This window comes from Homo sapiens, chromosome 12 (genome assembly GCF_000001405.40).
Source record: "Homo sapiens chromosome 12, GRCh38.p14 Primary Assembly".
In the NCBI taxonomy this organism is placed as follows: domain Eukaryota; kingdom Metazoa; phylum Chordata; class Mammalia; order Primates; family Hominidae; genus Homo; species Homo sapiens.
The window spans coordinates 126,782,417-127,359,132 of record NC_000012.12 but is presented as its reverse complement, the minus strand read 5'-3'; the positions used below and the strand labels follow the sequence as shown (position 1 = coordinate 127,359,132).

The window sequence follows — 576,716 nt, the reverse complement described above, 5'->3', positions numbered from 1 at the left end:
AGGGTTGAGCCAAAAGTCAGAGGGGTGGAAAGTATATCCAGCCCTGAGGAGACCAGGGCTCATTGGTGTATGCTGAGATGGAAGAACTGAGGCCATTTCAGTCTGTTGTAACAATATATTGCAAGCTTTTCTCTCGTGTTACTAATACCTTTCTAAATATGATTTTAATGACATATTATATCTCACCATTCAGCTGAGACATGCATCATTTGGCTAATCCTTCTATTGTTGGGTATTTAGAATATTTCTTTATTTATATCATTAACAATGCTGCAGTGAATATCATTTTACATATTTTTGTTCATGTCTCCAGCTATTTCCTTAGGGTGATTTATTCATATGAATTACTGGATCACTTTGCATAAGCAATGTTAAGACAGTTGCTAAATATTGACAAAGTTTTCTGGAGCAAGACTGTGTTAATTGACTTTGAAATTGATAGTATAGGAAATGTTCCTTTCACTATACCCTCCCTGACATAGGATATTACTTTATAAAAAATAAGTCTTTACCAGCTCAATAGTTAAACATGGTATTCCATTTTAATGTTCATTGGCTTTAGTTCTGAAGATCTGAGTGTGCTTAGCCATATGTATAAAAATCACCTGCGTGGTAGCTCATGTCTGTAATCCCAGCAGTTTGGGACGCCGAGGCGAGTGGATCACCTGAGGTCGGGAATTCGAGACCAGCCTGACCAACATGGAGAAACCCGGTCTGTACTAAAAATACAAAAAATTAGCCTGGCGTGGTGGCGCATGCCTGTAATCTCAGCTACTAGGGGGGCTGAGGCAGGAGAGTCGCTTGAATCTGGGAGGTGGAGGTTGCGGTGAGCTGACATCATGCCATTGCACTCCAGCCTGGGCAACAAGAACGAAACTCCATCTGAAAAAAAAAAAAAAAAAAAAGAATTACCTGGAGCTTCAGTATCCAGTCTGCATAGTTAACAATATTGTTCACTCATTTGTTCATTCATTCAACACCTATCAATGGGGCACCTCATCTATTCTAGGAACTGGGGATATAGAAAAGAAAAAAATTAACAGAAATCCCTGGCTCTGTATAGAAAGAAAGTAGACCCAATCTATAAATATATAGACTGTTAGACAAGTTGCTAAGGAGTAAAATAAAGCAGAGAAACACAAAATAATATTTTGATATGTAAAGATTCATTTTTCAGGGAAGTTGCCCTGAGAAAGTCAACTAAAAATGTAAGGAAATGGTTAAAGAAATCCTGCCAACACCTGGAGAAAGAGCAGTTCAGTAGACAGTGTGACATGTGCCAAGGTCCTGAGGCAGGAACGTGTCTGGTGTGTTAAAGGAACACCAGGGAGAACAGTGAGACCAAGGGGAGAAGGAGGAGATAAGTCTGAGAGTAGGAGAGACAGGGAGAGACTGTGTTGAACATTATAGACTCCACTTCTATAAACGCTTTGACTGTGTGTGTGACATGGGTTGAGAAGAAGAGGCTGATAGACGTTTTAACAGGATTACTTTGCTGTCAAGCAAAGGCCGACAAGTAATAAGGGCAAAAGCTAGGGATACTAGGGAGTGCACTGCAGTGATTGAGGCAAAGATGACAAGGGCTTGAGTCAGGGAGGAAGCTCTGGAGGTAGAGGTGGTGAGAAGTGTTCAGATTCTTAATTCATGAAGGTAGAGATGAGATTTGTTGATGGATATCATCTTAGGTGTAAAAAAAATGAGAAATCAAGATTCTTTTTTCTTTTACAAACAGAAAATATAGAGCTGCAATCAATGGAGACCAGAAATTTTACAGGAGAATTGATTCTGGGAGGGTTGGAGGAACATTCATCTTTGGCAGAGGCCAGAAAACTAAAGCCCATGGACCAAGTCTGGTCCACAATGTTTCTGTAAATAAAGTTTTATTGGACTGATATGGTGTGGCTCTGCATTCCCGCTGAAATCTCATCTCAAATTGTAATCCCCACGTGTTGAGGGAGGGAGGTGACTGGATCATGGGGGTGGCTTCCCCCATGCTGTTCTCATGAGAGTGAGTGAGTTCTCATGAGATCTGATGGTTTTGTAAGTGTTTGACAGTTCCTCCTTCACTCACTCCTCTCCTCTTGCAGCCTTGTGAAGAAGGTGCCTGCTTCCTCTTTGCCGTCTGCCTTGATTGTAAGCTTCCTGAGGCCTCCGCAGTCAGGTAGAACTGTGAGTGGTTTTTTTTGTTTTTTTTTTTTTTGAGACGGAGTCTTGCTCTGTCGCCCAGGCTGGAGTGCAGTGGCGTGATCTCGGCTCACTGCAAGCTCCACCCCCCAGGTTCACACCATTCTCCTGCCTCAGCCTCCCGAGTAGCTGGGACTACAGGCGCAAGCCGCCACGCCAAGCTAATTTTTTGTATTTTTAGTAGAGACGGGTTTCACCGTGTTAGCCAGGATGGTCTCGATTTCCTGACCTTGTGATCCGCCGGCCTCGCCTCCCAAAGTGCTGGGATTACAGGCGTGAGCCACTGTGCCCGGCCAGAACTGTGAGTCTATTAAACCTCTTTCCTTTATCATGACTCTGTCTCAGGTAATATTCTTTATAGCAGTGTGAAAACGGACTAATACGTGGACCACAGCCATGTCTCTTTTTTTATGTATTGCCTATGGCTGCTTTCAGCTACAACAGAATTTAGTATTTGCAACAGAGATTCTATGGCTTGTCAAGATATTTACTAAATAGAATAGGCACTATTGGTTCCTTTTAAACTCCTGACCTACAGTACTGACAATTATTCAATGAACTGCATTACTTAAAATTTAAAAATGGGGTCATTTATGAAATTCAAAAGTATCCTATGTGTAAAAATGTGGAAATAATGTTGGATGTTGCATTGTGGAAGCATTTTTTTTTCAGGAAAAATTTGGATTTTGAAAATCATATTCAAACCTGCGTGTCTATATAAGACTTTTTAAATGAATGGCCACAGTTCAGTTTGTGACTGTAAAGTCTGTGTCTTCAAATGAGAGAAAAGCTATTTCTGTCAAGAACGACAAATGGTTCCTTTGCCTTTCTATGGGCCTCCAGGTTCCTCTGTAAGAAGTAAACTTCCAATTTTCTCTTCAGTTCCTTGCAGTAATAGAGGCTGTCACTTTGTATTATATATTAATACCAAAGATCATTTAAAACTTCACCTCATAAAATAACCTGTGTAATTTTCTCCTCAGGTAAAAATGAGAAAAAAAAATAATGACCACTATATTAGATAATGGCACCTTATTGCCTGTAACTGACTCTAAACTCCTGGTGAAAATGCAGATGAAGAAAGTCACCTGCTTGTGTTTTTCTCCTGGACTAATGCAGAGTATTGGATCCCTAGAGGCTCACGGGTCACCGTGAATGACTGCACATTTTCTCAGGAGAGATGAAGAGCGGGGTGCCCTATGGTCTGAGCTTTGGGGAGGGCAGGGGTGGAGCTGCCTTAGCCTCGCTCCGTGTCTAATCACGTCATGGGGGCAGCATAGTTTGGAGCCGTGATCTAGACAAAGCACAGTTCTGACCCCAGAGAGTCATTGTATGATGCAATCCCATCCTAGGAAAACCAAAAGTCGCCTTGCAAAAGCCACCTCATCATACTCCCTGGATCCCCCCCATGCCTTCCCTCACCAGAAGGGGCTTCCTCCCTTTGCTCAGCTCACTTTTCCCAGAATGTCACTGTTGTATTTCCCTAAAAGATTTGTGGCATCTGCTTTTTGGATGATGGGTTAACCTCACGATGTGGATGAACTTCTAGCTAGTAGCTACTTGGTGTGATTTTACTTGAAATCCATTTTACAGTTTTAGAATGTAAAATGTCTCAGTAGATAAAGCCACATAGGGATGGCCTGGGGAATCATGAGCACATTCCTCCAGTAGAGGTCAGTGGAGGGGCACAGGGCCATCCAGCTTGGCTGCAGTAGGATCAGGTTCTGTCCCAATTGAGTGTCCGCCCAGCCTAAGCATGTCTGAACACACTCAGGACTGCTGAGTAAGGTTGTGCAGGTTGTGCACTGCCCATGGACATGTTTAAGGCAATGTAATTCACATCCTAGACATTGTAGATGTATGAATTTAGTAGGACAGCTGTACAAAAGATGGCAAGAAAGTGTCTTGTTCTACCCAAATTGATATATAAGGACAATTTTGTCAGGGATGGAAAAGGCACTATTTTCTAATTTGCATAGGCTCTTTAGGGACTATCTCTATGTCATTGGGGCACAGGATCTGAAAAGCCAAAGCTTCCGAGTCCCTAAAGAGCCAAAGCTCCCAAGTCCCTAAAGAGTGCAGCTTTTCTGCACTGAATACCCTTTAGGGAATGTACTATTTCCTGCAGTGGCCCAGAACAGTCATTCATTCAACAACATTTAATGAATGTTAAATGAGCATCTAGTAGACGCCAGTCCCAAGGCTGGGCTGCAGGATGGAATGGAGAGCAAAAGGAACAAAGAGCCCCGTCCCTATGATCCAACAGAAGGCTGACACGAAGCAACCAAGAACACACTTGACGATGTGAGTGCAATTCTGTCTACTGTGGTAGTGCGGTCACTACCAGGCCAGTCTCGGGTGTTATGAGAGCAGAGAGTGGGTGTATGGGCAGGTCTGCTGGGGCTCCGGGGAAGCTCTGAACATTGAGAGGAACACTGCATCAGAGGTTGGATAGTTCAGGTCCGGTGGAGTCTTACAAGGAAAGCCGTGAAGGCTGAGGGTGTCCCCAGGTTGAGAAGAATCATCCCAGAAGGTACTACGAGTTCACACAGTGAACAAGCCCAGTGTTAAATAAAACTGAAGCATGTAGAGAGAAAACTTTAATTGTCTTTCAACCTTTATGATTGGTAAAGAACAGACACTCCTTTGGATTGTACTGTGTATTTAATAATTCTAACATTTTCCAGTATCCCTTTTTAGCAGACATATAGTAGCCTTTTGACCCAACAGTGGAAGTGAGAAACCCATCACTTTCCTAAAATTAAGGCAATGGCGCTGGTTGCACCCCCACTTCCCTCCACCTCCACCAACACACACAAAGCAGGAAGGAATAACAAGATTTACTACATAACAAAGTTTTCAGAGGAGATCAGGGCAGGCTTACAAGCAGCTGCATAAATGTTTTGGGAGCACAGAAATAGATGGCCAGCTTGGGTTATATGCTGGTTAGGATGGGGCTTCCTTGTGTTGCCAGGACATACGTGGTTCAAACTTCATGCCAGCACCACGAGAAGCAGTGCACAGACTTTTTTGCTTGTGGGTTCTGATGTGGGGCAAGGCAGGGAAAGGAAAGAGTGAGGACTGACAGCTTGATAAAAGATTCAGGCTCTTTTGACGTTAGTAGTAGTTTAGTGAAAACAAGGATACTCTGGCGGGCCCACTTAACCACCCAGAAAATGATATCTGCTCTTCCGTGAATATGTGGGCTTTCTAAATCCTGACAGTTCATTAAGGTCTGGAACCAAAGAATATAGGTTGGTCACTGTTGTGGCTTCTCAGGACCAAGAATGGCCCAGAGCCTGGAACTGCCCATTTATGAGGAAGCCACCAGCAGTCCTGGCTTTGAAATTCATTTCCCTAAGCACAGGGAGCAGGGGATAGCTGGATTAGAGAATGATGCCCTCATCAACAGTGTCAGATGATGCACATGAAAGACCCGTGCAGGCCCTCCCCAGTTGTGGATGAGGCCACTCGTTCTGGGTCCTAAATAGCACTGTAGAACAGTGGATGATGGTGCTTACCCAGGGCAGTTTGGAATATGCAATTGCTGGCTGCAAGGCAAGAGGGTCCTGAGAAGCTTGGGACTATCTCTGTGTCATTAGGGCACAGGATGTGAAAAGCCAAAGCTACCTAGTGCCCCTCTCATGCAAAGGTCCTTAGGAAGCTTGTGGGTTACCTGCCAAGATGGAGCTCAGTTTAGAGAGTACTACTAACTTCTCAAGTACAGGCCAGGGCTGCCTACTGCTGCAGAGACATGGTGGGTGAACAGGAACCATTTAACATAAGTGGGTCCCTATATATTTTACCAGGACTAAGACCTCTTCCTCTGAGGAAGAGGCAAAGTAGTATTATTACTTATAATAACTATTACCACTTGTTGAAAATGTACTCGAGGCCAGTAACTCTGTTAAGCAGTTCATTAGTTCATGAATTCAAACTTTCAACTAATCTTTGCTATGCATCTACTACATGCCAGACACTAAGTACTGGGCATACAGTGGTGAACGGGAGGAGGGAGGAAGGGAGCTGGCCCTAGCCCCACAAAGCTGACATTCTAGTGGAGGAGACAGACAATCATGCAGAAAAATCGATGTGATTTAAGTCTGGCAATGAGATGGGGACAGACGTCATGAAAAAAAGGAGGTAAGGGAGTAGAGAGATGGCTGGGTGTGGGTGGGCTGAAGGACTCTAGAGAAAGGATCTGGGAAGACCTGTCAGAGGAAGTGGTGTTGGTGCTGAAACCTGCACAAAAGAGGGACGAGGCATGCCGAGATCTGAGGGTAGAGGGTGCCAGGTAGAGGGAACTGCAAATGTAAAGGCTCAGAAGGACAAGGATAGTGTGTCTGAGTTTACGTAGACTCTGGCATTCCATCCTGACACTACTGTAAGAATATAAGCCCTATTTTCAAGTAATAAAATGGCATCTCACACAAGGTCACCTGGTTAGTGGTAGGCCCAGAATTCTAGGTCAAGAATGATCCTAAAGTTTGTTCCCTTTGCTGCAGTGCTGTAGCGCAGGTGCAGTGTTGGGAAACAGTACGTCTTACTTTTTATTAAGAGAAATAATAATAATTCCCCAACAGAAATATTTACCTAGAATAGAGAAGATGCAGGTTCTTGCCCTGGGAAGATTTTGTAATCTTGAACCGGCCAGACGCCCTCCTGGCCTCAGCTTCCTCCTCTGTGTGATGGGGATGCTGGGACCTTCCCTGCTGACCTCCCTGGGATGCTGTGACCCTCTTGACATAAAGGTGGTGTGAACGGCGTGGTGGCTGTGGAAGCTGAGTCCTATTACTTTCAGGGTAGGGAGGAGAGTGGCAGGTGTGGTTAGGAGAGGAAATTGCTGGAGTCAGTTATGTAGACTGGGGCTCCCGCTATGCCACGCACAGGAAGGCTGGCTTTGTCTCCGATGGAGACACACGTCCTGAATGACGGCTCCACATTAAATGAGGCGGTAGCTGAATTCAGCCCGTCCTTGTTCCCGAGTCCACCTGAAAATTAGATGACACAGGAACCTGTAGGCGGCTCCACGTGTGAGAAAGAACCCAGTTGAAAGGACTGGGAGCCCATGGCTCTAAGTTTGAACCTGGCACTGCCAGCCTCTCTGGGCTCCCGCTTCTTGATGTGAGGAAGTCACTCCCAAGTCAGAGGCCGCTGCCAGCGTCAGACCTGGGGCTTACCGAGGACCTGGGGTCAGGGACGCTGTGCTTTCCCAGCTACAGGAAGCCCCATCTGATTGGTCCAGCTGTGGTCATGTGCCAGACCATGAACCAATCACTGGGGCCCAAGGAATGCCAGGTGCTGATTGGCTGCTGGCTTGGGTCTCCAACTGCATCTCAGGAGCTGGGGATGGGGTCAGCTCCACCTGGAAGTAGTCAGAGCCGGGTCAGGGGTCAAGTTCCCTGGACAGAAGAGAGAGCAGATTTAGGGCCAGTGTTTATCTGACCTTAGGTGTCTGAGCATAGCCAGTGTTCATCTTCCTTGAAATTTTTAATAAGTCACTCTTTCCTCTCTCTGTTTGGGATTCTGACCATTCAAAAATAATTTCAAAAATTTATCAAAACAAATAAATGTTGAAATTACATCAGCTCTGGACATCAGTGAGAAAGAACCCTGAACGTTACCGTCTAAATCACTGAGTACAGTAACTCTCTAACCTTCAGTCATGCTTCTTCTGCCTCCTGATATCGAAAGCAACTCCTTAAATTCAAGTATCAAGTAAGAGGATGGGTTTTTCCCCCTACTGGTAATAGTATTAGCTCAAATCAAAAGTCCACACTGCTCAATGGGTGCCCCCTTGCACAGGAAGTTACCTGAGAAGAAATCACTTAGCTGCATTTGGGTTCCTGCTCCCATGTCGGCATAAATATTCTCATTTTCATTCTGTCCCAGCAGCTGGCAGAGTCACCATCCATCCCAACATCGTGGATGGCCTGGCAGGGTGTTATAAATTGCTGTCTCGGACCATCAATCCCTTTCCACCCTACTTTTTAGCCAATGGCACATCCCAGAGAAGTGCCTTTGACAGCATTGGATTGGAGAGAAGTACTTGTTGGAACAGCAAAGTTAACACTCTCATTTCCCATGAAAACGGGCTAATATTATTTTCTGGACTAACTTTTCAAAGGCACAAATGAAAGCTGATATGGTTTGGCTGTGTCGCCACCCATATCTCAACTTGAATCCCCACGTGTTATGGCAGGGACCCAGTGGGAGGCAATTGTCTCATGGCGGCAAGTCTTTCCTGTGCTGTTCTCCTGATAGTGAGTAAGTCTCATGAGATCTGATGGTTCTAAAAAGAGGAGTTCCTCTGCACAAGCTCTTTTTGCCTCTTGCCATCCATGTAAAATGTGACTTGCTTCTCCTTGCCTTCTGCCATGATTGTGAGGCCTCCCCAGCTGCGTGAACCTGTGAGTCCAATTAAACTTCTTTCTTTTGTAAATTACCCAGTCTCTGATATGTCTTTATCAGCAGCGTGAAATGGACTAATGCAAAAGCTCTGAGTCCTCCTAAGATTTATAGGCTAATAAGTACTATGATTCAGGAAAGGAAATGAGAGTTGTATTAATTTTCATTGCCCTAAAAATCCTCTATGCTCATCCTCTTCATCCCTTCCTTTTTGAAACCCCTGGCAACCACTGATCTCTTTACTGTCTCCATAGTTTTGCCTTTTCCAGAACATCATATATTTGGAACTGTATGTTATGTAGCTTTTCCAGGCTAGCTTCTTTCACTTAGTAATATGCATCGTTTCGTCCATACTTGGAGACATGGCTTCACAGTTCATTTCCTTTTAGTGCTCATTATCATTGTCCGGATATACCAGTTTATTTGTCCCTTCACCTACCAAAGGACACCTTGATTGCTTCCAAGTTTGGGCAATTATGAATTAAGCTGCCATAAACATCCCTGTAGGTTTTTCTGTGACGTACATTTTCAACTCCTTTGGGTAAATGCCAAGAGGCACAACTGCTGGGTTATATGATAAGAAAATGTTTAGCTTTGTAAGAAACCACAAAACTCTCTTCCAAAGTGGCTGTACCATTTTCATTCCCACTAGCAATAAATGAGAGTTCCTATTGCCCCACATCCTCACCAGTATTTGGTGTTGCCAGTGTTTTGGATTTTTGCTATTCTAATAGGTGTGAAGTGGTATCTAATTGTTGCTTTTGCTTTCATTTCCCTGATGACATGTGATGTGGAAAATCTTTTCATGTGCTTATTTGACATAAGTATATCCTCTCTGGTGAGGTGTCTTTTAAGATATTGGGCCCATTTTCTAATTGGGTTGTTTTCTTATCCTTGAGTTTTAATAGTTCTTTGTATAATTTGTGCAATAATATTTTTTCATACAGGCATTTTGCAAATATTCTCTCCCAGTCTGTGGCTTATTATTTTATTCCCGTAACAGTGTCTTTCACAGAACAGATTTTTAAAAAAAATTTAATAAAGTCTATTTTATTAACTTTTTCTTTCTTGGATCATTCCTTTGGTGTTATATATAAAAAGTCATAGGCAAACCCAACATTATGTTGATTTTCTTCTGTGTTACCTTCTAGGAACTTTATACGTTTGGATTTTATATTTAGGTCTGTGATTCATCTTGAGTTAATTTTAAAAAGGGTGTAAAGTCTGTGTCTGGATTCATTTTTTGCATGTGGATGCTCAGTTGTTCGAGCAACTTTTATTGAAAAGACTATCATTTTTAATGGTATTTCCTTTGCTTGTTTGTCATAGATCAGTTGACTATATTGATGTGTATCCATTTATTGGGTATCTGATCTGTTCTATTGATCTATTTGTCTATTATTTTGCCAATACCACACTATCTTGATTACTGTAGCTTTATATTAACCCTTGAGGTCAAGTATTGTCAGTTCTCCAACTTTATTCTTTTCCTTCAATATTGTGTTAACTATTTTGGGTCTTTTGCCTCTCCATGTAAACTTTAGCATCAATTTGTGGATATCCTCAAAATAACTTGCTGGCATTTTGATTGGGATTACATTAAATCTACAAATCAAGTTGAGAAGAACTGACATCCTGACAATACTGAATCTTTCTGTACATGAACATGAAATATCTCTCCATTGATGTAGTTCTTTTTTTCATCAAAATTTTGCAGTTTTCCTCATAAAGATCTCATACATATCTTGTTAGATTTGTACCCAAGTATTACATTTTTTGGGGTGCTAATGCAAATAGTATTATGTTTTTAATTTCACATTCCACCTGTTCACTGCTGGTTTGTAGGAAACTTACTGAAACTTGTATATTAACCTTATATCCTGCAACGTTATTATAATTGCCTATTAGTTCCAGTATTCTTTTTTGTTCACTTTTGGTTGATTCTTTCAGATTTTCTACATAGATAATTGTGTCATCTGTAAACAAAGTTTAACTTCTTCCTTCCCAATCTGATTTCCTTTATTTCATTTTCTTTTCGTACTGTGCTAGCTAGAAATTCCAGTATGAAACTGAAAAGCAGTGGTGAGGGTGTGCATCCTTGCCTTGTTCCTGATCTTAGGGGGAAAGCTTCTGGTTTCTCACTATTAAGTATAATGTTAGCTATAGGTTTTATGTATATATTCTTTATTGAGTTGAGGAAATCCCCCTCTATTCCTAGTATACCAACAGTATTTTTGTGTTTGTATGCAAATTATGAACGAGTGTTGAATTTTTTCATATGCCTTTTCTGCATCTGTTGCTATAAGCATGTGATATTTTTTCTTTTTTAACCTATTGTAATGTATTACATTAATTGATTTTTTAATGTTGAACCAGACAAGCATACCTAGGATTAATTCCCCTTGGCTGTGATGTATAATTCTTTTTATACTTTGTGGATTTGGTTAACATTTTGTTGAGGACTTTTGCATCTATGTTTATGAGACAGATTAGCCCCCTGAGTCTGTGGCCAACAGAAAATCTCGGTGGATATGACATTGTAGCAAATCCCTGAGGTGCTCCTCGTTTGGGGGGTTGCTCTTCCCAGTGTCCTGTCATTATGAAGAGGAGCCTCAGTAATGGGCCGGAGCTACCTCAGCTTCAGCTGAACAATCACAGAACACACCCATCAATAGGCTTTGACTGCACCTGCATTCCTTTCATGAAGCCAAAGGCTATTCAATTTTTTCAGAGCACCGAGGTCTCTGACTTGTGAGATGTCAAGACCTTTCTCTCCATTTCTTTGTTCTTGTTTGCTTGCTACCTCTGATTTTCCACCTGCCATTTTCAGCCTGGCTGCCTCCCTGTCGCTGCCTGCGTAGCTCTCTGACTTTCTCCATTTCCTTCTCACTAAGTGTCTCTATCCTTATGCTTTTCCTCAGTTTATTTCCCAGCTGTTCTCTCTCTCTCTTTCTCTCTCTCTCTCTCTCTGATTGTCCATTTCTGAATCATTTAAGCTTATATGGTCTCTTTATACGGATATCTGCTTTCTCTCTCTCACCCCTTCTCCTTCCCTATTGTGGGAAGTCAGGGACCCCGAATGGAGGGACTGGCTGGAGCCGCAGCAGAGGAACATAAATTGTGAAGATTCCATGGACATTTACCACTTCCCAAATAATACTCTTATAATTTCTTACGCCTGTCCTACTTTAATTTCTTAATCCTGTTATCTGCATAAGCTGAAGATGTATGTCACCTCAGGACCACTATAATTGTGTTAACTGTACAAATTGATTGTAAAACATGTGTGTTTGAACAATATGAAATCAGTGCACCTTGAAAAAGAACAGAATAACAGCGATTTTTAGAGAACAAGGGAAGGCAACCATAAGGTCTGACTGCCTGTGGGGTCAGGCAAAAAGAGCCATATTTTTCTTCTTGCAGAGAGCCTATAAATGGACGTGCAAGTAGGGAAGATATTGCTAAATTCTTTTCCTAGCAAGGAAAATTAATATTAATACTCTGGGAAAGGAATGCACTCCTGGAGGGAGGTCTATAAACGGCCGCTCTGGGTGTGTCTGTCTTATGCGGTTGAGATAAGGACTGAGATACGCCCTGGTCTCCTGTAGTACCCTCAGCCTTATTAGGATTGGGAAACTCCATCCTGGTAAATTTTTGGTCAGACCGGTTCTCTGCTCTCGAACCCTGTTTTTTGTTAAGATGTTTATCAAGACAATATGTGCACCACTGAACATAGACCCTTATCAGGAGTCTGCCTTTGCCCTTTGTCCTATTTCCTCAGAAGCATGTGATCTTGATCTTTGTTCTGCTTTTTGCCCTTTGACGCATGTGATCTTTGTGACATACTCTCTGTTTGTACACCCTCTCCCCTTTTGAAATCCTTAATAAAAACCTGCTGGTTTTGAGGCTCGGATGGGCATCATGGTCCTACCGATATGCAATGTCACCCCCGGTGGCCCAGCTGCAAAATTCCTCTCTTTGTACTCTTTCTCTTTATTTCTCAGCTGGCTGACACTTATGGAAAATAGAAAGAACCTACGTTGAAATATTGGGGGTGGGTTCCCCGATACCTTCCTCCTTCTTCATCTGTTTTTCTGCTTTGGTTTTCCTTCCATCTTGCTCTGCTCTGCCTCTCTCCGTCTCCATCTATCCATCCATCCATTCATCTGTCCATCCATGGGGCCTGACCAAAGGACTGGGAGGCAGCCGGAGCCTACAGCTAAGACTCTCACTGCTCACTGCAGTCACCAAGGCACCAGCCAATTCACAGCAAAACCCCACAAAAGAGTTTATTCATGTTTAAATAAGGCATTAACGTGGACTTGAGTTTCAATAGTTCTATGCTTTTCCTCTGGAGTATTTCTCTCAATGTGGCCATCTAATCAGGTTTAGGTTTTAAATTTATTGAACAGCTGTCATTTGCTTGCTGGTTCTGTGGCAACTTGAAGCTTTATTAAATTTTAATTTAGCCATATAAGTAAACTTATTTAAGGTAACAAAATAACAGTTGTAGTTAAGCAGAGCTTTGCTGAAGTGGTCATTGTAAAGCACAAAGAAGGAGTTAGAGAAAACGCTTTTATAATTGTGATTTACTGTCAGGGCTTGGACATGTAAATCAACAGGGTCACCAGAATCAGGAGAAGCAAAGGGCACAAGAATGCAGAGAACACAGGCCAAAATGTAATCTCTTATGTTCATCCCCCAACCCCCAACACACATACACACAATCTTCACTGAAACAGAGGGCAGGCTGATTTCAAAACCAGGCGTTCTCATTCCCAGAGCCCATACATGTGCCCTGTCTACTGCTCTGCTTTTCACACACCAGATATCATCCTGGGTTTTCAGCACAGAGATGTCTCATGCCCTTGTGGAGTGTAGAGTCTATTGTGTCTAAATGGTAAATATCATAAACATAAAAGTTATTATATAATTATAATTTTGGTAACAACCATGCAGGGAAATACCTTGAAACCTAGTAATAAGAGTGTCTTAACTCACACCAAGAGCAGACAGACACGTCCTTTTCCTGAGCAGTGGACATACATGCAGAGATCTGAAGGATGAAAGCACAGCCAGGTGTGTTTAGGTGGAGGGCTCTGCATTTGAAGGCTCAGAAGACAGAATTTAGATTGTGCTGTTGGAAGAACTAAGAAGACTGCAGTGATGGACAGAGAGAAGGGAGCAAGACAGAGCTAGAGAGGGGGGCTGAGGATGCATCACTCCATGTCAGCAGGTTTGGATTTTACCTTATGAGAAGCTGAATGCTTTTAACTTGTTTTCAGCTAAAATAAATAATCTGAATTATATATATATATGTATATATATGTGTGTGTATATATATGTATGTATGTATGTATATATGTAAATATTTAAAAGAACATCTTGGTTGTAAGGAGACACAGAGAAATCAGTTGTCCACGTGAGAGATTATGGCTTAATGTGGGAGTTGGTAGAGTGGATGAAGGATGTAGACAGATTTGAGATAAATTATCATGATAAAAACTACAGAACCCCGAAGAGATCATCAGAGGAAGAAATAAACTAACCACTTTGTATGTAGAAGTACCTGGGTTTGGAGGGAGATCTCTGGGGGTTCTGGAGGTGTCAAGGAGATGGGGTGTGGCAGTCAGCTTGGGTGTGCAGAGATTTGTAATGTTCGACTAGTGCTCTTTTGTTGTTTCTGCTGTTGTCTTTCCTAATTTAAAAACACAATGAAGTCTATGTTCACTATGTTAATAAGTCCAGAAAATAGGTAGTCACTTCCCAAATGATCCTTGAGCCAAGATTTGAAAATACTGAAAGGAACTCGTGTGCTATGTGTGAGTCTGTGAGACAGAGGGCGGCGGGGGGTGGAGTAAGGGAGAGGAGGTCAGGGAGAGGGAGAATGACCCTGCACCTGGGTACTGAGAAGACATTCCAACCAACCATCAGGTTTGATATCTCAGTCTGGGATGGAATGCCATCCAATTGTTTGGAAACTTCCATTTTGTGTGTGCTTCGTGGCTTCATCCCTCTGGACAACTGTCTAAATTACAGAATGAGAATGAAGGCAGTAGGGAGCTTGGTGGACACCCCTCTCCCTCTTGCCCCGGTGGTGTGCGCATTTGCTGATCTGAGCCCTCTCCTCTCCTGTTTAGGACACTGAGGTTTTGAACACTGCCATTCTCACTGGAAAGCCTGTTTCAGTTCCTGTCAAAGTCGTGAGGGTCCAGGAGGATGGTTCTGTGGTCTATGTGTCTGAGTCTGTGGAATGCAAGTCTGCCAATGAAGATGTCATTAAGGTAAGGGGAGATTTATCTACAGAAGTCCTAAGTGTTCAGAGCTTTTTGTCGTTCCTTCTTTTGTCTCCAAGGTGTGGTTCTGACTGAGCATCCCATGCTCTAAAGGGCTGGAAACCAGAATGACCTCATGAAGGAGGAAACAGCTGACCGCAGAGACTCCCTGGAATCAGCAGGCGGCTGCAGCAGGCGATGCTGCTTCCCTCTCCCTTGAAAGGGGAATCCCTGACCTTTAATCTCCAGCAAAAAGAATTCCCTCCCTCCCTTCTATGTTCCTTCCTTCCCTCACTCCCTATATGCATGAAACTCAATGACTATTAAAAAACATTCATCCATGTGACAACTAACCTAATATAATATTATCCACTGGTTAATCCTTATATTAGGTTAATCAAAATTGAGGAAATTGAGCCATGGTACATTTCTGCTGCTTTTTTTTATTATTATTCCAATTAGCTGGATTTATGGTCCTAAATTCAGCCAGAAATCATCCCATTTTTGTTTTCTTGTTCTTTGCAGGTGTCTGAACAACCCAATTTAGTGTTCCCACCTATTTTCTTTTTTTTCTAACAAAGACCTCATGGAGAAAGGATTTAAAATTTTAGAATCATCTTTTCTCCTTTAAGTTGCTAAGAGAACCTCCAGGTTCAATCTATTCATTCATTTTAGATAAATACAATAATGCTAAGCTAAGTCCTTCATGCCATTCCACTGGCTCCTGTTTAGAGGTTCAGTGAAACTTGGTTTCAGTCTTAAGAACTTCATGGTAGGCAGAAAAGCCTTTAGGGTATTCTCCCATGGTAGAGCAGATCTGAGAGCAGTTGATTTGTTCATGTTTTAGATCACAGCTTGGTGAAGGCTTCCAGGGAGGCTGTGCCTTAAGCCAGATATGGTTTCCATAAAGAAACAATGCTGTTTCTGTGAAGTATAATTTTTAAAATAATAATGATAATAATCCTGAGGAAACAGAAATTTTATACAGTCTGTTTCCTGGGCTTGGGAAGTTAATTTTTCCTGAGATAGAAGGCGAAATAGCTTAACAACTTTATGCAGCCCTGTGCTGAGGCTCCTGGCAGGTTTAATTAAACAAATCAAGGGCCTTAAATATTTGGAGTTTAAAACGGTCTGAGCCAAGTCACAGGCAATCATCTGCTCAGGAACAAAATAAAATTGATGACTCATTTTCCTCGGTTGCCTCTGACGATATTCATTATTTAGCGTTGCCATAGCATTCATTATTACCAAAGGAGCCAAGAATTGTGGTGTTTAGAGAAAGACTGTATCTGCAGGCTGATGCTACTATGGACCAAACAAATGACTTGCCTCTGCAGGTCCTCTCCAGAGAGCCTGGTGTGGAGCCCCACAAGGTAGAGACCTCAATCTCTTGCCCTCGAGATTCCACCCTAAGAGAGGCAAATCCAAGCTCTTGGAGAGTTGGATTCCATTATGCACTGTACTTAATTGTCTCCATTCTACAGAAACATACTGAATACCCTCTCCCCAACCTGACAGATACGTCACTTTGGAAAACAGGAGTTATGTGCTGCATGGTCACTGTTGTAGCTACCTGAATATGGGAATTTCTTGACAGAAAACTGAAGCTTGATCTCCAGGAGAACATACTGAGTTTGCAAATCACCAAACATGGAGGCTGCTTCATCACCATTCTAGGTCCAGGTTCTGTTCAACTCCTGGCCTGTATAAATTGAGGGGACTTAATAAATCAGATGTATTGTAGTTTTCCAAGGTGTACTGCCCATATTAATGATGCATGTTGCCAGGACTCCTCGAGGAATGGACTCATCCTCAAAGATGTGCTTTCCTTAGCGTTGACTTTGTGATATGCCAGGTCATTGAGGACAGTGTGAACCCTCAGTAGCACCTTTTGGAGCACTCCCCAGTCTGTGGAATTTTCACTCATGTCAGTTCAGGAAATGCCGAGCAATCCCCAAGGAGGATACTCCACAGATAGCAAGGATCTTATGGAGCTTCTGCAAGAAAAGTGTGGACTGAGGAAATTCTGTGGATTGGGATATAGGGAAGGGAGAAAGTGTGAATTTGGAAAAATGAAAACTGTGGTGATATGAAGAGAATATCAGCATTTGTGAACTCAAAAGTATCTGAGACAGATCTCAATCAATTTAGAAAGTTTATTTTGCCAAAGTTAGGGATGCTCCCAGTGCCTAAGGTTGGCGAGGTACGGCTTGCTTTTATGCTTTTTAGGGAGGCATAATACATCAATCAATACCTAGAAGATGTACATTGGTTAGATCTGGAAAGGCAGGGCAATGGCAACTCGAAGTCAAGGGAGGGGGGCCAAGTTATAGGTAGATTTAAAATGTTCTAATTGGCAATTGTTTGAAAGAGTAGAGACGGGGTTTCACCATATTGCCCAGGCTGGTCTGTTGGCCAGGCTGGTCTCGAACTCCTGATCTCATGATCTGCCCGCCTCGGCCTCCCAAAGTGCTGGGATTACAGGCGTGAACCACCGCGCCCAGCCATGTTCATCCGTCTGGTCCCACCCTGCCCTCCCTCGCCTGCCCTGGCCATCCTAAAGACCTAAAACCATAAAAAAAGAAAACCTAGGCAATACCATTCAGGACATAGGCATGGGCAAAGACTTCATATCTAAAACACCAAAAGCAATGGCAACCTGAAATCAACAGAAAGGAATGTCTGGTTACTATGATAAGGAATAGAGGAGTCAAAGATTTGTCATGAAGATGAAGCCTGCAGGTATCAAGCTTCGAAAATAATAGATTATAAATGTTTCTTATCAGACTTAAGGTTTGTGTTGATGTTAATGCTGGTCAGCTTTTCCTGAATTCCAAAAGGGAGGAGGGTATCACAAGGCATGTCTGACCTGCTTCCCTATGGCCTGAACCAACTTTGGGATGCCCTTGGCTGAGGAGAGGGGTCCATTCAGATGATTTCAGGGCCTTAGGATTTTATTTTTGGCTTGCACTTTTTTTTTTTTTTTTTTTTTTGAGACAGAGTCTTGCTCTGTTGCCAAGCTGGAGTGCAGTGGTGCGATCTGGGCTCACTGCAACCTCTGCCTCCTGGGTTCAAGTGTTTCTCCTGCCTCAGCCTCCTGAGTAGCTGGGACCACGGCCACATGCCACCACGTGTATTTTTAATAGAGACGGGGTTTCACCATGTTGGCCATATTCTTTCTGAAGCTTGCTACCTGCAGGCTTCATCTGTATGATAAATCTTTGGACTCTCTACTCCTTATCATAGTAACCCAGACATTCCTTTCTGTTGATTTCAGGTCTTCAGCATTAACATCTCCATCTCTTGAACTAGTGATCTGCCCACCTCGGACTCCCAAAGTGCTGGGATTATAGGTGTGAGCCACCGCGCTGGGCCTTGGCTTGCAGTTTTGATCTCAGGATTGGTATGACTTTGGAGAAGACAGAGGACACAATTGTTAAAGAGTCCAGAATCTGGGAGAATAAAATAATTTTCAGAGACTGGAACCTCAACCTAGTCTGGCAGGTGGAAGAAGGATAAAAAGTTCTACTCTTAGTTTAAGAAAGTTTTCATTAATTTCAAAATATGCAGCATAACAGCAACATCTGTGTGAAAAAATCTTGGCATCTTTATAAATAGTAAGAGCCAATGAATCAAATGAAGAGGTCGCCATGAGGCTGATGTGATCTTCGTCAGCATTAGTCAGAGCATGGTCCCAGCACAGGCAACGCTGCTGTACTTCATGCCAAATCTGGTCCAGAAGGGTTGTGTGTGTGTGTTTGACTTTTTAAAATTTGAATCCATTTCCAGCATGCAAACATTGTTAATTTCACATCTGGATTCCGAGCTCCTCTTGAAACACCATGTGGTCAGGTTGTCCTGCGCCCATACTCCTGCCGGTCATCATCATCTGGAGTGGACCAGTTGTCTACAGAGGCTCTCCACTCCCCACCACTCCAACTCACTGTAATCTCCACCACTCCCTCTCGCCTTCCACACTGAGGGTGAGGGGCTCTTGTCATTTCTTGTCACATTTGTGCTACTGGCTTTCTGACAGTAGATTTCAGAGTGATGTGAGATATTTCTTTTACACTGGTCTCCATCAAAAATGAGCAACAGATGATAGCCCTCACTCTGTCACTCCAACAGAGAATTCTTTCTAGGTCATAAACAGAACAATGGGAAGTCAGATTGTGTTCTGCTGAAGAGTGTCCATGGGCTGAAGGCTTTTGAAATCAAATCACAGTAGAATTGCCTGAAGGAAGTGAGAGTGTATAGCCTGATGCCGAGAAGAAAAAGCCTGGGGGTAACATACAGAGTGAGAACTGACAGCTCTTTTTAAGTCTTTCAAGGGCCATCATGTGGAAGATGGAGTAGGTTTGTGCTTTTTATATTTCAACAGGGGAAGTTAAAAAGGAACCACTTTTAGCTTACTTTAAGGAAAAAGAATGCAGAGCCACTGAATTCTTTGGTTAAGCTTTCAGACAGATAATGTTGGTCCGAATCCTGGTTCTATCTTCTATGTATTTGATCTTGGGAAAAATTACTTAAATTTCCCCAAGCCCAGTTTCCTCATTTGTAAAATGGGAATGACAATGCTGAGGCGCGGAGCTACCCTTTCTAGAGATCTGTTCTAATGACAGTCCATGAAGCAGAACTGACACTCATCCAAGAAATCTTTGAAAGTGTTTTGGAGAACATCTAGGCTTTTAGAGGTTCCCAGGCCAATTGGTTTTTGTCTTTGCTTTAATTTCTTCTTGTATTTGACCCATGTGCAAATTTTATGGGGCAGTATATGGTCCTCACCATACACTGGTTTTACAGGCAGTATTGAATGGAGTCATAGATAAGAAAGATTTGGAGGAAGACAATGAAGTTAAGTTAAATTTTTCCCTCTCTATTTTATTCTTCTCTCTTTCATGTCTTCTGATAATAAACTGTTGTCAGGTGGAAATCTACAGAGAGGCTGAGCACTGATAAATAAATTATAATTAACTAGTTTAAATGTCGTATGATGCAATACCAGTGAAATTTGGGAGAGAATGAAATGATGTTTGTAAAAGGGTCACACAGTGCTTGACCTCCACTACATCAGTAAATACTACATATACATCTATGTTACATCCATATTCGTATCTTCACCTCTATCTTCTAACCTCTACTTGACTGTAGGACCCACGGAGTCTGGGCTATGTCCCTTTACTAATCACGTGTCCTCTGTGCTTGCACAGTGCCTGATATATATATGGTGCTCAATCAGTACTTTGAACATAGGAATGAATGAATCCAGAGGTGAAATAAACCCTAAGAGTGGCTGTCCAATCTTTGTTGGACAATCCCGAGCGGACTTAACATCACTGAAAATCTTCAAAAAGAGGCAGAAGGGCTTATGTGTCAAACAGATTTGGCAATGGGTGGAGACTTGGACCTGAGTTCTAAGATCCTGTGAACCAAGTCTTCCCTTGATCTTACTGAGTGATTTTAATCTAGATATACTGATTGAACATATATAATGTATAGGAAAGTGTATAAAATGTTGTGCGAGTCACAAAGATGGAATGGATATGGTTTCTGCCGTTGGGAGCTTACACTCTAATGAATATTGATAGCTAACACTGATTGAACAGTGAATATTGATAGCTAACACTTATTATGTGCCAGCTGCTACAAGTGTTGATCCATTTAATTCTCATAACAGTCCTTTGAGGTAGAAAATACCACCTTTCACAGTCCATAGATAAGGAGATGTAGATGGAGGTGTAGATGGTTTAATTAAAGTCATCTAAGGCCACTCAGCTAGTGAGTGTAGCAATCATATATTCAATCTGAAAAGACTGGCTCCAGAGCCTGTAATCTTAACCATGGAGAATTATTGAGCTGTTATTCCTTGTAGTTGTGCAGGACATACTTAGGGGAGGTTCTTATGAGCTAGTATCAAAATGCCATCCCTATGGTCCCCATCAGAGGAATCAGTTGGTAGTGGACTTGTTCCAAAGTATTTGTAAAATACTTTGTTAAAAAAATAGCAGGAAGACATGTTTTCCTAGCTTTCTCAAGTTTCTTTGTACATCTTCACAGGAAGGACAGAAAATGTGGTTTTTAGAGTAAGATTCTCTTGTAATCTTTGGGGATCTATCTTTCTAATATGTGGGCTCCTGTTTTTATTGGATTAGTAATTGTATTTTTGTCAATGAATGATGGTTCCCAGAACCCCAGAAGTCCATCATGCATCATCAACAGGAGATGAGCATCTTTATTCTTGGAAAGAAAAAAAAACATAGAATCATGCTGGTCTCAAAGATGGTGCCCTCCTTTTTACCCTGCAGTAATTCAGTTTCTCAGCTTCCAGCGTCAGCTGGACTAGCAATGAGGAGATTCTAGAGGGCTAGTAAAAGGACATTAGTGTGCAAAAGCCTTCCTATCCCCAGGGAGACATCTTGTTTTCAAACTTAGCCTTCCAGTGGTTAAGGCAGAATATCTTCTGATGGATGAGCTCTCAAGGAAATCTAAGGTTCTCCTGCTGCTTGTTTGGCAGTGTGTGGAAAGCTGGTTACTAAATAGAACCCAATGTCACCTCTGGTGAAGATCAGCAGTTTTGATAGAGCAGCTGCATTTCCGGAGCTAATTTTCAGCAGCTACAAAAGGGCTCTGTGATGAGGTTTCCTCAAGTTTTTAAATTTTCAGATTAAAATATGGAAGGAAATATATTTTTTTTGAATTAGTCCTTTAGAGAGGCACATTTGAACTGCGGTCATTGAGCTAAAGGAATCATTATTCAGGTGGAACAGAGTAGGACAGGTGTGATAGGTAGTGAGATCTGGCAGGGATAACCTGAATTCCCTCACTAGCTATTTGTGGGCATTCTGTTTGCCTGTTTGCAAATAACAGAAATCCAAATATAACTTGCTTGAGCCACTGAAGGAAAGTGTAGTGGGCAAGTAACTAGAAGAGGTAATAATGACTTTAAGTTGGATCCAAAGGCTCCTTAGGATTTGGTTACTCTCCATCTCTTATTTCTGATATCCCCATATGTTGTCTTTATTCTCAGATGGATTATTTCTATATAGTCACCCGCAGCAGCTAAGAGGTTTACATCATTTCACATTCAGGTTCACAAAAAGGAAGATTCTGTTCTCTAGTGCTTCCAACAATATTTCCAGGTTTAAAGAACACTGGGTCTCATGCCCATGACCATTTTTGATCTGGTAGAACTGTGGCCATATAATAAAATAGGTGGATTGGCCATGCCTGGGTCATGTACCCACCTCTGCAGCTGGAGGTGGGATTGGCTTAACTTGAAGCACATGGTCAAGGAGTGAGGATTGATTCTACAGGAAAATTTTCATCTTCCATGAGATGCTCCCTGTACTGTCAAAACACTAGGACCTACTTAGGTCTCAAAATAAGATGAGGTTTTGTTCATGGTTTTCCCATGCTCATGCTATTCCCTGCACTGGGAATCCTGTTCCCACTCCTTCACCTGGATACCTCCCAGTCACCCTGAGACTTGGCTAAAGTGCTCCCTGTTCTGTGCAGCCACCTTCCTGTTGCTCTCCCTGCCAAGGAATCTCACCTCTGTGTTTCCATTGTCCTGTACAGACACATTAGGGACTCAGCACTTTGTATGTCTTTGTGCATGTTGATGCATGTGCCCCTTGGAGGTAGGTGCCATGCCTTGTAAATATTTCTATCCCCATGGTCTATTCAAATACAGTAATAGCAACAAGGACAACACCGTCATTACAACACCCAGTGGTACTGTGCCAGAACTTGTTCTACTTTGTAAAAATACATTACAACATTCAATCTGTACAGCCTTCCATGAAGTAGATGTATTATCCCATTTTTCAGCTCAGGAAACTGAAGCACAGAAAGGATTTTAAGTGTGTGTACTCAGTATATTTTGAATAATAAACATTAGTCTATTACATGTCCAAATTCACAGTACCTAAAAATGGACAAAAAGTTCCTTCTTACTGCTATCTCATTTAAAAACAGATGTTTCTGGAAATGTAGATTTTATGCAAGATTTTTGACTTGAAAATCTCATTCAATTGAATAACATTGTGTGTTTGGCAATGTATAGAGAACTGGTTACCTTTTTAGTTGGAAAGGGCCTATGAATACATTCTGCCTGGGGACTGTCAGTCTGATCTACCCCAAAAGTTGTGCACTGTAGGATCAGGTAAACAAAATAGAAGCTAGAGGCTCAGCCACAGGCAAGGGTGGAATTGAGAGTGTTTCTGAGGAATCCACAGGTATTGATGAAGAGAAAGAAATGGGTTCAGAACAGACTCTTTGCACTGGCTTATCTGGAAAAGGTCCTTGTCTTCTATGGGCTTCCAAAGAAACCCTCTGACTGATTTGAATTTTATTTGGAAGAACATATAGAAAAACTCGAAAGAAGTTTCAGGCTATTTCTTCTTTTTCCTTTAGCAATGATTGGCAAAAATTCCTACAAAAAAACACTGTCATTCTATTTCTGTGCATAGATTTCTTTCCTTTGCTCATCACTAGGAGCCAGACAGCTAAGAATAAGTTGTCAGGCAGTTTGGATGTTATTGCTTAATTTTGTCCTTTATGCTGGTAATTTGGAATTTTATTGTTCCATTCTAATTAGATATGTGCCATGTTTTTCCTGTTGGCCAGGAAAAAATATTGCTGCATTCTCAACCTTTTGTTCCTGTCAGCTTCACTATGATTCCAATATTAATTAGATTGTTTGTTAATTTCTGTCTTTGGCATCTCTAATTAAGAACTAACAATCTGGAATTGTTTCTGCATAATTCAGGGAAACCTTGGAATGAGCCAGTGTAAACCTGCATGCCTCCCAGCTCCACCTGCCCAGTAAACATGGCCATGTGCTTCCTTCCCTCCTCCCCTGGAAGCCTTTCATCTGCTCTTTCCTCAAGGCCCTAGAGTCTTGTGTTTCTCAGAGCCATATTTGTTTTGTGTATATTAGGAGAGAAGGTGACTCTCATTGATGTTTTGGGGCTTGGTTCACACTTTAAACTCCTGCCATGCAGCTTTGATGGTGGGCAGGGAACATCAATTCTCTTTACCATAAAGAAGAACTGCTTTGTGGAATTGGGACTTGTTAATGAGTCAGAGCAGCAGAGATAAGACATACGTGGCTCTCAATCCTAGCATGTGCCCATGGCAGACATCACTAATCAATACCAGCACTCCTTCCTGCTAAACCCTAGATTCTCTCCCAAGCAGAGCTCCTTTGAGCCACAACTATAAATTGACTTGCCTTGGCCAGTGAGATGAACTTATTTCCTATTTCTAGTAGACCTTCTCACAGCCAGCAGAAGTTTTTAATAAGGATTGAAACATGATGTCAATGAGGCAAAGGTATGTATGAGGAAGTCTGATATACTGGAGGAAAACAAAGAGAACTCTTTTCTGTTATGATTCTGGAGCAAGTGATAGGGAAGTCTTTGTATTTGCTTTTCCCCTTTTCTCGTCTCAAAGACAAAAACTCAGCTGCTGATTTTTACACTTTGATTTCACAATTCACAGCATTCTTTTTATAAAAGTTTCTTTTCTAAAATAAATTTTCATAAGTAGTTTTAAAACAAGTTTGGAAAACACACACCCTGCTTTCTACCCTGAGAATATGCTTATCCTGCCAAAGTGTTTATCTTTTCTTTGACTAATTTATGTGCAAATCCTGAGCAGCTAAACTTGTGACTCCAGCACCTGTACCAATGGCACCTAATTAACGGCAGGTTCAGAGAGTGCAGCTAGAGCTGGAGCAGGGAGCTGGGCTGCACCATATGCTGGGCTTTTACCAGATAAACAACCCCCAATCCCTTCTGCGGCACCTTTTGATGCGTATGAAATGCCTGGATCTTTTCCTAATCTAACAAGTGTTGGTGGCACTTTTTAAATCTCCCAACGTCATGAGATAAAGTGCTAAAATGAAAACAGCTCATAAATAAGCATCTAATAGATGCTGTACTGTGTAATAATCTTGGGCCTAAGTTGCAGGTGTACAATTGATAGGGAGAAAAATTTTCATAGCACTTGTTTATAAAGGTGGAATCAAACCTTGTTTCATGTGATTTGGACAAGGCTTCTTCTCAAAGGGAAAAATAATCAGAATTTTTGTTTTCTTCATATAGGAGGCCCAGCAAGCAGATTTGAGAGATTGTGCTCTGTACTTGTGCAATCTAATTGTGTCCTGTTAGAAAGGAGATGTCCTGGGAAACTCAGATTAAGGTGAGCAGCAGACTCTTCTTGTAGTTCAGGTGGACAGAACACAGCCACTGAGGCCTGATATCTTGTAAGCACTGTGAAAACTGTACTCTCCTACCAATCACTGTATTTTACAGCATTTTGCACAATTCTGTGTCCTTCACTCAGTTGGGCCTCCTCCAGGGCATAAGCTCTCTGATTCCCTCTGTGTCCCCAGAGTCCTGCCCAGATCCCACCACAGAACATCACTGGCCCTGAGCCGGGCCTGGAGATTTAGCCTCAGGCTCTGTAAACTCTGTGCCCTTTAAAATGGTGACTTGTCCTTTCGGGGCTACGTCTCTTCAAAGTGGGCACAGATCAGATCTCTGAGGTCTCATTCAGCACCAGGACGTTAAGATTCTATGATGGAGGTGTGTGTTGAATGAGATGGGAAGGGAAGCTGTGCAGTGGTCCCCGTTCTGCCCACCCTGCCCCTGAGGTCCACACTTGCTGGGAGGCCTGGACGTTTCGTCAGTTATAGGATGAGTGCTGGCCAAACCACCATGGAGAGATGAAGAAATGGCACATCCAAGCCATGGTCCAACCACAGAGGCCAGATCAACATATGTGAATAAGAATTGATAAAAAGAAATACAGCCAAGTGCAAAGCATCACAATCACACCTCAAAAGGCTGGGCTAGGGAGGTCTTTTGGAAGTAGGGGCTGAGAGTGACTTCCAGTGCTGGTGAGGGAAGGGAGGGGCTCACGGGGCCTGCCAGTTGCCAGCTGTATGATCCTGGACAACCTACTTCATCTCATTTACTCTGAACCATTCTTGCATGTCTACAATGTTCCAGGCCCCATCCATGACCCTGGACTTCAGAAAGTCAGATAAGGCAACAATCTTGTCTTCCAAGGACATGCATTACAGTCCAGAAAGGGCAGAGAAGTGTTAATGAATCAGTCTTAGCGTATGAAGATACAAAAACGGCTCAAGGTTCCTCAAGCCCCAGGGTCCATGGACTTATTCACCTTTTACTCTCTGTGATAATTATTTGACTTTGCACATGTATTATTTATAGTACTCTAAAGGATATGTAAACAACTTTTACCATGGACACTACCCCAGACTGTGCTGCTGTATTCGAACAGTCACATGTGCAGTCGTGTTCACTGTCATCCTGGGGTGCACATGGACTGGGGCTGTGCACCCAGAATTTAACTCCTGAAAATTCAACTGTATGCTTTGAGCCCAAATTCATGCACATATGTGAGATGAATATATGGATATATGTATATAAATTCATATATAATTAAATATATTAATTCATATATGATATATATCATGTATGGTAAATATATGTAATATATAGTATATATAACTAAATAAAATATTAATTCACATATACATAATTCACAGATACATATATTAGAAACTATGACTATTATAGTGGGCAGACAAGTGAATGGTGGTAATGATGGGTTTAATTACCTCATCTTTTCAAGAAGAAAGTAAGGAATCCATTGAGAACCCGAGAAAAGCCCTACACTTGGGAAGTGTTAGCTGAGCCATGGATGCTAATACAACAGCAACCTCTGTCATTGTATATTCCCTTTCCTTCCTCTATTTTTTTCTTTCTGACCCATCTCACTGCCTGACATTATATTTCATATCTATATGTGTGTTTAGTTTGTCTGTCTCCACCTTTAGATCATCAGCTTCATAAGGACAGGGATTATGTTGTTCATTGCCCTATTTCCAGGGCCTAGAACACTTCTTGGGTCTGAGCTGACATTAAGTAAATACTTATTTAATGAATGAATGATTTATTCTTAGTTTATAGAAAAGGTCTCTGAGGCAGAGAAAGCTTAAATTATCTCAAAATGTATTGGACTCTGGGCTTGGTCTCTAAATCCTCTAAATGAAAGGAAGAACAATGTGAGAGCTGGAAAATATGGGTACCCTCAGGTTCACAGATGTGGAATATGAGTCCCAGACATTGGAGACTGACTTATTCACACCTGCGGAGGGGATGGGTTGAGATAAGGACTCAGGTTTCTGCCACTTCCAGTTCCATCTCCCTAGACTTGAGGACTGATTGTCAAACTCATCCCTAACTAATCCATGCCTAGTGTTTAATGGCAGAAAGCACATCAAGGTTACCTGGGACCAGAGTTAGAGAGAGCTATGTACTGAAAACAGGCATGGCATCTTTTGGGGGTGACAGGAATGTTCTGTCTAAGGGTGTGGTGGTTTCTGCGGTGGACATTGTCAAAATCATGAAATTGTACGATTTAGCTGGATGCAGTTTATGGAACATCAATTATACGTAAATGAGGTTGATCAAAAGCCTCGATGTGTGCATTTAAGTCATGCCCTTTCATGGTCAGCCTCTCATCCTCTACAGGCATGGTCATGTCTTTTCCTTGAGTGGGCTGCTCTAAGGTTATAACACAGGGTGCTGAGAAACCCTCTGGCACAGAAGACCTGTGTACAAATCACTGCTCTGCCCTTGAGCAGCTCTGATCTCTGGACAAGTGTCTTCCCCAAGGCCTTGGTCTCCCCATCCGTAATACAGAGACAGAGCAATTAACATTCACAGTGTTTGCAGGATTTAATGGGTATAACTCTATGCAAAGTTTAATAAACAATACATGGTACATAGTAAGTATATAATACATGATAGCTATTATTGTAATAATGATTGTTATCATATTTCTAGAAAGTGTAAAAACTCAGGAAAAAAAAAAGAATAATTTTGAGTACCTCTGCACATGACACAATGCTAGAGTTACTGAAAAAAGAGGTCTTGATCCAGACCCAAAGAAAGGGTTCTGGGATCTTGTGCAGAAAAGAATTCAAGGTGAGTCACAGAGTGCAGTATTGAAAGCTACTTAATTACAGAGTAAGGCATCCCCTGAAAGCAAGCAGAGGGATGGCCTGTCTTTAAGTTTTTCTTATGTAGGGATCTTCTCTATGTAAAGACTAAGCTAAGTTCTGATTATGTGAGGGTGATCAGATAGACTGACAAAAATTATTATCTTATTGATTTAAAGAAAACTATCCTTGACATTTTAGTGTGTGAGTACATCAAAGCATAACTATAATTATCTTGAAAGTATACATTCTTATGGGTATTGGGACATCTGGATTCTCCATTGTTGTAGGAGTGTGTCCTCATAGGTATCTTCAGGCTGTTTCCTCAACTATAAATATCTTATGACCATGGGTCTTGACTGGCAAGGAGTGCGTCCTGTTGGACTCAAGGTGGAGGTGATTTTAAAATGGTGTCACTGTGGCTCTCCTAGGCTCCTGCTTCACTACCACTAGGACTTTGCTAAACTCTGTAATTAGTGATAAATATTTGATCCTGATGACCAACTAATTATCAACTTTTTAGGCCACATAGATACTTTTTTCCCTTTTCCTAAATTAGAAAGTCTGCTTTTTTAGTATATTTGTAAGAGACACACCATCTGATTCTGTAGCTTTTCTCTCTTCTACCTTAGTAGCACATTTCTTAGGTCAAAGGCAGGGTGATGGGATTGAAATTTAATGCATGGTTAGGTTTCCATCCATGCAGACAGATTGATCAATACAGTGAGAAACTCAGTGGGTGCTATACAGACAGATTCAATTTTTTCTTCTCTCCTAAACAGAAAACAAAGCAAGGGAAGTTTCTTATGGGATCCTCAGAGGAAACCCATTTTCATTCTAAGAATCTTTTTCTCCCCACTCAATTACCCAAGAGTAATGTTTGGCAAAAGTGTTAGTTTGGTAGTGAAAATATTATGCTCTAAAGACAACTTTTCATAAATGATATTTATAGGCCATCTTGCAAACGTTAAAAATTAAAATGGCATAAAATGTCTGTTTTCCATTTCCAAGTTCATGTTTTCCTTAACTCTTCTCATAACAGAATTTGCAGCAGTTGATTCTCCTATTTTCTCTTACAGCTCAAGAGAGCATAGAAGGTATCAGAATGGCTGTTTGATTGTAATCTTTACCCTGGTGTGTCTTTCTATCCCCTCCCATACCTCACCCCCATCCAACACACACACACACCCTCACTCTGTGACATCGTGTACAGAGGTCAAATCACCACTGGGAATCCAAGATCTCATATTTACCAGATTTTAGACCCCAGACTTCTTTTGCCTTTGGTTCTTAAGTTTCTTCTCCTGGTCTGTGTCTTCTCTCATAATATATAAAATCACTTTCATTTTTCTTAATGCCATTACCATGATAGCCTTGTGTGAGTCACCTTCTTTGCCTTCTTACGTATACACACACTACTGGTGGTGGTGTACAGAAATGATTGGGTCCCAGAGGAAACAGCTGTGACATATTCATTCACACACTCAGCATCTACTTATTGAACACCTTCTGTGTGCCCAGCACTGTCCTATTAGCAGAGATAGTAGGGAAGAGGAGACAGGTCATGGTCTCAAGCAGATTACCTTCAGGTGGGGAAGAGAGATAAGAAACAACCAGGAGGGTTCCGAGAGTGGTAATTACTGTGAAGGAGTTCATCATATAACAGAGCAATCTGGTGTGATTAATACAGTGTAAGTGACATGATATAAGCAATACGAAGAGTCTAAGTAATGCATCAATGTTGTAAATATAAGTGTGCACAGTAGCACACACAGCAAATTAGATACAGGAAAATAGTGTAATGGAGACAAAGAGTAACCAGAGGAGGGTGCCAAGTTTAAATTAGAAATGGCTCAAGGAATGTATACTGAGGAGTGGCATTTGAGATGAGGTCCTGTATCATTTATAATCCTTTTGGTGGCAAGTAACAAAACCACATAGATCCAGATGGCTTTACCAACAAGAAGGGCATCTCATAGTGGGGAGGTTCCAGGCAGCTGGTCCAGCAGCCCCTCTAGGTCATCAAGTCCCGAGTTCCTCTGTCTTTCTGTCCATCTGAACTCGCAGGGTCAGCCTGGCCCATTTTGGGCTCCCTCAGGGCTCTGGGATCTCTGGGGCAGTTCCTGTCGTCATTTCCTATGCGACAACATCCTGTAGGAGGAGGAGGCACCACTTCCCATGAGTCTCTTTGACCAAGTAGGCCTTTCCCAGAAGCCCTGCCGTGGACTTCTCACAGCTCATTGGCCAGAGTAATAGCACATGCTTTCCCCATAAATCAATCACTGGCAAGGAGGATGGGGGTTTAATTACTGAGTTAGAGGGGCACATGGTGAATGGAGGGTTATCTGAAGAAAACCTTATTACTATTAAAAGAGAGTGTGAGAGTGTGTGTGTGTGTGTGTGTGTGTGAGTTGGGCAGGGGGCTGGTGTGTGGTCACATGGCTACTAAGAAACACTTTTTTTTTTTTTAAGATAATGCATATCCCATAAGAAATAACTCAAATAATAGTCACGCAGAATTGCCAAAGCCTCTCACTTAGTTTCATTTTTCACTTATTTTTCCATGTGGGCTATCTCTCAATTCCTGAAAGCTGAGGCAAATTTAAGTCTGCATGTGCTCTGAAAGAATGCCGAGGGTCACTGCAATGTGATTTCATTTCTTATGTACAGAAAGGGCCTCAAGATTTCTAAAGTCGATATGTTCCTGACAATCGGATGTGATTCAAAATGATTTGAAGTAAAATTGGTGGTGAGGGCGGGGAGCGAGAGGGAGTATATATGGTCAAATCAAAATTTTCCACAAATGCAGGAATGTAGAGGTCTTCTCTACAGGAGATAGGATCAGGAAGTCCTTGTAGTAGGGGACAACCACCAGAACAATGGAGAAGGTGAAGAACTTCCTAATGCATCCATTGCAGCCTTCTTGTTTGTAGCAAGCCCGGCTATTTTCATGGAGGTCTGCATACCACATGCAAAGAGCACATCAAGTCCAGGCAGATTTGGGAAGCTTCTCCGAGGAAGTGACTCGCGCTTAGATAGGCAGAAAGAATAAATGCTGAGCGAATAAAACAACCAAGGCAGTCATGGAAGTGTCTGTTCCAGGAAGAGGGAATCACATGGCCAGAGGCCCTGAGGTTAATAGTTATGGCACAGCCCCTGGAGATACTAAAAGTACCTCCGTGGGGCTGGATCATTGAGTGACCAAAAGAAGGTGGGAGAGGAGATTTGGAAATAGATAGGGCTAATAACGGAGACTGAGTCAGAGATCCTGAAAGCCAAGGGAAACCATCAAAGGGCTGTAAGCAGGAGACGATTAGATCATATTTGCATACACAATCTCTCAAGGAAGAGTAGGGCAGTGTGGGAAGAGGGGATGTGAAGAGAGCAGTTTTGAAGTTGTGGCAAATGTCCAGGTGGGAAGTGATGGAGGTCTGGGCTAGTATAATAGCAGCGAAGAGAAATTCGTAGGCACAAAAGACACCTAGGAGTAAAACCAAGAGAACTTGAAGTGTTGCATGTCGGTGGTGAAGAACATGGGTGGAATTAAAGAAGACATCGTGATGTTCAATTTGTTCTGCTGGATAAAAGGCAATGTTAGTTATTGAGATGGAAGACTGTGCTGTGGGGGAAATAGGAGATCGTGAGTTTGATTTTGTATGTTTGGCCGCTAAGAAACTATTGAGCCTTTCATCTGATGATGTCAAGAGGCACATGCATCTGGAGCTCAGAAGGGAGGTCTGAGCTGTAAATAGACACTTGGGTGAGGAAGAGAAACATCAAGAACAGTCCCAGTTTGCAGCTTGCTAAAGAGGCTGCATGGCGGCACCACTTGCTGAGATGGAGAACTCAGCCAGCAACCAGTCTGACGTTGCACCCGTCAACGATGTGTGTGATCTTGAGCCAGCTATGCCACCTCGCTGGCTTCAGTTTCTTCATCTGTAAAATGACATTGCGGGCCCCTTACAGTTTTATGAATCTGTGGTGAATTGATGGCTTATTTTGCATCCTCCTTCCTCTTTCCTTCTACACACATAAATGCATTTTCCTGATGGTCCAGGAGAGAAATTCAGCAATATTTTAATAGCTTATCTGGAAGATGTGAAGTGAAATGGAGGCTTAAATTGTCTAATACTTAACCTGCCTACTTACGCACGTTAAAGAGGCTAATCCTAAGTCCCGAATAAAGAGAATGTAATGAAATACCACAGTCTCACTTCTTTTCCACAAGATTACAGTTTAATGGGGGCAAAACATTGATATTTCCAGTGCATTTTGTGAATATTTTCTTATCAAGATTTTAATCTAGTGCAAAGCTCTCATGATTAACAAAAAAGTGATCCCCTTTATGGGTTGAATAAAGTGATTTTTTGGTAACACATGGCCACCTTTTATATATTTTCCAATATGGTACAAGAATTTTTGTTTGATTAACAGTAGGTTGAGCAGACCTGTTAAAGAACACACACACACACACACACACACACGCAAACACATATGTGGCAACAAAGCTTATGTTACTTTATGAAATTATATGTATGGTTTTACTTGTCAGTATTTTGTAATACCAAATAGTTTTCTTGGTAAGACAAATACTTTTTAGTATTTGTCACTAATCAGTGCCTACAAATTACCTTTTGTACAAGTCCTGTTCTTCTGGTTGTCTTGGTGTCTTATAAATCAGAACTATTGTGTCTCATGAACTTTCACTATTTTCAATTTTTGCTGGTGCTTTTCCTGTTGATGTATCTCAAGGTTCTACCTCCTCCCCAAAGGTTTCTAGCAACTGTGAATCCATTTTATGAATGGGAAGGAAATGAGGCACATGGTGACCTTCACCTGCAGCACCTTCCCTCTCAGTATGAGGCCACCATCTGGACGCCGAGACTCCTTTGGCAGATTGAGATCTGGAACATGGAGTGAGCTACAACAAGGGCTGGAGAATTTTAGTGGCCTCCAACAGAAGCTGAGAAACCAGAGAGGAGACTGTGGATCTGATGCTCCTGGGACTCAGAACCTTTAGAACTCTTTATAAATGGGATAAAACTGGCTCTCCGGGGCTCAGACCCTAGGAAAGAATAATCCACAATAGTTAACAATGGTCTGGGCTTGGTCAGATGGATCTGACTTGCATATTTACTAGCACTTTGATGTGAAAAAATTAAAATGGGAAGAATAATCGTGTCTATCTCATAGGATGGTTATTAAGTTTAAGTAAAATAATGCAATACTTAGAAGCACTGAGCACAAAACCGGGCCTTTAGACGACAGCTGTAGTTACTTTTATTCTAATTTCCCTATTGTTCTTTCCTGTGTTATTCATTTTCAGCTATTTGTGGATGCCAACCAAAGTCCATAGACTTCAGTACATTGGGTGAGGGTGTGGAGTCTGGAGTCAGACTGCCTGGTGTTACTCCTGGCTCTGACCCTTATACCTGCATGACTCCAGACTTGTTATTTAACTTCTGTTTCTCAGTTTCCTCACCTACAAATTGAGGATGAGAATTATACTTCCTAGTTGTCCAGAGAATTCAATGAAATATATCTGCGAAGCACTTAAAATCATACCTGGCAAAAAGTAAGCACTAAAAAATTATTGAAAATTTCTAGAAATTACTATTGTATTATTGCAAGTATGCTAAAATACTGAATCAAATATATTCCTGATGTATTATAGATCAAACATAGCACAGGTTTTTTCCAGCTTACTTGGTAGTCCACAGTGGGCATTCCTGAGTATGAGGTAACTCTCCTCAATGGCTGCAGAGCCCCAGAGGCCCCAAGAGCCTTCCATCCTCAGGCTCTGCCATCATCTTGGGCTTTATCGTTGTCTGGGTCTGGTAAAGAGAGCATGGAGGAGGCAAAACTACTTCTTAAAATCTTTTGGTCCAGAGGCAGCAGGAATTACATGAATTATTTTTATATTTCTCCAATTCTATCGGTTAACATGTCTCATGTGACTATGTCTACATGCACGGGGTGCTAGGGAATGTAAGCCAAAGCAAGGCAGCACATTTGGCAAAGGAGGCCCATTTAAAAACAAACAATAAACAAAAAAGCACTCAAATTATAGATAGATGATCATACCTATGACAGAACAGCTACCTCTCCACCAAAATCATTCTTCCTCTTCCTTGTCTTGGGTAAGAACAAGGAGAAGAAAAAGAAGATGATGAAGATGGAGGAGGAGGAAGGGAAAGAGTAAGAAGGGGGAATGAGAAGAAAGGAGAAAGAGGAGGAGACAGAAGAGGAACTAACTGATGGTGTCGTTAAAGACCTTTTGAGACTTCATCGGCCACTGAGAAGAAGGTGGCATTTGAGGGTTATGGGGCCTGATCAGCCTCAAGCAGGTTATTTATATCATGCTTTGGCTTCTTTCCAGATCACCAGTGTTTGTTTCAGTGATGTTTTCTTTTTCTTGCAGAGGACAGAAGCCCAAAACTAAGCTGTACAGTCAAAAACGTCTAGCTGTTTCTTGTAGCAGATTGTGCCAGTAAGCGTCACTGAAGAGTAATTTCAAGGGCTGGTGAAAATATAAGATAAAACACTGATTACAGGATGACAGGTTTTCTCTGCTCAACAATCTTTGAATTATTCAGAAAACTTTGCTTCCAGAGTGGTATATTAATAATACACCTAAGCAAATATTTTGTTGCTTAAGCTGAAAGGCATTTTCTCCTTGAAGGGAAAGCTTCTGAAGATGGCAGTAGATTAACATACCCAAATATCTTGATATCCTCAATAGGAAGAAAGTCAAGTTAAGTTTCCTGATCTAAAGAGTCCAGGAAATTAAATTCTCTCTATGTTCTGTTTCTGAAGTACTGCAGAAACTGCTCAAGATGGAAGGATACCAGAGAAGAAAAACATTGCTCAATGTTTAAAACTTATTTTATTTTTTGAAAAAAGAAACATAATAACTTAGTCCAAAATCAAACAACATAAAAAGTATACATTGAAAAGTTTATCCTCACCCTATCTACTTCCAGCAATTTCCTTCCAATTCTATCTGTAGTATTTTTTCATTTTTCTTCTTGTTTTTTTTAAATAAAATAAAATAAAATAATAATGCACACTATTATACCTTTTCCTTTTTCATTCTTGCACTGAATGGAGTACGCTGTATACACCATGCTGCTCTTGTTCGGTTTTCTCATTCCACAGTAAATCCCGGAGGCTTTCCATGCCACGGCCTAGAAAGCAACCTCATTATTTCACAGCCACTGTGTGTTCCAGGGTGGGTTTGTTCCTTAGGTGTTCCTGAGCATTTTATTCCACTTTTCCTGTTAAAAGCTTGCTTTCCCTTTACCCCACTCAAAGCAAAACACAGTCATGTCACTGAGATGTGGTCCGCCCTTCACCGTTTCCAAATTGCTCTGATTTGATGCTTAGATAGTAGCTTTGTGAAGCTGAGAATGAATACCCTCTATTCCAGATGCAGAGCCTGAGGCTCAGAGGAATCCTACCATGCCTGAGGTGTCTGCATCCAGTGGCAGAGGCAACTACAAAGCTCCCCTAACCTCCCCACACCACCACCATGCCTCTGCTCTCAGGGACATCACAGGAAGGACCCAAGTAGCTGATGGTCCCTCTGTTGGCAGCTTCTTCAATCCCCCCTCACACGCAAGGAACTTGAACTGAGATATCATCCATGCTGTTTAATTCCTGGATGGTTTTGAGTAGGAGATCAGGCCTTTCACACACGTGATTCTACTTGCTTTGGTTCAAGATTCTATTAATAATAGAATGGGCAGGAAACCACATTGCAAGGTCAGCTCTTCAGGTTAAAAATAGTGAGTTTGCCAATATTCAGCCTTCCAAGAAAAGGGGAGAATAGAAGTGAGGAACCCATTAAACACACATGAAATTATAACTATTATTATGTTTTAATATTTTTGTAATATCTCCCTCCCGTTTTCTAAAATATAAGCTTCCCAGGCACAGAGGACAAATCTGTTTCACTCACTACTGCTTCCCCAGAGCATAGAACCTGGCCTGGCACTCAGTAGGGCTCATGGAAAATATCTATTGATCAGTTCATGATAAAGAGGAGGAAGCAAAGTTCTTTGGGCCTTCAAGAAGAATGTTTGCTGGATCCGGGTGGCAGCCCACAGACGCCAGGAGTGCCCTGCACATATATGGGGCTGGGAGGACAGCACGGGTCTCCATCACCCTCTCTTGGGACCACCTGTGTCCGTGCACCTCTTTTCATATTCCTGTTGCCTGTACATTGCAGCCAGAGCCCTGAAGCTGTGCTTCCTCCCTGGGCTGGGCCGTGGTAGGTGGGGAATGGGTTGTATGAGAGTTTTTGCTCCACATCTCTCATCTCTCTCTATTGCCATCTATACCTGGTAACTGAAAAATGGCATGCCTTTCCTGGGTTAGAAGAAGTAATTAAAAGTAATTTTTCATTGCTGGTTACTGAACAGGAAGCCTCTAAGTCCATTAATGAAACAGAGAGGGAAGTCTGGTTTGTACGAATGAAGCTTTCGCCTCTAAAGGCAAAGGAACCACTGAGAATGGCACATTTGGAGGAAGATTGTGCACATTTTGCTTTTTAAGATGGATGTCACACTGCAAAAATATCACAACAATGCAAGATAGTTAAAATAGTTAAACATATTTTTAAGTGTATTTCCGCCTAGTGCTATAGGCCTTGGAGATGCAAAGGTGAATAAAAGTGACATAGAGTTCACAGGTGTCTACAGAGTTAGGGTACAAAACAAAGATATGATATTGAATATGGTATAATATGTCTTAAAATAGACCTCTGATATGATTTGGCTGTGTCCCTACCCAAATCTCATCTTGAATTGTAGCTCTCATAATTCCCACGTGTTGTGGGAGGGATCCAGTGGGAGGTAATTGAATCATAGGGGTGGGTCTTTCCTGTGCTGTTCTCATGATAGTGGAGAAGTCTCATGAGATCTGGTAGTTTTATAAAGGGGAGATCTGGTCTCATGAGATCTGGTTTTATAAAGGGGAGTTCCCCTACATAAGATCTCTTGCCTGCTGCCATGTGAGATGTGACTTTGCTCTTCCTTCACCTTCTGCCATGATTGTGAGGACTCTCTGGCCACACAGCCATGGAACTGTGTGTCGATTAAACCTCTTTTCTTTATAAATTACCCAGTCTTGGCTATATCTTTATTAGCAGAATCAGAACAGACTAATCCAACCTGTTTTACTTCCATTTATATGGCAGCTCTAAAACTTCATTTATCCACGTACCACTTTCAAGATACTTCCTTTTTCAAATGCCACCTTTATTATTGTTCCTGTTAAGCTCTTTAATCCTTACTTAAATTAGGGTGCTTCATCTTACTGACACACAAAAAATAGTACAATCCACCATGTAGTAAAAAGTCAAATAAAAATGAATTTGGAAAAAATAAACTGATACTATTAAAAATCTGAGTAGATACTATGGTCTGCCTATGTCTATGAGTTTGTCTTTATTAACTAATGAAGAACAGCAAGGGTCAGAGAACTGTTGAAGACATTCCAGCACTGAACAGAGAATTTCTCCTAATATCATGGAAAGGATTGAGCTCATAACTTTTCCTTCTGTTTTTAAATGCTATGTTCCTGCTACCTATAATTTTTTCATTGAAAATTATTTGTTTTACCCATTGAAATATTCACCTTGCACTTTGGGAAACCCAAATTGCTCTTACTATGCTGGCGAAAATTTTCCTATCACTTAGAGCTGCAGCTCTAAGGAAGGAAGAAAGAAGCCATGATTGGCAACAGGAAAGACACATTTCAGATGTTTTAGCAGTAATACAAGTAAATGGTTCTCGAAGTGTGCAATAGACAAGCCTCGCCCTGGGAAAACCACCTTCATGATCATGGTATCTTCCCTTCCAGGTAAGTGTAATTCTCAGACCTTACAGGGAGGCAGAACAGCATATTGTAAAGAAGTTGGGTTTCAAAAGTGAAATGGAGCTGGATCCCAATGTGCTAATTCACAATTATCTGGGCCACCCATAAGCCTCTCTGAGCCTTGGTTTCTTCATGCAAAAATAAGGATGTATTTCATACCTGTTGAGAAGACGAATGGATTTAGCTATAGAAAGGAAGAGGTCACAACAGGTGGTCTACGTGGGCACAGACCCTGCTTCTGCAGATGACCAGCTGTGTGGCCCTGGATGGGTGGCCTCTCTCTGCCATGCCTTGGTTTCCTTATCGGTAATATCAGAGAAATAATTCAACCACACTCTTTGAAGTTCTGTGAAGCTTACGTGGGTTGAACATGCATGGCTGTCCTGTGCTGCTGGGGAAGTTGATGTCAGCTCTCTTTCTCCCATGAGCACATGCAGCAGGGCACCCAACAGGTCTCACTCAGGACCCATGAGTCACTCCTCTTTCTCCCCTGCCACAATCCCCAGCTACTAAACACACAGACTAGGCAGTGGCAACCAAACAAAGTGTTCTCATAAAGGGACACAGGACAGCTACTTCTTGAGGGGAAGTTTCTGGAGTTGCAGAGCCAGAGAGGCTGTTTCAGGGTGGGTTCTGGACAGGTGAAGGTCAGAGTAGAGCATGTGCCAGAGTGAGAGGAAGGGCTGGAACCCCGAGGAAGGAAGAGAGAAACCAAGATAGGCAACACGAGAGACACATTTCAGATGTCTTAGCAGTAATACAAGTAGCTTAGCTCAGAGAGCAGTGATTTTTGATTAGGGCAGGATGGTGGATGGAGGGGGTCCTCTGGCAACCTTAGGACCATAAGCTCAGGAAGCTGCTTCTGTACAGACTAGAAGGCCTCTGCCAACAAAGGTGATGGTGCAGCAGCCCACACAATGATCATTACTGTCCCATAGTAAACATCTACCTGCCTGCTGGATGGACTATGAGCAGAAGAGATATGAACACCATTCCTTTAAACAGTTTATTGCAATTCTGCAATTTTTGAAACATTAATCCCAGTTGATGGGAAAATGTTATTCTTTGAGCATTCAGTATTTCTAAATGGGCTGTTTTGAGTTATTGTCCCTTAATTAAATGAAGTTCTCAGAAAATGTACTGTTATTGTTATCATATATTTTTACCAATAAGGAAAGAAAATGGACCAAGATGATACTTTCTGAACTCCCTTTTAAATTGGCAAGTGTAATGGAATCGTAGCATAACACTTTCCTAAGGAATTCCCACAAGCATATGCATTGAGCTGAGGGCTGGGAGAGCACTTTGTTGGGAGCCCTAAGTTAAGGGATTCATGGTGCTTATGAGGAACAGAGATGCATGAGCCTCCTCGCCTACATTTCAGGTCTTCTTGCCACTCTTGGACTCCATCCTGGCTGAGAAGACGGTGATTGTCCTGGATGACTGAGTCACCATCGCAGAGCTGGGAGTGCAGCTCATGGCTGGCATGTCTCTCTCCCTGCAGCCTCAACCAGCAGACAAAAGGGCCATAGTCTCCACAGCCACTGCCCTGGATGTTCTTCATTCCCCACAGCAGGTGAGCGTTCCAGGGGCCCTGCATCCCTGGTCAGTGGAGATGACTTCTCTCTCAGTTAGCACATCCTGCGAAGGAGAGCAGGACAGCCCTCATGCCTAGGACTGGGGATTCTTGAAGCTTCTTGCTTCTTATCCAGGCTGCTCTGTCTCTGAGAAAAGTATTCAGTGGCTTAGACACATTTCCTCTTATGTGCTTTTCCACGCCGACCGTATCCCCATACACCATTTGCTTTGCCCTGGGCTTATCTGTGCTAGGCACAGCCTGCTGCTAGATCATGACCAAAGGATCACATGTTTTTGCTTTTGCCAAAGCAGTTGGTTTGCAATGCTTAGAAATTCCATTTCAGCTACTTGAACAAGCATGGCTAATAGATACTAAATTGCTACTGTTTACAGCAATTATTGTCAACTCTGAAACTCTCTCTCGTCTTTAAACTTGCACAAATCATTTTTGAAGATACCAGGGCCACTGTGCCATTCAGACCAGCCAGCCTCATAATACATCTTCCTGTGTCCTTCCTGCCAGTGCCTGTTTTGCTTCATCAGCACCAGCTTCCTAATGAAGAGCATTCAAAGTAATATTATCTTGAACACCTGATTAGTTGCACCTGAAATTGATTCAGATAAATTGCCTGATCTTTATAAATGTTTTTAAAAAGGTCAAAGTCAAATTCTGTTGTACGCATGCAATAAATTAATTTACACTTTCATGCATTTATTAAAGTCTATTATTTGTTCCTCATACCAGAGAGGCTACAGCACATTATTGATGCCAGTTCAAGGAATAACAAGAACTGTTCAAGATTATAAAATATAAATGTCTATTTTTCTCAGACTGTATAATCAGAGAACATTTCATTATAAATCATTTTATATTTTTGATTTGTAGGAACCTGATTATAACATAATACTTTGGTTTCATTTTCCTTAGGAAGCAATAGTAAGTTCTTGAACTTTGTTCAGTGATGGTTTGGTGACACCTTTAGACATTTATGATTCCAAGGATTTTCCATTTATTGTCTCATCATTGAAAGACATGGTGGTGTCTATCCAGGTTCAAACCTTAAGCTCAAATGGTTCTTATTGCAGAGGACCCTTGAGTTAGACATGATGATTAGTGAACCTGTCAGAAGACCAAGAGGAGGAGTGTTCTTACCCTGAGTAAAGAAAACTTCAAGGTCAAATTTGAACCAAGTAGTGATAAGCACCAAATATTTTTGTTTTGTCTTATTTTTACACGTAGACAGTAAGCATTTTTTAATTGAAATTTTCTTAAAGAGGCGGGAATGATATAGAGAGCATAAATCGGGAATATAAAGACCAACTCACTGGTTCCGTAAAGCACGAAGGAAGCCAGGAGAGACCAGTCCAGGAATGGTTCCACCAAGGCACACCTGTTGGCCAAGAGGAAAGTACCAACAAAAGCACAACCCCCCAGTCTCCTGTGGGGATGCAGTGAGGATGGTGGGAGAAATTGTAAAATAGACACAAACCTTCTCAGAAGACCAGAAGGTTTTGCAAAAGCCTCGGGGAAAGATTACGGCTGAAAGCAGCTTAATCGTCTTTGAGCTAATAGCAAGGGTAAATAACAAAGGAATGTAAAGGGGGTTTATCTAAATAGCTTGTTTATTCATGTGGTCCTAAGACAAACCTTTGATCATCTATAGGACTGCTCTCTCCAGGGGAGGGTAACAAGATTAATTACCCACAGGCGTGTTGACTCAAAGTCTTTGTCATTAAATCTGTACTAAATAAATGCAAACTTTGCTGGCTTATCAAGGTGATGCTGCAAACTCAGAGCAGAGCCCCTTATCAGGACTGACAGGCAAAATACCTGTGTCAGTGTATGTCTCTCATCTGTTGCTGGGTCAAGGTCTGCGGGTTGGACCCCCACAACCTCCCATGGATGGAAATAATAAGCTACTCAAAAGTGGTGGTCCAGATACCTTCACAAGTTTCTCCACTCAAGGGATGTCACCAGATCCCAGTAGTCCTGGTGACCATAAAGTGACCTCAAGGGGGCTAACGGTCTTGGAGATTGGCATGTGTGCCCTGTTCTGTGTGGGGGTGCAGAGATGCTTTTACCATACAACACATACACATAAACATATATATATATGTGTGTGTTTGTGTGTGCATGTGTAGCTGTGTGTGAATACTGAAGAGCTGGATAATAAACTAGTTAGTGAGATCAACAGTGACTGTCAAATGTTCTCAGATTTGGTTGGTATGGATGTTCTTGAGCATAATAGGATTATACCGAATATTTTTCAGTTCTAAATATTTTCTGCCTATTATATATCATGGATTATATCACCTCCTTTTGGCTAGTCAATGTAAAACCATTAGGTACTATGTCCATAATATCTAAACCAAAATGGTGGGAAAATATAAATTAATAAGTCTTGAAGTCCAGTTTTCTGGGTGTCATGCATCTGCCTGGATTTTCTGCCATTTTATGACTGAGATATCCAAATTATCAATCTTGATAAATAACCTGAGCCAAAAAAATGTGTATAAAAGCCCTTCCCTTCCCACAGGAATGGAAAGTTTAAACTCCCCCTGAGAGAAGCACCAGCAAGCCTCTTGAGAGGGCACCTGGCTTGAATTCCATGGCCACTCAGAGGGAAGCTCAGAGGCTAAATGAAAACCACATGACCTGGAAAAAATGAAAATGGCCAACCACCATCTCCAGGGTCAAGAGTTGCTGTATTAGAGGCCAGAGAACAGGAATTAAGAAGCAGCTGGCACAACAAAGAACTGGCGCTTAAGCACACAGGTGGGTTGCCTTTGAGAGAAAGCAAGAAGGAAACTGGAAGAAACTTCCAGAAGACGATACCTAGCAAACCCTAGAAAACACTATGCATACCAAGAAAAGGAAAAATCGATTTGGTAGCTCTTTTGTATTGCACACTGGCGAAGTTAAATTCCCAGAATATAAGTATCCTTAAAATCTAACCGGAAAGTGTGAAAAATAGAAAGCATCAATGCAAGGAGAAAAATTGATTTTTTTGTCTTATTTTTACACTTAGACAGTAAGCATTTTTAATTGAAATTTTCTTAAGATAATTATAGCTCTACATGCAATTTTAAGAAATAATTCTGAGACATCCCTCCCATATGTTTTCCCAATGGTAACATCATATAAAACTTTTAGTAAATATCTCATCCAAGATAATGATACTGATGCAACTTGCAAATCTTATTCAGGTTTCCCCAATTTTTCTTGAACTCATTTAAGTTCTATACAGTGTTATTGCCTTTGTAGGTTTAGGTATCCAACAGCACAGTGGAGATAAGAAACAGTCCCAGCATTACAGGCATCCTTCATACTCCATCTTATAACCACACAAACATTCCCATTTCCCCTGTTCATGGCCCATGGGAACCACTAATCTACATATCTAAAATTTTGCCATTTCAATAATGTTATATAAGTAAAATATGCTATGTAAGTAATTTACTTATATATGATATATAAGTAAATACATTATATAAGCAATAAACAATAGCATTACATAAGTAAAATCATACAGTATGTAACCTTTTGGCACTGGGTTTTTTCACTCAACATAATTCTCTGGAATGCAATCTTTACTATGTTGAGTCTTCCAATCCATGAACAGAAAAGTTTCTCTACTTATTTATGTATTTTATTTCTTTAACGAATATTTGGTATTTTTCAACATACAGATCCTGTACCTATTTTGTTAATTTTTTGCCTAAGTACTTTTCTTTCTTTGGAGTGATTTTAAAAGATATTGTATTTTTAAGTTAGATTTCTTCATGCTTCTTGTTAGTACATAGAAATAAAAGTGATTTCTGTGTGTTAATCTTGTATCCTGCAGCCACAGTAACTCACTCACTTATTGGTGATAGGCACTTTTTAAAAAATGATTTCTTTTTTTAAATACATAGAAATCATGTTATCTACAAATAGAGTACTTCCTCCTTTGCAATATGTATGAATTTTATTGTTTCTTGCCTTGTTTCAGTGTCTAGAGCCTCCAGCATTATGTTGAATAAGACTGATAAAGGTATAAATCCTTGCTGTATTTATGATTGAAGGAGGAAAGCATTAAGTGTTTCATCATTAAGTACGATGCTAGCTGTAGGATTTTTTGTAGATGGTTTTATATAAAACTGGAAGTAATTTCCCACTATTACTAACTTGCCAATGTATATATGTATGTATTTTTAAATGGATGGATGTTGGATTTTGTCAGACGCTTTTTCTGAGTCCATCAGTAGGGTTGTATGATTTCTTACTATACTACTAGCATGTTGCTATGGTGGATTACATTAATTGAATTTGAATGTTGAACTATCTTGCAGATCTGGAGTAAATTCCTTTTTGGTCATAAAATATAATTGTATTCCTATGCAGCTGGATTCAGTATGCTAATATTTTTTGGAGGATTTTTGCATTTAAGTTCTTTTCTGGTACCATTGTGTGGTTTTGATATCAGGGTAACACCAATCTCAGAAATTAGTTGGGAAGTGTTCCTTCTTCTAATTTCTGGTAAAGATTGTATATAATTCATATCAACTTACCTCTAAATGTTGATAGAATTATTTAATGAAACTATCAGAGCCTGAAACTGTCTTTGTCAGAAGGCTTATAATTATAAATCCAATTACTTTAATGGATACAGAGCTATTCAGATTGAGTGAGGTTTGGTAGTTTTATCAGAAGGTGATTAATTTCTTGTAAGTTGTTAAGTTTATGAATTTAAACCTCTTTATGACATTCCTTTAATATCTTCTTAGTGGCTGCAGACTTTGTAGTGATATTCCCTATTTTATTTCTATTATTGGTGATTTGCATTTGTCTCTTTTTTTGTCAGTCGTGTTAGAAGTTTACTAACTTTTGGTTTTTTAAAAGAACCAGCTCTTTGTCTCAATGGACTTCCCTGTTGTTTTTCTATTTTCAATTTAATTGATTTCTGCACTTCATTATTTCCTTCCTTCTTGCTTTGAGTGCATTTTGATCTCTTTCTAGGTTCTTGAGGTAGGAACTTAAGTTACTGATTTGAGACCTTTCTTCATTTTTAATGTGAATATTTTGTGCTATACATTTTCCTCTCGGAACTGCATTACCTGAATCTCCTATATTGTGATACGTGGGTTTTCATTTTCATTTAGATATATGCATTTTTAAATTTCCATTGACTCCGTTTTTGACCCATGGATTATTATGTGTGTTATTAAATTCCCAAATATTTGAAAATTTCCCTGCTGTCATTCTGTTATTGATTTCTCTCCTCTCTCATTCCAGCTTTTAAAAATTTGTTTAGACTATTTTCATGGAGCAAGATGTGGTCTACCTTGATGAATATTCTGTGGATACTTGGGAAAAAAAAGCAAAGCATTTTCTGATTTTGGCTGGAGTACAGTTAAGTGTTCTTAAGCTTGACAAATCTTATTTTTAAAAGTCTGCTTTTGTGCATTTTGCTCGATATTCTTTTTTACCTCTTTTAGAAAATTACCTTCCTAATGTTGGGATATTGGGATCACAGTAAAGTCTCTATCCATCAGAGAACTATCCAGGCCAATAGCAACAACCACAAAGGGCTGTTTTATCTGAACCTTACACAAAACTGGAAATTTTTTATTTGTTTGTTTGCTTGTTTGTTTTGAAGCAGGTTCCTGTCACCCAGGCTGGAGTGCAGTGGCACTATCATGGCTTATTGCAGCCTCAACTTCCTGGGTTCCAGCGATCCTCCCACTTCAGCCTCCTGAATAGCTGGGACTACAGGTGCGTGCCACCATGCCCAGCTAATTTTTTGTATTTTTTGTAGAGGTGGGATTTTTCCATGTTGCCAGGCTGATCTCGAACTGCTGGGCTCCAGTGATCCTCCCACGTAGGCCTCCCAAAGTGCTAGGATTACAGATGTGAGCCAGGGTGCCCAGCCTGGACAACTGTTTTTATCCAGCCAAATCATGCTATAACGTATTTTCAGTTCTCTATTTCAGGCTTCAAATTGATATGACAAATGCTTTATAAACTCAGAAATTATATTTTCCATTAAAACCATAGCTGTAAAATGTAACACCTATCTTTTGTTCTTCTGTAAGGGACAACTTTAAATGAATGGTGAAAAGGCTATGCTAAAATATCCATTGCAGATTTGTGCTAGTGTGCTATAGGAAATGCATGGAAAAACTGGGGCTTGTGTTGTAAGTTAAGTCAACATGTAGCTTAAGTGCATTTTTTAAAAATTTTATTATTATTATACTTTAAGTTTTAGGGTACATGTGCACAAAGCAGAGCAAAGCTGAAACATTTAAATATTCAGATATCTCCCTCTAAAATATTTAAGCCAATGGGGGATGAAACATTGAGTAATAATATTGTGAAATATGTGACATAAGAATTTTGTCCTAGAAAGTACCCATGTTAGGAATGTTGATGGGACCACCAGGGTCATAGTGATCTTTCTCCACATGGCTTTCAAATTTTCTTCTCCTTTTGCTGAACATTACTTCAGAAATAAAGTGACCCCATTTTCCAGAATAAATTTATCTTTTAAGCATTGGTAACATTATTTTTAGCATGGAAATAAATATTGAAATTTTCAGTTGTCTAATTATTTTACCCCCAAATATCCCCTTTTGAATTTCAGCATTTTACCGTAGGAGAGAGAAAGTAGTATAATTTCCTCACCCTTCACAAGGGTCACAGCTAACAACCCTGTAATAAAAGATAGATTAGCAAGAGAAAAGCATATTCATTTATTTAATCAAAGTTTTACATGTTACAAGAGCCTTCAGATGAAGAGCTGAGGACCCAGGAAAACTGCGCGGCCCTGTAGAAGTATGACTAGACAAAAAGGGAGCGTGGCCTAATGACAATCAATGGGAAACTTAGTAAGGACTTTGCGTTCAATTCTTCTAGGTCTGTGTATCCTCTCTTCCCTCCAGGAATGGACACCAGCAAATGGGCCAGGACACCTGTCACATGAGGGCCTTATGAACTACTTTCAGGTGATGTTGGTCAGAAAATTCCTTTATGGCCAGCTTTTGCATACCCAAGTGAGGGATGGTCTGAATGACCCTCTTGTTTCTGCAGCTTTCTCAATTCTCAAGGTGCCATATTTTGCAGTATCGTGTTCTGAACCCTGGCAGCTCGTACACAGTCAAACTGTACATATATCCATGTACATACACACATAGATACACATACACACACACATATATACACACATGGAAAGACACATACATAACTATTTGTATATTTTACAATTCATCCAGATTTTTTTAAATCCTTCATGCAAAATTTGCGGTAATTAAAATATTACAAAAAGGAAATGTTCATTAACAATGACAAACAACTATACTGCTTAAAAACCTTTCATCTTTTCTCCTAGCAGGCTGGGGAAAATTTCTTTCCAGATGCCTCAGAAAAAGGGCTTCTGTTTCTTACAGCTCCATCCAGGGTCAAATGGTGTTGAAAGTCAGTGCTGAAATGCATGATGCTGCAGGAGTTTGAGAGCCTTTGACCTCTGTCCACCCTTTGGTCTTGCTTGTCAATGGCTTGGTTATGTGTATGTATTTGGAACAGGGGCTTTGTACGGGGTCAAGGGCCCGGGGTGCTGAGGTTCTCAGAAGAGGCAGAGCTCTGGAGACATAAGGAAACCACAGGACAGGTGGGGATTCTGTTTGGGAAGCTGATGTAGATGTTTCAGCTGAAAGTTGGGCCGTGCATTTGCCAAGTCCCTAGAGGCTCACTGTTGGGGTGTGAGTGTATTTCTTGAAACTGCCAGCATCACATTTGGCATCTTAGCAAATGTCACTCCTTGCTTTCAGGATGAATAGAGATGCCTCTTTGGCACTAACTTGACTTATCATAATAAATGCCTCATGCCGAGCCTGCACTTTTTTCCAGGCCTTACAAATATCATTTAATTAACTGGATAAAAACACAGGAGTTGGCTTTGTGAAATCGAGGCTGTGGAGTAGCAGGCTTTCCTGCCACTAAACTGTTGGCAGCAAAAGAGCCAAAAATGCACTCCCAGGTGCACAAACCCAGCCCCATCAGAATTACTTCTCGCACTTTGGGTAACTGTTTTTCACTAACAGCTTCCTCCTCCTCTTTTCCCCGGGAACATGGGAGAATTGAGCTACAGAAGTCAGCGGGCTCTCCCCAGATCTCAGCGTGCATATGTACAGTTTAGTAAAACCAGTTTCAAAGAAGAAGGAAAAAAGGAAAGTTTGAAATAAGATGAAAAGAATGAATCTCTTAGATGAGTTTTGCGTAAATGCAAACACAACATTGAAAATGTATTTGTACATTGAAATTCTTAGTACCTCCTGATTTTTTTACTGTTTTATATAATTTACATAGGTCATACCAGATTTTTGGAATTTGCTTTTAGATTTTTACGAGCAATGTAGAAAGAGAAGAAAACACTTTAACTGGTTTCAGTGTTGATAGACTATTCTTTGCCTATCACTTTTCACATGGGAAATAATGATCAAAGTCCATTAGGGAAAATGCTCTCTCAATGGATGAAATCAATAATGTTATCAATAGACAAAACTGGGTAATATTCATGCAGTATGAGATGCCGTCAATATATACGTTTTTTGGCTTTAACTGTTGTTTGGAAACAGTTTTTTAATATAAAGCATTTTTTATTTTATTTTAAGGTAGAGATGAGATATAAAAAGTATAAAAAGGTAGAGATGAGATATAAAAAATCATTTTTTTATTAATCTATGCTCTCCATTCAAATAAATCACCTTCAGAGATAGATGCTGCTTCGGAAGTGGGGGTCCATGTGATGCTGGCGTTCCCACCCATTTGAACAGATTGTATTTCTTTGGGATAAACTAAATCATTTCTTAAACTGACACTTTCTTTTAGTTTTTTGGGCCAAAGAGCATGTGCCAGTTTGAGAGTTAAATCTCAATTTACTAATTTTATTTATAAGGTTAGAACTGAAATGAGCTTCTTCTTTGTTCTCAGTTGCTCTGAAACTAAGTCTGACTCAACAAAGGAAGTAACACCTAGGGCAAGTGTGGGAACTCGCACGTGATGCGGTTACTTCCCTTACAAACGCTTCCTTAGAGAGGGTGCCCATCATCATCATGTTAGGATCTCTTTTATCCTTGTGGATTCCCACTTAGTATAAGCATTTTCTGTTCCTGTAACCACTGTAGACTGATGAGGAGCACATAGCTGGCACTGATGAGCACAGGTCTCCTGGTACTCAGCCCTCTCATTTCATTTTCCCTGTTGGTGGCAGTTTCTTCTGGGCACCTCTGGAAATGTGCATGGGACCCACTGCATCTCAGTTGCCCTGGTGCAGTAAATCATCCTGCAGCAGCCAGCTCACATGCCAAGTTCGAATTAGTGTAAAATGTCACCATTATTGCCGTCCCAGCAACTCTAACATATCTGGGCTTTTAACATGTCCTACAACATAGAACAAGCTTCAGAGCGTGTCTTCCTCCTTAGGGCCAGTGAAAGGCAGCCCGCAAGATACCAGCCTGTGCTATAGGGTCGAGGGCCCAGGGTGCTGAGTGCTATAGAGAAAGAGTGGGTCTCATCCTTTTCTCTGTAATTTGAGGTCCTTTGTCTTTAAGCCTTTGACCAAATCATACTGGAAGAATTTCTCCAATAATTTCTTAACAATCCTGGGGAGCTGGAGATTTCTTACTAAAACAGAATTTGTTGCATATTAAAGGGCACCCTCTGCTCCTGAATGTTAATGATACTTCCTAAGTATTGATTGGATGGGGGCCTCAGGCTTCTGCTAACCACAAAAGATCTCCCTCTTCCGTGATCACAGTTGTCACATATTTCATTACCAAGTCATTATCTCTTATTATAAACAATCATCTGAGGAATATTCTTCAATACAACCTGGGTTTTCTCAGAAAGTCAATGTCTGTTTCCCTTCCTTCTCTACTGGTTTGATGTTTCCCAATGGGCAAGTGTGTCTTTGACCATCAGTAAATCTCCCATAACAGGCCCCAGTACCTCTGCACTCCCCCTGGAGAACAGTGACATCTCTGGCCTGGATATTCAACTTGGGAAGAGCAATTCAATAAAAAGGGAGCATCTTTTTAACTGAAAATCACCGAACGTTTGGCAGAGGAATCATCCCATGACAGTGTGGGGACTTATTATGACCATGATGGCATTTGACCTCTAAGCAGGAGTCACAGTGAGAGTGTGTCCTGGCTGCTGAAGGTGATTTCACTGGCAAGACTATAAACAGTAGAGCATCACGACTGACCACCTGTGGGGGTCTGGCACTGTGCTGTACACCTGGCACAGGTGTGTTGTTCTGCTCCAACCCTCAAAGTAGATACTAAAGGCAATAACATAATGGCAGTGTGATTTGCAGCATTTGCCTGGGGACATTAATAATCCTCCCCCTCAGCGTTACTCAGAAGGCTCTTCCCTAGACATTCCCCCAGACCCCCTTTCAGTCTGTTTTAGCCTTTGCTTCAGTGTCTCTTCCAAGGAAACCTTCCCTGACGCTCTGTCTAAAGGACCACCCACTTCCCTTCAGCTCCAGTTTTTACCCTGAGTTAATTTTCTCCATGGGGCCGTGGCCAGCTGATTTCATAGTAGATATGGGTGTATTTATTGAATTCCTCCCACTAGCCTGTGGTCAGTGGGTTCACAGGCATTGTGCCTGGAAGAGTGCCCCACACATAGTGGGCCTTCAGACTGTTTGCTGAGTGGATCCCTGTTGCCTGTGTTAGTTTCTTAAAGAAACAGTGGATGGTCAGGTTTCCTTAAAGCAGAGCCTGAGATGGGGTAGATGATTTACTGAGGGTTGGGGTTTCTCAGAAGACATGTGAGTGATGCAAAAAGGGAAGAGATGCGGAAGGGACTGATGGAGCCTGGGAGAGAAGCAGGACAAAGACGTCGGCCTGGCTGAAGCCCAGCTGAAGCTGATCCCATGGGAGCTTCAGAGTGTGAATGCTTCCAGAGTGTGAATACCTCCAGAGTATGAATGCCTCCAGAGTGTGAATGCCTCCAGAGTATGAATGCCTCCAGAGTGTGAATACCTCCAGAGTATGAATGCCTCCAGAGTGTGAATACCTCCAGAGTGTGAGTGCTTCCAGACTGTGAATGCCTCCAGAATGTGAGTGTTTCCAGAGTGTGAGTGCCTCCAGAGTGTGAGTGCCTCCAGAGTGTGAATGCCTCCAGAGAGTAAATGCCTCCAGAGAGTGAATGCCTCCAGAGTGTGAATGCCTCCAGAGTGTGAATGCCTCCAGAGTGTGAGTGCTTCCAAACTGTGAATGCCTCCAGAATGTGAATGCTTCCAGAGTGTGAATACCTCCAGAGTGTGAATTCCTCCAGAGTGGTCTCATCTCAGGTGAGGGCTCCAGCTTCTGCATCCTAGCACTGGGCAACTGTTGCCTTCAGGCTACTCCTGAGGGATAGTGTAATCTCCATGGCATTTCTAAGAGGGGTGGCTGGGGATGGCAGGAGCATTCCTCAATGGCCGGACAAGGCTGTACCCTGTTGGCTGCACTGTGGACATCAGCAGTGGATGGGTCCAGAGACCCAAAATGGGATCTGGGTGAGAACCCAAGAGCACTCACTGGACTGATTTTCTGAGTAAACCTATTTGTTGAGCAGCTATGGTATTGGGAGAAGAGAAATGGACAGGAACTCTTAACATAAAGTCTGGGAGCCCTAGGGCATTATTCAGAGGAGTTTCAGAGGGTCTACTCGTCTTCTGAAGTTCAGCTGAGAAGCTTCCCATGCTGAGAAGTATAGCATGGCTCCCTGATTAGTAGCTCTGAATCTTCCACTGAATTCTAAAAAGGATCTGCGGCCCACGAGAACATCACTGACCTCTCTAGGCTGAAGGTTATCACCTGGTTATGCAAATTTTTCTAAATAATTACATTTGACATGCATTTGTTGAATCACTGGTATGCCCATCTTATCATATGCTGGAGATCCATAGCATCCGTGCTCTGGATGTTGAGGCCAAGTACGTCCTTCCATTTCACACACCATGCTGGCGGTATCATCGTGCCACACGTTTGTGCATATTTCTAGACTTGTCTGAACATCTGAAGAAAGAAAACCATTTGGAATATGTACATTAAATTATCATAATAAGAGCTGCAAGGCAGTGCCTTAATTTAATTCTTCCTGGTATGTTAAATCTTATTTTCTTCTTCATTTTGCAGTTGAGGAAATTGAGCCTTAAACATTAAAACAAACTGGCAGAGGCCACACCACGGCAGGTGACTGCTGGGATTTGAGCCCAGGCAGCCAAATGCCATGCAGCCCACTCTCCTAAACCCTATGTGCACCAAGTTATTCCTCAAACTCTGAAGAGTTATATATGGTAGAGTAGATTGGAAAGTGGAGGTAACACATTGCAAAGTGTCTCATCTTACAGACTATTTCACCATCTTACAGACTATTTCTTTATGGAGATTTGATTGTGCCAAACTAGCTTCTTAAAGGCCAGGGAGAAGAGAAACTTTAAGTTGATTTATCAGGTGTCTCCACCACTGAAAACGAAGTAGAAATGAAAATAAAACAGCTTGAAAGGCAAAGTGGTATCGGCCAGAAAATGAAGTCCATTTTGACAATTTCCCCAATGCACTGCTTTGGAGAACTCCTCTATTTTGTAAAGTGAGTCAATCTCCTCATTTTTTGTCCTGGCATAGTCTGTGAACAACACAATTCCTATCATTCTTTCCCCTGACTGTTCCCCTTGTTATAAGTGTGGCAACGGGCAACTCCTCCGAGTCAGTTCCTTGTGAGTAATAACGTGTTCAAATGGACCAATAACAATACACCAGGGTCACCATTAATTAAAAATCAAACCAACAAAAATAACCAGAACAATCTGTTTTCCTTTGAAGCAAGGGCAGTATCAGTCACTTACACAGCAGTTTCTGAGATGGAAAATGTAGTTATTACCCTCAGAAAACTGGCATGCAAACACTTAGGAAGTGCACAATCTCATTAATTCTAGGTATTGAACACACTATGTCGACACTGAGCAAACCACAAATGCATTTTATTGCCTCCTATTAAATTTAATGTCAGAATTCTGCAGATTAGATTATGAAATACTCTTTTTCTTCTCCCTTAGGGTAATTTTGTACATTGGGGAAGATAAATATTACAGTAGACATATCCTTGTCTCTATGCACAAACTGGTTTTAGCCACAGTGGGTTCACCTGCATCCATGGACTTAATGTCTGTCTTTCCTCAACTTAAAAAAATGTGGGTAGCCATTGCCTTCCTTGCCATTTGTGCAGCACCTTTGCCTATAACCTCGATGGCAGTGATGTTTACTATACATCATCCACTCTGCCTCGGGGGTTAATAGAGTGCCCTCCCTTGGGAAATAAGGAGGAGACGAAGAGGATGATGATAGAGTTTGATGGTCGCCCTGTGGTGGATTATTTTCTGTCTTCCACAGCTGTCAGCAAACGCACCTCTGCCCCATGGACTTTGGATGTGGTCATTCATTGACCAATAGAATGAAGGTCAAAGTAACAATGGGCTGATTACAAGTGGAGGTGTTAGAAGACACACCTGGGGATTCTCACCTGCCACGGCCTGGAGTGTCTTTCACCAGGAAAGCTGCAGGTGCCAGCGATGGTGGCTTCAGCCTGGATTCTGGAAAGAGAAGCCTCACGGAGCTGAGCTGAACCCAGCACAGTTGAGCATAGGAGAGTCCAGCCGAGCTGCAGGAGACCCACAGCCTCAAGTAAAATGAGCAATCAATCAATCAATATTTTTGTAAGCCACTGAGATCTGGGAGGTGTTTATTCTATAGTAATGGCTGGTGGGTGTGATCACTCATAGTAATATAGAACTTACCACAAACTCTTTGTTCTAAGCACTTTATATCAATTGTATCATTTAATCTTAACAGTAACTACATGTGTTGAAAGTATTAGTATCCACATCTTACACATGGGGAAACTGAGGCACAGAGCGTCCACATAATTGGTCCAAGGGCACCGGCTGTCATGTGGCAGCACCAGGGCTTGAATCCTGGCAGCATAAACTTGATGGGAAGGACTGGCTTATACAATAGAGTGTGTGATCCTTAATCAGTTTTAGGGTGTACGTGGGACAGGTTCACTCAATGTTGCTGAAGAGGAAACAGGTTCAGAGAATGTCAAGTCCTCAACTTTAACATCAGACGGTGATGTAGCACTGGGTCTCCTTTCCTCCTCCGTTACCCCTCAGTCTGTTCTCAACGTAGCAGAAATGAGTCTGTGAAAACCGAAGTCACATCATGTCTGCTCCTAACCCTCCACAGCTCCCATCTCATTCAGAGTAAAGACAACATCCTCACCAAGACTGACAAGGACAGCCATCATCCTCCCTCCTCCCTGCCCTGACCTCACTTGTTCCTCCTCACCTCCTGGAGGCAGTGCCTGGCTCCCTCCCTCACCTCCCGGAGGCGGTGCCTGGCTCCCTCTTTAGCCCTGAAGATGGTGCATTGTTCCCTCCCTCACCTGCCAGAGGTAGTGCCTGGCTCCTCCCTCACATCCAGGAGATAGCACATGGCTACCTCATTCACCTCCAGGAGATAGCACATGGCTCCCTCATTCACCTCCAGGAGATAGCTCATGGCTCCTCCCTCACCTCCTAGAGATAGCACATGGCTCCTCCCTCACCTCCTAGAGATAGTACATGGCTCCTCCCTCACCTCCTGGAGGTGGTGCCTGGCCCTTCCCCCACCTCCTGGAGGTGGTGCCTGGCTCCTTCCTCACAACCTGGAGGTCATTGCTCACCTCCTTACTGCAGTGTCTTGCACCACCAGCCCTCCTCATCTCCCTCCCCAGTCTAAGCTTCTCCAGGGCACTTGTTTGATGAGCCATTCCACTTCCTGCTATAGATGCTTCCTGCTTTATTCTCAGTGTCTCTTCTGGAGAGTCAGCTTCATGAGTGTAGATGCCCATCTCAGTCACTGCTGTGTCCCCGGCACCTAAATGCACCTGGCACACAGGAGGATGGACTGGAGATGAGAATCCATGTGCCCAGACTCCTGGCTCAGTTCTCTTTCTATTCTGAATGGTAAATGGTCCCACAGTAGTTCATGAGCTCAGGATAAGATCTGCACAGAGAAAACACATACTGATGGACTGCTACCCATATGATCCCCATACGTTCCAGTTATTGGTTCTCAACCACCTCTACCTACCAGTCATTGTGCCAGGCATCAGTGATTTGCAAACTTTATAGGTTATTGTGACAATGACCTACAAGCTGGTTTTATCATGGCCATTTGTAAAGGAGGCAATGGAAGTTCAAAGAGGTGAAGCCACTGGTGTAAAGCCACACAGCAGTGCAGCCAGCTTGGAAGTTGACTGAAGCTGTATTACTGTTATAGATCAAGACCAGTATCCAGATGAGAAACCCCTGCTGGTGATTATATCCATTATTCTCACTCCAAACGACCCCAATTATGGAGGGACCCTCTGAGCTGAACTGGGCGCCAGAAGGTGGTAGGTGGTGGTGGGGGTAGGGGGTGAGGTATGAGTTCCACCCCGACTGATAAAAGAGGGTAAACAGGCCCAGCATCTTCCAAACACGCAGACCTTGTGCTTATGTCAACCCTTGATTAAGAAATAAATGTACTCTGTTTTTTTAAAAAAATCCAAACAACAAATACCTCAAGTTGAGAGAATAACCTAAGACCTTGACTTCATAGTAAAACATAATGTATTTGTTTTCTTTAGAGAAGATTGATTTCTCATCAGAAAATAGAGGAAATAAAATGGGAGAAAATTGGCAAATTATATAAAAGTGGCTTTAAGCTTTTTGCAACTTCAAACTATCCACAATCTGGTGAGATTGCTGCTATAATACATGACTGTTTGGGCCAAAATGGGCATGGCTCACAAATGGAAGCTTGTTTTGCTCCCACGTTGGAGTGTGGACCCCTCAGCTGACATTAACAATGCCAGTGTTTATTGTTATAATCTGCAGACAGGACCACACAAGGTGGCCAGAGGAAAAAGAAATAAAAAACAATAACAGCAACAACAACAATAACAAAAGCCTTATTTTTTCCAAAATGCTTTTAGGAAGCTGTTTCTTATGCCTCAGACTCCTAGAATCTCATGAAGGATGCAATTTCTTTGACATTGACCAACTCCACTTGCCTCTTAGAGGAGATGATGTGAGTAAAGCAACAGAAATTCACATGAAGGTGTAGAACATTGCTTCTGGGTCATCTTCAGATACATATTTGGGCAGAGAAAGGGAGGCCAGATAGTCCTATCTGCATATGAGTTCGGTAAGTGTTGTATTTACTCATTCTTCCTCTAAACAAATATTTTTAAATAAATTTTATTGGGTACATTTGAGGTTTACAGGTTTGCAACATGATGCTGTGGGATATATACAGAGAGTAAAATGGTTTCTAGAGTGAAGTCTGTGAACATATCTCTTATCTCACAGTTAGTTTTTCTGTGACGAGAGCAGCTGCATTGTACTTATTTAACAAAAACCCTAACGTAACATATTGTATTAAGCTCATTAACAAACGTTTTTGAGTGCCAACTCTGGGACAGTCATTGTTTTAGACATTGGGAATATGATGTTAAAATAGCACGCACAGTTCCTGCTCCCAAGGAGCTTATATAATATTATGTGTATGTGTGGGATGGGGCAGGTGTGTGGGGCGAGGGGGAAGGGGACAAGAATGCAAAGAACCAATGAAGGAGAATATAGCTGGTCAGGTAGGTTAAAGTATTATGGGGAAAATAACACAGAAGGTGCATAGCGAGTACCTATTAGTGGCAACTGTTATTTGAAAAGACAATATAAGCATGGGTCTCATGGATAAGCTGATGTTTGAGCTTGAACCTAAAAGAAATGAGCTTGGAGGGCTTGGGTCCTGGGGGAAAGGAATATCCCAGGTTGAGATAGCAGCAAAAGTAAAGGCCCTAATCAAGGAGTGTGCCTGACCTATTTGGGGTAGAGCAATAAGGACAGCATGCACCCAATGCCTTAAATGATGACTGTCCCAGAGTTAGCACCAGGGGAGCTGGTGGTGATGAGGTCAAGAGCTCTGAGTGAGGGTCTGATAGTGATGGCTTGGACCATGCTGTAAGGAGCAGCTGTGATAAATGCAGTTGTGAGTGTTGCCTGCCCACTGTGGGTCCCCCTTCCTGACAGCACATGCCATGTTTGCCCACACTCATTGGCCAGAACTAGCTAATGGCTTCGCTCAAAGACAAGACCTAGAATTATGTTTCTACTGTGTGCCCAAGAAGAGGGAAATCTGAAAATATTTGGCAAGCTGGTGTAATGGCCTCCATATCACAGATGCATACAGAAGTAGTTCTTTATTGTCAGGTATAAACAATCAAAAACATTTGGAGGGCATTATCTAGAGAAATAATGTAGCAATTCCAGCTAGGTAATTTTGCAGTCAGATAATGATATTTGGCATTTCTGCAATGATTGCCGTTAACGTTGAGGCATTTTAAAGTGACCTTTAATCTATTGCCTGAATTGGCAGCAGAGAGGGTGAACTTCTTAAAGCCACTCCAAGATTAAAAATGCATCCCAAGTGATGGATGTGTGTTTCTTCCTTGTTAGGCTACCCATGTATTCACCACTTTATATATTTCTCTGGCATTAAGCAGGCAGAAATGTTCCATTTATTCTTTCCTCTCTTCCCCTTGCCCTACTGTCTTAATGTTCAGGCTCAGAAATAATAAGACAGCTGCCTTTCCTGGCATAGAGAACTAATAGTGACAGATTCTTTACACATGCAAATATATCCTTAGTTATACTTTATAAATATAAGACGCTAGATGATAATGAATTTAATGTTTTAAGTATCATGCCTAATTTAATGACATCAGCTTTTAGTGATTCAGAAATCAACACACTTTCATTCTATTGGGTAAATACTAATCAAGTTGCAATGATATAGGGTAATGAATTAGGTCTCAGGGAAAGAAGAAATTCCCTTTGCTACCTGTGGTTTAAGCTTGTGTCATTCTTGAGGGCAACTTAGAATCCAGCCCACCACAGCATGCCGCTTGTTACTGCTGGGTGAAAATCAAAGTGGTTGAAAACAGTCTTCTTTGGCTCAGAGCTATAGCCCAATATCAGACATGGATAATTGGGTAAACAGCCAGATTTAAATGTGAGCAAATAATAGAATGTAGTTCAGGATTATTTGCCATGCAAAGATTTTCTGTGGAAATTGCACGTTTCTCCTTGGGAGCAGAGTCTGACCCATGAATTTCTCTCTGTGTGTGTACAGATATGCACATGTGCAAACACACGTGCCAATTCAGTAGAATTATCAACATTTTAATCTTCATCTCAATCGCGTGAAACAGGCTTTTTCATTATCTGCATGTTTAGAAGTGGAGGGAACCGGGATTTCGAGAGGCAGATTTTCTGCTTGCCCACATTCACTCAGAGAAGGAATGAGCTGAAATCCTATCAGATCTGTCAGTCACCAAGACATCCTGACGTCTCTGCAAAGATCACAGTGTTAGAGGCGGCAGGTATCCAGACAGAAGCAGGAGAGGGGAGCCCCTAAAAAAGGGAGGTCTGGAAAATCTCATGTCCCAGGGACCACCCGAAGCAGGTATGGTAGATAAAAGCAGAGAGGAGGGGAAATACCTAGGCAGAAAGGAACGTCTGTTCAGGTGCCCAGTATTCACCCACTCTGCAGTTAACTTGTCAGAACACAGCCAGATGCATGCTGATAAGAAGGAAAACAAGAAAGTCCTCAGAAAAAACCTGGTGCCAAAGTCCAAATTAAAACAGAGACAGGAATTCCAAGGCGAGAATGCAGGTGCAATAGGTACAGATTGAACCATTATATGACCTTTGTGGGGTGGCAGTCATGAGCAATGCAGCGGTTAGGTAGGATTCCTGTTCAGTATTGCCACACATGCCACACCAATTAACAGCAAGGAAGGGTCCCACCAGCCTGGGGAGGGAATGAGGTGGGGAAAAGGCAGGGACTTAAGGCAGGTGCAGGAAAACTAGACAAAGAGGCAGAAACTTAAGACAGAGGCAGTTACTTCAAAACAGATTCCCATTGGCCAGGCATGGTGGCTTACGCCTGTAATCCCAGCACTTTGGGAGGCCGAGGCGGGTGGATCACCTGAGGTCAGGAGTTTGAGACCAGCCTGGCCAACATGGTGAAACCCCATCTCTACTCAAAATACAAAAATTAGCCTGGCATGGTGGTGCATGCCTGTTGTCCCAGCTACTCAGGAGGCTGAGGCAGGAGAATTGCTTGAACCCAGGAAGTAGAGGTTGCAGTGAGCTGAGATGACTGCATTCCAGCTTGGGAGACAGAGTGAGACTTTGTCTCCAAAAAAAAGAAAAAAAAGAACCCAACAGACATAAAACCCCAACACAGAACTCTCACGCTGCTGCTGGCACCCTCACTTCAGCAGCCCACTCTGCCATATCCTTCCAGAGTGTACTGTCTCCCTCTAAATAAGCTCTCTGCTCTCTATTTTCCTTCAATATGTTCTCTTTGTGGCTAAATCAGTCGCTTGGCAGAATGCTTTCTTCCAGGTTAGACAAGAACTGGGATCTCTGCTCTCCCCAGCAACAACAGGACTGTTGAAATCATTCACAGCAGAAGGTACTCTCGGGAACTGTCAAGGGTGGTATTTCTTTTCCCTCCTTGCTCTATACTAGGCTCAAGTCTATGGCAGAGTTTCCCTGGCAAGAGACGCCTCCAAGCTTGTCCCATGCTGGTTCTTTAACCCAGTGCCTTATTTGGCGTGTCTCTGCACGCTCTTCCTCAGAGAATCAGATGACAATGAGGGTGTTTTAGGAGCTCCAAAGCCCAGGCAGATACCATCATATGGATGGTTTCAGCACCTTCTATTTCTCAGCAAATAGGAAAAAAATCCTACAAGAAAAATTTGAACTGAAAATACAATATCTGAAATTAAATATTCAGTAAATGTGCTCAATAGAAGAATAGAGATGACAGAAGAAAAGTCAATGAATATAAAATAAAATCCAGTGTGAAGTACAGAGAAAAACAAAGAATATATTTTATGAAATCAATAGAGCCTCATGACCTATGGGGCAATATCAACAGTTTTGAAATGTGCATAATTGGAGTCATAGAAGGACTAGAGATGTAAACTAAGCCAGAACAAAACTGCTGAAAAACTCATGGCCAAAATGTCTTATATTTGTTAATAGAAATGAATTCATAGATTCCAGGACTTTAAGTAGAATGAATTTAAAGAAAACCTCACCCAAACACATCATCTTAAAACTGCTGAATACCAAAGACAAAGAGACAATCAATCAAGAAAGTAGCCAGAGAAAATGACACATTGGATAAAGTATGATGTGACTGATGGCAGATTTCTCCTCAGAAACCATGGCAGCCAGAAGACAGTGGAAAGACCCTGTTAAAGTGATGACGAGGAGGAAGCAAAACAAAGGAAAAACAGACTGAATGTCGTGGTTCATGCCTGTGGTCCCGATACCTTGGCAAGCTGAGGAAGAATGATCACTTGAGCCTGGTAGGTTGAGGCTGCAGTGAGCTATGAGTATACCACTGCACTCCAGCCTGAGAGACCGACTGAGACCCTGCCTCTAAAAACAAAAATAAAAACAAACAAAAATACCTTCAATTCAAAGTTAGACTCTCAGTGAAAGTATACTTCAGAAATAAGAAAAAAATAAAGATGTTTTCATGTAAGGGAAAATTAAGGAATTTTCATCAATAAAGCAATGCACTTTATTGATGAAAAATGCAATTAGAAATGTAAGTGGTAAGATAAGTCTGAATATATCCGGACATCTAACCTAGCTTGAAGAAAACTTTTTTTAATCTAAAAAACTAAATGTAGGCCTTCATGATTGTATGATCTGGACCCTGATTCTGCTCACAACTGCCCTGAAGTGATAAACCAATGGGAATATCTGGGTTCTGCTTTCTGTTTGCAGCAGAGAGTTACTGAGCAGGTATGTGGATTGACAGACGGAAACAGGATAGCAATAAGTATAATACAACAGCAGTGTTTTTTGAGCATCTTGTGTGTGCTGGACCCTCGGCTGCATACGTGGTGTGCAATCTTTCCAGCAGCCCTTTGGTAAGTGCCGTTATTGACTCTCTGTTACAGACAAGGGTGCTGGAAATGCAGAGAGATGATAGCTAGCATGGCATCACTTTGCAAAGGCAGTGGGAGATTAGGACTCCAAATAGGATCTAGCCGTTGAGGCTGTAGAATTTCTACATGAGGTTATAGAAAAAAACAAAAAAAAAGAACTTCCCCCCTCTCCAAATACACTGAAATCCCCTGAAAGGGGTGCACATTTGGGTACACTGCTTCTGAACCAGGTGCAAATCCCCATATTTGGACCTCAAGATTACAAGGTAATTATTCAGAGCAAAAGTTGGTCAACTACAGCCTACGGCTAAATCCAGTTTGCTGTTTTGCTATTTGTTAATAAAGTCTTTGTGGAGCTGAACCACTTGCATTTGTTCGTGGCTGCTTACATTCTAGAGCAGCAGAGGTAGGGAATTGTAACAGACACCCTGCAGCCCACAGAGTCTAAACTTATTCCATGGATCTTTGCAAAAAATGTTTGTGGAAGCCCTCACTTACAGACATCCAAAGCAATGTACAGCAAAACTGAAGACTGTGGAAACTCTGTCTCCCTCTCTCGGACTGTTTTCTCCCAAGGCATCTATGCTTTGTGAAACAATCTAATACTGCAAAATATTTTATTTTCTGTTTTTCAGTGTAAGAAAATGATGTACGGAGACTCTAAGCTTCCTTTCTGCCTGTCTCCACAGTTGTCCATTTTACTGGCAAAACTGCATGCTTGTTAGTACTCACAACACAGAACTGATGACCAGGGCTTTTCCTCTGTTCTGATGATACTAAGAGAATTAATGTGGAAAATATTTGTGGCCAAACATCGTGTGCATAGCCATGTTTGGTCGGTTTCTATTAATTCCATTCACAAATCATAGATTAAAGTGGAAGCAAAAGCAGTGATGAGAGAATAGTGAATTAGCAATTTATCCCTGGGTTGTTACAATTTCATCCATTGCCAAGGTGGCACCTTTCTCTCTGTCTCTCTTCATATGAAGTTTCCTCTCAGATCCCCAGTTGTTCAAAACCAAAGGGAACTTGATATCCCTGCTCTTGAAATGCAGGTGTCATGTCACGAGGAAGACAGTGGAGAGACCCATGTGAAGAGGAAGTGGCCCCCGGCCAGTGTCCAGTCTGAGCTCCCAGAAAGAGCCAGCACTAACTTGCCCACTATGTGAGTGAGCCATCCGGGATGCAGAACCATTCAGCCATCCCATCTGACCCTATGTGGACAGAGCCTCTACAGCTGGATACAGGACAGTCACAGCTCCCTTCACCCCCTGCTTTCTGTTTACTATTCATCTGGGTCAATAATGTTGGCTTATCTCTTGTTTATAATGAGGAAAAGACTCCAGTTGTTGCAAAATAGGTTCCCATCAAAAATGAACCCATTGTGCAGATGGTGAAGATCCAGAAACTACAAGACAGATGAAGCCAATCAAATATTCCGAATACTGACGACCACCTGGCCGACAGGCTTGGTTTCTGACAGGAGTACTTACAATCACTATAGGCAAGCAAAGCTCCAGTGTGAAGGCGGAAACTATATTGCAGCAGAGGCATGACTTAAAATACAGAGAAAATATGGCCCCTGGAATTTCTTTTTGCTAATTAATGAAAAAGACAAGATGTCAACTTTGTTAAGATGTAATTTAAATAGGATAAAGTGTCCAGCTTGAGTATACAGGTGGATGGGTTTGGACAAATGCATGTGTCGGTGTAACTATTGCTCCATTGAAAGTCTAGCACATTTCCATCTGCTCCGCTAGTTCCCTCTCGCCCTTCACAATGACCCACTAGTTCCCTCTCGCCCTTCACACCTGACTCCACAGGCAATGATCAGATTTCCTCACTTTCATAGATTGCCTTTGCCTGTTCTGGAACTCCATGTTATTGAGGTCAAACGCCACTTAACCTTTCGTGTCTGGCTTCTTTCAGGCAACACAATGCTTTTGAGGTCCAGCTATCGAGTACATTAGTGCTCTGCTGATTTCTTACTGACGAATTAAATTACATGCATGTATCTCAGCGTGTTAATTCAACTACCGATGGATTGGGTCATTTCTACCTTATGTGTATGTTTCATTATTATACATAAAGCTTTAAAAAATCAAAGTGACTAAATCATGGTGAGATCAGGAGTTCGAGACAAGTCCGGCCAACATAGTGAAACTCCGTCTCTACTAAAAATACAAAAATTAGCTGGGCATGGTGGCGGGTGCCTGTAATCCCAGCTACTGCGGAGGCTAAGGCAGGAGAATCACTTGAACCCGGGAGGCGGAGGTTACAGTGAGCTGAGATCACACCACTGCACTCCAGCCTGCGTAACAGAGCAAGATTCAGTCTCAAAAAAAAAAAAAAAAAAAAAAAAAAAAGAAAGTCATCTAGGGCATTTCTACAGTTACCTCCAGGATCTGTCCAGATACATTCAAATACAGTGTTGTGAGTTACAGAGATAGGGCTGGAGTCATTATGTACTGAGCCATAATTCCAGGTATTATGCATCTGTAATTTCTGACTTAATATCTTAATTAATCCTCCTTGTACTGCTGTGAGGTTCACAGTCACCCCCATGAAAACAGATGCAATCATTTCCTACATAGAACTGGGTTCCATTGCCATGTCTGGGATGGGGCCCACCTTTCCCAGTGTCCTGTCTGCAGGATCTCCAGACCCAACTCAGAACATTCCTTTCCATCTTCAAACAGTCTCTCTGATCCTTTTTAGAGGAAAGCATTCCAGAAGAGACTTCTGCATTTGAGGTTATCATTTCCTCACCTCTCATTATTCTTCACCCCACAGCAGCCTGGCTAGTCCGGCCAGTTGCTGATACAGTTATGATAAAGTCACCAGGGACCCATATGTTGCTCAGATAACTGAAGATACAATTGCTTTTTCAGCAGACCTCAATCTAGGTGACCGCTGCCTCCCTCATGGAAGCTCTGCTGCTACTCCTGTCTGTTCATTCACAGCCTTCTTTGTCCTTCTTTCTCCACTGGACAGCATAGAACTATTCTATAGCCCCAGAGCTTGACTAGAGGCCTTTCTTTTTGCACTCTCATTTAATACAGAGCTGAGGCCTGTGTCGTCCTTCTATCACCAAGAGCTGTGTGACTAGGCAAGTTGCTTCGCTAGGCTCCAGTTTCCTCGTTTGTTAAGCATTGATCACGATAGCACCAAACCCAAAGAATCATTGTGGAGAATAGATGAGTTCATAGCACTAAACACATCTATCAGTGTCTGGACTATGGTGACTGTCCAGTACTATCAGTCATTATCTCATCCTACTCCTTTGACAACGTAAATAAATTTAGGGAAGAGTGTTCTAAGCAGAGGGGGACAGAAAATGTCAGAGAAGCCCCTGAAGTTGAGGGTAGGGACTAGTGAAGTGTGTTTGAAGAAGGGAAAGAAAGTCGGCATGGCTGGAGAAGACACACAAGGGGAAGTGGTCGAAGCAGCCAGGTGGTCATGAACAGCCAGCACACACAGGGCCAGGTAGGAGAAGCGAGAGGTGAGGGCTTGGCATTTATTCTCAGTCCATTGGGATGTCATTTGTGGGTTTTTATTAGGGAAATGTTATGACCTTATTTAAGTTTTAAAATCACCACTTTGGATGCCTTGTGGCTTATGTTATAGGAGCCAGATTGGACACAGGGGGCGTGTTTGGAAGCTGTCCAGACTGATCCAGGCTACAGGAGGAGTGCAGGCAGAGAGAGGGAGACAGAGCCAGGGTGCAGTTCCACAATCCAGAAAAGGGACTGTGTACTGCACAAGCATTTACAGAAAGTGACAGGCCCAGTCTCAGGCACTGCAGGGCGGGGAGTGCGGCCTCCTGAAGCCAAGCAGGGACACAGGCTTGGAGGCCATCCTGTGCTGGATGCGGGGTTCAGGCATTTAAGGTGCTTGGAAGGCCGGGGCTGAATGGACTGTTTCATGTTTTGATAGCAATGCCTTGCCCACTTTGATTTTAGTGTGTGTGTGTGTATGTGTGTGTGTGTGTGTGTGTGAAATGCTACAAATGAACACCCAGAGGGGCAAAGCCAAGTGAGAGAACTGTCATTAAGAATCCAGCAAAACACTGATGTTCATTGTGCAAATTGACACATTCATTTGGAAGTCACTTTGCAGTCCCCATAGAAATGTTAAGTGTTCAGGCACTCAGAACCAGCACTTTCACCCTGAGGGACTCAGGCGAAATGATCACAGTGTGATCTCAAACTTGATGAAATACATGTGCACAGGAGGCAGGGCTAATTGGTTTGGAGGGCACTGAATTCTAGTGAACCTTAGCTTAATCCCCCGCAGCACTATGCTGTACCTGAATTGGCACCTCCTTATGTCGTGGAGGCTCAGTTTTCTTATCTGTAAAATGGGAACACTAATATGAATCATTCATAGGATTGCCGCACGAGTTCAATGAGGTTTTGCAAGACAACACTTTAGCAGGCCTGCAGTAGAATCCACCCATGTAGGCAGGGGCTGTGATGGGCCCCGTGGAATGCACAGTGCCTGGCCCAGGGCTCTGGACACAAGTGTGTAGACGGCTGCGGCTGCACCCTGCATCCCCCGCCTCCCAAGGTGACGCAGTCACTGTGAGAGCAAAACCAGCCACTTCCCTTAGAAGCCCTGAGCCTCCTTTATGGTCACCTCTCAGGTGTGCATAAAGCACACCTGAGTTTCTGGAACCTCTGCCTCTTCCTTGCTGGTGGAATACCTCCTCGCAGAGGCCTGGGCTCTGCATCCTGAGAGATCACTGGAGGGGCTGGATGAGAAGAACCAAAAGTGCAGAAAAATGCAGTCCCAATGGAGGGACTCTGTTCAAAAGAAAATGAGAGATGGGCACACAAACACTCCTCCTTAAGCCAGGGTTAAGCCAGGGTTTCCCTGGGCGGTGCCACACCCCACAGAAATCCTGCGTGCCAAGTGCATGCATGGCCCGCTGAGCAGGCTGCTGCCTCTCTGTGCTTGCCCTGCAGGGGGAGCTGGTGTGTAACACAGCGCTCTGCCTCATGGCTCATCTTCCTTTGCCTCATTTGCATTTGTCCTCATCTTTGCTATCCTACGCATGCAGCTCAGGGATCAAGCAGCAGCTTTGTGGATCCTCACCTGGGCTCTTCCTGGAGAACCCTGTGTTGGGTGCACAGTATCAGGAGATGGTAGGATTGCATAGGCACTTGTGGAATGATGGAGTGGAATCTCAGGTGTGACTATGAGAGGCATCAGTGATAAGGTGAGTGTGAGATGGGGGTGGGGAGTGGGAGAGGGGGAAGAGACCGCCTAGCCATGATCACAGCACAAATACCCTGAGGCTGGAATGGATGGAGATCAGCACAGGTGTGAGCCAAGCTTGATGCTGGAAAACAAAACGAGGGAAGGAAGGCAAACCCAGTGATGGGATCCTTGAAACACGAGGCTTAGGTCCTCCAGGTACTAGAACGAAGAGAATCAGAGTTCAGGAAGACAGACAGAGGCTTCATGTAGATGAATACACTGGGAATGGTGGAGTCGAGAAAACAGAAGAGGAGCTCTTGAGGGAGTGCCGAGGAGTGAGGGGTGGAGAGGGCCCTGAGTGTGGCCATCGGAACATAGTTTTCCGTAGACGCCCCAACACTGTTCCCGAGCACTGTCTCCCCATGAACCCTCCCACAGAGGTTTGCCTCGTCCCCCCAGTTACTAGCTGTTGACTAGACACATCTCTAGGATGGGTGTGGCTCTCTTCTGGAGACCCTGGGGGATCCAGAGAAATAAGGGCTGGGGTCCCAACCCCCAGTTTCCCAGGATACTCAAGGGAAAGGAGACTACTTACCGGCATGATGTCTTTTGGGGCTGCCTCAAAGCATCCTGTACTGATGCACTGAGGGGGGCCACAGAATTGTCTAGCCTCTGGGAGTCTGAGGTTTTCCCCAGAAGACATGGTTGGATGAGGGAGGTTTGGTGGGAGGTGACAGCTTCAGATAGCCTGGGCCTTCTTCAGCTTTCCTAGTGTCCTGTTTGCAGGATCTCCAGACCCAACTCAGAACATTCTGCGTACAGAAACCTCAGCTTAGAGAGGGTAAGGCATGTGAGAACCAGAGCAGCTACACTGGACAACCCATTAATGAGCTGCCTCATTGCGGCAGCCACATACACACCAGATCAGCCACACTGGACAACCCATTAATGAGCAGCCACATTGGAGCAGCCCCATACACATCAGAGCAGCCACACTGGACAACTCATTAATAACATGTGTGTGTATAACGTGTGTGTGTGTGTGTGCACATGGGAAGAGAGTATATATATACACACACACACATACTGTCATTAATGGGTTGTGTGTATGTGTGTGTATATATATGTGTGTGTGTGTACACACATACATATCTATCTATATCTGTATACAGATATAGCATAAGTTCTGGTCTGAGTCTGAGGCCTGGGCATGTGGAGTACCAACATCTCAGAGTAGAAGGTGGATGTCCCAACTCAAACAGAAAGAACAAGCCTGCCCTTCCTCCACCCTTTTGTTCTATTTGGACCCTTAGTGAATTGGAGGATGCCTGCACACATTGATGAGGGTCATCTTTATGCAACCCACTGATTCAAATAATATTTTCTTCTAGAAACACACTCACAGACATATGCAGGAATAGTATTTTACTGGCTATCTGGGCATTCCTTAGCCCAGTCAAGTTGACACATGGAAGCAGCTAGCATGGTGAGAGCACGTTGGGTGCTGGCATTTACTTTCCATTGCAGTACAGTGTGACACTCAAGCTGTCTCCTGTTTACTGATACTGATTGGTCAGGGGGGTTCAGTAATAGCCAAATTGATCCAGTGATTGAAAAGTCATCATCTGCTATTAATGGTTTAACAAACCCTAATGACCTATGGATATATATATATATATATATATATATATATATATATATCTTTATATATATATCTTTATATATATATATCTTTATATATATATATCTTTATATATATTTATATATATTATTATATATATCTTTATATATATCTTTATATATCTTTTTATATATCTATATATCTTTATATTTTATATATTTATTAAATAATAAATATATATTAATAATAATATATAATATATATAATATATTATTATATATATTATATATAATAATAATATTATATATATTAAATATATAAATATACATATATATATTTGCCAGAGATTTAAAAGTAATGGTTTTCTAAAATTCCTTCATAATTTTAGGCAGAATTTGTCTTTAAAAAAATGCCTGGCCAACTCTTTGGCTATGCTGAAGTATAGCTCATGCAGAAAATATGAGATAAGCACATTTTTTTTTTGAGACAGAGTCTTGCTCTGTTGCCCAGGCTGAAGTGCAGTGGTGCATTCTCAGCTCACTGCAACCTCCACCTCCTCGGTTCAAGCAATTCTCCTGCCTCAGCCTCCTGAGTAGCTGGGATTACAGGTGTGCGCCACCATGCCAGGCTAATTTTTGTATTTTTATTAGAGACGGGGTTTCACCGTGTTTGTCAAGCTGGTCTCAAACTCCTGACCTCAGGTGATCCATCTGCCTCAGACTCCCAAAGTGCTGGGATTACAGGCATGAGCCACCGTGCCCAGCCAAACACGTGTTTTTTACACCTTACTACTAGCTTCTGGAATAATAGGTTTGTTTCTTAACATCCTCTAAAGGCTTTGAGGAAGTAACAAGCTTGGTGTGTTTGAGGGACGAAGGGGAGCCTGCTGCAGATCCAAGTTGAAGAAGCAGAAGGATGGCAGTTAGATAAAAAGCAGGGTCTTGATCTCCATCTTAGAATATTTTGATTATAAAACCGAGATTGTTTTCATGACCTCAATTGACCAGGAGAGTGTCCACTATCTAATAGTTTGGAAAAGGTCATCAAATCTTCTGGGGTTTTTATACAGAAACAGTGAGAAAATGCTCAATTCATAAATTTGAAAGAGGCAGGGAGAGACGAAGTAACATTATGTTTTGATCCCATGCTACAGTTTGATATAATTTGATAGTCAGTGTACCAGATGTGCTTGGATTTGGGAGGAGCTAGAAGACACTGCATCATGAACAAAGTTACAATTGCAAAACTATGATCACTGTTTCCTCTTCTGTCCCACCTGCTACCAGAGTCCCCTCCCAGTGGGGCTGCGGCCATGCTGAGCTGAGCTCTGTCTTCTCTGTGGATTCACAGTCCCAGGCTCGTGACCACGAAGAGGACCTGGTGAGGGTCAGAGATGGGGACTCACTGAGCCAGGTGCTTCTTCACCCACCTCACTTCAGGTGCGCTTTGGAGCAGGTAGGACAGGTGCCCTCAACTTTATTATTTTACACGTGGAGAAATAAAGCAGGTAGGGTCATGCAACAGCACTGTGAGCTGGAGGAAGATCTGGACCCCTCTGGCCACAGGGGCACTGTTGCTCACTTCAGTACTCAAAAGGGGATGGTTCCTGGCTGCCCTTGGTGGAGGAGAGTGACCCTGTGATGCTGTATGGTTGAGGACGATAGATAGTTCAGCATCACTGGCTATGCCATTCATGAAATGCTTTAGCTGGAGTAAGTATGCAAATTTTTTTTAAAACCCTCAAACTCCCTAGAGTTGAGAGTCTTCCCACGCACCTCCAAAACTCTTGTGAAAAACCACCAATTTCACCCCAACAAGGAGAGAGAAGAGGCCCTGGGATTGGGAGAGAGAGTTGTGATATTTCAGCAGGTCCTGAATCCACAGAGTCAACCACTGCCCTGCACTCATGCATTTTCATCCCATCGATGCTGTTAGATGCAGTCCATTTAGCGTGACATCACAAGATGGAGGAAGAAAAGCCCAGAGAGCTCATTATCAGGAGCTGTCTAGGAAGGTGTGGGAACAAGTTCTGAATTAATTAAACTTTCACTTGAATAATGAACGCATGCTATTTTATTGCTGAGCTGCTCCAAGATAAGCAAGGAGGCTCCCTCCTGTGGAATGCCTGGTGGCTGGGGGCCTGCCGTTCTCAGCTTGGAAGAAGTGAGAGAGTTCTTTTTAACTCCCTATTGGAGCAAACACACACATCTGGCACATTGTAGGGTGACTATCAGCTCTTCTCCTGACACATGGCTTGGGGTCGGCTGTGCATCATTTTGGCCATCCATCTGCATATTTTGAGGGTGCTCACTGCTGTAAGCACTACAGGCACCTAAAATCTGGTGATTTAATCTCCATCCATTATATCTTAGTTTGTCATGGAGCAATGGTTTATTGCAATCTCTACTTTTACCAGGCAGTGAAACCAAGAGGGATAGCATTCTGTCAGGCGCATTAGCCTATGGCAGGTGCAGTAGGAGCCTCTGCTGAGGGAAGGGCATTCTCACAAAATGTTTACATTCACTTGCTTGCTGTCAGCCTGGGTTCTGAGAAAGGGTGGATGTTTCTGACCTGGAAAATGATTATTTGTACTCACAGTTGGCTACAGGGGCTTGAAACTTTTACAGGCCATTTACAGGTTGACAAAACGAAGCTTCACTTGCATATTTTCCTTATAAACTCATGGCAGATGGTGGTTGCACCTCTCGCAAAGGATGTGAAGAAGTCAGACAGATTTCCACACCCCTTCATTCCCACATCACCATGGGTTTTGCTCCATCTGGCAATGTGGTTTCATTGAATTTGTTCACTCCATAGCAGTTCTTACCTGAATAAAAGCATAAGAGGTGTTCGTCCAATTATCTTAATTTGGTTCAAAAGAACACACACCAGCACTCAAAAGAATCACATTGAGTAAAGTTATTATAAGACAGTGATGTTGAGGCCCGGTGCGGCGGCTCATGCCTGTAATCCCAGCACTTTGGGAGGCTGAGGCAGGGGGATCACTTGAGGCCAGAAGTTCAAGACCAGCCTGGCCAATATGGTGAAACCCCGTCTTTACTAAAAATACAAAAAGTAGCCAGGCATGGTGGCGCACATCTGTAATCCCAGCTACTTGGAAGGCTGAGGCATGAGAATCGCTTGAACCCAGGAGGCAGAGGTTGCAGTGAGCTGAGATCGCGCCATTGCACTCCAGCCTGGGTGACAGATTGAGACTCTGTCCCAAAAAAAAAAAAGAAAAAAGAAAAAACAGTGATGCTAAAGCCACCATTACAGGCTTACTCAACATAGGCAGTATTCCCCATTTTGAAATTTTGGGGTCTCTGGACAGGCAGTATGCAACCTGAGATCCTCTGGGTGTATCTTCTTCTCTGACTTTCACAGATATTAGAATTTCACAGAATCCCTGTTTCTTTGGGCTCCTCGGTGCTACTTTGTATTAGTATCAAGTAACAAAATATTCAACTAGGAGACTGTAAACAAGAGGAGATATCTCATATATCAAGAAGCTGAAAGCCGGGGTCTTAGGGTTGGCTCAGGAGTTCTCCTATGTTTCTAGGACTCCAGGCTCTTTCTTTCTTCTCTGCACCCTCCGGCATGTCGTCTGGCTTAACCTTATCTTCTCATGGCCACAATATGGCAGCCAGAACTCCAAGTATCACATCCTCACCCATTCACATCCGAAGGCAATAAGATGGCAAGTTTTTTGTCTTCATCCTCTCTCACGCCCCTTTTTGTAAGCAGGAAAAGCTGTACAGAAGGTCTCATTGATATCTTTGCAGGTCCCATTGACCCATATTGGGTCCCATGTCATCTATGAAGAGCCTGGGAAAGTGGCTGTGTGTCCAGCATCGATTATTACAGGATGCTGGCTGCATCAACCAGAAGGAAGGAGAAAGAGAGCTATGAGCAGGCACTCCAGAGCATTGTTGCCCAGGAAAATCCTTTTAATCCAGGTTTCCCCAGTGAGAGGTCACTGATTAAGCTTCATCAGTCATCATTTTCTGTGTGAATGAATTCCCATCCCTCTTTCCTTCTGGCGGGATCATCAAGTCTGATGAGGCTGGGGAAGAGGTTTGCGGCCAGTGGAGCAATGAGGCTGTGTGGGGAAGGTCCCCAGAGAGGTAATTCGGCTGTCTGTCAAAAGGACAAGGATACTCAGAGCTGCAGCCTGGAGGCCTGAGGCCTGAATCCAATGCACTGACCTGCCGTGTTCAAACTGTACAGAAACAACGAAAACATTATTTGATTTAACAAAATTAGGAGCTCCTCAGAACCAAGAGGAATGGGGGACGCTAAACGTGGACTGGCCGCTACTGCTAGCCAAGCTGGCCAGTGAGGACATGGTGGACACAAGGCTGTCACCTGTGTGACGTGAGCTCAGCAGCTCATGTACATTTCGCTTCATGCCCACCTCGCCAGCCTGCACTTCCCACACTCCAGCCCCTGTGTACCCGTAACACAAGATCACTCTGAGTACCCAGCACTCCCTTGCGTAGGTTTGGCCATGTCTGACAGCGCATGCTGTTAATCTGTGTACCCATGCATGCACAAAAACACAAACACACACAAACACATCTTTAAAGTGACATAGGTTTTCTTGAAATAATTTCAAAAGACACATTTTTTATTATTTTAAATAGAAGGTCACCATCACTTGCCACAAACAGAAGACATGCAAAACCATATTAAAACAAAATGTTTAAGAATTCCAGCCAGATTTAGTTTCTTGTCAAAGCTCTCTGCCAGAGGCCTGTGTCCTTTTGCTATGGAAGAAGACTGGGACCAGGAGCAGTGGCTCACTCCTGTAACCGCAGCACTTTGGGAGGCTGAGGCCTATGGATCACCCGAGGTCAGGAATTTGACACCAGCCTGGTCAAGATGGCAAAACCCCACCTCTATGAAAAATACAAAAATTAGCCGGGCCTGGTGGAGGGCATCTGTAATCTCAGCTACTAGGGAGGCTGAGGCAGGAGTGTTACTTGAGCCCGGGAGGCGGAGGTTGCAGTGAGCCGAGATCATGCCACTGCACTCCAGCCTGGGTGATAGAGCAAGACTCTGTTTCAAAAGAAAGAAAGAAAAGGAAGGAAAGAAGGAAGGAAGGAAGGAAGGAAGGAAGGAAGGAAGGAAGGGAGGGAGGGAGGGAGGGAGGGAGGGAGGGAGGGAGGGAGGGAGGGAGGGGAGAGAAAGACAGAAAGAAAGAGAAAGAAAGAGAGAGAAGATCGGCAAGGGTTAAAGGTAAAAGGTACACTTCCATGAGAATGACTCAAAGATAATTAATGTGAAATTATTCTGTGATTAAAATAATTCTGTGACTGTCTAAGTATCTAAATCATCTCCTGTCCCAAAGATGACCATCACCCATTCCACCAGGGGTCTGTTCCCCGCCTTCTATGACACAGGGCCCCTGGAGAATAGAAACCCACTTTTATGAATGGGCAGATGCATGGGTAATGCAGCTCCAGGAGTTTCTGTCTGCCGTGATGGGAACATTTTCTGACAAGATGCAAATGAAGCTGCCTCAAGTGCTCCAGAATTATTATTCATCCACAAATAACCTCATCTTAAGCCATTACTTTCTAAAATTTTTTTACTCGTTCTTTTGAAAATGGTAAGCATACAGTCTTGTCTTTGGAGCAAAGTTTGGATCCAAAACTTTACTGCACGTATTTGAATCTAATTGTTCAGTTTCTCAGGTTTTAAAAAAATTCATCCTGAAAAATCTTTCTTAATTCAAGTGTTTTTCTCCAAAGAGTAACATATGTTATGAGGAGGTGAGCTGTGGCTATAGCATTCTGCTTGTGTTTTATACCAAACTGTTACGGGATCTAAGTTTCATCTCTGGGATGGCGATAATATTCAGAATGTCACATTTTGGTGTTTTTTTTTTTCAGATGCAGTGGTTTGAGACATAGTAACTGAAGATATGGACACTAAATCCCTCCATATTTCTATACAGTGAAAAATCAATAATGGTAATTGGAATCTCTGTCTCCCTCAGCCCTGATTTATCCTTCCTCTTTGTGGTTTATACTTTCCATGTATGAACCATAAAACTGTAATGGAGAAACATTTTTGCCTATGAGGAGCAAAGAGAGCTGCTTTGCTGAATGACTGTGAGTAAATGAGGATTCTTTGAAGAAGTGCAGGGCTTCTGTTCCTCCGTGTTGTGGGCAGCACACGCCTGCCCTATTCGTCTTCGTCATGGCTGCACCTGTGCTACAGAATGCTCATAGACTAGTGCTGCCCATGCAGGGAGCCCAGAGGCTGCACTTTCTCAGTTTACCTCATGGCTTCAGAGTGACATGAGGCATTGAAATAAGTGAGCATTGAATCTGAGGGCTCAGGAGCCACCTTCTACCTTTGCTCCTTTGGTGACATGCTAGATGCCCTCTGGTAAGTCAGTTAAATTCTTTGGGCCTCCTCTGAAAATTGGATCCAATGAGGCCAACACTTCCTGTTTCACAGGGTTACATGGGGCTCACATGCAATTCAAGAACAAACTTTGTAATACGAGGCAAAAGATACACAAACAAGCATGTACATTACTCAGACAAAGGCTTGGTCCTATGAGACAATGGGGCATGTTCTCATAAGATTCCTGTGAACTTTGTAGGCTCTTGGGGCTACAGGAAAACAATTTTAATTGAAGAGAGAAAGAAGAATGAGACCAGGATGTGGCCATGGGTGATCTCAGCTACAGAGCATCCTGCCCAAGAAGCCTTGGCACAGTCCACGTGATGTCATGCCCCAGAGTTAAAGAAACTAGTAACTCACTGCAATTCTTGAGTTTATAAGATGACAGACAAAAAAGAAACAACGTGTGGAGATGTTGAAACTCCCTCTGCTTATGAGATAAAAAGAACTGGCTGAAATTGGTTGGAACCAATGTGGCCAAATAAAGTCTGCACAGAACAAGCTTGCTGATGTCACAGCCTGAATTTCAACACAAGTTTCATACTAACTACCCCCAAATTTGCACATGAGACCCATGAGGAGGTATGAAGAGATAACTGTGTGAGGCTGAGGACTTTCCAGACCTCCCTTTTCCTTCTACCAATTACCTACTAACCCCAGAATCCACCCCTAAACCTTTTCTAATAAAATTACTGCCTTAAAGCCAGCACAGGAAGACAGATTTGAGCTGTACTTCTGTCTCCTTGTTGGTTGATGTACAATAAAAAGCTTTTATATTTTCTCAAAAAAAACAGTGTCTTGGTATTGGCCTCTAGTGCACTGGGCAGTGATCCCCTTTGGCCGATAACACATACACAGGGTAGGCAGCAGCCATGGCTTAACTTTGGGTGCCGTTTTCTTGTTAGGCCACTTGAGCCTTGGGTGGCTAAATCCTAAAGCGTGGTTGCTTCCAGCTTCAGAGTCTCATCCATTTTCCTGAGTGCCATTAAAATATTTTCATTTCTGCATGTGCCTTGGCCATGGAAGGGATAGGTCTCTCCTCTCCCAGTCTCCCTGACGGTTGCCAGGCACCTGTTTGTGTTTGAAATAGAAAAACACACAGGATTCCACACCAAGTGTTCTGCCTGAGCAGGGCACTGGCAACCGGGGTGGAGCTGCAAGAGCCTTTGGCCCCATGGAGGGACTGCTGGCTGCCGGCTTCTTCACTTCAGCTCCTTCTGGAGATGACCAAGTCTGTGGTGGTGCCTGAAGATTTAAGCAAGGCCCAGGTCATGCTGGGTTTCATGGGGAGATGATGGTATTGCGTTGTTTGTTTTCATAATAAGCAAGCAGGATGTGAAGAGGGGAAATGAAGTCATCAAAAGGTTTTTGTTCTTCCCAAATTGAAGAATAACAAAATCCGTGAAAATTACGAATTGATTTAAAAAGTCTAAAAAAACCTGAAGTCACCCCAGGTCTTCAAAACCTTAGAAACACTGAATTTGGCAGCAAACTATAAGAATTTGTTGGCTTATTTCTTTTCTTTCTCTTTCTCTTTCCTTCCTTCCTTCCTTCTTTCCTTCCTTCCTTCCTTCTTTCCTTCCTTCCTTCCTTCTTTTCTTCCTTTCTTCCTTCGTTTCTTCCCTCCTTGCTTTTTCTTTTCTTTTATTTTCTTCCTAAAGATAGAGCTACTCAAAAAATAACTAGAAAGAGAGAAACCCACTGATTGGATTCAAGGTGTGTTTATGGGTCAATGTGTGTTTAAGGCTGATATTCAAAAAGCAACATAGTCACTAGAAAATAGCAAAAGTTCTATCCTACAGGTTCATCAGGACAAAGACAAAAATTCCTTAAAATTATCTCAAAAGAGTGAAGAATATCAGAAAATGTTAACAGACTGGATAAAAATGTAGATATTCAGGAAAGTCTAAAACCATTCATAATAAGCTCAAAAATTAAAAGAAGAAATAAACAATCTCAATGAACCTAGTAAAGCCACATCCACAAGCATAGGCCAAGTCACACATGACAGAGAATGACAGATCTGATCCCTGTCTACAGCCAGGGAAGTCTGACACCCTCGCCTGGCCCCCTTCTTGATAGTAACACTGTGGGGGGCAGAGAGGGGTGACTTGGACTAGGATACGTAAAGTGAATCCGGAAAAGAGACAACCTGGATGATCAAGCAGGAACTGATTTAAAGGAATTGATGTCTGCTGCTAAGGTAGGTTATTTTTAAACCTCAGAAGAGGAAATTTAGGAAATGCATTACAGTTTTCTGAGCAAAATAAATGGACTACTTAGAGTTTGAACTAATAGTCTCTAAACCGAGAAAGCCCTTCACGGTTAGAAAATGCGCAGTCTGACAATGAGATCCAAGTGCTTCAACTGTCATGCATTTCAGCTGCCTGCACTTTTTCAAGGACATGCATTACAATTCCACAGAAAGTTCTCTGAGGAGCTAGAGATGGAGAAATAGCTTTCTATGGTATGTGAATATGTCACAAGAGAGGCAAGTGAATATTTGCCCTTTTCACATCCTCATCCTAGTCACTTCTTATCCACCACCGCCTCTGGCCCCACTGTCCTCTGCACCTGGTGTTATGAAGCACAGTGGGGAGCAGGTGAGGGATGGTACACTGTAGCCTCAGGTCCTATGGATGTGGGCTTGGATCCTGGCTGCTTACTATCCTCCCTGGCTGTGTGTCTCCAGATGAGTGATTTAACCTCTCGGCGCCCCAGTTTCTGCATCTGTAAAATAGAACAAATCAAAGCACCTCACTCATAAATACTATTGAGAAGCCTCAGTGAGATATTTCCCCTCAAGCACTGGCACAGCAAGGGAGTGTGGTGGACGTTTCATGAATGATGTTCCTCACTTTAATTTGAAGACTTAACATCCTCATTTCGCAGTTGAGGAAAGACAGGCTGAGAGGTTTGGCTGTTAGATCAACATCACACAGCTCAAGAGTGGTCGAGTTAGGATGTGGACTAAGTCACAGGTTACCAAGTGCCCTTCCAGGAGGTACTGTGGCCTTGCTCAGCCTAGAAGGGGTCCCAGGGAAGGAAGGAGGCATATTCCTGCTAACTATAGCCTGGAAACAAACAATACGGTGCAGTCTCCCCCACAAAACTTAAGTGTCAGAGCACAACCCCTGGTGACCAGAAAAGGCCTCGACTCAAGGTCCAGCTGACAGATGCCTCTGGTCACCTCTAACCCCACAGTGTTCAGTCTGAAATTCCAGCTGAAGGTACAAGTTTGAAGGTCATCATATCGCCCCACTACCTGTCAAGTTAAGCTGAACCCTGGGGCAGGAATGAGGACTGACTTTCCCAAGGTCATGCATGTGGTAATGGCTGAGCCTAGAGTCAAACCTGGACTTCGTGAATTCATATCCTCCTTTGGGGGTGATTTTGGGTTGGCAAGTCATGTGTGTGTGGGGGTCTCCTTCCTTCAGATCCATGCATCAGTGTGAATGACACTCTTCTAATAGATGACAAAGAACCAGACACCTGCCTTTTCACAGCTGGATGTGCCTCAGAACATGGCACACCCAAGACTCAGAGAGGCAAGCACCTTGCTTAAGGCCACACAGTGAGACAAGGACAGAGTCAGAATCTGAGCCTAGGCCTCCTGCCTTCCAGCCCAGGGCTCTTGGGGCCCCACAGCCTTCTGAGAATATCCTATGAGAAAGTTGGCTTTTCTTTTTCTTTCATGTAGGAAACAGAAAAACAGCCAGGAATCTTGAATGTTTATCTAAATATTCTGTTCACAAAAAAACATTTTAACCACATGGACTTGAATGGGCTTAAATTCAGTGGCACGGGGTGTAAATTCCACATAAATAAAAGCACTTTGGATTATTGAATAACTTTCAAGAATGTAAAGGGGCTGTGAGACCAAAAAGTTTGGGAACTGCTCTTCTAAGTAGAAAAAGCTTTTCTTTTCAGCTAAGCATCTAGAATGGCCAAACAGCCTGATGTATCAACACAATAATATAGTAAAAGTAGTAATAGTAATCATATAGTCATAGTCATAAAAATATAGTAATATTAATAATAATGAGTAGGCAGCTAAAAGTTGAGGATTTATCATGTAGCAGATACCTTGCTCTGTGTGCTACCTGCAGGTGCAGAATCTCATTTAATCCTCACTCCAACCCTGTGACTTAGGCGCGCTCATTATCCCCATTTTAGGGGTGGAGGGAACTGAGGTTCAGACCGTGAATTCCCTTGTCCACAATTGCACAGTGAAGGGCAGAGCTGAGATTCAAATTCAGGGATTCCTGACTCTAAGACATCCTGAGAAATGATTCTGCAACTATTACTGGACCCTTTGCAACACTGTCTCCCAAACTCCCTTAAACAAGCAAAAGCGCCCTCAGGATTTGTAAGAGGTGAAATGTCTTCCACCTGTGCACAGGGCAATCCTCCCTCCAGCCCTGCCCAGTGCCCAGGGGTTGGCAGAGTGGCTCCACCTACACCTGCACGGGTGGCCCCGCGCCTCTCACGCAAGTTCGGCTCCCGCTCCCTCCGGTCCCTGTGCAGAGCGCCCCCTGTCGGCCCCTCGTGGAGCCTGGGCCAGCGCAGCGAGTCTTTCCGCAGACACGCCCTCTAGCGCCGGCGGCTGGGAACGCACCGCGGTGCCGCCGGGTCCCGCAGGGGCGTGGCGCGCACCTGGGGATGCACCTGCACCAGGCCGCCTGCCCCCCTGCCGCGCGCGCCCCGTCCTTCCCTTTTTCACTTCTTTCCCTGTTTCTGTTTCCTCTCTCCATCCCCATATCCAATTAAATCAGTGGAAGCTCTCCCGAGGAAGAAGCGCGCAAGCACGTAGAACTCAGCAGGGCGTGGCAGGACCTCACTGGCCCCTCTGCTCTTCGTTCCTAGGCACCCCTCCCGGCAGTGGAGTGTCCTGGCAGAGCTTCCTGGTGGTAACGAGAGGACCAGCCATCAGAAATAGTGTTTTCGTTAGGTTATTGTTCTGTATTTCTATTCAGGGTCCCCTTCAAATAAGTAAAGAATTGCCAAAATCAGATGTCAAAATATGTGGTATGTATTAGCTGCTCACAATGAACAAATGAATGCTTTTAAACTGCAAACGTTCCGATGTTGAGATGAGTTGAGAATACTAATTTCAACGGGAGATTCGATCCTGTGATGGTCACATGTAGAGTGGCCGGGAAGGTGTTTTTGAGCAGCCTTTTCTGCATGACCCTTGTTTTGTTTTGAAACAGGGTCTCAGTTTGTCACCCAGGCTGGGGTGCAGTGATGGGATATCTGCCCAGTGTAGCCTCAACCTCCCGGGCTCAAGAGATCCTCCCACCTCACCCTCCCAAGTAGCTGGGACCACAGGCCTGAACCATCACACCCGGCTAGTTTTTGTAATTTTTTTTTTTTTTTGTAGAGATGGGATCTCGCTATGTTGCCCAGGCTGGTCTCGAACTCTTGGGCTTAGGTCATCCACTGCCTGCCTCAGCCTCCCAAAGTGCTGGGATTACAGATGTGAGCCACCATGCCGGGCCCCTGCATGACTGTTAGTGGACTTGTAGGCTCCCTCGGAGACAACATCAAAAGTGTAAATGTGGTGCAGGACCAGAAGCACCCCCTTCTGGGGTCTTTTGTGAATTTGAGGTCTGAGCTGGAACTCTACTTGCTGTCTCCAGCCAGTTTAATCACGGATGAAAATGTTGGGGTCTTGCCTCCCCTTGCTAGTGGGAACTCAGGGAGTGGTTATAAGAAGCTTCCCAAAAATGATGACAGTGACACAGCTGACTTTGCTTCAGGCTGGGTGCTCTGCCTAATGCCTCATCTGCGTGAATCCCTGTACCTTTCACAACGGTCTCTAGCAAGAGTTGCTCTTATTGATGAGGAAGCCAAAGGGCTGGGTGACGTAGACATATGCACAGAATCCTATTGCAGATGCTGTGGTGTGGGAGGACTCGGACCCACCTTTCTTACCCGGGAATAACCCTGCGACTCTGTAGGAGGATTGGAAGAACACAGCAGCTCACTGAGCTGCACTGTAATGTCTGAGCAGCTGGAATTCAGCCAGGGGGGGTGAATCCCCGTCCTAGAGCCGAGTGGAACCTGAAGCCTCTTACAATGGCCTGAAAAATGCCTCTCTTCTCCCAGAACAATTTCCTAAGATGTCAGCTTCTTGGGAGTAAAAAACAAAAACTGAGGCACAAAGCATGAGAAAGACTTATTCTACAGTAAGAAGATAATTGGCACCAACAGTAGCCACTAAGCTCATTTCTCCAAGTCTCCTGCTCTGGAAGTTTTATTGGTGAAGCCATCAGTCTTGTTACCACTCATAACACAGTACTGATGATCAGGCACTGTGTGTGTGTGTGTGTGTGTGCGCGCGCGCGCGTGTGTGTGTATTATTGTTCTAACATAATCACCTCTGGAAACATCTGTTGTTAAACACAGCACTGAATGCATACCTTGCTTGATTGGTTTCTGTTAATCGCATCCATAAATTATGCATTAAAGTGGATGCAGGAGCAGAGAGAATGAGGTGGGAGTTGGGGAATGGTGAGCCAGCCATCTCCCAAGTGAGTTGCTGAAACCTAGCCCATTCCCTTATGGGCTGATTCCTTTTTCCTTTCGTTTATGTTTTCCTCTTACTTCTCTGACTGATAAAAATCACAGAGAACAAACGAGCCACTAAGAATCCAGGGAAGACCAGATGCCAGGAAAATAGTTCCTTAATGTTCACTGTGATCTGTCCAGATCTGTCTAAACAGTGTGTCCTTAGCCCAGTGCTGAGGGTGCTGCTGGTCCTGAGACCTAAGCCATACTCCACTCTGAGCTCTGGGAGGCAAGCATCACAGAGGAACCTCAGTCTACTGGCATGACCCTGCTGGGTGGGAGCAGTCAGACCTGTGGAATCAGTCACATAGATTTCCATCTCAGCAGTCAGGGCCAAGGACCAAGGATGGGGCTCCCCGCATGGACGGCGCCAACCTCTCTGGGTCCTGCCTGCAGGAGATCCAGCCCCAATTTAGGACTTTCCCCCTGAAGCCAGTGCCCTACCTCCCCACTAATATCCCAGGCTCAAAAAAGAACCTCTGTACTTGCCCCTTCACATCCTCACCCCTCTCATTCCTCCTCTACCACATTCTCTGGCCCCATCAGTCTCTAAGGCCAGCTGGTGTTAACAGGCAGCCAAGGACTACCGGGTCCCCAAGTCCAATATGCATCTCACCTGGTTCCTCAGCAGCATCCCTGCCGGCCACCGCTCCTCCCCTGGAAGCCTGACTTCCTGTGGCTTTGGGACCCTACTGCCCTGGTTTCCTTTTGAGGTCCAGGTCACGTATCTGTGGTCTCAACTCTCATCCTCCCCACAGGACACAGATCACTGGGTTCCCTGGGGCTTCCCCAGGTCTCCCTTCTGCTCACAAACCCTCCTCCTGCCACGTCATCAAGGGCACTGGTGTTGGAGCTGGGCTGCTGAGTTCTGGCCCACCACCACCGCCCCACTCTCCACCAGGAGCCATGCAGGGCAACTTAGAGCTCAATCTAGTCATGTATCTCCCCGCATCCTCCCTGCAGCCACCTCACCCATCTCCAAGAGTTTAAGGTAAAATATTTTCATGATCTGTCTCTATTATCTCCTTCTTGCTCCCTGACTTTTCTTTCCAGCCAGACTGAAGTTTTCTCAGTCCCTCCCACAAGTGACTTTTTCCTATTTCTTCTGGGTCTTCTCACAGACGTCCCTTTAACAAGAAGGCATGCTCCCCACACCCCCACTCCTAAGGCCTTTTCATTAATCATGTCTCCTCTTAGACAAATCCATCTGTCTTGGAAACCCTTCCTGCTATCCATGCTTGAGTCATGTGATGTGTGTGTGTGTGTGTGTGTGTGTGTGTCAACACACACACATAGTTGACCCTTGACCAAAGTGAAGGTTAGGGGACTGACCCCTACCCAGTCCAAAATTCTTATAAAACTTTGGGCTCCCCCTAGACTTAACTACTGATAGCCTACTATTCACCAGAAGCCTTAAGGATAACATCAAAAGTCTGTTAACACATACTTTGTATGCTATATGTATGATATATGTATATATACATTTTTTGAGACAGGGTCTTGCTCTGTTGCCCAGGCTGGAGTGCAGTGGCACGATCTTAGCTCACTGCAACCTCCATCTCCTGGGTTCACACAATTCTTCCACCTCAGTCTCCTGAGTAGCTGAGATTACAAGCATGCACCATCCCCGCTGGCTAATATTTGTATGTTTAGTAGAGGGTTTCACCATGTTGGCTCAGCTGCTTTTGAACTCCTGGCCTCAAGTGATCTGCCTGCCTCAGCCTCCCAAACTGCTGGGATTACAGGCATGAGCTACTGTGCCTGGCTTTGATAAATTGTATTCTTAAAGTAATCTAGAGAAAAGAAAGAGTTATTAAGAAAATCGTAAGAAGGAGAAAATATGTTTCCTTTTCTTTTCTTTTCTTTTTTTTTATATGAAGTCTCACTCTTGTCACCCAGACTGGAGTGCAGTGGCGCGATCTCAGCTCACTACAGCCTCCTACTCCCTGGTTGAGTGATTCTCCTGCCTCAGCCTCCCGAGTAGCTGGGACTACAGGCATGCACCACCACGCCCAGCTAATTTTTGTATTTTTAGTAGAGACGGGGTTTCACCTTGTTGGCTAGGATGGTCTTGATCTCCTGACCTCGTGATCCGCCCACCTCCCAAAGTGCTGGGATTACAGGTGTGAGCCTTCGCACCCAGCTGAAAATATGTTTTCTATACAGTAAGTGGAAGTGGATCATCAGAAAGGTCTTCATCTTTATCGACTTCATATTGAGTAGACTGAGGGGGAGGAGGAAGAGGAGGAGTTGGTCTTACTGTTCAGGGGTTGCAGAGACAGAATAAAATCCACGGTCTGAGAGAACCCATGAGTTCAGACCCATGTAGTTCAATGGTCAGTTGTGTGTGTGTGTGTGTGTGTGTGTGTATATAATATGTAATATATACGTGTGTGTGTGTATTTCAGATATATATAGGCCTGTGAATATATATATGGTTATATATATGAGTATATACATATATGAGTATATATATATTCATGTGTACTTATGTGATACATATGTCCTATAACAATAACAATGGATGTGATATTCGATATAAAGCATCAATAGCTCTTATCTGTGGAGAGCCTTTGCAGGGATGCTGTATGTTCACAAACCCATTTCTTTCTTCTGTGCACACAGGTGGACTTCATTTCCCAGCCTCCTTTGTGGCTAGGTGTTGTCATGTGACTGCGTTCTAGCCAGTGGACAATGGTGTGAGTGATGCCTGCTATTTCTAGGCTTGGGTCCTAAAACTTTCCATGGGGCCACCCCCCACCCCATGCTTTACTGCCTCCTTGCCCTCTTCTCTTATCTATGGCTGGTGGGTGGAAGGAGCTTTCTTACCTCCCCAGAACCAGGAAGAAAGCAGCACCTCCCAAAACCCTCAGACTAGGAATAGTAACAGTGGACTAATGGGTGAATGAGACACAAACAAACCAAAACAAGTTTTATCGTATCGAGCCATTGTCATCTTGACGTTGTGAATACTAAGGTTTAGATTCCCTGACTAATACAATAGATTATCTTTGCTGCTATTTTAAGCACATTTCAAATAATTGATTCACTTAAATTTCACACCCCTCCTATGAGGTAGAAAATATGGTGCCTCTCATTTTATGGTGGAGAAACTGAGTCATGGAGAAGTGAAGACACCTGCCTGAGGTTCTGATGCCCGTCAATAGTGGGGCAGAGTACATGATTCAGAGCTAATGGTGCTTCCCTGTCTTGCTACACACTTTGCTCTTGCCATCGTATTGTTTTTTGCTCATTTTAATGACTTCCTATTTACTTCTGCATCTTATGCAGAGTATGAAGCCCTGAGGGCTGAGACCACATCTGCCTGGTTTTCTGTGGCAGCTGCAGCATCAACACTGGCTCTTCGAAGAGTAGCAGCTGATGAACATTACTCCGGCAAACAATTTTCTCTGCTAGGTGAGTGGTTCCAGAAGAATATCAGGGAATCTGCCTCTCCTTCTCTGAAAACTGCACAGAACAATGAGCGAAAATAAGGCTCTGTTTTGAAGGAAACTTTGTCATTTATCCATATCTGCGCATTGATACAGAAATCGGATTTTTTTCACCCTGAATTACTTTTCTAATTGTGCATTTCTTTACCTATGGTTAAGCATGCCATTTACAACTAGGGTTTTTTCCTTGGATTGGTATGCAAATCCACTTGATCTACATTGTAAGTTGGTTTTAAATTAATTTTTTTCATTGATATCTGGAATATTCAACTAAAAGATTCTAGTCTTGTTATTTCATACCCGTCTACTCCATTTGCCCAGAAGCAAGTGTGACAAAGAAGTAGAGTTTAATCATCTTATTAAATGATTGCTAGCCGGCTCCTTTACTTAACAGCTACTCTGGTCTTCTTAACAAGTTACTAATTTCATAGTAGGAATAGAGTTTTCAAATATATAACTAACGATTTGTCTACATTTAATTCTGTTTGACTTTTTCCAAAAGTATGAAGTTATATTTGTAAGAGCTTTGAGAGGACTTGGGCAATAATTTGATGTCTCCAAAAGATTCGGATGCTGTATTGCAATTAGATTATTTCCCTAGATTTGACATCCTCATTTAGGCTTCACGGTCATGTGCAACTTTCTAGTTAAAGTCACTTCCCTGTAACGTTCAGAATGATCAATATGAAGCCATCCCTTTATAAGAATCGTGCCCCACTGGACTGACTTATGCAGTTCCAAAGGAGGGGTTTTGGCTTGCTGCATAGGATTTTTCTGGAAATACTTCCAGGAAAAAAAAAGCATTTTGCCCACAGAAGTCACCCCCAAGATTATCTGTTAGAATCAGCTGTTTTATTCTGAAAATATTTATTGAATTTTATCTGTGTGCCAGGAACTGGATAAATGCAAAGGAAGGAGGGGAGAGTGTGTCAGACGGGGACCCTGCCCTACTGGAGCACACGCATCACCACCTGGGTTAGGACGGCCTCACCCGTCCCCTGGACCTTCACCTTATGTCCCAGAGAGGAGACATCTGCTAGAGCAAAGAAAATTCATTGTCATATAAAACAAACAAGAAAACACACACACACATGTGCACACACACATACAGAAAGCAAATAAAACATTGTTAGATGATGTAAATTGTCATATCAGTGTGTGCAGTGGTACCTATAAAACTGTTATGTGGCTGGGCGTGGTGGTTCATACCTGTAATTCCAGCACTATGGGAGGCCGAGGTGGGGAGATCACAAGGTCAAGTGATCAAGACCATCCTGGCCAACATGGTGAAACCCCGTCTCTACTAAAAATACAAAAATATTTAGTAGTAGGGTGTGGTGGCGTGCGCCTATAATTCCAGCTACTTGGAGACTGAGGCAGGAGAATCTCTTGAACCTGGGAGACGAAGGTTGCAGTTTGAGCTGAGATCATGCCACTGCACTCCAGCATGGTGACTCTGTCTCAAAAAAAAAAAATGTTATGTACACAGGCACAAAAACTCAGTAATTCCATTCTGATGAATCCATCCTAAACTACTAAAGCAGAACAGCACAAAGATGCATGCATGAGAGACAGTTAGGAGGGAGGGCTCAGGAGCCAGAAACACCTTAGTCTAAATCCTTGTTTGAGCAGAGGTTACCTGACTCACCATGTAAAAACCCTATGTCTGAGTCCCTGTAATCTCGCCAATAAAATGGGGAAAGTCATATTGCCAACTCCTAGGGTTTTGCACAGGTTAAGTACATTTTATGAGTGTGGTGAGCCGGAGCACCTCCTTATTAAGATTAACCCCACGTAGAGGGGAACATGTTTCCCCCACATATCTACAGCATCTGGTACAAATTTGTGGATGCCTTCAGATCACTGGGGCAATCATGTGCTTTCTGGACAGTGGCTCCTAAAAGCCAATATGGTCATTGCCCTGAGCTGTCACTGCACATGCAGACCAACCAGCCACATCGCCAGGGGCTTGCTGACATTACTGAACTTGGATACAACTCCACACCACCTGGAGAGTCTGGAGTATAATCAGGCATCCTCAGAAGCATAAAAAGAAGTGGGTTGTTGCAACCAGAAACTGTGCAGGGGTGACACCTTATGTGTAAACTCAACCAATGGGGAATAGCCAATAGAAAAAAGCCACCTTATTTTCCCCCATGACTTACTCCTTGTGACAGGATTTCCCCTTGAAGCCAGTCTGCAGAAGGCATTGGCGCCAAGTACCCTGGCCAGTGGCCCACTGTGTGTCACCACTAGTCATCATAAAACAGTAGATATCACAGGCCCTCATTCCTCAATGTGGCCTCACCTCTTCAACTTCCTATGTTCTCATCCCCATTGCTGTGGGCGTACAGCTCACCCAGGAGGCATTAGACTTACAAATCCTGGACTTCAGCTTGGTTGTGGCATGCATGACTTAATAGGAATGAGGAGAGAGAGAAGTGGATTGATCATGGGTTGAAGTAGTCAGAAAAGGCCTCATGCAGAAGTCAAGGACTAAGCAGGACTATGACAGACAGTCATAGGACAGGAAAGGCTCTAATCTTGGCAGAAGAAGAGCATGAGCATGGCACTGAGTCTTGAGTGAGCATGGTCAGATAACAGTACAAGCCACAAACCAATGACTATTGCAGGGAAGCAACAAGAAACAAAGCTGGGAGCTTTGAGGCAACAGGAGATGTTTTACTCCATGCTTGAGCCCTTCAGACAGCAGGGGTGAGGGTCATTGTGACATTGAGCAGGAGAGTAAAAGTACAAATGTCCTGTTTAGGAATATGAGTAGGCCCACCAAGTCAATGAATGGGATGATGGTGGTGGATTCTAGGGGAGAGATTCACAGCACTTGCTGGAGTCCCAGGAGAGTCCATGGTGGGGACTGGACAGGTGTGATGCTCCCAATTAAGTGGCTCTTCCCTGGTTTCTCTATTCTTCTTCAGAGACGGTTTTTCAGCTCAGCACTATTGACATATGGAGTGGATGATTCTTTGCTGTGGGGCTGCTCTGTGCAATGTAGCATGTTTCATCATGCTGGCTTCAACCCACTAGATGTCCTGCCACCAGCTGGGACAAAGAAAAATACCTCTGAAATTGTCAAATGCCCCCTGGGGGGACAACATTGCACCAGATTAAGAACCACGGCTTGGAGACATTTTTTTCTTCTCAAATCTTTCATTAGAACTTTGCACCTCTTTGCCCTGAGAGCCATAGCACCTTTTTTATTGGTCGTCGAGGACAGCGTGATGCAGGGAAGGAGCCCACACTCTGCATCCTCACATAGGCCTTAAGAATATCTCACTCTCCTCTTCTCCAGGAGGTGAGAAACCTTTGCTGTTCATTTTTCACAAAGAGGCCTCAGCCCAGAGCAGGATTGAGGGCCACGTGCAGAGATGAAGCACTGCGGTAGGCAGTGTTGAGGGAAGCAGGCAACAATGCTCTGTCATTGCCGTTGCGCTCCCTCACGTGCAGAGCTCCTTAGACTGTGACTGAGGAATAGCTGTGGGGCATTGAACCTGCTGTGCCATGACTCTGACCTAGTGATTAATGGAGCCCCACGATCTGCACATTTCACATTAGCAACACGCCTTCCATGGAGGTGCGACTCTTGACGGATGCATCTTGCTTTCTGAGGTGCGGGCTGGTCGCCCTGGAGTTAATGAGGTGGCGATACACAGCCTGACATTGTGATCATGGGACAAGACTCTGTCCTCATGAATGAAATGATTATTCATGTTTTGCTAATTATTAATTCAAATGTTAACTAGCACTAAACAGAAGCCTGTGCCATCTGGGGGGAAAAATTGTCTTTATTGCTGTTAGAGCAGAAATCCTGTTTGGTTTACTAAATATATATATATTTAGTATAATAATGTATATGTAGCACTATGTAGATATATGGTATAGTATATATATGCACACACTGATAGTATATATATATACATACAGCATGTGTATATATACTATTATACCATACTGTATATATAATATAGTATTTATACTATATATGCATGTTTTATTTATATATACATATATATACACACACACAGTATATATGTAGTATAAATACAGTCATTCATATATTTATACACATACTGGCTTCCAGATATTGTGATATTATACATCCCACATCCTGGAAGGGTTTTGATACTACAGAGACTCTTGTGGGTCGAATTGTAAATGGAAAGAGTTGGAAATTCCAGCCACAATCCAAGCTGGACACAACCCTCCTTGGGTGGTTGAAATAAAGAGACATTGAAATGGGCAAGACTTAGAGAGACGCAGGTAGAACTAAAGGAACACCCGAGAGCTGGCGAGACACTCAGAACCCAATAATAGTGGGAGGCCGTCACCACGTCTCGGGCTGCAGGGGCATGATGAGAATAGAGCATCCCTGCAGCCATACAAGGTCAATGGTTAATATCTTTTTCAAGACCTAATTTTAAAGGCCACTTCTCCAACTTTAAAGGAAACCGTAAGTAGCTCTTCCCACTGGCTACATAATCCATTTACATGATCCATTAATCTGATCAGGAGTGCTTCAGTTTACATTTTGCTAAAAAGGCTACGCAAAATGTTGTGACTTACAACAATTCTTTAAAGAGTGGCAGATTCAAGTACTTAGGTTGGATGGGTCATTCTTGTACTGGGTGCAGACACGCCACTCAAGCAGATAGTGGAGGGTTGGCAATCTGGGATATCCAAGACCTTCTTTCTCAGGTGTCAAACTTTTAGCGCTGTTGGTAGGGCTACCCCAAGCCTCCTTCATGCAGCCACTCATCTTCTAGTGGGCTGGACCCGCTTCCATGCATGGTGTTTTTGTTCTTAATTCTTGTTCTTGTTCTTGTTCTTTCTTATTCTTGGGGCTGTGTCCTAACAGGATGAAGGTGGAAACGGCAAGGTCTTGAGGCCAAGACTCTGGAAGTTGCACAATATCACCTCTGTTGCAACTCAGAGGACAGTTCAGACTAAAGACTTAGGGAATAGACTCCACCGCTGGATGGAGCAACATCAAAGTCACATGGCAAAGAAGCGTGCATATGGGGATGAGGGATTTGCTACCAGGAAGCTGACTACTGCAAGCAGTGAGCTTGGCCTCTATGGGGCAGGAAGCTGCTCCCAGTTATAAACCACTCTTGAGAATCAAATTCTTTGAGGTTTGTGCTTCCTCCTGGGCATGCCAAGCTACTTTGCTGTCATAGAATACTCCATGGCTATATGCTGTCCTGGGTCTGAATGTGTAAGACACTCCTTGGATTATGCCTGAGTATAAATTATTCCCCATGTATACATTTCAACCTGGTAGCATCAGCATAAAATACTTCCTGACAGGTGCTATTTCTCCAGTATTAGGTGTCCTCTAGAGATAATCTACTTCCTGGTCACATAGGTGTCTTCCCAATGTCCAAGCTACTCATCAGGAGAAAATATATATATATATATATATATATATTTATATATATACACACATATATTTACATATGTACATGTGTATATATGTGTACATAAAACATTGAAAATAGTTTATTTCTGAGCGTGTAAATAATCATATTTCCTAGAAGTTTGCTACTCCTTCAACAGAAGATGCTCCCTGAGCATGGGCTAACTTTGTTGCTGTTTGTGATGTATGTGTGTGTGTGTGTGTGTGTGTGTGTGTGTGTGTGTGGTTTCCTTGAAGGTTTATTTTACCCTTTTAGTTTTAAACTCATGTATAATATAAATACAGAAGAATACACATAAAGTAAGTGTATGACATGCTTAATTTTCAACAAGGAGATACTTTGATTCCATTAGCACCGAAAGAAAGAAAAGAAATCAACGCACCTCTGAAACCCCCTTGTACCCCTTTTCATTCACTAACCCCCTCTGCAAGTAACTACTAATTTGATATATAAAAACATAGGTTAGTTTTGGTTATTTTAGAACTCATACAAATGGAACCACACAGCATATAGCCTTTTGTGTTGGTTTCTGCTACTCAACATGACTTTTGCAAAAGGCATCTGTAATGTTGCATATATTTGCATTTCACTCATTTGCATTGCTGTTTTATTTCACTGTGAGAAAATGCCACCGCTTATCTGTCCATTTTATGCCTAATGAATCTTTGTGTGGTTTTCAGGTTGTGAGACATTCTAGTACACTTCCATTGCCGGACATGTGCATGTATAATTTAGTATGCTATTTCCAGAGTATTAAAAATTCACTGGGAGAGTTCACTTCCAGGCTCATAAGCATAAATACTCCCTAGACACTTGCTACTTCTCGAGCACGATATATCCCTTGGCCTAAGCTATTACTGGGATAATTAAGCCCAATAATAAGCTTTGGATGTGCTGTTTTTGAATATAAGGTATGCCCTTGTTACATGCTCCTTTCAGGATATATGTCTACTCCGAAAGTAAGCTCCTTCCTGAATATGCACCCTAATTCTGGGTCTCTGCTTGAGTGACAGATAATCTATGGGTGTGTGCTGCTTTTTGGGCAAATAGGTTTCTTCCCAGATGTGAGGCACTCCAGGGCAGAGGGTGAGGGAGTCTCTGAATGACCTTGGTGTCAGACACTTTCCCACTGGATACTGTCATTGGTGATATCTGTCAGACCATCTGCTGAATCTCATCCTCTGGAAGCTTAGTGCTCTTGGGATTCACTCTTGGAATTCCTCACCTCCTGAAAAACGTGTTTGTTCTACAAGCATCTTTTTCATGTTATTCAGCACAGCAGAGGCCATCTCAGGAAGATCCACACTTTATGCAGAAGCAGATCTAATCCTTGACTTGTTTTCCCTCAGCCCATGGGGCAGATGCCACTGCAGATGGGCACTCACGGGGATGGGTGATGGGGAGATAAACCGTTCATCAGGCACCTTGACTGTGGGACTACAGTTCAAGATTCCCAGGAGAACCTTAATGAGCCACGGTCACTGGAAATCAATGATGATAATGATGATGATATGCTCTCTGTTAATGAGCATGAGAATTTCCCACCATATGTCAGCAGACAAATTGCATTTAGCAGCTGGTATGTGATCAGCATTTACGGAGGAGGAAATGTGTTCATCTAATATTTGGACTTGCAGTCTGACCATGATAAAAACTCACTTCCTATTACCTAATTCCCATTTACAAACCCATATTTAGCTCATAGAACGGGATTCTGTGGGCACTGCTATTCATGTCGACATTCGATGATAAGCACGATATCAATTCCAGTATTTTTCCTTGACTGGCATGACTGCTAGTATTGCCAGAAAAAGAGTAAAGATAATTTGTTTCGGCTGGTCGCAGAGTCAACTATGACTTGGATTTGCTTTATATTCTTATACTCTGGGCGTCTTTTTGTTGTCGTTGTTGTTTGAGACAAGTTTCTTGCTCTGTTGTTCAGGCTGGAGGATCTTGGCTCACTGAAACCTCTGCCTCCCGGGTTCAAGAGATTCTCATACCTCGGCATCTCCAGCAGCTGGGATTACAGGCAAGCACCACCATGCTCGGCGAATTTTTGTATTTTTTTGATCCACCCGCCTCAGCCTCCCAATGTGCTGGGATTACAGGCATGAGCCACCATGTCTGGTCGACTCTGGACTTCTTAATGGTGACTTATTTTCTTTGTGGCGATGAGAAAACTATAAATTGGGGGCCAGTATCTGACCCTGACCTATGCTGCTAACTTACTGTGTGAGCTCAGGCATGTTGCAATTCTTCTCTGGGCTTGGATGTGCACTTGCTGGTATGTTTGGAACCTAGCACTCTACGAAATTATTCCCATTAGTTCTCTAATCCCAAAGTCGACTCTCAGTTCTCATCTTCCTTTAACATGCATTGCACTTGGTGGAACCCTCCACCTTCCTTGAAACACCTGGCTTCTAGAGAGTCACAGGTTCCTGGCTTTCCATCTGCCCCACTGAGAGCCCTCTCTCATTCATTCGACATGACTGACTGCTCTTGGTGTCCCTGGCTTGTGGACTGGGTCAATGCTCAGTCCTCAGACTTGTCTTCCAGTCCCATATTTGTCCTTTTGGTGGCTTGTAGTATTCCATGACTTTACATGTCACCGGTTCTCTGAAGAGTCCTGAACATACATGCCCAGCTAGATTCTCCATCCTGAACTCACCTCAAACATTACGTCATCACCCATCCTGCAATTATAGCTGCCAATTCCACCACTACCCTCATCTGTTCTGCCAACAGCCTTCTCCGTGTATTCAGGTCTTCAATCTTGAGGTCATGCTTGGTGCTGCTTTCTCTCTCCCACCAGCCCAATCCATCAGGGACATTCATAGGCCCTATGATGAGAATGTATCTGAACATGGACCACTCTTCGCCGTTTCACGACTGCCACCCTGATCCAGGTCCCCTGTCCTCTCTCTGAGTTCATTACATCAGCTTCCCCTCTGGAATCCCTGCTTCTTCTTGTGCCACCTACAGAAGCTGAAATAAGCATTTCAAATTACGATCTAGATGATGCCACTCTCTTCAAAGCCCTCTAATCAGTTCCCACCTCATTCAGAATAAAAAACAAAATCTCTACACCATCTGGCTCTCTCTCTCTCCTGTTTTCTTTCTTTCCTTCCTTCCCTCCATTCATTCACTGCACTCCGGCAGTGCAGCTCCGACTGCTGTTCCTTGAACGTGCCCCACAGCCTCCCTGCCCAGGGCTTCCGCATGAGCTCTTCCCTCTTCCTGGGATGCCCTCCGACCCCCTAAGAAATTGCAGGACTTACATCCTGACCTTGTTCTGGAATTTTTTTTTTCTTTTTAGTGTCTTCTACTTTCTCAGTGAGTCTTGCTATCCTTTCATCCCTTCAAAAAGAATTCCTACTTTGCTTCCCGGATGCTGAGTTGACCATAGCATGCATCACTATCTGATCAGTTACATGCTTAACCCACATATGTGTTTACCATCTGAATGTCAGCTCCATGTGGGCAGAAATGCCTTATCTGTTTTGTTTTCAACTTTATCCTAAAATAGTGCCCGACCCATCGCAGGTACATGAAAATGTGAGAATCACATTAATTGGTGCTAACTGTTTGGTTGGGCTGAGGACCTTTCTGTCTTCCCAGTTATGTAACTGATGTTAAGAAGACATTTAGCTGAGACGACAATAATGGTAGAATATGAAATAAAATAAAGATAATTTCAGCCCAATAGCTGGCTGGATGACTTTGTATCCGTGAGAGAACAACTGGTTTCCCTGAGCTTTTTACCGAAATTCCTGTTGGCTGTCTCTGCTAGATGCCACCTCAACGGTCACAAGTTGTAGGTCAGGGTCATGGCACTCGCAGCTGAATCCTGCAGAGTTTCCATGGAAATGGCATCACATGATATTCCATTTCACACAACTGCATATATGTAAGTATGTATTGTGGCATTATTATATAGATAATAAATAGACATGATATATCTAATATATATTAATATATGACATATATTACATATAAAATATTATGTATCATTGATATAGAAATATAAAATACATCTTTATAAATATATCTTAATATAAAATATATTCTACATATTAATATATATTAACCTCTTCTAGATGTCACCTGAAAGGTCTTAAATTATAGATCAGTGTTATAGCACTCAGAGCTGGATCCTGTAGAGCAGAAGGGTCCTATCTTTTGGCTTCCCAGGGCCACATTAGAAGAATTGTCTTGGGCAACACATAAAATACACTAACACTAACAATAGCTGATGAGCTAAAAAGAAAAATTCCAAAAAATCTCATAATGCCTTAAGAAAGTTTACAGATTTGTGTTGGGGCACATTTAAAGCCATCCTGGGTCTCATGCAGGCCACAGGCTATGGTTTGGACAAGCTTGCTCTAGAATTTCCATGGCAATGGCATCATATGATACCCAATTTCACATAATCATATATATGTGTATATATATATATATATATATATTCTGGTGTCTTTATATATGATATATAATATAGATAACACATGATATATGATATATATCATATATTAATATTACTAGCTATAAATATATATATTAATATATATTAATATATAAATGATATGTAATATATTAATGTATATTATATAGTATTGTATTATTATATATTATATATATAAATATAAAACATCACCACAATACATATATGCACATGTGTTTACCTTCAAGGTTCCTGGCTCCTAACTCCCATAGTCCCTATTAGTCTTTTCTCATGACGTTGGATATGTCAGGCCTCATGAGCAGACCTCAGTAAGTAGACTTTCTCCAGCTTTCTCCTGCCCTCTTTTCACCTGTCCGAAGGCAAAATTCTAATCATCCTCTTCTGTCCCTAGTGAGGTTCATAAAGACCCTCTCCAGAGAGGGCCCCACCTTGTACCCTAAGGGAAGGAATGCTGACCTCACCAGGCTTCCATCAAAACCCAAGAGGACTGGGCTCAGGGAGCTTCCTGATAGCCGAACACGTGGAGGTTCCTGGAGCGTGGCGCCCAAGGAGGGCATGGAAGCTCTCTATCCCTTCCCCCATACCTTGCCCTAGCATCTCTTCATCTTCATCCTTTGCAGTGTCCTTTATAATACGCTGGTAAACATAAGAATTTCTCTTCAGTCTTCTGAGCGGCTCCAGCAAATCAATGAAAACCAAAGAGCGGCTCATAGGGCTCCCAGCTTGAAGCTGGTCTTTCAGAAGCTCTGGAGGCCCAGACTTGTGACTGGTGGGAAGGAGGGGTGGTCTTGTGGGACTGAGTCCTTGACCTGTGGAATCTGACACTATCTCCAGGTAGATAGTGTTGGAATTTAATGAACGCTATCTGGAAGTGTCCCATTTGGAGCCCAACCAAACAATAAGCATTAATTTATTCAATTCTCACATTTGTGCATATCTACTATGGGTTGGGCGCTATTCTAGGATGAAACAGAGACACTGGGGGGTACCTAGCTGTTGTCCGCTGCTTGTTGGTGGGAAAAAATCCAACACATTTGGTTACAGAAGCCTCCTGGGTTGATTGAAGTGTGGTAGCAGAGGAAAAACATGATTTGAGAATTTTCCAAAACATGTATGTATATGTATCCATATATAGAGACAGAGATTGAAAGAGAGTGCAATTAGTCATTTATATTTAGAAAAAAATAAAACGAGGTTGGTTTTGGTGTGTGCAGTTTGTATGTTAAGGCCTTCATTCATTTAACAGACAGTTATTGAGCATCTGTTGCGAGTCAAGCACTGTTTTAGGTACCAGGAATAGAGTAAACAGAGAGGCAAAATTATTGTCTTCAGAAGTTACACCCTAGTGGGGCAAAAAAGATTGAAAGCATATACAGAAAATCATAGCATAATATGATTTCAAAGGCTGATGGCTGCTAAGCATAAAATAAAGCAGGACTGTGAGGTAGAGAGTGAGGGACTGGGGTGGGGGCTTTGATCTAGAAGAGCCAAGGCGGCCCCACTGTGGAGCGTGGAGGGCGAAGAGCATGGCGAGCCAAGGCTCTGAGGGGAAAATGGGCTTGGTGTGTTCCAGAGACAGAAAGAGGCCTGGAGCAGTTGTGAGCTAGGAGAGGGGAAAGGACTCCATTTAAATCAAAAACAGATTTGCCGTTTGTTGGACCAGATATTTTAAGTGTGAATAGGGACGGTGCATGACCTCAGCTGATGAAGGGATAGCTTAGTAATGAGTAGGGAGTAGAAAAATCAGGAGGTCTGCTGGAGTGTTTATCCAGGACAGGGAAAAATAACCAACAGTTAATACATTTAAAAGGAATACTGGGGCCACAGGCGGTCGCTCATGCCTGTAATCTCAGCATTCTGGGAGGCTGACGCGGGAGGATTGCTTGAACTCAGTAGTTTGAGACCAGTCTAGGCAACATGGCGAAAACTGTCTCTATAAAAAATAGCAGGTGTGGTGGCAAACGCCTGTAGTTCCAGCTACGTAGAAGGCTGAGGATTGGGATGATTGCTTGAGACCTGGAGGTTGAGGCCGCAGTGAGCCATGATCACACCACTGATCTCCAGACTGGGCAACACAGCAAGACCCTGTCTCAATCAATCAATCAGTCAATGGAATATTGGGAGACAAAAGTTAAGCTGTGTTTTCATAACAAGCCGATATCAAGAACCATGAGGGGTCTAGAATTTTACACCACTTGTAAGCTAATAAAATAAGCTATTAATAGTGTCATGGATTCCAGCAGAAGACATGAGACTCCAGAGTCAGAGGCAAAGGATTTTGTTATTCACAGTACAAAAGGCAGCTTTGAGCTTCATGAGGTTCTGTCAGTTTCCAATGCCTCCAGGTCCACCTGGGACCACACAAAGGTCAGTTCCCAGGCAAGTGATGCTCATGCAGTGGTTTATGTCCCAGCTGAGGAACATAGACTTGGGAAACGTACTACTTTTACAGTGAGCAGTAAAGAAGTCTGCTTCTTCTGTAGAAGAAGACATTGCCTCATCTCTCAAGGTGGCTCACGGAAAACACAAGCTTGAGAGATGGCCTGAACAAAAAGCATTTGTGCCTTACATTCTCAGAATGCCCAGGAAGAATGCACAGGGGCACTCAGGATGATTGACCCATGGATGATTGACCTTCCCCATAGCTACAAGTTCAACATGTTGGGTGCAGGCAGAATGGAGAGATTGGAGGTGACATTGCACAATGGAAAATGTCACAGTTGTGAAATCATTCTGCATGTTTTCTTCACTGATGCATCCCACCCATGGGGCTTCCCATCCCAGTGAGGTTGCAGCAGTGCTGAGACTGGGTTCTGTCTTCTCTGTAGACTTCATAATCCCAGGAACCACAAACCCAAGGAGGATGCCCTGGGTCCAAGTAGGAGATGATTGACCTTAGCAGGTGCTTATTTTGGACAGTGTGTCACACACCTGAGCTCATTTGCTCTTTCTGTGACTCCCAGCATCAGATAGAATAAGCATCATCTCTTTATAGGTAGGGAAACAGCAGGTAGAACTTAAGCAGTCCCATAAGTTGGGAACAAATCTGGGGCCTGGACTTAGGTCTTAAGACTCCAAGGTCACCTCTCATGTCACTGATTTCAAATTGATGTCCCATTGCTGCCCTTGGCATGTGAAGAATGAGGCCACCATGGCTGTGAAATTAAGAGCAACCAAGAAGTCCAACCTCACTCTTTGTGCCATCCATGAGATGCCATGGCTGGGGAAGGACTGCAGTTGTTTCAAGCGTGCAAATTAAATAAATCCTCAAAGTCAATCCCATGAGTTTGAAACACCGCATTCAGCTGATAAAGCAGATGTGAATGCCATTATCTCACCCCCAGAAAGGGATTTGGAAAAAGAGGCCTTGCAGCAAGGAAAGGGACTTGGGAAATTAAAATATGTCATCAGGTTTTGAAACCATAAAGGAAAATACTGACACTCCACACTAGTACCATTTCTCCCCAGCCATATTTTTAACTGTGGCATGTTCAGTATGACCCAGGTTTTGTGAAGAAGGAGATCCCAATGAGGTCATTATAATAGGCCAGCAGGGAAAGCTTTGGAACTAGTTCTTAATTCACTAAGCTTTTATTTAAATTGGGTGAACATGCTTTTTAATGTCACTGTCAAACTTCCAGATGATGACCAACAAGTTTACTTCCTGTGGAATGCCTGGTGCTACTGGGTCTGTCAGTTGACTCCCCATTATTAGAGGAAAAACACACGCTGAAAATATTGTGGGGTGACTATCAGCTGTTCTCCTGAAAAATAACGCAGCATCTGCAAAGCATCATTTTCCACCTAGTTTGACATTAAGCATTATTGCAAACACTATAGGCATCTACATTCTGGCTCATTTAATTTCTCTGCATCATATCCTCTAAACCTTTTATGCAGAGATTGTTTAATAGAATCTCTAATTGTTATCAGGCAGTGAAATCAAGGCAGGTGCATCTTGCAGGGAATACTGAGGCCATCAAAGGTGCAGGACCAGAACCTGCAGAGGCACAGGGGATCTAACTCAGAAAACATCTGCACACTTTGATTCAGCCTGGGGTTAAGAAAAAATGGAGAGCCCTGAGCTGGAAAAGAATCATGCACATTCGCAGTCTGCTGAGGGGACTTGGGATTTTTTACGTGGTCATTCTTCGGGCTGACAAAAAGTCCCGTAACTTTTGTATCTTCCACGTGAGATTTTCCAATAGATTGTGGGTTTGGGTAATTGCTTCTCTCATAGGAGATAGAAATAAATCAGCATGACTCTCTCTTCTCTATAATCCAAGTCCGTGTCTCTGTGGTTTTAGCTACGTTTGACATTCTTTCTTTATTGAATGTATCTACCCCATAATTCTGGGTCAGATCACTGAACTATGAATAGAGGCTTGGAATGCACCTACTCCCTCTCCTGAGTTGGTGTCATGAGAACATACAGCAACATTTGCAAAAACTTGCGCAGATGAGGTGAAGTGTTTGGAAACTGCACTGGTGAAGGAGGAGTGGTTGTGCTGAGGTTAAAGTCACGCCTAAGCAATGTAGGCAGTGTCTACCTTTCAGATTGAGGGACCCTGAGAAGGGTGCATTCAAGCTCAGACTCCACTCCCGTATCATGATTCTTCCTTCCCAGACAGACAAAGAAGTCTGGGAAAATGGAAACCTCTCTTTTTAGAGTCTGTTGTAGAATGTGGATAAGGTTCCCAACCATCCCAGTTGGCTGCTGTCTGGGGGAGTTTGCAGAACATGAGGCTTCACGTATAAAACCAGCATGTTACTGAGCAAAGCAGGATGAGTCAGTTACCCCAACATCGAGACAGCATCCTCACCATTCCTTTGCATTTGTCATATCCACTTACCCTACATATAATTACATACTATTTTAAACTCATTTAACATTTTTTCTTTAATAGAAGTTGCTTCTTTACTGCTTTACATCACTTCCATAAGTGGAAGCTAAACAGAAATACATACTACAAATTTTTAGAAATGTGGCAGAATTTTTCTGCTGCCCACCTAGATGCCTTCTCATTTCATGCCAATCCTAGATTTGTGTTGAGGCCTCAAGAGATGAAGAGGAATAAGTCAACGGCAGTCCCACATCTTTGCTAGTTTGGGGTCTAGGTGTCAGCACGAAACCCAGTACTGGCCTTCACACCTCAGAGGAATTTAGAAATGGGGCTTTTGGGAAAATAAATTCCCAAAAAGTTATGGCTTTTAAGACAAAAACAAAACAAAACATTTTTGAGATCTGCCCGTCACTCTTTTTGTTTGTAGGCTAAATGTATGAGGATATGAGGCATGAAGGCGGGGAAGCGACCTTGTGATCACACAAGAATATCCAAGGGACTCCCTGATTCACACCCACATCCCTGAGATCTTGGAGCTATGGAGCTAGCCCCAGAGAGAGACCACCTGGAAACCACTAAGGGCTCTGCTCCTGCTCTCTTTGTTGAAAGGATATAGTAGAAAGTTTTTAGGACCAGGTGTGGTGGCTCACACCTGTAATCCCAGCACTTTGGGAGGCCAAAGCAGGTGGGTCGCTTGAGGTCAAGAGTTCAAGACCAGCCTGGCCAACATAGTGAAACCCTGTCTGTACTAAAAATACAAAAAGTAGCTGGGCATGGTGATGCACGCTCATAGTCCCAGCTACTCAGGAGGCTGAGGCAGGAGGATCACTTGAACCCAGGAGGTGGAGGTTGCAGTGAGCCGAGATCATGCCACTGCATTCCAGCCTGGGTGACAGAGTGAGACTCTGTCTCAAAAAAAAGAAATAAATCATAGGCTCCCAAGCCACAACACCAGGAACTGGGCATCTGGTGCCTCTGAGGAAGACCAAAGGGATATCATCCCACCAGAAAAAAGCTAAGGGAGCAAGGCCTTGGGACCACTGCCTCCCAGCTGTGAGACTCCATCTCAAAAAAATAAAAAAAAGGAAGTTTTAAATTGTTAAAGATGATCAAGACAGATGTCTTGTTCTCTGAAATAACAAAAATAATTGAAAGAAAACTCAAAAAGAAAACACAGGCATACCTCATTTTACTGTGCGTCATTTTATTGTGCTTGCAGATACTGTGTTTTTTACTCGAAGAACTGGCAGCCCTGCATCAAGCAATGGATTCCATTTTTCCAACAGCATGTTCTCAATTCATTAGCAGTTTTTGGCAATAAAATATTTTTACTCAAGGTATGTACTTTTTTTTAATACATAATGCCATTGCACACTTAATAGATCAAAGTATAATGTCAACATAACTTTTGCAAGCACTGGTGATATGGTTTGGCTGTGTCCCCACCCAAATCTCGTCTTGAACTGTAGTTCCCCGTAGTCCCCACATGTCATGGGAGGGACCCGGTGGGAGGTAATTGAATCATGGGAACAGTTACCTCCATTCTGTTCTTGTGATAGTGAGTGAATTCTCAAGAGATCTGATGGTTTTATAAGGGGCCTTTCTCCTTTTGCTTCACAATTCTCCTTGCTGCTGCCATGTGAAGAAGGACGGTTTGCTTTCCCCTCCACCGTGATTTTAAGTTGCCTGAGGCGTCCGCTGCCCTGTGGAACTGTGGGCCAATTAAACCTCTTTCCTTATTGAATTACCAAGACCTTCATCGCAGTGTGGGAATGGACTAATACAACTGGGAAATAAAAAATTTCCATTGTTCTCTTTATTGCAATATTAGCTTTATTGCAGTGGTCCAGAACCAAACCCAAAATATCTTTGAGACGTGACTGAAACATTTCTCACTATGTGAGCCTATGTTGTGTAAAGCTGTGTTTGGCAACCACCTAAAATCAAATTATACATCTCCAGGGCCTCCCTGTACACTTCCAATAACACTGTTCTAATATATTGAGTATAAAATCAATTTTATGCCACTAAGAACATTTCAAATAGGTATACTGAAGCAGAAATGTTTTTCATTGACAGAAACATTGCAGTTACACACCATGACTTTCATTTTTTTAATGGAGGCCCAATCCAGTGATCGCCAGTGTAGACACATTATACCAGAAGAGAGATATCAGTATCTGTATCAATTGGCCTATTGATCAATTATATATCTATCTCAGTTCATGAGTTCATGACTTCCTCTGCTATTTTAATCCTAAGTTGAAGGCAAGAGATAAAACTATTTTGAATTATGGCTTTGAATATACTAGCTTCTTTTCAGAAACAATAGTATTTGATGCATGAAAGAATGGGAAATACCAATATAGTATTTTAAAGTTTTCCATTAATTTTGCCCTAAAAATTAATCTTGATTCAACCTCAGTTTTCCCTTAGGTCCCAGATTGTCCTGGAAATCTTCTTGCTCACTATTTTATATTCAGCAGTTTTTAATTTTCAGTCATTTAAAAAATTATCTTTTATTAATTTCATGTTGTCAAAATATTTGTATTATTATTTATGTGATATATTATTTAAGTTAACCTCTATGGGTAATAAGAACATTCAAAAAGGAAATAATATAAACTTACCATAGAGGACAATTATGAAAATAAGTGTCGTGAAATGGAACATTGCAATTCCTTGTTGTTACCTGTATAAAGCCTTGAGCTTAGGTGGGCCTCCTTTCTCTTAAAAAGGCTGAAAGTGTTAGACATTACAGTCTCAAAAACGAATAGATTTTTCTCTGTGATGCAATCTGAAGAGCTCAAAAAGAATTGGAAAGGAAACGAGTTAGTCACTATGATATTTAAATTTATTTGATTTCCTTTACATAACACTGAGCCATCTGTCTCATCATGGAAAATTATCTCATTTCCTCCCTGAGAGGGCTGCTTTGTTGATGACTCTCTTGGAAGGCCACCCACAGCCATTCATTATTTTGTTCTGACATCTGATGGGCAGCATATTGTCCCTTATCCAGACTCAGGGCACAGATCCTGATTGGTTCAGGTCAGTCACAGAAATTCTGTGAGGATATGCCCATTTCACATAAGCCTGTGATTGGTTTGGTCTGAGTCATGTGACCTGCATCTGGCCATTGAGATCTAAGACTACGTCTTATGGGGATTTCAGAGAAACACTTTCCTCCTTCATACAAATAATATTAAGCCAGAATGGCCTCTTTTTGTCCCTTTCTTCTCATCCTGCGCTGGGGGCTGTCCAGTGAAAACGTGGTATTTAAAACTATGAGGGCCATCTCCCAATTATAAAATAACCGTACTACAGAAAAAAAGACAAATACGTTAACGATACGGGGTTTTCATGACCAACTATCACTGAGTGTAGCCCAAACTGATGACAATAAATAACAAGAAAGTCCTCATCCTTTAAGGGATCATTAGCTAAATTTTCTGTTGTTGTAGCCAACCACATTCATTACTGATAATACTGCCTTACCTTTTCCTGCTTAAGTCTTGGGTATTGCAAACCTTTAGCTTTTATTCATTTTGTGTCTGCTACAAGATTCAGTTTCCTTCCTAGGCTTACATTAATCTCAACCATCTATTTAGAATCTGCTCAAAATTTAAGACTAAGAATCATTAGCCAGGGGACTTTTTCATGAACTTGAATATTCTTGGAATTCACTCTGATTAAAAAAAAAAAGAAGAAGAAGAGGAAAGAACAAGACAAGAGTAACAAAATACTGTAGCATCTGTGTAGACCAACAGATGAAGGAATGCAAAGTAAATTTCAAAGTACGTTTGTCTTATTCATTAACTCATTAAATATTTAATGAGCATCTACTACTTGCTCAGTACGCCATAGTGAACTACGCAACAGAATCCTAATTGTTGTTGGGATTATAATTATTACAACTGCTTATGTTTTCTGTTGTCATTGCACCCTGAAACTCTTCAAGGCATTGACTTTTTGATATTCTGCTGCTCATAAAAACCTATTTTTCACTATGGAAATATAGAATGTTGTCAGACCTCAGGCTGAGTTCAGGCTTTCAGGGGACAGAAGAGGTAACAAGTATGAAAACAAAACTACAATGCTTCCTTTGTTCCTGTTGGTTCAACGCATGAGCTCTTGTTTCCTTCCTAGAAATGAGATTTTGTTTTTTGGCATTGATTTATTTTTAAACTTAAGAATGGCTCACTAGTATGTTAGGAGTTGCATGATGGTAAACAGTCCTCTAGTGTTTGTGGTTTAAAGAGGTTGGAGGCTGGGACAGGCATGGCATAATCCCAGCACTTTGGGAGGCCGAGGTGAGCGGATCGCTTGAGTCCAAGGGCTTGAGACCAGACTAAGCAACATAGGGAAACCCTGCTTGTATGAAAAATAAAACAAAATAGACGAAAAGGTGGAAAACAATGCAAACGTTCATCAAAGAATGAATAAATAAACAAAATGTGGCAAATTCATACAATGAAATACTATTCAACAAAAAAATGAGCTATTGATACATGCTACTATAACATGGATGAATCTTGAAAATTGTGCAAAATAAAGCCAGTCCCCAAATAGCACTTATTGTACCATTCCATTTATATGAAAGGTCCAGAATAGGGAAATCCATAGAAACAGAAAACAGATTGGTGGTTGACAGGGCTCAGGAGTGGGGGAAAAAGGAATGACTGCTAGTAAGTATAGAGATGTTTAGAGTAATAAAATGTTCTGAAACTAGACAGTGATAATGGTCGCACAAAATTGTGAATGTACATAATGTCACTAAATTGTCTCTTTTAAATGGTTAAATTTGTCAATATGTTATATATATTTTAGCACAATTAAAAAAGGAAATGAAATTGGAAATTTGCTCTTAGATTTAATTTTTTTCTTTCTTTTAGAGTGTCAGTTTCCACTGCCAATGAGCACAGCAAGCTAGCACTCTGGCCACGTTGAAAGAGTCCAGGTCCCAAACTTTGATGGTCACTGTCAAGACTAAATGCTTAGTCAGGGTAGGTTTTAGTTCTAGATTAGACTATGGTAGAGGGAAGCAGTTTTACCACATCTTCCTATTTGAAAAGCAGCAACAAGATTTGAACTTTTATCCGGGTGTCAAGGAAAGAAAGTAAATACAGATCTTGAACAGCTTTTAAAAAATTACCTTGACAGCTTTACTATTTTTATTTAGTGGCTCCAGCACTGAAGGTCTATATTGTGTTTGGATTAAATTGTCACAGAAGAGGGCAGTTCTCATGCTGTAAACAAAGGGTAGATTCTAATGAATCTGAGGTCCTTAAAGTTTCCTTTTTAAATTGTTTAATTTAACTCATTTATTTTAACAAATCCAAGAAGCAAAGAATTGGATAACAACATAGAGAATAAATAAACCCCATGTAAAAACCATCGAGAATGGGATGCTCTTTGTCATTCAATGGATCATTTATAAAACTGCTATGTTTGTTTGACTGCTACGGTGTGACAGGTAAAATAAAAAGGCATGCCAACGGATGCCTGCAGACATTTCCTTTATTTCTTTAATTTTCTTAGAGTTCAGGAGAGATTCTGCCACTCAAAGCTAGAAATGAATAACACACTAACAACAAAACAGAAGTGAAGGTATGAACTGAAAATATTCTGGCCTCACACAATAACTCTATATATCAAGTTAAATGTATTTAACTCAGAAAAAGAAAAATTCCACCTGTGTGAGATGCACAAAACAAAAGCACATGAAATAGCTGAAATGGAGCAAAAGAGATTGATGACTCAGGTGCCCAAGCTTCTGGGTTTTAGTTTTAAATATGTAATACTCCTAGGGATATCAACAAATTGAAATAGATTGATATCTTCTGCTCACAGAAAGTGGGATATGTCCAAAGTTCCGTAGTTAATTTATAACCAATGTTAACAGAGATCTTTAGTCACTTACTCTTTAGGGTTGTAGAGCCAAGTGCTAAATCGGTATGTGCTCCCGAGGGCCATTTTCAGGATATTTGGTGAGCATTACAATACTACCAATAATGTTTCCTGTCTCATCCACAAAAGCAATTAAAGGAGACAGCTGAGATTGAGACGTCTCACATCTGTCTACTCGCATTCACTCAAATGTGATGGCCCCAATTTGGCTATCAGACATGAATAGATAACTACAAATTGAATTTAAATCTGATTTTTGCCTAAGAGAAAGCTGAAGAAGAAAATGCACACAAGGCACTGGCTAAGATAGCATATCCTATTTCTGTGAGGTGCAAGGAATGTGTTACGCCTTATAAGTTGAAGAAAAATAGGTAAACTGTCACAGGAAGCCTACTTAAATATATCAATATGCTATGCATATTTTAGCACAATAAAAAAGAGACATGAAATTGGAAATTTATCCTTATGCTACCAAACACTCAATAGGCTCACTGCCCAATGCGCATAGAAGCAATAACATGGCATCAGCTTTGGGAGAAAGAGAAGCTTTATTGCAAGTTGACTGGCAAGGAGACAGAAGGAAATACTCAAATCTGTCTTCTGGAGCTGGAGATTGGGTCAGGTTTTATAAGCATAAGGTAATGACGTGTGAGCTGATTGGATGTCGTGATGATGTGATGACAGGAGGTATGATCTGACTGGATCCTGCCATGGAGCGACAATCAGGGCTCTATCTAATTGGATCCTGGACTCTGCCATGCTGTGTACGCTTCTTAATTCAGTCCCCACTCCTCCATCAGAGCACTTAGGTTCCCCCCGTGGTTGCCTGCTTGGCTCATCTGAGCATGCTCAGGCCACATGGCTTTCAACCTGGGGTCCACAGAACTGAAAAACAAGTCACAGCTTTGTTACATAAATGTTGAACCACGTTAGTCTGATACAGACCCACATAGACTTAATTTTTTTCTTTTTAACTTTTTCAAATGAACAAAATCAGATATAACAAAATTTGATTTCTACCATAAGTTAGCTCCTTCTCAATCCCTCAAAAAAAATATGCCCATGAAGGGATCAGAATTTGACTTTCTTAATCACCAAAATTTGACAATATTTTCAGCAAATGCTGCTCTGGGAAGCCGGCCATATTCAGGATGGATGGAAAGATCAAGAGTATTTTCTTGAGGAATATAATATGTTACTTTAATGGTGAAAAGGAGGGTCACAGCTTTCTAGATTTACCTGGGAAAACATCAGAAGTGTTTCTTCTTCTCACATTTACCAATTTATCCCCCTGGGCACCTGGGGAAAATGAGAATTCTGCTGAATTTTAAGACCAACATACTTATGACCTCTCTTATCGAGGAGATAAGTGTCATTTAGTGTTAGTTTTCTAAGACTCGCATAGCAAAGTGACCCAGACCTGGTGGCTTAAACAACAGGCATTTATTGTCTCACAGCTCTGAAGGTTAGAAGATGAAAATCAGTTGTTGTCAGGGTTGGTGTCTTCTGAGTCCTCTCTCCTGGGCTTGTAGATGGCTATCTTCTTCCTGTGTTTTTACATGGTCTTTTCTCCATACATGTCTGTATCTAAATTTCCTTCTCTTGAAAAGACATCAGCCGTATTGGATTAAGACACACTCTAATAACCTCATTTTTAGTTAATTACATCTTTAAGGACTCTATCTCCAAATATAGTCATATTCTGAGGTACTTGGAGTTAGGACTTGAACACACGAATTATTTTAGGGGGACATAATTTAGCTTATAACAAATGATAATAACTATGTTTCCTTTAAACATCTGATATTTATTTCTTGACTCAAGCCCACAGTGGCAGAAGAATGCTCACTTGGTGAGAGCTAACATGGCTATAAAGCTGTTTTAGTCAGCTTGGGTACCATAACAAAATACCACAGACTGGAGTACTTCAACAACATACATTTATTTTTCATGGTTCTGGAGTCTGGGAAGTCTAAGATTAAGGCACCCAAATATCCCATGTTTGGTGAGGGTTTTCTTCCTGGTTTGCACGGGGCAAAGAGGAGCGATAAGGATGCAATTTTCTCATGTCTCATCTTATAAGTGAATCCCATTCGTGAGAGCTCTGTGCTCATGACTAAGCACCTCCCCAAAGCCCCACCTCAAAATATTGTCACATTGGGGGTTAGAATTTCAAGATATGAATTTGGCAGGGATAAAAATATTCAGTCCATACCAAAGCTCAAGGAATGAAGTTGGCCCTGGTATTCATCTGAAGACATGGAATTTGCAACTGAGGTTACAAATCTTAGGTGTGAACTTCTCCCATGTGCCCTAGGTTCCATTCTTCCCACCAGGAGAAGAGATGGGATTCAGCACAAGGTGAGTGTTGGCTAAGTTGGTCTCAGACTCATCTTTTTTTTTTAACCTGTCTATCTCTAGCCTATTCTACACTGAATCTCATCTTTTCCAGCAAATAAAGAGACATTAACACTTGTCCGGGAAATGAGTGATGGAGGAACTGTACACCCATCTTTATGGAATAGGATGTGTATTTAAGTCCTACCCTATGAAGCAGGCAACACAAATTGGAGTGAGTGGTGAGAGCTGATGGTATCTCAGACATTGAGTCTCTCACACATCTCAGCTATGGAAATGTAAAGGATGCCCTGTATTCCGTTTCCTCCATGCTGCTCGTTTACCTATTTGCCGTCAGAATTATTTCCCATTGTTGCCCTGCTCTCTTCTCTTTATTACCTCAGCTGCCCATAGCTACACTTCTCATGTCTCTCTCCCTGCTATCTTTTGGGTAGATTTAGCCAATGGGAGGCACTGAAGGACAATAAGCAGAGAGGAGAATAGAGAAGAGAGAATATTCTTTCTATCTCTCTCTCTCTGCTTTGGGTAGTATTTCTGGCATTAGCTGTAGCCTTTCCAGAAGAATTTAAATTTGTTAAAAATGAAACAAGACTTACAGAAAAGGTGCAAAAGTGACACAGACTTCCCATATAAGCTACGTACTGTTTCCTCCCAAGTTATCAAAATGAATAAATTTATATTGGTACGATATTATTAACTGAACTACAGACCATCTGAATTGCACCAGCTTTTTTCCGACTAGGGTCCTATACCAGGGTCTGTGTTTCACTTGGCTGCTGTATCTTTTGATTCTTCTTTACTCTGTGACAGTTCCACAGATGTTGCTTGTTTTCCACAACCTTGATACTTTAGAAGAGTGTTGGTCAATTATATTTAGACTGTTTCTCAAACTGGGTTGTCTGATATTTTCCTATGATTTCATTAAGATTATAATTTACTGGAAGAATGCAATGGAGGTCATGGACCCTTCTCAGTGCTTTGTAAAGGGGCTACATGAAATGCATATGTCCTATGTTTGTGTTGACCTTGATCACTTGACTGAGGTGGTACTTTCTAGACTTTCCAATCTGAAGTTACTAGTTTTCCCCTTTAAAGTAAAAACAAAACAAAAAAAACTAATTGATTCAAGGAATATGATTTGAGTCTATGCAAATTTCCTGCTTCTCCTTAAACTTCTGCTCACCAATTTTAGCATCCACATATGGATGTTGGATGCAGCAAATTATTAATGTGTTAATTCTCTAAGTAGTAATTTTTCTCTTTCCTTAATTCTTTTTACATGCATTAATTGGAATCCCCCTCTCAGGAAGAGCTGACCTTTCTCTCCTATTCAATTATTTGTTCATTTGCATCTGGATTTAAAAATACTTTAGTCTTTGAATTACAACTCGATTCTATCATTATTTATTTTATTTTTCAAATTGTTCCCACTTCTGCCATTTGGAGCTATTTCAGGGCAGTTTCTATACTCTTTTGACGTCTCTCTTTTTTGAGCACTTTCTTAACTTGCTGAAACTACAGAATGCTTCAGGTTCATCGTGTATTTTTCCTGCCTCAGCCATGAGACCAACCAAGCAGCTCTGTTTTCTTTTATTGGAGTTAGGTATTTAGAAACTAAGATCTACCTATCATGTGTGCACTTTGCTGCTGCAGTGTCATTAATTCTACCCTCATTGAGGAAATCTTGGAAATACATGTTTACTAATCTGTGCAAAGATAAAAATAACCCTCTCTATCTAGTTATATGTATATGTATGTCAAGATATAGACAGATGGATATCCATCTTGTCTACATGCAGATACAGATGCAGATACAGGGATGCATGGAGATATAAAGAGATAAATAGAAAAGATAGATGATAGATGATAGATAGATAGATAGATAGATAGATAGATAGATAGATCAGATAGATATTTGAGTTCATAGCGATATCTCTGATTCTAATCCAATAATGAAGGTTCATTGTAAGCTGGTCCCTTTTAGTAAGGCTATCTTGTTTTGCTAACAGTTGAGAAAACTGGCTCTAAATAGCTACAATATATTTACTTATTTGTTCAAACCTTGTATAAATTTAAAATAGTTTGAGAAATGCTAGCACATACTCCTGTGAGAAGCAAATTGACCAACAAGAATAGTGTTTGAGCACAGTTCTTTTGTTTGTGACCTTAAGACATCCAGTTAAAATAATGTTTTACAAAGTCATTTAGATCAGCTTTTTTCTTCTCCACCACTTTCTGGAGGGTTAATTGAACTATTTGTAATACAAAAGTATAGTCTGGCATATCATCTTGCATTTTCCTACAGTTTGATTTTTTAAAATTAACGTACATGAAAATCTACTCTTTATGCTATATAGTCATGTGCATTTTGACAAATACATAGGGTCATATACTCACCAACACTGTTCCTTAAATACAGCTCCATCACCTCCAAAACTTTCTTATGATGCCACTTTGTAGTCAGCCCATACACACATCCCAAAACACTATGTTTTCCACCTCTATATCTGTATCTTTTCCTTTTCTTTTTCTTTTTCCAGGAAGTCATAAAAATAGAATGATATAATACATAGACTTTGTGAGTGGCTTTTTTTCACATAGAAAAAAATTATTTAGTATTCATCCATGGTATTTTGTGTATCAATAGTTTTTTGTATTTTAGTATGCTGAGTAGTATATGAATGTATTATAATTTCTTTAGCCATTCACTGGCTGAATATTCTCAGGGTGTTGCCAGGTTTTTGTGATTTTAAATAAAACTCTTGTAAGCACTTATGTGCATGTCTTCTTGTGGTCTTTAATTTTCCATTTCTCACTGGTATATGCCTATGAGTGAATTTACTAGGTTATATGGTAAGTGTATGCTCAAGTTTAAAATAAATGATTACATTGCCACCTTTTATATTAGTCCATTTTCACACTGCTATAAAGAACTGCCCGAGGCTGGGTAATTTATAAAGAAAAGGGATTTAACTGACTCCCAGTTCCTCATGGCTGGAGAGGCCTCAGGAAACTTACAATCATGGTGAAAAGCAAAGGGGAAGCAAGGCATGACTTACACGCCAGCAGGAGCGAGACAGCACACAGGGGAAACTGCCACTTACAAACTATCAGGTCTCATGAGAACTCCCTCACTATCACAAAAACTGTGTGGGGTAAACTGCCGCCATGATCCAATCAGCTCTCACCAGGTTCCCCTCTGGACATGTGGGGATTACAATTTTAGATGAGATTTGAGTGGGGACACCGAGCCAAACCATATTATCCTTACAGAGTGGCTATACCATTTTGAATTTCCACCAGTAATGTGTAAACGAGAATCCCAGAAAATCTGCCTCCCTGCCATTATCACATTATATTGTTAAACATTTTAGCCATTATAATAGCTGTGTAATACTAGCTCATTTTGCTTGAATTCACATTTATTTAAGGACTAATGATATGAAGCATCTTCTTAACCTGATTTATTTGGCATCCATTTCTTTTCTTTGGTGCAGTATTTGTGCAGTTATTTACCATTTTTTATTTCATTCCTTCCTCTCTTATTTCATTTTGAGTCTTTATATATTTTTGATGTAAGTATTTTAGCAGATGTCTGAGCTACAAATATTTTCTCCCAAGTTTGTGACCTGTCTCATCATTCTCTGTACAGAGTATTTCACAGAGCAGATAATTTCAATCTTGATGGAGCCTAATTAATCCATTTGTTTTCTTGGAACATGTTTTTGGTTTTGTATCTAAGAAATTATTGCCACCTGAAGTCACAAAGATTTTCTCCGATGTTTCATTCTATAGGTTTTATTGTTTTATGTTTTATAGTTAAGTCTGTGATCCATTTTAAGTTATTTTATAAAAGATATGCATGAGTTATTTTTTACATATGAATATCTAATGTTTATAGAATCATTTTTTGAAACTATCATCTTTTATTCTCCACTAAATTGTTCTTGCTACTTTGTTAGAAATCAGACATCCATTTATGTGAATGTTTATTTCTGGAGTTTCTGTTGTGTTCCATTTATCTATTTGCCACTCTTAACAGTGACACTACACTGTTTTCATTGTTGTACCTTTGTGATAAGTCTTGAAATAAGTTTCTCTAAATGTGTTCTTTTTCAATGTTATTTTTACTCTTTTAGATCCTTTCAATTCCTTTGTGAATTTTGAGGTCAGTTTATCAATTTTCTCTAAAACATCTACTTGATGTTTGAATTGGATTGCACTGAATCTATACACCAATTTAGGCATGATTGACATGTTAACAACATTGAATGCTTCTACCCATGAGCATTACAAGCCTCTGTATGATTTTCACGACAGCTCCCTGCAGCTCGTGGACCAGGGGTTATTTCCCACTTCAAGGAGAGGAGGAAGTTGATTGGTCCCGCCTGGGTCAAGTGTTCATTCCTGGCCCAATCAGCTGTGGCTGCATGACGGGATCAAAGGCACTTTTCATGACCATGAGTGGCATGAAATTAAGGAATTTACCTATTCCTTGATTCATCTGAGCAATGTGTTATTGTACTCAATGTGCAGGTTTTGCACATCTTTTGTTATATTTAGCCCTAAGTATTTCATATTTTGTTGCTGGTATGGTAAATGGTATTTTCAAAAATTGTCTATTTCATGATTATTCATTTTTTGTTGATAGTAAATATAATTGGTTTCTATATACTGACCATGTTTCCTGCAGTATTATTTAACCTAATTATTAGTTCTAGTAATGTTTTTATAGATTTCATCACATTTTCTGTATAGACCATTATGCCATCTGTGAATAAAAATAGTTTTATGTCTTTCTAAACTATATAACTATTTAAAATTCATGCATTTATTTAAATATATATACATTTACTTTTTTACTTACAAATTTAGGCAATATTGCACTGGCCAGAACAGTCAGTAAAATATTGAATAAAAGTAGTAATAATGGACATCCTTTGTTGTTTCTGATCTTAGGGTAAAAACATTAATTCTTTCACCATTAAGTATGATGTTATGTGTATGTTTTCACAGATAACCCCTTATCAAGTTAATAAACATTTCTTCTATTACAGTTCTTGAGCGTTTTCTATTAAGGGAGAGGACTGAATTTTCTCAAATGTTTCCTCTACACCTACTGAGATGGTAATATGTCTTTTTACCCTAATATGGTGATTTTCAAATGTTAAATAAATCTTGTATTCTACAGAGAAAACATACTTGGCCATGATGTTATATTCATCTGTGTTGTTGCATGATACTTGATTAAATTTTGTTTAGCATTTGTCTATCTATTTCATGAAGTATATTAGTATTCTTTCATTTTCTCTAATGTCTTTGATTTTGTTATCAGGGTAATACTGGTCTTGTACAATGAGTTTGGAATTCTTTTCTTTGCAACTTTTTAGAAGAGTTTGCATGTTTGTGTATGACTTATGTTATTTCTGTATTACTTACTTGGTAGAATTATCCAGTGAAATAACCTGTACCTCGAATGTTGTCTGTGAGATGTTTACCTATAAAACCTATAGTAATATAATCACATGTGTGGTGATTCCAAGAATATAATTTTCTTCAGTAAGCTTTGTCAGCACATGCCTTAGGAGTTACATGTCAATTTTATCCAACTCATTATATTTGTTGTTAGAGTTATGCATAATTTCCTTTCATTATCTTTTGAATATTTCAAGAATATGTAATTACTTAACCTCTTTTATTCTTGCTACTGGCAATTTGTATCTCTTTTTCTGTCTTTCTTTTTTATTGTTCCTAATGAGTTTGGCTAGAAGTTTATCCATTTTAAAAATCTGAAAGAACTAGCTTTTGGTTTCATAATGATCACTTTTTAAAAATTTTTCTTAAGGTAGAAAGCTAAAATTATTGCTTTGAAATCTTTTTTCACAAATTTTCTAATTTGGGGTGTATGTGCTATAATTTGTCCACCTGAGTCCTGCTTTAGTGACATCACACACATTTTAATAAATTACGGTTTCGGTTTCATTTAGTTCAAAATACTTTCTAATTTCCCTTTCAGTTTTTTCTTTGATCTGTGCATTATTTAGAAGAGTGCTACTTATGTTCTGACAGTTTGGTGGATTTTCAAGATATCTTTTTGCTATTTGCTGGGAACATTTGTTTGTATGACAGGAATCATTTCAGATTTATTAAGATTTGTTTATGATCCAGAATACAGTTTAATTTGGTACGTGTTTTTTATGCACTTGAAAAGATTATATATTCTGATAATATTGGGTGGAACATTCTAAGGTCTACTTGATTGATATTGTTGTTCAAGTCTTCTATATCTTTGCTGTTATCTTTCCTCTTTGTTCTAGAAATTATTAACCAGAATTGTGTATTTGTTTATTTCTCCTGTAGTTTTGTAAGTTTTGCTTCATGTATTTTGGAGATCTTTAATCAAGCACACGCATGTGTAGTAATATTGTCCTTTTGAGGAATTTTCCCCTTTATCATCTTTATCATTATTAAAGTCTTTATCGTAATTAAATGACTTTGTTTGTCCATGGTAATGTTCTTTGTTGTGAAATATGTTATTGTTTTCAGAGTTTGTTGAGTTTCTTTGGTCTGTGGGTTTGCTTTCATTAAATTTGTAAAAAGCCAAAATTCAGCCCATATTAATTTCTCCCTCACATGATTTCTCATACCACCATGCATGACTTGCTACAGCAAGCAACAGGAAGAAGTGACTGTTGAGCTACCAAACTAACATTAACTGTGCTGTCTTCTTTATGGGGCTGTTGTACTAAAATGCTGCCAACAGATGACCAGTCACAGGGTTTCCCCACATAATCACACTTAAGGCCAAAGGTAACCACGTGCATTTTTTTCCCCTGAGAGGATATTTCTTTAAATACTTCAAGAACACAAGTTAGTGGTGATAACACCCTTGTGGCGTAAACAGTATGCCTATTAAATATTGGAGTAAGAAAGCTTGAAAAATATTGATAGGTTGGACCTTCTTTAATGAGATAGTCCAGAAAACTCTCTTGAAATTTACACTTACATCTACAGGGGCATGGTAGGGTAAGCACCATGGATGGCAGTTGGACATAAAGAGTAAGGATTTCTTTTTCTTGACAATCTTAAAAAAAGGAATATGGTACCAAACAAACCTCAACTCACAGGAGCCACAGGCCCTCAATGGGTTTAGAATGAAGACTGTTAGCAAATCAGCAAACATTCCTGAAGGCCAGGAAAACAGCCAAGAAGGTGACCTAACCATGGCCTGTTTGCTTAATGGGGAGTTACCGTAGAAAACAGAACCTCTTGAGGAGTAGAGTATTGATACTCTATTGAACAAAACTTGACATCACTGGGAGGTTGGATTTTTAGTAGCCAATCTTTCTGTCTCTAGTTCTAGGGCCAAATGGTACTTTATTACATTTATTTCTGTACCTTGGCTCCATTTTCAAACTGTCCCTCAGTTTTATCATTTGTAAAATGGGAATACGATAGTTCTTCCAAGACTGTTGTGAGGATTCAATGTGCTAGTGCATTTAAAATAATTTAACCAGCTATTGTCATAAGTAAGCTATTAATGAGTTTTCTTCCTTCCTGGCACCTGTAGGAATTTCAGCTTGGGACCCCAACATCTAATACTGTGAATATTATTATTATTTTCCAACTTCTCAGTTCCCTCTCTCCACTTGCCCTGGTCCCTGGCTGCCTCAGGGCTCCCAACACCTAGTCAAGTGATTTTCACTTCAGCTCCCTGCAGCTCATGGACCATGGACTCTTTCACACTTCAGGGAGAGGAGGGACGTTGATTGGCCCCCACCTGAGTGAGGTGTTCACTCCCGGTCCAATCAGCTGTGGCTGCATGACGAGGTCAAGGGCACCTTTCATGCCCATGTGTGGTGGGGCATTCCCAAGAGGGAAGGGTGATGGGAAGAAACCAAGGGTGCTTCTTCTAAATCTGTGTTTTGCTTTCGTGTGGTGTTGCTTTTCCTCTCTAGAGTGTTAAGCTCCATGAAGGTCAGAACCATGTCCTCTTGTTCTATAGCAGCAAAGTAGCCAGGTTTTTGATATCTATTATGTGCTCACCACTCAAATACTCAGGATGTGGTGGTCTCTCTGATTTGGCCCCCTGTAGCTTCTCCCCGCCCCCCTCCCAGCTGCTCCCTGCCCGCAGGCCATGCTGTCCCTCCAGCTACTCCACCCACACGCCAAGTGTGTTCCCTCCTTTGCACTTGCTGTTCCCCATGCCCGGCACATCCTCACTCTGACAGTCATCTTGCTGGTTCCTGCTCATCACGCAGGTCCACCCTCACATGTCCCCTCAGAGAGGACCTGTCTGGCTACTCTTCCAAAGTGGCCCAGCCACCTTCCACTACATCACCTGCTTCTTTTTCTTTTTTTTTTTTCTGATCATAGAAATACAGGAATGGTTTAATATTATAAAATCCATACATATAACTGACTTTTAAAAAAATTTTTAAGTTCTGGAGTACACTGGCAGGACGTGCAGGTTTGTTATATAGGTAAACGTGTGCCATTGTGGTTTGCTGCACCTATCAATCCATCACCGAGATGTGAAGCCCAGCATGAATTAGCTATTTTTCCTAATCCTCCCCCTCACCTCACCCCACCCCACCCCTTCAGGTCCCAGTGTGTGTTGTTCCCCTCCCTGTGTCCATGCATCACCTGCTTCTTTAGTCTTTATTTGAAACTTCCATATCTGTTTATTTTCAGTGCTTTTATCTCCCAAGTCTCCTGACTAGACTGTAGATTTCATCATTTCATGAAGGAAGTATCTTGTTGTTGCTGTTTTAGTCCATCCATCACTTTACCTAGAACAAAAATGAGCACCTAGAGTCTGTCCTATCAATATTTGCTGATGAGTGAGTGAGTGAAGGAACACCTATATCTTGTCTTTTAACAGCTGAGAATTCTTTTAGCCTGTTTTTGATTGCTAAGAAAGTAACATACGACTTGTGCAGTGACTGCCCAGTAGTCCAGCTTATGATACATCTTACCTTTTCTTTTTTTATTCTGACAGGCAGTCTTGCCCTGTGCTGTTTTGCCCAGGCTGGCGGGCAGTGACTTGATCTCAGCTCACTGCAACCTCTGCCCCCTGGGTTCAAGCAATTCTCCTGCCTCAGCCTCCCGAGGAGCTGAGATTATAGGCGCCTGCCACCATGCCTGGCTAATTTATTTATTTATTTATTTTTTGTATTTTAGTAGAGATGGGGTTTCTCCATGTTGGTCCGGCTGGTCTTGAACTCCTGACCTCAGGTGATCTGCCCGTCTCGGCCTCTCAAAGCGCTGGGATTACAGGTGTGAGCTCCTGTGCATTTTTCTTTCTATTCTCCCCCAGCTTCGCATAAACCACCTCCAATACAAGTGAGATAAGATTCCTCTTTTATAGCTTTCTGCTGCTACTATGACTTCTTCTTCTCTTTCCTTTTCTGTGTTAAAATAGCTAGAATAGAAGATAACCTTCATTCTTCCAGTTTCAGTGTATCAAAAATTTAAATTTCCAGGAAGTTCAGATGGTCCTACTGGCTTGGCCTGCCCATGAAGGCCAACACTGGTTCTCCAAGTGGGGTGGTAGCTTCCCCATCCATCACTTGCTCATCCCTGTGCTCACCCTATCAGCAGTCCCTGCCCCATACAATGGGCACCTGCTTCATTAATTTGTCCCTAATCAAAATATGAGCTTTTGAGGGCACTGATGTGAACCCCATTCTTGTTCTTCTTGGCAGGGTGTATGTTGCAGAGGTCTGGTCAGTAAATATTTTTGGAAGGAATACATGGATGAATGAGTGAGCAAGCATTAGAATAAAATACGCTTTCTTGAGATATGCGTATCAAGTAAGTTAGCCATGCTCAGAAAGAAAATTACTACAAAGGTCCCATGTGTTTTGTGTGAGTGGTCCTGTTCTGTCAGGAAGTGTTTTTAGAAAGGGAATTATTGACAACATTTAAAATTCATAATATTTTATGTAAAAGTCCAGATTTTAGTTTTCTCTGGAAATTGTAGAAGTTCTGATCCCACTGACACTTGTTTCTGTCTGGTAAAAATCTGTGGAACACAAAGAGAGGCTGCTGACTTTAGAAGGACAATCCATGTCATCCCTTACTGTCTAATCCTGTGGCTGCTGACTTTGGAAGGACATTTCACACCATTGTTTACCGTCTAATACTATGTTGGTGTGGATTGCATTCACTATCATGACTCTGCCATTTTATTTACTTCTTCTAGTAATAGAGTTAAGAAAAAAGTGAAGTATTTCCTGTTTCATGTATTTATCAAAAAGGAATAAACAAAAACAAGATGAAGAGAACCAGTTGCTTCCAGAAAGGTGGGAGACCTCAGACTTTATTGTTATGAAAGCGAAAGAGATGGCTATGTGCTCAATATTCCAAAAAATGTATCCTGAAGAAAATTCCCCAGCATTCTTACTCATTCATATTCCTTCCTGGCCCCTGTAGGAATTTCAGCAGGGGACCCCATCATCTATGGACCAATGATCCTGAATGTATTATCTCATCCAGAGGGGCAGCAGGGATATCCCCAATGTTCCCTGAGCACTGGCATTGAGACACCAACATGGTGGCCACAAGGTCATGCCAAGGTCAATGCTGAGCCTTTCTTGCTCTTACTGCTCTTTTATGCTTGGATGAACTCAATAAAAGTCTCTTTTGAATACATTTTCTTTGGATGTGTTTTTGGACAATCATATGGCCACAGAACACATTTTAAATAGTGGCTGTGTGACTCGTTTAGCTTGGTCAAGCTGGTGTGTCCTCAGTATCAACTCTTCAGAGTTTCCAGTAAAATTGGATTATTTGGACTGAAGTCTGTATTTCACAATATTTACTGAAGAGTATTAAACAGGAAAATAAAATTAAAGTTGTGTGAAAGATTAAAGCTCTTTGGTGCTGAGAGACATCTGTTTATTGCTTTCTTTGTAAATGCGCATTAGCACAATAGGCAAAATGTGAAAGAAATTTAAATTAACGTAAAAAGACCCAATGCAAACGATTCTGCCATGCCCTTGAGAGAACGATCAATCTTGGCCATCTATAGTTAGAATAGCTGTGCTTAGAGAACAGAATGTGCCGTGGAATTCCCAGGATAGCTGCTGATGAACGTGCTTGAATTTCTACCCTGCAATTACTCATTGTCATATTCACCATCTTTCTTGCACTCATGCATTCCACATGTGTTAATGAGCACCTCCCACGTGGCAGGCTCTGTGCAATGTACAGTGGACACCTTGACAAATAAAGGATACCTGGTCCCTCCCTGGCCTCAGGCAAGGGCTGTAACCCAGGCCTGGCAGATTGGAGCTGATGGCCAAATGCAACTCTAAGTATGCTGAATTTTCTTTACATAATTTTCTTTTCTATTATCTTCATTTTATTTTATTTTCCTTTCTTTTGTCTTCATTCTCTTTTCTGTGGCAAATTGTGGTACCAACATTTAAACTTTAAAAGGTACCAGAGTAAAACCTAAATTTCTGGACTTTCTTGAAGAATAGGACGATCTGGCCACAGGGATCTCATGGCCATAGAATTCATTAGCAGGAGCTGAGAAGGGGCTTCAGACCTCAGGCTGGCCTCTGACACTGTCTTCCTCCTCTAATTCCCACCTGTCACCACCTGGCCCCTGTGTGCATTTGAGTTTGAACTCTTGGCTAAGAGAGGCCTCCAGGATTATGAAGAAGCGGGTTAATTTTTGACTCTTGAAAACTTACAGCTGTGTAACTTAGGCATAGTTATCCAACCCCTCAAAGCCTAGCTTCTGATTTATGACATGGAACAGTTATAGCACTATCTCATGGATGTGACTTAGGGAATAAATGAGGTAAAGTAAGCGTGCTTAGCATAGACTGTGCCCATCATCACTGCCAATTAAATGGTGGGTGTCAATAGCAGTAATCGGAGGAGTATCCTGATGTTCCTGGACTCAGCTCAAGGATTGGCTCTAAATAGGATTTTTAGGAGTTTTGCCAAACAAATGGCCAGGTGGCCTCTTTTTTTCTTATCAGTGAGCACAGCTGACGACACACACACACACAAACACACACTCAACAAATAATCCACCAAAACCCAACAGTATCATCACCTGTAATTCCATTTTTTAAAAACACAATATTAAGCTAGTTTAGAGGAAGCAATGGGTAGCTCTGAGGGGAGATATTAGCGATGGCTGACCCTGAGCATCTGAAATGATTGCTCGTGGTGCATCCACTCACCCGAGTGTGAGGGATATTGATCATGAAGTGCCTGGGACAAATGGAGAGGGAGAGCTGGGGAGGGGACCCTCATTAGAATCAAGGAATCCTAGTGGGGCGAGGGTAAAACCTGTCAGCATTGAAGGCAAAAATTGGAAGTAATCAAAAACTTCTTTGGAAACCTCTGTAATCTCCGACAAAGCCCAGCCCAACCCTCTTCCGATCCAGTGTTGTGGTGAATCACCGTTTCTGTAGCCGAGCTCTAAACGCAGAGGAGTACTGGCATTGAGGGCCAAGTGGTAGCAAAAATAAAATAAAATAAAAAAATCTCTGAGCATTGGAGGAGCCTTCACTGACTTCATGCTCACTGAGGGGTGTTGGTTGAGTAGAATGGTGGTAGAATTTTTGCCTATTTATTTATCCAACCCTCCTTTCTCTTCTTCCAGAGATACATGCTCAAATTTATGTAATTTCAAACTATTCAGGAAACTTGGAGCTAATACTTGAAAAGTAAACAATACTTATTTTGTGGGTTTCTAGAAATTAAGATTAAAATAACAATATCACAAAAGCTTTCCAAAACTGGACCAGACTGCCCTGGGAGCTAATGAGCGCTCTGTCAGTGAAAGCAGATTTAGGAAAAATGAGGCTCCCTGTCCATGTCTCATCCAGAGGTTGTCTCGTTTGTCATTGTTGTTTGCTTCTTTGATTTTTGATCTAACAGAAACTGGCATAAGATAAAATAAGCACAAAATGGAATCGACTCTTGGAATTTACAGAAAAGCAAAGTAAACTATGGCTCAGAGAATTAGCAGGAGCCAAGAGGGCCTGCGTAGTTTAGCAATACAACCATAAACTTCACCAGGATGATGTGGCTAAGACATGGCTACTGGTGCTGGCACCACTGAACACTCACGTTGACCCCATCTAACCAAGAGCCACACATAGACCACCTTTCTATACAACAACTGGCAGGAGACAGGAGGCAGGAGGCGCACGTGTGGCTTTCTGAGTGGAAGGACCATCTAGACACATTTAGTTAGCTTTATACTCCAGCAATCAACTTACTAGATGAAAGACAGTCCCTGGAAAAATGTCAGCAAAACAAATATCCATCGAAGTCAGGAATGTTATCTATTGCTGACTTGCTGAAGAGGGTGGGGCATGAAACAAGATAGTTTTATAAGTGCCTTCCTTTTTTCAAAACGTTGTGGGCTACCGAGTCATTGCAACCCAAGGGAAAATATTTTATTGTACAAATATTCATGAATTTTAGGGAGGAAGTTTTATTATGCAAAGGCAAAATCCTCATTGCTCTGGCTTTATTTTCATTGACTAGATTTACCTGGTTTTCACCTATTACCTTAGTCCAGGATCTGCTATATTCTTGTTTCAGGTTATTTGTTTACAAGGGACAGGAAATATCTCCAAGTAGTTCAAGCTAAAAGGAATGACTTATTCCAAGAAAGAGAAGGAAGGTAGAACCAAGGTGTGGATGTACCTAAGAATCAATGGAGAGCACTTTCTGCCTCCTATGCCTTCTTTTTCCTCCTTGCTATATAGGTAGACTTTATCTAGGTGACAAACAGAATAATGCACTTTTGAATTCTCAAGTTCACATCACGAATATGACCAGAGTAGATGTAAGTGTGAGGTGGGTCTGTGAGATAGCCTGCTGTGGATAGGCTATACCAACCATAACGTATTTTTCCAGCCTTTACAAATGGCAGAGTCATTGTGAGGAAGGAACTGGCTGCCATTCAGGTGCCACATCTAGTACTGAGCCCTTCCTAAGATGTGCTGTTCAGTCTTATCGATGTCACACATGACGTCGATTTGCAGATACTAATGGCAACAAATGCATTGTCACAATAATTGAAGAGTCATTCTCTTGTCTCCTGCTAAACTTCCAGTAAATCCATTAAAGTCACATAAATGTTGTCTTGTGATGCACAACTGAGCTAACAAGAAGAACAGGGCTTTGTTTCACAACTTGTTGCTCAAATTGTTGTGGCATTTGGGGTTTTCCCCATTAGAAAGGAAAGAACATCCTGTCTCAAAAATAGAGTAAGTTTTGGTGAAGAAATTGAAAATCTAGCGGGGCTACAAATCTCAATCATTCAATTTAAATTATTATTTAAAGCACTGCTTTAGGGATTTCATTGAGGTTAAAGCACTTTACAACGCAGCCCAGAAGCACTGCATTTTTGTTTCATTGAATGTTGAACAGGATTGCAGGGTTTCATAAAACCTTTTAGTGACTGTTGCTAATCCAAGCCACAGCATCAGCTTAGTTCTGCTGTGATAGGTAACCAGGATGCTCCACTCACCAAACCCTAGGTTCTGGCCTGGGACTGCATCTGCCTAGAGGAACCAGAGCCTGGAGCCAGGAGTGGGCCAGAGAAGCCCTGCTCTGGGGCTGGAGATTAGCAAGACGTGACTCTGAGGGCCAGGACACACTTTGCAGGCTTATGTCCTCTGCCACCTGGTAGTATTTCCACACCCCTAGAAGTCACCACGCACAGGGCGTAATTCAAGGTCTGAACTTAAGCATTTCTAATGCAGCGAACTGCATCGTTGAGGAAAAGACTGATGAATGCTTCCATACAATGTGGGGAGAAAATATTACAGCTAATATATTTTTTGTTTGTTTCAGAAAATGCAAGAGTGAAAAATAAGCTTTCAGCTCTGGGATGATAGAAATCCTCAGATTGGACGGCATGAAGTGGTCAGAAAATGACATCAGCCCAACCTCACGAGGCCCAATCAATAGACTCAACATGATGGCGTTTCTGAGAGCAGTGGCTTCTAAGGCATGGGTAAGACCCCAGCTCTGCCCCTACGCCTGACCTACTGTAGATTTTTTAACTTCCTCAAACTTCAGTTCTATATTTGTAGCAGGAATGTTACAGTAGTTCCTAATTTCAGAGTTTCCGGAAGAGTCTATGGATTGAGCTCTACCGTGAAAGTACAGAGATTTAGATGACTGGCGTAACTGATGTGTGAGACATTATTTTCACCGTAAAATTACTCCGTCTTTACTAGCAAGACTCCCAATGTCTCTAAATCTCACCAAGAAGCCTTTAGCCAGGGGTCCCTTCTGATGGCAGCCTATGTGAAGAGGCCACACCAAGCCTGGCAGAAGGTGAAAGTACCCCCAGGCCACGATTCTCATCAATTCCCGTTAATTCCCAGAGGTTTACATGGTGCTGTGTGGTGAGGGCTGCCCCCGTTCTGTCCAGTTTAATCCTGAAATGAAATTAAACACCTTCATTACATTACACACAAGCACACATATGCAGACACACAAACACACATACCCACACACAAACACACTTATGCCACACATACACAGACACACAAACACACATATACACGCACAGACACACACACATATACACCCACATACACACACAGACACACACATGCACACATACTCACACAGACCCGCAAACACACTTATGCACACACATACACAGACATGCACAAACACACATATACACACATACACACAGACACACACACATATACACACATACACACAGAAACACACAGACATATACACACAGACACATACACAAACACACATATGCACACACATACCCACACAGACACACAAACACACTTACACAAACACACGTATGCACACACATACACAGATACACACACGCATATACACACAGACACACATAAATACACACAAATATGCAAACACACACAGACACACATATACACACAATACATACACACAGACACACACAAATACGCACACAAACACACATGCACACACACACACAAACACATACACACATATGCACACATACATACACACACATGCACACACACAAACACACAGATTAACAAACACACATATGCACACACAGACACACAGACACATACACAAACACTTCTTTACCCCAAGTATTTCATGATTTCGGGAACTTTATTAAACGTTTAGACAGTAACATCTTCGGCTGAGATCCCCTGGAAATAGATGCTGAAGCCAGACCTTGAGCATCCAGAGTCCATTTGGGACACAAATTCACGATGACGTAAAGTATATTTATGAGCCATTTACTGCTGTGAGCAACTGGGACCCAATCCCGCTGAGCCCTTCCATGAGAAGGTGCAGGGCACAACTCTGAACTGTCGCCCGAGGGGTGAGGAAGCAGGGCACACGTCCTCCCGCTCCTGTTTGTCACTGGCCGAGGGCTGTCCCAAGGGGCGTCGACTCTGCAGTACTGCTCACTCAGCTGGGGCCCAGCACATACCTGCTGCCAAGTGAAGCCCTCAAGCTGATCTGGGCTAGCCCTGCCAGCTTCTTCTAAGGGGCTTGCCTTGCTGAAGCAATGGCCTTTCCATTTGGCTATGAGCCATTTCCTTTATTATTCCTCAGTTCTCTGGAGCAACTGATATTTTTTTCCTCTCATTCAAGCTTTGGAGGCTTAGCATCTGCAGTAAAACTTCCCAATAGGGGAAATACTGTATGGTTCTTGAAGCATGCATAGGAGTTCACAAGACAGGAAGTAAAACTCTAGCTTGACCCTCCAATCCTCTCAAAGTTAACCTTATAGATATAAGATATAGACTACATCATCACCTCCCAGAAAAGTGCGAAGTTTCAAAGAAGGTCCCTTATTCAAATTTTGTGGGTTTTTTTTGTTTGTTTGGTTGGTTGGTTTTTTTTTTTTTAGATGGAGTCTCACTCTGTTGCCCAGGCTGGAGTGCGGTGGTGCCATCTTGGCTCACTGCAACCTCTGCCTCCCGGGTTCAAGCGATTCTCCTGCCTCAGCCTCCTGAGTAGCTGGGATTACAGGAGCGTGCCACCATGCCCAGCTAATTTTTTTGTATTTTTAGTAGAGATGGAGTTTCACCATGTTGACCGGTGACTCACACCTGTAATCCCAGCACTTTGGGAGGCCGAGGCAGGCGGATCATGAGGTCAAGAGATTGGGACCCTCATTCAAGTTTACCCTTCTTTGGAGAATGGTCTGTGGTCTAGGGGCCTGCCTTCCCATCTAAAATATGCAGTAGGCTCTGAAGCACCAATTTGTGCACTTTCACAAGGATCCCTTCATTCCAAGTTGAAACTCCCACATGAGCTGAGATGCCTACATCAACAGTGCGCTATCCCTTCTCTTGGAGTTAATTCAAGTCTTAAAACATGAGCGCTCACATTAGACCTTGTTTGTTGTAGTATTTAGCCGAGGACAGGTTTCACTGGATTCTGGTGGGGGGAAAAGAGGAGAGTGAATCAAGTGACCACATCTGTGACATGGTCCCCAAGCTATAATTAGCAGTTTGGGCACCATATTTGGAGGGAGGCATGCTCTGGGGAGATAAAGGGGCACTCAGAGACACCCACTTGCCCCAACTCTGCAACTTTCTCTTCTGTGAAGAGAAAGGGAGAGTATTAGATGGCTTGGATTTACTCCCAACCTTTGGAGCACAGTAAATTTTCAACACATCCAGGTTGAAGGGATGTATTCAAGCAACTTATCTTACAACGTGTTAAAATGCTCCATGACCGTTTCTCCTGACAAATGATACAGAAGCTGCTTGCTTTTAAATTTTGCTTTTAGACTCAAATATAGATTCAGTCTTTTTTGAAGTAATGCAAAGGACAATATTGAACCTTTAATATAGGTTAAGTACTTTGCCTAGAACCTTAGATATTTTCTTTTGCTGAAACTATCCAATAGCCCTCTGAAGGTAAGCATATTACAGATGATAAACCTGGGTCTTAGACAGGTGAATTAAATCTCTAAGATCACAGAGCAGGTAAGAGGTCAGGCTTTATATTTAAGTCCTACAAATCTAGAGGCTGAAATCTTAACCGCTAGACGGTGCTAAGGCTGGATATGAATTAAAATAAATTCCTAATGCGCCTCTTCTCCCTACACCCTCTACCTACTCCCACAAAGAATCTAAGCAGGTTAGAGCTAATATGATTTGTGATTTTCCAGAAGGCAAATGATCCCATTCTTGAAGACATCAGTTTTAATTAATAGGTGCTCTTTTAAGAATTTATCAATCTTTCAAGATACTTCTTTTGGTTTCTGAAAGGTGATAAGAGATCTGGATAAGAACTGGAAGCATAATTCAATTAGAAATTTCATTCACAGGAAAGAGCCAATTATGATTATATTACAACAGCCTTCTTTGGCAGCTGTAGAGGAGAGAAACACAGATCTACAGGTTATATTCCTTGAAGCATTGTATTTGAGACTCTTACATATTTGTATCAAGTAGCATTTTAGATTGAATGTCAGATTTTTTTGCCTTTTCTTACCTTAACACACAATAAAACAAATGATCCACAAAGAATAAACTATTTAATCTGACATGTAAGGTTTTAAATATGCAAACATTTCAATATGTAATAAAGCAAGTAATAAATGAAGTTTGGTGTACTTTATAGATTTTTACAATGCTTTTGAAGAAAATTTGGTTAGAAACATTGTTTACTATTTAACCAATTACATTCTGGAACCTATTTTTTTGTTTGTTTGTTTTTTAGTGAATCCCAATTCAGAAATATTAACATCACCACAAATGTCACAGTGTCATTATAAAGACCGCACACTGTACATTGTTTTGAAGTATAATAGACTGAATTTAGAAGTGATGGAAATTGTTTTTTTAAGGCTTATGGAGTTTTCCTGTTTCTTCAGGGAATGAAGTTTTAATGAAATGGAGTTTGTATTGTTCACTTAGGGAGTATCTATCTATTACCCAGGACTTTTCTGAATTAGTTAGGAAAACGTGAAATACAGGAATAGACAAATCCTCAGATCCCAGGGGCTTAATCCAAAAGGTTAAGATAGCATCTAATTTGCTGTGGGTTAGAAAGGGAGATGCAACCATCACTCTGCTCTGCATAGTCACTCAGAGGCCCAAGCTCCTTCCATCACATGGCTCCACCATCCTGTATCCTGGCAGACCTCAGCTAGAACTTACACATCTGGCCAGTGCATGGGTAAGAGCACAGCTGGAGCACAGATTGATCACATGGGAGGATATTATGGTCCAAACCTGGGAGTAATAGGCATGACTCCTCACCCCAACTTCATTCATCAGACCCCAGTCACAAGGCCCACCGTACTACATTGGAGGATGGAAAATGCAGTCTAAATGAATACCCGGAACAAAAGGGAATCAGATTTTATGACCTATATCAATGTGAGCCACACATTCACTATATGTATTGATAGTACTCCATATTTAAACCCAACTCTGCAATACGGAATAGAAAAACAAACAAATAACCTACATCTCCCAGGCTTCCCGCAATAAGGATATTGCATTGGAGGTCTACTCTTAGGTTTGGTGATTTTCTAGGAGGCATCACAGGACTCAGCATATAAGTTTTACCTCCAGCTATGATTTATTATGGATACAAGCAAAATCAGCAAGAGGAAACGGCCCATGTGGTGAAGTCCAGAGAAAACCAGGCTAAAATTTTGAAGAGTCTTCTCTCTTTGTAGTAAACACTTTTAATTCCTCCAGCCTCAAATTGTGACTACAAGACACTCAAGACACTCTTCGTTCCCCCAGCCTCAAATCATGACTACACACTTGAAATATTATCTACGCTAGTTCCATTGGAAATTCAATGCCCAGGGCTTGTATTGGAAGCCAGTTACATAGGACCCCTCTGCCCGGCATGCAGCAAAATTCCAGACTCCTAGAAGGAAAGCAGCAATTCAGCAAGTGAAGCAGACATTTTTCCTGACTCCTTCATGGACGGGAACTGGAGTGTGGGTGCTGGAGCTAGCTGGTCACTTCGGTGACAGCAGGGACAAACTTCACTTACTCAAACCCATTGCTTCAACCCCTTATGAGAGGCAGCATGCAGGTGAGTGGGCGCAGGAGGTGGGGTGAGTGCCTTTGGGCACCAGCAGGAACAAAACTCCATGCAGGGCCTGCGGCAGTATCTAGGGGGATACCCACCACCCTCGAAGCCCTGGAGGGCGTGTGTTACAGTGCTCTCTTTTGGCCTTGCTGTCCATGGATGGCTTAAGTGTTAAACAGTTCAGTGGGCCCTCTGCCTTTTCACATGAAGTGGTTGCTCTCCACCAGCAAGGCCAGAGAGTCACTGTGACAGCCTTTAGCATTCACATCCGTGGCAGCCAAGCTCTTATTCAGTGTCCAGGAAAAATCAGGTCGCATGAATGAACTGAAGGGTGGTGAATGGGGAGGATTTATTGTTGATGAAAGTGGCTCTCAGGAAGGAGAGCTGGAAAGGGGATGGAGTGGGAAGGTGTTCCTCCCCCAGACTCCGTTCAGAAGCAATGCCGTCAGGCAATCCCTCTGAAGTCAAGCTGCTTCTCTCCATCATCAAATTGTAGTCTCCAACGTCCAGCTGCTTATCCTCTTCTCCTCCACTCTCTGCAGGTGGAACCTGGGGTTTTTATGGCACAGGATATGGGGTGGGGCAGGCCATGGGTGGTTTTGGAAAAGGCAACATTCAAGCACATGGAAGCCAGTTACATAGGAACCCTCTGCCCGGCGCGCAGCAAAATTCCAGACTCCTGGAAGGAAAGCAGGAATTCAGCAAGTGAAGCAGAACATTTTCCCTGTCCCCTTCATGGACAGGAACTGGAGTGTGGGCGCTGGAGCTAGTTGGCCACTTCGGTGACGGCAGAGGCAAACTTCACTTACTCACTTCACTTACTTCACTAAAAATAGGAATGCATCTTCTCATTTTGGCCCACAGTTCCAGGCTTGAGAGTGGGGCCCTTGCCAGAGACCTGCCCTTTTCTGCCCAGAATTTCCCTGTCTAGTGTCTCTATCACGAGGACCATGTTGTTTAGGCAAGGTAAGCCCCTTGTATCAGTTTTGAGAATGTGAGTACCTACCCAAAATCCAGGTTACCAGATGCCAGCCAATGGAGAAGCATCTCGAGCCGCCATCTCTAAGGATAGTGTAACTGCCCAAAGGGTCCACTTTGCCCGCTACCTAGACAGAGCTGATTTATCAAAACAGGGGAATTCCAGTAGAGAAAGGGTAATTCACACAGACCTGGCTATGTGGGAGGCTGGAGCTTTATTATTACTCAAATCAGTCTCCCTGAGCATTCGTGGATCAGAGTTTTTAAGGATAACTTCGTGGGCGAGAGGAAGTCAGTGAGTCAAGAATGCCAATTGGTTTGGTCAGAGATGAAATCATACGGAGTTGAAGCTGTCCTCTTGTGCTGAGTCAGTTCCTGGGTGGGAGCCACAATATCAGATGAGCCAGTTTATTGACTTGAGTGGTGCCAGCTGATCCATCACGTATAGGGTCTGCAAAATACCTCAAGCACTGGTCTTAGGTTTCACAATAGTGATGTTATCCCCAGGAGCAATTCGGGTAGGGTCAGAATCTTGTGGCCTCTAGCTGCATGACTCCTAAACCGTAACTTCTCATCTTTTGGCTAATGTGTGAGTCCTAAAAAGGCAGTCTAGTCCCCAGGTAAGAAGGGGGTTTGTTTTGGGAAAGGGCCGTTATTGTCTTCGGTTTATACTATAAACTATAAACAAAGTTCCTCCCAGAGTTAGTTCAGCCTATGCTTAGGAATGAACAAGGACAGCTTGGAGGCTAGAAGTAAGATGGACTTGGTCAGGTCTGATTTCTTTCACTGTTTCAGTTATAATTTTGCAATGGCAGTTTCAATAGCAGTCTTGGGCCTGCTGTGTCTACTTTTTCTTCACAGATTAGCATATAATTTTGAGTGGCAAGTGTGAGAGTTTTTAATATGGAAGCTGAATACATGAGAAAATTGATGGCCATCATCTCCTTGCTCATTTTTTTTTTTTTTTTGATGTGAGTGGTAGAAACATGGCAACCCTTCTGAGACTAGCTGGGGAAGCTTCTCAGGTATGGCAGAGCCTATGAGAGTCTCTTCCCTGGATGACACAGAATCCTTTTCAGAATTGTCCTTAAAAGCTCAGATTAGAACCCCTTCCTCACTTCTGACAATTCTCTTTGATGTTCACTAATAACTCCCTTCCTACAGATATTAAGTGAATCTTGTGAATGAATGACTCTTGTTTCCTGCAATGAGAATTATATTAAATATTATAGCCACATTGCTTTGGAATAAAACAAAAAAGCATCAAATCACAAACAAGAAATCCCAAGGAATTGCAAATATAAAGAAATTGCACACATGTAAATATAAAAATTTATTTTGCCACTTCTATTTTAACATTGTGGGATTTTATTTTTAAAAACTTTGATACTTGGCTTCTCTTGAAAAATCAGACTGGTTGGCAACTTTAAGGAAAAAAGCAGAGTTTGACAATAAATATAAGAGAATTTATGAGGCATATTCATTAATCACTGATTATTCATCAGCTAAGATAATTAATTGATTATTGAATGCCTACCATTCCCAGACCCTGGTCTAGGAGCAGAGGTTAAAGTAAAGATAACAAGAGGGGCGGATGCTCCACTTGTATATATACATATACACATATATATGTATATATAAAAAAAAGAGCCTGGGGCCCTGAATGACTCTATGGAGCAGCAGCTGCAGCCCCCACTGTGCTGCCCTGGACAGTGAAATGCTGAGATCTTTACTGTGTTATGCTCCTGAGATAATACCAACCCCTAAGCCCAAGCACTGACATGTGATTTCAGTACCCAAATTGGCATTTTTATTTAGGATTCAACTGGTGTCAATGTATTTTGAAGCAGAGGTTGTACTGCGAAGTATGTCTAGATGCAACAAGTAGACCCTCTAGATAAAAAACTGGTAAAAAAAATTTTTTTGAATTATTAGCCAATAATTAAAAATTCAGAAATTTTACATGAAGTGTAAATGTCCAGTATCTTCTTATGGTTGGCAGAATTTTATTCTCTCTGACCTTTTCCCTCCACATCTCACCTTTGAAGATGTCACCTTATATGGCAAGAATGACTTTGCAGATATAATTAAGATTACTAATTAGGTGACCATGGAATAGGGAGATAACTCTGGCTTATCCAGGTGGGCTCAATGTCATCACAAAAGCCCTTAAAAGCAGAGCTTTCTCTTGGCTGAGAGAGGATGAGGAAATCAGAGAGATTTGAAGCATGAGAAGGATTAAATGTGTCCTTGCTGGCTTGAAGACGCAGAGGTCACGTGGAAAACATGAGAAGGACATTAATTTTGCCAACATCCTGAATAAGCTGGGAAGAAGATTCTTCCCCAAGGCCTTCAGTGAGGAATGCCACCTTGCCAATACCTTGATTTCTGCCTTGCAAGACCCTAGAGGGAGAACCCAGCCTGGCAAAGCTGTTGACCTGGTGAAACTGTGAGATAATGAAATGAGCATTTTAACCAATGACATATATGGTAATTTCTCAGGCAGGAATGGAAAACTGACACACTTCTGAAAGCACGGGTACAATGGGGCCCAGGTGCCCACCTGGAAAGTGTTGAGTGGAGCCAAGTGTAGGTACTGACTTAAGGTGAGTCAGAGGTCGCCAGGTTATCCCTTCCCCTGGCCAGCCTCATCATTTCTGTTACCTGCCTGCTCTTTGAGCTTGGAACCTCTGCCCCAATATGTCAAGGAGTAACTATCCATTCCGTGTTTCTGAAACTAGCCCTCTGAAAAATGATCGCAGGTCCCTTTTTTTCCTCAACTTATCAAAGAGGTCAAAGCATCTCTAGAGTTTGTGAAATTGGCCTCTATTCTCCTCTTTTCCATTCCCGTATTCCTTCACATTTTCTCCTTCAAAAGCCCGAGATGACTAAATATATATATTTTCAATTTTCTGAAAGAAGTTTTGCTTTGATAAGGACCCAGATTCCTTTATGTAATTTTGCTCTGTGTGTTCATAAAGAACCAAAATTTGGGGATCGGTGACTAAAGAGTGGGTCGACATGCTGGAATTATAAATATCTTCCACCTGGATCCCATATGAAACCTCCACCAACAGTCTCTTGGTGCATAAAATGCAATCCATTTTTAATTGTCTTTAGAAACAGGTTTTTTTTTGGTGTATCAGTTTAGAACAATCTTGCTTTTCAAAGCCCACTGATCCAAATAATTCACAATCCAACTAAAATACTTTCTGAAATAATGAGATTTTTAAAGGAGGAGATATAGTTGCAAAGTACCAATGGGACAGTGTGATCTGGCTCACAGACAGTGCATTTTATTTTACAAGTAGGATCTCTTGGGGCAGAATATGTTTCTAAGGTGATTGTCACTGTTAGCTTATATCCTTTGTGTTACTTAGGTTGAAGTTCAATTAAAACCTAAATATCACTCCTGATACCCCTTCCTTTCTTTTTTCCTTTCTTCCCTTCCATCTTTCTTTCCTTTCTTTCTTTAGCAATTTTATTCCAATAACTCCTCATGTTTCAGAGATTAAGATAAATACCTATATGGTCCTGAATTCATGAAATTAATCAAGTAACTATCTTTCTTTAGCAAGTGACAAAGACCAAAACACATAAAAAAGCAATTGCATCTAGCTTAAACAAAATGAAACGCTTTTAGCTCATGCACTGACGCATCTGTTGAAGTTTGATCTGCAGGCATAGCTGTATCCAGGGGCTCATCAGACGGTGTTGCTCTTGCTCTGTGTCCCAGGTTTCCCTCTGCTGTGTCAGTTCCGTCATCATTCAGGGGTTTCTTTTACAGAGGCAACATGAGCTTCTGCAAATCCAGGCTGATCTCTTTCTAGGTCTACATCCGGTCAAACAAAAAGCTTCTTTTCAGAAGCATCCATCAAATTCTGGGTTCACTTTCATTGCATCATGGATCAGCACTGTCAGGCTCAGTCTTTCTTGGGTCTTTAGTTGATAGTGTCTGTCCGTAGTCTGAGTATTATCATTACTTGCAGATCATCTGCGATGATGTGATATTAATTCATAATTATATATAACCCATGAGCCATTTAGCAAGAGGGTACGGGAAGGTAGTAAAAAACTGAAACTGAACTTCAGAGTTGGATTCTGACAAGTGGACAGCCAAGGTCAGCTTTCCCCAATGTGTAACTGATAACATTTGAGTTTTATGGTAAGTGGTTGGTGAAATGAGACACTTGGCAAGCCTCCCCCATTCAGGACTTTGTAAGAACTAGCAGGACCTCATCTGGCACAGTCAGAAAGTTGTTATTCCTGATTCTAAATGGAATGGAAAAGTCAAATAGCTGCTCAACAAATACCTTCCAACTTGCTCTCTCCTGAGATAGATATGCTGTGTTCACTGCAAGAAACTGGAAATACTTTCAGGTTTGTATGTCAGAGGGCTCATTAGTCCCAAGCCACCAATGCCACCCTCTATGGGATTTCTATAGTCATGTGTTTATCCATGAAGTAATGATGGGGGCTGCTGAGAACCCCCAAGGAGATTCTGTGCTCTCATTTCCTATTCTTGAGTCACACAGTTTGCCCTAAATCCTCAGTGGCATCTCATCTGAAACACCAACTGGAGCGAGGGCTCTTTCCCTAAACATACTCGGGAAGCCATGATTTAAAGGAGGAGGAATGGATATTAGGTATTCAAAACATCACTATATCAAATGAATTGTACTAGCAACATTATAGATGTTATAATGAAGGCATGAATTTCCTTTAGGATTGGGTACAGAGAATTTTGTACCCAAAAGTAACTTTGGCAGAGAGTGTCACAGAGGCCTCCTAGAGGAGGCCAGGTTGAGATGCATCTCCATGGACACATCTCCAGGGTTGAGATGTGACTCAGAGTGAACAAGTATATGTGGGATGAAGACTGTGAGAAGGACCTTTCTCCAGGTGAGTTTGCAATGAGTTGCATGGAACAGCAGCTCAGTGATTCTTTTACAACCAAGACATTTAGTATTACAAAAGAAATGTAGAGGTAGGGAATCTCCAGGAGTTGTTCAGTGAGTCAATGATGCCACTGAATAAATACATGGTCTTTGCATCTTTTCATCCAACTTTGCTTCTGTCAGTCTAATCTAAAGATTAAATTAGACTAATCTAATTTAGACTAATCTAAAGATTAGATTAGTCTTCTCATGGTCTCAAGAAGGCTGCTGCAGCTCCAGGCAATGCTTTCTCACCCAACCAGGTCCAAAACAGGAAGGAGGAGGATAAGGAGGAATGTTCTTTTAGGGTGCCTCTTTTTATCTGGGGGAAAAATGTTTCAGAATCATACTTGCAGGTGTCTGCTTAGATTTCCTTGGCTACGACTGTGTCATATGCCCATTTTTAACTATAGAAGTGGCTGGAAGAATGAGTATCTGGCATTTAGAGCCTCACTACAGGAAGGAGGGCTGTGCTTATGAGGAAGCTATAGGGATAGCTTCCGCCACAGCAATTCAGGGAAGAGAGAAAAAAGAACGTGGCCAGGTGTGGTGGCTTATGCCTGTAATCCCAGCACATTGGGAGGTTGAGGCGGGCAGATCACGAGGTCAAGAGATCGAGACCATCTTGACCAACATGGTGAAATCCTGTCTGTACTAAAAATACAAAAATTAGTTGGGCGTGGTGGCAGGTGCCTATAGTCCCAGCTATTCGGGAGGCTGAGGCAGGAGAATTACTTGAATCTGGGAGGCAGAGGTTGCAGCGAGCCGAGATTGTGCCACTGCACTCCAGCCTGGTGACAGAGCAAGACTCTGTCTCAAAAAAAAAAAAAAAAGAAAAGAAAAGAAAAGAAAAAAAAAAAAAAGAACATGTCCAGGTAAATCTGCTGTTTTTACCTCTTTGGCATTTTTTTTTCTTTCAGGCTTTGTTTTAAACCAACATAATGCATTTACAAAAGCACAGCCAAAGGAGAATTTATTTTTATTAATTCAAATAATTTCAACAAATATTTATTAAGCACTAGTGATGCTCGATTGTAGGAAGAGGTGGTAGGTTGGGAAAAGCCTGGAGTTGAGGAAAGAACCCAGCTTGTTTGTTGAATGTTGAGGAGTGTGGTTTGGATGGAGCATTTGATACTGGTCTGGGAGAATCAAGAGATAAGAGATATGGCTGGGAAGGCTTGTTGGGAACATATTATGAAGGGTCCTTCTGGTTTCCAGGCTGTGGGGCTTGTATTTTATTTTTTGTTGCACAGGGAGTAAAGATATGACATGACTGAGGCATCATTTAAACAGGTCCCCTGGTCATGTGTGATGGATTTGCTTATGGTGATTGTCTGGGAGATACAGCTTTCCTTGAATGTCCATGTGTATGCATGTCTGTCTTTGAATAATGCATATGTGTGTCTATGTATGCATATGTGTGTTGTATGTGTGTGTTCCTGAGTCAGGGCACAGTGGCCTTTAAGTTCAGATTAATCATGAACATGTCAGTCCAATAGCTTATCATGATTCATTACTCTCATGTTAGCCAGCTGAGCTGCCCATTAATTGCTTTTTGTCTGACTATATATTCATACCTTTAGGTGTTAAGGCTCTGTTCAAATCTTAATGTTCATGTTTTTCAAATGCTTCTCTCTCTCTCTGTATGTGTGTGTGTGTCTGTGTGTGTGTGCCCACACACACACAGACACACACACACACAATGGAGGAAAATTAGACCTTATTAATATTTAAAGCTTATCATGTTTTTTCAATGTTCCCAAACTAATCTCAGTTTAACAGTCCCAATTAGCCTTTTATTGAAAACCAATAATCTTTCTTATTTTCCTATCTATATTATTTTACATAATCCCAGATTATAAAATTTCACAGCCACATAAATGCAAGGGAGGAATTAAAGTAATCCACGTGTCCCCACTTTATGAAATCATACCTGAGTCTAGGTACATTTGTATTTTTCAGAAGTGTCCCCTTTTTGTGGAATTTTATTATTTTATAAAGGTTTTAAATTAAACACAAGTCTAAATATAATTTTATATTTTATCATTCTCAGTATCTCCAGGTGTGTAAATTTATATTGAAGAAAATATTATCTTTCTTGTCTCACGTTTTGGTGTGGTCAGCTCATTCATTCTAGCATTTTTGTGCCTGCTTCTCACACATGAAACCAGGTGTCAGGCCAGTTCTCCTGCAACCTGGAATCTGGAAAAAGCTGATTTGAAACATTATCTTGGTAGAAATCTTAAACCATCCTAAATTGTCTGCAAATTCCCGAGGCTTATGTTCTAGTGGTTGCTGCTGCTCCTGGGGTCTTGCTCTGAAGTTTCCTGTCTCTGGTTTGGACCGCATAAATCAAAGCATGAAGCTCAGCCTTTCCCTTAATTTTCCCAAATGAATGATCACAGAAAGAATATGTGAGTACAGCAGATCCCACTGGAGATGGGAGGTGTTTGGAAGAGAAAAGAGGATTGCAACCCGAGCCAGCTCAACAGTTGCATGAGGCAGGCCTGTCCTTGAAGCTATTTAAGTAGTTTTTCTGCTGTTCAGTTATAAGGAGGCTTCCTCAGGCCCCTGACCTCCACTGTCTGTTAATATTCCACTCTCTACACCAAGCTGCAGGCCTCTAGCAGCAGCTGTACACTGCACAAATGTGGGTGGATTGGGACAGTGGGTCTGGCATCTTGGCTGCCCTGTGCAGTCCGAGCTGGGTGTCTTGGCCTGATGCTGTCCTTTAGGACAATAAGGTGTCTCCCAGATGCACAGAAAGGGGCCATGTGTGTTGGCTGCAGCCTGCTCCTCCACTGCCCTGCTCTGCTCAGCCTTCTCATCTACCAGCTTTTCTCAGGAGCATGTGAAAACCATTCACTTCATTTACTCAAGAAGCACAGCTAAGCAGTGTGTTTGGTTGTTTATCCCTCTGCTAACATCAGCACTCCCAGGTTCTCTCCAAATTTCCTGTTCAGGTTTTTTTGCTGAAAGGAAAGTTTCCTACCTTAGGGGAGCATGATAGAAATTTCTGTTTCAGATAATAGAAATTTCTGGGGTTTGTGTTAGTTTTGTCGCATTGCTTATTTTTCTTCTCTTATTTTCCTTCCTTCTTCCTTCTTTGGAGTTATGTTTTTTTCATTCTTCCTTTTATTCCCCAGTCATTTGTGGGAACTTCAACAGTCTACTTCTATTCTTCAAAATAGCAATGATTTTACTTTAGGTCTAATGGCTCATGAGTGCAACTGATGAGTTGGCATTTCTCTGGTAAGAGACATTACGGTCTCACTGAAGTTTGCATGTCTGTGTCTGCATGGTCATGTATGTTGAAGTTTGCATGTCTGTGTCTGCATGTGCATGCATGTTGAAGTTTGCATGTCTGTGTCTGCATGTTCATGTATGTTGAAGTTTGCATGTCTCTGTCTGCATGTTTATGTATGTTTATGTGTGTGTGTGCATGTGTTGCTTCTGCTGTGCTCAGTGCTTGCCCCTCATTGTTTCTGAGGAACTTTTGGAGGTTTTTAAGTGCACTTATGTCCATGCTGCTTCTTGATCACACCAGCTGTGCCCAGCCCAGAGCAGCATCCCAATATGCTTTCAGCAACACCATCACAGACTGATGGATACACTTAAACGAAAAACACAAAAACAAAATTCTGGATCCCCAAGCCCTGGCCAGGGTCTCACTAACCATCCAAAAAATGAAATTAAAACCACAATGAGGTATCATCTTACACCAGTCAGAATAACTACTATTAAAAGATAAAAAATAGCTGATGTTGACAAGGATACAGAGAAAAGGGAATGCTCATACACTGCTGGTGGGAATGTAAATTAGTACAACTACTATAGAAAACAGTGTGGAGATTTTTTGAAGAACTAAAAATAAAACTACCATTTGATCCTGTAATCCCAGTACTGGGCGTCCACCCAAAGGAAAAGATATCATTATATCAAAAAGACACCTATTCATAACAACAGATATGAAATCAACCTAAGTGGCTATCAATGGAGGACTGGATGAAGAAAATATGATGTATATACACAATGGAATACTATTCAGCCACAAAAAGGAGTCATGTCTTCTGCAGCAATACAGATGGAACTGGAGGCCATTACTTTAAGTGAAAAAACTCATAAACAATGAGACAAATACTGTATGCTCTTATAATTAGGAGCTAAATAATGTTTTCATGTAGATATAGAGTGTGGAATGATAGACAATAGAGAGCCAGAAGGATGAGGAGTGGGAAGGATTGGATAAAAACTTACTTAATGGAACACAGGACCTTATTTGGGTGATGGATACACTAAAAGCCCATATTTCACCACTACACAATGTATCCATGGAACAAAATTACACTTGGAGCCCATAAATTTATACAAGTGAAAAAAAAAGAAAAAAGCAAACAAAAAGAACCCCCCAAAAAGCCCACCTTCGTATAGACACCTCCTTTGAAGCAAACAATTCGACTTAGAATTTAAATCCATTGCAGAAAACATCAGACCAAACTGTTTGTAGAAATATCCCTTTTAATGATTTCTCTGCAATTTCTAGCCATAAGGCAGGGGAGGTTTCCACTACTTTGCCTATCTTTATACCTCATGATTTTTAGCATAAAGATTCTTAAGTGTTTTGCCGTGTCCGATTGCTCTACCGAGAATAATTTTCTCTATCATGGAATGCTTGTACATGGCTTTTTCATCAATTCTTTTGAGATCCAGCATTATTAATTTAGGTTTGTGCTCTTAATTTTATATCTTCATATGAAATACTAATATCTTATTACTTGTGATAGTTTTGAAATTGATTTTGTTGTCTAGAGTCCAGGCTACAAAACCATCAACAAATTTTAGGATTCAATTTTGTGATTTGCATTCTCATATTTGAGGCATCTGTGTAGTGGTAAAGCTTCACTTGCATTAACCAAGAAGGGAAAGAAATTACGAGAGGAAGATAACTTTAACGGCATCACCTGACCCAGGCAGGGCTGCCATGGAGAGCTGTTCCTGCTGTGCCCTGGTCAACACTAAGAAGCGAAGCATCTTCATATCATCGTGTATGTAAATGGGACTTTCTTATTTGAGTAGTGCACGACCTGTACAACTGTATATGGTAAACTTTCCAACACTTCTATTTCAGGCCTTTTGTCATCATGCCTTAATTATTTCCTCAATTGGAAAGCCCTTATGCATCAAATAAACACGCAAATACTGAGAGCTTACCTTGCAATAGTCCTTGTGTTGGAACCTAGCAACACAGCCATTAACGCAGCATTGCTTCTGGCTTCAAAGTTTCCCAATCTTCTGGGAGAGGCAGATTCGTCAACAGAATTTTTCCATTAAATAGGAGCAAATGAATGACACTTTCGGAGCTTAGACTAAGGTACCAAGAAGTGATAGATGACGGATTCCTCAACTGGCCTGAGAGACAGGCCACATGCACATTTCAAAGGCAATTTCTGGTAACCAGAGAGATGACTCAGTCTTGTTGAAGGTAAGTAGTAAGTCTTGATGGGGCAATGGAGGACTGGGAAGGAGCATTCATTTAGATAGAGCTGGCCTCCAAGTTTCACCCCACCCCAAGCCGAAAGTGTAGGGTATCCAGCCCCAAAGCCCCAGTTGGTGAGAGGAGCTGTGCCAGGAATTGTACCTGTGCCAGGAGCTGTACACGTGTCTCTTGCAATGAGGCAGGCACGGAGGACAGGTCCCGACTCACACTGAGAAAGCTAACGCAGCCTGTGGTGGCTGAGCAGGGGGCTGTACCTGGGAGAGAAGGGGAGAGAACGCGCCCCTCTGTTGTAAGCTAAAGTTGTGCTACTCCTGGGACCCATCATAGATTCCACCTTAGGGGTAGGAATACTGGCCTGGGGACATTTTTGAATGAAATCCTGCCGAAGGGGTAGAATGCCTGGGCAAGAGGGGCTCACTACTTTTCTGGAAACAGAGCTAAGGGGGTTTAGATAAAGTCAGCAGACGGAAGGCCTTGCCTGATTCAAAAGAATTTGAGTGAGAGGTCTAGAAAGAAAGCCCTGAGAGTCGACGGAAGTGTCCCGTAAATAAACATTTGGCTTTGAAGATCTCCTTGGCCCAGGGGATATGCAGCCATCTCACTGCTGCAGCAATGAAGTAAGCATTGGCTTACCATCTCTCCTCGCTTAGCAAGCTGATTCTGGAGGGGTGTCCTTAGTAGAGAAAGAAAACAGGTGTAGTGTGTTTGAAGATGTAAGGACTGACATGGAAAAGACAAGGCCACAAGACACAGTATCTCATAATGGGCTTTGCGTGAAAGGTGCTGTGACAGATTGCATGTGGGACAAGGCCTTCCATCACGACATCTTACAGGAACAGTTGCCTGGGATGCCACCACCCAGGAGGAGAAGAAGAAGACAAGGAAACTCCTTGGGGAGAGGGGACTAGTGAGGGGGCTGATGAGTCTGAAAGATGTTGCTCAGCCACAGGACGGGGAGCCTCTGTGTCGGAGAGGCTGAAGGAGGGCAGTGACTTAGGGTCTTTTACAGTGCCAGAGTTTCTTTGATCTACTGTTGGCAGTTACTGAGTGCACTTTTGTGGGATATGCAGGGCAGGACTTCTCTAAACGGCTAAACGGATGCCCACTTGGACTATACTTAAAGCAATTGGATATGGGAGGATTTGAGTCTGGTGCTGCGGGGCTTCGGGCTCACGGTCCTAGCCTCCTGTGAGCAACATGGGGATCAACATGCGGTGGCCGTCCTTGTTCATTTGAATGGCATGTTACGAGGTCCTGGCCGTAGTCTCTGACAGGCTTCATGGGAGTGGTGTTTGATGATCGGGGACTGGGAATGTTAGAGATAATAACTTGACTCTTACGTTTGTCACTTAAAATGAACATAAAACCTGGCATTCTCTGTGAGTGTATTCTTTAGGATAAGGCCTGGCTGGGAATAAACCCAAATGCATTCTTGGGACCAAAGTTTGTTGGAGGGCAGAGGGGAGGGCAGGCCCAGGAGTTAGGGGATGTGAGGCTGAAAGGGTCCCTGTTAAACTAGGTTATTAGGCAGAGAATAAGTGACCGTCTCATCTAGGAAGGGGTTATGCCTTCTAAACCTCCCCTATGGGAGTCAGCCCTGCTTCCTCAATCCCAGAGGTACCTGGTGCCATTTTTTTCTGAGCCTTTGCAGGTGGAATGGGCTAAATTAAATTTCTTCTTGGATTGCCTCAATTTTGACATATGATTTAGCTTCCAAAATGTATCTCTCTCCATATCTTCTTCTAATCCCTCTGTTCTTACACATTTGGATCCAAAAGAAAAATAAAATTTATGCACTTTTCCCTCCTTTTAGGGGCATTTTTGGAGGAAGTGAAAAAATCCTGAGTCACTAATTCTTCACATTTTCGTCTGAATAATTTTATTATGTGAGTGACGTTAAAATAGTGTGCACCATGTAAATGTCTAAATAACAGTTAATCCGGTTTGCAGGTATTATCAGATTCTCTTTTCGTCATGTCAACATCTCTACATTTTACTGCTGTCTAATCAGAAAAAGTCAATGTTGTGGATCTCTGTGACAATAAACGTTTCCATGCTCTTTCTCTCTCTTCAAACTACAAAACCAGGATTTTAGTGAAAGCTGTGGTTTACATGGAGACAGAAAAAGAACCAGGGGTTGGTGGGGGGCGATGGGAGAAAGAACAAACAAAATAAATTCCAAGTGCTTATTAATTTCTGCCTACACTTTCTAGGCATGTGTTCCCTGTACTCTTTGGTCTGCTGAAGGAATAAGCAGAGCCACCTCAGACAAGGCACTCACCAGCCTTTGCTCCCTGGAGGCTAAACTACAGAGCAAAGAGTCACCAAAAATGCCGTGTATCTTTCTATCCAAAGTCAAGTTTGCTGGGTGAGTTTCTGTGACAAATAATCATAATTAATCCCAAAGTAATGAGAGGCGAAGACAGCTGAGCTTCTGGGTCGGCTGGGGACTTGGAGAACTTTTGTGTCTAGCTAAAGGATTGTAAATGCACCAATCAGCACTCTGTGTCTAGCTAAAGGATTGTAAACGCACCAATCAGCACTCTGTAAAATGGACCAATCAGCACTCTGTAAAATGGACCATTCAGCACTCTGTAAAATGGACCAATCAGCAGGATGTGGGCGGGGCTAAATCAGGGAATAAAAGCTGGCCACCTGCACCAGCAGTGGCAACCCAGGTCCCCTTTGACGCCCTGGAAGATTTGTTCTTTCCCTCTTCACAATAAATCTTGCTGCTGCTCACTCTTTGGGTCCTCACTACCTTTAAGAGCTGTAACATTCACTCCAAAGGTCTGCGGCTTCACTCCTGAAGTCAGCGAGACCACGAACCCACCAGAAGGAAGAAACTCTGGACACATCTGAACATCTGAAGGAACAGACTCTGCACACACCATCTTTAAGAGCTGTAACACTCACTGCAAGAGTCCGCGGCTTCATTCTTGAAGTCAGTGAGACCAAGAACCCACCAGAAGGAATAAATTCCAGACACGTTAACTTGCTAACAGCACACAATGATTAATGACTCTATGTTAAATAACAAATATTTGCATTGTCTATAGAGAGTATGATATGGTCACATAACAGGTAGCTATGAAGGTAATAGACGTGTTTAATTATTTACTTGTAGTAATAATATCACTATGTATATGCACATGAAAAACTCTTGTTGTACATCATAAATAAGTAAATGAAGAAATAACTGTGTGACTTGTCCAGAAAAGACACTTCATCTTCCCTTGACAACTCAAATGATTATTTATCTTTGCATCTTTCCTTTTATTATTTTATTGCTGTATTTGTTGTTACTTAATTCATCAAAAATTATACCCTGCAAACGTGAAAAATACACTACTGCAAGATAGTTGATTTTGTAAGATTTACAAATTTGACACAAAATTATTTTAATGTAAAGATTATAGGCTTTTCATTGACAAGATTAAAAGTAAAACATTATAGAAGAGGTATGTATTTCCCACTTCTTCCTTCCACTTCTCTCCCCTCTCCTTCTCTTCTTTTCTCTCTTCCCATACACTTTGGCGTTTAGTTTCTTTTCTGGAGCAAGTAAAAGCATAGATACAGAAAAGACCCAAAGAACAACAATCACTATTATATATAGTTAATTGACCCTTGTGTATTATAAACCTGCCACCATCTTTAACTTCTGTTTTAGTATTTGAATTTCCTAAAGTCACACATTGTTTCACATTGGAGTGAAACTTTATTTTCCTAAGAGCCACCCTTTTCCTCCCCTGGAAAGTCAAAACTTTCACTAATTCTTGCAGTGATTGCTATCTACTTCCCTAAAGGAAAAAAAAAAAGACTTATGGGGAATGCTGTATCGTAAAGAGAAGCTAATGAAATCTCAGAAAAAGAAGGCTGCTTGCCACCAATCTGAGGGGTGGGTAAATGTGAGACGAGCCATCCTCCAGAATGCGGTGAGGACCACAATGAGCTGTGTGTCTGGGATGGCAAACTTGAGGGTTTTTATACACCCTCATCCCAGGGTTGGTAAAATATAGACCAATCCTGCACATTGGGCTGAAATTTGTACATTTCATATGAATGCATAGAGTATTTCAGAGAGAGGTTTTAGCCCTGCTCACATTTCTGCTTTAGACAAGTAGCAGTAAATGTTTCAGAAGTTGAAATGATTTTCTACATATTGTAATGGTGGGGCCCCTGTCTGCCCTACAGCAATCTTACAATTTCAGAACTTTTTGTGGATAACAGAGTTAGCGTTTAGCTCACCTCAGGCTGTAGGTTTGTTCTGAAGTCACAATTCAGGGATTATTCTACAGTTAGAAATAAATCTAGTGAATTTGACATGTGTACGGAATCTGCCTGCCACACCTGTTTAAGTTTCCAATTGTTTTCAGTTAGAAACCTAGACCTGGGAAAGAGTCCTGCCTTCCTAGAATTTGTTTTCCGTTTACAAAGTTGCTCCGAAATGCCATTAGATCTTTAGTGCCATCTCCAACATTAGGGAAACAATGTGTGTCCATCGGGCCTCCATGTGGACAGTTCCACTTTTGCCTCCTTAGCCAGAACTCTGGGTCAACGGCTTTCAGATCGTGGGACTCCTGGACGGCTCTGATTTTCCAGCCTTTTGTCTCCTCCATCCTATTATCTTAACCTGGTGAGTCCATTTGGATTTTTTTTCCCCAAAGCCGCTGACCTAGTCGTATAAGAAATCGAAAGAGTTTTCACAAAATAGTCATCGACACAGGATGCTGGAACACAGGTTTTCTTCTTAAAATTTCTTTCTAAATTTTCTCTTTTTGTTATGAAAAAGAGAAAATGCTTGTGAGATGATGATTATAAGGGGATAGGAAGAGATTCGTTAAAGGATACAAAATTACAGATAGGAAGAATAAGTTCTAGTGTTCTATTCCACTATAGGATGACTACAGTTAACAATCTTTTATATAGTTTCAAATAGGTAGAAGGAGGATGTTGAACATTCCCAACACAAAGAAATGATAAATGATGGATATGCTAATTACCCTGATCTGATCACTATATATATCAAAACATCACTCATCATATGTACCCATAAATATGTATCATTATTTGCCAATTAAAAATACATTAAAATTTAAAAAGAAAACCTGGGTTCCAGCAATATTGAAATGGAATAATTCCATACTAATAAAAATGTATACTTTTAAATACCAAAACTTCATCACAACCAAGTTTTAATGGAAAGTCTGCCTAAAAGCAGTCCTCTTTCTTGTAATCTTAATACAGAGAGACTACTGGCTAACTTTCAGGTGTGTGCCAGAGACCCACCCCATTTGCACTGACTATTTCTCTGTGACCAATGTGGACTGCAGCGACCATTACCAGAGTTATTGGTTTAAGCCAGCATGTCCCCTTGTTAAATGACCCAAAAGGATAAGCTCTTTAAAGTTTCCCTTTTGATTTTGTGGTGTTCCTCCCATCTACTCTGTGATGTTACTCCCTACTCTTTTTTTCCCCGTCTCAGGCTCCATACCTTCTCTCTTATTTCCTATGAACACCTTTCGCCTGGGAGACCATACAACTTTTAGACTACAGGCTTCCTGAAAGAAGAGACCTTGTCTATCTTGCTCACCTGGCACCTTGTTAGTACAGCGTCAGGGCATTAATTGATTCATACATATTTGTTGAACGAATAACCAAACTTATTGCAATTGCATTGTAAAATAAGTGTCCATTGGTTCAAGAATTAGAAGAGATTTCCTTTGTTGAAAGTGCAGGCGTTTAAAGGATAAGCTCAGTGGGTCTACATGGGACTTAAGAAGCTTTAAAATTACCTCTTCAATGTTGCTGTTGTCTGGAGGGATGCACTATTGCACCTCATCAACACTACTACTTTGTCTCACAGTTCTGTCTTCCTACTGCTCTTGGGAAATTCTCCTTTTTCTTCCTCCATCTATGCAACTCTCTATAGGACTTTATGTCAATATTCAGAAGATCCCCAAACAACTATTTTTTTTAATGTTTCATTTTGTGGTCAGACTTTGAAGAAATCCTTACAGAAATATAATCACCAGAGGTTCATGATTTTATTGTCTTTTTTTATTTGTTTGCTTTACAGAACTTGATGTTAGTATCCATTCTCACATTTTAAAAATATTATATTGTCTTAGTGGAAACTAGTTATATCTATTAAAAATTCTCTATATAATAGAACCCACTTTTTTCTTACTTGTAATTGAATGAAAAATGTTGAAATTGATAAAAACACAAGAACCTGAGTTAAGACTTCGTTGTTCACTTTTTCAGAATGTCCATTTTTGGCACAAATATTTTTTGTTAAGAACAAGGCCCTAGAGACAATGGGAAAGTTTCAGGCTTGAAAATTGGCATTAAATTCAGCCAGTGTTACTTTGACACATTTAGCTGAAAGTCTGAGCTGAAATAAAAGATGTTTTTTCATTCCATTCAATAGGTTTGGGTTTTGTAATAAAAGACACAGCCCTGGGAAATTTTCCTTATTTCTCCTTTTGGTTTAGGGTCATTTAACACTGAATCAGCAGTCTTTCCGGGATAATAAGCCAAGTCCCCAATTATTCACTTTAAAAAACTATCTACACATCTTCGTTTTGTGTCAAGATCAACTGGTAATTTATTTTAAGCTGTTTATGTCTCTCTGGGGAACTCCTCTATGCATCTCCAGTAAATTCATTCTCAAAGAATGTTTGCTTTTTATGAAACAGCCCCCATTTTCGGGTATATCCTGTGTTTCTTAGACTCTTTGCTGTACCTGGAGTTCAGTCATTCAGCTTTCTACCTGCATGGCGAAGTTTAACATAGCAAGTGCAAACTTTTTTAAAAAAATGAAACATCTCCAGATTTTTTGTTCTAGTTTGCAGTCTATTTTTGGATTTATTTCTCCTTTCTTTTATAATTCAAGTACGATTTCATGGAAATTGAACTTTAATAATGGCTGCTCCTTGATGTATTTACCTTTAGCATGTTTTAGCTGCTCTTTTGCTACTGGAATTGCTTAATACAATAAAATATTTTGTAGACCAGTGAAAAAGAAGGCTTGAGAGATTTTGTTTATGCTAAAACAAATTTGAAAGGCTATTCAAAAAATGTCTTCTAAAACACTGTCAAATTAGAAGGATATCACAATAGCACATAGATGTTTTTAGATGATAGCAATTTATAAGTATTCTTCACTGATTCTGATTTCTTCCCAGGCATCTGTAGGCTCTTGGTCTGCTTTAAGCTGGAGATCGCAGCAGACCAATGGCAGGAGTGCTGCATGTAAGGAAGATGTTGTGGCTCCTTAGTCAGCAAGCAAAGAAGAAGCTTCAAGCTGGCTTAGTTGGAGTTCCCTCAAAAGCAGAGCCTGAGACAATTACTTGGGGTTATACAGTTTAATTGGGAGCTGACCCCAGAGAATGGAATCAGGAGAGAGGTCAGGAAGGGGGAAGCCAAGAGGGATGTGCACTGTTTACCGTGGTGAGCAAATGCTGGTCTCGGTCATGATGCGGAGCTTCGGAGGAGTTGCATGGAGCACTCCTCAGACATTCTCCCCTTAAGGATAGACGTCTGGGACGTTGGTCCATGGAATTGCGTTTCCTCTTCGTTGAGAGTTACCTCGAAAGTGTTGGCTGCTTGTCATAGGTGGAATGGTCCCGTCTCCTCCTCAAAGATGTCCACATCTTCATCTCTGGAACCTGTTGCACGTTACCTTACATGGTAAAAGGGATCTGTCTATGTGACTAAAGTTAAGAAAGTTCCTCACATCTGTAATCCCAGCACTTTGAGAGGCCAAGGAGGGTGGATCATTTGAGGTCAGGAGTTTGAGACCACCCTGGCCAACATGGTGAAACCCTATCTCTACTAAAAAAAAAAAGTACCAAAAATTAGCCAGGCATGGGAGTGGGCACTGTAATCCCAGCTACTCTGGAGGCTGAGGGAGGAGAATTGCTTGAACCCCAGGAGGTGGAGGTTGCAGTGAGCCCAGATCATGCCACTGCACGTCAGCCTGGGTGACAGAGCAAGACTCTGTCTCCAAAAATAAACAAACGAAAAACTTCAAATTGAGAGGTTATCCCTGATTATCTGGGCAGGACAAATCTAATCATATATATCCCTAAAACTGGAGAAACTTTCTACAACATAGACAAAGCCGTGACTATAGACGTAAGATACAAGGAGATGCAGCACTGTTCCCTTAGAAGAAAGAAGAGGGCAATCAGCTAGGGAATGCATGTACCTCTGGAAGCTGAAGAAGGAAAGGAAAACGCGTCCGCCCTGGAGCCTCCAAGAAAGAGTACAACCCTGACGACTCTTTGATTTCGGCACCGTGAGATCCACAGTGGGCTTCTATTCTACAGAACTGCTTCCTTCTGTTTCCTGAGGCGGTGCTGACTTCAGGGGCCAGCTAAAATCCTGCAGATCCATCTCTCAGGGCAGTGGATTGGGAAGGCAGGTGCCCTCTCTTTCTGCACTGGTAAGCCCAAAGCACCTTGGCCACTCAACAGCAGATTGGACAGAATTCTGCTTCTCAATCCCACAGCAATGAATGGAAGACACCCCATGATATGGTTCGGCCCTGTGTCCACACCCAAATCTCACCTTGAATTGTAATAATCTCCACTTGTCAAGGGGGAGACCAGATGGAGATAAGTGAATCTTGGGGTGGTTTCCGCCATGCTGTTCTCATGATAGTGAGTGAGTTCTCACCAGATCTGATGGTTTTTTAAGGGACTTCCTCCTTCACTGGGCACTCATACTCTCTCCTGCTGCTCTGTGAAGAGGTGCCTTCTTCCTTGAAATTATAAGTTCCCTGAGGCCTCCCCAATCATGCAGAACTGTGAGTCAATTAAACCTCTTTTCATTATAAATTACCCAGTCTTGGGTATTTCTTCATAGCAGCATGAGAATAGACTAATACACCCCACTCCAAGGGGGTAATTAAGCACAGCTGCACAGTCCTTAGGGTTGTTAAACTCAGAGATACCTGTGAACACTGGTCCAAAGACTCAGGCGGCCCTTCTCAGAGTCCACTGGTCCCCGTACCGTATTTACTCATTAATCCCTGTAACAGTACTCACTCAGAAGCTAATATATTTTATGAACTCAATTTTCATTAGGAACAAACCCTTTTCTGTCTTGGAAATGCTGCCCATTTCAAATGAGTAGACTATTGAACACTACAGCTTTTGAAAGTAAACATTTAGCCTGGTTGAGAATGAGCAGTTTGGAAAATTGCCTGCTGAGTGATGGTAATACCGTTGTTTGTTTTCAATAAGGATATTGTTTCCAAGGCCTGAAGAATTAATTGGGAATTTATCTAGTGGCTTCTGAACATGAAAAAGGATTTTAAAAGTGCAGTGCTGTTTGATTCAGATATTGCCACTCTAAACTATTTTCTGCCTAGTACTATGGAGTTTTAAGTTACTGAATAACAATGTTTCTCCACAGAAAATATCCTAGCTGTCAACATTCCATCTTCTAAAGAGAAGCGTAGGCTTTAGTGTCACTCTTTTAACAAGGAAGAACTTATCGTCGTCTCTGAGGCTTAAATAACTTGTTTTCCTTTGAGTTCACAAGACTGTCAAATATTTTTGAAGATATTTTCACATCCCTTGGAAGAAGTTACAAGCTCCACCTGGGGTGGCATATATGGCCTTCCTCACCATTGAGCACATCCCCAAATTCTCTACACACCATGCAGTGCTCAATTAATAACCTCTTGTGTTGTAAAGAAAGGACTGATGTCTACATATCCCTATTTATTCCAAACCCGCACCAGAAATTTATGGTACCCAAAATTCCCAGAGCTTTCAATTTACCAAGCCAAACATCTGAAGTAAATTTTAATTTTTGACAAGAAAAGTTATTCTAGGTCACATACCACCAACAATCATAAAATGTAAGCTAACATCTTTTTGCTGAAATAAGCAATGGGAATTCTCCTGTTACTCAAACCCATATTGTTGTTTCTGTAAACGCTGCTTTTCTTTTCCCTAAAATACCTTTAAGGAGTTTCTGACAATGCTTGCCTTTGGAGAACACCTGTTTTTAGAGGAAAGTGTGTGTGTGTGTGTGTGTGTGTGTGTGTGTATGTTTGTGTGGTCAACAAACTGCCATTTTACAAAATCAAATACCTGTCACATTTGAAGGAGAGAGTCATTATGAATTATGGATGATTTGCAAGAAGAGATACAAAATTGGCTCCTGGGCCTGTTTCCAAAGCTGGAGTGAATTTATAACTAAATATTGATCAACGATTTATGATGTCTCGAATTTGTCAGCACAGACTATGAGTGAGGATTTGTTAGGTGAAATAAAGTAAGTTGTAATGAAATAGATTGTGTCTTTCTGAAACATTAAAATGCATGCGATATGGTAATTGAAAGGCAAAATTTGAAATCTCCACTTTATGAATACTGTATTTCAAATTGTGAATGTAAACATGCCAAACCCCAAAGTTAAAAGGGCTACTAAACATGATTAGCACCAAACTCAGGATGGTGAGTATCTTAAAGCGAGAGGGAGACAAAAGTATCCCAGAGGCTTCGACTGTATTTGTAAGATTTTATTCCTGAAGTCACTCCGGCATACACGGGAGTTGCTACATTATTCTTGCATTTATAATAAAATATAATAAGGGGCCAAGTTTATGGTTCAACAAAGCAATATTGAGGTTAAGAACCCTCATTTTTCAATGTGAAGTGCTAAGCTAAACTAACATTGTAAAGATGGTGACTACAAATATGGAGGCCACAAGAAGAGTGACATTCCAAGAGGCTAAGCAGTGCGTGGGGATTTCTTTGGAGAAAGATGTCGAAATGTTATAACCCCCATTCCTCCCTGAGCTAGCAAGGGGGGCACTTTACTTTTACCTTAAGCTTGGAGTGAGATGGGTTTTTCCTTAATTTGCATTCTTCAAAATAAAAATCTGAGACCAGAATTCAAATACAAGTTCTTTATGCAGAAAGTGTGTCCCAGAAATATTGGTGGAGACCAGTGAGACAGAAAAGAAAGAGAAGCCAATAAAGGGTGGTTTATTTTTTTTCTTTTTAAATTTGAGATAAAATCCACATATCGTGAAATTCACTATTTAAAGCACACAATACACTTTTTAAATTATAGTCGTAGGTTTATATAACCATCACCGCTATTTAATTCCAGAACATTTCATCACCTTCAAAAGAAACCCTGTACCCATTAACAGCCTCTCTCCCTCCTCCTCACCACTGCTGGTACCCACTAATCTGCTTTCTATACCTATGAATTTGCATATTCTGAAAATTTCATATAAATTGAATCACTTTTGTTACCAGCATCTTTTGCTTAACATAAGGTTTTCAAGTTTCATCAATGTTATTAATTTTTATGGTTGAATCAGGTTCTATTATATGGACATATAACCATTTTGTTCTCTGTAAGTTGATGCATATTTGGATTGTTTCCAATATTTGGACAATATGAGTAATGCCCATGGACATTTGTGTAACAGTATTTTTTAAACATATATTTTCAATCATCTTGGTAAATACCTAAAGATTTCTGAGTCACATGGTAACTCCATGTTTAACTTGTTGAGAATCTTCCGTTTTTTTCTGAAGTGGCTGTAGCATTTTGTATTTCCATCGTCAGTTTTTCCACATTCTCACCAACACTTGTTAATTTCCATCTTTTTAATTATAACCATCTTAATGAATGGGAAATGGTATCTTATTGTGGTTTTGATTTGCATTTCCCTAATGACTAATGTTGTTGATCATCTTTCCATGTGCTCATTGACTATTCGAATAGCTTCCTTAGAGAAATGTCTATTCAAAGGATTTGCCTATTTTGTAAATGGGTCATTTTCTTTGTTTTCTTCAGTTGTCAGAATCCTTTATATATTCTGAATACTAGAATCTTACGAGCCAAATCATTTGCAAATATTTCTCCAATTCTATGAGTTTTCTTTTTAGTTTCTGGATAGTGTCCTTTGATGCACTATTTAAAAATTTTTTGAGGTCTAATTTATCTTTTTTTTTCTTTTTTGCTTGTACTTTTGATAGCATAACTAAGAAACTATCAACTAATCCAACACCAAGAAGATTTATGACCATATTGCCTTGTAGAAATTTTATGTCTTGGCCGGGTGTGGTGGATCACGCCTGTATTCCCAGCACTTTGGGAAGCAGAAGCGGACAGATCACCTGAGGTCGTGAGTTCGAGACCAGCCTGACCAATATGGAGATACCCTGTCTCTACTAGAAATACAAAATTAGCTGGGTGTGGTGGTGCATTCCTGTAATCACAGCTACTCAGGAGGCTGAGACAGGAGAATCGCTTGAACCCGGGAGGCAGAGGTTGAGGTGAGCCAAGATTGTGCCATTGCACTACAGCCTGGGCAACAAGAGCAGAACTTCATCTCAAAAAAAAAAAAAAAAAGAAAATTTATGTCTTAACATTTAGGACTTTCATCCATTTTGAGTTAATTTTTGCATGGGTTGTAATGTAAGGTCCAATTTCATTCTTCTGTATTTGGATATTTATTTATGTGACACCATATTTTGAAAAATAAAATTATTTTCTCCACTGACTGGTCTTGATAAAAGGATAAATTCCTCAAGAAAACATCACAATCCTGAGATGTATTCACTCACAATATAGCTGTAAAATATATAAAGCAAAAATTGTGTGCACAGGAAACAAAAATGGAGAAATTCATAAATGAACTTAGAAGCTTCAACACCTCACTAAAAAAGTGACAAGTAATTACTATATTAGACAGGAAATCAGCAAGTATAAAGAAATCCAGAAAAACATAACCCAACCTGATCTATATGAGATTTATAGAACATATCCCCTATCAGCAGAATATACATTATTTCTAGGCACACATAGGACATTTATCAATGTAGACTATATTCTAGGATATAAAACAAACCTTAAAAAACTAAAATAATTTAGATGATATAAGGTATAATTTCTTATTATTAAATAAGCAAATTAAAATCGGTAACACAATTTTTGGAAAATCACCAAGTCTTTGAAAAGTAAACAACACACTTCTAAATAACCCATGGATTATAAAAGAAGTCTAATGACACATCTAAAAATATTTTACTTAAATTAAAATTAAAAGACAACATATCAAAATTCGTAGGAAAGGGATAACACCTTGATAGAATTTTATATCATTAAATGTACACATTAGAAAAGAAACAATGTTCAAATCCATAATGTAACTTTTTCCCAAAAGAAACCAGAAAAATAAGAACAAGCTAAACACATATCTAGGAGAAAAAACACAATAATAAAGATGGAGACGCAAATTAATGAAATTCAAAACAGAACAAAAGAACAAAGTGAACTAGGCAGTTTCCTTAATTGCAGAATGCTCGAACTGTTAGCTTATTAGATATTTTATATTTATTTTATTTGTAATTTATAGATTATCTAAGGCATTTTATTTGACTTCTTCTTAGTTTAAATCAATTTAGTCTCCAACTCCTAAAGTCAAGGTGTATTTAGTGCATATATGAGGGCATATATGGGTGTATAGATGTATATTGAGTCTATTTAACATTGCTGCAGACAATACCAGTGGCTTTATGATATCTGTTTGTCAGGTCTCTTCCAATAACACATCAGATCAGCTTAGGTATAAAAGGTAATTTAGTGCCTCGTGTATTGGAAAGTTCCAGGCAGACTGGCTCAAACATGGCTTCGTCAAGTTTTTTAGCAGTTATCATGAAGCAAACTAGCAACTAACACTCCAAGGTGAACCACTTTAAAAAACATCATCTTCATAACAAGCAATCTTACAAAAAAGGAAAGTAAAATTCTCTCTCCCAGGATTCAGATCAATAATTGCCATAAACTGGGTTCACCGTGTAAGAATCCACATGACAACCCTGAACCACTCACTGATTCGAGAAAGTGGAGTCATCCAATGGGCCAGTCTCAGTCACATGTTCATCACACTGTAGGATTTAAAACCAGAGACCCTTGAGTGTAACAATCTGTATGTAAATTCCAGCTCTGTCACTTACTAGCTGTATAAATTTCATTAAGACACTACATTTACCCATGCTTCTATTTTCTCACCTGTTAAATGAGGTAAACAATGGAAATCACCACATAAGCTTGTTGTGTTAAATAAATTAATATTTTAAAAGAATTTAGAACAATCCCTGGAAGAAGTAAGAGCTACGTGGTTTTTACTAACTAAGGGAGCCACACATTTCACCACTTCACCAGAATCACATGGAGTTGGTAGACGCAGCACCTAAAAGGAAAAGGTGGAGTAAATAATAATTATGCCAACTGTCCTGTTTTATTGCTTAGGTATCATAGAAGTTGAATGATGTAAGGGCTTCATTTCAACAGTCAAACAATGTGAGGTTCAATAAGTTTAAGCTATTTGCCCAAAACCACAAATTTAACAAGCAGCAGAGCTTGAACCCAAGTAATAAATAAATGAAGATCTGTGTTCCATCTACACTAAACATCCCAAGTGACACCTGTGCCCCACAAGACTTTCAGCATAATGGGATTAAGACAAAAGCCCTAATTAAAGCAACAGCTTGAAATGTGACTCAAATGTCAACAGAAATGACTCCCTCCCTCTATAGATACAAGTAAATCTTTTACTACCTGTGAGCACAGATGAATCTTTCCTGTTCACATTGTCCAGGTTCAGCAAAAATCCATTAAGTCTCTGCAGAAGTTTCAGCTTGGAGAAAGTCAGCCTTCCCTGAATATAGAGATAAACCAATAGAGTCCCAAGGAGTCAATCTTCATTTTGTATGTGGTCCAACATTCCTCTCTAATCCTTTATAAAAACATGGTGGAGGGGCGAGTGAGGGTTAATTTTAATAGTTAACATGACTGGATTAAGGAATATAGAGAGAACTGGTAAAGTATCACTGATCAGTGGGTCGTGAGGGTGTTTCCAGAGGAGACTGGTGTGTGAGTCAGTGGATCATGTGGGGAAGACCCACCCTCAATGTGGGAGAGCATCATTCAAGCAGCTGTGGACTAGGATAAAACAAAAATAGAGAGAAAAGGGTTTCCTTTTGTTCTCTCCTGGAGCTGGGACACTCTTCATCTCCTGAACTTTGGACATTAGAATTCCATTCTCCCTGGCCTTGAGACTCTGAGACTTACACAAGCAGCCCCACCCAGGTTCTCAGGCCTTCGGACTCACATTGAGAATTACACCATCAGCTTCCCTGGTTCTGATTCTTTAGAACTTGGACTGAGCCACGCTACTATCATCCCAGGGTCTCCAGCTTACAAGTGTCCTGCCATGGGACTTCTCAGCCTCCATAATCATGTAAGTCAATTTCCTTAATATGTCTCCTCATATATCTTTCTATATCTGTCTATGTATCTACCCTATTGGTTCTGTTTCTCCTTACTAATACAGATGGGCACAAAAGAGACTAGAAGATTCTTAAAATATCCTCATCTCTATTTTCTGCACTTCCACACAGAGCGTTCTTTTATTATGGAACTACCATGCAAGTAAAATAATCAGTCAAGGGTCAAAATGCTCTCAATTTATCTAAAATGTATTTAGAAGTATGCCTTTATCATACTGCTCAAAATGGACTTTCTGTAACCAACTGGTAAAATTCTCTCAGAATGAACTTTGAAATTAGCTGCTTCATATTCTAATTTTGAAAAATCTGAATCCCAGAGGATTCCATGCAAGGTACTAAACATAGAAATATTTGAAAATTGTACTCAAAAAGAGGCAGGCGGATCACGACGTCAGGAGTTTGAGACCAGCCTGGCCAACATGGTGAAACTCTGTCTCTACTAAAAATACAAAAATTAGCTGGGCGTGGTGGCAGGTGCCTGTATTCTCAGCTACTCAGGAGGCTGTGGCAGGAGAATCATTTGAACCCGGGAGGCAGAGGTTGCAGTGAGCTGAGATTGCACCACTGCACTCCAGCCTGGGCTACAGGGCGAGACTCCATCTTAAAAAAAAAAAAGAAAAGAAAAAGAGTATTATTACTCATGGCTTAATTATCTCTAATTTGGGTTTGTATGGTCCCAGTTGTGCATATATATGTATATATATATGTAATTTCAGGTTGATAATAGTTGGTTAAGAATTATTATTGTTTAGGATAAAGCAGAGCGTGAACCCAAGTCCATACATAAACCAAAACCTGTGTTCCATCTACCACTAAACATCCCTAATGATGCCTGTGCCCCACGAGGTTTTCAGCATAATGGGATTAAGACAAAAGCCCTAATTAAAGCAACAGCTTTAAATGTGATTTAAATGTCAACAAAAACACCTCCCTTCCTCTATAGCTACAAGGAAATCCTGTACTGCCTGTGAGGACAGGTGGAACTTGCCCGTTCACATGGTATAAAGTCAGAAGCCGGTCTTCAGAAAATTAGCAGTGTTCTTTGTCTTCAATCTTGTATTTATTAATTTAGTTCTTTACCTGGCCCAATAGCCAGACATTGATTACTGAGCTATTGATGTTTGCTGAGTTCATTTTATGAAAGACCAATGGAACCATCTTCTTGAATAATAAAAAGGTACAAAATTCTCAATTTTAATGACCAAACTTTATCAGAAATCGCGTCTGTATGCTGTCTCTTCCGCTTCCCAGAATGCCACGTTTTAACCTGCATCAACAGCTGTCAGGGAAGGTTTAGAGAGTTCTGGGCAGTCAACATGAGGGTTTTTCTCCTGTTCGGCTCACTGTGTGTACATTGAGAACCAACAGCGTGAGCTTCTGCCAATCCTGCCATGCTAGAACTCTTCCTCGTTCACTTAAAAAAATTACAAAAGGTAACTCAACTCATGGCAGACATAAAGTCTAACCAAGCAACCTGGCTTCCAAGGTGAGGCAGGGTCAGTGAGTGTTTTTCTCAGCTTCTCTATAGCTTGTTGAAGGGAAATGCATTTTTTTTTCTCAGCTGTCACATTGAAGAAAAGTTGGACTATGCCACAGCTGGATTGGGACCAAATGCACGTCGACGGAGATACAGTCCTTAACTACAAATAAAGCAAGTGCTTCATGATAAGGAAAGTTGAAGCCTTCCTATGTGGTTTGGGCTTGTGTCCCTGACCAAATCTCACGTTGAACTGTAGTCCCCAGTGATGGAGGAGGGGCCTGGTGGGAGGTGATGGCATCATAGGGGTAGATATTCCCCCTTATTGCTGTTCTTATGATAGATTTCTCACGAGATCTGGTTGTTTAAAAGTGTGTAGCACTTTCCCCCACCCTCTCTCTCTCTTCCTCCTGCTCCAGCCATGTAAGATGTGCCTGCTTCCCCTTCACCTTCCGCCATCATTGAAAGTTTCCTGAGGTTTCCCAGCCATGCTTTCTGTACAGCCTGTGGAATAATGAGCCAACTAAGCCTCTTTCCTTTATAAATTACCCAGTCTCAGGTAGTTATTTATAGCAGTGCAAAAACAGGCTAATATATCATCTGTGTGTTATTTCTCCAGTTGCAAGGGGTAAGCAATAGCACTGCCTACCTGTGCAGGAGGGATTGTGGGGAAGAATGAGCGGAGGGAAAATGCTTTATGACCAGCAATGTTGCTTGAATCTGAGATTTTTACTTGCTACTCAGGAGTTTAAAGTCCTCTTCAACACTGACAGATTATCTCACCATCTCCTACCATTAAATTCGCTGCCAGCTAGAATGAAATACGGGTTCTCACAGGAAATGTGCCTTTGTTTCCTTTTAACACTCTATTATCTATCCCCATCACTGCCCTGCCAGGAATCTCCATTGGTAAATCCCACTTCCCATTCTGATGTCACCAGGAACTGTCTGTGTATTTTAGCCCCTTGATTGCCAGCCTCCATAGCTTTCACGAAGGGATAACGATGCTGGTTTTACCTGGTGTGTAAGTGATGGTTGTTTGTACTTATATCTGGAAACATGAGGCATTCAGGAAGAAATGGTCATAAGAGGACATTTTCTGTTTTGTCATTTACCCATCCCTAGGATATTTTTATTATCGAAATGTTTCAAGATGATGCATCTCCACACCCTATGACAACGAGTGAGAAGAGGGGCATAGAGAAGAGACTCTGTTCTTTAAAAAAAAAAAATAGCTATGGCCCATAAGAGGGATACATTATTTTTCCATATCCTACTTGCAAGAACTTAATCATGGGACTATATTTAGCTGCAAGAGAGGCAGGAAAATGCAGTGTTTATTCTGCATAGCTAGCTCAGACCGAGGATTTTGTTAGTGGAAAAGAGAGAGAATGAAGTTGTATGTGCTGGGGTGGCAGTTGCAACTAGTGACTGTCACAGCTACAGACCATGGGGCATAGGTGATTCCTCAATAAATATATGCTGAATGAGATTAATAATAATAATTATTATTATTAACATTAATATCTGACTCTGGTAGATATTCTCTGATCATAAACGAATAGAAAACATTTTTCAAACCACCCATTATGATTGCTCACATCTGCTTACATACAAAAGTGAATTTCATTGCTTAAGAAGTTATTTTGTACATACTGAGAAAGCCAATTTTGGAAATATCTCTTTCAAACATAGCCAAAGTTTCCCAGAGATTAAAGATAGTTTTCCAGATCATAGTTAATAGAACTCAGAAAATTTAACTATGAGCTTATATGATAGAAATTTCAAAACCATTTCCAATTGCCCTATTATTTTCATACACTATCAGCATGGCCACCACTGTGCCATTCAAGAAGGGATAGAATTTGGGGAACCAGGTGAATAACACTGAACCTCATGATTAGGGATGCTTTTATCAATGGTAAAATTGCAAGAGAGCACAAAGCTAAACACTGCATAATGGAACAATTGGACCAAATGTGTGCTTTCTTAATGTATGTTTAGATATAAACTCTGTGTCAACTCTCCCATCTTAAAAAGGAACAGGCCAGGCGTGGTGGCTCACGCCTATAATCCCAGCACTTTGGAAGGCTGAGGCAGGCAGATCACCTGAGGTCAAGAGTTTGAGACCAGCCTGACCAACATGGAGAAATCCCATCTCTACTAAAAATACAAAATTAGCTGAACATGGTGGCACATGCCTGTAATCCCAGCTACTCGGGAGGCTGAGGCAGGAGACTTGCTTGAACCAGGGAGGCAGAGATTGAGGTGAGCCGAGATCATGCCTTTGCACTCCAGCCTGGGCAACAAGAGTGAAACTTCGTCTCAAAAAAAAAAAAAAAAAAGAACAAAAATATAAAGCCTATGTTTAGCCAATATTTATATTCTTCTAGAGAGTCATCCTTTTCTCCTTTGAGTATAAATGCCAGTTTTAATTTGCGTGCCAAATTAAAATTTATTTCTATACATTTAAGAAATATTAAAATTTTTAAACGATAAGTGTAAAGAGGATTTTAACATCATTAAAATGCAGAAATAAATTACTATATAGGAATTACTTCTCTGATAAGCACATGACAATATTTAAAACATAAAAATACAAAGTAGCTACTTTGCTTAATCTAATTTACTTTGTAGTTTATCAGATTAATATTTTGATAGTCTGCTTGTTGCTTAAAAGCAAAGCAAACTAATTTGTGTAATTGTTGCCTTGGGGTTGGATAGACAAGTTTTTCCTATTAGTTATCTAGAAATGCGGCTTTCATATATGAACAACTGTGAATAACATTGGTAATCTTGTTAGCATTAAAAATTGGTATAGAATAAGAAATATTTCATTAACTTCTCAAAATATGCATATTTGGGAAGCAACAGTGATAACGTCAATGCTATTAGCTCTAGAAATGCCATCATAGTATTCTAAACTTGAGTTAAAACTTCATAATACAGTGCTACTGTTTATCCTGCTGATGGCCCTGACAGGCACTCTCAAGCAATCCTATCACTGTTTGAGGTAAAACGTGCTCTCAGAATTCCTCTCCTTCTCTTGCCCCAGGATGCCACAACAAGGAGATAAGACTATGCAGGGGAGCTCACCCTGATATGTGCTTCTGATCTCAGACAGTCCTGCACAGATGGCTTGCTCTGTCTTAGACAACTCAGTGTGAAAGCTATAAAATCTGGCCAGGCATAGTGCAGAGCTCACTTAGACCTAGGAGGTGGAGGCTGCAGTGAGCCATGGCCACGCCACTGCATTCCAGCCTGGCTGACAGACTCCATCTCTAAAAGGTGAAAGAAAAATTAAAAAGATGTAAAATTTCCCAAATAGGAGGCTCAGAACACATTAAGGTAAAACAGTTCCTTTAGTATAATTTCTCTTAAAAATGCAATAGTAACATATTTTTGTTTAAAAATATCAACAAAAATTACCTGGTGCCTTTAATCCCATCATAAACCTACTGCTGCCAGCTTAGTGTCCTTTCTCCCAGTTGGGGTATAGGGGCTAACAAGGTGCAAGCTGTCTGCTGCTATGTAGCTGGTCCTCCTGTGGGAGAGGTCAGCCGTGGCCAAGTAAATACATAAAAAGAATGGTACCAGAGAATATAAACACACACACACAAACACACATGCACACACATATGCCAATACATATGCCATGTGCATGTATATAAACTTTTATAAACTTGCTAACTTCCTGTGACGGTTGTAGACTTTTGGTATCTTATTACCTTCAGATACTTTCAGAAGTAAGGGTGAAGAGAACCTGGGTATCTTTCCAAGTCAAGGTTGATTTTAGAAAGTTGTGTGTAAATTTTTCAAGTGCTGGGCATTCGGCTGGCTACAATTTTTCTTGCTGTTTTCTAATTTATATCCATGGATGAGGAAACTAAGTCTATGGGATGATAGGAGCTAAGGACACATTGGAGAGGGTTCTAGTGATTTTCATTCCAACAACTTCTGTGGTTGATGACGGTGATCAAACAACATAAACATACAAAAAGATGAAATAGTTTTATAATGTATTGTATGGGAGGTGTTCAACAGCAACCCAATGCTGTGGAAAAGAAACATAAATGTGCAGTTAGAGAAATGTATTTTGAGTAGGGAGTGCAAGTGTGTTAAGTTATGCTGTTCACTGACTGCATCAATCATCTAGGCACCTCATTTAATTTCTATCAGTCATTCTCACCAGCCTTAATTTCCTCAGAGGAAGAGGCTGTCTTGTACATTTTGTGTCAGTCACTTCTAAGATAGTGTCTAGTAGGTGGATATGCTACATTAGTAAGGATGGGCTAGGTTATGCCCTTGTAACAAACAGCTCCACAATCTCAGCACCATAAAATATAAACAACATCACAAGAGATTATTTCATGTTTCTGCCACATATCCAACCTGGGGTTTTTGTTATTTGGAGGGAAGCATCCTTACTGTAGGGACCCACATTGACCAGAGGCTCAATCTCACCATGAGATCCAATGTGTACAGAGTTAGGGAAGAGTAGGGTAGAGAGTCAAGCCCCAGAACTGGTTTGTATGTGAGTTAATTCTCACATTTCATTGGCCAGAGACAGTTTCATGGCCATGAGTAAATATAAAGTGTTTTTAGGCAGCCAGCATTTGCCTCCACAAATACGTGTGATATCAGCAGCTTCCCTGTTCCAGGAACCATGCTGGATTCTGGGGAGGAAAGAGGGTGACATGAGCCCCACAAAAGAGAAATTTACAGTAATTTGAGTAGTTAACAGTCATTATTGGCCAGGCACAGTGGCTCACGCCTATAATCCCAGTGCTTTGGGAGGCTGAGGCAGGAGGATCACTTGAGCCCAGGAGTTCAACACCAGCCTGGGTAATATGGTGTCTCTGTCTCTACAAAAAATACAAAAAGTAATGATATGGTTTGGCTGTGCCACCCGTATCTCATCTTGAATCCCATAATCTGCATGTGTTGTAGGAGGGACATGGTGGGAGATAATTGATTCCTGAGAGCGGGTTTTTTCTATGTTGTTCTCATGATAGTGAATAAGTCTCATGAGATCTAATGGTTTGATAAAGGGCAGTTCCCCTACACACGCTCTCTTACTTGCCGCCACGTAAGATGTACCTTTGTTCCTCTTTCACCTTCCACCATGAGAGTGAGGCCTCCCCTGCCATGTGGAACTGTGAGTCTATTAAACCTCTTTTTCTTCATAAATTACCTTGTCTTGAGTATGCCTTTATTAGCAGTATGAGAACGGACTAATACAATTATCCAGGTGTGGTGGGTACATTTGTACTCCCAGCTGCTTGGGAGGCTGAAGCAGAAGAATCACTGCCAGAATTTTGAGGCTACAGTGAGCCATGATTGCAACACTACACTCAAGCCTGGGTGACAGAGCGAGACCCTATCTCTTGAAAAACATAAAAAATAAAACAGTAATTCTTGAGACAACTTATAGTTACTGCAAAACATTCACCATCCCACAAATATTTGTGAGGGTCACTTTCTACTAATTAGTCATTGGGAATACAGTTGTGTACGAGGGGCAAGATCTCTGCTGATATGGAGCTGATATTCTGTGGGAGTGGTCAACTGGGCATGGGTAAATGAAAAAATAAGATGGCTTCAGAGGGTTAAAAAAAAAAAACCTGGGCAGGTGCAGTTGCTCACCCCTGTAATCCCAGCACCTTGGGAGACCGAGGTGGGTGGATCACCTGAGGTCAGGTGTTCAAGACCAGCCTGGTCAACGTGGTGAAATCCCCTCTACTGAAAATATGAAAATTAGCCAGGTGTGGTGGCTGGCCCCTATAATCCCAGCTACTTGGGAGGCTGAAGCAGGAGAATCACTTGAACTTGGGAGGCAGAGGTTGCAGTGAACCGAGATTGTGCCATTGCACTCCAGCCTGGGTGAGAGAGTGAGACTCCATCTCAAAAAACAAGCAAACAAACAAACAAACAACGACAAAAAAAAAAAAAAGGAGACAACAATTGGAGAACTTTACTCCAATTATTTCCATCACTTTACTCCAATTATGAAGTTATGAAGTAAAAAAATCACTTTTTACTTCATAACATCACTTTTAACTTCATAAAGTGAAGTTATGGTGCTGCTTTAATTGAGAGTCTTCCAAGAAGGGCTCTCTGAAGAATGGACATGTAACAGAGACCAGGAGAATGTAAAAGCCAGATGTGCTAACCTAAAGGAAAATAATTCCAGAAACAGGGAACAGGAAATGCAAAGGCATTGCCTGGAGTGTTTGAGAAAGGTGAAGAAACCCATTTTTTGGAAGGTGAAAGAGATGAAGATGGATGGAGTAGACTGGAGAGGCTGACTACAGTTGATGGTGTTATATGCATTGAGAAACTCATGGGTAGGTTTTTATGCAAGAGAGTGAGGTAATGTAGTTTAAAAAGTCACCATAAATCCTGTGTGGATAATGGATTGCCAGGACAAGAGTAGACTTGTGGTGAACTTAAGAAGCTACTGCAATAGTCCAAGCATAAGAATAGGTGAGCAAGGAGTAGGGTGGTGGAAATTAGGTGGAGAGAGGAGGGCATTTAGTGGCTGGAATAATAAAACTTGTTCCAGCATTGGATATGAGGGTAAGGAAATTGCAAGACTGAAGGATGACACACAGACAAACTAGCAAGTGGCAGAATAAAACTAAAGGGACCTTCAAGACGTGCTGTGGATGCACAGAGGAAGGAGTGTGGAGGAATTCCATGCCACAAAATTATAAGGACTCCCAGACCCCAGGACTGTGACTGAAGTTGGAAGAATGGCCGGTAGAACGACTGACAAGCCCAGCACAACACAAATGATGTCCCCATTTTGCCCTCAGCAGGCACTAGTCAGAGAAGAGGACAAGGTAGGAAAATCCATGGAGAAAGGATAGAAAGACCCTTGCCCCCTTGGCCACATTGTCAGCTCCTCAGAGGTCCCCTGGCAGCCTGCCCTGTCCTCTCCTCTCCTCTTTGGGCCCCTGGCTCTTCTCATTCTGCTCAGGACGGATGGCAGCTCGTTTGCAGGCACAAGCTGAGAATCTGCATTAAGAGTCTGGGAGAGATTGTGGGATGAGACTTTAGGAAGTAAAGAAGCTCACAGGAGAGATATCAGGGCAGAAGAGTATAACAAGTTCCAAATAAACACCAACAGCCACCAGAGAGGAGACTTAAATTACTTAGGTGAGACAAGTGGAATGACAGGAATAGCGACTGTGGTGTCAGCAGAGCAGATCCTTTGGCTGGCTGGAGCAGCTGCACACACAGCTCAGATTGGGAACATGAGCTTGGAGTTACTACATGTTTCTTCTTTTTAAGAGAAACTGAAATATAGTTTTTTTTTTTTTTTGAGACGGAGTCTCGCTCTGTCACCCAGGCTGGAGTGCAATGGCGCGATCTCAGCTCACTGCAACCTCTGCCTCTGGGGTTCAAGCCATTCTCCTGGCTCAGCCTCCTGAGTAGCTAGGACTACAGGCACGTGCCACCATGCCTGGCTAATGTTTTGTATTTTTAGTAGAGTTGGGGTTTCACCATGTTAGCCAGGGTGGTCTCCATCTCCTGACTTCATGATCCACCCGCCTCGGCCTCCCAAAATGCTAGGATTAGAGGCATGAGCCACCATGCTCAGCCTGAAATATACATTTTTACATGTTAATTACAGGGGTTTTTAAAAAACATTTCTATTTTTATTTTTTAAACTTTTGTTTTAGATTCAGATAGTATATATGCAGGTTTGTTACCTGGGTATATTGTGTGATGTTGAGGTCTGGGGTACAAATCTCATCACTTATGTAGTGAGCATAGTACCCAATAATAAGTTTTTCAACCTCTACCTGTCTCCCTCCCTCTCCCCAATGTCTATTGTTGCCATCTTTGTGTCTGTGTGTACCTAATGCTTAACTCCCACTTATCATTGAGAACATGTGGTATTTGGTTTTCTATTCTTGTGTTAATTTGCTTAGGATCATGGCTTCCAGCTACATCCATGTTGCCATAAGGGACATAATTTCATTCTTTTTTATGGCTGTTTAGTATTCCATGATGTATATGTACATTTTCTTTATCTAAACCACCAATTATGGGCACATAGGTTGGTTCCATGTCTTTGCTATTGTGAATAGTGCTGTGGTGAACCTACAAATGCATGTGTCTTTTTGATAAAATGATTTATATTATTTTGGGTATATACCCAGTAATGGAATTGCTGAGTTGAATGGTAGTTCTGTTTTTAGTTATGTGAGAAATATCCAAACTGCTTTTCACAGTGGCTGAAGTCATTTACATTCCCACCAATAGTCTATAAGCATTCCCTTTCTTTTCTCTGGAGCCTTACCAGCATCGGTTGTTTTTTGACTTTTTAATAACCACCAATTTGACTGGTGTGAGATGATATCTCATTGTGGTTTTGATTTGCATTTCTCTGATGATTACTGATGTGGAGCATTTTTTCACATGTTTGTTATTCACTTGTATATCTTCTTTTGAGAAGTGCCTGTTTGTGTTCTTTGCCCATTTCTAAATGGGGTTATTTGTTTTTGGCTGTTGATTTTTTAAGTGCCCTCCAAATTCTGGGTATTAGACTTTTGTTGGATGTATAGTTTCAAATATCTCATTATGTCTTTACCACGTTTTGGTATCAAGATGATGCCGGCTTCACAGAAAGTTCAGGAGGAGTCCCTCTCCTCTTTTTTGGAATAATTTCAGAAGATTGGTAGCAGCTCTTTTTCGTATGTCCAGTAGAATTTGGCTGTGAATTCATCTATTGTGGGGCTTTCTCTTGGTTGATAGGGCTTTTTTAAAAATTACTGCTTCAATTTTGAAACTCGATATTGGTCTGTTCAGGGTTTCTATGTTTTCCTGATTCAATCTTGGGAGTTTGCATGTTTCCAGGAATTTACCCATTTCCTCTAGATTTTCTATTTTGTGTGCATAGAGATGTTCATAATAGTCTCTGAGGCTCTTTTGTATTTCTGTGGGATTGGTTGTAATTTCACCTTTGTCATTTCTGATTGTGCTTACTTGGATCTTCTCTCCATTTTTCTTTGTTAATTTAGTTAGTGGTTTATCAACTTGTTTATCCTCAAATTTTGGCTTTCTTGACTCTTTGTAAGGATTTTGGGGGAAATTGGTCCACCTCACTTTAGCACACACACTATTGATATCTAAGAATCCATAGAGTAGTCTCTTTTCTGCAGAAAATGTCATTGTCACCAGGGGATTCTATGGCCTGGCCAATTTGCAATCACTGTCTTGCTATAGTTATTAACTCTAGCCCTTTCATTTTCAAAGGCATCCCAGTTTGAATGATAAAGTGTTTGGTCATCTTAATTAAGTTCTTTTACAGTCCACCTTTCTCAATGGATTTAACCTATCACTTGACTAACAGGCTATTCAGACACAGGTAGTCTAATGAATAAGACTGGGACAGCTGCCCTTGACTCATGGCCCAGGCTTTGACCTTGAGCAGGGTGGGGTGTGCAAAAGGAAGAGGCATTAGGGCCAGAATGCCTGAAAGCCCTGGGCAGCAGGAGTTTACTTCTGCAGTGCTCAGAGGGGCTGAACTGCAGGCTTCAGGCTGGATAGGCCACTGGGCTTTAGGTCCGGGAGAGCTGTACAATACAAGGGCCAATATTCACCAAGAGGGTAATGTTTTTAAAAAGAGAACAAAGATCCAGCTTCTCCTTAAAACCTAGCCTGGACTTCTATTCTCTCGGCAAGGTAATTAGCAGTTCCAGGCATCCAGTGTGTGGTTTCTCCTAAGTGCTTAGCCAAGCATACCTTAGCTGAGCTGGAGACAGGGGGAAGGAGGGAAGGAGGGAAGGTTGGGGGAGGGAGAGAGAGAACATGTGTGCATGCCCATAGAAGTGCAGGCATGCAAGTGTCCTGAGCTCTTTCCGTTTCTTGGGGGGTAAGAGCAGCCAATCAAAGACACAAGCCAGAAATGGAAGCATTAAGCCTTCAATCACTTACTGCCAGGGTATAAGCAAAAGTCTAAAACCAAAGAAAATGCCTACTCCCTCTGTGTAATTTTCCCCCATGGAACTTCAGAGTAGAGTGCAGGAAGACTACATACCCCTGTTGAGGGAGCCCCCCACAAAAGGCTCCTGAAGTGTTATGGACCCTGGGGCCTGTGGAGGAGGAGGAGGTATAGGAGTGGGAAACAGCTGGGCACTGAGTCAGAATGGAAGCATCTCACCATTTCCCTGCCTCTCTCTGACCCTCATAAGGAGGACCAGGCAGAGGCCTCTGAAGAAGACCTGGGCCCATTGCCTCAGATCGAGACCTAAACATGGAGTCACTCGGGCTGGGAATGGAACCATGAAAAGGCATGGTGAGCCAGGGAGGTCTGAGGACTGGAGTGCAGCTCCCTTCAGAGTCTGCAAAGCACTAGCTATGCCCTAAAGCTGGTTTGAGGGGAGCAGCTTCCCCCACCCCAGTGAGGCCTAGCAGGGAAAGCCTTTATAATTGTCTTGTAATTGTCTGCGGTCAAGGCTTAACCTACTGTTCCAAGTTGTTGTTGTAAGGTAAGGAATCACAACGCCCCCTGTTAAAACTCTCAAATGATAATGTGGTTATCTACAGCAGCAAGTCTCAACCTGAGGCCATTTGCTCCCCAGGGAACATTTGGCAATACTTGGCAACATTTTTTATTGTCCAAGCTTAGGAGAAGGCATGACTGTCATCTAGTTAGCAGAGGTCAGGGATGCTGTATTCTACAGTGTACAGCACAGCTTCCTGCTATAAAGAATTATCCAACCCTAAATAGCAATAGTGCCAAGGTTGAGAAACCCCACCTGTAAGGTATGGCCTTATTGAAATGATAAGCAGGCATCTCCAGGTGGAAGGAACTGACAGATTAGCTACTCCAGGATCCTGAATACAGAGATGGAGGCACAAGGAGTTGGGTGACCTGCCTAATGCCCTGTAGACACTTGGTGGTAAGCAGGGTTCAGACTGAAAGACAGGAGCAGGGAAGTCTTGCAGGCAGTAGTTGAGACTCTAGTCCAACAGTAGAAGAACAGTGTGGCTAGATACAGCTGAGAGGAAGCACACTTGGAGGTCTATATTCATGCTGGGGTCAGTGTTACCTCTGCAGATGTGCTAGCTTAGGCGGGCAGCTGGGTGAAATCTGAGGAAGGAGTGATGACGGTGCTGGGGTGCCGTAGATATTTTTTCAAGATTCTTCCTTGAAAATATAAGCTTCACAAAGATGTCCCACCCGCATGAGGGTAGGGGAGGTGTCCATTCCTGCTGTCCTCAGAAGTATAGGCAAAGCAACTAATTCTGCTCTCATCTTGCCATTACTTTTGCAAACACTAACTTAGGTTCTTCAATATCTCTGAAAGAGGAGAAGATGTGATAAAGTTACTAGGCAATGGGAGATCACATCCTCTTTTCTAATTATTCAGTGTGATCTATGGATCTAAGTTTCCATTAACTTTTTGCATTAGCTACTATCTGCCACCATCTTGCACTGTTTAGAAAGTTTGAAATTTCATTTCCGTTTTTCAAAAAAAAAAAAAAGAATTTTGATTATAATGATTGCTCAGGGCCTGGCAGGAAAACATTGCACAACTCCACAATGTGGAATCATAATCGGTCCTTACTCATAATTTTCCACAAGTGATCTATTTAGATATACATTTTAAAAAAGGAAATACATTGATTATTTTGCTCATTTCGTTTCTGGTAGATAGTGCTTACATTTTTGATTAAAACTTTCCATGATGAAGGCAGAGAAGGAAATGGACATAGAAGAAAAAAAAAACAAGAAGGATAAATACTTGTACATTAGCAGTTTTGTTAAAAAGCTGTCCGTAAGGATAAAAAAAAATAAAAGCAGCAGGGGAAAACTTAACAAATATAAATTGCAGCCACCTGCTTGCCTATTTCCAAAGGAAATGATTTTGTGAAGTATAAATCAATTTCTTTGAATAAGCGTTGTTGCAGTCTTTGCTGCTCAAGCTTTAACTAGTGTTTCTTACCACTAACCTTGCCCAGCCATGTTCTGTGTGAACAGCAGGAGGTCACCTGCAAGTGGTCAGCTTTCGGGGTCAAAACGTGTCCAGCTGATACCATTTAAAGTAACACCACCATTGTCCAGATTTAGAGAAAGCTGGAGAATCCATTGTGCTAATGGATTATTGATTTCAATCCAGCGGCACATTTATAAGTTGTTGATTTGGCCTGTGACTAATTACAGAATGGTGTATGATGCTGAATGAGAGAGGAACAGAGCTACAGTGAGTCCTAAGCTTTAAAGTTGTATCTACAGGGTTGTGGTTGAGCTCACATCAGAGGCATCAGTCTGTAAAATATACATTTATCACGTCAACTCAGGAGTAGGACCAATCAGCAGGAAAGCAGAGAAACTACATCTGACTATTTTGTATTTTTGATATATTTTGGAAATGCTATTTGTAAAGAACATTATTTCCCTGGATGGTAGAAATTTCATCACATTCCATTTTTAATCTCATCTGTATTTTCTACTTTTTTACTTAAAAATATCTATGTATTAAAATATTTTCAAATGAATAAAAATGTTTTGCAAAAGAATAGTGCTCACTAATTTGCAGAGGAGAAGTTGAAGTTCCACCAGCTAGTAACATAATTGCTCATATATCAAACCTCTGGCTTATTGGAATGGAAGCTGATGGAAAAGCCTGCTCTTCACTGCTGTAATTAGTTTGTGTCCATTTCTATCCACCCTTATTGGCTCATGCCTCACATGACATCATATTTTTTATTCTCCTAAAAGTTGCAAATGCATGAATCATTGCTGAGCAGCTTCACATATACAGCAGAAAAGTCTGAATGAGTTTGATTATTATTTCCTGGTGTCTCTCATCAGAGATTCAGCTATTAATGTAACCAAAATAAGCTCATGTAGGCTTGATTGCACATGAGCGAATTCCACATCATGTCTGAGTCATCCATGATAAATGAATGCAGTTTTTGCAAAGTTAGTACCACTACAATACGTGGGTTTTGCATATCATTGTTAAGGATCTATTTGACTTGATTGTGAAATATTTAATTGTGGCAGCACTTCAGTGAACCACCCCAATCAATGACTTAAATGACTATGAAAAATGACTACGAAAAATAATTTGTCACTAAATGATTGATTTAATCTGGAAAACTCAACAGAAATTGTAGTAAAATTACATTTGCTTTTGCTTTTTTTGTTTTCAATGTAAAAGAAAATTTCCTCCTTCTACCTAAAACTGCCTTCCAGGTTCTTGATTTGCACAGGGGATCTTGAAAGAATTCTATTTGTCCACACTTTGAAATTAAAGTTTATTAAAAAATATTCTTATCATTTCACTTCTAAACATCTCCCTTTGGCAGCTAACAGAGCAATGTGGCATTATGGTAGTCATGTTTAATACAAAGAGCCAATTTTTAGGTTAGAGGTGACCAGAAGGTGAATCTCTGGGAAATCTCAAGTTTAGATTAAGAAAGTAGCTAATTTTCACCTGTATTGCTTTTCTTTGTAAGGGAAAAAGGATAACCGCGGTAATTTTAAAAATAATTCACTGGTGCTCATTAATAGGACCTTTTCACAGTCAAAACTCCCAAACGAGCACTTTCTTCATTATCTCCCACCCAGCAGAAAACCAACTTGTGCCCAAAGCTGTTATCCTCCTTTGGCCAACACCAGCAGCCATTCTCACTGTCTCCCAGTTTCCTAAACCTGATGTTATTGGGCCAGTCATATTCCCAACCCAGAGGATCTAACAAGACTGGTCTGATCGTTACTGCAGTGCTGTTCCCAGTGACTGTGGGGCCACATCTGACTTATTTCTGGACAATGGGACATAAGTCAGAACTGGGAGCTCTGGAGAAAAATCCTTCACTTATTTTTTTTAATGCATAGGCTATCTTTTTCTCCTGTATCACATTCAGTACTGCATTGTATGCTGTCTGTGATGATGTGATGCCTGGAGCTGAGGCAACCCCTTTGGGACTGTGAGGCATTGAGCATTAGAGAGGAAATAACAAGTTGAGCATGTTAGAGTGAAACAGTGGAAGGAGCCTGCATTTCTAATAACATCTTTTAATTATTACTAAGCCAACCATGAGGTAGCCACTACCGGACATTTCATTAAGTGAAGAACAAATGTCTTTTTGTTTTAAATCACTCAGACTTAGGTTTTCTGTTGTTTATAGTCAAACACAGCCTAGAAGATATACCTCGTCTGTCATAGATGACATTCTACCAATTGCATTCCTCTTTTATCTGAATCCCCAGACAAAAGGGTAGCTGCTCCAGGCAGGAACTCATGAACCCAACTCAACCTGATGCTCACCCTTCACCACCCATTTTGTTCTTCCCCTAAAAAAAGCAGGTCTGCTGTGGAAACTATGGGTCCATGGAACACAGTGTGACAACGACTTATCTATATTAAAATATAACAGAAGCATTGTGGTAAACTCTTCATACTGATGATTGCAGCCTGGGGCCTTATGAGGCTTCACATTTATATAAAATCAATCCTATAAAACTATCTTTACTATAATGACATTGTCATGCAGGCATAAGAAGTGTTAGAGCAGAAGTTCAAGCTGTGTCTGGTTCTATCAGTGTTACCAGTAATGTTTAATAGGATGGTGTAGCATTTTAAAATTCCACACCATTAATGGCTCATGATTAGTTTAGTGTACATAGTGTTACATTACGTTAAAATGTTGGTGACCCAAATTAATAAGATAGTTCCCTTATTATCTCATTTAATCTTTATGAGAAAACTATATTTTTAGGTATTTTAGTTGCCATTTAATGTAAATACATATGATGATTTATTTTTAATGATTGTGTTTCCCACATCTGGATATAAAAACTCATGCCATGGTAATGAATCCCCAGCTACCAGTAGCCCCTTATTAAATTTGATATGTACTTGGTGTGAGCTAAGATTGTCTTTGTGTGAGATACATATTTAATAGACAATAAATATTGACTAGGACCACAACATTAAGTTAAAATGATGAGACAAGATAAAAAACAGAGATGTGTAATCTTCAAAAGAAGGCATATATTTGATGGTTTTCATGGTCTTACAAAACCTTGTTGGCTATCTAGTTCAAATAACCCTTTCCTTAAGATAACTTATAAAAATGTCTTTTATCTTTTTCTTTCATATATACATACATATATGCATGACCGTATGAATGGTGTATATATACATAAATATAATTAGAAAATATGTATGTTTATATATTTTATGTGATATATGTATAATTAGAAAAAAGGGCACATTTTTCATTATTCTTTTATAATATTTAGCAACATATTCTTGAGCATAGATGCATCTCCTTAGGTGTCACATAAAATCAGGAATTATTTACATTTTTTTATTTGTTTCTAAAACTTTTTTAATGTAATCCACTAAAGGGTAATATTAAAGTAAAATATGCTCACATGTGTTCTGGTGCTAATTAATTAACAAATGAAACCTTTTTTTAATATGTAATGGTCACAGAGGGGCACAGTGTGGAATAAGGAAGCCAGTCCCTGCCTCTCTGCCTGTGCAGGCTACGGGAGAGAGATAGTCCCATAACCATATGGAAAATTACAGCACCTACAAGTCTATGCAGAGGAGGACCATGAAATGGTGGAATTGACACACTCCAGGATGTTGGGATGGCTTCTGAGGACCTCACATTTGACTTGGAGCCTGAAGGATACAGAAGCATTTACCAGGTGAAAGCAGGAGTTGAGGGTTCAGAACAGAGGGAGCAACCTATGCCAACGTCCTGGGAAAGGAGAGAGCATAGTGAGTATGAAAGACAAGGCAAGGCCAGCGATGCACAAAGATGAGTGTGAATGGGAACTTGGGGACCTTAACCAGAGAGAAAAGTGGGAATTGGGCTACATGGATTTTTGTCAGCTATATCAAAGAGCTTTGTCTTTTTCCTAAGTCAGCGGGAAGCCATGGAACCATTGCCTGTCTTGTTCGATGTTGGCTTTTGAAATAATCTCTCTAGAATTTGTCCGTACATTTTCTGAACTTAATTTGCCAAACCCTTGCTAAAGCTGCCAAATACAAGGTTCTGGGTAGGTATGGTAGAGCAAGGTTTAGATCCTGTTTTTGAGAGTTTCGAGAATGCCCTCAGCGACAGATTCATAGACCAGTGACAATGAGGCTATAGGACAGTTGAACACACATTGCCATAGATGCCTTTTGAAACGATCAATAAATTAGAAAAGGCAGGTTATCATGGAAAGTAAAAACTAGACATAAATCTGAACAGTGTCTTGATGGATAACGACTAGAATTAATAACACTCATTGGGATAGGATTATAGGAATTGCCCATGAAGTGACTTCATTACTTCATCACTATAACAATCCTAGAAGGATGAAACAGCGTTCACACCCATTTCATAGATGTCAGGAAAGAGGGCCCAGAGAAGAATAATGATCTGTCTAGATTCACTAAACCTGTAAGAGGCAGAACAAGAAGTCACTCAAACCCAGGCCACTGCTGCCCCAGACTGTCCAACCATGCCCAGTGGAAGTGGTCAAGTGAAACCCCACGATATCATTGGTGTATGGAAGGTGTCATGCCTTGGATTGTATCCGCAAAAAAAGAAAAAAAAAACTGTTAAAGTTCTAAATCCAGTACCCCAGAATGTGACTTTATTTGGAAATAGAGTCCTTTCACATATAATTTGTTCTGATGTAGTCACACTAGAGTAGGAGGAGCCCCTAATCCAATATGCCTGGTGTCCTTCATAAGAAGACAGTCGTGGGAAGACCCAGGGAGAAGGTCTGGTGAAGATGAAAGCAGAAATTGGAGTGACACATCTCCAAGCCAAGGAAGGTCAAGGGTCTCCAGCACTCCCCGGAGGCTACAACAGACCTAGAGAAGGTTCCCAGCACAGCCTCAGCAGGAACCAACACTGATTTCAGAGTTTTGGCCTCAAGAACTGTGAGAAAATGAAGATCTGTTCTTTGAAGCCACTTTATTTGTTGTATGTTGTTAAGGCAGCCCCTGGAGTCTAACGGAAGGTGAAAGGGTATGGACCAGGAAGACCAGAGTGAGGCCTTCAGAGGCTCATAGGGGCTCATTTCTGGAGAGCCTTGATTAATTCTCAGGGTCCGAGGAGCAGGCAAGATCTGGAATCAGAGGAGGCAAGTGACAAGCTGTGTTCACTCTGGCAGGTGCCACAGAGGAGGCTGGTTCTGTGTGGTGTTTCACATGCTGTACAGAATTTATGCATCTTTTGTCAGGTTTATTCCTCTCTTACACATATTTTTATTCCATTTTAAATGCTAGCCGTTTCTTTAAATTTGAATTGTCTATTGCTAATAGACATACAATGGATTTTCAAAATATTGTATCTGGCAACATTTTAAAACTCACTGATGAGTTCCAGGAGATCTTTTGTGAAATAAAGACATATTTTCAAGTCTTTTCCTTCTGTTTTCTTGCCTTATTTCTCTGAGTAGAATCTCCTGGACAATGTTGAATAAACTATTAGTCAGAGCTGGCATCATTGACTTGCTCACCACCTTAAGGGTCTTTTATCTCTGAGTAAAAACTACCGCTAAGTAAAACTGTCTTTTACCTGTAAGGATGATATTAGCTGGAGTATTTCTGTAAATATTCTTTACTCACTTGGGAAATCATTTATTTCCTATTACAAGTTTACTGAGTATTTCTTGTTTGTTCATTTGCTTTTTAACAGAAATAGATGTTGGATTTTGCCAAATGCAATTCCTACTTTTTAAAAAAATAGTTATATTTGTTTCTGTTTTTCAGTCTGTTAATAAATTTATCCCTGATTGATATTCAGAAGTTAAAAAACACCTTGTATTACTGGAGTAAACCATACTAGGCCATGATAAATTATATATTGCTTATATATATTATTGAATTACGTTTTGTTCAGAACTTTTGCATCTATATTAAGGATATGAATCTACAGCTGTCATTCTTATTTTATCTATGGCAGATTTTGGTATAAAAATAATGCTGCTCTCATGGAATTCATTGGCCAGTAAATGTCTTCTCCTCTTCAGTTTTCTAGAAGACATTGAGTAGAATTGCTATTATTTATTTGTATATTTATTTATTCTTAACATTCTTAACATATGGTAGAATTCACCAGTGGAGCCATCTGGCTGCTTTGTGGGAAGGTTTATCTTAAATTTCTTTAATAAACTCAGATATTAATTTTATATATTTATTTCTTATTATCTGAGACAAAGTCTCACTCTGTCGCCCAGGCTGGAGTTCAGTGGCACGATCTTAGCTCACTGCAAACCTCACCTCCCGAGTTCAAGTGATTCTCCTGCCTCAGCCTCCCAAGTAGCTGGGATTACAGGCACACACCACCATGCGTTGCTAATTTTTGTATTTTTATAGAGATGAGGTTTCTCCATGTTGGCCAGGCTGGTCTTGAACTCCTGACCTCAGGTGATCCACCCTCCTCGGCCTCCCAAAGGGCTGGGATTACAGGCGTGAGCCACCACACCTGGCTTAATACATTTATTTTTGAGTGTGCTTTGGTAGTTTGTCTTTCAAAGAATTTACGTATTACAACTAAGTGCGTGCATTTATAGGCTTGGGGTTCACCATGTTTCATTTTTATTATTTTACCGTCTGTAGAATCTGCAGCGAAATGACCTCTCTAGTCCTGCACATTGCCAAGTTCTGTCTTCTCTCTCTCTCTTTGCTTCTTGGTAAATCTGACTGAGGGCTTTCAATTTTTCTTAAAGAACTAGGTTTTTTTTCTTTAATTTTTATCTATTGCTTTTCTCTTCAATTTTATTGGTTTTCACTTTGATCTTTTTTCTTTCTTTTCTTCTGCTTACTTTGGGTTTTATTCGCCCTTCTTTCTTATTTCCCTTTCTCTGTTTGGGATTATTTCTGAAGGTGAAAGTTTAGGTCATTAATTTGCACCCGGCCCTACTTCTTTTCTAACACAGACTTTTTTTCCAGTAAATTTTGCCCAGGTACTGCAATAGCTCATGCCTATAATCCCAGCATTTTGGGAGACTGAGGCAGGAGAATCACTTGAGGCCAAGAGTTGGAGATCAGCCTAGGCAACATATCAAGGCCCTGTTCCTACAGAAATAAAAATTCAAAAAATAGCTGTGCATGGTGGCACATGCTTGTGGTCCCAGCTACTCTGGAGGCTGAAGTGGGAGGATCACTTGAGCCCAGGAATTGAGGCTGCAGTGAGCTGTGACCATGCCACTGCATTCCAGCCTGGGAAGCAGACCAAGATCCTATCTCAAAAAAAAAAAAAAAAAAAAGAAACAAAAACAACTTTTCTGATTTTGGCAGAGTCACACAAATTTTCATGAAACAACTTTTCCCAAGTAATGTTTTAGCCATGTCCTACGAATATTGATATGTTGCATTTCATTTCCATTTCATTCCATTTAATTCAAAATGCTTTCCAGTTTCTGATTTAAGTTTCTTAAAATTGTGCTGTTTGATTTCCAAATATCTGGAAGTTTTTTGTAGGTCTTTCTGTTACTGATTTCTAATTTATGTCCATGTTGGTCAGATAATAAAATTTATATTATTCAAATCCTTTTAAATTTCTTGAAGCTTTATTACGGGCCAGAATATGTTCTATATTGGGAAATGATTCATGAGTACTTGAGAAGAATATGTGCGCTGATCTTGTTAGGTGGAGGGTCCAATAACGATCATTTGAGTCCAATTTAATTGAGTTGTTCAAGTTTGTTATACTTTTGTTTATTTTCTATTTGTATCAATAATTGAGAGAGTGTCATTAAACTAACTCTTCCTCTCTCCCTTCTGATTCTAATTCACAGATAGATGATACCAAAGCGGCCAACGAGTTTAAAACTCTTTTTGCGCAGTAGGAATGACTCCATGAAGATTTCTCATCATGGAGCCCAGACTAGATGGACCCAAATCTCCAGACTCCCAGCTCTTCTGTAAACCCCATCCTGATTCTCTGAGTCTCTGAATCTTTTATCCTCATTTTCTTCCCAACTGTCCATAATGTAGAATTTAAATAAAAGATTAAATGTAATCTTTATAACATTATTATATTATTGAACAGTTTCAGGTTTCTTGTTCTTATTTACAAAAAACTAATAAGTAGAAATTTTATACTTCTCTGAGCATAAAACTATACAAAATAAAAATTATATAAAATTAATTTGATTTTCACTTATGAGGTCTATAATTATTCCCTTCATGGTTAATTATCCTCAATAGGAAACAAATGGTTTCCTACCTTCTTACTAAGTTACAAAACTCTCATTTATTAATAATCATTTATATTAATAATAATTACTAAATTGAATATGCCAGCTCTTACCAGATTTATGCTAGACTTTAATAAGTCCCTCTCTTCCCAGAAGCAGGAACAAAGTAGAGATGCATCAAATGAGCTAAATCTAATCTAATTTTCCTTATTGAGACTGGTTCTTAGGACCCTTCTTTCATACTCTGGAAACTGGGACACACTTGTAAATATTAAGTGGTTGTAAAGAGATGGCCTGTGACATGCCTGCAATCCCAGCACTTTGGGAGGCCAAGGCGGGCAGATCACCTGAGGTCAGGAGTTAAAGACCAGCCTGGACAACATGGTGAAGCTAAGTCTCTACTAAAAATACAAAAATTAGCCAGGCGTGGTGGCAGGTACCTGTAATCCCAGCTACTGGGAGGCTGAGGCAGGAGAATCGCTTGAACCCAGGAGGCAGAGGTTGCAGTGAGCCGACATCACGCCACTGCACTCCAGCCTGATGACAGATCGAGACTCTGTCCCTCCCCCTTTCCCCCCCAAAAAAAAAAGAGATGGCTGTGAGTGGTGGGTCCTTGCATTTGCTCTTGTCCTCACTTTGAAGTGCCTACCTACACTCTTGATGCCCAGCTGAAGCTTCCATTTGTAGCACCCTGTATCATACATACCATTGTTTAGCATCAGGCTCACTTTCCTTCTGTAGAAAGACGCATAGGTGAAGTCTCCTTAATGCACTGAAGCCACTTCTGCACTTAACAGATGGTGGGCTTGAGTTTGGTATATGTATCTCCTTCCCACGGGTGTGACATCTTTCACCAGATGTCAGCCTCCACATGAGAACTTAACTCAGCAGCCGAGTTCTGAAAAAGGCACAGTGCCTTCTCTGAACCATCAAAGAATGAGTCTTCCCAATAGCTACAAATAACTACGAGTCACTGATAACTTATATCTGTCTGCTCTTTCTTGAAGGATATTTAAATTCAATCCTCAGATTAGAAATAAAAAACCTAATCAGATATTTCTGCCTCTATATACATATAGAGGTGCTAATCAGATATTAGCACCTCTATATAGAGAGAGACAGAAAATACACAGTCCTCACAAAAGTTCCAGGCATTCCAAAAGCAAATACCTACTGGTACCAAGTGCGCAACCCAAGTGACTGCAAGTGCATGATGAGCTGGTGAGGCTTGCGGTGCCTGAAGAGCATGGGCTCTCTTCGTGAAGACATTAAACATGAATTGGGCCAGACAAAGCTCTCTGTGGTCACATTAGTCCAGGTTATGGCCCCTGTGCATCGTAATGTGAAACTGTGATTAAGGCAAGAACACTTACCACAGTGTCTGATGGTGAATACTGAGTGTGAACTTGATTGGACTGAAGGACGCAAAGTATTGTTCCTGGGTGTGTCTGTGAGGGTGTCACCAAAAGAGGCTGACATTTGAGTCAGTGGACTGGGAGAGGCGGACCCACCCTCAATCTGGATGGGCACCATCCAATCAGCTGCCAGTGTGGCTAGAATACAGCAGGCAGAAGAAGTTGGAAGGACTTGACTTGCTGAGTCTTCCAGCCTTCATCTTTCTCCTCTGCTGGATGCTTCCTGCCCTTGAACATCAGACTCCAACTTCTTCAGCTTTTGGACTCTTGAACTTAACACCCGTGGTTTGCCAGGGGCTCTCGGGCCTTTGGCCGCAGACTGAAGGCTGCACTGTCGGCTTCCCAGTTTTTGAGGTTTTGGGACTTGGACTGGCTTCCTGGCTTCTCAGCTTGCAGACGGCCTATGGTGGGACTTCACCTTGTGATCGTGTGAGTCAATACTTAATAAACTCCCTTCCATATATACATCTATCCTATTAGGGAACCCTGATTAATACACAGTGTTTTCATGTGTGTTTGTTATACTTCAATCAAGATTATTATGTTATCATGATACCTGATACTTCCCCTCATGAAGGATTGAGTTTAGGTTTAAAATTGGAAGGCAAAGCAGCATTTATGAGGAGGCAGGTCTATGAGGCATTCTGAAATTCCAGAACTGCAAGCATCGCTATCTGCTTCTATTTCCTTAGGGATGCTTGGTCTTGAGCAGTTAAAGAAAAGTAAGTATGTTACTTGCCCATTAAAAGGCAGAATTGTAGCACAGAATCTTTCCAGTAAAGTGAGTAAAAGAAGGTACTTAATGGGCCGGGCATGGTGGCTCACGCCTGTAATCCCAGCACTTTGGAAGGCCAAGGTGGATGGATCACCTGAGGTTGGGAGTCCAAGACCAGCCTGACCAACATGGAGAAACCCCGTCTCTACTAAAAATACAAAAACTAGCTGGGTATGGTGGTGGGTGCCTGTAATCCAAGCTACTCCGGAGGCTGAGACAGGGGAATCGCTCGAACCTGGGAGGTGGAGGTTGCTGTGAGCTGAGATCGCACCGCTGCCCTCCAGCCTGGGCAACAAGAGGGAAACTCCATCTCAAAAAAAAAAAAAAAAAAAAGGAAGAAGATACTTAACAAATAAGTGAAAAGAGCCAAGGATGTTCCTGAAAAGAGATGTTGGTATTGATTTAGCCTATAGGCACCGTAAGTATACCTGAGGAAGGCTCACTGCAAACCACTGGCTTCTCCCGTTTCTAGATTCTGGGACATGTTCACGGTTTTTGGAGCCTTATGTTGGATCTGAGAAAGTCTCAGCACTCCACAAGTTATCCTTTCACCCAAATGCTTCTTAAGGACATTTTTTTAGAATTCCCCACAACCTGGATTTAAACTCAAGCTCTGATATTCACTACCTGTGTAGCCACTTGAGGTGTCACTTCCCTTGGACTCAGTTTCCCCAAAGAATAAGGATTGTAGTGGTAACTTCCTCCTGGGATTATGATGAGGTTGGATTAAGTGAAAAAGAAAAGAAAGCCCTTAGCTTAGGTCTTAACAGAAACACTCCTGATAATTATCCTCTCCAATTGTTCTGTTCAAATTAAACTCTATAGACAAAGCATGTTGTTTGGATATTATTTTTAAATCATCATAATCTTTTGAAATATGACATACATAACTAAGTAAATGTATAAATATATATGAGGCAGTGTCTGTACAATGACTGATATGGATAGTTGCCATTCGTGGTGATGAGAATCTGGGATAAATTCCCCATGACTGGTGCATGGGGTAGTTTGGAAAACAGAGGCAGGGGGGTTCCCTGAGGGCTGAACTGGCTAGAGTGGGCTAGGCCAAGTTTTAAGTGGGGATTAAGCAGGAGCTGGGTGTCAGGTAGGATGTCATGGGGACTGCTGTGAGCACAGGTCTGGGCTCGAGAGATTCAAAAATTGTGGGATTTCACTTTTAGGTCCCAGGATTTTCTCCGAAAGTGAGAAAATATGGCTACGTCTTATCCATCTTTGGATGCAGTAAAAACTAGAGAGAGAAATGAATAGGCAGTGCACAGAGGATTTTTAGGACAGTGAAGGTAGTCTGTATGTTACTACACTGGTGGATACACTATAAATTTCTCCAAATCCACAGAATGGACACCACCAGGAGTGAACCCTAATGGCAGTTATGGAGGCTGGGTCATAATGACTTGTTAATATAAGCTTATCCATTGTAACAAGTAGACTACTCTGGTGAGGGATGCTGAGAATGAGGGAGGCTGTGCCTGTGCGGGGAGAGGAGGGATATGGGGAATCTCTGTACCTTCCACTCAATTTTGCTGTGAATAGTTGGCCACGCACGGTGGCTCATGCCTGTGATCCCAGAACTTTGAGAGGCCACGGCAGGGAGGATTGCTTGAGCCCAGGACTTTGAGACCAGCCTGGGCAACGTGGTGAGACCACGTCTCTACAAAAACTTTTTAAAAATTACCAAGGTATGGGCCGGGAGTGGTGGCTCAAGCCTGCAATCCCAGCACTTTGGGAGGCTGAGGCAGGTGGATCATGAGGTCAGGAGATCAAGACTATCCTGGCCGACATGGCAAAACCTCGTCTCTACTGAAAAAAAAAAAAAAATTAGCTGGGGATGGTGGCACATACCTGTAATCCCAGCTACTTGGGAGGCTGAGGCAGGAGAATCTCTTGAACCAGGGAGTCAGAGGTTACAGTGAGCCGAGATCATGCCACTGCACTCCAGCCTGGTGACAGAGCAAGACTCCATCTCAAAAAAAAAAAAAAAAAATTACCCAGGTATGGTGGCATATGCCTGTAGTCCCAGCTACTCGGGAGGCTGCGGTAGGAGGATGGCTTGATCCCAAGAGGTTGAGGCTGCAGTGAGCAATAATTGTGCCACTGGACTCCAGTCTGGGTGACAGAGGGATATCTTGTCCCAAAAAAAAGTTTTATTAAAATAAAAATAAAATAATTAAATACACGCATAAATACATAATTGGTGAGCAAAAATAAATAAAGTTTATTTTTAAAAAATGAGTGTAGGTGAGTAGCAATTTGTGAATTTCAGTTGTCTTCGTGGCCTGGAAGCCAAATGGATTTGTAACTCTTTGGCAAGAGACTGTGGCATAGGGTGTGTCTGTGTATGAGAGAGACTGGGAAAATGGGAGATGAGTAAAACGGCTTCAGGCTTGGGGATGAAGTCAATTCCCTAATGAAATGATCAGACAGTGGAAACAGTTCATTTTCTGGTCTCACATTGTCCGTGTTTGTCTGTTTAATTTCCTCCACTTCTGTGTCCTCTATTGCGTTTTGTCAAAGCAGGAGCCTGCACCAGATACTCTCGTGAACTGTCTCCTAATAAAAGGAATCCCTTATCTTTGACAGGATATCATGGCAAACTTTTTTAATTTTATTTTTTTTGAGTCAGAGTTTTGCTCTTGTTGCCCAGGCTGGAGTGCAATGGCGCAATCTCAGCTCACTGCAACCTCTGCCTCCCGGGTTGAAGCTATTCTCCTGCCTCAGCCTCCAGAGTAGCTGGGATTACAGGTGCGTGCCATCACACAAGGCTAATTTTGTGTTTTCAGTAGAGACAGGCTTTCTCCATGTTGGTCAGGCTGGTCTCGAACTCCTGACCTCAGGTGATCTGCCCTCATCGCAAACTTAACCAATCAAGTGAGGAGGGAAATAATCATTATGAGACTACTGACTATTGTTACACTCTGTTAAATTTAGCAACACAGTCATTCCCATAAATGATTTAATACAAAGGGTCATGAAACATGTGGATGTTTAGATCTCAATCTCCTCATCCCATCAGCTTTTTGCAGTTTCATTGCCTTGGCTGCTGTACAGGTTCCATTTGAATGCCCTGATAGAGGACTATGGCACCTGACAGATAGCCAATGTGTTGCCTGAAGTTAGCGCACATTAAATGTCTTGTCACTCTGCAAAAAAAATGATAGTTGTGCAGGCTTCACTTTGGCTGGGGTAACAGAGGCTTGCCATAGGATCAGATGTACATCTGTTTTCAGTTACATTAGCTATATGCTGCTTTGCATGTTCTGTTTAATCATTCATTAAAATTAGTACCTGTTTTCTGTCAGATACCATAAGACTCTCAATAGGTGCCACATGTATAGCATATACACAGGGCGTGCTGTAGACTAAAAATATATTCATTGTTTGTGTGAAATTCAGATTTAGGCATCTATGCGAATCTGGCAGCCCTAGCCCTCAGTCGGTATGTAGTCTGGCGGAACCACCACCACATTCACAGACAGTCACAATGCAGTGCAGTCAGGGCTGTGAGGGAGAGACAGCAGTGAGCGCTTGAGACACTACAGCAGTGGCAGCTAAGCCAGGATGCTGGAGGCCAGAGAAGTCTGCCCTCAGGAGTTAACACACAAAATGAGGCACAAAAGACAATAAAAAATAGGCCAGGCAAAGGAGCTGAAGATGGGTCTTGAGAGAACAGGGACAGAAGGTATATCAGATATTCCCAGTGGGCCACCCTATCTATAGCTTTTGAAACATTCCATGTGAATATTCGACTCTACTATGAACTTATAACTTCTCATACATGTGCTTCTGTGCCTTACGTCTGCCCTCCTACCCACAACTGTGAAAAAGTCAACTATCTGACTGTTGGGTGGGTGAGACATCTGAAGAATAATAGGAACCTGTCCCTAGGAGCAGCCCCTCATGAATCACTCTTACTGGGTGGAGTATAAGTACCCCAGGTCCCTCACAGCTCAGATGGGAAAATTCTGAGACAAGTCTGCTGCAGTTTTTCCTGACACTTCCTCACCCAAAGATCTGGTGATCCCTGTGGTTGCTGGCCAGAGAGAGCACCCTCTGACATCTCTTTCTCTTATTCTACCAGGTTCCCACTTCTTGTCTAGTCTTTCCTGAACTTCTCAAATAAACACTCATCACTTGAACCTGTGCCTCAGGGTCTGTTTCTGGAAGAACCAAAGCTGGAGGTGAACACTGAGATAAGTAGCAGACACTGCCCGTGTAAGAACAACATACCCGCTTACAGCTGGGATATGGGATGTGGACAGTGAGTGCCCAGAGGTCAGGTTGGGCTTCAGATACAGTAGGGTATTTGGATTTATTCTTAAAATGGTAGGAAAATGTTTTATGGAAATAATCAGATGAGCAATATGATTAGATTAGTGTCTTACACATGGTTTTCTGCCGGGGATTTGGAGGAGCTGAAAGGAGGTAAAATGGAAGTCCAGGAAAGCAAGTAGGAGCTGCTTGCAGCAGCCATGCAAGGGGGCAGAGGAAGTTATGGGGTGCAGAAGTAGGCCCATGACACACCAGCAGCACCATGTGGACTAGGAGGATATGGAGATGATGGAGAGAAGCAATGGAAACACTGGTTCCTGCTTGCATGCTTGAGGAGACATCATCCCTTAAGCTAAACCAAAGGCCACGCAGGTCTCCATTTGATGGGAAAATGTTGGAATTAACTGCTTATTCTTCTGTGCTGCAAGGAAGAATCAGCATTCAGACAAAAACTTTTCTCAGCAAGGTAATTTTACTTTTGGCAGAAAGGGTGCTACCCGTCTGCAATCCTGCTTCCTAACCACAATGCGATTATCAAAATCAGGACTCCAGACATTAATCAAATACTGTTAACAAATTATCAAGTGCTTTTTACACTAATGTAATGGTGTTATGGTGGAGAAGCGTTTGTCATATACCTCACCTCACTTCTCTACCTGACCAATGGGGAGCCAGCTAGTGGGGGAAGGGTGGTTGACTCTCAGGGTCTCAGATTCCACCTGCGTGTCCTCTGCAGCCTGTGTCTTGTGCTGTATCACAGGCTATTACCCTCAAGAATGCATCTTTGCCCCATGAATTATCTCCCATTCCTTCCTTGTACAAAGAGGGACTCTGCAACCCAAAAGATAGAAGTATTTATTTATCTATTTATTTATTGAGACAAGGCCTTACTCTGTCACCCAGGCTGGGGTGCAGTGGTATAATCACAGCTTACTGCAGCCTTGAACTTCTAGGCTCAAGCAATCTTCCCACCTCAGCCTGCAGAGTAGCTGAGGCTATAGGCATGAACCACCTTGTCCAGCTAATTTTGCTATTTTCTTTTTTTTTTTAGAGATGGGGTCTTGTTATGTTGCCTATACTCGTCTCAAATTCCTGGCCTCAAGTGATTCTCCTAACTTGGCCTCCCAAAATATTGGGAATACAGGTGTGAACTACTGCACTTGACCAATAGAAACACTTACGTAAGTCTTGGGGTGGGTGCCACTTTGACCAAGAAATCTGTGATGATAGGTACGATGTCCACTGACCTGAAGCAATGAGTTTTTTTTTTTTTTTTTTTTTTTTTTTTTTTTGAGACGGAGTCTCGCTCTGTCGCCCAGGCTGGAGTGCAGTGGCGGGATCTCGGCTCACTGCAAGCTCCGCCTCCCGGGTTCACGCCATTCTCCTGCCTCAGCCTCCCAAGTAGCTGGGACTACAGGCGCCCGCCACTACGCCCGGCTAATTTTTTGTATTTTTAGTAGAGACGGGGTTTCACCGTTTTTTAGCCGGGATGGTCTCAATCTCCTGACCTCGTGATCCGCCCGCCTCGGCCTCCCAAAGTGCTGGGATTACAGGCGTGAGCCACCGCGCCCGGCCGAAGCAATGAGTTTTTACTCGTCCAATGAAATATACCCACTTAAATTCATATCTCTTCCTCTTTATGTTTTCTCTATATTCTATTCTAAATTGTTCAGATTAAAATATTAAAAATATGGCCAGGTGCAGTGGGTCATGCCCGTAATCCCAGCACCTTGGGAGGCCGACACAGGCAGATCACTCGAGCCTAGGAGTTCAAGACCAGTCTGGGCAACATGGTGAAACCACATCTCTATTAAAAATACAAAAAAATTATCTGAGCATGGTGGTGCACACCTATAGTCCCAGCTACTCTGGAGGCTGAGGCACATGAATCACTTGAACTCTGGAGACAGAGGGTGCAGTCAGCCAAAATTGCACCACTGCACTCCAGCCTGGATGACGAGCAAGACTCTGTTTCAAAATTATATATATATATATATATATATATATATATATATGAAATACTAATTATCTTCATATGTTCCTCACAATAATTAAGCTCCATGAATGCAAGCACTACATTTGCTTTATTCTTAGTGTCTGTTAGCTAATCAATGCTTGTTAGATATTTATCAATTGACAAAATCAATGAATAACTAATGCAAAACCAAGTACCTAAAGAGTTTCTTTAGATTCATGCCTTGGCAGAGGACAAAAGAGAAAAGGATGAGGCTGTTGCTGAACATTATTTGGTGCTTCTCACGTTAATAAACCCAGCAGATGGGAGGTGACAAGTGTTGGAAATTGTTCCTGGCCATGGTGTGAGTCACAGGGGGCCCTGTCTATGATCCTTTACATGATTAAGAGTTTACTAAGCAGAGGATATATTGGGTTTTATAGCATAGGGGGAATAGGTGGAGAGGAAAAAGATGAGAATTGGCCCATAAAGTGAGTTTCTTCATCTGTTTATAATTCATGTCTTGGCAGCAGATGCTCCCCTGCCCTGACGTTTGGAGAAAAGACAAACGCCGAGACGAAGTGGCAAGAGCTTCTTTTCTCCTTCCCCCGTGCCTGCTGCTTAATCAATATCAAAGTCCTGCTGCCAAGAGTGATGAATGGCTCAGGGGCATCACAGGTTGGTGGCTCCTAGTGCCATGTGAGCTGGCAGCTGCCACTGCCGTACCACCTGTGACCCACATGTGTCTTTCTGAGATGGCCAAAAACAAACTTTCTCTTCAAATGTTGCTTTTTACCCAATGTTGATCAACAAAGTTAATTAGTCATTAACCTCCAGGTATTCAATTAGGTTTTTAGGCTTTATTAGATGGAGGTGCCCTAAAACTAAATTCCCTTTTTTGAAAGATAAAAGTTGCTTTATAGCCAGTGATGGACACCAGGGTGGCTGGCGCACAGGGAGGAAGAGAAAGGACCATGAGATGAAGGTGCATGAGCTGGGGTCATACCACGCAGAGCCTCTTCAACCATTCTTGAGAGACGAGAGAGAGAGAGAGAGATTTAAATTCTAAGTGTAATGAGATGGAACTGAAAGCTCTGAAGAGACAGAGTGTCATGACACAATTTAATATTTAAAAGGATCTTTCTGGCCTAGGGCAGAAAGAACATCATAGAGACATACTAGGAAATTGTGATAAACATCCAGGAAAGGGTAGATCACAGTATGTGATATGGTTTGGATCTGTGTCCCTGCCCAAATCTTATGTTAAGTTGCAATCCCCAGTGTTGGAGGAGGGGCCTGGTGGGAGGTGATTGGGTCATGAGGGTGGATTTCCTTCTTGCTGTTCTCATGATAATGAGTAAGTTCTCAGATCTGGTTGTTTAAAAGTATGTAGCCCATCCCCCTTCACTCTCTTCCTCCTTCTCTGACCATGTAAGATGTGCCTGCTTCCCCTTCACCTTCCACCATGATTGTAAGTTTCCTGAGGTCTCCGCAGTCATGCTTTCTGTACAGCCTGCAGAACTGTGAGTCAATTAAACCCCTTTTATTTATAAATTACCCAGTCTCAGGTAGTTCTTTATAGCAATATGAGAATGGACTAATTCAGTGAGGAATAGGAAGCTGGCAGTGGACATAGAGATGTGTGGACTAATTTGCAATCTATCTTTGATGATTTTAATATCTTATTATATGTAAGGGAAGATTTAAAGCCTATTTAAAGTATACAAATTAAGATACAATTATTAACTTATTGCTTTGATATCACATGACGTTACTGGGCTTTGGAAGGTGAGCAGAGGCTGCCTGGTGACCTGCCTGCTGGGTAACCCATTGGTTTTGGTGGCACACAGCTGCAGAATGAAACCTGAACATCTGCGACCCTTAACAACCTCCATACTACCATCTCAGGTCCTGCAAAGTCTGTTCCTGGAGAGATTGCTTGGAGGAGCCCCAGCACGAACCCTACTGAAGATGTCAGCCACTTACGCACTAATGGTCATGCCAAAGGTGTTTTCTTATGATGTTCCTCAGCCGTGGACCACTGGGGTGCCAGAGTAGAACTGGGGATCCCTGCAGAAACAGAGTTATAAGCACTGGCCCCTCCCCACTCTAACCACAGTCACATCTGGGGTCCCTGGCAGCCAGTTCATCTCAGTTGATGGCATCTCTGTCCTTCCAGGTCAAAGCCTCTAACTCACTTTTGCCCCATTCATTTCTATCCAATCTGTCTATCCAATCTGTCAGGAAATCCTCTTGCCACCTCCTCCAAATATACACAGATTCTGACCACTTCTCACCGCCGCCCTGCTACTCCCGGTTCTCATCCACCATGGCCTTTCCCCTGGATTCTGCAGTGCACCCATGATGGTCTCCCTGCTTCAACCCTTGACCCCTTGATGAGTCAGGGTACTCCAGAGAAGCAGCACAGATAGGACAGGCCTAGATGCATCAAAGGAGATTTATTATGGGGATTAGCTCACAGTATTATGGAGGCTGAGAAGTCCCATGATCTGTGAGCTGAAGAATGAAGAAAGCAGATGCTTTGATTTAGTCTGAGTCTGAAAGTCTGGGAACCAGGAGAGCTCTGTTGTATTCCAGAGTCCAGAAGTCTGAAGGCCCAAAAACCAGGAACTCTGACATCCCAGCGCAGGAGAAGATGGATATCCCAGCTCAAAAAGAGAGAGAAGAGAACTCACTCTTCCTCTGCTATTTTGGTTTTTTTTAGGCTTTCAAAAAATTAGATGATGTTCACCCACATTGGTGAGGGTAAATCCTCTTAACTCAGCCCACCAACTCAAATGCTAATGTCTTCCAGAAACATCCTCCAGACACACCCAGAAATAATGTTTACCAGCTATCTGGGCACCCCTGAGCCCAGTCAAGTTGACAAATGTAGTTAACATATCATCCCCCATCCCCCCATGCACACTCAAGGGTGTGGCAGCAGCCAGGGGGCCCCTCCTAGAGAGAACATGAGGCAGTGCCATCCCATTACACTCAGAGTAAAGCTCAGTGTCATTTTACAGTGAGCCCTCCGTACCCACAGGTTTTGCATCTCAAATTCAAAAACGGTATTTGCTGGATGCAAAGATTGTAAATTTGGAGAGTGGATGTGAGCATCCCCAGATGTCAGTATCTGCTGGAGTTCCTGGAAGCAAGCTCTGGTAGATCCCAAGAGACTGTACCTCTCTCTCTCTCTCTCTTTTTTTTTTTTTTTTGAGACGGAGTCTTGCTCTGTCGCCAAGGCTGGAGTGCAGTGGCGGGATCTCGGCTCCGTATCTCTTTTAATATATTTCAAAGCTACACATGATCTCCTCCCAGGCCTTTTTGAGCATCTCTCCTCCTACTCTCTTCCTGACTGTGTTCTGCCCACACTGACTTCCCGGCCTGGCCTTTCTGGGAACACACTGGGCCTGCTCCCCACTCAGGGCCTGGGCAGTGTCCATTCCCTCTGCCAGGCACATGGTCTAGCTCAACAAGTCATTGCTCAAAAGTCATATCTGGCTGGGCGCCGTGACTCACGCCTGTGATCCCAGCTCTTTGGGAGGCCAAGGTGGGTGGATCACCTGAGGTCAGGTGTCCGAGACTAGCCTGGCCAACATAGTGAAACCCCGTCTCTACTAAAAATACAAACATTAGCCAGGCATGGTGGTGGGCACCTGTAATCCCAGCTACTCAGGAGGCTGAGGCAGGAGAATCGCTTGAACATGGGAGGCGGAGGTTCAGTGAGCTGAGATCGCAACACTGCACTCACTCCACTCTGGGTGACAAGAGTGAAACTCCATCAAAAAAAAAAAAAAAAGTCACATGTCCCATGGTTTACCCTCACAGCATGGTTTAAAATTGAAGCCACAGCCCTGCCCAGCCTGCATGCATTCTCAGTCGCCTTATTCTACTCTTTCCTTTGCTCCACAGTACGCATCTCTTTATAACAAGCCACATGATTATCTTCTCCTTTATTTCTGTTCTCCCTTTCTCCAGTCCTCAGAATAGAAACCCTACAAGTAGAGGAGGCTTTGTGTGTTTGGTCCCTGCCCTCTCGGAACTAACATTGCTGGAGAGGGAGAGATCACACACACACACACACACACACACACACACACACACACATCTATCACATGTGTATCATTTACAAGATGAGTAGAAATGATGGGATGTTTTTCTGGGGTTTAAGGCATATTATTTTCAACAGGATGGTTAGAGAAGATGCCACTGGGAGGGGACATTTGAGCAGATGCCTGCAGTTAAAGGGGAGGCTCTTTCAGATGTGAGGGAAGAACATTTCTGGCAGAGGCAACAGCAGGTGTGAGACGGGAACTTGTGCTGTCACAGTTATCGGTAGTGCCCTGCCCCACAGCTGCTGAGCCCACTTTCAAATCCATCCAGAGCTGTGGAGTTTCGATTCCATCCAGAGCCATGGAGGGCAGTTTCTTTGCACTCTGGAAGCTTCCTGGATCCTTGTACATCTTTGCCTGGGAGCTTTCTCCAGCCTTGCAGAAGATGCTCAGCCTGGTGCAAGATAGCTTGGAAATGCTGCCAAAAGCAACTCTCAGCCAAAGGGAGGGACGAGTCCTGGACAGACAGCCCAGTGTCTCTGTCCCACAGAGCATCTTTTCTGAGGCACATCATGCATCATTCCTTAGAAGGTTCCCAGTGGAATGTGGGCCCCAGCGACATAGGAGCAGACACCCTTTGACACATACCTGTTGACTTCCTCTTTCCCCCATCTCACTTCCCCCATTCTCTCACTTGTGATTTCTTGGGTCCACTTTCACCTCAACCTAAGTCCCTGTATCAGTGTCTGCTTTGGGAAGAATTCCAACTAAGACATATGCTAAGAATGAAGTAGCAACAACTGACTGCTCACCACAGATTGGAAAACAAAATAGAGTTGCCTAATCTCTTCTTTTCCGCTTGCCCTGGCTGGTGGTGGGGGGAGCTGCATTTGGGCAGAAAGGACCCAGAGACCAGACCCCTGGGGACAGGACAGGAACCAAGGGAGTCCCCGCAGGAGGAGTTGAGGGGCAGTGCCAGCCAGTGGGTGTCTATATGGTCCCTGTGTGGCATCAGAGCCTTGATGTTCAGACTGAGGTTCAGACCTGGGAGGAGAGAATGAGGGTCTGAGAAGAAGCCTAGACCTCGGGAAGCTGAAAGGGCAGGCAAGGAGCCCCTGCTCAAAGATGGTTGGAGGACCAGAGGATGGGGCTTGGCTGCAGGAAACAAGGCAGACATTCATTACGGGCACCATGGTGCAAAGTCAGAGATTCCCTCATTAACCTATTGATCTGATGCAAATGCATCCAACTCATCTAAAGCATGGGGCTAACAGTGTACTTTGCAAATTCTGGATACATATTTGCTAGGTGAATATGTAACTGTAGAGCAGCCAGGACAAGCCGCATTCAATGCTTTGCAGTGGTTGAAAGTGCAATTTATCATCTCATCACTCCACTCTTTTTATCTTTTTTTTTTCCAGAACTAGCAATAGCCAAGTCTCTGGTAATGCAAATTGGTATTAACTTTTTATTTCCTCAATATATCAGAAATTTAAGTAACTGCCATTCTTGTGTATTTATGCAGGGGCTTAGGTGCATGTATTATTCATCTGGAGATTTCTCTCTGTGTTCACGTGTCTACAGCTCCACATTCCTAAATGGAATTCAATGGAAGACAACTTAAGATCCATGCCTGCCCACAGGAATTTCACTAGTGTCAGCTTTTTTTTTTTTGAGATGGAGTTTCGCTCTTGTTGCCCAGACTGCAGTGTAATGGCACAATCTCAGCTCACCGCAACATCCGCCTCCCCGGTTCAAGCAATTCTCCTGCCTCAGCTTCCCAAGTAGCTGGGATTACAGGCATGCGCCATCACACCCTGCTAATTTTGCATTTTTAGTACAGACGGGGTTTCTCCATGTTGGTCAGGCTGGTCTTGAACTCACCACCTCATGTGATCCGCCCGCCTCGGCCTCCCAAAGTGCTGGGGAGATTCAGCGCTTTAAACATCCTCATTGACTGATGTTTGGCTCTCTGTGGAATAGTGTGCACGTGTTTGTGCAGGTGTGGGTGGAGGCTGAGTTACTCTGACCTTCTCATGCAGATATGCCCTTGTTCTCGGAGCAGGAAACGCCCATGGAAATTGAAGAAGCATTATCATCTCATGTGCTTTCCTCTCTCCTGCTCCCACTACTCACCAACTGAATGTAGGATGAGGAAGGCGTGAAAGTGTTAGAAAAACATTGTTTGGTTAAAAAGATCTTGACATCTGAAGGGGTATATCAACTTCAACTTCCATCTCCTGAGATGGTACCAAAAAAAAGATGGAACACAACTATTAAAACAAAGAACTTCAGATGGTTGCTTTTTACTGAAGTTGTCAGGAAATATAGCACTATCCAGACCATATTTCTTACTACCATATTTGTGACTGTTCCTAAAATTTCCACCAACACAGTCCCCCTTATGTTCCCAAAAAGCTCCCATTAAAATGGAAACTGACATCTGAATTTGGTCAATCTGCTAACAATTATTGAACATATTATTTCAAATCAGTTTTTCCATTATGGAGCTTTTATCTTGGAAATGACAGAGAGGGGTATTGAGGAAGTGACACACTGAATGGATATGTTTTGATGTGGAAAGGGGCAAAAAAAAAAAAAAAGAAATCCAAAGTATCTGAAGTCGTTTCTTTTGAAGTTTTCATTATTTTGACTTTCTAGTAAAGTTTTCCTTGGTTAATATTAAAGTATGCATGTTCATACACAGCATTTTAGAAATAAAGGGAGGCAGACTGGTACTGGAGGGACATTGCCTGAGATTTCTTCTGTTTAAAGCGATGAATCCTAACATATGACTGAAACTCGGAGTGTCTGCCATTGTGGTGGGCAGAACCTACCACTTCTGTTTCCACATTAGACTAAATATTGCACAGAACACAGTGGCAATGAGAGTGCTATCTTGCAAACATAGCTAAGATTGGAATTTTGGCTTTCCCTGTGGAAGAACTCTGTGTGTGACTATGTTTTTATATTTGAAAACGAGGAAAGAAATCTCTTTCATCTGATGATGAATTTTGTTTCTTACATGGGCCTTCAGCAAAGTTCAAAAACTGTGAGATGTCCTTCATGGAGCAACTGCTGGAATGCGCTTCATAGCAGCTGTTAAGATAAATAATTCACTGTTAATAGGTTCCAGGGGCATTCCTGAAACTGCCCACCAAGTTGGGTAATGGCATAATGGCGCAAAGCAAAGAGAAAATATGATTATTTATTCCCATTCACCCTTGCTGGTTATAATAAAAAAGAGACTCAGGCTCTATTTCCTAATCTTGTGTGTGTGTATGTGTGTGTGTGTGTGTGTGTGTGTGTGTTTAGATGGAGTCTCACTCTGTCACTCTGGCTAAAGTTCAGTGGCATGATCTCGGCTCAGTGCAACCTCTGCCTCCCGGGGTCAAGTGATGCTCATGCCTCAGCCTCCCGAGTAGCTGGGATTACAGGCGCCTGCCACCACACCCAGCTAATTTTTTATTTTTAGTAGAGACAGGTTTTCACCATGTTGGCCAGGCTGGTCTTGAACTCCTGACCTCACGTGATCTGCCACCTAACCTGGCTCTATTTCCTAATCTATAAGTCAATCATGACTGATGTACAGAGGAACAATATATCTTTGCAGCCTTAATTCTTTGGTAGAAGATAGTACCATTTTGGTTTTACAAGAAATCTATCCTTCTGTACTCAAGGTTCATTTCATTTTTAAAAATTGGCATCTCTACTGTCTAAATCACCCAATCTGAGGCTCAGTCATGCCATTTAAGATCCACAGCCGATTATGGAGTGGGGCAGAGAGAAAGTAGGAAGAAAACACATTAGATGCAGGTTTCTAACTGACCCACAGCCACAGATAAATGTATTTGTTAATATTTTGAAAGAGTTATACTTGCATGCACCTATCAGAAATAAGAATCTTTTTAATGGAAGCATTTAAAGTATAATACATTGTACATTTTTTTTTCCATTTGTCAATAAATTAAGATGGCTGAGCATGTGGGCTTGGACTGGGTCTCTCCCAGCCTCTGAGAGATGATGCCAAACCCCATCTCTGGATGTCTCTCCCCTTCCTTCTTCCACCCTATCCCACATTGGGCTGCATAATTCAACAGGGGCCTCCACTGACATTATCTCACAACAGAGTTATTGCAAGACCACTCATTTATTATAGGGCAACTCTTTGCTGCCTGTCACTTCCCTTAGGTTTCAACGTCAGTCAATGCAGGCACCATACCTGCTTTCCTGAGTGCCTCCTGCTATGTAGCAAGGGTCTAACCCTCACCATATATTTGAAAGTAAATTTGTGAGGTCAAACATAATTACATTTGCCTGGCATGGTGGCTCACACCTGTAATCCCAGCCCTTTGGGAGGCCGAGCCAGGCGGATCACTTGAGGTCAGGAGTTCAAGACCAGCCTGGCCAACGTGGTGAAACCCCATCTCTACTAAAAATACAAAAAATTAGTCAGGCATGGTGGCGGGTGCCTGTAATCCCAGCTACTTGGGAGGCTGAGGCAGGAGAATCGCTTGAATCCAGGAGGCTGAGGTTGCAGTGAGCTGAGACTGTGCCACTGCACTCCTGCCTAGATAACAGAGTGAGATCCTGTCTCAAACCAAACAAACAACAAACAAAATTCTCCAGGTGTGGTGGTGGGTGCCTGTAGTCCCAGCTCTTCAGGAGGCTGAGGTGAGTGGATTGCTTGAGCCGGGAGAAGGAGTTTACAGTGAGCCTAGATCACACCGCTGCACTCCAGCCTGGGTGACAGAGGGAGACTCCGTCTCAAAAAACAAAACCAAACAAAAAAAGATAATTGGAAGCTTTGACATGGTTGTATCTTAGAATATGTGCAAATAAAAATGCAAATAAAAAATGTGTACCAACTCACTGAGGCATTTTGTTGAGGTGATGTATCATTTTCCTCATTGCCAGCAGGTGACACAAGAAGAGTTTAAAACAACAGCGGCTTTTAATTGCTTACAGAGCTTTCTCAATTAAAAGTCTAGTGTTGTGACTGCTTAAAAAATCAGATCCCATTGGCTGAGGAGCCAATGGGGCGAAGCTACCATCTGTGGGATTATGACTGAACGCCTCTTAAGTCAGAATCCCGCCCAGGCGGAACGATACGGCAGCCCCGCGGCGCCTCGGTTGGCCTCGGTCGGCCTCGGATGGCCTCGGTCGGCCTCGGTCGGCCTCGGTCGGCCTCGGTCGGCCTCGGATGGCCTCGGTCGGCCTCGGTCGGCCTCGGTCGGCCTCGGATGGCCTCGGTTGGCCTCGGTCGGCTCGGTTGGCCTCGGATGGCCTCGGATACCTCGGATAGCCGGTCCCCGCCGGCGGGCCGCCCCGCCCCGCGCTGGGACCAGGGTCCGGTGCGGAGTGCCCTTTGTCCTGGGAAACGGGGCGCGGCCGGAAAGGCGGCCGCCCTCTCGCCCGTCACGCAACGCACGTTCGTGGGGAACCTGGCGCTAAACCATTCGTAGACGACTTGCTTCTGGGTCGGGGTTTCGTACGTAGCAGAGCAGCTCCCTCGCTGCGATCTATTGAAAGTCAGATCTCCACACAAGGGTTTGTAAAAAAATAATAATAATAATAAAAATAAAAAATAAAAAATAAAAAAACCATCAGATCCCCATGGCTGACAGATGCTTTAAAGGTAGTGACCCCATCCCTCCAGGCTCAGCTGCTTCCTCCACTTTCTCCTCCTCCAGGAAGCCTTCCCTGACCACAGCAGACCATGATGGTCTTTCCCTTCTCTCACTTCCACGCTCTGACCCCACAGTTGGGGTAAGCACCAGTTTATCCCAAAGCTAAGGAGCTCCGGGGCCTCTACGGAAAATAGAAAAGTTTCTTAACGTTACCCTAATAAGTTGTAACAAATGTAGTGGCTAAAAACAATATAAATTTATTATATGACAGTTCTTTTTTTTTTTTCTTGATATAGAGTCTCACTCTGTTACCCAAACTGGAGTGCAATGGCACGATCTCGGTTCACTGAAACCTCCGCCTCCCAGATTCAAGCAATTCTCCCACCTCAGCCTCCCGAGTAGCTGGGATTACAGACACCTGCCATCATACCTGGCTAATTTTTGTATTTTTGTAGAGACGGGGTTTCACCATGTTGGCCAGGCTGGTCTTGAACTCCTGACCTCAAGTGATCTGTCCGCCTTGGCCTCTCAAAGTGCTGGGATTACAGGTGTGAGCCATCGCGCCTGGCCAATATTACAGTTCTGAAAGTCAAAATGGTAACATGGTAATCTAGTAAGCTCAAAACGTTACTCGTGTTGGCTATGTTTTGTGTGTTACAAAGCATTGCCAGTATCTTTTTTTTTTAATCCTCAGATGGTCACTTCTTTATCCAGAGGGATGGCCTGTATAAAGGGATGGTCAGATCCCTGTATCTTTTTTGACTAAATTGCATTAATAGTTGACAATGTCCTTGCTTTCAATCATAACAAGATATACAGGTTCATTTTGTACCTTTTCAGACCAATATTTGGAATCAGCCATTTCCTTTTGGGGCTCTGGTTCTCTTTACTGGTCAATAGCATTTAGAGATCACAGTCTGGGTCCTGGGAGTAGCCATCTCTTCCTTAGTGCACCAATGTCTTGATTACTATCAATTAATAGTAAGTCTTAAAATTGGGTATGGCTTCTTCCAACTACTTTTTTGATTTTCGACATTGTTTTGGTCTTCTAATTCATTTTGTTTTCCATATATATTATAGAATTAGCATATCTATAACTATAAAAATCCTGGTGGGATTTTAAGTAGTATTGCATTAAATTTAAAGATCCATTTGGGGAAAAGTAACATCTTTACTATGTTGACATGAATTAGTTCTCATTTTATGTAGGTAGTCACTGATTCTGTTATCAGCATTTGTAATTTCCAACATACCAACCTTTACATGTCTTGTTAAATCTATATCAATGTATTTCACTTTAGGGGAGCTATTCTACATAGCAGTGGGGTGTGTGTGTGTTTTAATTTGAGTTTCTAATTATACACTGGTAAGATATAGAAATTTGGTAGATTTGGGGGTTAACCTTGTATTCTGAGACCTTGCTAAATTCACGCATTAATTCTAGAAGGTTTTTGGAGATTACTTAGGATTTTCAGGCTTCTCATTAACCTCAGGAGGCTGCTCCACAATGACATTGCTTGTCCTGACCTCTGAGCCAGACTTACTAGGCATTGCCTTTCCGGAAGATTGTTGGCTGTCATGGCAAAGAGAGACAAACGAGTAAGATGAAGCATGCAGGCCTCTAATATCTTACACCTGGAAGTGACCCACATGATTTCTGCTCACATTTAATTGGCCAAAACAAGACACATGACCACTTCTCAGTCAATAATTTTGTGAAGTGCTCTCTTACGTGTATGCCTGGAGAGAGACAGAAAACAACATATTTTCCAAGCACCCTAGTATGGTACAACAGAAGATGTTCAAATCTGTTAGGATTCCTTTCTGTAACATGGGCCAATCCTGGGAAATTAAAGGCCTTCGTGCTCTGGTTTTCTGTGAGGTGCAGAGAATATCTTAATATTGCATCTTTAATTGACTGAAATGGTAGAAGTGTGTGTTTTAAGGTAGTGGTTGTCAAACTTGCAGAGCTTTGTAAAAAAAAAAAATGAACTCCCCAGGTGACTACTGCTAGATCTTCAGACCTCTAAATCTGGGATAGGACTCAGGAATCTTTGTTTTAGAAAGCTCCTTAAGTGTTTTCATTATTAGAGCTGGGAACCACTCCATGAGGGATAGAAAGAGACCTGGGCCCCAGGTGGTAATGAAGTGAGCTGACCTGCTTGCCAGACCCCAGTGACTTCCTCTTCAGGAGAAGCCCTGTCTCTTCCTGTAGGTGACTCTCAGGCTGTCTCAGGGTCTCTCCCTGTTCCCCTCACTAACAGCAGCATTGGGGTAAACAGAAGAGGTGGATGTTTGCAGGATTCCAATGCCAGGAAACATTTTCTGCCGGATGTCTGTATCTCAATATTTCCCTCAGACACAAGCACATTGAAGTAAAGGGCATACAAAACCTCTTCAAAATTATGGTATGTTAAGGCAGAAAGAGACTAAAAGGTAGATTCATAACTATCTGCCTTCCTTTTTTTGCAGCTACCTTGATGCTGAACATCCCCTGAAGCAACAGGACTGCATGAGCTTGGTGTGGCTGAGCCCATGTCCTAATGAACATCCAGAAAAGAAAGACACTCAGAAAGCCAGGAAAATGGAAGAATTTTTTTTTTCAGCCAGCCAGGCACCTGACAGTAATCAAAATCTGTAAAGAACAGGATGTGGAGCCTCCTCTGCTTGTTCAGCACGAACATTTTGTGGTGGGTGCTGCAAAGATGACTCAGACACAGTCTCCACCCCAGGTCACTCATAGTCTAGTGCAGTACACCAAAGCTGTGAAAGCTAAAGGGCAGACCATTGGCCCATCCAGGGAGAGTGGTAGAAGAGGGAGCATTTATTTGAATAGCTGTGATGCTACCAGTCTGAAAAAAGGGGAAGGTATCTTGAGAATAAGAAGCAAGTTTTCAAAACACAGAGGCAGAATGGATAGAATGGGGTGAACACAGTAAGGTGCAGAGTGTGTGATGAGCGTACTTGTCAGGTCTCAGATGAAAGTGACCAAGACCTAGCTCCACTGTGATGAAGCCTGTAAAGAAAGACATACATGAACACACAAATAAGGCAATGCATTTTCTTACGCAGCTGAAAGGTACAAGAGAGGACCAGGTTATCAAAAATGTCTTCAGGTAATGGAATTTTCATATTTGGTTCTATTTTATTCTGTAATTTTCAGGTAGATGCTTCCCAAATAACACAAGATAAACACCGGCAGCTCCAAGCTATTCATCTATCAGCAGAGAAAACTGATGGAAGGAAGGACAACTTCCCTCAGTATTCTCAGCAAAGCCCCAGGAACAGATCTCATTGGCCATCAGGCCTGCCCTTTAAATACTCTCTAAGAGGTGTGACGCCCTGATTGGTCAGGCCTGGGTTAGGTGACTTCCCTGCATCCTGAGGTTGAAGTCAGCCCCATATGAAGGAGATGCATGGAGCTGCAGGGATGGAGGGTGACAAGGGAGAAGGTGAATCTACAAAAAAAAAAAAAAAAAAAAAATCAAGTGCTAATTTCAAAAGGGGGATTAATTGTGGTAAGAGAGAGAATAGAAACAAAACAAAAACAGCAAGTCACAGTTGCCTACTGCAAGCAGGCAGTCACTAAGTAGTTTTTTGCTATCTTGTGTTTATATGCAATGAAATTTTTCCCAATGTGAGGCATTGAGTCAGATAGAAATCTGCAGAAATGCGTGTTCTAGAGAGAAAAAGTAGGATGAATGCAGGGCAGGTAAATAGTTCTGCACAGTGCATGTGTGTTTGTTTTCATTTTGTTTTATTTTACTCTGCTTTGTTTTCTCTGTAATGAAAATAAAATGTTGAAGCATTCACAGAAACAATGATGCCTTCTTGGAGGAGAACACTAGCTGGCTCAGAAAACTGTTTCATTACCCACCCATTGTTTACAACATTGTAAGTGTAGAAGAGGTGCAGAAAATATAAGGGTGCCCTTAAAATACCATTTGAAAGATTTTGTAATGTTTATAAATGGTATACCAATGTTTCACTGCTGAGGACTCAACTCCACATTTTAAGAGAAAAAAAAGTGATAAATACTGGGTGTCTTGGCCCATTGGTTTGTTTATCTGTTTGTGGAAAGGCTGATATAACCACCCAACCTGTTCTTCCTGCCTGCTGCACAAACAAAATCAATTCACAGCACAGCATTGCAGCAAAGAAAATGTAATTGACATGAGGCCAGCCATGCCACATGGGAGAGAGTTATTACTTAAATCAATCTCATCAAAGGCTGGTAGACTGGGGGTTTTTCAAAGCTCATTTTGAGGCAGGAAAATAGGGTCTGGAGGCAGGGAGCATAAGGCTGATTCACACTTCAGCTATAACAGGAAATATCCTCTCCGTAGGGTGTATGCGGTAAATGACTTTGTAACTTTACTTCCTCCTCCCCATTTATATAGGGTGTACCCAAAGCAACCAATGGAACAAAGAATTGGACAAAACGCACAAACAAAGCAAGAAGGAATGAAGGGTTTTATTGAAAATGAAAGTACACTCCACAGTGTGGGAGTGGGCCTGAGCAGAGGGGCTCAAAGGCCCCATTGTAGAATTTTGGGGAGTTTAAATATCCCCAAGAACCTGAACAACCTCTGCCGTTAACATATTTTGGTGACCCGGGAAGGAGGAAGAGGTAAGCCCAAAATTTGGGATTTATTCTTCTCCTTTCTCCTTTTCTTTTCTGCTCCATACAGGGGAATCTCTTTCTCTCTCCTTTCCTTTCCAACCCGGGACCCTTGGTGGGCAGCGTCTAAACATGGAAGCAACTTCAAATTTCTGGCCATGGTCAGTGAAACTAAGGGGTTTCCATGTGGAGAAGCCTGACCCCCACCACCCGGTTCACTTAAGGAATGTGGATCTCTTTCATTTTTTTTCCACTTTCATTTTCAGTCTTTCAATGGCTGTCTCCTAGTACTTCCTTGGAAATTGAGGGCAATTGGCTGGGGTCACTCCCTGGTATTGCCCGAAGGCCTAAGAATGAATGGGAATAATTGGCCTGCCCCGAAGGGGGAAGGCTCTTTTTAATGTATTTTCGGTGTGTGGTCCCTGATCCCTATATGTGGCACAGCTCAGAGCAAACCCGCACATGTTTCAGGTGACTTAAACCTTCTTTTCCTATGCTAAATTCTTCCCTTCCCCTATTCAACTGGCTAAGGGTGAAGGAAACCCACCCAGCCTCCAGTTCCTATCATTAAAGTTCATGGAATGAGAAGCATGGAAAAGCGTCTCTAATTATAAGGCCTTATCAAATTATAAGGATGCTAAAATTTGGGGATTACACCCAGGTACCAAAGGAAAGCTCATAGTAGGCTCTGGAGGGAATGCTTGCAAAGTGGCACCAGTGCCCACCTAAGGCCAGAGACCTCTGGAGCGCTAAGATTAGACCCCACAAGTGGACACTCCTGGGGATCCTCCAGACCTCAAACTCTCCAAAGAGGATGCTCCTGGCAGAGGTTCTGAGATCTAGTAATAAGACCTCTTTGGAATTTTCTCTCACAGTTGCAATGCTGCTTGGCCCCAAAATTGCTTAGAATCTGAAGTTTGCTGTCGAATTGGAAAGTGGGATGGCATTGCATGTATTCAGGCTTTTGTGCTGCTGTTCTAAGCAGGGAGCCTGGTTAACGTGTGACGCCCTCCTTTGGTACTGTTTGGCCCCAGTGCTCCTTGGAGTCTGGGGAGGTTTAGCCTTTAAAAATCAAACTGCCATGGAGACTGATTTACCCAAAATTTTGGTTCTCAGCCTTCCTTGGATTATCTATTGGGGCAAAGTAAAACTGGCAAGCTTGTATTGCTATCTCACGGCCAAGGTTCCAAGCTATTGGATCTTCGTTTATGTGTGTGTATACATGTCTAGATGTGATTATTTGTATATACACTTATTGTTATATATTGTGTCTTCCAAATTGGTTATAAGTAAAAGAATGCTCATAAATTAAGTAAATAAGTCTGAGCAATTTTCAAGTTCACATGACTTAAGTATAACTTTATTAAACAAACTGGCTTTACAATTATTGGTGGAATAAAAAGAGAAATGCCATCAGAATTGTCAGCATACATTTTGTCTGAATTTTATGTTTGTCTTTGCTAGATATTTAAAAATGTTAGTGTTAGTCCAAGCTGGGAGCTGCTAGGGGCGAGCCTGCCTCCCATTCTATTCAAAGTGTCACTGAGATAAATGCATATATGATTGCTTTCTTTGGAAAGGCTAATCAGAAAGTCAAAGGAATGCAACCATTTGTCTCCCACCCATGATCTGAAAGCCCCAAGCCCCCTCCTCTCCTTGAGTTGTCCCACCTTTCTGGGCCAAACCAACGTTCATTTGACATATGTTGATTGACATCTCCCTTGTTAAAAATAAAAAATTGAGTACAGTGAAGAGGATAATTATTTTAAGTAAACTTTTTGTGTAAATTAAAATCTTAAAGTTATTTTTAATGCTCATTTGATATCTGGGTCATTTCCAATTAAAAATGGGTAGTAATATGGAGAAGCATGTTGCTAAAATTGTGGAATTATTCCTGTCTATAAATGCCCATATCTAATAGTTCAGGGTTTGCTTTTTAGGGTTTCACTAAAGTTTTAGGTTACTAAATATAAAATTCTAGTTAGCACATAATTCTGTATACAAAATGTGCCAGAAAGGCTTATTGGTGGAAAAAAGAATAATTTTGTCTAATTCTGAAGTTGTATAAAAGTTAGTTCAAATTACAGATTTGAAAAGGTTATTTATGAATCAGTGTAGTAAGGAATCATTAAGTAGGGGAGAAAGGAGTGGAAAAAGTTTAAATAATAAAATATTCCTCAAAACATGATAAAGAATTGGAAACATTTGGCTAATTAACATTTTCATAGTTAAAACTCTTAGTGTTGATTAAGGTAAGAAGTATTGTAAAAATGCATCGGCAGTTTCGCAATTCTTTTTTTACTATAGTTAAGCATGAAGCTGAATTTAGCGTAAAACCAATGTTCACACACATGCTTGCATCACTTCACTCTGTTCACCATTTTCCGTGAATAGTGCTGGAGCACTTATTGGTCATCTGCCTGAAGTGGATTTCTTGATTGCACAGAATGTCTAATGATATTGGTGAACTTAAGGATATTGAATTGTATATCAGGAATAAAATGTTCATTATATGGGTTTTGGGGGGCCCTAGGTAACACTGTAGTTTCCAGGGTAAGTTGAGTATGAAAATTTAGGTTTGTTTTTTGGTTTATTTGTTTTCTCTTCTAGTTTTCATTGGTTTGCTGTTATTCTCCTTTGGTTTGCTTGTGTGTCTCTCTATATAATATAAACCCATGCTAGTGGAAGGCTTTTATTTGGTTCTGTGAATAGTTATTTTGTTTCCTATGCATTTCTAGCAAGTGGTCATTCATTCCATTTATCTGGAATTCCTAAAGCTACCTTTGTTGGGCTACAGGAATTAATGGAATACACCAGGTTTTTATCTTTAAACAAACTTTGGATTTTAGGTTTCCTGATACTTGAAGTGTGTTGAGTGTACTCTCACAAATAGAATTTGAGTCATATTTATCTCTCTCTCTGCCTAGTTTCTTCAAAATTTGTAAAGTGTTTGTGAATATTCTTGATTCATGGCAATGTGTTTGTTTGTATACAGTCAGGCAGGGTCACCAGGGGTGCTCAGGGAGAGAGAACCCAGAAACCCGGCATGCAGGCAGAAGGGTAAGAATTTCTTACATCAGTCTCTGGTCTCTTTCTCTCTGTGCAAACTGGTTAATCGCCACTGTTAAGTTTTAAATTAATTGTGTCACGCGAGTCCGTGTTAAGAGAGTCCACCAACAGGCTTTGTGTGAGCAACAAGGCTGTTTATTTCACTTGGGTGCAAGTGGGCTGAGTCTGAAAAGAGAGTCAGCAAAGGGAGATAGGAGAGGGGCCGCTTTATAGGACTGGGGTAAGCAGTGGAAAGTTACAGTTAGAGGTGGTTATCTGTTGTCAGCAGAGGAGGGGGTCACAAGGTGCATGGTGGGGAGATCATAAGACTCATTGTCCAGAAGAAGAATGTCATGAGGTCGATCAATCAGTTGGGGCAGGGCAGGAACAAGTTATAATGGAATGTCATAAGGCTGGTCAATCAGTTAAGACAGGAGCTGGCTGTTTCACTTTTTTTGTAGTTTTGGGTTGCCTCAGACTTCTTGGCTCCTGCAGGCCATCTGGACATATATGTGCAGGTCACAGGGGTTACAATGGCTGAGCTTCAGCTCAGAGGCCTGACATTCCTGTCTTTTTACTTATAAAATATAAAGTTATAAGAAAAGATAAAGAAATATAAGTTTTACTGGGGATTATTAGGGTAGGGGTGATGTTTCTCGGGACTGCTTCAAGCATGACCAGGGACTGCATGGACACCTTAAAGAAAATTTTATAATGAGTTACAAGGCATAGGAATTTAGGTAGTGGGGAGATCTTGGGGCAGAGGATGGTACTGTGGGGTTGTTAAAAGTAGCATTTGTCTTATAGAATGATTGGTGATGGTCGGAATGCGGTTTTGTATAAATTGAGAAACCAAACTGAAGACACAAGGCCCAAATAACAGAAGGAAAAAAAACAGGTATTAAAGGACTAAGAATTGGGAGGACCCAGGACATCCAATTAAAGAGTGCCCAAAGGGGTTCAAAGTAATTATTTACTTGATTGGCGAGTTTTTGGGCTCTATCCTTGAGTTTTTTTTTATGTTGTCATATACCAGGCCAGATTGATTTAGGTAAAAACAACACTCTTCATTTAAAAATATACAGAGTCCTCCTTTTTCAGCAGTGAGTAAGTCGAGGCCTATTCCTGTCTTCTTATATTAATAATAAGAAAAACAAAACAAAATAGTAGTGAAGTGTTGGTGTCATGAGGGGAACAGGAAGCTGTTCGGTCCTGTTTGCGAATTGATTTTTGGGGGTAAGGAAAACTCGTGTACATGTGCCTGTGCAATTGATAGGTAGACACATGTAGGTGGAGAAGCCACAGAGGAAGAAGAGACTTTTCTAAGGCAAAACTGGAAATGTAAAGTGAAAAGATGAGAGGGAGCAGCAAAAGAGGTGTCTTGCACCCAGACTCTTAGGGATTTAGCAAGCGCAGCAGCCGTTAGAGGTTGTAATGGGGATTGATGAGGCAACTGGATAAAGGGGGAGATTTGATTTTTATGGTGTATGAGAAAGCGCACAGTGTCTGTAAGCAACCTTTCATTGCTATTCATGGGGCTGGGTATAAGTAAACAAGAAAGGGGGCTGGGAGGACAGTCTGAAGAACAAGAGGAAGGTAGCCAAGGATGGAGTGAAATGCAGGGCAAATGTCTTAAAGGAAATGAGAGGTTCTAAGTGGTGGACTAGTGGCTTGTAACCCACGTGGAAGAGGTTATGAAAGGATGATAGAATGGAATGAGCCTGTCAGGCTGGAAGGAGGAATTTTCAGTTGGAGAGTAAGTAGGAGTGACTGACGAGAAGGTGAAAAACTGGCCATGAGGGACAGAAGTAGGAATACTGGCTGCTTCTTTAGCCGTCTTATCAGCATAAGTGTTACCTTGAGCAGTGGGGTCTGAGGCCCTTTGATTGCCTTTGCAGTGAAGGACTCCAGCTTCCTTTGGAAGTAAAGCGGCCTTGAGAAGAGTTTTTATTAAAGAGGAATTAATGATAGAGGACCCTTGTGTAGTGAGAAAACCTCTTTCTGTCCACATAACAGCATGGTGGTGCAGGATATGGAAGGCATGTTGAGAGTCAGTATAAATATTGACACACAGTCCTTTTGCAAGAGTGAGGGCTCGAGTTAAGGCAATGAGTTCAGCTTGCTGAGAGGTAGTGGAGGGGGATAAAGTGGTAGCCTCAATGATAGATGTGGAAGATACTATAGCATAGCCTGCCTTTGCTGGTGAGTGCAATTAGGCCTGGTGGAACTGCCATCAATAAACCAAGTGTGATCAGGGTGAGGAACAGGAAAGAAGGAAATACGGGGAAATGAAGTGAATGTCAGGTGGATCAGAGACATACAGTCATGGGGGTCAGGTGTGGTATCAAGAATAATGTGGGGGCCAGCCTAAAACAGTAAGGTCAAGTTGTTTGGACAGAAAGGCTACAGGGTGCAGTCCCAGCTCTTGTGTAAGAATTCTGACCACACAGCCCTGCACTTCAGCTGTGTGTAATAAAAAGGGTTGGGATAAGTTAGGGAGAGCTAGTGTGGGAGTAGTTCTAGTGCTGTTTTTAAGGAATGGACAGAGGAGTGGGGAAAGGATTTAGGATCCATGGGGTCAGCTAGGTTTTCTTTTGTGAGTTTATATAATGGTTTAGTCAGGATGGAAAAACCGGATATCCAAAGGCAAAAGTACCTAAATGTGCCTAGGAAGGAAAGGAGTTGTTGCTTTGTAGAAGGGGTTGGGGTTTGGGAGATTAGCCAGACATGATCAGCAGGGAGAGCACGTGTGTTTTTATGAAGAATTATGCTGAGATACGTAATGGACGAGGAAGAAATTTGGGCTTTGGAGGGGGATACGTGATATCCCTTTGTGAATAGATGTTGGAGGAGCAGGAGAGTGTCTTGTTGGGAAGATATGTAGGAGGGGCTATAAAGTAGAAGGTCGTGAAAATATCGAATAAGACGAGAAGCAGATGGGCAGAAAGAAAGTAAATCATGAGAAAGGGTTTGACTGAAGTAATGGGGGCTGCCCCTGAAGCCTTGTGGCAGTACAGCCCAGGTAAGTTGCTGAGACTGATGGGTGTCAGAGTCAGTCCAAGTGAAAGCGAAGAGAGCCTAGAATGAAGGGTGCAAAGGAACAGTAAAGGAAGCATGTTTGAGATCCATAACAGAATAATGGGTTGTGGAGGGAGGCATTGAGAATAGGAGAGTATATGGGTTTGGCACCACTGGGTGGATAGGCAAGGCAATTTGGTTGATAAGGCACAGATCCTGGACCAGCCTGTAAGACTTGTCTGGTTTTTGGACAAGTAGGATAGGAGAGTTGTAAGGAGAGTTTGTAGGCTTTAAGAGGCCATGTTGTAACAGGTGGGTGATAACAGGCTTTGACCTTTTTAAAGCCTGCTGTGAGATGGCATATTGGCACTGAGCAGGGTAAGGGTGATTAGGTTTTAGTGGGATGATAAGGGGTGCATGATCGGTTGCCAAGGAGGGCGTAGAGGTATCCCATACTTGTGGATTAAGGTAGGGAGACATAAGGGGGGGATGTGAAGGAGGCTTTGAACTGGGGAAAAGGGTGGCAGTGAGGTTTGGCTGTAGCCCAGGAATAGTCAGGGAAGCGGATAATTTAGTTAAAATGTCTCGACCTAATAAGGGAACTGGGCAGGTGGGGATAACTAAAAAGGAGTGCAAAAAAGAATGTTGTCCAAGTTGGCACCAAAGTTGGGGAGTTTTAAGAGGTTTTGAAGCTTCACTGTCAATACCACAACAGTTATGGGGACAAGGGAAACAGGCCCTTGAAAAGAAGGTAATGTGGAGTGGGTAGCCTCCATATCGATTAAACAGGGGATGGACTTACCCTCCACTGTGAGAGTTTCCCGAGGCTCGGCGTCTGTGATGGTCCAGGGGGCTTCCAAGGTGATCGGGCAGTGTTAGTCTTCAGCCACTAAGCCGAGCAGATCTGGGAAGGAGTCGGTCAGAGAGCCTCGGGCCAGAGCTTTAGGGGCTCTAGGAGTGGCTGCCGGGCGAGCTGGGCAGTCGGATTTCCAGTGGGTCCCTGCACAGATGGGACAGGGCTTGCGGGGGAATCATGGGCAGTGGGCATTCCTTGGCCCAGTGGCCAGATTTCTGGCACTTGAAGCAAGATCCTGATGGAGGAGGTCCCGTAGAAATGCCTGACCACTGCGGCTTAGGCGTTTTGAAGTTCTTGGGTGCTGGAGGTCTGGCTGGGTTTTGTCTCAGAACAGAGGCAAGTAACTGTAACTCAGAAATGTGTTGTCACTTGGCTGCCTCCTCTCTATTATTGTACACCTTGAAGGCGAAGTTGATTAATTCCTGTTGTGGGGTTTGAGGGCCAGATTCCAGTTTTTGAAGCTTTTTTCTAATGTCAAGAGCTGACTGGGTGATAAAATACATACTGAGAATAAGACGGCCTTCTGGCCCTTCAGGGTCTAGGGCTGTAAAGAGCCTCAGGGTTGCTGCCAAACAAGCCAGGAACTGGGCTGGGTTTTCGTCTTTACCTTGGGTAGTTTATGTAAGTTTGTCAAAAAGTTGGGAGCAGAACTGGAACAGCTGTGGAAGAACAGAACTGGAACAGCTGTGGAAGAAGGGTCAAAGCTAATCCCCTCTTCCAAAGAGCAAGCATATCAAGTCTTTTTCAGGAACCATGAGTATTAGCAGATGCATGAAGAGAACTGATCCCGAGTTATGCATGTAGCCAATCCAACCAACTTTTTCAAACCTTTTGTTAGGGTAGATTCCTTAACATGCTGATCAGAGAGGGCGCCCGTCCTATCTAGGGAGACATGGTACAAAGAAGCTTCTTGAAGCACATAGTCATCAATTGGTCTTACACATATTTGCAGGAGAACACAGGTGCTATCTCACATTTTTAGCTCTATGAATGAGTAAAGCAACAAGTGATTTATGTGTCCTGTCAAACAAGAATCCCCCCCAAAATGCATAATCTTCTGGTATCTCCTATAATTCTAGGCATATATTTTATGTATGATACTGGTGATATTCCCTCTTTTGATTCTTTTATCTCTTTATAGCATTGGTTACCATAGAGACAAAGATAACACTGCCCTGGGCAATGCTTATGGAAATTTATCAGTAAAAGTGAACATCAATTTATTAGGTAGTGACTTTTCCTGTTCACACAATTAACTCTCAGAAGGTAGCCTGTTTATGAAACATAGATAAATAAGCTACATGGGTGAAGTTACTGTTCACATGCTCAAGCATTCAGATGGCTAGACAATTAAAAGTAAATGACCTGTGCTATTATTCAATATTGACTCTTCTAAAAATTCAGTATCTAGGTTGATGTATTTCTAGATCCCAATTACTCAGCAGCTAAATGTTTAAATTGCTTCATACCTCAGCTTTCAATAACTATGAAATATTTTCAGCCTCTTATGTTTGAAACAGGCTATGAATTCTTGTTTTTGTTGCTACGGTGATCTATAGCGTCACCATTGTAATAACCACATCAAATGCAGGCATTAAGTAGCAATGTAATACCTCTATATAATTTAACACCAACTATTTATAACAACCTGTGATATAATTGAAACTATTTCATAAGGAAATTTAAAGTAAATAGAAATAAATTACCCAAGACTGAAACATAAATATCTGAGGGATGAGCATGAACACAACATGAAAAAAAACTGATGATAAAAAAATCCATTTCTAATAGTTGGTGCAAATCTATGGTTAGTTGTAACCAGACCAGTTTGTTTTCTATCTTGCAAATGGAAAAAAATAAACACATACAAATTATTAGGGCAGGAGGCATCAGGGCCTTTTTCTACAGGCTTCAGTGATGCACTTATAGTCATTAACTCTTGGAGCATAGGTTACTAGTCTTTGGCAATACTGAAGACTGAAGTTGTATGGTAGATTCCTTAATGTGCTGATGAGAGGGAGACTCTTCTCATCCAAGGAGACGTGGTACAAAGGAGATCCAAAGGGTTAAACTAGAAATGAGGTCGTTTCATATTTCCTTCCCGCTGTATGTTTTCCTCCTGCTTGATGAAGAGACTTGCCTGTCTCTTCACAGCCAACTCCCAAGTGAAGATGAGTTGGAAACTGGTCAGATACGGGGTCCTGAAACATGGACCACAGAGTGGGAGAGCCAGGTTAGGAGAGAAAGAAGGTGAAGCAAGATGCTGAGAAGAAAAAGAATAAAATAATCTCCTGGAAAACAAACATACAAATCCCTTTCTCATTCCCAAGAGAACATTAATTTGATTTAAGATTTCTTCTCTTTTTCCTTGTACTTCAGAAAAGCTGACCTAATTGCCAGCTCCAAGATGCATAAACCCAGGATCCTGTTGATGACAATGTTTGATCCAAGGGTAAACACATGTCCTGAGTTGCCTCAATCAGACTAAAGGAAGGGACCTTACAGTTTTTGATTAGGGAAATGATTATTTCTCTGTCTTTTTGACTCTCTGTGATGATGTGAGCACATAGATCAAATGAAACTTCTAGTGCAGGGCTCCCCAACCCTGGTCTGTGGCCTATTAGGAACCGGGCCACACACAGCAGGAGGTAAGCAGCAGGTGAGCCAGTGAAGCTTTATCTGTATTTACAGCCACTCCCCATCACTTGCATTACCATCTGAGTTCCACCTCCTGTCAGAGCAGTGTAGGCACAAACCTGAATGTTAACTGCATATGTGAGGGATCTAGGTTGAACGCTCCTTATGAGAACTTCATGCATGATGATCTATCACGGTATCCCATCTCTCCCAAATGGGACCATCTAGGTGCAGGAAAACAAGACCAGGGCTCCCACTGATTCTATATGACGGTGAGTGGTATACTTATTTCATTATTTATTACAATATAATAATAATAGAAATAAAGTGCGCAATAAATGTAATTTACTTGAATCATCCTGAACCCATCCCCCCAACCTGCCCCAGTCTATGGAAAAATTATCTTCCATGAAACCAGTCCCTGGTGCCAAATGGTTGGGGACTGCTGTTCTAGTGGACAGCTGAACAGAGAGATGAAAAGAGCCCTATGTATTAAGGATTTGGTTGAACAGCTGAAGTGACTGAAGTTGGAGGATTTCCTTCTTTCGGCTTTGCAATGTGAGCTACTGATTTTCATGTTATTTTAAATAGGTGCGAGGCAGCCTTCTCAAGATCTGTAGCTGGAAGCAGCGTCTTGTCTGCTACAAGACTAGAGCAGTTGAGTCAAATATCCATGTTCCCTTGATTCAAGGAGCTTTCAGTTTTAGGGAAAATATGACATCTTCATGGTCTGGCTTTGAGCCTGAGGAGCACTAAGAAGTCACTCTAAGGAAGGTGCTGTTCTGGAAGGGAAGCAGGACCTTAAAACACTTCAGTGCACTCCATAAAATGGTTGGGGCAAGTCAGACATGCAGAGTTGACTTGGAGGCCCTCTCTGGAGGACAATAAATGTGTTTCCTACTTTATTATGCCCCTAAAAGAAAGACACGTAGTGGCGATGTCAGTCAGTGTGCTTTTTGTGGTTTCCAGTAAACAGCTGGAATAATTGGTGAAATCTTAAGGCTAGTACTAATAAAGAACATTATTGCCACCCACAGGCCTGAAAGATAAGACAAAGAGGTTCCTACAACCTGGAGACCGAGAAGGCTGCCAGGCAGGAGCTGTGATTGCAGCTGAAAGATGCAGCCGGTCTTTAGCAACTCCACATGGAGGAAGCCAGGAAAATAAATACTCCAATCAATCACAATTTCTTTTTCTGCTATGTCTTGCCCATGCTCTGAATTTTTCAAAATCGACTGGAAGCTAGAAAGCAAAGGAGAACTTTGGTGAGTCTACTCTGAATATGGGACACAGAGCAATGGGGAGAAAGGTTATCAGGAGACACCCAGTTCAGGCACCTACCTCTTCCACAATAACAACTTCTGTTTCACTCAGCATTACTTTGTGCCCAGCTGAGAAAGGACTGCATTCTCCATTCTCTTACATTTGCGTGACTGTGATGTGGAACTGGAACTAACAAAAAGGAAGAACATCAGAGGAGGTGCAAGAAGCAAGAGAGGGAAAGCACCGTGGTGGAACAGTGGCTGATAGTTTTCTGGTAGAGTGCTAGAAAAACATTTAATAATGAGCATGTTCCATATCCAGTGATTTTATTTATTTTTTTATTTTGATAGTTAAGTATTTAAGTGTTCCCTTTGTGCCAGGGAATGTATTATGGACCAGAGAGTAATGAAATAAAGATGCCATTTCACTTCCTGCACTCATGGAATATGTTAATGTGGAGAAAGGGAAGACAAACGATATCCATATATCTATATTTATATATCCTTCTGATAAAGATGATGCCAGTATGAAGTAAAGCAAAGCAGAATGAAATGCATGAAAATTGCCAATCTGTAAGTGACAGATCTGTAAATAGTCAGAAAGAGCCTCTTTTGAGGACAAATTGTTGGCAGGTAGCTGGAGAAGAGCAGAAATAGCAGCTTTCCTGGGGCTAGAGTTCCTTCTTGGAATGCTATCCACACACACAAATTTTTTTCCCCTTCTTTATGTGGATCAAATACAAATACAAAAAAATGTAATACATCTTTAGGCTTGAGAAATACAAGTTCTCTTAGAGAAGTTTAGGTCCACACTCACAACATCCATAGAAATAAAATCCACATGTTTTAGTGCAAAGGGCTGGCTACTGGGAAAAGACTTGGCTGCCCTATCAGGAGAGCCTGTGGAATTTACCAAAGAGCCCTGTTGCTTATCCTGTGGTTTCTTGTATTCACCAAAGCAATGTATCACCAGATGACAGAAGTAAAACTCTTCTCTTCTTTTTTCTCTGTGGTTCACTTAATGGAGATAAAGCCTCCCAGTAGAGCAGCCAGTGAAGTGTACTCTTTCCTAATAACCTGATGAAAGATGCGTGGAAAGATGGAACAGAATTGGACCAATCCCTCATCCTGGAGCAAAGTCTAGCTGATTTCAGCAGGATTCACAGATTATGGACAAGAAAAATAAGTACTTGAATTATAAGCAACTGAGATTCGGGTAGTGTTATGTAGCATTATGACAACAATGGCTGCCTTATAGAATACATCACCATTGCAAGCCAGTTTATTGCTGCATTAATTCACAAAACAGGGGCAATATTAAATACACTTAATATTAAATACAAATAATATTAAATGCATATTTATTAGAAATTTTTCAGGATTAAAAAAGGTACAAAGGTGTGTTTATAATAGTGCCTGGCATAGTAAGAGTTTTCTAATTGTGGTAATGTTCTTGTTGTTAACATAACTTATTTAACCAACACACATTTTTTTTCCTGCCAATTGTAAGGTCTTGGCAATTTTTTCATCAGAAGAAGTGAATATTCAGAATATCAAACTTGTTCAGGCCTTTGTAAATCAGTCTGCTTAAGGATTATTTACATTATCATAGTCAATATTTGGGTATCTGAATCCAAATTGTGCTACCAATGTTTTACATACAATTTAATACAAAACTTTAGAGAAGTTAAATTTAACCAATTTTATGTGACCAAAGAACAATTCATATATAAGGCAGCACTCCAAACCAGAAGAGGTTTAGACAGCTCTGCTCAGCAGTCATAAGCAGCAAATTTGTACAGGCTGAACAATTAAGCAAAGTAGAAAAGTTACCTGATTGGCCTCGCCTAGGTGGCTGCCTTATTTGAGCATCATGTGATGAGGCATTTGCCTTATTTGGGCATAGTCTTGTTAGCTGGAAGCCTGTGATTGGCTGAAATCTGGCTATCTGCTACAAAAAATTTACTCCTAAATTAGGTTTGGGTTTATGTACTAAATTAGGCTGCAATTTATTATGTAGGAACTCAAAGTAAAGAGACAACCTCAGGTTGTCTTCCTGCTTACTTAACAGTGCTGATGGGTGTGAAAGAAAATAGACTCTCAAGACCCCAAACTCACCATGCCAAAGGGAAAGTGAAGCTGGGAAACTAAGTCATGCAATACTGCCTTCCTTTTGTTCCCAAAGAGCTGTAATTTCACAATCCTGTGTCGTAGATTCATCCATAAGCCAGATTCCCACAACAAAAGAAAGCCACAGATCTCCTCAGATGGCCTCCCTCACACATTGCTCCCAAGGAAATTCCTTGCCAGTCGCTGAATCTTCAGGATACACAGCTCCTCTGTAAGTTAGTCCTAAAACTGAGTTCTGCTGAATCTCACCCTGACAATGTCAGTTACCAGCTTATCTTCACAGGGCAAGGACAAGATTAAAAATCCACGTGGGCCTATCCTGAGAGGAATGCATTATTGACTATTTCCTTTACTCCCTCTTTTCACATGTAAAATGCAGATTTACTAGGGTAAACAGAGTTTCACAAGAATGTGAGCATCTGTCATTGCCTACACTTCCTCGCTTTTTTTCCTCACCTGCTTGCTGTTTCCCCTTTAAATACTGAAGTTCCCAAAACCCTCTTTGGAAAAAGTAGAAGGCGCAGATGCTCCTGTGATCCCGTATTTTTTCCTAGATGTGTCCTTGGACCTTGGCTAAATAAATCTCTATGGATTGAGGTCTGTCTCAGTCATGTTTTGAACATAGGCTTGGTCCAACACTAACTGAGAAGTTGGTGACTGAGGATACAGAAGACAGGACTAGTCATTCCCTTGAATAGGCAGGAGATGATGGCCTACCCCGTGCACAAATGACTGGGGAACAGGAAGGCTTACATAGGAGCATGACCCTTTACCTATGGTAACGAGAGAAAAGCAGAGTTCACCACAGAGCAGTAGGATTGACCTTGGCCACCTCTGCTGTCTCATAAAGCAAGCAAGGTCATAGGGTAAAATTCACACAACTGAAGTCAGTGAATCCCCAGGTGTCTTCCTCCCCTAATGTGGGGTGTTGCTCCTGTTGGCTTTTCTCTGCATGAGTCCTGATCTGAGTAACTTCAAGTGTTCTTTTTTTAAATTTTTATTTATTTTTTTATTTTTTCCTCCCTTGAGACAGGGTCTTGCTCTGTTGCCCAGGCTGGCATGCAGTGATGCAATCTTGGCTCACTGTAGCCTCCACTTCTTAGGCTCAATCAATCCTCCCATCTCAACCTCCCCAGTAACTGGTACTACAGGCCTGCAGCCCCATGCCCGGCTATTTTTTGTGTACGTGTTTGTGTGTGTACATATATATATATATATATATATATATATAAAATCTTATTATTATTTTTTTTGTAGGGAGTCTTGCTATGCTGCCCACGTTGGTCTTGAATTCTTGAGCTCAAGCAATCCACCCGCCTCGGCCTCCCAAAGTGCTGGGATTACAGGCTTGAGCCACCGTCCCAGCCACCCAAGTATTTTAAAAGACCCCCTACTTGGGGGACTTGACCACCGTAGCCTGGCCTTTGGCTTGAGGTTCAGGGAGCTCCTAGGGACACCTCAGAAGGAACGGATCCTGACCTCTGGGACTCGCAGGCTCTGGAGCTCTCGCTGCGTTCAGGCCCGGGTGCTGGGGCAGGCGTGCTCCTAGGCAGGGAGAGGGGTGGCCATGGTCTCCGAAGCCCATTTCTCCTAGCCATGCCTGGAGGCGTAGTTTCCGGGTCTGAATCATGGTGCCCGCGGCCTCTTCTTCTTCCCGCTAACTCCCAGCCCTCGAGGAGGGGAGGTTCCAGGGACGCGCCCAACTCCCACTAGGGGCCAGTTCTCCCTCAGGACGCCCCGCGACTCTAGGCGGCGGGTTCTGGAATCCACGCTGGACATGGCCCGCAGCTAGACTCCCTCCCGGGCTGAGTCCACCGTGTCGTGCTGCGGGTCTACACGGCCGCCAGCGTACTCCCCGCCCTGTCTCCACACTACGCCTGATTGGCGAGCCGCGGGGCGACGACCTCGTCCGCGCGTCTCCTGGAGGTGCTGGGCACATCCTCCGGGTCCTGAGGCTGCGACCTGGGGCTCCAGGTCCTTGGGTGCTGGGGATCGCTCAGCAGCCCCGTCCTCTTCGTCATCGTCCTGTGCTCGCCTGCAGCGCCGCCGACCGCGCAGAGAGCGAGGCCGGCGAGGATCCCGCGCGCAGGCGCACACGGCTGCGACCACGGCTAGGAGGGCGGGGGCGGGGCTTCGTGCCGCGGTAGTTCCGGCGAAGCGGGTGGGCTCCCTTGCGCAGGCGCAGACGGCGAAGCTCACGTTCTCAGGAAAGGGTGGTGGGGGCCCGGGGTGCGTGAGAGGCGCCTGGGCGCAGGCGCAGACGACGGGGGTCGAGTTGGGCAGGCGGTAGGGGCGACCTGGGAGAAGGTCCCTGCTGCAGGTGCGTGGCCATAGGAGCATCTGGGCCGTCCCTGAGGTGTTGCAGTTGATAATTTTATTATTTTACAGTCTCTAAAAGTGTTTTTGTTTTTCTTTGTTTTGTTACAGACGTGGAAATGCATCTTGTTCCAGTACATCACATTCCAGGGAGCAAAGAATTCTTTTACAAAGCCGGGTGTCATCATTTTCTTAGAAGAAGAACCATTGCAACAGGGCTCAAAGTTGACTCTGCTGGAAAGGCAAGGGACAGGGAAATGATGATAACATAAGCAGCCGGCTGTGTCATTCCTTCCATTTGTATCTTTTTTTCCCAGTAATTTGTGCCCATGGCTTTGTTTAGAGTCTCCTGCTTGTTTACCTACTCGCTATATATCTATATCTATATCTATATCTATATCTATATATATATAGAGAGAGAGAGAGAGAGACAGAGAGAGAGAGAGAAAACCCTACTGATAAATCAGCGTTCCCATCACAGATTGCCCTTCATTTCTAATTAATGGGGAATTCTAAAGAGGGAAAGCTGTGAGCTGGAAGCATTCCCTGAATAGCAAGTGCATAAGAAATGTTTTTGTTGCATGTAATTTGTATGAAGGTGCCTAAAGTAAGGCTTCATCAAGTTTTAGTTTCAAGTTTTAGTTTATTTGTGAAAACTGATTTCCAATTTAAGCCATTTATTAATTCTGTTTTTCAGAGAAACTTGACCGAGCACTTGCCGTGCTTCAGGCATCGTTCAAGGCAACAGGGTTATGGTCTTGAATAGGAGAGACAGAGTTCTCATCTCTAGACAGACTGGCAGTAAGCCCGAAAATAGATCAATACACAATATAATTTCAGATAGTGACTTTTTGCTACAAAGCCAAAAGTAAATTAAGGTGAACAGATAGCGTATTTTTAGAGGGGGTGCTACTTGAGATACAGACGCGAGGCTTATATCTTACTCATGCAACCTGCCTTTCGAATGGAGCTGGAGTGCTGTACTTTGCATTGTTCTCATCTCAGGACTGTCAGACATTATAGAACAAAGGAGAGAACTGGCAGTACTTGCACTGTCTCTTAAAGCTTCAGTCCAGAAATGATACCATCCTTGCACATATTTCACTGGTCAAAACAAGTTACAAATGTAAACTGACCTTCAAATGGGAGAGAATGTAGAATCCCACCATGTGCCCCAAATAAGAGAAAGCCAGAATATGTATGAGCAGTCCTAATGATTATAACACATGAAAACATCTCCCCAAAATCGCTGCCTAGAGAGGACAATATACTATTCTCATTTCCCCTAAATTGAAAGGGGAACTGGTTATAAATACAGAATATTTTAGGATGGTGCAGCCACAGTGAAAAATGTAACTCGAAGGAGAGGGGTTGGAATAGCGATGGTGGTGGTGATTCTGCACATTGAGTATTTATTTTCAGACTGCCACGACCTTTCTACCTCATGCTACTATAATTTGCATATATAGTTATTCATGATCCTGTATGCTGTGGAGGGCACCAAGATAGCATCCTAAGCAGTGGTTTACAGAGGTAGCAACTGTGAATTCCAGATGCAAAGTTTGGCATGAAGCTGGGGTTGGGAAATATAATCAAAGCTCTCACAGTGATAAATGAGGTACATAATTTTATGTCTGTCACTGGGTAGCTTTGAAATATTAACCACAAAAACCTCTCTGAACTGTAAAGTTTTGCAAGCAGATATCTCTTCTGTGTAATGAAGGTGGCAAGAAGTTACATCTAGAACAAAAGCATTGCTCATGAAGTGGAAGTGTAATTTTGTCTTGTGACAGTAATGCAATAGTGTCAAAAACTCAGATCTCCATAAGGAAAAAAAGATCATCAGAAAAAGATAAAACTATTGTTCTTTCTTGTAATTGGACTAAATGGTAACTGTTAAAGTAACAATATTAACAATACATTGGGTGATTATAGTTTTTGGATAAGTGAAGTCAGTAACAGTAATGTCATATGAATCAGTCATATTGTATTGGAAGATTTCTGTACTACATGTGAAATAGTATAATGCTATTTGAAGGTGGACTTCGATTATTTGTGAATGTATATTGCAAACTCTAGGGCAAGCATACACAAAAATTAAAAAGAACTATAATTCACATACTAAGACCAAATAAAATATAGAATCAAATAAAATGCCCAATTAACACCAGAAAAGGGGAGGGGCAGGGCCAAGATGGCCAACTAGAAGCAGATGCATTCAGAGGCTCCAAAAAAAAAAAAAAAAAAAGAAAAGAAAAACATAATAAGTGTGTGAATCCTTCACTGGCAACCAAGGTATCCAGATTCTCTCATCAAAATTGACTAGAAGGGTGGCGTGACTCACGGAGAGAAGGAAGATCGGTGTGGTGTGGCAGCCCACCTGAGAGCCACCGCAACCCCCTACCCCCAGCCAAGGGACGCAGTGAGTGAGCATGCCACCCAGCCTAGGAAACTGTGCTTATCCCACGGAAGTATGCAACCCACGGATCGGAAGATCCCAGTCACGAACCCACCCCACCAGGGCCTAGCCTCCCAACCCTGGAACACGCAGATTCTTACATCCTCTCAGCTGGAATCTGCTTAAGCCTGAGGAACTCCTAATGGGAGGGGCGACTTGCACCTGCTTCAGCTGCCTGCTCTCTAAGCCTTTTAGCCTCATGGGGGAGGGGCAGCAGCCAGTACTGGGACTCGCAACTGCCTAACAAGCTAAGCTCCATGGGCAGGGGAAGGGTGCCACCCATTTCTATAGCTCCAGGCTGCGTTTTTCTGCTGGTGGAGCCAAGGAGGCTGGACAGCTTGGTCCCAAGACTTGTCCCACAGCTCAACGCATGGGCTGTGCCAGTCTGTGGCCAGAGTGCCTCTTCAGGTCTAACCCTGACCCATCCTTCTTCAGTGGGCGGGGCTTCCCTGCAGAATCTCCAATAACTCCAGCCAGAGGATCTCCCTGGGCCTGAGCCCCCAGGGGGAGGGGTGGCCACAGTCTGCAGATCAGCAGACTTAGCCTCTCCTCTTGGTAGTTCTGAGGAATCTGGGCAGCCTAGACAAGTGGGCTTCCCCCAGTGAAACACACCCTCTCCACCAAGGGACAAAGTGCTTTGTTAAATGGGTCCTGCTCCCTGTGTCACCCAACTGGGTGAGACCCTCCAGCAGGGGTTGTTAGACACCCCATACAGGGGCAATCCTACTGGCATCAGGTTGGTGCCCCTTGAGGTCAGAGGTCCCAGAAGAAGGAGGAGGAAAACATCTTGGCTGCTCTCCAGCCTTGTCGAGTGGCATTTCCAGGCACAGGACCGAATCAGATGAATAAGACCTGAAATGAACCCCCAGCAAATTGCAGCCACCCTACAGAAGAGGGACCTGACTATTGAAAGAAAGTAAACAAGCAGAAAGGAACAACAACAGCATCAACAACAACAACAACAACAAAAAGGCCCGCATAAAAACCCCATCCAAGGGTCAGCAGCCTCAAAAACCAAAACTAGACAAACTCATGAAGATGAGAAAGAATCAATGAAAAAATGCTGAAAACTCAAAAGGCCAGAGTGCCTCCTCTTCTCCAAATGATCCCAACATCTCTCCATCAAGGGCACAGAACTGGACAGAGAATCAGATGGACGAATTGACAGAAGTAGGATTCAGAAGATGGGTAATAAAAAACTATGATGAGCTTTTTTTTTTTTTATGAGCTAAACAAGCATGTTCTAACCCAACATGAAGAAGCTAAGAACCTTGATAAAACATTAGAGGAATTGATAACTAGAATAACCAGTTTAGAAAGGAACATAAATGACCTGATGAAGCTGAAAAACACAGCAAGAGAACTTTGTGAAGCATACCGAAGTATCAACAGCTGAACTGGCCAAGTGGAAAAAAGAATATCAGAGTTTGAAGACCACGTTTACTGAAATAAGACATGCAGACAAGAATAGAGAAAAAAAGAATGAAAAGGAATGAACAAAGCCTCCAAGAAATATGGGACTTCATAAAAAGACTGAACCTACAATTGATTGGAGTACCAGAAGGAGACAGGGAGAATGGAAACAAGCTGGAAAACACACTTCAGGATATTATCCAGGAGAACTTCCCCAGCCTAGCAGGACAGGCCAACATGCAAATTCAGGAAATACAGAGAACACCATTAAGACTCTCCAGGAGAAGATCAACCCCAAGACACATAATCATCAGATTTTTTCAAGGTCAAAATGAAGGAAAAACTCTTAAAGGCAGCCAGAGAGAAAGGTCAGGTCACCCACAAAGGGAAGCCCGTCAGACTAACAATGGACCTCTCTGCAGAAACTCTACAAGCCAGAAGAGATTGGGGGCCAATATTCAACATTCTTAAAGGAAAGAGTTTTCAACCCAGAATTTCATATCTAGACAAAGTCAGCTTCATAAGTGAAGGAGAAATAAAATCCTTTCCAGACAAGAAAATCCTGAAGGATTTTGTTACCACCAGGCCTGTCCTGCAAGAGCTCTTGAAAGAAGCACTAAACATGGAAAGGAAAAACCGATACCAGCCACTGCAAAAACACACAAAAATATAAAGACCAATGACACTGAAGAAACTACATCAACTCGTGTGCAAAATAACTAGTTAGCATCATGATGACAGGATCAGATTCACACATTACAATGCTAACCTTAAATGTAAATGGGCTAAATGCCCCAATTAAAAGACACAGACTGGCAAATTGGATAAGGAGTCAAGACCCATTGGTGTGCTGCATTCAGGAGACCCATCTTACATGCAAAGACACACACAGGCTCAAAATAAAGGGATGGAAGGAAAATTTAACAAGCAAATGGAAAGCAAAAAAAAGCAGGGGTTGCAATCCTAGTCTCTGACAAAACAGACTTTAAACAAATAAAGATAAAAAAAGACAAAGAAGGGCATTACGTAATAGTAAAGGGAACAATTCAATAAGAAGAGCTAACTATTCTGAATATATATGCACCCAATACCAGAGCACCCATATTCATAAAACAAGTTCTTAGAGACCTACAAAGACACTTAGACTCCCACACAATAATGGGAGATCTTAACACCCCACTGTCAATATTAGACAGATCAATGAGGCAGAAAGTTAACAAGGATATTCAGGACTTGAACTCAGCTCTGGATCAAGTGGACCTAGTAGATGTCTACAGAACTATGTACCCCAAATCAACAGAATATATGTTCTTCTCAGTACCACATGGAACTTATTCTAAAATTGACCACATAATTGGAAGTAAAACACTCCTCAGCAAATGCAAAAGACCTGAAATCATAACAAACAGTCTCTCAGATCACAGTGCAATCAAATTAGAACTCAGGATTAAGAAATTCCCTCAAAACAATACAATTTCAGGGAAATTGAACAACCCGCTCCTGAATGACTCCTGGGTAAATAATGAAATTAAGGCAAAAATCAACAAGTTCTTTGAAACCAATGAGAACAAAGAGACAATGTACCAGAATCTCTGGGACACAGCTAAAGCAGTGTTAAGAAGGAAATTTATAGCACTAAATGCCCACATTAGAAAACTAGAAACTTCTCAAATCAACACTCTAACATCACAATTAAAAGAGCTAGACAGCAAAGAACAAACGAATCCAAAAACTAGCAGAAGACAAGAAATACCTAAGATCAGAGAAGAATTGAAGGAGATAGAGACATGAAAAACCCTCTAAAAATTAATGAATCCAGGAGCTGGGTTTTTGAAAAAGTTAGCATAATAGATAGACTACTAGCTAGACTAATAAAGAAGAGAGAAAAGAATCAAATAGACACAATAAAAAATGATAAAGGGGATATCACCACTGGCCCCACAGAAACACAAACTACTATCAGAGAATAATATAAACACCTCTACGCAAATAAACTAGAAAATCTAGAAGAAATGGATAAATTCCTGGACACATACATCCTACCAAGACTAAACCAGGAAGAAATGGAGTCCCTGAATAGGCCAATAACAAGGTCTGAAATTGAGGCAGTAATTAATAGCCTACCAACCAGAAAAAGCTCAGGACCAGACGGATTCACAGCTGAATTTTACCAGAAATACAGAAAGGAGCTGGTACCATTCCTTCTGAAACTATTTCAAACAGTTGAAAAGGAGGGACTCCTCCCAACTCATTTTATGAAGCAAGCAACATCCTGACACCAAAACCTGGCAGAAACACAACAGAAAAAGAAAACTTCAGGCCAATATCCCTGATGAACATCCATGCAAAAGTCCTCAATAAAATACTGGCAAACTGAATCCAGCAGCACATCAAAAAACTTATCCCCCATGATCAAGTCAGCTTCATCCCTGGGATACAAGGCTGTTCAACATAAACAAATCAATAAACGTAACATAAACAAATCAATAAACGTAATCCATCATATAAGCAGAACCAAAGACAAAAATCACAAGATTTTCCCAATAGATGCAGAAAAGGCCTTTGATAAAATTCAACATCCCTTCATGTTTAATACTCTCAATAAACTAGGTATTGATGGAACATATTTCCAAATAATAAGAGCTATTTATGACAAACCCACAGCAAATATCAAATTCAATGGGCAAAAGCTGAAAGCATTCTCTTTGAAAACCAGTAGAAGACAAGGATGCCCTCTCTCACCACTCCTATTCAACATAGTATTGGAAGTTCTGGCCAGGGAAATCAGGTAAGAGACAGAAATAAAGGGTATTCAAACAGAAAGAGAGGAAGTCAAGTTGTCTTTTTTGCAGATGACATGATTTTATATTTAGAAAACCCTGTCATCTCAGCCCAAAAACTTCTTGAACTGATAAACAACTTCAGCAAAATCTCAGGATACAAAATCAATGTGTAAAAATCACAAGCATTCCTTTACACCAACAATAGGCAAGGAGAGAGCCAAATCATGAATGAACTCCCATTCACAATTGCTAAAAAGAGAAAAAATACCTAGGAATACAGCTAACAGGGGATGTGAAAGGCCTCTTCAAAGAGAACTACAAACCACTGCTCAAGGAAATAAGAGAGGACACAAATAAATGGAAAAACATTCCATCCTCAAGGATGGGAAGAATCAATATTGTGAAAATGGCCATACTGGCCAAAATAATTTATAGATTCAAAGCTATTCTTATCAAACTACCATTGACATTCTTCAGAGAATTAGAAACAAAACTATTTTAAAATTCACATGGAATCAAAGAAGACCTTGTACAGCCAAGACAATCTGAAGCAAAAAAAAAAAAAAAACCTGGAGGCATCATGCTACCTGACTTCAAACTATACTACAAGTCTACAGTAAGCAAAACAGCATGGTACTGGTACCAAAATAGACACATAGACCAATGGAGCAGAACAGAGATTTCAGAAATAACACCACACATCTAAAACCATCTGATCTTCAACAAACTGGACAAAAACAAGCAATGGGGAAAGGATCTCCTATTCAGTAAATGGTGCTGGGAAAACAGGCTAGCCATATGCAGAAAACAGAAACTGGAACCCTTCCTTACACCTTATACAAAAATTTACTCAAGATGGATTAGAGACTTACATGTTAAACCCCAAACCATAAAAACCCTAGAAGAAAACCTAGGCAATACCATTCAGGACATAGGCATGGGCAAAGGCTTCATGACAAAAATGCCAAAAGCATTTGCAACAAAAGTCAAAATTGACAAATGGAATATAATTAAACTAAAGAGCTTCCTCACAGCAAAAGAAATTATCATCAGAATGAACTAGCAACCTACAGATTGGGAGAAAATTTTTGCAATCTAACCATCTGACCAAAATCTAATATCCAGAATTTACAAGGAACATAAACATATTTACAGGAAAAAAACAAACAACCCCATCAAAGGATATGAACAGACACTTCTCAAAAGAAGACATTTATGCGACCAAAAAACTTATTAAAAAAGTTAAACATCGCTGATCATCAGGAAAATTCAAATCAAAACCTCAATGAGATACCATCTCATGCCAGTCAGAATGGCGATTATTAAGGAATACTTGTGATTATTAAGAAGTCAGGAAACAATAGATGCTGGTGAGGCTGTGGAGAAACAGGAATGCTTTTACACTGTTGGTGGGAATGTAAATTAGTTCAACCATTGTGGAAGACAGGATGGTGATTCCTCAAGGATCTAGAACCAGAAATATCATTTGACCCAGCAATCCCATTACTGGGTATATGCCCAGTGGAATATAAATCATTCTGCTATAAAGACACATGCACACATATGTTTACTGCAGCACTGTTTACAATAGGAAAGACATGGAACCAACCCAAATGCCCATCAATGATAGACTGGATAAAGAAAATGTGGTAAATATACACCATGAAATAGTATGCAGTCATAAAAAGGAATGAGATCGTGTCCTTTGAAGGGACATGGATGAAGCTGGAACCCAACATCCTCAGCAAACTAACACAGGAACAGAAAACCAAAAACCACATGTTCTTATTCATAAGTGGGAGTTGAACATTGAGAACACATGGACACAGAGAGGGGAATAACACACACCAGGGCCTGTTGGGGAGTGAGGGGTGAGGGGAGGGAACTTAGAGGACAGGTCAATAGGTGCAGCAAACCACCATGGCACACGTATACCTATGTAACAAACCTGCAGGATCTGCACATGTATCCCATTTTTTTAGAAGAAACAAAGAAAAAGAACACTAATTAGCATATAGAATTAAAAAGTAAAAATAAAGACAAAACCAGAAAAGGCAGAAGGAAACGGAAAAGAAAAAAAGAACAAAGGAATAGTAAACAGTAACAAACATGTAATATTTATATATATATGAGTGTGAATGGTCAAATTATACCAATTAAAAGACAGAGACTGTTATAAACAGTCTATAAACAAACAAGATTTGACTATATATTACCTATAAGAAATCTACTTTAAATATAGAGAATCAGAAAAGTAAAGAGATGGAGAAAGGCATACCATGATAACAACAATCAAAAGAAAGCTGTAGTATCTACATTAATTTCAGGAAAAGCAGACTTCAGAACAAGAAATATTGTCATTGCTAAAGAGCAACATTACATACTGATAAAAGCACAAGGAGTGAATGTATACAAATCAGAAAATATTAGGAGTGCAGGAAATCACAGGATGAAATGCAGAACGTGCCAAAAAATTGAACCATATTACAAATACATGAAACAACTTCTCTGAAGCTTCAGGGATGGGGGTTACTGACCTAAATTACTTTGGAAGTTTAGTGGAGTCTTTAAAACTCAACAAAATGTACTGCACAGAAACATTGTACTTTATTTGATAGAACTGTTTTTCACATGGGTTGATGTTGACAATTGTAAAACCACTCTAACATGTATTCTGGAAATAAATATGTAAATGGACTGTATACAGTGGGGTCCAGGTTTTTCACATTAAGAACTTACAGCTGAACAAGGAAGGAGGGTGTGATGATCTATATAATAATAGATTAGAGCTGAGAGCATCCATATGAAATAATATTTACTTCAACATAGATATATCTGTGTAAGGTAGCATGTGGATATATTCATAGATGCATGCATGTGGGTTAGTATATGCATATATATTTCTTTGCTCTGTCAGCTCAGAGGAAATAGAAAGAACACCCCAATATGAATGAGCACACTACAGCCCCAATGTTGGTTTCTTACATCATATAAATAACAGAACCTAGTATCTTTGGAGAAATGTCTGACTTTATGACCAGGGTAGGAAATACATAAGATGATCCTGGAGCATCTCATAGTACAAGTAAGTAACGAAGAGCTTAAAAAAAAAAAATTGTGATGTCAACATGATGGAGAGCCAGCTGAGGGCTCCCAAGGGCCAAGCCTGGGACAATATGAGCAAAGAAATAAATGAAATAGTATTATAACCCAAATATGAAATTAACATCCAGGAGTGAACACTGACATAACTGGGAGAGAATGGACAAATCTGTGCAGAGGCATTCCATGTCATTTATGTAGATAGCCAATCTTCAAGAAGTGAGTATAACTTACTGCTCCTTAAGCTTTGGACTATGCATAGTAACGTCCTTCCAAAGAGAAAAGTATGGAAATCAGAGGGAAAGTAATTGTACAGTGGAGAATCACAACAAGCACTACTTAGCCAAAGGATCAAGTTTAATAACATCAGTAGTGATAAAGTCACATGATGATATATACCCTTGATATGATATGACAAGAATGGCACTTGACTGTGTGGTCTTTCTCCCCCAAACACATCACTCCTGTCTATTCACAAGAAAAACACCAGGTGTATCTCAATGGAGGGACATTTCACAGACTACCTGATCATTTAAGGAATACCAGAATTTCTTTTTTGTTGGTTAACTTGTATTTTAAGTTCAGGGGCACATTGTGCAGGTTTGATGCATAGGAAAACATGTGTCCTGGGGGTTTGTTCTACAGATTATATTATCACCCAGGTATTAAGCCTAGTACCCATTAGTTATTTTTCCTTATCCTCCTCGTCCTCCCACCTTCCACCCTCTGATAGGCCCCAGTGTGTGTTGTTTCCCTCTATTTGTCCATGTGCTCTTATCATTTAGCTCCCACTTATAAGTGAGAGCATGCAGGATTTGGTGTTCTGTTCCTGTGTCAGTCTGCTAAGGATAATGGCCTCCAGCTCCGTCCATGTCCCTGCAAAGGACATGATCTCATTCTTGTTTATGGCTGCATAGTATTCCATGGTGTATATGTGCCACATTTTCTTTATCCAGCCTGTCATCGATGGGCATTTAGGTTGATTCCATGTCTTTGCTATTGCAAATAGTGCTGCAATGAACATAACTGTGCAGGTGTCTTTATAATATAATGATTTAGAACTAGAGAAAAGTATTTTAAAATTCATGATGAACTATAAAAGAGCCCAAATAGCCAATGCAATCCTAAGCAAAAAGAACAAAGCTGGAGGCATCATGCTAACCAACTTCAAACTATACTACAGGGCTACAGTAACCAAAACAGCATGGTACTGGTATCAGAATTTCTTAAAAGTGTAAAGGTTATCAAATAAAAAAGAAAAGAAAAGTCTGAGAAATTGTTACAGGCAAGAGAAGCCTAAGGAGACATAACTAATGTGATATTCTGGATAGAATAGTGGAACATGAAAAGGATATTAGGGAAAGACTGAGGAAATCTGAAGAGAGAATGGACTTCATTTAATGACAATATACTTGTATTTTGTCATTCATTGTGGTAAGCATATCATGATAATGGAAGATGTAGTAGAGTAAGAGTGTATGGGAAAACTGTATCATCCAATTTTCTGTAAATCTAAAACAGTTTGAAATTAAAAGGTTTATAGAAAGAACAATAAACTTTAAACTATCAAAAAAAGAAAAGGAAAATCAGAATCATAATTAGAAAATAGGTTCAGGAAATGAAAGCCACTTGCTGTATCTGTCTGTGTTTTCTCACAAAGCTTTTTGTTTGTTCATTTGTTTTTCTTAACTTACCATGTTTAAAATAATTATAGTGATATAACGTGAAGGTCAGGAGTTTCTGTGCTGCAGCCTGAATGTGCTATAGAAGTAAGAAAATTGCAAGGTATCAGACCCTTTTCAGGCAGAAATTTGTTTCTATCTAGGTGTTAAAATGAGTTGTGATAATAGTGGAAAGCTTGATGCTGTGTAACAAAGACCAAACGTGTGCTACATATACCCAGGTATTCCCCTACGCTTCCCGGGGTCCTCTGGTAGTAAGTTGGGGCCATCTGGCTATTCCTCACCTGTGGACTCAGCATGATTGATTTGCGGCAATCCTGGCTGAGGCAGGTAAGGGCGGGTGCGCCTCCTGTGGATCATTGTTTCACTTGCTGCAATGAAAGGAGTGGCCTGACCATGCCGGACTTACAGGAGAAGTAAAATTTCACTGCCTTAAGGCAATAAGGTCTCAGGAGTTCCCTTTTTCAGCAACTGGCATTAATTCCTCTAATGAGGAATGCCTCGTACTGACTTTCCCCAAGTCACAGAGCGCATTCTATCCAATACAGGCATGAAAAGTGTGCAGGCAGGGGGAGCCAAAAATAGGATTTCTGAGCCAGAGCCTGTGACTGAGGTGAGAAAAGTAAAGGTCCCAGTCTTAAAATAGCCTGCACATTTCAGAATGGCATTACTCCCAGCCCCAGGGAGGAACACAGCTCCCTCTGTGAGGAGTGATGAATTATGACCACGTGGGAGATGCATATTTCATAAGTCCTTCTACTTTTATGAATGGTGGCTGAACTGTAAATATAGCTGGAGCTAGAGTCTGACATTTCACACGTCTTAAATTAAAACAAAAAAAAATGACTCCTTCTTTAGCCTTTTACTTCTAAGTAAAATAAAATATCCTGTAATCCCAGCACTTTGGGAGGCCGAGGCCAGCCGATCACCTGAAGTCAGGAGTTTGAGACCAGCCTGACCAACATGGTGAAACCCCATCTCTAGTAAAATACAAAATTAGCTGGGCGTGGTGGTGCATGCCTGTAATCCTGGCTGCTCGGGAAGCTGAGGCAGGAGAATAGCTTGAACCCAGGAGGTGGAGGCTGCAGTGAGCCGAGATCACACCAATGCACTGTAGCCTGGGCGAAGACGGAGCGAAACTCCATCTCAAAAAATAAAATAAAATAAAATATCAGGGATTTTAGAACAGTTGTTTTCTTATTCTTGCAGGTAAGGCATATATTTAGTTGCTACTATGTGACAGAGACTGTGTAAAACCCTGAAAATTCAGGTTTAAATAAGAGACATTCCCCTTCCTCAAGGAGTTCATATTTTAAGAGACTGAGTAATACATAAGTAATTTAGATATACGATGTCCAGTGCTACAATAGAGGTCTGCATAGAGTGTTAGGAAACACAGAAGAGGTGGACTTAGCCAGCAAAGAGGTTCACAAAAAGTTTTCAGAAGAGATAATGACACTGGCAAAAGGAATGGAAGAGGAATTTCAGGTTGAAGATGTGTGAGCAAGAACAAACATTTGAAAAATTATAGTATGTAGGGACATGATTATCACATAAGTCACTTATGTGTTACTGTATGTCATAGACTATTTTAACTTTTCTTCCATGTGTTAAGTTGTTTAATTACATTTCGTTTGGTATCATGAGACTACTAAGTACAAGGGTAGGAACAGCATGAGGTCAGATTTAGTGGTACTAATCACAGGTAAAATTACACTTTATTGATGGGAAATATATGTGAAGTTAAACTTAGAAAACAATAAGCATTTGATTAAAGGGCTTCTAAGAACACACTTTTGTGGTATGTATATTGGGAAACAGGCTGTTATTTAAGTAGGATGTATTATACCTGGAATTTTAATCATATACCTCTTATCAAAGAGTGTACTTTCATTTTAGACTGGGATGACATATATTTTAAAGCTCAGAATCATTTTCAGAAATACTGTGGCTCATGTGATTAAAAGCTAAACTTGTATTCAAATTATTTTTTAGATTTTTAAAAAATAAGGTGTAGAATTGGAACCTTTGATAATACCTTTGACATATAAAGAATCCAAACAAATGAAAAAGAGACAAATGAACAAATAACAAGAATGGATAATTGACTAAAGAAGAAACATAAACAAGCACTACAGAAATGAAAGATGTTCAAGCTTACCAAAAATCAAATATGTGTGAATTTTGATGACAAAATTACTATACATTAGTTACATTAATACATATGTAGAAATACAATCATAGTAAAAAGTGTGAAATATATCAAGAGACCAACACCCACATATGCTGCTAGTGAGGTCCTGAGTTATTTCAAGTGTTTTCTAAGACATTTTTACAACACATATCAAAAACTTTGGAAAATAGATTACCTTTAACAGAAGTCTCAGTTATTGACATTTACCCTAAGGAATTAATCACATATTGTTTTCAAGAACTTCAGTTCAAATATTTTCACATCCACATTGTTTATAATAGTGTAAAATTGGGGATAACCTAAAGATCTAACAATAAATGGTATTTTAGTCACATGCTGCAAATTAGAAGGCCAAAAGATAATTATAGCCTGCAGACACTGTTTGTTTCTACAATTCAGTGATTTAAATTAAATTCGACTGGTTGCAAATACTTATATTTGCAAACACCCATCCCTCTACATTTTGTGTGTGTGGTAAGAGGCACCCGATTTTATGGAGTGAAGACTTCTCCCCTATTCTCAGTCCATGTGATTCAGGTGGTCTCTACGTCCAGACTCAGGGATGGATCATGGAACCCAGATATGACTAGTCAGATGGTTCCCACAGTCACAGATATTATCGCTGGATGGGCCCAGATTGGTCTAAGCAGAGTGAATCTGGGTATTTTTTTTCTGGAGCCACGAGAGAGAGATGATTTCTTTTCTGTTTAAAATGTTAAAAGTGGATGGTATGTCCTGAATCTATAAGGCTACATCAAATGGACTCACCCAGCCCAGCAGAAGATGGAATGAAGAGAGGGAGTAAAACTGAGTCACGAAGCCCAGGTTCTAGGCAAGCCTGAGGTGAGCCAGTTCAGACCCTGGTCTTTTCAGTGATGTGAGTCAACAAACAACAACCTCTAGTAGCTGTTTTTCCTTTTTCAGTTAAAACATGTGGAACTGGAATTTATGTTACTTGTGTCTGTAGAATGTTCGAACTGAGAGAGAGAAAACAAAACAAAATAAAAACATCCACCAGGGAACAAAATCCCCCCCCTCCCACCTTCATTACTTCTTTACAAAGCCACACTGAAGCCTGCTCTTCGTGGCAATTGGCACCAATGACGGCATTTTCAATTTCTTTTTAAATCTATTGACTTAGCTGACATTACAAAGATGGAGAAGACTGTAAGGGCAAGTCATTGCTGTAGTATTGCAGAAGAAGATCAGTGCATTTGGAATTTCTGAACCCCCAGAGATAATGATTCCAGCAGCCTGCAGAGATTTCTGAAATGCATAAATACAAACCTCAGCAAACCATGGCCCACACAAGAGGGAGGGGCCGAGGCTTCAGCGCACGGTTTTAACTGGAAATGAGCGGAGATAAATAGATTCTAGGGCCATGCCTTTATTTAAATAGAAGGATGATTTAGCCAGCCACGGTGACTCACGCCTGTAAGCCCAACGCTTTGGGAGACTGAGGTGGGCAGATCACTTGAGGTCAGGAGTTCGAGACCAGCCTGGCTGACATGGCAAAACCCCATCTCTACTAAAAGTACAAAAATTAGCTGGGTGGTGTGGCAGGTGCCTGTAATCCCGGCTACTCTGGAGGCTGAGGCCAGGAATTGCTTAAACACAGGAGGCAGAGGTTGCAGTGAGCCAAGATTGCACCACTGCACTCTGGCCTGGGTGACCGAGTGAGACTCCATTTCAAAAAAAAAATAATAATAATAATAGAGAAAAGTGATTTAGTAATATTGTATTAACAATTCACAAAAGGGCATTAGGAATACAGAGAAACTTTAATAATCGCCACAAAATACAGACAACTGGAGATAAAATGAGTGCATATGATGATCTATTAGGGATTTGCATTCTTTCACGTCTCTCTCTCTCTCTCTCCCTCTCTCTCTCTCTCTTTCCCTTCCATTCAGTAAAGACAACCATCTTAAGTAACACCTGGCTCTTATTGAGAAAAAAAAATCTGCCTATTTTCTGTATCATAAAACATTTAGTTAGTAAAGTTCAAGCAATTTTATCTGGTCCCCTTCAGAGAAAAAAGAATATGCTACTTACCTGCCCATAACTTCATCCTCTCTCTATTCTCTGCCTCTCCAGTAGGGCTGCTCTGTTCTGAGACCTTGGTGGTCAACAGCAGCCGGACATCCTATGCTAATTAGGTACAGCCCCCAGGACTGGCCATCCTTGGTTGGCTATGGAAACACTGACTCTATGAGCCTAGAGATTGGACTTTTCCCCAGAAAATAATAAAAACTGTATCTGTCTTTCCATATTTTATTTGTTCTTGTACATTGATCCGCCTCTGAGCTGAGGAAAGGGAAGCGGGAAGCTGCTTTTTTTTTTTTTCTTTGAAACTGTGTCTCACTCTGTCGCCAGGCTGGAGCGCAGTGACGCAATCTCGGCTCACTGCAACCTCTGCCTGCCAAGTTCAAACGATTCTCCCGCCGCAGCCTACTGAGTAGCTGGGATTACAGGCATGCACCACTACGCCCTGCTAATTTTTGTATTTTTAGTAGAGACAGGGTTTCACCATGTTGGCCAGGATGGTCTTGGTCTCCTGACCTTGTGATCCACCCGCCTCGGCCTTCCAAAGTGCTGGGATTACAGGCATGAGCCACCGCGCCCAGCAGGGAAGCTGCCTTTAATCACCTGTATTCCTAAATGGCTAAGATTAGATGAGGCCACCAACGTAGACTCATCCAGTTCCTTCACTCAACTTTGACTTCCATGAGGGCAGCATCAACACTTTAGACAGAAAAAGAGGTAGAAATGAATAGTAAACTTCACTTGTAGGAGAAACCTTTCTTATTTTCTCCTGTGACTCCAATGCTATTTTTAAAATAAAAAAGATAGATTTCATTTGAATTAAAATAAATAGATCCAAAGAATGCTTAGACCTGCAGCCAATGGCTCTTGGTGGGTCTGGTTCTCTGGATGAACATGCAGTAACTAATTTATTATTCCAGGAAATCCACTTCCCACCTTTGTTTCAGAAGCACAAATATTCTTTATTGTACTGTGTCGGGGTGCTGCAGTGGCTGTTGATGCTAACTTTTGCTTACTTGCAAATAAGTTTGTGTATGTTTTGTGCACACCAGGCATTTGAAGATTCAACCCTGTCACTAAAAGACAGCTTTTATTTTAACCCTGTTGTGAGCCTTTCAGGCCTTAGGTGCACAGAGGGTTTACCTGGAGGAAGTCATGGGGAAGGAGCTGGCCCCAGCTCTGAGGGCTCCTGTTTTTGTAGGTTCCTCACCAGCCTCCAGGGTTACAGCCTGAAGCCTGCCTGGCATCCTAGAGAGGCATAAACGCCTATAATGCCTCTCTAGTGGGCTCCTCTTAGACTCGGGGAAGATCTCGTTTCATGATGCTTGAGGAATCTCAGTTTTCCCTTGCTCTGTAATGAAGGCTTGGAAATGTTTCCTATTACATCACAAATCCCCGCTCTTCCTTAGTGAGCCTTTGATTCCTGAAGTAGCTCTTATGTGCCTGAAACCATGGAATGTCTTCTCATGCGACAATTAGAGAGAAAGGCTAGCATTTGTTTACTCTTTGTGCATGTAATTGTATTGCCAACCTTTCCTTAGAGTTGTATCTTGTTAATATTTTGTCAGTTGAATTTTGGCATCGTTCTCAGGTTTTGGCAGAATTGGAATAGTCATTAGCTAGCTGTCCCCATTCAAATAAGACTGCAGAAAAAGGAAGGAACAAATGTGAGTAAATCAAAGAGCTTTTCCTTTTCCCTGATTTTGTTGATTGCAATTCCCATATCTTGGTTCAGCTATCTCATTAGTGGATTCTGATGAAATTATTGAAGAAATTGAAGAGCTTTTGATACTCCTATACAGACCAATGAAAACAAGTCATTTGTAAGTAGTTTCTCAACACAGATTGCTGGATCCTTTAAAATCTGTGTTTCTCTTGCTCAGAGAGGAAACTGAGATCATCCCTCTCATTGTCATCAAGATAGAGCAGGCAGAGGGTGCCACCGACTCATCTGGGTGCCTTGACTGAAGTCCCAGAGGCCCCTCAGCCTCAGCGCACGTGCAGACCTGCAAGATTTCTCAGGGGGTTATTTCCTGATAGAACATCTTTCTCTTTCCAAGGCATTTCTTTGACTTATTCATAAATTTAACAGGTATCTACTGACTTCTGTCTGTGGCTTGGCCTTGTGCCCATCCCAGGGGTTAGAGTCAAAAGTCAGCCTCTATGCAGCCCTCATGGAAGTCAAAGTCCAGTGTAGGAGCTGGACGAGTCAAGGGTGGTGGCCTCTACTCCTTTTTTTGTATGGGGATGTTTTGCAAAAACAGCTGCTTTCAACATGTGCCCTGCCCAGAGAGCACCTGCACCATCTCATGCCAGTCCTAGGCAGGTAGCCTCTTTCTTGCATCTTCTATCTTCTCCCTCTACAACTCATCACCAACCTGGATGGAAGGGAGGGGAGACAAAGCAGGAGAAAAGAAGCCCCCTCTCTTCTCCCACAGCGTGTCCAGAGGGATAAGAGAGAGTCTGGGTATGCAGGTTGCTAACCCAGGATGGCTTATTTAAACAGTAAGCAAGAACATACACAAAAACAAACAAAATGAAAACTTTCATTGGACTTCTGTTGAAAATCCAGGAGACTATTATGTCTCAGAAGCCCACATTTCTATGGGGTGACCACTGGCTGGAGCTGTCGCCCCCTTAGACAGATCAGTTCCTCCTCCTGTCACTGCAGCCCACTCTGCTGCTCTGGGTTCTGTCATGAGCTGGATTGTGTGTGCTCATAATACGTATGTTCAACTTCTCACCTTCAGGACCTCAGAATATAACTGTATTTGAAGAGAGGGTCTTTAGAGAAGTGGTAATTTAATAAAAATGAGGTTGTTATGGCAGGTCCTAATCCAATCTGACTGGTGCCTTTATAAGAAATGGAGATTAGGCCAGACACGGTGGCTCACACCTGTAACCCTAGCAGTTTGGGAGGCTGAGGCCAGCGGATCACCTGAGGTCAGGAGTTTGAGACCAGCCTGGCCAATGTGGTGAAACCCCTATCTCTACTAAAAAAAAAAAAAAAAAGTAGCTGGATGTGATGACAGGTGCCTGTGAACTCTGGAAGCTGAGGCAGGAGAATCACTTGAACCTGGGAGGCGGAGATTGTAGTGAGCCAAGATTGCACCACTGCACATCAGACCGAGCAACAGAGTGAGACTCCATCACAAAAAACAAAAAAAGAAAAGAAAAGAAAAAGAAAAAAGAAAAAAAAAGGAGATTAGGATACAGACACTGAGTAGACTATGTGGGGACACAGGGAGAAGACGGCCACCTACAAGCCAAGGAGAGAGGCCTCAGAAGAAAGTCACCCTACAGACACCTTGATCTCAGACTTCCAGCCTCCAGAACTGTGAGGAAATGCATTTATGCTGTTTAAGCCACCCAGTCTGTGGAGCTTTGTTATGTCAGTTTGAGCAAATTAATATAAATTTCCATTGCTATGCCTCTTCCTTTTGACCCATGTATCTGATCTTCCTGGAGATTGTAGGCCATTTGGATGTGTGATTTTGATTTGAACTCATTTTTCATAGGTTTAATATACAAAGTTTTGCAATATGCAAGTGTAGTAGGGCTCCTAAAAATGTCCATAGGCTAGTCCCTGGAGCTGTTGAACATGTTATTTTGTAAAAGGGACTTTGCAGATGTGATTCAGTGCCTTGAATTGGGAGATCACCCAGGATTATCTGTGTGAGTCCTGTGTAATCATGTTTTCTAATAAGGAGAAGGACTGAGGGTCAGAGTCAGAGGAGAGGTGACCACAATAGCAGAGGTTAGAGTGTCAGGAGTGCTGGCAGAGGGACCTAAGGAAAGGACTGCAGGTGGCCTCTGGAAACTGGAAAACACAGCCAGGAGTACGCTCTCCCCTGGAGCCTCCGACAGGAACACAGAGCCAGGAGTAGATGCTCCCCTGGAGCCTCCAACAGGAACACAGCCCTGCTGATAGCTTGATTTCAGCCACACAGACTAATTTCTAGACTCTGACCTCTAAAAGTATAAGACAGCAAACTGATATTGTTTTAAGCCACCTTGCTTATTCATTTGTGAATATGGGCATCACTGACTCATCCCACTGGGATGTACACTGCCCAAGGCAGGAATCTTGCCTATCTTGTTTCATGCTGTGTCTGTGGCACCTAGAACAGTGCCTAGCACACACAATTACAAAAACAAAACAAAACAAAAACACAAAGTGCTCAGTAAAGTCCTGCTAAGCAAATGACTCATCCACATTTCCCAGCCATGGAGGAGTAGAGATGACACGCCCATCAGGCCATTCCACTCACTGGGAAACCCCCATGACTTGCACCTTTGCCTGAGGTTGGATGCAGAACCCTGTGGGCAGGAAGATAGACCGATGCTGTTGAGTGAATGATGATTAACTGAGTTCCATGTTTATGCATTTACAACACAGCAGGCTCTAAGTTAAGCATCTCTCATTTACTTCTCAGGACAGTCCTACAATACAGGTACTTTGATCATCCCCAGAGTGCCTAGGAGACAGGCTCACCAGTGAGGAGTGATGCAGCCCAGGACTCACAGTGGTGAGTAATATTCAAAATGCAAGCTGTTGCCTGCATATGGTCTGTGTGTGTCTCCATGACCGTGTTGTATATGGCAGCTGCTGTGGGGTAGAAACCCCCTAGTGGTTTTGGTGTCCTGAGAGCTGAGTTTAATATTCTACATCACTGCTGTGATACAGAGTCTGATTCCATTTTTAATGGTTGGCCCCTGACCCCTTTCAAGCCCCCACCCTCACCTGTCCTGGTAAGAAAGTCCAGCATCGCCTCCCTCAGCACTGTAGGGAGTTGAGCCATGCAAGCCAGGACTTGTGCACTGGAGCCCACCCCAGCCTGCCTCCCATTAGCAATCAGAGGCAAGGCTGCCCTCCCTCTATCCCCCACCCTCTATCCCCCACCCTCTATCCCCCTCCCTCTATCCCCTCCCTCTATCCCCTCCCTCTATCCCCCACCCTCTATCCCCCTCCCTCTATCCCCCACCCTCTATCCCCCACCCTCTATCCCCCACCCTCTATCCCCCCTCCCTCTATCCCCCACCCTCTGTCCCCCCCTCTATCCCCCACCCTCTATCCCCCACGCTCTATCCCCCTACCTCTATCACCCACCCTCTATCCCCCTCCCTCTATCCCCTCCCTCTATCCCCCTCCCTTTATCCCCCACCCTCTATCCCCCCTCCATCCCCCACCCTCTATCCCCCTCCCTCTATCCCCTACCCTCTATCCCCAACGCTCTATCCCCCTACCTCTATCCCCCTCCCTCTATCCCCCACCCTCTATCCCCCACCCTCTATCCCCACCCTCTATCCCCTCCATCCCCCACCCTCTATCCCCCTCCCTCTATCCCCCACCCTCTATCCCCCCTCCCTCTGTCCCCCCCTCTATCCCCTCCCTCTATCCCCCACCTTCTATCCCCCACCCTCTATCCCCCACCCTCTATCCCCCCACCCTCTATCTGCCACCCTCTATCCCCCTCCCTCTATCCTCCACCCTCTATCCTCCATGCTCTATCCCCCACCCTCTATCCCCCTCCCTCTATCCCCCACCCTCTATCCCCCTCCCTCTATCCCCCACCCTCTATCCCCCACCCTCTATCCCCCTCCCTCTATCCCCCACCCTCTATCCCCCTCCCTCTATCCCCCCACCCTCTATCCCCTCCCTCTATCCCCCACCCTCTATCCCCCTCCCTCTATCCCCCACCCTCTATCCCCCACCCTCTATCCCCCTTCCCTCTATCCCCCACCCTCTGTCCCCCCCTCTATCCCCCACCCTCTATCCCCCACACTCTATCCCCCTACCTCTATCCCCCACCCTCTATCCCCCTCCCTCTATCCCCTCCCTCTATCCCCCTCCCTCTATCCCCCACCCTCTATCCCCCTCCCTCTATCCCCTCCCTCTATCCCCCACCCTTTATCCCCTCCCTCTATCCCCCTCCATCCCCCACCCTCTATCCCCCTCCCTCTATCCCCCACCCTCTATCCCCCACCCTCTATCCCCCACCCTCTGTCCCCCCCTCTATCCCCCACCCTCTATCCCCCATGCTCTATCCCCCTACCTCTATCCCCCACCCTCTATCCCCCTCCCTCTATCCCCTCCCTCTATCCCCCACCCTTTATCCCCTCCCTCTATCCCCCTCCATCCCCCACCCTCTATCCCCCACCCTCTATCCCCCCTCCATCCCCCACCCTCTATCCCCCTCCCTCTATCCCCCTCCCTCTATCCCCTACCCTCTATCCCCAACGCTCTATCCCCCTACCTCTATCCCCCTCCCTCTATCCCCCACCCTCTATCCCCCTCCCTCTGTCCCCCCCTCTATCCCCTCCCTCTATCCCCCACCCTCTATCCCCCATGCTCTATCCCACACCCTCTATCCCCCCACCCTCTATCTGCCACCCTCTATCCCCCTCCCTCTATCCTCCACCCTCTATCCTCCATGCTCTATCCCCCACCCTCTATCCCCCTCCCTCTATCCCCCACCCTCTATCCCCCTCCCTCTATCCCCCACCCTCTATCCCCCTCCCTCTATCCCCCCACCCTCTATCCCCCTCCCTCTATCCCCCACCCTCTATCCTCCTCCCTCTATCCCCCTCCCTCTATCCCCCACCCTTTATCCCCCATGCTCTATCCCCCTACCTCTATCCCCCACCATCTATCCCCCTCCCTCTATCCCCCACCCTCTATCCCCCTCCACCCCCCACCCTCTATTCCCCTCCCTCTATCCCCCACCCTCTATCCCCCACCCTCTGCTCCACTCAAGCCATGGGCTCCATTGGTACTAGGAACAATCCTGCTGTCCCCAAAAGTCCCAGTTGTGACTAATAAACTGTTACATACATTTTATGTGCATTTTTGGATCAACAATCTCAACACTGGTCTCAGCATCCTAACCAATGTGTGGAGGGACTGGGGACAGGTAGGTCTTCCCTCCACCAGAAAACCACAAGTCAACTACTTAATATCTGAGTTACCTTGCAACGAGTGTCTCTAACCACACCTTACTTTCCTGGATCGTAAAATGGTGAGAATGAAATTCCCTACCACAGAAGCTCACAGGGAAAAACCCTCTTTGAAGCATTGCATATAGGGTATGTACTAGTGATGCTAATAGTGACGGCAGAGAAGAAACTCATATTTAGAATTTTATTTTTTTACTCCATGAAGCCATGGGAAACAGATGAGAACAATTTGGGCTCTTGCTAAATGAGGATGAAAAAGAACTAACTGTCCTGACATGTCACCATGGCTATGGTTATTTAGGTCCAGTCCTCACTGAAGGACTGATGAGTTATGCTGAACCTCCTTGAGGGCAGACAATCTACATAAATTACCTGGAATTATTCTACACAAGAGACTTGTTTCTTCTCTTCTATTGATTGATTTAAGCATTTATGTCAAGATGTCTCATGAATATTTTCTTTGTACTTTGGGTTACCCAAAAGTATTTTATTTATTTTGTTGCATGAATTTGTCTAGCACTGGCTGCTGAGAACGCTTTCAGTTTGTACCTTTGCATACCCCCAACAATGATTTTTTTTTTCTTTTGAGCACTTCCTTACGTTCTGGCACAACAAGATGCTCCAGCCTCATTTTACATATTCTCTGTCTCAGTCCTAGAATCAGTCATTTTCCCAGGAAACTGTGGTTCTTTTCATGGGAGAATGGTATTAAAAATCAACATCTGGATTCTGGGTAGGCTTGCTTCTAAATAGGTAGACCTTCTTTTCCTATAATGGAGTTACATCACACACGCATTGCATCAATTATGTGTGTGTGTGTGTGTTTGAAAAAGAGAGAGAGAGATCAGACAGTGCTGTGTATTGCTCTACTAAAGTAGCTCATGTGAGATGTACAGCAAATGCTTCCTCAACTTGTCAAGCCATTATAAAATAACTTATATATTAGTTTTCTATACTGTCTAAGATCTTACCGTAAATTTGGAGGCTTACAATTTATGAGCTCGTGGTTCTGGGGGCCAGAAGTCCAGGCAGACATGACGAGGTTCTCTGTTCAGTCTCACAAGGCCGACATCTAGGTATTGACCTGATGGGGCTCTTTTAATCTTTTTTTTTTTATTTTAAGTTTTCTCAGTCATCTCTGTGTCTCTCTCTGGTAATGGTCCAGGACTTATGTCTATGTATTATGTGACAGCTTAGACAGTGCTGAGGATTCAGTCTTTGCCCTGATGAGAAAGCATATACCTCCTGGGCTTTCTTGCAGTCATTTCTTGCCCATTTTTCTTATGAAAAATATTTGGCTGCTCCAGTCACTGCACTTGATGAGATTAAAGTCTGTAGCTGTCTCAGGCGCAACTAGCTAAAAACACATCATGACATCTTTCTCCAAAGCCATTTTTAGAACAAATTATTGAAGCCTTGGCACCCCTCCATGACATTCCCTGGGAAAGACAGCAGGACTCTGTTTCTGTCCTGGGACATACCAGGTAAAGGCTCAGGATTGTTGAGGGAAGATAGAAGGCTGAAAGCGGGACCCTTCTCAGCGACACACACTCCCATATTTCCGTGTCTTATTTCCCTTTTAACTGCCCTTCCTTTGTGAAGCAATAAAGACCCCCTGGTCTTAATGGAATGAGAGAAGGATAACCTTATGGGCTTTAGTGCCACAAAATGCATTAGTTGTCATGTCAAAATGAAATCCCCTATAATGAGCAGAGAGAAACCCAGAAGTGAATATTGATGTGATGTATAGGCAAGGAAGGCTTCTGTATCATACAAGCTAAAGAATAAACCATAAAAAATAACTTAGCTACAAAACAGTTTAAAATATCTGTTTATCACATTAGACCAAAATCAAAACTAAAATTTAAATGACATGTTGGGAAAACTATTTTCAAACTTTTTAACAAAGAACGAGTATGCTTAAGACAGGGAATCTATAAATTAATCAAGGTAAAAGCAAATGCATCAAATAAATAGATAAAGGACATTAACAGGCAAGTCAAAATGGAAAAAGTAAGGCAGTAAATATTTGAGAAAAAATACTTAGTTTCATTAGTACTATAATGAATATAAAATAGGAAAGAAGAATAGTTATTGTTCTGTTGATCAAATTAGAAAGTGGCTTTTAATCCAACTCTCCTTGCTTCAGGTTGTGTTGAATTGGGCACTTTATGAGTAGTACTGTATATGAATATCACCTTTCTTAAGGACACATTGGGAATTAGAATTGAAAGGCTTGTAAGTGAATATGCCGTCTGACTCAGCAACTTCAGTGTTGGACACTTACTTGAAGCAAATTATCAGAGCCCCACAACAAGGATAGAGGCTACCAGGGAGACAGTGAGTTCCCATTTCAGAAAATGTGCAAGCATGAGGGGCGATTGATGAGGCTATTGATGATACCGGGAGAGGGTTGGGTTAGATTAATCAATAGTAAGGTCATTCCAAGTTTTAAATTTTATGACAACCACTCTGTTGTCAGAACAAAGTGTTTGGAGGACCATAAAGATATTGAAAGCCTTAAATTATTATTATAGTTAAAATAGCAGCACAATTGCTATGTGCCAGGCATTGTTTGAAGCACTTCACAGGTATTTGCTTATGTAAGTTTTATGGCATGATGAGAGGTGGGTATTATCATCCTTATTTTATAGATAAGCAAAGTAAGGTACAGAGAAATAAAGTCACATTCTTCAGGCCATGCAGGAAATAAATAGAAGAGCCAAGGTGTCAGCCCAGACCGTTGCTCTGCACACACACAATCTTAGGTCTTATGCCAGCCTACCTCCTATTTCTTAGTTCTGCTGTAATTCAAGGTCTGAATAATTGTTTTTTCTTCAAAATAGGATCTAGAAAGTCACCAGGTCTGTACGACACTTTACAGTGTATAAAACACTTTCACCCAGAGTTATCTTATTTGATGCTTTCAATAAGACAGTGGAGTTGTCCCAGGATAAGAATGTCTCCATACTAGGGGAAAATGAAGTTCCAAGGAGTTGTGGTTTGTCTTTCTTCAGTTCACAGTGAGGTAGAGGAGATGGTCTCTTGTTAAAACCTTCCATGTCACTCAGTGGCATACAGGGTGATCAATACATTTGCTTTATTCGCTTTGAGGCTGGTGCTTCCAACAAGGGAACTGTAGTGCATTCAAAGCCTGGACCTGGACCTACATGAGCTGTTTATCCATGGGGCTTTTAAAACTGCACCTGCAATACTTCTCAGCCACAAAGGGAAAGAAATATTTGTGTTTGCTTCTCATCCACACAAACCCTCCACTGTCCTTCTCCATTTCTGGAAAGTAAGGTTCTGCATGCTTGCTTCAGCTGTCTATTGTAATGGAACAAACCACCTCTAAACATAGTAACATGAAAGAACAACCATTTTAGTTCCTCATGATTCTTTGGATGAGAATTTGCTCAGGGGAGAGGGGATATGGATCATCTCTGAGCCACAATAATGGGAGCCGTGGCTGCAATCATACAAAGGACTGGGATGACTCAGCTGGTTTCATGTCTGGGGTCTCAATTTGCCCTGTCCACTGGGTTCCTCAGTTGTCCACCACATGGCCTCCCCACTGGGCTGGCTTAGGCTTCCTCCCTGCATGGCGGCCTCAGTGTGAGTTGACTTCTTACCTAGTAGCTGACTTCTCCTCCAGAGGAATCAGAAGCTGCAGGTATCAGAAAAGCTGGCTTGGAGCTGGTACAGTCTCCCTCCTATCATATTGTACAGTCATGGCACGTTCCAGGCCAGCCAGACTCTAGGAAAGAGAAAGACACTGTTTATAAGTGGAAGAAATGTCATGAATATCAAAGCCTTGAAAAATAGATTTTTCATTAAACTTTTATATGTGCATGTAACAGACATTTAAAAAAACTGCAAAATGTAAACAGCTCAAATTATTTTTTCTCTCTTATTCCATTACTTTATGTCCTTCTAAATAGCAACTATATCTACAAACCTACATATATTTAGATTTTTCCTCTTTCACACAAATTGGAACCTATCATATCTGCTCTTCCACACTTTCCTTTTCTTCTATTACCATAGTGTTTCAGAATGCACACACATGCAACTACTCATACTGATGCAGGTGACCCTTGACCAATGTAGGGGTCAGAAGCACCAACTCCCCACATGGCAGTAAATCCGCACATAATTTTCAACTCTTTCAAAACCTAACTACCAACAGCCTTCTGTTGACCAAAAGCCTTACTGATAACATCAACAGTTGATTAACACATAAATAGACTGGTATCTATGTATATTTTATGCATTCATGACGTACCTAACTTTTTCTTATTTTGTTTTGCTATTTATTGGTGACGTGGTTTCTGAGTTTTTCCAGATTGCTGAAAATCTCCAGATCATTTTGTAATATGTTTATGGAAAAAAACTCACTTGTAAGTGGACCTGCACAGTGCATAGCTGTGTGTTGTTTTAAGGTCACCTGTCTATGTAAATATAATTTTATAACATACAAATACACATACATATATAAATGTATGTACCCATAAATACACACATATATAAATATATCTGCTTATGTAAACACATTGTTAGGACACACAAAAAAAGGAAACAATTGTTTGGGCGAGGAACTAGGGAGCCGAATGACAGGAATGGTAGAACAATGTTCATTGTAAATCCTTTTCAACATTTTAACTTTGAGCCTTGTGATATATTAATACATATATTTTCATATTTATCAGCATTTTAAGTATAAAATATAGCTCAGAAACATTTTCTGGTAAGCTTTTGGAAGTGGCTTTTTAACTGCTGAAAAATATGTCATTTAATGGGCACACCATTGTTGACCTAACCGTGTCCTCACATCCTTAGCAGCAACATTAAAATTTTTTTATGACCGAATGTGTCTTATGGACCAACTACTAAGTCACTAAATATAATTTAGAGGAAGAAATCTATTTGTATACATTATTGATATAAGTATGTATTTGTTTGTGTATGAATAATGTAGCTCCTGGCCAACATTATCAAACATTTCTAACGTCAAATCAGTGTTTATGGACCTGTCTGGTGATACAGTGTAATGGCAATGACAGAAGAGCAGGATCATTTTTCAATATAATCCCAGGTCTCTTTGAAAATTGAAAACACTTTTTCAATTAAAGAGTTGTCAGCAGGCCTTGTGGCTTGGCTGGAATGAAAGTGCTCTGTTGTAAATTTATTTTAAACTCCTGCTGAAAGCATATGAACTGAGATAATTAAATAAAATAGGCTAACAGGAAACTGTAATCCCAAACAAGGCAGTGGGATGCAGGCACAAGACCACCTGATGTGCCTGAGGCTCCCCTCTCTATTTAGGCACAGACAGGTGGAAGAGAATTAGAATTCAGCACCCAGAAAAGAACCCTTGGGAAGTGCTTTATCTTGTTTTGTTTCTTCTGTTGTCCAGTAAGTAGATATCTGCTGTTTATGGCTTCCTTTCCTTTCCTCTTCTGATGATACCACCATAATGTTCTACTAAGAATGTCTTTCCTCCTCTAAGCAGTGTCTGTAAATAGTGGGTGATTCTTCCCCACCTCCCTGCTTTAGGAGTGAGCCTGTGACAGACCTGACCAGTCAGTAAATTCTCTCCTGCTAAGACCAATTAGGTCAGAGATGGGAACATGCCCTAAGTTTACCCAATGAGGCTCAGCAGGAGCCTTCTATTGGGATTGTTGGGAAGAATGTGGCACCTCTCTATTGGGGTGATGGAGCTGTGTCAGTGTAGATGTGGAGCTCCTAAACATCACCAATGGAGAGGGTTTGCTTGAGAATGAAGCCCATACAAGGAAAGACACACTGAGAGAGGAGACAAGCTCACTGATAATCTAATCGAGGAACCAAGGGGTGCACTAACCCTGGTCTTCCCAGTGACAACTGATTCATTCTGATTAATTCATTAATCAACTGTGAGCTGATTAATAGTTGATTAATTACCACTTTTTGCTGAAGGCATTCGAGTGGCGTTCCTGCTATTTTTAACAAGAATCCTTTTGGATTCAGTACACACAACTGTGAGCCCTCATCTCCTCTGTGTACCCCTAGGTACAGAACAGAGGGAAAGGAGGCAGTGGGGCTGAGCCCCATCCCTGTGTGTACTCTTTTTGCCTTACTGCAGATAGCACTGCCTCCTTCTGGTCTGTGGCTTTTGTCTCTGGTAGACAGAATCTTTGGTCCCCAACAGTATCTACGTCCTAATCCATGGGACCTGTCTCCTGGCACAAGAGACTTTGCAGGTGTGCTGGAGGTAAGGATTTCGAGATGGGGAAATTATTATGGATTATCCAAGCAAGTACTAAATATAATCAAAAGAAGGAGACGGGAGTATGAGAACAAGACAAATATGTGACAGTGGGTGCAGAGGTGAAAGGAAGGGATAGGGAGAAAGAGGAAGAGAGGGAGACATTTGACTCTTTTGGCCTTGAAGATGGAGGACTCTACTCCGAGCCAAGGAGTGCAGGCAGCCTCTAGAAGTCGGAAGAGGCAGGAAAAGGATTTCTCTCCTAGAGCCCTGGTGGGGATGCTGTCTTGCTGACACCTTCATTTTGAGAATTCTGACCTCCAGCATGATAGAGCAATAAATGTGTTTTAAGCCACTGTGGTTGTGGTCATTTGTATAGCAGTGATAAGAAACTAATATCATCTCCTAATCATTCTTTCTGGGCCATCTGTGTCTCCCTTTAAATTACTCTCCTCTCTGCCACAAAATCCTTTCTAAGACAGAGCTCAGATCATGTCACACCCAGCTCAAGGTTCCCCCAATGCATATGGAATAAGATTGGACCTACTGGCGTGGCATTTCATGATCTTCACCATCAGTTCCAACTCAGCTTCCCCCTCTTGCCTTCCTTCAGTCTCTCCCATATACTGTGTCTCTGAAAGCTGCAGCATCTCACTATTTCCTGAGCAACCCTCATCATTGTTTCCATGATTGTTTCCTCCAGTCTGTGCATCTATTCTCTCTCCTTGCATCTCCAAATCTGTGTCTCTTTCAGAGCCTGACTTGCATGGCACTGCATGCATGAATCTTTTCCCAATATTCCTCTCTAGTGAAAAAAATGTTTTCCAATAATTTTGTGTCTCTCTTGCCATTCTTTTTGACTTTTATCTTCTATTGCTGTAATGTATATATGTCACCTTTCTTTCCTGTTACATGGGAGCAGGGTCTTTTTTATTATTTCTCAGAATGCCTAGCAAATACTGTGCTAAATATGTGTTTCTGGAATCTGTTTGTTCATCAGAGTTTTGTAAGGCATTGAAATATAGGTCAAATGCCCCCATGAGCCAGGAAGGTGACACACAACAATGAGTGAAGTGAGCTTGTGTGAGACAATACTGAGTGGCGACTACTGGTTAACTGGAAAGCCAGGGTCCCTTTCCAAGAGGAGCAGCTGCTCCTCTGCTCTATTAGAGACACATGACACTTTTGGTACATTTTCTAACTGTTCAGTGAAAGCCTAGCATCCATAATTCTAAGTAAAATGTTCTCCTGGCTGAGCAGCCTAGCTGGTGGAATGCTCTGTGTGACTTATTCCCCTGTGGAGATCCACGGATGCGTGGATTCATTAATAAATGGGAGCTTGGCTGGCCTTTTAAAACTACATCTCTCAGTTTGGACAGCACAGCCCTTCCAGGTGGCACCTTGAGATTTGTATTTGCAGGCAACTTGGAATGACTCATCTTGAAATGACCTCAGATGTCATTTATCACAGCCAGAAGCTTAAATATATACCTAATTGCACTGATGGTGATTATGATTCCTGGATAAAATATTTGGATGTCCTTAAAAACAAAAAACAAAATAAAAAACAAACGCTTTTTTTTTTTTACTGTTCTTTATTTGGGACACAATTTTGGAAAAAGCATGGAAGGTTCCTGTAGATGAGAGGGGCAATGTGGGTGGGCGAATTTGCAGGCTCAAAACCCATTCTTCTGTCATCAGAATATTATCAGAACTTGACCATCATCCAAGTACAGAAACTACCAGGAGAAGATCACAGGGATCAACTCACGATTATCCACCACCTATAAAATTCAAGACACTCTGTTTTCATATATTTGCTCTTATTTAATGGGTGTGCAAAGGAGCCCATTATTTTCTGTCAGTTTGAAATTGGGCTCGTGCAGACCTTCAGTTCTGATTTTAACAGGATGATCTTTGTGGAAGAAAGGAGTCTAAATGACACTGAGCCAAGCCGTGGGTCAATTGTGTGTGTGTGTCTCCACGCATTCACACACTGGCAGAAAGAAAGAAGTAGAAAATAGAAGCCTACAATGATAAACATTGTTTTCTCCACTGGTGAAACTCTATATCCACTTTTAATCTCACTCTGTTTAACTAAACAATGTTAATATTTTAAAATTTTATTTGGGAGCAATTCTGTGAACCAAAATCTAGATAAAAATGCAGAATGTCCCAAATCAAAAGAACTAGAATGTACCATAGAAGTGGAAACTGGTTTGAGTTAGTGAGACATTGTTCTTTTCTTTTAACTAAAATGGTTGGAAGGGAAAATCGTGCAGTAGATGAAGGTGTAGTCTTCCAAATGAGACAATCCTGGTTTTGCTTTTGACCTTGAATAAGTAGTTGGTATATTTTAGCTTCCATTTCTTTATCTATAAAATGGGATAACAATACTAATACATAAAGTATAGGGTGATTCTGAAGATTAAGTGACATAAAGTTTTCAAAATAGGTGCTCAAAATGTAGGTATTATCTTAAGACATATTGCAATATTACCATAATGCATTGTGGAACAAAGTGAAAACAAGACATATTTTGGAAAAACATTGCTTTGTTTCTTTCTGTATGCAAAAACAATCATAAATCACTCACTGATTTATTTTGAGTTAAAGTAACTTTGATTTGGACATGTGAATGATGCAAGCTATGCAGACAAATGGAGCAAAAACTCAAGAAAGTATGTGGATTGTTTTTTCTTGCTTTCTTTTTATTTTCTTTGTTTCCTAATCTTTGCCTCACTTGTTCTTAGAGTGAGAGCTGAGTTGTCAAAAGAAAGACAACAAAATTTCTAGAAGTCTAAATGTCTCCAGGCATTGTTCTGTAATAACAGCCATTGCTAAAAGTGGAGGTCTCCTGCAGTAGCAATGTGGGCAGGTCTCATCAGAGAAGCCTTGCTAGGGTTTCAAACACAAAGCAGCCCTGCTGCCAGGCGAAACCCCAGGCTGAGAGCAAGAGCAGAAGCCAGGTCTCGGCAGCATTGTTTTGTTTTAGTTGTTGGTCTTTTTAATTTTTTTTCTTTTTTACCTTTCTAATTGGGAAAATACTTTGGATTAATAAAAATATTCAAAAAGAAATCATGTACAAAAATCCTAACTGTACACTTTTGCCCAGATTAATATTTTGCTTGGTTTGATTCCTATGTCTCCTTCCTGTCCTCTTCCTTCCCTCCCTTTCCCCCAGTTTCCCTGTAAGGACAGTATTCATTTGAAATGCAATTAGGTTCATTTGTTTTAGCCTGCTTGAAATGTTGTTTTTCCCTTCATCATTCCTATAGATTTAATTTTACTTTTGAATACATATAACATTAACTTTAACTTTTGAAGATGTATGATGTTCCTTCTACCTCCTTCTCCCCACTTCTCATAGTTAATCAGCTCGTTTTCTGGGTTATTCTTTCTCGTGATGGTTAATTTTTTGCGTCAACTTGACTGCGCTAAGGGATTGCCAGATAGCTGGTAAAACGTTATGCTGGGTACATGTGTGAAGATATTTCCAGAAGAAATTTGCATTTGAATAGCAGACTAAGAAAAGTTGCCCTCATCAATGGGGGTGATACTACACAATCCACTGAGGGCACAGATAGAACAAAAAGGTGGAGAAGGCATGAATTCAGTCTTCTTGAGTTGGAAGATCTTTATTCTATTCTTGGACATTGGAACTCCTAGTATTGGCCCTTCGGACTCAGACCAGAGTCTCTCATCAGCGGATATGTGTCGCACCTGCACCCCAGCCTCCTTCTGCCTCCCAGCCCTTTGGCTTAGATTGAAAGTTACACTATCTTCTCCCCTAGTTCCCAGGCCTTCAGCCTCACTCAGACTTAACTACCCCTCTGGCTTCCCTGGTTCTCCAGCTTTCAGACGCATATTATGGGACTTAACCTCCAAAACTGCATGAGCCAATTCCCATAATAAATCTCCTCTTAAATATCCAGATATAGGCTGGGCGCCGTGGCTTACACCTGTAATCCCAGCATTTCGGGAGGCCAAGGCGGGTGGATCACCTGAGGTCTGGAGTTCGAGACCAGCCTGACCAACATGGAGAAACCCCATCTCTACTAAAATACAAAATTAGCCTGGTGTGGTGGCGCATACCTGTAATCCCAGCTACTTGGGAGGCTGAGGCAGGAGAATCACTTGAACCCAGGAGGTGGAGGTGGAGGTGGAGGTGGAGATGGAGGTGAGCCAAGATCATGCCATTGCACTCCATCTTGGACAACAAGAGTGTAACTCCGTCTCAAAAAAAATATATATATATACATATATCCAGGTATGTTCTGTTGATTCTGCTTCTCTGGAGAGCCCTAATACATTTCTGTAATTATTTCAGTAAATATATGCAGATATATGCGTATTCTCCTATTTTTTTCTTTTATCTTACATAAAATGTAGCATGCTACATATGTTCTTTTTATTATTTTTTAAATGTGGTACAATGCATAACAAAAGGTATCATTTTAATTATTTTTAAGTATACAGTTCTGTGGCATTAACTACATTCACATTGTTTGCAACCATCGCCACCATCCATTTTCAGAACCTTTTCATCATTCCAAATTGAAACGCTGTACTCATTAAACAATAGCGCCCCATCCCTCCCTTCTCCCCAGCCCCTGACAAACACCATTCTATGTTCTGTCTCCAAGAATTTGCTTATTCTAGGTACCTCATATGCGCGTAATCATACAATATGTGTCCTTTTGTGTCTGGCTTATGTCAATTACCATAATGTCCTTAAGCTACCGCCATGTTGCGGCATCTGTCATAATGCTGTTTCCTTTTAAAGCTGAATAATTTATAACCTCTTTTGCACTTACCTTTTAAATTTTTTTAAAATAACATCTCCTGGAGAGCATTCTATATCAGTTCATTAAAAAATAAAAAGTCTGCATGTTTTTTACAGCCGCAGAATACCCAACTGCAGTAGATAGCCCAGTTTATTCAACTGCTCTCCCATACTTGAATATTTAGGCAGTTTCTAATATCTTGCAATCACAAATCATGCTGCAATGCATAATCTGTGCAGATGTATTTTTTGTACGATTAGATGCATGTCTTTAGGATGAATTCCTAGAAGTGGCATTTCTAGGCCAAAACATAAATTCATACGTAGTTCTACTAGATATTGCCAATCACTCTTTCTCTGGAGTTAAGTAGTTTACATTCTTGATACCAGTGTTGGAGAGTTTTTTTTTTTTTTTTCCCTCCTGACAGCCTTGTCAAAAGAGTCTATTGTCAAGCTTTTGGCTTTTTGTCAATCTGATGGGTAGACTATATCTCAGAATAATTTTTATTTTAATTTTTCCTAGTATGTGTGAAGTTAAACACTTTACATATATTTAAGAGATATTTTTATAACTTTTTGAGTTGTCCAGTCATCATTTTTGCGAAATTTTCTGTAGCATTTTACATTTTTTTCTCATTATTTAAGATGTCTTTATGATTCTGGAGTTTGTAATATATATCATCAATATTTTTTCCTGTTTATTATTTGTCTTTTTATGTTCCTCATAATGGATTATTTTTGCCATGAAAGTAAAATATATATATATAGAGAGAGAGTCAAGTTTTTAATTTTTCAGTTACATGTGGAACTTGGTCATAGTTGAAAAAATTTTACCTAGACCCAGATGATATAGGAATTCACCCTTTTTTTCTTTCCATTTCAGTCTAATCCATTTGGAGGATCATCTAGTGCATGGTGTAAGGAATGCATAAAATTATAACTCTTTGAACAAATAACTATAATTTATTCCAACACCATTTATTAAAAAGTCTCTATTTTGCCCCCTTGAATTGAATACTGTGGTAACCATATACTAGATGTTTATATGCAGTTATGGCTATTTTGAGACTCCCTGTCCTGTCCCATTGATCAGGTTGTTTCTGCACCAGATCCTCACTGCCCCCTTTGATTTAGTACCTGGCATGACTAGTTCCCTTCCAGACTTGCATTTCGGACTTTCCTGGTTATTCTGGTTTATTTCTTTTGCTATATAAATTTTAATATCAGCTTGTATAGCTCCAAGAAAATGTTCATTACAATTTTTATTGAGGTGGCATTAAAGTTATACATTAAGTCAGAGAGAATTGAAATATCAGTGATGTAAAGATGCCCTATCTAGAACAAGGAAGAACATAGCTATTCAAACCTCCTCTTATCTTCAGGAGAGTTTTATACTTTTCTGCTTGTTGGCTTCAAACATTTCTGGTGTATTTATCCTTAAATGTATTGTTTGTTTCTTGTTGCCGTAATAAATGAGATCCATGGATTCATTTTATCTTCTAACTGGTGAATATTTGTGTCTACAAATGCTATTGATTTTTGTATGTTAATGTTGTACATTGCTGTCTTGCTGAAATCCTGTAGTGTTTTTGTTAGTTTTATCATTGATCCTCTAGATGTATGATCAGGTTCTCTGCTTATGGAGTTTTATATCTTCATCTCAGTCTTTATGTCCAAATTGTTTCCTTTTGTCTAATTGCCCTAACTAGTTCCTCAAGAACATTGTGAAATAATAGTGAAATTTGTTCATATTCTTGCTTTGTTAATGATCTTGGTGGAGGTCCTTCTAGGGTCCCCTCATTATGTAAACTATTGGCTTTTAATATTAAAGTCTATGGCTGGGCGCGGTGGCTCATGTTTGTAATCACAGCACTTCGGTAGGCCAAGGCAGGTGGATCACGAGGTCAGGAGTTCAAGACCAGCCAGGCCAACATGGTGAAACCCTGTCTCTACTAAAAATAAAAAAATTAGTCAGGTGTGGTGGTGCGCACCTGTAGTCCCAGCTACTTGGGAGGCTGAGGCAGGAGAATCGCTTGAACCCGGGAGGCAGAGATTGCAGTGAGCCAAGATCACACCACTGCACTCCAGCCTGCATGACAGAGCGAGACTCTGTCTCAAAAAAAAAAAAAAATTAAAGTCTATACCCACCATTTTTATTTTCTCAACATTTTTTTGGTCAATGATGTGTGTTTTTCAGCATTTATTAAGATAACCATTCTCTCTTTCTTCTCTTCCCACACCCACCCTTCCATCAGCCTGTCCGTCAGTTTCACACCTTCCAGGGGTTGAATAAGAGAGAAAAGAGGGAGGGGACAGTAAAGATCCTAGAGGCATCACTAACTTCCCAAGCTGGCTTTACTCTCTGGCCTTAGTAGAGGCTGCTGCTTTCTCTTATGGGTACTTTCACATATTTCTCAATGGTTCCCTGCTGGACCCCAGTGATAATTCCTCTGGTTCAGGAATAATTTGCTTTTACTGCCCCCAATTCCTTGCCTGCTTCTATTCATCCTGCCAACCACCCCACATAGATGCTCGCTCACAAAGGCTCCAGCTTGGTTTTCCATGCTGCATGTGTAGGGTGACATCCATTCCAGTTTTCCCAAAACTGTCTCAGGCAATTTCTGGTGTCTTGGCATAATTATTAATATTCTCCTGTTCACTTTCAAAAGTCTCCCTATTTGGGCAATAAGAGACCTAGCTTCCTTAGAACTGGGCACACCTGGAGTACAGGTACACATGGCCTTCTTAGTTTTGGGGCACTCTGAGCACCCAGGTCTCTCCTCACAGAGCAGCCCCCAGACAGCTCTGCCACCAGACAGGTAACGAGGCCTCCTTAAGACCTGCATATCTCTGGGGCAGGGATCATATCACAATCCATGGTGTCTTCCTGTTTCGAGCTCTTCAAGGGTCCATCAAGCAGTAAATAAAGCAAGTAGCATCTCCCCTTTCTCCCCACTTTAGGAACTACAGAGCTCATCGAGGAGTTGTTTGTTTTTTTCTTTACAATCTCCTCCATTTTTTTACAATGGCATCTGGATATTGGCCCCTAGGTTGTGTCCATCTTCACAGCAGCCTGGGACACATTAGCATTTAAAAGCATACCAGAGCCAGATTCAAATTTTTACGCATCCAACTGTTTCCAACATAGCTGGTATTTAACCATTTAGAACTGTCCTGCTTTGTATACGTTGCAAACTGCATCCAACATCTGCTAGTCATAGATAACGACAAACTTAGGAGCTCTAAAGCCCACCAGATGGCTCTTGCCCTTTGGAGGTCTCTGACCCAGAGACTCCCTACTGGGCTGCAGGACAACATCACCTGGACAGGTGAGTCTCACCTAACCCAGGAGTTCCCTTCTCCTCCTTTTTATCTGGGTGATGGGCCACACACCACAGCCTCTGGACCAGCTGGTGCTGTGAGGGACCTCCTCTGTCTGTAGCTATGCTAGAGTTCAGTGGATAACCACGGGTGCGCTCCTGCCACCTGGTGGTAATATCTCCTCTCTTTTGAAACCCATGATTTCCCCATCTGCTCCCTCCTCCTGACATTTTTTATGTTTTTAAAAAGGTTGAAGAGCATTAGGCATTATTGAACAAATTTTCAGACATTCCTTTGAAAATCTGCATTTTGGTCTGTTACTTTATTTTGAAAATCCTGATGTTTGGCCAAAACTTCCTGCTCCACCTGTGTTGAGCATCTTCTATAGAGCGTATTGCAACATCACAAGTGCATTTATTAGCTGGAATGAATACTTAATCCGTGGGTGAGGTGTTACCCTGGGATCTCATTTAATACTAACAACAAGGAAATCTATGAACATGTACTTAGGCTCTAAAAGTGTTAAAGGAAAATAAGTAAATCCTGAAAGCAGGCTGAGACTCCTGGGGATTTTTACCATCACTCATTGACAGCTAAAGATTTGATAGTGATGTGAAAGGAAGAATGGTTTGATTTTACAAATGTCTGCTTGTAGCTTTTCTGTTTTCTTTGTTGTATCTTGGTAACTTTCATCCCTCATGAGGCATAGTTATTACAGGGAACATCTTATGTATGCAACAAAACCCTTTGCACCATATACTTTAGAGTTATTCTAAGAGGTTTTCAAGGGCAATTTTACTACACGCCGTATTCCACTTGTATTCTGAATTTAGAAAACTTGTGTAAGGTACAAGAGTAGGAAACATGCCAGAAAAGAGAAAAAAGAAAGTAAAATGTTACACCTGTGCCCAGAAGACTTAAGTGCTGAGAGGGGAGCTGGGCTGTCATTGAAGTTTTGTTCTAATCCCAGTCTAAAATGACTCATTGTGGTTGGCACACATGAAGATGCCAGTGTACTGAGAGGTAAGGAGCAAAGGGGAAGATGGTGATACAAGATGAAAGAACAAGTCAGCTCATGCCCCGAGGCTGGTGTTTGAATTTTGTTCTAATCAAAAGGAGAAGGCTCTGGAGGGTTTCAAGCGGAGGAGAGATGATGCTTGATTTATTTTTCTAAGTGATCCCTCCAGCAACTCCACGGAGAATGTATTGTGGGACTTAAATATCAGTGATCAGATGGATGTATTGAAAACCATGGAAGGGCCAGGGGTAGTGGCTCACACCTGTAATTCCAGCACTTTGGGATGCCGAGGCAGGTGGATCATGGGGTCAGGAGATCCAGACCATTCTGGCTAACATGGTGAAACCCTGTCTCTGCTAAACATACAAAAACTAGCTGGGCTTGGGGGCAGGTGCCTGTAGTCCCAGTTACTTGGGAGGCTGAGGCAGGAGAATGGCGTGAACCCAGAAGGCAGAGCTTGCAGTGAGCTAAGATCACGCCACTGCACTCCAGCCTGGGTGACAGAGCGAGACGCCATTTCAAAAACAAAACAAAAAAAAAAAAAAACATGGAAGACAGTTGAGAGATGTGGACTCAAGTCAAGTCAAGATAAGGGTTTCTTTCTAAGCTTTGCCTTCCGTTCCCCTTCTTAACCTGTGGACAGCCAGGCACTGCCGTGATGAATGTGAATTTTAAGCACTAATGTTCTAATGAAATACATACACTAATCAGCACTGTAGAATTGAAGATCAGGTCTTCAGGTAGAAGTAATTGAAGGCTGCATTCAACCCCCAAGCTATCGATCTGACTGCCAGGCAAACTACACTATCAGATTGAAAGAAATATCCAGAAGCTAATTGCTGGAGTCGTGAATCTCTACACAGTTATTAGACTCACAATGAAACCTCATGAGAAAAAATATATTAATGTGGCTCCAAAAAAGTTGCCTGGTTTCTATTTACTTTTCATTGTTCAAATAAAAGACTGTCTCTGAAATGAAGAAACTGAAATAAATGTGTTGACTTAGCCCTGGCTGCCCATCTACTACACTATCACACACACAAATGCAACATGAGCATAAAAGGATCCTGGAAACAGCATAGAAAAAACTCAGCAATGCCAAAGTCTCAGTAACATACCCCAATCCCCAGAGATACCTCAGCATGGGAAAAGACACAGAAAAGAAGGCAATGTTTATTGTTAAGCAAGTGCTGCAATTGAGTCCCAGAAATTCAGACATTTCTCCAAACTTCCTGGAAATTCCTGCTATAAACAGTTCTTTTAGGATAGCAGGCCTGCAATCTCAGTTTCCTACTCTCAGAACTTTTCCTTCCAGTATGTTCTTGTTTCATTTACTCATGCAGCAGCGTAGACAGAATTTTTCCCCCTTTGAACTTGAGCCCCTTGGACCATGCCTTTCAGAGAGCAAAGCCTGTATCTCCTATTCACAGCATGCTATTTTAATGTGTCTGGCATTTCACATTACGGCGTCTTGTTAATGTTTTTCTGGATGTGTTCTTCTAGGTGTGGCTGTCACCTGCTAAATAGTTTGAAAGCTATTAGCAGAAAGAAAGAATATGCAATTCTAACAGGTGCACAAGTGGTGAGCCTGGGGTTTAAATGTATTAGAGTTAGAATCTCATGCTGTTCGTGAAGCACATTTGCGCTTTCTCAGGCAATGTATATTGGTGGCTGGCTGGCAAATTGGAAGTTGGATAAGGGTATTTAGAACAAAACATGTGATAGTTAAGCTGTCTCTGAAATTCAACCTGTGAAAATATCCACTGGGGGCCATTAGAATTTCTAAATTGGGAAAATGTGGCAGTGTAATTGCATGGAAGCTTTGAATTAGGTGAATTCTGAGACGATCCCAAAGGTAAAAGTGCTGCTACAGTGATGATCAGGAGACTCAAAACAGTGTTTTCTCCCTAAGCAAAAATCCTGTTATTGGGACCGAGGGGTATATCAAAATATTAAAAAATTCATTTAGATATGTTAACATAGATATTAAAAAAAATTCATTTAGACATGTTAACATAGATATGAGTTGTATTTGCTTACTATGTAGATAGATAAGATTCTTTCCATAGGTTTGCTAAGATCACTCAGTAATAAAGAATTATCTGATTTTATAAAATGTATAGTTTTCATACAATATTATCTCATATTCTTCTTTAATTTAGTAGCATTTCAATTTCTTCAAAGACCTGAAATGCTAAGATTCTCCAACTCAGATTAAGAATATCTTGTTTCAGCCTGGTGTGGTGGCTCATGCTTGCAATCCCAGCACTCTGGGAGACTCAGGTGGGTGGATCGCTTGAGCTCAGGAGTTCAAGACTAGCCTGGATAACATGGCAAAACCTTGTCTCTACAAATAATACAAAAATTAGCTGGGCATGATGTTATGTGCCTGTAGTCTCCGCCACTCGGGAAGCTGAGGTGGGAGGATTGCTTGAGCCTGGGAAATCAAGGCTGCAGTGAGGCATGATCACAGCTCCTGCACTCCAGCCTGGGAGACCCTGTCTCAAAAAAATAAAGAAAGAAATAAAAAATCCCCATTTCATTGTGGATTTTCAGTAGAACCTTAAGAGTGAAATGGGCTAGGTGTGGTGGCTCACACCTGTAATCCCAGCATTTTGGGAGGCCGAGGCAGGCAGATCACCTGAGGTTGGGAGTTCGAGACCAGCCTGACCAACATGGAGAAACTCCATCTCTACTAAAAATACAAAATTAGCCGGGTGTGGTGGCGCGTGCCTGTAATCCCAGCTACTCGGGAGGCTGAGGCGGGAGAATCACTTGAACCCAGGAGGTGGAGGTTGCAGTGAGCCAAGATCGTGCCATTGCACTCCAGCCTGGGCAAAAAGAGCGAAACTCCATCTCAAAACAAATCAAAACAAAAATAGTGAAATGGTTTTCCTCACTCCCATTCCATCATCATCCTCCACTTTCCCTCCCCGCACTATAATTGTTTCCACCTTAAATAAGGAAAAAGACTTTCTAATATTAAGCTCCTTTCTCTGCAAAGAACCAACACTTCAGAGTGATGCACTATACACCCCCATCTCAATTTCTTGTCAAAATAATTCAATCACTGCTGCTGATTTTTTTTTCTATTTTGTTGATGATCCAAGGCCTAGAGGAATCAGGACCTGGCTCAAGGTCATTTTTATGGGTTGAATTGTCTCCCCAAAAAGACATGTTGAGGTCCTAACCTCTAGTATCTGTGACTATCACCTTATTTAGAAATAGGATGTTTACAGATGTCAAGTTAGGATGAGGTCATGAGGATGAGCCTTAATCCAATAAGACAGGTGTCCTTATAAAAAGGGGGAATTTGGATACAGAGACAGAGATAACACAGAGGGAAGACAATGTAAAGACACTGAGAGAAAACGGCCATATGCAGATGACAAAGGCAGGATGACAGCGATGAACCACAAGTGAAGGCTCCTGGAGCTACCCTAAAGTGGGAGAGGTGAAGAGGAACCCTCCCCAGGGGAACCCTCCCTAGAGGAACCCTCCCTAGAGGCTTTGATGGAAGCATGACGACTGCCTACACTTCAATTTTGCACTTCCAGACTCTAGAACATCTGTAGTTTAAGCCACCAAGTTTGTGACTCTTGGTTATGGCAGGTCTAGGGAACTAGTACGGGCATAAAATCAGTAAGTGGTCGAGAAGTAAATAACACGTGGATTCATATAACCCCAAAGCCTGAGTCTCATCTGCTGAACAACTCTGCCTTTTTGTTGAACATGCTCCCATCAAGACTTGCTATATGCATTCACTGTGATGGTTAGATGTGGGGCCTTTAAAACAAGCCAAAATGTGATGTCTGTACTCCAGTGTCTTATAGGCAGGTTAGAAAGTGAATAGTAAATCCAGAATACTATAAAAGTTGAATACTATAAAATACTATTTTTGAATACTATAAAAGTTATATCAATGCCTATATAGAATTTTTGCAAGTATACTTTAAAATTCCTTTGAAATTTTCAGCAACTGGAGATCCTAAGTACATGCAAAGGGAAATCTTTTTTTTTTTTTTTTTTTTTTTTTTTTGGCGGTGGGGAGTGGGGGACAGGGTCTCACTCTGTCGCCTAGACTGGAGTGCTCACTGCAACCTCTGCCTCCAAGGTTCAAAGGATTCTTATGCCTCAGCCTCTAGAGTAGCTGGGATTATCAGCGTGCACCACCACGCCAAGCTAATTTTTGTTTTCTTAGTAGAGACGGGGTTTTGCCATGTTGGCCAAGCTGGTCTCAAACTCCTGACCTTAAGTGGTCCACCCAGCTTGGCCTCCCAAAGTGCTAGGATCACAGGAGTGAGCCACCACACTTGGCCTGGAAATCATTCTAAATATAGCTTTTCCTTAAACCAAGAACAATTTAAAAGTCCTAACTAAGTTTATCAGTACATTATCAATTCTTATCTCTCAGTAGATTTGGAAGTCACTGAAGCATTGAGTTTGCTGTAATACACAGTGATTATAAATTAGTACTGGTTAATAACTTGAAATTTGGTTGTTTATAATTGTATTTCCAATAAAACAAGTTGTAAAGAACATACCTTGCATATTATTTTAGAATACAGTGTTTACATAGTTCCTTCAAGGTATTTTCACACAGCTGTTTGATGTAGTATCCCAATAGCCACCTTAAGTGCCTGTGATCTAATAGGTGCTTAAGAAGTATTTGCTCCGTGAATTAATTCTGCTTCATCATCTTTTAGGGTGATTAAAATAATAAGGTAATACTCATAGATTTACCAAAGTGATTACAATTTCAAGTCCTCTTTATTTTTTTGATTAGGTCCATGTTTTCATCTTGTATTATTTTTTATTCTATTGAATTATCATTTATTGTAGTGAAGTCTTCCAGTAATAAATTCCTTCAGCTTTTGGCTTTTGTAAATCTAAAAACATCCTTTTGTATTAAAAAAATAAGTATATATGAGTGCACACAGAATTCTAACTTGGCTACTATTTTCTTTCTTTCATGTGAAAATGGTGTCTTTCTGTCTTCTCATTTGCATTGCTTTTGACAAGAAATATATTGCAACTCTTAGAGTTCTTCCTCTCTATATAACATTTATTTTTACTTTGTTTTTAAGATTTTTTTCTTTGTAAACTGTTTTGGACAATTTGGTTATAATATTTCTTTGTGTATTTTGTATGGTTCTTGGGCTTGGGTTTTATTAAGCTTCTTAGATTTGTGTGTTTATCATTTCATTACATTATTCATTCAAATGTTTTTTGTACGTCCTTATTTGGGGAACTCCAGTTACACAATTATTAGGCTACTTCTCCTAAGCACAGTAAATCTCTGTTCTTTTTTGTTTTTGTTTTCTTCTCTCTCCCTGTCTCTCTCTGGTTCAGCATGGCTAGTTTTTTATTAATTTGTCATATTCACTAATATCTTCTTCTGTATTGTCTAATCTGTTGCTTACCATATCCAACATAATTGCTCATTTCACACAATCTATACAAATTTTTTTTTTTTGAGATGCAGTCTCACTCTGTCACCAGGCAGAGTGCAGTGGTGCGATCTCAGCTCACTGCAACCTCCGCCTCCCGGGTTCAAGCGATTCTCCTGCCTCAGCCTCTTGAGTAGCTGGGACTATAGGCGCCTGGCTAATTTTTCTATTTTTAGTAGAGATGGGGTTTCACCATATTGGCTAGAATGGTCTCGATCTCTTGACCTTGTGATCCTCCCGCCTCGGCCTCCCAAGTGCTGAGATTACAGGCATGACCCACTGCACCCAGCCTCATCTATACAATTTTAACTTGTATCCTTTATTTATTTATTTATTTTGAGATGGAGTCTTGCTGTGTCACCAGGCTGGAGTTCAGTGGCGGGATCTCAGCTCACTGCAACCTCCAGCTCCCGGGTTCAAGCGATTCCCCTGCCTCAGCCTCCCAAGTAGCTGGGACTACAGGCACATGCCACCATGTCTGGCTAATTTTTTGTATTTTAGTAGCGAAGGGGTTTCACCATGTTGGCCAAGATGGTCTCGATCTCCTGACCTCGTGATCCTCCCACCTCAGCCTCCCAAAGTGCTGGGAGTACAGGCGTGAGCCACTGCGCCCGGCCAACTTGTGTCCTTTTTATGTTTTGTCTCCCTGCCACATCTTAACACTTCTCTCCGCTTTCTGTACACACTGAATGACTGTTATAATGTCTTTTTCTTCTAATCGTAACACACGTGTCAGTTTTAGATGTTTCGATTGAGGTTTCTTCTCATCATAGGCATGCCTGGTAATTTTTGATTGGATGCAAGATATTTTGGAATGTATCCTTCTGGGGGATATACACATATATATGCTATATAAAATTATGTAATTTATATAGATATTGAGTTTTGTTGTGGAACACAATTAAGGTATTTGGAAATAATCCTTTTGGGTAAGGCTTTTAAGATTTATTAGACAGAAATAGAGCAGCATTAATTTAAAGCTAAGAGTTCATTGTAATTCAGTAGGTAGTGAAGACCTTTTAAGAGTATCCTACCTTATTTCTCATTGAATTATGAGGTCTCTGTGTTTAGGTGATGGGCCAACCATGCTAAGCTTGCATGTGGTATCATGGTGCTGTCCTCTCGAATTCTTCCACATAATGTTTCCCCTGGCCACAGTCAGTTTCTGCATCACTGTGCTGATTAACAGCCAGCTGAACAGCTGGAGGGGCCTCTGGAGATTTCTCTGGATCTCTCTCCTCTCCAGTTCCCAGTCAGATGGCTCCTCTCTGAGATATCCCCCATCCCCTTCTGTGGACTGAAAGGTTTCTCAAGGCAGTACATGTGGGGAAATTTGGGAGTTTACTTCATTATTTTCCCTTCTCTCATAAATCACTACTTTTTGCCTATATCTATGTATTTAAAACTGTTTTATATATTTGTCCAGTTTTTTTTCCTGAAGGAGGGTGAACCATTTCCTACTACTTCCTCCAGAGAAAGCTCCTGCCTATATTTTACTTGGAAAAAAAAATTAAGTTGCATCTCACTATAGAACACACACACAGACACACACACACACTCACATACACACATACATACTTTTTTTTCCTCATTTAGTTCCTAGTTAATAACTCCAGATGCATTCTTTCGGTTTGGTGTTTAAGCATGTTATTATGACCATTAATTGCACTTCGTATGTTACATAGCACCAGTTTGGAAAGATGAAAATTACATATTTTATCTGCCCTTTGAAAATTCTTTAACTAGTTGTGAAAGTCTGTTTTATATATTTAATACCTAAGATTAAAAGGACTACACATGCAAAACAAGTAAGGTGAAATAAAATATTTAAATGCATTCTTAAAATACCAGGGTGAAGGGGAGGAGCCAAGATGGCCGAATAGGAACAGCTCCGGTCTATAGCTCCCAACGTGAGCGATGCAGAAGACGGGTGATTTCTGCATTTCCATCTGAGGTACCGGGTTCATCTCACTAGGGAGTGCCAGACAGTGGGCGCAGGTCAGTGGGGTCGCGCACCGTGCTCGAGCCGAAGCAGGGCGAGGCATTGCCTCACTTGGGAAGCGCAAGGGGTCAGGGAGTTCCCTTTCTGAGTCAAAGAAAGGGGTGACGGATGGCACCTGGAAAATCGGGTCACTCCCACCCGAATACTGCGCTTTTCCGACGGGTTTAAAAAACGGCGCACCACGAGATTATATCCCGCACCTGGCTCGGAGGGTCCTACGCCCATGGAGTCTTGCTGATTGCTAGCACAGCAGTCTGAGATCAAACTGCAAGGCGGCAGCGAGGCTGGGGGAGGGGCGCCCACCATTGCCCAGGCTTGATTAGGTAAACAAAGCAGCCGGGAAGCTCGAACTGGGTGGAGCTTCCACAGCTCAAGGAGGCCTGCCTGCCTCTGTAGGCTCCACCTCTGGGGGCAGGGCACAGACAAACAAAAAGACAGCAGTAACCTCTGCAGACTTAAATGTCCCTGTCTGACAGCTTTGAAGAGAGCAGTGGTTCTCCCAGCACGCAGCTGGAGATCTGAGAACGGGCAGACTGCCTCCTCAAGTGGGTCCCTGACCCCTGACCCCCGAGCAGCCTAACTGGGAGGCACCCCCCAGCAGGGGCACACTGACACCTCACACAGCAGGGTATTCCAACAGACCTGCAGCTGAGGGTCCTGTCTGTTAGAAGGAAAACTAACAAACAGAAAGGACATCCACACCAAAAACCCATCTGTACATCACCATCATCAAAGACCAAAAGTAGATAAAACCACAAAGATGGGGAAAAAACAGAACAGAAAAACTGGAAACTCTAAAAAGCAGAGCGCCTCTCCTCCTCCAAAGGAACGCAGTTCCTCACCAGCAACGGAACAAAGCTGGATGGAGAATGACTTTGACGAGCTGAGAGAAGAAGGCTTCAGACGATCAAATTACTCTGAGCTACGGGAGGACATTCAAACCAAAGGCAAAGAAGTTGAAAACTTTGAAAAAAATTTAGAAGAATGTATAACTAGAATAACCAATACAGAGAAGTGCTTAAAGGAGCTGATGGAGCTGAAAACCAAGGCTCGAGAACTACGTGAAGAATGCAGAAGCCTTAGGAGCCGATGCGATCAACTGTAAGAAAGAGTATCAGCAATGGAAGATGAAATGAATGAAATGAAGCGAGAAGGGAAGTTTAGAGAAAAAAGAATAAAAAGAAATGAGCAAAGCCTCCAAGAAATATGGGACTATGTGAAAAGACCAAATCTACGTCTGATTGGTGTACCTGAAAGTGATGGGAAGAATGGAACCAAGTTGGAAAACACTCTGCAGGATATTATCCAGGAGAACTTCCCCAATCTAGCAAGGCAGGCCAACGTTCAGATTCAGGAAATACAGAGAACGCCACAAAGATACTCCTCGAGAAGAGCAACTCCAAGACACATAATTGTCAGATTCACCAAAGTTGAAATGAAGGAAAAAATGTTAAGGGCAGCCAGAGAGAAAGGTCGGGTTACCCTCAAAGGGAAGCCCATCAGACTAACAGTGGATTCCTCGGCAGAAACCCTACAAGCCAGAAGAGAGTGGGGGCCAATATTCAACATTCTTAAAGAAAAGAATTTTCAACCCAGAATTTCATATCCAGCCAAACTAAGCTTCATAAGTGAAGGAGAAATAAAATACTTTACAGACAAGCAAATGCTGAGAGATTTTGTCACCACCAGGCCTGCCTTACAAGAGCTCCTGAAGGAAGCACTAAACATGGAAAGGAACAACCAATACCAGCCGCTGCAAAATCATGCCAAAATGTAAAGACCATCGAGACTAGGAAGAAACTGCATCAACTAACGAGCAAAATAACGAGCTAACATCATAATGACAGGATCAAATTCACACATAACAATATTAACTTTAAATGTCAATGGACTAAATGCTCCAATTAAAAGACACAGACTGGCAAATTGGATAAAGAGTCAAGATCCATCAGTGTGCTGTATTCAGGAAACCCATCTCACGTGCAGAGACACACATAGGCTCAAAATAAAAGGATGGAGGAAGATCTACCAAGCAAATGGAAAACAAAAAAAGGCAGGGGTTGCAATCCTAGTCTCTGATAAAACGGACTTTAAACCAACAAAGATCAAAAGAGACAAAGAAGGCCATTACATAATGGTAAAGGGATCAATTCAACAAGAAGAGCTAACTATCCTAAATATATATGCACCCAATACAGGAGCACCAAGATTCATAAAGCAAGTCCTGAGTGACCTACAGAGAGACTTAGACTCCCACACATTAATAATGGGAGACTTTAACACCCCACTGTCAACATTAGACAGATCAACGAGACAGAAAGTCAACAAGGATACCCAGGAATTGAACTCAGCTCTGCACCAAGCAGACCTAATAGACATCTACAGAACTCTCCACCCCAAATCAACAGAATATACATTTTTTTCAGCACCACACCACACCTATTCCAAAATTGACCACATACTGGGAAGTAAAGCTCTCCTCAGCAAATGTAAAAGAACAGAAATTATAACAAACTATCTCTCAGACCACAGTGCAATCAAACTAGAACTCAGGATTAAGAATCTCACTCAAAACCGCTCAACTACATGAAAACTGAACAACCTGCTCCTGAATGACTACTGGGTACATAACGAAATGAAGGCAGAAATAAAGATGTTCTTTGAAACCAACAAGAACAAAGACACAACATACCAGAATCTCTGGGACGCATTCAAAGCAGTGTGTAGAGGGAAATTTATAGCACTAAATGCCCACAAGAGAAAGCAGGAAAGATCCAAAATTGACACCCTAACATCACAATTAAAAGAACTAGAAAAGCAAGAGCAAACACATTCAAAAGCTAGCAGAAGGCAAGAGATAACTAAAATCAGAGCAGAACTGAAGGAAATAGAGACACAAAAAACCCTTCAAAAAATTAATGAATCCAGGAGCTGGTTTTTTGAAAGGATCAACAAAATTGATAGACCGCTAGCAAGACTAATAAAGAAAAAAAGAGAGATGAATCAAATAGACCCAATAAAAAATGATAAAGGGGATATCACTACCGATCCCACAGAAATACAAACTACCATCAGAGAATACTACAAACACCTCTACGCAAATAAACTAGAAAATCTAGAAGAAATGGATAAATTCCTGGACACATACACTCTCCCAAGACTAAACCAGGAAGAAGTTGAATCTCTGAATAGACCAATAACAGGATCTGAAATTGTGGCAATAATCAATAGCTTACCAACCAAAAAGAGTCCAGGACCAGATGGATTCACAGCCAAATTCTACCAGAGGTACAAGGAGGAACTGGTACCATTCCTTCTGAAACTATTCCAATCAATAGAAAAAGAGGGAATCCTCCCTAACTCATTTTATGAGGCCAGCATCATTCTGATACCAAAGCCAGGCAGAGACACAACAAAAAAAGAGAATTTTAGACCAATATCCTTGATGAACATTGATGCAAAAATCCTCAATAAAATACTGGCAAACCAAATCCAGCAGCACATCAAAAAGCTTATCCACCATGATCAAGTGGGCTTCATCCCTGGGATGCAAGGCTGGTTCAATATACGCAAATCAATAAATGTAATCCAGCATATAAACAGAGCCAAAGACAAAAACCACATGATTATCTCAATAGATGCAGAAAAAGCCTTTGACAAAATTCAACAACCCTTCACGCTAAAAACTCTCAATAAATTAGGTATTGACGGGACGTATCTCAAAATAATAAGAGCTATCTATGACAAACCCACAGCCAATATCATACTGAATGGGCAAAAACTGGAAGCATTCCCTTTGAAAACTGGCACAAGACAGGGATGCCCTCTCTCACCACTCCTATTCAACATAGTGTTGGAAGTTCTGGCCAGGGCAATTAGGCAGGTGAAGGAAATAACGGGTATTCAATTAGGAAAAGAGGAAGTCAAATTGTCCCTGTTTGCAGATGACATGATTGTATATCTAGAAAACCCCATTGTCTCAGCCCAATATCTCCTTAAGCTGATAAGCAACTTCAGCAAAGTCTCAGGATACAAAATCAATGTACAAAAATCACAAGCATTCTTATACACCAACAACAGACAAACAGAGAGCCAAATCATGAGTGAACTCCCATTCACAATTGCTTCAAAGAGAATAAAATACCTAGGAATCCAACTTACAAGGGATGTGAAGGACCTCTTCAAGGAGAACTACAAACCACTGCTCAAGGAAATAAAAGAGGATACAAACAAATGGAAGAACATTCCATGCTCATGGGTAGGAAGAATCAATATCGTGAAAATGGCCATACTGCCCAAGGTCATTTACAGATTCAATGCCATCCCCATCAAGCTACCAATGACTTTCTTCACAGAATTGGAAAAAACTACTTTAAAGTTCATATGGAACCAAAAAAGAGCCCGCATTGCCAAGTCAATCCTAAGCCAAAAGAACAAAGCTGGAGGCATCACACTACCTGACTTCAAACTATACTACAAGGCTACAGTAACCAAAACAGCATGGTACTGGTACCAAAACAGAGATATAGATCAATGGAACAGAACAGAGCCCTCAGAAATAACGCCACATATCTACAACTATCTGATCTTTGACAAACCTGAGAAAAACAAGCAATGGGGAAAGGATTCCCTATTTAATAAATGGTGCTGGGAAAACTGGCTTAGCCATATGTAGAAAGCTGAAACTGGATCCCTTCCTTACACCTTACACAAAAATCAATTCAAGATGGATTAAAGACTTAAACGTTAGACCTAAAACCATAAAAACCCTAGAAGAAAACCTAGGCATTACCATTCACGACATAGGCATGGGCAAGGACTTCATGTCTAAAGCACCAAAAGCAATGGCAACAAAAGACAAAATTGACAAATGGGATCTAATTAAACTAAAGAGCTTCTGCACAGCAAAAGAAACTACCATCAGAGTGAACAGGCAACCTACAAAATGGGAGAAAATTTTCGCAACCTACTCCTCTGACAAAGGGCTAATATCCAGAATCTACAATGAACTCAAACAAATTTACAAGAAAAAAACAAACAACCCCATCAAAAAGTGGGCGAAGGACATGAACAGACACTTCTCAAAAGAAAACATTTATGCAGCCAAAAGACACATGAAAAAATGCTCATCATCACTGGCCATCAGAGAAATGCAAATCAAAACCACAATGAGATACCATCTCACACCAGTTAGAATGGCAATCATTAAAAAGTCAGGAAACAACAGGTGCTGGAGAGGATGTGGAGAAATAGGAACACTTTTACACTGTTGGTGGGACTGTAAACTAGTTCAACCATTGTGGAAGTCAGTGTGGCGATTCCTCAGGGATCTAGAACTGGAAATACCATTTGACCCAGCCATCCCATTACTGGGTATATACCCAAAGGACTATAAATCATGCTGCTATAAAGACACATGCACACGTATGTTTATTGCGGCATTATTCACAATAGCAAAGACTTGGAATCAACCCAAATGTCCAACAATGATAGACTGGATTAAGAAAATGTGGCACATATACACCATGGAATACTATGCAGCCATAAAAAATGATGAGTTCATGTCCTTTGTAGGGACATGAATGAAATTGGAAATCATCATTCTCAGTAAACTATTGCAAGAACAAAAAACCAAACACCGCATATTCTCACTCATAGGTGGGAATTGAACAATGAGATCACATGGACACAGGGAGGGGAATATCACACTCTCGGGACTGTTGTGGGGTGGGGGGGGGGAGGGATAGCATCGGGAAATATACCTAATGCTAGATGACGAGTTAGTGGGTGCAGCGTACCAGCATGGCACATGTATACATATGTAACTAACCTGCACAATGTGCACATGTACCCTAAAACTTAAAGTATAATAAAAAAAAAATATTAAAAAAAATACCAGGGTGAAAATGCAGGCTATAAAATAGACAGTTTTTCAAGTAAAATTCTGACACTATAAAGAGGGCATCTGGCATATATTTTGATGTGAACTAGGATAACCCCTTAATTCTTCTTTGTATCAACTGCAACAGTTGTAATAAATTGATGACCTTACATTCCCATTCATTTCTTTTTATTTTTTAATGCTTTTCCTTTTATTAATAATTTAAAAAATTGCATCGCTGGATAGATTACATGGAACATTCCCATTTATTTCTAAGTTTTTTAAAAGGAGGAACTGGTTTTTCTAATTTATCTCTTTAACCTTATTGTCTAGGTCAGGATGTAGACCATAAAAGTTATCAATAATGTTTGTTGACCAGATATACAATGAGTAAATTCAGGAGCAGTCTATTCAAATATGCTGTTTTAAGCATCGCCCCAAAACACGAATCACTAGTTAACTGAGAAATCCGTCATTAACATCACCAGTTGAAGGCAGCTTCTTCAACTAATTTGAGCAGGAAGACACTCCTTTTTCCTATATTACCTCTTAATTAATTCAAAAGCAGCATCCCAGGAAACAATTATTTATAAATCAACATTAGTATGTGACACACAAATATAAGGAGAAAGTATAATATAGCATTTAATTAAAAAAGAGCACCAAGTTAGAAACAATTCCAAGTATTCTCTTTTTTTTTTTTGAGAGGAGTCTCGCTGTGTCGCCCAGGCTGGAGTGCAGTGGCGCAATCTCAGCTCACTGCAAGCTCTGCCTCCCGGTTTCATGCCATTCTCCTGCCTCAGCCTCCTGAGTAGCTGGGACTACGGGCGCCCGCCACCACGCCCAGCTAATTTTTTTTTGTATTTTTAGTAGAGACGGGTTTTCACCGTGTTAGCCAGGATGGTCTCGATCTCTTGACCTCGTGATCTGCCTGCCTCGGCCTCCCAAAGTGCTGGGATTACAGGCGTGAGCTACCATGCCCAGCCCCAAGTATTCTTATAAGAAATTCACAGATAGCAGAAGAGGATGTTCAGAGTTAGATAAGAAACACTACCCGTAAGACAATTCTTGGAATTAGGTTACAAGAAAAAAATGTATCTACTCTGTCTCTAGGCAAGTAATTGATTTTTTGGCAAATCTATTGTAGAACTAAGTTTTAAAGACATAGCTTGACAAGAATGACTTCTATTTGAAACAAATCCCTTATGAATCTTTTTTTCTCCCTCACCCCCAAAAAACAAAAGGCAATTCAGAAGTCTGATCTAATCTCCAATAAATGCATTTTGTGTTTAGTAAAGTTGTTAAGTATAGTAACAATAAGCTCGACTTTAGACTCGTGTAATGCACTCTGAGTGACAAGAAGTGGCCAATTTGGGGAATAAATGCTATGGGCAGAGACAGGAGTCTGTACACTTTCCAGCACTTCCAGAGAAATTTAATCAGTGTTCAGTGTCCCTGCTAAGGTAGAAATGAGAATTCTTGAAAGGAGCTTATTCTAAATTCCCACTCCCATTATCCAATAAAATATACTTATTCTGTTAACATTCCTAGCTTGTCATTTATTGATAGCCAGTGGTTAAGATGGCAGAGAATACAGAAAATAAATTAAATTCCCTAGTACATAAGATTAAGTCACTACCCTGCTCAAAAGCAACCCAATGGCCTCCCACTGACCTTATCATAGAAGCCCCACTTTTCACCATGGCCTTTGGGAATCTTCCTCATTTAGCCCCAATTAAATCACCTTGTTCCCCATTCTCTCCCTGTTCTCATTTTGTTCTAGTCATACTGGACTTCGTTCTGTTCCTCAGGCAGGCTGGGTTTCTTCTTAACTCAGGCCCTTTGGGGTGATCATTCATTTTTCTTGGCATGATCTTCCATTCCACCTTTGCTTGCCTCTTGGTCTTCATCTGGGTGTCAGCTCGAATACTCCCTCTCTGGAAAAATTTACCATGACCACTCATATTCCCTACCCACCACGTTGCATTCCTCCATACCCACCTGCACTATTGTCACATAGTATTTGTCTTTTTCCAAAATTATTTTAACACTTGTGTCTGTCTCTTCCAGCAAATTGAGTTTAATCTGTCCTGGTCAGCACAGAAGTTTCAGAACCTAGAATACTGCTGGCCCATAGTAGACCCTCCAGTAGCATTTGTGAGAATGATATGAAGGAAAGGAAAATAACCATTAAGAGCAGATGGATGAATTGTGATATAATCATACAGAAAAACACTCTACAACAACAAGAATAAATTATCCATAACTACATGTACCAGAATGCTATGCAAAGGAAGCCAGGCACAAAGCAATATATGCTGCAAGTCTTTTGCATGTCACAACATGGTGAAGAAATAAATATATAGTATATACTGTATGACTCCACTTACATAAAATGCAAACACAGGCAAAATTAATTCGTGTTGTTTGTAGTCAGGATGGTGATTCCCTTTGAGAGGACAGGAACAGGAAGGAGCATGGGTCAGCCCAGTCCTCAGTTGCCTCCTGAACTGGAGCTGGCGGACCAGGCGTGATTGCTTTGTGAGTAAGCATCAAGCTTTCTACACCTGTTATACTTTAATTAATTTGGCCTGAATTCAATATTGCATTTGCTACTTAAGCTTTAGATATTTTTTTCCATTTGGCACATCTGTGATGTCCAAGCTTTTCATATATATATATATATAATTGTATATACACATACATTTTATATGTGTATATATAAATATAAAATATATAAAAATTTACATAAATATACAATTTTATATGTAATGTATGAAATGTTTATATGAATGCATATATGCATACAAATAACATATAAGTAAAATCCATAGTAAATGTATATTTATTTAATAATGATATTAATTCATTTATATGTAAAACATAAATAAAATATATAGGCTGGGTGTGGTGGTGGCTCATGCTTATAATCCCAGCACTTTGGGAGGCTGAGGTGGGAGGATCACTTGAGGCCAGGAGTTTGAGACTAGCCTCGACAATAGTGAGATCTCATCTCTACAAAAAAATTTAAAAATTAGCTCGGTGTGGTGACGAATGCCTATAGTCCCAGCTACCAGGGAGGCTGAAGTGGGAGGATGGCTAGAGCTCAGGGGGTGGAGGCTGCGGGGAGCCATGATTGCACCACTGCAGTCCAGCCTGGGTGACAGAACAATGCCCTGTTTCAAAATAGAAACAGATGATAGATGGAAGGATAGATAGATAAACAGACAGACAGATAGATACAAACAATAGATGGCTGGCTAGCTAGATAGATAGATACAGACAGACAGATAGATACAGACAAACAATAGATGGCTGGCTAGCTAGCTAGATAGATACAGACAGACAGATGAGAATTCTATCTCCTCAGGAAAACATGTTTTTTGTTTTTATTTCATGATGATAGGGTAATTATCCTCTTCGAATTATGTTTGTCCTTTTGTTGAAGTAAACTCAGGTGTGTCGGGTGCTGGGTTGGAAGAAATTGGAATGGTTTCTCCTTCTCTCCAGGCCTCTGGAGGATAGGCCATCCTAGTGGTGCTGCTCCATTCTGTTAGGAGCCCTCAGTGTTCTGCAGAGACTGACTCTGAGCCAATCTTTAGAAGAGGGTGGGAGTGCGCTCCCCATGGAGCCGTCAGCCATAAAGCCATAGGCTGCAAGAAGCCTGTGGTGTTAATCTGGAACCAAGCGAACAATTAGAGAAGGAAATTTCTGCCCAGGGCAATATGGGTGGGTATGGAGAAATGGACCACTCTTAACATACAATTATGTGAGCAAACGTGTGAAACCCCAGCAATGCTACTTCTCCAAATTATCCTAGGGTATATGTGGGTTTAAATATTCAAAAAATATTCGAAGACTACAAACAATGCAATTATCAAATACATATATACAATAGCAAGAATAGTAATTAGTTTAAATGTACGCAATAGGAAACTAGATACACAAAATAGAAACGATTCATATGATGAAATTCAATAAATGCATTGAAACAGATGTGTAGAAAAGTATTTAATACACAGAAGGGTTCATGAGTTATTGTTGAATGGAAACAGGCTACAATGCGGCATGTCCAGCCTGATAATTACAGGTATGTATTTATAAGAAGTAACACAAGCATAGAGGAATATATAGTAAAAATGGTTCTTCTTGGTGAGTGTATAATTGATATTGAAATATTTACTTCCCTTTTTATTTTGTAAATTTTTGACGATGGTATCTTTTATATTCACAAAAGAGTATATGAAAGTCATTATTTTTGTAATAAAGTATTTACAACTATTGATCTGAGGCTACAATTAAACTGTATTGGGGTGGTAATTTAAAAAGCATTTTAGGTTGAAATGTCTTTTTTTATTTATTCTTTTTGCATTTATACAAGCACGCTTCCCTTTATGGTCTATTTGAAAAATAGAATCTTGACTCTACGCCATGTTAGTTATATTTCTATTTTATTATTTGTGTGTGTGTGTGTGTGTGTGTGTGTGTGTGGTTTTTTTTTTGAGACGGAGTTTCACTTTTATTGTCCAGGATGGAGTGCAATGGCATGACCTCGGCTCACTGCAACCTCCACCTCCCGAGTTCAAGCGATTCTCTTGCCCCAGCCTCCCAAGCAGCTCAGATTACAGGTGCACCCCACCAGGTCCGGCTACTTTTTTGTATTTTTAGTAGAGGCAGGGTTTCACCATGTTGGCCAGGCTGGTCTCAAACTCCTGACCTTAGGTGATCCACCCGCCTCAGCCTCCCAAAATGCTGGGATTACAGACATAAGCCACGACGCCCGGCCTTCTATTTTGTTATTGCTATGTATAAATAACTTACACATTTCACAGTAAAATATACCAGTGGTTAAGTTGACTTCTCATGGCACCGATCAATCATTTAAAACAATAAGAAAAACTAAAATTTCCTGGCCCCAGTGAAGGGAAAGTCACTAGCTGCTGGAGCACTGGATAAAAGCCTACTGAAGCATGTAATTAAGGGATATTCCAAAATTCAGAAACACATCTAGATTTACCAGCCCATGCAGAAACCAATTTGGTCCCAATGAGTCATACTGAATGACGGTGTCTTAATTTTGGTCTTGCAACCAAATCCGAAGGTTACAGGTAGGTAGGCCTGAGCTGGGCAGGAGAAGGCTCTCCCCCTACCCACTAGAAATGTCAGGGGATGGTTGGGCAGTTTTCGAACTGGCTCTCTAAAAATGATAATTCTAGCCGGTCGCGGTGGCTCACAACTGTAATCCCAGCATTTTGGAGGGCTGAGGCAGGCAGATCGCCTGAGGTCAGAAGTTCAAGACCAGCCTGGCTAACATGGTGAAACCCTGTCTCTACTAAAAATACAAAAATTAGCCGGGATTGGTGGTGCATGCCTGTAATCCCAGCTACTTGGGAGGCTGAGGCAGGAGAATCGCTTGAACATGGGAGGCGGAGGTTGCAGTGAGCTGAGATCGCACCATTGCACTACAGCCTGGGCGACAAGAGTAAAACTCCATCTCAAATAAATAAATAAATAAATAAATAAATAAATAAATAAATAAAATAAAGATAATCTAGCAGCCAGGGACAGACAATGTCCTAATGGTCCACACCTGTTAACATTTAAAGTGTTAACTGAATGCAGGCCCCAGGGAGAAACAGATTCCTGAGCATGCATCTTAGAGACAAAAATGGCGGAGTATGGTCTCCCGGGTGCACCCCACTGGAAAAAAGAAAACCTCCGATGGGCATGCATTTAACTCCCTACACACACTGCGCATGCTCAATTCCAAAGGGTCAGGCGGGCTCTGCGCATGCCGGCAGCCCACCCTATGGGAGGAATCATGGGAAAGAGGCCCGCTTATGAAAGTCCTAGGATCCCAATTAAATGGGGCACTTGACCTCTGTTAAACCTTCCCGTGCCCATTTGGGTCTCTTCCAAGGGCACCGTCCTTTCTTCCTTTTCCAAAGCCTTTAAAATAAACTTCCATTCCTGCTCTGGAACTTGCCTCGGTCTCTTTCCCCACTTTATGCCCCTCAGTCAAATTCTTTCTTCCGAGGAGGCAAGGACCGAAGTTGCTGTGGACCCTTAAGGATAGGCTGCCGGTAACTTGGGGTGACTCGGATCTTTGCCACTAGTAACACCATTGCAATTTATTTCCTGCCTGAAGAAAAGATATAAATCACACTGTTCATAATGTTGCATTCTCCCTAATAGAAATTATTTGAAACCTATGTACGTACTTTTCATTGCTAGAAAGAGGTTAATTAATACAGTGGCTGGATCACAGTTATCAATATCACGTTTCAAGAATCCTGGGAAGTCTGTTGTAGTTGAGCGTACTTTTATAAAATCCCAAGTCAAGCTTTTAAACTGAGTCCCACTGTCTGGTCAGTGGAAAATAAAGTCTCATTTGTGGTTTTTGGCTTTTCTTCCTGTTATCTGTGGTCCCTGAAACCACTCTAGCAAAAGGCACCTGAGTGGAGGAGGCTCATGGGTTAGCAGCACTGATAAGGATGGAGCAAAATGGATTGACATGCATCACCCAAAATTCTTAACTTCAGCTGTCAGATGACAGAGAAAGAACCTTGAACACAATAATTGCCTTTTTCCGCTCAGAGCCTCAGTAACATTTTTTCTAACGTAGAAAGTAGAAATCGGCATGCTAGTTTGAGATTTTTATATAAAAGGTCATCTGTCCACAGCAAAGCAAACCTGGGTACCTGGAGGTGATAATTACCTTCTGGCACCACAGCCTCCTGAGATTCGCTCAGGCAGGCTTTTATTTTCACTTCCTTGAAATTCAAGGTACAGTAACATGTGGGGCCTCTGAACTTAAACACCTGGTTTCCTAATCTATGTTATAACCCAGGCAGGGGAAATGGTTACTTACTGTTAAATGTGGAATTTTTATCTCAGACACAGAGCCAGCAAAATGTTATTTATATTTTTCAACTTGGGATGCTCCATGATTGAGTCAGGAAAATGCCTTATTATAAAAGAGGGAATAAAGTACACAAGTCATTATGACTCCTATTGATAAAAGGACTTCAGATGACTTTCCTTCAGCAAATTCATTTAAATCTAAACATGGACAAGATTTCACAAAAAAGTGACATTTTCTTCCTCCTTGCTCCTGACCTTAATAAAAATAATTTCTTATCCGCATTTATTTCTGCAAATAAAGAACTAGTTATGGAGAAGTCCCTAGGCACAAGGCATCTGTAGGATCCTGTCTGTAGGAAGCATCTTATGAGGAAGCCTGAGACACAAGCATTGCCCTGAATAGACAACCTGTCTGAGCCTCCTTTCCATCATCTCTAAAGAGGATAATGATGGAATCCCCTGACTCTGGCACGTGTGAGGATGCACACAAAGTGCAAGGCAGGTATAAAGACACAGTAGAGCAGGCTTCGTTTTGTGTTTTCATTGATTGTGGCTCTTGTCCCAACCACCTTCCCCACCCAGCATTGATTAATTGTAATGAATGAGAAACATCTTGCATTTGTTGAAAATATTGCAACCCTTACATGGTGCCTTTAAATTTTGCAGGTGTGAATTATTCTTTCACAGAAGAAAGTCTAAGGGCAATCTGGACAGCATCTGTGTTTTGATGCAGGTTTGTACCCGTATGGTGTAATATAGAGTTGCAGAGAAGACGCCCGTGGACCTTTGGTGGCAGTTTCACCTGGGTCAGGAGTTGCTGTGTTAAATTCTCTCCTAGGGAGAGTCTAAAATGAAGCTATTGGGTTGTCCAGCATCTGGCACCGGGCCCAGCCCAGTCAATGGGGTATTAATTAAGCATTCATAGAAGAAACAAACACACTGCCCATGATTTTCCAGAATTTTGAAAATGTTTAAGTCTAATGAACAGTGAAAATAATATGGAAAATAATAATAAGATAGGTGGTAGACTTTCAGTAAATATGAGCAATAGACTTTTGACAGTTAAGGATACCTAAAACTTCTCTAATCTTCTATAAAAATTATTTTTAAATCTTTTGAGTTGTGTGTGTGTTGGTGGAGAGTTTGTGGCAGAGATTGACGATAACTCATCCGTACACTTAGTGAATCATGACTATGACTTTGATCATCCTACTTTAGAATGTAGAGGAGATAAACCCAAGGTTGTGCTGCTTGTTTCAGAAGCTGAACTACCAGGAAAATAGAATTTATCCATCTTGGTCTTTACTATGTGCCCAGAATAGTGCCTGTCATGTAATAGGTGCTTAATAAATATTCAGTGACTTAAATAAGTTTTTTAAACCTATTATTATGAGTACGTCTATTGATTGGGTTGTTTCTGCAGCATTTGCATCTTTGTCTTCTGGGCATCCTCACGTCAATTTCATATGGGCCTGAGTCTGATTTCTTTTTTGTGACAAAAGTTGCTTTAAAAAATAACTGAATATGCCAGTGAAAGATGAGTGTTTAGGAAGTGGAGGAGGTTGTGTGACTGGATGTCAGTGGCCATCCAGGGAAGGGCATGTCTCACCAAGTTGGCGAGCCCTGCAGGAATTACCTGTGGACCAGAAGTGAGTGTGGATGGATCCGTTACATTTTATCCCATGGAATGGGGAGGCATGTAAAATAATTCATAGGTTGCCTTCTGCTGAGGGAACGCAGACATCTGCCTTTGTCTAGATTGAGAAGGGTGTGAATAACCAGATCTTGGTGGAAAGCTGCTGTTTTCTTTAGAATGTAAACGAGATAAAATGGATCTGTTCTCAATAATAATTATTACTTAGATTGTGTCTGGAGTTTTCCACCCTGCCTTCTACTGGATGGAATCCATTTTCATGTATTCTTCAAACTGTGACTCAGGATTCTCACTACCTCTTTCCTTCCTTTCCTTGTTTCCTCTACTTTCTTCTCTTCCATCTTTCTCTAATCCTTCTCCTCCTATTCTTTACCCAATTATGTTATGTGATGTCTAAGCACCCCAAACTGCACTGATTTAGGTCATTGCAGGTTTAATGTGTCTTCTTCAAATAGTATTTTTTTTTGTCATTGTCACTCAAGTATCTGTGAGCTCAGTAACACAGAAGACTTTGTAAGAACTCTCATGTAAGATACCTTTTATCAGACAGAAATATGGTGTTGGTGAAAATCTCTCAGCATATATGTTGGCTTGTAGTATAGCTACCACATGCCAACAAGGTTGGACCAGTAAAGTTATAGGGCTTATTGAGAGCTCATGTATCCATCCAGTGGCTCCCAAACCTTCATGATTTGAGTTACCTGGGAAGTGTGTGCAGCACACAGATTTATACATACTGCATCAGAATCCCCCAGAAGTTGACAACTGCAAAAAGTTCTCCACAGATGATGCCAATGCTTAGCCAGAGTTAGGGATCACTGTCTGTGCTAAAAGGGACTGAATTTTCCCAGAAGAGGATGTTATTTTCCCTCATTGATAGACTTTGCTACTTCTGACCTTGCAACTTACCACAAGGTTTTCCTGCTGGTGGTCAGGTCAGCTCTCTGCTTCGGATAAATTATACTTCCCTGGAAATAGATGCTAGAACAATCACTTCAAGTATGCTACTCATCATGTGAAAAATGGTGGAGCTCCACTGTAAGAATGAACCAATGGAGGCAAGGTATTTATATCAAAAAGAAGCAATTAATTGCTCAGGGTAATCCCAGCAATCAAAACTAGGTTCCAATAAAGCTGCAGACAATTGAGGATGCCTGTGAAAATCATTTTATTCCATCTCTTCCATCTCAAGTGGTTTCCTATCTTGATTGACATCCTGGGAGTGTTTAATACATGCAGATGTGCTCTTTTACCTAAAATACCAGGATGTATTTCATTGTTTGCCTAGCTAATGCTGTTGTAAAAAAAAAAAAATAGAAAAAAAAACCCACTTCGAGTGGCATAATACAAACCTAACAGCTAAATCCAGAGGAATTTTATAAAATGCCAAGCTTGAAAAGATTTAATTATATTGTTATGACTAATTGCATAGTGCAATACTGTGAGTATAGTACTTATTGTTTTTGGGAGTTGTTTTCCTTCCTTTCTAAATATACTATTTTAAGAGCAGTTATAGGTTTATAGAAAAGTTGAGTAGAATGTAAAGAAAGTTTGCACAGACTCCCTCACCCCTCCCAGGTCCCCCTATTATAAACGTCTTGCATTGATGTGGTACATTTGTTAACAGTGGGTGAGCCAATAATCATACATTATTATTCATTAAAGTCCATCATTACAGTAGGGTTCCCTCTTGGTGTTGTACATTCTACAGGTTTTGACAACTACATAATGTCATGTATCCACCACTATAGCACGATACAGAATAGTTTCACTGCCCTAAAAATTCCCTGTGTTCCATTTGTTTATCGCTCCCCACCCCCCAACCCTGGGAACCACTAGTCATTTTGCCTTGTTTTGTCTTTTGAAGAATGCCATATAGTTGGAATCAGACAGTATACAGCCTTTCAGATTGACTCATTTTACTTAGCAACATGCATCTAAGTTTCCTCTATATGTTTTTTGTGGCCTGAAAACTCATTCTTATTGCTAAACAATATTCAATTGTGTGGATGCGACACAGTTTGTTTCTATGGAATGGCATAGGTCTTTGAACTTAGTATGGAATAATGCAGACCATATTCTTTCCCAAAATAGAATTAAAAAATGATTTTTGGTGTCATTTATACTCTCGCTTTATCCTCTCATCTGTGAGCTGTCCCTTACGCCCAAATAAGTTCAGATTAATTTTAATTAAACTCTTTGGAGGTTTCTAGCTCCATAATTGAACACAAAGAAGACAAAATAATGCAGAGATGCATTCAAATAGGGGAATTTTTATTTGTGGAGATTTAGAAAATTACAGTTCTCAGAAAACATAAGTTTTGTGGTGATGGGTCAGTTTACAGTAGATCAACCCTCCCATTTAGAACAACTACATTAATTAACTGGTAAAGCACCAAAGGAAATAACGTTTGTTTAAAGCATTGCAAAGCTATCTTGTTTCCTCAGGTTTTGAGAAACATTGTCCCTAGGAGAGAAAGGAAGCACTTCAAGGTGAGCCCAGCGTTTGATTCTGCCTTATCATTGCGATATTTGCTGACTCATAAGCAGTGAAGAGTAGAAACCCGAGATGCTAAATAGAAAGTGAAACTAAAATGCAGCAAATGCCAGGCAGAGCTTTTACTGATCTTACAGTTCTGGGAAGGCTGAATGTACAGTTAAGGGTAGCCAACCTATCAGTTAGGAAGGAAAAGTGAACCTGGAAATCTCTAAACTCCTTTGATGCTCAAGATACTTCCTTATATATAATAAATAAATAAATAAAATATTAAATTTATATAAATAAATAAAGACCAAGAGGCAAAAGAATCAAGTAGGAAGCAGCAGTTAGGAGGCTGAGGAGTCAGCAGAGCCTCTGCAATCCCTAAATGTGGAAGGAAAAACAGTTGGGTTCAGAACTCAGCAAGAAACATAGCCCCGGTAAATGACTCAAGCTTTATACTAAAAGATTGCATCCTATAAGCAAGAAAAAATAATCCCTCAAGACTTACAAAAACTGAACACAAGCCTCAAGTCTTCTTAATCAGATAATAGAAAAACAAATGCAGCCTGCATACATACACACTAACTGCTTCCCAGAAGCTAAGCTCATGCAAAGCCGTTTCAAAAAAAAAGTCTTATTAAAGATTTGTTTTAAAAACTATCAGGTTTACCAAAGGAAATTACCAAACACAAGAAAAATAAAATATTATTTAAAAACCCTCATAAACATATTCAGTAACATAGATGATGAGATGAAAAATTTTAACAGAAAAGAGCACTCTATACAATTATTCAAATGAAATTCTATTACTAAAATATACAAGATTTTAATTAATAAACAAATATGTGGGCTTAACAGCGTATTTGGCAAAACTAAGATGATGATTAATGATTGGGAATACAGGCCAGTAGAAAATGGTCAGATGGAAATATAAACAGAGAGGAATCAAACATAAAAACATAGTTTAAATGGACATTAAACATATAAAAACATTTTTGGAATGGAGAAATAGCCTGACAAATGTGTGTAATCAGTGTCAAAATTAGAAAAGAGAATAGAGAAGAATATTAGAGGAGATTCTGAGAGTCTCCCGAAACTAATTAAATAAATTTTGCTTCAATTTTAATAAATCCTACAATGGCAAGGAAAATAAATACAAATAACTTGGCAGCTAGGCTAATCAGAATAAAAATGTGGAAAGAAAAAAACAGAAGAAAGAAAAATAAACATTATATTAAAAAACGAGAGTGTCTTACGACACTCTTCCACAAATATACCCAGGCTTAGAAAGCTTCCAGATAGTAGAAAAAAAAAAATACATCAATGTCACATCAACTCTTCCACAGTAAAAGAGGAAAAACGTACACAGTTTCTCTATTGTCCAGCATAACCTTGGTCCCAACACATGGCAAAAACACTATAAAAAGAGTTCAGGGCCAGGTGCAGTGGCTCACACCTGTAATCCCTGCACTTTGGGAGGCCGAGGCGGGCAAATCACCTGCGCTCAGGAGTTCGAGACCAGCCTGGCCAACATGGTAAAACCCCGTCTCTACTAAAGGCACAAATAAAAAATTGGTCAGCCATGGTGGCACATACCTGTAATCCCAGCTCCTCGGGAGGGGAGGCTGAGGAATGAGAACCGCTTGAGCCTGGGAGAGGGAGGTCACAGTAAACTGAGATTGCGCCATTGCACTTTAGCCTGGGCAACAGAATAGGTTGGCTTTATTATGGAAATGGTAGGTTAGTTTACGTTTAAAAAGCCTGTCAATATAATCACTACAGTAACAGAATTAAGCAAACAAATAGAACATGATTCTTTCACTGAAGGAGAAAAACATTTAATAAAATTTAACCCAGTATGATCAGTTACTCAGAGCTATCTGGGAACAGAAGGAAATTTCCTTAAATGTATAAAAAACTTGTTCAAAACATATGAAACAGAACCTTACTCAATTGAGGAAATATTGACATTGTTCTGCCTATTATGAGGAATGAGAGAAGGATGCCTGATATCACGACTTTACTCAGTATTTTCCCAGAGTTATAAGAACTAACAGATACAACAATTGGAAAGAAAGAGATAACTCTGCCACTGTTTGCAGATTGCAGGAGAGACTAATCCAAAATGTCAATAACGTTTGATAAAAATACAGTGAGAGGGTGGTGCCAATGTGCATCCCACCGGAGTTGCTAAAACGAAGAGATTAAAAATGCCAAGTGTTGGTGGTGACATAGAGCCACTGGAACTCTCATAGATGGCTGGGGTGTTTTGGAAAGCTCTCTGTCAGCATCCACTATGGCCAAAAATGAGCATGCACCATGACTCAGAAAGTCAACTCTTTAGTGGAATTTGACTCCACTTTACAAAAATGCTTACACATGTGAATCAAAAGACAGGTACCATTCATAAGTGAATGCTTTGACTACATGCACAAAACCATGTACAAAAGACATGAACAAAAGACATGCACAAAAACATTCATAGTGAATATTGTGATTATATGTACAAAACCATTCCTTTGCAACATTCACTAGAGCCCCAAACAAGAAACAACCCAATGTCCAATAATGATAGGGAGCATTCCTAATATGAGGTGTGGTTCTATCACGAGAATTATTGAACTACTGTCACCTGCAATAATTAGAAGAATTTTGAAAAGTTAACCTTGAACAAAAGAGGCCTGGTAACAATGAGTGCACACTGTGTGTTACTGTTTGCATAAAGGTAATGGCAAGCCAAGTCACTTGGTGGTAGAAGTCAGAATAGTCATTACTCTTTTGGAGATACTCACTGGGGGACTTGGTTAGTTCTTATGATGTTTCCTGGTCTTGGTGGTGGATATACGGTTGGGTTTGCTTGTATAAATTTATCATAGTCCATATATAATTTGATTTATGTACCTGTCTGAAAAACGTATCTTGTTTCAATAAAAAAGATGATACTTAAATATTCCTGGGCTCTATCTTGCTCAACTAAATTAGAATCCTCCAGGATGGGAGATGACTATATTTTAAAATCTCCACAGTTGACTCTGATGTGAATCCAGGTTTTGATCACTTGTGACGATGGCCCTCAAACTTGGTATGTATCAAATCATCTGGGAACTTGGTGAGACTGTGGGACCCTGAGCCTCAACCTGCTTCAAAGAGGGGAGGCACGCATATTTTTTGGTAGCTTTCAAGGTGATTCTGATACTATATACAAAAGTTTGAGAAGCACTTCTCCAGAGCCTAACATCCAGGACTCTGATTCTCAAATTGGTCGCACACTGGCATTACCTGGGAGGCTTTAAAAAAACAGAAAACAAAAACCACTGTTGCCTGTTCCCACCCCTCTCCACAAGGTGTTTCTAATATATAGCAAAGTTTGAGAATCACTGATCCAGGAGAAATGTCTCTTTTCTGCATGTGTCTGCGTTTCTGTTTTAACATCACAGAACATTAAAAAAGAATAAAATTTGTATTTAAAAATCAAATAAAAAACACTCTATACATTTGGCAGTTGATAAATATCTTTGACTGAATTTTTTTCCCGAGATCTGCTGAGTTGCTGATAGTTTCTCAAAAAAGTGCATACATAATAAAAAAATTTAAATAGGAATAAAAATTCCTATTTTTTAGGAAACCTAATATATGTATTAAGATAAAGCAGAATTGGAAAATGAATTTTATTCCAGCCTGTCTTCCTAGTAGTTTTCAAATATCTTTTGTTTCAAGTGCCATCACCTGTATTTTTCCAGAACACAAACACGTGTTCCAGAGCTCAGTTTTCCAGCTGAGTGTAGTTTACAGTGATGAAGCAGTGACTCCCCATGTGCTCCCTGTTAATCCTAAAGACACCCAGGAAACAACCATGGTCATACTGAGGTTGGAGGCAGGACTGGACTCAGGAGGCGGGGCTTGGACACTGAACCAAATTGAGGACTAGCTCAAATAGGTCGAGGCAGAGGCACCTTTCCATAAGACACACCCACCAGTGTGCCTGTGTCGGTTTACCATTGCCATGGCAACACCCTGAAATTACCGTCCCTTTCTATGGCAATGACTCCCCCAGAAGTTACCACCTGTTTTCTAGAAATTTCTGCATAATCTGTCCCTTAATTTGCATTTAATTAAAATGGGTACATATATGACTGCGGAGCTGCCTCTGAACTGATATTCTGGGCACACTGCCTATGGGGGAGCCCTGCTCTGCAAGGAGCAAGACCTCTGCTGCTTCAATAAATGTTGCTGTCTCACACCACTGGCTCACCCTTGAGTTATTTCTGGGTGAAGCCAATAACCTTCCTGGGCTAAGCCCCAATTTTGGGGCTTGCCTGCCTGCATCAATTGTCTCCATTATTTTCTTATTTCTCCCATTGCCTGGGCTCCAAATCAGCTAATTATGAAAGCAAAATATGATTTCCTTCCCCAGGAAATGCTCCAGTGCCAGAGTACACTACAGCGCCAGAGGACTAATAGGCTGAAAGCATTGTTAGCTGAGTAAATCATGCATCTCTGAGGCTAAGGGTAAATCTTTCAGCTTGGAATTCGTCATTGCTGACTTATAGTTCACGCCATGGATAGCTTAGTATCTTCACTGGAAATGATTTGGAAGAACCCATTTGTGCCTCCCGGCCTGGTTCCCTAACAAGAATTCTGGGTGGTGAGCTTCACTGGGGTGGAACACTGGTGGTGGTCTTGCATTAAAGACACAAGCTCCCATTTGTCACACAGATGTCACAAACCCACACCATGGCTAGGCATGGTTTTCATGGGAGCAAGCAAAAATAATTCCACATCATCAGGACAGAGTAAGCCTGTGTGCTCTGGCAATATTCCCTATAGGGGCGATCAATTTTTAACAGGCTGTAGGGTTGATGTTGACATTTGAGCTCTTGACCAATCTCTGAGTGTCAAAATGCTTTTCTGCACAATAATCCTTGAGAAAATGGACATTGAAACCATATTCCTGGGACCTGAGTTCTGGCTGCTCATTCACTGTGTGAGCCATCTCTTTCTCACTTTCCCTGTCTGTCTCAGTTTCCTCAACCTTAAAATGGGAATAAAAGCAGATATTTACCAAGGAGAGTAGTCGTGAACATTAAATGAGTCCATACATGGTAAGCCCTTAACAACAGGATCTGGCATGTAGTAAACACTCGATTGTCAGTTATTATTAAAATCATTATCTAGTTTAATTCTTGGCATAGACTTAAAAAATACTGAGGTTGATTTATCATGTTAGTATCTATTCACTTATCAACTTCTAGAAAGCGTAGCTGTGTTTTGATCACCCAATGTCTATTCCCCTTCCTTTTGGTAACAAGGACTGTGTGCCCTTTTGGAGATGAAACTCTCTCTACACAGGTGGAAAAGGCCAGGGGAAAATCATGTGATCCAAATAGATCACTGGGATTCTTTCTTCCTAAGCTTGAACATCAAAGGCTTGAACAAAGTTATTCATGAAATGGAAAAAAAATCCATTTAAACAAATTCATTCCTGCAGCATTGATTGCTGTGGACCATTCCTGGCTCTCCATGCATCCGTGCACTCCCTCATGGCTGTTAAACAGATCTCTTTATTCTTGATGTCCAGGCTCAGATTCTGTTGCAAAATAAAGACAGGAAGAAAGAGTGAGAGTGAGAGAGAGAGAGAGAGACTGAGAGAAAGAAATAAAGGACGAAAAAAAGGAAGGAAAGAGAAAGAATAAAAAAAGAATGAAGAAAGGCAGAGAGAAAGAAAGAAAAGAAAGGAAGGAAGGAAGGAAAGAAAGAAAAAGAAAAAAAAGAAAAGAAGAAAAAGAGAGACTCAGAAAGAGTGAAGGAAGGAGAAAGAGGCAAGAGGGAGACAGAGACCAAGAGAGGAAGGAAGGAAGGAAGAAAGGAAGGAGGACCTCCTCACACACATTCAAAAGAAGACTCACTGATAGCCTTGGGTTGTGGACTGTGGATGGAAGTAAACGAGTTTTTCCCAAAATTGTGACTAAAATTAATCTTGAATGACTAAACCGAGCATTGCTCTGTAGACCTCATGATGTTAACATTTCACCATTTATAATTTTTTTAGTGGTTTTAGAACTGCATTTTCCCCAAAAAGCATTGTCCTATGTCTTCTTCAGGGTCCCCTGGTGGACACAGCTGCAAAAGAGAAGCCTGTTTGCCAAGTGACTGGCTGAGTAAGGGGTCAGTTCCTGTTCCTCAGGTGGAGATAAGCCAGGGGGCTGGAGCTGTGGCGAGTTCTCAGTACAGCTCTAATAGAGCAGAGAGAGAGGTGACAGGGAACAGTCTACTTCAATCGCACTGGACATGTGAAGTGTTTTTCCCATGGTGATTCTTTACTGAGGTTTGATTTCTCTTACTGATTAAAAGCATAATGAAATACCAAGAAACAAACACCAAATTCAGAACATCTTTTAATTCTGAAAGGAAAAAAGCAAAATGCAATTTGGAAGCGTGAAAAGGGTCTTTAACAGCCTCTGTGCTTTTTATTATATTTTCCTTGAGCTAAGTGTTGAATACATATTTGCCTGTTACATTATTTTTATATCTTTTTGCATGTTGATAATTTTTAATAACTTTTTCTTACCATGGAATGGGAAAACAAAGAGACTTTTATTGGCTAAGTAGTGAATAAAATAATAATTTCCAGGTGGATGGTCTTTTCCATTTCTATTAAATGAGTAACACGTTTCTAAATGAACACCATTTTATTAGATGAAACACTAAATCTCACCAAACGTATCCTTATTCACAATTTCTAAAATGTATTTATTAATGTTATGTGTGACTGGGACTTAACAACAGCTTCCATTTTTGCTCGGAGTTTTTTACTTGATCAGAAGCACAGAATTGTCAAAAAAAAATTCAAGCACTGTTTTTCACACATCTCTTGAAAACATGAATAGGCAGGAAGGAAGGGAGATCAATACATTTTATTTTTCTTTCCCATCCTCTATGAAAGTGGTAAAGAGAAACATCACTCATCCCTGCTAGTGAAAATTGGACTCTAAGTATCCAATGTTTTGCCAAAGCCAAAAAATAACTTTGAAAGTAAATTATATTCCTTGCTTTACAGCTGAGTGACCTACTGAGGATTTGTAATTAAATATGGCACCATTTTTAAATACGGAGTAGACTTCTGAGTTGAGATACTATGTTCTGGTATTCTTGTCTAAAATAGCTTCCACAAGAACCTAAATTTTATTGAAAAATACTTAACGACATCTTTTTCACAAATGAGTTTATTCAGACTGAATGCAAACGCCTTGAAGGAATACTTTGCGTTTAGTGTATGGAAAGGCATATACCTGAGATCACTGAGCAAAACGCAAAGAGCCCTAATAGAAATGTTTGTATCTGCCTAGACCGCAGGGCCTCCAACTTGTTGCCCAGAGAAGAATTAGTCCCATAAGCACCCTTATTAGGGAAGAGAAACCAGCCAGAGGCTGAACAATAGACACTGTGTGAGTAGTGAGTTGGTCACAGGAAATAAAACATGTATCTATGTCTATACTAGCTTTGAAATATAGTGATCAATAACAGCAGTCCAGGTGGTGGGGCAACCATGAATAACACAGATTCATCAAAACTCAGTGTGCTGTATTTACTTCCCATGCTGGGGAAACAAATATTTTAAAAGAGAGGGAGAGAGAAAGAAAGAGAGAGAGAGAAGGAAGGAGAGGAGGGGAGGGGAGGAGGAAAGAAATGAAGAACAAACATACTTTTGAGCATTTCATTGCCAAATAAATGCTCAAAAGTATGTTTATTTCAAATGTTATTAATCACCGTAGATTTTCCAGTGAAACTTCTTAAATTAGTTCTCTGGTGCTGCTGTAAGAAATCACCACAATCTTCGTGACCGAAAACAATACAAATTGATTATCTTACAATTCTGTAGGCGAGAAGCCATACATGAGTCTCTTTGCCCTAAAATCAAAGTGTCAGAATGCCTGTGAAACTTACGGAGGATTCAAGGGAGAATGATTTTTTTGTGTATTTTTCAGCTTCTACAAATTGCCTTTTGAGGCTTGTGGTCCTGTCCACCTTCAAAGCCAGACACAGGCACTCAAATCCTTCTTATATTTCCTCACTCTGACCCAACTCTGCACCCTCTCCCATCCACATTATTTTAATTTTCTTTCAAAGAGTTACTTGACCATGGTCATTATGCTAAGTTCACCCAGATAATTCAGGATAATCTTCCTCTTTTAGTATCAGCTGATTAGCAGGTGTTAGAAATATCAAAATTGTTAGAAATAAGTAATTGGTGCCACGAAGAAAAGTCAGTACGGAGACGAAAGACCTCTCAGCAAGGCCATCTTTACTTTCTACAGAAAGGGTGCTCATTCGCAGATGGAACCATGGCGAGAACACACCTGAACAAAGGAAAAGCAGACATATTTATCCCTTACGCATTTGGGTCGTCCTTACTGCTGTGTCCTGCATCCATTGGCTGGAGCGGGACCTCACAGTCTGAAACTGATACCCGATTTGCTAATAGCCTAAAACTTTCCTACATAGGTAAGTGCAAGAAAGAACAAAGGAGAGGAAGTTGCTTACGAAAGGTTTAAGGAAGCAATAACATTTCGAAATAAGGAAGGGGCACAGGATGTGAGCTGGGATGTGCCTGTGAGCATGTCCGACAATTACATAGGATAGGGCTTAAAAAAGAGTTATTAGCACAAAGCAAGGAGGCTTGAAGAAAGTTAGTCTTTAAAATAAACTATTATTTCTAACAATTATGATTTATTCTTTAACAGGGGGGAACATTGAAGAGGAAACTTTTTACTTTCTACAGCAGGCTTAATTCCATTTCCCTTAATTTCCCCCTTGACATGTAACACAATATATTAGTATATTCTGGGGATTAAAACTTAGAGTACATTATTCTGCTAACATACTTCCCTAATGCATTTCCATTGCAATACCCACAACTTGTCACCTTTTCCGCTGAGCATTTGATCTTAGCCCAAATACTACCTGGATTTAAACAATGCCTCTTCTCACTTGGAAGAGAACGCTAGAGTGAACGTGGAGCAGATGTCATTGTCGTAGTGAAATGCAGTGAAGGCTTTTCTACGACTACTTTAAAATAAATTTTTGTTTGTGACCTTCAGCAGCAAAACAATCCCCTGACCTTTATGACTAGTCATGGAATTGTCACCATTGGAAATTAATGTTCTTACAGTTCTGCTGCTCAAGAAATAATTGCTTTTAAATTGCTCCAGGGAAATGTCTTTCTTTTGTGAATGCCTCATTAAGATTTTATCAATTCTGCTTTTATTTTTTTCTTTTTACATTTAAATATAAGGATTCCTTAGGCATTTTCAATAAAAGTTAATGAGTTATACGAAATCTGGTTGTAAAGTGAAATTTCTTATGTTGAATGCTATTTCCTAATGGAGTTCTTCTTTATGAAGGTAGAATTACAATGTGGTTCTTCTCCTTAGTACCAAAAATATAGAAATATAAAGGACAGCCTCAGTGAAATGTTATTCTTGGAGCCCAAGTTATGGTGCATCAGTATCAGTTTCTTTCAATATTAAATGAATAGGTCTCTTTACTGATACAACCTTTCCTCATAGTCTAAATTGTACTTGACAGAGAATAACTCGTAGTGAAAGCTAATATATTTCTGAAGCAACCTAATTGTTATGTTTTATTAAATAATAATAATGTAATAATTTATATAAAAAACAGATGAAAGTGAGATGTTTTTTATTGTATAAAATGACCAAATTGATATTAAAAGTCTAAAATTTTCGGAGGGCAGATGCTTTAACAATTCATCTTGTAAACTGCTTAGCATGGCTCAAAACTTGAAGTCCTAGATAAACACTTTTGTGGAAATAAAATATTTCAGGCCCTTTAGCTTTAAAAAACTAATTAGATGATTCATGAAGGTTTTATGTGAATGTCTTCTTTCTCCCAAGAACACTATGTTTCTCTACAATATAGCCAATAAAATTATATTGTTATAATAACTTTATTTAGTAGAAATCACATCTTTATTTTGAATATCATGATTCTGAGAGAGTGAAAGCTTCAAAGACTTGTCCAAAATCATTCAATTGTATATGCAGAACTGGATTTAAACAGGAATCATTTTAATTGTGTGAATTAGTTTCCATATATTAATATATCTTGCATATTTTTGTTTTTTAATTCATTTCTCAAATAAAAAACAATAACCACAACTATTATTTTTGCCTAACTAACCTTGGAAATGTTTGAAATAAATTGTATTTGTCATGTCTAATATGCTTCCCTGGTGGAAAGTTCTAATGACCATTTGTTCTATCCATTTTTTTCCAGAAAACATTATCTAAGTCCGAGAATTGAGGGTTTTTTTTTTTTCTGTAAGAGTGATTTTAAAAGACACTTTGAATATTAGAATTTATCAATAAGAACATATCCTGAAACCAGAAAACAAATTAAAAATATATATATGCATTTTATGCACAAAATTTTCTAGGATAAACCTAAGAATCTGTTAGAATTTTAAAATTAACCAATAAGTTTATAGAAATATAATAATCTGAAATCAGAGGGGAAAAATAAAAATTGAATATAGGAAATTTGATGCAGGCTTTAGAAAGCAGGTAGGAGGACCAGGTAAACAACTAATCAGTGTTGCCTCTCTATAAGTCCAGGTCTGCTTTTAAGGTAGCGTCTTTCAAACTACGGGTCACAGCACAGCAGTGCTGTGAAATAAAGTTAGTGGGTTGAAACTAACATTTATTTTGTAAATCAGATGGAATATGCTATGTCAGAATAAAAGATAACAGAGCCAAACAGAATAGAATGGAATGGAAAATATTTGACAACATTGCAGCAGGTAAGGAGGGTAAATGTATATCTGAGAAATTTTGCTTTAGTATATGTGTGTGTACACATGGCTGTGTGCACATATGTATTGGTCGAGATATAAAATGTGTTTCTCTATGTGAGTTGTGGTCAAAACATTTGAAATCTACTTCCTTTAGAACTTACAACTGTAACACTTGATGTTCATATTAACAGCAGAGAAAAGCTATGTATTGGGTGATATGGATGAAGAAATAATACGGATCCTTGTTATTGAACATTAAAACACAATAAAAATAGCAACACCGACAACATCAATAATAATAATAATAGGCCAGGTGCAGTGGCTCACACCTGTAATCCTAGGACTTTGGGAGGCCAAGGCGGGCAGAGCGCCAGAGTTCAGGAGTTCGAGACCAGCCTGGCCAACATGGCGAAACCCCATCTCTACTAAAAATACAAAAATTAGTCGGGTGTGGTGGCAGGTGCCTGTAATCCCAGCTACTTGGGAGGCTGAGGCAGGAAAATCACTTGAACCCGGTGGGCAGAGGTTGCACTGAGCAGAGATCGTGCCACTGCACTCCAGCCTGGGCAAAAGAGCAAAACCCTGTCTCAAAATAATAATAAACATATAAAATTACCATGTGACAGACTTCCAAGTGCTTTACATTTATTACCATTAAATTCTCACAACTCAACTGTATGAAGTTCTATCATCCCAATTTTAGAGTAAACTTAAGCAAAAAGATGCTAGCAAGTTGGGGAACCAGATTCTAAAACTGGCAACGGGTCCATTATCATCCCATGCACCTTTGCACTGTTCCTTCTTGATCTCATGGAGACTGAAGGTGAGTCTGCTTTGGAAAGCAATGAAAGAAAATAGAAATTGCTTTGACAATCTTATTAGCATGTGATCTATTGATATCAAGGATCTGTAGTTTGCGAAGTTAGGCCACAGATCAGGAGAACAGGTGTTTTCTTACAGAGCAGCAGTTCCAATACCTGCCAGTAGCTTCTTGGAGTAATAGGTAGAGAAGAGTTCCCAAATGCTGGGCTGACCAAGTGGAAAAAGCAAAATGCTGCAAGTGATTGGAAACGTCTGCTGTAATGTAAGCACAGGATATGAGAGAAGAGACTCGCTTAGCAGGTGATTACCATTTATCCATCTATTCATTCATTTAATAAATGCATTTTGAGGTCCTAGTCTGTGACTGATACAGTGACATTGTGATATAACTCTGACCCCAAGGGGCAAAGTCTCTGTTCTTCTGAAGCTTATATTCAATTAGGGAAAGCTGGTTAATGAAGCAAATACATAAACAATGATGTAATAACTTTTTCGGAAACGATCGTGCTCTGAAGGAATGAGAAACAGAAAAAAAACATACAAATTACTCGTAACTAGAGGGGGAAGAGTTGCTGTTTTAGTTACGATGGTCAGGAAAGTTCTTTCTATGAAAACAATATTTTAGCAGAGATTTCAGTGAAGCAAAGGCATGAGAGAATATGTTCCAGGCAGAGGGAAAACCGACTGCAGATGTCTTCAGTGTCTTTAGTGTGACGCTTTGCAAGTGCTCCTTTCTTGGACCTGTTCACTATATGCTTCGAGTTTTAACCGTTAATTTGGGCCTGGAAGGCTGGGCACTGACATTGACATGCTAGCAGTAGTCATCCTGAGGGAGTGGGATAGTGGGAAAAGAGGAACCCCTTTCATTTTGTGGTTGTGTTATTGGTGAATAATACTACATATACATTTTTATTATATTTATTTTCCAACAATCACATCATGCTTGTATATTAGATGCATTAAATTACTTACTTTTTCTGTTCATCACATACACACTACCTTAGACTCAATGCAATGAGTCATGGGACTGGCTGAGCAGACACCAGTCTTGTTTTCCTGTGACCAACAGGAAACATTTTTGGGCAATATTTTTTAAAAGGAAAAAAAGCTATTGATTTTTTTTGCAAACAAGCACTTGTATTTCCACGTTTCAGTGAGTTAGGTAAAATCATCATAAACAAATGGGCCCTGAATCCCTTGCTCCTGCCCTGATTTTCTGTTGTGGTTGCCATGGAGACCCAGGCACATTCAGGAGCTACGCAGAGGTTCCAAGTTAAGGGATAAGACAAATATGACTAATAGTGGATGGGCTGGTGCAGGTGACACCTGCAAACTGGGTCTTGCAGGATGGTAAGTGCCATCCATCACTTTGGAGGAGGCACTGGAGTACCAGCAATCCTGCATCAGTTGCAAGGCAGAGGCTGAGAATCCTTCCAGGAGGACAACCCATGCTTTTCCCTTTGCACCCAAGTTCAAAGAGGACACAGTGAATGAGAGCGCTGCCCCAGAGACACCACCCAGTGACCAGTTTCATAAACCGGGATATTACAAAGCACAGATAGCTCTGGGATGGAACAGTGCTTTTGGAAGTTCGTAAAAGTGGAATAGTTTGAGAACCTGATAACACGAATGTTCCATCATGTATCACTTTGGTAAATTTTTCTTCAAAACAATCTGTGCTTTTTTTCCTGTCTGCTTCTAGTATTATTTTCCAATTTGAACCCATGATGTCTTTTATTTATTTGCGTCTATAATTTTCATAAGGCATTTTAAAAAATTGACACTGATCTTTCTACCAGCAAAAAAGAGGACTGTGGTCATTTTCGGGGAGAGTTAATAATGCTTCAAAGTGCTGGAACAAGAGAATGAAGCAATCATCTCTCTCATCAGGCAGCTCCAAAGCATTAAATCTACTCCAAAACAGAACTAATGCCCAGGTATAATTTTAGTGATGACTGAAACCTGAACTAATTGACAATTTCAGTTTAATTTATATAATAAAAGGTTTTTAAATATCCAGAACTCAAACAGATATTCATCAGACATTTTATATTTCAATTCCAGTTTTTATTATTTTAAAACATTTTATTTTCTCCACTTGAAAAAAATGATACAGGGGCAGAAGTACAATCAGATATCATCAGTTAAAAAGGCAATTAGAATAGTGGAAACCAGGTCAGGTGCAGTGGCTCACGCCTTTAATCCTGGAACTTTGGGAGGCCAAGACAGGTGAATCACTTGAGCTCAGGAGTTTGAGACCAGCCTGGGCAACATGACAAACCCTGTCTCTACAAAAGAATATAAAAATTAGCTGGGCATTGTGGTGCACACCTACAGTCCCAGATACTCAGGAGGGTGAGATGGGAGAAAAACCAGAGCCTGGGAGGTCCAGGCTACAGTGAGCCATGATCGCACCACTGCACCGAAGCCTGGGCAACAGAGCAAGACCCAGCTTGGTGACAGGGCAAGACAAGACCCTGCCTCAAAAATAATAAATAAATAGGGGAAACTGGATGCAGGGAATATGGAAATTATCTGCGCCAAAATCCAACTGAGTGTACCAAATCTAGCTCTTCAACATCAAGTGTTCCATCTGGATATAAATGCATTCACAACTGTAGTTTGCAAACAGTGTCTCTGAATGGAAAACAAAATTGATGCCTCTACTTGACTTTATTTGACTCTAGATTCTGGGTTTTGAAAAGATAAACCTAACGTAATGGGGAATCAGCATTTTTGGCTCCTTTTATGAAGTCATGGGCACAGCTACTTGAAGAGGGTGACTGCTGTGACATGAATTAGAAAACATGCGGCATTGCAGGTTTTGAGTTGCTGTTCCTGCACCACTTTGTCAGAAACAAACCCTTAAAATTTAAATGGCATTTTCTCCAATTCCAGGAGTGTTTCAGTTGAGAAAAAAATGCTAATGTTAATCACTGAAGAATTTTCCTGCCTTTCACTAGGCCCTGGTTTAAGGACCACTTTAGATGCCAATGAAATGTTTCTTGCAGATGTTAATGAAAAACCTTCTGTTGAAGATGGAAAAGTTACTTGATGTGTTTTATTGCCCTAAAATCAAAGTGAAAATTAGCTTCTTATAGACTCATTGAAGGAGCTGAAATAAACATGTAGTTCCAAATGCTATGACTGTATTTGGAATGAGATGATTGAGAAAGCATTTTTTTCTTTTTCAGATGTGCATCCAATACTGATTCTGAGACTCTCTGCTCAGAATTAACCTTTGAGAGGCTGGGAGACATATGCATCAGTCTAACTAAACCAGAGAAATGTGAAAAACAAACAAATAAATAAAAATAAAAATAAAAGAATCAATGAGCTAGGTATTGGATGAGAGAAAACGTTTACTGCAATTGTAGGGAGAGAACTTTTTTTTTTTCAGTTTGATGGATTTATTTGCAGAGAACCAAATCTGCCGCTGGGAACAACTACAAAAGCTGAATTTAAAAATAATGATGTTTTGGCTGGGCGCGGTGGCTCATGCCTGTAATCCCAGCACTTTGGGAGGTCAAGGCGGGTGGATCACGAGGTCAAGAGATTGAGATCAGCCTAGCCAACATGGTGAAACCCCATCTCTACTAAAAATACAAAAATTAGTCAGGCATGGTGGCGTGCGCCTGTAGTCCCAGCTACTCGGGAGGCTGAGGCAGGAGAATTGCTAGAATCTAGGAGATGGAAGTTGCAGTGAGCCAAGATCGCACTACTGCACTCCAGCCTGGCAACAAAGCAAGACTCTGTCTCAAATAATAATAATAATAATAATAATAATAATAATAATAATAATAATAATAGTGTTTCAAAGTGTCAGGAAGATACCAAGGTAGCTAAGATTTAGACAAGATCTTTTGGAAAAGAAAAACTCATTGATATGAAGCCCAAACTCTTCTCCTTGAAGCATTTTCTCACTGTGACTGCAAGAGGGAAGGACCCTGAGGCTGAGCAGAAGCTCAGCCCAAAGTGACAGCTCAGCAGAGCTGCTGGAAGCCACAGAGGATTGAGAGACAGGAATTGGTGTTCTGACCTTCCAAGGCAACCAACTCTTGACAGACAGTGATCCCAGAGACAAGGAGAATATAGGGAATAAGTCAAAACTGAGCCTCTGTTTGCCTGTAAGACATCTGCCATCTCTTAAACTCACCAGGGTAAGGTGGTAAGAACACAACCAGAAAGCAGGCTCTATAAGGCTAAGAAGCTGAGCTTAGGTTGTGCTTATAACATGGTCAAACATTAGTGTTGAGGCCTACCCAGAAGTTGGGCCTTTATACAAATAACCTGGGCTCTCTATTGGGAGCAATGAATGGCTATGGCCTAGGGTTAACAGTGAACCAGAAATAATAAAGACAAAAATGAATGTTGGGTTCGAGCTCAGATTCCATCACCTACTGGATGTAAGACCCCAAATCAACTCAATCCACGGTTGGATGAAGGTTAACTGCACCCAATCTAATGGCAGGTCAAAACTAAAATAAAATCTCTCTGGAAAAATATGATACCCAGAGTCTCAATTTTTTTATATAAATGTTCAAAACTTTATTAAAGGATATAAGAACACCAAAGTAATTCTGATATACTAGACTAAGAGAAAATCAATAGAAGCAGACTCATTAAATTTCATTTTGTAAATACTGATTAACAAACATGATTAATATATTTGGCAAAATATGACTTATGGAGTAAAAATAAAATGGAAATTGTAGAACTGAGAACATAACTGCCAAGTACTCCATAATCTTTCTAATTATCTTTTACCTTGATTTAGAGTTTTTCCAAAGGATTAAAGTGAGATTAGTAAACCAGGAAACCTCTAAGATCATTAAACCCCAGGATCTTTGACATTCGCCAGTCACTGGGTCTTTGAGATAGACACATGTTAGTCTATGTAAAGTGTTAACCAGAATCCGTTTCTCTTCCAGTCTAGTTCTGGCCTCTGGTTGCAGACCAATTAGTAAATTCACATACATGTCAATAACTCAGTCATGCCTTAGTGATATCAATGAGGTGAATAAGAATTCTGCACATACTACACTGTGGTGAGCACTGCTTAATACCATCCAAATTACGGCAAGTGATTGGGATGGGGGTTCAGAAAGAGAATGACCATACAGGTTAGTGTGGTGAGACTTGAGCTTTCTTGGCTAGCATCATGGACAATCACTCTTGTGAAGGAATCATTAATTTGAGTGTTCCTATTTCCCATCACATGCAGATTCAGGGGGAAATTCTTCCAAATCTCCTCTCCTGCCTCTTCTTTTACAGTGTAGAAATACCTGCCCAAATCAAACAAAACTAACAAAAGTAGCCAATCTCATGAAGCTCATGTTCTATACACATAGGAAGGCCCCTTAGCACCTTACTATCTTAGAAGTTATTTTGCACATTAATATTAATATTGTGCAATTGGCTATTTGGTGTCTAAACCCACAGAAGATAAGTTAACAGCAAATCAAGAAACAGGAATGAGCAACAGGTAGGTGATGCGAGAGCAAATAAAAATAAACACTATAACAAAATGAAATATATATACACACATACACACAGCAAAAACAAGAGCTTACAAAAGCATCCATTTTAGCCTCTAATTATTGAAACAAATAGTTCGAATGACTTCAATAACCCCGACATTTGCCTCCATATGTCTACACAATATCAAAATGTCTATCTATAATTATTATATTGAGTCATGATTAGAAATTTAAAAAATAATCAGTAGAGCTAGGGAACAAAGTAATATTGTAAAAATAACCCCTTCCCATCTAAAGTACCAAACACCTACATGTGACTTGCCACATGATAAGCAGTGTTCTAAATGCTATCTGTCTAAATTCAATTAATTCTCATAATGACCTTATGGGCTGGGTACTATTTACTGCACTCCTTTTCTAGATGGATAAACAAAGATAAAAAGAGACTAAGTGAGCTGCTCACAGTCTCACATCCAATAGGTGACAGAATCTGGGTTTGAGCCCAGTCTTATCACGACTCTTGCTCTTAATCTATTTGCACAATGAATTCAAGTAGCTTAAGATTTTTACTTTTTCAGAAGAGTATTTAAATGCTATAAAGATTAAAACCACTGAAAGCACATATATGTCTTCAAATGTAATAAATACAGTTGGTGAAGCCCCATGGAGGCTAATGTTGCATCAGCCATTGTGAGCTGGTTTAAAATGTCTAAAATGAACAAATGTGGTAAAAAACTTATTGTAAAAGAAATTCTACAAATATTTTTAAGTGATAGAAATGTTGGTCAAAAATAATAGTGTGTTTGCATTACCAAACACTTGACTATATTTCTACTGGATGCCCATTCACCTCCTGTGTTTGATGACTGATGATTTCTCAGGAATGGAACCATGTTTGAAACGGAATATAAATGTGCATTTGGAGAACTGAGGCACTGAATAAACTCTGTGGGCTGCAGGTTGCTGATGGATATGTGACGAGGTAAGGGAGATCTGTGTTGTTCTGGTGCTACCATTTATAAGCTCTTTTTTCATGGGCAAACAATTGTTTTATAGCTAGCCTCATTTCTAACCTTGTTAGATCTGGAAGACTAATGGTGCATTGGCAGAATACTGGGGGCCAAAGATGTCCAAGTCCTAATCCCCAGGATCTGTGACACCACTAAGAAGACTTTGCGGATGTGATTAAGGTTACGGAAATTGAAACAGAAGGATTATCTTGGATTATCTGGGTGGTCCCAACATAATCGATGAGCTCTTACAAGCAGGGAACTTTCTCTGCTTGTAAGTCAAAGATATGTAGCAGAAGAGGAAAGCAGAGTTCAAATGAGACAGATGAGAAAGTGGAGATTTTACAAGTGTGAGAAGGTCTGGACTTGCCATGGAGATGGAGGAAGGAGGCCATGCTATGAACCAAGGAATATGGGTGGCCTCTAAATGCTCAGAAAGACCCCCAGAAGACAGCCAGCAAGAAAATGGAACCTCGGCCCTACAGTCTCAAGGAACTCAATGATGCCAAAAGCCTAAATTAAGTTCAAAGCTAATGCATCCCAGAGCTTCAGAAGCTCAAGACTGCCAAGGTCTTGGTTTCAGTTTGGGGAGGCCTGTGTTGGATTTCTAGCCTATAAAACTGTGAGAGGATATATTTGTGTTCTCTTAAGCATCTATGTTTATAGTAATTTTTAAAGCAACAATAGGAAACCAAAACGTGTCATCTACTTCACAAGATTAAAAAATGAATCACGTATTTTTATTTTCCTTTTTCCTCTCCCCACCCCCCCCTTTTTTTTTTTTCTTGAGACAGTGTCTCTCTCTGTTGCCCAGGCTGGTGTGCAGTGGTATGACCTCAGCTCACTGCAACCTTCGCCTGCCAGGTTCAAGCAATTCTCCTGCCTCAGCCTCCCAAGTAGCTGGAATAAAAGGCACACATCACCACGCCAGGCTAATTTTTGTATTTTTAGTAAAGAAAGGGTTTCTCTGTATTGATCAGACTGGTTTCAAACTCCTAACCTCAAGTGATCTACCAACCTTGGCCTCCCAAAGTACTGGAATTACAGGCGTAAACCACCGCACCAGCCAAGTCACGTGTCTTAGAAGCATGCCTGGCAGATAATAAATTCTCCATCAACGTTAGCCATATAATTCATTACAAAGTTGAGAAGTAAATGAGACAAAATCCCTAAAGCACTTGGTATACAGCCTAGAGCCTAGCACACAGAAGGTGCCTAATCAACAGTGTTTATTGTTATTTAAAAAGAGATCTTACTTGTGAGCTATAAGAGAGCATGTGGCTTTGTGCAGAGAAACTGTAGGACCCTCTCTGCCTTGTTTCTTTGCTTTCATAAAAATATTGAGATATCTAACTTAGCTGAGAAGCAACTATAGACTTAAAGAAGCGTACTAAAAATGAAGTAATTTTTTGGAATTAAAAAAAAAATAAAAAAGGATGAAAGAGAGGTCAGATTGCTCTTAAAGCAAACTTCCTTGACCTTGGGCTATGTTTCCTGAAAGCTTCAGGAGCTTTTTCTTCGTGAAACATTTAAATGTGTCCCTTTTATATCAGTAATAAGGGCATTAATGGAGGAGGTCAGGGCAGGCAGGAGCAGGCTGGGTGACGTGTGTCCTGGCCTTGTCAAATGGTGTCACTCTATGGAAAGGCAGCATTAAATTTCTGAAAGTCAAGTCAAGCAGTATGTCCGACCTGGAAACGTTTTGCCTTACCACAGCTAAATAATTAAATGCTGTCACGGCTCAGCGTGTTGCTTAAAGTTAACACATCAGGATTTGCATTATTCTTAGCCACGGGCACATTTTTCACCAGTTTTAAAACCCTCACAATAACTGGAATGTCCTGTCCAGCCCTTGTGCACACGATTTTCGAAGCATAGCAGCTCCTCGAAACAAATGTATTTAGTCAGAATAATATGTCCGTCGCCAAGCAAAGATGAATCATGATTTGATGGAGCTTGAAATTAGTCTGTAAAGCTCGGCGGGAAGATGGGTTTCACCTGCCTGCCCTATCCATTGTTTACGCCTCCAGCGTGACTCGGAGACGTGTTCAGGGCTGAAACTAGGAAACCAGGTGACACTCATCTGTTACATAACAGGCCTTCCCTTTTTCCCTCCTTTGTAGCACTGATCATGGGTTCAATTAAAACAGAATTTGTGCAATTTTCCAGGGGCCGCATCAACAGAGAAGTGACAAAAACAAACGAGTAAATCAGGTCGACTGCAGCACGGGAGGGTTTGTGCAAACCAGAACACGGTGATTTATAAATACCACTTGAAAATGTGACGTGTACCCATTTTATAGATAGAGATACCTGAAAAGAACAACTGCTACTCACAGTGAATATTAGGACCATAATTCACACCTATGGTAATTTCCTAAAGTAGAAAATGTGTTTCACGGTCTAAAATAGTCATGGCATACCATACCTATAACTCCTGGGACAGTGTAAGACTTTGCCAAGCTGACTCCAATTTAGCAATACTTCATGCTTTTTAAAAATGATATAAAAAGGAAAGGGAAATGGGGAGCCTACTTAATAGAACCAGCTTTCTGATGATACCTAGGAGCACTAGTTCCCGTAGGAATGGGACATTTTATTTCTGTGTTTGTTTTGCTGTCGTAAAGCATCATTTTTGTCCTACTTCCATATGTTATGGGAAGATTTCCATTCATCTCAGACTTTCCGAACTCTCTTATTTAGGGAACCACTTGAGTATACGTTGTTGAAAAACATATAAAGCTTTGGGTATGGTGACAAGTGGTTTAGCAAAACAGTTAATTTATATCTTGAAAGAAATAAAGGAGAAATGGTGGACTTGAAGTTGCAGCTTCTAGGAACAGAGATGAGAGATGGAGGAGCAGGGAAGAGAGAGGAAGGGGAGGGGATGGATGGAAGGAGGGAGTGGGAAGAAAGACAGAGCCTTTCTTAGAGTCTGCACCCTTAACTTTCTGTCTCTGAGTTACCTCCCGCTCCCCCCGCTCACCCTGCCCTCTAACAAAGGAGACACAGTTATACCCTATTATCAAGATTTTTATTGTATTTACTCTTCTTGTTTCAGTCCCTTTCTTTACCCTTGAAGCCTTAAAGTAAATCTGTGACACCTGCATTGCTTAAGGATTTCCTTTAGGTGATTAAATGAGATCAGGGTGGTGTCTATTATGACACAAACAAAACAAAACAGTACTATGATGGGAGGTACAGGAACCCAGAGATGGAGGGAGAGGCAGGGGTAAGAACAAGAGCAGGCATCTTCCTTCCTCCCAGGCACAGAAGCAAAGGGAGGCTGTGGTGCTGACATCCCCACTGTGTAAGGAGGGGGAGGGCTGGAGCCCTGTGTTTGGACACAGAAGAGAAAGAGAATCTGAGGGATACCAGAGGCAGGGCATCTGGTTTACCCACAACATCGGTTAAATAAACATCATACTGATTTTACCATTAAAACTGGGTCCCAAAAGAGTCATTTATTGGAAACTGTTTATCTGTTTACAACGCCTGTGTGTATGTCCTCGAAAATAATGTGTTTTCCTTAAAAACCTGAGTGAAGAATGTCCCCAAATGTACCATCCTGTATCTACATGGCCTGATTAGAGGCCTTAAGTTCCAGGTGTCCTTTAATTCCACTGCTCTGCGTTTTGCTCTCATGACCAAAGAGAACTGTCACCGTAAGCCTATCACTATGTATTTTCTGAGATGATATGAAGGAGGAATACTTTCAATAGTAAAAACTAAGAGAGGGACGTAATACCATTGGTTCAGTGTCATCTTACACATCTTCTGAAATATCTAGAGGAGAACAAACAAGTATAAATAAAAAGACTCCTTTTCCCCACTTACCCATTGGCTAGTAAAACCCAATGATTTGTAGCACCATGCATTTTTCCCTTCCTAGTGGCCTAGGAAAGATGCTCAACAATTTTCATTATATTTGAATGTTGATGTCAACTTGTCCCTAGGAATGAAGGGCCTTCAAGCAGTTAGGCAAAATACTGTCGCACAAGATTCTGTCCTGCTTCTGGGTTGCAGGAACCACCTGAATTGCCATCTAACCCCTGGGGCAAGTCCAACAAGGAACTGGCTACCTGAAGGAGGTGCCCCAGGCAAAACACAGATGAGGATAACAAAGTTCCACGGGGAGGAACCTACCTGGAGAACAACGAGAAGAGTCCTGCTTCAGCTGTGCCAAAGAATGGGTTCTTTTTCTTATGGCAGCCACATGCAGCCACAGCGGTGGTGTTGAAATGGGAAAGGTTCCCCCGTCCCCCTTGCAGGGCGTGCGATGGGGTGTGCTCGCCTCTTCAGTGCCCCGTTGGTCATACCTCTAGTGGGGCATAGAGATGGGCAGGTTGTGGGGCTCCAACCCCATGGCAGTGTCTAAGGGTGGATGTTTACAGCTGAAGCCCCAGAGGGCGTGTGTTCCAGGGTGCGCTCTTAGTTCACGGTCTATAGCTCAGTTAGACCCTCTACCTTGTCATAAGGCCAGAGGGCTTTCTGTATCCCGGGTTCTTGCCTTGGTGTACCGGAAGAATCGGATCACACGTGGGCTTGGAGAATGACTGCAAAATCGTATTGAGTGGAAGTAACTCTCCACCGACAGGAGAGTCAGAAAGGAGATGGTTTTCCCCCGGAGTTGGGCAGCTCCAGAAGGGAGATGGCTTTCCCCTGGAGTTGGGCCGCTGGGTGCCCGGGCTGTCCTCCTACTGCCCAGGACAAACTCCACCTCGTCCCACCGGTCGATGGCCTGCCGGGGAGCCCGCGGGCGAGCCGGCGTCTGTAGGTGTGTTCTTCTGCTGACATGCTCTCCGTGACCAGCCGCTTCTGTCTTCTTCCACTGATGCGTTCCTCTCGCCCTCCAGCAGCTTCTGTCTCTGCCTTGCTAGGGTCGTGGGTGTTTATAGGCCCAGGCTGGGGGCGTGGCGGGCCAGGGTGCTCTTGGAAAAGCAGGAGTGCCTGTCCTCGCCTAGGTCCCTGGGGCTAGAGGCCTAGTCACGGACTCTGCCCTTTCTACCCCGCGCTTTCCTTCCCGGCTTCCGTATCATTTAAAGGGACCGTGCTCTTCCTTTCCCAGCACTCCGGCTTGAGTGTTAAATGGCCAGCAGGAATTATCCACTAGAGAAGCGGAAGGGAGAGAATGGAAATGGCCGCATGCAGCTCCTCTCCCTCAGACAGCTCGGGGCTCAGCGGAATGAGCACAGTCTGCAGGACAAGTGCGGAGGACTTCAGTCCCCTCTACTGTATATTGGCTTTAGGACTCAAGTTGTCCCTGAAATAGAGGAAGGTGTTTTCTAGGGTAGTGGTAATTATCACAGTCAAAAAAGTAGGCGAGAGCACTTAGGAAAACTGTGCGGAGATCGGCTGCTGATGTGTAAATACTGCTGAAGCTGCTTATTCAAGGTAATCTGAATTTCCTTTTTTAAAAGTGGACTGAAACTCTGCTTTCTCATCAGAAGACTTTTTTTTTTTTTTTTTTTTAAGATTCTAACTCCTTTTGTCTGCTCTGTCACTTTTCTGAACTTTAAAATCTGTCAACTTTTAGGGAGGAAACAAAACCCGAAACATGAAATATTGGTGATTGTTAGTAACTCTTTCTGGGTTCATGGCAAAAAAAAAAAGGCAGTGGCTTTTTAATCTATGGATTTTATTAACCTTCCCTACATCAGTGCCCCAACAACTGCAATGACTGAAAAATATCTGTTCTGTTCTGAAATGGCAAGTCTACTTTGGAAATAGGTGGCATCCTCAGGACCTGGGGAAAATGTTTGAGACAGAGGATGGGCTGGCCTTATTATTATTTGTATCATTGTGAAAATGAGCTTCAATTTATATTTTACATTCACCCATTACTCTCATGGCCCAGATATGTATTTGTACTAACTCAGAGATGATAAAGAGGTAAGAGGTAGTTGGAATATGCTACTGGATTTATTAATTTCAACTTGAAGGCATATCCAAAAATTTCATTATCAGGAAATAGATGAAATAGCTAATAAGCATATGAATAACTATGAATTTTTTTTTAATTGTAATTCTCAGAAAACCAAAACTCCTACTGAACACAACTGGAAGTAAGATGGACAAAAATTAGTGAAATCAAAAAAACTAACATATAAAACAAACCCCCATGACACAAATTTACTTATAGAACAAACCTGCACATGTACCTGTGAACTTAAAAGCTAAATTTAAAAAAAGGCGGGGCAGGACTGGGCATGGTGGCTCATGCCTGTAATCCTAGCACTTTGGGAAGCTGAGGGGCAGGCAGATCACTTGAGGTCAGGAGTTCCACACCAGCCTGGCCAACATGGTGAAACCCCATCTCTACCAAAAATACGAAAATTAGCCAGGCGGGGTGGCAGCGCATGCCTGTAGCCTCAGCTACTAAGGAGGCTGAGGCAGGAGAATCCTCTGAATGCTGGAGGCAGAGGTTGCAGTGAGCCGAGATCTTGCCACTGCACTCCAGCCTGGGAGACAGAGTGAGATCTTGTTTCCAAAAAACAAAAAGATAAAAACAAAACTAAAATATTTTATAAGTCCAAACGAGATCTAAGACATTAAGAAGAACTCCACGTCAGGCTCCAGAGGATTAAGGAGACCCTACTAGAGCATAACGGGTTGTTTTGCTTTATTTATTTATTTATTTATTTGAGATGGAGTCTTGCTCTGTTGCCCAGGCTGGAGTGCAGTGGTGCAATCTTGGCTCACTGCACCCTCCACCTCCCAGGTTCAAGCAATTCTCCTGCCTCAGCCTCCTGAGTAGCTGGAACTTTAGGCACCTGCCACCACACCCGGCTAATTTTTGTGTTTTTAGTAGAGAAGGAGTTTCGCCATGTTGGCCAGGCTGGTCTCGAACTCCTAAGTTCAACTGATCCGCCCTCCTCGGCCTCCCAAAGTGTTGGGATTACAGGCATGAGCCACTGCGCCTGGCCAATCATCGCAGAGTTTTAGGCTTCTGTGCCTTGAAAGACAATTCCAGCAAATGTGCGTGGGAAGCTCAGAGACTGAAGATGCCTTTCCCAACTGTGCGAGACAACAGAACACAGGTTGCAGGCTAGGAATGGACTTGATTGGGGTCTAGGGTGTGTACTCCACACTTTTTTATCCAGACCATGAAAGCCTGCCTTTTTGGGACTAAGAGTAAGCAAGAATTAGATCATTTTGTTAGACTGTCCTGACTTGAAACTTCTCCTGGGTGCTGCTTCCACTTTCTGAAATAAGGACGACCTCTGTCTGGTGACTTTTCCTATCAAAATGTCAACAGTGGTATTTATTATACTATTTAGTGTCATTAGTCACCATTAATTGTTTCAAGTGCTTTTTCAAAGTCATTAGCTGAAATCCTCCAGCTCATTCAGCGATGCTTTCAATTAATCCACTTAAAGAGCTCTTTGTATCACAACCTATATGTGCTTGTTAATGGGTGATTAGTGGGTGGTATCCAATATTTTCTTCTTGAGACAATTCACAACTAAGCAGGGGTGGAGATGATGTATACACAACCCGAGTGGATTATGCAAGCTCCTCTTCCAAGTAGTAGAAATAATAAAGATTTAACGGCTATTTTTACATCTAAGGCTTCCCATGTTTTAAGGGAAAAAGAAGTTTGTATAGCTATGGCATATTTAGTCTTTCTAAAAGCTAACTACAGTCTTCATGCACAGAGTTGGGGGAAACACCATGAACACTGAACAGAAAAAATAGAAATAGCCCCCATGTACCACTTTGGAATATTCTTGCACAAACGTGAGATCCATCTTTTATTGAAGTCTGTGCTCAGCATGGTTTCATTTTCCAATAGCAGTCCCTTTTCTATCCAAGGTTATTTGAACAGAAATCAAAACTGGCGAGTTTCATGAGGGTGGCCAGACATGGAGCAGTTGGAACTGAGGTGGACAGGGAAAGGGCTGAGCTGACGGTGGGTCAGTCAGGTGGGACACCAGGCTCACAGAAGCCCAGCAGGAAGCTGAATACGAAGCTGACCTGCAGAGCTAAGTAACTGAGCATCTCGCTTCTGGAAGGAAGAACACACTACCTAAGTTGAATTTCTCTTTCCCTCACTTACAGGGGAACTATTAACCTCCCCATACCTCCGTTTCTGCATCCTCAAAATGGGGATAATAGTTTATCCATCTCACTGGGTTGTTGGAACAATTGCATGAGATAATGTGTGCTTGGCATCTTCCACACAGGCCCATCTGATCAGTGAACATGGGACCTGGTGCCAACCCCAGGGCCTCTGCACTGGGTCACCTGCTTAGAGTCTCATCTTCTGGGTCTTTCCATGGCTGACTAACTCTTCATTCAGATTTCCCTCCTTAGGGAGACCTTCCCCAAGAATCTTTAAAAACTATTGTCTGGAGTTTATTTTTGTAATAATATTCACCAGTGTCTGAAATGTCATTAGTTTATTTGCTTATTGCAGTCTCCTTGCCCCTAGAATGACCTCCCCTGAGCATCGGGACCATGTTTGTCTCATTTCAGCTCAACCATCCCAGCATTGAGCATTGCGCTGTCACAAAGCAGTTCCCAAATCAAACAGAAATTCCACATGAGTGAATAAGTGGATATGTGACTGTTGGGGAATGGATCAGCAGGGTACAGGGCCAGGTATCAGCAGCTCCAACAAGGAGAACAGTACGCCGAAGGAACCTACTAGAACAGTACACTGAAAGAAACTATTAGAACAGTACGCCAAAGGAACCTACTAGAACAGTACAAGAAACCTACTACAACAGTATGTTGAAGGAACCTGCTAGCTTGATACAAGAGTAACTGTGGTTTTTGCCATTAAAAGTAATGGCAAGGCTGGGAGCCATGGCTTACATCTGTAATCCCAGCACTTTGGAATGCCGAGGCGGGTGGATCACTTGAGGTCAGGAGTTTGAGACCGGCCTGGCCAACATGATGAAACCCCATCTCTACTAAAAAGACAAAAAGTAGCTGGGTGTGGTGGTGCATGCCTATAATCCCAGCTACTCAGGAGGCGGAGGCAGAAGAATGGCTTGAACCCGGGAGGCAGAGGTTGCAGTGAGCCAAGATAGTGCCACTCAACTCCAGCCTGGGGGACAGAGGGAGACTCTGTCTCTAAATAAATAAATAAATAGGCCGGGCATGGTGGCTCATGCCTGTAATCCCAGGACTTTGGGAGGCCGAAGTGGGTGGATCACCTGAGGTCAGGAGTTCGAGACCAGCCTGAACAACATGGTGAAACCCCATCTCTACTAAAAATACAAAAAATTAGCTGGGCGTGGTAGCGGGCGCCTGTAGTCCCAGCTACTCGGGAGGCTGAGGCACGAGAATTGCTTGAACCTGGGAGGCGGAGGTTGCAGTGAGCCGAGATCGTGCCACTGCACTCCAGCGTGGGCAACAAGAGCAAAACTCCCTCTCAAAAAATAATAATAACAATAAATAAATAAATAATGGGAAAAACCACAATTACCTTTGCACTAACTTAATACTTACAGAATCTCTACTTTTCTCCATCATAATTTTTGAGAAACCTTCTTATTTTTAGGCTGCTGTGTCAAAACCCTTTTGCCTGGCAGGCCTGCCCCATCTTCCCCACAAGAAAGCACTGCCGGTTTCCTCCAGCTTAGAGCCCAAGGCTGTGGGGAAGACAGTGTCAGGATGGTAAATATAAGGTGTGGCTGTCAGTCTCCCTCTGTTTCTGTGCTTGATGAAGGCAGAGGGAAGGACAATAGTGCATTTGAGCCTTCCTTTTGAAACCGACTTTATGAGAGAATGAATGGCAACAGGGACAGTAGCCACATCAGCAGCAGCAGCAGGCACTGCAGGGTTTCCCCAGGCCTGGTGCTGTTTCCTACACGGTATCTCGTTGCTTCTCACAGTGGCCCAAAGAGGTAGCTACTATTATTATCCCCATGTTACAGTTCAAGAAATAGGCTCCCCAAACTTCTGGACCTTCCCCAAGGTCATGCCATGGATACAAATCAAGGTCAGGAATCAAACTCAGGCCACTGAACTGTAGAGCTTCCATGTTTAACCGTGAAGAGTGTTCCAAGGAGACAGCTCAAGTTGAATAAATAAAATAAATGAGATAAGTAGAAGGACTTATGTAATCATGTAAGAAGGAAGTACATGAAAAATATGTATGTTTGTGCTTGATTGATTGATCAATTGATCAGTTGATTTAAAGGAATCATGGAGACTGAAGACAGTGGGAATAGGAACAGTCTAAGCCCTGTGCAAAGGTAATAAATACTCTTTTTTTTCTTAGTAGTTTCCAGGCAGCAATGTAGTATCATGAGCAAATATTATGTTTTCGTTTTTATTTCACAAGAGAAGGCAGAAACCTAGAATTTGATATGATGTTTTCACCCCACTCCTCATTTTAAATAGGTAATTAAGTTTTTTTAAACTTTGAACAGGCCAACACAAAAGGATTGAGACACCAATCATGGGGGGCTAATATGGCCTCGAGCTATCGGTTTCAACCTCTAGTTTTGGGGATTGGTTTAGGAATTGGGCTATACTGAATTATCCCAGGAGAGCTGTCTGTTTTCTGTGTGTACAGTGAGGATTGTGGGGGTGGGGACTTGCTTCTAAGTATGTTTAGAAACCCATCTCGTGAAGGTCATAGGGGTCTGCTTTTACATTCACAACATGGACTTCACGTCTGAACCTAGAGGCGGGCGTGGAAGAATGAACTTGTATAATTGGCCATGAGGCACAGCACAGAAAGCCTCCTGGCACATTAAGGACATTATCAGTCTAAGAGGATGGATGTTTTTCCACATTCCACTAATGTCTCAGCATTGTGAGGAATGTAGACCTTGGCTTTGACTTATGAATTCAAGAATGAAGACTAATGATAGGGAAAACATAATTGTAACCCTTCCTCCTACCTTCCTCCTTCCTGCAGGCAGCTCCCTCACTGTTGCAGGGGCATCTTTCCCGTTAAGCAAATGAGAGTTCCACGTGCAAATGGTGTCCTGGGATCAGGGCGAGATGATCCCTGTCTGGATACATTTTAATATTGCGTGTGTTGTTTCACATCCTTAAACATACTCTCAGAAATATGTTTAGCAATCTAACAGAATTGAAATCAAGTTTAATGTAAAATTACATTGATTTTCTATAGGTCAAAAGGGTGCAATTAAATGTGTTTTTACTATATTGTTAAAAATCAAGTTACTACTATCCTCTGCCTGTTTGATTAAATGATGACATACTCCACATATGTAAATGATGCATTTTCATCATGAAGGGATTGAGTCAAATTGAGGGACCGTGTGTTTTCAGAGAATGAGATCTATGAATCGATGAAGGCAAGAACTGTTCTCAGTAACAAGTGGAGTCTTACTGTATTTGAAGAAAATTGCATGCTTTTGCTTTGCCTTCAAATTGGGCTTTGTTGTTGTTGCTATTGTTTTCTGTTTAATCAAACACGAAGTTTAAAACTCCAAAACTGCAGGTGTCGTACTTGTTCTATAAGCCAATATCTCCCTGAATCTTGTGCCCATAGCTAGCACTCAAATGTGTATGTCATTGCATACTCCAAGTAGTTAGTTTTCTGGATACTGATATTTAAAATTCCTAAATGTCTTGGTGTTTTTAAAGATGATCAATATGGCAGAACCACCATCAACTTGGAGATTAGTGTCGTGTGTTCTCATCTTCCATACATCTTGGATAAATCACTTATCTCAGATGGTAAAATGAAGCCATTAGAGCTTACTGGTGCCCCTAGGTAGACAGCGTGTGCCTCAGCTGCAATGAGAGGTGATTTTAGGTGGCACCAGCCTCCATATTAAATGATATTAAACCATATGGTGAAAAACCATTTCCCATTATAATTCTCCTTTAGTCTGCCTGGTTGCATGAAGCAGAAAATCTGTTTGGTGAAGATGTGTTTTTTTAACTTTTTAATCCCCCTCTCTAACAACGGGAGAGCCCATTCCGGCTCAGGGATGAGCACCTAGCTGGAATTTTTATTATATTTATTCATTTCTATTGAATTTGTTTTGAAGGCCAGACATAGTAACTTTTCTAAAAATCTAGTGACCTTCCTGTCCATCCTTCCTCTCTTGCTGTAGTCCTAGGCTATCTCAGCATGTGAACGACGATAGCCTCTAGGCTAGGCAAGAAATTATAGCCGAAGACGGAAATTGAAAAGCTGAGATAGTAGTTGAATAAGGAAACTTACATGGCCAAATGGCTTTTCACCTATGGTGGAAATCATGTTTGTGATGGGAGGTTGTTTATACCCTCAACTTTGTGATAACTAACTTGCATCTTGTGGCCTCAATGACTTTATTCTGTATCTTCAATGCCATATAAGTGACCTGACTTCACTTGTTAGCAACCAAGCAGCCCACACCTTGTCTTGGCTTTATACCTACAGGCCTCTGTGTAATTTCCTGGTGACTCAGGCAGATCTATACCGAAAAGGCAATAAAAACGTGTGTTTTTCCCATTATTCTCTTTACATGAGCGAAAAACTCAGTCCTTTGTCTATAATTCTCATTAGTCATTGATTACTCACAAGGGGCGGGAAGGAACAGAGACCCAATAACAGTAGGGAGAAAGCTCCTAAGCATGTTCCCTGGGGAAATACAGTAAGAGAAAATTCCCTGGTGAGCCTTTTGCACAAAGCATTGCACTGAGAATTATAAAGCTAGAGAGAATATTTCGATGGAATTAATTGCACATGATTTTTTAACTAGATGGAAATTGACTAGCATATTATAGCTCCCTTATTACATTTAAGTGCACTCAGCGTATACTGTACAAATGCCACAGATAAACCATCTGCCTCTGCTAGGGCTTTGATTCATTATGAATAATCTTTGCACAACCTGCACTGTCCTCTACCCAGGGGCTTCCCACATGCTTCCTTATACTGAGTTCCCTGCAAGGATTCGGTGCTGGTGGGTATTTAAGAACATTGCATCTGACCAAGCAAATGCAGTGTTAAAAAAAAAAAAAAAAAGGCAATAAGAAAACAGAGGAAAAAACACACACAATCCCTAAATCGCTACAAAGACTGTTTTCAATGCATTGTGGCTGCTCTCATTATGTTTCCAGTACCAATCAAAAAGTTGACAAAGCTGTTAAGAAAATAGCGTGTATTTCTTCTTTCCTGATGTTGTTTCTATATTCACACCATCCAGAGCCAGCTTCCCAATCATAGAGGAGGTAATGATATTTTGCAGAAACAATGGTTGGTATTGTGGAAATAGACTTTTAACAAGTATGTGATGAGCAGATGGTGCTATTTTTGACTCTGGTAAAAAATTTGATTTTAATAATAAATTTATTTTAATAAGAAGCTGTGCAAACCAAAACTGAAGACATGTGATCAGCATTCTCATTCAACAATGGGTTATGAGCTTTCAGGCTTCTGAAAGAGTTGTTTTTTTTTTATAGCTTCGTCTGTCTTTTCTTTCCTGTTTTGGAGAGAGGATTTCTTCCTTCTACCATTCCAGAAGTCCCAACAAATCATGATTATAATTTTAAAACTGGAATAAAAACTTCCATTTGAATAAAAGGAATACATATTATTAGAATTTGAAAGAACCAGTATAGCTGAAGAAGAAGGCTCATCTTTTATTCATTGCATATATCTTGCATGAGACTACTTTACTAGTTTGAGTTAACGTATTTATTTTACGTAATCGTGGGAACGTTTGGGCTATGGTAATTTAGTGACATTTTACAAAAACATAATTTTGCAGGGACTTGGACAAACTAACTGTTCTGGTTCCTTTCTTAATTTCCCAATCTCAGATGAGCTCTAAGTCCTGTTGCCACAGGCCTGTGGTCCTCATATGAGTCCAGCATATTTCCAGCTGCTGCTCAACACAGTCCCACTCAGCACAGTGTGCACTAAGGCACCTCAGTGGGCAAAGGGAACACAGGTTACTGTTGTGCTTTTGACCGTGTGCATCTGTTCACCTCTCCTCCGAGTGCATATCTCCTGACCAGGATCACGAGATGAAAATGTTTTTCTTACTCAGATGCCTGAAAACTAGAAGGCAACAAATGAATTCTTAGTACTCTAGGTTAGCAGTCCCCACCTTTTTGGTACCAGGGACCAGTTTCATGAAAGACAATTTTTCCGTGGACAGGGAATGGTTTGGAAATGATTCAAGTGCATTTACATTTATTGTGCTCTTTATTTCTACTATGATTACATACTCAGCATAATGTAGGATCAGTGTGAGCCCTGAGCTCATTTTCCTGCAGCTAAATAGTCCCATCTGGGGGTGATGGGAGACAGTGACAGATCATCAGGCATTTGATTCTCATAAGAAGCTCACAATCTGGATCTTTCGTATGCAAGCACAGTTCACAGTAGGGTTCACACTCCTGTGAGAATCTATTGCCACTGCTGATCTGACAGGAGGCAGAGCTCAGATGGTAATGAGAGCAATGGGAAGTGGCTGTAAATACAGCTAAAGCTTTGCGTCATGCTTGCCTGTCACTAACCTCCTGCTGTGAGGCCCAGCTCCTAACAGGCCACAAACTGGTACTGGTCCATGGCCTAGGGGTTGGGGACCCCTGCTCTAGGTTTTTCAATAATTCTTGGTTTACACACTGAGCATGGCTTCACAGACATAGAAAAACAGAAATCACGCAACCATTGAAGTTTCTCTGATCCACAGAAAAAGAAATAAGCATCAACTATAGGCTGGTAGAATTCAACTTCTGTTTATCTTGATTGAGGAATTCAGGTCTCCAGATTGGGGAGAGGATACATTTCTGTTGTTTTAAACTGCCAAATTTAGCTATGTGCATGGCAGTGCTCAGAAAGGCATTCAACAGCTGGTGCTGGTACAAATGTTTGCAAATCAATGGAAACCTAAGATGTGTTGCAATATTTAACTTAAACCTGTTTTCTGAGAGAGTCATTATATATATATAATGTATATATACACATTTTATATATATTACAGTATACAAATATAGTATATATATTATATTACATACATAATATATAAATATTATTATATATAACATACATATAATGTCTACCTTTGAATTGTATTGTTAAGAACAATAACATTCTGTAATATCGTTTTTGTCAAGTTCAGGGGCCAATGATTTATGCAACCAAAGATAATTAATATACAAACATAAGGTAAAAGTTCTCCCTGACTCCATGGCTGCTTTAACTTGCTCCGAAATCATGCTTTTGGGGTTTTTATTGTTTAAATTGCTTTCTAAATAGCATTTTAGCCTTTATCCGGACACAACTAATCATTAAAAATTCAAAGACACATTCATGGTATCTTTATTGTGATAAAAGTAAATTAGATGAAATAACTTATTAACTCCTTTTTTTAGGAAAAGATGGCCACTTTATATTTTGTTCCTTTTTCATACTCCCTATTTCTATAAAGTTTACCTAGATGCTCACTGCATTTCCAGGTAGGCAAGATAGTTAAGGAAGTTCAGAAGGAATAGTTTGTTCATAACAGCTTTCTTGAGATATAATTCACACACCATAATATTCATCATTTGAAAGTGTATAGTTATTATCCTTCGCCCAATTTTTAATGGGGTTGTTTGATTTTTTCTTGTAAATTTGTTTAAGTTCTTTGTAGATTCTGGATATTAGCCCTTTGTCAGATGGGTAGATTGCAAAAATTTTCTCCCATTCTGTAGGTTGCCTGTTCACTCTGATGGTAGTTCCTTTTGCTGTGCAGAAGCTCTTTAGTTTAATTAGATCCCATTTGTCAATGTAGGCTTTTGCTGTCATTGCTTTTGGTGTTTTAGACATGAAGTCCTTGCCCATGCCTATGTCCTGAATGGTATTGCCTAGGTTTTCTTCTAGGATTTTTATGGTTTTAGGTCTAACATTTAAGTCTTTAATCCATCTTGAATTAATTTTTATATAAGGTTTAAGGAAGGGATCTAGTTTCAGCTTTCTACGTATGGCTAGCCAGTTTTCCCAGCACCATTTCTTACATAGGGAATCCTTTCCCCATTTCTTGTTTTTGTCAGGTTTGTCAAATATCAGATGGTTGTAGATGTGTGGTATTATTTCTGAGGGCTCTGTTCTGTTCCATTGGTCTATATCTCTGTTTTGGTACCAGTACCATGCTGTTTTGGTTACTGTAGCCTTGTAGTATAGTTTGAAGTCAGGTAGCATGATGCCTCCAGTTTGTTCTTTTGGCTTAGGATTGTCTTGGCAATGTGGGCTCTTTTTTGGTTCCATATGAACTGTAAAGTAGTTTTTTCCAATTCTGTGAAGAAAGTCATTGGTAGCTTGATGGCGATGGCATTGAATCTATAAATTACCTTGGGCAGTATGACCATTTTCACAATATTGATTCTTTCTATCCATGAGCAAGAAGACATTTATGCAGCCAACAGACACATGAAAAAATGCCCATCATCACTGGCCATCAGAGCAATGCAAATCAAAACCACAATGAGATGCCATCTCACACCAGTTAGAATGGTGATCATTAAAAAGTCAGGAAACAACAGGTGTGGAGAGGATGTGGAGAAATAGGAACACTTTTACACTGTTGGTGGGACTGTAAACTAGTTCCACCATTGTGGAAGACAGTGTGGTGATTCCTCAAGGATCTAGAACTAGAAATACCATTTGACCCAGCCATCCCATTACTGGGTGTACACCCAAAGGATTATAAATCATGCTGCTATAAAGACACATGCACACATATGTTTATTGTGGCACTATTCACAATAGCAAACACTTGGAACCAACCCAAATGTCCATCAGTGATAGACTGGATTAAGAAAACGTGGCACATATGCACCATGGAATACTATGCAGCCATAAAAAAGGATGAGTTCCTGTCCGTTGCAGGGACATGGGTAAAGCTGGAAACCATCATTCTGAGCAAACTATCGCAAGGACAGAAAACCAAACACCGCATGTTCTCACTCATAGGTGAGAATTGAACAATGAGAACACTTGGACACAGGATGGGAAACATCATACACCGGGGCCTGTCGTGGGGTGGGGGGTGCGGGGAGGGATAGCATTAGGAGATATACCTAATGTAAATGATAAGTTAATGGGTGCAGCACACCAACATGGCACATGTATACATATGTAACAAACCTGCATGTTGTGCACAGGTACCCTAGAACTTAAAGTATAATAAAAAAAATGTGTATAGTTCTATGGTCTTTATTATGTTCAAAGAGTTGTGCAACCCATCACATCTATCTAATTCCAGATGATTTCATCACTCCAAAGGGAACTCTGTACCTGTGAGCAATTCATTCCCCTTTCTTCCTTTTCTCACTCCTGGCATTGCTAATCTGCTTTTTGTCTCTATGGATTTGCCTATTCTGGACATTGTGCATACGTAGCATTATACAATGTGTGACCTTTTTATCTGGCTTCTTTTACTTAGCACAATGTTTTCAAGGTACATCCATGTGCTCTCCTGTAGGAGTCTTTCTTAGTCTCATACAAATTATATTTGTTAAATTAAAACTTCTTATAGTATCGATACTATGCAAATGCTACGACTATGGCTGACTTTAAACTACTAACTTGACATCACAGAATATGGGGCTGGGAAGATAATGCACTTCACATTAGCACATGGTCTTATAGGATTCCCAGTGTACAGATACATTAGTCACAAACAATCTCTAGACCCTGGGCAGTAATTTGATGTACTAAAAATAATTAGAATGTGAAGAGTTTTGAGTGTTTCTTACTTTTTAAATGTGATTTATATAATTATAAGTTTATAGCCATTAATTTCTAATAATTGTTGCTTTAATGACTGGCTCACAAATTCCCTGAAAATTTAACAATTGACAGTCATATGCTGGAAGGAGCTGCCTTCTCATACCATTAGTAGAGCCAGGATTGGAGTGCTGAACATCTTCCTTCAGAGACTGAGCATGCAACCTCTGGCCACCTACCTTCCAGAACTGTCTACTATGGTTTCACACTTGAATCCATGACTATAACATATGGTTGATTCCCTCCTCCTGAAAATCCCCCCTCCTGCTCACTACAGTAGGTGGATCCTTCTCCAACATATCTTCCCTGACCATCCCCGCCTCGCCAAGTGCTGCCAAACACACATGGCAACTGCCAGTTCTGGAGAAGATGACCTGTCTATAATCCAAGACATTCTATTTCCATGAGGTTTTTCTTTATGTGACTTCAGGACAAGGAAAATTTTGATAATTTAATTTAATATTTTAATACTATTTGCATTTAATATTTCAATACTATTAATATTTTAATACCATTTAATTACTGTATAAAATCCTACTTATAAATTATATATTACATGTATTGCCCAGTAATAAAAGCCATTACTTTCAATGGCAAAAACCACAATTACTTTTGCACCAACCTAATACTTATAAAACATAGAGTGTAAAATATTTTATATAAATGCATATCATATTTTATATTGTAATATAGTATATACTTAATCTTATAGTAAATCCCACACATTAAATTATAAGATCCTTACTATAGTCCAAACATTATAATTTAGACCATATAATTTAATGTGTAATGTTTAATGTATAAGATTTAATATACCATATTGGCTCATGTAATCAACATTAGAATTCTGTTGGAAAGATATTTTCCTTCATTTTGCATATGAGGAAACTGAGGCTGAGAGAGTTACAGAGCATGTACAAGGTCCCCCCAATGTAAGTTTTGGAATCTACATTAAAGGTAAGAACTCTCTGAGTCTCCTATGTGCAATGATCAGGCTGGTGGGAGGGCAAGGTGCATCCTAGAAATGTCACTATTTTGTCTGGTTTAATGCATCCTTAAAGTATTACCATATTATCTGGTTTAATGCACCCTAGAAGTGTTACCGTATTACCTGGTTTAATGCATCCTCAAAGTGTTACCATACTGTCTGATTTAATGCCCCCTAGAAGTGTTGCCATATTATCTGATTTAATGGATGCCAGAAGTGTCACTACATTATCTGGTTTAATGGTAAGTTATGTGGCTACAATGTATGTCAGTGGGTGAATTTTCTTAGGGGCTGTGCTAATTTATTTTTATGACCTTGAGTTTATGGCCATGAATAGAACTGCTTTTTGTCTCTGAAGTATACCATATAAATAATATATTGGAACATATTTTGATTTTTAGTTAGATCTTGGGTTTTAATAATTCTCATCTAGGATTTTTACATAAATTGTTATTACAGATTTTAGCAAAGATGGGTTTTATTTTCTGTGTCTTTTTCTCAAACTACTTGATCTTTTCTTTTCTTTTTTTTCTTTGTTGCCCTATTCATCTTTTTTTAGCCTTTTAGTTTCATTTTCTTTTTCTTTTGAGACAAAGTCTCGCTCTTGTCCCCCAGGCTGGAGTGCGATGGCACAATCTCAGCTCACTGCAACCTCCGCCTCCCCGATTCAGGCGATTCTCCTGCCTCAGCACCCCTTGAGTATCTGGGATTACAGGTGCCTGCCACCACGGCCGGCTTATTTTTGTATTTTTAGTATGGATGGGGTTTCACCATGTTGTCCAGGCTGGTCTAGAACTCCTGACCTCAGGTGATCCACCCGCCTCGGCCTCCCAAAGTGCTGGGATTACAGGCGTGAGTCACTGAGTCCCACCTTAGTTTCATTTTCTTTCCACTGTCGTAAAGGATATGTTGGCTGATGGCCTGGGTATTTAAAAAATCATAAATATCTATAATCCCCAGAGCATTAACTCTGCCTAATATTTATGTGCAAATCTCTACCAGTTTACGTATTCATTTCAGAATAGAATTCCATTTACTATAGAGCTCTCTGCCAGCCTATGCCTGTACATTTATAATCATGACAAATTATGTAGCTGTCTGAGGGCCAGCACAATATCCTCATTCCAGATAACATCTATCACTCTCACTGTTAAATAAAATTACTCTCCAAGAAATTTACAAATCTTTTGTTATTGTGGAATTCTTAAAATACCATTTGTAAGTACTTTAAAAAGTTGGTTTTAAAGATTCAGAGACGTGTGAATATCTCTGTAACACAGTAATTAAAACCCAGGCCATAAAGGTAAATCCTGGCATATCACATTGTGTCCATCTGACTGTGGGTCTCCTTGCAGTGAGGATAATAATAGCACGCACTTCTTAGGGAAGTTGTGAAGAATAAATAGATTCAAACATGTAAATTAATCAGAATAGCATTTGCCACACTGCAAATGATTGGTACCATTATTACTTTCTGTCAGATAATTGTGCCTAGTTATAAATTTGCTAAGAGGTTTGCAAGAGATAAATGAATGGTATAAATCACCAAAAGGTAGGATTGCTTATTATAACTAATAATCAGCATAGATACTCCTTGTCTAATGTAAAAATAAAGGGAAATAAAATGGTCTCCCTGACCCTGGTGTAATCACTTCCAAGAAGTGATAATTCTGGAAGTAACTAAGAGTTCATGAGGCTAACTACCGGTCAGTGAAGTGTACTTTCCCATCAGGAAACATGATAAGCATGTAGTCATTTTTATTCCATAGTTCTGGCTCCTCCAAAGGCAAAGGAGATGGCATTTCTCCAGCTTAAGTTTCACTATGTAGTTTTAGGAAGTTAACATTAGCTGATATTACTACTATCCTTATCAGAAAATTGCTCTTTTGGAATTTAAGAAAATCTCTATGAAGAGGTACAAAGATTAGCAGCAGATGATGAGAACTGACTCCAGTCTGGGTCAGAGACCAAGGAGGGTATCAATGTTCCTTTACTTTAATGCTATAATCTGATCCTAAGCAGTAAAGCAAACTCAAGCGATTTTCTGAGAACCATCATAGGACAATTTTAACTCCATGAAGTTAATCTGTCAGATTATATATTTTAGAACGTATCTGATATCATTCCAGATGTTTCCTTGGCTAAACATTCTTAAATTACTGTGACAACAATCTATACGTTACTTATTTGCTAATATTGTCCTATTAGTTTGGAACTTCAAAGCTCCTGACCAGCTGAAGAAAGGTGATCCTCAAAAACATGAACCATGAGAGAGTGGCAAGAAGTTAGAAATGTACTATTGGTAATGAGATTATCAAGCAGGCTTTGTTGTACCAAAGGTTTGTCTCACCTGAGGTTATGTCTTTCCAACTAGGTTCATGATAGGAGAACATATTGCTAATAACAATAGTTCATATAAATTGACCCATACACATATCAGGTTCTAATCATTGCATTTTAAATACATTATCGCTGCATCACTAGAACACTCCAAAAGGTAAATTCATCTATTATTCTCATTTTACAGACAAAGAAGTCGAGGCTTAGTAAAGCCAAGAAACTCTCCCAGGGTTATACCATTAAGAATTGGTTATAGACTAGATTCAAGTAAGTTTAATGTTAGAGACTGAGTTCTTAGCCATTGTGTATTATTGACTCTCCTACTTTTACTGGCAGAAACTAAAGTGTTGTTACTGTGTTGTTTTGTTTTAACCAAGCATTTGGTGTAATTATTTTCATATTCAGACAAGCTACAGACTCCTTCAGGGGATAGCAAACTAATGACCTTCAGGACCAATTCAGTCCAATGCATGTTTTGTAAGAAAGAATTTAAAGCTACATCTGATTGTTTATACATGTTTATGCTACACTTGACACATACGGCCTGTGGCTGCTGCTCGTGACAGAGACCACATGGTCTGCAAAGCTACTATCTGGCTGCCCCTGGTGATACAGCCAGGCTTGAGCTTGAGGTATGATGATTACAGGTATCAATGGAACCACACCAAGAAGCATGGATCTCCTGTGGAGCATGATCATATAGGTGATGGGTTCCTAGCCGCCGAGGGTGACAAGCCCAACTCCGCTAAGAACCCAATCCCAGAGCTGACCCCAGATAGGCTCTTTCTGCCTCTTTTCCCAATGCTCACCTGCTGGAGTTCCTTCACTGTGGCTCAGCCTAGAGTCATTCTCATGTCTGGTATGATCTCACTAATACCGTGGCTCCAAATCCCCTTTTTGGATGACTTCATTTCACAATACTCTCCTCTCCCTACCTCTCAGGATGGCCTTCATAGGATCTTTCTCCAACTGAGGCATTTTCTTGTTTTTCTTCAGCAAGGCTAAGCCCCGCAGTGAACATGTCTGATTGGTTTCTTGTCTTTTTCCCTGCAGAATGCAGTCATGAGGTCCTCAAGGGTCCACACCTGGCATGTCCCAGGTGCATCCCATGGGTTGACTTTTCCGCCTGGATCTGCACGTGCCCCAACCTAGGCCTTCATTTAAGACCAACTTGGCCATCCTCTGTCAAACAACAGAGCCTAGCTGGAGTCTCCTAGAATGAGTCATGTTGTGAACCTGGAATACCTGATGTTCCAACCTTTTACCTGAAGATCCAGGCTGAGTTGTGACCCCTCTCTAAGCAGAAGCTTCACCAGGTGCATCAGGCCTGTTAGAGGGGGTCCCCAGAGTGTTTTCCCAGGATGGCAGTGTGTTAGAGGGCTCAAGAGCTCTGGGGGCTATAGAGTCTAAAATGCAGGGCCCGAAGGATTGTGGTTGTAATTATGGGATCCTATTGCCCTATGGAGATATAATTGCATCTTGAAATTATGAAGTATCTCAAAAAAAGTATCAGTTTTCATTTCTGTAACTATAACTGTCTTTCAGGTGGAGCACTTGCTTTCAACCCTCCGTTTATACAATATTATCCATCTTCCATTCATCCTTGTGCACGTCTCACACATACTGCTACAATATTCAGCCTGTGTTGTGAGTGCTGGAGAGAGACGGGGAGAAGCAAATATAACAGATTGGAATGTTTGCCCGTTAGGGGCTACATCACCCAGCACAGGCCAGGTCAGAGCAGACAGTCAATAAATATTTTTAAAATTAATAAACGAGCATGATCACTGTGGCCAATTAAAGATCTAGTAGCATAAGGAAAGAGTGTGGTAGGGGTGTTGGAAGAGAGTAGGGTTGACTAAGCAAATAAACAGGGAAATCAAGTGTGAACAGAGTGTGAAACTGCAAGGAAATAGATATCTTGTTATTCAGAAAGTTGGAAGCTCATAGCCTGATATGTAGAAAGGGCTGCATGTGTGAGCCAGAGTGAGAAGAGTGTGTTGTGGTCCATGCTGCATGGAAGTGTCAAGTGAATGATATTGACAGGTCTCAACCTAATAACTAAGAAAATAAATAGAAACAAGAAAAGGAAACAGCCCAATTTCCCTGAGTTTCAGCTCAACATATAAAATACACAATCACACACATATATAAATACACCCATCTGCACACTTCCTCTTTTTGTGTGAGCAGCTGGAATTTACTGTAGGTGAAACAAATGTGAAGGAGGTTGCGAAACATACAGGATTCTCAGTTACTATTTGAGACTTCTCAATCTGAGTCAGTCTTATAAAATAGTAACTGATTATTTTTAGTTTAAAGGGTAGCCTCAGTTGGGCACTTCAGCCGGATTATCATTGACGCTGGCATACATTAGACTAGAGTACATGTTGAAGCATGTCTTAAAATCCACCTTGTGTCTGCTTAATTGCTGATATGGTTTGGATCTGTGTCCCCAGAAAATCTCATGTTGAATTGTCATCCCCAGTGTTGAGGTGGGGCCTGGTGGGAGGTGAATGGATCATGGGGGCAGAGTTCTTATGAATGGTTTAGCACCATCTACCTTGGTACTGTATAATGATAGAGTTCTCACAGTATCTGGTTGTTTAAAATTGTGTGGCACCTCCCCACTTTCTCTCTTCCTCCTGCCCCGGCCATGTAAGATGTGCCTGCTTCCCCTTCACCTTCCACCATGATTGGAAGCTTCTTGAGGCTTCCCCAGAACCCAGAAGCAGAAGCTAGTACACTTCCTGTAGGGCCCGTGGAAACAGGAGCCAATTAAACCTCTTTTTTTTTTTTTGAGAATAAGTCTTAAAAAGAAGCACTCAGGCTGGAGTGCAGTGGTACAATCTTGGCTCACTGCAACCTCCACCTCCCAGATTCAAGCGATTCTCCCGCCTCAGCCTCTCGAGTAGCTGGGATTACAGGCATGTGCCACCACACCCACCTAATTTTTGTATTTTTAGTAGAGATGGGTTTTCACCATGTTGGCCAGGCTAGCTTCGAACTCCTGACCTCAAGTGATCCGCCCACCTTGGCCTCCCAAAGTGTTGGGATGACAGGCGTGAGCCACCGTGCGTGGCCCCTCTTTTCTTTATAAATTACCAAGTTTCAGGTATTTCTTTACAGCAATGTGGGAACTGCCTGATACAGTCACTCACATTTGCCGAGTGCTTATTTTATGCCAGATATGATCCAGAGCACCGTGCGGTCATGAACGCACGAGGCTGTCACAGTGATCCTGTGGCATTGTACCCATTTCACGTAGAAGAAATGGAGGTTTAGTGAGAATAAGGGTATAAACATATAAGTAGATAGATATTAATAGATAGGTGGGTAGATACGATTTTTCTGAACAAACACGTTGAAAAATAGCATTAAAAATATTATCAGTCATGTTTTTTATTCCAAAGCTTCTAAGGGCCTTCAGCGTGCATTGCTACCTCTCAAGATCAATATATGCCACATAACCCACAATAAACTTAACCAGAGATGCCTTTCCTCCACTAGCATCTAGGAGCACTAGATTTTCTAGAAATACTTTGAGAATCACTGATGATGCAACAGATCTCAAAATGCCTTGAAATTTGAATTCAAAATAATGTTTAAATATAAAATGGACTTTTGTGCTTTATTTCCAACAAATAGAAAGGAAAACTTACTCATGAAATTTAGGCAGCCCATCACACAGAACTAGGTGTTTTGTAATTTTTTGACTCAAAATTGGTAAGCCAGCATTAGAAGGAGTGAGAGTATTGTCTATCTTAAGCTGTGTATAGGGATGATTGCAGCATATAGCCCCAAGGCCATACTGACAGCAAGGTCTTATCTCAGAAGATGGGGAGCTCTATTCTCTCCCTGTATTAGTCTGTTTTCATGCTGCTGATAAAGACGTACCTGAAACTTGGTAATTTATAAAAGGAAAGAGGTTTAGTGGACTCACAGTTCCACATGGCTGGGGAGACCTCACAATCACGGTGGAAGGCGAAAGGCACACCTTACATAGTGGCAGGCAAGAGAAAAAGAGAACCAAAGGAAAGGGGAAACCCCTTGTAAACCCATCAGCTCTTGTGAGACTTATTCACTAACACAAGAACGGGGTAGGGGAAACCGCCCCCATGATTCAATTATCTCCCACCAGGTCTCTCCCACAACACGTGGGAATTATGGGAGCAACAATTCAAGATGAGATTTGGGTGGGGACACAGCCAAACCATATCACTTCCCCATTGTGTATCTTAATTTACTCGCCCAACATCATCCTTCAAGAATTGCCCACTTCTTCATTTCTGTACTTTTTCCACACAACATAGACAAATACTTAGATACACACACACACACACACACACCCTTATAAAATTAATGTCTTTCTGAACATATGGCCATAGCTTTTTATCACACTAACATTATCGAAATCTTCGTCTCTTTCTCTCTCTCTCTCACTCACTCACTCCTGCTCTCGCTCTCTCTCTGTCACACTCTGTGTGTGTGTAAATTCCAAGAAATGTAATGGGGAAATATATTTAAAACCATTAACCTTTTTAGTATCTGCAAGGTTGAGATTCAGGACAGTTAGGCAGATATGATACAGAAAGGGGATTTCCATTTGTTATTTAACCTGTACATTCTGTACATTTATTTAAACTGTACATTTATTTAAACTACCAAAACATACATTGTTTTGATAGTTTAAATAAATACTTTTAATAACTAAAATAACACATGTGTCCTAAGTCAAAGAATTTCTTGGTCCCAATTTACCTCCATGAATTTGAAACAAAGAAGCTAAATTTGAAATCTATTAGGCAATTGGCAACATAGAACACTGAATAATGCGTCCTGAAGCATCTTTGTAGTTTGAAGTGCTTTCTCCTTTATAAATGAGTTTGTGCTGCACAAATGGGTGCTCATAGATACTTGACAGAAATGTCCAGGCCTCTGCAGCACATTGTGTATAAAAGGGATAAGGGAGGCTGAGGCGGGCAGATCACCTGAGGTCAGGAGTTCAAGACCAGCCTAGCTAACTTGTTGAAAACCTGTTTCTACTAAAAAAAAAAAAAAAAAATTAGCCAGGCATGGTGGTGCATGCCTGTAATCCCAGCTTCTTGGGAGGCTGAGGCAGGAGAATTGCTTGAACCCGGAAGGCGGAGGTTGCAGTGAGCTGAGATTGCACCATTGCACTCCAGCTTGGGCAACAAGAGCGAAACTCCATCTCAAAAAAAAAAAAAAAAAAAGGGATGAAAGGCTGTAACCCAGTTTCCTCTAGGAGTTAAACACAGGAGATGGTCCGCTTGCCCGCTGGTTTCAGGCGGAGCCCGCCTGCTTGGGGACTATAAGTCGCATTGTTTGAGGCTCCTGGTGAGCACATGGGATGCCCAGGGACCTTCAGAAGCAATTCATGTTTCTAACTAACTCTTTTAGCAACTCATTCCATGAGACATTTATTGGCAACAAGAACTTGTTTAGAGACATTCACAGAAGCAGAGATAGAGAAATGCATAAGCGTGAATAATTATCTGCAGGAGATAATTGACGACATAGATCCCATGGGTGGAGAAAGACAAAGCCTTTTTCCCGTGTTTGATCCCCTCTCTTCGTGATGAAAGTGACTTGTTTCATGCAGTTGATGACATACCTCAGATTCATCATCATTAGTGTTCCGTTTAACAGGATCTACCAGCTCCACGTGTGACAGTTTTTATTCTGGTAGGCTTTCAATTAAACTCCATAGATAAAAGGTATTTTTACTTCAAAGACATGTAAAATCATCTTTCACTAATGAGTAGATTTGAATGACACAGTTTCACAAGACTGTATCCGACTACCATGAAAACCGTTAGAAGTTTCTTCTTTTCAGTCACTGATTGCCATGTTCCATAAACAGCATGATTTTTATGTTTAATATATAGTGGTGAACACAGCCTACAGAGTCAGGGCCTGAAAAAAAATAAGCCAAACTTTGAAAAGTGTTCACAGAAGTGTAAAAGAATGAATAAAAGCAGAAGGTCCAGTTCTTTCCATGTTTGTAGCTCATGGAAAGTTTGTCCTGGTCACATGTACTGCCACAGTGTGTTTTGTAGTGACTGTTTCCAAGACTCCCCCAGGATTGCAGCAGACACAGCTTGGGGAGGAGGGAGTGGGGCAGAAGGGAGGGTGGGGCTGGCTTTGACCTTGACACACTGGCCCCTTGGTCATTCTGATGGTGTGGGAACCCAGTAGGCCTCAGTTTTCTTGGCTGAATTAAATTTTTCCTGAACTAAAATAGAGTAAGAATCCTGTAAACATGCTTTCGGGCCATGCTTTCGTTTAAAATAAGTCAGGATGGATACGTACATCCATACATACACATGTATATACAATTTTGTAAATACTTATATTGTAAATACTTATATTTCACATATATACCTATAACTATATATTATATATACCTATATTTCACATATATAAAGGGAGATAGATATAGATATACACACATTTGTGTGGCAGGATAAATATAAACAGAAAGAAACAGCAGGATGGAAATATTTTATAGATACAGACATAGATATAGAAAACTCCTGGCCCTGGCCCTCTCCTCTTCCCTGCACTCTCCTGCCCAACATATATATACACACACACACACATATATGTATTTATTTCTACACACACATATATACATACATATACACGCACACACACATATATGTGTATACAGTATGTCCTCACTTAAAGTCATAAATATGTTGATAGGTTCTTAGAAACTACAACTTTAAGTGAAAAGATGTATGGTAGGTCCTCAAACAACGTCGTTTCCTTCAACATTATCTGGTTATAATGTTGATGAGAAAAAACACCGGCTCTGCCGTATGTCTTTCTCTTAAAGTCGCAGTTTCCAAGAGCCTATTAATGACATTAAGTGAGAAATTATACATCCTGCCACTCTTTCTTTTTTACATCTCATATTTACACCATTTACATGTAAAGTAATTACTGATATGTCAGAGTTTAATTCTGCTATGTTTTTATTTGTTTTTTTTTTCTCTGCTTCTTGTTCCTCTGTGTCTTTTTGTGTCCTCATGTGGGATGCATGAAAAGGTTTTAGAATTCCATCTTTTATCATCTTATTGAGCACATTGCATTGTATGGTTTTCTTAGTAGATGCTCTAGTTATTGTATGTGTGTGTGCGTGTGTGTGTGTGTGTGTGTGTGTGTGCGTGTGTGTGTATAAAAACAGAAAGTCTAGTTTCCTCAATGTTTGTAACTTGTGAAAGTTCAGTCCTGGTCACATGCATTGTCACTGTGCTTTGTGGGGTCTGTTTTCAAGGTACCATGTTACCATATGGTCATACACACACTCACATACACACACAAACACTAGGTATCACAGGATGCAGGTATAGATATGGTACCCCTTTGAATGAAGCGTAGAAATCTTACTTCCATTTCTGTCCCTTTGCTCTCCTCACTTTTCAAATATAATTTTCCTACATAATCTCCTCTGCATACGTTGATCACTACAATAGATAATAAGTTCGCTTCGATCCTAAAATATGATTAAAGACACTCAGGAGGTGAAAGATAGTCTATTTTATTTGCTTCTATTTTTATATATAATTCTGTTTTCTTTCTTTCTGAGGGTCAACATTTTCTTCTGCTACCATTTTACTTTGTTTGGAGAGGTCCCTATTACTATTCTTTCAGGGTATATCTTGTAGTAACATATTCTCTTCGTTACATTTTAACAGAAAATGCTTTTTTTGTTTCATTTCTGAAGGATTATTTCACCAGATATAGGATTTTGATTTTATGTGTTTTTTTCTTTAAGTATTTGAACAATGTTGCCCCAATTTCTTCTCATTTCTGTCATTTCAGATGAGAAATTCATTGTCCTTTGAATTGGTATTTAATAAATAATGTATATTTTTCTCTCTGTTTTTAATCTTTTCTTGTTGCTTTCAGTTTTTGGAAGTTTAATTATGGCATATCTTGGTGTGGCTTTCTTTGGGTTTATCTCATTTGAAATATTCTCAGCTTCTTGAATCTGTAGGTTGATGTCTTTTTGCCAAATTTGGGAAGTTTCTAGACGTTATTTCTTTGAAAAGCAGTTCAGTCCTACACTTGTTTTTATCTCTTTCTGTGACTCTAATGATATAAAACTTAAGCCTTTTTTTATTGACCCACAGATCCCGAATGCTCTGTTCATTTTTTTTCCATCAACTTCTCTTTCATTCAAATCAAGTAAATTTTATCCATCTTCCTTCTGTTCCACTGAATCTCTTCTATCTCCACTCTACTATTGAGCCTATCCAGCTTGGTTTTTTTTCTTTCTTTTGCATTTTTCAGTTCTATAATTCCCATTTGGTCTTTCAAAATAACTTCTACTTCGTTACTGAGATTTTGTAATTTTTTCATTTGTCTCAAGAGAATTGTAGTTTCTTGTCAAAGTATTTTTTATGATGGCTGCTTTCAAATCCTTGTCAGATAATTCTAACATCTGATTCATCTCAGTATTTGTATCTGTGCTTATTCTTTCCTCAAACTGCGGATTCCCTGGTTCTTGGTATATTGAGTGATTTTCAACTGTATCCTGAAAATGGTTATTGTTCTTTAAAAGACATTGAGTCCTATTCAAGTCTTTTCTTTTAGCAGGCATTAGGCTTGTTTAGGTTTGGCGTATGTCTAGCATATATTTTTGGTACGTGGTTTGAGTAACAGTTTAGTTTTCAGAGCCCTTTTAGTGCTTCTCTGTTCTGCTTTATTCTTCTGGTGCTGCCGGGCTCACACCCAATCCTGGCTGGTGCCGCCTGCAGCTATAGAAAGTGCTTTCCTGGGCCACCTCCCATGGGGTGGCAGATGATGCTGGTCCTTGGTCTCCTGATGCCATTGAATACAGCACCAGGTGTGGATCAGCCTATGTGGGCTTCATTGTTGCCACTGTGGGTGGGTCAGCTCGCTGGTGCTATAGGTGTGTAGCAATGGTTGAGTTGGTTCCCTGGTGCTCTGATATGCTGCAGGCAGATTAGCCAACAAATGCCCCAGGTGTGCAGCAGCTGTCTGCTTGCTGCCCCTTACCCCAGTTCTACAACCAGAGAAAGCTGCTTTTCTTGGAGTATTTTGCCGATGCCTATTGGGGGTGTCCAGATTGTAATCCTTTCTGGTGGCAGCCTGGGAGATGTGTGGGAAGTCAAAGTAAAACCAAGAGACTTCACCACTTTGTTATTCAAGTCTTGAGGTCCCCAGCTAGTCTGCGTTCTTTCTTCCACATTCAGAGTCCTTCCATTGCTCTCTGTTGAGTCATATCTAGGATTGCTAGTTGTATTTATGAGTGAAGAGTAGGAGAAAGTGCGTATACACCACCTTGTCTTGGTACCAGAAGTTTATATGAGCGCATCTCTTTTTATTTATTTATTTATTTTTTTGAGACAGAGCCTCGCTCTGTCGTCCAGGCTGGAGTGCAACAGTGTGGTCTCGGCTCACTGCAACCTCCGCCTCCTGGGTTCAACCGATTCTCCTGCCTCAGCCTCCCGAGTAGCTAGGATTACAGGCACCCGCCACCATGCCCGGCTTTTTTTTTTTTTTTTTTTTGTATTTTTAGTAGAGACGGTGTTCCACCATGTTGGCCAGGCTGGTCTCGAACACCTGACCTCGTGATCCACCCGCCTTAGCCTCCCAAAGTGCTGGGATTATAGGCATGAGCCACCGTGCCTGACAGTAGCACATCTCTTAAAAGGCTACAGCGTTTCATCTCTTTTTTTCTATTAACACACTTCATTTTTAATATTAACACAAGGTGACACAACTAGCAAAAGAGATGGGTTCCCCACACCTGTGCCTCCTGACTGCTGTCATTCATTGTGAATTGACATAGGTGTTCCATTAGCCTGGAACAAAACTAGCAGAGCTTCTCAATTCTTGTTAAAGAATGATAGCTTTCTTTTCAGAGAGAAAAGGGTGACGTTTATACAAAAACTGACAGGCTTTAGAATAAATATTTATCTGGCAGGAGAAGAAACTTAGACATATCAGATTATCTTAAGAAAATCATACATAGCTGGTAGAATCAACTTTGGCTAAAGAGGGGAATAATATGATGAATAGCAAACATTATATGTGCAAATAATTTCACATTATAGATACCTATTGTTTTCGCTTTCCATAAACTGTGGCAATCAAAATAAAAATGATAAACTGGTGGGGGAAACGTGGCGACTGGGAATCTGAGGGAGGACATTTGTGTTTGGCTCCATCAAATTATGTACCTTTTTATTATCCAAGTTAATGGTATTGTGTTTATAAGCGTTTGTGCCCTAATTCATTTCCTCAGGCTGCGGACAATTTCCTTGTGCTCAACCAAATTCATAAGTCCTCCTGGTAGATAATTCTGCTTCACAGTTTGTTCCCCAAATGAGTTTAGTTTGAATGGAGCTTCCAGTCTGAAACCATACACATCTTCCTCATTCTTCCGTCTCTGCCAAAGCCCTGTCCTGCACACTCCGACCCTCCTAGTCCATCTCACAATGGATGCTCCGCGCAACACGGGACGTTCCAAGCAGTTCACATAGCTTCATTTATGGTATATAGCATAGCTGGACTTACCAGATGAAGTACAGGAAACCCCAGTTAAATTTGACTATAAGATAAATAGTGAATAATTTTATAGTAGAGTATGTCTCAGATATTGTATGGAACATACTTCTGCTAAAAGTATGCATTATTTATCTGCAATTCAAATTTACCACCATGCACTTTTATTTGCGAAGTCTGACAATCTTCTATTGAGGTCATCATGTTTCCACCTTCCAAAACATATCTGTCAGAAAATATGCATTTTTACTCTAGTTCAAGATGACTAGTTTAAAGAAAGCTGTGGTAAAACTTAAATGCTATCTTCCTTAATTCCTTTACTTTGTACTGACCAAATCAAAAACACACTCTAATGTGGCCACTGAATCAATGCAATAAGAAAACTTGGAGCATTATTATCACATTTCCTGTCCAATGCTATTTATGTGAATTAAGAAAATGCACAAAATATTACAACGTATTTTGCAATAAGATGTGTCAGGGTCAAGCACATGTCACAAATATATCTGAGTTCTGTTTATACAGGAGAAAGAGATGAAGAAGACATTTGTATCAGGGGGGAAATGAAATACAACCGTAACAGGGACACATAAAAACCCTTGATGTTTCTGTGCCATGAGATGAGGAGTACAATTAAATCAAATCTCTGCATTTATATACAGACAAGAAAAGAAGACAAAAATAAAGAAACACGTTCTTGAAAGGAACACAGCATTTCTATCCAATGAAGAATGTGAAGATATCCTGGAATACATTTACGGCCCCTCAGCAATGCTGGTCTGAGAAGCACTGCCATCATGTTCACAAACTTTGGAATATGTTCATTTGAGCTTCCCTAGTTCTGCCACATACTCTCCAGACAACCTGGGACAAGTTTCTGAGCCTCAGTTTCCATATCGTAAAAGGGAAATAAGAATACTTACCCCCCTAGGATTTCTGCGAGAGTTAAATGAGATAATGTATTGAAAGTGTCTTGATACAAGACCTGACAAATTCATGCATGTATGATAAATGGCTTACTATTGTTATAGAATGGGATATGATATTATTATCTATATTTCTAATGTGTCTTCCAAACTACAATCTAAATATACAAGTAAATCAAGTATGTTTTAGGTTTTTCTCTGCCTCTCTTTACTCCCCAGCTCTCAATAAACACTTATACATGATTAATTGTAATTGAGTAAGGAGAATAAATTTAGATGAGAAACATAAAGAATAGTTTTTAAAAAGACAGAGAGACTCTAGGAAGTGGTGTCATGGGCTTTTAAGTTTAGAGTCAAGAAGCCCTGACTGTGATATGGGAGACAAATTCAGGAACCTACAGGAGCCAGCTTCTTCAAAATTATCCACTTTTTGATCCATCTTTTATCTTCTCATTTTTATTATGACGTAGATATAGAAACTATTTGTTTTCTTTTTTGTCTATAAAAACATCAGAGGTCCAACCACAGCAATATATAGAAACTAACACTGAAGCTAGCTTCAGGGAGGCAAAAGGGAGTGGTGGGGATTGTGGTAACATGGTGTGGATATCAGCACACACCCTGTTGAAAGGGAGCAGCTGGCTTCCTCAGGCGGGAAGGGAGGGCTGGTGTTGCCTGAGCTTCCAGTTTTTGATAAACTGATAAGAACACATATATTTGTGTCAAATCTCCCAATTTTAAAATAGTGACTCAGAAATATCTAAAGCAGTATGTGAGTAAAGTAAAAAAGAGTCCCATGCCTGCAGGACAAAATTGGGCACGTCAGGCTGTTGGGGCATATACTTTTTCTTTAAGTCACAAAGGAATGATTATCTTGTCTGCTACTTTTGTTTCAGATTAGAAAACCTGAGACCCAGACGGGGGAAACTGCTTTCCATGGTTAATCGTCAACAACTGGCCAGGATGGGACAGAAGCCCATACATAGCCTTCATTCCAGGGCTCAGAACAAAAAGAAGGCAGTGGCCTGGGCTGCACCTGAGCTTGGCTTCACATAGGAGGGATTCTGGAACGCAGGATCCTGACAACGACCTCAAGGTTAGAATGAATGCCAAAGATGCCTTTTTTGTGTGTGCTTTTCTTTTTTAAATAAAATACAAATTGCTTATTTCATCTGTAAAATGGGGAGTATCTCACAAACTCACAATTGTGGTATGAGGACTGAAATGATCACCTGGAGTGGCGATCCTAACCTCCAACTTTCCCTAAGAAAGAATTCCATTTTGTGCATAAAAATTCATGCTTGTAACTAGTGTGTTTATCCAAAATGAGACCAAGAGAAGATTATTTTCCTCCAATAGTGCAAGCTAATAAATAAGACACATTTTAAAGCTGTTTCTAATTAATAAAAGCATTATATCCATTAAAGAGTCGTAACTTAAATCTATCTTCTTAAAAGAAGTAGCTTACATTGCTCATAATTGTGTTAAATGTTAACACTTGCATCATGAGTTACTTCAGAGAAAGGGTAATAAGCCCCACGTGGCTCTCTGCCTCTCTTTGTTAAAAAGCGATCACAGAAACAGGCACACATGCGTTTAAAAAGAGGCCTCAGAAAAACATCTTTCCTGTAGAATTAACATTGATCTTCAATAGCTTGTCCCACTTTTGCATTCTTTTTCACAGATGAAATAGTTGTTCTCCATTGTAAGGCAAAACCGCTTTAAGAACTCAGGGTTCAATCCTGTTGCTATTCTCAGGATTTACTTCTGGTGTTATGGTGTTTTTTCTTTGTAATTTCATTACAAAAAATGTTTATAGGCTACTTCTGAGCCATAAGCTTTGATTACTTTAATGATCACACAACACATATTCTGTAAGCATGCTTTCGATGTGCATCCTGGTGTGTGAGTATTTAATTATATTACTTGAAACAATTCATAGCTGAGAAGAAGATAAGGTTAACTTTGGTAAGGGAGAATGTGAAAATTGCCCTCCAATTCTTTTCTAATGAAACTGTGTTTGTGTCTGTGTGTGTGTGTAGATATATATATATATATATGTGTGTGTGTGTGTAGATATATATATATGTGTGTGTGTATATATATATGTGTGTGTGTAGATATATATATGTGTGTGTAGATATATATATGTGTGTGTAGATATATATATGTGTGTGTATATATATATGATACATATATCTATACACATATAATACATATCTAAGATATATATATCTTATATATGTATCATATCTATATCTATATATATATAGATATAAAATATATATAACACAACAAAATATTCCCTAAACATTTTGTGTCAATCCTATGTTAGGCAGTGAACTCCAAATTTGACCAAGACGCAGCCTTTGTCCTGTTATTTTTATAACCTCCAAGGGAGGACACGGCGCCTGTGGAGGTCATCATTTTGATCATTTCGCAAGGTAGACGCTGGCCAGGATGATGACAGAGATGTAGACCTGATGCCCAGAATCTCAGGAGTGTGAACGTCTTGTTTTCCCATCATAAAACAGGAAACGTCATTCCTGGGGAAGAACACCCAATGAACAGGCACCTCCTTAGAGAGATGGTGCATTTTTAACTAGGAAGAAAGGAAACATATGTTCAATGTAAGGACAACCTTTACAAATGGGAAGAAGAGAGATCTTGGCTGATTTTACCTCTGTAATTATGGCAAAGGGACAATTGAATGGGTGGAAAGTGAACATGCAGTCCTTCCTTTGGAGTAAGGTTATTAATTTTGGTTTTACCTCTGTATCTCATTTATGCAAGGTTCAGGAAATATTCTGTGATGATAGCTGTATTAGATTCCTAGGGGCTACATAATAAAGTACCATTACCATCAACTACTTGGCTTAACACAAAAGAAATTCTTGTCTCACAGTTCTGGAGCCTGGAAATCTAGAATCAAGGTGCCACAGGGTTGCTCTCTACTGGAGGCTCTGAGGGAAAGTCTATTCCATGCGTCTCTCTGAGATTCTGATAGTTTCCCACACGCTTGGGTGACCCTTGGCTCGTGGACATATCACTCTAGTCACTGCTTCAGTCTTCACACGATGGTATCCCTGCGAGTTTATCTGTTTTCTCTCATTATACAAACACCAGTCATATTGGACAAGGGGCCCATCCTCCTCCCGTATGACTCCATCTCAACCCAATTACATCTGCGGAGACCCTATTTCCAAATAAGGTTGCACTTCACATGTATCAAGATTTAGGACTTCAACATATCTCTTAGGGAGACACATTTCAGTGCACAAAATGGTACTTACAATAAATATTTTACGTGGGCTCAAGTATATATAAGTAGCCTGAAGAGTTCCATAGACAACCATATAAACATGAGTGGATTTCCAAAATACAGTGCTAAGGAGAAAATGTTAAAACAAAAAAGACCAGGAATAAGAGCACAATACTATTTATTTATATGGAAACTGTGTCACCAGCTAATTACTATATATCTTTCAGGAATAAATATTTTTAAGCACAAATATCAAATATATTAGAGTAGTACCTATGGGGAAAAAAGAATGATGGGTGGGGATAGGGATGAGATGAGTGGTTTAAAACAATGGCCCTAGATTACTTTAAATTTGTCCCATTAAGATGTAGGTTCTATGTTTTTTCCCCTTGAGTTTGAGTGGGTTTTTGACAGTTTCAACCATTAAAGTATTGCAGAAGTGATGCCTTCAGCATATTTGGTTCTCTTGGGACACTTACTCTGGAGGAAGCCAGCTGACACATGGGAAGAAGCCATGTGCAAATACAGAGTCAACAGCCCCAGCTGAGCTACAAGTTGACAGGTGGCATCAGCTGCAGCCATGTGAGTGCACCATCTTAGACTTGCAGCTCAGTTGAGCCTTCAGATGATGGCAGCCCCAGCTGATAGCTTATTTTAATTGCAGGAGATCCCACACAAGACTACTGAGCTGATCCCTTGCTCTACAAAATTAAGAGTAAAATCATAGTTATAGGCCAGGCACGGTGGCTCACGCCTGTAATCCCAACACTTTGCGAGGCCGAGGTGGGCAGATCACGAGGTCAGATGTTCAAGACCAGCCTGACCAACATGGTGAAATCCTGTCTCTACTAAAAATAGAAAAATTAGTCAGGCATGGTGGTGGGTGCCTGTAATCCCAGCTACTCAGGAAGAAATTGCTTGAACACTGGAGGTGGAGGTTGTGGTGAGCTGAGATTGTACTATTGCACTCCAGCCTGGGCGACAGAGTGAGACTCCATTTCAAAAAAAAAAAAAAAAAATTCATAGTTGTGTTAAGTTGCTAAGTATTGGAGTCATTTGTTATACGGCAATTCTTAACTAGAACATAAACAGAAACAATGAAATTAAATAAAAAGGGAGGCCTTGAATGGGTGAATGTTGATGATGTCCTATTATACAGCAGGCAGTATATCAGAGTGAAGGTGACTGAGACGTACAGGGAGTGACAGGGAATGTGTTGACAAAGAGAGCACAGGATTGTCCAGAGAGGGCAACTCATTCAAACTCCAAAGAACAATGAGCACATCAAAGGAAACCTGTGAGCTAAATGCAGCTTCCAAGGCCCAGGGTTTGTTCTCAACTCTGATCTAGGTACATATTTACCCAGCTCCCCCATCTCTAAATCAAAGCAGACACACAAGTGCTTGGCACATTCCAATTGGTGAACACAGATTTTAAGATAATCCCCATCTTGAAGCACTCAAAAATATCAGGCAAGCAGCCCCCTATTTCCAGTGAAAAGATCAATGCAATTGCTAATGTAAATATTTAGATCTTAGAGATCTAGGTACAAAAATAAAATATTGATTTTATAGTTTTAGCTCTATATAGTTTTAAGACACATATTATACAAAATAACACAGGAACGTAGATATAATTTTCCACTTAATTAAAGAAACAATTTTATTCATATTGTTTTGGCTCACGTATTAGACTTCAGTGCTTTCTTCATCACTCATGGAGTTATCTGACTGGGTGCTCAGAATTCATCATATTCACTTCTGTCTATGTGTTTTAAGAGAAAAATACATATATATTATTTTCAATACAAGCACAGTGTGTATATATATACACACACACATATACGCATACATATACATATATACATATACACACACGTATACATATATACATATATACATATGTATATGTGTGTGTATATTTATGTATGCATACATATATACATATATGCATACATAATGTAGAAATATACATGTGTATACATATATGTATGTATTGAAATTACATGCATATACACATATGTATATATGTATGTCTGTGTGTGTGTGTGTGTATATATATATATATAGTGCTTGTTTTGAAAATAAACTAAACTACTTGTATCCATTTGCATTGCATTAAGGTCTTTTTGGTTGTTGTTGTGTAATGTTATATTGGCAGCTACTTACCACATTGTGTTTTCATAGGATCTTAAACTGCAGGTAGGAAACTAAACTTCAAGGTCTACCAGCCTGTAAGAATAATGACAAAATCGTTACTATGTGCCTTCATCCCTTTTCTCGCTAGTTGCATGAGTAGACTTCCTTTAGAATCTAACATTAGCACCAATAGAGGTTGTTTCTGGTTGATTGGTCTCCCCCAGATGTACTTTGTGTTAAACAATAATGTGATTGGGAGGTCAGCACATAACACGCACTATTTTTCTCAGCGTTAATGTGAGGGAAAGTTTTATTTTGTATTTAGGCATATAGGGGAATTGTCACCCTCCCTTACAATAAATGTTAGCATGCCCTGTGTGTCTTTACATTGCACAGAGAATCCTGGACTCAGCAAACTCTCTTCTGTTATGACGCCAACCCACCATGTTTATGTCCTGTGAGTACACAGGTCTCTAAAGGCATCAGTCTTCCAAGGCAGAGGGTGAAAAGGTGATGCTGAGGAGGTCCCTGATTGTCAGTGGTCTACCTCTACTTTCACTAAAGAGCCACTCACGTCTTAGTATCAGACGGCCTAGGTGGAAGTCACTATGAAATACCCACGTGCACATGCCTAACTTATTCTGATAAGTGTTGTGTTGCCAGAAGACAAGTTGGTGCCTAAAAACATACAACAGACTTAGAGGTAATCTGTAATTCATGGTGAAGTTCAACTCCTTTTAATTTTTCCCTGAAATGTACAAATGCCCATATCGTATGTCAACTCCTTTTTGAATCATAATGAGAAGATCACTTCATTTCAATTCCATCCATTCATTTCTTTCTATTTTCCCACAGTCATCCACTCTGTAAATGAATAATTATCACACATAAGAGAATAACAACATATGCACTGTTTGGCTTATAGGGTCAAAAATGGCAGACACAAAGAATTATTTTGGTAAACACTGACGAAAGTTTTTATGCTTTAATTATTGGCTGAAATGCAGTAGAGGTCACTGCTTGCTCATTCTCCCTTCCCCACACCCGCTAAATCACCTGTCAGTTTAAAGTAAATTTTAGTAGATTCAAAGCAAGACAAGTGACTTTTGTAACACAGCTCTGGGTATATCTCTCAGTGATGTGGGCATTTTGTGCCCTTGTTTCTTAGGAAAGCTCTTCTCTAAACCGATCTAGCCAGATGCAGAGCTTTGCATGAAAACATTCAATAGATAGAGAAATGGGAAAGGGTGACAGGGATCAAGGATGAAAATGGAGATTTCTCTCCTGTTAAGAAAATTGGTATCTTCTTACTACTATCAATTCGGCATGAAGGGAGAAATGGGTGTCTGCTCTGCCATCTTGCTGAAGTGCCATAGTGGGTAAAACAAACTCCACCCTCATTCATTCCATAGGTCAGAGCCAAAAGCTGCATTGGCCACTATAGTGGTTTTGTGAATGATAGAGCTGTCATGGACCAAAATGGAAACTGGAGAGAACAGTGTGTAAAGTTTTATGGGAAATTCTAATTAGAATCAGATGGAGGTTTTTTTGGTTTGTTTATTTGTTGTTGCTGTTGTTTTGGTTTGTTCTGTTTTAATGGACTTCTAATGTACGTGGGCACAGATAGATGCACAGTTAAAAAAGTAAGCAAAACAGGAAGGTAAAACTGAAATGAATTCCCAAGCTCTTATTGATAGAAGTGTGGGCATGATGGTAGGTGGTTATTATGCCATTGGTCTTGAAGGCTACTCGTGCCTTCATGTCTTGCCTTAAAAGACAGCTCTATTTTCCCTCCTCTAGTAATAGAGCCATTGTATCCCCTTGTGGCCATAGATAGTATTATATATACTCCAATTTCAAAATCTATAATTCAGTTGATCAAAATGTCAGGTTTTACCAAAAATACTTCACCAGGCAATGCAGAAGAGCCATGCCTGGGAATATTTTTCAATGATTACTCATTGGTACAATTCTAGGATATGACTGAATTACTCTTTTCATAAAACTATTCTTTTAAAATAATTCTTTCTTCTGTAATTAATAAAAAAATCAAGTGAAAGGCACAAATGAACATTTTTCCCTAAGTGCTAGAAATCAAGCATTTGTTTTAGGTGAAATGAGTTTTAAAGTAATCGTCAGTCATTCAACTAAAAGTGAAAGCAGCCAGACAACTAGAAATCTGGATTAGCTTCAGATTGAGTTGGAGTCAACTTTGTTTTCATATCTGGTGGCTCAGTTTGATATGCATTATATTTGAAAATGATGAATTCCAAATATATAAATTCCTGATGCAATTCTCAAATACAACCTAGAGACTTGAAGACAAGACTTAAAACTGTGTCTTATTTATCTGAGTTTTCGTAGCACAGAACACACAGGCTTCATAGTGTTGTTGGCTAAATGAATGTGGCCCATGTGAGAAAGCATTGAGGTGGATGAGGCTTGGAGCCACAGGTTCTAAACCCAGGTGTGTGACTAACTCACCACTTACCTTAGATAATGTCCCTTTACTCATCTAAGTTTCAGTTACAGTCTTTACAGATTAGGAATGGAATTCTGCACCCTGCAGAGCCCTGGCTTCCTGTCACTGTGTTGATGCTAATACACAAGGATGAACACGTGGACCTGTGGTGAAGGTTTGAGCTGAGCTGTGTGTGTTTTCCTATCTCTGTTCCTCTTGCCATTCCTAAAACCAGAGCTCATTTCCCTTTCTGTTGATTCCGCTTTTTACTGACCAATTAAGAAAGCACTGATTGAGTACTGACTGTATGCAATGGGCCAGTGGAAATGTACTCTAGGATTCAGGGGTGATAATGGCAGCAGATTTTCATTATGGAAGCGACCCCAGTGAAGACAGCAGTTTCTGGCGTCATGGAGATCACAGCCCAGTGATGTGATAGAGACATGTCCACCCGTCCAACCACCCATCCAGTGAGCATTGGTTGAACAGATTGTGTTGAATGCAACAATGGAATAATGTCACCAGGTTTATGGGTGATGATGGTGGCAGATTTTCATGATAGAGAGGTCACCCCAGAGGGAAAAACAGTCTCTGGATTACAGACACATTTTCATTTGCTGGGGAAAAGCTGCCCCAGGAAGCTTCTCAGTGTAGCTGACCCTGCCCCCAACTGCTCTTCTTACAGCATTTTAGTATGCCTGTTAGTTAGCAGAATGATGTACATTTTACCCCATAGGTCCTTTTTAATTCCTCATTTGCCTCCCGCCCTTCCTCCTTCAGAGTCTCTAATGTTCATTATCCCACTCTATATCCCTTAGCTTACCCATTGCTTAGCTCCACTTATGGGCGAGAACATGTGGTATTTGGTTTTCCATTCCTGAGTTACTTCACTTAGAATAATTGCCTCCAGCTCCATCCATCCAAGTTGCTGCAAAGTACATTATTTTGTTCTTTTTTATGGCTGAGTAGTATCCCATGGCATATATATGCCACATTTATTTTATTTAGTTATCAGTTGGACACTTATTTGATTCCATATCTTTGAAATTGTGAATTGTGCTGATACAAACACACATGCAGGTGTCTTTTTTATACAATGACTTATTTTCCTTTGGGTAGATACCTGGTAGTGGAATTGCTGGATCAAATGGGTGATCTACTTTTAGTTTTCTGATAAGTCTTCATAAACTGTTTTTCATACAGGTTGTACTAATTTACATTCCCACCAGCAGTGTACAAGCATTTCCTTTTAACCACATTTGTGCCAACATCTATTGTTATTTGACTTTTTAATCATGGCCATTCTGGCTGGGGTAAGGTGATATCTCACTGTGATTTTAATTTGCATTTTCCTGATGATTCGTGATGTGGAGCATTTTTTTTCATATCTTTTGGCCATTTGTATACCTTATTTTGAGAAATGTCTATTCACGCCATTTGTCCAGTTTTTAATGGGATTTTTCTTTCTTGCTGATTTGATCAAGTTCCTTGTAGATTCTGGATGTTAGTTCATTGTCAGATGCATAGTTTGCAAATAACCCTCTTTTTACATTGTAAAAACAATTAATTTTAGTAATTCTCCCAATCTCCCTCTCCCCACAAAATAAAAACAATTCAGTTAAGCTTGACACAGAAGTTTGACAGGATTTGTAAGATCTTATTCCACAGTGGTGCACGTGGAACACTTTCAGATGTAAAGTGTCCTGGGGAACATTTTCTCTTCTCTGTTCCATCAGTGTCTCTCTGTGCATTTATCACCTCGTTACTGGGGAAAAGGTCTGGGGTCTGATATTTGAGGAATTTTATGGCTCAGAGAGCAGGCTAAGTAGCAAACATGTTCCGTTCCTCCTCCTTGCCCCTCTGATTCAATCAGGATGGGAGGATGCAAAAACAAGAGAATGAGGCTTCCAGCCATTTACCAGGTGGTTACATATTCATTCTCTCTGTCTCCTGAAAGCTCTACCAGTGTCTGGACGGGAACCATCTACTCCAAGTTGTGAGGGTTCATTAAATGCCAGGCAATGTACTATGCATTTTAAGTATCATCTCATTGAATCATTTCCAGACCCTTATGAGGTATCATTATTCCCACTTAGTATTTGAATGCTAAAGAAAACAAATTCTCAAAGGACTAAGTCTACCTAAAGGCAGTAGACCTGTTGGATTACTGTTTGGACTTGGAATTAAGACAGAACTGGATTGACTCTCATCTCTCTCATTTCCTGGCACTGTGACCATTAGTAAGTTACTGAAATTGTTTGAGCCTCCATATCTCATCTGTAAAATAGAGATGATAAGAACATGGTGAGGGTCAGTCGTTCTGTACCCTGCCTGGAAGAATATTGGTTGTTGCTTATGGTTAGTGGTGAGGGAAAAATAAGGGAAGAAGAAGGGGAGTTGTTATACCACCAAAAGAAGTGGGGCTGAGCTGAGCTGAGCTGAGCAGAACTTGGCTGGCTTCGCTGGGTCTTTTGTTTTTTTTTTTTTTTTTTTTTTTTACCAGTTTGGGGCCAAGGAGATAGCTTGCACATTTGGTGAATTGATTACATATTGGGTTTATTAGTTTCTTGTGGCTGGTGTAACAAATAACCACAACCTTGGTGGCTTAAAACAAAAAGGAATGTATTATCTCAGTTCTGGAGAGGCCAGAATCACATGCTGCCAGGGCTGTGTTCTCTCCAGAGGCTCTAGGGGGGAGTTTGATTCTCGCCTCTTCCAGCTTCCGTTGGCTGCTGGCATGTCTTGATTTGCAGCTGCCTGGCTCTACGCTGTGCCTCTGTGGTCGCCCTCTCCTCTGTCTATGTCAAATCTCTCTCTCGTCTGTCTTCTAAGTTCACACTGAAGGACACTACGATTTCATACAAGGCCCACCCAGATAATCCAGGGTTGCCTCACCCTGTCAAGATCCTTAACTTAGTGACATCTGCAAAGACCATTTTCTATGTAAGGTAAAATGAGTAATATTGTAAATTGAATAATATGCAGATTCCCAGAATTAGGACCTGATATTTCTGTTGGTCATTATTGAGGCTGATACACAGCAGGATTAGGCAAATAAGTAAATACATTGGAAAAAAATGAAAGCCAGGTCTCTGAATAACAGAGAGATATAAACATGGAAGGGAAGAAAACTATAATAAACTTTGGGTTGTTGCACTGGAATGGGAGATGTCAGTATGAACACATACACATACTTTTTAATATAGATATAAATCTATGTAAACAGGCATGTGTGTATGTTTGTGTGTGTAGATATACACACACAGTTATGTATATTTCTTGTTTACTGGCAGGACCTAGAAACACTGACATTCCAATAGCAGTGAAAATACCTAGCGCCCAGTTGATGGTTTCTACATAAGGACCTCTTTCAAATGAAAGGCTTCTAAAAGAGACGATTGATTCCCAGGATGGGATAATCATTGTAGAACATGAACCTGAGCCATCTTATTGTGCCAGAAAGTCAGGAAGTGCTGAAAACATAATAAGAACATAGGGATGAAGTTGATGGGGTCTGTTGGCCAGGGGCACTTTGAACACCAAAATTAATAATGACAGTAATAGTATATAACTTTTAAGTTTTTTTTGTGTGTGGCAGGGTGTTACTCTGTCACCCAGGCTGGAGTGCAGTGGCACCATCTCCACACACTGCAACCTCTGCCTCCCAGGTTCAAGCAATTCTCCTGCCTCAGCCTCCCAAGTAGCTGGGACTACAAGTGCACACCAGCATGCTTGGCTAATTTTGGTATTTTTAGTAGAGATGGGGTTTCACCATGTCGGCCAGGCTCATCTCGAATTCCAGACCTCAGGTGATCTGCCTGCCATGGCCTCCCAAAGTGCTGGTATTACAGGCATGAGCCAATGCACCCAACCAGTAATGGTATATAACTTTTTGAATAACTAGGAATTCTGCTATAAATAAGGAATTAATAAATAAATAGGGAGAAAATAAAACTTTTTAATAGTGGAATGCTAACAGGTAAGTGTACAAAGATTATGGATGGAATTGGGAAAATAACTGTTTGGCTAACAAAGTAATAATTGATGAAGACTAGAATCATCAATGCATGTTAAAATTAACAGGTGAATGTTTGATGAGAAATGGGATATTCACGTAATTTAAAATTATCTTCCTATAGGATACTTCTTAATTACCAATTCATTAATGAGTACAAAATATTTCCTTAGTTATCCTCTCAATGGAGAAACTTGGCAGACAACAATTCTATGCAGAGGATAAAAATGAGCAACTCCTGTAATGGGAGAGCTGATAAAAGTTATCGTTGCTGTGATGGAATGAGCTGTCACGACTTCTCGTGCTATATACTACTTTGAGAAGAATACAACCCTATTTTCCATTTCTGACAGTAATGGGAGAACTAAATCTAATTATAAGAAGACATCAGAAATATCCGAATGGAGAGATATTCTGCAAAGTACTTGCCCTCTGTTCTTTAAAGTATCAAGGTCATGAAATACAGAAAGGACTGAAGTTCCTTATTTACGAAAACTAAAGGGACGTGATGACAAAAGGTGATGCATGATCTTGACTTCCATGATCCTGGACCAGAAAAGAAAGGAGCATGTTTATAGCAGTACAATTCACAATTGCAAAAATGTGGAACCAACCCAAATGCCCATCAATCAATGAGTAAAGAAACTGTTTTATATATATATATATATATATACACACACACACACACACACACACACACACACACATATATATATACACACATATATATACACAATGGAATACTACTCAGCCATAAAAAGGAAAGAATTAATGGCATTTTCAGCAACCTGGATGGGATTGGAGGCTATCATTCTAAGTGAAGTAACTCAGGAATGGAAAACCAATCATCGTATGGTGGGAGCTAAGCTATGAGAATGCAAAGGCATAAGAATGACACAGTGGACTTTGCGAACTCAGGGAGAAAGGGTGGGAAGGGGGTGAGAGATAAAAGACCACAAATTTGGTGCAGTGTATACTGCTCGGGTGATGGGTGCACCAAAATCTCACAAATCACCACTAAAGAACTTACTCATGTAACCAAACACCACTTGTTCTCCAATAACCTATGAAAATAAAAAGATTTAAAAAGGTTGAATAAAAAAAATCCTGTGCTTAACGAAAATAAAAGAAAAGAAAGAAGGAAGAGAGACTTGTTTATTTTGCTTAATTGTTGGTGTTGGCTATAAAACACACTGGAGGCACTGGAGGTAAAGTTGTAACGGAGTCTGTTGATTAGACAGAAGTATTGTATCAATGTTAATTTCTTATTTTGATGGTTATAGTGTGGCTATATAAGAAAGTGTATTTCCTTCTTAAATAAAAATAGACATTGAGATATTTAGGGGTAATGAAGCATAATTTCTGCAATTTACTCTCAAATGACTCAGAGGGAAAAACAATACATACAGAGAGTATCTAAATTAGAAAGAGAAAAAATGATAAGGCAAATGGTGTCAACTGTTAACATTTAAGTAATCTGGGTGAAAATTACTCATGGGTATTTTTCACTATTATAACTTTTCATATGTTTCAAATTGTTTTTTAAAAAGAAAAGAAAAATAGGAACAAGTTCACAGTTGCTTAGAGTATCACTGGGATTCCAATTCATGCCTGTCTTCCTGCAAAGTCTGTACTGTGAATTTTTTTTATTTAACCTTTTTAATTTTTTTTTTATTTTCATAGGTTATTGGCAAACAAATGGTGTTTGGTGGCATGAGTAAGTTCCTTAGTGGTATTTTGTGAGATTTTGGTGCACCCATCGCCCGAGCAGTATACACTGCACCAAATTTGTGGTCTTTTAGCTCTCCCACTCTCACCCAGTAACTGGGGGTGGGACAATATTGGTCCTCAGCTTTTGATGTCTTCATGATATTTATTCAACCTATATTTATGGTGCACATATTTGGCCAATATATGCCAATAACAGCAATTAATAGACATCAGTTCCACTCTTAAAAGCTTCCATTCCAGCTGCAGAAGAAAAAACAAAAGCAAAAATCCGTAACCAAAGCACAAAGCAAAGCAAAACAAAAACACAAAATAAAAAGGAAAAAGAAAAACATGATAAGAAGATAAAAATGTCATGAAGCTATTCGTTTTACTCAGGGTTCACAGAAGGCATTTCATAAAAAGTGATGATTAAATTGACTTCTAATTGACACAAAAGACGATTGCAAGAAAATCTGGTCAAATCCTCCCTTCCAGCGAAAGGCAGAAGCAAGTGCATGGACCATGCAGCACAGCCAAGCTTGGCTACACTCAGAGCACACAGGCTCATGGCTGGCATGAAGAGAGTGCCAGAGAAAGTGGATGGAGGGAGGCAGGATAGGAAGGTGCAGCTCACGTTGGGCCTTGTGGGTGTTTGGATGTTTTTCTGGCGGAGTTAAGAAGCAATTGGAAGACTTTGAGGAGAGGAGCAACATGATCTGAATTGTTTTTGAAAATCATTCTGAATTCTTTGAAAATAAACTCCATTACCTTGATTAATTCATTGTTCATCTCAGGGACTCAGTTTCTGTATCACTAAAATGAAAAAGGTGGAGTAGCTGGAGCCTGCTCTCCCTGACAGCACAGATCTTACAGAATGTAATGATCGCCCTGAACCTGAAGGCCTCTTCTCCTGGTACTACCCCAACTCACTCATGGCTGCACCCACACTTCCCTGCCCTTCCGAGATCCTGATCTCCGTGGTGCAGGTTGTTGGGAGCTCAGCCATTGGCTAGTCTTTGGAATAAAGGAAGGAAGGAATGATTGCAGCTCAAAGTGCAGCTGGGTTCTTTTTTTTTTTTTTTTTTTTTTTTTTTTTTTTTGAGACGGAGTCTCGCTCTGTCGCCCAGGCCGGACTGCGGACTGCAGTGGCGCAATCTCGGCTCACTGCAAGCTCTGCTTCCCGGGTTCACGCCATTCTCCTGCCTCAGCCTCCCGAGTAGCTGGGACTACAGGCACCCGCCACCGCGCCCGGCTAATTTTTTGTATTTTTAGTAGAGACGGGGGCAGCTGGGTTCTTGACCCACAAGCAGCCTCCTTCTGGAGTCATCGTAGAGCAGAGTTCCTCTGTCATTTACTGCAAGCTTTATTGGGAAATTCCTTGTGATTGCTGCATAAAAAATACTGTCTTGGTAATGTTGTTCGGTTATACAAGATGAAGCATTAGGGAAACCCCGCACTCCTACTACAGCCAGATACACTGCCCCAAAAAACAAGAAAGAGAAGCACTAAGTTTCTCGTGGTGAGATTATTCAGTGGAGAAAGACGGAGAATCCCCCTCAACCAGTTAACAACAAATCTTGCTTCTGATGATGCCCAGCACTTTTGATACCCCTCAAAGAGAAATTGTTACCATGTAACAGTGGTACTTTTTTTTTTTTTTTTTTTTTTTGAGACAGGGTCTGACTCTGTCACCCAGCCTGGAGTGCAGTGGCATGATCATGGCTCAGTGCAGCCTCCCCAGCTCAGCAATCCTTCCACCTCAGCCTCCTGAGTAGCTGGGACCACAGGTGCATGCCACCATGCCAAGCTAATTTTTATATTTTTAGTAGAGACAGGGTCTCACTCTTTTGCTCAGGCTGGTCTGGAACTCCTGAGCTTAAGCAATCCTCCTGTCTCAAGTCTCCCAAAGTGCTGGGATTATAAGCGTGAGCCACTGTGCCCAGCCAATGGTACCTGTTCTAAACAAGGAAGTTGCTCCGTGGTTCGGTTTACTAGCCTCTTCTCTCTCTACCTATACTTGCTCTCTGGGCAAACTTATGCTGGAGATGGTTTAAATACAATTATAGATATAAATAAATTAATTAATAAATAACACTGAGCTTCCACTTTTGGAAAGGTGGGACGGACTTACTTTATTCTTCTCTACAAGTACAACTAAAAATCCTAGACATATCTATTAAACAACAAAAAAATAAACAACATGAGAAGGCTGTGAAAAGTGGAGAGAAGGTAGACTGGCCAAGAACCACAGGACCCAAGAAACAACATGGTTTTCAGTCTCCTGGGTTTTATTGTTGCTTCATTGATCCCAGATTTGGAGCTGAAGAAGTAAGCAGCAGCCCACACCTGCTTGTGTGGCAAGATCTCACTCTCAGATGCTCATGTTACAATTCCCCACTTCCTGGGCCTCTTTCTTGTCAGGAGCAGCTTAATTTTAATAGGAAAGAAATAGCAAATCCATGCTCCACAAATCTCAGTGACAATTGACTATTACTCTTGAGGATGCAGGCTTTCCTTATATTTGGATGATAAATGCAGCTTCAAAAGCAATTTAATATCCCTGAACTTGGGATTCACAGATGGGATAAGAGGGTGGGAGGTATGGAAGCTTCTATGCTCAGAGGTATTTGTTTTATTACTATATGTCATAAACCTCAAATGCAGAGTGAAGTGTATATTGCTGTGCTGTTGTATGTGTGCCTTGATATGCATGTGTGTGTAATTGTGTGCAGAGCTCATTGATTAGGAAGGAACTCGGGAGTTCAATTCCCTGGGTGCAAATCTCAGCTGTATCACTGTCTTAGTCTGTTTTGGGTTGCTACAAAAGAATACCTGAGACTCTGTAATTTATTTTAAAAGTACATTTTTTCAGCTCATGGTTCTGCAGGCTGGGTCAATCAAGGGCATGGCCCTGGTTCTGGTGAGGGCTTTCTTGCTGCCTCACAACTTGGTACAGAAGAGGGTCAAAGGTGAAGCAGGCCACCTGGCTTTATAACAACTCTTTCTCCTGGGAACTAGCTCACTCCCATGATAACTAATCCAGACTCAAAAGAGCTGGGACTCGCCACTGGGAGGACAGCACCAAGGCATTCATGAGGGATCTGCCCTCATAACCCAAACACTTCCCATCACCCTGTGTGGCAACCCCTACCACCATTGCACCCTTCCCTGCACAGGTCTGTTCCCAGTGCATTTGGCGTATACTCTTGAATGGCATCAATACAGAGTATGAAGTGATATATTATAGATGTACATCTTCAAAATTTACAAAACTCTATTCTGCCATGTACGGATGCTTGTTTATCCACCAGCTGTCTGAGAGGGGTGGGAAAACAGCCTTGATTTGTGGTGTTTGTCAATTTCTTTGGTGTAAATTCTCCCACAATGGATCATTTTATGCTGCTAATGCTTTACAATTTACTCAGAAATTTAGCAACCTGTTCCTTTGAGCAAACACTGGTGGCGTTAGCACACAACTGATGTTTTTGCAGTAGAGGTCTTGTGCTTCTCTATTTCTTCCCACCAGGGACAGTGCCTTTAAGAGCACTCCTGATGGTCTCAGCTCCTTCATTGATTACTTCTGACATTTCAACTGAGGAGAGGGCTGTCTCAATGACCTAGTCCCGTCCAACAACCTCAGGATTAGGATTTGTTTGTGTCCATTTCCCTTCATAAATTTTACAGTCAATGTTGGTTCGGGTTATTTTAAGGGTAGTTTTTGTGCACAGAAAAAACTGTTTGAGACTGTGTGTTCATTAAAATTACTTCATTAAATTAAAGCAATCAGGATTTAAGTTATATTTAAACATTTGATTTTGACTTAAAAGTCTTATTATTCTGTTTACAAAGCTATTGATAAACATACACATTCTATATAAAAATGTTAAGAAGGGTTTAAATAATTTGATTGCATTTGATTGCATATCTTTTTTTTTTTTTTTTTCAAAATGGAGTCTTGCTCTGTCGCCCAGGCTAGAGTGCAATGGCATGATCTCAGCTCACTGCAACCTCTGCCTCCCGGGTTCAAGCGATTCTCCTGCCTCAGCTTCCTGAGTAACTGGGATTACAGGCATGTGCCACCACACCTGGCTAATTTTTGTATTTTTAGTGGAGACAGGATTTCACCATGTTGGCCAGGCTGGTCTTGAACCCCTGACCTCAATCCACCTGCCTTGGCCTCCCAAAGTGCTGGGATTACAGGCATAAGCCACTGTGCCTGGCCATATCTTTAAATATTTTAACCATTTTTTAAAATTTCATATATGTAACTCTCATCTTAAGCAGTTCACATGCCTTATTAGAAAACTATCCCAAGTAATTTGATAATCTCAGCTAATAGAGCATATTAAACTCCTAAATATAGAAACCTCAATTTCTCATAACTAATTCAATGGTTTTTAAACATATATTTTCAAATTAAAAGGCACATATTCTTTTGTTGTTGTTGTTGTTTTTGTTTTTGAGACGGAATCTTGCTTTGTCGCCCAGGCTGGAGTGCAGTGGCGCAATCTCGGCTCACTGCAACTCCGCCTCCCGGGTTCACGCCATTCTCCTGCCTCAGCCTCCCGAGTAGCTGGGACTACAGGCGCCCGCTACCACTCCCTGCTAATGTTTTTGTATTTTTTAGTAGAGACGGGTTTCACCCTGTTAGCCAGGATGGTCTCGATCTCCTGACCTCGTGATCTGCCCGCCTCGGCCTCCCAAAGTGCTGGGATTACAGGCTTGAGCCACCGCGCCCAGCCAAAAAGCACACATTCTAAAATTTTTTTTTTAATTCCCAGTTTATTTGGCATTGAAAGACAAGCCTGTCATGTGATATGTGAAATTACCTTAATTATTGCACTTCACAATCCCACTACTATCAACTCATTCCTAAACATAACACAAAAATATTCTTAAAAATAAAAATTAGATGATTTATAAATTAACATTAATAAATGTAGAATTAATAAAATCATTGTAGGATTTCAAGACCCATTAAGAAAATTATATCATGTTCAACAAATTGCAGTTACAATTCCAGGCAAATTTGTTTGTTGAGCAGAGATTTTTGGCTGGCTGTGGATTTGGAGATACAAGAAACATGGCTGTTTTCACCAAATATGCCTATGCAGCATTTTTCTAGAGTTTCTCTATTAAGGGGATACTAAGTCCATTCTCTTCCTATGAAGTAAGCTTCCTACCCATGCTCTTCACATACAAGTCACATATTAGCTAATTTTAGCAACCACTCACATTGCTTCCAAACTGATAATATTCAGATTGTTTTTACTACTTGAGTCTCTCCTATCGTGGGCTGGTTTTTCTACCTTCCCTGCCTGGCTGTGCCGCTTCTTTTGCAGGATCTGAATATAGGATTGAGCTCTTTTTTTTTTTTTTTTTTTTTTTTTTTTTTTTTTTTGAGAAGGAGTCTCGGTCTATCGCTCAGGCTGGAGCAGTGTCCCAGTCTCGGCTCACTGCAAGCTCCGCCTCCCAGGTTCACGCCATTCTCCTGCCTCAGCCTCCGGAGTAGCTGGGACTACAGGCGCCCGCCACCACGCCCGGCTAATTTTTTGTATTTTTAGTAGTGACGGAGTTTCACCGTGTTAGCCAGGATGGTCTCGATCTCCTGACCTTGTGATCCGCCCATCTTGGCCTCCCAAAGTGCTGGGATTACAGGCGTGAGCCACCACACCCGGCCCGGATTGAGGTTTTTATGTTCCCCGTGTTTCTATTTGTCGCTGTACTCTTGGTGTGAGTCACTGTGGTGACAGCAGCATCCAGGACGTCGATGCCCACCCGTTAGCCACCTGAAGCTGCCCTCCCTAAGAACAGAAACATCCTCCTTGTTGAAAATGAAATGGACACTGTTTAGTCTCGCATTGACTCTGCTGTTGATCGTCTCTACTTGAAAGTAGGATCTATTGCAGTGCACTCTCCTGGTTTTCCTTCATTCTTTTCTGAATATGCACCTTGCACATGTGTGGTGTTTATTGTACCTGTGTGGGGTTTTATTACTTTATTATCATTTTTTTCTTTAAAGTTCAGTCTCCATAGAGACTGTCAAAGATTGCCAATGTTGATTCTATTTCAAGTCATCATGACCGAGTACTGGGAAAAATTTTCATGCAATAATTACACCTCAGATAGGGAGGGATAGCATTAGGAGATATACCTAATGTTAAATGACGAGTTAATGGGTGCAGCACACCAACATGGCACATGTATACATATGTAACTAACCTGCACATTGTGCACTTAAAGTATAAAAAAAAAGTATAAAACTTAAAGCATAAAAAAAAATTACACCTCAGATAAACCTCCTTGGCTATGGTACTGCCACTGTGAAAAGCTTTTATGGGTTTTAAAAAAATGTTCAAATGGGCATTTTAGAGCTTAAAGAGGAAGACCACAATAATTTCTACCTGACTTAATTTAGTATATTTAGATATTTAAAGGACGAAATTTTAAAACCATTTTAAAATTTTAAACATTCAATATAATTCCACAAATTTCATTTAACAAAGTGAATGACCTTAAAAAACTAGACTAGCCAAGGATGTCTATGATTAATAGATATTAGACAATAGATTGAGTACCCAAAACTTCTCATAACTTCTTGTTACTAAATTTGTGCCATAGGAATCTGGCTCTTGATGGAGGAAGAGGCACAAGGGCACAGATAAAGATGCTTCACTTCCTCCCTGTTCTTCTGAATCCGTCTACTTTCCTTTGGTGATCCCAAACAATCCTTATCTTTGTAATGTTGAGTGTCAAATAATTACTCTCAGGCTTAACTTATCCCTCTTCATAAATGTATGTTACCAGATACATCCTAGACGTCTCCATTTGAATATATGTAGGTGACTCGAACTTTACAAAAACTCCAAAGGTCTCATCACTTTCCTCCTGAATTTGCTTCTATTTATGTGTCTTTGTCTTGGACAGAAGTGTAACCCACCATTCACCTTCCACCCCACTGAGAGTTCTGAAGTCATCCTTTTGTCTTTCCAACTCCGAAGCCAGTCAATCAAGGCACGCCTACCAGTCTCCAGAACATTTCTCCAATTGATCCTATTTATTCCCCTGTCAGCAAAACTATCCCATTTTTCTCCTTAATCAACTCTTCCTCAACTGGAGGAATAAACACACAACACTTTGACTTGCCTCAAATATTGTCTCATTGCCATTCATTCTCCATAGCTCCATAGTGCAGCCACAATACTCTTACAAAACATCAATCAGTGCATTTCGCTCTCTTTGTTGAGTATCCTGCTATTCTGACAAAACATCCCAGAGTCTAAATATGTTAGCCAAGGGTCTCCATACAGATAGTTAAGGCAATGTAAGACTTAAGAATGCAACCTTCAGTTGCTGAGGTCCTACTTCCAGGATTTCTGACTTAGTTGGTCTGGAAGGCGCTGAAGCACGTATATACTCTTTTATATGGTAGCAATGAACAGTCAGGTTGAGAAACTCAAGTGTCAGTCTGCTTGGATATGATGATAATATTTAGCTGGATGTATTCTAATATTTAGCACATTTCACAGCTATGTGAAATTACCTATATCCCTGTTTCTTCAATTGAATGGGCACGTAATAACTGTACCTTCATTGTATAATTTCTTTGCAAATAGAATGAATCCAAAGCCCTGAAACCTAGTAAGTGCTAATTAAGTGAAAACCACTGATACTATTTATACAACTTTATTTGCAGTTACTGCGTTATATTTTATGTGCCGGAAACTTGTAGTTTCACACAGAACGTTATTTCTTTCTCATTCTATTAATTGTGTCTGGGATTAGAAACTCTGGATTTATGTATTAGTCAACGTTCTCCAGAGGGACAGAACTAATAGTATATATGTTTATAAAAAAGGGAGCTTATTAGGGAGAATTGGCTAACACAATCACAAGGCCAAGTCCCATGACAGGTTGCCTGTAGGCTCAGAAAGAAGGAAGCCAGTAGTGGCTCAGTCCCAGTACAAAACACTCAAAAGCAAGGAAGCAAACAGTGCAGTTTTCAGTCTGTGGCGGAAGGCCCGAGAGCCCCCGGCAAACCATTGGTGTAAGTCCAAGAATACCAAGGCTGAAGAACCTGGAGTCTGATGTCCAAGAGCAGGAGGAGTGGAAGGAAGCATCCAGCACGGGAGAAAGACGGAAGCCAGAAAACCCAGCAAGCAACGTCCTCCCACCTTCTTCCGCCTGCTTGGAAGCATGCGTGCAGCATGGATCGTGCCCACTCACGTTGAGGGAGGGTTTCCTCTCCCAGTCCACTGATTCAAATGTCAGTCTCCTCTGGCAGCACCCTCCCAGACACACCCAGGAAACAGCACTTTACCAGCCATCCAGGCATCCTTCAATCCAATCAAGTTGACACCTAATATTCAATCATCACAGCTTCCTTCCTTTCTCTTATCAATCATCTCCCTCCCGATGTGTACCCCGGATCCTTCCTTATCTCTATCCTGACTGAATTTTGTGGCTGATATTGATCTTTCCACACAGCTTAATAATAATGTGTCTAGATGTGTATTTGTCTCTCTAAAATGTTAGCATATTTACAATTAAAAAGTAAATGCAGGATTGTGTCTTATGCATGTCTGTGTCTCTGTCCCTTACCTATGGTAATGGAAGATGCAAAATACACACTCGTTAACTCTTATGATTTTCCTGGCTCTTAAATGAAACCATCTAAGTCAATATGTCACCTTACTAGATGAGAAAACAGGCTTAAAATGGCATACATATTATATCATTAATGTTCATTAGAAATAAGACCAGAGAAGAAAGCTGTGTTTCAGAATAAAATCTCTCATAAAATATTAACTATAAATAATTGGTAAACTAAGTCAGTAAATAAATCAGGAGAACAAAAGCAACAAACAATTGTACATTTTACAAAAATGATTCTATCTGTATAATGACAGCAGGCTTTCAGAATTCAGAACTAATTTAACAAAGCAGATGAGGCTCTTTTAAAAAGTGATCAGTCATTATGCCAAGTAGTATTTAAATCCCAGCTACCCAGAATTTTGTGATGAAATTTTTAAGAAAAAAGAATCATGTTTTGCCTCAAAGTAGGCAAAATAATAACTTGAAAGACAACTTTTTATTGTAGGTCTCACCAAAAGAGAAATAAAAGCAGAAAAGAATCTTGTAAAGTTATGATTTTAGCCTGACTTTGAAGAGTTCCCTATTTTGTAGATACTTAAGGAAAAAAATAAATAAATACTGAAAGAAAGAAGGGAAGTAGGAAATGCTATTGGAATTTTATCAAGACCCTGCTTTAACACAATTGGCAAGTGAGCAAAGATAAACCAATATTTTAGGTATTTGTTAGCATAGCATAGCACCTTATGTGACAAAACCCATATCCAATCCTTATTAGCCTTGTGACCTTGGACAACTTTCCTAGAGGTTATAACTTTTAAAATTCTTTTTTAAAATGGTGATGCTAATAACTATTTTCTAAGGTTGATAGAAAAAAATGAGATACTATTTAGGAAAAAAAAACTTTGCCAAGTCCATGGCATGTGGAGAGAACCGAATCAACCTTTTTCAAATGAAAGCTCACATATACCTGAAAACTGTGTTCATGGATCAAACTTTCTTGTTTATAACTGGTGTCATAATAGCTATTTCTATGCCTTCAGCTTCTTTAAAGTAAGATTGGGATTGATATCTGAATAAATGTGAATGACAATTTTTTGATCAAAAAAGGAAGATTGTATAATCTATGATTAAATCATACTAAATATTTAAAAGCACTTATTTCCCCAATGGGTAGCTTCCTGCATTATGAATGAAAAGGATTTCTCTTTTTCTGACTCACAGTGTTTTAAAGCTGAAGCTTCACAAAACCAAGGTATTTTTACATGTGACTTTGTACCCACACAAATATTCCTACAAGGGTTAAATGGAGTACTGATTAAGATTAGAAATACACGATTCCAGTTATGGAAACTTTCCTTTCTTTTTCCCTATATCCAAGCTTAAAGGTTATAGTTTTAAAATAAACAGTGAGAGGAACGGCCTTCCCTTAGTAGACACAGGGAATGTATCACCTTTAAAGTCTGTGCTGCTAAGATTAGAAATAGGCATGGACAAATCTAAACAAAGTGCTGCTGTCTGCATATTGCTTCAGATCAGCTGTCGAAGATTTTTGTTTGTTGCATTTTGTTTGTGCTTCAAGGTCCACAGTCCCTTTGAGTAACCGGCTCCTAAGGCCCTGGCTGACACGCTCAGGTTGCGAAAGTTGGTGGAAAACTGAAGCAGTGTTAGAATGACTGATGAGGAGGCTGTTGTGTTTAAGGGTGAAATGATGGCCCACAGGCATCCATGGACACCTCCTAAAGGAAGAAAGTGGCTTTGCTCTGTGAAGGAGGATAGCAGCAGGGCCTGGAAATGGGAGTTTGCCTCCGCTTCCTCCTGGGAGGTTCCTCAATCACTCCGTAAATACAGGGCTGTGGCGTGCAAACACTAATGCAGGTGTGGTTCCATTTCTACCAGCTTAGAGAAGGCCACATGAAACAAATCAGAACATAAAAAAAGAACAAAATGAGAAAACCAAGGACAACCAATCAGAGGTCTGGGACTCAAAAGATGTGGCGTGGTTGGATATTTAAATGATGTCGCACAGTGTGGACAGAAAAAGATCACCCCCGGGGTGGAGAAAGGGGGTGGTCAATGTCAGAATTAGGGGTTAAAAGATTGAAAAATATTTTCTTCTCTTTTTGAAGCCATAACAGAGAATGAACAAAAGAATTAGTAATAGAGATACCAAAGTCTACATGGTGTTTTCTTTTTCTTTCTCTTTCTTTCTTTCTCTTTCTTTTCTTTCTTTCTTGCTTGCTTGCTTTCTCTCTCTCTCTCTTTCTTTCCCTCCCTTCCTCCCTCCCTCCCTCCCTCCCTCCCTCCCTGCCTCCCTCCCTCCCTCCCTCTTTCTTTCTTTCTTTCTCTTTCTTTCTTTCTTTCTTTCTTTCTTTCTTTCTTTCTTTCTTTCTTCCTTTCTTCCTTTCTTCCTTTCTTCCTTTCTTCCTTTCTTCCTTTCTTCCTTTCTTCCTTTCTTTCTTTCTTTCTTTCTTTTTCTTTCTTTCTTTTTTATTTTTGACAATCCCATTCTCCATACAATTTTGTCAGTTATTTCAAAGCCATAAGTCCTGGAGCTCAGACCTGAAATTGTTCAACTGCTGCGTGGTTGCTCACTAGCTGCCTCAACCCACCCTCACTCTGCCTACAGAAGTGGGCCTAGAAATCACAGCCAGCCAGTGAGAGCCTCACTTTATTTTCAGGCCCTGTGATTGCTTCTGGGCTGGATATATTCTCCATCAGCACAAATGAATCTAGATTCGAGAGGTTTTGTGGAACTGCAGGAAAAAGAGAAAACACCTTACTGCTGGTACCACTGATGGTGTCAGCGTGCGGATTTCATGGGTAATCTCAAAGGTCAGTCCCGGGCTTAGAAGGGAAGCCACAGTAAAAGAGCAGATAAGAAATTTAGGCTGGGCACCGTGGCACGCACCTGTAATCCCAGCTACTTGGGAGGCTGAGGCAGGAGAATAGCTTGAGCCCGGGAGGTGGAGGTTGCAATGAGCCAAGATCACACCACTGCACTCTGGCCTGGGTTACAGACTCCGTCTCAAAAAAAAAAAAAAAAAAAAAAAGGGAAATGGAGAAATGAGTATATAAACCAATACCTTTCTTGACGTGTTCGAGCTACATTTTCATCATTGCTTGAAACCAAAAGAGCCTCCAATGATAGTGTTTATTTTCTTTCATCTCCCAAACTGCATGTCTTAATGATTTGAACATAAATGGCTCTTCCAATGGTTTATTTAGTTAAATAAAACTTTCCTTGCATATGAAGTCCTCATACAGCTCAGAAATAATGCAGCATATTACAGATATTTTCAGGGTGAATCAAAAATATTTCATGTAAGTTAACAGAGCCACGGGACAGCTAGGAGTCTGAATTCCACGCAAGAGCCAGGCGCAAAGGCACGGCCAAGGCAGGGAGCTCCCTGGAAGCCGCTGAGCCTGCATCGAGGTCGCAAGCACATTTCTGGGAATTCAAATTAATTACCTAATGTTTCTTTTCTGGGAGCAGCATGCTAAGTGAGGGGCAAACGCTCGAAGCTGCAGGCCTAAGAAGCAAAGGAAGATAAACCTGGACTTTTTCTGTCCTCACATGTTGAGCAACAGGACCTGGAGATCACTGATGATTTTTATTAGGACAAAGGTCTTGTGAAACCGTCACAGTATAACCCGAACAGTCACTCCTGTGATGAAGAAATGAAAACCTTGTGTGTTTTTCCTCTTTACATCATGGCCCAACTCCTCCACCTTTGTTGCCAGCACTTGCTATGTATGTGTCTGCATAAATGTGTGCACATGCATATATGCGTGTATTTCAATGCACGTATGTGTGTATGTATGTGTATGTGTTTCTGTGTGAATATGTTTGTGTGTGTATGTGTGTGTAGATGTTTGTAGGCGTGTATATGTGTGTGCGTTTCTGTGTCTGTGTGTGTTTGTGTGTGTTTCTGTGTCTGTGTATATGTTTGTAGGTGTGTGCATAGGTGTGCGTGCCTGTGTATATGTGTATGTGTGTGTATATATATGTGTTAATATGTGTATGTCTGTGTATTTGCATAGGTGCATATATGTCTGTGTGTGTGTTTGCATGTGTGTGAGTGTGTTTGTGTGAATGCATGTTTATCTTTCTGGTTTGAAGAATCAAAAGAAGCTGTTCCTCCTCTGCCATCCTGGGCATTTTGGTGTTACAGAACCAAAAGCATTTGAGCCATTTAACCACCATAGCACTTTACCCCATCAATCAGTGGAGTATGGCAGTTCTTTGATGAAGAGATGAAAGAAAGCAAAGAAGAAAAAGAGAGAGAGAGAGAGCGAGAGAGCAAGGCAAGCCAGCAACCTTTCCTCAAGCCAGAGCATTTCCTCAGTGAGAAGATAGAAGAAAGGCAAATGCTTATCCATTAGCACGTCACTCACCCAGAATTGAGGCAGGACAAGGAAACAAGAAAAAAAGAGAGACATGCAGGATATTGAAAAGCTTTTCTAAGTTGGATATTCTTTCCTGTTCAGAAATTAGCTTTTGAGAAGGAAGGATGTGGGTTCATGCTGAAAAGAATGGTTACGGAGCGCAGCAGGGTGCTTCTACCTCGGATCCTATTGGGATGGATTCTGAAGGCACTGGGGAGGTGCCGGGCTGCCTCTGCTGCGATGCTCCTTTAGGTCCCGCTGTCTCTGTTTGAACCAGGAACTAATTTAGCCGATTTATTTATTTAGGCAATGTTCTGTCTTCATTGCCCACAAGATCCTCAAGTCAAGCCATACCCAGGATCCCCTTACGGACACAAGAGATTCTCAGCTCAGGCCGATTTCTCAGGTTTTTTTCTGTGTACATTTAGCAGGTCTATCTTCTGGGACTCTCTCTGTAGGACTTTACCACTCTCATTAACAATAACAAATCCTGATTAAGTTCCTACAACTTGTGAGGTCTACAGGGGACACACAGGGGAACGAAGCACAGAGGCCCTAATGGAGAATTCGGGCCACCATATTCTGGCAGCCACCACTGTTGGGGTTTCTGAGACTGTCCCTCCTAAATCTCACCCATCTTCTCCATTGGGTCCTAAACAAATGGAGACATGAGATATGGCAATTAAAGGTCAAATTATCAGCTTTATTACTGTTAGAGAACAAATTGCATATCATGGCTGTGGGTGTGTTAGCCAAGTGGACTTTCTCATTCTGAACTGCAGAGTCTGGCTAACCATCTCACCTGGCCTCAGGGATTGCTAAACCAGAGGAAGCCTGCCAGGTGTGGCACAGCGTATTAGATCCATATGACTCCTATAGGAGATTAACATGAATGTAGTGGCTACAAACACACAAATTTATCTGAAAGGACATTAGCGACAGAAGTAGGCAAATGGCAAGAGAAACGGTAGAGAAATGGCAAGCTCAACAATTAAAAGTCGAAGTCCTGTTCTCGGAGTTACAGTCTGTTTATGGCACCAGGACACTATATACTGCAACGATCAGTTCTGTGTCACAATGATAGCTGTCTGCCTTGTGTTCAGAGTCTACTTGCCCAGTAAGACCACCAGAAAATATTACTAGGTTGGTGCAAAAGCAACTGCGGTTTTTGCCACAAACCTAATATATTCCTATTATATTGATCAACCAAAGATGAATGGATTAAACTTAAACTTACTGTATCAAGGAGGCCTTGAGAGAATCTTAGCAATGTTTCAAAAGGGGGCAGGCAAAATAGAATATTTATATCATGTGGGTGCCTGGGTTCAATTTCTCTAAGATGGGGCTTTTGGAGTCAGAACTGGTTGAATTTTGTATCATTTTTGACATAATAATTTAGGACTGGTGGACACAGCCAGGTAAGAGTTTTCATTAGTAAACTATTGACTGATAAAATAACTGTTTACTCAGGTGAGCAAACTAATGTCCTGGGTAAATTGATTTACAAAATATTCTGACATATTCAATAGTCATTTATTGGTTATATGGTCTTATTTTCTGGGACAAGAAATTTCTAAAAAAAGTGGTTACATCATATTGATGCAGGTGGTTTCATTTCCTACCTAGAATAAATCCTGATTCATATTCTTACTGGCTAAGAGGCCTTAAGCAAGTCCTATCATCTTTCTAAGATTCAGTTTCTTCAGGTATAAAATGGGGATTAGAAAAGTATCTTATGAGGCAATTCTGAGGATCAAATGAGATAATCTATATAAAACCCTCAGAAGAGTTTCTGCAAAAATATAATTCAATACATAATAACAATACTGATAACACTCAAGAGTCAGGGAATGATTTGAGAATATCTTGAATGCAAAAGCAACAGGCACCAATCAACAGATGCTCACTCTGTGAATAGGTGTCAGTCTGCATAAGAAAAAAATGCTACAGCATATGTTTAGAATCTGTAGAGAGAGAATAATCTTTCAGCCATCTTGAACTAGACTAACGCTTTTCAATCATATTACTGTGGGATACCAATGAGCCACAAGCCCTTTAAGAAGTATGATATCCAATTTTGATTATCCAATTTACATTACATTGTATCTTTATGTTGTCAACAAGAATTGCAAACTCATGTGCCCCAAATGATCTGTCTATAAGTCAGACTTAGCCAGTTGCTGATATGTTGCAATGCAAAACTAATATTGTCAGAATTCTAATTGTCAACAATAAGCAAAATCCACATTGTATTATTAAATCACTCGATGGAAAAGGAGTTTAATGCTATGCAGGGCAAACACAGTATTATGGAAGGATTATCTAGTCATCAGTATGACAATGTGTGAGACTCTCTGCATACTAATATCCATCAGCAAGACTAAACATTGAACTCAGTGGATTTTGGGGTATAGTTTAAAGAATGTTACAATTGACCCAGAAGGAGTGATAAAGGACATCGATGAAAATTAAGCGCTAGTGCCATAGTGAAGTATGTCTCTACCGGGGAATTGGAATCTTTTGCTCCTAGATACTATGACAACAGATTCAGGGCAATAATATGATATAGTCAAACAGAAACTCAGGGATGAAGAGAGGCTAAGCCAACCAGGTATAAATATTTCTATAGATTCTGTAAGACATGGTTTTCCTGTGGTAAGGTTCCCAGTGTAATTGTTGTTGCTTTGTTTTACATTCTTTCCAATTTTCCATGGCTACTCAGGGTAAGAATGAGATTAGTTAAATTTCAACACATACATTGAAATATAATACAATATGGTTTACTTTCTGCAAAGTAATTGTAGGTATACAAATACTGTCAACTCCTTGAGTCTAGTCATATTAGTTTGATGTTTTCTAGTGAAAAAAAAATTGTGTGTGTAATTTCATTTGGAAAAAAATACCCTTATAAACAGAATTGTAAGTGTGAGGCCCTCTTTGATGAGAGGCATGGACAAAATGGGCTTGGTCCTCACTTTGATAAAGTCAAGTTCATTCATAAACTTAAATTCGCAAGAAATCCAAACCCAACATTGATAGAAAAAAACAGGCCTCTAAAGTCCACTTAGACCTTTCTTCCACTTATTAAGGGTGCCTTCTCCAAACAAGCTGCTTGGCCAAATTCACCCTCCCTGTACCCCTGAACACAAAAAACACCCTTGATTCTGTGTCCTCTTCTAGCTAAGAATACTTTTTCCTGGGAAGAACAAAAAAACAAAATCACATCCCAATAGCCGTATCCTTTTCGGAAGACATGTGATTAGCCAAAAAATAAAAATACAAGGTTTTTGGCCATGGCCAGGTGCAATGGCTCATGCCTATAATCCCAGCACTTTGGGAGGCTGAGGTGGGTGAATTACTTGAGGTCAGGAGTTTGAGACCAGCCTGACCAACATGGTGAAACCCCATATCTACTAAAATAATAAAATAAAATAAAATAAAATAAATTAACTGGGCGCGGTGGCGCATGCCTGTAATCCCAGGTACTTGGGGGGCTGAGGCGAAAGAATTGCTTGAACCCAGGAGGTGGAGGTTGCAGTGAACCTAGATCACGCCACTGCACTCCAGCCTGAGCAACAAGAGCAAAACTCCATCAAAAAACAAAAAACAAAACAAAACAAAACAAAAAAAACAAGGTTTTTATTTGACCCAGAAAAGCATTCATTCCTGACTTTTATTTTTTTCTTCCCAGAATAAAAAAAAAAAGTATTCTAAGACATTCTGGTCAGGGTTCTTGGCTTTTGAAACTACACTTGCCTGTTTCTTGACTAATTCTTTTTCTCAGAGCAGTAGAATCACACCACACACCTCTTTAGTTAACACTAACTCAACTACATGCATGGCTAGCTAGAGAGAGAGAATAACATCATAACATTACTGGAGTCTAGGATTCTGCTTATATTCTTGTCCACTTGAATTTGTCCCTGTGGGAAGCTAAGGCATGAGATGGGAGATGTCAATAGTTGGTTTCCTTCATTGCTCTCAGTTCCCCAGGGTTCTCCTGGTGGGAGCATCTCTCTACACTACCCGTAGTGCCAATGTTTGAAGATACGCATCTCCCACCTTAGAAAGGGCATGTTGTCTAGACACATCAATGACATCAACTGAAATAGAAACAACCAACAGTCATCTGCTTCTATCCCTGCTCAGCTGGTTTACTGAGCATTTCTGAGTTTGGTTCTTCTGTGAACTTTTAATTTTAATTTTTATTTTTTAATTTTTTTATTTCCATAGGTTTTTGGTGAACAGGTGGTGTTTGGTGACATGAGTAAGTTCTTTAGTGGTAATTTGTGAGATTTTGGTGCACCCATCACCCAAGTAGTATACACTGCACCCAGTTTGCGGTCTTTTATCCCTCACCCCCTTCCCACCCTTTCACCCTAAGTCCCCAAAGTCCTTATGGCATTCTTACTCCTTTGCATCCTCATAGCTTAGCTCCCACTTATGAGTGAGAACATAGGATGTTTGGTTTTCCATTCCTGAGTTACTTCACTTAGAATAATAGCCTCCAATCCCATCCAGGTTGCTGCAAATGCCATTAATTCATTCCTTTTTATGGCTGAGTAGTATTCCATAGTGTATATATATATACACACACACAGATATATTTATGTATGTGTGTATATATATATTTATTTATCCCCTCATTGATTGATAGGCATTTCGGTTGGTTTTACATTTTTGCAATTGTGAATTGTGCTTCACATGTATCTTTTTCATATAATGACTTCTTTTCCTCTGGGTAGATATCCATATCCAGTAGTGGGATTGCTTTATCAAATGGTAGTTCTACTTTTAGTTCCTTTTTTTTTTTTTTTTGAGACAGAGTCTTGCTCTGTCACCCAGGATGGAGGGCAGTGGCACAATCTCCGCTCACTGCAACCTCCGCCTCCCGGGTTCAAGCGATTCTCCTGCCTCAGCCTCCCAAGTAGCTGGGACTACAGGCGCCCGCCACCACGCCTGGCTGATTTTTTGTATTTTTAGTAGAGACGGGATTTCACCGTGTTAGCCAAGATGGTCTCAATCTCCTGACCTCGTGATCCGCCCGCCTCGGTCCCTCAAAGTGCTGGGATTACAGGCGTGAGCCACCACACCCAGCTCTACTTTTAGTTCTTTAAGGAATCTCCACACTGTTTTCCATAATGGTTGGATAAGTTTGCATTCCCACCAGCAGTGTAGAAGTGTTCCCTTTCACCACATCCATGCCAACATCTACTATTTTTTTATTGTTTTTATTATGGCCACTCTTGCAAGAGTAAGGTGAATCACGTCAATGGTATCAATTGAAATGAAAGCAACCAACAGTCCTGCGCTCAGCTGGTTTACTGAGCAATTTTGAGTATGGTTCTTTTGTGAACTTTTAAATCCAAACCCAGAAAAATATGTGACTTTTCTGATTTTTCTGCTGTGTCCAGGGCTCATTTGGTACATTTCTTCCATGAGGAATAAAACATCTTTAAACAGATTTCTCAGAATTATATTAGGGTTCTTTTAATGATCCGTCCTTCAGAAGAGCTATAGCTACTTCTGAAAAGGAAGACCAGAAAGAGTGATGCTCAGCCTAAAGGGATTGTTAGTTGTGTCATTTTAGGAATCTTAAGAAGTGACCTCTCTGTTTACAATAGACCCAGGACCTCAGCATGAGGCTGAGGCTGCCTGAACTGAGACGGCCGGTCCCGACACACAGACATAACCCACAATGGCTATTTTGAGCTAATATTTCCTGTTTTTTTTTTTCTCCTGCAGCCCCTGTAAAGCAACACATTTTTTGGCAAGAATCCCTGGGACAGAGAAAGAATTTCTTCTCACTTATTATTGAGAATGTTCTCATGTCTTGCAAGGTAGGTCTTGTGCTTATCCTGGGAAGAATGCCCTGGGGGAGGGAGAAGGCTTGTCTGAGCGCTGTACATTCACCGAAGAGTTTTTTGCTTTTCTGGGAGTATCAGACAAAATGCTCGGCATAATACAGCTTTGTGGTTGACATTCGATTGTCTACCTGCCCAAGTAAGTGGAACTTTGATTTTGTGGCATTTGTGTTGAATCTCAAAAGCTGAGGCCATGGAATCAGAATTTTAAAGTCCTTATGGTTTGATTTCAGGGTCCCTTAATGGTTGGGGCAGAATGTAGGGGCCAGAGCCCCAGGGTAGAGTCAGAACTCTGGATAAGGTAGGCCGGGTGTAGTGGCTCACGCCTGTAATCCCAGCACTTTGGGAGGCCCAGGTGGGCAGATCACCTGAGGTCGAGAGTTCGAGACCAGCCTGACCAACATGGAGAAACCCCGTTTCTACTAAAAATACAAAATTAGCCTGGCGTGCTGGCACATGCCTGTAATCCCAGCTACTGGGGAGGCTGAGGCAGGAGAATCGCTTGAAACCAGGAGGCAGAGGTTGCGGTGAGCCGAGATCGCACCATTGCACTCCAGCCTGGGCAACAAGAGGAAAACTCCATCTCAAAAAAAAAAAAAAAAAAAAAAAGGAACACTGGATAAGGTAAACACTAGGGTCATGACCAACACTGCAGATTTTCCTCCTGTTCCTCAACGGTTCCTTCCTTGCAGAACTATGCCTGGTTTCATTCAGGGCATCCATGTACCCAGCTCCAGGGGTCCAACTGGTCATGGATAATCGTAACTTCTACATTTGCCAGCTTTCTTTGCAGTTCCTGATGTCCATGTGACCCAACAGAGTACAGGGGATTTCCAGGAATGACTGCCTGCCTGGATCAAATAAAAATCTCTTTTCTTTCCCCTTTATGGCTAATCGCATGCATTCTCCTAAGACAGCATTAGGATGTGATTCTTAGCACCTTCTGTAGCATCTGTGACAATGACATTATAATCATGAATCTGAAACCCAACACGCAGTAGATGACACGAGACAGCAGCGAGAGATGGAACAAACAAGATATTCTTTCATTTTTATAAGCCGTGGAAACTATGAGTGTTTGTTACTGAAAACACTGGGTAAAGCCAAGAAGGAGAAAAAAATAAGCCATCCCATGAAATCCCATGTTAAGCTTTTTTTTTTTTAATCACTCTTGGTAATTTAAATTTCACCTCTCAGTAATTCTCTACTTCAGCATAGATAAAGGGAAAAAAAAAGAACATACATAGTCTAATTTTTCTCCTCTGTTCTCTTCTAATTACCAAGTTAAAAAAACATAGGCAAAAAAACCCAGAAAACCCAAAGGCATCCATTGTAAGCTCGGGAGTATAATTTCTACATGGGACATGGCTGGCCTTCCTGCTCGGTGCTACTGTTCTGGAAGTTACAGATAAGGAGTGGGCCCAGTAATCGTTCATAGAATGAATAAGCAGCACCTCTCAGTGTTCGTGTTTCTCAGGAGCATTGATGAGGATGACTCATATGCACTCACATAAAGTGCCTTATTTGACTATCTTTAGAGTCTCAAGCATCATCTCTATGGAGGATTGGTGGGCTGAGGAGGAGCCCTTTAAGGCCGTGATAAGCCAGCCACAATGACAAGCAAACCTTCAAAGGGACATAAACCCCGTGTGTCTTAAGAATTGTGTCTGAATAGTAACGAAGGCAGGCGCAGCAGACTTTTCAGGGACCTCTCAGGCCAGACAAAGGAAGCAGGCGCTGATAAAGGAGCATTTCCAGTCAGCGCAGCTGATAATTAAGTGGCCTTGTCAGAAGGCTTCCGTGTTACTGATGCAGTGGGAAGATGTGATTGAAAACATAAATAAATAGGAGAATAAAAGAGTATTAAGAATCTCCTTTAAAATAATTTCGATGTCAATGAACTTAAAAACATGCTAATAAAATAACTCAACTGTTTCTTGATGACACCACTATGAAAGCGTGACTGAGCTTCACAGAATCTAAACCTATTATTTTGTGCATTTTTACAAGATATGTATGAACATTGTTGAATGTTTATGTTATTTAATTGTGATCCCAGTAAGGGTGGACGTGGCTTATTTAACTGAACCATTGAGGCATTAAAGCAGTTAGAATAGAGTCACATTTTGGCCAGAACACATTTTTGTTCATAGTGGTAACTGCTTGGACACCAGATTAAATTGGAGAAGGGGCAGGCAGAATTAATACAAACACATCACCCGCTTAAAACAAGCGGATCTTGCGAGGTCTGCAATTAGGTCCTGTCTTTATTGGAAGCAAAACAGCTTTAATCAGGATCCTTGTTCTTGTGCGCCCTAATTATTGGGTAACAGGCAATATTATACTCTAGCTAATTGCAGAGAAATTGCTTGAATCTAAGCACCTGCAATGGTGGATTGTGCTTACTTCATCTGGTTGAATTTGGGCACAGTATTAGACAGGAGAGCCCAGGCTATCTTGAAGTTGTGCAGAGCAGGGGCTAAAAATTTAGACTTAGGACTGTGTTTTTCAGGGTTCTCTAGAGGGACAGAACTAATAGGATAGATGTATATGTGAAAGGGATTTTATTAAGAAGAACTGACTCACACTATCACAAGTTAAAGTCCCACAATAGGCCGTCCGCAAGTTAAGAAGCAACGAAGCCAGTGATGGATCAGCCCCAGTCCCAAAATCTCAAAACCAGGGAAGCCGACAATGCAGCCCTCAGTCTCGGGCAAAGGCCCGAGAGCCCCTGTTAAACAACTGGTATGAGTCCAAAGGTCAAAAAGCTGCAGAACTCGGAATCTGATGTTCAAGGGCAGGAAGCATCCAGCGCGGGAGAAAGATGAAGGCCAGAAGACTCAGCAAGTCTGCTTTTCCATCTTCTCCTGCCTGCTTTATTCTAGCCGAGCTGGCAGGTGATTACATGGTGCCCACTCAGATTAAGGGCGGGTCTGCCTCTCCCAGTCCACCGACTCAAACGTTAATCTCCTTTGGCAACACCCTCACAGACACACCAAGAACAGTGTTTTGCCTCCTTCAATCCAGTCAAGTTGATACTCAATATTCACCATCACAGGAACCAACCTGCCCGTATTCAGCTCCTGGCTTTGCTACTCCCTGGCTGTGCAAATGTGAATGTGTAACTTTGCCTTGCAGTGCTTTGCTTTCGTCTTATGTAGAGTGGGGATGATAATGACATTTACGTCAAAACACGGTTGCAGACTGAGCTAGTGAACTTTCTCTGCTAGGACTCACCCCAGGACCCAGTACCTTCAAGCGTTGGCTGTACGGATTACCAGCTCCTGAATTGCAGGCCTCTTTTCCATAACCAGAAAGACTTGTAAGTGCTTCTGTTTCCTTCCCCATAAACTCCTGGAAAAAGAACAGAAACTGGAGTCTATGATTTATTGGGGAGAGAAAAGAAAAGAAAAAAAAAAGAAGAGAAAAGAAATTGGTTAATATGCCAAAACATTATTTTAGTCATGTATGTGAAAACAGTCTGAGGACATTTCACTGTTCTGTGAATACATTATCACCCTCAAAACCTGACTGAACATGAAAATGACTCATGTGATCTGCTTTTATTGATATTTTAAAAAAGGAGAAAACAATAGACTTTCTCATTGATTGGGGGTATACAAAGGGGATCTTCAGCTTTTAGGGGAACAATTTTGGTGCGGTTTTGTTTTCCTCTCAAATACGCCATGCAGAAAATAGACTTTTGAATTGTAAACTACAGACAAAATCTTAAGCCTCACAGCCCACTGAATGGACTCTGTCTTGGTTAAGGGGACTCCAGAGAATCTTTAAAAAGACTGAGTTCCCAGCCATGATGGAGTGGGAGATTGGACAGGGCTTGTCTCATCCCCTTGCTTTTGCAAATTAGACACAACAGACCAATATTACTGTTAAAATAGGGGTCATAAGACTGGCAGAACAGACTCTTTGTAGCAATAAGATACCAAATTATAAATAAGACCTAAGACCATGCCAGGCAATGGATGAATCTACGTAAAGAGTAAACTATATTCTAACTGCCACAAGAATTTTCTTATTTTTAGCAGCTAAACAAGTGCTGGCTTTGAGATAAGCAATATTAAAACAATTTTAAGCTCATCTACGACCAGACATTGACTAACTGGCCCTCCTCTTCCATAAGCCGACAGCTTTCACTGAACAAGAGACTGATTTCAGTAACTCTCTCCTGATAAGAAGACCATGGACCATGGACTGGTTCTGGCTGGTTTACAGAGGCTGCATACTGAGTGTCTTCATGTTCTTGCTTCATCTTTTGACATATAAAGTCTAATTGTAATACATTTAAATGTTAAGTCTCCATCCCAAAGTGAACATGGCTTACGGGTAACGTGCACGTTTGTTCAATATGCATGCCTCAGGATCGCCTTCACAAATCCACAGTTCTTCCTTAACCTGTTGCATATGTTTCCTTGGTCAATGCATTCAGCTTCAACTTCTGTTCAACCACTCCTCTTCAGAGTGCTTGCTTTTGGTTTTTGGCCAGAGGCTATGCTTCCCTCCTACAAGTTGTAATCCCCCTTGTCAGGTATAAAGCTCTCCCTTCTAAATGTATAAATTGTGTGATTTTTAAGTTAGCAGAATGCACAAAAATAATTTTCCCAAAGAGCTTATTTTTCTCCCAAGAAGTGAAAGGTTATTTTTTTTCCTCAGTGCAAAGCAGATTTTAAAAGACATGAATATTCCTTCAGCAATGTCATGGAAGAGAGTCTGAAGTTTTTGTGGAGTGATTGTCTCTGGACATATTGAGAGATGGGAGGGGAGGAACTGTCCTTGGTTCACAATAAAGAGTTAGGGGCTAGGGACCAGGTCTCCCCAGTTATTTAGCAGAAATTGGATATTTTCTCCTAACATAATTCTAACTCGCCAATCCTATATATATTTTTATTTTACTGATTTTCATCTTATCGGATAATATTGATTGCTTGACTTTTTAAGATTTAAATCAGGTCAACTGAAAGAGTTCAGAAAGGACCCCGAAGAGTCAGGGAGGAAAAGTCATCCTTACTTTCAGAGTTAAAAACTCATAAGTAATTAGATTATTTTCTGGAAACTCATGGAAAATTGCTTGTGCAAAACCACTTTTATTGGATTAATGTGTAAGTATATACTACACCTTCAGGCTGGTTTTTGGTACATTGAACCGAGCACAAATAAAATTGTCCATCATAAGATAAAATCTGGTCAGCTACACTGGACTGCCTATTTTCTCTATTGGCAACATTAGTAAGTAATGACTATAGAAATTTTTTTCATTAACCAAGGCATCTATTTAGACATGGAGTGGTCAATGCTTTCAATGGTTATTTACTTCTTAGAATTGGTGGTATGAAAATGTAATAAACAATTAATATGCTAGCCACAAAATTTCAAAATCAGTAACTAAACTAAAACACTGCTTAGTGATTAGAAATCAGGCTTGGATCCCATCGCTTCCATTTTTTGTCTTTATGTTAGTTAAGATAAAGTTAAATGCTGTAACAAAGAAAACCCAAAGTGTGTAACAGTTTAAACAGAATAAAAGTTCATTTCCCACTCATAATTTTCAAAGGAAATGCCCTGGTTTGATGGTTAATATGAAGTATCAACTTGATTGAATTGAAGGATGCAAAGTTCATCCTTTCTGGGTGTGTCTGTGAGGGTGTTGCCAGAGGAGATTAACATTTGAATCAGTGGACGGGGAGAGGCAGACCCACCCTCAGTCTGGGTGGGCACCATCCAACTGACTGCCAGCGTGTCTAGAAAAAGCAGGTGGCAGAAGGTGGAAGGAGCTGACTTGCTGAGCCTTCCTGCCTTCATCTTTCTCCCGTGCTGGATGCTTCCTGCTCTGAACATCAGACTCCAGGTTCTTCAGCTTTTGGACTCTTGGACTTACAATGGTAACTTGCCAGGAGCCCCTGGTCCTTCAGCCACCGGCTGAAGGCTGCACTGTCGGCTTCCCTATATTTATTTACTTACTTATTTGAGACAGAGTTTTGTTCTTTCGCCCAGGCCGGAGTAAAGTGGTGCGATCTCACCTCACTGCAACCTCCGCGCCCTGGGTTCAAGCAATTTTCCTGCCTCAGACTCCTGAGTAGCTGGGATTATAGGCACCCACCACCACACCTGGCTAAATTTTGTATTTTTAGTAGAGACGGGGTTTCTCCATGTTGGCCAGGCTGGTCTCGAACTCCTGACCTCAGGTGATCCGTCCGCCTTGGCCTCCCAAAGTTCTAGGATTATAGGCATAAGCTGCCGCGCCCACCCGGCTTCCCTATTTTTAAGGTGTCGGGACTCCAACTGAGCTACTGCTGGCTTCCTTGCTCCTCAGCTTGCAGATGGCCTATTGTGGGACTTCACCTTGTGACTGTGTGAGTCAGTCCTCCTTCATAAACTCCCTTTCATGTATACATAGATTGTGTTAGTTCCGTCCCTCTAGAGAGCCCTGACTAATACACCCAATCAGTGAGTGGCTCTCCTCCGGAGGATGTTTGGGGGCCAGGCTCTCCCATCTTTGGCTCCTCCTTCTCTAACATGTGGCTTCTAAGCTTGCGGTGCTGCTGGGCACGGAGCTGATGGAAGAGGACAGAACCTACAGGATCACCTATGGGAGCGTCACCCAGGCCAGGTGAGGAAGGCAGTGCCACATGTCTGCACCCCTGCCACTGGCTGCGAACCAGTCCCATGACCACAGCAAGCTACAAGGAGGCTGGAAATAAAACATAACCAGGAAGGAGAGAGAGTGGGTTTGGTGAACAAGGATCCAGTCTCTGCTTCCATCTTTAAGAAGCCATGCTAAAAGGCTTCCAGCATAATTAAGGGAGAGTTTTTAAATTTTGAAGAAGCAAAAGAATAAATAAAATTTCCATCATCCATTCCTATGTCTCCATGTGTAACATGGTTTAAAACCAGAGTGGAAAGTCTTTATTTAACCATAATTTAAAGTAATAAGCTGCCTTGTAACAAAAGATATAAATGCCACAAATAGATGTCATTATGTAGTGTTACTCCAGCCTGGGCAAAAGAGTGAAACTCCATCTCAAAATAATACATAAGTAAATAAATAAATAAATAAATAAAAATAAGGAAGCCGACAGTGCAGCCTTCAGCCTGTGGCCCAAGGACCGGGGGCCCCTGGCAAGTCACTGTTGTAAGTCCAAGACTGCAAAAGCTGAAGAATCTGGAGTCTGATGTTCAGGGCAGGAAGCATCCAGCACGGGAGATAGATGAAGGCAGGAAGGCTCCGCAAGTCATCTCCTTCCACCTTCTGCCACCTGCTTTTTCTAGCTTCGCTGGCAGTCATTTGGATGGTGCCCACCCAGATTGAGGGTGGGTCCGCCTCTCCCAGTCCACTGACTCAAATGTTAATCTCCTCTGGCAACACCCTCACAGACACACCCAGAAAGGATGAACCTTGCTTCCTTCAATTCAATCAAGTTGACACTTCATGTGAGTAAGTGTAAAAAATAACCACCCTTTTATCACAAGAAGAGAGAAAAACATATATGTGAAAAATAACTTACTACATAAAATACATCTCTGTGATAAATCCCTGCTCCTCTTTTTCTCTATGCCATGATTACGGAGACCAGCAGTCTTTGGGTCACAGACAATCTCCATATCATCCCACTCCATTTCTTTGACCACAGAAACAAGAATCTGTGAGAACAGCAGTCATTACAATTGGAAGCACATTAGTGTTGAGTCACAAAGAGTTCGTTTTTATTTGCATGGCTAGATAATAATATACTATACAACTGCACAGTAATAAATGCGAAGAATTTGATAAATACTCTGCCAGGAACTTCTGGAAAAACATTAGTCTAAGCAATTCAACAATATAAATATTCTTATTTTCCCCACTTACATAGACACATATGTATTTGAAATTCAGAACTTACTTATCCGTCCATTTGTTAGACAGTGAGTATCTGCTGCGTGTCCAAGCACTAGGAGATGCTGAGGGTGTATTTCTAAGTGACTTATAGAGGTTTCTTGTCCTCATGGAGTTTTCAGTATCATGGAGGAGACAGAAATTCATGGCATAATCTTATAAACAAATATGCCACTGAAGCTCAACATCACTGATTACTAGAGAAACGTGCATCAAAACCGCAATGAGATACCATCTCACACCAGTCAGAATGGCTACTATTGAAGAGTCAAAAAATAACAGACCCTGGTGTGGTTGTGAAGAAAAGAGAACACTTTTACACTGTTGATGGGAGTGTGAATTAGTTCAACCATTGTGGAAGACAGTGTGGCGATTCGTCAAAGACCTTAAGACAGAAATACCATTCGACCTAGCAATCCCATTACTGGGGATGTACTGAAAGGAATATAAATATTCTATTATAAAGACACATGTATGCATATGTTCATCGCAGCACTATTTACATAGCAAAGACATGGTATCAACCTAAATGTTCATCAGTGATAGACTGATTAAAGAAAATGTGGTACATACACATCATGGAATACTATGCAGCCATTAAAATGAATGAGAACATGTTGTTTACAGGGACATGGATGGAGCTGGAGGCCATTATCCACGGCAAAATAACATAGGAACAGAAAACCAAACACTGCATGTTCTCACTTATAAGTGGAAACTAAATGATCAGAACACATGGACACATAGAGGGGAACAACACACAATGGGGCATATCAGAGGGAGGAGGGAGAGGATCAGGAAAAATAACTAATGGGTACTATGCTTACTATGCTTAATACCTGGATGATAAAATAATCTGTAGAACAAACCCCCATGACAAAAGTTTACCTATGCAACAAAAGTTTACCTACATAACAAACCTGCACATGTACCCCCAAACTTAAAATAAAAGTATATATATACTTGTTTTATACTATATATATATATATTTTTTTTGTTGTTGTTGGAGGGGGGATGGAATCTCGCTCTGTCACGCAGGCTGGAGTGCAGTAGCATGATCTCGGCTCACTGCAAACTCCGCTTCCTGGGTTCAAGCGATTCTCCTGTCTCAGCCTCCCAAGTAGCTGGCATTACAAGCACACACCACCACGCCCAGCTAATTTTTGTATTTTTAGTAGAGATGGGGTTTCACCGTGTTGGCCAGGCTGGTCTTGAACTCCTGACTTCAAGTGATCCACCTGTCTCGACCTCCCAAATTGCTAGAATTACAGGTGTAAGCCACAGTTTCCAGCCAATAAAAGTATTTTTTAAAAGAAGGAAAAGCTACAGTGTAGAGAAAGTCTAAGAGGTTGAAATCTGATTGAGTCTGAGAGGACAACAAATACAACTCACTGAAAGAAAAGTATATTTGATCTAAGATCTCATGGATAAGTAGGAGTCAATGGAGCAAAAGAACAGCATTCCAGGCAGAGGGAACAGCATGTGCGTAGGCTCTGAGGCTGTAGAATATTGAAAAGGAACCAGACCCAGCAGGAATTATCATCACCATCATTTTATAAATGGGAAAACCAAGGCACAGAGACATTCAGCCACATGTCTAAGATCACATGGCTTGTAACTGATAGAGCCAGAGTTTGAATTCAGATGTTTTGAGTTCAAATCTTTTATTTTTCTACCCCTATATCATTATGGCATCAGTTATCATGTTTTGTTTTTAGGTGATTTAATATTTAAAATCATATTTGGCTGCAAAAAATAGTTCTGCAAAACTATTTGGCTGCAAAATGGTTCAAGTAAATATTTGGTTTGCCTTACTTATGTTATACATGTGATAAGACAAAGCTCCTTCCGGTTTTTTGCTTCACCATCTATTTTAGCTCATGGATCCTGGGTTACAAATAGCTGCTGTACCTGTAGGCATTAAGGTCTTGTTTCTGATGAGGACAAAAGAAGACAGAAAAAAAGAAGGAAAAGGAAGGGAAGGTAAAAAATTCATGGAAACTGAATCTGTTCCTCTTTATCCCCAGAGACACTGGAATGTTTCCAGAGAGGCATATCATTGGTTTCCACTTACAGTGGCTATGTTCTACAGCCTCTCCTGACTACAAGGGAGATGGAGAAATTGCATAGTATTGTCACCATCTTGCAAAACGTCAGCACTTTGGAATAAGGAAGAATGTAGAACGACGTTTCATGGGTGATAAAGGCATCTTCTGGGAAGGAACAAGTTGCAACTGAACACAGCAGGCATCTTCTTTGGAGGTGCTTCTAAGACATTTACACCAGGTTCCACTCTCCTAGGAGGCAGTTAGGAAGGAGTTTGCAGGATAACACAAGTGACTTGCTGCCTTTGGTGTGGAAAAGCAGCTCAGAGGAACTTCCCCTAGGTCATCACCTTTGCGACCTGCCAACATGTTTAGTGGATGCTATCTTGGTTGGGTGATCTTCATATCCTTTGCCTCTTTTTTCTGGCATTACTCTGCATTGTATGGGGTGGTGCCCAATTCCAGATTGAATTTCCCAGGTAATCCAGAGATTATCAGGGAGGAGATAGGGAAAAGCCAGGACTTTCATCTTCCACCCTCTCTGCCTTATGGGACATCTTTGTCAAAATGCTCCCAGCATCTCCTACCTGCCTCCAGCTCTCTGAAAGAGGTTCACTTCCATTCCAACTTCTCAAGGCCGGCCCTGCTCCTGGCTGTAATAACATTGCATCTTCCCTCTGTTTCTCCAGCTGAGAGGTGGCAGTGGCTTCCTCTGGTGGCTGGCAGAGTTGATTGGATCTTCCTTCACAAGTTTCCAAGGCTTAATTTGCTTTTCAAAATCCATCAAAGTGAATGTCTTTCTTTAACCCTCGTTGGAGAGATGTGTCAACCATAAACTGCCCGTAGGAGCAATGTGATACTGCTTGATTCCACAACCATTTGTGTGATTTGGGAGCATGGTTTTGCTTGATGTGTACATTCTTAACATGATGAATAGAATTGCAGAGGTGACAGAATAGAGAGAAATTGTATAGCTACTTGAAAGCCTGCCCATGCATTTATTTCCCCAGACAGACCAGCTTCATGCCTCCTGACTGATGCATCTATTACAAATGGGAGGCAGGATGGAGGATACAGAGGGTGGAAAAAAGAGAGCAGTGAAATGTTGATTCAAAAAGACAAAAAATGTAAAATAAAAGGATTTTGCATTCTAAAAATCCACGTGAGGCTTCTAGGGCAAATCCATTAGGGGAATTTTCTCAGTATGCACTGCCAGAAATTCTGTTTTAGCTTGCCTCTTAAGTGGACATTTTGCTTAAAAGGCAGAAAATATATTTCTAATCAAAGGGAAACCTTATATTCATGTCTGCTTTTAAATGAGAGCCTCAAAATCGAAATTGTTTGCCTGTACTGTAGGTCTGAATGACACTTCAGCTGGGGTATGCTGACAAGTGTTTAATAATTGGCTCTCCAGTGAGAAAAACCTCTGGTTTACAGTTTGCCATTTTCTTTGGTGTAAATACTTTCACGCTGGCCAATTTCAGACAACTGCCATGACAGTGCTGAGCATTGAGTTGGGAAGAGATGCGCAGCAGCCCAGCATTGTATAAGATCACCACCCTTCATACACAATAGATGCAGACCAAATAGAAACAACCTTGATATCACAGACGTTAAGAAAAGTTAGTAAAAAGTCTTGAAATTTTATTTAAAAATAAGTAATAAAAATTGTTACTTTTGTTTTTAATGCACTTTATTTAGTTGTAAGTTTATATTGCTGTCAAGATTTGATTACTTCATAGAAAAGTCAGTTACTAAAAGTTATTAAAGCAAAGGACCTCTTCAGGTTTCTGCTTAGTTAGTTCAGCCTGATAGTAATGATATTAATCTTACCTTCTGTATTAGTCCTTTTTCACACTGCTGTAAAGAACTACCTGACACTGTGTAATTTATAAAGAGAGGACGTTTAATTGACTCACAGTTCCGCCTGGCTGGGGAGGCCTCAGGAAACTTACATTCATGATGGAAGGTGAAGGGAGAGCAAGGCATGTCTTACATGCATCGGGAGAGAAGAGAGAGAGAGAGAAAGGAGAAATGCCAGACACTTACCAAACAGCGGGCTCTCGTGAGAACTCACTATTATGAGAACAGCATGGAGGAACCTGCCCCCATGATCCAATCACCTCCCATGAGATTTGTGTGGGGATGCAAAGCCAAACTGTATCACTTTCTTCATTTTTTAAATTGAATTTTGCTTCCAATTGTATAGCCATGTTTGGTTTCATATCCCCATGGCATGTTCTCATACCTTCCTGGGAACTCAAATAATTGACTCTCCCTCTTCCCTCTGTGGGTTTGCTGCTTGGTGTCATTCCTCAGCAGCTTGGAAAACCTCTGGAAAACTCCAGGCTCCTCACTATGTCTGAAAACAGACCTGGAGGGAAGTGCAAAATGAAATATTTCACAAAACTTTTTCTTATACAATGACTAGGAGATGGTGAGAGCTATCCTTCCTCTTTAAATATACTAAATGTGGTATAGAGTGGAAAACGTTCCTATCCAGTAATGGAGTAAAGGTCGAGTTATGACTTGGGTGTCAGTCATATTAAATTAATGTAGCCTCATAAGATTCTGTCTCCCAATTATGGCCCTTTCTGGCATCTCAGTTAAATGTGGTCTACGGTGAAGAGACGGTTTCTCGGCAACAATTTTGTGCTTTTATTTCCCAAATAACTATTGATTTGAAGACTACAGACCGTGTCTTCCTCAATTTTTCAACCAAATGAATTCAATGGTTTCTTAATCCTAATTTTACACTATGGCCAGAGACCAAAGGTTGTGTCTTTCCTTTGAATATCTCCATTGTGAAAGGAACAGAACTCCAATTTCATGGTCTGAAAAACCTTCAGAGAGAGAACTGTAAACAGGGAGCAACACCATGATCTCCCTTGAAAAATCTGAAGCAGAATATTCAAATTGGTTTCGCATATTATCTTTTCATATTTCACTCAATTCTTGCTATTGCAGGTCGAAGAGTAGAAATGTTAAGGACGATGCAGAAAACATTGCAATACACTTTTCAATTGAGGTCTTACTTCAGGCAAAATTTTAAAGAAGCTACAGACTACTTCTGGTACCTCATTTTGCTTTTATAATATTCTAAGTTTATCTCTTCTCCTCAGCATCTTGTGAAATAAGAGTTTATTATGTGTCAGCTCTGAACCATGCTTATCACTGATGCTGTAGAAACAAATAAAAGTAAATATAATCCTTTCCCTCAAGGAACCCATAGTCTATTGGAAAGACAATCAAGTAACCATTCTATGATGATGCAACCTCTCTGATAGAAGCTTCCCTCTAAATCAGAGATCAGAAAACAGGAGCCTGTGGGCCCAATCAAGACTGGCTACCTGCTCTTATAAATACCTGCTCTTTGCAAATGTTTTATTGAGACACAGCCATGTTCTGTATGCACTGCCTATGTCCACTCTGCACTGCAAAGGCAGAATTAAGTTGTTGCAACAGAGACACATTGCTCCTGAAGCCAGAAATATTTACTGGTCCTTCCTTTTTTTTTTAACTTTTATTTTAGGTTCAGGGATACATGTGAAGGTTTTTTACACAGGTAAACTTGTGTCGGGGGGTGTCGTACAGATTATTTCATCACTCAGGTATTAAGCACAGTTCCCAATAGTTATCTTTTCTGCCCCTCTCCCTCCTCCCAACCTCCACCCTCAAGTCGACCCTGGTGTATGTTGTTTCCTTCTTTGTGTTCATAAGTTCTTATCACTTGGCTCCCACTTATAAGTGAAAACATATGATATTTGGTTTTCTGTTCCTGTGTTAGTTTGCTAAGGATAATAGCCTCCAGCTCCATCCATGTTCCTGCAAAAAAAATTTCATTTTTTGTTATGGCTGCATAGTATTCCATGGTGTATATGTACCACATTTTCTTTATCCAATCACTGATGGGCATTTAAGTTGATTCCATGTCTTTGCTATTGTGAATAGTGCTGTAATGAACATATATGTGCAGGTATCTTTTTAACAGAATGATTTATATTCCTCTGGATATACATCCAGTAATGGGATTGCTAGGTCAAATGGTAGTTCTGCTTTCAGCTCTTTGAGGGGATCACCAAACTGCTTTCCTCAATCTACCTGGTTTTTTAAAGAAAATGTGCAAACTCACACTCTAAAGCATTGGCTCTTAAACTTCAGCATATATCAGAATCACCTGGAGAGCTTGGTGAAATGCTAATTGGTGGGTTCCATGGCACTTTTGATTCTGTAGATCTGGGGTAGAGCCCAAAGATTCACATTTCTAGTGTGGACCCAGGTAATGGTTATGCTGTTAATGAGAGAACTACATTGAAAAACACTAATGTTAAAATTTAACACATTTTTGGATATTGTAAGTAAACCTAACTGGCAAATGTGTGAAGCACACAGCTTGTTTTTTCTGTACCACTCCTTTGTTCCAATCAGAAATGTTTCTCTGTAGCCCGAATAAATATAGCTTGTTTACATGCTCAAGAATGTGGTAGGGTAAAGGAGGGAGGAACACAAGGCTAGATACTTGATATGGTTTTGCTGTGTCCCCACCCAAATCTCATCTTGAATTGTAGCTTCCACAATTCCCATGTGTTGTGGGAGGGATCCAGTGGGAGGTAATTGAATCATGGGGGTGGATCTTTCCTGTGCTGTTCTTGTGATAGTGAAGAAATCTCATGAGATCTGATGGTTTTATAAGGGGAAGTTTCCCTGCACAAGCTCTCTTTTTGCCTGCTGCCATCCATGGAGGACATGACTTGCTCCTCCTTGCCTTCCACCATGATTGTGAGGCCTCTCCAGCCATGCAGCCATGTGGAACTGTGAGTCCATTACTCCTCTTTCTTGTATAAATTACCCAGTCATGGGTATGTCCTTATTAGCAATGTGAAAATGGACTAATACAGTAAATTGGTATTGGTAGAGTGGGGTGCTGCTGTAAAGATACCTGAAAATGTGGAAGTGACTTTGGAAATGGGTAACAGACAGGAGTTAAAACAGTTTGGAGGGCTCAGAAGAATACAGGAAAATATGGGAAAGTTTGGACTTCCTAGAGACTTGTTGAATGGCTTTTCCCAAAATGCTGATAATGAGATGGACAATAAAGTCCAGTCTGAGGTGGTCTCAGATGGAAATGAGGATCTTGTTGGGAACTAGAGTAAAAGTGACTCTTGTTATGTTTTAGCAAAGAGACTGGCAGCATTTTGTCCCTGCCCTAGAGATTTGTGGAACTTTGAACTTGAGACAGATGATTTAGGGTATCTGGCAGAAGAAATTTCAAAGCAGCAAAGCATTCAAGATATGACTTGGGTGTGTTAAAGGGATTCAGTTTGATAAGGGAAGCAGAGCATAAAAGTTTGAAAAAATTTGCAGCCTGATGATCTGATAGAAAAGAAAAACCTATTTTCTGAGAATAAATTCAAGCTGGCTCCAGAAATTTGCATAAGTAACAAGGAGCCAAATGTTAATCCCCAAGACAATGGTGACAGTGTTTTCAGGGCATGTCAGAAGTCTTCAAGGCAGCCCCTCCCATCACAGGCCTGGAGGCCTATGAGCTAAAAATGGTTTCATGGGCCGGGCCCAGGGTCCCCATGCTGTGTGCAGCCTAGGGACTTGGTGCCCTGCATCCCAGACCCTCTAGCCATGGCTGAAAGGGGCCAATATAGAGCTAAGACCATGGCTTCAGATGATGCAAGACCCAAGCCTTGGTAGCTTCCACATGGTGTTGAGCCTGCAAGTGCACAGAAGTCAAGAAATGGGGTTTGGGAACCTCTGTCTAGATTTCAGAGGATGTATGGAAATGCCTGGATGCCCAGGCAGAAGTTTGCTGCAGGGGTGGGGCCCTTATGGAGAATCTCTGCTAGGGCAGTGAAGAAGGAAAACATGGGGTTGGAGCTCCCACACAGAGTCCCTACTGGGGCACTGCCTATTGGGCTGTGATAAGAGGGCCACCATCCTTCAGACCCCAGAATGTTAGATCCACCAACAGCTTGCACTGTGTACCTTGAAAATCCACAGACACTCAACACCAGCATGTGAAAGCAGCTGGGAGGGAGGCTGTACCCTGCAAAGCCACAGGGGTGGAGCTGCCCAAGTCTATGGGAACCCACATTTTGTATCAGCATGACCTGGTTGTGAGACGTGAAGTCAAAGGAGAACATTTTGGAGCTTTAAGATTTGCCTTCCCCGCTGGATTTCAGACTTGTATGGGGCCTGTAGCCCCTTTGTTTTGGCCAATCTTTCCCATTCAGAATGGCTGTATTTACCCATTGCCTGTAACCCCATTGTATCTAGTGAGTAACTAACTTGCTTTCAATTTTATAGGATCATATGCAGAAGGTACTTACCTTGTCTCAGATGAGACATTGGACTGTGGACTTTTGAGTTAATGCTGAAATGAGTTAAGACTTTGGGGGACTGTTGGGAAGGCATAATTGGTTTTGAAATGTGAAGACATGAAATTTGGAGGGCCAGGGAAGAAATGATGTGGTTTGACTGTGTCCCCACCCAAATCTCATCTTAAATTTTATCTCCCACAATTCTTACGTGTTGTTGGGGAGACCTGGTGGGAGGTAATTGAATCATGGTGGCAGGGTTTTCCCATACTGTTCTTGTGATAGTGAGTAAGTCTCATGACTTACTCACAGTTTTATAAGGGGGAGTTTCCCTGCACAAGCTCTCTCTTCGCCTGCTGCCATCCATGGAAGATGTGACTTGCTCCTCCTTGCCTTCCACCATGATTGTGAGGCCTCCCCAGCCATGTAGAACTGTGAGTCCATTAAACTCTTTCCTGCATAAACTACCCAGTCTCTGGTATGTCTTTATTACCAGTGTGGAAACAAAATAATACCATACTTTTGCTTATTTTTGGTTTGTTTGTTTTTATAGGCTTTTAAGTTCAAGGAAGTAAAGGAATGTAAAGTTAGATAGGGGTCCTTTATTTACAAAGACAAAAATGATGAGAAGTCTTCCAATGTGATTCTTAATCAGATGTTTGGCTTATCAATGACCTACAGTTAGTCTAGGTCTTAGAGGAGCCAGATAACTCTACTTCTAGAAGTTTAGGCATCATCACTCTGTCTAAGTGCCACCTCTCTAGCAGTAGATCATGGTTAGGTTTATTCCAATCACTGTTTCAGGTACTCACTCTCTCATCCTCTCTGTAGCTATAGGTGACCATATGACCCAATCCAGCCAATGAGGAGCAAAATGAATTTATCTAGCAGTGTTTTGGGTTAAGATTATTCATTTAAGAAAATACTGATATGAGAATTAGCTCCATCTTCTCTTCTTTAGATGCTGCTATAGGAGAATATACTTACAATCTTCTTGCAAACATTAGGTGGGATCCTAGAGAACCCAGATGTTTATCCAAGGTCCTGTCACCATTTGACTGCTGACATACATAAAACATGTGCCTCCACATTTTTTATAACATAAAAAATTAAACATCTTTCTTGTAAGACACTGTCAGTAGTAGGTTTTTTTTTTCCAGTTAAAATAGCCCTGACTATACATTTGCTTACTTTTCTTGAGCTGAAAAGAAATTATAATCTAACTTCATCTGAGTATTATTCAATGTGGTACATAGAAAATGAAACTTAAAAGAGAAACTAAAACATGATTATTAACACATAATTGGTTTCAACATTTACCAACAAACACCAGTACAGGAGGATACCTTTGCCCCTTAAATGATGGATCAGCACATTTTCCCTGAGTTTCTTTTCCTCAGATTATATCAAGGCTTTGGTGAAATCCATCTGTCCTGATACTTTGGTGGTTGGTGTTCTTGGCAGCTGAAATAATTTGGCAAGCTGGTGTCCATTTTTATCATAGACTTAAGTAGATATAATCAATCTTTGGCTTGCTATTTCACGTTGAGAGTACATTCTTGATTCATGCCTTATTTGGAGAAGCTGCCAACATCCACTTATCACACGTAAAATTACGGGAGAAGAGAGGAAACAAAGTCATCAAGTCTCTGGAAGTCAGAGTATCCATTCTCAGCAAGATTGTTAGATTCACAATCTATGATTCTGAAGAATGAGTGTACTTTATTCGATAGAAAGTGCAATCCTGAAAATTCAAAATTATGTGGGCTTTGGGGTTATTTTGTATGGGTTCTGATTTTATTTTTGTTATCTAATAGTGTAATGACTTTAGGCAAGTCAGAATTGGTCTATATTTTAGTTTCATCAGTAAAACTGGAAATTTGTATTGCGGAATTTAAGTGAAATAATGTGGATAAATCACAGGAACCTAAAACCGATTTTCTTAATAGAGAGATAGATATAGGTAAACATATAGATAGAAAGATATATAATGTATGTAATATGTATGCAATAGTATTACAATTATATTGTATTACAATATATGTAATACGTATACTATTGCACATGTATATGTAATATGTACATGTGCAATAGCATACATATTACATACACATATTTAATAGTATACATATTGCATACACATATTACATACACATATGTACTTTATTTGATAGAAAGTGCAATCCTGAAAATTCAAAATTATGTGGACTTTGGGGTTATTTTGTATGGTTTCTGATTTTATTTTTGTTATCTAATAGTGTAATGACTTTAGGCATACACATATGTATAGGTAATATGTATACTATAGCTCAGCTACAATATAAATTATTACTAGAGAGAGCTAGAAATCCTGCTGATGAAGTAACAAGAGTGAAGAGGCTAAAGGTGGTTCTTTTGATATTAGCAGCCACATCCAGGTGAGATATTAAATTTGCATCACTGTCACCTGACTTCAAGTTTTTATCTTTATCTTTGATTTTCAGTTGTTTGAATATGGTTTGTCGAAATAAAATATAAATTACTAAATGTTTAAAATAATGATTAAAATGAATTTAAAGTAGTTGAAGTAAAATTTACCAAAACTGAACCACAGAGAGAAAAGAGAATGAAGACACAGAGCATACTTTTCATATCCAGTGGGGTGATTTCAGTCTAATACGCATGTAATTGGAAATCCAAAAGAAGACGGCAAAAAAGATGGAGGGGAAAAATTATTCAAAGAAGGAATAGCTGCGAATTTTCCAAAAAGAATCAAACCATTAATCCAGAAACCTCAGAGAAGAACAAGTGGTTTTTGTTTTGTTTTTTTTAAGCTAAACAAATTATATTTGAATTCTGAAAATCAACAATAAAGACAAAAACTTGAAGGCAGGAGGCAAGTAGCAAATGGAAAGACATTTCAGGGGAAAGGACTTTGAGTCAGGATGCAATTAGTGAAGAATGAGTCCACCTGTGACTGATTTACCTGTTTAATTTTCTCCAGAGCGTCGAATCCGATAAAGAAAAAAAAAACGCTTGCACTCTCGGAAGCTTTCTTGTTCTTGCCACTCCTTCTCTGTGTCTTGTTCTTCCGACTGCAGCTTCGGTGGATCTGGGGCTGGTTCAAATTGCTGACCTGAGGATTCCCAGCATGGATCTAATGTCTAATGAGGATGAGTTGGTGTCCCAAACACTCATGGAAACATCCACCTTTATGGCTGCAGAATCTCTTCAGCACTGATGTGAACTTTACATGGAGGAGAACTCATTAAAAACGTGCGTTTCTGGACCATCTCAAAGATTCTGATTGGAAGTTCTAGAGTCAGGCCCTGGAAGGTATATTATTCACACAGGATTCTTCAAGATTCTGATGTATGTGTCGTATTATTGAACCCTCATGGCACCACATTGAGTTAGATGCTATGACTATCCCCACTATACAGAACAGGAATGTTAAGCTCACAGGCCCAATATTCAAAACTAATAAGTAACAGAAATTGAGCTCAATTCCACACCTATCTGAGACCCAAAACCAGGTCTCCAAGTTGCTCTTAATCTTTTCCCCACACTGCCCATCCCTTCTTTCTGTCTCCTACCCTTGTAACATTGAGACAGGCAGTGGCTCTACCAGGGGAACTAGAACGTATTTCTTCCCCGGTCTGGAGATGCAGAACACTGAGCATAATAAGTGCTTCTCAAGCTTTAATATTCACTTGAATTACCTGGAGATCTTGTTAAATATGCAGATTTTGATCCAGTAGTTTTGGGATGGAACCCAAGGTTTGGTGCTCTTAACGAGCTCCCAGGTGTGGGTAGTTGCAAGTAGACGTACAAGTTTGTCTGTCAATAGTTAGACATTGTCTTCTCCTGAAAATCTTTCAGTTTTATCCGATTCAATAATGTGCGATTCAAGTAAATACAGACATTTAAATGCCACGCCCTTCAGCAAGCCTGGGACACAAGAAGGGAAAAACTTGTTCTTCAGAGGCTCGGTCAGTGTCTACTGGGAAGGCAGATGTGTTCAGCACTGTAACATAAACAGGAATCTTACATCAGTGTGTTAATTTTGGTCTTAAAAAAATAAACCTTTGATTAGAGCACAAGAAAGTGAAAGAGGAGTAGGGGGTATTAAGACTTGGACAGGGAAAGAAGGGATTTTGAGAAGAGTAATATTGGAATGAGTTTTTTAATTACTAGAAATTCAAAAAATAACAGAAACAGGCCGGGTGCAGTGGCTCACGCCTGTAATTCCAGCACTTTGGGAGGCTGAGGAGGTGGATCGTGAAGTCAGGAGTTCACGACCAGCCTGGCCAAGATGGTGAAACCCCATCTGTACTAAAAATACAAAAATTAGCCAGGTGTAGTGGCAGGCACCTGTAATCCCAGCTACTCAGGAGGCTGAGACAAAGAATTGCTTGAACTCAGGAGGTGGAGGTTGCAGTGAGCCGAGATCATGCCATTGCACTCCAGCCTGGGAGACAGAGGGAGGCTGTCTTAAAAAATAAATAAATAAATAAATAAATAAATAAATAAATAAATAAATAAATAACAGAAACAAAATACCACTCACTGACATGTATGCTTACACCTTATGTGCTTGGAATTTTGCATTGTGTTGTTAGCTCCATAGCAACCCTGTGATATCAGTATTATTATCCCCATTTATCAGATGAAGAACTTGAGGCTGAAACCGGTTAAGTAAACTCACCAAAGGAAACCCAGCCAGCATGAGGTGCAGCTCAGGTTTAAACCCACTGTCTGGCTCGCTGTCTGGCTCGAGAGTGACTTATGGAAGGAAGGGCATGAAGAAGGACCATGCCGCTGCACAAGTGTCCAGGGAACCTCAGGCCATTTCACAAGGACAAGCTCAGGCCAAGTGAGTCTGCCTCTAAGAAGAGAGACTGGGGAGGTGGAAGCAAGTTGCTTTGGTGGATTGGACAGCCATGCTGATGAGTCAGGGCTCTTGTTTGTGAGCAATCAGGGGCATTTCATGGTTCTTGATGAAGAGAGCAAAGATCAGCTGGTGGCCATCAAGCCGACCAAGAATTCTTTCCCAAGAATTTATAATAACTGGAATTTCTATACATCTCCAGAATGCATGCATGTCAAAACCCATTATGCAACCTTTGCTGACATCAAGGTGCCAAAACATCTACAAATGTAATAGCTACCATGACCTACATAACTAATACAGTCCAGGTTCAAATTACCCTTAAGCTCCTGACACAATCCTGTCACTTTCTAGATGCATCTGGAGAACCCGGAGAAACCTAGCGTAACCCTCCCATCTCAATCAGACTGAAAGGTCCATCAATACCACGAAGGACAATCCACCGCAGTGCACTTAGTCCTCTCTTGCTGAGATGCCCCTCTGCACTCGGCTGCAGCGTTTCTTTCCATCTAATACGATATTCCATTTCAAGCCTATGCTGTTGTTGGTAAATTCTTCTTGCTACCCATGAGCGAACCACTCTCTACTGCCAGGGCTGTGACACCTCGCCGGACACCTCGCCTGGCACTTGAGAAGGAAACAGCAAAATGATCAGAACTTTCAGAAAATTAGGCTCAGTATCCCCCTATCAATCAAAGAGAGGATACAGAAAATGTATATATGTACTATGCAATACTACTCAGCCATAAACAGGAACAAAATAATGGCATTTGCAGCAACCTGGATGGAGTTGGATATCATTATTCTAAGTGAAGCAACTCAGGAATGGAAAACCAAACATCATATGTTCTCACTTACAAGTGGGAGCCAAGCTATGAGGACACAAAGGCATAAGAATGATACAATGGACTCTGAGGACTCAGGGGGAAGGGTGGTAGGAGGAGGAAGGATAAAAGACTACACACTGGGTACAGTGTACACTGCTTAGGTGATGGGTGCACCAAAAATCTCAGAAATCACTACCGAAGAACTTATTCATGTAATCAAACACCACCTGTTCCCCAAAAACCTATTGAATTTTTTTAAACAATGGAATGGATTGACACAAGGAAGTAGAAGCCATAGGTTGGCATTCCCCCTAACTAAGAAGTTAACTATGAAATAATCAATGTAGTAAAAGTGTAATTCTATCTCTAAGAGACGTTGGTGAGGACCCGGCACAATGGCCAGGAAAAAAGCTCAGGGCTTCAAGTGAGGAAGGAATGGTGAGAGGGTTATGGTGGAAGCTGAATTAACAAGTTCTTTTCTAAATTTGTTTTTTTTTTTATTTTGCTGTACATTGACAATTCATACTTGCATACGTTTACGGGGTACAAAGTGATATTATGATCCATGAATACAGCGTTGAATAATTAAATCAAGTTAATTAGTATATCTATCATCTCAAATACTTAAATAGTTTTTGTGGTGAGAACATTTAACATTTACTCTTTTAGTGATGTTTCAATGTACAATACCCTGTTATTGACTATGTTCACCATGTTGTGCAATAGGTCTCAAAAAAATAAAAAGATTCCTCTTGTCTAACTGAGATTTGTACCCTTTAACCATCATCTGCCCATTACCATCTCCCCTCTAGCATCTGGAACCACCATTTTACTCTCTGCTTCTATAATTTGATTGTTTTGGATTCCACATATAAGTGAGAACTGCAATATTTATCTTTCTGTGCCTGGATCATTTCATTTATCATAATGTCCTCTAGTTTCATACCTGTTGTGGCAAATGGCAGAAATCCCTTCTGTTTTAAGGCTGCGTAGTATTCCATTGTGTATACACACACAAGGCACAAACACACATTTAAATTTTTAGATTTTTCACATTTTTAAAAATCCCTCCATCTGTTGATGGACACTCAGTTTGGTTCTGCATCTTGGCTGTTGTGGCTAGTGCTACAATGATCGTGGAAGTACAGAGATCTCATCGATAAACTAACTTCAAATCTTTTGGGTAAATACTCAGAAGTAGGATTGCTGGACAGTATGATAATGCTATTTCTAGTTTTTTGGAGAACTGCCATACCATTATCCTTAATAACTTTGTTAATTTGCATTTTCACCCACAGCACACAAGTGTTCTCTTTTCTCTATATCCTTGCTGCCTGCTGCTTCCTATTTTTTGGCTTTTTGATAATAACCTGAATTAACAAGTTTTAAAGATCCATTGCCTGTGGAACAAGAAAGGGAGGAAAAAATGTCAAATGACTAGAATGCTTTTAGTCCCTGATCCTGGGAAGGCGGTTATTGATACCCACAACCAGATTCCCTAAAGTGAGAAGAGCTTTGTGAGAGAAATCAAGCTCCCCTGAGGTCTGTGACTTTTGAAATGTCTTTAGGACATTGAAAACACTGATCTAGAGCCCCGAGGAGCAGCCACCTCTCAGCTCCAACATCCTTTCTATCTCACGTCCCACCTCTTCCATGAAGCGTGCCCTGACCCCTCAGTCTGCACTGTGTTGTCCGTCGCTGACCCATTGTTGTGGGTGGACACAGTGCCCTAGTGTTCTGTGATGCAGTCTCCTATTATCTCATATGTTGGGTTCCGCTGAGCTGAGCTCTCCCTCACTAGTGATGACATCTGTATTATTTATGTCTGAGAAGGTTGTGAACTCCTGAAGCTTCATCTGAGTTCCAGTCCCTGGGGATTTGGGGGAATTTAACTCCATTGAGGATTAGAAGGTCATTGCTTCTCTATGATTTTGGCTATGCCCTTGATGTCTCTAAGATGAAGAAGCAACAACAATGACAATCACAGGAACAATAAAAATCAATACTGGCTGCTAAATTTTCTCTGAAAATATTTATTGGGCTGTGCATGGTTTAAAGAAAATATATGGGTTTATATGATTTTTAGACAGGGTAAAATTCTCCAGTTGAAGAAAACTCCCACCATTCCTTATTGCCTTAATCCTTTCCAGTTCATCCACCCATCTGACTTCTGAAAGCACACGTCTTCAGCCCCTGACCTGAGGTCTGTCCTCTGTCCTGTGGTGATCTACCTGGCTCCCCTCACTAGTACCACACTTACTGCCTTCACACCAACTGGAGCTCTTAACAAGAATGGATCATATTCTTTTCTTTCTTCACCTTCTTTTTTAAATTGTCAGCAGTGAGGCATTATAATGAGTGTGTCTGTCACCAACGCTCCATAGGTTAGCATTCCCCCTTACTAAGAAGTTAACTATGAAATAATCAATGTAGTAAAACAGTGTAATTCTATCTCTAAACTACTAAACTTGGAAAAACACCAGATTCAATGGCATCTCATGCTAATCTGCCTGTGGAACAAAAACCCTGGATCCACAAGTTGAGACCCTCATACCATGCATTAGTATTCATTTAGTGATGTCTCCAGCAGACCCTGCTTACCTCCTTTTTGCTGGCTGACTCATTCCCGCTCATTTTCTCTTGTTATATTTGCAGGCTCACTGCCCAGTAGAAGCTGAAAAGATTCAGTATGAGTAAAAGAAGAGATCTGAAATTTGCAGCTTGTCATAGAAAGGTATTTGTTTTCTTTTTATTTATTTGTTTTAAACTTTGATTTTAGGTTCAAGGGTTACATGTGCAGGTTTGTTAATACAGGCAAACTCATGTCATAGGGGTTTGGGGTACAGACCATCTCATCTCTCAGGTAATAAGCATGGTACCCGACAGTTATTTTTCTTGATCCTCTGTCTCCTTCCATCTTCCTCCTTTAAGTAGGTCCCAGTGTTGGCTGTTCCCCTCTTTGTGTCTATTGGTTCTCATTATTTAGCTCCCCCATATAAGCGAGAACATGCAGTATTTGGTTTTCTATTTCTGCATTCTTTCACTAACGATAATGGTCTCCAGCTCCATCCATGTTCCTGCAAAGGACATGATCTCATTCATTTCACTGCTGCATAATATTCCATGGTATAAATGTACCATATGTTCTTTATCTAGTCTATTGTTGATGGGCATTGAGGTTGATTCCATGTCTTTGCTATTGCGAATAGTACTTCAGTGAACCTACGTGTACATGTTTCTTTATGGTAGAACAATTTATATTCCTTACTACCCAATAATTGGATTGCTGGGTCAAATGGTAGTTCTGTTTTTAATTCTTTGAGGAATCACCACACTGCTTTCCACAATTATGCGAGAAAGTTCAATAACACTCATCATCAGAGGCTTCTGTTTTGTAAAACAAGTATGTTGGTCTTTGAGTTATGCCTGGATATTTCCTGCTGGCCCCTCAAAGATGTATTTTTTTGTTAATCCTACTTCCTGCTCTGCACCCTGGGAGATGGAGGGCTGCAGTTTGCTGCCAGTTGTGGTCAGGCCATGAGAGAAACTCCCAGAAGGTCAGAGGGTGGCAGGAGAGAGCTCAGAGTGTTGATCCTCCTGGCTCTGCCCCAGTGGTGTCGCTGCTCAGCATTGCCGTTTATGCTCCTCAACATGAGGACACAGCCTTGTCCTTGAGGGAGGCTGTCTCCTGGATTTCTTCAGGACCTAGAACCAGCTCTCTTCCATTTCCCGCTTCAGGATGAAGAACAGTAGGGGCTTCTCCTGGGTGCTTCCCAATCTTGTTTTTGTTCCTGTTACACTAACAGGATCACTGTTAATTTTCCCAATCTCTTTAGTCACTCATTTGAATGAACTATTTCTCACAGCTATTCTAACTGATACAGGTTACTTTATTTATATTTTTGAAAATGACTCCCAAGGTGCTTCAGGATGTTTTACTTTATTTCATCTTAGCCTGTGCCTGGTGGCCGGTTTTGATGAATCTTGGATCCCTATTTCAGCATGAGGCGTTAGCATCTCTGGCTGCAATGAATGAAATGCAGCCATTCCGAGAAATATATGCACACAGTTTAGAAGTACCCACTGTCCTATAGCTCCCATTTACTAAATGAAAAGAGAATAACGCTGGAGGCTGCAAACCATCCCCGGCCTTCTGTCTGGATAGAGTGGTTATAAACAAAACAAAACAAAACAAAAAACAAATTTCTGTCCTGCACCTCAGAGACTCACACATCTTTGGAAATAAGTCTAGGTGTTTTCTGATGTTTTAAAATCCAATACAAAGTATTCCAAATGCAAGGAGACATATTGGATGGGGTGAGCTTAGTATGCACGCCTTAAGATGAGCGTTTATGCAAATTAGCAGGTCCACTTGAAGGAATCCCTTCCAGAGAATCTGATGAGTGAGCTCCCAGCTTTGTGGATGCCATCAACACTTGAAAACTACTGAAGCATCTGCAGGCATCGGCTGGGTCAGCTAGTTAGGAAGAAGCAGTAAAACAAACTACCTCTTCTCTATGGAACATATTTCCACTTGTGTAATTAAAGAGGTGTAGGCCTGTTTCTGAGTTAGAAGAAAAGGCATTTCCAAAGAAGCAATAGAAACAACTCGGATGCCTGCTGGTCCTATGTCTATGCAAGCGGAAGTTGTGTGGTTCCCACTCAGTGAATAATAGAGTTTATACCATACTTGCACTGCATTATAGCAGGCTGTTTGCTTCCTAACTCCCCCTTCCCTCAACTCTCTCTTTCATAGATTCTTCTTTCTTCTGCTTGTGCGCAGGATAGCATTGCTCTCATGGGTGCTGTTCACCAAACACAGGGACTCTTCACCTCATGGGCTAAGGATTGCTGGTGCTGGCTGGGTGAGGTCATGTGACTATTTCTGGTCAATGAATTTTCAGCAGAGTTTTTAAAATAAGTTTTTTCTTATTGATATATATTTGTACATTTTTTCCTTCCTTCCCTTCCCTTTCTCCTTCCTTCCTTCCCTCCCTCCCTCCTTTCTTTCTTTTCCTTCTTTCTTTCTCTTTCTTTCTTTCCTTCTTTCTTTCTTTCTCTCTTTCTCTATTTCTCTCTTTCTTTCCTTCTTTTGCTTTCTTTCTTTTAATTTCTTTCTTTCTTTCATGGAGAGTCTTGTTCTGTCTTCCACATTGGAATGCAGTGGCACAATCTTAACTCACTGCAGCCTCAAACTCCTGGGCTCAGGCAGTTCTCTCACCTTGGCCTCCCAAAATGCTGGGATTATAGAAATTATAGTGAGCCATTGTACTCAGCTATTGTACATATTTTTGAGATACATGTAATATTTTGATACATGTATACGATGTGTAATAGTCAAATCACAGTAACTGGAATATCCGTAACTTCAAATATGTATATTTTCTTTGTGTCAAAAACATTCCAATTCTTCTCTTCTAGCTATTTTGAGATATAGAATAAATTATTATTAGCTATGGTTATGCTACTGACCTATCAAACACTGGGTCTTGCTTCTTCTGTCTGACTATGTATTCTATCCATTGATCAACCTCTTTTCAACGTCCCTTTTCCATACCCTTCTCTGCATCTGGTTTTATAATTACTGAGAAGCTTTTTAAAAGGTACTGATGTCTAGAACATTGAATTAGTGTCTCTCAGGATGAGATCTAAGAAACAGTGATATTTTAAATCTCCTGAGTTGATTTTAGTATACAACTGATGTTGAGAACAGTTAGTTAGACCACAATAAAGAAAACAAAGAGAACATTCCTGGGCTTGGGTAGACTATGTTAATGGGTATAGTGCACATGTCACATTTATGTTTTTTATTTTAATGTTGGTGCCAATCACTGATGTCATTTCTATGAATAAAAGTTATTGCATTTCACAAGCAACATCCAAGAGCCCCTTTGGTCTATGGCACCTCCAAGAGTTATAAAGAAAGCCAAAGGCAGCCAGATGCAGGCATGCCCAGTCTCTCCTCCTTTCTGTCATGTTTTCTGTGATGCCATCATTGCCTAGGACACCACTGCACACATGGTCTTCTGATTCAGCTCTGTTGTTTCTCAAGTGCTACACCTTAACAAAGACAAGTACTGAAAGTGATTTAATTGAATTCAACATGGTGGTGAGAGGGGTGCCCTCCTAACTTACCAATAGCTTCTCTCCCTTCAGGTGCGGTCTAAAGATCCTTTGTCCCACCACACAGGAAACCAAAGATGCATCCTGGAGATTTAGCAAAGCTTAACCTCATATTACCTGAATATCTTTGTTTGAGACAGAATGAAGTGGCCATCTGTCCATTTCCCCTCAGGACTGAAAGCCCTGGCTTGTAGGTCAACCTGATCCTCATGTATAGATTCCTGTGGTCCCAAACTTGGGTCCTTTGTTGAGCAACAATGGCTGAAATCTTCATCCTTTGTATTATCTCTAAGAGCTTCCTTTATCCCAATGGTTTTAAGGATGGAATTTCTTATTTTCAAAAAAAGTATCTTTCATTCTTTAGTGAATAAATAAAATGACCATTCTCATACCTTGAGATTCTGCTCTGCCTCCCCTAGATACACTAGGGTAGGCATGTCCACTATTTCCAAGCTCTCTTCACTGAGAATTATTACTCTATTTTCAGATAGCCACTAGACTTGAATACTATGTCGAAAAGGGGTCAGCAAAGTCTGCCCACAAACAAATTCAGTTTGGGGGTCAATTCCAGCTGATAGCCTGTTTTTGTTCAGCCTTTGAACTAAGAGTTGGTTTTACATTTTTAAAAAAGTTGTATAGGAGAAGAAAAGGAAGAGGAAAGAAAGGGAGGAGGAGATGAAGAGGATGAAAAGAAAGAGGAGGAGGAGCAAAAGAAGGGGAGAAAGAGAAGGAGGAAGGAGGCAGAGGAGGAATATGAGGAGGAGGAGAAGAAGAGGAAGGAGAAGAAGAGGAAGAAGAAGAAGAAGAAGCAGCTGTAAAACCCAAGAAACTTAAACTGTTTGCTATTCAACTCTACAGCAAAAGTTTACTAACCCTTTGTTTGAGTCTGCATTTTTTAGTTTGCATATGAAAAATAAGGTCTGTCTAATCTTATCCCAGTATTCAATTATTTTTAGTAGTGAAATGCTTTACCAAAATAAAAATACACACCCCTCCAGAGTATATCACCTGCTGTACGCCCTTAAGAGTCACTGATCAATTTTTCCTGCCTGAATCCCCAGGTAGGACTCAACATAATAACCTCTATTGACCCCCACTAAATATGTACTAGACTCCGCTTTACATAAATTGCATCATTTAACCCAAAGAGGTAAACTACTGATAACATACCTATTTTACAAGTAAGGAAATTGATGCACAGAGAAGGTGGTGACTTGCCCCAGGTCCCAGAGCTACTCCATGCTGGAGCTGGGGCTTGGCTGCAGAGCTTGGGCTTGTATCACCCAACCAGCTGGTGTTTCTCATAGTCCATTGCTGTTTCCCCTGGATCCATTGCCCCTCTGTTTTCACACTGAGCATAGTGCAAGTAATTGCATCACACATGTTGTGTAGTACTATAACTTTCTCTGTCTTAAGCTGTCTTGCCAACAGACTGTGAGGTTGCTGAGGATGAGCCGACACTGAGCATAGTGCAAGTAATTGCATCACACATGTTGTGTAGTACTATAACTTTCTGTCTTAAGCTGTCTTGCCAACAGACTGTGAGGTTGCTGAGGATGAGCCGGTGTCTCAGTCATCTCTCTTCACTACCTGAAACAAAACCTAAATGTATTCAGTGCTCAGCAATGCTGCTTAGAATGAATGGATAGATAGGTGCATCAATGAATGGCAGGGAGTCATTTCTCTGATTGTGATTGCTCACTGTCTTCTGTGCTGAATGGGCTGAGGGTAGACAGCCCACAGCCCCTGACTCACAAAGAAACAGGCTCACTCACTATAAAGATTATTGGGAGATGATAATTTTCAGAGAAGGAATCATTGATATCTTCTGCCCGGAATCCCATGGCTTTAGAGACATGCGTTTTTGGGGAGAGAATTTCACAGATTCTCTTCTTCACTGTTTACAAACAACTGAGCCAACTAGTGGGGTTGATGAGTGTGTAGATTTTCCAAGGTCATAGTAGGTAACATTTGCATGTCATAATATGTAACATTTGTAGGTCATAGTGTGTAACACTTGTGTGTTATAGTATATAACATTCGTAAGTCACAACATATAATATTTGTAGGTCATAACGTGACATTTGCATGTCATGGTATGTAATATTTGTAGGTCATAGCATGTAACATTTGTAGGTCATATTATGTAACACTTGTAGGTCATAATAGGTAACATTTGTTAAGTAAGTTGGTCCACAGCCTGCTTCTCCCATCTACTCACCTCCCTGTAACAATGTGCAGGCTGTTTTACTTGTTGCTCATATTTCAACCTATTAATTAATTTTTAATATTTGTAAGAGTCAGCATAAATTCCCCAAGATAAAGTTGATTTCAGTAATAGTCATAAGTAATGTATAAAACATAACATGTTCTGTTTTTGTTTTTGTTTTTGATACAGAGTCTCACTCTGTCACCCAGGCTGGAGTGCAGAGTGCAGTGGTGTGATCTCAGCTCACTGCCACCTTCTCCTCCTGGGTTCAAGTGATTCTCCTCTGTCTTAGCAATTGCTCAACATGCCTTTTGCTTCTTCCAGACATTAGAATTTAAATGTTATTCAATACAACATTCAGCAGCAGTGGGTTTTTCCTGCAGCTCCTTCACCTGGCATTCCTGAACTCTCAGGAAGCGTTCCCCTTTTATTTCCTTTCTTTATACAATGGGAATTCCCTGAGCAGACATGTTCAACTGTACTCCTATTGGGAGCAGTACTGACTTTTCATTGTTTCTTTCCCCCGGAAAACTGACACCCCCATTAAATATGCCCTCTGCCACCAGGCCTGTGAGAGCAACATGGGATATGCTCAGATCTCGACGAAGAAAACAGCAAAAGAAACCACCATCAGAGTGAACAGGCAACCTACAAAATGGGAGAAAATTTTTGCAACCTACTCACCTGACAAAGGGCTAATATCCAGAATCTACAATGAACTCAAACAAATTTACAAGAAAAAAACAACCCCATCAAAAAGTGGGCAAAGGATATGAACAGACACTTCTCAAAAGAAGACATTTATGCAGCCAAAAGACACATGAAAAAATGCTCATCATCACTGGCCATCAGAGAAATGCAAATCAAAACCACAATGAGATACCATCTCACACCAGTTAGAATGGCAATCATTAAAAAGTCAGGAAACAACAGGTGCTGGAGAGGATGTGGAGAAATAGGAACACTTTTACACTGTTGGTGGGACTGTAAACTAGTTCAACCATTGTGGAAGTCAGTGTGGTGATTCCTCAGGGATCTAGAACTAGAAATACCATTTGACCCAGCCATCCCATTACTGGGTATATACCCAAAGGACTATAAATCATGCTGCTATAAAGACACATGCACACGTATGTTTATTGCGGCACTATTCACAATAGACTTGGAACCAACCCAAATGTCCAACAATGATAGACTGGATTAAGAAAATGTGGCACATATACACCATGGAATACTATGCAGCTATAAAAAATGATGAGTTCATGTCCTTTGTAGGGACATAGATGAAATTGGAAATCATCATTCTCAGTAAACTATCGCAAGGACGAAAAACCAAACACTGCATGTTCCATGTTCTCACTCATAGATGGGAATTGAACAATGAGAACACATGGGCACAGGAAGGGGAACATCACACTCTGGGGACTGTTGTGGGGTGGGGGGAGGGGGGAGGGATAGCATTAGGAGATACATCTAATGCTAAATGACGAGTTAATGGGTGCAGCCCACCAGCATGGCACATGTATACATATGTAACTAACCTGCACATTGTGCACATGTACCCTAAAACTTAAAGTATAATAATAATAATAATAAAAAAGAAAACTGCAAACAATTGCTTCCTTTGAACATAAAAATCAGGACTTCCAGCTTCAGGGGGAAAAAGTGATCATGTTCTTTCTTCTTTGTCTATTACGTGTAATACAGGACTTGCAATGAAAAGTTTATAACATCTCTAAAGGATTTATTGATGTGATGCAAATAACATATATGATCAATTGTCTTTTTGGTTGCCCATTATTTGTTCCAGCATTGAGTGACTGGTTGTGTTTGAGCAGGCTCTGCATTTATCAGGGGCTGCTTTTAGTTTGGGCAATTATAATGTAGTCTGTGCAGGGAAACAAGATTGGGTATTAGCTTCCTCAGTTTATCTTTAAACATCTATGCTCACAGCCTTTCATATCTTTTTGTTTCCTCTCCTCCTCTTTTATTTATATGTCTTTTTATTTTTGTATATGTATGCATGTGTGTGTTTATAAAGCTATAGGCATAGATCTATGCACCAAACCCTTAAGAATATACTATAAAGAAAATTTGTAAACATTTTCAGACCATGAATTCAAATGTACAAAGCACGTAGCTCATGTAATTTTCTACGAATGAACTTAATTTCAAATATAAGGACCCACTTGTCCTACATCTGCGATGCTTTGGGATACCTTCATTTCTTTAAATTCTGAGGAAAGGATTGATGCACGATCATGGCGTTGGGATGGAGAAACACCGTTGCAGAAAAATACAGTTGGTGAAAAGTGAATTTTGCAGCAGATGTAGATTGGTCCGAGAAGAGTCAGCAACTTGTTCACTTTAAAAAATAAATGTATCTACTGCAAATCATGGAACAATTAGAGAAATACTTCTCACTTGAATCTAGTTCTGATTTAATGGTCTGGAAAGGTTCTAAATGTTAGTCTGGAACAGGTCTTGTTAGAAAGTTGGGGATTTAAGCCGGCACGGTGGCTCACGCCTGTAATCCCAGCACTTTGGGAGGCCGAGGTGGATGGATCATGAGGTCAGGAGTTCAAGACCAGCCTGGCCAAGATGGTGAAACCCCCTGTCTACTAAAAAATACAAAAATTAGCTGGGTGCAGTGGCGGGCGCCTGTAATCCCAGCTACTCGGGAGGCTGAGGCAGGAGAATTGCTTGAACCCGGGAGGCAGAGTTTTCAGTGAGCCAAGATCGCGCCACTGCACTCTAGCCTGGGTGACAGCAAGACTCTGCCTCAAAAAAAAAAAAAAAAAAAAGTTGGGGGTTTAAATATTGTTTTTAGAAACTGTTTGGTGCTGTACCACAGGGCTTGCTCTAGAATTACCCCAACATCCTCCATATCTTGTATGCTTTGACTTTAATCTATGGAGGAAATAACCTTTGACTCAATAATTTAGATGAAAGCTTTTTATAGCTTGAAAATATTCTTTAACCTCTTACGAGTGGTGACTTTTCCAGCTGCAAAGATGTCTAAAATGATTGCAAAATGTGGAATTCTTTAACACAGAACCTTTAAAAGAACTTGAACGCACATTTCTCATCTTTATAAAACTGATTTGTTGACAGGGGCAGGAAGATTTAGAGTTTCTAGGACGATGTGGAAATAAGAAATTACACGGGGCTTTCTCAAGGTTATATCAAGAGTGAAGAGAGATGCCATTGTGGTTCTCAGTGGAACTTTTATAGAGCTCCTTTAATAAAGACAAGTGAGCATGAAAACTAAAGCTGCAATACTGTCTTTTCAGAAAATTGAACCAAATACACAATGTCCGTGCTCCTCAGCCAATTTTCAAAATCTTTGTTATTGTTTAAATAATAGCAAATTACTTGAACATAAAAAGGCAAGAAAATTCTGTTATTAATCCTGTAATTCAGGGGCTCAGCAGGAAACACCTGGCACATGCAAATGAAGATAATTGAAAGATAGATTAATAAAGGGACCATCTACAAAGACGTTGACAGATTGTAAAGCAAACCGCACAGGATATTACAGTTACTTAAATCCAACTGTGGTGGGAGTTCTTACCACACCCAGGCATCAGGGCAGGAGGCGGCCAGGAAGGGTGCATGGAGAGGCTCATTGCTGCTGTAAAGTTCCATCAGTTGTAATAATCCAGCAATGAGATGTCTGAAGCACAAATGCATGGATCTTGCTCTCCTACCTTCTCCTGGTTTCCTGCAAGTGATTCCTTTCTAATCTAAAGGCAAAGAAGAGGTAAGCTGATTATGATGCATCTCCACAGAGTAGCCTGCTGGGATTCAAAAGAGAATAAAGAAGGACTGAGGGCAGATATGTGACTGTAAGGACCAAAAAAAAAAAGAAAATATATGTATATGTATTATAGTAAAGCAAAAATATATTAATTTGTACATATGCATTATAACATATTGTTATAAAATACTATTTATAAATAATAAAATTATCTGTCTATCATCTATCATCTATCTCCCCTTAAGGACCCTAAACACCAAAATACCTGGCTCCATCTTAAAAATTAACGACATACCCTATTTGTATTTATGTTGTAGTAATACTTAGGAGTATCTTAATCCTCATATAGAAATTCAGCTACTAATACTACAACAGGTAAAAGAGAGTAGCAAAGTAATGTCTACATTTAGATATGATGCATTTTTCTCTTAATATCTTTCATTTAATGGGATCCAAAGTACACTTACCAGAACAACTAAAGTTACTTTTCTCCTCTATTCAAGAAATTGCTCGAGAACTTTTAGAATCTCTTACTTGTTTCTCATATTAGACTATGGGCTGGGCCACATGGGTTTAGATCCTTAGTATAACTCATTCAGTTTTTTTGGGTCAAGTGTGTGTATTCTTTGAAGGGGAACAGATACCTTCATACAAATTGGCTTACATAAATAAATAAGAAATTCATAATTGAAGTGAAAGATCATTTAAATTCAGAGAGAGCAGGGTATCAAAACAGGAAGGCAGCCAACTCCATTGACGTGAAGCTGTGTTTTTGAGATTGCTTTTAGATGCAAGTTTCAGGATATTCAACTCTTTCTACTTCAACAATAGGCTTTTATCCTAATAGACAGAATATCTGGAATCAGTCAATCTGGAGTTGATTCAATGCCTCAATGGTGTGATCTCATTTTTCTCTTCTGGCATGCTAAGGTTGTCCACTGTATCTTCCCTATTAATAATAGGGAAGATATAGATATTAATAATAGAGAAATAATAGTTTTACCAAATCATTTTCTAGCACATGGCAGGATTGAACTTTCTAGTGCCTTCATGGTCAGGTGGTTCCACATGAGTAATTTGTTCCAGAGAATTCAGAACAGAAGGAACAAACGCCATTTATGGTCAAGACCAGTTAAATGTAAGGTTGAGATCCTCAGAGTTTCCTTCCCATTAGCAAAGCAACAAGCAGCATTCAAAATAACACTACTCTGTTGGCCCATATTTGTGTTTGCCCAAAATAAGCACAAGTTCTAGTTGTCCCACAGTGAATGTAACAGAAAAAAAACACAACCTGGTATGTTGCTTACAATTAGATTAAGTGTAGAATTACTTGAACCTGGGAGGCAGAGGTTGCAGTGAGCTGAAATTGTGCCACTGCACTCCAGCCTGGAGACAGAGCAAGACTCCATTTAAAAAAAAAATTAGATTAGGTGTTATTTGTTACTGCAGCACTGCATAGCTTATTCTGATGAAAGGATGCCTTCAACAGTTTGATCATCACATCTTCACTCAACAGCGTCAAAAATCATGAAAACGATGGGTGACTAGAGACATTTGTCCTCTATCTCTGCATCTTTACACAGAAGAAACAGAAATTCTCTGAGATTCTCTGATCTTCCATAGTAACATATCTAGAAAAATTACAAAGCAAGGTGTTAAAAAATAGCACAGCACATGGAGTAGATTCCAGACATGGGGTTGTCAGATAATACGGTAATTGTATATTTTTATTTTTTGAGGAGTTTCCAAACCATTTTCCATAATGGTCATAGCAATTTACATTCTCAACAACAGTGCACAGGGTTCCCTCACCCCCATTCCCATTCGTTAAATTTTATTTAACCAATATTTGTTATCTCTTGTCTTTTTGATAATAGCCATTCTAGCCAGTGTGAGGTGGTATCTCACTGGGGTTTTGAATTGCATTTCCCTGATGATTAGTGATGTTGATGTTGACTACCTTTGCGTATACCTGTTGTCCATTTATATGTCTTCTGTGAAAATATGTTATTTGGGCCCTTTGTCCCATGCCATTGTTTTTTTTTCTTCATTCTACTCATTGTATTCATATCCTTTGACAAAGCTTTTTAGCTTAATGCAATCCTGTTTGTCTATTTTCACTTTTGTTGCCTTTGTCTGGGGTCTTGCCCAAAAAATTATTGCCCAGACCAATGTCACGAAGCTTTTCCCGTATGTTTTCTTCTAGGAGTTTTATGGCTCCAGATCTTATATTTTAGACTTTAATTCATTCTGAGTTAATTTTTGCATGTGATATAAGATGGAATCCAATTCCTTCCTTTCTTTTTTCCTCTCTTCCTTCCTATTTTCCTCTTTCTTCTTCCTTCCTTCTTTCCTTCCTCCTTTCTTTCTGCAGTATTGCCTTCCTTCCTCTCTTCCCTCCCTTTCTGCCTTCCTTCCTTGCTTCCCTCCCTCCTTTCTTTCCCTCCTCCCTCACTCTCCTTTCCTTCTTTGTTTCCTTCCTTCCCTTCCTTTTCCTTCCTTCCTTTCTCCTTTCGTTTTGCCTTCCTGCCTTGCTTCCTCTCTTCCTTCCCTTTCTGCCTGCCTTCCTTCCTTCCTCCCTCCCTACCTCTCTTGTTCTTTCCTTCCTTCCTTCTTTCTTTCCTTCCTCCCTCCCTCCCTTCCTTCCTTCTTTCTTTCTTATCCAGTTTTCTCACCACTATTTATCAAAGAGATTATTTTTCCCCCATTGTGTATCCATGTCACCCTTGTCAATAATTAGTTCATTCTATATGCTTGGTTTATTTCTGGGTACTCCATTCTGTTCCATTGTTCTATGTATCTGTTTTAATGCCAGTACCACACTGTTATGATTTGTATAGCCTTGTAATATATTATGTTATAAATTACGAAGTGTAATGCCTTTAGATTCATTTTTCTTTCTAAAGATTGCTGTGGCTATTTGGGATATTTTGTGGCTCCATGAAAATTTTAAGATTTTTTTTACTTCTGTAAAAAAAAGCCTGTAATTTTGGTAGGCATCACATTGAGTCTGCAGTTTTGGTAGTATGAACATTTTAACAATATTTTTCATTCCTATCCATGAATGTAGTATGTCTTTTTATTTATTTGTGTCTTCTTCTATTTCTTTCATCAATATCTTACAGTTTTAAGTGTACATATGTTTCAGTTTCTTGATTAAATTTATTCTTAAGCATTTTACTATTTTTGATATTATACATGAAATTATTTTATTTATTTTTGGATAGTTTGTAGTTAGCATCTAGAAATGCAAATAATTTTAGGTATTAATTTTGTATCCTGGTACTTTACTAAATTTGTTTATTACTTGTAACAGTTTTTTAGTGGAATCTTCAGAATTTTCTATGTATAAGATTATGTCATCTGAAACAGAGACAATTTAATTTCTCTATTTTCAATTTGGATGCCTCTTCTCTTCTTTTCCTTTTTATTTTTATTTTTCTTGCCTAATTGCTCTGGCCAAAACTTCCAGGACTATGTTTTGAAGTTCTTAAATGGGGATGATTTTGCCCCGGGATCATTTACAATGTCTGGAGGCATCTTTGATAGTCATGACTAAGGGTATGCTATGAACATCTAGTGAATAGAGGGCAGGGATAATGCTAAACATCTTATGATTCACAGAAGAGCCTCTGACACCACAAAAAGCATCTGGTCCAAAATACCTACAGTGTTGAGGTTGAGAGGCCCTAACGTAGTTAATCTTTCCTAACCCTTGTACAATTTATAGATGGCCAGGTCAGTGTGAAAGGAAAAGCAATACCTAAACATGGTCCTGTGCTTATTGTGGTGACACCTCAGTGTCAACTCTCTAGACAGCACAAGCATCTACCCAGACCCAGGAATGTTCCTTCTTCTTTGTTTTATATAGATAAGTAACTATGCTCATTGGAATTCTGGGTATCAATCGTGTTGAAGCAAGGAAAATGCAGGCCAGATATTTCACTCTCTAGTCTGTTAGTAAGAACCTCACAATAGACTTGGCATTTTCATCAAGAAAAAAATCTTCTCAAACAGATAAAATAAAATCATGAAGAATAGAAGAGTCACTGGCATTATTAATGACAAGAGCAAGTAAGCCTTATTTGAGCATAAATAGGAGGATAACCATGAATAAGAAGAGAAACACCTGATGAGATTTATTTATCACAAGAAATAAGTAGCACAATTTTTTCTAAGGGGGATAAAAATTATCTTATATTAACTTTCATTTGATTTTTAAACCATTTCTCCCCATCTGCTGATGGAAGTATTTCACATTTCTCTTAGAAAGTTAATATTTTCTTACCTGGGAGCTTTTATAATTTAATAATTGTAATTGTCAGCAATGCAAGTGTATTATTTACAGTAACTGGGTCTTTTTAGAATTGCATCAATATAGTTTGATATTCTCAACTGACACTATTTTAATAAAATTATTTTGATAATTTAGTACCTTCTAATTACTTTTCTGGTACATGAATAATAATAACAGCAGCTTGAATTCCACGTCCAGTTTGCCCCAGTGACATGTCCACTCAGTTTTACGTATTTGCATGACTCATCCTGTCCAGTACTAAATTACATCTAAAATCAAGACAATGGAAGCAATAGGCCAAAGGACAAATAAGATTCCTTAAACAACCTTGTTAGTAATCCCTTATGAATATTCCCTAATCTGCTTCCCCATCATCAAAAGGAATGGGGAGAGATAAGTTTTTTACAGTGGGGTTGGGATGGTGAAATCAGTCATCTGATACTGAGGATTAAAGGATGGAACTTCTTGTGTATGCTGTGGGTATCAGGAAAGCTTAATAAAAACAGAGGTGGTTTCTTGTGTGCCCATGAACTGTGGCCCTTTTGATATGGGAAGGGGACAGGGAAGTGCTAGGTAGAGAAGGGTCCCTGATGAGGGCTCTGCCCTGGGGCCTATGACCATGGACCTTAATAAGGACAAGTTTTTCTGTTTTCATGCCCAAAATGTTGCATTTTGGCCCACCATGCCCCCATCCTGTGCCCCATAAAAACCCAGGACCGTAGCAGGCACACACACAAGCAACTGGACATCAACAGAAACAGACAAACACACCAGCAGACACCAGCCGACTCCGGCAGACACCAGCAGACACCAGCAATGGCAGAATGACACGGAGGCTGGGGGGAATTTGGCTGGGGGCGGTTGGAAGACAGTCCAGCCTCTCGGTGGCCCAACTCCAGGGGAAGTCCACCTTCTGGCTCCACTCCATCTCCCTTCTGGCTCCCCATCCATCTCACTGAGAGCTACTTCCTCCACTCAGTAAAACCTTGCACTCATTCTCCAAGCCCACAGTGATCTGATTTTTCTGGTACACTAGGGCAAGAACCTGGGATACGAAAAGGCTTCTGTCGTCAAGATAAGGCAGAGGGTCTAACTGAGCTGATTAACAGAGCCATTTTGCAGACAGCAAAGCTGAAAGAGCGCACTGTAACACACACCCACCGGGGCTTCTGGAGCTGTAAACACTCAACCCTAGACGTTGCCATGGGGTGGGAGCCCAGAAACGCTGCCCAGGACCTGCCCATCTGCATGCTCCCCCAGGGGTTTGAGCAGCGGGTCACTGAAGAAGTGAGCCACACCCCTGTTGCATGTCCTGCAAGCAGAATAAGAGAACTTCTCTGGTTTCACTTTGGCATGTGGCAGCATAGCAAACTGTGTAAGGGATGTTAAATTGAAATGTACTCTTATCCCCTGGTGATTTGGGCCAGAAGGATGGCAACCCTATTTTCAAAGATTGTTGGTTCAGAAATGCATTCAAGTTGTGTTCCCTCTCTCTAGCAGTAACTCTTGAATTATTTTCTGTACTCTGTACAAAGACAACCTCTGCCCCTCATTTGTTATCTTCTAGAATGCAAATGAGCCTTTTTTCCTTCATCCCAATTAATTTAGCTCGAGGCACTTATATTTTAATTGAAGTGGCAGTTTTCATAAATATTCATCAATCACAAATAAATTTTTAGGGTCAGCAGGCCATGTGCCAGGAAGGAAGTACATGGATGTTTTCCTTCCCCTGGAGCAAGTCCACAGTCATGAATGCATAAGCAGCCCTCCCTGCTTATTTAAATTCATAAGAATTTACTGAAGGCCAAGAGGTGTGAGGTGTGTGAGTGGGGCCTGGGAATACAGAAACGAGCATAGCATCGTTCTATGTGCACATCTCTTTATATATCTACTCCTCTATGTGTGACCCATCTTCACCTATAATCATACTTTTATTTTGACATAATTTTAAGAAAAAAACCATAAATGTATACAGTTATTAATAAAGTGCCAGAGGAAAAGCAGAAGGTTCAGGGATTTAAAAGGGCTTTAGAAATATACAAGACACAATGCAAACTGTGTTCTCTTATGGATGGCAGAATTTTGGTTATCTTCTTTTTTTAATTCATCTATTGTGTCAGTCAGGATATGCTAGGTTGTGCTGTAGAAATCAATACCTTAAGATATCAATGGCTGCTTTCAGAATGTTGAATTCTTTCTCATTCTGGTTTTCCATTCATTGTAAGTTGGCTGTGGTTCGCTCTACATCTTCTCATTGGGACACAGCTGATGAAGTGTCACCTGTCTAGAACCTTGCCGGTCATCCTAGCAGTGGGAAAGAGAACTTGGCATACACATGCTGGCCACTAAAACTTCTTCATGCAAGTGGCACATGACATTTAGGCTCATGTTACGTTGCCCAAGGCAAGTCATATGTTCAGTCATTGCTGAGTTCAGAAGTGTGTGATCTTTTCACAGGTAGTGGCAACACAAGGAGGAGTATAAAATATACATGAAAGCTGTATAATTATTGACATAGGTGTAGGGAAAAGAAAGAGAGATCAGACTGTTACTGTGTCTATATAGAAAGGGAAGACATAAGAAACTCCATTTTGACCTGTACCCTGAACAATTGCTTTGCCCTGAGATGCTGTTAATCTGTAACTTTGCCCCAACCTTCTATACAACATGTGTTGTATAGAAAAAAGGCTTAAGGAATCTAGGGCTGTGCAGGATGTGCCTTGGTAACAAAATGTTTACAGGCAGTGTGCTTGGTAAAAGCCATCGCCATTCTCCAGTCTCAATAAACCAGGAGCACAATGCACTGTGGAAAGCCGCAGGGACCTCTGCCCTGGAAAGCCGGATATTGTCCAAGGTTTCTCCCCATGTGATAGTCTGAAATATGGCCTCATGGGATGGGAAAGACCTGACCGTCCCCCAGCTCAACACCCGTGAAGGGTCTATGCTGAGGAGGATTAGTAAAAGAGGAAGGCCTCTTGCAGTTGAGATAGAGGAAGGCCACTGTCTCCTGCCTGCCCCTGGGAACTGAATGTCTCGATATAAAACCTGATTGTACATTTGTTCAAGGTTGAGATAGGAGAAAAGCTGCCTTGTGGCGGGAGGCGAGACATGTTGGCAGCAATGCTGCTCTGTTACTCTTTGCTCCACTGAGATGTTTGGGTGGAGAAAAGCAGAAATCTGTCCTACGTGCACAGCCAGGCATAGTACTTTCCCTTGAACTTATTTGTGACACAGATTCCTTTGCTCACAAGTTTTCTTGCTTACCTTCTCCCCACTACACTGCTCTCCTGCCGCATTCCTCTTGCTGAAATAGTGAAAATAGTAATTAATAAATATTAAGAGAACTCAGAGACCAGTGCCAGTGCAGGTCCTCCGTATGCTGAGCGCCGGTCCCCTGGGCCCGCTTTTCTTTCTCTATACTTTGTCTCTGTGTCTTATTTCTTTTCTCAGTCTCTCGTCTGGACTGACGAGAAATACCCACAGGTGTGGACGGGCTGGCCCCCTTCCATAGGAATTATCTACTTTCCTGATGAAATATGGATGTTCTCATGCATTATAAGAAAATTCCATGAAACTCAACATCATAAATAGAACACACACAAGCCTTATAGCTCCTTTGAGAAGAGGCTACACCCCATTTCTGTCTTCTGATTCCAGTGCCCAGCAGAGGGTTTTGCATGAAATAGAGAAATAAAGCTCTGTTAAAAGAAAGAAAACGTTGACGTTAATGAAAATGTTAATGACAAACTCAAATGTATCCTAATGGAAGAGATTCTGCACATATAAGTTTCAAATGAAACACTTCTTTATTCTGGGATGAAAGATCCAAGTTGATAGCTTTATTTTCTACAAGAGCAATTATGGAACAGGGCAGTTTTTTTTTTTCTCCGTGAACCTCCTATAGAATCAGCTGCCAGTTTGTCCACCTCTGGGACCTCTGTAGACAATCAAATAGAGAGAAATCAAAGTCAAACCAGATGGTGTTTATGGCCCACCCACTCGAGTCCCTTGGCCTTGGACATTGGTGAGGATTAGGGCCTCACCTGGTCTCATTTCTGGACTCACTGAAAAGTCCATATTGAAACCATTTCCAGCTTCTTTATTCCCCTTAAAAAGTATTCCTCAGTCACTCAAATGGGATCATCAAGCAGGATACACTTGCAACAGCTGATTAAAATAAACTGGGTATTTAGTGAGAGTTAGCTGTTCCATTGTTTATAATCTGGGGAAACTCAGTTTCTTCTTTGATCTGGAATGAAACCAAAAGGAAAAAAATAAGATCCAAACAGTAGTTCAGGAAGAAACCTGAATTTCACCCATGGCACTAGCTTCAAAGGTGCAGTGAAATGTAAAACAGGAGTGAGATTTTGCAGTCTGGGTTCAGATTTTCTCTGGATGGATACAAATATAAATCAATATCGTTTACTGATAAATTCTAGCCACTTAATTTGTTCCAGTGGGTGATAAACATCCCTAGGGTTAGGGTTCTGTGCTATCAACTGAGCTACCAGGAAAAATAATAGTTATTTAAATGTTAGGGATGTTCAACAATGGAGAGTTTAATTGTGGCCAATGAAGCAAAGTCTGAAATGTTGATTACTTGTTTAGAAAAAAATTTAAGAATTATGGATATATGTGTTATTATGACAAAGAATGATACCTACATATAGTTGGCTTTAATAAACAGATAGGAATCTTTAAGACTGGGGTATTACATGTTATAAGAGGTTGCAGTGCATTCGTCTACCTGTCTTTAACATACTGCCTGTAATATTTAGAGTGAAGGTATTTTTTCTCCCCAAGAAAGTGAAGGTCCACTTTTGCTAAACAGATACAGAAGACAAATATGTGGTTAATAATTAAAGAGATAATTAATCATATTGTAATTTTCCAAGTACTTTTTCCTATTGACTAAAGAATGAATAGAATATTATTTATAGAGAGAGGAAAAAGGGGAGGGGTGAGTGATGAGGGATGAAAAATACCAGAAAAATGGTGAAAAACTATACAAAATGCAATAAAATGACTTCTAGTCATCAAGTCTTCAGTAAGGCCAATGAAAGCCATGATGTGGTTTGTATCAGTTAGCTATTGCCATAATAATGCTGTATAACAAACAACCTCAGCATTCAATAAACTGTGAACAATGATTATGTATTATTATTCATCATAATTAAATATTATTATTTAATTTGTTATTACTTGTAATCACAAGAATATGAGTTAACTGGGACGTTTTTCTTACTGGGGTTAGCTAAGTGTTTCTCACCTTAATGTCTTTTGTGCTTTTTTCTTTTTTTCTAATTTTGTCTGTGGCTTTCCCACCTGCCTGGCTCACTGTGGGCTAATTTAGGATGAATTCTGTTGGAAAGATGGGCTGTTCTCCATGTGGTCTCTCATCCTAAGCAGGCCAGCCAAGGCATATTCTCTTGCTGAGGCAGATGTTCAAGAAGGAAAACAGAAGCACACAAAGCCTTTGGAAGCTGGACTCACAAGTGGCACATTGGTATGACTACCGCCTTGACTAGTCATAAGGCCACACTTGATTCAAGATTGAAGGAGTTGGAAAATATTCATGTGTTGAGTGCTACCTGAAGGGAGGAGTGTGACTTCCACTGTCCTGTTCTTAGGGCTGCCTTGCAGCTTTCAGCAAATAGAGAGGGAGGGCCATCTTCAAACACTGAGGTGCAGGTGCTACTAGCTGGAAGTTGGTAGAAGCAATGTAAGTGGTGAATGGTTGTTATACCAGCCGTGTCTGCTACATCTACTATTCTCTCTTCCTCAAGACTTCTTTTTACTTCCTTTACTGGATCTACTTCCTATGGACTTTAGGCTTCAGCTTAGACATAAATTTCTAAAGAAGTCTTCTCTAACCTCAGACATCTTGACTTACATCCCTGATGCAATGTCTCAGGATTGCTTGTACATCTTATGATAATATTCACCACTCTATTGTTGAATTGCATTCCCACCCAGATGTAAGGTGCATGAACACTGGGGTTCTGCCTATGTTTTTAACCACTGAGTTCCACAGTGCCTAACACATGGCACATATTCAATAAATAGTATGTATTCTGAACAGAATTTTGTATTTTTTGAGACCGAGTCTCACTCTGTTGCCCAAGCTGGAGTGCAGTGGCGTGATCTTGGCTCACTGCAAGCTCCACCTCGCGGGTTCACGCCATTCTCCTGCCTCAGCCTCCCGAGTAGCTGGGACTACAGGCGCCCACCACCACGCCTGGCTAAGTTTTTGTATTTTTAGTACAGATGGGGTTTCACCATGTTAATCAGGATAGTCTCGATCTCCTGACCTCATGATCCACCTGCCTCAGCCTCCCAGACTGCTGGGATTACAGGCGTGAACCACCACACCTGGCCTTCTGAACAGAATTTAACCATGCCTTTGAACGCACATTTAAGCCTGATTTTATGATAAGCCTGAGTTAAATTTCCCATGAGACCCTGAATAAAGAGTCCACTTCTTCTCAGCGTGACAAGGCATTTGACACACATGAATTTTGTAAAGAGTATCTGCCGCTTGTCAGGTACAAAAATCACTTTCTGGGACATTCAAATGGCAAGTGTGGAGCAGGCAAGGAAATGAAGCCATAATAAGATAGAGTTTCTCAGCTGAGTAATTGGGTTTCTAAACACATGCATATTTTATGTCTCCTTGTATTAAATCATTCATGGAAAATATGTTTCTGTTAAATAAAATAGTATATGACAACAATCAGTGGACACGTAATGATTTTCTCTTTCACACTTGGTTAGGTAAAAAGTTTCCCATAATGTGCTGCCAAGGATAAGTGATTACTGTTATTAGGAACGAGATTGTGTGAGAACTTGGTGCGTGATGCTGCTTTGGAATAATCCTGACACAAACTCCAGGGTTGAAATAAGTCATGCAGATCAGCCTCAGACCCTGAACCTAAACAAGCTGATTACAGGTACTCTTAACTGTTGCCCCAACCCTAATTTAGTTAAAAGCCCTGCTGAGAAGTTTACGAAGCTCTTAAGCAACACATTGCTCTCCTTCAACTAGGTGACCTGGCCTGCTTTCTGATTTTACCTTCTGCTATCGTCCGTACACACACACCCTCTCCATGCCTAAAAATATTACCCAGGTGCAAAAGCAAACCTATTCCTGCATCAGACAGTTGACCTCGGTGCAGGGTTGGTTCTTAAGCCGAGTCGGTTGCCACCACTTTGGGATGAAGATTAAAATGAAAGCAGACATTCTCATTTGAAACCGTCATCAGAAACCTGGATACCAAATCTATCAACTTTTAAATTATGATGACATGACGTGAGAATTTCTTGTTCCTAGTGGTCCTCCTGAATTCCAACTGTCACTCCAACTCCTATTCCAGTTGGCCAGTTTTATGTGTCCAATTGGCTGAGCTATTGTCTTAGTTTGGCTGCTATAAAAATTATCATAGACTGTGTGGTTTCTAAACAATGCAAGTTTATTTCACACAGTTCTGGAGGCTGGAAATCCAATATCAGGGTGCCAGCATGGCCAGGTTCTAATAAGCACCCTATTCTAAATTGTGCTGCTGACTTCTCCTGGGATTGTAACATGGTGAAAAGAGAGCTAGTTAGATCTCTGGCCTCTTCTTGCAAGAGATCTAATCTCATGAATGAAGGCTCCATCCTTGTGATCTAATTACCTCCCAAAGCCGCCACCTCCAACAAATATCACATTGGGATTAGGATTTCAACATATGAATTTGGGGGTAAACACATTTAGTCCATATATGGTCCCTGTCATTCAAATGTTAACCTTGCTTTTGCTGCCAAGGTATATTTTACATGTGATGAAGGTCTACAACTAGTGGATTTGAAGTACAGAAGGTTACCCTGGACAATCTGAGTGGGCTCAATCAGTTGAAAGGTCTTAAGATCAAAACTCAAGTTACCCTGAAGAAGGATTTCTGCCTGTGCCTGTGGACAGTTCCTGCCTAAGAGCTGCCAGTCTGCCCTTCCTAATAGTCTCTCTACAGATTTTGACTTTCCTAGTCCCCGTAATTGTATAAGTTAGTTCTTTGCAATATATAAATCTATCTATCTATCTATCTATCTACCTATCAACCATGAATCATGTATCTTATGAATTCTATTTCTTTCTCTGACTGATATAAAACCTTAACCAGAAAGGGATCTCGACCCTGAACCCAAGAGAGAGTTCTTGGATCTTGTGTAAGAAAGAATTCAAGGAAATCCATAAAGTAAAAGCAAGTTTATTAAGAAAGTAAAGGAATAAAAGAATTACTATTCCATAGACATGCCACTGCTTGCCTAGTTTTATGGTTATTTCTTGATAATACGCTAAACAAGAGGTGGATTATTCATTAGTTTTCCCGGAAAGGGGAGGGCAATTCCTGGAACTGAGGGTTCTTCCCCTTCTTTGACCATATAGCGTAACTTCCTGACATTGCCATGGCAGTTGTAAACTGTCATGGCGCTGGTGGGAGTGTAGCAATGAGGACAACCAGAAGTCACTCTCGTCGCGATCTTGGTTTTGGTGGGTTTCAGCTGGCTTGTTTACTGCAAACTGTTTTATCAGCCAGGTCCTTATGACCTGTGTTTTGTGCCAACTTCCTATCTCACCTTGTGACTTGGAATGCCTAACATCCTGGGAATGCAGCCCAGTAGGTCACAGCATTATTTTACCAAGCCCTTATTCAAGATGGAGTTGCTCTGGTTCAAGTGCCTCTGACAAAATCATCTTTGCAAAATTATGACAGTAAGAGAAATCTAACATTACTAACTTCATCTTGCTTCTAACCTGACAGGCTGGCTGTCTTTTCTCATTTCTGGGCATGGGCCAAGCTAATTTTGGGAGAAATTTAGTTTATAGTTTAAATTATAATAGGCCTTCTAAAAAAACTAAACTGCTCCTATAAAACTAATGGACAGCCACCAAGTTATGACGGCGAGAGGGGCTTGAATTCTAAATAATTACCAGCCATTACTCTGGAGGTCATAAGATTTGCAACTTTCCCAGTTACTCTTGGAGATAACATCACTATTGTAGAACCTAAGATGGGCCATTTGAAATGTCTTTTCAGGTTTTTGTATTCCTAACAACTGGATAGCCTGGAACTGTAACTCTTCCAGTCCTGTGGCCCTTCACCCAGAAGCAGACTCAGTACATGAGGACCATTTTCCACACTCCTATGATTACATCCCCAACCTATCAGCATGGCACCTACCCTAACCTCTGAGCCTTTGGGGAGAATGATTTTGAGGGAGAAAAAAAGGAAAAATCGGTTAGGTAGTCACCTAAGGCTAGTCCTCAGAGAAGCAGGCTGGCTGAAAAATCACAGCTACAGCAAAAATACAGCAGCCTGGGGAAAACTCAGGCTGCATCTGCAGAGATAAGCAGGCAGGGTCTAGCACAGAAGCCTTTTGTTCCCTATGGGATGAATGGGCTCCCAGGAAAAAGTTTCCTCCCCATTTCAGGCATATACATGATGGGTTCTGTGGGAATTTGCACAGAGAAGAGGGGGACTTACCTAAAACAAACCCACAGCTATGCAGACAAGAGAGGCTGTGCTTCGTGCTTGCCTAGAGACATACCCACAACTACATAGATAAGGGGGAGTTATGCAGACAACTTTACAGATAAGTTACTCAAATAGCTACAGAGATGAGAGGAGTTTCTTATAAAAACTTTTGAATTCAACTGTAAAAACAGCAACCTACTTGGGCTCCCCTCTATGCTGTGGAGAGCTTTCTTTCTTCACTTATTAAACTTTTACTCCAGCCTCACCCTTTGTGCCCACGCTCCTTAATTCTCTTGGCCATGAGACGACAAGCTCAGATAACACCTTAGACAACAAGACCAGTGACCCTTGACCTATCTCATTTAGATTAATCACTTTGTCTCCCAGGTGGCACAGCCAGCCTCGTGTCAAACTCTTTCTTTCCTGCCGTGCCGTGGTCTCAGTGAGTTGATTTTGTTTGTGCGGCTGGCAGGAAGAACCCATTCAGTGGTTACAGATACAGAATCTTCTTTGGCCCAGTCTACTGTAAAATGGCCCAGGAAAGATGATTGTGCAAAGGTTTTTAATGTGCTTGTCAGTATAGATATAGATTTAAATATGAATATAGATATGAGCATACCCATAGATCTGTCTCCTCAATGTCTGTCTATCAATCAACCATCTATCTATCATCTATCTATCTATCCATCTATCATCAATCTATCATCTTTGTCCTTGTTATGCTGGTGCCCTAAGCACAAATTTAGGCTGCCTATGGGATGGTCAATTGTCTTTCACTCACCTCCACACTGGCATTCTTCTATGAAAAAAACCTTGACTATTGTTTGCACAGTCATTATGTAGCATGCTTTATTCCTTTTACTGACTTAGAATTTTGATTTTTATCATGAAATTATTTATTTATTCTTTAAAATTTTTCTTCTCATTATTCCATACCAACTTCCCAACAAGCTTATGCTTGTACTTGCAGTTTTGTTATTTTTAAAAATGCATCTCTTACATTTTATTGTTTATAAATATAGAGACAGGGCCTCACTCTGTTACCCAGGTTGGAGTGTGTCACATGATCACAGCTCACTGCAATCTGGAACTCCTAGGCTCCAGTGATCCTCCCACCTCAGCTTCCTAAGTAGCTGGGACCACAGATGTGTGTTATTCCCTACTAATTTTTTACATTTTTTACATTTTTATTTTTTCGTAGAGGTCAGGTGTCACTATGTTGCCCGACCTGGTCTTGAGCTCCTCACCTCAAACAACCCTTCTGCCTTGGCCTCAAAAAATGCTGGAATTATAGGCATGAACACTGAGTCCAGGCATCTTTTAAAATATTTTTTATATTTTATTATATTACAAATGCATCATTTTGAATATTGTGTGCTACAATTGTAAGCCTAAATTCATCATTAATTTTTAAAACGTGGCAGTGATAATTTCACAATTTAATAAAAAATCAAAGTCCCAGCATTGAGTTTGTTTCCATGAGCACCTGCTGGCTTTAGATCCATTGGAGGCCACTGTGCAGCCCAGGTGAGTGGGCTGAGCAAGAGCTGTGACTTGCTCAGTGTTTACATTTCTGGAGATGATGGCTGCTTGCCCTTTCTCTATGGCCCTCCCTTTCCCCACCACATCCCACCCTCTCTCTCTGTGCACCTCCTTTGGGCTCTGCTTGTTCCCCACAGTCCATAGGCTCAGAAGATGAACAGAACTCACACGCCCCCTGAAGTGTGCCCAGCCTGCAGCACACAAGCAAAAAGCATGTGCAGTGTTGATGCAGGACTTGGCTATCAGGCCTGCCTGGCTGGACCAATGTCAGCCCTGAAATTCCTGGATTCCCAGGGATGGGAGAAGGAGCCTGAAACAGTCATCCAGAGAGATCCATCATCCTAATGGGAGACTATGGTGAGAGACCCTTAGAGAACAAAAGGGGTTGTCTACACAGACTCAAGAAAGAAGACCTACAAAGACTCAGAAAAGGGGCCCTCATCTGTGACAACCAAAAAATTCTCCAGACGTTGCTAAACGTCCCCTTCAGAACATGGTCAACCCTAGTGGAGAATCACTTCTCAACGTCTGGGAAACACACGTCAAGGCCAGGCATAGGACTCAGTACTTAATCGGTTTTCTGTAAAGTCAGTCTTTTCCCTCCCTCCTTCACAGGGCCCCACTGTGCAACTCCTCTCCCTGGAGTATTGGTCCATGCTCTTTCTCAAGCCCCACGTGACCCAGCTGCACCTGTGAACACCAGCTGTGGGCACCAGCTGTGTGGTCTTGTCTCCTGGGCTCTGCAGTGCAAATGGTCCCCCCTCTGTCAGATTTACATCCCTGGTGCCAGCCTGGGAATCCTCCTTCTTCATGAAATTGCTGTGAGTGTTTCACCCAGGATGTTAACTAAGCTGGGTAGAGGGAGAGCAACGTAAACTTTGTTTAACTTTCCCTGTGGCTTATTGGTAAAAGTTCAGCTCTGGAGCAAAAATCACTTCTAAGGACGGATAGAGTTTATTTCACAAACTTCTAGAAATTGCCAAAACTGTTTCACATCCCTTTCGAGTTGGACTGGGGGCTAACAGAACCTTAACAGGAAAAATCCATGAATGTTATCCTTAAAATAATGCTCCACATGCCATTAAAACCCATCTTGCTACAAATGCAGACTATTTTTAAGGGTATCTCAATGTTTAAAATAACCTTAAAATAAGGTTTTTAAGAATGAAAAACAAAAAAAGAAAATGAGATGCCGCCCATCAGTGGCAAAAACTTAAGGTCTGGCTGTGGCTCTGAGATGTTAACACACTTGTCTCCTGGGACCACTGATGGTAATAACTTTGGTTTCAGTCTCTTCCAGTATCTCTCAGTGTATCCCACATTTGAATCACCAGAAAAGACACAGGAAGAGGCACCACCCCCACCCACACACACATATTCAAATTGTTGAGATGCTGGAAGAATAACCTATTGGCTAAACTGAAACTAGGATAAATTAGCAAACAGAGGGGTGTGAGGAGTTCCAAAACCAAAAACAGTCATTTAAGAGCATCTGCAAAGAGATACATTAACATGTGTCCTTCACTCTAAAATAGCACCAAAATTCAGAGATTCCAGTGTCCAGAATTGGAACTTATAATTACAAGTTAATGTATCATCATCTTAGCTGAGTATAGAGGTTTTAAGGACAAGTGTGAGAGCTGGTTAGACATGGGTTTATCTGCTCGTACATCACAGTGATGCTTGAGTTTGAAGATCTTACAGACAGCAGCCACATTTATTTTTCACTGCCTCTAGGAAAATGCATGGCAGAGGAGATTATATGATAGGTAAACTTACTACCAAAAAAATTCACTGTGACTAGCTGGCATGTTGGTCTGTATTCTAAGCTCTAAAAACTGCAAGATCTCAAAAACTGAATTGTACACCCCACACTGTTAAAAAGTAAAAGGAGCTTTGAACATAGACTTTGTAGATCTTTGTTTGAAATGTCTGCTGTTTCTGTTGAATCTGAAGCCATTGGCTGCCTTCCTTATCCAGTCTTAGTAGCTAGGATAGCTGTGAAGAATGATAGTCTGATTGTCAAAAATGCCTTATCTTTCTGTGTTCTTGTACACTGTTTTAGTTAACAGAATGAACAGCAGTGTCAAAGTGGAAATGGTGTTTCCTTTAACCTAAAGGAAAATGTGATGAGCACAATTCAGAATACAAGTAGCATAAGTAGACCTTTATGTGTTGGTATAGAACAATATTTAAGATTTACTGGATTTCTTTTTTTTTTTTCTTGAGATGGAGTCTCACTCTGTCGCTAGTGCAACTGTGAGATCTCAGCTCACTGCAACCTCCGCCTCCTGGGTTCAAGCGATTCTCCTGCCTCAGCCTCCCGAGTAGCTGGGATTACAGGCACCCGCCATCATGCCCGGCTAATTTTTATGTATTTTTTGTAGAGATGGGGTTTCGCCGTGTTGGCGGGGCTGGTCTTGAACTCCTGCCCTCAGGTGATCCGCTCCCCGCTTGGCCTCCCAAAGTGCCGGGATTACAGGCGTGAGCCACTGCACCTGGCCAAGATTTACTGTTACAGAATTCAAGAAATTGAAACATAGGTGACATGTATACATAAATACAGGCGTATATTCACATGACGTTGCTGAAATGATACACACGCTCTCATGCACACAAACACACACAGACAACTTGTAACTGAACAGCAGATTAGTTACCACATGGAGTCCAATTAACAAGAGCAAGATCTGGTTTAAAGAAAGTGACTTATTCTGAGCCAGCTTAGGGGAAGAGGCACAGATGTCCTGCCTTTAAATGTGCTGTTTTGCTTTTGGAGCAGAAAGTGGGCACTTTTAAAAGGTTTTGCAGAGGAGGAAGCAAACAAAGTGGGGGTCTGAATGTCAGTTCCGGTGCAGTGCCTTAAGTTAACATGGCTGCTAACCTACATGTTAATTTAATAAATTCATCTAACTTTTAAGGAGTGAGATGAACTTGCCCTGTAGGAAGTGTCTAGCGAAGTGGGTGGAGGTGGGCATAAAGGCTGTATTTGGCCTAGTGTGATGGCTCATAGCTGCAATCCCAGCACTTCTGGAGGCTGAGGCAAGCAGATTGCTTGAGCCCAGGAGTTGGAGACCAGCGTGGGGAACATAGCAAGACTCCATCTCTACAAAAATCACACAAATTAGCCGGGTGTGTTGGTGCAGGCCTGCGGTCCCAGCTACTCAGGAAGCTGAAGCAGAAGGATCGCTTGAGCCCAGGAGGTCAAGGTTGCAGTAAGATGAGATTCGAACACTACACTTCACTCTGGGTGATAGACTGAGACCATCTCAAAGAAAAAAAAAAGGCTATATTTGCGTTTCTAAAGGGGTAAGTAAGAATGGAGAACTGGAGCAACAAGAAAAGAAGAAAGGTAAAAACATATTTAAGCAATCTGTTAGAAAAAATGGGGATACTCAGTTACAAACTTAGTTGAGAGAAAAGGAAGAAGGAAGCTGGGAGGCTGAGAGATGGAGCACGAAGGAAACTTACTTTCTCACTGTGTACCTCTTTATTCTGACAGAAATATTTGTACTATTAATTGAAAAGGAATTCACTGGAAAACTACAGTTAGAAATCGCCATTGATTTCTTTTTTTTTCTTTCTTTATTATTATTATTCTTTAAGTTTTAGGGTACATGTACACAATTTGCAGGTTAGTTACATATGTATACATGTGCCATGCTGGTGTGCTGCACCCATTAACTCGTCATCTAGCATTAGGTATATCTCCCAATGCTATCCCTCCCCCCTCCCCCTACCCCACAACAGTCCCCAGAGTGTGATGTTCCCCTTCCTGTGTCCATGTGTTCTCATTGTTCAATTCCCACCTATGAGTGAGAATATGCGGTGTTTGGTTTTTTGTTCTTGCGATAGTTTACTGAGAATGATGATTTCCAATTTCATCCATGTCCCTACAAAGGACATGAACTCATCATTTTTTCTGGCTGCATAGTATTCCATGGTGTCGTTGATTTCTTTCAGTATATCATCCTCAACATTTGTGATTCCAGACATTGCAACTTTACTGAGAGACAGGCATTGTGCTAAGTGCTTTAAATACGTCACTTTCTCCTCACGACCACCCACGAGGAAGGTAATGTTAAACAGCCTAGTATTACAGATTAAAATAATGAGCCACAGAGAGTTAAGTTCCTTGTTCAAGGCACACGCCTGATTAATTGTGCCTCAGATCCAGTTGTGTTTGTGTGCCAAGTCTAGAGCTTAATCACGACCCTGTTTCCTCTGTAGTTCAGAAAGAGTAGGAACTCAAGTATCATGGATTGATCACTTATGTCTTATTTGATCAACCTTCTTATGTGCTGAAATTTATACCAAAGAAAATTACCTGTTAGTATAAGGTAATTTGGAAGAGGAAAATGTTAATCAGAACTTATGGGTCTTAGAATGACTTCAGTTTGTAGTATTCTTAATTTTAATAATAAAAAAGACATTCTAATTTCACTCCCAAATTACTGAAATACTTTTTACATGTTGTTATATTATTTGGCAGCAACTGCACTGCAGAGCGCTCTATTACTTGATCTCTAGGCTTGCTATTGAATTCTTGGTGGCCATTGGCACAGTTGCATAGTTGCAAATTTCACTAATAATGTCCATATTGGAAATGTGACATGCTTCCCGAATATGTGGTTTGATGAAGCTAAACTGTATTGATTTAATATTAGATAAGCATTTGATAGGCTCTTAATGTTTGCCAGCTGCTGAAAACACTGTTTTTTTGTTTTTTGGTTTTTTTTTTTTTTAGACGGAGTTTCATTCTTATTGCCCAGGCTGGAGTGAAATGGTGCGATCTCGGCTCACCTCAACCTCTGCCTCCTGGGTTCAAGCGATTCTCGTGATTCTCCTGCCTCAGCCTTCTCAAGTAGCTGGGATTACAGGCATGCGCCACCACACCCGGCTAATTTTGTATTTTTAGTAGAGACAGGGTTTCTCCATGTTGGTCAGGCTGGTCTCGAACTCCCGACCTCAGGTGTTCCACCCGCCTGGGCCTACCAATAAGAAAGAAATCATGTCATGGAGCTTTGAGTTTCTCTGGAGCCTTGAGTCAATCTGATCAGAGCTCGTATAAAATTCTTCTTAAGTCATTTGGTTTAAGGACAATAGTAAGTAGGATTTTTGCAAGAAAGTACCTGGAAAAAATAATTCGTGAAGTGGTGGGAAATATCCCCCACATAGCCTGTTATTCATAAATAGGAGCATTATAAGCTTCTTAAATAAGATAAAATTAATTTAGAATTATATTTTTAGAGAAATATAATGGGTTTGACTCATCTACCTTTATAATGAAAAACAAAGAACATAAAACTATTCAAAATCAGAATGATTAATAACTTAATATTTTATTTTAGTTCCATATTGTGATTGATTAAGAGAGAAAAAGAAGATAGAAGAGAAAACATGAAATACAAGAGAATGGAACTATTTTTGCAGAATTAGCATGGGTCAGGGAAGCTGAGAATCCATTCTGGATTTTCTCATGAGAGATCTTGGTAGAATAGTTCTAGTTACACAGCAGCAATATCGAGCTAATGGTCCCTGTGTTCTCTTCTTAAGACATGTGTCACATAGAACCAGGAAGGAGGAATATAAAGAAAGATAAACCTGGAGAGAATAGTCAGACAAAGAAATTTGGGATCTCTGGTTTTATGAAAATTAAAGCCCATTTTTCACCTGTCAAGGTACTTAACATAAAGATTTTTGACCAAATACACTTCCACTCATATACTTAGGTAGTAAGGCTTCTCACTTGTTCTAGGAGTTGGAGAAGAATAAAGCCGATACATTCACATATTCCACAAAGCTGTCTTGCACAACTCCTATGTACCAGCTAACACTCAAGGTACAGTGAGCAAGAGAGATAACGTCTCTATCTGATGGAGCTGCTGTTTTAGAGAAGAAGGAGAGATACTGGACAAATAAGTCAAATGTATTTTATGCCTGATGGGAAAAAGTTCTAGGGTAAGAGGTGGAGTGGGATGGGGTGGTGGGGCTGTGTTTCAGAGGCTGGTGTAAATTCATGTCATTTCTGAGTCCAATTCTGTTGGTAGTTTGATTCTGGACCAAGTTGTTTCTTCTCAATTTTTAAAAATTTCATGACTTACAATCTGTCCTTGAAATCTGCACATTACATGTGGCTATTGAGAGACTGAGATAAATGGTATGCAAGTAGGGCTAGGAGCTTGCATCTTCTTTGGGGGCATTAGTATGGGATATGGGTCAATGTGGGCAGACGTTGCGCTGAGCTGGGTTTTGTTGTTGCTATGGTTACCATCTGTGAGTCACAGGCCTCAAACTCATCTAACCACGATGCCATGTGCTTATGGCATCCAAAGTGTGTCTTCACTGTTTGTGATCCATCTTCTGTTTTGAGTCGTCTCTCCATCACTCATTGCTGTTTGTTACTTGTTGTTTGCTGAACTGATGAGGTGGCGGCGTGGTTGAGTCTTCTCTGTTGTTCTGGCTCAGCCTTAGTCCTTGGTGGGGCTGGTGGGCCTGGATATTCGTGCTGGGACTTTCTCAGCTTTCCTGCCCGTCTCTCTAGCATCTACATCTGCCTTTTAACAATGGGTCTTGTAGAAGAGTTGAGAACTCCTTCCCCAATGGAGGGAGACTTGTAATGGTACTAGAATAGAGTCCTGATCCCAAGACTGTCATCAGCCCCCACTCTATGAGTATACAGATATTTTCTTCCTTCATTTGTCCTGAAGTAACAAGAGGCCTTTACCTGTATCCTGGGAGTGGCAGGGTTTGCTGCTCTTTTTTTCAAGGTACCAGGCATTTGCTTTCTATATTACAAGGGGTGGGGTAGAGGATCAGGCATATAGCTTCATGCCTTTCCCACAGCATCACCCATCACTCACCTCCTACAGAACCAAAAGAGCCTTTCTCCATTTCACCTCTTGCCTTCAACCTTTCACATAGCATTAAGTGGAAAGTCTATAAAAAAGGATTCTGCAAGTGCATGCAACCCTGGCCTCCCACACAGCCGGCTCTGTGTGAATTACTCTGTCTCCATTGCAATTTCTTTGTCTTGATAAATTGGCTCTGTCTAGGCAGCAGGCAAGGTGAATCCATTGGGCAGTTACAAGAGGTTCTGTAACCTCATACTAGTCTACTCCCAGTCTTTAATGAGAGGTTAAAATATTGGCATTTGACCTGGTTCTATGGCCAGAATCCTTTCCTCCCAGGCTCTGCCACAACTGGGGCAGTCCACAGGATCCGTCCTTCTTAGTCAAAGAGCTGTCCCTGAATGGATTTCAGAATATTTAACTACCTAGCAACCTCTGCTTTCTGATAGGCTAAAAAATATGATTTTTAGTTTACATGGCTTTTCTTATCGGTGGTTTCTGAGTGTTGTGGCGGGAGGTGGGGACGATTGGAAAATAACAACTTTCTCACTGCCTTCTTCTTAGTTCTGTGCCTGGGGCCTGTTAATTAATTTGACAAATGGCAGATTAACAGGAGAAAATGCATAGGTTTTCTTATTGATGTTCATAATTTTATGTGTCTGGAGGCTTCGTGAGAAAGAAGCGAAGACCCAAAAAGATGGCAGTTAGACCATGGGCTTATATACCCCTTTCAGAAAGGGTGATACATGGTGGAGACGTGACTGCAGAAAGGAAAAGGGGTTGGGGCACTCAGGGTGGGTAAATTGTGGGAAGGTGACTAGGAAATTGTGGCAAATAGGATTGTTTAGTAAGTGTTGTGATGCAGGTATGAATCCTTCTCCTCCTCCTGGTACAGAATGTGGAGGCACCTGTATAAATGGAAAGTAATGTCACCTTCACAAAGAAAAATGTACACTCTACTTTTAGGCAGGAAGGGAGAGGATAGAGTGTTCTTCCGGCATCTGCTGGTTCTCAGTAGGCTCCAGCTCAAAATATCCCACCAGCCAGAGTGGAGTATTTTGGGTGACATATTGTCATCCCCTCATGAGAAATGCTCTTTTCAACTCTGTGTTCAAGGCAAAGCCAGATGTTTTTAGTGCTTTGAAAGGAATTAAAAACGTTAGTTATGACCCCCAGCCATGGTGACTATAAGCTGTTGGAAACTAATTGTAACAAAGAAAACAATCGTTTCAATCAAACTGAATGGCAAAAAAAAGATAAGTGAATACGTGATTGCTATTTTTCATGTTAATTAGGTCAAGTTAGTCATTAAATATTGTATACATATATTAAAATGTCACAGTGTATATCATAAATATATACGTTTTGGTCAACTAAACCTTAAACTGAAAAGAAGATGGAATAGTTCAAAAACAACAATAGAATTTCCAAGTTAATTTATCAATTCCATATAATCTCTCTTAATTTCCTTTCTTATTTTTTAAGGGAAAAATTTTAATGTCTTTCTGTTTATATGTTTTAATTTTAATTATCACAATTTGGGAAAGCTTCAAAAGTTGAAGACTTTTGGTGTTCTATTTGTTAAGTTCTTTTATTGAAAGATTTTAAAATTAACTTTGACAAAATACGTACAAAATATACAGGATGATTCATTTACAAAATGATCAGTACCACTGTCATATACATAGGTTGAATTACAAAATACTGTCACAAAAGATCAAAGTTTTCCAAAATCCAGTTTAAGGTAAGCAGGAAAAAAATGTATAACAACATACTAAAGTTTGTTTTATTTTTATTCAACATTAATCACAAAAATTTTGTAATTCAGTTACTTTCTGTTTTTAAACATGAGGCAATTCAGTTTCTATTATTGGTGAAATCTGTAGCTTCTTTCCTCCAAATCAATGAAGACTTTCTTCTGAAAAACATAATATTATTTTAAGTTTAAAAGTATTTAAATTATATAACACTTTTTACTAAAATTTGAAAATTAGAAAAATGAAGATTAGAAAACAGAAACTAAAATTAAAATGATAAAAATCTTACCTCTCAAAGGAAAAAAATCTAATAATAATGAGTGAATTTTCTCATATATTAGTAAACCTGTATATAAATGGTTATCTAGGTTTTTTTCAAAAAAAGTTGTCTTAAACTTTTTAATATATGTGAATTAAAGTAGCATTTCCAAAATGATGTCATATATACAAAAAGGTACAACTTTACACAAAAGGTAACCTGAGGAAATAGGAAAGAAAAAGAAATCAACTGACGTTCCTCTGGTTTACTCCTGATGAGTCCTGGGCCTAAGTTTATATGATGAACATTGCTATATTTTGAATGTTTATGTCCCCTCAAAAGTCATATGTTGAAATTTTAACCCCCAACCCCACCAAAGCAATGAAATTAAGAGATGGGGCCTTTGGGGAGTGATGGGCCATGAGGGTGGAACACTGATGAATGGGATTAGTGTCCCTATAAAAGAGGCCCCAGGGAGCTGTCTTATCCCCTCCACCATGTGAGGACACAGTAAGAAGGTGCCATCTGTAAGCCAGGAAGTGAGCCCTCACTGGACACCAAATCTGCTGTCATCTCGCTCTTGGACTTCCCAGCCCCCAGAGCTTTGAGAAATGCACTTCTATTTATAAACTACCAATTTATGGCATTTTGTTATAGCAGCCCAAATAAACCAAAACAATATACACTTATAGCACGACCTACAATATGACTTGCTATTCCCTCTTTATCTGAATGAAACCTTATCCAGATTTAAAATTTGTAATTCACTGCACCATGTTCTGTCTCCAACTCAGCTTTATAAGCCATTGTGTGATTTTTCACAGGCCAATCCAAGACCTTTCAACTATGTCTTATTTGAAAGCAACTGTGGATTTCCAGATCCTCTAATTCTGGGAAGTGTGTGATTCTTCTTCTATGGTAGCCGTAGATGTCCACTTGCTGATTAGCTGGTGACAAGAGCTGGGCAGGCAAGACTGTGGAGACTTAAATAGTGCTTAAGTAATGAAGACTGCAGAGCAAATTTTCTTTCTCCAAAAAAAAGTTGCTTCATTGCATACATAAAATCCTTTCTCCTGGAAATGAGAAAAACAGGTGGCTGCAATTTATATGAGTTACATTGTGACCTCATTTTTGTAATTTACACTTTTTCTTCCTTAATGATAGCTTTTTTTTTTAAAACAGAACTGCTGATGGGTACTTATGTGGCATGATGGGTATTTATATGGCACGATTTTTCTGTGTCCATCTTCTTTTTTGCACTACTTTGAAAAGTTTTAATAAGAAATGTAAGCACTATCTACTGGAACCATAATGAACAAAGAACTAATGCACTTATTTTTGCTTAAAAAATGTAAATCCAAGTAGAGCACTTGTGGAAATCATGAACAAGAACCTTGTGACTCTACATGTTGGTTTTTTACAATTTTTGTCTGTCGAGTCCTGAGTTCTCATTACAGTATAAGATTCTTTTGCCCTATCAAAGGACATAAAATTCAGAAACTCTAAATAAAATAAAGACAAGTTAAGTGGTTCCTACTGGAGGCAGTTAATGCAAAATTAGATGAGTCGATAAAACTGAGTAATTATGATGAGAGTTGGTTTGTTTAATTTACTTTATTTTTTTGAGTAGTTTTAGGTTCATAGAAAAATTGAGAGGAAGATGGATGCTTTTTTGTATGTCCCCTACCCCCAACACATGCACAGATTACCCCATTTCTAACATCCCTCACCAGAGTGGTTCGTTTGTTAGAGTTGACAAACCTACATTGACACATCATTATCACCCAGCGTGCACAGTTGATGTTAGAGTTCACTCTTGGTGTTGCACATTTTATGGGTTTGGACAAATTTAAAATGACACGCCTTCATAGAGTGTCATGCACAATAGTTTTACTGCCCTAAAATTATCTATATTCTGCTTATTCACCCCTCTCACCCCCAATTCCTGGAAACCACTGAAGTTTTTACTGTCTTCACAGTTTTACCTTCTCCAGAACGTCGTATAATTGAAGTCACACAGTATGTAGCCACCTTTTCAGACTGGCTTCCTTAACTTAATAGTATGTTTCTAAGGCTCTTCCACATATTTTCATGGTTTAATAGTTCATTTCTTTTCAGCACTGATTAATATTGCCTGGTCAGGCTATACCACAGTTTATTTATCCATTCACTCACTAAATGGCATCTTGATTGATTCTAAATATTGACAATTATGAATAAAGCTGCTATAAACATCCATGTGCAGGTTTTTATGTGGAAATAAGTTTCCAGCTTTTTTGGGTAAATACCAAGGAGCATGATTGCTGGATTGTATAGTAAGAGTATGCTTAGTTTTCTAAGAGGCCCCAAACTCTCTTCCAAATAGAGTGTACCATTTGGCATTACCATGAATAACAAGAGGATTTGTTGCTTTACCTTCTCACTAGCATTTGGTTTTATCAGTGTTCTGGATATTGACAGTTCTAATAGCTGTGTAATAGATCTCTTTGTTGTTTTAATTTGCATTTCCCTGATGACATATGATGTAAAGGATCTTTTCTTATGCTCATTCCCCATCCATGTATTTTCTTTGGTGAGGTGTCTGTTATAGTCTTTGTCCCATTATTGTTGGAGAAAATTGCTTTTTTTGGTAACTTAATTTTCCATTATTATATTTTATCATACTTTTTCTTCTCTAGTTTTATTGATGTGCCTAAGTATCCTTGGCAACAAGTGTTCTGTAAAGGTCATAAGGACAAGATAAGGGTAAAATGAGAGCTTTATTAGCAGTTTTGTACTCATCAGTGGCTCATGCCTCCCTTCTCAGCATGTAACTCTTCATTTTGCACTGAGCAGTTTTGCACAGTTGTCAGTTTTAAGGTAGTTACATGAGCCAACACAGACATAACCAGCTTCACCACCATTATCACTGGAAGCAATTCTTTATTTTTATTTTTCCAACATTTATTTTAAGTTCAGGGGTACATGTGCAGGATGTGCAGGTTTGTTACATGGAGGTGTGCCATGGTGGTTTACTGCAGAGATCATTGCATCACCTAGGTATTAAGCCCAGCACCCATTCCTTCCTTATGAACTCTTTTTCTTCTGAGTTCTAACAGCCATCCTGGCTAAGACATCATAAAACATCAGACAAAGGAGACGCCGACTCCAGCAATAAAACACTTCCTGACAGTATTGAACACATTAATACACACCCAAACACACACACACACAAACACATACACATAGACACACACAAATACACATACATATATACATACACACAAATATATGTATATGCATCTACACACACGTACTTATATAAACACAGAGATATATACACATGCATGCACATATACATGTGTGCATTCACACACGTGCATTCACATGCATATATACACACATGCATACATATATACACATAATTATATATGTGCATACATATATACACATAAATAAATATACACATGCATACATACACACATACACAAGTGCACATACATATACATGTACACATATACACACAGATATACACACAGATATACACAATACACATACCTATATACACACAGTGCACATACCTATAGACAGACACATATGTGTACAAATGTTTACACACATACATGTATATACACATACCCATGCATATATATAAACACACATGTATACATACATATATACGCACTATATATAAATATAAACATACATACAAAATGTATACATACAAGTGTATATACACATACATATAGGCATATACATTTATGTAAGCATACAATACATACATACATATGTTATTTCTATACACATGCTATATGTACTCAATTATATAAGTACACATGTATGTATTTTCTCTACTTCCTTTGGATATTCTAAGAACAATATTGATCCACTCATCCATCACATATTTCCTGGGGGCTATCTATAAGCTGGCCATTTTGACAGATTGCATGATATGTTAGAAAAAAGGCAAAAACCTGCTCCTTCTGCCCCTTATATTCACTAGTGATTTAGTGCCACTGAACCTGAATGGACACGAGAGGAGCACGAAGCAGATGATGAGGGCTGTGAGATGGAAAGGAGAGATGCTCTTACTAACGATTGTGATTAATAATTGTTGACAGATAATGACAGTACTCATGATGATAATGATTGTTATTATCACCTGGAAGATTATTCAGCAAATAGTCCTTCTCCTCTCTGCTATTACAGGGGACAAAAGTGCTTTCTTTCCTAGTGATGTTGGGCATGGCCATAGACTGACTTTCGGCAGTGGGATGTGGGCAGAGGCAGCAGAGTGCCTCGTAAAAAAATATGTGACACGTCTGCCAGCCTCTTATGCTCCAGTGCTCCAGAAGGGATCTGAATGCAGGCTGTCATGGGCACCATCTTAGTATGTTTATTAAGCCCTTCCATGTGGGTCAGGAGGCTTAATAAACATACTAAGATGGTTATTTTGTAGGTTCTTGTGGTGAGAGAGCAACATTTCGTAAGGCCTCTTATTCTTCCAACCTGCCCTTCTCCATCTGCATGGAGACTGGGGAGAAGAATCCAGGAAATTTCCTTTTCTGACATCCCTGCAGCTCAGCAAGGCCCCTTGATGATGTGGCATTTGCTTATGATCTTGGGGGAAAGTCCATTTATCAGAGGTTATTAACCAGGAGTGCACTTTAATCAATCACAAATATTTATCTGCCACACACAGAGGACAGAGTAGCTAACTGACAGAAGAGTGTCTTGTCTCTATGGCACTTTTAATCTATAGGAGAGCATTTTCAAAACCCAAATGCCTGACTGTAGACTTTCTGTTTTGGTGGGTATGAATTTGACACTGTGCTTTTAAAAAATGACAACTGCCACAAAGCTTCTCATCACATTTTGATGGGCAGAAAACTGCTGAGCCCAAGTTATAAGTAACAGGTTTGCTTATTGGTAATAATAAAAATTATACATATTAAAAAATGTTGTCCCGCATATAATTCCTTCTTTTCAAATTATTCATAGAGGCAGGAGGCAGAGAAATTCTAGGCAGACGGGGGTGGATCCCCAGTGAAACCACGCCTTCAAGCCAAAAATACAAATAAAAAATCAGCCTGGAACCGCTGGCCCAACGTGAGATCTTCTATTCTTGTTTGCCCGCTCTCTCCCGATTGGTTCTTTCTGAATCACACCTTTTTACCAATCAAATGTAGCCTTTTCCAAAATTACCTACAGCCTGCCCCAATCCCATCCTGTGCCTAGGAAGACCCCAGACTCAGTCAGTAGTGGGAGAGATGGCTGGACCTGGAGAGAGATGGCCGGACCTTGAAGGAGATGGCGGGACTTCGGGGAAGATAACCTGCCCTTCCCATCCTCTCTCCAGCTCTCCTCTCTGCTGAGAGCAGTTTTCATTGCTCAGTTAAATTCTCCACTTTCACTATCCTTCAGTTGTCTGTGTGACCTCATTCTTCTTGAATGCAAGACAAGAGTTTGGGACTCACCAAGTGTGGGTACCCAAAAAGGCTGTCACACTGGCTCATTGCCCTCCCCGGCAGAGGACAGCTGACTCATGCAATGAGGCAAGGAGCCAACTGAGCTGCCAACACGCTGCCATCCAGAAACGGCAGAACTAAAAGAGCACCGTAACACCTCCTCTTGGGCTTCAGGGCCACAGGCATCCCCACCTAGGTGCCACCACAGGCCCTGCAGGACCAGCCAGCTGGACCCTGCACTTGCTCGCTCACGTGCTGCCTCCTGCAAGGGGGTGAGTGTGGCAGGCCAGCTAAACCACACATCCCTGTCACGGGTCCAGCAAAAAGGCCGAAGATATTTTTGTATTATTATGACCACCTGCTAAAACTGAAAGTTGCAGAATTCACTATGAAATGGTGAGTGATAAAGTTCTCATTTACGTGGATATGTTTTTTTGTTTCGTTTTTAATGAGACAGTCTCACTCTACCACCAAGGCTGCAGGGCAGTGGCACCACCATAGCTCACTATAGCTTTGACCTCCCTGGGCTCAGGTGATCCTCCTGGCTCAGCCTCCTTAGTGACCAGGACCACAGGTGTGCATCACCTCACCCACCTAATTTTTGCGTTTTTCATAAAGACAGGAGTCTCTCTATGTTGTCCAGGCTAGTCTCGAACTCCTGGGCTCAAGTGATCCATCCACCTTGGCCTCCCAGAGTGCTGACATTATAGGCATGAGCCACTACATCCAGCCTAGGTGGAATCATAATAATAGTTTTCTCCTACTAGGACATTTGATTATTTTCTTTAATATTCATTACCTAATGCCTACTAGACTTTCTGGTACAGAGAAAATAGTTAATATATATTTTTAAATAATTAAATTCGAAGTTAGCACCTACTCTAATTATTAGGATGGTGCAAAAGTAATTGTGGTTTTTGCAGTAATCTATAATTCGTTCATTCAGCAAGTATTTGTTGAGCACCGAAGCCCACTTAATACTGTGCACAAATACACTGTTCCCATCTTCTTGTGAGAACAGGAGATTGTCTGATTGGACTCCTTAGGTGCAAGCGTGTGGATGTTTGAGGTGGTAAAACTGGAAGCATTCTGTGCTTGCACTTGGCTTTTTACCTTTCTTCTTCTCTGCACTGTGGATCTGACAGCTTGTCTTAAGATTCACTCTTTATCATCCTGATTCCCTGAGTATCTCCGGGAACAGAGTCTCCTAACCCCATTAGTTCATGTTCGTCATTGAACATGATTGAAAATACTCTCTTGTTATTACAAGCCGCTGGTAATTTGATTTTGTTTAGCATAACCTGATCCACCCTGACTGACACAAGCCCCACTCTCTGTTAAATACTGTATTAGATGCACTAAACACACAAAGAACAAAACAGTCTCTACACTCAACGTACAGAAAAACCTAGTAAGTTGGCAGATGGATGGAGTGGCTACCCTCTTGCAAATATGAAATATGCAACACAGTATTGTTACCTGTAGTCACATCGTTTTACATTAGATGTCCAGAACCTATTCATCTTTCCGCAGTGAAACTTTGTACCCCCTGACTGAACCCTTACTGTCCCCTTCTCCCCACATCCTGGCAACCATCATTCTACTCTTTGCTTTTATGGGCTGGACTATTTAAATTCCACAGAGGAGTGAGTTCATGCACTATTTGTCTTTCTGTGTCTGGTTAATTTCACTCAGCATACGTCCTCCTGGTTCATCTATGTTGTTACAAGTGGCAGAATTTCCTTCTTTTTACAGGTTAATAGTATTCCCCTGTGTGGACACACCCACACAGACACACACACACACACACACACACACACAATGTTTTATTCATTCATCCATTGACAGAAATTTATAGTGTTTCTATTATAAAGATAATTATATTTCTATATGTTTATATTACCTATATTATATTGTTTATATATCTTGGCTATTTGTAAACAATGCACAAGTGACAGTGGGAGTGCAGCTGCGTCTTCAACATACTCATTTCATCCCTTTGGATACATACTTAGAGGTGGGATTGCTGGATCATAATGTGGTTTTTATACAGTGGATACCACCAGATGCTTGAGCTAACTCTTTTGAGTGCATGTTTTTGGTTTTTTGTTTGTTGTTTGTTTTTGTTTTTGTTTTTGTTTTGAGCAGGAGTCTTGCTCTGTCGCCCGGCCTGGAGTGCAGTGGCACGATCTCGGCTCACTGCAAGCTCTGCCCCCCTGGTTCACGCCATTCTCCTGCCTCAGCCTCCTGAGTAACTGGGACTGCAGGCGCCCGCCACCACGCCCAGCTAATTTTTTGTATTCTTTTTTTTTTCAGTAGAGACGGTGTTTCACCGTGTTAACCAGGATGGTCTCAATCTCCTGACCTCCTGATCTGCCCACCTCGGCCTCCCAAAATGCTGGGTTTACAGGCGTGAGCCACCGCGCCCGGCCGAGTGCATGTTTTTTTAAACAGGGTCTTTCTTTGTCACCCAGGCTGTAGTGCAGTGGTACACTCATAGCCTCAATCTCCCAGGCTCAAGCAGTTCTCCCACGTTAGCCTCTCAAGTAACCGGAACTAAAGGTATAGGCCATCATGCCTGGCTAATTTTTGTATTTTTTGTAGAGGCAGGATCCCCCTATGTTGCCCAGGCTGGTCTTGAACTCCTGGCCTCAAGAGATTCTCCTTCCTCAACTTCCTAAACTGCTGGGATTACAGACATGAGTCTCCTCGCCTGGCCTTTGAATGCATTTTTAAGGAGTGAATAATACAATTGTTATTTAATATCAACTTGTAATCTAAAGACAGTTTTGTAAGTGTAACAGATTATTGATTTGTATTTGCAAATTTTGTTTTTGGGTAAGAAATTGGGATATTAAACTTGACGACTTGACTCTAATGTAGATATTACACAAATACTTCTGACTTTGTTTTTCCTTTAAGGAATATAGAGCTTAAGTAAAATACTTATCTGAAAGTTATCACGTGGTTTTAGTTAAGCAAATAACTGTTTTTGTTCTTATTTTTAACAAAATAATCACATGTGGTAGCAGACAGGCTATTCCATTTCCTTGTTACACATTCTTTTATAAAGAGGGATTTCCAGCATTTAAAAGATGCTATATTGTCTTCAAAATAGCCTCTGAATTCCAATAACATTTTCCTGAATTTAGAGAAACAACCATTATTAATTTAGAAAACAAATTAAATTTTGCATTAACAATCACAATTTTTAAAAAAGCTATGGAGTATATAAGAGTGTGTGTATAGATGTAGAATGCAGATTTTATTCATGAAATAGCTTCTTTGCGTCTTTTAAAATAGAACATTTGACATGCGTGTCTGACTTTTGGGAATAAACTCAGAAAACACATCAGCTGCTCTTCTGCTCATGCAGTTTAATGTGTACATTTCAAAAGCATTGCCAATTATGAGGTTGAGTTGTACTCAGCTGATTTCTTAGGTTCCATAATTTTAAAATCATAGAATAAAGCATAGCGGTACCTATGTTGATAGTATGTGAAAAGGACACGTGATGAAAATAATTATTATATGATTATAATATGTTAATTCATTTCTAAAGGTTCTGAGTTTTGTGAACCATAGTTTGGAATAATATTTATTAGTTCTACCATTACCCTATAGCAGCTCCTAATGGGACACCCCAGAAATTGCAGCGGCACCATTTGAGATGATAGGTTTTCCATAATTATGAGATAAATCTTCTATGATTAAATTTAGTAAAATATGTTCATCCTAGGAAATTCCTGTTAGATGGTAATGCAGGTTTTTATTTGTTTAAGACAGAAAATACTATTTTAATATCAAATGTTAAACATAATTTTAGCAGTGGTCTAATAATTAATTCAGCATATATACATTAACCATGTACTTGACACTGGTGTACAATTGTAACAGAGATGAGATTTTCCCTTATAGCTATTCTTTTCTTCTCACTTGAATAGAATGTACAGTGCTTTGTCTGGCATCTCTCAAAAATAGATATTTCTGAGCCTCCATTGGAGCTCAGATCCAATGTGATCATTTGACTCAGTTGTGGCCAATGAGATGTGAATAAGAAATGATGTGTGTATCTCCTGGGACCTGGCCCTAAGAGGAAGGAGAAAGTCATCTTGATCCAGGTAGATAATGACAACAAACAAGTGATGGCTGAGTAACAAGTCACAAATAGCCTAGAACCCTGACAGTCACACAGAGGACAGTCTCCATACGTATTCAGATGGGTACTTGATAGAGAAATACATTATCTTTTATAAATAAATAAGACATTAAGTGTTCTCTTACTATACTCAAATCTACATGCAAACAGTGGGGAAAAAGTACAGTTTAATATTAATAGCAACAGCCTCTGTTAATTGAACAGTCTCATTCTCATTAGTGTATTTCACTCTCTTAACTACCTTATAAAGTAGTCGCTACTATCTTTCATCTATAGACAGTGTGAATGACATCACTAACAAATATATCCCAGGGTCAAGCCCAGGTTCATTTTCCTTTTCAGCTTTCTGTATTACAAAAGTGATTGTAAGTTTCATGTCAGAGGTCAGTTCTAACAGATTAATGGTAACTCCCCAAAGTCTTATGTTGAGAAGTCTTCTTTGGACACAAATGCTCTCAGGTTGGGAAGAAATTAATATGCTATGATTTATTGGGTGAGATTTCAATAGAATCTTGGCCCTCTTACAGCCATGTGCCATTTTTCGAAGAATACCTCTCTTTAAAAATAGAAAATCAGAAGACATTCCAGGGTGATAAGTTGAAACATGCATGTAGCAATTTTCTTTTCTTTTTTTAAATTTTTAATTTTTTTTTATTTTTGAGCCAGGGTCTAGCTCTGTCACCCAGGCTGGAATGCAGTGGCATGATCTCAGCTCACCGCAACCTCAGCCTTGTGGGTTCAAGACATTCTCCCGCCTCAGCTTCCTGAGTAGCTGGGACTACAGGCATGCACCGCCACACCCAGCTAATTTTTGTATTTTTAGTAGAGACTGGGTTTTGCCATATAGGCCAGGCTCGTCTGGAACTCTTGACCTCAAGTGATCTGCCTGCCTCTGCCTCCCAAAGTGTGGGATTACAGGTGTAAGCCATGGCACCCAGCCTGCAATTTTCATTTCTTAACGTGTCCTCACATACTCATGTCTTAATTAATGCCTAGTGCATCTGGACACTCCACAAAATATGACTTTCTTATTAACCTACAAAACAAGCAATACATATATTAATATCCCTACTTTAAAACTGTAGAGACTGAAAATTATAAAGGCTGAATTACCCAGTGAGTGGGCGGTAACATCTGAAATGGAACTCAGATTTTGCAACTAGGGTTCTAGACATGGCAGGGCCAAGGGAACACAGTAGAGCTTGAGGAACCAGATGGGTGGATGTTCCTATGAGATACAAGATAGCAGCTTTTCTCACTGCCAAGAGATTCAATGTAGAAAGAGATGAGGCAATTAGTGCTGAAGATGACCCTCAGCCTGGGAGCAGCAAAAAAGGAGTGCAGAGTCGAACAATAGTTCTGGCAGGAAAATGCCTTCTCTCTTCTCATTTATCCTCAAAAGGCCACCTGGGCAGACAGGTGGCATGATTGCTCTCCTTTTGCAAATGGGAAAAGTAAAGCAAATAAAGATGGAAGAATCTTCCTGAGTGCCTGCGTGATGAAGGTCAAAGGAGAAAGACGCTAGTGTCCTTGTTCGGCGTTTACCCCAGGAGCGCTGGATGACTTCTCTACACCACAAAGAATCAACTTTATTCACGAGTAGAGGCTATCCTTTAAACAAATATGTTTGGTTTCATTTCGATTTTGTGCATTCCCTGTACTTTATTTTCTCTGGATGAGAAGGAAACAGCTAAGCGTTTCTTTTCATCCACAAGAAAGCCGAGAACACCATCCTCTGCCACGTGATGTGCCATCCCCTCCATCATCTTGTCTATAGGGTTCTTGATTAGACATTCCATCTGCTGTGAGCTGAGCTAAATGAGTCAATAAATAGTGGCAAGAAAGATATTTTCAGAAAAATTAAGGCTGGTTGCTGCAAAATTCGTGGGTCCTGGTATGTAGTGCAGGCCGAACAGTGTAGAAAAGTCTACATTCTGGAAGCAGAACAAGTCCCTAAATCTGTCTGATAGTTGTTGATTCAGGCTAAGAGGGGCATTCTTGGAATTTACAAAAGATAATCATATATGTGGGATTTGGTTATGCATATCACAAACTCGACCCCTATAAACCCATAGTTTAGAAGATTTTTAGGAAAGGAGAGGAATGGAGGTAACACAGAAAGATACCCCTGGGATGTCTGAAGGTGATGTTACCGGATGATGTTACCGGATGGTGTTACCGGATGGTGTTACCGGATGGTGTTACCCGATGATGTTACCGGGTGGTGTTACCAGGTGATGTTACCGGATGGCTGCCTCAGCCGGCCCTTCACAGAACAAATTCTGCAGCCATTTCTAGCCCGGTCGTGAATATCTATCTACGGAAACAAGAAACATCTATAATAACTAATATAGAGTGAAACACAGAACGTTAATTATTCTTGAAAAAAAGCCCCCCTCCTCCTACCTTTGGACACCTCCCAGAAACAAGGTTCTTAAGACAAAAAAAGAGAGAGAAATGTTTTCATAAACTATTCTTTATCTAAAAGACAAAACTATATAACTTAAATAAGTTGAATCTGGGATTATTCATACATTATTTTCATAACCTTTTTGAATACAAAGTTTTAAAAACTATTTCTATTTCTTTGTGAGAAAATCTGTTTTAAATCAGTACATTGGTCAAAAATAATAATTAGGAAATTGTGATTCTTAAAAATTAACATTATCCAAAGAATAAATTACAGATTTTCTTCTAAGTATTTTGGGAATTAGAGGGGTAAGAAGTTGATCTCAAACATAGTTGAGAATATTTTCCTAAATGGCTTATAGCTATATTCATTTTTGTATAATGTGGGGCCATTTGGACCTATAGCTAATGATATTACTTCACTTTATTATTATCTCACATATATAACATATGTTATGCTTGACAATGCCAAGAGTCTGAACTCATGGACATTTAAAGACTCCTCAATATTCAAATTTGATGGTAAAAGATTTCTATTAAAATATTCCATAGAATTGAGTCTTTTAATGAATATTTTCTTACCCTCATGTTAATAAGCATTAAAGAAAAATAGGAAATTAGAATCCAGTATTTGGGATCTCACTGATTTCTCCATTTTCTATGACACTTGATGTTCTCCAAGCTGAATTGTCACTAAGAATTTGAACTGCAATTGTCAGCAAAGCAATGAGCAGTTTGTGAGTCTGTCCTCACCTGGGCTCTGTGGAGCTGAGAACCCAGCTTTGTTTGCAGTGATAGTTATGCTATTAATGTATTCTTAGAAAGAGGGGAAGATTGTTTATACTGAGGTTTTGACTATGTTTTTGGTTGTTGCTTTAATAAGGACATGTATTTTCCTTACAGAAATTGCTTCCAAGGTGTGGGCATCAGGAGGCTCAGGCAGTTTAAGGTGGTATTTTGTGCATAAAATTAGATTCATGTAACCTAGGTTTGTGTCTCAGCTCTGCTAATGGCTGGTTATGTGTCTTTGTGCAGCTAGCCTGTAGTTAGGAAGCCTCTGCTTCCTCATCTGTAAAATGGATATAATGATAAGTCAAACTCACACAAGTGTTTTGATGACATAATCAATGACAGCATTGAGAGAACAATACTTTAATCACTTCGCATCATGAACATTTTATTTTTAGATTCCAATTCCATGTCATTCTAATGTGGTTGTGAAATATGTGCTTTCATTCATTAATAACATTTTTCCTAGCACTGCCTATGTGCTCTATATTATTCTAAGTGCTTTTCAAATATTAACCCAAGTTATTCTCACGACAACCTTGTAAAGTAAGTCTCCCCGTTTTACCAACAGAGAAACCAAGGCACAGAGAGATTTGCTGGCTTGCCTCAGATTATACAGCTAGATCTGAGTCCCAAAAGGCCAGTTCTGGAATCTATGACCCCAACTCTGAGACTATCCTGCAGCTCCACACCTCGAATCCACACATCAACTCTGTGGAGCCATGAGACTGCTCCAGCTGCTGGGACCAGTGGCTCAACAGGATGGGCATGTTTATATTTATAACATATAAATACACAGACATATACATATATAACAAAATATATAAATAACAAAATATGTAAATAGATACATAACAAAATACATAAAGCATATATAAAAATACATATATATATAATATATTACATCATACCTTCAAATAACATCATTTCTTTCAACATCTTTTCATTATAACATCGGTAAAAAAAGATTGCTTGTGTTAGATGTAATTTCACTTAAAGTCACAGTTTCCAATAACCTATTGACAATGTCACGTGAAGGTTTACTGTATGTGAGAGAGAGAGCAAGAGAGAGAGAGAGAGACAGAGAAAGGACACTCCAATCCTGAGAGATGAAACTCTACTGATTTGAACAACAAAAAATGTCCGACCTAGATATGTTCCTATAATAAATTGTTAGTGAGGTAAACCTGGCCAAACCTCATGAGTATATATTGGCCAAACCTCATAAGTATATATCTTGATGATTTAATAATTAATATGCTCTGCCTAATATATGCCTTTATAATAGGTAATAATTTGTATTACAAAAGTGCAAACATGTTCAATTAAAACAGCATCTGTTATTTAATACACAAGGTCAATGCGATTTCTAGAATGTGAAGACCGTGGCTACCAAATGGCTAGCAGTCACCTGGCCACATTACGTAAGATGCATATGCACGCTACAATGTTCAATTCTGAGTTAACTGGTCTGAAAACTGATTCATGTATTAATTCCAGGCTACCTATGATAGTAAAACTATCAATACTAGGAGAGGCACTTGGTTCTGGTTTGAGATTGAATTTCCCCTAATTAATTACACTGTGGGTGCATTCTTTCAGTTCTATGATCTGTGTTTACAGGATTATACAAAGATAATACCATGTGATAGATGCAAGCTAATGCATGCACCCCTTTTATTATACATAGGGCTGCATATTCAATTTTTCTTTCTTTCTTTCTTTCTTTTTTTTTTTTTGAGACCGAGCCTCACTCTGTTTTCCAGGTTGGAGTGCAATGACACAATCTTGGCTCACTGCAATCCCATCTCCACCTCCCAGGTTAAAAAAATTCTTCTGCCTCAGCTTCCCAAGTAGCTGGGATTACAGGTGTACACCACCACACCCGGCTAATTTTTGTAATTTTAGTAGAGATGGGGTTTTGCCATGTTGGCCAGGCTAGTCTCAAACTCCTGGCCTCAAGTGATCTACCTGTCTTGGCCTCCCAAAGGGCTGGGATTATAGGCATGAGCCACTGTGCGTGGTCCACATATTCAGTTTTTACCTACTGTTTCTCTTTCTCACAAACTAAGCCAAACATTTGGTTCCAACTGATTTCTTCCTCTTCTTTCTGACATAGTCAATGAATTTCTAAAGTAAAAGAATGGAATTTCAGCTACAAAACAACATAAGAATGGTTTTCTTTAAAAAGTGCACCTATCACTGTTTTGGAATTTTTTCCCTAGTACTGCTTATTTATCTGGCCATCAGAAACAGTGGCAGATGCCTACATTTTGATAAAACATTTTAGAAAATATGCCAGAGACTGAGAGCAGGAGAAACTGCTGAAGGAGAACATAATGTTCATATTTATCTAAATGTGTTTATTTACATTAATGTTTTTATTGGTAGCAGAATATGGTGACATGCAGACTTTTTCTAAAATGTAATATGTAATGCTTCGTTCAGGGCGCAAAATTTTTCTTACAATTTCTACCTTATATATGATTGAGTGACACTTTGGAAAGATCACTGCTGTCCAAATGTTCTCTCTACATTTTAATCCAATACAAATATACTGTATTACTTTAAAACTTTTTTCCCCAAAATTGTATCCATTATGATCATGGGCAAGGATGATGTCTAGGATATGATTCTGAGATTGTATAAGTGATACGAGATCGAGGAAAACGTTGTTTAAAGAGAGGTAAATAAACTGAAAGCACAGGCATGTAAAAGGATTATTTGTGTGAAAACTGGAACCACAAAGAATGATGATAAAAGAGTGTTGAGGAGGGGGAGGGGGAGCCAAGAATTGAAAGCTTTATGACATGAGGAAGGAGGACATTTGTGTCATCTACCAATAAGTAGGACAAAGATAGACAGTAATGGTGAAATTTGAGTTTCAAAACACAGTGATTAGTAACATTGCAGAAGAAACAATGAAAAACAAGCAGGATGCCTACTTTATGCCTAGAGTCAAGAGTCACCACGAATTGGTGGATGAATACGTTAGTTTCATTTCTCTATTGTCAAGGGAAGATAACTCTCAGGTGTGTATTCTATGCTCCTTCCAAATGTTCCTCACTGAGTTTAAGCTCTGATTGCCCCACAGTGGTGACCAGCTTGATAGCACTCCTTTTAAAAGCTTCTTCCCTTTTCTTTCTCACTACTTCACATTCCTACAGTGTTTTCTGATAATACGGACCAAAGAAATTATTTGCACTTGAATTCTCATCTCAGTGTCATCCTCTAGCTGATGACATCATGAGAAAACTGCATCCTCCACTTTGCTGATTATGAGGAAAGAACCCACCAAGCTACCCCGAGGTAGGGTAACACTCGAACTGACGAACACACATGACTTTCTAAAGAAATGTGTAAACACTTGGACTCTTCTATCAACCTTTCTATGCTCTCATAATTTTCACTAACGATCTTTGCAAGTGGTTGCCTATCACCTCATTTTGGAAAATGGGTGTCCTTATTACCCGTGTTTGTCTAAGCCAGCAAGAGTCCTTTATACAATCCCTTTTGAGGAATGAGAATAAGTAGAAACACTGACAGGCCAAAATGATTTTAGTAATAGGGCAAGTAGAGTTCAAACCTATTGAGCTCTCTTCCCAAACTGTGCTATTTTGCTATGAGAGAATCCTTATTCTGAATTTGAGGTTTATTATTCTCAGAAGCTCTTTTCATTTTGTGCTTTGGGTGCTCCTGGTCATGAGAGCTTAAACCCCTATCAACCAACCACTTGAATTAAGAGTATCCACAAACAAAATTGCAAATACAGGCTTATGATTACCAGATTTCATGGATATTAATATTTCATAAGGAGACTTAAGCTATTTCATTGCGTTTTACATTAGTTGTTTTAATAAATCTTTTCCTACCAGCGGCACTGACAAATTTAATAGACTTTATAAATAATTGGTCAATACCGAATGTGTCATAAATTTACTCCATCTGTGGAAAGAGCCCCAGTTGCTACTTTTGTGTTATGTTCTTCCAAACAACCTGTAAGTCACAATTAATGCTGGTTAAAATTGTGACAGGTATTTGACTTTGTCAATGACAAGTTTTGTTTGAATGCCAAAGAAGTTTAATTCCCTATAATTACAGATTATGACACTGCAAATTTCCCTCAGCTCTAACCTAGTGCTATTGATAAGAACACTTTTAATGAAAGACACTCAATGGAGGAAGAAAATCCAAGTTTAGTGAAACAAGAGAAATGTAAATCAGAGTCACAGAAAGCTACAAAAAAAATCCTATTATTTAATTTGAAAATAAACACATCAATCTTTCAGTTTGATTGTTATGACTTTTTGTGGTATATGCTTTAAAATTATAGTGCTTTCATCAAAAGTTTAAAATTATATAATGTCTCCACGTACGTAAAGTAGAAACACTGGGGATTTGTTTTAATGCTTTGAGTTTCTGGGTGTAACTTTGGGGCAAATAGTTTGTATCGAGTTGTAGTCTTTTGCTTTTATCTCAATGATTATTCAAGCTATTTGCCAGGCAGACAGTAGCATTCAAGATGTTTTCAACTCTGAGAAAGGTTGCACATAACCTTCACTAGAGCAGACTGAACTTTCTTCTCTTTTTTTTTTTTTTTTTTCTGAGACGGAGTCTCGCTCCGTCGCCCAGGCTGGAGTGCAGTGGCGCGATCTCGGCTCACTGCAAGCTCCGCCTCCCGGGTTCACGCCCTTCTCCCGCCTCAGCCTCCCGAGTAGCTGGGACTACAGGCGCCCGCCACCACGCCCGGCTAATTTTTTGTATTTTTAGTAGGGACGGGGTTTCACCGTGTTAGCCAGGATGGTCTCGATCTCCTGACCTCGTGATCCGCCCGCCTCGGCGACCCAAAGTGCTGGGATTACAGGCGTGAGTCACCGCGCCCGGCCGAGAAGACTGAACTTTCTTAAAGGCATTTGAAGCCACACCCTAGTATCTACAAAAAAGAAATTAAACAAATAGCTGGGTATAGTGGTGTATATCTGCAGTCCTGGCTACTCAGGAGGTTGAGGTGGGAGGATCACTGGAGACTAGGAGTTCCAGGCTGCATCAAGTTATGATCGTGCCACTACACTGCATCCTGAGCAAGATTGAGGCCCTGAATTTTAAAATATAAATTAAAAGAGATATGAGGATATCATTAAAGTATTTGACCTTCTCATTAGTTTTAAAAAAACAACAACACACAAACACAAATTTAAGTCTCAGATAATGTAAACTATTTTTTTTTCCTTTGGGAAACATTAGATATAAAGTGAATATCTATCTTTGAAACACGGAATGCTGATTGTGAAAATGTGAAGTTTATGAAACACTAGGTTAGAGTTCAGGGAAATGAGCATTGTTATTTAGAAATTGAGAGCTACATGGTAATTGACAGCAAACGCTTTAATGTGCTGTTGAATCAAATAGCACTAAAATTTATAATAATTTTCATGAATAGAAGGTATTGTATATTCTGTTCAATGAATTATTTAGAGCCTAGAAATAATATCCTTTCTACAAACATAAAAGTAGTACCACCACTCAAGTCAATGTTTTAATGAGTTCTCTTTTAACCGGGCTAAATGCTTGCATTTGAAGGCTGCCCTGGTCAATATTTTACTTATTTTGGAAGAGCTGGCATTTCCTTTAGAGACACTGGCCTCTTTCTAATAAAAGTGGAGCACACAAGGTATATTGATATTTGAGTTATAGATATTATAATGTTCAATGAAATCACGGGGCAGGATTAGTCATCTCTGCCATTGGCTGAGGGTTATTGTGAGCTGTGCTTGTGGGCTGGTGTCTGGCAGATGTTTCTTGGGACCATAAACATCTTGGGGATGTAAACTTGGGGGCCATGAGGGCGCTCTAGCTGAGCCTGTACCTGTCCCACAGTGTGTGACATCCCCGTGCAATTCCACAGCGTGGAGAGTCCAGCCCTCAGCCACTCCGACGCCGGTTCACTGGAGAGTGTCCTGTGCTCTTGGCTCACCTGTGTGGACAGAGGTGTGTGCTGCTTTCCCACTCTCTGATGGGGACAAGTAGATTTTCCTGAGCTCAGCCTTGCCTCAGGATGGAAAGTGAACCTTTTTTTCAGGGGATGAGACCAACAAGGGCTCCAGGCTCAGTGAGTTCTCCTTGGTGTGTGTATTTGTGTATGACCATAACTATGGATCTTATTGGGATGAACAAGCACACTGTGTTTCCAGATTCACCCCACTCCACGGGGACTTTTACTTTAACTGACATCTGTCATAATTTACATTCACAGAACTGAGACTACCATACACCTAAGAAGTCAAAGTTGCTATTCAAGGGGAAGTGCAAACACAAGATGAGGGAAACTGATGTATTTAGTGTCTACATTTTACAAATGGATGCTTTTCATAATATGAAAATACTGCACCATAAGATTGCCAGTCACAACAGCACGGCTACAGTGAAAATGTGAGTTCACAACACAGTGCAGATCTTGCAGTTGGCTAATAGAACGTGAGTTTTAAAGCTGTTTAATAAGTGTCAGTCTTTTTTTTTTCCAGGATCCCAGTGGATTTGTTACGGTGAGAAAGCTTCACTTGGAGACAAAGCCAAAACCTTCCTCCCAGGCTCCCTTGGATGTAGGGGGAAGCAAACTGGCTGTCCAGGCCTCTGAGCCACATCTACACACCTCATGAGAGGGCCTGTGCAACATTGCCTTAGAGATGGAGAGCATTGCTTCAGAATCAGGGAAGCCTAAATTTCACCCCTGGGGCTGCCCCTTGTGATCTTGAGTAAGTTACATTCCACAAGTCTCCATTTCATTTTCTGTAATTTGGGATTAATTATAGAATCTATTTCCTAGGACAGTTGGGTGGATCAATTAGATAATATATGTAAAGTAGTTAGCACTAAGTTTTGGATTGAACGTAGATATTGTTCAATTAATGGTGACTACTTGGCCAGGTGCAGTGGCTCACACCTGTAATCCCAGCACTTCGGGAGGCCAAGGTGGGCCGATCACTTGAGGTCAGGAGTCTGAGACCAGCCTGGCAAATGTGGTGAAACTCCATCTCTACTAAAAATATAAAACTTAGCTGGGCGTGGTGGTGCATGCCTGTAATCCCAGCTACTCAGGAGGCTCTGAGGCAGGAGAATCGCTTGAACTCTGGAGGCGAAGGTTGCAGTGAGCCGAGATCACTCTACTGCACTCTAGCCTGGGTGACAAAGCAAGACTCCGTCTCAAAAAAAAAAAAAAGTGGTGACTACTGTTATTAGTAAAATAATATAAAATTATTCAAACAATACTGTTATTAATAATGATACTGTTATAATAATTACTATTATTATTAAAGGTTGGCTTTATTGCAGCAACCTTGCTGATTATCTCTGAATGAGAAAACTTTTTTAGAATCATTTAAAGGTGCTTAAAGGTGCTAGCACCTTACTCTTCCTGGATATAGATTTTAGTGCCAACTTGTAATATGGGCTTATAGAATTAAAAATAGCAGCTTATCATTCATATTATGCTTTAAAAGTATTTTAGATGAATCAGCATCATATTGTAATTATCTACTTAAAATACATCCAAACTTTTATACATATTATTACCCAACACTAAACTAAATGAGCAATTCGCATGATTGCAGAAGTGGAAAACAAACATTCTGATCAAAATCAGAACATAATGTTTGCATATATATATTTAGACAGCTTTATTGAAATATAATTAACATACTACACAATTCACAATTCAGTGTTTGTAAGTATATTCACAGACTCATGCAACCATCACCACAATCAATTTTAGAACATTTTTATTGCTCAGAAAAGAAATCATGTAACCATTATCAATCACTGCCCATTACTCCCTCCTCCCAGGCCCTGGCAACCACTAAGTTGCATTCTGCCTCTGGACTTACCCATTCTGGACTTTTCATATACATAGAATCATAGGCCAGGTGTGATGGCTCACGCATGTAATCCAAGTATTATGGGAGGCTGAGGCAGGAGGGTATCTTGAGCCCAGGAGCTTGAGACCATTCTGGGCAATATAGTAAGGCCATGTCTCTACCAAAAAAAATTAAAAAATTAGCCAGTTGTGATGGTGAACACCTGTAGTCCCAGCTACTCAGGAGGCAGAGGTGGGAGGATCACTTGAGCCCAGGAAGTGGAGGTTGTGGTGAGCCATGATCCTGCTGCTGCACTCCAGCCTGGTGGCAAAGCGAGAACTTGTCTCAAAAAAACAAAAAACAAAAAAAAAATGAAAAGAATAGTATAATGTGTAATGTGATAGAAGAATAATGGACCCCAGAGATGCCCACAGCTGAATCTCTGGAATTTGTAAATACATATTACTTTACATAGCAAGAAGGGATTTTGTAGCTGTGATTTAAGTATCTTGAGCTTGGGAGATGATCCTAGATCACCCAGGCACATCCTATGTAATCATAAGGGACCTTATAAAAGGGAGGCAAGAGGGTCAAAGTCAAAGAGGAAGAAGCTGGGATGAAGGAAGCAGGAATTAGAGCAATGTGACCACAAGCCTGGGATTGCCCACAGTCTCTGGAAACTGGGAGAGGCAAGACACAGAGTCTGCCTCGGGGTCCTTGAAAAATAACTGATCCTGACAGAATGTTTGATTTTAGCTCCTTAAAACTGAATTCTGAATTCTAGAAATGAAAGATAATAATTTTGTGTTGTTTAAACCATGACATTTGTGATAATATATTACAAAAGGAAACTGATACATGTGGTCATTAGACTGATTTCTTTTTTTCTTTTCTTTTTTTTTTTTTTTTTTTTTGAGATGGAGTCTCGCTCTGTTGCCCAAGCTGGAGTGCAATGGCGCAATCTCGGCTCACTGCAACCTCTGCCTCCTGGGTTCAAGCAATTCTCCTGCCTCAGCCTCCCAAGTAGCTGGGATTACAGGCATGTGCCACCATGCCCATCTAATTTTTTTTTGTATTTTTAGTAGAGACAGGATTTCACCATGTTAGCCAGGATGGTCTCGATCTCTTAACCTCATGATCCACCTGCCTTGGCCTCCCAAAGTGCTGGGATTACAGGTGTGAGCCAACACTGCACCCAGCCTCAACTGATTTCTTTCACTGAGTGTAATATTTCCAAAGTTCATTCACGTAGTATGTCCTTCATGAACTTCATTTCTTTTTCATGGCTTAGTAATATTCCATTCTATGGATGTACAACATTTGGCTTATCCATTCTTTAGTTGACAGACAGTTGGCTTGTTTCCACTTTTGACTATTCTGAATAATGCTTCCGTGAATATTCATAGACAAGTTTACATACGTTTTCACTTCTCTTGGGTATATAGCAAGAAATATTAGGTTAGTGCAAAAGTAATTGTGGCTTTTTACCATTATTTTTAGTAATGGTAAAATAATAATGGGTGTAAATCAGAGTCACAGAAAGCTACAAAAAAAAATCCTATTGCGTAATTTGAAGATAAACACACCAAGCTTTCATTTTGACTGAAAGATTTTACCATTGCTTTTAATGGTAAAAACTGCAATTCCTTTTGCACCAACCTAATACGATGGTATGTACATATAATTCTATTTTAACATTTGAGGAACTGACAAACTCTTCTCCACAGTTGCTAGGCCGGTATACAGTAAAACGAGCAAAATATAAGGTTCTAATTTCTAACATTCTCATTAACAAGTGTTATTTATTTGTTTATTCATTCATTTATTTATTTTTATAACTATCTTAGTAACTGTGAAGTGGTATCTCTTGTGGTTTTGACTTGGATTTCCCTAATGATTGATAATATTGAACTTCTTTTTATGTGCTTATTGGCCATTTGTATATTTTATTTGAATACATATTTATTCAAGTCATTGACACTTTTAATTGGGTAACTGATATTTTTAATTTTAATTTATAAGAGTTATTTCCATATTCTGGATAGTAGACCTTATCTGATATAAACCCTGCAAATATTCTGTAGCTTATCTTTTCACCTTTTTGATTTTTATTTTATTTTATTATTTATTTATTTATTTATTTGAGATGGAGTCTTGCTTTGTCGCCCTGGAGTGCAGTGGCATGATCTCGGCTCACTGCAGACTCCGCCTCCTGGGTTCACGCCATTCTCCTGCCTCAGCCTCCCGAGTAGCTGGAACCACAGGCGCCCGCCACCATGCCTGGCTAATTTTTTGTATTTTGTTTAGTACAGATGGTGTTTCACCGTGTTAGCCAGGATGGTCTCAATCTCCTGACCTCATGATCGCCTGCCTTGGCCTCCCAAAGTGCTGGGATTACAGGTTTGAGCCACCGCGCCTGGCCTGTTTTTATTTTTTGTTTTTTTTTTTTTTGATACAGAAAAGTTTTTTTGATTAAGTCCAATTTGTTTATTTATTGGTTTCTTATGTTTTCGGTGTCAAGTCTTAAAACCACTGCCTATTCTCAGATCATGAAGATTTAGTTATGCTTCCTTCCAAAACTTTCGTAGGTTTAGCTTTTACATATAAACATACAATTAACATATAATCCAGTAACTCTACTCCTAGTTGTATACCCAGAGGAATTGAAAACAAGTCCTTAAGTAGGTGCATGTGCTTTATACTTATAGCAGCAATAATAGAAAGAAACCTGAAAACAACCCAAATGTCCATCAGTGGATGAATGAATAAGCACATTGTGATATATCCATATATTGGAATATTACTGAGCCTTGAAAAGGAGTGAGATATTGTAATACATAACAACATGGGTAAACCTTGAAAAGATGATACTGAGTGGAGGAAGCCAGAAACAAATGGTAACATAATGTACAATTCTATTTATATCAAACATCCAGGTAGATAAATCCATAGAGGCAGAATGCAGATGGAGGTTTTTAAGAGTTGGAGCGTGGGAGGAATTGAAATAAATTACTTAATGGGTAAATGGTTTACTTTGGAATAACGAAACTGTTTTGGAACTAGATAGAAAGGGTAGTTTCACAATATTATGAATATATAAATGCCACTAAGTCTTTCACTTTAAAATGGTTAATCATACGATATATGAACTTCCGCTCAGAAATTACTATAAAGTTATATTTTGGGGTTTATTTTTCTTCTGATATTGCATAAGGACTATGACGTTTTGTCAGCCTGAATTTCTTGAAAGCTACGATAGATTTAATAGAAGATTGCACATATATTCAGCATCCTGGGGTCACCACCAACCATAGGAAAGCAATAACAAGTAAAATGTGGGCCTCTTTGATGAGAACTTCATGGTCCACAGAGGATACATGGGCATAAGGGGATGGAGGCAGAATGTTCTCAGTACCACGAGAAACACATGAGCACAGTGTTCCAAGGGTTTGAATGGAGACAGACACTGGTGTCCTGCAGGGAAGACTTCGGGAGGTGATGTTGGATAGGACCTTGGGGAAGTTAGAAAGCTTTACCAGCATGTGAGGGCTCATATGGAAGTTCCAGGTGTAGGGGACTTAGCAAAGACAAGGATGTAGGAAACACACGGCGTTGAGAAGAGCATGCAGCTTCTATTGACTGAAGGAAAGAGCACATGTTCAGCAGTGAGTCCCAAGTCTCAACACATGATGGACCATGTTCTCAAGCTTTTGCAAACCTGCATACAACTTGTTTATAAGGGAAGACCCTCCTATTCAGACTATACGCATGAATGTTAATTAAAGTGAGGACTCACAAAAAGTGATACATATTTATCTCAGGCATTTTATTTGATTTTAAACTATGTAAACGTTACCAATTTCCCTCCCCTTTCCTGTAAGGCTGTAGCAATCACTCATGGAGCCCTTATCACATTGCCAACATCCCACGTGAGGACGCCACAGCAAAGTCCTGCAGCCTGTGCACAGGTGCCATCTGGAAGTATGGGGGAGATAATGCCTGGGAAGAGGCATTCCTAAATGAATGGGGAATGGGTGTTGGTGGATAAATGCTTCCAGCCATCCATTCCTTGGTTGAGAAATTCTGATATGTGTTCCATACAGCCACCAAAAATCCCAGTTTCCCACTGTTCATAAGCACAAAAGACAACCACATGGCCTCTTCCCCTCTGTATCCTGCTCTTTTCTCTCCTTAAACTCACTCTCAGTGACGCTTCTGGAAACACCTCCCAAATCACCAACCTCCACCAAGATTTTAACTCAGGTTTTATATCAGGGACCCAAACTATGACAAGGCACGGAAATTTTTCTCTAGCCTGGCATGCTGATTGGAGTTCTCCATCTTCTTTCTTGCATAAAATATATCTATCACTCATCTGCTGTAATAATCAGCTTTAAGTAAACTGGAGCAAAACCTAAAGACACTCGAGAAGCAACCAGGATAGAGTCCATGGACGCTTTTATCATTTGTTTCTAAAATTGAATGCTGTTTTCTTTACTCCCAATTTTACAGTCTTTCCTTTCAGCAATTTATATTTATCTAGACTTCCCAATGTATCCAAGGAAGTTTTCATAGAAATAACATCTCTCATTCTTTTCGCCATGTTAAATAATATTTAATTATACTACTCAATTATGATAACAACTAGTCAATCCAAAATGAATCTGCTAAAGGCCTACTAAAAATCTGGAGTCAAATGTAAAGTATATTGGAGTTAGTTATCTTTGTTAGAGGGGCATAAAGGAGGTCAATTTAATTTTCCAAGATCCAGGTAATGATAAATGAATTATGGGGGAAGAAATAGACTATAGATGAACATGAGATTGAAGAGCCAGATTCAATATATATACATGTAGTCAACATATATATTATATTTTAATTAATATATAATATGTTTGTGTATGTATGTATACATATGTGTTTACACAGGCATACACACACAGAAACCTAAAAGCATCTTAAATAATTTTGATGTGATCAGATTGTATATGCCATTCACATGTTAAACCTCAAAATCTCACTGTGCACATTAAAGACGTAAACTGACATGTAGAATGAGTGCAGTCCACATTCGACAAAGAGTCTGGGAAATACGAATCATGTTAAACCTGGAGCCCATTTGGTACAAACTATGCAAACAATCAGTATGGCTCTTGCACTACAGGAATATAGATGAGCCCACACTCAGTTTTACCAGAGGCTTAAGATGACTGGACAGTTTAATTAGACAGGAGGAAACCATCTATTTTTTCCAAAGTGAGAAATTAAGAATTCATTTATTGTCTGGATAGGAATGCTAATGTATAGTTAAACAATTCCTAATAATGAGAAGTACAAACAATAGGACGTTTATCAGCCTTTGTCCTTTATTATAAAATCAAACCTATTAAATGTTACACACATTTTTCTAGCTCAGACTTTCAGCTAAATGTAGAGGAGTTGGGGGAAAGAAAGGAAAAGTTTTCCTGGTTGAATGTATTGAAAATGTTTATCCCTACCATTCTTCCTCTTTATCTAGGGTAAGTTAGTCTCACAGAATATTCACATTGGAAATGAGAATACCAAGAGAATAAAACATGAAACTGAGATTTTGGGGCATTTAGTAAGTTCAAATATATCACCATTGAAAATATGAATGCAATAGAAACCTGGAGCTCCTTCTAGCAATTGACTCAATCTATTTGGCTTGAATTTAGGTCATGATGACATAACAATTGTAAGTTAATGATATCGACAACATAATTGTTTTGCCGTGCTTTGAAGTACCATTGAGATGTAGAAATACGTTTCCTAATGGTGTGCACTGCCAATAGCATCAATGAGCTGTCAGAGGGAGGCCAACATAATTTGGATTTGATATATTCATGGGCAAGAGAACTATGTGCTTAGAATTAAGGATAAGATAAGATAATGCAAGACAGAGTAGATACTTCTGTTTTTATTTCTTCTTGTCTTTTTTAGTACCTCTTTCTCTTCTTAAGAACACCCCAATTTATTTGTGTGTGAGAGAGAATTTAAGACAGCTCCGACTCTCCAGTGTTTAAAAACTGGGTAAAAATCCCCAACTAAACCAACAAGGTTCCTCTTTCTGAGCGGAAAGACAAATTGCTTGATGACGTTCCAAGTTCCGTTCTCTCAAGGTCCCTTTCATTTTTCCAGATGGCTCCTGACAAGAGGCTGCTGGGGAGGCTCCTGCTCCCTGCCTTTCGGGACTGCCGTGGATTGCCCATTGATGGGTCAAAATCCAGCTACCTGGTAATTCAATGAGTCCCTAGTGTGCATCCAATAAATTATCTTCTGTTTAAATTAGAACAAACTGTTTTTAATCTGTGTGCTAAGAATCTCATTAAATGCATCATAAATTTCAAAATCAAAAACTAAATAAAACATTTATCTATCGAGTACTAAAATTTGCCTGGGTCCTCTTAAGTGTATGTGGAATCCATGCTTTCAAAACTCGATAACTTTTCTTCTCCAATAATCCGTACAGCAATTATTCCCCCGCAAAGTTAATTAACATCCTGTGATCATATTTTTGGTGAGTGCTCCATAGGTTCACGGACTGAAGAAATAGATGTACTTGAAAAGATGTCAGTGAAGATAAAAAAGGCAGGGGAGAAATTTTGTACCAAAATACAGACATACTGGCTAATTACATTTTTTTAAACTTTACAAAAAAAAGAAGTAAGACTTTTAGCTCAACACTCCACACACAATTCCCACCATCAACTGCACAGCACATGAAACAGAGTATTTTAAACATACACCAAAATCTAGATATTTCAATTCATTTATATACTGTCTCTCTCAACTCTCTAAATTTACCTGCCCACTAAAGCTGGATTCTCATATTCCCTCATCTAGTGTTGTCCCTTAGCCGTGGTGTCCTAGGCCACTTTAGCAAAATAATATAAGCAGAAATGGCATGTATCACCTTGAAGCAGAATGCTTCAAATACAGCTTTATCTTCTCTAGTTAATCATTCTCTTTCTCCGGGCTTGACTCAGACAAACATGGTCACTGTGGAAGCCACGTGTAGAAGGTTGTGGAATCACAAAACACAAAGGGCTCAGTTTCTCATGACCACTTAGAGGAGGGCCATATGTGATCAAGAACAATTGCTTTGTTATTAGAAGTCATACACATAAAAGAAATAAACTTCTATCAAGTTTGAGCTATTCTGTATCTTTGGATTTGTTTGTTACAGCAGTCAGCATTACCTTAAGTGAGAGAGAGAGAATGCTGCACTGCAGACGTTTGCATAGTTTGTGTGACATAGGCCTGAAGATATACATTTCTTTCGTTCACTCAATAAATAGTTATAAAAATTCTACTCTATGCTAGATAGTCTGCAAAAGCTGTTGATAAAATGTAGTTTATCATTTTTGGAGCATATCATGTATTAATCTTCTTGGTTTCAGAGTCACCTTATAATCTTAAAATTTATTGATGACCCTGAAGGTCTTTTGTTTCTGTGTATTATATGTGTATTTGCATTTACTATATTAATCATTGAAACTAAACTTTTAAAAAATATTCATGCATTCATTTAAGACAATATAAATATATCGTAGGTTAACACAAATCACAAATTTTTTTTATGAAAATGACTTTACTCTGCAAACCAAAATGTATGGGGATTTTACATTTTTGCAAATATGTTCAATGTCTTAGAAAAGACAGCTGAATTCTCAGATCTGCTTCTTCATTTACTGTGTTATGACAGCTTGTTTTGATTGAAGTATATTAAAAATATAAAGCCCTCCTCAGATGGAAAAATAGAATTCAAAAAACCTATTCAGATAAATGTAGCTATTCTTCTTTGATACTATACCCAAAATCAACACGTTGCATTTAAAAATTATTAGGTGTATTATGGATTTGAAACTATATCAATATGCATTTCCTACTCTGCTATATTAAAATCCATTGGTATCTCTTGCGTATCGAATAGTTCTTTTAGCTCTGTTGGATTTTGTAACATGATGCATTAATCGTTTGAAAGAGTTTGGTTCACTGTTTCTTCAGATCTTTTCTTTTTCACAATATATTTTTTAAAATCATATTTATTCATGTCTCAGTGATCTCATTAGCAGTCTTGAGTATTGAAAACATATTAAGCTTGTGATGATAGATACAAAGTTTCAAAAATTATTATTGTTACTTGAAAGTTCAGATTTTATCTTGGGTATCAAATGTCATCAGTTTCCCCCCGCCCTTGAAGTGACAAGCAGCTCACTTGATTCATATTTGAGAAAATGTCTGCCAAATTCCAAAATCTGAATAACTCACAGTTTGTCAGTTTGTCTTTCATACAAAAAAAGGACTTCCATGAACGTTTTTTTTTTTTTAGCTAAGAACTCAAACAATAACATAATTCTTTTTTTTTTTTTTTTTTTTTTTTTTGAGACGGAGTCTTCCTCTGTCTCCAGGCTGGAGTGCAGTGGTGCGATCTCGGCTCACTGCAAGCTCCGCCTCTTGGGTTCACGCCATTCTCCTGCCTCAGCCTCCCGAGTAGCTGGGACTACAGGCGTCCGCCACCACACCCGGCTAATTTTTTTATTTTTTTTATTTTTAGTAGAGACGGGGTTTCACCCTGTTAGCCAGGATGGTCTCGATCTCCTGACCTCGTGATCTGCCCGCCTTGGCCTCCCAAAGTGCTGGGATTACAGGCATGAGCCACCGCGCCCGGCCACAGAATTATTTTTTTATGATAAACATTATACTCCAATATGCAGTAGAAGTGCTTTATGCTTTATACGATCTTCTTATGTCCTGACACGAAATACTTAGAGATGTATGCTCAAGTGCTGAGATTTAATAAAACTGATGATCTTCCCTTTATCAGAAGGTTTAGTTGTGATGTCAGGGAATCTCACAGTAACCACCAGCGCCTTTCCATCCCACTGCCTTGCTCGATGCTAAGGCACCTGCGGTATCACCCCCTGCCATTTTCCTCCTTCAGGGCAAGCATCGACACACTAGTTCCAGAATGAACCATGAGTACAACGTTTTCCAACATTTCTGTATTTGAGTACCACTGCACTTTCATCACATAAAAGACAATCTTTGATGGCTACTTAGTGCTCATGCCAGATAAAAATAGCAAGCCCCGGTGGACTTACGGACTCATCCATTTTTATCTTTTTAATTCTTTCACTTTTTATGAATTATGAGTTTATTATAAAAGAGGGAGATGGAAATTATTTAACTGATGAGAGATTTCAGAACTTCAGCGGAGTGGGCAGCTTCGTGCGGATGTCATTTCAACAGTGATTTATTTCAGTCTAAATACTTTCCAAGAATGTTATTATCTCTAAAGAAGAAAGAATCCTTGTCATCTAAACTGACTTTGATGCCTCTGTATTCTGGGAGAAGAACTTTATCTCCAACTTTTACACTAACTGGTTGAATATCTCCACCCTTTCCTTTAGAGCCCAATCCAATAGCTATGCCTGTTGCTTGCACGACAGGTTCCTTGAGATTTTTCTGGAGGCTTAACGCCTCCTTCGGTTACAGTTTTGGTGGGACTCTTTTTGGCCAATACTCATCAAAGAGTGGAAGGAACTTTCTCTTTTTTTTTGAGATGGAGTTTCTCTCTCGTTGCCCAGACTGGGCAACAATGGCGCGATCTTGGCTCACTGCAACCTCCGCCTCCTGGGTTCAAGCGATTCCCCTGCCTCAGCCTCCTGAGTAGCTGGGATTACAGGTGCCTGCCACCAAGCCCGGCTTTTTTTTTGTATTTTTAGTAGAGGTGGCCAGTATGTATTTCACCATATTGGCCAGGCTGGTCTTGAACTCCTGACTTCAGATGATCTGCCTGCCTCGGCCTCCCAAAGTGCTGAGATTACAGGCGTGAGCCACCGCGCCCGGCCGAGTGGAAGGAACTTTCTAAAGGCTGGTCCTGCCATCACTCCTGGTTCCGCAGCTCATCCTCATCCATTTTCAAGGCAAACATATGATGCCGCCTATGAGATATTAACCCAGTCTTCATGTTGACAGCTAAGTCTTTCTGTTAGTGGGATACTGTATCATGGGAAAGTGGAGGTTCTGTCATTTGTTTTCTAGAGTTTCACCTGGGAGGAACCCAGCCACGCCAACCCTGCAGAGCTCTGACCTTCCCTTGCCCACTGTGTACACCTCTTTAGTCGATACCACATCATAATTTACCCTTCAAAGCATCATGTTTGTTTTTCCCTTCTATTATGAAAAACAGCAACAAAGAAGTCGTGACTTTAATGAGCATATATTAGTGTGCATATTGGTGCAAAAGTTATTGCAGTAATAACTTCACCAAAAATAATCAATGCCTTCTTTCAACTTGAAAAGATTAATCACAAAACAATACTGAAGTCTATCTTACACCATATTATTATTTGAGATGTTCCTTAAATACGATACAAGAAATTAACACATTAAGTTAAGGGGAATATATATTTTTTCCTATTTTATTTACCATTTAAATTCCACCTAGATTGAAAATTTTATTTTTTTAATTGACAAATAATAATTATACATTTTAATGGGGTATCTAAGAATGTTTCTATATATACACAACACAGAGTGATCAGATCACAATGACCAGCATGTCCATTTTCTCAAACACTTACTCATTTTGTTGGGAATGTTTAATATCCTCCTTCTAGCTATTTGAAACTACATAATATTTTTTTAAGGTAAAGCTGTTGTATTAAATGTCTATTCTTTAAGGACTGGGAGAATGACATAACAAGCTTGAGCAACATGTGTAAACACATGTGAAATGCGGTTTGATTTCAGTAGTTTACTAGGAGAAAAAGCTGTGCAAGAGGCCGGCCACACTTTCCTGCTTCCCCGGGGCTCAGGGTTAGAACTAGGAAAGGCGTACAGATGTTAATCAAGGTTCAACACTCAAGTCATGTAAACGTAGTTAGTCATTGGGCCCTCAGTTTCCAAAAGAGCTAGGCACTTCTAATGGCTTCCGCCCCTCACCCAAGCCCTGTGCCTCCCTTCTCAAAGGGGGCAACCCCCGCCAAGCCCAGCTGATCCAGGGAAACTGTATAATACCTTATTGTTAACTATATTCATGCTGCAGTGATACAGAACAGTAGAACTTATTTCTCCAAGCTAGCTATAATTTTGTATCCCTTTTTTTTTTTGAGATGGAGTCTCAATCTGTCACCCAAGTGAGAATGCAGTGGCGTGATCTCAGCTCACTAGAGCCTCCGCCTCCTGGGTTCAAGCAATTCTCCTGCCTCAGCTTCCTGAGTAGCTGGGATTATAGGTGCTCACCACCATACCTGGCTAATTTTTGTATTTTTAGCAAAGACGGGGCTTCACTATGTTGGCCAGGCTGGTCTCGAAGTCCTTTAACAAATGTCACCTTCTCCCTCCCTTTCTCCTCTATTTTCTAGCCTCTAGATTTTTTTGAGCAGATTTCTCCCTTTCATGAGATAGAGAACTATTTCAGCAGTCATTTTTAATTTTTCAGCATTTTTATGTAGATAGTGCTGTTTTAGCTTGAGAAAGCCAGTCTTCAGGTCTCACTTTTGAAGTTCTATCCATCTTTAAACAAAGAAAACCATATTTTAAATAATATTCTGATATTTTAGGATAAAATCCCATTGAATGGTAAAATTGCAGATTTGGAAAAAATAAAACTGTGTCAGTTTTTGAAAAGCAAGTTATCATTTCAAAGCTAGATAATAGGGTATCTCTTGTGTTTTTTCACAGGCTCAAGGAAAACTCTGTGTCTTCAAAATAATGTCTTATTGAATGATAATGAGGTTCCAACATTCCGCAAATAAAGCTGAAGATAAATAGTAGAGAGTCAGGAGAAGCACTAAAAAGAAACAATTATTTTCTGAAAATGTACACATTTTTTTTCTAATTTTTCAGTCTTGGAACATTTTAAGAAACACAAGAACACACAGGCACACACCCCATGAGTCTTCACAGCAGTGACATCGCCACACATCAGTAGAAAACTGCCCTGTACACATCTAAGAGATTTTTGAGTGAAAAAGGCACCAGCATCTTAGTATTATTATATAAAATGTTGTGATATTCTAGACCCCTTGAATGATTGCCTGAGACCCCCCAGTGATTTTCTGAGCACATTCGTAAGAGCATTCTCCCAGAATTTACAGTTTAGAGGATAAAGCTATGTAACAATCCTCCCTCCCATTTATATGATATTCATCTCCTATTTATATGGTATCCAGATATATTTTCTCACATTCAATAACTCATTTGACTCTCCCAATATCCCTGCAATGTTGTAAGTACACCACGGAGGGATCATGGTCACTTTCCAGGCATGAAAACTGAGGCCCTATAGCTTGCCCACATTTACAAATTTCCTAAGTATCTGAGTCAGGACAAATTTTATGACCTTTGCACATATATTTTTCTTCAGAACATTTATCACATCCAGGATAGATACTGCATGTGTGCACATGATGTCAGAAGCTCAAAATCAGAAAAGAAATGTAACGGGGGGGAGCCAATTAAAAAGAGAAGAAAGTGCAAATAAAAACTCAAGCAGTGAAGTCTGACATAAAATATCTTCTCTCTTAACATGAATAAGCCCATTATTCCCTTTTCTAACCTCACTCAGAGCTAAGTGATCCTCTCTGGAGGTAAAGAGCATTTTAAGCTTGTCTTTCCTTGCCTTCAGTGCCCCCAATCACCCACTCCTGACATGCATGTCTCTTTCTGCCACTTTTCCTGTCAAATACGTGAAAAAATCCTGCTTAATTATTTCCATCTTAGGGTAAGTCTTTCTTCGCTAAGACTGACATTAAAAATGTCAGTTTACAAAGAATGAGATGCAGAAGAAAGATATTTTTAAGAACCTCCTTCCTTATCTGTCATCTGTCACCTTTATTCTCAAAAATTAAGACAATAAAGCAAACGGAAGCAAACATATAATTCACAACCCAATGCAAATTTATTTCCTTTAACAAGAGTTTAGAAAACTGTAATTGATGGAAGAAATAATATTTTAAAATAATAACTCTGTGGATGATTTGACATTCCCTATTTTTTGAAGTGAGCTTCTCACAAGATGAATGGTGAGTGCTTTTGAGGAACTGTCAGAGGTGTTTGAACCAGTGCCACTCCATCTTGAATAGGTCCTGGGTAAAAAAAGACTGAGGCTTTCTCGGGTGCATTCCCAGGCAGTTAGGCATTCTAAGTCACAGGATGAGATAGGAGGACAGCACAAGATACAGGTCATAAAGACCTTGCTGATAAAACAGTCTGCAGTGAAGAAGCTGGCCAAGTCCCACCAAAATCAAGATGGCGACAAAACAGACCTCTGGCTGTTCTCACTGCTCATTATACACTAATTATATTACATTAGCACGCTAAGAAACACTTCCACCAGCACCATGACAGTTTACAGATGCCATGGCAACCTCAGGAAGTTGCCCTATATAGTCTAAAAGGGGGAGGAACCTTCAGTTCCAGGAACTGCCCACACCTTTCCTGGAAAACTCATGAATGATCCACACCGTGCTTAGCATGTAATCAACAGATAAGTATGCTCAGTGGAACAGCCCATGCTGCTGCTCTGCCTATGGAGCACCCATTCTTTATTTCTTTGCTTTCCTAATAAACTTGCTTTGACTTTATGGACTCCTCTCAATTCTTTCTGGCATGAGATCCAAGAACCCTCTCTTGGGGTCCAGATCGTGACCCCATTCCAGTAACAGGACTGTATCATCAATAGCAATTGCTAGTAAAGCAAATTGTCAAATAAAATATATTGAGATGTTTACTAAATATTTTTAAAGGGACAAATAACAGAGGGCATGCAACTGTGATCATCTTTGATCTAACAATGCTTTAAGGAGATTATTTTCTGAAATTGAGAAATTAAACTGAGCAAAATAAATCATCATATTGAATTAAAGAAAACACTTAAAAGACAATTTTCCTTTTTTTTTTTTTTTAACAGACTCTCACTCTGTAGCCCAGGCTGGAGTGCAGTGGTGTGATCTCAGCTCACTGCAACCTCCACCCACTGGTTCAAGTGGTGCCTCAGCCTCCCGAGTAGCTGGGACTACAGGCGCATGCCACCACGCCCGGCTAATTCTTTTGTATTTTTAGTAGTCACCGTGTTACCCAGGATGGTCTCAATCTCCTGACCTCGTGATCCGCCTGCCTCGGCCTCCCAAAGTGCTGGGATTACAGGCGTGAGCCACCGCGCCCGACCACAGTTTTCCTTTTAAGAGTAGGAATTACCATTCATGTTCCATTACCAAATTCAGGATGTAAATTCCCTCAGTCTGTTCTCTACAATGGCCTGAGTAGCAGGAAAGGAAAATTCCCCAATAAAATGAAAGGGGTTTGAAAAAATTACCTTATTAATTGTGCCCTAATAATGTGGGCTCATTACTTTTTTTTATAGAAGAAATGATGCACAGGGTAGACAGAGAAAAATGGTAGATCTTGAATTAACTGGCAAAAAAATCCTACAGGCAGTAACTAACATCTGGACCAGTAAATTACCGGGATAAAATAAGTGGCTTTGTTGATGTGAAGAGATTTAAATGGGTGTAAACAGCTGCAAATGAGACAGGAGAGCACTCAAAGAATTTAAATAAGAGTAAGGTAATTAAAGTCAAGTGTAGTAGAAAAAAACATGCAAAAGGCAATGAGTGGTCATATTTCTTGAAGGGTCTCTCCCCCAAACTGAGTACACAGCAAAATTCAGATGAAATCCCTGCATGAAGATATCTCAAAGGGTAATCACAAAAGAGCTCTCTAGAACCACATGGAGAGGGAAAAGGAGGATTTCCAACAAGACGTGGCCAAGGAGGTCTTGGGGAAAAAATAAGAGAATTTCTGCCAAGAAAGTACATCTTCCAATGACATAACCAAGAACCAAGAGATTTTTAAGCCTGTTAGAAGCCAATGTAGACCCACCAAGTTTCTGTATTAGGCAATGTTAAGCCATTTGGATTCTGAGACACTTATTCTTCCTTTATGTTCAATTGAAATAGAATTGATTATTCCCTTGGTGAATATTTAATGAGCTCTCCTTTCAGCCTCCCTGTGTGCCAGGTGCAAGGAGACCAAGAGAAATGAGGTCCTTCCCTCATGGAACTTAACAGCATAGAAAACAAAGATTTCTTCCTCAAAGGTTGTTTACAAAAAGCAAATTTGCACATGTGAAACCTGTTAGGAAAAAGCACACTGAGAGCAATAAAAAGTGACAGCATGCAGCAATAAGATTAGACATTAAAAAACTAAGAGAAAAACCCCAGAAACATGCTTGTCTGAGAGCGGTATATAAAGCAACAAATGGGATTAGTTAGGCAGCTTCAGAGGCCTCACTGCATCCAATGCTGGTACCCGACCAACAGCCAATGCTCATAGTGATGATTTTCAGTCAGATGCACACACACACACACACACACACACACACACAGTGAAACACACAGACACACACAGACACACAGCCTCACACACATGCACACACAGTCACACACAGTCACACATACAGACACAGAGTCCCACATACCAACACACACAGGTACATGCACACAGACTCAGATGCACACACATACACACAGACACAGTCACACAGAGACACACACATGGACACACATGGATACACACAGTCACATACACACATGCGCATACACAATCACACACACGGACACACACACACAGTCTCACACACACACAGTCACATACCCACAGACATACACACAGACACACAGACACACATAGACAGACACAAGACACACACAGTCACACACACAGACACATACACACAGACACAGACACACACAGTCACTCACACACAGACACCCACACAGTCACACAAGCACTCAGACACATTATCATATATTCCTCATATTCTGCTTAAAGGACAAGAAAGCACAACACATTTTGGAAGGATACTGCAAAATATGGTTGTACTAAAGTTTTGTTGCTTAAAGAATATATGTGTCAGAGGCGTTTGAAGCAGTGCAACTCCCATGTTGAATAGGGGCTGGGTAAAATAAGGCTGAGACCTACTGGGCTGCATTCCCAGGAGGTTAAGGCATTCTAAGTCACAGGATGAGATCACAGGTCGGCACAAGATACAGGTCACAAAGACTTTGCTGATAAAAGGATGCTGTAAAGAAGCCAGTCAAATCCCACCAAAACCAAGATAGCAACAAGGGTGAGCTCTGGTGGTCCTCACTACTCATTATATGCTAATTAGAATGCATTAGCATGCTAAAAGACACTCCCACCTGAGCTATGACAGTTTACAAATGCAATGGCAACATCAGGAAGTGACCCTATATGGAATAAAAAGGTGAGGAACTCTCAGTTCCAGGAATTGCCTACCCCTTTCTCGGGAAAATTCATGAATAATCCACTCCTTGTTTAGCATGTAATCAAGAAATAACCATTAAAAAGAGGCAACCAGCAGCCCCTGGGGCTGCTCTGTCTCTGAAATAGCCATTTTTCATTTATTTACTTTCCTAGGAAACTTGCTTTCGCTTTACTCTATGGACTCACCCCGAATTCTTTCTTGCGTGAGATCCAAGAACCTTCTCTTGGGTACTGGATCAGGACCTTTCCAGTAACATCCATTTTTGGTGTATATTAGAATCACATGTTGTTAGCAACGTCAGATGCATGAGTTTTCTGAGCTGTGATCTGATATCTGTTTTGCTTAATTTGTTGCCAAGCATTACACATAGAAGTTATTCAGGCCAAGATGGTGAAACCCTATATCTACTAAAATACAAAAATTAGCCAGGTGTGGTGGTGGGTACCTGTAATCCCAGCTATTCAGGAGGCTGAGGCAGGGAATTGCTTGAATCCAGGAGGCGGAGGTTGCAGTGAGCTAAGATCGTGCCATTGCACTCCAGCATGGGCAACAGAGTGAGACTCAGTCTCAAAAAAAAAAAAAAAAAGTTATTCAGGGCCAGTCTCAGTGTCTCACACCTGTATTCTCAGCACTTTGGAAGGCTGAGGTAGGAAGATCCCTTGAGCCCAGGAGTTCAAGACCAGCCTAGGTAACATAGGAAGACCCCATCTCTACCAAAAAATAAAAGAAAAAATATAGCCAGGCATGGTGGTGTGTGCCTTCAGTCCCAGCTATTCAGGAGGCTGAGGCAGGAGGATTCCTTAAGCCAGGGAGGTAGAGGCTGAAGTGAATCATGATTGCACCACTGCACTCCAGCCTGGGCAACAGAGCAAGACCCTGTCTCAACAACAACAACGAGTTGTTTGTTGTTTAGCCCAGGATTTCTATCTCCTCCATCTGATGTGGTCAGTGACTCAGATGTATGAAGATATTGAGCAGGAGTCACCAGTTCAGTAGGGGATACTCAGTAAATCAGAAATAAGATCCAGAGAAGGGGTGAGCAGAACTAACCCATGACCTCAAGTTCATTTGTAGGATAGATTTTAGGAGACATAACTGCAAGGATAAAAAGCACCACACCAAGAAGGGTTAATCCAGTCATCAGTTCTTGACACCAAAGGTCATTCCTGATGTTTCTGAAGCTCACCAGGGCCCAGAGGGCATGCATTTGGAAGGGTGGCACAACAGGTCTAATGTCTTCTCAGAGCATACCTCAAAATGAAAAGATTGATTTTGGTCACTGAAGGTCTCATTTACAGAAATAGATTTCCAATAAGGAGGTATTGGTAACTTTATTCAGAGCTGTGCGGAGAGATGCTATCCAGAATTTGAAGTCGCTAAACAGCTTTCTAAAACCAGGACTATTAATGTACTATTTGGAAGCTTTGGAAGAAACTTTTCAGCCTGGTTGAGTTAAATACCAAAGTTGAAATTCAGAAAGGTGCTATTAAATTATAAACTTAATGCAGGTAAAGAGTAGAACAGTTTCCCCTTCACTGTACTGCAGATTGTAAAATACCACCTAATTTTCTATATCATTTTGTACCACTCCAAAAACCTAGAAGAGTGAACAGGGCTGCGAACTCTCTCCATGAGACTCTGAGCATCCACGTGGGGAGTGCATTTGTCAAAGACATTTGAACCTGAGCAACTCCATCTTAAACAGGAACTGGGTAAAATGAGGCTGAGACCTACTAGGCTGCATTCCCAGGAGGCTAAGCCATTCTAAGTCACAGGATGAGATAGGAGGTCGTCACAAGATACAGGTCACAAACTTTGCTGATGAAACAGGTTGCAGTAAAGAGGCCAGCGGAAACCCACCAAAACCAAGATGGCGATGAGCATGACCTCCGGTTGTCCTCACTGCTACACTCCCACCAGCGCCATGATAGTTTACAAATGCCATGGCAACGTCAGGATGTTACCCTATATGGTCTAAAAAGGGGAGGCATGAATAATCCAACTCTTGTTTAACATATCATCAAGAAATACCATAAAAATGGGCATTTAGCAGCCCTCAGGGCTCCTCTGTCTGCAGAGTGGCCATTCTTTTTTTCCTTTTCTTTCCTGATAAAATTGCTTTCACTTTTCTCTATGGACTCTCCCTGAATTCTTTCCTGTGCGAGATCCAGGAACCCTCTCTGGGGGTCTGGATCAGGACCCCTTTCCTGTAACACACTGACCCTCCCCAGTGTCAGGATCTGTGCCAGTGCCCTGAAGGTGGAGTTCTCAGAGGCTGCCCCTTCTGGTTCCTACCTTCTGAGAATTGCTAGGCCAACTCCTGCAGGTAGGTGGAATTCCTCTCCTTTGCGATTACATCAGCGTCTCTTAACTCTTGTCATCAGAGAAGTAGAGAGTAATCATCTTGAAATTAAAGCTGTGAGTTCTCAGTAAATTATAAAAGGTGACTCAGTAAAGGAAAATAAAGCTTTAGGGGAAGGGCAAAGCAGATGGAGTGAAACAAAGTGTGATTAGGAATTTCAAATACAGAATATGAAATTAAAATAGTAGCTGGTTCATAATATACACGAGTGAATTAAATACAGATCACTGAACATATTTCCCCTCTGAGGACATTTCTCTCTTCTTCCTCTTTGTTCATAAAGGAAATGCTAACATGTATATGAAGGAAGGAAAAAAGAAAGGGAAAGAGAAAGAGGGAGGAAGGGAGGAAAGGAGGGAGGGAGAAAGAAAGAAAGATTTTCCCTATATAATTTTCAATTTTGTCAATAAAAAGCATATACTTCTTTAACCGTTTAATATGAATCTTGCTAATTGTAGCAAATTGTTATTTCTTATAAAGGATGCATCATGCAAAACATTGTCTCACCCAAGCTTGTCAGCTTCTTCACAAGATTACAAAGTTGAGAGCAGCTGAGGCAAAACCGCTCTGGTATGTGATCTGTGGAATCCTTCTCATTCACAACAGGATTTTCCTATGAGGGGTCAAACACTTTCAGTTGGCTTTCAAGAAACCACAAATCTAAATTAAACAAGTAGGCAACACATGACAGAGGGCCATCATTTTATGGCAGGATCCTCCAATTAGCTGTAATGGCTACAAATCAAGAAAAGGTTAAATATTTCTGAATAATTTTAGATTTTGGGAAAAGGGAAGCAAAGAACATAAAGATTGTGTTTTATGATCTCATAAATCTCTCTTGGATTAAAAAACAAAAAATCCCTGATACTTTGGGAGGTAGGGTATACTGGAAAGTATTTCTTAGCTTTAACAGGGAATAAGCTATTAAAATTTTTGAAAAGCCAAAAAAAAAAAAAAAAAAAAAAGGATGCATCATTTCCTGTGATACGAGTGACAGGTAACAGGATAAAAACAGTAATAAAGAGAAAAATGTGATGAGAATCAAGATGTGCAGTAGTTATTTTAATTTTAAAAGTCAAATAATTCTCTCACTCGTAGGGTTAACTAAATGTTGAAAGCATTCTCTTATTCCTCTGCTGGGTTGATGGTGTATAGAAAATGCAAACATTACTTATTTTTTACAGAATCATTAATCATGGTGCAGGGTTAACATATGAAGACCTAGGGATTAGGTCTAATTATTACTTGGCATAAAATCCATTCAAGAAATATGTTTTCGTAAGAAAAAATGTACATTATGAAAATATGTTGACCTTTTGCCTCTGCTCCATAGGACTTCAGGGAGCAAAGTTATGTAGATGTCCTGGTTAAAATGGATTTTTTTTTGAGGGTCAAAACATTGAGGGTACAAGGAATCATTCATCCTAGGAGGTTAAGGCAGAAAAAAGAATGTTAGCAGGTTTTTCCCCTTCATTTCCATAAAAGCTTGATTTACAAACAAACTATACCTACTAGGGAAAAAACAAAGAAAGAAAAGGAGTTGATTTTGTCTTCTTGAACCCTTGGCGCTGAATTTTTGTCTGTTTTACTGGCAGTTAGACGACACTAATAGCTGAGAAAGCATCATAATGGAAGAATCAAGAAATTGATAGTAATCATATGGGATGAAATAAATTAAAAGCTTACATTTTGTAGCCCATTACACTGTGGTCTACATAACATTAAATTATTCAAATGAAATTGTAAAAAAGATCGGTTAATCAGCATTTAGTAAAGATGTCAAATTGTACCCCCCCACTCCTTCCCAAACACCACTAAAATGCAAATATTGATTCTGTTTGTAAGTCATAAACCCAAGAGACAAAGGGAAAAGGAGAGGATGTAATAAAAAAAAACAAACAAGAAACGGAAGTTGGCAAACAGTGGGGGGTCCCAGCAAGTTAAATCCTATACCAGTGGGGAGGGAAGGGGAGTCAAACAGCAATCACATTTATTCCACAGAGTTTGCCCCCCTCCCCAGTTCCAGGCACCTGGATACTGTGGAGGAAAAGGTAAATATTAAATTTGAACTCAATTGAAAGTGGACACAAACAATGGTCACCAAGTCCCGGAACAGGTTGTGTGAGCACCTTGAGGCGTTCATCTAGCGCTGTTTCAGAGAAATCTCTATTTTGATGTATTCCTATACGTCAGTTATTGAAAAACGATAGACAATTGCAAAAACGAGTTGACCTTTTTGTGTTCCTTGAGCCAAGTCGCAAGGGGCCCTCGTGACTGGGCCTCATGCCAAACAACTCGTTACAAAAAGAGCTCGGGTCCCAGACTGTGCCGAAGCTTCCTGAGACCTCTCCTCGGCCGTGCACGGACGAGTGGCCGACTCTGGAACCCAGGCTGCTCCTTCCCGGTCTGGGGGTGAATCCTCCATAGGCTGGTGAGTGTAAATACATGCATCTTTTCCCTTCTCCCCTTCCCATTGTAATTTGCGTATTGTATCATTTGCTTATTATATGATTTGCTTACTGTATCTGTATTGCCATATACTTGGGATAAAGGCTGTTTACCCTTAAAGGTATTGTGTGTGTGTGTCTTTTCTTCTCCCCTGCGCGTTTCCCGCACAGAACAGATACCCGCCCTCACTGATGTTGGATTCTTCTCCGCAGACAGCAAAGAGAAAGTCTCCGGCCTGGCTGGAAATGAGCGTCCATACTGAGCACATGCAAGGGTGCACTGAACACTGGGATGCACAGTCTCTTCCTCAGCCGTGCTCCAGGGTGATGACGGCAGATCAAGACCCTCCTCACAGGAGACCGGATGCTCCTTCTCTGAAGAATTTGACCAAGGCAAGAAGAAATGCCTAAAGCAGCCGGCATGAAGGCTTCAGGAATGAAACAACCCAGCAGATCACCCTACAGGGATCAGCCCCGGCAACCAGCCGCAGGCTCCACTGCTTAGTTCCCACTTTCTGACATGGACAAGCAAAAAAGACCACCACACACGAGGACACCCTTCAACGTAAATGACACCAAACAAAAAATAAAACAAGCAAACACACGTTGGCAGTCCAAGGCAGGAGGACAGCTTTGAGCTCAGTAGTGTGAGATCAACCTGGGCAACATAGCAAGACCTCATTGCTACTAAAAATAATAACAATAGAATAATCAGCTGGGCATAGTGGCATGCACCTGTAGTCCCAGCTACTTGGGAGGCTGAGGAGGGAGGATCGCTTGAGCTCAGGAGGTCAAGATGGCAGTGAGCTATGATCCTGCCACGGCACTCCAGCCTGGGCAACAGAGTGAGACCCTGTCTCCAAAACAAAACAAAACAAAACAAAACAAAACAAAACAAACAAAAAACCAAGAAATCAAAAAGAGTAAAGCAACCCTGAAGAAAAAGGAACTCTGAAAGGAGAAGGAAAACTGTTCTTTGCTATTTTAGCAAAGAATCAAGACAGAAAAAGAAGCATGGTATTTTGAGCTCTGGAGATTAATATTTAAAGTACAAAAGTAGTAAAGAATGATTGCCTGTGGTCTAGGGGAAATATGGAAGGGATGAAAAACTGTTTCATACTTCTTGTTTTTTGTTTCCTTTCTCTTTAAACAACGCTTTCCGATTATTTGAATTTTCTAGATAAGTACAGGCATCGTTCTGATTTTCAAAAAAATTGGCTACTAATCATGCCTGTTTTTCTTTTCTGTATTTTTTTTTCTTGGCAATGCAGATTCTTCAACTCAAAGACTTCTATAGCACACTCTTCACATACATATACTTACACACACACACACACAGATGCAGATTCACACATATGACATACAAGGGCATGGAGTCCTACACATGCAACAGTACAGATGTTATTTCTAGGCAATAGCTACAAACAATTTGAACACACCAGTTATGTGGGAATGTGTCTAGATGTCTGTATGGTCATATCCATATTACCTATTCCCTTGGAAGTGCTGCACACGTTCTGCAGCCTGGCACCCAAGTACCGTAATGCTGTGGCCACAACATGCATTTTCATTTCCAGCTTGATCTCTCTCCCCTTCTCGCTCTCTCCCTTCTTCCATTTCCCTTCTCTCCTCTTGCTCGCTTCTTCTCTTCCTCTCTCTTTTCCTTCCCCATTCTTTCTCCTCCTTCTTCTGTCTCCCTCCTTCTCTCTCTCCCTCTCTTGTGCTCCTCTCCTTTCTAGCCCTCTCTCCCTCTCTCTCCCCTTCCTCTCTTTCTCTCCTATCTCTTCCCCCCGTCTCTCTCCCTCTCTTCCCCCAACTACCTCCCTTTTTCTCCTCTTTCTTCCCCACTTCCTCTCCCTTTCTGCCTTCTCTTCCTCCCTCTTCTCTCCCTCTCTCTTCTCCTTCTCTACCTCTTTCTCCCCCTCTCTCTTTTTCCCCCTTGCCCTCTCTCTCCCTCCCTATAGCTCTCCCTCCCCGCCTTTCTTTCTCTTCGAATTGCTGTGACAGATGCTATTCCAGTGTCTGTCTTTGTTGCAGGCAGGGCCCAGGTCCCACTCATTCTTAAGAAAATCACAGAAGTTTGTTTTCTTAGCCTCTCTAGCAGTCACAGGTAGCCACATTGACCTAGCTTTTGGTAAATGAGATGTAAGATGTCTGCCAGAATCTTCTAGGGGGAAAAATTTCTCTGATAAAAAGAAAGATGCAACGTGCAAATTTCATCTTCACCCACCCTGCTCCCTTATGATATGTGAGCTGTGCTGCTGTCTGGAGCTGCGGCAGCCTCCTGCAACCATGGGGAGAAAACCTGCAAATGCAGCCATAGACTGATAAAAATAGAATAAAAAGAAAGACCTTAAATGCCAAAGGACATAGTTGAGCAACTAAAAGTTCCGATAAATCCCCTTCCTCTGACTTGTTCTCATGAGCATCTTTGGTATTGCTGTTTAAGCCATTTCTCATTATGTATTCTGTCACTCCAAGCTCAGTGCAAGCATCTGAAAGAAATGCCTTTTCCCACAGGCTTCCCCTCCCTTCCCTGGCCACTCCTAGTCATCCATCCAGACTCAACTCATCCGTTCCTTTTCGGGAAGCTTTCCTTGATGTCACGGAGAAATTTCTCCCTATGCCATTTTCATAAATGATTTAGATTTTTTTTTTTTTTTGAGATGCAGTCGTGCTCTGTCACCCAGGCTGCAGTGCAGTGGCGCGATCTTGGCTCCCTTCATCCTCCGCCTCCTGGTTTCAAGCAATTCTCCTGCCTCAGCCTCCCAAGTAGCTGGGATTACAGGCATGCACCACCACGCCATGCTAATTTTTGTATTTTTAGTAGAGACAGGTTTCACCATGTTGGCCAGTCCGGTCTCGAACTCATGACCTCAGGTGATCTGCCCACCTTGGCCTCCCAAAGTGCTGGGATTACAGGCATGAGCCAGTGCTCCTGGCCAATAAATGATTTAGAATCTTTAATTGCAACATTTATAAGGTTGGTATTACAGTTATTCATTTACTATTTACAGAGATAAAAGATGGGCTCCATACAAGTCAACATGCATTATGATTTTGACACCTCATCTCCCATCCTCCTTTGTAACCTCAGAGCCCCTTGAATATGTTTAGATAAATCAGACCCCCACCCCAGTCTCAGGCCACGTGCTCTGGAAGGTGACATCACCCCAGGCCTTATGTGGACCATGTGACTCAGGCCCTAGCCAATCAGTACACAGAATCCCTTTGAGGGTTTCACTCATGTCTGGCCATAGAATTGTGCTCATGAATGCACATGTGATTGTGGAAACCTCAGAACAGAGGGTTGGTGGCTTGGGGAGAGTAACACCTTGACATATAAATCTTGGAGATTGTCATGGCCTCACACAATATACAGATATTTCAGAAGATAACCAGGTACGTGTGTTTGGTGGGGGAAGTTTATTGACAATCTCATGTCCTCAGGGTTAATGATGACAGCACTCTTTTTGTCCAGGATGAGGTCCTGTCAGATCCCTGTCTCTACTAAAAATACAAAAATTATAGGATGAGGTCCTGTCAGTTCTAAGCACATGCCAAGTGGAATTTACCAAGATTCTGATTTCCCCAACCTAAGCACCCGAACATACCTTAAAACATAATTAATCACCTGGCATATTTGCAAACACTGCCCTCAGCCAACCACTTTTCCTGGACCTCATGCCCAGCAACGTCTCACCATACCACCTGTATCAGCCTGAGGACAATTACACATGAATAACCTGTCAAAGTGCCCAGCTGATGTGAAACTATGCACAATTCCTACTCTAGGGGAACAGGCCATCAGCTGAGGGCCTAAGGAATGTACAGCCTGTTAGACCTGCCCAGGATCTGCTTGCAATTAGAGTGAATCCCAATGTGTCAGGGTTCCCAAGACCACTACCAGGTTCAGTAATTTATAAGAAGAATTCACAGGACTCAGCATAGAATCAACCCCTGAATATGACTGGTTATTGAAAAAGCAAAGCATAATTAGACAATGGAAAATGTGCATGAGACGAAGTCAGGAGGAAGCCAGGTACAAACTTTCAGAGTCCTCTTCCAGTGAAGCCATACGGGAAGCACTCAATTCCTTCTGGAACATGTCTCAGCATGTCCACAATGTTGTTTTTCAGGGAAGCTCATCAGATAATCAGCACCTGGAGTTTCTATTGAGGGCTGGTTACATTAGGAGTCTCTGCCTGGCACATATCAAAATTCTAGACTTCCCCCCAAAATACAGGAGGTCACCATAAACCACATTGTTTGCATAAATAATCTTGATGCAGTGAGTCATTCTTATTAGGAAATGGCAGGAACTCTCTTGACATCCAAGTTCCAAGGTGGCAGCCAAGCACCAACCTTGTAAACAAGGCATTCCAAGGACAGCAGTCTTAGGACAGTTGGCTTAACTCTATTCTGCACACCCCAGATGTATGAGACTTCTGGGGGAAATAATAACTTTCATTTTTGCAAGATTTAAATTTACAGGAACTACAGGTGGCTCTTATTGCCTTCACAAAAGAAGTGTGTCTTGGATTTGACACAACAGAAGACTAAACTTAGAGATGAAAAAAGATAAACCATGTCCTTCTGAGCCCCTGAATACAGCCGCAGCTGAAACTCAAATGTACCCTGGATGTTTGTTTAGTAAACCAATAAATTCCATCTCTTCTATCTAGAAATAATGTGATGTTTTTTCACGTGCTAAAGAAAGAGACCTAATTCTAACATTTTATACAGTTAGAACCACATATTGTTTACCATTGGACAATGTGGTTCTTAGAAAACACAATAAAATATTGAAAAAAGGTTTGAAGAAAGTAAAGAAGGAAGGCAGGAGTAAAATAATGGCCGGGGTAAGAGGGAGAGTGAAATGTAGGTTTTGTTTGTTTTGTTTTGAGACGGAGTCTCACTCTATCACCCAGGGTGGAGTGCAGTAGCGCAATCTCAGATCACTGCAATCTTCACCTCCTGGGTTCATGCGATTCTCGTGCCTCAGCCTCCTGAGTAGCTGGGACTACACGTGCGCGCCACCAACACCCAGATAATTTTTGTATTTTTAGTAGAGATGGGGTTTCGCCGTGCCTAGGCTGGTCTCAAACTCCTGAGCTCAAGCAATACACCCGCCTTGGCCCCGCAAAGTGCTGGGATTACAGGTGTGAACCATCGAGCCTAGTCAAATGTAGGTTTTAATTAAATAGCCAATCTGAGAAATCAGGAGAGCCTAAATAAAGAGCTGAAAGTTTCCACAGAAATCTTATTCTTCTGCCCCCAAAGGATGCCACCCATGAAATAAAATACACTGTGGATTTCACTGCTATCTCTGAAAGGAAAACACAACCTTTAAAAGATCATTAGTGTGAAAAGAAAGTAATTGGATTGTTGAATGATACAAAGAAGTAGGTTTTGATAAGGAAAATTGTTCTAAGTTGACACCCTAGGGAAATCATTTCTAAAAACAGTTAATAATGAGATAGATTTCATGCTTCAAGAGAACCCTTAATAGAGGTTTCACTGGATGAGAGACAGAGAATATTTATAACCTTAATACAAATTATCCATTTGTTAGATACTGGCCCTGTATAGTTTTTTGTTGGTTTGTTTGCTTTTTCTATCTTGGCACACAGGAGAAAAAGGAAAGAAGTGCTATAGGCCTGTATTTCAGTGAAACATCTCTTAGAAAAGTAATTTGAACAGTGGAATCATTCTTTGCTTTTGCACAAGCCAGTGTTCAGAAATGCAGACATGGAAAGGAGATGAATAAAGAACAAAATCCACATTTCCTAAATTGACAAACATGGACATCTTCTAAAAGGTAAAATAATATTTTGATATACCAGTAACATTTCTCAAGTTGCTAGTGTGGAAAATCCTGAATTAGTAGTTATTCACCGTCAGTCTATGGTGGATGTCACACAGTCGGAAGGGAAAGAAGGTGACACTAGTGAGTGAGGGTGGCCTGGTGTAGCAGATGGGAAATTTAGTGTTTTAGAGACTACCTATTACTCTCCTTCAGTCCTTTCATAAGAGAGGAATATGAGCCCAACAGTGCCATTTTTTTTTTCAGAATACTGGAAGTTCAGATTTTTAATAAAATTTCTGGATTTTATAAATTTTGTAACTAATTTGAAATCTTTATCTCATTGACAAACTAAAGAGAATTCTACTGAGGTTCAGCCTGGCTGCTGAGAAATGGCTTTAGGACATCTTCAACACTATTGGGATTCCGAATAAAAATGCCAACTTCGACACTGAAACCATGTAACATTACTCAGTCATGGAGGTCTGTATTATCTCACTGGCTTAAATCAAGAAGGTTTTGATTCTTGTTACATCATGGCTCAGTGAGGGTGAATGGGAGTTTCTACTCCACGCAGTCATGCAGGAATCCAGGTTTTTTCCATACATGTTAAAAAAAAGGATAAATTTCACAAACAAGTTAATAAATTATGTTTGAATGATTACTTGGACTAGAGTTTAAAACAAGTTAACAAATTATGTTTGAATGATTACTTGGACTAGAGTTTAAAACAAGTTAATAAATTATGTTTGAATGATTACTTGGATTAGAGTTTAAAACAAGTTAATAAATTATGTTTGAATGATTACTTGGACTAGAGTTTAAAACAAGTTAATAAATTATATTTGAATGATTACTTGGACTGAATGATCATTCTAAGTGTCCAGTTTATTGTTTCAAGTGAATTTGCAAAGTATAGGGACACTTTGAAAACAACAGATTCATCTTTTTAGGCAAAATGCCTCCAAATAATTGAAGAGTATGTGATTTCTCAGCTCTACAAGATCATTATCAAAATAGTCTCACTCCAACAAAACAAAACTCCCTCAGTTCCTAAGGCAGTGGTCCTCAGTGAGGGGGCAGCTTTCCTCCCAGGAGAATCGGGGATGGTCTGGAGTCATTTTGGTTGTCATAACTGGGAAGGGAGTGCTTCTTACATCTAGTGGGTGTTGGGCATGGATAACTGTAAACATTTTATGATGCACAGAACAACCAACCAGGAGAAAGAATTGTGCCACCCAAAATGTCAATAGTGCTGAGATTGAAAAACTCTATTTCATGCCAAATGGCAGGACCCAGAACCTGTGCACTTCGAAAGCTGATATATCTGAATTTCCTTTTTTTTTTTAACTTTGCTACTTTTATTTTTGCTCTGAGTCATGAATTTTTTTTTTTATACTTTACTTTCTGGGATACATATGCAGAACGTGCAGGTTTGTTACAAAGGTATCCATTTGCCATGATGGTTTGCTGCACCTATCAACCTGTCATCTAGGTTTTAAGCCCCGCATGCATTAGGTATTTGTCCTAATGCTCTCCCTCCTTTTGTTCCCCACCCCCACAGGCCCTGGTATGTGATGTTCCCCTCCCTGTGTCCATGTGTTCTCATTGTTCAACCCCCACTTATGAGTGAGAACATGCAAACACATTCCCTTAACACCAGGAGATACCTCTTCTAAAGAGGAAAATGGGGCTCCTGTCACTTGGAACTTCTGTTACCCAGTGATTCCCCCTGCCCCATCCCCCAGTGGTTAAGATTATTGAGACTGATTATTTCAAAGGACAAGAGCAATTCAATTACTATCAAGTCATTTCATGGAGCTCTATGAAATAGCCCACTGAAAATGACCAAAAGTGAAATGCACAAATCTGAATGCTGCTGATTCAGTTTCAGAAAGGAAAATGATGCATCTCGATTTCCACAACACAGTCTCTCCTTGCGAAACCTATTTGGTCTTTAAGGCTCAGGAATCCACCAATTGATACCCATTTCCATCAAGACTTTATTGATTATCTCACAAGAAGAGTAAACACTCATGCCTGTATCAGATAATAAAACCTGACCAAAAGAAAATACCCTAGAAGTTGTTTTCTGTCTTTTACAAAGGTTTAGTAAATCATAAGCATTCAAAAAATGTTGGCTGCATTAATGAGTGAAGATTTCCTTATATCTATTCTCAAATATGTCAAATCTTTCCACTTATTAAAAAAATCAGATCTCATGGTTTAGAGATAAAATCCTATAATTTGTAAATGTTAGCACTAGTATATTGTGTGGCTTAAACAGAACTCTCTTGCTTGTCAAGGGAAGCCAGGGTGAAACCTCAGAATTAAAGATTGTGTGTTTTGTTGTCTTTGTTTTTCTGTTTTTCCAAAACAAAGGGCTATTACATTCAGCATCTTTAATTTCAGAAAACAAAATCCACTCTTGTTAATTTTAGCAGGAAAGGGCATATTAAGAAATATTAGGAAGCTCATGCATTGTCAAAGCAAGGGTAGCAGAGGTTTGCCTGAGATTCCAGAAACAACTCCAAGAGACACTTCAAACAGCCAGCCAGCATGGTAAAGAAAAATTAAAAGTGGGAAGACCAGGAAACCAGAGCAGCCATACAATGGAGGGAGCCAGGGAGATGAGGGACTGTGGAATGGGAGGGGCCATTAGTGGGAGGGGCCTTGGATGGGAGGAGCCATGAAGGAGAGGGACTATGAAATGGGAGGGGACATGGATGGGAAGAGCCATGGGTGGGAGGAGCCTTGAAGTAGGAGGAGTCATAATGGCTGTAACACTTGAGAAGATGAGACCACCACTCTTGATCCAGGAATCATGCTACCACATTTGTGACCATCTTTCACAATACTGACGCCCTGTGTCACAGTTATTTCCTAATGTAGTTTCCGTATCAAAATCTCACATAAAAGTGTCGAATTGGCAGAGCCCAAGTCGCGTTCTCCTTCCCAACTGTAACAATGAGGTTAAAAAATACAGCTTTTGGTGTTTGTATTCTATGTTTGGAAGCTGGATTTGCAATTGAAGAGGACTATCAAAATGTAATGAGTGTATGTTAGGGCTTGCTATATGTCCACAATATCTGATTCCCTTTCTTCCTGGACATACAGGTAAATTTCCTGGCCTCTATTGCAGCGAGCAGAGTATGTGATTTATGATTTGGTCCCTGTTAATGAACTATCTGGCACATTCCTATGTGGAGTTCCAAGTGTGTCCCTAATATCCTCCCATGCAATATTTCTAATACTCTTTCTTCATCTATTGGCCCAAGGTGCAACGAAGCCAGACTGCCTTTGAGATATTAGGGGCTTCCACAGTCACTGGAAGGGAGAAGCCTCGATCCCTAAGTGACTGTGTGGAGCAGAGCCTCTCATATTCCAGCAGCCAATTGGACTCTAAAGACACTTTAGTGGGCTGACTGGTAGTACAAGTTTATCTGTTACTATTGCTAGGTTTGCTTTAATTGATACAGAGTACAATGACTAAAAATAGTAATACACAAAGCTATAACCTCCAAAGAAGTAGGACAAATTCTGACATCATTGAAAGGGTAATCTCAAGTCAAATTATTAAGGTTTCATGAAATTTTTGGGGTTTATTTTCTGCCAACATACCCTGTAACATTTGTGATAATGTTATTACTGAAATAGTGGGAATCATCAGAAACACAGAATATATGATCTAATAGAACAAAATGTTAACCATTTTAAATAATCAGTCTGCCTATGAAAGCTTTGTAAAACTTCCATCAAGAAAATGCAGCTAACTCCTTTTTGTACATGCTCTGATATGGATAATATTGTTTGCATATTTAAAATCTTCTGATTGAAAAATTACTCTTTTCTTCTTTATGGGCCATTTACTTTACTGTATTATATCAAGAAGATGCAAAACAAATGTCTAAGATGTAATTTACTCTAATATGTTACTTAATGCTGTAAATGGTTTTCTAATAAGTGCAGTAGGTGTGAACTCAAAAATGTTTTTGCCTTAAGGTCCAGAAAATGTTCTTAGAATATTTTGATAATTGACCTTTTCCTGTGATTGACATTTCTAGTTCAATTGTCCTATTGTTCTCTAGATAGTAATCACTCACCACTTTTTTTTGCACTGAGGAAATGTCACAAGAGGTTGCAGAAAATATTAAATGTCACCCATGCAGATGATAATTATGTTTTCTAGAATGAGAGCCTTCTACAACCAAAAATAAATAAATAAATGAATAAATAACCATTAACGCTGCTTGGCCCTTAATTCTGATTCCCTGACCTTTTTGTATTTATTGTAAGAGTGATGAAAGGTCGCATTTTGGAATTATTTTAATTGATATCACAATTAACATATTCTTCTGGCAAAGAGCCAAGTTCTGGACATAGATGGCTTGGGTGTGATTTGAGGTTTCAACTCTTGCTTATTTCTTAAACATTGTCCATGGGTAAATGAATCATAAACCTGGCCCACATGTGAGGAAATGCATCTTAGATCTCATCTCTCCATGGAAGTTGTGGGGGAAAAAAATGTGGCTGTCTTTAATCTAACACAGGGTGTGAGGGCTAAATGTCATCCCTGACTTACTCTGTCTCCACGGGGCCCTTATTCAGTGACCAACCTGAACAACTGCACAGGGCAGCCCTGCCCATGGGAGTCCCAAAAGAGAACACTTGATCTTCTTCTCAAAGTAGTTATTCTTTGCAAGTGATTTCTCCCTGACTGACCGGGAAAGAGAACTGCACATCTTAATTTTCTGATTCCAAGTGTAGCAAGGTTACAAGATATTTGTTATTATTATAGTTTCACACTCAAATAATTCTTCTGTGCTCTAGTAAATCATTTCAGAAAATGACATCTAATGAAGCTAGTAAAAGTCCCCAGTTACTGGCCACTCCATTTTATCTTCCCCCACGAGTTAATGCCAATTTTAACTCGTGTTTAAATCAGTCAGGTGAGATGAACAAGCAAAGTCTACTTAGATAAAACTATCCAATAGATAGTATTTTATGGCTGTACTTAAGGGCAGGAATATAAATCCAACACTAACAGATGCAGTGCCTGTAAGTGGTCTGGGTCTCTGCTCCCTCATTCTGAATTACTGGGAGTTTTATAGTTCTTAATATTCTTTCTTCACCTAAAATAAAAGCCACGTCCTTTCACCAGTAGGCGATAAACACATTAGATTTCTGAGGAAGGCACAGTGCAAAATTATAATTGCCTTAGAATGAATGCCTTTGGATGACAGTCACCGAAGGAGTGGAGCAAGTCTGTCTGTAAAGTTCCTTTAGCTGAACCTGATGTTTAGCCTGGTGGTCGTGTCTTGGAATATAAACATCCATTTGGGCATCACATTGTCTCTGAGCTGTGTGAAATTCTCAAGCAAGCCTGGTCCCTATTGCTTTAGGTAATAGATGACCCTCTCAAGGTTCTTTGTGACATAAACATCCAAGGTCACCTCCATCACATGCATATCCTCAGAAAGAAAAGCCTTGGGGCAGACAGCACAGAAGCCATCAGATGTGAATGGGTAGAGCTGACCCCCGGTATCAAGTTTGGAGGTGAATCAACATATCGTTCTCATCTAATGTCCATGACTTGTTAAGGTGATAACCCAAGACAATCAGGGCATAGCATCTCCCTAACCACAGAGACAAATTCAAGGGTGCAAATAACCTAAACTAAGTCCGTCAGTGAAATCAAAACTTTCCTGTGCCGGGAGAGGGAATTTCAAAAGAGTTTGTTGGAAGGAGGACTGGAATTGCAGCAGACATGAGGATCAATATGACATAAGGAGGACAGAGCTCAGAGAATCAGCTTAGAGCATTACATTGAACCAGACTCCTGATCAACCATCATCTCTGCAATCCTCATTTTTCCCTTCTGAAAAATAGGTAGAATAATTATGTTAGCCAAAATAGGAAAATTGGTGCAACACATAACCACAGAACTCAGTGGCTTAACACAAAAGAGGTTTATTTTTCAGTCACAGTCTAACATGAGTCAATGATGGGGCTCTTCTCCATGCAGTCACTCAAGGGCCCAGGTTTCTCTCACTTTAGGGATTCTTCTTCTCCTGTGGGCTTCTCAGGGTCCTGCACTGGATCATCTGTGGCCATCCAATGGAGGGAGTAAGGGAGAGAATAGGAAGAACTGAGCAGGAGGTTTTGTAAACCCAAAATAGAGGTGACAACACCACCATCACGCACTTCCCATTGACCAGAAATCAGTTTTATCAGTAGGAGATGTTGGCTAGGTGGAGGTCCAAGAAGAGAGAAATAGTTTGGTGGACTTGATGCCTCTCCGTGCTATAATAATATCCCCTACCCCATGGGGTGGATGAGAAGATCAAAGGGGAGAATGCAAGGCAGGAGTCCTTAGTCACAGCACTACTGATATTTTAGGGCCAGCTAATTCTTTGTCGGGGAGAGCTGTGCTGTGCATTGTAGCATGTTAAAAGCATCCCTGGGCTCTACCCACTAGTTGCCAGTAATGTCTCTCCTGTTGTGCCAACAAAAATTGTCTTCAGACAATGCCAAATATCCTCTTAGAGTACAAATGGACCTTTATTGAGAACCACTGACATATGGCCTAATAAATATGTTTATTTTTATTGTGTTATTTGTATTAAGTATGAGAATTACATTTGAATGTTTTTTTAGGACTACTCGCCACCAAATTGATGCTTATCAATATTAGCTATTGCAATGTTGTTTTTGCTACTGATATCACCATAGTGGTTTCCACACCGTGTCATTTATTTAGAAACCTTTATATAAGCCACTTATTGAAGTGTCAGGAAGGTATAAGTAACATGGATATATCTATATATTGACTTAGTTATTTTGTAAATTTGGTAGTTTATTCACTTGGTATTGATTCAAAGCTGTTTGACATTATTTTCTGGAGAGATTATTTAACACAGATAATAAAATATTTCATGGCAATAAAAATTCTTCCTTTACGGTGATATCTGCTCTCTGATCATGTAACAGAGTCCAGTGCTGTAATATTCTATCTTCCCCAAATTATTCCTGTAGGGTTAATGTATAGATAGATAATAGACAAATAGCAGATAGTTATATGAGACAAATAGATGTTTATTTTTAAGGGTAACTAACAGATCCAGTACATCAAAACAAAGAGGGTTCATTTCAAGTACTGTAGAATATACATATTTTTATTTATTTTTGGCAGCACAACTCCCCTGTCTTCAACACTAGCTGGTATTAGGATATAATCTGTGGAATTGTTTATGCAAGACTTGGACCTCGAAACCAAGGACCAGTATTCTATCAGTTGCAATAGAAAAACACAGATGATTCCACCCAGCCTTTAAAGACCCCAGGTATATACCAACAGAAGCCAAATCAATCAAAGGTGATCCAGTGTATCCCAAAGCCATCAGGAAACCTCCCCTGCTTCATCATACTCTAGGAGAAAAACTCATTCCCAAAGGACACTCCCCAGTCAAGGACTGTCTTAAAACTTAAGGCTCCTTTGATTCTATAAAACTCTTTTAAAACCCCTGGGAGTCTCTGCCAAAAATGAAAAGCGTTGTAAGTCCCTTATTGGTAAGATCTGAATAAACAAACTTTGATGACCTTTACAGGTGGTCCTCATTCTATGGGTGGATCTTACAGAATAAACCATCACAAAAGCCAAAGAAAGGTTGGGGGCTGGGCAGAGTAAGTAGGAAATTTTCTTCAGATCCCAAAGGAGAGAAAAAAAAAACACGCCTAAATGTGCAGAATTATTTTCAAAAGATTTTGTTTTTAAGAGTTTCAACTCATTGGCTTCGGCCCTAAAGCTTCAATATAACAAATGGTGTTTATTAGGTAAAGATGCCTCATGTATCTCTCCTGAAAAAAGCAGCGACTCTTTCATTGCATTTCATCTAGCTGAGTTGCCTAGAGATTAAATGCCTTTTAATAATACCTGTTGAACTTTTTCTATATCTCTGTGCTGCCTTAGCCACAAAATCCATTTAGTCATTATTTGCTGCCACACTAGAAAGAGGTTTCCCGGAGAAGAAGAAATTCTACCTGTGGACCACAGCTCTCGGCCCTTAGAGTTTCTTGCCTGCCCTTTCTGACAGCCTGCCCTGCAGATTTCAGATTTGCTTGGCCAGCCCCTAACACATGAGCCAATTCCTTGGTACCTTTCTCTCTCTTTTTCTTTCTCTCTCTCTCTCTCCTTTTCCCTGCCCCATGTCCTACTGCTTCTATTTCTCTGGAGAACCTTGACTGCCTACTAATAGGTCTGTTAGTTAGAGTCACTAGGCTCTGATCAAATTCTCTTTCTGCTAAAATCTTCCTCCAAATTTGTTAAGTCACCAATTCCTGCTTAGACAGGTAAATGGGGAGTAAAAATGGTAGGTGCCTGCTGGGTGAGGTGTCAGATCTCAGGCAACAAAAAGTGATTTACTCATGGGTAGTAAGAAGAATTTACCAACAACAGTATAGATTTGAAAAGGAAAGGGCTTTTTTAAACTTTTATTTTAAGTTCTGGGGTACAAGTATAGGTTTGTTACATAGTTTAGTTTGCTAAGGAGAATGGCCTCCAGCTCCATCTATGTCCCTGTGAAGGACATGTTATCTTTCTTTTTTATGGCTGCATAGTATTCCATGGTGGTGATTCCTCAAAGACCTAAAGACAGAAATACCATTTGACCCAGCAATCCCATTACTGGGTATATACCCAAAGGAATATAAATAATTCAGTTATAAACATACATACGTGCATATGTTCATTGCAGTACTATTCACAATAGCAAAGACATGGAACCAACCTAAATGCCCATCAATGATAGACTGGATGAAAAGGAAAGTTTTATTAGAAAGAAATAATGCTGCAGAGGAGTTCAGTGGGAGCCTCAGCAAGAGAGAACTGAGTCCACCGCAGTGGATGTTCCTTAGGGGTGTGTATGGACCTTAGAGCAGGAGCTTAAGGGTAAGTTGGGACCATATTAACTATGTAGGTCATGATAGATGATTACATTTTTAGGCATTCTGGTGCCTTGATGTCATCAAGGGGTGCAAAATGAGTTTTGATGTATATGCATTCTGGAGCTGTATAGAAATTGTAGTTACTTATAAATTTTGGGGAAAGAAGGCTGGTACCAGATGCCTGCTTTGGATAATAGGGAAGTCTAATTACTTCTGAATTCTTCAGTTAAGGAGCTTTGCCTCTGGAAGTCCGGCTTGATGAGCACCAGGTGATCTTTGCTCTCCTCAGTATCCACTCCTGGTCGAAACTCTCACTCTGAAAGGAACAAGCAAACTAAGTAATGAAAATCCCGAAAGCTGTGCAGCTACAACTTTTCTAAAGTTCACAATTTGTAAAATTATTCAATCAAAATTACAAACCTCACGCATTGCTACAAAAATGTAATGTATATAAATGAATTATTGTGGGGTGAGGTGTATGTGATAACATTATAAACTCTTCCTTCTCAAGCAATATATTTCACTGATTACAGGATGGTGTGGTTTTTTTTTTTTCATGAAAGAATAACCTACTGCTGGAAATATGAAAACTGATTTTAAAGATTCCCACTGTCCTTCATAATTCATCATTGTATATAACTAGGTGAAATTTATGTTACCTAACTGGATTTGGTAGTGCAATTTGGCAGTTAATTATTGTAAAATTGTGTTTGTAACCAATAGTGACTGTAATTGGATGTCAAGTTTAATTGTGGCTTGAAACCTAAATGGCATGTCCTGGGAGACACCACGTCCTAGACAAGGTGCCTCAATGTCAGCCAAATACCTCCTCACATGGGCTGTGTTTTTGTTCACAAGATTGGGAAAACATATGCTATGGTTGATATCATCAATATGTAATGAAAACATATGCTATGGTTGATATCATCAATATGTAATCAACACAAAATAAGGCAGCTCCCAAAAAAAAGACGTGACCAGCCAGACCATAACATTCCAACGTGGAAATGAAAGACATCATTTTTTTGCCTGCCATTAAAAGAAACCAGATCTACAGAAAGAAAGGGAAATGCAGGGGGGCAGAGAAAAATAAATGTCAGAAAAAGCCTCAGAGCTTTTTGGTTCCCTGTTACAGAGACCCCATTCCAGCTTAACTTTTGTATTCAATGTGACATCTTACTTCTCATAATAAATTGTCCTTTTAAGCTCTGCTGACTTGAGAAGGTCTCTTTCACATACAGCTGTAGGATGCTAACTTAAGTAAGTATCTGGTGGACACTAGACTCATAGAATGGCTAAAACCAGATGAACCTGGTCAATTAACAATAAAAGCTCAGAAGTCATAAATGTGTCATACAGTAGTAGAGTTTGTTATCCCTGAAAATTGGAAAGTTTGTACATATTTCTCCCATGGGTTCTTATTTTAACATACTTGTTACTTATAAAATGTTAGACATAGAAGGAGATTTTTTAGATTATCTAGTTCTGTAAATCACACTATCCAGAATAACTCTTGCTTTGGGGGATATGTGACCCATTTTGGAGGGGAAGACAGCCTCCCATCTAATCAGCCTTTCGTTTGCTGGGTGGTCCCCACTCTGTGACTCCTGATAAGGGCTGAGTTTTAGATCCCTTTGATGATGTCAAATGAGACCACAAATCTTCCTGCTTTCTGCCAGCTCAGACACAGGAAGGACAGCTAGACTTGACCCACTGAATTCCTGCCCTGAGATTTGCATCCAGAAGCAGGCACATGAGAACAGAGCCAGCAGGGACACGAGAACAGAGCCAGCTGGCAGCCCCAGCGTCCAGTTCACAACTGCATTGCTCCTTGGCTACGTGGTCTGCCCAGCCCCCAGCAATTCCAGCTGGCTTCCTCTTTGCTGTTAGTGGATTTGGGGAACTACCCATTAATTTTCAATAAATTCATTTTCTGTTTAAGTTACATCAACCCTGTTACCGTTATTTGCAGCCAAGTTCCCTGGCTGATACCATAACAGAGGGTCACTCAGCTCCCCTGTGTCCTGCCTGAGACACAACTCATTTTCCAGGGTAATCCAGTTCACTTTTGCATAGCTGTTGTTATGAAGCCTTTTCCCTAATGCTTTTACCCATTGTTTATAGTTTTGACTTTTGCAAACATAAATCTATGCGTTCATTCTTTGGTTACGAGTAGCATAGGTTTCTTGGAGGTTACATAAATTAGGGTATTTATATGGACGAAAGAGAGAAGAAACAAAAAAAAAAGAGAAAGGGAGAAATGACAAAGGAAATAATAAAGAAAGGTAATCTAAATGGTTCGAACGTACTATCCACAGTATGAGCAAATGCCCCAGAATGAACCCAAAATGCATGCAGTGATCCTGTTGTCCCCTCTGTCTTGGTCCTGTGCTGTCTCTGAGTCTGAGCGTCACAACATCCTGAACATGACCCTCGTGTTTTCATACTACATGGCCCTGAAGTGCCAGGCACCCTCTCCCTTTGGAGATCAGCTGAAGATCAGCCATTCAGCCCCAACACTGGAGGGAAATTGGCTGCACTGGACATGCAGAGAGATTCCCTTGTCCTATACTTTTAAGTATCTTAAGGGATGCCCAAGGGTAATTCTGATTGCTTTTGCCATCAAGACTGAAGCAGTATTTTTCTCTGTATAGCCACGTGACTTACTTACTCCCTATCTCTCTGAAGTCTTTTCTCCAGTGGCAGCTTATCCAAAAAGGGTCTGTGGACCATTACGTTGAAACAGTAAACCCTGTTCCTGACCACTGACTTCAAATGTACATTCCCTGTATACTTTTCTCAATACCATGTTTTTCTGTCTGCCTTGCCATATTCATTTACTTGTGACATATGAAAAAATTTTTTTCCCTATACAAAAATATAAGCTCCTCGGCCAGGCGCGGTGGCTCACGCCTGTAATCCCAGCACTTTGGGAGGCCAAGGTGGGTCGATCGTGAGGTCAGGAGATCGAGAGTATCCTGGCCAATATGGTGAAACCCCATCTCTATTACAAATACAAAAATTACCTGGGCATTGCGGTGCGTGCCTGTAATCCCAGCTGCTCGGGAGGCTGAGGCAGGAAAATCGCTTGAACGTGGGAGGCAGAGGTTGCAGTGAGCCGAGATCGCGCCACTGCACTCCAGCCTGGCAACACAGCAAGACTCCGTCTCAAAAAAAAAAAAAAAAGTATATATATATATATATATATATATATATATATATATATATATATATATATGAAGGACAGAAAACACATCATTCTTTGTATTCTATAACCTCTGCAGGTAGAGTGAGTGATGGCTGTCACAGAGCAAGTGTACAATAAACACTAAATGAGCACGTGCGTAGATACCTATTATATAAACTCAACTCACAGGCAGCCTGGGAGAGCCAGCCTCTCATTCTCTCTCTTGCTTTCAGAAAAGGCTCCAATACAATATTTATTTCTTCCTGTGAATTCTGTTACCTTTCCCACTGGATTAATTGGTGAAAACATTTAACACAGACTGAACAAATTGCGCTTCCATGAGAAGGGAGAGCTGTGTATACGTGGGTGGGGAGGGTGTCAGCTAGAAAGTGGTTGCTGGAAAACCACAAACAATGTTCCATTGAGTTGCAATGATAACAGAGATGTCAGATTGACTTTACAGTTAGAGCTGCATCTTAGAGGACCTAAAAGAAGCTGGGCACGAATGTCTAGGTTGTCTTTGGAGAGTTCTCTTGATGTAAACAGATCCGTCTGCTGAAATCCCAACTCTCTCACGGGCTACGCGATAATGAACAATTTTATCATAGTTCCGTGCCTCTGTTTCTATATCTCTGAAATAGGAATGAGGGAAGTTTCTATAATACCTGAGGGGGCTAATGTGAGAATTACATTCATTCATGTATTCACAGATATCTATTTAGAAACTCCTACGTTGCAAACATTGCTTTACTTATCAGAGATACAGTGGAGAATAAAATAGGAAGAACCTCTAACCTTAAAGTGCATAAATACATAAATAACAAGGGTGTTTCAGGTAGTGAGAGGTGCTGTGTAGAAGACAAATAGGGACCGGTTTAAATCCATGTGCGTTTGTTAACCGTGGCTGTGACGATGCTGCCACCAACCACAGCACCTCAGAGCCCAAGCAGTCATCATTTGCGGCTCATGCGTTTGTGGATTACCTGGGCACTGGCTGATCTGTGCTGGGCCTGGCTGGGGTACCTTGTCTTCAAATAGTTGTGCTCTGTATGGCTGTCACGTTTCTCTTCAAACCAATCAGCCCAGGCATGTTGTGGCACAGGAATGGCAGAGGTTTGTGACAGACCGTGGAAAATTCAAGGCCCTTTAAACATACACTAGCGCAGGCAGTCTACCCCTTGCACCTCGTTCTATTGCAACACAGTTGACATGACGGAACAGAAATTCAAGGGATTAATAAATACATTCTGCTGTTTTGTTGACGGGAATTTGAGGCTCACAATGGAACATGGCACGCGCAAAGGGATGGCTTAAGGAATTAGCACCAATGATGCAACTGATCCCAGGGGCCCTTCTGAATAGTCATGCTCAGCAAAAGCCTGAATCGCTGGAAGAATCTGAGCTAGAAAATATCTGTGTTACAAATGTCCAGGTTGAGAAAAGTCCTCCAGCGGAGGAACTAATTTAGGGAAAAGGTTAGACAGTAAATGGAATACAAAATGGCCGGCGAGTCCCAAGTGTCTTGAGCCAGGGAAAGACCAGGGATTGGTGGCAGCTGGCTGCACCCTGGGCTGGGGGTCCGGGGCCATGCTACTTCTGCATGCTTAGAGGACATGTAAACCACAGACAGGGAACCTGGTCCCGAAAAGTTCATTTTTCCCTGCTTGCTCTACTGAAAATAAAGACAGTGTATAAAATATCATGTGTATATTATATAGAGACCTCTTGAAAAGGTGATAAATTCTTGTGATTTGGGGCACAAAGGTGGGAAGCAAATCTTATTTTATTGCTCAGTAATCCATCCTGCTCAGCCTATCTCCCTTCTTAATTTCTGACAATCCAGGGGATCTTCCCAAGTCTCTGCCTGGGGCTGTGTTTGGAAAAACAAGGTCACATGAACCATTGGGTAAAAGTGAGGCAGGAATTTCTCAGCATCGCTGACTCTGTCCTTAACGGCAGGGAGAGTCTCTTCTGTAGGGGTGTAGGGTCTTGGGTACAAACAGGTTCCTGCTCAGTCACAGGGACGGCATTACTCTCTTTTGTATCGGTACAGATGCCCCTTGTGTGGGGCATTCTTAGGCATTCAAATTCCAACTGACGTGGTAGCTCAATTGTATCTATTAAGAATTTGCTCAAATGTTATTTCATTGCTTGTCTAATGTTATAGCTGCCTCCTTTGCCTACTGTGCTTTGCCAAATGTTGTGTGTCTCGCTCCTGTAAGAGGAACTTGTCACTGAAATTTACCTCACCACTTTCTACCGAGATCTCCGTTTTCAAAGTTATTGTGCTTATGTTGATTAGCCATTTTATTTTCTTATTGTTAACATGAGAGTAACATATGCATGCAGCTTTCATTTTTCTAAGGAAAAGCCAAACTTCATAATTTTTTGAATGGAATTAATAAAAACCAATTAATCATGGCTATGCCTACAGTGCCATGTTCAACAACAGATGCTTCCCATAGTAATTAGGTTGGAATAATAACAGGAGAGGAAATGCCCAGTCATTCGTACTGCTAAGAGTGCTGACAAGACTGTTTCATCAATAAAACCACTGGGAGAGGAGTTCTTAGCATCCAGGGCTGGCAATGATTTACCGTGTGCCTTTAGTGGAGCCATTCCAACTTCCTGCCTCAGTTTCCTCAACAAAACATAAAGAAATAACATAGTTCCTTCTTTTTTTTTTTTTTTTTTTTTTTTTTTTTTGAGATGGAGTTTCGCTCTTTTTGCCCAGGCTGGAGTGGGATGGCACGATCTCGGCTCACCGCAACCTCCGCCTCCCGGGTTCAAGTGATTCTCCTGCCTCAGCCTCCGGAGTAGCTGGGATTATAGGCATGCACCACCACGCCCGGCTAATTTTGTATTTTTAGTAGAGACGGGGTTTCTCCACTTTGGTCAGGCTGCTCTCGGACTCCCTACCTCAGGTGATCCACCTGCCTCAGCCTCCCAAAGTGCTAGGATTACAGGCATGGGCCACCGCACCCGGCCCATAGTGCCATTTTTAATTTGACCACAAAACAACTATTTGGGAAAAATTGGTCTGCAAAAGGGTGGAGACAATGTGACAGTTCCCTTGTAAATGGCCTGCATTTTCCTTATTTAACTGTTATCCTTTGGATCCTAGATATACAAATCCGTCCCCTGAGCAACCTCGGGTTATTTATACACATTTTGGCTGCTGTCTGTAGTTCATTGAGCTCCTTTGTGTTTCCATCTTTTATCACATAGAGACAGTATATCCTGATACAGAGATGATTTCAAATCCTTACTTCCCCACTGTCTCCATAAGAAAGTGTTATGCAGCTTTTTGCATTTAGCCGGCCCATGTAGGGAGAGTTATGTAGCATCACGCTCGTAAAACACTTAGCAGACTATCTGATGCATTGTGCATGGGGGCGCTCACCAAATAAGTTGATGTTACCATCATTATTTTGAGGCTTCCTGGTGTGTGCAGGGGCACATAACACAAGTTGTGGCTGCCTCACCAGATGCAAGAGACAGGCCCCAAATTCTCCTGCTGTTTTCGTTTGTTTGCTTTTATGTCTTTATATATCGTGTCAGAGTGTGTGAGCAGAGTTTAAACTCAAGCCCACAATAACGACAACCAGCATGGGATAGACCTGGATCCATCAGACTGGTGAGAGGGACCCTGTTATGGGCTGGTCAGAGGGGCTGGAGACTGGAGTGGGCTTTACCTTCAGTACTGGGTGGAAGAAATTTCATCTCTTGCCATTCACAAGAAAGCCTTGTGCTTTGGAGGACTTACAAATGCTTCAGTGACCTTCCCATTCTGGCTGGTGGGAATTGGCACCTGTGTGAGCTCTGAGTACTTTTCCCTTACTCCCTTTGAGGTGGTTCTTCCTTGGCTAACCTCACATGCGTGCGTGGATCAGAATCCTGCTGAGGACTTCACCTGGGCTCGCTGTACAGCCCAAGAGTTTCTTCTAGGTGCAACTTTCCTCATCTTTGTTAACTCTGCTTGCAAATATCAGCTGCCATGGCCCCCCCCAGAATCCCTACTCCATGGCACCAGCTCAGGAAGTTCACCAGGCTTCAACTGGGTCCTCGCTCATCCAAAAGCTTCTCTAGACAATGGATGGGGGGATCCACCTTGTAGGATCCACCTTGATCATTTCCCATCTCTTAGGAATCAGTGTCCTACATTGGCTGATGCCTAATGTCTTGAAAACCATTATTTTATATAATTTTGGTTTTTTTCCAGGTGAGATCATGAATCTAGTCTTGATTACTCCACCTTGGTCAGAAGGAGAATTTCGATCTGTGTCGTTTGCTGAGGTGAAAAATCCAGATTTTTGCAGTGGCATTGGGCCAGCACTGTGGCTCATTTGATACAGTTTCCATTCTGCCCAGTTCTCAGGACAGTTTTGAGGCACCACACTGTCACCTCTCTGTACTCTGTTTACCCACCCCCTCACCCGCCTGATTATTCTGCCTGTCCATCATTGCTTCTCCTTTTTTCTAGCAACTTCTTTCCATGTTGTCCTTTGAGGAACTGTCATTTGACCACTCTCCTTTCATGTGGAAATCCTTTGGAATTGGCATGATCATCAGAATGTGTCCTGCCCTTCCTATAAGGATGGCTTCAGAAATGCATATGTGACTGAACACATGTAACTACCAGTCCTCCAAGAGAAGAACGTGGTCCCTAATGGTTCCTGTGGAGGGAACTTTTGTGGAGGGTTCTTATTGCAGGCATTCAATTACGTGCCTCTTTCTGAAGTGACCACTGTGGTCAGGAATAGGAAGCTCCACTTCACCTGTGTATGTGTGGGGTCTGAGTATGATTTGCTAAACTGGTAGAATAAAAGCATGGCACTGTCACATTCATTACTAAATGGAGAGAGAATACGGCCAATACAGGAGAGAGAGAGAGACAGAGAGAGAGAGAGAATTTGGGAAAAGAAGGCAAATTCCTTAGGAGACTGTTGAGGACATTGAGGGCCTGGCTCAAGATATACCAGCAGTCAGCTAGTCCAAATTTTCCAGGTAAATTTTATTTCCTTTTTTTTTTTTTGAGAAGGAGTTTCGCTCTTGTTGCCCAGGCTGGAGTGCAATGGCGCTATCTTGGCTCACTGCAACCTCTGCCTCCCAGGTTCAAGCGATTCTCCTGCCTCAGCCTCCTGAGTGGCTGGGATTACAGGCGCCCACCGCCACACCCAGTTAATTTGGTATTTTTAGTAGAGACGGGGTTTCTCCACGTTGGTCAGGCTGGTTTCAAACTCCCGACCTCAGGTGATCTACCCACCTAGGCTTCCCAAACTGCTGGAATTACAGGCATGAGCCACCGTGCCCGGCCTTACTTCCATTTCTTATTGTAAACTTTGTATGTGTGTTTTTAAGCCAGAATGGTTGGGATTTAGTTATTGGTATATAAAATAATCCTAATATGACATTCACTGTGAAGCTGTTCACACTGCCCTTTGTTAGTTAGCCCTGCTTGTACAGGCATAGTGTGGGTTGCGGATTGTGCCAGCACCCAGAATACCCAGTCTAAAGCAGGAGTGAGGCCCCAGCCATCTCTGGAAGGGATGGCCTGTACAATTATTGTTTTTTTTTCTAAGAGTCCTGAAGCACGGCATGGAGTGTTTGGAAGTTAGGTATGCCCTTTACTTCACAAATAACAGCAATTATATTGGCCCCTAACTGCCTCCTTGTTTTTATTTGTTGAAACTGGATGAATTGAGGGGTGAGAGTGAAGGGCTCTCAAATCCTTAGGTTATGCAGAATGTGTACACTAAGACCTACTCTTAAATATCTTTTTTCCCTGCTTCCCTCTTGCTACAGAGAGAAAGCACAAAAGATTTTTAGAAAAGGTGATACTGTTGGCACAGGAGGTGGGGGAAAAATCCAGTTTTCCAACTTAGTGATCATCTGTTGCTAGTTATCTTTCCTTCTCCCAGATCTGGTTATCGGTGGATCACTGTGTCCTCTGAAGGCTCTCCCAGAGCTGTACTGGAGATTGCAGGGATATAAGGACCACTTCATAAAAGCTCACTTTTTTTTTTTTTTGAGATGGAGTCTCGCTCAGCCGCCCTGGCTGGAGTACAGTGGTGCGATCTCAGCTCACTGCAACCTCTGCCTCTCAGGTTCAAGTGATTGTCCTGTCTCGGCCTCCCAAGTAGCTGGGATTACAGGCACCCGCCATCATGCCCAACTAAGTTTTGTATTTTTTTTTTAGCAGAGACAGGGTTTCACTGTGTTGGCCAGGCTGGTCTTGAACTCCTGACCTCGGGTGATCCACCCGCCTTGGCCTCCCAGAGTGCTAGGATTACAGGCGTGAGCCACTGTGCCTGGCCAAAAGCTCACCTTTAATTCAGCTCTATCTAACTTGTTTCTCCGGTGCATTTGCTTTTCTCAAGGCATTGAGCTTTCTCCAGTGGCCGGAGCTGCTAATTAGTTATTGCAAGCTTCTTTCCTTAGGGGAGATAAAAAGGTTTTGATCAAATCAAAGTGCTTCTAATTCTGATTCATTTCCCTTGTTCTTGTTTCTTAAGTCCCCAGCTTAGAAGGGGGTTGGTTGATGCTTCCTTTTACTTCAAGCTGTTTCTTCTCTAATGTTAAATGGTAAATCCATACCTGATGTGTCTGTTATTGATAAAGTTCAGATGGCATTTCAAGTTTCTGCAGAAGCTTTCTCACTTTCTGTGTGAGCATTTTCTAAATGGAAAGATTCTTCCTTCCATAGGATGCTTTCAATTTGAGTTCTAAGAAATTTATTTATTAGATTTTTCTTTTTCTTTTTTTTTTTTTTTTTTTGGTTTACTATCTGTCTTCTAGTTTTTTTCCTCTAGGAGAAAGTGCTTACTTTAAAAGCACAGATAGGTTTCTCAAAAGGGTCTTTGCCTAATGGATAATGCGGTCTTCCTTTTATAATCCACTCTTTATATTGAATTTCAGATTTCCACCTTCTACATTATTTTCTATTGGCTGGTAGATATGTGATATTCAGAAAGGTTTCCATCAGACACTTAAACTAAATCTATCATTTAGGATTTGTGTTCTGTATTCATTAGAATTCCAATAATTTCCTTCTTTCTATTCAAGTCCTTCTCCCTTTCTTTCCAGCCTTCAATTTCTTGTAAAAGAAATTTTCAATGTTTTTAAAGATCAGAAAGTGTTTTCTTATGTTGTGAATTATTCTTCTGCCAGGCTCGTAAGCTGTTTTCACTCAAGTGACTTAGAATGGCCAGGCTTCATCTTACAGAAACCATATCTAACTTTGAAAATGACCCATATACACACTTCACCATGGAGAGAGGGGGCTCCCTTTTGGCTTATTTTCAACAAGGCCTCTTTTATCATTACACAAAGAGATAGACCTATTCAGATTAGTATTAACTGATGACAAACCCAGTGTATCTAACTCACTCAAAGAGCTGGCCTGTCTTGAAGGAAGCTCAAGGATTTCCTGGGTTTATGATCTAGTTAAACGTGTTAAGAATTTTACAATATTTTTCACTTTGTCAGATAGCCTTTTGATTACTTGCTTTGTCCATGTTAAATTATGTATTTTTTAAAGACTGTTAAGAAGGATTACTTACCATCATCTCCCCAGGAACCTAGAGGACCTGTGTATCCCCTGAGCCTTCAGACACCCCCATTGCTAAGGCAGAGCTGGGACTAAAGGCTTGTGGCCATCAGCAGACCTAGCGCAGTAGCCAAGGCCCTGCACGCCTGCCTTTGGTGGCCAGACACCAGCTTAGACACAAGACTACACTGGACCCTGGGGAATGTGGAGCTTGGAATGCAAACAAGCACCTGGCAACCAGGACAGGCTACCAGGGACTAGAGAACCAGGAGGCTTCATTGGGTAACAAAGTTCTTCCCAAGCATTCTCTTGCATTCCACCCGGGGAACAAGACAGCACCGGGTTTCACACTGGCAAGGCAGGAGGCTGTGTGCTGCCAGAACGACCAGCAGGGGGCGCAAAGGCCACGCCAGGCACCTGCTGGCCTCAGAGAAAACAGAAAGGGAACCAGGAAGCCCACTCCTGCTGTCCTTTCTCTGCAAGGAAATGTGCCAGGGCACTGCAGCCCAGACAGTCGGCAGTAGAGGACCCATGAAGGTCATTATCACTGCTTTTCCCTCCTCTTATTGAAGCTCTTCCCTCTGCAGCCCTGGAAGCCTGATCCTACCTACAGATGTCAGCGAAATCTCCCTCCCTCAGGGTCCCTGTCTAGTTTGTTTTTGACCCGGCCACAAATACTAGGACAGAAAAATAATGGACGGCACAAAGGTCTTTATTGTCTTTTGTTGGTCTGTTTTTATTTTTTTGAGGTGTTTTCCCATGATAACTAGTGTAATGGAAGCATAATGTATTTCACGTTGTAAACCAAAAAGTATCTGAGAAAAGACTCAATCAATTTAGAAGTTTATTCTGTCAAGGTTAAGGACATGCCTGTGACACAGCCTCAGGAGGTCGTGAGAGCACGTGCCCATGGTGGTCAGGCTACGGTTTGGCTTTGTACATTCCAGGGAGACCGAAGACATCAGCGGTCCAGAAAGGCAGGACAACTCAAAGTGGAAGCTTCCAGGTCATAGGCGGATTCAAAGATTGTCCAATTGGCAATTGGTTGAAAGAGGTTATCTAAAGACCAGATATCCAAAGAAGGGAAGGTCTGGGCTCAGATAAAGGGTTGTGGAGACCAAGATTCTTATCATGCAGATGAACCCTCCAGGTAGCAGGCTCAGAGAGGATAAATTGTAAATGTTTCTTATCAGACTTTAAAAGGTGTTAGACTCTTAAGTCAATTCTCTCCTGGATCAGGAAAAGTATTTTTAAAAATGTTTATAAGCTCAATTATTTTATTAATTTATTGTTAGTAACTTTGAGATCTGATTAAGAAATCTTTGCTAAACCCAAGATAGCAAGAGCTTTATCTTAGAAGCTTTATTCTTTTAATTTAAACACTTAGGTCTACAGTCTCTCTCAAAATCAAGTAATGGATCACTTCAGTTCCAAGTGTAACAATGAAAAATGAAAACCGTGAATTACCTCTTTCTCTATATTTTCACAGTATCTTTGTGCAAAGAAAGCAGCAAAGAGAATTAAGAGAATTGCATCATATAAAGAGTGAATTAAACCATCTAAAGGAGCAAAAATTCATCATCACATGGACAAGAAATTAAGACGTAACATCCATCTCACTATTTGCAAAGTGGCTTATTCCTACAGACAATGCAGATATGTAAAAAGGTTTTTCTATAGTTTCATCCTTTGTAGAACCTAAAGAGATAAGCCTACATTTTGAAATAAAATTTTTAAAAATCATGTAAAAAAATGACCTACTGTAGCAATGACATTTTGAAGACATCTCATAGAACATGAAGACCCCCCAGTATTATGAATTGATAACATGATTGCTTTCTTGGGCTGGAAGGATAATTTCCCTAATGGACATTAAAGCATTTGGATCATTATTTTCCATCTGGAAAGTGATAGTGTCCTGATTGTCTCAAGTAAGGGCACCCCATGAAACACAGGCCCAGGTCATGTCCTTCTCCAAATTTTCCTCCATTAAAAAAATCTAAAAAATAAACACAGCAAATATGACACCATAACTTATCTAAATTTTGCAAATTCATAAAGAGATCATTGATGCATACTAACGATGTGAATTTTAAAAATCTGATATGTAGTGCATGCACTTTGCAAACAAAAGTCAAAAAAAGGTGTACTTTTCTTCATGAATGCCATTTTTCATTTTCAAATTCCACTTTTTCTTCTTTTATTGCAACCACATTTATTACATGGCATACATGCATAGTGAGATCTGGAGATAAAATGCTGATATCTGCGGCTCAGACTTTCTATATTCTAGGGGGAACAAGTTTCCCCTAAATTACCTAAATTATCTTTACATATATAATTATGTAAATTTAGATTTTTTGTTTGTTTTTTAGAGACAGGGTCTTACTATGTCACCCAGGCTGGAGTACAGTGGCATGATCTCAGCTCACTGCAACCTCCATTTCCTGGGTTCAAGAGATCTTCATGCCTCAGCCTCTCAAGTAGCTGGGACTACATGTGTGTGCCACCACACCTGCTAATTTTTGTATTTTTATTTTTAGTAGAGATGTTATTTCACCATGCTAGCCAAGCTGGTCTCGAACTCCTGACTTCAAGTGATCTACCCACCTTGGCCTCCCAAAGTGCTGAGATTACAGACATAAGCCACCACGCCCAGTGATATATATATATTTAAATATTTTATTAATTAAAATATTAAATATTTTATATATTTAAATATATATTAAATATATATATTTTTTTGAGACAGAGTCTCACTCTGTCACTCAGGCAGGAGTGCAGTGGTACAATCTCGGCTCACTGCAACCTCCGCCTCCCAGGATCAAGCGATTCTCCTGCCTCAGCCTCCCGAGTAGCTGGGATTACAGGGGCCTGCCACCACACCAGGCTAATTTTTGTATTTTTAGAAGAGATGGGGTTTCATGATGTTGGCCAGGCTGGTCTCGAACTCCTGACCTCTTTTTTTTTTTTTTTTTTTTTGAGACGGAGTCTCGCTCTGTCGCCCAGGCCGGACTGCGGACTGCAGTGGCGCAATCTCGGCTCACTGCAAGCTCCGCCTCCCGGGTTCACGCCATTCTCCTGCCTCAGCCTCCCCAGTAGCTGGGACTACAGGCGCCCGCCACCGCGCCCGGCTAATTTTTTGTATTTTTAGTAGAGACGGGGTTTCACCTTGTTAGCCAGGATGGTCTCGATCTCCTGACCTCATGATCCACCCGCCTCGGCCTCCCAAAGTGCTGGGATTACAGGCGTGAGCCACCGCGCCCAGCCACTCCTGACCTCTTGATCCGCCCACCTCAGCCTCCCAAAGTGCCACCATGCCCAGCCTTTTAGGATCACTTTCTGCCAGCTTTTTAGACTCATAAAAGCATGCAGCTTCACAGATTGGTTTCATAAAGACAATTTTTAAGTTTTATGTCTATTATTATATGATACCTGTGATGTTTGGAAAAAGGGGAGCCATTGATCATTAAGACACATCCAACTGAGACTTCCCTTTCCATACCAATGACAAAGGATGGCATTTGCCAAAATGGCAAAGATGACGCTGACAGTTTCATGAAGTGCCCGCATAGCCAACAGGATGGCTTGTAAAAGATTTAGTAAATAACTCACCCCCAATCCTGAAACATCTGCAGCAATCTTCAGGGATCCAAGCAACTCCTCAGTGGTCTTGAGTCTTTCTTACGTCTCCAGAACTCTGCATGTCTGAGCCAGTAGCATCTTTCACTCTTGGCCCCATGCAAAACTCTTGCCCCTACGCATATACATAATCAAGCTATTAATGCAAATGAGCAAAATGGGAGCCATGGCCTCAGCCACTAAAATGCTAAGTTTTTAGGTAATTTGCGCTCCTGATTAGAAAGTAAGAAATATTTGTCCTGTTTGTCTTATCATCAAATGGGGACAATCTGGAAAAAAGCTTTTACTCAGGTTCATAGGAAAAAGGAAAGTTAATTTTTTAGAGATTCAACCTCTTTATGCCTTTTCAGATTAAACTTTTTTTTTTTTTTTGTGAGATGGAGTCTCAGTCTGTGGTAGCTGGAGTGCAATAGCACAGTCTTGGCTCACGGCAACCTCCCCGTCCCAAGTTCAAGCGATTCTCCTGCCTCATCTTCCCGAGTAGCTGGGATTACAGGGGTGCACCACCACACCTGGATAATTTTTGCATTTTTAGTAGAGTTGGGTTTCACCATGCTGGCCAGGCTGGTCTCAAACTCCTGACCTCAGGCGATTGGCCCTCCTCAGCCTCCCAAAGTGCTGGGATTACAGGTGTGAGCCACTGCAAGCGGCCGATTAATCACTTTTTAAAATTGTTTATCTTACTTTCACTTTCTGCAAAAAGAGCATTAAGTGTGTGGAAGAAAGTTAATGCATGTCTATAAATCTAAATGTCAAATTACACAGATATTTACTTTTTCTTGTTTTCAGCAGCTGGAAACCTAGGAGCAGAAGCCCAGCATAAAGATCTCTGAAAGCCTGGATGCGTGGATTCCTCTCTTACTTCCCAAAACGGTGGGGTGGAAATGTGAATATCAGCATGATGCACAGATCTCTGCAGATGTCCAGCGAACTGAATTTCTAGACGCTATAATCTATGTTCTTTCCCAACCCCCACTTCAGTTTACATATCGCAGGCCATAGATCCTGTTTGTTGAAAAGCGATCAGCTAGAAAACAAGAGTGGTTATAACCTGTGCTGCCCAGTGATCAGGAAAAGAGAGCGGATGAAACTTCCATGACTTTCTGTTAGTCTGATTAATATCCATGCCAAATGTAAGATTAGTTAAAAGGCCTTATTGCTTCCCACCAAAATGTTCCTTCACTAGCTATATACTACACTGAAATGTAAAGTTATGGGTATGTTTAACAGTTTAATTTGTCAGTGGGCATCCAACTCTTCTATTTGTGTTTTTACTTTGAGCTTAATTGGAGCAGACAAATAGAGGTGACCTCTAACTGTTTTCTTCCTGAAGCCATTTTCAGGGCAGAAGTGCTTTACCCACTTCATTGAGAAACCACCTTTGCATGCAGTACCCTGAGCTGTCTTCAGCACACCAAGCATCCACAACATGGGAAATACCGTGCTTTAAATGTTGCTTTAATCACAGTGCTCATGAGTAAGGGCATGTCCTGTCTCTTATCCATGAAAACACTCCCACAAAATGAAGTCACACCCAGTATCTGTTAACGGAGATACTGAGTGGGTGAAGAAGACTCATTCCCTAATGCAATTCAGGTCACACAGGGTAAAAAAGAAAAAAAAATCCTTTTCTGTTGAGGATACAGATGGAGAGAAAATGGAAAATGCCTTTCAGGAAGCACAAGCCTAGTTTTCTAATTGTGTTTCAGTGAACACGCAGGTGAACTTACCTGTGTGGCTTGGTATTGTGGTGGGTTTTCAGCTTCTTCTCCACCAAATCCTTTGAAAAGCAGCAGTGGCAGAAACAAATAACCCAATTAAAAACAATAATAGCAACAATAAAAAAAGAAAAGATGAAGAAAGCAGTGGTTTTCTTTGGCTAGCTGAGGAACTTTCTACTAGGCGTTAGCAATCTCTTTGTAAACTTTTTTCTTTACAGCAAATGCTTCATTCTCTAGACACATGTCAAGAATTTTCAAGCATCGCCAGACTCAATTCTTCACCCCCATGTTAACAATTAAAGAATCAGCCGAATGCCTGTGTTTAAGAATCAAGCCCCTGAAACCTGTGATTTGTACGTTACTCACACCCTCTAGTCCTATTAGCAAGAGATGCTGGGAGAACTTCTTGGTCATCAATTTGATGAGTTCCAAGGGGAATGTGGGTTTTGGTTGTGATGTTCATACACATAGAAATCTGGCTGAACACACGTACCTAAGAGTCTTCCATCTTTCCTTGCTTGCTCTACAGAAAATAAAGACAGAGGGTGTGTAAAATATCATGTATATATTATACAAAGACCTCTTGAAAAGGTAATAAATTCTGGTGATTCGGGGCACAAAGGCGGGAAGCAAATCTTGTTTTATTGCTCAATAATCCATCCTGCTCAGCCTGTCTCCCTTCTTAATTTCTAATCCAGGGGATCTTCCCAAGTCTCTGCCTGGGGCTGTGTTTGGAAAATCAAGGTCACATGAGGCAGGGATTTTTCAGCATCATTGAGGATGGGTGACTCCTATTCAACATAGTATTGGAAGTCCAGGCCAGAGCAATCAGGCAAGAGAAAGAAATAAAGGGCATCCAAATAAGAAGAAAGGAAGTCAAACAATCCTTGTTTGCAGATGACATGATCCTATATCGCAAAAACCCTATAGTCGAGACCCAAAAGCTCAATAAGCTGATAAACAACTTCCGCATGTCTCATTTATAAATGGGAGCTAAATGCTGAGAACTCATGGACCCATAGAGGGGAACAATCACACTGGGTCCTATTGGAGGGTGGAGGGTGGGAGGAGGGAGAGGATCAGGAAAAATAACTAATGGGTTACTGTAGGCTTAATACCTGGGTGACAAAATAATCTGCACAACAAACTCCCATGACACAAGGTTACCTAATAACAAACCTGCACATGTACCCTTGAACTTGAAATCAAAGTTATATTTAAAAAATAACAATACAATAGATGACCTGAACACTTCTGTTTTGAATAGCTCAATCATCAGCCATCTGTGGTCATGAAAATGTCCCAGGTAATTCCTCTATGTCCTTCCAGGTCTATTTATTAAATATGCCAATGTCTCAATAGAACACACACTGAGGCCTTACTAGCCCAATATCTGCTCTTCTAGCCATCCCATCTTAATAAATTAAAATACTGTCTCATTTTCTTATTCTAAAAATCTTCATTTGCTTAATATTATATGTGCTTAATATCAACAATATAATACTATTATTTCAACAATAATTTCTATTTTAAAAACTTTTGGGATTTGAGTAATTTCTGTGTTTTTTTTTTGACAGTTATTTTTCCAGTCCCCTGTGTTCTTGACAACTGCCTCTTGAGCTTGAGAGCTCATTCATATTTTTCCTGATCCACTCATTTGCATGACTTTATTGAGCATAGTTGTTGCTTTTCAATCTCAGTACACGTCCTGTGAAAGTTTCAACTTTGCTAGGATTATGGATGTGAATGCTTTTATAGTACTGAAAAGATGAATTTTCTTACTGCTAAGTTGAAACAGCATTTTGCTCATTTCTTTTTTTTTTATTTTTTTAAATGGCAGTTTTAATCTGCAGCTGTTTCCTAGGGGATTTTCTTTTTGTACTTATTAATCCTGGTTTTATATTTGAGCCTGGGTGGCCAAATATGTTTTTCAGAAAATACTCGTATGAATACAGGTGTTTTCTTTGAGACTTTTTTTTCATACTTTTCCAAAGAATGTTCAGCCACCAGATAATAAAATACAGGAATTGCATGTGACTTACAGATATTCCCCCACCTTTGCAAAATTCATGTCGAAAATTGACCTTTTCTCACTGGTTGTTAATATTGTTAAGTAAGATCTCTCATGCAATGCCAACATAAGATGTCACTGACAAAAGGAAGGAAACAGAAAGTGAGGATAAGTTGTTCAGTTTCTATTAATAGGCAGTAGAGTATGGAAAAGTAGAGAAAACCTGAAATTCAATATGGATTCCATTAATTAAAATAAAATGGCTAATCTCTTAGAGCTGGAGGCTATTATTCTTTAGCAAACTAAGGCAGGATCAGAAAACCAAATATCACATGTGCTCAGTTATAAGTGGGAGCTAAATCATAAGAACTTATGAACACAAAGAAGGAAACAACAGACACTCAAGTCTACTTCAGGGATGAGAATGGGAGAAGGGAGAGGAGCAGAAAAGATACATATTGGGGCCAGCACCCTGGCTCAGGCCTGTCATCCCAGCACTTTGAGAAGCCAAAGTGGGCAGATCACCTGAGTTCAGGAGTTCAAGACCAGCCTGGCCAACATGGTGAAACCTCATTTCTACTAAAAATACAAAAAAATTAGCTGGGTGTGGTGGCACACACCTGTCATCCCAGTTACTCAGGAGGCTGAGGCAAGAGAATCGCTTGAACTCGGGAGGCGGAGGTTGCAATGAGCTGAGATGCGCCACTGCATTCCAACCTGTGCAACAGAGTGAGGCTCTGTCTGAAGAAAAAAAAAAAAAAGAAAAGATAACTATTGGGTACTGGGCTTAATACCTGGGTGATGAAATAATATGTACAACAAACCCCCATGACATATGTTTACCTATGTAAAAAACCTTCACAAGTACCCCAAAACCTAAAACAAAAGTTAAACAAAAATAAAAGAATAAAATTTTAAAATTTAAAAAATAAATAAAATTTAAAACTAAAAAAAGCAATGGCTAATCTCAGTGAATTAAACTTCTATGTAAAGAAAGCATCCCTCAAATAAAACATAATATTTTTACAAATAAAAATATTTTTACATGTTTTGAAAAGACTTCTAGAAGTCAAAAACAACAGAAAAAAACCACAAGAACAAAAAACACAAAAGCAAACAACAATGAAACCAACAACAAGCAGATGTTGTTATAAATGTCTGTAAAAACAATGAGCAGTGTTTATTACAAATAAGGGCAGCTACATTCTTATTTCCTTCCATGGGAGACTGGGGGGTTGTGCTATTTTTGGTACTTTCCTCTTGGCCAACAGGTGCGTCATGTTGGAATCATTCCTGAACCACTCTCTCCTGGCTTCCTTCATGCTCTATGGGATCACTGAGGTGGTCTTTATAGTCTCAATTTCTACCCTCGATATAAGGGCATCAATTTCACACAAGCCTAGTCTCACACCAAGGGCAATAACTGTCCACCGTACCTTACCAATATCAAAGAAGTAAACATCTGTCCAATTCTTTCTAATTGCAAACAGCTCTTTGTCATGAGATGGGTATCAAGGCCCTTGGCTGAATTTATTTCTATGAATTAGCACTGAGCCAGTACCAGGCCATATATAAAACCGTTCCTAATACTTCAGCAATGCCTATGTGGGCTGTGTTAAAAGCATACCCTGTCTTATTACATATTTGCATTTGATTTTCAGGCCTCTGCCACGAGAGATCTTATTAATAATCCCCTGACAAATTATTCGGTGGTAAATTACCCTCTATTGCTGACCAAACTCACAGCTCCAACTCTCTGAAAAACAGAAAGCATGTAGGAGAATTCAAACATAAGGAAGTTTTGTTCGTTTGTTTGTTTGGTTTTGAGACAGGGTCTCGCTCTGTCGCCCAGGCTGGAGTGCACTGCTGTGATCATAACTCACTGCAACCTCTGCTTCCCAGGCTCAAGCAATTCTCCTGCATTAGCCTCCTGAATAGCTGGGAATACAGGTTTAGACCATCACACCTGGCTTGGTGATCCAAAAAACTTAAAAAATTGTTGTAGTTTTTTGTAGAAATGGAGTCTTACTATATTGCCCAGGCTGGTCTCAAACTCCTGGGCTCAAAGAATCCTCCCACCTTGGTCTCCCAAAGTGTTGGGATTACAGGCATGAACCACCATACCAGGCCCATATGAAAACATTTTATATATGCAAGTCCCCCAGCCCCATATCTTCGCAGACGCACTTGATGTTATCGCTGTCAAACAGGATGGAGTTGGTGTACGGGCTGCCGTCCTCTGGGAGGATGGTGATGTAGGAAGTGAACTTGACTCTCTTCCTCTTTGGGCCTGAAGAATTCATAGGTTCATTTTTAATTTCTTTCTCATAGACATAGTCAACAAGTCTAAATAGTTGACTATGAAAAGTCTTCTGGAAACTGCCGTTGAGAAGGAAGTTCCTCTCCTCGAACTGCAGGCCCCTGTCTATCATGGTTGTGCACTCCTCAGATGGGAGTGTAATGTCAACACGGTTCTCCAAAAGTCCCACTTCATTCCCAAGCCAGACCCAGTTGTGGGAATGGGGAACGTTGCCCTGCTGACTCACAGCAAACCTTTTGTGTCTGTATTTCCAGGAAAATGCCACGCAGTTGATCAAGAAGACCAGAATGGCCGGGAAGAAGACGTAGAGCAGGGCATACATGCCAATCTCGAAGTCCCTTAGCCCCCTTGAGGTCACTAAGATTATTGGGCTCCAATGACTTCTCTTGAGTGGGGAAGCTTGTGAAGCTGTCTGGACCACCATTTTTGAGTCATTTATTCTTTTCTTCCATAGGAGACTGGGGGCTTATGCTTTTGTTGGTACTTTCCTCTTTCAGCATGACCAACAGGTGACCATGTTGAAATCATTCCTGAACTGCTCTCTCCTGGTTTCCTTCACACTCTGTGGAATCACTGAAGTGGTCTTCACAGTTTCAATTTGTGCCCTTGATATCATTGCCGTGTCTTTGGTATTCATTGCTACTTGGTTCAAATTTGACCTCGGCATTTCCTTTACTCATGGCAAGGACACTCTTCCTCTTGGTCTTCAAACAAGGTCACTAATCATCATGTTTACCTTAATCAAAAGCCCTTGGCTTTCACCCTCCACAACCGCAAAGCATCATCTGAACTCAAGACAGACACCACCACTTCATGTAATAATGAGACAGTAACCATCTCATTGGACCTTAAAGGTGACATTGAAACATCACCATACAAAAATTCCAAAAGAAAGAAACCAAAGCTTTTTGTTATGATAAACATATTTCACACTTGCAAAATGTATTCACATAAATGTTGATGCCAAAAATTATTTCAATATACAGAATTAGAAAAATAACCTCTAGTGCTCTGTAAACTTAAACAGTTCTTGACATGCATTGGACAGTCATTAGTGATGCTCTCTATCCCACTGATGTGAAGAACAATACATTTTAATAAGTGCATGGAATTAGGAAGTACACATTAACTTATTTCATGTTCTATGACTGAATTTTATTTTGTCCCTTCTTAAAACATTTTGAAGATTAGGAAATACATCCAAATTATTTTAAACTGCAACTAATTTAGACCACCACTCAAGATAATATGATTTATACCAGAACAGATTGAAAACCAATGCAGATAAGGCAATACAGTCCTAGCCTTTTGCCTTTGGCAAAAGGATGCATTATAATTCCATCCTGCTTGAAAGACATAATGCTCCTGATACCTTTTTTAAATGATCTGCTAAAACTCTAAAGATGTGGGAGCATTTTAGAATTGGCAATAATTATAGTGAATGGGTAGCAATTTGGTACTTACTTATAGAACCTGAAATGGAATTTCTAAGTGTCAAAAACTGCCTGCTTTGGTAAAAGTGGAAAAATAGAATCCTTTTGCCACGGTCTAACAGTAGACGGTCAGCTGCACAGATAAACTTGCTGCAAAGTAAATGGCATTTGGACCTGTGATGGGCATATAAAAAACATCTGAGAGGAAACTTTTTCCATGTCATGGAGCATGGCTGTAAAGGACAGGACAGACTGAACAAAAAGCAGAGAGAAGCTTCAAGAATTTCCATCTCAGCTGCAAGTACTTGATGCTGATCTTCCTTGCAGGGTATGAAAACTGAGAGGGACAAGTTATCCTCTGATATAATTTGTCTGTGTCCCCACCCAAATCTCATCTTGAATTGTACCTCCCATAATTCCTACGTGTTGTGGGAGGGACCTGGTGGGAGATAATTGAATCGTGGGGGTGGTTTCCCCCATACGGTTCTCCGGGTAATGAATAAGTCTCATGAGATCTGATGGTTTGATAAGGGGTAAATCCTTTTGCTTAGTTCTTATTCTCTCTTTTCTGCCACCATGTAGGAAGTGCCTATCACCTTCCACCATGATTGTGAGGCCTCCCCAGACACATGGAACTGTGAATCCATTAAACCTCTTTTTCTTTATAAATTACCCAGTCTTGGCTGAAAGCGGTGGCTCATGCCTGTAATCCCAGCACTTTGGGGGACCGAGGTGGGCAGATCACAAGGTTAGGAGTCTGAGACCAGCCTGGCCAATATGGTGAAACCCTGTCTCTACTAAAAATACAAAAATTAGCCAGGCGTGGTGGCGGGCGCCTGTAGTCCCAGCTACTTGGGAGGCTGAGGCAGGAGAATCGCTTGAACTCAGGAGGCAGAGGTTGCAATGAGCTGAGATAGTGCCACTGCACTCCAGCCTGGCTGACAGAGTGAGACTCCATCTCAAAAAGAAAAAAAATATTACCCAGTCTTGGGTAAGTCTTTATCAGTAGCATAAAAACGGACTAACACACCCTCACCAACTGAAATCTCAAGAGTTTCTGGGAGTCACTCATCTTTAGGAACTTGAAGGATATCCTAGGAAACCACTCTATTGTATCTTTAGATAAGTCAGCCAAGAGCCACACGCCCAGCTCTGTGTTGATGACCAGTCACACAGGAAAATCCCCGTCCCTTAGCCAAGAGGGAGCTAAGAGAGGGGAAAGAGGATATTCAAAAATAAAAGTGAAAACTTGTGTCTCTGCTCCATACGGTCTAACAAACAAAAAGTACCAAATTTGAAATATGTACAGAAAATATGTATATATGTATACACATATATATGTATATGTGTACTGTATAGGAAAACAAATCATAATGACAAGGATGTTTTATTTTTAATCACAACTTTATAACAAAAGACTTAAAATTTTGTAATTGATGTTTATACCAAAATATGTTCCTAATTTACTGCCAAAAGTATGCATTTGCTGAAATGGTTTATTAAAGCAGTTTGTAATTGTTTGATTTCACCTGCCAATAGAAAGATTTCTAAAGAGAACAGCTTACTGCATTTTATTTCTTTGATTCAAATGGTAATAATTTCATACATTTATAAAAGGGCATGAATTAGTTTATTGGTAATAATTTACAATTTCAAAAAGAATGCATATCTTGTTGCTGAATATTCAAAGTGCATGAATCATCACATTAAAAAATTAATATGTATGCTGATAAAATGGAGTAAGTGTAGGCCGGGTGTGGTGGCTCACGCCTGTAATACCAGCACTTTGGGAGGCCAAGGCAGGTGGATCACCTGAGGTCAGGAGTTCGAGACTAGCCTGGACAACGTGGTGAAACCCCATCTCTACTAAAAATACAAAAATTAGCCAGATGTGGTGGCGGGCTCCTGTAATCTCAGCTACTTGGGAGGTTGAGGCAGGAGAATTGCTTGAACCTGGGAGGCGGAGGCCGCAGTGAGCCGAGATTGCACCTGGGCAACAGAGCGAGATTCCGTCTCAAAAGAAAAAAAAAAGAGGAATGGAGCGAGTGTAATAAAACAGTTTAAATGATAGTGCTTAGTTGTCCCTCCGTACTTCATTACCTTCAAGTTTAACATAGATATTTATGGAATGATAATGAGTAGACCTTGAAGACATTCCTAGGTACCCCAGGAAGGCACAATGGAAAAAGGAATTTAAAAATTGTAATGACCTAAAGGCATCAGTCTAAGCAATTCAATATCCACTCGAAATTTAGTTCTAGAATGGAATGTACCATCAATAAAGCAGCTATGGAGAAAATGAATGTCAGGCAACTAACTTGTTGGACTAACACTTTACAGTAACCATTTAGTTTCATTAAGAGTATCTATTGATCAGTCTCCAAAATATTACTCTATATACATTAGCTAGAAAATATTTTCAGTAGTCGTATAAGAAATGATAGGGCACAAGACTCTAGTAATTTTATATTTTGTGCCAAAAATGGAATTTTAAATATGTTTAAATATTTTTATTCACTGTCCAACACCAAGTGCAACAAACGGTTCAACTCCAAAATTAGACAATAAAGACGACCAAAGGTTCCTTGTCTTCCATGGGTAATATACAGAAAGTGAGGGTTATGTTTGAAGAAAAATATTGTTTTTATTTATGTTTTCACTGAGCTTTTCCTGCCAAATTAGGTTACATTGGTGATGTTAGTTTGTTTTTGCTCACCAAAATCCTGTGATGTGGAACTGGCTTGTATGTTCACTCTCATTTCACTGATAATAAAAGGCTCAGAGAATTTAGAAGGTTTGCCTACTCACCCATCTCACAAATGACCTTGGAAAAACCTGATCCCCAAAATCTCTTGGGCCCAAGCCTTAAGTCTGCAGAGGCATCACATGGCCGTGATATGAATTTTGCTCCTTAGAGCTGCCTTCTTCATCAAGGCCACTAGATTCCTTGAAGTCAGACATGCCTGAACTGTGAATGTGTCTAAATGTCCCGGGCCACACTTTATGAGTAGCCAAGTGCAGCCAATGTCGTATTACACAGACAGCTGCACTCCCTGGGCTCAAGGGATCCTCCCACCTCAGCCCCCTGAGTAGCTGCTCTTCACTCTTAAAGACCCTTTAACTACATCAGGTCAGGTCAGCCTGGAATCCAGGATAATCTCCCGATTTTAAAATCAACTGATTAGCAACATTAATCCCATCTTCAACCTTAATACCTCTTTGCCATGTAATGTAACACATTCACAAGTTCTGGGTATTGAGATGTGTACATCTTTGGGGGGATTCTTATTTTGTTTACCACAGGAGATAACTAAAACTTTCTGTCAGTCATTTCATTTTGCTGCTTGGCAGTGGAGCACTGCTTATTTCATCCAGGGCCAGTCCTGTCCCTCAGTGACAAGCCCTGTGCATTGACCAGTCTCAGGCCCAAGGCAGGGGGGTCATGCAGCCATCCTCCTAGCTGCAGTGTTTGTGGAAGGATGAACACATAATCTAAGCAGAGGTTCCTGAGTTCTTCCTTGGGATTTTCCAATCTGGAGCTGACAGGAATGACCCGTTCTTCCTCCCTGATAGAATGTACTGCTACAGTATGAGTTCAGGGCTTCCTGTACTCAATTTTCCTTTGGCTTAGAAAGAACATCTCTGCAGTGCAGAAAATGGAATCAAATTATAGAAACAAAACAGAAGAAAGATCAGGAGAAAGAAGAAGAATGTTGTCTGGTGATGTTGACATCCCAGAGTCCAAGGGAGTCTGTTCTCTTGGCAGATCCATTTGTGCATAGCATGGCTTCATGACAAAATGAATTACCCAGTATTGCTTAAACTAGATTACGGTGAGCTTTCCTGCTTTTCAACCACAGTCCTGAGAAATCCAGACAGAACATCAAGGTTATTTGTTGGGGAACATCAGAGTTGCCAGGAAAAGCCAGAGAAATACTGTTCTGAGGCATGATGAAAAACACAAATCTCAATGGAGGATTTCATTGTCTTCTAAGACGAGGGAGGCAGGGATTAAATCCTTCTCACTCAAACTCTTGAGAAATAGTTTAGATACAAAAATCAAATGCTTATTTTCTATCTTGCTTTTGGAAATCAATGTCACAGGCAAAGCACTGGCATTAGAACTAGATCTTGGCTGGATGCAGTGGCTCTTGCCTGTAATCCCAGCATTTTGGGAGGCAGAGGCAGGTGGATCACTTGAGGCCAGGAGTTTGAGACCAGCCTGACCAACATGGCAAAACCCCAAAACCCCATCTCTACTAAAAATTTAAAAATTAGCCAGGTGTGGTGGTGCGCATCTGTGTTCCCAGCTACTCAGGAGGCTGAGGCATGGGAGTCTCTTGAAGCCAGGAGGCAGAGGTTGCAGTAAGCTGAGATTGTGCCACTGTACTCCAGCCTAAGCGACCGAGCAAGACTCTGTCTCAAAAAACCAAACCAAAACAAAAAAACACCTAGGTCTAGCAGGGGACAAAGGCAATGCAAGCCCATGAGCTCAGAAATAAGTCTCTGCTCCACTGGAAAAGAGATTTACTGAGGCAGAGAAATGTAAATGCTTACAGTGTCAGAACTGGGACACAGGAGGTGGGTTTGAGTGCCAACCACTCCCATCATCACTGTATAATGTAAACTGTGCATCTAGACTCTTAGTGCACTCATTTCCACACCTGCAAAATGATGATAACGTCAAAAAATAATTTACAAAATTATTGGGGAGCAAAGACAGTTAATTCACGCAAAATATTGCTTAGAGCAACTATCTTAGAGTTGGCACATTTTGGGCACTCTGTAATGCATTGGTTTTTAATCATTGCTATTATTATCTACACAATCCCAATTTTTACTAGATTGATTCCCAAGCATGACTCTACTCTCTTCTACCCTTGTTATTATTATTGCTATTTTTAATTTGACTAGCTACCCAATCAGGAAGATGAGGAGAGCAGCCATCAGCCACAAGCCAGGTGTTCTGAGAATCCAACGTCCACATCAGAAGCTAAAGACTTTATTTGACATAAGCTCCTTAGTCTCTCATTCATTCTCTCTTTACACAACAGGATAGACAGGCACATGCCTTCATTTGAGCTTCTATTCTGCCTTGGAAATCAGATACTCAGCCCCAGGCTGTCATCGTTTTCATTTCTCTCATTACGCCCACATGCTGGGGAATCCATTGACTTAAAACATACCATTTCTTGAGCCAATAACTATTTCTAATGCCAAGGAGGGAAAAAAGCACTAATCACTTTTTTCTTTATGGTGTTTAGGGAAATTTTATTTTTATTTTTATTTTTTCTCCTCTAGTGTGTTTACAGTATACCTGTCTTTAATAGTCTTTCTGAAATAATAGTTATGGAAATACTATTATAAAAAAGTGAACTGCTGTTGCTGAAAAGAATTTTATGACAAAGTTACAAGGCAAGAAGTTGCATATGCACGTCCTAAATGGCCTTCAAAGCAACAAGCAAACGCTGCTCTATAGGCAGCTGTGCTGTGTTGAAGTTTAACATATAGTGACATGGTTTGGCTCTGTGTCCACACGCCTATCTCACATCAAATTGTAATCCTCAGTGTTGGAGGAGGGTCCTGGTAGGAGGTGATTGAATCATGGAGGTGATTTCTAATCATGTAGCACCATTCCTCTAGTGCTGTCCGTGATACAATTCTCACAAAATCTGGTTGTAAAAAAGTGTGTGGTGGCCTGGCGCGGTGGCTCACGCCTGTAATCCCAGCACTTTGGGAGGCCGAGGTGGGCGGATCACGAGGTCAGGAGATCGAGACCATCCTGGCTAACACGGTGAAACCCCCTTTCTACTAAAAAATACAAAAAATTAGCCGGGCGTGGTGGCGGGCGCCTGTAGTCCCAGCTGCTCGGGAGGCTGAGGCAGGAGAATGGCGTGAACCCGGGAGGCGGAGCTTGCAGTGAGCCGAGATCGTGCCATTGCACTCCAGCCTCCGCGGACAGAGTGAGACTCTGCCTCAAAAAAAAAAAAAAAAAAAAAAAAAAAAAAAAAAAAAAAAAAAAAAAAAAAAAAGGGGTGTACGGCACCTTCCCCTTCTGCCTCTCTTTCTTTTCTATGGGTCATGCGAAAACATGCCTGCTTCCGCTTTGCATTTCCACCGTGACTGTAAGTTTCCTGAGGCCTCCCCAGAAGCAGAGGCCTGTGCAGTCCACAAAATTGTGAGCTAATTAAACTCCTTTTCTTTATAAATTACCCAGTCTCAGGTACGTCTTGATAACAGCGTGAGAACCAACTAATATATGTAGCCAAGGGAGGTTATGTACCATTCTAGCCTTCCTGTCAAAGCAGCATTAGAAACCATTCATAGGCAGGATTCTGGCCCCTCTTCTCGTGGCAGGTGAATTTTGCTTTATATAAGAGAAGAGTACAAGTTGGCATGTGTTGTGTGTCTGTTACTTGCAGCATCTCATTACTACTTGCCTCTATGCAAGTCTTGAAGTGTGGATTATCTACTCCAGGTACCTACTCTAGTGTCCTACATTCAATCCTTGTTACTTGAACCAACAAGTGGGGTGGCGGTGGGGTGGTGGGGGTCTTTCAGGTGTCCTGCTCTGCATCCAATCTTTCTCAGAAGCACTAGATGGAGACCAGCAAGAAGGAGATGGTCAGTATAAACAAACTTCCCTTATGTCTGTGGTGCTTAGGGATTCTTCCCTATCATGCAATTCCACACTTGACCACCAAGGACCATTAAGATACCTGGCATTTTCTACTAACAAGCTTCTCTGTCACCTTTCCCTCCATGCTCTCACTGACTGTGGAATATGGAAGGATGGCATCCCATTGTCTCATACAACAGGAAGTCCAGAGATTGGTGGCGTCCAAATGGTTCAGCAGCTCAGTGATGTCACTTACTGTCTTTGCATTCTGCCACATTAAGAATTTTTGCTTTGTGATGTTGAACTTATTGCCCTTGGCTACAAGATACTGATCTAAGCAGATGGTTAAGGGACTCCTTGCTACCAAGGCATATGTTATCCAGAAATAAAATATTGCCCAGAAGCCCCCGCAAGCTTTCCCTTGCATCTCGTTTGCTAGAACTGGGTGAACTGCCAGTCTCTTAACCAATTAGAAAGATATAATCATGACCAGTTTAAATTTGAGGATTGGACAAAAGAGGGAGGCTTGACCAGTTTAAATTTGAGGATTGGACAAAGGATGGAGGCTTACTTCCTTGAGGGCAAGAGTTTACTGCCTACAAAATACAAAATCAGGATTCGATGAGCCAGAGTGAAAAGGGGTGAGAGAATATAAAAGCAGGTCTATGTATAGCCTATCAAGGTAAAGAAACATCACAGATACATGACAGACTCCTGCATGCCACTTCTTAACCTCATTACTTTCCTTCTCTCTTCAGCAGCAAATGGTTATTGACTAAAGTGAAAAACATCGTAGAATTTACCAAAAATTTAGGGCAGTATTTAAGTTAGATGTAGTACTGAGGTTTTTTTTCCAGGGTTTCAGAATCACCAAAGCTGTTGTTGGTCCATTTGTTGATTATGAAGATCTTTCAAGTAGGGTTTATTTTTTTAAAAGAATGTTTCCTCAACGTGACCACTTCCCTGAATGTAGCAATATTATTCCCCTTTTTAGGACTTTTCAGAATGGGATGAATTTGTGAATCTAATACTGTTGATTTTATTATCTGCTGCTTTACTTTTCCCCAGCTGTTTTTTCTCTCTGTGCTTCATTTGAAATACTTCTTGTTGCTATGTCCTCAAGTTTACTAATCCTTGATTTTGTAATAGCTATTCTGCTGTTAATCCCATCCCATGTCATTTTCTTCTTAGTCATTGTAATATTCTTCTCTAAAGGTTTGTTTTGTGTCTTTTAAAAATTCCTTTCATGTGTCTACTGAATCATTATCTTCTCAAACATATGAGCCCTATTAATGATAACTGTTTTAGTACCTTTGCCTGATCATTCCATCATTGGTGTCATTCTTTCTGCCAGACTGTGTAAAAGTCACATTATGTTGTGGGATTTTCTTATTGCATTATTGCATAAATATTCATGCACTTTGCTATGAGACAGTTTGGCCTTTTTAATACTTGCTTTTAAGCTTTGTTAGTAAGGACCCAGGCTTACTTTAGCTTAGTGTTAATTTGGCCCCACTACGAATGCACTATCCTTCTTAATACTCAACCTGATGCTCCATGTACTAGTCAGTTTCTCCATTTTCATTGGTGGAAACACAAACCATTTCTGACACTGTGTGAGAATAATATTTCCCCCTGCATCTCTCCCTTTTTTAATATACTAGTCTCCATTATTGTATTTAAGTTCTTATACTAACTCTGTAAGATATGAACTGTCATTCCCAGTTTTTAATTGATACATAATAGTTGAACATATTTGGGGGGTACATGTGATATTTTGATATAGGCGTACAGTGCGTAATGATCCAGTCAGGGTAATTAGGATGTCTATTACCTCTAACAGTTTCTTTCCTTACATTAGGAATATTCCCATTTTTCTAGTTATTTTGAACTACACAAGAAATTATTGTAAACTATAGTCACCATACTCTATTAAATACTAAATCATATATTCTTTCTAATTGTATTTTTGTACTCATTGACCAGCCTCTCTTCATCCACGCTTCCCTCTCACCCTTTGGTCCTTCCCACAGCTCAGACCATTTCTCTGCATTCATACATTGATCAGCACTTAGCTGAAGACTTGAAAGGAACTCTCTGTGGGAATGAGAAATGTCTCCTCTCTCCCTGTAAAACAAAAACAGAAACAAACAAACAAAAACCACCTCTTTTGTCTACGGCATCCTATGAGCTCCAGCTGCCTTGGTCTCTTTGGATTTCCATGTCTATCTTCTCAAATCTGAAAACTACTGGGCTCTGCTTGGATTCCCCTCTCTGAGTTGTGCCTTGGTAATGTTCTCCAGGAAATAAGCTGGAACAATGATAGGACTCAATTAATTTGCTTTCCTTAACACAGGGATTAATATACTGTACCATCTAATGCCCAATGACTGAAAGCAGTTGTTTTATTTTATTTTATTTTAACCATTTCTTTAGTTATTTCAAGTAAATGGTTACATTTAGTCCCTGTTATTCTATCTTGACCAGCTACTGACACATCTCATGAGCTCCTTTATTTTTATCATTTTATCCCTGACTTTTGGAGATTAAAAGACATCATCAGCACATGCTAGCTTAGAAAATGATCCAGGCACTCCTAATTCATTAAGTGATTGCCACAAAAGGGATCAAGACCTGTTTGCCTTGGTAAAGCCTGACATATGGTACCAATGTGCTTCTTGCATCCTTTGGATCACTGCTAATGCAGAGCCTGCTGCTCATAGAAGCATTTTTAATTATGTGCCATTGGCACAAACACTGAAACAACAAGCTTAAGTGTTCAGGGTTTGCACAGGAAATTCTTCAAAGGAAAAAGAGAAAGAAAAGGTCTATAGGATTCACATTTTCCAAATTTTTGTTGAAGAATATTTATTTAAAGAACTATGTTGAAAACACTTGGCAGAAGCATGCTAATGCTGCCCACAGCAAAGAGAAGTTGAATTTTAAAACTTACACTCTAGTGAATACCTCCAAAGAGGAGCCAAGCAATTGATCATCAAGCCAGGCTCACATGGTTCATGGAGGCAAGCTTGGTGCAGGAGTAATCCCTTAAATATAATAGGATGATTCAACAGAATACACTCCTTTATTGGACTTTGAATTCATTCTACTATGGGGAAAGCTATTTGGAATCCATGGGTATAAAAGCCTTTGTCCTGAACAACCTGGGATGTTGAGCTCCCAACTCTCACCAGTGTCATGAAGACATTATAGTTACTCCATACTCTAAACAACTCTTATATATAAAATCTAGATTCTCACTAGTGATAAATTACAATAGTGCTATTCATTACATGTAAATACATTTAACAATTGTGCGATAGGCAAAATTTTCCAGACCATTATATACACAGAGAGTCTTACCAGGTGCTAGTGAAAATAAATGAGCAGCAGTTAAAAGCAAAAATCTCTGCAGGGACAGGACAGGTAACATCAATCAGAGAAGCAGATCTGATGTTATTTAATTGGCAATGTAGGGTGTGTGCCTATCTGGGATTAGAACGTCCATCCCTAGGGGCAGCCAGCACTCACTGCAGGATGTTGACACCAGTGTCTGTGTGTGTGTGTATTTTAAATTGCGGTAACAACATTTGACATAAGATGTATCTTCTTAATTTTTAAAGGTATACAATATACCTGCAGGCACAATGTTGTATAGCAGATCTCTAGAGCTCCTTCATCTGGTATAACTAAAACTTTGCACCCACTGAATAGCAGCTCCACATTTTCTCCTCTCCCCAGTTCCTGGCAACCACCATTATGCTCTCCGCTTCTGTGAATTTGACTATTTTCGATATTCCTTGAATATAAGTGGAATCTGTGCAGTAACTCTTGTTGTATGACTGGCTTATTTCACTTAGCATTATAGAGCTCCTGATTTTTCAAGACAAGTTGGAAATAGAGCCTTTCATTGACATCTGCAAACTTTTCAATTTCAGCCAGCAATTATGAATGAATTATTGATGTGTATGTAAATGCTTTACTGACCAAAATAAGCCATTCTCATAAGCTGCTGCTTAGAACCTAAAGAAACTTCTGAAAATATGACTCCAGATGCCAGTGGAAAGAAAAAGATATGGGTTTGTTTGCTTGTTTAACTCTAATAAATTAACTGGTACAAATCTAGGCCTCATTGCCATCATGATGCAAACATAGTGCTTGTTGGCTTCCCAGAAATAGAAAATTGGTTCATCTACCTCAAATATATTTACAGTTACTTTACTTCCTTTTATATTTTTCTTTTCTGTGTGCGTGGTTAAGAGTACTTAAACTCTCTTAGCAAATTTCCAACATAGAATACAATTTTATGAACTGTGTTTCTTACGTTGTATATTGGAATTCTAGACTACATTTTTAGCCTTTTGTTACTATGGAATATTTTATGATTTCATTGTGAATTAATTTATTCATTTTTCTTTTTGTCATCTCCAAAGTACTGATTTTCCAGTGATGTTCTTGCACACAGACATCCTTTTATGTGGCACTCTAAACCGGCAAGCCTCCCAGCTTTCCTCCTTTCTTATTAAATACAGTCATGGGCTTTTCTCTTCCCTCTTCTGGCCAAACCCTGTGTCAGCTCATCTCCACCCTAGCGTCACTCACATGGGTATGCACAACGTGCCCAGGTTTTCATCTCCTTTCATCTTTTGTGTCTGCTTTACATTTATGAGGATCACCATTGGGCTACATCTCTTCTGATGATAGCCCTGGCAGTCCTGGGCTTGCCTCCTCTCAGGTTAGAAAGCCCTGCTTTAAGAAAGCACCCCATTCCCTAAGAATTTTAACGTAATCCTAGCAAAGTCTTTGCATGATGTTCTCCAAAGACCACCAGGATGGCTAAATAGTAGAAATGAGAGTTTTATTGGTGATATCAGTTTGCAAATCAGGAAGAAATGTCTCTGGTGTGTGCTAAAGGTGCTCTCTCTCAGAAGAGGGAAGGGGTCGGTTGGCTTTCATACCTCACACAATGGAGTCGTATATATACAGAAGGATTCCAGGAAAAGCGAAAAGCTACACATATTTATGCAGGGAACTGAGTGCACACACAATGGGTAAGCATATATGTTACATATATCCCATGTTCACTTTGGAGAGGGGTTTTAGCATTCAAATGATGTGGAATTTGGCTTCTTACATCAAAAGGTAAGCTATAGGGCTTGATGACGGTTTATGCGTAGCCTCTATAAACCAGCTTAAAGTCAGCAGTTGCTTACTGGAAAATAATGTTTGCAAGGCCAGTCCTCTGTCCAATCAGAGTTGTAGAGGTCTGGTGTATAAATCAGAGTTAAGTACAACACTGATTTAATTTGCCTGACAGCTCCTACAGTTAGGGAGTTTAGTGATAGTGTGGTCTTTTTTGGAGCCCTAGGAATTTAGGAAGTTGCCAGGCCAGCCAAGCCCTGAACCGTGGAAACATAGGTAACTTGTTTCATTAACGTTAGGGTCATCTTTGTTGATAAGGGGGTGTCTAGGTTGGTCTCTCAGATCACAGTGGTAAAACTTGGATATGTCCATTTCTGAACTACTCACTTTGGCCAGGAAGATGGAGTGCTGGCTGGCCATGTTTCATCTATGGCTACCCTGGAATCCAGCCCTTCAGAAGCCATGGGGTATCAGAGGAGTTGTTCGCAAAGAGAAACAGAAGGAAACGTATATAAGGAAAGAATATTAAATGCTCACTTCACCATGCCCAATCTCTGTGAAGAGGTCATATTATGCAGGATAAAAGATGCTGGGGAATAAGAAGATTTCATATTTATATTGCATATAGGCATAGTTCTATGTACCATACATATATTAGTTCATTAATCCCCTTAAAAATGAGATAGGTGACATTATTATCCTCAGATTATACATGAGAACACTGAAAAATGGAATGCCTAAACACTTTGCCTCAGATCACACAGGTAACATATGGTAGACCTGGGATTTGCACTCAGGAGATCTGGCTCTAGGGCCCATGCTCTTCACCACCACTGTCTCTAATACAGGGACCATGGTTCCTGTTCTGGCCATTAACTCTGGGACCTCCAGCAAGTCAATCACTCCGAATGGCAAAGCCCTCTTAAGAAAGCATGATAGTAATTGCTCAGCCAACTTCATGAGATTATTATAAGAATACAATTCAATAGTCACATCAGTCGATTAATAAATGTTGATGTCACCAAGCAATGTCTGACACTAGATGTCCAGGTGAATGAATAAGGACATCACCTTGTTCATTCGTAATGTGCAAAACAGAATAAAAATGTAAGACAGTATGCTTTTTTTTCCCCTCTGCTCTTAACAAGCATTCCTTTGGTTCCTTGGATAACAGTCCACGAGGGTCAGTTAACTAAACCAGGACAGTATTTCCAAAGTGAATTGAAGACATAAGTAAGCATCCTTTCCCCTTCAGTGCTCACTAGGGGTCATGATTGAGTGGTGTTCAGCCATAACTGGGCTTCTTTTACTTGACTTTATAAGGTGCTGTTAGTCACATCTGTGGAGGCTGTCAAATTCTCTCTCTTGACATCTTGACAATTGCACTGACATGTAACATAGGACATGGACATTCTGAAGAAAGACTGACCAGTAGTCATCTGATCAGTGGATTAAATATGGCCACAGAAATGGCCGAGAAGACAGGCCAGCCTTCCAGGATAGCTGTTTGTAAGTGCTGATGGTTCCCACTGTTTTGGTCCCATCTTAGAACACTATTCTTTCCAGTAAAGAGGTTTTTTTTTTACAACAAAGACAGCAAGGGTTGCAGGAAGTTAAGTTTTTCCTAACTCAAGAGTTGACACTAGCTGACATTTGATGAAGCCTTGACCTATTCTTTGAAAAGTGTGTGTGTGAGCTCCCTGCAAGGTGTTGGCAATTAGCCTGGAAGCCCAGGTGGACATATTTGCACTCTTTCCAATTCTGGAGATACCTGACTCCTCCTTCATTCTTCATGCTCATCTGGAATCATAGAAGCTCTCAGTTGTTCTCTGCTTGTGACATGCAAAGTAATGCCACCCCCACCCCATCCCGAATATTTCCATGTCCTAATCTCCATAGCCTATGAATTTGTTAGTTTGCATGGAGAAAGTAAGGATGCAGATTGAATTAAGGTTGCTAATCAGCAGACATGGATGATATGGTTTGGCTGTGTCCCCACCCAAATCTCATCTTGAGTTGTAACTCCCATAATTCCCACATGTTGTGGGAGGAATGTGGTGGGAGGTAATTGAATCGTGGATGTGGGTCTTTCCCATGCTGTCTTCCCGTGCTGGAGATATGACGGTTTAAGAAAAAAACGAGAGTTGCCCTATACAAGCTCTCTTTTTTCCTGCTGCCATCCACATAAGATATGACTTGTTCCTCCTTGCCTTCCACCATAATAGTGAAGCTTCCCCAACCACGTGGAACTGTGAGATCTCCATTAAACTTCTTTCCTTTGTACATTGCCCAGTCTTGGGTATGTCATTATCAGCAGCGTGAAAATGGACTAATACAATGGAGATGCAGAAATTATCCTGCGTTACTCAGATGGGTTGAATGTAATCACAGAAGTGCTTATAAGTGGACACAGGAGGCAGAACAAGAAAGATGACAGCATGAGAAAGACTCCTGCTGACTTTGCTGGCTTTGAAGACAGAGAAAGTGTCCGTGGGCCCAGGAATCTACGCAGCCTCTAGAAGCATGGAAAGGAAAGGAAAGAGATTCTCCCTTAGATCCTCCAAAGGGAACGTGACTGCAGACTGCTTTATTTTAGTCCAATGGGGCTGACTTCAGACTTCTGACCTCCAGAACATTTTGAGTGGCTTTATTTTAGTAATCTCTCTGATCTGTGAAATGAAGATCACATTAGAGTCTGACCCATAGAATGATTTGAAAGGTCAAGTGAGATGTGTGGAGGAAGTGCTGAGCACAGTGATTGGAACAAGGTAAAAATTAATATCAATAACTATAGTCATCATTGCCATCAACATCATTATAAGAAATGAGATGCCCACAATTAATTTAGATCAAGTGTATTATTTGATTTTTTGGAATCTTGGAATGTGGTTTTAAAAGTCAAATTCTTTCTTCCATTGACAGTATGGCCAATTTTGTTATGAGCTTAACTCCAGAGGGCATAAAAAAATCTTACACTGGTACATGTTTTAATTCTGAAGAGTCGACAGATTGGGAGCTACATGTATTCTGGGACCACTTTATAATTTTTTTAAGTGCTGGGTTTTAAGTTTTATTTGTTTTTGAGTTTTGTCTTCCAGGAATATAAATAATCTTTCTATCATTTACTTGTTTTTTTATCTCCAAAGATGGGCAGGATGAGTTGCAACATAAGGAGTAAGCTAGGTGGTTTTGAAGTATTGGCCTGTTACCCTCATGTCTTAAAAATTCACGGAGGCGGAGCTTGCAGTGAGCCGAGATCGCGCCACTGCACTCCAGCCTGGGTGACAGAGCAAGACTCCGTCTCAAAAAAAAAAAAAAAAAAAAAAATTCACTTGAAGTCTTGAGCAGAGTGGGGTAGATGGAAAGCCTTCCGGTTTTATGCACTTGTGGATTTATGAACTGAAATGAACTTCCAAGATACAGAGTGGAAGATGGGCTTCCGAGATGCCGGAGCTGGGGCAGAGTGGCTGCTCAGGGACCACTAGGCCTGATGCCCCCTGATCTTGGTCCAAGAAGGAGGAGCCCCTGATGTTTCTAAACATTTGCTTAAAGGGAAGCACATAGGTTAGTGATGCAGACCCTTTTAGAAAGGTAAATAAAACTTTCCTACAGCAGGATTTCTTCCAGCACGATAGGGAATCAAGATTCCATGCCCAGCAGCTTCCTCCCCTTGCCATCAGAGTCCTGATTCTTTCACTTCTGCTGAACTCCCTTAATTCTAAATGTCAGATCAACGTGAGTTTCTTTTCTTCTTGTGATGCCACCAAGAAGTTTGTGAGGACAGAATGTGACCTAGATTTGCATTTATTTTTCTTCTTATTTGTGCCATAAATGAATGGCATTTGCATGTGGGTTGAAGCTAACTCTTAGGTATTTTTAGTCGCATGACAATAACAACCACCAAAATTGTCTGACAGTACATTGGAGAGACAGCTGGACCCTCTGAGAGATTCAGGCCTCATCTCTCATCGATCTCTTTAGCTTCACTACCTCTCATGGTGTCTGTCCGGTGAGCTATATGTTTTCAGCAAATGTCAACTGAAAGGATGAATGGATGACATCCTCATGGCCAAAGTAAAAGGGCTGCAGGAACTCAGTGAGCATCAGTCTTCCTTAGCATCCTACCTATGTCCACTCAATCCTATCCCACCTGAATTTGTGGGGCGAATATTATTTGCAAGGCACTGCTGTTTTTGATGCTGGCTGGGTGTGTTATAACCTATTAATTTGTTGGCCTTTTGGCCTGTCCTTATTCTCAAGATGGCAAGTCCAGGAGAGCAGGGACCTTGTCAATCTTGTGTATCATCATCGCTCACCACTCTGCCTGGCACTTAGAAGATATTTTATAAATATCCAATAAGTATTATTCAAATGAAAAGCATGTGTTCCCTTCCCCTAAGGAGCCCATGTGATCTATCAGTAGAGAATATCAGTGCCACAAGACGATGCCCACCATTGTGGATTAACAGGGATCTTGGAGTCAAGTGTAATTGGTTTCTAATTCTGGCTCAGCCACTGCTCCCTGGGAGATCTTTGTAAATTCTACCATTTAAGGCAACCTTGGTATCAGAGCTCTTCTTTTTGTAGCTGTTGCATATTAACCCAGGAAATTCACTGCTATTTCAAAGCCAGTGATTTTCTCCAGAGGTGACATCAGATTCTATTTCTAGGAAAGGAGCTCCCTGCATATTTCCAGGCAAGCAGCAGGTAACTTTAAATTTCCTCTGAGAGCACATCTGTCAGAAGACACTCAGCCTCGCCTTACTCATCACAGACTAAGTTTGGAAACAAGATGTTTCCTTGGGTGTAGGGAAGGCTTTCAAATGTGAAATCTCTTTTATAATTCTTTAGCATCTCGTTAGTGCCTAGTGAAGCTGAAACTGAAAGCTGAAAAACTGAATGCTTGCAGAGAGAAGTTGGCAAGCACTATCGTCAAGGTGACCATAATTGTACTTTTCTTAGTCTTATGGAAGAAAGAGTACATCCCCAGCTGATAATGTATGATATGCTTCTGGGACCCTAAGAAGCCACAAATTATTGATGAACAATACAATTACTAACACATAAATACACGAGCTCACCAGTTATCCAGAACCGTATATGTTTATATATCACCTTATATCCAGAACCGTATATGTTTATATATCACCTTATATCCAGAACCGTATATGTTTATATATCACCTTATATCCAGAACCGTATATGTTTATATATCACCTTATAGTCACACTATGAAAGCCATAGCTGTGTTCTTCCTTCCTGTGAAGACATTCAAAAAAACTTGGCAAAGAGAAGAAGTCATGCTTTCCAGGTGATATAGTTGGAAGGAGAAAGGCATCTTGCAAATTTATAACTAGCACATCATCAGCTAACTAGTTCCTTTGTGGAGAAATAGAGGAGGGGTATTTGCTACTCTTTCATAAGGGCAACCCCCAGGCCCTGAGGCCCTGCATGATCATGCTGAGTGGCACTTCATTAATGGCCAGTGGTGAATAGATTTGGCTCTGGAGCTAGAAAGCATAGCGGAACCCCTGGCTCCACCATGCTCAAACCGTGTGGCCTTAGGTAAGTTACTTCACCTCTCCATGACTCTGTGTTTCTCATCTATAAGTGTTGTCATAAGTAGAATTACCTGATTCAAAAGCTCGTGTGGATGAAATGAGCCAATACCTCTCGTGTGCTTAGCATCTGGCACTTACGTGCTCACTAAATGCTAGCCATTCAAAATCATTAGTTTGACTGCAATCGCCTAAGGAAGAACCACGTAAATTTCATGATAGTAACTGTCTTGGTACATTTCCCTACACAAAGAAGGTAATTTATATATCTCTATCTCTATCTATCTATCTATCTATCTATCTATCTATCTATCTATCTGTCTGTCTATCTATATATTTGGAACAAAAACATTTCATGAAATCTGAAGAAGACTTGGATCCTAATCCCTAAAGTATCAAGACAGGTCTTCATCCAGTAAAACCTGTTCAACAAAGATGATCTGATGACATACACTAATTACTGATACCAAAGATTGTGTTAGGATTTTTCACACATACTCACATGTTATTATTATGCTACATCTGCCACATTCTCATGATGCAAAGTAATTGTTGGACCTAATTACAGAACTTTACGTTCATCCATGCTGATTTTACTCCACTAGGCACAAGGTTCCAGATTGCCAATGAATTTTTTTTCCAAAGTCTGGATTCTAATACATTTCTTTCTCTATTACCCAAAAGGCATACAGTCCTGGGACACACAAAACATAGTTTATTTTCATATTACCATAATTTATATTATCACTTCAATTGACACCTTCGCCTTTAGCTAATGCACAATCTCTACTATATAAAATAATTTCTTAGAGGTGCTTTGTAGGGATCTTTAATAGTCCTTTTAAGACCTTCCCTGGAGGCCAGGCATGGTGGCTTACGCCAGCAATCCCAGCACTTTGGGAGGCTAAGGCGGGCGGATCACCCCTGAACAGCATGGAGAAACCCCATCTCTACTAAAAATACAAAATTAGCTGGGCATGAAGCGCATGCCTGTAATCCCAGCTACTTGGGAGGCTGAGGCAGGAGAATCGCTTGAACTAGGAAGGTGGAGGTTGCAGTGAACCGAGATCATGCCATTGCACTCTAGCCTGGGCAACAAGAGCGAAACTCCATCTCAAAACCAAACCAAACAAAACAAAAACAAAAACAAATTCCCTGGAAATCAAACCAAATTTCCTGTGTTGTTGAAGAGTGATGACACCACGAACAAGGATCTTATACAGGATGCTAATAAGTGCTTCACACTTTTAGAGGTGCCTCATGATGATTTCAAAGTAATGCAAAGAAGAACACAGCTCCTTGGAATTCTCGATTCATTGTGGAGTCACGGTATAATGTATTATTAATGTACACATTAAAATTATGACAAGCATATCACAGCTAATTAATTAGATCCCCTCAATTTACATAGGTCCCAGGTTTCCGACAGAATTGGGTATTGCCCAGCAAAGTATTAACATTGCTCGAACATGGTGGCCTGCAGACCACAGGGGTTTCCCCTGAGCAGCAGGCTAAACTGTAACCTCCTGTCATGGTGTGCTGAGAAGAAACCCCCATCATCATGCAGTAGCAAAAGTGACAGTTGAGCCAAGGGCTATTGTCTTCCAAAGTGATATATTTAGCAGGCTAGGCAGGGGATAATGTAAACAAAGTCCTATGGATGAAATTTGTGTTAACCAGATTTCTTCAGACAAAGAACAAATAGGAGACTAGATATGGATAGATAGGTAGGCAGATAGATAGATAGATAGATACATAGATAGATAGAAGACAGATAGATAGATAATTGTGAGGAATTGTCTTTCATGACTATGGGCAATCTGCAAGCGATAGATCTAGGAAAGCTAGTGTTGCAAATTCCAATCCAAAGTCAAAGGCCTGAGTCCCAGCCCAAGGGTAAGAGAAGCCCAATGTCTCAGCTCAGACGGTCAGGCTGAGAGAACCAATTCAACCTTCCTCAACCCTTTTCTTTTATTCAGAACCTCAAAGGATTGAATGACACCCACCCAGTCATATTTAAGAAGGCTATCTGCAGTCGGCCAAGTCAAATGCTAATCTCATCCAAAAATACCCTCACAGACACAGTCAGCATATAGACACAAACCGCATTCAGAAATGCTATTTACTAAACTGAGCACCCCATGACCTAGTCAAGTTGACACGAAATTAACCATCAGTGAACTCAACCAAGAAGACTGCAACAATGGGACAAAGCCCACCATGGGCTGAATCACCTCTCTTAGGTTATGACAGTAAGGGTCCCAGCTCATTGGGCTCTATTTTAGGCTCTCTGTAGGAAAGAGAAAAGACCCAGGGAATTTCCAGGGCAATTCTTCTTCAGCGTACACACACGAGGACACCAACGCCCGATGCAGTGATTCATGTCTCCCTTCTGCCATGACGAGTGTAGGAATAGCAAATAATATGCAGAGTCAAAGGCAACCAAGGGCAACAACTCATTCACATTGTGATGTATTCATATTCCTCCATTAACATTTTAAATGCATTCATATTCCCCTGCAGAGAAGAGGAATATGAATGCATCAAAATGTGGATAGGTTGCTGCAGTTCTTTTCAAACCCTGGTTTGTTGCCAATGCCCTTCCACTTGTTTAGCTTCTGCAAGGCTCACATCATACACAGATCGCATCGACATTCCAGGCAGCTATTGAGCTAATTTCATCTTGAAAAAGTGGTCTCCACAACCAAGAAATACGTCATGCTTAACTGGAACTTCCAAATTAAAAAACATAAGCATTTATCATGCAATATCATTTGTTTCATATCAACACTATCAATAACTTCAGGGGCAGTCTCCTTCAAAAGTTCCCAGGTCTAATTTTAGACTATGAGAAGAAATTAACCGCTCTTACAACTTTTATACTGGAGGACACAACTTTAAGGCTCTTCTGTCTACCTTGAAGTTCTTACGATAGAGGTAAACTTAAATTCAACCTCTGACTAGGAGAAAATGAAATGTGAGGAAACACAGAACTCAGCATTGTTAAGGTTTTCAAAAATCAACAAATAGATGGAGGCTGAGGGGCTCCTTTGAACAAGTTAAAGGAGGAAGGATGTTTCTGAGGACCCAGCTCTGTTTCCTAAGAGCTAACCTCTGAGGTCTCTGCTGCAAAAGGAAAAGACCAACCAAAGTATTTTAAAAAAATAGGCAGAAACACAAAAGACTGTGATTCAAACAGACCCTCGGAAAGAAATTGAGAGAACCACGGACTGGATCCTACTTGAATTTAGAGACATAAAGCTGGCCAACTAGAATAAGAAACAGGAGACATGTTCTTAGGGCAGAATTAAAATGTGTTGATATTCAGAATAATGTCAGGGGGTACACGGATAAACATTTCATTTTAATAGTTAATTATTTTTATGCGTATTAAAAATACTAAAGAGCATGATATTATGTGATCGTATTTATGACTTTGAATTAAGCTAGCATTTGTTGTTAAGTTATAAAGTTGGTTTACTTAAAGAAAAGTATCAAGAAGGTGAATGCAAGAGGTCCATGGAATTGGCAATCATTATGGTGGTGGCATATGAATATGGTTTAGGAAATATTCTTTTAATAGGAAGGACTCGAAATAGTTACTTCTTCTTGAGATTAGGATCCAGGCCTCCCCCATTCTGGGCAGAGGAAAGTTGATCCCAGGAGAATTTCTGCTGTAGGTTTTCACTCCTTAGTGTGGGCTTCTGGCTTCCAGACACTCAGAGATTGGGTGCTCAGTCAGAACAGATTTGGGAAGGGGCACAATGACACATGGGATATTTAGGAGATGTATGGACGTGGCCTGAATTGCAGAGTGTGATGATGAGGCCAGAACTATCTTCTCAAACTGCCACAACATCGAGAGGAACCAAAGCAGCTTTTCCAGTGACAATGGCCGTGAACAAAACTTTTATGACTTAAAAAGAATATAGCAGGATAGCAAATATGAAAATTGTAGGAGGGGCAGGAGAGTGACTAACTCAGCTACCATGCTGCCTTTCTTTCCTATGCAATTTAAAAGAGTTGTTACACTCACAGCAAAGAGACTATTACGAGCCATTGGATGGTATTCTGTCCTAAACTGAGATGACCAAGCAGGCTTGCTGGACTAAGACAGTCTCAGTCAGCCACCAGCACAGCAAGGCCAGTTACTACAAGTTCGAGATTTCCTGCTTTACTCAGCCTCACCACCCATAGAATCTTGCAAATACTCACAGCGACATCTAACACAGCGCAATCAGATCATATTTTTTGTTTATTTTTTTTCTTCTTTCCTTCCTTCCTCCCTCCCTCCCTCCCTCCCTTCCTCTCTCTCTCTCTCTCTCTTTCTCCCAGGCTGAAGTGCAGTAGCCCAATGGCTGCTCACTGGTGCCTTGACCTCCCAGGCTCAAGTGATCCTCCCAGCTCAGCCTCTCGAGTGGCTGAGACTAAAGGCACGTGCCACTACGTGAGGTTAATTTTTTTATTTTTTGTTTTTTGTAGAGACAGGGTTTTGTCATGTTGCCGAAGCTGGTCTTGAACTCCTGTACGCAAGCTGTCCTCCTGCCTTGGTCTTCCAAATTGCTGGGATTACAGGTGTGAACCACTGTACCTGGTCTTATTCACTATTTTTTCGAAATGTCCACAGAACATTTGTTTTGGAAATGGCCATATTCTTGTCTAAGCTGAATATTAAGTTAAATGAAGTTCTTGCTTTTGCTCAGATTTACAAGAATAACAGCACACATAAAGAAAGAAAGGCCGACCACTGAATAGAAACAACTCCACACCAGAATTTGCCACCAGCAATGTCCCACCACCTCTGCTTCTAGTGCCCATGGAATCTTTCCCCTAAACTCTCACATCAGAGAAATTTTAAAAGGTAACAAGTGTCAGTTTACCTTTTCATCCTGAGCGGCCCTGAATCATTCTCTCTCAAAGCACTCAGTCTTTCTCCACATAGCTTTCCACAATTTGTAATTATGAATATAGTTTTGCTTTATAATTTTGAACATTGGAAAACATTAGGCTGTAAGTATTATGAGGGTATGCACCATGTACTTTCTGATCTCCATCCACCCCCAGGCCCTGGAATAGTGTTGGTCACTTGAGAGGAATGTCAGAATGAAGGATAAGTGCATGGGTTCTGCAACCAGACTCCCTGGCTTGGAATCCAGGCTCAGTCAACTTGTTTCATTGACAATTATGTTTAACTACACTAACTCCATATCTTTTAACAACACAACTAACAGAAAACCTGATAGAGTGAGTTACACCAGTAAATGTCCCGTTTTATCCCCATATAAATAGAAGTCTGGAGTAATGGAGGTGCAGGCTTTGGCTCCGTAACCCAATGAGATCAGGTGGCATCTTTGCAACAGGCTTGGACACGCCCTAATGGTAACAAGATGCCGGTCACTATAGCAGGCAATGTGTTCCTGTTCAAAGCAGGAAGAAGTGGAGAGCAGATGGGAGATTGAGTATGCCGGTCCCTATTAATTGAAAAAGTAAAAGCTTCCCCTGAAGCATGCTTGTCACACTGAATACTATGTTTATCTGGACATATGTGCGTCCCATAGCCACCCCTGCCTGCAAGGAAGTCTGGGAGAGGAAATTTCTCTAGGGGAGGCAGCAAGAGAGTAGGGATGCTTTGCTCACTGTAGATCAACAGCTCCATGTGAGCCACTATTTCCAGTGTAACCTTGGGCAATGCACTTTAAAAGAGGTGCTTCAATTCCCTCATCTTAAAAATGAGGATAATAATAGCTCTTGTCATATAGGGTTGCGGTGGAGATTAAAACAGTTAAACTATGTAAAGTACTTCTAATTGTGTTGGTACATACTTAAGTACTCAATGATTGTAGCTATTATCATAATAGGCATTCAACAATATTAATTCAAGAAATGAATTAAGGAATGATTAAAGATTCAAGATTCATGATTAAAGGTTCAAGAAGGGATTTCTGTAGATGTGCCTATTTTTATATATTTCTGAAGGGAAAGAACAACAGCCAGATACAATGGGCAACAGAGTTCACAAATGGCAGTACATCAAACACTTAATAATCTGCTCTCACCAGATTTTACAAAACAGATGGATATTGTAGTGGTTTTCTCATTTGTAGTCCTAGCATTATCTCAGTGGCTAAGTAGGTTCCACATACCACTTTGCAAATTAGGCCTTTATTATTCTATTTCAAATCCTAAAAAGATGAAATTGAAGGTGTCAGAATTACAGATATTTATATTATCTAAAATATACGAAGTGCTATGTATTAGGTGCTGATCTAAATACTTTACACATGATTGCTTATTTGACATTCTTACAACCTTGATGAGGTAGACATTATCATTCTCAAATCTGAAGATAATTTGTTTGCTATTGGTTTTGAACATGCAATCAATAGCTCCTTATGAAAAGCAAATAACAATTTTAGAGTCAATATTTGAAAACAATGGCAATCAAGCTAAGAAAGGAAAGACATTGACATTTAGTATATGCATAAGAATCACATTCATTAATTCACTTATACAATAAATGTTCCGTGAATATATATCTTTTGCCCAGAGTCATTCTTAGCATGTAGAGGACAAATCTAAATAAAGTACAAGACAGGCCTTTACATTTTAATAGTCCAGGCTTCCCAGGGAGATTATATATACACATGTGAATATTAGTGAAGGATGGGATCAGGGGAATGTACCAAATGGTTCACAGGGGTATGAATGTAGAAACAATAATATTGTGTATAATTAACTGAAGAGGTTCTGATGGTCTCACAAGGATTGGCTCAAATCAATACCTAGTAATAGTGATTGCTTTTGTCTATGCAGTCTCTCTCTCCATATCTTTTAACAACACCACTGTGGTTTTCCTCCAGATACTATTTTTTTCTGTTATCAGCCCATGTATCCTGAATGAGACTGGGTTCATTTCATCTACCCAGGTTTTAAATTGGGCATGTGATGCAAGCCTGATAAATAAAAATATCAGAATATTCCATATATCCACAATGATTGATTCAAGTGTGATCAGGCAACCCAAGACATATTAGTGAGATTAAATCTCAAAACATTGTCTGGAACTATTTCGAAGACAAATAAATATATAATATATCTTTCCCCTGGGCTTTCTAAACTATGTGGATTCAGGTTAGCAGGTGCTAGGAGCCTTTTAAGATAAAGGGATTTCTGGGAGTAAATTCCAAATCAAGAAACACAGGGTCAAGAGGTAGAAAGAGTCACATTCTTGTGAATCAATACCTGAGATGCTGGGTCACACTGAATCTGAAGCCTGTTACCCCTGTGATGTGTGAACCAATGTGTTTAAGTATTGTGAATTGAACTTTCTATCATTTGCAACTAATAGCACCTTGACTAAAGATTCTGTTCAAAAGCATCAAGCTAGGCATTAGGAAACAGAAAAAATACAAATATTAGACTTTTTTCAATGTAAGTTTTTAACCAAAAGAGAGAAACTGCATTAATTATCACAAACTAAGAGTCAAGCTCATGGTTCATTTGGTAGGATGCTCAGAAGATTCTTACCTCAGTGGTGGGAAATAATTAGCCTTAGAATAAAAGCTGCCCCAGTTTTACCTGCCAAATTATAAAAACCATGTCAAAAATGGTTAAATAACTTTATTGCAAAACAGATTGTAAAAATAATTATAAAAAAGCAAAAATATCCAACACTTAACAAGGTAAAATCACAATGTCTTGCACTCAATAAAAAATTACCAGACATGTTGAAGAAAAAAAGGAAAATATTATCCGAAAAGAAGAGAAAAATCACAATAGAAATCAACCCGGAGACTTTCTCCAAGATGGCCAGCTAGATGCAACTGGGGAGTGCTGCTCCCACAGAGAGAGACCATGGTTTTGACTATACCAACATAGTTTGTACAGATTTTCAGAGAGAAAATGCCACATGTGAATGGAGAAAAGACTCAGTCACTGAGGCTGAACAGGGAAAAAACTGGGAACCCTGTGTGGGATGCTTGAATGCTATGTCTAGTTCCTGGCCTCAGGCAGTACCTGAAGAAGGGTGAATGAAGGGACTGGGGAACTGCTCACTCTCAGCACAGACCTCTGGGATCCTAGCTGCTTTTAGGCATCCCACAACCCCATGAATGGATGAGCTGGCAGGGACATCTCCCCAGAGATTAGATGGAGTTGGATCTGTAGCAAGCATGCAGCTAGGGACCTTAGAGTGTGAGTCAGCTCTGGTGGAGCCCAGCTATAAGCACCCACCCCCAAGGGCTGCCAGTCTCCCTCTGAGAGGCCCGGGCATCAACTAACTGACAAAGACAAAGCATGATCTCTTTCTCTGTGGGCCTGAGGCATATCTGTCCTGCAGATATGCTTTCCCACTAGCCACTCCCAGGGACACTGCCTGGCTACGCTGTAAGGGCATGTTCACTGTACAGCCTCCACTGCCCAGCCTGGGTAAATTTGCTCCACCTGAGTGCCTTCCAGCAGCCTTGAGCCCTTCAGATCTCCAACTGCACCTGGAAACCAACTCAGACCATCTAAAGGAGGGAATTGTGAGCAGGTCCTGGTGCCCCATGGCTGCAGCTTGCAGCTCAAGAGTGCTGAGCTGGGACTTCAATCAGAGAGGAGCCCACACGCTCAGAAAACTGAGAGGTCTGAGTCACACAGGTTTGTGGGCTGGTTTGGGACTTAGGCATGCCTCCCTATACAGGGCTGGGGTGGTAAAGGTGTGGCCTATCAGACCTCTCCCAAAGGGAGCCCCATGGCCTGAAAAACCTGACAACAACAAAATTGTAGGCACAATGCCAGTTATCAGAGGTGACTCCTCCAAAACCCATAAGCAGATGTGGTGAGAGGGTCACCTCCTTCCCCTTCGCACCTGAGAACACAATTGCAAATGCAAGGATACACAAAGGAACTAAGTTTCAGAAGTGAAGGACAAATAAAATCCTCCTCTGACAAGTAAATGCTGAAGGAATATATTTCAACTAGACCAACCTTACCAGAAGTCTTTAATGGAGTGCTGAACATGGATTTGAAACAATGACACCTGCTACCACAAAAGCATGCTTAAGCACATAGCCCACAAGCACAATAAAGCAACTATACGATCAAGTCTATATAACAACCAACTAACAACATGACAGGATTAAAATTACACATATCAATACTAAACTTCAATGTAAAAGGGCTAAACACCCGCACTTAAAAGACGTAGAGCATCAGGCAGGATAAAGAGACAAGACCCAACCATCTTCAAGAGACCCATCTCACATGTAATGGCACCAACAGGATCAAAGTAAAAGGGTGGTGTAAGATCTATTATGCAAACAGAAAACAGAAAAGAGCAGAAGTCACTATTGTTATAGTAGATAAAACAGATTTTAAGCCAATAAAATTAAGAAGGACAATGAAGGGAATTACATAATGATAAAGAGTATAATCCAACAAGAAGCCTTAACCATGCTAAGTAAATATATGTACTCACCATTGCCACCATTAGAGCACCCAGATTCATAGAACAACTTCTTGGCCTATGAATAACTTAGACAACCAGACAATAATAGTGGGTGTCTTTAATACACCATTGACAGCATTAGACAGATCATTGAGGCAAAAAGTTAACAAAGAAACTCTGGACTTAAACTTGACATTTGAACAATTGGACCTAATAGACATCTACAGAACATTCCGCCCAACAACCATAGAATATATATTCTTCTCATCTGCAAAAAAGAGCATAGTCTAAGATAAACTACATGATCAGTCTTAAAGCAAGCCTCAATAAATTCAAATAAATTGAAAGCATATCAAGCACACACTTGAATGACACTGCAGTAAAAACAGAAAATACCAAAAAGATCCCTCAAAACCACATAGCTACATGAAAACAAAATAACTTATGAATAATTCCTGGATGAAGATTAAATTAAGACAGGAAAAATGTTATTTGAAATTAACAAAAATAAGGACACAACTTACCAAAATCTCTGGGATGCAGCCAAAGCAGTGTTAAGAGGAAACTTAATAGCCATAAATGCCTTCATCAAGAAGTTAGAAAGTTATCAAATTAACAATCTAACTTTGCACCTAAAGGAACTATAAAAAAAGAACAAACCAACACCAGAGCTGTTTGAATAAAAGAAATTACTAAAATTAGAGAACCTAATGAAATTGAGAAGCAAACATCCATACAAAGATGAATAAATCTAAGAGTTGGTTATTTGAAAAAAATAAATAAGATTGATAGGCCTCTAGCTAGATTATCAAATAAAAAGAAAAAAAAGATTCAAATAAGCACAATCGGAAACAACAAAGGAGATATTACAACTGATTTTACAGAAGTAAAAAAGATTGTTAGTGCTAAGACCAGCTTGGTCATGAAGACCCTAACCCAGCAGCACTAGAGGACTTAAAGACACACACACAGAAATATAGAGTTTGGAGTGGGAAATCAGGAGTCTCACAGCCTTCAGAGCCGAGAGCCTTGAACAGAGATTTACCCACATATTTATTGACAGCAAGTCAGTCATAAGATTTACTAAAAGTATTCCTTACGGGAAATAAAGGAATGGGCTGAAATAAAGGGATGGGCTCTGGCTAGTTAACTGCAGCATGAACATGTCCTTAAGGCACAGATTGCTCATGCTATTGTTTGTGGTTTAAGAGTGCCTTAAGTGGTTTTCTGCTCTGGGTGGGCCAGGTGTTCCTTGCCCTCATTCCAGTAAACTGACAACCTTCCAGCGTGTGTGTCAAGGCCATCATGAGCATGTCACAGTGCTGCAGAGATTTTGTTTATGGCCAGTTTTGGGGCCAGTTTATGGCCAAATTTTGGGGCCTGTTCCCAACAGTTAGAGATTACTATGAATAACTGTATATACAAATGAGAAAGTCTAGAGAAAATGAATAGTTTCCAGGAAGCACACAGTCTTCCAAGATTGAATCAGGAAGAGATTGAAACCATAAATAGACCAATATCAACTTGTGAAATTGAATCAGTAATAGATAACCTACAAATCAAAAAAAGCACTGAACCATATGGATTCACAGCTGAATTCTACCAGATGTAAAAAGAACTGATACCAATCCTACTGAAAGTATTGCAAAAAATCGAAGAGGAGGGGCTCCACACTCACTCATTCTATGAAACCAACATCAGACTGATACTAAATTCTATCAAACACAAAGTAAAAAAAGAAAACTTCAGACCAATATAAAAAATCCCTCATGAACATAGACACACAAATCCTCAACAAAATACTAGCCAACCAAATCCAGCAGCACATCAAAATGTTAATATGCCACTGTCAAGTAGGCTTTACTCCTGGGATGCAAGGCTAGTTCAATATACACAAATCAATAAATGTCATTCACTACATAAACAGAATCAAAAGCAAAAACTATATAATCATCTCAATAGAAACACAAAAAAAGCTTTCAATAAGATCAAACATCCCTTCATAATAAAAACCCTCAACAGACTAGACATCAAAGGAACATACCTCAAACTAATAGGGCCATCTATAACAAACCCATCCCCATCATCATGCTGGATGGACAAAAGCTAGAACCATTCCCACTGAGAACTAGAATAAGACAAGAATGCCCATTCTTATCACTCCTATTCAACATAGTACTGGAAGTCATAACTAGAGCAATCAGACAAAATAAGGGATAAAAGGTAACCAAATAGGAAAAGAAAATATAAAATATAAAACTCTCTTTGCTGACAATATAATTCTATACCTAGAAGATACTAAAGAGTCTGCCAAAAGGTTCCTATAATTTGTAAGTGACTTTAGTAAAGTTTCAGGGTACCAAGTCAATGTACAAAAATCAGTAGCACTTCTATACACTAACAACATTTAGGCTGAGAGTGCAATCAAGAACCCAATTCAACCTACAATTACAGAACATGAAATCCCTGGACATACACCTAGTCAAAGAGAGGAATGATCTCTGCAACGAGAACCACAAAACACTGCTGAAAGAAGTCAGAGTCATTACAAATAAATGGAAAACCATTCCATGTCCGTAGACTGGAAGAATCAATATCATTAAAGTAGCTATAATGTCCAAAGCAATTTATGGATTAAATGCTATTTCTATAAAACTACGATGCCATATTTTACTGAATTAGAGGAAACTACTCTAAAATGTATATGGAACCAAAAAAGAACACAAATAGCCAAAGCAATCCTAAGCAAAAAGAACAAACCCAGAGGCATCACACTATTTGATTTCAAACTATATTATAAAGCCACAGTAACAAAAACAGCATGGTACTGGTACAAAAACAAACATATGGACCAATGAATAAGAATACAAAACTCAGAAATAACTGCATATTCACAATTATCTGATCTTTGACAGAACAGGCCAAAACAAGTAGTGGGGAACGGAATCCCTATTGCTGAATAATAAACGGTGCTGGAATAACTGGGTAGCCATATGCAGAAGATTGAAGCTGGATGCCATGCATTTTACCATATAGAAAATTAACTCAATATGGATTTAAGATTTAAACGTAAAACATAAAACTGTAAAAATTCTGGAGGACAAACTAAGAAATACTCTTCTCAACATTGGCCTTGGCAAATAATTTTTGGCTAAGTCCCCAAAGGCACTGCAACAAAAAGAAAAATAGATGAGTGAGATCGAATTAAACCATTGGGCCTCTGCACAGCAATAGCAACTCTCAACAGAGGAAACAGACAATCTGCAGAATGGAAGATGATATATGCATACCACACATCGAACAAAGGTCTAATATCCAGCATTTATAAGGAACTTATAAAGCAACAATTAAAAAACAAATAATTCCATTAAAAATGAGCAAAGAACATGAACAGGCATGTCGAAAAAGAAGACATGCAAGTGGCCAACAAACACACTAAAAAATGCTTGTCATCACTAATCATCAGAGAAAGGCAAATCAAAGCCACAATGAGATGCCATCTCACACCAGTCACAATGACTATTATTAAAATGTCAAAAATCAACTTATGCTGATGAGGCTGAGGAGAAAAGAGAATGCCTATACAGTGTTGGTGGGAATGTAAATTAGTTCAGCCACTGTGGAAAGCAGGCTGGAGATTTCTCAAAGTACTTAAAACAGAGTTACCATTCGACCCAGCAATCCCGTTACCTTGCATACACACGCAAGAAAATAAATCGTCCTACTGAAAGACACATGCACTTGTATATTCATCACCATACTACTCACAACAGCAAAGAAATAGAATTAACCCAGGTGCCCATCAATGGTAGATTGAATAAAGAAAATATGGAACATATACACCATGGCATACTATGCAGCCATAAAAAAGAATGAAATTAGCCAGGTGCAGTGGCTCATGCCTCTAGCCCAGCACTTTGGGAGCCCAAGGTGGGTGGATTGCTTGAGCTTAGGCATTTGAGACCAGCTTGGGCAACATAGTGAAACCCTGTCTCTACAAAAAAAAAAAAAAAAAAAAAAAAAAAAAAAAAAAAAAAAAAAAAAAAGAAAGCAAAACAAAAATGAGGCAGGCATGGTGGTGTGCACTTGCTGTCCCAGCTACTTAGGGATGGGGGCTGAGGTGGGAGGATCGCTTGAGCCTGGGAGGTGGAGGTTGCAGTGATCCAAGGTGATGTATGATCAAGAATAAAATCACGTCCTTTGCAGCAACATGGGTGTAGCTGGAGGCCGTAATCCTAAACAAATTAAGGCAGAAACAGAAAACCAAACACTGCATCTTCTCACTTATAAGTGGACATAGAGCACACATGGACATAAAATATGGGAACAATAGGCACTGTAGACTACTAGAGGGTGGAGGTGGGGTGGGCTAAACTACCTATCAGGTACTATGCTCACTATCCGGGGGTGATGGGGTCCTTATCCCAAACCTCAGCATCACACAATGTTCTCATGGAACAATTCTGCACATGTACCGTCTGAATCTAAAATAAAAGTTGAAATTAAAATTTTTAAAAAAAAGTCAACCCAGAACTTACACAGATGAAGGAAATGGCATACAAGGACATTAAAATAGTTATTATAATTTTATTTTAAATGTTTCAAAAATTAAGTGGAAACATGGAAGAAACACAAAAAGACTCAAATCAAGATTCTAGAGGTAAAAACTATAATATCCGAGATAAAAATATCCAGGATTAACATCATATTAGATAATACAAAAGGCATTATATTATTTATGGTAAATGTATATAATTTTGTATAAATGTATATAATTTGTAGTAAACTTAAAGATACATCAGTAGAAAGGATTTAAAATGAAACAAAAACAGAAAAGAGAATTTAAAGATGATGGTAATGACAGAGTAGAAGGAGGAGGATAAAATGAAATAGGAGGAGAGGGAAAGGGAGCAGGAGAGGAGAATACGAGGACAGAAGGAGGAGGAGAAGGAGGAGGAGGAGAAGGAGGAGGAGGAGAAGGAGGAGGAGGAGGAGGAGAAGAAGGAGGAGAAGAAGGAGGAGAAGGAGGAGGAGGAGAAAGGAGGAGAAGGAGGAGGAGAAGAAGAAGGAGAAGGAGGAGGAGGAGGAAAAGAATGAGGAGGAGAAGGAGGAGGAGAAAGAGGAAGAGGAGGACTAGAAGGAGGAGGAGGAGATGGAGGAGGAGGAGAAGGAGGAGGAGGACAGAAGGAGAAGGAGGAGGTGGAGGAATGAGGAGAGCATCAGTGAGCTGTGGGGCAACTTCAAGCATCCTGATGTATATGTAAATTGATTTTCAGAAGAGGAGAGGGGAATAGACAAGGAGAAGGGGGGAAAAACACTGAAGGTACAGATGCTAAAATATTTTGTCCTTTTCTGCCCTAAGCTTCTACCAACTCAGCTGTGTCCTGCTTATTCCCACAATCAGGCTGCAAGACTGAATAATGATTTTATGTGTTCATCCCTAATCATTCCCCTGTGTGTGAATCTATCTGTATCTCAGTCAGCCTCTGCTTAATTACAACTGTAACCTGCTAACAGTGGTTCTTTGATGTTTAAAAGATAGTTTTTATCCAGCCTAGGCTAAATTAAAATTTAATATAACATCAAGTTGCCATAGAGCTAGCAAGCAAATGACAGCTGTTTAATTAAAACCTAAATCTGATTAGCTAAGCCTATTGAGATGAATACTCTGGAGGAAAAGTATAAAACTATTAAAATCCAAGAGATGAATAATGAGTTTGAAATATGAATTAACCCTCCTTTGTGGTTACTGTGAATTGGCAGGTGCTGGTGACTAAAATGAGCAGTGAGAGCCTTGGCTACTTGCCTAGAAGCTTGAGATAATTATTAATAGCAAAAACAAACTAACTCAAACTAACTCAACTAACTAAAACAAACTAATGACCTGACTTTTTAAAATGAGCCAAGGACATGAATAGACATTTCTTCAAACAAGGCATACACATGTCCAACAGCTGTATGGAAAGATACTCAATGTCCCTAATTATTGGAGAAATGTAAATCAAAACTGCAACAAGGCATCATCTCATACCTGTTAGGATGACTAATATATATGCAAATAGATATGAATATATGGGTAGATAGATATGTGTGTGTGTGTGTGTGTGTGTGTGTATGGTGGAGTGAGCTGGTGAGGGTGTGGAGAAATTGCAGCTTTTGCATACAGCTCGCGGGAATGCAAAATGGGGATGCCTCTATGGAAAACAACATCCAAGTTCCTCAAAACTTTAAATATAGAACTACCATGTGGTCCAGCAATCCCACTTCTGGGTGTTTACACAAAAGGATAGAACTTGGGATCTCAAAAAGATATTAGCATCCCTATGTTGGATGTTCATTGCAGCACTGTTAACAATAGCCAAGATGCAGAAACAACCTAAGTGTCTGCCAACCGATGACTGAATAAAGAAAATGTGCTACATTCATCCAATGGAATAGGATTTAATCTTTAAGAGGAAAGGAAATTCTGATGTTTGCAACAACATAGGTGAACTGGAGAACATTAGAGTAAGCAAAATAAGTCAGTAATGGAGGGACAAATACTGCATAATTCCACTTATATGAGATACCCAAAATAGTCACATTAGTAGAATCAAATAATGAAATGGAGGTTGTCAGGGGCTGGGGGGAGACAGAAATGGGGAGTTACTAATCCAGAAGCATAAAGTTTTAGTTCAGTGAGATGACTAAGCCCTAGAGATCTGTTGGGCAACATGGTACTTACAGTCAACAATACATTATCATACACTTAAAATGTATTAAGAGAATAGATTTCATGTCAATTGTTCTTACCACTATAAAATAAAATAAAACTAACAAACAGCAACAACCAAAACAGTACTTACAGCTCATTCTGTTTTGAGGACTAGTTAACACATAAATCATTGAGAAAATTGCCTGGCATATGGCAGCTGCTCCATATACAGGTTTCTTACTTTTACCCCATATTTGTTCCAGGAAAATTTCTACTTCTTCAAAACCTCACTTCAAGGCTGGGCGTTATGGCTCATGCCTGTAATCCCAGGACTTTGGGAGGCTGAGGCAGGTGGATTACTTGAGCCCAGGAGTTTGAGACCAGCCTAGGCAACATGGTGAAACCCCATCTCTATAAAAAAAAATGCAAAATATTATCCAGACATAATGGCATGCACCTGTAGTCCCACCTACTCAAGAGGCTGAGGTGGGAGAATCACCTGAGCCCCAGAGCTTGTGGCTGCAGTGAGCCATGATTGCACGGAGCTTGAGGCTGCAGTGAGCCATGATTGCACGTCAGGATGAGCGAGAGACTGAGATTCTATCTTAAAAACAAAAACACATCTTCTGTCCTAGGCAGGTAAGCAGCTTCCTTAATGATGTTCTCATCTGATTTGCAGCTTAAGTGCAGCATAAGAGACATCAGTCTCTATGCTGTACCGAGATCTCCTTGTGTGCAAGGAAGGGATCTAATTTTATTTTGTGTGTGGAACCCTCCTACAATGCGTGAAACAGAGAAAGTGCATGGATTACTTAATACATGCTAAACTATTGGGAAACTCTCATAGGCTAAATGGGGTGGTCTTGCTTAACTGGCAAGTGAGTTTAGGGGATGGAGGAGGATGAGGACACTGGTTTTGAAAGACAAGTTCTGAATGACTCTTGGGGTCCTTGAACACGGACCTGCAAAATTCCACCCCACACCTCAAAACTAGCACTCAAAACAGGTTGGCTAGTTTCAAAACTTCCATGTAAATGCAAATATAACAAAATAAAGGCTTTATGTCCTTATGGGAAAGGCTGACAGGAAAAAGAAAATAATAATGCATCTCTTTTCCCCTTAAAACCTTTGTAATTACTATGTGTCAGAGAAGGCTGACAAAAGGTAGCAAGAAATAGAATTCTGTAAAACATACTTTCCTATTTCTAGTACTTTTCTCCACACGAATCCTCCAAGGACACACAGTGGTGTTAGAGCAGAGCTTGTGAATATCTATCCTTCTCATCCTTCAATTAAAAAATGTGAATTTTAAGCTTATGACAGGATTTTAATTTGAGTTTATTGTTACTTTATTTCACAAGTTTTTCACCATGCCTTTCTTCAGGCAAATAAGTCAGGTGATATAAGTTCATTAATTCAGCTTAAATTATGAATTAGGTAGTCCTCGCTAAATTATAATAATAAAAACCATTCTAATATGCCATCCAACACTTATGAACAGCATTTCAGGATTCAAAATCTATACATAAAACTGGTGTCTCCAAAGGCATTTCTTCCATATTGTAAGACATTCAGCTCTATTGTTTTGCGATCTATGTCTTCGATTACATAGATGAACTCCTGTTAAGGGGGCTTCTTGTACAGATTATTTCATCACCCAGGTATTAAGCCCAGTACCTGACAGCTATCTTTTTTTCTTCTCTGCTTCCTCCTACCCTCCACCCTCAAGTAGATACCAGTGTCTGTTGTTCCCTTTATGTTCATGAGTTCTCATTATTTAGCTTCCACTTACAAATGAGAACATGTGATATTTGGTTTTCTGTTTCTGCGTTAGTTTGCTAAGGATAATGGCTTCCACCTCCATCCATTTTCCTGCCAAAGACATGATTTCATTCTTTTTATGGTTGTATAGTATTCCATGGTGTATATGTACCACATTTTCCTTTTCCAATCTGTCATTTATGAGCATTTAGGTTGATCATGAATTTCACCTCTACGTTCATTTATCCTGATGGAATTTGGAAATAGATTTCAACAGTGGTGCTGAAAATGTTGAAGTCATATACCCCCACAGAGAGAAAAACGACAGTGTAGCTTATTATTTCAGGATGGGGACACTGTCCACACCTAGAAGACTATGGTCAGGTTAGACAAGCCCTGCCCCCAAATATGCTCTGACTCCTTCAGTGTCAGGGGCTTCCCACCACTGACCAACTCCTGCAGCAGAGCATGGAATTCAGACCTAAAGCCAATCAGCCTCTGGGATTACCCTGGCCAGAGACGGTTAAGGCTGAGATTTAGCTTCTGATGGGCTCCATATTCTTTCCAATGTCTCCAAATACCACGGGAACCAATATTGTCAGCCTCTTATCCAAGTTGCCGTAGGTACAAGAAAACATTCAATATGCACTGGCACCAATTCAATCACTGCCTAATTTAAAATGGAATCTTCCTTCAGAAACTCAGTTTCATTTATAGGCAAGAACAGCTCATTCGGCTTGCTGTGGGTCTAAACCAACATGCCTACGTGTACAAACTGCTGTGATCCCTTTCCTAACCTATTTATGCTGCCAATCTTCTCCTACCTCTTATACAAATCCTCCTTTTTTCCTACAACACATCACACCTTTCAAACCCCCCTCACATCTATGGCACCCACCACAACCCTGGGAGGTAGGCAGAAAAAATGATATTGTCTTTTACTAGATGAGGTCCTTGAGGTTCAGAGAGGTCACCAGGCTTAGTCAGTCACATAGCATGTTAAGAATACTTCTGCAAAAGCCCCAAGTACTCTCCATCTATTCTTCCCCAAGCAAACACCTTCATCCTCATTTAAAAACCCTTCTACAAAGACATAACTGTTATATATATATGTATAATATGTATTGAATATATATGTGTATATATATTGAATATATACATATCCAATATTGGAGCACCCAGATTCATAAAACAAACCCTTATTGACCTACAAAAACACTTAGCCAAACAATAAAAGTGGGATACTTCAACACCCCACTGACAGCATTAGACAGATCATTGAGACAGAAGACTAACAAATTCTGGACTTAAACTCAACACTAGACCAGTGGAACCTAACAGATGTCTGCAGAATCCTCCACCCAACATACACAAAATCAACATTCTTCTCATCTTCACACAGAACATCTTCCGAGATCAACCACATGCTCAGCCATAAAGCAAGTCTCAATAAATTTTTTAAAAGTGTAATTATATCAGGCACCCTCTTGGGCTGCAGTGCAATAAACACAGAAATTAATACCACAGAGATCTTTCAAAAACACACAATTACATGGAAATTAAATAACGTGTTCCTGAATAACTTGGTGAACAATGAAATTAAGGCAGAAATAAAAAAATTCTATGAAATTAATGAAAACAGGGAAACAACGTATCAAAATCTTTGGGATGAAACTAAAGCAGTGCTATGAGGAAAGTTTATAGTGCTAAATGCCTGTATTGAGTAGTTAAAAAGATCTCAAATTAACATTCTAACATTGCACCCAGAGGAACTAGAAAAACAAACAACAACTACAACAAAGCTAGCAGAGGAAAAGAGAAATAACTACAATAAGAAAAAAGCTGAATGAAATTTATAGGTAAAAATCCACACAAAAGGTCAACGAAACCAAAAATTGGTTTATTGAAAGAATAAAGAAGAATGATAGCCTACTAGTTAGATTAACAAAGTAAAAGAGAGAAAATCCAAATAAACACAATTAGAAATGACAAAGGTGATATTACAACTGACCCCACAGGAGTACAAAAGATCCTCAGAGAAAACTACGAACACTTTTAAAAGTGTAATTATATCAAGCACCCTCTTGGACCACAGTGCAATAAACATAGAAATTAATACCACAGAGATCTTTCAAAACCACACAATTACATGGAAATTAAAAATCTAAAGGATTTAGAAATTAGAAATCTAGAGGAAATGTATAAGTTTCTAGAAACATTTAATCTTCAAAGATTGAAGCATGAAACACGTGAAAACCTAAGCAGACCAATAACAAGTTCCATAATTGAATCAGTAGTGAGAACCAACCAAAAAAGCCCCAGACAAGATGGATTCACAGCCAAATTCCACCAGACATACAAAGAAGAACTGACACCAATCCTACTGAAACTATTCCCAAAAAAGGAGAGGAGGGATTCCTCCCTCACTCATTCTATGAAACCAGCATCAGCCTGATACCAAAGTCTGGCAGAGACACAACGAAAAAGGAAAACTTTAGGCCATTATCCCTGATGAACATAGACACAAACATTATCAACAAAATACTAGCAAACAAAATCCAGCTGCACATCAAAAAGTTAATTCATCGTGATTAAGTAAGCTTATTCCTGGGATGTAAGGTTGGTTCACACACATATCAATAAATGTGATTCACTGTATAAACAGAATTAAAGATATAAACCACATGACCATTTCAACAGATGCAGAAAATACTTTCAATAAGATTCAGTATCCTTTCATGCTAAAAATCCTCAACAAACTGGCTGTCAAAGGAATATGCCTCAAAACAGTAAGAGTCATTGATGAAAAATCCATGGCCAACATCATACTGAACAGACAACAGCTGGAACCATTCCTCTTGAGAACTGGAACAAGACAAGGATGCCCACTCTCACCACTCCTATTCTACATAGTACTAGAAGTCCTAGCCAGAGCAATCAGGCAAGAGAAAGAAAGAAAAGGCAGTCTAATAGGAAAAGAAGTTAAACTCTCTGTCTTCACTGATGATATGATTCAGCACCTTGAAAACCCTGAATACTTCACCAAAAGACTCATAGAACTGATAGAAGATGTCAGTAAAGTCTTAGGATACAAAGCCAATGTACAAGAATCAGTAGCATTTCTATATGTCAATAATGTTTAAGATGAGAGACAAATCAAGAACACAATCGCAGTTACAATACCCGGAAAAATAATAAAATACGTAGGAATATAGCTAACCAAGGAGGTGAAAGATCTATGTCAGAAGAACTACAGAACACTGCTGAAAGAAATCAACAGATGACACAAATAAATGAAAAAACGTTCCATGCTCATGGATTGGAAGAACCAATATTATTAAAATGATGTACTGCTGAAAGTAACTTACATATTCAGCACCATTCCTATCAAATTATCAGAGTTTTTTTTTTCAAAGAATTAGAAAAAAGTGCTAATATTCAAATGGAACCAAAAAAGAGCACAAATAGTCAAAACAATCCTAAGTAAAAAGAACAAAGCCAGAAGTACCACATTACCCAACTTCAAACTATAACATAAGGCTACAGTAACAAAAACAGCATGATACTAGTACAAAAACAGACAGATAGACCAATGGACCAGGATAAAGAACCCAGAAATAAAGCTTCATGCCTACAACCATCTGATCTTTGACTTGACAAAAATAAGCAATGGGGAAAAGACTCCCTATTCAATAAATGGTACTGAGATAACTGGCTAGCCATATGTACAAGAATCAAACTGGACTCTTACTTATTACCATATACAAAAATTAACTCAAGATGAATTAAAACTTAAACTTAAGATGTTAAACTGTAAAAATCTTAGAAGGAAACCTAGGAAATAAGTACTGGCCTTGACAAATAGTTTATGGCTGAAGTCCTCAAAAGCAATTGCAACGGAAACAAAAATTGTTAAGTGATACCTAATTAAACCAAAGAGCTTATACAAAGCAAGAGAAACAAGGGAGTAAACAGACAACCTATGGAATGGGAGAAATTTTTCACAAACTATGCATCTGACAAAGTCTAATATCCAGAATCTATAAAAATAGCAGATGTTGGTGATGGTGTGGATAAAATTCAAAAAGCAAAAAACAAATGACCCTATTAAAAAATGGGCAAAAGACACGAAAAGACACTTCTCAAAAACCACAGTGAGCTAGCATTTCACACCAATCAGAATGGCTTTTGTTAAAACGTTAAAGAAGGACAGATGTTAGTAAGGTGTGGATAAAAGCGGACCCATACACTGTTGGTTGGAATGTACATTAATCCAGCCATTGTGGAAAGCAGTTTGGAGATTTCTGAAAGAACTAAGAGTTGAGCTATCATTCAACCCAGCAATCCCATTACTAGGTATATACCCAAAGAAAAATAAATCATTCTTGCAAAAAGACACATGCACCTGTAGGTTCATTGCAGTGCTATTCACAATATCAGAGACATGGAATTAATCCAGGTACCCATCAATCATGGGTTGCATTAAAAAATCCTGTATGTACTCCATGTGTATTTGTCTGTTCTCACATTGCTATAAAGAAATACTCGAGACTTGGTAATTTATAAAGAAAAGAGGTTTAATTAGCTTACGGTTCTGCGGGCTGTACAGGAAACATGATGCTGGCACCTGCTTGGTTTCTAGGGAGGCCTCAGGAAAGATGGCAGAAGGCGAAGGGGAAGTCAGCACTTCACATGGTTAAAACAGGAGGAAAGGTAGCAGGGAGGTGCCACACACTTTTAAACAACTAAATCTCATGAGAACTCACTATCACAAGAACAGCACCAAAGGGATGGTACTAAACCATTCACGAGCAACTGCCTCCATGATCCAATCATCTCCCACCAGGCTCCACTTCCAACGTAGGGGAATACAATTCGACGTGAGATTTGGGAAGAGACACAGATGCAAACCATATTACCATGGAATACTAAGCAGCCATAAAAACTAATGAAATCATGTTCTTTCCAGCAACCTGTATGCAGCTGGAGGCCATTATCCTAAGTCAACTGATGCAGAAACTGAAGACCAAATACTGCATATCCTCACCTATACGTGAGAACTAAACATTGGGTTCACTTGTTCCCAATAGACACTGGGGACACTGAAGAGCGGAGAGAGGAGAGGGAACAAGGGGCGAAAGACTAGCTATTGGGTACTATGCTTACTCTCTGGGTGATGGGTTCAATCGTATCTCAAACCTCAGCATCACACAGTATGCCTTTCTAACAAACCATCACATGTCCCCCACTAATTCTAAAAAAAAAGAGTTAAAAATATATATAGGAAATGGTAAAGAAGAATAAAAAATCCTCTTCAACAGCCCCCTGGTCCATACTTCTCTGTCCCATCAGCTGATTCTTCAAAGACTCTCTCACTTGCACATCTTTAGTTAGGCACGAGAGTCCTCTCCTGCCATAGCTACCATGAGGCAAGCCTGGGCAGGGCTTCCATGTTCAGCACCTGAAATACAAAATTCAGAGCCTGGAGGGCTGACCCTGTCTTCTTACTTCCCATGATCCAAGAAATGAGTAATCAAGCTGGCACCTTTCTTTATAAATGGGCATATCCAGAGCTCAGGGCCATTTGGGGTCATGATTATCACAACATGGACCAGGTTGTATTCTGTTGTCCCAGCTAAAGCTAAGTCTTTAGGTCTTGAAAACATTATAGCTTATCATAAGAAGAGCAGGTATTATATTCAAAGTTGGTACATGCCTTCAGAAATTACGTTCACATCTATCCCTGCAAACTAGTACTGGCATCACTGGCCCAGTCCTAGGCAATGCCAGTACATGCACACGTATGCACACACCCTTGTGCACACTGCTTTTTCTGCTGGAAAACAATGCCATATAGATGGACAATGTTATTGCTATGTTCTCCATGAGGCTATTTCCTAGAAGCTCCTTTGGTTGGTGTGAACCCACGTTCATGACTAGAAGGCTCCCAATGATTTGCTCCTGTCTACCTCTCTGCCATATGCACCCCCTCCCTTCCTCTGCCTCAGCCACCTTGGCCTGCCTGGGTCCTCACAAACTGCAGATGTACATATTGCAGGATGTTTCCCTGGCTGGGTCCACTGCCTGCAGGAATCTCTTCCAGGATATAGCATGGCTGATTTTCTCCATTTGGGTCTTGATTTTATTACCTCCCAGAGAGGCCTCTCCTGAAAACTTACTTACCCTCCCTTAGCAAACTAATATTGTCTATGATATATATATATATGTATGCACACATATGTACTTGGGTGTATATATATATATATATATGTATATATATATGTGTGTGTATATATATATATATGTATGTGTGTGTGTGTGTGCATATATATATATGGAGAGTATCCAAGCACGTGTGCGTGTGTGTATATATATATATAAAATATATATATTTTCTTCAGAGTATCACTGTCTAAAATTATATTATTCATTTATATTTTGTCTTACACATTTTCTGCCTGCTTCTCTAGAGCAGACCTAAGGTTACAAATTTTCTCCTTCTTGTTTACTGGTGTGGCTTCTTCCCTTAACACAGTGTCTAGCAGAGAATAGGTATTTCAAATCTAGCAAATGATGCATGCATCGATGAATGCGTGGGTGGATTCATAGGTGGCCACATGGGTGGATGGATGCATGGGTGAATGGATTCATTGTTGGATGTATGGGTAGGTGGACACATGGGTAGATGGATGTGTAGGTGGATGGGTAGGTGGATGCATGGGTATATGAATGTGTGGAGGGATGGACACATAGGTGGATGCATGGATGGATGGCTGCATAGATGGGTGAATGCACGGGTAGATGCATAGGTGAATGGATGCATAAGTGGATAGATGGATGGATAGCCAGGTGGATGAATGGATAACTGGCTGTATGAGTTGATGGATGGATAAATCTACAAATGAGTCAGTCAGTAGATGAAGTAATTGATTGATTTTTTTGGTGTCTACAATAACTTGATGTTAGCACCAAGTTCTTTGAACAACAAAGTACCTTAGACACAAAAATTCTGGCTCTTCTAATCATCACTTTCTCTAAGGACAACTAAAGCATCCTTCCCCTTTTCATCTTCTTTAGATATGAAATTTATGTGGATTGATATGCTGCTAAAATATTAAAAAATCAAACTAAAACCACAAAACAATACAAAATCCTTTTGACAATCCTCCAAGCACTTTGATAAGTCAATGACCACCATCTGGACTGTGGAAATATATGGAGTTTTCCCTGACTATTGGGTGTAATATTTGTGTTTTCACTTCCCCATGCCACAAAGGTCTGACTTCAAAAATTTAGTATAGCAGTGAATGTGATTGACCAGATCTTAGAGACTTCTGCAGACAATAATATCTTAACATTCCAACTCACATTCTCAAACAAGCTAGATTCCAACTGGTTAATGAAATCCCCTTGTAAAAACTTAAATCTTGTTTATTTTCTGAATTAGTTCTGCCTCAGGTCAGATTGTCTAGTTCTGTTAACATCACAGACTTTGTAGAAAACATCAGCTTTTTTCAACTCTAGATCATCCTGTCAGGTTTCTTGAGAGGAGGAGAGAATACCACTGACCATTGAGTTACCTGAAGCAAAGCAGAGCATAAAGAAAGATGGAAACTCATGCCCCCAGGTCACCTAGCAGGTCCATGGTCCTTTGACAGCCTCCAATGCCAAATTCAGTGAGATAAGAAAAGCAGAGGTAAAAAGGCTGATAACATTTTCTCTCCAAAGAATAGAGGGGGGTGATTGGACCCTAATATCAGCAGAATCAATCATTTGCCACCTATCTCATTGTAAAAGGAAAATATCTTGGGCCCTCTAATCACTAAACTAAAAGGAAAAGTCAAGCTGAGAATTGCTTAGGGCAAACCTGCCTCCCATTCTATTCAGTCATTCCTCTGCTCACTGAGATAAATGCATATCTGATCTCCTCCTTTGGAAAGGCTAATCAGAAACTCCATTTCTGGAGTTCCAAAAGAATGCAACCATTTGTCTCTCACCTACCTGTGACCTAGAAGCACCCTTCCTTCTTTGAGATGTCCCACTTTTGGGACCAAACTAATGTTCATTTTTTGCATATTGATTGATATCTCTTGTCTCCTTAAAAGGTATAAAACCAAGTTGTGCTGTGACCACCTTGGGCACGTGTCATTAGAACCTCCTGAGGCTGTGTCATGGGTACATCTTCAACCTTGGCAAAGTAAACTTTCTAAATTAACTAAGAACTGTCTCAAATTATCGGGGTTCACAGCATCCATAAATTGACCTTGGTCATTCTCAGGAACCAGAGTCCATAGCTTTTATCTAACTGCAGGCCACTTTGACAGGGACCATTTATAAATGGTCCACTCCTTTTGACATCACTGCCTCATTTAGATCATTGCTCAGACATCGCCCAACAGATAAGCTCTCCTGAGCCACCCACGTGAAGCAGCATCCACCCTGTCATGCTCTCTCCCTCAACCTTGCTTATTTCCTTCACAGTGTAGCCCAGTATCCCAGCCTTGAAATGCATCTTAGAGGTTTTTTTCCCCCACTTTCTTTCTTAATCTCAGACTATAGCCTTGTTGGAAATAAATTTTTGGTGCCACAAAAGAAATAGCACACGAACATAAATTTTCTCAGCAAGGCAATTTTACTTCTATAGAAGGGTGCATCTTGCAGATGGAGCAATGGTGACAGTACACCTGAACAAGGGAGGGGAAGGGGTTCTTATCCCTGACACAGGTAGCCCCTACTGCTGTGTCGTTCCCCTATTGGCTAGGGTTGGGCCACATAGTCTAAGCTAATTCAGGTTGGCTATTTTAAAGAGAGCAGGGATATGGGCCAGAGTGGTGGGGTGAGCAGTTTCAGCGGGAAAGATGGTTACAGAACAGATGACTAAAGGTGACTCAGGTCAGAGCAGGTGACCAGGAGTGACTCAGGATGGAGCAAGTGACCAGGGGAACAGGTGTGAACTACTGATTAGAATTGGCAGGAAGGTTGTTTACTGAAACCAGGGGCAAGGAGATGAAGAGAATGAGGAAGTTAAACTTTAAAATGGAGGACAAAGAATGGAACATACTGACATGGTGATTCTTTGAAGAGAAACTTAGAACTCACTGTATTTAATAGCCTTGAAATGTACTTTAGCAGCCTTTATTTCCCTCCCTTTCCCACCAGGCATTCCCTTGCACTGTGCTCATTTATCTTATGTGCTTGCTTAGAAATTCTAGGGGCTAATTTCGAAACAAACCAGGCCTAGAAACCCAGCTGCAGGATCCCCTTACACAGGATCCCCCCACACATGAACAATTAGTCCACCACCACCAGGCCTAGGTCAAGGTGATAACCAACCAGACCTCTGGATGAGTGATTACTCAAGACAGCCATTGGAACAAGACACACGGACCCAACATTCTGCACCACTCCTGCATGCCTCCCACACCAAGTCTCTCTTTTTTTTTTTTTTTTTTTTGAGATGGAGTCTCCCTCTGTCGCCCAGGCTGGAGTGCAGTGGCAAAATCTCGGCTCACTGCAAGCTCCGCCTCCCGGGTTCACACCATTCTTCTGCCTCAGCCTCCTGAGTAGCTGGGACTACAGGTGCCCGCCACCACGCCTGGCTAATTTTTTGTATTTTTTTTTTTTTTAGTAGATACAGGGTGTCACTGTGTTAGCCAGGATGGTCTCGATCTCCTGACGTCATAATCCTCCCGCCTCGGCCTCCCAAAGTGCTTGGATTACAGGCGTGAGCCACTGGGCGGCCCGAGTCTCTCTTCTTAAACCCCCTCACTCAGCTGAAAGAGCTGAGGTGGTCCTTTGAGACTTCAGTCTGGCCATTCTCCTCAACTGCAGGCATTTGAACAATCAAGCTGCTTTTCCTTCACCACACATTGTCTCTGGTGTATTCTTTGCAAACTGAGAGCAGCCTGGCCTGAACTGAGTTACAACAGCACTTCTCAATCAATGAAATGTTCTTGTGCATAGTTTGAACTGTCTGCCTGTGTGTGCTCCCCACACCAGCCAGCAAGGGCCAGGAGGGTGGAGGATCCACCTGGCTGTATGAATGCAGTGTCCTCAGTGTCTGGTCTGGTGCCTGCTGCATGATAGCTGCTCAATAAATATCTCTTGAATAAATGAGTGAATCCCAGCAAGACATCCTTTTCTGACTTTCATCTTCTTCGGCTAAGAACTTGTGATTGATTAGTATCTTATGCAGAAAAAAAAAAACACAAAAAAAGAACATAAAACAACACATAATCTCTCCGTGACACAGGTAATGTGAGAGACCCAGGTTCCTGGAAGGCTTTTTTCTTCCCTAGGGTAGTAGATAAAGGTCTGTATATGTCTATACAATCTCTCACATATGTGCATTTACACAGGGACACACACATACACATTTCCTCTGATTTAAGAAAGTGAATGTTTACTAAAATAAAATGTTAAAATTGGAAAATGGCTTCAAAATTTACAAAACGAAGTAAGTATGCTAGGAATGTAAAAGAGTAAATTTGAAATGATAGCTTTTGGAAATTTGTAGCATTTACATTTCTGAAAATAAAGTTTAAAGGTTAGCTAAAATGTGTGTAGGCATAAACACTCATATTTATTTGTGTTACTATAATAAGTCATACTTTAAAGCATTTACCATGTGCTAAGCTCTGTTTTAGGAATTGTATTCTATAACTCATTTAAGTGGAAGCTTGGTGTGAGAAAGGCCCTTTAGCCATTGCTTTTTGATCAGCTTTCTGCTGGGGCCGCAGAGAGAGACGATGTGCCTGCCCACTGCAGCCATCTTGTGCCCATGAGGTAGCATCTGAGCAAATGCCAAAAATATCCCAGAGACCCTGGCTCTGATGTCTATCAGCAAGCAACCTTAGCCTGTAAGAATAATAAACTATCTATCTGAGCATGAGTAGTCTTTTATTGCAGGAAAAAAATATTTCAAATGTATATATGCTATTAGTAGACCAAGAAAAAGCACAATATGGACACTGTGTTTCTTGAGCTCGATGAAGCCCAGAATAAGACAGTCAAGAAACTTGAGCAATTTAACATTAGCCTTTCATGACATAGGAGCCATGCTGGAGAAAACGAGAGGTAAGTCAGTTGCCAACTAATGAGTGGTAAGAGGAACATTTTGGAAATGTTCACAGAAGTGGTAAAAGGAACATTTTGGAGAACACTATTATATTTATGAGACCCCTAATGATAAATACATACACTAAATTTCTCAGCTTGGATAAAAATCCTGATTGTACAGTCTTTATACTTCCAATTGTAATGGATTTTCAAGTACTTGAAATAAGCTTCAGCCAAAGATCCTGATGTACTTTTGATAGCAGAAACAAGACAGTGGATTGCTATCACTTTATATGTGACTCCAGGTGCCTGTAATTTTCAGAACTGCCTGGTATCTTAATACTTGTCTGGGTCCCCATCTCTTTGATCCCTTTCTAGTACCTGTCCCATGCTATTTCTTATTTCAAAGAAAATATTAAGCATCAGAAAAAAATCTACCCTGTCTTACACTTTCTAAATTATAATTCTACTCAAGTGCAATGGATTCCTGTGCTTGAACTAGAGCCTGGGAAGTAACTTTCTGCCCTTTATCTTGCCTGATACAATTTTTCTAGTGTACCCTCCTAAAAGGGATGTAGTAATCACTTGTTTCTCCCCCAGTCTTTCTCTAAAATGAAAAGGACACAGTTTCAACAGCAGGTGTGCACATTTCTGCTAACATTTTTCAGCACGAATCTCAAGAATCACATCACTACTGCAGATGAAAGTGATCTGAGCCATAATCTTAAGTCCTCTCACCTCCAACCAAAATGCTGCCTGCTTAGTTTTCAGTTACCAATTCAAAAGTCTGGGGTAGTTGAAGACCATTTAAATGTATAGCTTGTAAGGAAATAACCTGTATTTGAAGTTGCACTGCCAGGGGAGGAAGGCTTTTGTTTTCCACTAGAACAGATGTACTTGAGAGAAAAACACAACATCCTTTGACACATTCCTCTCTCCTCCTGCCTTAGCAAAGATTTGGAACCAACCCAAATGTCCATCAATGATAGACTGGATTAAGAAAATGTGGCACATATACACCATGGAATACTATGCAGCCATAAAAATGATGAGTTCATGTCCTTTGTAGGGACATGGATGAAACTGGAAACCATCATTCTCAGCAAACTATCGCAAGGACAAAAAACCAAACACCGCATATTCTCACTCACAGGTAGGAATTGAACAATGAGAACACTTGGACACAGGAAGGGGAACATCACACACCAGGGCCTGTCAAGGGTGAGGGGATGGGGGAGGGATAGCATTAGGAGATATACCTAATGTAAATGATGAGTTAATGGGTGCAGCACACCAGCATGGCGCATGTATACATACGTAACAAACCTGCACGTTGTGCACATGTACCCTGGAACTTAAAGTATAATAAGAAAAGAATTTTAAAAATTAAAAAGAAAAACCCTCCAAACTTCTCAGGCACTGTGGGATGGCACTGTAGGGCTCTTTTTGAGTAACAGAATTCCTGTGATTTGGGATTTGAGAGGAGTCTGTTATTGAAGAAAAAAAAATACACCATAGTGCCAGGGAGGCTGTACTGTCTTTTGAGTCTGCAGGAAACATACCACCTGGCTTATTACTTCCCAAAGCCCTCACTGTGCATCCATAATTTTCTCTACCTAAGAAGTCTTCAGATGTTATTACTTAATAATTTTCTTTAAATTAAGACTCTGATCTTCCACCTTCCTAAGTAATAAGAGTGGTATTCACAAAATGCTGATGTACTAGTTATGGACTTCATATAGCTGGAATAACTACTTATTTATGCCAGTAATGGACACACACATGCGCACACACATACACAGAGACACACACACACACACACAATGCACACACTTGAAGACACATACATGCAGACACACATTTGCACACATACATGCATGCACATGCACACAAATGCATACACACATACACTCATGTGCACACATGCACACACATGCATATACACTTACACACATATGTGGACACACACATGCACAGGGTAAGGCAGGGTGAGGGCCATGGCTCAGGATCTAAGGGAACACTCATTCTACTCATTCTCAGGGTTATACACATGGGAAGTGGCAACCATTTGTAATTTTGTACCCTAATGACTTGCTTGCCTACCTCTAGACTTTGCCTTGCACACACATAGACTTCCAACTTCATACAAGAATTCACTTTCCTATGTGTCACCTAAAATCATCCAAATAAGCCAACAGGCATTGAAACTTATTACACTTCGGTAAACTCTAATCTTATCAAAACTGCAAAGACACTGTGCAAAGTGCACAGCCTCCTCTTCCCCCCACGCTCTGCCAGTGAATTCTCCAATGGATCCTATGAACTGAGAAGCCTGATGGGATTTAAAGACCCCTAAAAGGAAGAACCACCTGTTCTGCAATTTAGAACATTACAGGGGTCAGCTGAGGTTATATCTGGGGCTCCTTTGGCCTCATAGGGCTTTCAACTCCATAGAGTGCTGCTCTGAGAAAGCTGCAGGCTGCAGGGCAGGAAGGGCAGGTCAGAGACCACTCCTGAGAAGGCTACAACCTCCTAGTGTGACTCACGGAACACACAAGGTCAGCTCCTGGTGCAGGTTCCAAGAAGCAAATGCTACCTGCAGAGCCCTCTTGGTGGCCCAGACCTCTACACTCAATAGATAGATAGATAGACAGATAGATAGATATAGATAGATGACGATGATAGAGATAGATAGATATAGACAGAGACAGATAGATGATAGACAGATAAATATAAACAGATAGATACAAATAGATAATAAATTGATTGATAGATGACAGATTGATAGATATAGACAGATGTCAGATACATTAGAGAGAGAGTGAGAGAGGAAAATGTGGGAGACACAGAGGGTGGGAGTATAAAAGTGAGTGAGAGAAGGAGTCAGAAGAAAAGTGAAAGAAAACAAAAGAACAACAACAAAAGAAACAAAACAAAAAGGACTCATCTAACCAACTTTTCCATTTTATATCATGAGGACTTGAGGCCCAAAGAAATGGTGTGATTTGCCCAGGGTCATAAGGTAGGTAAGGGAAGAAAATAACAGACAGCCTCCTCCACTGTCTTCCTGGAGATCAAATAGTCTTGGAGGAAGCATGTGACCATGAAAATTAGCTAGAAGAGGACAAGTTACTCACCTGCTACCCCTCTCCGTGTGCATGGAAAGCAACATCTCCCTCCTGCACTGGACACTCTCAGACCTTTGGAAATTCCTCTGCTAAGCAACACACTCCTTCCCAGGAGAAAACCTCTCATCTCCATAATACCACTACAGCTCTCTGGCAAATGAAGATTTTGGCTCTAAATATCCTCTCGGAACCTCATAAATCCTGAACGTCTTTTCCCACTTGAGCTGAAACCAGGCTGAGCGGCTGGCAGGTGGGGCTCAGAGCAGCAGTGTGAGCTGCATTTCCAGAGCAGGAAGCTGGAGATTGAAGTCTCAGAGCCAGAAAAGAGATGTCCCTGGATGTAGCCTAGATGTAGCCCTGCCAGGAGCTCCTTGAGAAGGAGCTTAAGAGAGACACCTGGACTTCCAGACAGGCAGCACTTCAAGGAGCTCAGTCACACCTGTGCACTGCCATGGCTGCAGGGGGTCACAATTACCCTTGGTATTGCTCTGCAAACTACAACCATTCACATATGAAGCTCACTCATTTTGCCCCATAACCTTGTGTCACCTTCATTATTTTGTATTTAATAATTCATTTATTTTGTTAAAGCAGATCACATTTTAACTAAAATTTTTATTAGTTTATTTTTATTTTATTTTATTTATTTATTTATTTTGGAGATGGAGTCTTGCTCTGTCACCCAGGCTGGAGTTCAATGATGCAATCTCTACTCACTGCAACCTCCGCCTCCCGGTTCAAGCAATTCTCCTGCCTCAGCCTCCCAAGTAGCTGGGACTACAGGTGCACACTACCATGCCCAGCTGATTTTTTTATATTTTAGTAAATACAGGGTTTCACCATGTTTCCCAGGCTGGTCTCGAACTCCTGAGCTCAGGCAATCTGCCCATCTCGGCCTCCCAAAGTGCTGGGATTACAGGCGTGAGCCACCATGCCCAGCCTTAATTGAATATTTTTATCAATTAAATATATTTAAAAATCTAAACCCACATACAAACGCTGCTGTTGTTATTGACTTTTAATTGCAGGTAGATACTTCCCCCTGCCCAAAGCCCTGGGCCTAAGGGCTACTATTTCTCTATTACAAGGAGGTGGCTGCAAATGTTAGAGAGTTTTATTCCAGGCATTAGAACACCCAAGGGAGATCCTCTAGTTAACTTATCCAAAAGAGTAAACGAGGTCTGCAAAGGGCATGTCTTTCTCCCTGTGCCATTCAGTGCTAATTAGGACTGTGTTCTCCTTCTACCAGAAATCCTCGTAGCACCAGAGATCCACATCCTCCACTTTGGGAAACATGGGACCAGAAGGTCAAGTTCATACTCCTCAGCCAAATCTTTATGAATTTCCATGATCAGACTCTACCTCCCCTGACCCGTCCGTCCCACATGTCCCCCACTCATCCCCCTTTGCCTTCAGAGCCCCCCACCACACCCGCACACCAGCGCAGGCTCCCACCCCATATATACAGGGGGATGCTGCTTCATGGCACTTAGCCAAATGGTGATTAAGGGTGCTCTTTGCTGTGTAAAGCCTCTCTGCCCTGTAGAGCTCAGGGACGGGTGCTTTGTTGCTTTTTTCTCCATTGTCTTCCAACAGCCTTGCTGAGTTACTGGCACATAGCAGATGCACAGAAAACACATGCTCAATATTATTGTATGAATTATTACTTGGGCTAACTCAGGAAGTAATCCATTCCCAATGTAGAGCCAGTATATTCTTGAGCATATTAGCAAAAGTTACCTCTGTCCTAAAATACTTTATTTCCATCTAATAGAAAATTATCAAAAATGACTGATTGGGTTGAACGAGACACTTTACTGCCATGTGCTGTAACAGTGTCCTACTGAATATCTAAATCTATGGTCTCTGCTATGGGATAGGGAGTATCACGCATTGCCCAACCTATTCAACTGTTCTCAGCAGCCCTGGGTGTGTTCAGACACCTGCAGACCGGGCACCCACCTGGTGGGAGTGGTGGCTGGTGCTCAGCTGAAAGTTTGTCCTCTGTGGCCTTCAACGGCCCTTTTATTAGAAATAGTTTACCCAAGAGGAATTCTCTGCTCCAATCAGCGTGAACGATTCACGTACCCTCCATTGGCCTCTCATTCTGTGCTCTGCCCACCGTGACCCCTGCCGTATCCAGGGAGCTTCATCTATTGATAAATTTCAGATTCTAAATCTACAAAAATAGCACACAGCATAGAGTAAATAAATCAATGTAGTTAATACACTAGAAAACAATTTCTATCATAAGGATATGCCATGTCCAAAAGCAGACACACAGAAATCTTGCAGACAAATGAGTCTGCAACTTTGTCGGTAAAAGGAGCTCAGGGAAGGAAGGGAACTCTTCTGCTGAGGCCTCTGTGGACATGGGGAGGGCTTTGGGAGATGGGTGTGGTGGGTTTGGATGAATGACTTTTGGCATTTCCCTTCTGATTTTGTTCCATTACACCCCAAATCTCTGCAGCTCAGGGGCATTATTTTGTCTAGATCAGAGGTCAAGAAACTTGATGTTACTTTAAATTTACATTAAACTTACTTTAATGTAAAGGGCCACACTGTAAATATTTTAGGCTTTTGGGGTCATGTAATCTCAGCTATGCCTACTCAACTCTGCTTTTGTGCTGCCACAGCAGTAACAGAGGATACTATACAAATGGATGTGCCAGGATCTGGCTCAGGGGCAGTAGCTTGCTGATGCCTGACCCAGATTGCAGCTCTGAATTTTACTGCCACTATGAAGTGACAGTGAACCAGCAAGTAAAAAGATCCTGCTACCCTCGCCTGCTTCAAATCTTCACAGCACAGGACATAGAGTTGCCTCTCTCACTCTGTGCTGAGGAAATATCCAGTTACCCACAGGCACCCCAGCCTGCAAATGCCGAGAAGCCTGAACTCCCCTGGGGAGAGACACCAGCTGGCTGCCTGTCTCATCCGTTTCCCTTGGAAGTAAATACCCCTTAGCATTCTCACTGGGAGGTTATACATTTGGCTACAAATGCCATTATTGAACACTGCAATCATTGCTTTTTCTTTTCTAGCTGGGAAGTAAATGATATGGACTATTGGATCAAACAGTGTTTTAAAAGAGCTTGGGTATTCATACCCACTGTTAAGTGACGAGACCTGTGGAGTAGCTCTGGAGAGAAGATGTGAAGCTACTTCCTCACATGGAAAGACACAAAACGGAGGCCGGGGGCAGGGGCTCATGCCTGTAATTGCAGCACTTTGAGAGGCGAGGCAGCAGGATTCCTCGAGTCCAGGAGTTCCAGACCAGTTTGGCAACATAGGAAAACCCTGTCTCTACAAAAAATTAAAAAATTATCTGGGCGTGGTGGTGTACATCTGTAGTCCCAGCTACGTGGGAGGCTGAGGTAGGAGGATCACTTGAGCCCAGGGGTTTAAGGCTGCAATGAACTATGATTGTGCCACTGCACTCCAGCCTGGGTGACAGAGTGAGACACTGCCTCTAAGTGATAGGAATTACAATAATAGTAATAATCATAATAAACGAACTGCTTATCTCTTAAGGACAATCTCTTAGGTCAAGATGGATCCCAACAGAGATTTCTTCTATAGACACTCTTGTTTTAAATAAATACAACTTTTTACCATTAAATTTGTTTAGAGAAACTGGTTACAGTTCACAATGCCCTGTCTAGTGCCAGTTTGGAAGATTCATCCGTAGCGTGTTCCAGCATTCCTTTAAGAAAACCACCATTTTTCGCTTGAGATGTCTTATTTCATGAATAATTTTAATGTGGCATTCAAATCTGGGCCCCTGTATCAGCCCAAACCCACCCCCTTCAGTCTTCCAGGTCTCCCCTGATGGCAACCCCATTCTTCTAAGACCTATGTCAAAACCACAGTGTCACCCTTCATTCCTCTCATTTTCTCACACCTCTATGTGACAGGCAAGGGACACCTGTCAGCGCTACCTTTGAATAGCCAGAATCAGAGCTCTTCTCACCATCTTAATGGTCACCACCCTCACGTAAGAAACCATCCTCAGCTGTCTGCCTCCACGCACTGGCTTCCTAACTTCTCACCTTATCTTTTCCCTTGTTCCTTTTAGTCTATGCAGTGAGCCTAATAAAAAGGAGACCAGGTCCTGCCCGTTCTTGATTCGAACCCCAAGGCTCGTCAGGCTACACTAAGTAAGAGCTAAACTCCTTGCAAGGACCAACGTGTCTCTCCGCATTCCACCCCCATCCCGTCCATCTCTATCACCTCATCGCTGGGCCTCCTTCTCCTGGCACACCCCAGCCCGGCTTCATTGGCCTCCTTTCTGTTCCCTGAAATGCTCATTCTCAGGGTCCCAGGGCCTTTGCACCTGCTGTTCCCACTGCCTGCAATGCTCTTTCCCCAGGCACGTGCCTGGCATATTTGCTTACTCCCTTCAAGTCCTCTCCAAATTCCATCTTCTCAGTGAGGATCTCCTGGCCGCCATCCTAGAATTGCAATTTCATCTTCCTACGCCAGCTTTTTCTATTCCCCTTCCTGCTTTACTTTTCTTTTCAGCACTTTTTCTCTCTAATGTAGCACATATTATTCATTTTGGTTTTGTTTCCCTTTTAGCATGTAAACGTCACCGGTCTTGTTCATTGCTTTATTTTATAGTACATGGAATAGTACATGGTCAACATTCCACAAACATCTATTGAATAACAGATAACCAAATAGGCAGCAGAATCATAAACTGTACATCCTTTATACAGATCCTACTTCCTTCTGTTCAATGTGGTTTTAACAATTGCACATTTTTAATGAAAGGATTCAAATCATTAATAAATAAACATTACCGTTTCTCTTCTCTTTTAATTAAATAAATCCAAACAAATGTGACAAACATTTTTCATCTAATTGTAGCTGCAAGGTTACAATAAATTGGAATATCCTGCCAATAAGAACATGCACAGGTACAACTTTTTGCAGAATATGTTGGCAAGATATAGTCAAAACCTTAGCAGTCATCACATGAGGAGGTTTCCAGGGTTTGGAGATGCTTTGTACCTGTGATTCCAATGTAAATAATAATCATAGAGAAGTAACCATAGAGGCAGGCAAAGCTGTATCACGGCATCTTACCACAGCATTGCTTATAATCTCCAAACTCTGGAAACCTCCTTAATATTCAGTAGTGGAAATTAGATAAAGTATACCTCAACCACAGGCTGAGATATGATGACACATCAAAATCTTTCTTAGAGGCTGGGCACGGTGTCTCACGTCTGTAATCCCAGCATTTTGGGAGGCTGAGGCGGGTAGATCATCTGAGGTCAGGAGTTTGAGACTAGTGTGGCCAACATGGTGAAACCCCGTCTCTACTAAAAATACAAAAAAAAAAAAATTAGTCGGGCATGGTGGCACATGCCTGTAATCCCAGCTACTCAGGAGGCTGAGGCAGGAGAATTGCTTGAACCCAGGAGGTGGAGGTTGCAGTGAGCTGAGATCGCGCCATTGCACTCCAGCCTGGGCAACAAGAGCGAAACTCTGTCCCCTCCAAAAATAATAATAATAAAATAAAATCTTTTTAAGGAGGCAATTGAGTAACATGGGGAAAGTGCACAAGGTACCATAAATTGAAAGGAAAAAAAGCATCATGTTTAAAGGTAGTGAATATACCAAAATTTCATCTTGTTAAAACAGGAATGGATACAGAGAAAAAGAGATAAATAGATAACAACTGGAAATAGATAACAACTCGTGAATGTTTTTAAGTCTTTTGCCACACATTGCCAACATTTTCTGTAGAAGGTCACAATTCCACTGTCTCCTTGGTAGTGCAGGAAATGCTCATTCCATCTTAACCTCACAGATACAGCCTATTATTACTTTATAATAGAGTTAACAGCAATTCTCTCTAGGTAATAGGATGTTAAGTAAAAATTATTATCTTCTATGTGCTTATCTTCATTTAACCAATTTTAGCCATGGATGTGCATCAATTTCCCAATTAAAACATTTGCTTTGAAAAATTAAATTATTTTGCTTGAATAAATGATTCCCTCATCACTTATGTAATGATGGAAAAATGGTCCCAACATAGAAAACTGGAGTTTCATGGAAAAGGCTTAGGATTTGAAATTAATAGAGATGGATTTGCTTCCTTTTTTATCATCTGTCTATAATTTTTTTTTAGCCATATAGTAGCAATATGAGGATAATGGCACCAATAATGTTTTGAGCAGCCACTGACCAATTGTAAATCTAAATTATTGTTTTCAGAGTGCGTTCGTTCTGGGAAGCCCTCTATTAGACTCACCAGGGGTATTTTAACACAACTGAGGGTTTCAAGGACATACACAGACTTCCTAAATCACTCTCTAGGAGTTGAGAGTCCAGGAATATGCAGGCAAAATCAGCTCACCTGGTGTTTCTACAGTTCCAACATGCTGAATTAACAAATATTTTTAAATGGAGTGTTTCTTCTTCTAAATTCTTGTAATACCTTAAACAACCTTAAAGAATGTCATTCTTTTCCTCATTAAAAATGAAGCTCCCCAAAGGCCTGAGGGTTTCGTTTAAATCAAGCAGGTTAAATGAGAATTGACTGTGGCAAAATTGAAGTCCATTTGGGGATATGTAAATAAGTGTTCCTGAAATGCACTTGAATGTCTAAGATCTAAGAATTTCCCTCAGCTCTTCTATAACTCTTTCATGTGATTGGTTTTCTCTCCCTATTCTGTCTGTTCTTACTCTACAGTTGATGGAACTCTGCTCATTTGAAAGGATTTGCTAAATGGCTAGAGTTTCTGGGTCTGAAAGGAAGACGTTTGCTGCCTGGGTGGTTATAAGAGTCTGAACTTCCTCAGCTGTAGTGTCACAGATGCAGGGAGGCAGGCACACAGAGAAACACTTCTCTTCATTAATAAAGGAGATTAACCTTAACATTTCTTGGCAGCTGTTCAGCAGGCGGCTTGTTATCACGACAAGCATTTTTTTTAAAGACTCACAATGATAAACAATATGTCACAACAGCTGTCAAAGTGTGTTTTATGCAGTGACTTTCCATACGTAGCTTAGGGGGGTTTTTTTTAGAATTGTCCCTGTGACTAACCATGTCCTGTTGGCTGAAGGCAGCTATAGAGGGTGATATGGTTTGGCTGTGTCTCCACCCAAATCTCATCTTGAATTGTAGCTCCCATAATTCCCATGTGTTGTGGGAGGGACCTGGTGGGAGTTAATTGAATCATGGAGTCAGTTTCCCCCTACTCTTCTTGTGGTAGTAAGTCTCACAAGATCTAATGGTTCTATAAGGAGGAACACCTTTTGATTGATTCTCATTTTCTCTCTTGCTGCTGCCATGTAAGAAGTGTCTTTCGCCTTCTACCATGATTGTGAGGCCTCCCCAGCCGCATGGAACTGTGAGTCCATTAAACCTCTTTTTCTTTATAAATTACCCCATCTCGGGTATGTCTTTATCAGCAGTGTGAAAATGGACTAATACAGAGGGAATCCCTTAACATAAACATAACGGACCAATGGTGCTTTATTTCTAAGTCACAGTTCAGTCTGAAGTCTACAAAGGCTTTACTCTCATGTCAACTCAGGTTACAGCAAGATGTGAGCTAGTGCCTTGAGAAGGGCTCTTATCATGCACCCTGTTGACACTTCCACTGCCTCCTCCAACAAGCAGCTTCATCTCTCACCTGGATGGTTACCCCAGCCTCCCTTGCAATCTCCATTCCATTCCCCACACTTCCACCAGGCATCCAAGTAGTTTTTTTTTTTAATTTTATTTTTTTAGAGACAGGTTCTTGCTCTATCACTCAAACTATAGTTGGAGTGCAGTGGAACAATCACAGCTTAGAATAATCACAGCTTGCTGCAGCCTCCAAATTCCTGGGCTCAAGTGATCCTCCTGCCTCAGCCTCCCAAGTACTACAGGAGCATGCCAGAGTGCCCAACTAATTTTTCAAATTTTTTTGTAGACACAGAGTCTTGGTTTGTTGCCCAGGCTGGTCTTGAACCCCTGGCTTCAAGCAATCCTTCCTCCTCATACTCCCAAAGTGCTGAGATTACAGGTGTGAGCCATGGCACCCAACCCCAATTAGTTGTCTTAAATATATATCAGAACATGCTTCTCCTCTACTTAAAAGTAGTAAAATAGGCCAGACACAGAAAGAAATATACTGCATAATCTTACTTACATGTGAAATATTTTTAAAAAGTTTGCATATATAAAAACAGAATAGAAAAGTGGTCACCAGGAGTGAGGAAGGGAGGAGAGATGCAGGTCAAAGGGTAGAAAGATACATTTATGGAGGATGAATAAATCTAGACAACTAATGGATAGCATAAGAACTGTGGTTAGTAATAGAGTACAATATTGTGTACTAAAAATTTGCTGAGAAGGCTGGGTGTGGTGGCTCACGCCTGTAATCCCAGCACTTTGGGATGCCAAGGAGGTCAGATCACCTGAGGTCAGGAGTTTGAGACTAGCCTGGCCAACATGACGAAACCCTGTCTCTACTAAAATACAAAAATCAGGCGGGCGTGGTTGTGCATGTGTCTAATCCCAGATACTCCGGAGGCTGAGGCAGGAGAATTGCTTGAACTCAGGAGGCGGAGGTTGCAGTGAGCTGAGATCACACCAGTGCACTCCAGCCTGAACGACAGCCAGCCAGACTCCATCTAAAAAAAAAAAAAAAATTGCTGAGAGTAGATTTTAGATACTCTTGACATTAAAAAAAAAAAAAGAAAAAGGTAACTGAGTGAAGTGATAGGCATGCTAATTTTGTTGACTCTAGTAACCATGTGTATGTATCAACACAATCTGTTGTGTACCTTAAATACATGCAATATACAAAAATCTTCAGTAATTTTGCCCTAGGAGAACATTGTTGCCTGCTTGAGATCCTGCCTGTCTCTGCGATCTCATTTCCTACGACTTTGTCCTGTGCTCACTCCATTTTTCTGTAGTTTCTGGCATGTGCCAAGCCCTTTGTCTGTCTCTAGGTTCTCACACACCTATTCCCACTCTCATGGGTACTTTCTGCCTCACAGAAGATTATCTTCTCAGCAGTTCAGTTTTAGCTTAAAAGTCAGGTAGACACAGAGAAGAAATTGTATGCTATAGATTACAACCATTAGTGAGCAATGAAATCAACTTTAGTTGGTCCTAAAAGAGAACAGTTCTTAACTCAGAATAGAGAGGTGATGATCACCAGGCATGGTTGTCAGGAGCCAGGTATTTCCAGTTCGCTTCAGGCCACATGACCGACGTGACCTCCTGACCACTTTAGGGTTGGGTAGAAGCACGTGACTAAAACTGGCTGAGGGATGAATAAAGAAATAATGTGATTAGTTTCCAGGCCAGAACATTCACATGCCAATATGACTTGGGAGAGCTTTCTCACATTCTACTATAACAACTGTCAATATGCTGGCTAAAGAATCCAGAATGATCCTGAAGCTTCTAGAAGGAGGACAATGCTAAGCAAAGCCCCAGCCACCTGTGGCAGACATCAGCACAAACAAGGAATAAACTTGTTGTTTACCTGATTGAGACACTAGGAGTGTTTATTAATACAGCATCATTTGGCTTATCTTGGTAATATAAGAATAGCATAAAATAAGATGGGGGACAGTAGAATGGAAAAACAAAGCAGAAACCAATAAACTAGAGGAGTGAAGCCCTACATAATAACTGTTAGCATGTTTCTGTATAACTTAATTTTATTCTAATATTAATTGAGTGTTAACTGATGGGCAATATAAAATACACTTCTTACTGTGTGTCAAACCTATTTGATAAATTGTATTGTAAAGGTCTTTCTGGAACACTGATCACATTATTTAAATGCAAATCTACTTTATACATTATGCAACATTTCTATAGCAAACTTATGATGTGTCAGAGAACTTTCAAATATTGTAATATCTCTTCATGTAACCCTAGAGAAAGTGTAAAGATTGGTATGTTTGCCTCCACTTACACATAGAATATTAGAGCCAGTTTATGTGAATTCCCCAATACCACACAGCTGAGTTATTATAGTCCTGAATTTCCTGACTTCTAACCCCTGGATTATTTCCACTGCACCTGAGGACAAGGTTTCTCTGAGAGTCCATTTCCCTTGGCTTTGGGCTAACAGGCTGGAGTTCTGTAGAACTGTACATTTTCTTTTCTGATTTATGAGCCCACAGGCTATTGCTTTCATTGATTTTTGCCTTTTTATTATTGTTTTACCTTATATAGATTTGTGTCATTCTGGCTCCAAGATGAAAACTGTATCCGTCAATGCCATGAGTATGGCTAATACATACAACTATTGTCATATAAAAGATTAAAGTGTGATAATGTGGCTTGGGTAAGTTGCTCCATTGAACTCTGGATTTCTGTAAAGTAAGATGTGTCTTGGATACACCCAATGGACCCTAGACTAGAGAGACATCAAACCCCACCCCACCCATTTCTTAATTGAGTGCAGGGCTTCAGGGATTCCAAGGGTCATTAACATGAATAAACTCACTCTGAGATTGGGGTGGATTTAAAAGACCACCAAATATAGGCATTTGATTATATTTGCCCTTAATTAAATGTTCCTGATTTAGGAAAAATGGGAGTCTGGCAGGGTAGTGGGGTTGTAATAGTCAGGATTAGAGAGCTGAGGAGTTTGCAAGTGGTAGAGACCCAACTCAGGAAAGCTGAAGCGACAAGAACACTGAGCATCTTGGATAATTAAAAATGTCTAAAACAGTGCCAGCTTCAGGAACAGCTGGAGCCTGGAGCTCAAGTGTGGTCAGGGACATGTCATGCTTCCTCTCTCAAACCTCCTCTCCTTGGCTTGGCCTCTTTTCAGTCTGGATTGTCATAAATTAGGATATAATTTTCTTAATGAGTGTCTCCTGCTTTTCCTCCAGCATGTTTATTCCTCAACCTCCTCTACTCAGAGGCAGACAATGGCCAAAGTGGCAGCTGGACCAGATGCCTTCCATCCAGTTTTCAGCAGCAGGCAGGCAGGATGATCTGTTTCCTAACTTGCCTTCCTCTGCCTTCAGCACAAGGAAACAGCCAGTGATGGAGTAACTGAACTTGAGGCAGCTCATGCTGGCAATGCACCTGCTAAGTATTAAAGTAGAAGCTGTTGTTTCCCCTACAGACATTTCTGTTTGGGTTTCTATAAATCACGTGCTACATATAGAAATCATGTTTAATTGAACACAATGAGCTGACTCAAAGCATATCAAAAAATTGTGGTGCACCATTTCCCATCCTTACCTGCCTTCCTGCTGGAACTTCCCAGGGAGGTACTGGCCAGGGCAAATCTTGCTCACCCTGCCCAAATATGCTGATAGATTTTTCGAATCCACAGGCTTTGTTTCTTCAGGATTGTTTTTTCTCTCTCACTCATCTATTCTTTCATAATTGAATCAAAAGTAAAACCTGCAAAAGGGATTCTAACACATGTCTTCAACCAGCAGCCTCATTAGACGGGAGGTCATTGCCTGGCCAAGACTTTTCAGCAATGATGCTCATTCCAGGATGAACATCAGGATAAAGCATCTATCCCAGAGGTCTGAAGAGCTGTTGACGGCACCTGGGCTCCTCAGGCCAGCAACACGGGCAGTGGAAACAGCAGAGTCTGGTGCCACAGAGGCAGGTCCAAAATATGTTTCTGTTACTTGTAACCTTGAAAAGTCATATATATTTGGATTCATATTTTATTTTTGTCTTAAGTGACATATCCTCCTATTATAATGTCTCATATTATCTTCTTTTTATTTCTTGATATTTTAGTTCTTGAAATGTAATGTATGTACATGCTGAAAAAAATAAAAGCACTAACAATTATCCAATAAAAAATAGGCTCACATTGGTGATATCCTAGTTCTTAAGCTAGGTTGTAAGAAAACGGGCATTTATTTTGCTCTCATTTCTTTATGTATGTACATCCTTATATATGTTTGTATGCGGGTATGTAGGTATATATGTATGCATGTGTGTATGTATGAAAGTCTCATTATTACTCTTGAAGCCAGTATTATATTATTTATATAATAAATTTATATAATAGTTTACCTCCCCATTTGTTTACAGATAAGAGATAGATTCACACATAAAATTGCACACGTATTAATATATCCTATTTTTTACATAAATACTTTTAAACTTTATAGTGTTCTACACTTACTTTTTATACTTAAACTTTCTTGGAAAATATCAGCACAAAAAATATGTGTATATTGAAATTTTTAAATGATTCTTTGGTCCTCTGTTTTAGAACCAGTTCCTCCATATTTTACCCAGGTGACTCCTACTGGTGAACATTTACATTGTTTGCACTCTGTTCCTGCTACATACAGTGAGGTAACGTGCATCCTTGAACAAAGGCTTGGGTGCACCATTTCCTATAGTATCTGTGGAATTAATGTAAACAGAGACATGCTGAGTCAAAGGATGTGACATTTAAAGCTTAATAGTCATTGTTGAGCTGGTGGAAGAAGCTTTTCCTTCAGCAAGTCTCAGGTGGCTCATCTGTAGAAAGCAAGCCATACCAGGTAACTCACAGGAGAAGGTACTTATGTGCCTCTCTCCAACAGGAAATCCCCATTGAGGACATCTGTTATCTTCTCCCTTTCTCTCCACTTGAGCCAATAATCCTCTCTCTGTCCCTAAGACAAGTCAAGGTTATTTATGCCCTGGGACATTTGCCATTGCTTGCAGATGTCTTGGAGCAGCCCCCACCTCACACCCCACCCAGATGCACTCATAGCCAATCACTTTTCCCAAGTCTCAACTCCTGGAGTGGCCTTCCTTGACGCTCAACTTACAATTGTGCCCCCTACTCTATCCTCAACCACTCTCTATCACATGACTCTTTGATTTTCTTCATAGCACACACTATTAGCTACAATCACTCTGTTGCTTCTGCATCCACTTGTTGATTTTCTGTCTTTCTCCAGAGTGTTAGCTCCATGAGTGCCAAGCCCTTGTCTTCCTTACTCACCATGCCTAACATAATGCCCAGTGCATGGAGCAGAGGGAATCATTACCAGCTGAATAAATAATTACTGAATGCATGAATGAATGAATTAATGATATAAGAAACTTGCCCATACCTGTTTTCCCTTTCAAGAGAGTTCAAAACTGAGAGAAACAGAGGCACCTAGAAAAACGAATGGCTTTCATAACTTCTCAATACCCAACCACAATTATTTATTGCTAATTATGAGGCATGTCTCTTCCATGCAACCTGAAAGACAAATACCAGGAAGCGTGTCCTGAATGATGGAGTAAAACCTTCCAAAAATCCACTCAACCAAAAAAGTAGTGAGAACACTGCCCAAAGTGGCCAAAATCACCCTTTTCAGGACTCTAGAAATTAATCAAAGTCTTGCAACAATCTGAAAAGAGTTTATTCAAGATAAATTGTTGAATGTGGTAAAACCAGTGAGTTGTGGGGCATTTTAATATTCTCTATCCCCATCATTCTCTCCCCAGTTCCACCATATCCTTTGAAATAAGTAGTCTCACAAATACGGTAGCTTTAGAAACCACACTAGAGCAGCCACTGGAGGGGTAAACTGGGTTTAGAGCTCCCCAAAGTCTCAAATCTCAGATAACTGTCATCACTGGAACTGTCAGCTCCCTGAAAAACTCCACTATAGATCTTATGTTTATTTGAACTGACTGAGCACTTGCTCAGAGAGAAAAGTCCTGTCCTCAGCAGGGGTGTGGGTGGAGGGAGATCTGGTTTTCATGGTTCTCATATTATATTATTTTAAATGTACAATTTTCAACAAAGAATAAGATATCGAAAAAAAGGTAAAGTATGACCCATGCACAGAGGTAAAACAAAACAGTCAATAGAAACTCTCCTTGAGGAAGCATAGAGGCTGAAATAAGTAGATTAAGGTTTTAAATCAAGAACTAGAAAAAGGCGACCAGGCCCACCACTTCTATTTAACATTTTGCTGGCAGTTCTACCAGCACAATTAGGGAAAAATAATAATAATTAAAAAGGTATTCAGATTTGAAAGAAAAAAATAATAAAACAATGTCTATTTGTAGATGACATGATGTTATATGTAAAAATCTTAACAGATTCATGGATGAATTACTCAAATTGATGAATGAGTTCTGTAAAATTTCAGGATACAAGATTAATATACAAAATTCAAATGCATTTCTACAGGTTAGCAATGCATATTCCAAAATGAAGTGAAGAAAGCAATTCTATTCATTATAGCATCAAAAATAGAAGTGAATTTAATAAAAGATGAATACAATTATTGCACTGAAAACTAGGAAACATGGAAAGTAGTGAAAGATGGTATAAATAAGTGAAAAAGTACATGTGAGTGGATAAGAAGACCTTAATATTGTTGAGATAGTAACCCTCAAATTGATCCTCAAATTGACCTACAGATCAATGTGATCTTTATTAAAATTCCAGTGGGTTTGGTTGGAGAGACCGATGTTATAAAATTCATACAGAAATGCAAGAGACCCATGGTATGCAAAACAATCATTAGGTGACATATCCACCAGAATCTCCTTTATCCAAAAAGGATTAAAAGGAGACAAGATCATTTTCCAGAAAGTGATGGGCATAGGGTTTCCATCTAAAGCATCTTTTCACTATGAGAGAATTCTCATCACTAAAGCAGTTTAGATCCAAAGGCAGAGAGCAGCAGCTTTCCTATGATCTCCCATCTTGCCTGCTCCTGATTCTCTGTGTTGAGCATGTAAACACCATCTCCCTGAAAACTGAAGGTGGAATCATAACCCTATCTTTTATTAAAGTTTTCCTTTTAAAAATATCCCATGCGTTTGTTTTCTGTACAGTGGGGTAGACTTGGCAGTACAAATGAGGGAGAAATATGTACCAACCAGTACTAGTTTGATAGGGCTGCCATAACAAAATACTACAGATGGGGTGCCTAGAGCAGTAGAAATTTTTCTTCTCACAGCTCTCGAGGGTGGAAGTTCAAATTCAAGATGTCAGCAGATTTGGTTTCTCCTGAAGGCTCTCTCCTTGGAGAGCAGATTGTGGCCTTCTTGCTGTGTTCTCACGTGGCCTTTCCTCTGTGCACTCACCCTTGGTGGCTCTCTGTGTATCCTGATCTGTTCTTGAAAGGTAACCAGTAAGACTGGATTATGGATGGACGTGGTGGCTCATGCCTGTAATCCCAGCACTTTGGGAGGTTGGCACAGGAGGATTGCTTGAGCCCAGGAGTTAGAGATCAGCCTGTGCCACATAGCGAGACTCCTGTCTCTACTAAAAAATAAAAATAAATAGCTGGGTGTGTTGGTGCATAACTGTAGTCTCACTCAGGAGACTGAAATCACTTGAGCCTGGGAGTTCAAGGCTGCAGTGCGCTGTGATTGCACCACTGCACTCCACTTCAGCCTGTTTTGAGACAGAGCAAGATTCTATCTAAAATAAAAAGAAAAAAAAAAGAAAAGATGGATTGTAGCCCACCTTAATGGCCCCATTTTATTTACCTCTGCAAAGATCCTATGTCTAAACACAGTCACATTCTGAGATACTGGGTATTAGGGCTTCAATATATGAATTTTGAGGAGACACAATTTAGTCCATAACACTCCTCCTCTTTCTGTCTTGTGTTCAGAGGAAAATGGCCTTCCCATGGCACTCTGGCACAAATGCATGCTAGTCTGGGCCAAGCCATGGCAATAGATAAATAGTCCTTTCCATGCACCAATCCGCACTGGAAGATAGATGGTGTGTCCTTCATTTCCTTGACCTGTGCTTCGTATATTGCCTGCTGCATCAACTTAGAAGAATGACATGGTGAATGGGGCAATGAGGAAACTGCAACTTGCTATTAATGATGCAGAAGTGCCAAGTCAGAGCAGTCGCAGTGACGTCAGCATGACATAAGGACCACTGTCATGCCCTGGCCATGTGAGCCATTTAACAGGATGGCCAACAGGGACAGCAGAGAGAAACACTGCCAGTGATGTCATCTGGAGGACCACTGGAGCAGGGCCGGCCCACAGGTGTCCAGGTGGCCTCAGGTCTATCTTTAGGAGACAGGTGCCTCTAGAGAAAGCATAGATCAGAAAAGCGTTGTCGAACATGGCTATAAGTCTTTGATTCATTCAAAAATATTTATTTAATACCTCTCATGTGTAAAGTCTAGAGATATAACAGTATATAAGACAAGAAATGATAATAATAAAAAATCAGGCCAGGAAATTTAAATGTGGCATTCAATAGTGCAGAATTCAAAGAAAAACATGGGGATTGTTGTCCATAGAACGTCAGTAGCAGTGACCATTGCAGAGAAGACTGCACTTAGAGCGACAAAGCCTTAGCACTGAGTGAATGGGGAGGAAACGGTGACTGCTTATGGAACATTTATGAAGATGGGGAAGTGTAGTCAGAAACACTGAGAATCAGTAGGCAGGTAGAAATCTCATGAAGCCAGTGGATATTTCTGCATCCATAAGGAGAAGTATATTATGCTCAAAATCCAAGTGATGCCTGCAAAGACTTGGTAACAGACAGATGATTGTCTGTGCTCTATCCCTTCCCAGGATCAATCCAATCCCCCTTTCTGGTAAGAGCATCAATATTTTCCTGTGTGCCTTTCACAGGATCAGACCATAGGGTCTGCATGAAGCTAGTCTCACCCCACGCCAGTTCCATGGGTGAAAAACTCCAGTGGTCTTCCAAATGGCATCACTGGCCATGTTTCTCTCTGCTGTCCCTGCTGACCATCTTGTTAAATGGCCCACATGGCCAAGGCATAACGGTGGTCCTTATGTCATGCTGACGTCACTACGACTGCTCTGACCTGGCACTTCTGCATCATTAATAGAAAGTTGCAGTTTCCTCATTGCCCCATTCACCATGTCATTCTTCTAAGTGAATGCAGCAGGCAATATACGAAGCACAGGTCAAGGAAATTAAGGACAAGTATTCACTCAACTCTGGTGAATTAATTCTATAAGCTCTGACTAAGATCACTAATTGCAGAGTAACTGGAGTGGTCACAGAACACTGTGGGCATAGTAGCCCTTATAGAAACAGAACTTTGTCAGCCAGGCATGGTGGCTCATGCCTGTAATCCCAGCTCTTTGGGAGGCTGAGACAGGCAGATAATCTAAGGTCAGGAATTCAAGATCAGCCTGGCCAACATGGTGAAATCCTGTCTCTACTAAAAATCCAAAAATTAGCCAGGCATGGTGGCGTGCACCTGTAATCCCAGCTACTTGGGAGGCTGAGGCAGGAGAATCACTTGAACCTGGGAGGCCAAGGTTTCAGTGAGCCAAGATCATGCCACTGCACTCCAGCCTGGGTGGCAGAGTGAGATTCTCTCTCAAAAAAAAAAAAAAAAAAAGAAAAGAAAAAGATAAAAGAAAAGAAATAAATAGAAGTTTGTGAAAGCAGCAGTCTTGCAGGTCTGCACGGTTGAAAAGGTCATCGAGGTCCAGTGTCAGGGAACTTGCAGCCTCGTAACCCATCCAGCCCATCTTGGGTTGTGAAATTCCTCACTGGCTGTCCCACCCCTAAATCCTAGCTAACCTGGGCAAGCTGTTTACAGTAAGGCAGCTCATACTTTGTCTTCACCAATGAGCATTGGCTCCAAAAAATCATCCCAGACATCTTTGAGTTTCAGAGTCAAGTTTGTGCCTGTATTTAAGCTCAGACAGCTCAGATACACTGTCCAGCTTCCGTATCACAGGCAGTTTAGGTAAGTGTGTTAGAATAATGGTCCTCCAAAGACATCCAGGTTCTAATCCCCAGAATCTATGAATATGTTACCTTACAAAGCAAAAGACAATTATGTTTTCAGATGGAATTCAGATTTCTAATTAGTTGATATTGAAATGGGAAGATGCCCCTGGGTTGTCTGGGTGGGCCCAACACACCACAAGAGTCCTTACAAGGAGAAAGGGAGGTTGGAAGGTGAGACCTTGACCTCTGACACTGCTGGCTTTGAAAATAGAGGGACAAGACCATGATCCCATGAGTGCAGGTGTCCTCTGGACACCAGGAGTGGTCCTCAGTTTAAAGTTTACAGCAAACAACAACAGCAAATAGGAACCCTGATCCTACAATCACAAGGAACTGAATTCCACCAACAACCAGGAAGGGCAAGGAAACAGATTCTTCCTTAGAGTTTCCAGAAGGACACACAACCCTGCCCATGCCTGGATTGTAGCATGACGAGGCCCATTTTCAGTTTTCAGAATCAGACCTACAGAACAGTAGGCTGATACTTTTTTTTGTTGTTTTTGTTTCTGTTTTTGTTTTGAGATAGAGTCTTGCTCTGTTGCCCAGGTTGAAGTGCAGTGGCGCAATCTTGGCTCACCACAACCTCTGCCTCCCAGGTTCAAGTGATTCTCCTACCTCATCCTCCCAAGTAGCTGAGATTACAGGCGTCTGCCACCACACCTGGCTAACTTATATATATATATATATATATTTTTTTTTTTTTTTTTTTTTTTTTTTTTTTTTTTTTTTTTTTTTGTGGAGACAGGGTTTCACCATGTTGGCCAGGCTGGTCTCAAACTTGTCACATACATTGGGAGCTTCATCAGCGTGTGACTACGGGCCTGCCCTCAGGTAGTTTACAGTACAGAGGGACAGAATGAAAACACAAGTGAACAACAGGGACCAGGCAGCCCACATGGTTCCCTATTTGTTCTTCAGTACCTCTATGCTTTGAAGAATCAGATTGATGTCACTGTTTTTAGGAAATGACCCATTTTAGCTTTACCATTCCATTACACTCTGTAGCAGTCTGCCATTGCCTTGTAACAAAGACATATGCAGAGACAGCAATGTTGGAGAATGCTATTCCCTCACTCCTTGGCAGGTCTGCAGGGTAGCAGTGTCCCTGACACACAGCTAGCAGACAGAAAGCAGGGCTGTCTCTTCCTACCAGAATGGACTCACGTCCCTGCAGAAGCTGGCCTGGTTTCTCCACAGCTGCCTCTCAACTGAGAGTTCTGAACCACCTACAAGGGATACTCATAGGAAAAGTCTGCTGTGGTTGTAAAATCACAGAGTGGCTGCATGCATCTCCCAGGGGTTAGATGGTGTTCTGTTCCATTAGGTTTCCAGCTGCTGAGCAGCTCACTGTGCTAAGTCACTTCCTCTCTCTCCAAGATTCCCTCCCCTGGAAGGAGAACATGATTTCATAATTGCTGTCTATAAATGAGCTGCCTCAGTGGCCAAAGGTAAATATTTTTCAAAGGAAGACATGTTTTTGGGAAAATAAAAAGATTGGCAGATTAGCCCTAAAGTCCACAGCAACGCTTGTTATTTTTATTTTTTTCTAAATATCCTTTATCCCTTTTCTGCACTCTGGAAAGAACCCAGTGCTTCCACACCTGATTCTAAATAAATGAAGGCACCCTCACTCCCCTTAAGGGCATCCGTGTTTCAAGCTCAGCCTTTAATTATGAGATAATCCTTCATTTCTCATTAAAGAAATTTCTGCCAGAAAGTGGAAGTCTGTTATTGTATATGAAACACTTCCCAGGGCCATAATGAGCTCAGTGATGCCAACAACTGGGTATTAAACCTTCGTCTAGGCCCAGCTTCAATCCCAGTGCCTGTCACACAGGGCCATCAATCAATGCTTATTGAACAGATGATGGATGGAAACCTCTTATAATTATATAGCACCTTACTTTTTATAAATATGTTGAGATTTCCAATCCAATACAGTAGATTGAACCCATGATTGGCGTGGTGGTTAGTGCTTGTAACATCAGCACTTTGGGAGGCCGATGGGGGCAGATCACTTGAGGTTAGGAGTTTGACACTAGCCTGGCTAACATGGTGAAACCCCATGGTGGCAGGTGTCTGTAATCCCAGCTACACCAGAGGCTGAGGCAGGAGAATCTCTTGCACCTGGGAGGCGGAGGTCGCAGTGACAGAGAACATGCCACTGAACTCCAGCCTGGGAAATGGAGCAAGACTCCATCTCAAAAATAAAATAAAATAAAATAAAATAAAATAAAATAAAATAAAATAAAATAAAATAAAATAAAATAAAACAAAACAAACACTTTGGAAGATGACAAGCAGATGAAGCAATGGCCAATGACGAAACAGGCAGGATAATCTTCATATAGAACTAAAATGTAATGAACATGGGAATTGGAAATTCACTACACCATATAAATGGTATAAACTCTTTAAAGTAATGTGAATAAAAATAATTAGTAATGGAGGCAGGGGAGGAAGGGAGAGGGTGGTAGTTCCTTCATCTTCCAAGCACGAAACTCAGCCGACTAGCTTAAATGACCTTGAAACATGTAAAACAACAACAGTAACAGCATTTTTAATGATGGTGCTAAACACTGCATTAATTTTATCTTAAGCCTTTCCCCCCCAATCTTAACAGAATGCCTTAAATACTAATACCTCTCAAGTTAGCTAACATTTAAGTCCAGCAGTTTCATGTTGGATCCCTTATCTCTGCTATACATAAACACACATAAATTTAGTACATTCTGATCAAGAATATTTTGCAGAGTATACTTTTTAGTAGAATATTATGTCCTTTCTGTGGATTCACATCAACCTCCTTGTATAGAAATGTTCTTAAATGACTGAAATAATAGTCCACTAATCTACTAATAGGGGTTTTAGGGTCCTATGATTTGGGGGATTTTTGCTGTCATCTTTGTACACGGTTTGGACTTTTTAAAAATAATAAGCATTATGTTAATTAAAATGCTAATACTGCCAATTCAAAATACATATGCCTGCCGGGCATGGTGGCTCACGCCTGTAAGCCAAGCACTTTGAGAGGCCAAGGTGAGCAAGATCAATTGAGGTCAGGAGCTCGATACCAGCCTGGCCAACATAGCGAAACCCTGTTTCTTCAAAAATACAAAAATTAGCCGAGAGTGGTGGTGAGTGCCTGTAATCCCAGCTACTCAGGAGGCTGAGGCACGAGAATTGTTTGAATCTGGGAGGTGGAGGTTGCATTGAGTTGGGATCACACCACTGCACTCCAGAATGAGACTTTGTCTCAAAAAGCAAAAAATAAACAAAACACACACACACACACACACACACACAACATATGCCTCCATCTATCCACAAGGCTAGAAGTGAATTGTTGGCTGAAGGAGGCCCATACATTCGCTAAGGTCCTATGTATTGTTCATGATACTAGATACTGGATACAGCTCCAGGAAAGAGCCCTCATTTCTTCATACTCATGAGGAAACTGTGGTCCTGGGGAACTTGGGTAAAAAAGAGTAAAGGTAAAGAGTGTGGCCCAGCAGGTAATTTGAGAGAAGGATGAGCCAGAAGTTCCCATGAACAATATTAGAAAACAGGAATGATAACAACTAAAATGTGGGTTATATCATATATCTGTCAGCAAATTATCCAGCAAAATAATAAGATCAATAAAAATATAAATATACGGACTTGGCACAGGGGCTCATGCCTGTAATCCTAGCACTTCGGGAGGCCAAGGCAGGCAGATCACTTGAGCTCGGGAGTTCAAGATCAGCCTGGCCAACGGAAACCCTATCTCTACTAAAAATACAAAAAAAAATTAGCCAGGCATGTGGCCTGTGCCTGTAATCCCAGGTACTCAGGAGGCTGAGACAGGAGAATCGCCTGAACCTGGGAGGCAGAGGTTGCAGTGAGCCTAGATGGTATCACTGCACTCTAGCTTTGGCGACAGAGTGAGACTCCATCTCAAAAACAAAAACAAATAAACTAACAAAAACAACAATATTTATACAAGGATAAAGCACGCACAATTGCAACTGAAACTGTCATCTTAACAATTTGTAAAATTAAAACTATGCATAGACTACACTATGCATGAACTGTGCGTAGACTACACTGTGAGTGAACTGTGTGTAGACTACACTGTGCGTGAACTGTGCGTAGACTACACCGTGTGTGAACTGTTTGTAGATTACACTATGCATGAGAGTGTGCTGCAATCGTCCCTCCCTCTCTCCCAGCAAGGCAGAGGCTCAGCCAGAGCCATGGTCATAACTGTGCCATGAGCTTCCAGTTGGTGCCCATTCTAACTGGGAGGAGCTCTGACACCTTTGCTGAGAAATATTTTGACATTTACCCCTCTTTTATAAGCACACAGAATTAATGATGAAAGTAATTTCTAACTTTTACCCAATTCTTACTACATTATGCTAAAAGCTAGCTATGCTTGTATTTCCATGTTTAAGTCTCAATGTGCATGAATGAGGTGTTGTGGTAGGAATCATTTGACCTGTTTTGGAAACCAAGACTCCAAAATAGATGTAGCTTTCCTAAGGTCACAGAGCTAGCAAATGAGGGGTAAGAATTGAATCTAGGTAGTTGAACACACTCTATCAGGAATGAGCGAACTATTTCTGCAAAGGCCAGAGATTAAATATTTTAGACTTGTGACCCTACAGACTCTGTCTCAGCTACTCAACTCTGCTGTTATAGGGCACAAGTCTCCACAGACAACACACAAATGTACAGCCATGGCTATGCTCCAGTAAAATGTCATTTACAAAAACAAGTCTTTAATGGCTATGCCACCAGTAGCGGTTTTGTTTAAAACATATTATAAATATTAATGATATTGATTACAGTCCTTAAAAATGTGTCATGTCCCATTCCTGACACAGAAATACTCAGAATCTATTACTGGCTGACATCATCTAACAACCACCAATTTCTTTCCTGAACTTGTTTAGCATGAGAAAATATATGTCAGCAAAGGTCTGTCTGAATGCAGGCAGGTCAATATGACTTGCCATCTTCATGGTTTTTGCCTGTCTTCATGTCCACTTAGCTGCCTCCAGTTCATTCTCCAGCTACTATCTTTCTGTGTTTTTATATTCCAATATGTGCTAAGAAATGACAGAACATCTAAACCCTATTAGGTGAACATTGGCATAATAGATTAACACCATGAATATGATCATTAGGTCTCATAAACTGTAGTAAATACTTTGCTGTAGGTAGTTGAATTCCACTGGGGACATTAGAAGTGTAGCTTTCCACTCCTGAGCAACTGCAGAAAGGAACATTTAGAAAGTACACAGTGTTTAACCTGCTCCGGCAAAGATGGTTATTTCTGGTCATTTGCAGGGTGTACCAGTGGGCATATATTCCCCTTGACATTTTACAATTACTCCTTTCAGCTGTGAAACCATTTGTATATAACCGAGGTAAGAACCGCTTGCAGAACACTTTGGTCATTCTGGTTTGTTTATAAGAGAACATAAAAGTGCCATCTGCCTGAAGTTTATTCAGGAAATCCACCGCCGAGGGCAGGCAGACCGTGTGGTTTTATGTGCCTTCGAACAAATCACAAACACACTTGCTTTGGGGGAAAGAAAAACACAGCCAGTGTCTAAATGGTCTTACGGAGTAGAGGCCAAACAAAAATAGTTTTAAAAATATTTTAACTTGTATCTGAGGTTCAGGGGCCCAAGTGTAGGTTTGTTATACAGGTAAACTCATGACTTGAGGGTTTGGTACACAGATAACTTCATCATGCTGGTACCAAGCATAGTATGCGATAGTTGTTGTTGTTTGTTTTTCTTTCCTAAACCTCTCCCTCCTCCCGCCCTCCATCCTCAATTAGGCACCAGTGTGTGTTGTTCCCTTCTTTGTGTCCATGACTTCTCATTATTTAGATCCCACTTATAAGTGAGGGCATGCAGTATTTGGTCTTCTGTTCCTGTATCAGTTTGCTAAGGATAACAGCCTCCGGCTCCATCCGTGTTCCTTCAGAGGACATGATCCCCATGATCTCATTCTTTTTGATGGCTGTACCATATTCCATCATGTATATATACCACATTTTCTTTATCCAGTCTACCATTGATGGGCATTTAGGTTGATTCCACCTCTTTGCTATTGTGAATAGTGCTGCAATTAACATACAGGTGCATGCATCTTTATGGTAGAATGACTTATATTCCCTTGGGTATATATCTAGCAGTAGGATTGCTGGGTCAAACGGTAGTTCCGTTTTTAGTTCTTTGAGGAATCACCACACTGCTCTCCATAACGGTTTAACTAATTTACACTCCCACCAACAGTGTATGAACATTCCTTTTCTCCACAACCTCACCAGCATGTGTTATTTTTTTGACTTTAGTAATAGCCATTCTGACTTGTGTGTATAGTGTCCCATTGTGGTTTTGATTTGCATTTCTCTAATTATTACTGCTATTCAGCTTTTTTTCAAGTAATTTTTAATTCATAAGAACCTACTTATTGTCTTAATAAATGGAATACAGTCACAGTACTAGGTAAAGATTTGTTGAGGCTGCTGACCACGGGCTGCAGGTCAGACAACCTTTGGAGTCATGATTCTAAATGTCAGCCTCACTGGCCACAGGGAGAATGGCGGGGGGCTGCACTGATCCCATCCCACCACACAATGCAGAAACAGGATGCAGAGCAGGTGCTTGTTGTCAATAGCACCATTCGCTTTTCCCTGTAGCAGAGATCCACATAGCTTATCAATCCTAGAGCTTCTTCCCATTGAACCCAGACTCTGCCTTAGAATCTTTGTAAGCCGTGTACTTCTAAGTGTCACCGATTGGCAAATGTCCCATTCCTACCAGATAGAGCTTAACAAGACTGTACTGTAGCAGCAAACAATGGATGAATTCAGGATGGAAACAACCTAAATGACCATCAACTAAAGAAATTCAAATATTAGTTGATACATGTGAATATAAAATACTACGCAGTGGTTAAAAAAATGTGAGTGCTATTTACACCGATAAGAAAAATGCCTCAAAAACATCTCAGTGGTTAAAAAAATGTGAGTGCTATTTACACCGATAAGAAAAATGCTTCAAAAACATCTCATTGTACACAAAGAATAGCTCACAGAAAGTAATGTTTTTTGTTTTAATAAGTGTGTCAGACTTCTTTTTTTTTTTTTTGAGACCAAATTTTGCTCTTATTGCCTAGGCTGGAGTGCAATGGCACAGTACCGGCTCACTGCAACCTCTGTCTCCCGGGCTCAAGCAATTCTCCTGCCTCAGCTTCCCAAGTAGCTGGGATTATAGGCGCACACCACCATGCCTGGCTAATTTTTTTGTATTTTTAGTAAAGACAAGGTTTTACCATGTTGGCCAGGCTGGTCTCGAACTCCTGACCTCAAGTGATCCGCCTGTCTCAGTCTCTCAAAGTGCTGAGATTACAGGCCTGAGCTACCACACCTGGCCAGTAGTATGTCAGACTTACAACCACCAAAGCCAGAAGATAATAAATATGCGTTGTTTTAGAATACCAAATTTGTGACTTCTTTTTACACCAGGAAAATAACACTAACACACCTCCTTTCACATTTTCAGCAATGTCTAGTATTAAATCAAGCTTGTGCAAAGCTGTGACTAACTTCAGGGGCCATCATCACACCATCTCCATCGTTCTCAGAAGAAAAGATTCTTCACTAAAGTTTTGCACTGGAGAGAGGCTGTGTGGATAGAGGCCATAATGGGAACCAACAGGGTCAGTGTCAGGGATCGGATGTGGGAACGAGGTACGTGGGGAGAGGCGTGGGGCTTTCGTGAGATGGAAGTGGCCTAGTGCTCTTTCTGGGCTATCCTAATCAGCTTAGAAGACAAAAAGCCTCCCTTGCAATAACAGGAGATTCAATCATAAAATGATAGCACTCATCCAATAGCCCAGCAGCCCCAAGCCCCACATCAAGTTGGTAGGCTTGGAAATGATATGCCAATACATTGAATAAAACCAGATTGTATCACGTGGAGCTGACCCCTGTGTAGAGGAGTTTAGTTCTGCCCCTGCCCCCACCCACCAGCAAGAAGGAATCCTGTAGGAAAAAAGGACAAAGAAAATGAGCCATTTACTAACTTACTCGCAAATTCCAAGCCACACTCAAAATGTTTTGTCCTGGTCCCTCCCTCATATGCTCTATCCATGCTTTTCATAAACGGATGAGGGTGACGTGTCTACGTCACACCCGTGTCATACTGGAAGGAGCCAATTACCCGCTTCCTTCTTTTTGGTTGGGGTGACAGCAGCTAAATCCTGGGGTGTCTCCCTGCTCCTTGTTTGGCCTCTGAGGTGTTTGATCCCATGCAGCTACTTTCCTGCATTTAAAAATGAATCGGCCAAGACGGGCAGATCATTTGAGGTCAAGAGTTTGAGATCAGCCTGGCCAACACAGTGAAACCTTGCCTCTACCAAAAATGTATTTTAAAAAAATTAGCCAGGTGTGTGTGACTGTAATCCCAGCTACTCAGGAGGCTGAGGCAGGAGAATAGTTTGAACCTGGGAGGTGGAGGTTGCAATGAGTGACACAGCGAGATTCCGTCTTAAAAAAAAAATGCTCTAAATGCAAAAGTGTTTTTTTTTCTCCTGGTTAGACGTTAGAACTTAATACAATAATCAGCTAGTGTTGTTACTGTTGCCTTGGGTATTGTTTTCCTTAGTTTTCATTTGGTGGGCAAGCATTTTAAGCCATTACTTTATTTAGAACTAGACTAGAATTAATTTTCAGGGATCTCTCCAAGTCTTGCTCCATAATGAAAATGTATGTAGGAGCCACTTAAAGAGACCATTTCGATCTTCCTCTAAAACAGGGAGCAGGAACTACCTTCAAAGACTATTCTTCAGCATGTTTATGGAATTTGGAGACAACCAACACAAATGATGTTTCAAAAATCTTACCAAGCCTGGCTATTCTGAAGTTTAATAAGCAGCCTTAGTCTTTTGGCATCATTCCAGAGGCAATTCTCATAGTGAACCAAGAGGTCAGCAATAGCACAGGCCACCACCCAATCTAGCAACCTCCAGGCACTGTAATGAATCTTTCTGCACTTCAATGCTGTAGCGTGACACCTTTGTAGGACCAATTAACCCAACAGGGAGACTCTGAAAACACACAGTGATGCGTCGTCCTCCCTCCACCCAAGAGACTTGACATCACCACGAGAAAGGGGGAGATGTGGGGGCACGGATGTAAGGTGGCCAATGAGGACTTCATTTGGGCGCAAAACCAGCCAGGAGCTCCCCCAGGGCAGGCTCAGTCCTTACGCCTGCCAGCCCCTGCTCCCAGAGCTCGGCTAGTCACATGCCATTTAAGGAAATTCAGGAGTGAGGGCCAGAAGTGCTCCTGACTGTGCAAAATGCTGGCTACAACAGGTAGACACACAGATGATCACACTGATTGGCATCCTGACCTCACTGCAAATGCCGCTGTGTCCTCCCATCCTGGAACACAGTGCCTGGGCCGCTCCATCTCCTGAGGATTGCAGGAACTTCCCCTTTCCTCCTCTGTGCTCCTCCTCCTCCATGCAACTCAATTCTTAGGAATCACAAACCAATAAGCCCCCAGAACACTAAGAACTCTGAATGAGAGCCCACCTCTGTGAATTAGATCATGGGATAGCATTGCAAAAACATATCATGACTATCACAGGAGGGTTGAGTGTTTGTGACAGAGGTCTCTTCCACAAGGAGTTTCTCCTGGGTCAAGTCCCCAGATACTCAACGCTAACTGAATAATAGCTCCCTCTAACTCTGTCCCCCATATACTGGACATTCTCCTGGCAATTTTACCTGTGTAAACAGAGGACAAAACTGCATTTGTGGCCAAGGGACCAATATACAACACCTGCTAAAGTCCAAACGATGTGCTGGACCACAAGGAGAGCCCCTACTCTGGTTGAGGGTACAAAATGATATGAGTTAGAAATTAATAGGAAAGCTTGGGAAGGGGATGGACTACAGAGAATTCCAGGTGCCCTGTGCATTCCAGGCCCCAGGGTGGAGGGAAAGGGAAGTGTGTCTTCTCTCTCCTCAGCTCAGGAAAAAAGAATTTCAGGAGGACTACCTGGAAACCCCAATATGTGTTCCCTGCAGTGGGAGACACACTGAACCAGGGCCTGACTCACTCTGGGGGGATCTGACGGGTGAGGAGTTCAGCTCCTCTGAGAGCTGAGAGATGATAGTTGCTGCTGCACATGGAGAGGCTAGAACATCAAACAATAAGTCAGTGGAGCCTGGCTGATGTCACGTGAAAAAATTCCCAGAAAGGTGACCTCAAACAGAGACGATATTGGAAGTAGACTTTGGGGTGCCCAGCAGCTAAACAGGGAAGACGATGTGGTCACACAGTTTTGGGGCCACATGAGTGGAAGATCATCAGTCATGGAAGGGGAATTGAGGTTTGCCAAGGAACCCATGAAAGCATCCCTTAAAAAATAATAAAAAAAAAAATGCCAGGCTCGGTGGCTCACGCCTGTAATCCCAGCACTTTGGGAGGCTGAGGCAGGCAGATCACTGAGGTCAGGAGTTTGAGACCAGCCTGGCCAACATAGTGAAACCCCATCTCTTCTAAAAATACAAAAATCAGCTGGACGTAGTGGCAGGTGCCTGTAATTCCAGCCACTCAGGAAGCTGAGACAGGAGAATCGCTTGAACCTGGGAGGCGGAGGTTTCAGTGAGCTGAGATCGCACCACTGCAATCTAGCCTGGGCAACAAAGAGTGAAACTCTGTCTAAATAAATAAATAAATAAATAAAATAAAATAAAATAAAATAAAATAAAATAAAATAAAATAAAAATAAAAAAGACAGTACCCCACCCAGTGCCTCCCAGGCCAGGGAGCACACAGATGCCAGCTGACACCTGTGTTTGTGACCTCATCTTTCCTGTCCCTCCCAACATCTCTTCCCCTTCCTCTGTGTCTGCTCTGCAAACTCAGAACCCTCAGTCTCCAAGCCAGGAGAGAAAACTTTGAGGCCAATGATGAGGGGCAAAAAGAAAGACTTACCGTGCCTACTTCTACCAAAAGAGTTTCAGCTGGGAGAAGAGAAGAATGCTGTCCTTTGATTGTAGCTCAGAATTGGGATTAGTGAATCATTTTTAAATTGAGGCTGTGTTTTGTCATAAAAAGTCATGGATCTGCCTATTTTCATCCACAGGCAAGAAAATATTATCCCAATTGAGCAAATTAAAGGGAAAATAGAAATCTAAGTAAATCTCACTTTTGTGACTCCACCCTTGGGGCCCCCTCTGAAACCTCTAAGGAAAGGTCCTCCCTTGCCTTGTCCAGCTGCTGGGGCTCCAGGTGTTTCCCGGCTCCTAGAATCGTCACTCCCATCTCTGCCTCCATTGTCACTTGGACTTCTTTTTTCTGTGTGTCTTTTTTTTTTTTTTTTTGACAGAGTTTCGCTCTTGTTGCCCAGGCTGTAGTGCAATGGTGCAGTCTTGGCTCACCACAACCTCCGCCTCCCGGGTTCAAGAGATTCTCCTACCTCAGCCTCCCAAGTAGCTGGGATTACAGGCATGTGCTATCACGCCCAGCTAATTTTGTATTTTTAGTAGAGACATCGTTTCTCCATTTTGGTCAGGCTGGTCTAGAACTCCTGACCTCAGGTGATCCGCCCGCCTCAGCCTCCCAAAGTGCTGGGATTACAAGCATGAGCCACCACACCTGGCCTTTTCTGTATGTCTCTATATGTTCTCTCCTCTTCTTATTAGGGTGCCAGTCATTGAATTTAGGAATCACCCTAAAGCCAGGATAATTTCATCTCAAGACCCTGAACTAATTACATTAGCAAAGAAGCTATTTCCAAAGAAAGTCATATTTGTATTTCCAGATTGATTTGAATTGGGGGAAGTTACCATTAACATCCTATGAATGAGTAACACATACTCTTAATGATCCCATTAGGGTAATTTAGGTTTGTACCCCATTCTTTCGTTTCAGCTTTGGAAGACAAACCAAGACAGAGGAAATCTGAACATTTTCTAGGTGTGACGAAAGGAATTTAAGCGCGAGACATCCCATGGGTTTATCATTCCTGTGACTGACCAGCACCTACATTTTAGATGCTGGGGCCTGATCCATCACTCTGTTCTCAGATGTAGCTCCTAAGCCTGGTCGTGAATGAAGCTTCAGCCAAGCTCAAGGGAAGAAATCTGGTCATTTTCAGGCCCATGAAGCAGAAACACACGTGGTTATATGGACTCTGGGGCCCTTTCGCCCTCTGCTGGTGGGTGCCCAATGAAGCTATTTAACTGTATTTGCATTTGCAGCATTTCCAGTCCTCAAGAGGTCAGGAGATTCTCAGAGACAAGCTGATTGCCCAGAAGCAGTTTGCTAGGTTTAGGAAGTTGCTGCATCTGCCATATGCCACGATATATTCCGATGAACCCATCTTTACTAACTAGAGAATTCAGTCTTGATGTACAGGCAAATTGAGGACATAGAAAACAAGGGGTCTAGGGGAACCAGTTCAGTAACCCCTACAAAGAAAGAAGGATTTAAATAGAAGAACTTAATAGTTTCCAGGGAGCTCTCACGATGCAATCAGTAAATTGAGCATTACCGAAGTGTATTTTTCCTGTTTAAACAACTTGCATTAGGCACATGGGAAAGGGCAAAGTATAAAAATGTAATGTTCTTTTTAATAGTAAAAAATGAAAAAAAATTGTTGTGAAAATGAAAGAAAAAATATTGTAACATCTGCTTTTTAAAGCAAACACCTCTTACCATTTTAAAAAGGACAGTGCCCGCAGGTCGTCTGCCTGATGAAAATGCTAGAAAACCAGCTCACTCCCCAGGTTCGTCACCTGCCAGGTAACTTCCTGAGCCCAAATGAAGCCACTGCTGCTGTCAAGTCGTAAGTCAACCAGCACCATCTCGTGGAATGAGCCAATTGCTCTGTAGAACAATGTCAGGGGCCCCTAAGACTACCCCTATGTTCAGAGATTCACTGGAAGCATGCATGAGACCCAATATAGAGAGGTTCTCCCAGCTAAGAAATATTACAGAGATGCAGGAAGGACGCACAGTGAGATCGTAAGGAAACAAGATGCAGTCTGTAGGCAACCACGTGAAGGCTTCCTATGCTCCTTCTCCCAAGAGGGTCACATAGAAACGTTGTTTCCTAGAAACAAAAGTGCTGAAATATGCATGTAATGGTTCTGCCCAGGGAAGCCCCTTAGAGACTCAGAATGAGCTCACTGGTTGCATCGGATTCTGGTCACATTATCTGCCTCGAATGTACCAAAATTCCAGACTCCCAGAAGGAAAGCAGGTTTTCAGCATAAACAACACTGTGCAGACATTTAGGCACAGAAAACCCCTCATATCAGTTAGGGAACCCTCTTAAAATCCTAGTTTCCAGATGATAGCCAAAGGTTTACCTTGCACACAAGGCTTTCTGAAGGTAGTGGTCTTAGGCCTGTGATGTGAATGTGGTTCTTCAAGACACAAACACGAACATGTTAAAGAGGCAATTTAAAACCCAGCATGAAACAGCATGAAATGCATTTCCACATTGCTGCATTCTAACAAGAATAATTATCAACAAACTGCAGAAGAATGTAACTAAATCCTACTTCATGGGTTTCTCCTTCGGGGTGAGCTATGTAGTTCATAGTTTTGTGGAAAATAGACTCTGCTCTATTAAATGAGGGACTTACACAACATTTCGTGTTGGAGTCACAATGCACAGCTCTCTTCCCTGTTTCTGAACACACATATATACTAACATGCAAGAACCACACATGCCCTTGTGCTACGTTATGGAGTGTTGCCATCCGTTGAGTTTTCGGGTGTATCTTGGAATGTGGTTATGCTCCTTCTAACTAGTACATGGCATGGATTAATGATTTGACCACCTGCATTTTAGAATTTGGGGATAACAGTGATAACCTCATACAATCTTTGGTAACACAATAGAAAACAGAGTAAGAGAAAGGACATTAGAAACTACAAGGAGCTCTGCACAGAAAGTATCATTATTGAATTTGTTTTAATTTCATTAGCCTGAAACGAGCTTGTCTATAATGTGCAAAACCATTAGTCAACTTGTCTCAACCTTTAATCTTTTCCAGATTTGAGAAGGGAGTACAGTGCTTATGGAAGGGGTGAATGGAGAGCATACACAGTGAACACCTATAAGCAACACTTTCCATTATGGGAAAAAGTATATGAAAGTATACATTTCATTATGGGAAACTTCTTATCACAGACACGACTTGTAGACTGATGACTGACTTTGACATTGATGGGTGATGACAATGAAGAGAGACAGGTATCCCCCCCCAAAAAAAAGCCATTCATCAGTAGATTTTGAAAAA

At 40.9% G+C, this 576,716-nt stretch overlaps 1 protein-coding gene, 11 long non-coding RNA genes and 4 pseudogenes across 22 annotated transcripts, besides 13 other annotated features; 9 read left to right on the top strand and 7 right to left on the bottom strand.

Annotated features, from left to right (window-relative positions):
* Nucleotides 1–19,060: 19,060 nt before the first annotated feature.
* Nucleotides 19,061–34,978, top strand: LINC02375 (long intergenic non-protein coding RNA 2375). The gene is made up of 3 exons (NR_110057.1): nt 19,061–19,164; nt 24,977–25,073; nt 34,328–34,978. It is a non-coding gene; the product is annotated as a long intergenic non-protein coding RNA 2375 (long non-coding RNA).
* Nucleotides 37,604–37,778, bottom strand: RNU1-104P (RNA, U1 small nuclear 104, pseudogene; annotated as a pseudogene).
* Nucleotides 39,167–41,415, top strand: LOC100420116 (transmembrane protein 132B pseudogene; annotated as a pseudogene).
* Nucleotides 55,343–74,485, top strand: LOC124903050 (uncharacterized). Of its 2 annotated transcripts, XR_007063522.1 has the most exons (4): nt 55,343–55,623; nt 68,564–68,716; nt 71,060–72,129; nt 73,172–74,485. It is a non-coding gene; the product is annotated as an uncharacterized LOC124903050 (long non-coding RNA). The 2 variants fall into 2 exon arrangements; XR_007063523.1 differs by lacking the exon at nt 71,060–72,129.
* A 364-nt stretch (nt 74,486–74,849) lies between these two features.
* LINC02376 (long intergenic non-protein coding RNA 2376) lies at nt 74,850–84,862 on the top strand. Its single transcript, NR_146537.1, has 4 exons — nt 74,850–74,991; nt 75,497–75,897; nt 83,559–83,684; nt 84,612–84,862. It is a non-coding gene; the product is annotated as a long intergenic non-protein coding RNA 2376 (long non-coding RNA).
* Nucleotides 78,199–78,258: a silencer, noted in NCBI's record as "silent region_5085". NCBI's record gives its function as "represses an Ori minimal core promoter by ATAC-STARR-seq in GM12878 lymphoblastoid cells {active_cell/tissue: GM12878}" and the evidence as "EXISTENCE:reporter gene assay evidence [ECO:0000049][PMID:35858748]".
* Nucleotides 84,863–149,176: 64,314 nt separating the features above from the next.
* Nucleotides 149,177–152,887, bottom strand: LOC124903049 (uncharacterized). Its single transcript, XR_007063521.1, has 2 exons — nt 152,788–152,887; nt 149,177–152,419 (listed from the first exon to the last, which is right to left on the bottom strand). It is a non-coding gene; the product is annotated as an uncharacterized LOC124903049 (long non-coding RNA).
* A 318-nt stretch (nt 152,888–153,205) lies between these two features.
* LOC105370064 (uncharacterized) lies at nt 153,206–175,008 on the top strand. Its single transcript, XR_001749391.2, has 2 exons — nt 153,206–153,469; nt 174,779–175,008. It is a non-coding gene; the product is annotated as an uncharacterized LOC105370064 (long non-coding RNA).
* Nucleotides 158,012–158,212: a silencer, noted in NCBI's record as "peak2034 fragment used in MPRA reporter construct". NCBI's record gives its function as "represses an SCP1 promoter by STARR-seq MPRAs in K562 erythroleukemia cells {active_cell/tissue: K562}" and the evidence as "EXISTENCE:reporter gene assay evidence [ECO:0000049][PMID:32103011]".
* Nucleotides 160,155–160,305: a silencer, noted in NCBI's record as "fragment chr12:127683373-127683523 (GRCh37/hg19 assembly coordinates)". NCBI's record gives its function as "represses an EF-1alpha promoter that drives an FKBP-Casp9 reporter gene in an ReSE screen in HepG2 liver carcinoma cells {active_cell/tissue: HepG2}" and the evidence as "EXISTENCE:reporter gene assay evidence [ECO:0000049][PMID:32094911]".
* A 1,979-nt stretch (nt 175,009–176,987) lies between the features above and the next one.
* Nucleotides 176,988–209,178, top strand: LOC105370062 (uncharacterized). The gene is made up of 4 exons (XR_945515.4): nt 176,988–177,024; nt 195,772–196,415; nt 197,700–197,929; nt 208,517–209,178. It is a non-coding gene; the product is annotated as an uncharacterized LOC105370062 (long non-coding RNA).
* On the bottom strand, nt 201,103–298,632 carry LOC107984449 (uncharacterized). Of its 5 annotated transcripts, XR_007063517.1 has the most exons (5): nt 297,799–298,632; nt 239,455–239,579; nt 210,860–213,421; nt 208,821–208,931; nt 201,103–208,721 (listed from the first exon to the last, which is right to left on the bottom strand). XR_007063517.1 is itself a non-coding variant. In XM_047429960.1 (3 exons), exon 3 carries the CDS (start codon nt 213,209–213,211, stop codon nt 212,660–212,662), a length of 552 nt encoding a protein of 183 aa, XP_047285916.1. In that variant the 5' UTR covers nt 213,212–213,421; nt 239,455–239,579; nt 297,799–298,632; the 3' UTR covers nt 209,997–212,659. The 5 variants fall into 5 exon arrangements, 4 of the variants coding, with proteins under 4 accessions (XP_047285916.1, XP_024305057.1, XP_047285917.1 ...); XM_047429960.1 differs by lacking the exons at nt 201,103–208,721; nt 208,821–208,931 and having other exon boundaries at nt 209,997–213,421; XM_024449289.2 differs by lacking the exons at nt 201,103–208,721; nt 208,821–208,931 and having other exon boundaries at nt 209,997–213,418.
* Nucleotides 212,278–212,955: an enhancer, noted in NCBI's record as "H3K27ac-H3K4me1 hESC enhancer chr12:127630723-127631400 (GRCh37/hg19 assembly coordinates)". NCBI's record gives its function as "activates a minimal SCP1, AML or CMV promoter by ChIP-STARR-seq in naive H9 embryonic stem cells {active_cell/tissue: H9 hESC(naive)}" and the evidence as "EXISTENCE:reporter gene assay evidence [ECO:0000049][PMID:30033119]".
* LOC107984450 (uncharacterized) lies at nt 213,053–217,128 on the top strand. Of its 2 annotated transcripts, XR_007063520.1 has the most exons (3): nt 213,053–213,191; nt 213,299–213,487; nt 215,483–217,128. It is a non-coding gene; the product is annotated as an uncharacterized LOC107984450 (long non-coding RNA). The 2 variants fall into 2 exon arrangements; XR_001749390.3 differs by lacking the exon at nt 215,483–217,128 and having other exon boundaries at nt 213,299–215,045.
* Nucleotides 224,721–225,222: an enhancer, noted in NCBI's record as "NANOG hESC enhancer chr12:127618456-127618957 (GRCh37/hg19 assembly coordinates)". NCBI's record gives its function as "activates a minimal SCP1, AML or CMV promoter by ChIP-STARR-seq in naive H9 embryonic stem cells {active_cell/tissue: H9 hESC(naive)}" and the evidence as "EXISTENCE:reporter gene assay evidence [ECO:0000049][PMID:30033119]".
* Nucleotides 232,128–233,327: an enhancer, noted in NCBI's record as "MED14-independent group 3 enhancer chr12:127610351-127611550 (GRCh37/hg19 assembly coordinates)". NCBI's record gives its function as "activates an origin of replication core promoter dependent on BRD2, BRD4, P300/CBP and CDK7 cofactors, and independent of MED14, by STARR-seq in HCT116 cells {active_cell/tissue: HCT116}" and the evidence as "EXISTENCE:reporter gene assay evidence [ECO:0000049][PMID:35650434]".
* Nucleotides 233,193–233,262: an enhancer, noted in NCBI's record as "active region_7325". NCBI's record gives its function as "activates an Ori minimal core promoter by ATAC-STARR-seq in GM12878 lymphoblastoid cells {active_cell/tissue: GM12878}" and the evidence as "EXISTENCE:reporter gene assay evidence [ECO:0000049][PMID:35858748]".
* Nucleotides 258,765–259,308: an enhancer, noted in NCBI's record as "NANOG-H3K27ac-H3K4me1 hESC enhancer chr12:127584370-127584913 (GRCh37/hg19 assembly coordinates)". NCBI's record gives its function as "activates a minimal SCP1, AML or CMV promoter by ChIP-STARR-seq in naive H9 embryonic stem cells {active_cell/tissue: H9 hESC(naive)}" and the evidence as "EXISTENCE:reporter gene assay evidence [ECO:0000049][PMID:30033119]".
* Nucleotides 298,633–298,735: 103 nt separating the features above from the next.
* LINC02405 (long intergenic non-protein coding RNA 2405) lies at nt 298,736–443,906 on the top strand. The gene is made up of 7 exons (NR_104646.1): nt 298,736–299,046; nt 327,067–327,266; nt 358,483–358,577; nt 383,216–383,294; nt 435,928–436,103; nt 436,174–436,426; nt 443,684–443,906. It is a non-coding gene; the product is annotated as a long intergenic non-protein coding RNA 2405 (long non-coding RNA).
* Nucleotides 316,782–316,982: a silencer, noted in NCBI's record as "peak2033 fragment used in MPRA reporter construct". NCBI's record gives its function as "represses an SCP1 promoter by STARR-seq MPRAs in K562 erythroleukemia cells {active_cell/tissue: K562}" and the evidence as "EXISTENCE:reporter gene assay evidence [ECO:0000049][PMID:32103011]".
* Nucleotides 316,966–317,095: an enhancer, noted in NCBI's record as "active region_7324". NCBI's record gives its function as "activates an Ori minimal core promoter by ATAC-STARR-seq in GM12878 lymphoblastoid cells {active_cell/tissue: GM12878}" and the evidence as "EXISTENCE:reporter gene assay evidence [ECO:0000049][PMID:35858748]".
* Nucleotides 320,362–320,562: a silencer, noted in NCBI's record as "peak2032 fragment used in MPRA reporter construct". NCBI's record gives its function as "represses an SCP1 promoter by STARR-seq MPRAs in K562 erythroleukemia cells {active_cell/tissue: K562}" and the evidence as "EXISTENCE:reporter gene assay evidence [ECO:0000049][PMID:32103011]".
* On the bottom strand, nt 331,096–382,272 carry LOC105370063 (uncharacterized). Of its 3 annotated transcripts, XR_007063518.1 has the most exons (6): nt 382,207–382,272; nt 380,160–380,360; nt 377,829–378,869; nt 361,854–361,955; nt 331,601–331,663; nt 331,096–331,196 (listed from the first exon to the last, which is right to left on the bottom strand). It is a non-coding gene; the product is annotated as an uncharacterized LOC105370063 (long non-coding RNA). The 3 variants fall into 3 exon arrangements; XR_945517.2 differs by lacking the exons at nt 331,096–331,196; nt 331,601–331,663; nt 361,854–361,955 and adding an exon at nt 376,334–376,607; XR_007063519.1 differs by lacking the exons at nt 331,096–331,196; nt 331,601–331,663; nt 361,854–361,955 and adding an exon at nt 376,334–376,460.
* Nucleotides 446,688–447,097, bottom strand: HSPE1P20 (heat shock protein family E (Hsp10) member 1 pseudogene 20; annotated as a pseudogene).
* Nucleotides 455,557–456,756: an enhancer, noted in NCBI's record as "BRD4-independent group 4 enhancer chr12:127386923-127388122 (GRCh37/hg19 assembly coordinates)". NCBI's record gives its function as "activates an origin of replication core promoter dependent on BRD2, P300/CBP, MED14 and CDK7 cofactors, and independent of BRD4, by STARR-seq in HCT116 cells {active_cell/tissue: HCT116}" and the evidence as "EXISTENCE:reporter gene assay evidence [ECO:0000049][PMID:35650434]".
* LOC105370061 (uncharacterized) lies at nt 470,415–484,329 on the bottom strand. Of its 3 annotated transcripts, XR_007063516.1 has the most exons (4): nt 484,153–484,329; nt 476,430–476,570; nt 473,615–473,719; nt 470,415–470,564 (listed from the first exon to the last, which is right to left on the bottom strand). It is a non-coding gene; the product is annotated as an uncharacterized LOC105370061 (long non-coding RNA). The 3 variants fall into 3 exon arrangements; XR_945511.3 differs by lacking the exon at nt 476,430–476,570; XR_001749174.2 differs by lacking the exons at nt 470,415–470,564; nt 476,430–476,570 and adding an exon at nt 473,055–473,104.
* Nucleotides 484,330–484,442: 113 nt separating this feature from the next.
* On the top strand, nt 484,443–489,639 carry LINC02372 (long intergenic non-protein coding RNA 2372). The gene is made up of 3 exons (NR_033970.1): nt 484,443–484,676; nt 485,629–485,807; nt 488,571–489,639. It is a non-coding gene; the product is annotated as a long intergenic non-protein coding RNA 2372 (long non-coding RNA).
* Nucleotides 493,670–494,712, bottom strand: LOC121296 (transmembrane protein 132B pseudogene; annotated as a pseudogene).
* Nucleotides 566,507–566,670: a silencer, noted in NCBI's record as "fragment chr12:127277009-127277172 (GRCh37/hg19 assembly coordinates)". NCBI's record gives its function as "represses an EF-1alpha promoter that drives an FKBP-Casp9 reporter gene in an ReSE screen in K562 erythroleukemia cells {active_cell/tissue: K562}" and the evidence as "EXISTENCE:reporter gene assay evidence [ECO:0000049][PMID:32094911]".

Excerpts from the sequence above, each read along its gene's own strand:
- LOC107984449 (XM_047429960.1), bottom strand. The coding sequence starts at position 213,211 with ATGCTCCTATGGCCACGCACCTGCAGCAGGGACCTTCTCCCAGGTCGC.